This window comes from Hemitrygon akajei, chromosome 3 (genome assembly GCF_048418815.1).
Source record: "Hemitrygon akajei chromosome 3, sHemAka1.3, whole genome shotgun sequence".
NCBI lineage: Eukaryota > Metazoa > Chordata > Chondrichthyes > Myliobatiformes > Dasyatidae > Hemitrygon > Hemitrygon akajei.
In genome coordinates this window covers 66,516,513-67,077,138 of record NC_133126.1, presented here as the reverse complement: position 1 = coordinate 67,077,138, position 560,626 = coordinate 66,516,513, and the positions used below count along the sequence as shown (strand labels likewise).

Here is a 560,626-nt window from a genome sequence, read left to right as displayed (position 1 = left end):
CTGGATTTCCTGCACAAAATGTTCATACTTAAAATTGCCAGTACCTTTATTTCTCTTGTCCAAATGAGAATAGGCAGCTCTTCATCAAAACCATGATTCTGAGCCGAGGACTGCTTAGCTGTTCAAAATACTAAGGAGTCTGCAGAAGTGTGGTTTCTGGATATGACTGTCTAAAACAATTTCCAACTGATGGGGTTTTATATAATGGGGGTGTCAAGCACTTTGCCTCTGATTTAATGAACTCCACATTTAGTTGTAGCGTGCAGTGAGCAACTAAAATCTGAGTGTGCAGCAGAAATACTGGAACAAGTTTAATATGTTGGGGCAGAAACAGAGCTTTGAACTGAAGGGTAAAATCTTCCAATTAGGAAGTAAGTACAATCATGATATTGGACTTGGTGCAAAGTGTATAGAGTAATGTTCAGGATATTTTCCCCCATATAAACCCTGTTACCTGGTTGTTCTTTTGACATCCAATTTTCTTGGAAGAAATTTCCTATTCTTGATTTTCTTATTTTGCCATGACAGCAATGCTGGAAATCAGTCTTAAATTCGAAACAATCTTTTTATGATATTTGGGGACCTTTCCTAAATTACTTTTCCAATTTATAAAGTTTAACAGTGCACAGACTTTTATGTATATTTTTATCTTCTCTTCTTAAGTGAATATGTTTTTTTTTCTAATTATCCATTGTCATCCATCAGCTTTTTTCTTTGGTAGTTGGTAGGGGGTTGACTTTTTTTAATATATATAAAAAATTTATTTTATGATGTATGACCTATCTTTAAATTTTTGATTACAGAGTGGTATACCTTTATGTTTATGCTATAACATTTTGATCAATTTTATTACAATATGTGAATGTACACAAGTTATGTTGAGATGTATCTATGTGTTGCACTCTGTAAATCTTTTTTTTCTTCTGAATAAAAATATTGTAAAAAGAAAGGAAATTTACAATCAATGCCTCAGATCAGTGGAAAATCAAGCAACTCTTCTAATTAATTTTCATTTCTAATATTTCCACAAATAGAATATGTACAATGAAATAGTGTAAATTTCATTACCTTCATTACTCTTTCATATCAATGATGCCTGCGGGTTAAGTGCTGGTTTGGCAAAGTTAACTGCTTTTCTTAATTCAACACTCACATACATCTAACATAAATATATGGAGAGAAAATTGTCTGCGGAGCCACTTATTCTCCTCCTCCAACAGCAAATGCAATACATTTATTTATTATTAATTATTCTATGGCTTGAAAAGAATCTGAAATCATTTCCTTGTTTCAATAGCAAAAGCCTATAACCCAAAGCTATTTCATTCAGCCAGACGCACTGTTGCGAATGGCAAAGCCGATTGGTGGCACCAGCAGGGGGAGACCTGTCGGTGCTCACACCAATCTGATTATCAGCCAGTGTTTCTGTTCTCACTCGCTGGTCCTGCATCCAGAGCTTGACCTAGAAACGCAGTCAGCAGCTGTGAATGTAGTGCTGCTGTGGGTACCATTAGTGCAGGAGCTCACAGACGTATGCTTACGTGCATACTGGATCTGAAAACGAAAGCCATGATCTCCAGCATGAATTTCTGCATTTGGAGGACCCCAGCAGTAAATGCAATGCTGCTTAGTCTCGGCTATTTGATGGGAGATCTTAAGTGCAACAATATTTAAACATTTAGTTAAGTCTGCAGTGCTAAGTCAGGATTCTCGTCTGAATTTGGAGTCTGACTGGACTCGGCAAATCATAGGGAAGCAATAAGTAAAAGGCAGCAGAATTTAAGGAACCTTCACGCTTACCAGGATATCTCTTCAAAGGTATCATGAAGATTGCTAAGTGAGAAAAGGGAAATCAGAGATTCTGCCACATCAGTCTTTCCTGTGTGCCCAGGATACTATGAACTGCAAGCCCATTAAACAGCATCAAACTTGCATTCTCAATACCAAGGGCTTCCATATCCTAAATACTCAACATGTTTGTAATCATGGCAATAGTGTGCACATTGTCTAATGATATTGAAGGAGGCCATTTGGCCCATTGTGTCTGTACAAGCTCTCAGAGCAAAGGTCCATTCACCCAACCTGTTCCTGGTTCCCTGTGATTAACCATGATACTCTCATCCAGGGTGAATATCTGTGACACCTCTGCATCCAGAGCATCAAGTCAAAGCCTGGCTCCTGTGAGCAAGGCCTTTCTCTCACCAATTGGCTTATGTCTGCGTAAATGCACAGAAGAACCAACATAATGAGAGCCAGGAGGCAACAGGGAAAGAAGGATTCTGGCCTGTTGTTTCAGGAGGCCGCTGGAGCACTGCAGCATTCTCTATCACTTGTTGTTGTTCCATAATCTCACTGGGGGTTTCCTTGAAGCACTCTAAGGAGGAAGTAATGGAATTATGAAATTAGTAAAGGGAGAAGGAACTGAAACTTATGAACAATTATGGACCAGAAACAAACCTGCCACATCCAAACTACCGCAGAGAAAGATGAATCATAATTCCTGCACTCCGTGTCTCACCGTGTGGCAGCCTGAAAATGGAAACCAAGGTCACGTTTGTGATGAAGAATTGGGGAAGTTCCGTTCTGGCCCCTTTTAGGCAATCAAGGTTAGTCAGGAGATAACTCTGGTGCTAGTCAAGTTCACTCAATTCTCACCCTAAAGTGAGAGGTTATTCCTTCCACTTGACCCCTGTCCAGTTTTTGAATGCGTCAGGAAGGAGCTTAGCTCAGTAGCGCTTCGAGCTGCTGGAGATGTCATCCGTCAAACTATTCAGGAGATATTCTGAAATCATCTTGCACCATTTTTTTATTTTTACTTCCATTGCAGTCCACAATATGTGATGTTTGAGATTCTTCGGCTTAGGAAGAGTCTCAAGGTCAAGGATGACCAGTTCCCCCTCTGATTCTGCGTATTCTGTTGTGTGGATTTTCCATCAACCTGATAACATGAGTGCCAAGGCAGATTATGTGACACTCCACTCCTTCCACCACCTACCCAGGGTGTCCGTGTGCTCCTGACTCAGGGCCTGAAGTTCCCAACAGCACCTCAAATGCACCTTCTTCACTTTGAATGGTTATGGGCCAGAGACTCCCAAGAGTCATGAGGGGATGCTGGATTTCTTCAAGAAGACTTTGACCACATGTTTAAATCTGCTCACCTATTTACTTCCGCCTGTGACAGAGGTTGAAATGGGTTCTGTTTCAGCAGTCTGGTGTCAGGCGTGCAAATTACGCTCTGGGCCACTTTACTATGTACCTCTTATACCTAATAAAGCAGTTACCGAGTGTCTGTTCGTGGTCTTCTGCTGCTGTAGCTCATCCACTTCAAGGTTCAAGGAGTTGTACGTTCAGAGATGCTCTTCTGCACATCACTGTTGTAACACATGGTTATTTGAGTCACTGTCGCCTCCTTGTCAGTTTAAACCAGTCTGGCCATTCCCTGACATTTCTTAACAAGGTAGTTTTGCCCACAGAACTTCCACTCACTGGATATTTATTGTTTATCGCACCACTCTCTGTAAACTCTAGAGACTGTTGTGTGTGAAAAATCAGCCGTTTTTCTGAGATACTCATACCACCCTGCCTGGCACCAACGTTCCACAGTCAGTCACTTAGATCATGTTTCTTCCCCATTCTGATGTTTGGTCTGAACAACAACTGAAGCTCTTGACCGAGTATGTATGTTTTTATGTATTGAATTGATGCACCATGATTGGCTGATTAGATATTTGCATTAACGAGCAGGAGTGCAGGTGTTCCTAATAAGTGGCCACCAATAGGATGTAACTACTCGAAATAACAACCGAGGTCTCAATTCTTGACATGCTGGCATAGAAGAGGATGCTTTTGGTTTGCTTACCCTTCCAGTAAATTTACAGGATTTTACTGGGACAGCATTGGTATTTTCTATTACTGTAACTAATCCAGGTCTCAGAAGTGATAGAAGGGCAGGGATCACTGCTGGCAAGTAGACAATGAGTTTTATGCCAGGACTGACGTCTGGAATTTCAAATATCATTTTCCTCAAGTGCTGGCACATCAAAGCTAATGATGAATTTCATCATTAACGCCTGCCTTGACCATGAGGTGGTTCCCAAAGTATGGCAGTCATTCATGTTTACCGAGGGCCCCTTGTGACCCACTATTAAAGGACAGTGGTAGTGTAGGCTGGATAGGTTGGAAGAAGATCTTGGCCTGGTGGGTGCTGAATGGAGAATTCATGTATACTTCAATCAGTGATCAACAATAGATTAGAACTCAGTCATGAACATGCCACAGCACACACTAAGAGCAACAGTTAGATTTTTTTCATTACCATTCCTGAACAAAAAATTCTAGAGAATATTTGCTGACATTAAGTGAACCTTCCTTTAATGATGAATATTTAATTAGGAAGTAGTTTTATCAAAAAGAAGGGTTTCAGTCTGCTGATAACTGGGATCCAAATAACGCCTCCCTTCTTAAACTTAACCTGGCATGGTTTAGCATTCCATTTATTTACCTTAATTAGTTGGTTTGAAACTGCAGTGTGAGTAAATAGTCTTCTTTGTCAAATCACTGAGGAGAAGCCAGACCACATGGCATTTGAACGTACTTCAGGGTTACTTTGAGCTTCACTGGTGAATCATTAACGGACAGACCTATTTAATAAAATGATTACTTTCTGGAAGTGTTCTGTTTTCAAATGATGACAATATTATCTACACTAGTGGCCCAAGTTAGAGTTTATAAATTGGAGTGTTTATGACAACTCTTTAATGCCAAGAAAATTCCGTTTGTGTTGTATATGGGCTGCAATTAACTTACTTGAGAACTGAAGCGATTGGCACGGATGACTCAGTCTCTTGTATTCAGCTGGACGCAGGATCTAGCTTCCACGGTCCAGAATCATTAAATCCTTTGACAGTGGTGATGTTTGTTTTACTTGGACTTCTGTTTCAGGGTTGAACCTTTCTTCCAATTCAAACTATCTGTAAAATTCCCTGAATGGGTAAAGGATACCTCCATAAGGATCATTGATAGAAGTTCTTACAGAAGAAGTTATACACAGAGACATAGTAAGTTTGCATCTTCTGCTGAAAACAAAGGAAACCTTGTGTCTAAGTGTCCCATGTGTCTCTGGGTACTCTCTTTATACCATTGATCTCCAACAAGTGTCCCATTTCACTTTTATACCACTTTGCCTTTTAACTTTAATTTTAACAATGGAAACCACGCACATATGGAATTAATTATGGCACACTATATTTTTCCTCTCTGGATCTGAGCCAGTGATAATGACATTGATTCAAAGGCTGAATCTTCTGTGCACATTGCTCAGTAGCTGAAGCCTCTATTATAAGGCTATCCAAGAGTAACTCAAGGATATTTTCCTTACAAATCTCAGTTGCATTGGTGCATCACTTTTTGAAGAGGTCCAGGCTGACCATCGAGACCATCTACAAGACGTTAGTGTGAAGAACACTTTACTTTAATATATATAAAACCCAATATTGATATCTTTAAACAGAAATGGCAATGTTTATTAATTGTTCAATGTCACTAATGGCGATGAATTGTGACATGATTTTGTGTATAGAAAGGCTTTTTTTTTCAAATGATTTTTTAAAGCATTGGTCAGTCCTGGAGACTTGGTATTTCCAAAGAATGGCTAGTCATTAATTTTAAACTATTTGTTACTTTGCAGTCATCATAAACTCCATGGGTCACATTGGACAAGTGGCACCTTCTATGTCATCAGGAAATCTAGAAATAACCCCACCCCACACCACTATGCATCCATCCTGTCAGGTCTGATTCAGTCAATTTGAAAATTAAGTTTTATAAACTTATTCCAGTGAGTTTGCACAGAAGCTGGCAGAAGAAGGACCAACAAATATGCACTTGGGTACGACAGGAGTTCAACTAAAACTGAAACAACCTTCTTTAGAAGAGCATCAGTAAATCCTCAGGTGCAAAGGAGGAGGGTTAGGACATTTATGCTGACAAATACTGGAGCCTCTTTTCCTAATGAAATAAACCAGAGAAGAATTTCACATGGACTGTAAATGGTACTTTCATAGATGGTAGCTGTCACAATCCCTCCACATGCCCATGGACATCCCCAACATTATGTATCAAATTATGCCCAAGTATTCCAAGGTTGGGAATATGGAAGGAGAAAGCAGAGGAAATGTTCTCAATTTACAACTTTTCCTTTGACAAGTGGGCTAAAGACTGCCTCCTAACTTCCACCAAAACTTTCTCAAGTTGCCTGTGATGAACTGTGCATCATCTAGCACCATTCTTTGCTGGGACAATGTATTGGGCCTCTGGTTCAAAACAAAAGGAACTGGTGGTCATTAATCAATTGCTGTTCTTTTCAAGTAATTATATGAAGATAAAGAACCAACACCAACACCACACTGACACTGAATAATTGAAAATTGTGAAATGGGATTGTCTAAAAAACTATTTTGCTGCCCATCAGTATTCATGAAATGGCAATTACAAAGTGGGTGCTCCTGGTCCAGTGCATTAGAAGACAAGATGGGCATCTGTGCACCCTTAAATTTTGAGCTTCACCTTTGGTAAGTTTCAAGTTAAATACAGCAAAATGCAAATGGACAAAATGGCCATTGCAGTTTGCTTACCTGTCACATGGAGAGAATTATGCACATATCATATTCATTTTGATAAAACCTCTGGACATACTTTGCAACTTTCATACCTAAAAACTATGGGGGACACAAGAGTCTTCTGAGAGCCAGACTTGGCAGATTTATTTCAGAAAATCCTGCTTCTTGCTTGATTCAGTATTTAAGTCAAGATCGGATTTGTTGGAATCCATATTCAAATTAGATGTCAATGTTCATGCTGGCTGATAAAATATCTGTTCAGTCTAGAAGCAGTTTGATGCAGTATTATTCTATTGCCATGGTTACAGTAATTGTTCAGTTATATATATTCAGAGCAAAAACATCATAGCCAGTAATTTAATTCCAGCAGAACTTTCATTTGAGTACGGGGGAAGTTTACATGCAAATTAGGGTGAGTATTGACGTACATGAGCAAGATGGCACTCGCTGGCAAGGGGTTTGATTTACACTGTTGATATACGTCAACTTGTTAGGTCTAAGATTTCGACCAAAAGGTGTCTCTTTCACTTCTCAACTCCTGGCCAACATTCTCAGACCTGGTTTATAGCTATTTTTGTTGTGCACAGAAAATCATTAAATACAGAACATTTTTTTTGTTTTAATTATCTCTTTATTCTACATCAGATGTCTTGAATTGATATCCAAACAGCAGCACATCAGTAATATACCACAGGAGTTCTGAGAACATCTGGGTTGGGGTGAGGGGCAGTGGCGTCTTAAATTAATAAAGCCATATAAGGCTAGAAGGAGTTGATGAGTAGCGATGACAGTATTCAAAGTTTCATGCAAATTAAATCCCATCTTGGAATAGTAAACAGGCCAGTCTATCAAAAACCTTTGCAACAAATCTGCCTGTTCCTGCAGGTATAGTTAAAAGCATCACAACTAACTCATAAGGTTTTCCGATTACTTGCAAAGGTGCTGTGACAGTGTCAACAGCCCTGAGTTCTCTAAAATATACAAGTGAAAAATCACTGTAACCATGGCAATAGAGCCCGTAACACAAAACCATTTATTCGCACATTATAACAACACACTACTCTGGCCTGCAGGTCACTGTTGATTTAGTTGTTTCTCACAATACATTCTACCAGAGTCAGATGTACGATGCTGTCAATTTGCAAGAGCTGTTCTACAGATAATGTGTGCCCCTTAAAGCTAGACACTGGTGATATTGTAATTTAAAAATTTAACTTTGGGAAATGTTAGAGCGTATTGATCACTGTACAAGGATGTGGATAAAGTTCTGGAACTAGGAGGAAAACTACAGATAAAACAAGGGGATGAAATACTCTAGAATTAATTTCAGGAAGAAGTCGGTAATAAGGCCAAAGGTGGACACACCTCTAAGGCACAATGGTTCCCTATCAGTACCAAAAGAGCGGAAGGAGATTGTAGATGCTTCGCTCATATTTTATAAAAGTGAACTGGTACAGAAATTGGACCCCTGCACTGAAAGTCACCAGTGTCACTCTGTTATTTAAGAAAGTGAGGACATCAACTAATGACCTGAGGTCCGTGACATTGCCTCACAGCTCTGGGAGTATGGGTTTGATCTGGGCCTTGGTGGTGGTTGGTGAAGAGCTTGCATCTTCTCTCTCTCTGTGACTGTGTAGTTTCTTATGGGTGCTGTAGATTCCTCCCACATCCCAGAGATATTGACAGATTAAAGTGGTCAGTGCAGGTTATTCCAAGCACAGGTAAATGGAAAAAGAATCAAAGAGGTCGAGGTGGGGTGTGGGTTGATGGGTCTGAGAGAGAGAATATGTCTTCAGGGACAGGGAATTAATGAGAGGGATCATGAGGGTGAGTGAAACTGGCATCAACCTCATGTCCTGAATGGCCTCCTTCAGTTAGGTAATTCTAACATAATTTGGAATAAATGTATTCAAGTTTATTATATAAGGTTGATGAACACATTTGAGCTCATTAGAGAAAGTCATTGGTGATTTGTAAAGGGTAGACAATTCTCTCAGGACCAATTAAAACTCTTGGGACACTAATTAACCATAATGGAGTCTATGGATGTTACTTACATGGTCACCATAACAATGTAAGCACATATTAGTAAGAAGTGAAAGACAAAGAGAGTAAATAGAAGATGCGATTGACTGGATACGCCTAATATGTCCTCCAGACATCTATAAGAACCTCAGAGATGGGATATCTTATCTGATTTTTATGTGATAGTTGGGGAATAACGACCAGCTCAAACACTGAACCATTCATCCAGGCTTTCTAGTGGTACTCCATAGCTTTACAAATCGTGCCAATGGTAGGAAAGACTTGCCAAGGGCCGAGGATGGAAGAAGTAGTCAAAACTGGGATGGGTGAAGTTCAATGTGAGGGAATCCACTTGTAACCCTACAAAGCTGTGCATTTTCTAGGAAGCAAGAAGCTGGGAAAAGTGGAGTGCAAAGAAGATTCAAATGAAAAACTTCTCTTGAACGTCCTCTCCTCCTTATCCCCCTGCTCCCCTTACTCACTCTCTTTGTTCTCCTCCTCTTCCTTGTCCTCGGGTCGTGGACAGGTATGGTATGGAGGCAAACCCTTCTGCCCATCAACAGTCCATTTACACTATCGCTACATTTTTATTCTTCCCATGTTCTCATCCACTCTCCCAGGTATTTTCATACATGGGACAATTTGCACTAATCACTAAAAGGCAGTGGACATTGTCTTATTTCACCTCCTCATTGTTCCTCTTCTCCTCCTCCTTCTCCTTCCTTTCATTCTCATCCTCATTGTAAAGATATAGGATCATGGAATGATACAGCACAAAAACAGGCCATCAGCCCTCCCAGTGCCCATTTATACCAGTCCTACATTGATCCCATAATTTATTCTCCTACTTGACTGGCAACTTTCCCCAGACTCTACCATTGACCCCGCACAAAAGGAGCCACTCAGTTATCCGTTCAAACCACGTGACGAGAATTATGGAATACCCAGAGTAACACATGTGGTCACAGGGAGAATGAACTAAGTCCACACAGACAGCTGTGGAGGTTAGGATTTAACCTGGAAGTTTGGCACTGTGAGGCAGTGGCTCCACTAGCTGTCTCATTATGCCATCTCCCCTCCTCCTCATTCTCATTCTATTCCTTGTGCTTGTATTCCTCCACCTCGTCATCCAACAATGAGGTACATAAGAAATATCTGGAATTCTCCACCCTCTACGCCCCACTACAAAGAGTTGCAGAGGCTGGATCATTGGATGTATTTAAAGAGGAGATGGATACATTTTTGAAAAATCAGGAAGTTGAAGAATTGAACCCCAATTATATTGAATGATAGACTGACTGTCCCATCCCTGCTCCTATATTCTTGTGCATATTCTTGTGTTTGTAGTTAATTCACCAAAACTCTATTCCTTGCAGGAGAAAGGTGTTAAGAGGGAAAATAAATCAGCAATTATTGAATGGCAGAGAAACTTGATGGGCTGAATAGCTTAATTCTGCTGTTAAGTCTTATGGTCTTATGAAGGTTCTTGCTTGTAATATGCAGAATAAAGAAAATATGAACTACTTGCATCATTTGACAGAGAACCCGCTCTATATGTCCCGATATGTTTTTCTCCAACTTTTTACTGTAACAGCATGTGAAAGGGTTTCATTTCACACTGCGCTGTATTTGTCAGTTTGGTTGAAACTTCCTTATCATTTTAGTCTATGTCATTTCAAGCTGAAAATGATTTGGCAGAGTATGGTAGAGCTGTATAATTTGAAATAATGTGTTTATAATGAACATATGGAACAAAATATCAATCTAATAACTATTGGTGTAAGTATTGTTAGCTAAACAACTTTCAATATTGTATAGAAAGAGATTGTGAATAATTTAGAGTTCCTGCATACTCATCAATGTGATTTGGAGTGTGGAGTGAAATTGTAGACATTAGAAGCACATTAGTGCGATTTACTGATTACAAAATATTTGCAGTGTGAATATATTTAGATATTTAGTTTTACAGTCTGTATATGGCAGTGACATCCCTAGAGATACAAGCTTCGACAGCAGCTTTAAGAACTAGCTCATTAGCATTCCACATGTGTAACGGTGCCTCCTTCATTCTCAAGCACCAGCCTGCCTGAGATCCAATTTGTATTTTAGCAAAGGTGACTAGAATACCTATTTTTCAATAATTTGTAATGTCACTGATATGTAATCCCTGTTCTCCAAAATTTTCGATCATCCTAAATATCTTATCAGACGTTATATTGAGGCTTGAATAACCTAAAAAAAAGTGACAGTTGCTATGGTAACTGTTGTTTCCTAGCATTTTACAAGTGTGCTTTGTGATCATTGGTTGCAGCAACGAGCACAGCCACACTTAACGTTGAACCTCATTTATTTGTCAGTTTTATGTACGCTATCATTATTGACCCTGGGTAGATATGAAAGAAATGAATCACACTACAGGACTGTATTAACTCCCCAAGGTCTGTGGTAACAAAGATTTAGTGAGTCTCAAATTCCTTCATTTGGCATTTGTTCTCATTTGACTATTAGAAATTCATTGGTATCATTCCATTTTTAAATGATCAGAGTATCAATGATTTTTTAAATACAGTAAATAGGAAAATTTTATTTTCTAAGTATTGACAGAATTGGTTCTTTTGCCTCTGCCAAATACTGAATGAACATTCTGCTACTTATTGGAGAAATATACTCCTTTCTGAAGTGCTGCTCAGATGGCTTGAGCGTACAAACTCAACTATTTACAGAAATTAACAGTTTAGGAAATGTAGAAGTCTTAATCTGCTTTTAGACCTTCTCTGAGACTATAAAAATTTCTCATTCAAATCAGTAATCATACCCCCTCTGTCTGGTCTTGCAATCCAAGTTATTCTCTTCACATTTTAGTCAGGAGGATGGAACAGGATCATTCAGCCAAAAGACATTTCTATGTATATGGAAAAGAGGAGAGCAGGACCACTAAAGGGTCTCAGCCCAAAACGTCGACTGTACTCTTTTCCATAGTTGCTGCCTGGCCTGCTGAGTTCCTCCAGCATTTTGGACTTCTAGCATCTGCGGATTTTGTTTTGTTTGTGATCTCGATGTATATCCATATTTTTTACCATCATTGATCTCCAGGCAGTTCCATTATGTGCAGTAGAGGCAAAGAGAGTGCTTCTTTGTTCTCTTTTCTCTCCCATATCATATTCATCTCAGCCACTGAGGGAGACAAGTTGTTCTTAAAAAAATGTCACAAACACACAACTGGTCAAGGCACATCTGACCAAAGCAAGTGTCTTTTAGAGAATCAAGTTTCATGTTCACTTTAACTAAGTTATCTTTCATATCAAAAACCCCAGCACAGGCAGTTTTCATATTTTCATGTCCAACGGTCAAGGCTAACTTTTAAAATCATTTTTTTCCAATATTATGACTCCTTATCCATTCATCTTTGGATGTTTGAAAAGAGCTGTAAATACATTCAATTCAGCCTGGCTACGTCATGGCCTTGAGGCAGGTGCACCTCCAGCTGTTATGGGTGGGGCCTGCTGGCTTCAGCCAGCATCAGGTCAGAGCCAGTCAGGTAGACTGTCCTGCTGGACTTTACGGGAGCACAGTGATTACCTTGAAACCAATAACCACATTGCAAAACATTCCATTTTCTGAAGAAGAATGGAAATTCTTAAGTGTGCAAACTGGAAGGGAATTAAATACATATATATTAATAGATACACATCAGCCGCAATTTCTGCAGAATTTACATTGATTGCATCATGCCTAAAATCATTTCAATATTAAAAGTAATTGAAAGTTGTATTAGTCATTAATTTATTAACAGACTAAGGAGCAAATTAAGTGCAAAGCAATAATTGTGCAGTTTTTTTCACTGCTTTAACCAATTCATGATCTACTGATACTACATAAGAGTTTCTTTCATTAACTGTGGATTGGTGTAGATTAGTACAAATGTTATATTGTAACTGGAAAGAACACATGCATGTCAAAGCTTATGTCTGGATGAATTAGTCCATAATTTGTGCACAGGGAAGTGGCGAATGTCAAAAATTAGTCATCAGTGTCAGAAAAGCAGGACTGAGGAGCAGGCAGCAGATCGTCTTTCTCTCGGCCAGCTGGTAAAGGGAATGAAACCCAGGAGTGCCTTTTCTTTGCAACTCCCTCTGGACAAGAGAGTGAGTTGCAGCTGTTCTCAGTTAGGATATTGTGAAGAATCTTACTGTGTGAAATCCTGTGCAGTGTCAGCTAAATTCTATGCTTAAAGAAGTCTTAAACCAAAGTTAAACAAAGAATCATTTGAATAAATTGGCCCTCCTATGTCAGTTTTAGTCACTTACTTTATGTAAGAATAAAGAGATGAAGCACCCATATACAAAATTAAATATAAAAATATAAGTTTTATTGCAGTGCCATGAACACATTTTAAAACATTTTTCAGTCTCTGACTAATTCTTTGGCCACCACAAATTAGGAATTTTCTTTAAACACAAAGTACACTGCAAATGCTGTGGTCAAATCAACACGTACAAACATGCTAGAGGAACTCAGCAGGTCGGGCAGCATCTGTGGAAACGAGCAGTCAGTGTTTCAGGCCGAGACCCTTCGTCTTCTTTCATCTTCATTATTTTTGAAATTTCCAGAGATATATCACCCAATTCTAAGCTGCTGGTAAGACAACTGGAAAATTCCCAGTGGACAGAATAGCTTCAGTAGACCATAAGACACAGAGGCAGAATTAGGCCGTTCGGCTCGTTGAGTCTGCTCTGCCATTCTATCATGGCTGATTTATTATCCCTCTCAAATCCATTCTCGTGTCTTCTCCCAGTAACCTTTAATGCTGTGACTAATCAAAAACCTATCAACCTCAGCTTTCAATATACTCAATCCGCTTTAAATAACCAGCGGACCAGAAAGCAAACAAGGTGACCAGGCTCCTAGCAGATCAGGAGAAGCTGCTGCGTACTGTTAGTGAAGTGAACTCAGCAACTGGCCAGTCCAAGTGGACGGGCATCCTCCAGTACAACTGCAAACCCTGCTGCCGGCTCTGGCTAACATCCTGCCGTGCGTCGTCTCACAGAGCTGACTCTACACACAGGACTGATCTAAAAGCAGTGGGTCAGTCTCGGCGGTGCTAGTTAGTTAACCCACCTGGTCAAACTTAGTGGTGCCAATTAGCTAAAATGCTAGATTAAACTTAGTGATGACAGTTAAATTAAATCACCAGGTCACACTTAGTGGTCCCTGTAAAGGTCAACCACCAGGATAAACTTAATGGTGTTAGTTAGTTAAACTATCAGGCCAAACTTAGTACTGTTAGTCAGTTAAACTGCCAGATCAAACTTATTGGTTGGTGCAAGTTAGCAGAGCAATTTCTTTTCATCAGTCATTCTTCTGTATAAAAGTTTCTTTAGGTAAACCGAGCCATGCACAATTTCTACATCTAGGACTTTTTAGTCTAGAGTTAGCTTCTTCTTGCATTAATGTGCTTTGACAGAGATGGTTAAAACTGCGTTTACAGAATATGCACAGATCACCAATTTTTACAGGTCCCAGTTACTGACATTCTCATTCTGATCATATCAGATTGCTGACCGTTGCTTACTTTAAAGGTAGTGGGGAGTGGAGTGAGCTTCTAGATCAGGCCATAGACAGAACTCATGTGGCAGTCAGCAGTAGAGGTTGATCAGACTTCATGCTAATGACAAGGTCGAATCAGTTGGCGCGCAATATTCCTTCCATATGTTGGGAGTTACAATATGCCCACAGATCTCCCTTAATCAAAAAGATACAGATACAGAATCCAGTTTTTTCTCAGAAGTACCCATTTTTCTATTTATAAAACTTTGTTCTATATTGAAGTGTCTCAGATTTGGTGTCACAGATACAATAAACTTGTCTTGACGGATAACTAAATGTGTTTGGAAAATCAGGAAGAATATTTAATTATGGTGAGCATAATTAGAAAAGTGGGGAAAATACTAAAAATGAATGTAGAACAGCTTAAGAAAGATAAGGTCTCAAAAGGGAGTAAATTCGAATGGAAAATTGTCTAATATGTATATGTGTTAAATTAAAAGTATGGAATTGTAAACAGCTTGTTATATCATAAAGCAAATAGCAGAAGCAATTAACTTTTTCCATCTGTTTGTATTTCTAAATCATCTGAACTTTTGAACTTAGCTTGATGAAACAGAGCGGGGGTTTGAAGCACAGAGATTTTGTATTGTGTTTTTCTGGTAAGCTCCATGATGTTAGTGACAGGATGAATAAGGGTTTGTTGAAAGATTCAGAGTTTAAAGTCAGTACACAGTAATTTATGTACGGTACATATTGAGAAAATTAACAACAGCCTAAATAACAACAAAACAGGCACGCAATAGGATATATCTCATTGACCCTATATCAGGTTCGTGGCTGACAGCATAATCTCTACAAAGCATAAATTCTCAGAGTCTCCTCATCTATCTGCCAATCACAGCAACATTGAAGTTACACAATCAATAACAATCTTAAACAAAAACTTAAAAGTGACAGGCAGTCAGTGAGGGCATAATATGTAAGATGCCGCATAATATCTCTATTGTAGAAGAATAAACTTGAACCAGGAAATAGCCACACTTGACAATCGTCACTGATGTGACCGTGTGACCAGCTACATTGTGCAGTAAAAGTGTAGAATTTTGTCCTGGGCAGGTGATGTGGTCTGGCAGAATGTGCTCCACCCCCTGTCAGACCTGTGACCTTCAAGCTCTGCAGACATTTAAAGCGTCCTTACAGCCTTTTCAAAGAAAGGTTAACATCAATGAGAGCCTTTGGGAAGGAAGGCAAACTAAAGACATTCTACTCCAGACAAAGCCAATTAACATTTTATAAACCAAAATGAAATATTCTCAGAGTGATCCTGACATTGCCTTTTATCCTTGTCAAAAGTGGGGAAAATCCAATAGGAATTGAACTAACAGTGTCTACTTGCCTGGCCTCAAAGGTTAAACCAAATGCTTCACAATCACATTATATTTAATGTCATGTCTCCTGCACTGTCTCACAGCACTTTGACATGATTGTCACAGTAAATCAAAAACAGTAAACTTAAGAAAGGCACTTAAAAACAACACTCTCAAATGCAAAATACTGCAGATGCTGGAAATCTGAAATAAAAGCAAAGTAAAGAGCACAAGAGTATACAAGAAATACCCAGCAGTCCACATGGTATCTATGGAGAGAGGAAGAGAATTCAAGTTCAGATTAGTAACCTTTCATTAAAGTGTTCAGATGAAAGGAAATCGCACACATGTGTAATTCTTCCAAAAGATTCTGCTGATTGTTTGTTCTTTTTATTACACAGTAATCAAACAGTGAATGGAATAATATAGATAAATGCACCCTTTTCCTTCATTTAATTTGGATCTTCTGTGCCACCAGCCATTGCGTCCATTGGCATTGCACTGTGCAGATTGACTCATGACTGTTTCAGATTCAGAGTTCCAAATAATCAAGTTTCTAATGATCAAGTAGAGAAGCACTTTAACTGATTTAAGATAATGAGGCAAACCTGGATTACTTACTGTAAATAACGGAAATTCCATTGCCCCAGGATGCTACTGGGACATTTATGTATTTCTTTGTTTATTGGGATACAGCGTGGAATAGGCCTTTCTGGCCCTTTGAGCCACGCACACCCACGCTTCCTTGAGCATCGTTCCAACATTCAGGATTGGTGTGGGTTTTGGTCTAAGTCGTGGAGAAAACGGTTATTGCTGAGCAGAAACAAAATCCAGCCTCTGTCACATTTGGGCCTCTAACAAGTTTTCAGTTCTTCCCTGAGCTCCAATAACCTCTGCAGGTTAGTACAGCAGAATCACTTGATGTAGTTGTAAGGAGCAGATCGTGGGAGACTGTGTCTTGAATCCAGAAGGTGATCGGATTATACTTTCTGGGCACATGCACAGACTATCAACCTGCATTTCAAGGTGAACAACAGCAGTAAATTTACTTACACCATGGAGATTCAGGATGATATTCAGTCTGGTGTCAATGTAGTCATAGCAATACAAAACTTTTATAACACAGATGCTACTGAGGAGATCTGGTGCAATTATAACAGATACAAACATAATTAACACAGGAACATAATTCCATTCACAAACCTTTGTTCCAAACAACATAAACCATGCCGACAGAGAGACAAAATATTGCCTCCACTTAACCTAGAGCAGGCAGAGACAATCAAGAGAGAAGACATCAAATCCTAAATTGTGTTATTTGTTTTAGTTTACTGGAAGTAAAAGAATGGTCATTTCAAAGGATTAGGTTTTGAAATTGGAGAAGGAGCTTGCAGACAGCTCAGTTTTACGAAAATACTTATAACTGTGGGGCAAGAATGTTATAAACTTTTCATAACATTGAAGTTTAAATGGACCATTTCCAGATTAGATTTACATTCACCTTTTTCAGTATTGATATTCTTCATAACTGTGGTAAGGTATTTTAACTCCTGAACTCAACCTCTTTATAATGAACACAGATATAGTATTTACATTCCTAATTGTTCATTACTCTTGCATAATGGCTTTCAGTGACTTGTGAATAAGGACATCTAGGTATCTTTAAACCAACGTTATCTCATTATTTTTTAATCGTTTTCTGCTCCAAAATAGGTTGCTGGAGATTTCAACATTATATTCCATCGTTCATGTTCTTGCACATTCACTCAGTGTGTCCATATTCTCCTGAAGCCTTGTTACATCCTTTCTCCATATCCCCAGCAACCACTACCACTGCACCACCCGCATCCCATTTATCCTTCAGTTTATTTAAAAGTGTGCTGTTGAGTGGTGTTGTGAATTCTTTGATAGTTGTAACCTCCTCCCCATCCCACCCTTAACTCATTCCTCACTCCCTGAAAGGAAGCTCAGACTCTTCATTGTCCTCCTGACATAGAGGTCCACTTTATGAAGATAAGCTTTTGACGAGGGCTTTAGCACCTGACTGAGACATTAATCTGAGTTCTCAGCAGTGACAGGATTCCTGATCAACCCAAAGCAGATGGGAGTTGGGTAATGGGCCAAATGTTAATATTTAAATATTGTGGACTTCAATGTACTGAGGTAGCGGCTGGAACCACGAAACCACCGCCCTACCCTCAGCCCACCATGATCTTTATAAAGTGCCTCGAGCCAATTACAAACAGCCCCTCCCACTGATTTTCACACACAAGAGATTCCACAGATGCTGGAAATCAGACACAAAGGAGCTCTACAAATCAGGTAGCGTCTATGGAGGGAAGTAAACCTTCGAAGTTTCAGGTCTAGATCTTCCATCAGGACTGGAAAGGAAGGGGGAAGAAGCCAGAATATGAAGGTGTTGGGAGGGGAACGAGTACAAGCTGGTAGGTGATAGGTTAGACCAGATGGGTGGGGAGGGGGAATGAAGTAGAAGTTGGAACCTGATAGGTGGAAGAGATGAAGGGCTGAAGAAGGAATCTACAGTGCACCATGGAAGTAAGGGAAGGAGGAAGGGAAGAGAAGGTATGAGAGGGTACCCAGAATGAGGACTGGAAAAAAAGAGAAGAGGGCAGAAATTACTGGAAGTTAGAGAAATTGATGTTCGTGCCATTAGGCTGGAGGCTACCCCGACAGGAGATGAGTGTAATTACCTCTTCCACTAACCACCTCCAAGCATCTTCTTTCATTCCTCCACCCCACCCACCCTTCCACCTTCCCTCTCACCTAGTCTCACCTATCACCTGCCACCTTGTACTCTTTTCAAATGCCCCACCCACACCATTCTTACTCTAGGCCTCACCAGCTTCACCTACCTCAGCAAAATGCTCTATCAGTCAACTTCCTGGCTAAAATTCCTTTGTCATGAGACTTAATGAAAGCCAAACAGGTAGTGACTGATTTGGTTTTAGTGTGCTCGCTCGGAAACTGGTAGAGGTTCCAGTTGCTTCTCCAACAATAAAGTAATATGCTTTCCATAATAAGGGAGAATCTTCCAAGCTGCAGAAACTGTACCTTCAATATGCAGTTTAACAACAAATTCTGCATCTCATGATTTGCACCCAATCACTCCCTCAATTTCTCTGTATCCGCCCATGCTTTCTTCCACTGTCACTGCTTTTCTCAACCCCTATGACATTCTATTTTTCTATTTATTTTAAAAATTGTTATTAAAATAACAGTCAAAGTATCTCTCTATCTCTCTCTGACCCCCTCCCTCCCTGCCTTTTCCTCTCCCACTCTCTATTTCTCTCCTTCCACTCTATTTCCCTCTCTTCACTTCTTTCCACACCACACCTCACCTCTGACCGTCCATTCCACTGCTTCTACTTGGTCTTTGCTGTTGTTGTTCTCTCCCACACACACATGCATCTCATGAAAAGTGCCGATAACACATGGACCAGTTGATAGGTATTAAAACCAAATATTTTTCTCTCTGTGGAATTGCCTAATCAGCCAAAGTAGTAACAGGGAGAGAAGTAGATTTGGTTTTAACATGCGCACCAACTATCTCAAACCGTGACCCACTTTGCACCAAAGCAATTGAAAAGCAGAATGCAGGAAACAAAACAGCCTTAACTCCAATGTCCAAACAATTATTCAAACCTTTCATTCAGTAATGGCTCGGGGTTTTGATATTTCTCTCCAAATTTTGGATTTTTTTCATCATATAGCTTTTTCACAGCTTTCAAAAATCATCGTATTCAGGGATCTGCTCATCCATGAAATATTAAGTGTAGTTTTTTCTAATTGAATGTCAACAGACATGAATATTTTTTGAAACATGTTATAGTGTCCCTGTTGGAGTGATGAGAGCTAAGTGGGCATGAGCTGCTATTCTGGGCTGACCCAGATCTAACTGGATGAATACAACTCTCATTCTGATGTGTAAGGATGACAGGAACGGCAGCTACTCTGATCTACAGCAGAATGAGAAAGCTTCACTTTCTGAAGCAATAACGAAACACTCAATCAAACCAATTTAAGTATATCCATTTCTTAATGTTGTGTTAATCAGTCGATTTCAGCTTAATCTGGCATAATGATGTAGAGAGCCTGAACATCTATTGCCAGTGGCATTGAGTAATAATCCTTGTTTTCATTTATTTCCCAAACAATCAAATGCATGATACTCAATTATGGGACAATCACGGCACATTAATTGTTCAAACTTACTTGGCTATGGGAAAATGATGAGGCATAGTCACCATTTCCATTCTTTGTGAAGCTGCCTTTGGTTTTGTCCTTGTTTTATTACAGTCACTTAGTGTAATTAAGCAGCTTGCTAAACATACAAAGACAAGAGCTGAAAGGTTGAGCATGATGGGACTAAGGTTCTGACTTCTGTCTATGTCAATGTAAGGAGTATTGTAGGTAGGGCGTGGATCAGTACGTGAAATTATGACATTGTAGACATTAGTGAGACCTGGTTGCAGGATAGGCAGGATTGACAGCTCAGTCTTCCATTGTTTTAGACACAATAGAGTGGGAAGTGTTAAAAGGAGGGGGGAGGCATTACTAGTCAAGGAAAATGTCATGCCAGTGTTCAGATGGGACAGGTTGGAGGACTCATCTACTGAGGCTACATGGGTGGGACTGAGGAATAAGAAAGGGGTGACCACATTAATGGGATCACAATATATTATAGACCACCCAATAGTCAGCGGGATGTAGCGAAGCCAACTTATAGAGAGATAGAAGTCAGTTGCAAGAGATATAAGGTTGTAATAGGTGATTTTAACTTTCCGCATATTGATTCGGACTCTCATAGTATAGAAGGGCTGAATAGGATAGATTTTGTCAAATGTGTTCAGCAAAGTTTCCTTAATCAAAGTATAGAGGACACAACTCTAGAGAGTGTGATACTGGATCTCCTACTAGGGAAAATGACAGAAGTGACTATCATCTGACTGGTTCTAGGTCAACACACACAAAATGCTGGAAGAACTCTTCGGGTCAGGCAGCACCTATGGAGAGGAATAAACAGTCGACATTTTGGGCTAGACCCTTCATCAGGACTGGAAAAGAAAGGGGAAGAAACCAGAATGAAAATGTGGGAGGAGGGAAGGAGTACAAGCTGGCAGGTGACAGGTGAAAGCAGGCGAGGGGGAAGGTAGATGGGTGGGGGGGAAGGGGGAGGATGAAGTAAGAAGTTGGGACGTGATAGATGTAAGAGTTAAAGGACTGAAGAAGAGGGCAGTGGACTCTGGGAGAAAGGGAAGAAGGGATACCAGAGGAAGGAGATGGGGAGATGAGGAATAGAGAAGAGGATAGAAAGGAGCCAGAATGGGGAATGGAATGAAGAGAGAAGGAAGAGGAGGGAGAAGTTACCAGAAGATAAATAAATAAATAAATAAATAAAGGTTGGAGGCTACCCAGGTGGAATATGAGGTGTTGCTCCTCCAACCTAAAATTGCCCTCATCATGGTAGCAGAGGAAGCCATGCACCGACATGTCAGAATAGGAATGGGAAATCAAACTGAAATAGGTGGCTGCCTCTTTTGTAGTGGATGGGGTGAAAGCGCTCGGTGAAGCGGTTCCCCATTCTACATCAGATCGCACCGATGTTGAGGAGGCTGCACGGGGAGCACCAGATACGGTAGATGACCCTGACAGACTTGCACAGGAAGTGTTGCCTTATTTGGAAGGAATGTTTGGGGTCCTGAATTGCATTGAGGGAAGAGGTGCGGGGCAGGTGTAGCACTTGCCACGGTATTGTAGTAGTTATGGCGACATTATTACAGCATTAGGTTTCAGAGTTCAGAGTTCAGTTCCAACGTCATCTATAAGGAGTCTGTATGTCCTCCCTGTGGAATGCGTGGGTTTCCTCCCACAGTCCAAAGACGCATGGATCAGTGGGTCAATTTCTCACTATAACTTGTTCCGTGAATAGGCTGGGGTTAAATCGAGGATTACTGGGGTGGCACAGCTCAAGGGGCCGGAGGGGTTTATTCTGCATTATACCTCTAAATATAAGTAAATAAACTTGCCCTGATTGCAGGGATAACAACCAGGAGAGAGATCAGTGGGGAGGGACATGGTAATCACAGATTCCTTGATCGCCACGGAAAGTGGAGGGAAAAATGTGTTTTGTGATAGGATCTGGTTGAAGATGACGTAACGTGCTGGATTCAGAGGCACGTGGGGTGGTAGGCAAGTAGAAAGAGAACCCTGTTCCCTCTATGGCAGCGGGAAGAGGTGGTGTGGGAAGATGTACAGGAGATGAGGGTAACGGCAGTAGTGGAAGGGAGCCTCTGTTCTTTGAAAAAAGACTACATCTCAGATATTCTGGAAGGAAAAGCCTCATTCCAAGAACAGATTTGGTGGAGATGGAGGAACTGAGAAAAGGGAATAAGATTTTCACAAATCAAAGGGTGGAAAGAGCTATGGTCAAGATAGCTATGAGAGTCAGTAGGCTTACAAAAGCTATCAGTAGACGGGGTCTCTTTCCAGAATGGAAATAAAAAGATCAAGAAAAGGGAGAGAGGTATCAAAGATGGACCAAGTCAACTTAAGGGCAGTGGAAGTTGGAGGCAAAGTTGATGAAATTAATGAGCTCAGCCTGGGTGCAGATATCAGTGATCGTAATTCCATTTATGGAGAAGGATGGGACAGGTACTCAGATGAGAATCTAAATTGGAGAAAGGTCAAATTGGATATGGCATTAGAAAGGACTTGGCAGTTGTGGATTGGGACAGGTTGTTTTCTGGCAAAGGGATGCTTGGTAAATGGGAAGCTTTCAGAATACAAAGTTTGTAGAGTCATTGATAATTATAGCTCAGAAACAGGCCATTAGGCCCATCTAAGCAATGTCAAACTGTTATTCTGCTTAGTCCCATTGATGAGCACCTGGACTATAGACCTCCAGCCCCCTCCCATCCGTGCACTTCCAAACTTCTCTTAACCTGGATCACCACATCCACAGGCAGCTCGTTTCACATTCACACTACCCTCTGGGTGAAGAAGTTACCCCTCCAGTTCTCCTTAAATGTTTGACTTTTCACCCTTAACCTATGACCTCTAGTTCTAGTCTCACCTAACCTCAGTGGAAAAACAACCTGCTTGAATTTATCCTGTCAATACCCCTCAGAATTTTGTATCCTGCTATAAGATCTCACCTCATTCTCTGACACTCCAGGGGAGTCCTAACCTACTCAACCTTTCCCTATAACTCAGGCCCTTAAGTCCTGGAAAGAACCTTGTAAATTTTCTCAGTACTCTTTCAATCTTATTGATATTTTTCCTGGAGATAGGTGACCAGAACCTAACCAATACTCCAAATTTGGTCTCACCAACATCTTAGACAAGTTCAACATAATATCCCAACTCCTGGACCCGATACTCTGATTTATAAAAGGTCAATGTGCCAAAAGCTCTCATTACAAAACTATCTACCTATAAAATCATTTCCAAGGAATTATGGATCTGTATTCCCAGATCCCTCAGTTATCCACACCCTTCAGTGTCCTACCATTCACTGTTTAAGTCCTACCCTGATTTGCCCTCCTGAATACAGATCCGTAATTCTTTGAAAGTGCCTTCACAAGCAGATAGTGTCATATACAAAATTATGAAGGGTATAAATATGGGAAATACAAACAGGCTTTTTCCACTGAAGTTGGGTGAGACAAGAGCTAGAGTTGATAGGTCTGGGGTGAAATATTTAGGGGGAAGCTGAGGGGGAAGTTCTTTTCTCATTGATAGCTTCAATGATTAACTTCAAAACAAACTTTTTCCATTAAGTAAGGGTAATTTTCCCGTACACTCTGGAACGAGTGCTGCTCTTACAAATGAAAAGCACTTAATTTAATCTGATAGTAATCTAAATGCTCTCTTGGAAATTTAAGATAATTTTTTACCATGTTAATATTTCAAGTACAATATAAATGTATCTTCCATGCTTCTCCATCACAACGTATTAATCTTGGTTTAGTCTTTGCTATAAAGTCTTATTGCTGCCTAGTTTAAACACGTTTGTCCCTGGTTACAAACCTTCAAGCTGCACAAGCAGCAATTTGTCATGTTTAATATCTCCATGTCTGCTGTGTTTATTGCGTGCCAATGTTTTATATGCATCAAATGTCAGTTGGGCCAACTGCTAATATTTCTTTCCCCTTTGACAGTAAAGTGGCTGTTTATAGAGCTTACAATGTCAAAACCTATTAAGCCCACAAGCCAGGGCAGCAGTAAGAAGTCTTACTCATGCATTTTACTTTTCAGTGAACAGCGTTTTGATTTTTTATAATTCTTTTTAAAGGATGGTCTATTCAGGACAAGTTATAATATTCCTCATTATTGCCACTCCTGGCTAAATTAGGGAACTGGGTGATGTACCCTATTCAATTCCTTTCTCTGCAGTCAATTATAACACCCATATAGCTCTTTGTATGGTCAGGCAAGAAGCTGTTTAGTGAACTGCAAAGGTAGAAAGGGGGAAAAATTATGTCGAAGCTCTTGTTGAGAGGCAACACTATTACCTGAACCAATTAGACTCTGATAGGAAGCGATAAGTTGGTTCGGCTTTCTTGTTCATTATTTTCTGTCACACTGATACCTGATTTGAAATGTATTATTGGATTTGACATTGAATAGAATGGGACAAATAGCCTATTTTAGCAATAGATTAGCAGCATACGGTGCCAAATTACTATCCAGTTGGTTAAAATGTACTGCTGCCAGTTTCCATTATGAGGAAAGTACTTAATCAGTGGTACCAAGCAGCCACAGTCCTTCAGTTATACATTAAGAAATGAAGTGTTTCCATACACAAGATGATAAACAAATACACCAGATGAAGCATCCCAGTGACCAAAGTTATGGTCTACCTGTGGGAAGCATTGCAGATATGAGAGGATCCGAATTATTCCTGCTCTGATTTTCTATTTGAAATTGGGAACTTATTTCCTGGTCCTTGCTATTTTCACCAGTTTTGAAAAGCAGAAACCTGCAGAATATTCTTGCTACGAAGAGTCACTTTAAGTAACACTGTGCTTGTGAAATGGCAAGTGCAGAGAAACAAGAGGCAAAGATTATCATTGGCTCACCGTGCAAAAGATGTTTTTTCCTATGGAATTAAGACTATGATTATCTGTTAATAGTGTGAAACTAACATCATCATAAATTCCAAACACAAGAGATTCTGCAGATGCTGGAAATCTAGAGTAACAAATCTGAAATGCAGGAGAAACTTAGCAGGTCAGGGAGCATCTATGGAAATCAATAAACAGTTGACTTTTTGGGCTGAGACCCTTAATTTGGACCATAAATTCTGTATAATGTTTTCAGGCATTTCATCCTGGGATTGATAATTTCACCCATGCGGAGAGTTTAAATCATCAGGCTCCAAGAGGAAGCTAGCAGATTCTGGCCATAAAAGAAGATTAGTAGTGATCATTAGTAATGATCTTTCATGAATCACTAGATTCTGGAATGGTTCCCGAGGACTGGAAAATTGCAAATGTCATTCCAATCTTCAGGAAGGGAGGGAAACTAAAGAAAGCTAACTATAGACCAGTTACCCTGACGTCAGTGGTTGGGAGGATGTTGGAGTCCATTATTAAGGTTCGGTTTTCATGGTACTTGAAGGCACATGGTGAAATAAGTCAAAGCCAGCATGGTTTTCTTAAGTGGATATCTTGACAAATCTGGTGGAATTCTTTGAGAAAATGACAGGCAGGATAGACAAAGGAGAGTTAGTAGATGTTGTTTACTTGAATTTTCAGAAGGCCTTTGAGACAGCTAAACAAGGTAAGTGCCCATGGTATTACAGGAAAGATACTAGTAGGATAGAAGATTGGCTGATTGGTAGGAGGCAAAGAGTGGGAATAAAGAGGGCCCTGCAGAAGGACTCAGATGGATTGGGAGGATGGGCAAAGAAGTGGCAGATGGAATATAGTGCAGGGAAGTGTATGGGCACTTTAATGGAAGAAATAAAGGCTTATACAATTTTCCAAACCGGTAGAAAATTCAGAAAGCAGAGGCACAAAGGGACTTGGGAGTCCTTGTGCAGTATTCCCTAAAGATTAATTTGCAGGACAAGTTGGTGGTATGGAAGGAAAATGCAATGTAAACATTCATTTTGAGAGATTAGAATATAAAAGCAAGGATGCAATGCTGAGGCTGGCTTGATGAGACATTGGTGACACGGAGTACTGTGGCCAGCTTTGGGCACTTCATCTAAGAAAAGATATGCTGCCATTGGAGAGGGTCCACATGAGGTTGATGAGAATCATTCTGGAAATGAACAGGTTAATATATGAGGAACGTTTGGTGTCCCTGGCCTGAACTTGCTGGAGTTTGGAAGAATGATGGGGGTTGCATTGAAACCTATTGAATATTGAATGGCCTACAGTTAATAGAGTGGATGTAGAGAGGTTGTTTCCTACAGTGGGGGGAGTCTAGGACAGAAGGCACCGCCTCAGAATGTAAGTATGTCTCTTTTCAACTGAGATAAAAAGGAATTAGTTTAGACAGAGGGTGGTGAATCGGTGGAATTCATTGCCACAGACAGCAGCAGACCTAAGATATTGGGTATATTTAAAGCTGAGGTTGATTAAGTTTTTTGATTAGTAAGAGCACCAAAGAATACAAGAAAAAAAAAACAGGAGAATGAGATTGAGAGAGAGATAATAAATCAGCAATGATGGAATGGCAAAGCAGACTTGATGGGACGAATGGCCTAATTCTGCTCCTATGTCTTATGGTCTATAATCAAAAAATGACTGCGGATGCCAAAAGCTGAAGGAGAAGCAAACGATGCTGGAAACACTCGTTCAGTGAGTGGAAAGAGCATCAGAGTAAGAAACCAGGTCACCTGAACTAGCATAGAAATTCTAACAATAATCTTGAAATTTTCTGAGTTTCTCCTCAGCGTTCTTGTTGGTAAAATTCTGTTTTCAGCTGGTTTTCAATTAAACTTCCCACCTTAACACAATTACTATCCCCATGTAAATCATTCTTATGTTGCTGGGAAGAAAGGAAATGGGCAAAAGAAAATGATTCGAGAATCAAGATTCAAGTTTATGTCACATGTGCATGGAAACATAGAGTGAAATGCATCGGAGGTGTGAAGGAAAGTGGACAGTGTTAAGGGAGGTGATTAACTGAATAGCCTTGTCAGAAGTAGACTTTGGAGTAGTGAGAGTGAGCTCTGTGTGGGAGCAGGGATGGTCAAAAACAGCAAGTCTCATTGCATGTGAGTTTCAATTAGGCCAGTCAAAGGAAATGAGATCTAAGTGGATGAACCATTATGGAAGCACACATTGTTCGAGCGGGCAAAGTAGAAGTGGCTCAAGAGGCTTTGGGGAGAAGAGGCAGATGACATTTTGGATCACCCATTGTGTGAGTGGGCCGGTGGAGGAATCTACAATCTGAGGCTTTGGTGCCAGGGACTTTGGCAAGGAGGTACGGGTGAGTAGCAGGGGGCTGAAGTGAGTGTAGTTGCTTTTGCTAAGGAGAAGGTGCTTGGGAAGCTGAAAGGTCTGAAGTTGCCTAGGTCCAGATGGAACACACCCCAGGGTTCTGAAAAAGGTAGCTGAGGAGGTGGCAAAGGCAGTAGTTGTGATCTTTCAAGAATCACCAGATTCTGAAATGGTTCCAAAAGACTGGAAATTTACAAATATCACTTCACTCTTTAAGAAGATAGGGAAGCAAAAGACAGGAAATTATAGGCCAGTTGGCCTACCTTCAGTGGTTGGCAAGATAAGTCCATTGTTAAGGGTGATATTTCAGGGTACTTGGAGGCGCATGATAAATAGGCCTAAGTCGGCATGGTTTCCTTCTGTTGAAATTTTGCCTGACAAACCTGTTGGAATTATTTGAGGAAATCAGAGATGCAGAATTCCCTAGAGGCTAACTTGCAGGTTGAGTTAGTAGTAAGGGAATAAAATGCAATGTTAGCACTCATTTCAAGAAAGATGTAATGCTGAGGCTTTATAAGGCACTGGTCAGAGGTATTGTGAGCAATTTTGGGCCCCATATCTAAGTAAAGATGTGCTGGCATTAGAGATGGTCCAGAGTAGGTTTACAAGAATAATCCTGAAACAGAAGAGTTGATGTATGAAGAACTTTTGATGGCTCTGGGCCAGTACTGCTGGAGTTTAGAAGAACGATGGGGGATCTAATTGAAACCTACTCTATGCTTAAAGGCCTAGATAGTGAACATGCAGAGTATGTTTCCAATAATGGGAGAGTCTAGAACCAGAGGATACAGACTCAGAATAGGATGTCCCTTTAGAACAGAGATAAAACATAGAACTGTACAGCACAATACAGGCCCTTTGGCCCACAATGTTGTGCTAAGCCTTTAATCTACTGCAGGATCAATCTAACCCTTCTCTTCCATGTTTCTTTCATCTGTGTGCCTATCTAAAAGTCTCTTCTATGTCCCTAATGATGAGGAAAGAATTTATTTAACCAGAGGGAGATGAATCTGTAGAACTCGTTGCCACAGACCAAACCACCGGGTCTATTTAAAGCAGAGTTTGATAGATACCCAATTAGTAAGGATGCAAAAATATTATGGGGAGAAGACTAGAGAATGGGATTAAGAAGGAAAATGTATCAGTCATGATTGAAGGAGACATGATGGGTAGATGGCCTAATTCTGCTCCTATATCTTATGATCCTATGGCTCTTTTTGTTTCTTCTTTCTTTGCCATTTATCCACTCTAAGAGACAAGAAACTGGGATCCCCAGAGAAAACCCACACAATCACAAGGAGAAATTCAAACTCCATACAGAGAATATCTGATATCATGATTGAGCACCAGTGTTAACTGCTGCACCACTAGGCTACTCCTGTCCCAGCCCAATCATGCATCCCACTTGAAATCCTAAGACTCTCACTGCGTTTGTGTTTTAACTCAACTGGGCAAATTCCTAAAAGATGCAAGGTATGACTGAAGTGGGTAGTCAGCGCTATAGGGAAAGGCGTTAGCCTTCCTCACACTGCTGCCCCACTGAGCTTTCCTAGAGGGAAGCAAAATAGGAAGAGGTTGGTTATAGTTGTTGAATTCTAAAGCAACAAAGGACTTACAGAATGGAAAGGTCGAAAGTTAACAAACTAATGATGCTAGGGCATTGCATTTCAGTAGTAGGAAATGATAGGACCTTGTTATAGGTTGAACAGCGTCAGAGCATCAGTAGGAGGAGAAGGATAATGCTATGTCCATCCACTGCCAAAGATGTCCATCTCCTGCCCTTCAGAAGGAAAGGAGTCCAAATGTTAGACGATAAGACCACAAGATAAAGGAGTAGACTAGACCATTAGGCCCACTTTTATCGTGACTGATCCGTTTTTCCTCTCAGCCCCGATCTTCTGTTTTCCCCATATCCCTTCACGTGTGAATGCACATACCTTGATGATGCGACAAGCAGCAGAGCAACATGAAGAAACTTTCACTTTATCTCACTGTAGTTCTGTTGCTGTGATAAAAACAATACTTCCCTTCCTGTCGTTCACCAGGTAAGATGGAGGATGGGTTTAAATCCAGATTTGAGTGAGGAGTTTTGGGAACGTGTCTCCCTGACAGAGCATCCCTAAAAGAAAACTTCAGAAACCACAGTTGTATGTATGTCTCTGCCAATGTCATTCATGTACTCACTGTCTCCTGAAGGGCTAATGTTATCATGTCACATCACTTAAACACATCATGACATCTGAAAACATTTCATTTCATGTTATAGAATACGGCCCTTCAATAAAATGTAATATTTTACCAGCAAATTGTTTCAGAAGGTTGCAAACATCAGCTAAAGTTTGAAATGGAAATTGCTTTTCATATTAACATACTCTTATTGTATGGTATATTAAAAATAGTTTACACAGTAAATAAGCAATTCATCACATTTGTGTAAACATTTGGTGTTAATGCAGTGCTTTACGCAGTTAATATTTTAACAGCCTTATGTTTTAAAATTGTTTAGCTCCTCTGCATAAATGTGTAATCATGTTTCTGTTTCCTTGCATGAATGCTTTTCCTATTTAAATTACAAGTGTCATAACAAAAATGACAAGGCATGGTAAACAGCATGAATAGGAAAAGCACAATAATGCAGGCAGGTAGTGCTAAGAAAGGAGTACTGAGCTGTCACTCACAATTGTATAACTTGGTCAAATAAGGCAAGTCGACAGTGAGGACTTGAAGGGGTAATAATTGAATACTCAGCATGTTGGATCTTGGACAATCCAACTGTGAAGAAGAAATGGGGACTTACCCGGAGGAAAATTAATCAACCCAAATGAAAGAGAAAGGACATGAGTGCACTGAAGACAAATAATCAGAGCTGTGAGTAATATGTCTATTCATTCTCCAGCCTTTTCCAGCATTGTGGCTTATTTTACTTCAGGACAGAAAGAAGGAATTTAGAATTGAAATTTTCAGGTCACTTTTCCAGCTAGTCCAGATCATGCTGCAAGCTTAGATAGGCTACTTCACTGTCCTCAATGCCCCAATCATGATGTCATCCACAAATTTGCGGATCCAATTTACCACATTATCATCCAGATCATTTTCATAGATGACAAACAACAAGAGACACAGCCTTGATCCCTGTGGCAGACCAATATTCGCAGATCTCCAGTCAGAGAGGCAACCATCTACTACCACTCTCTGGCTTCCCAAACAAAGCCAATATCTAATCCAATTTACTACCTCATCTTGAATGCCAAGTGACTTAACCAATCTCCCATGTGAGACCTTGTCAAAGGTCTTGCTAAAAGCCATACAGACAAGATCCACTGCCTTGCCTTCATCAACTTTCCTGGAAACCTCTTCAAAAAAATTGGTTAGGCTCAACCTACCACGTGTATAAAGCCATGTTATTATCCATAATCAGTCCCTGTCTATCCAAATGCTTATATATCAATCCCTTAGAACACCTTCCAATATCTTATCCACTACTGATGTCAGGCTCACCGACCTATAATTACCTGACTATTTTTAAACCGTAATTAAACAACAGAACAACATTAACTATCCTCCAATCCTTGAACATCTCACCTGTGGCTAAGGACTTTTTAAATATTTCTGCTCGGGCCCTGAAATTTCTGCACTTGCCTCCTACAGAATCCAAGGGAACACTTCTCCCAACCTAAATTGGCCAGGTCCTTTTAGATACCATCAAATTGGCCTTTCTCCAATCTAGAATCCCAAAAATTGGAATGACAGCAGGAGTAGAATACCAGCTTTTCTTTATTAATTTTCATGATGTGGGCTTCATTATCAGGAGTAGTATTTACTTCCCATTGCCATTGGGAAGATGGTTGTGAGCCTTCAGTTAAAGGTACTTCCAAGATGCTGAGGGGTAAGGAGATGCAGTGAAGAAATGGCAAGTTAGGATGGTGTGTGAATTGGAAGGAAAGCAGCAGGTGTTTCCCACACATCTGCTGCTGCCCCTGTTTCTTGGTGGTGAAGGTTGTGAAGTTCAGAGGTGCTGTCAATATGGTCAAATCATGTGATCCCAGTTCACATTGTAGATGACCCATCCCACAACTACAGTGTACCTGCATTACAAATATGATCATAAGCCAGGCACTGCTTTTAGCTCAGGCTTGGCTCTGAAACTGAAAAGAGGAAAGTCTGAGGAAATTTTGAAACCTGTTACATAAAGGGAAATATGCAACTGGATTTGAACACAGACCACAAATAAATGGTGTCTTGCAAGTAAAATGAGAAAGCTAAATGACATTTCCAAATTCCGTGGGGAGGAAGGGGGTGGTTCTACCAGAACATTGAAAATTTTATTTAAAAGCTAATGACAAATAAAGAGTGCTTCAGATAAGGATCTAATAAGACATTTCCAGCAAATAAGAGAAAAGCCTGTCGGCTGTTTGCAGGGGCTGGCTGAGAATGCACAATAAATGATCAAATATACTGTGTATTGGCTATTATTTGGAGCATCAGTTGAAGAAGACCAATTATGATGCCTTCCACAAAAGAAGATAATTGAATCGGCTCAAGGGTATTTCTGAATTTGCAACTTTATACCTACCTAAATGGCTCAAAACAAATTATTTCAGATTCAGAAATTTTATCCACAGTGTTCATGTATTTAAGTGATAACAGAGTAGAGAGATGTATGTTATATTCAAGGAAACAATCAAGTTTCTGCATGTAAAGCTAATTTGAATGAATCTGCAAACAGACCATGGCAAATAAGTTACAAGTAACACATTATACATTGGGATAAGAAATAAAAAGCTTAAAGCTTGATGAGCTATATATAATTAGCTAGCAATGAAGCCAAAGGAAGTTGCTGGGTTTCAGAAGATTATATGTTTATCAGATAAAATTACTGTAGGGAATTCAAGTTTCTTCTTTCAGTAAGGCAGTGGGATTTGAATGAAAAGGAAATTGAATATTGCACTGATCAGAATACTGTGTCTAGTTTGATGCATCAAGACACTAAGTTCCTGGAGACAATGCAGAGAAGAACCAGCATGGTCATCTTTCTTGCAGTGGACTTAATTACTGTATATCGGATAGTACAAGAGACCATGGCCTTAAGCACTGAAGCAGGATGTCTGTGAGAACAGTTCTTCACAAGTATGTAACATTAAAAGTGGAGGTGGCATGGATCTGAAACAGCATTTCAAGGTAAGCTTTGATTATAGGATTTTGCATGTAGAGCTGGAGTCCAAAACTTATCCTTTGGGTGTAGTAGTTAAGTGGCTAAGAAAACTTCATCTTTTTATGTCTGTTTAAAATTTTCCAGTTATGTTTCACCTTTCTCTTTTGAGATATTGAGGGCAAAACAGCTTTATATGTGTTTTAACTGAATCCTTCTCAATTTAATTGCATCAGCTACGTTGCGTGTTTATTATATGGAGACAGTAACCATGCCTTTATAGACTTCTGTGTTGGCAGATTTGGGGATTATTTTCACACAGACAGTAATTTAGCCTTGATACAGGTGAAAAGAGTTGAATCAATACAATCAATATAGCAAGGGCTGTGTCTGAAATAAACACAAAAGCTCAAGATGGAGCTGATGTGAGGATTCCCATCAGCTGAGACCTTGTTCATTGGTGTGGAGAGACCCCGTTATTAAACAGACAAAACCAATTTGACACATGGGAGGCAGGGAGCCTTCTCATTTACAATGACCAGTGGAGGACCTGTGACTCCTTCTGAGCAATGCAAGCTTTCTATTTTAGCACATTTTTAAACCAATATATAAGTGAGGATAAGGTAAAATAGCTGAAAGATTTGAAATTACAGTTCAATATTGAAAGACAATGATGGAAAGCATAGTGGAGATGAATGTGTGTGTGTAGGGGGGTGTTTGGTGATCGGGTGTTGGACAAGCAATAAGGGTGAGTGGAGGATTACTGTGGGAGGGGAGATGACAGGCTGTATCACTGCCTGGTGTGGGAACTGTACCTCCCTTAATCGCAGGACTCTGCAGAGAGTGGTGCGGACAGCCCAGAACATCTGCAGTTGTGAACTTTTACAGGACATTTACAAAGACAGATGTGAGAAAAGGGCCCAAAGGATCATTGGGGACCTGAGTCACCCCAACCACAAACTGTTCCAGCTGCTACCATCCGGGAAACAGTACCGCAGCATAAAAGCCAGGACCAACAGATTCCGGGACAGCTTCTTCCACCAGGCCATCAAACTGTTGAACTCACGCTGATTTGAGTGTATTTCTATGTTACATTAACTGTTCTATTTATTATAAATTATTATTAATTGCTATGGTTGCACATTGCAAATTTAGACGGAGATGTAGCATAAACGTTTTTACTCCTCGTGTATATAAAGAATGTAAGAAATAAAGTCAATTAAATTATGATGGAAGGTTGGAGAGTTGGGAGAATGAGTTAGGGCATGAAAAAGAGAATGATATTTAGATTAGTTCTGGAGATGATTAATGAGGTGACATGATTGCAATAAGGTCTATCAGATTAGGGTGGGGTACTAGTTGGCAGCTGTTTGAAGAGACAGCTGTTAGAGAGGTAATTGGGGGCTGGTCAGGTTCTGATCTGGATGCAGCCTGAAACCAGTTCTATACCAATGAAAACTTTAAGCAGTCAAGTAGACACCAAATGCCCAGCAAGGCTCAGGCCCTTAAACTAACACTGCATTAGGCTTCAGTCCTGCAGTGAAATCCTGCTTCATTATCCGAGGCCTGTTTTCTTCATTCAAGCACCTTGCGCACACGATGTCAGCACCATGAAATAGAAATTCCAGCCAGCATTTTAGAATTTCTTAAGACCAGATGGGTCTTTTCAGTTTTACGGTGCATTTTCTGCCTTTTAATGAAAATTCTGTTGGTTTTTAGTGGGGAGAACCTGGTTAAGCTACAAACGTAGGCATGGTGTTTATAGAATAGAATGAACGTATGCCAGTAACTAACACTGACAATTGGTGCTGCCTGCATTGTTAAATGTTTGGAGCATTGCTGCTGTGTTCCCTACACTATCCATTGGACACTTCAGCTGGCCTTCTGAACCTACCACCTGCTAGCCCGAAGTAAAGAGAGTCTGCCACTCTGAAAGGGGCATTGAATTATAGCTGCAACAACTGGCACATGTCTTTTCAGGTCTATTTAGTCCATGACGCTTCATGAAAGGACTAAAAGAAACCACAAAAATTAGCAGCAAGGAACTCCAGGGGCGGGGTGACTGTGCTGGAAAGAACAATAGGAACAAGGGACATCCTGAGACATATGGTAAAGAGGAGGTGGGAACAAATAGTGACTGAGGTGAATGCCAGGAAAGTTTCTGCGAGACAGGAAAAGGTTGGGGACCCGATGTTGTTTATCAAGGGCAGTAAGCTCAAACCTCACTACTATGGCCTATCAATGGCAGTGCTGCCATAAACACTGTTCAGTTCACATTGTACAAGTGTAGCAATTCATACAATTTAGTTCATCCTCACTAACTCTGCATTAGTTCAAGCATCACGCTGACATTTCACAACTTGGACCTACTGACAACTATTCAACCAGGGCAGCCACATAAAACCTCTGACAGCAGCCTCATCAGCATTCTACCCCTCTTTTGCTATTGACGGTGGCATAACAGGAAGAAGCAGAGACTAACTGGAGGAGAACCAAAGTACTCATAACCTAACCATAGTGTGACACCAAGGAATTTAAAGCTACTGACCCTGTCCACTTCCGTTCTTCCAATGAGGACTGGCTCATGGACGTCTAGCTTCTTCATCCTGTGGTTGATAATCAGCTGACAATGAGTGAGAGGTTGTCATTGAGGCACTACTGGAGATCTCCTATCCATTTCCACCAGCCTGCACTGCTCATTTTCTCCTCAACCCAAGATCCACAAACTTGACTGTCCTGATAAGCCCATTGTTTCTGACTATTCCTGCCCCAATTAACTCCAGTCTGCACACCATAACTCCATTTTGTCCATTTTGGTTCTGTCCCTTCCCACCTACATCCATGAAGTTTCGCACACTTTCAATTACTTTAAGTTTCCTGGTCCTGATCACCTCATTTTCACTATGGATATCCAGTCCCTATGAGTTTCTATCTTCCATCAGAAAGGCCTTAAAGCTCTCTGCCTCTCTCTGGACAAGAGACCAAACCAGTTTAATATCACCACTACCTTTCTCTGTCTGGTGGAACTGGTTCTCATCCTCATCAATTTGTTTGGCTCTTCCCTCTTTCTCCAAACTCAAGGTGTAGCCATAGGTGCTCGCATGGGCCCCCAATAGACTTGCCTTTTCATTGGCTACATGGAATAGTCCATGTTGCAAGCCTTCACTGGTAACACTCCCCAACTCTTTCTGTGCTAAGTTGATGACTGCATTGGTTCTGCTTCACGCACGCATGCTGAGCTCGTCAATTTCATTCACTTTGCATCCAACTACTACCCAGCCCTCAAATTTACTTAGTCCATCTCTGACACCTCTCTCCCCTTTCTCAACTTTCTCTCTCCATCTATGCACTTATTCTCAGGATAACTTCCATTCTAGAACACCTGAGATGTCCTCCTTCGAAGAATGGAGTTTCCCTTCCACCATCGTCAATGTTGTCCTTGCTCGCATCTTCTCCATTTCCCACACATCTGCCCTAACCCCATTCCCCTGCCACCATAAAAGGGAAACATTTCCCTTGACCTTACCTACATCACACTGGCCTCCATATAAAGCATGTCATTCTCTGTCACTTCTGCCATCTACAGTGGGATCCTGCCACTAAGCACATCTTTCTCTCCCCCACCTCCTACTCTCCACTTTCCACAGGAACCAATCTCTGAGTGACTCCCTTGTCCACTCATCCCTCCCCACTGATCACCCTCCTGTTACTTCTCCCTGCAAAGAGGACCACTGCTATATTTGCCCTTAGACCTCCTCCCTCACCACCATTCAGGGACCTAAACAGTCCTTTTGGGCGAGGCAAAACTTCACTTGCGAGTCTGCCGAGATCATCTATTGTATCTGGTGCTGCCGGTGAGACATAACTTAGATTGGGGGACGACTTTGTCATCTGCCAATGGCCACCCATTTCAATTCAGCTTCCCGTTCCCATTCCAACACTTCAATTCACATCCTCTGCTACTACTATGATGAGGACACACTAAGGTTGGAGGAGCAACACCTTATATTCTGTCTGGGTAATTTCTATGAAGTCATGAACATTGATTTCTCTCATTCCCAGAAATTTATCCTACCTCCTCTTTCTCTCTTTATCCATTCCCTATTCTGGTCTCCTCTCACCACTTTTCTTTCCTCACCTGTTTAGCTCCTCCCTCAGGTATCCTCCAATTCCCTTTTTCCCATGGTCTACTGTCCCATCCTATCAGATACCTCCTTCAGCCCTTTACCTCTTCCACCTATCACCTCCCAGCTTTTTACTTCATTCCCACCTTCCCCTCACCTGGTTCCACCTATCACCTGCCAATTTGTACTACTTCCCCTCCCCTCAGCTTCTCATTCTGGCTTTTGCCCCCTTCCTTTCCAGTCCTGATGAAGTGTTACAGCCTGAAATATCAACCGTTTATTCCCCTCCATAGAAGCTGAATGACTTGTTGGGTTCCTCCAGCATTTTGTGTGTGTTGCTCTAGATTTACAGCATCTTCAGAAACTCTTGTATATATTATTCTCGCCTTGTCCTGCTTTGAGATTGCAGGTACAGATGCAGCTGATATCAGTAGGGCCTCTTCTTGGTGATGCAAGCATCTCCCAGATAGTTTTCTTCAATGAGTTTATGGGAGTTCCTCTTTAAATGATGGTCAGTCCTTCTGTTAAAAAGCCTCAACCTCCTTGTCTCTTCGCCCTTCCTACCATTTGTCCTGTCCTGTTTGGGTTCCTGTCTCCCAGTCATAGTCAGTTCCCAGATGACGTCCCGCCAGGATACACATGTCTAGAGGCTGGGGGCAACATCTCCAACAAAAGCTAGTCAGCTGCAGTTCAAGTACACTGTTGCAACTTTAGACAACGCCGAAGGCACATCTATTCGATCCAGCGGCCCAAAAACAAACCAGCAGCAAAGGGAAAGAGGGATTTCTCTCTGATAAAATATAGAACAGCGCAGCACAGAAACAGGCCATTCAGCCCACGATGTTGTGCAAACCAATTAAATAAGTAATCAAATGGCCAACTAAACTAATCTTTCCTCTATACAATATCCATATCCTTGCATTTCCCTCACGTTTATGAGCCTATCTAAATCTCTTAAAAATCCTTAATATATCTGCCTCTACTACAACCCCAGGCAGTGCATACCATTTTGTGTAAAATACTTGCCCCTGACATCTTCTTCGAACTTACCTCCTCTCACCTTAAAGGTATGTCCTCTGGTACTAGATATTTCAACCCTGGGAAAAAAATACTGTCTGTCTACTCTATCTATGCCACTCTTAATCTTAGAAACCTCTATCATCTCTTGCCTCTGTCAGTAGCCTGGGGTATATCCCATCAGGCTCTGGAGACTTATCCATCTTAATGGTCTTTAAAAGACTCAACACTACCTCCCTTTACCTCAAAATGGTCTAGCCTATAAATGCACTCAGCACTGATTTCCCTATCATTGACATCCTTCTCTTTGGTAAATACTGATATAAAGATCTCACCCACATCCTCCATATCCAAGCAAATATCCCCACCCCCTTTATCCTTGAGTGGTCCTACCATCTCTCTAGTTATCCTCCTGCTCTTGATGTATGTATGGAATGCTTTGGGACTGTCTTTAATCCTACTTGCCAAGGACTTTTCATGGCCCTCCTGGTTTTCCAAAGGAACTGGGAGTTCTCTTCAAGTGTAGCAAAAAAAAATTATTCAAAAAATATTGAAATGCATTAAAAAAATTGAACTGTAGGGGAATGCAAATTTATGGTGATTAGATCAGAAATTGGAGTTGAGGACTATGATTAGATCAGGCATTACCTCAATGAATGTTGTAACAGGCTCTGCTATTTCCTATGCACTTAGCTGTAATACTTAAGATTAAAAGTCCTACTGCAAGAGCCTTGAATCCCTTTTCCCTTTTTTCTTAGAAGTACAACTATTAGTGAGAGTCTAGAGTTTGGAGATGGTAGAGCTGGCATCAAGCAGGGTAAGCTGGCAGGTTTCCATCAGAAATATAGGCTAGGCTTTTATGCATTTAAGATCATTAGAAGCCCCCAACAAACTAAGTGTACCTAGCCCAAATTTTTACTCCTGGGTTCCTATATTCTTGAGATATTCGGTCAAATTAACAGTTTCTGAAGAAATTCACAGACCAAAGTGGTTGCCTCTTTCAGTATAGGAAGGGCTCTTTGGCGAAGAATGGTCCTATAGTAGATTGGCAGAATGATGTCAGACCTGCAGATTCCTCCTGGCCGTTATCTGAGGCTTCTGCTGGGGTGTCGGCTGCATTGTTTGCAACTAAACTGATGGCCTTGTCGCTGTCTTCATTACACCACCCAAGGTATCAGTGTGTGCCTTTTCCAGCACAGATTTCCAGACACACATTTGTTCCTCATATAAAGAAATAAATCTTCACAACTGTCTACAGTTATTTGCCGACCTACATCCACATACTAATGTATGAGTTTTATTTTCATTCAGATATCTTTCCCCACTCCTTAACACAGATGTTAAAATAAATCTCAGAGTGATGACAAATCCATAAAGAAAACAATTTGTCTTGATCTGGAAGCCGGGTGGTGTTGTGCCCAACTCCCGTAATAGAATTCCCCAATCATGTTAGTAACTTTGGCAGCCGATGGGGTAAATCCAATAGGAAGCCATAGAATGCCTTCCACAGTCTCACAATATGCAGCAGCCAATTTACATAGTGTGATCCCATGAAATCAATGTGATAATAACCAGATAATCTGTTTGTATGATGCAGGCTAATTATTGGCCAGGATCTGTTTTAAAGTAATTCCCCTGCTCTGCTTTACAGTAATCTGGAATATTTTACTTCCAATGAAAGGCAAGGTATGGCTTCCATTCAAAATTTGATCAGAAAAACCGATCAGTGACAGTACAACACTTACCCAGTACCACCGCAGAGTATCCACCTGAATAATGCGCAAACTTTACAAGAGCTCAAAACCTTCTGACCTGGAACTAAAAGTGTCAATCAGGGTCCCTCCTGACACTCAATCCTTTTTATCAACCAATTGCAAAATTTTGTATTTCAATGAGTTAGAACATTAAACTTCCCATGAAAGCAACCTCACTATTCTGCATGTTATTTATTATTTATTCATGTATTTGTTTGTTTGTTCCTTTGTGACTTATGAGGGCAGCACAGTGGCATAGTAACACAACACTTTACAGTACCAGTGACTTGGGTTCAATTCCCGCCTCTGCCTATATGTTCTCCCCATGACCACGTCAGTGCCCTCCCACAGTCCAAAGACATACCAGTTGATAGGCTAATTGGTCATTGTACATTGTCCCATGGATTAAATAGGGGTATTGCTGGGTGGTGCAGCTCCAAGGGTCAGCAGGGCCTATTCTGCACTCTATCTGAATAAATAAATAAATAATCGTTATCTCGTACTGTACTACTGCTGCAAAGCAACAAATTTTACAACGTACCAGTGATAATGAACCTGATTCTGATATTACTGTTGAAATACGTTTCACATTCTGAGTAGATTGTTTAGCTTCAGTTGTGGGTTAACTTCCACAATGCTTTAAAGTTGCATCATCCCTTATTGCAACAGTCGCTTGATCTACTTAAACCTTCTCACACCCGGCACGACTGGCAATGTGATAACTTCATGAAGATTGTTATGAACACATTAAATCGAGAGCAGACCTGACCTTTTCATTAATGATTTAATCCTTTCTCACCTAGTTTTGCAGCCTTTTTGCCACCCTTTCTTTTTCCTTATCACAAATTCTCTCTTTCTCTTAGCTAATTGCCTTTGTTGCTTTGCGTCATTTCCCCTGCCCCCCCACAACATTCCCACCAGGCCTCACCTCCCCCCCACTGCAATTTCCCAATCCTTGTCCTTAACCCATTTTAGTAAAAGTCTGAAATTTTGTTTCATTTCCTAAATGTGTTGGCAAATGAGTTTTTGTGGTAGTGGCGTCCCACTGAGAATTTATGTTCAATAGCATTGACAACACCTCTTAGCACTTCAATGGTCTGAGCTTTTCGCAAATTATTAGTGATCTGATTCCCTAAAATGTCCCATTTTCATTTTGTTCCCATCCTTCTGACCAGTAAACAGGGTTTCCTAAACTTGAGTTGTGTGAGAGTCCTTATGTCATGGGAGGGGTTTGTTTGGTCATTGGATGACATGAAGAAGTCTTCTAGTTCAAGTTCAAGTTTAATTATCATTTAAACATGCATGAATACTCATGAATACAGCCAAACGAAACAACCGTTCCTTCGGGGCCAAGGTGTAAAAAACAGTACCGACAGTCATACACTGCATAAGGCACATATAAGATAGCAGGAAAAATACAGTCACACAAAAAAATAGACCAAGTCCCTGAGTGAAATGTCCTGTAAATCAGTGGTGCATGGGTGTTGTCGGCAAGAACGAGCAATTCTCAGCAGTCCACAGACAAACATACGCATACACGCACACACTCATGTACACACGCTATCTAGCATGTCTTCTACCAAGTGAACACTGGAAGCTAGCACCAAAAACAGGAGCCATCCTCCAATCTAGTATGAACACCGTGGCACACTGCCTCCGGCATCTCCCTTCCTAGACTGCAGCAAAAGGCAAGCCCGCAGCATGAGGCCTAGTCCTCACTCCAACTGAGGCTACGCAACTCCCATGCCATCGGTCTTTCCAATAAGCCAGTGAATTGTACTTGCAGTATTTTGCATTCTCAATGTCCAACAGGGTCTTGCAATCACAAGAGAAAAATTTCAGATGATCACTCACTGTTAGACTGTACACCACCTTCATGCAGGCAACAACATGGTCTGCACCAAATCTGGCTCCTCTGCTAACGAGCAACTTGCTGATGGGTCAGACCTGCAGTTCTTGAAGTTCTTAATGTCCAGGATCGTCTTACGATTGTAAAAAAAAAGACAAAACACCTTTGGTGGACCCCAGAGAGGATGCTATGTCTGAGCCCACCATCATTTTACTGGAAGTCTTGTCGTATGTTTAGGGAGTCTGTAATAAATGATCAATAGCTCTTCAGTCTCAGTTAGAGCCTCACATATTTAGCCAGTAGCATGGATTTCCATCCTCACTCACTGAGGGATGGATTGGACAGCAAAAGGAAAGATTACAGATTGATGTTGATGTAGTTTTAGTCACCTCTCAGTCTGTTCAGTGGGGGGATGTACACAATGTCTGCAGCACGCAAGGGAAAACACAAAGAAGGAAGAATATTATAAAAAAATTAAACACCCAGGAGTCTCACTATGAACTATGATTAAAAATGAACTAGTGACCATATGACTTAGAATAATTATTTGACCTTTGCAAAGTGATGAGAAGTGGAAGGGAAGGGAGGTTCTGGCAATCAGTTCTACTTCATTGACGATGTGTCTCTGTTGGTGCCAGCTCATTATTCTGTCCCATCTGTGAATCAGGTCTTTGTGGACCAGACAGTGAACCAGCAGGACGTGGGCCAATTTAACACATTCCTGAAGTGTAGAAACTTAATAAGAGTCCCAAATGGCTGCTTGATTACTTGTATGCAGTTTATTCTTAGGTGCAATCTCTTCCAGATTTCCAGTACATTTGTTCATTTTTCATAAAAAGTTATTGACAGATTTTACAGACTTGTTCAGTAGTTTAATTGGCACCAGGTCAAAATTAATTGATGTTAATTAAAAAAAACATTTTGTGAAGATTTTGATTTCCATTTTGTGTCTCACTCACTCATTTCTAAGAGTCCATGAAAGAACTTATCTGTGTTTATCTTTTTGGATGGAAGTGCAAGAAATAGGTGGAAGGATAAGAAAGAAAGACTACATTAAGGTAGCACCTTCCACTTCCCTTTCAGAGCAATCCAAATGCTTTACAGCCGATTAAGTACTTTTGAAAACTTGTCACTATTGCAATGTAGGAAACATGGTACAGTATTTGTGCATGGAAAGCTCGCACAAATGGCAAAATGATCATGATCAGTCCCTTCAATCGATGACAGTAGCTGAAGAATAAATATTACACAAAAACCTGGATGGAATTCACTTGTTCGTCACTGAGAGTGATGCTATTAAACATTCCATGTTGATATGAGAGAGCTGAAACTTCGGTTAAATGCCTGTTCTGGAATGTCTACTGTGGTCCTGCCACTGTCCAAGCCCTAGCATCTTTGAAGATGCAGCAATCAACATCACTGGCTACAGACAAAAATGGCAATGCTGGCAGCATGTTTTGGCACTTCTCCAGCCATCCAGCTGCCAAACAGAGTTGTTGGGGAAGACTCTATGCAGAATCCTTACCTGTGCATGGGTGTTTGAGTTAATGCAATTTATTTCAGAGTAAAAGGACTGGGTCAGTTGTTGGTAACAGCTTCTTCATGCAACACACACAACATGCTGGAGGAACTCAGCTGGTCAGGAGCACCTGGGGAAAAGAATAAACAATCAATGATTTGGGCCGAATCCCATCATCAGGACTTGAAAGGAAGGGGTAGGAAGCCAGAAAACCAAGGTATGGGTGGGGAAGAAGTGCAAGCTAGAAGGTGATGGGTGAAGCCAACTGGGTGGGGGGGTGGGTGCAGGTGGAAAAGTGGGAAAGGTAAAGGGCTGAGGAAGAAGGAATCTGATAGGAGAGGAGAGTTGACCTTTTCGAAGGAACTGAGACTGAGAAATGGCATTTTTACAGCTGACAGGGTGGGAAGAATAGTCAAGAAATCAGTAGATTTATAAAAGATTTCAATAGACAGCTTGTCCCTAAAGGTGGAGACAGGGAGATTGAGAAAGAGGAGAGAGGTGACAGAAATTGACCAAGTGAATTGAAGGACAGGGTGGAAGTTGGAGGCAACTTGACGAACTCAGCGCGGATACATGAAGCAGCACCAATACACTTGTCAATGTAGCACAGAAAGACTGGGGAGCATTACCAGTGAAGGCTTAGAACAAAGACTGTTCCACATAGCTAATGAAAATACAAACACAGCTAGGGTCCGTGCCATGGTTACACTTCGGGTTTGGAGAAAGTGGGAGGATCCAAAACAGAACTTGTAGGGTGAGGACCAGTTCCACCAGATGGAGGAGGGTGGTGGTAGATGGAAACTGGTTAGGCTCTCTTGATGGAGGATAAAAGTATATAGAGACTGGAAATCCATGGTGAAAAGGAGGTGATCGGGGCCAAGGAATTAAAAGTTGTCCAGGAGATCAAGGGCGTGTGAAGTGTTGTGGATGTAGGTGGGAAGGGACTGAGGACATGAGTAGTAGGGCAAGATTAGTCAAATACAGCACCGAACTCAGGGATGTGAAAGCTTTGGAGAATTTCACCAGAATGGCTATTTCCATAAGTCAGGCATTTCTTAACCCAGGGAGTCCCTGTACAAATATCAATAGCTCTTTTCAAAAGAGAATCAAATAAACCCCTAGACCAAAAAACAAAAATGGGTGGCAATGGGAATGAACTGGGATGGGGGGGGGGGGGGGAGTAAGACTACCTCAACTGAACAACTCTATATGTTTAGAACAAGGGAGCTTAGTTTAGGATAAGGACTGAAAGGTTTACAAGTGATCTGAGAAGAATTATTTCACTAAGAAAGTGGTTAGAATATGAAATGCAGATACTGTCTTGGCATTTTAGAAGTATCCACACGAGCACTTGAATCCCCAAGGCATAGACAAATGTGAATTAAATGCTTGTAAATGAGATTAGTGTGATGCACTGATATAGTGGGATAATAAAAGCAGCCTATTTCTGACTGATCTCCTAACTCGATGACTAAATGACTTCCATGGCTGGAAGAGCTGATAAAGATTTGATAGTTCAAGTGGTTCTTCTCTGTACACAATTGCATGACTGCATTTGTATATTTGACAATCATTGGTTGCATCCTGAACTTGTTTTGAGTCGACTGGAATTAAAAATTAATCTTTGGCGACTTGCTGTGAGAACCAGGGAGGATGAAGCAACTGTAGCTGACAAGAGAAGTCAAAGACAGCACAAAAGAAAGATAGAGGGTATATAATATAGCAAAAATTAATGGGATGGGATCTAAGGGGACCTTGTTTTGTGGGTCCAGAATTGGCTTGCCCACAGAAGACAAAGAGTGGTTGTAGACGGGTCATGTTCTGTATGGAGGTCGGTGACCAGTGGTGTGCCTCAGGGATTTGTTCTAGGACCCCTACTCTTCATGATTTTTATAAATGACCTGGATGAGGAAGTGGAGGGATGGGTTAGTAAATTTGCTGATGATGTGGAGGTTAGTGTGGAGGGCTGTCAGAGGTTACAACGAGACATCAATAGGATGCAAAACTGGGCTGAGAAGTGGCAGATGGAGTTCAACCCAGATAAGTGTGAAGTGATTCATTTTGGTAGGTCAAATATGATGGCAGGACGTAGTATTAATGGTAAGACTCGTGACTGTGGAGGATCAGACGGATCTTGAGGTCCAAGACCATAGGGCACTCAAAGCTGCTGCGCAGGTTGACTGTGTGATTAAGAAGGCATACGGTACATTGACCTTCATCAACTGTGGGATTGAGTTTAAAAGCTGAGAGGTAATGTTACAGCTGTATTGGACCCTGGTCAGACCCCACTTGGGGTATTGCATTCAGTTCTGGTCACCTCACTACAGGAAATGATAGAAAGGGTGCAGAGGAAATTTACAAAGATGTTGCCTGGATTGGAGAGCATGCTTTACAAGAATAGGTTGAGTGAACTTGGCCTTTTCTCCTTGGAGTGACAGAGGATAAGAGGTGACCTGATAGAGGTGTATAAGATAATGAGAGGCATTGATCGTGTGGATAGTCAGAGATTTTTCCCCAGGGCTGAAATGGCTAGCATGAGACGGTACAGTTTTAAGGTGCTTGGAAATAGATATTGAAGGGATACTAGGGTAAGTTTTTTACTCAGAGAGTGGTGAGTGCATGGAATGGGCTGCCAGCAACGGTGGTGGAGGCGGATAGAACAGGGTCTTTTCAGAGACTCCTGGATAGATCCATGGAGCTTAGGTAATTTCTAAATTAAGTACATGCTCAGCACAGCATTGTGGGCCAAAGGGCCTGTATTGTGCTGTAGGTTTTCTATGTTTCTATGATTGGGAAGCTTTTAAGAACCAACAGAATGCAACAAAAACCATTAGGAGAGAAAAGATGAAATATGAAAGTAAGCTAGTCAACAATATAAAAGAGGATACAAAAATATTTTCAGATAGATAATGAGTAAAAGAGAGACGAGAGTGGATATTGGACTGCTGGAAAATGAGACTGGAAAGATAGTATTGGAGGACAAAGAAATAGTAGACAAACTTAATTAAGTATTTTGTGTCAGTCTTCACTGTGAAAGACATTAGCAGAATGCCAGAAATGCAAAAGTGTCAGGGAGCAGAAGTGAATGTCATTGCTATTACTAAGAGAAGGTGCTTGGGAAGCTGAAAGGTCTGAAGGTAGGTAAGTCACCTGGACCAGATGCACTGCACCCCAGGGTTGTGAAAGAGATAGCTGAAGAGATTGTGGAGGCATTAATAATGATCTTTCAAGAATGACTAGATTCTGGAATGGTTCCAGAAGATGGGAAATTGCAAATGTCACTCCACTCTTTAAGAAGGGAGGGAGTTTTCAAAGTTCTAAGTTCAAAATAAATTTATTATCAACATACACATATGTTATCATATACAACACTGAGATTCAACTTCTTGTGAGTATACTGAGTACTCAATCAATCCAATAACAATAATGGAACCAATGAATGAAAGACAACCAATGTGCATAAGATAACTAACTGTGCAGATATGAAAAGAAAGAAAAATAAATAATAATATTAATTATAATAATAAATAAGCAATAAATATTGAGAAATGAAATGAAGAGTCCTTGAAAGTGAGTCCATAGTTTGTGGGAACAGTTCAGTTATGAGGCGAGTGAAGTTGAGTGAGATGTGAGTCCTGAGGCTCATTTACCACCTTCCTGATGGTAGCGGGGAGAGGACAGCATGACCTGGATCGTGGTGTCCTTGATGATGGATTCTGCTTCATGCGACAACACACCGTGTAGATGTGCTAAATGATGAGAAGGGCTTTACCTGTGATGGACTGGTCTTTATCCATTACTTTTTGTAGGATTTTCCATTCAAAGGCATTGGTGTTTCCATACCAGGCTATGATACAAGCAGTCAGTATACTCTCCAGCACATATTTATAGATGTTTGTCAAAGTTCTAGATGTCATGCCGAACCTTCTCAAACTTCTAAGAAAGTAGACGTAATGCCATGCTTTCTTCGGATAGGTCCTCTGAACTGATCACACCAAGGAACTAAAAGCCGCTGACCCCTTCCACCTCTGATCCCCTGATGAGGACTGGCTCATGGACCTCCTGAAGTCAATAACCAGCTGCTTGGTCTTGCTGACATTGAGTGAAAGGATGTTGTTGTGACACAACTCATTCAGATTTTCAACTTCTCTTTTATATGCTGATTTGTCACCTCATTTGATTCGGCCAACAAAAGCAACCTTAAAAATAGAATTGGAGCTGTGCTTGGCCATAGAGTCATCAATGTAAAGCAAGCAGAGCAGGTGGTTAAGCCTCGTGACACACCTGTGTTAATGAAGGTCATGGAGGAGATGTTGTTGCCAATCCGAACTGACAGGACTGTTAGTGAGGAAATTGAGGATCCAATTGCACAAGGAGATATTGAGGCAGAAGAAGTTATAGGACAGTTAGCCTGACTTCGGTGGTTGGAAAAATGCTGGAGTCTTTTATTAAGGATAAGGTTTCAGGGTACTTGGAGGCACATAGGCCAAAGTCAGCATCAGTTTCTAAAGAAGAAATCTTGCCTGACAAATCTGCTGGAATTCTTTGAGAAACTAACAGACGGGATAGACAAAGGAGAGTCAGTAGATGTTGCAAGGTGCTACACTTGAGGCTGCTTAACAAGATAAAAGCCTGTGGTATTAAAGGACAGGTACTAACATGGATAGAAGATTGGCCAACTGGAAGGAGGCAAAGAGTGGGAACAAAAAGAACCTTTACTTTAGGGGCTTTTTATCTGTCGGTGATTTGGATGAAGAAATTAATGACTTTGTGGCCAAATTTGTGGAAATTACGAGGATAGGTGGAGGGGCAAGTAGTCTTGAGGAACCAGGATGTCTGCAGAAGGATTTAGACAGATTGGGGAAATGAGCCAAGAAGTGGCAGATGGAATATAGTGTAGGGAAGTGCATGGTTATGCACTTTGGCAGAAGGAATAAAGTTGTGGACTATTTTCTAAAAACTCAGAGGTGCAAAGGGACTTGTAAGTACTTATGCAGGATTTCCTAAATGTTAACTTGCATGTTGAGTTGGTGGTAAGGAAGGCAAATGCAATGTTAACATTCATTTGAAAAGGACTAGAATACAAAAGCAAAGACATAGTACTGTGGCTTGATAAGGTGAGGAGCAGATGATGGGTCTGGCCCTGTACTCAGTGGAGTTCAGAGGAATAAGGGAGGATCTCATTGTAACATATTGTATATTGAAAGGCCTAGACAGATGGATGTGGAGAGGATGTTTCCTATAGTGGGGGAGTCTAGAACCAGAGGGCACAGCCTCAGAATAGAGGGACCTCTTTTAGAACAGAGGTGAAGAGGAATGTCTTTAGCCAAAGGGTGGCAAATTTGTGAAATTCATTCACATTCAGCTGGCAAGCCAAGTTATTGCGTACATTTAAGGCTGAGGTTGACAGGTTCATGCTTAGCTAGGTTGACAGGTCAAAGATTGTGGGCAGAAGGCAGGAGAATGGGGTTGAGAGGATAATAAATCAGCTGTGATGGACTATTTCTGCTCCTACAGTAGGTCTTACAGTCTTAAAAAAATTTACAAGTATTTTCTTTGTGACACTTTAATTTGAAATGGAAGTGGGGAACAGGACTGTTTGACTGAATTAGGTAATGAAAAGCAGTGCATCTTGAAGATGAATCTTTTGGACAACCACTGAGTGGGATAAGTAGTTGTTCTAAGGGAACTTGTCCATCAACGTCAGATAGCAGGTTGGGCACCTTATCGATTGTGACAATCCGTGCAATGATTTCCTGGTCCACATGTACCAGCACATGGTAATAATGCAGAAGACTTTACAAACCACAAAGAGAGTCCATGTAGTGGAAAGGAGTCACAGAAAGTCATGGAAGAGACACTGAGACTCTGGACTGGGAGTAAGGTTAATCCTGCGATCTATACCAACTTTACTTTCCTCTGCTGTTACTTCCAGGTATCTGTGGGATAAATGAAAAGGGTGTTTGCTCCATCTAACAAAACTAGACAAGGTCTGAAACCTATGTGGTTAAAATCCCCCCGTGGTACCCTGGAAGGAGCTCGCCTCGACCTACAATGATCTTAGCATATATACTGTGCCAGCCTGTGGCACTGACCAGCTAGTCTTGTTGCATGCTCTCATTGCTTCTTCCCAGACATCTCATGCACAGTTCACAAAAAAAAGTCGAGTATTTTGTCCTGAGCCTGTATTCTCTTTTTTAGGGGGCAGGTATCCCTGGACGTGACATTTCCTATCTCGTCTTCCACTTAGCTGCAGTTGTTTCTTCCTCTTCTTCATCCCAGCACGGAGTGCTGAAGACAAATCTCAGCAAGTAACTTGTGATATCAGGAAACCTTTTAATATTTAAAGCCTACAAGCACATTAAAAAACATGCAAACTCGACTAAGTGAAATTCCACCTAAAACTATCCCATTTTGAAGAACAGAAGCTGAATATTCATTTAGATGAATATTGATGAGGCTACATGTGGTTTGAAGGCCAGGAACATGCAGTATTAGGCTGGAAGTGAGGAGAGTAAATGATGCTGGAACTGGCCTTGCAGTGACACCACTTCCACCCTGCTGAAAGAGCTGGCTCATTGACAGGTGTACTGCTGGATTCAATACCCTCTGATATACCAATCCCTTATCATTGATAATTCTTGCCCTACAAAGTCCTGGATATCATTTTTTTTAGGATAAATGCTTAAGAAAATCAGTCCCATGATTTTTTCTGGAAGAAACCCGATCTACATGAAAAGATCATGTACTCTCCAATGTTTTGTCAAATGTAAGTACTTCGGTAAATGATGAGGTAGAAAAAAAGAGTGATATCAAATACCCACTGGGTCTTTTTGATCAGCAATTCCTTTCTGTGCTGTAGGAGCTTGCGTGCATTTTTAAAAATGTTTTCATTGATGTCAAGACCCTGGTATAAATATGATTAGCACTGCTTTAATTTAGACCGCAGTCCCCAGTGTCTTCCTCAGCTGAATGCTTGAGCTACTGACATAGCTGCAGGACCTCTTACTCCATGCCTTATTTCACCTTTATCTTAGATGTCCCAGGATGTCAAAGGCTGTGAATTTAATATTGATTTGATAAAGTACTTTTACTGTAACATGTCAGTTAGAATTATCCTCAACCACAAGGAAGCCCGATCGCTGAGGTGGATTTGCACGCAATGTGGCTCTTCAGCTCTCCAAGACCCCTCTGCCTAAATGGATGCTTTATTTATTAGAGTGACAGTCTGCTGTGAAAGTAGGGACAGCACACAGCCCGCAGCTATCTTTGTGTCTCGTATACACAGTGCCAGTGCGCTGTGTATACATTAGGCTTGAAGATGTAAGTGGATCAGAGAGACATATCATTTGCTGGTATGTAAACAGACAGATGAGTTTATAGATCGCATTAAACCCCAGTGGCTGTAAATAGAGGAAAAAGAGACATGTCTTTCTGTGATCCTTCCAGTCCCTCCCCCTCTCCCTCCCCCACTCCTATTTTTGTCTGACTAGCGAGTTGAAAAGTCAGCACGGAGTCAACAGCACAAAGACTAGTTGAGGTAACTGACTTCTGCTTCTATTACAGAACAGAGAAAATTGAGCAGCGCAGGTCTGGAACAGAAAATATGTCACCGCAGCCCTGCCATCTAACATCAGCACTGCAGAGCCACTGAAAGCGACCATGCCCGCCCACATTCCCAAAGCTTTAACCCAATATCACCCTAAAACTTATTCAGTTTAACCATCCAGAATTTTTATCTCAAATCAGTTCCAATTCTGGCTTCTTTACAAGTTCACACACCGAACTCACTGGAAGACTGACGAGAGTTCTCAATAATCGCTTGCATATGAACTGTTTATATGTCGGACTTCAAGAATTTATAAATCCACCTCAGAGACATGGTGAGGAAAGAATACGTCCAGATGGTAAATGTTTATTAATATGTTTTAAAGGCACCTTAGAATTTCAAATATTCCATGGGACGGAAAATAAAAATGGACTGTCATTGAAATTTGGATTAACATTTGCATCTGAGCTGTCAAGACTAATCAAATAATTTCTAAAAGGTTTACTTTCTAAAAAACTACAGATTTGTATCTAAATGTTGGACTAGGATATTACAAAAATAAACTTACTTCAACATTCTGAACTTGGGCTGAAGCTTGTGAATAGTCCAGTCATATAGCTGTTAATATTAAATAGGTGACTTTACCGTCCATGGTGAAACATTAAGATCCTCATTAATATGAGCAGTATATTTAAGCATACAGTATATTTCATGATACATTGGACAGTCAAAATGGCCGGGTTGCTTACCTGTTAGTGTTTCATGCAACTCATCTAAATTAACCTCAGTTTCCCCTGTTTGGTCCATACCCCTCTCAACTTATCCTTTCCATGTACCTGCCCAAGTGTTTGTTTTCACTATTGTTAAAAGTACCTACTTCAAACACTTCCTCTGGCAACTCATTCCATACATAGACCACCCTCTTTTTGAATAAGTTGCCCCCTCAGTTTTCTATTAAATGCCTCCACTCTCAGGCTGTACCTATGCCCTTGAGTTCTTTATGCCACCCGGGGAAAGGAAGACTGAAAACATCCACCCTATCTGTGCCTCTCATGATTTCATACTCCTTTGTATGATCACCCAACATTCTCCTGCACTACAGTAAGTACCAGCCTGCTCAACCTCTCTCCTTGAGGCCCGGCAACATCCTCATTGATCTCCTCTGCATTCTTTTCTAGTTTAATGGCATTTTTCCTATAGCAAGATGATCAAAACTGAACACAATACTCCGAATGCAGCCTCAGCAATGTCTTGTACCATTCCACCAGAACGACCTAATCACTTGTGATCTGACTGAGGAAGGCCAATGCGCCAGAAGCCTTCTTCATCACATTGTCCACTTGCGAAACCACTTTTCATTCAACCACATACTCGTACTCCTGGGTCCCTCTGTTTGACGTCACTTTCAGAGGCCTTGCTGTGAAAGTCTTACCCTCATTTGGCTTCATAAAATAAGACCATAAGACATAGGAACAGAATTAGGCCATTCAGCCCATCAAGTCTGCTCTGCCATTCTATCATAGCTGATCCTTATCCCTCTCAATCCCATTCTCCTGCCTTCTCCCTGTAACCTTTGATGCCCTGATTAATCAAGAAACTATCAACTTCCGCCTTAAGTATACCCAATGGATTCCACAGATCCTTCACCATCTGGCTAAAGAAGTTTTTCCCCATCTTTTTCTAAATAGACATCCCTCAATTCTGAGGATGTGCCCTCTGGTCCACCAAAATGGAACACCTCACACTTACCCAAATTAAATTCCATTTGCCATTCCCTGGTGCTCTTACCCAGCTGATCAAGATCCACCTATAAATCCGGACAACCACCTTCACTGTCACCAGATGCCATTTAAGTGAGTAGATTAGGGCACTATGACATCACTGGGTCCTGTTTAAGTATGTGGAACAAGACATTATGACATCACCAGGTGCTGTTTAAGTATGTGGATCGAGACATTATGACATCACCAGGTGCTGTTTAAGTATGTGGATCGAGACATTATGACATCAGCAGGACTAGAATTTTAAAATGGGCCTCATAATGACCTCATGTCAGTTGAAGGCTGTGAAAAGATGTGGAGAGGAGGCAGGAACAGGAGTACTCAGATACCCCTCTTTGCATTAGCCAGTGGTTTCCTGCTGCCCAAACATCCCACAACCAATTACATTTGATCTAGCATTGTAGCTACAAGGACAGACAGGCTGGAGAGATTCGTTATTCCTTCCTTGCAGATCACTCTTCATCAGCCAGATCAAATGTTGTGGTGTATTTAATATTTCAGTAATATTTGAGTAATCTTGTTAATTAGCCATTCTTGTCTGTTTAAGTACTTCATTGCGAGTTATATTTATAAATACGTGAATTGCATATGTCATCATGCTACCAACGTTTAAAGTAAAACACAAAAGTTAGACTCACATGTCGAATTCCTGTGTCTTTTGAATTACTTTAATGTTTTGAAGTTACAAAGCATAACAAACAAATTTAAGGTGGACTCAATATTTAAGAGGACAGGAAGGAGATTCAGTGGCCTCAAAAGAGACACCAGGATGGTGTGTTGCCTCCCACGTTCTGGGGTCCATGATGTATCGGAGTGGCTGCAGGATATTCTCAAGCGGGAGGGGGAACAGCCAGAAGCTGAGGTACATACTGGCACCTGTGACATGGACAGAAAAGAGGAACAAGTCTATGCAGTCAGTATATAGAGTTAGGTAAGAGGCTGGAGAGAAGGACCTCCAAGAGGCAGCTCCTGACAAACTGTGTTAGGGAGCTGGAGCTGGATGAACTTCGGATCATTCGAGAGGCAGAGGCAGAAATAGACAGGAGTTTCAGGGAGATAGTCACCCCTAGGAGTCAGGAGACAGGTAGTTGGGTGACTGTCAGGAGAGGGAAGGGGAATAGACAGGAAGAGCAGAGCACCCCTGTGGCCATTCCAGAAAATTCAGAAAAGAACTATAGAAGAGAATTTGGAAAGACAGGCTAGGAAAGACCGGAAAACTCCTTGGCAAGTAAGGTGAATCCCAAGGCGTTCTATACATACATCAAGAGCTAGAGAATAACTAGGAAGAGGATATGATCACTCAAGATAAAGGGGAGAACATTTGCTCGTGTATACAGAACGTGAGGTACTTAATGAATACTTTGCTTCAGTATTTATCAAGGGAAAGGATATGGAGGACCACAAGATCAAAGCTAAGCATATAAGTATGTCAGGGCATTTAGAGGTCAAGGAGAAGGAAGTGTTGGGCCTCCTAATGAGTATTAAGATGGACGTCCCCAGGTCCTGATTGGATTTACCCGAGGTTATTGAAAGAAGCAAGGGACAAGATTACTGGGCCTTTGACCAGTATTTTTGTTTCTCTCTAGCCACAGGCGAGGTCCCAGAGGACTGGTGAAAGGCTAATGTTGTAGTTCCATTTAAGAAAGGAACAAGGGAAAATTCTGAGAACTATAGACTGTTGAGTCTCATGTCATTTGTAGGGAAATTGCTGGAGAAAATTCTTAGGGATAGGATATATGAGCATTTGGAAATCCATGGCCTAATTAGGAGAGCCAGCTTGGTTTTGTGTGTGGCAGGTCATGCCTTACCAACTTGATTGAGTTTTTCAACAAGCTGATGAGAGAGATTGATGAGGGTAGGTCAGTGGATGTTGCCGAAATGGATTTCAGTAAGGTGTTTGACAAAGTCCCTCAATGGAGGCTAAGCCAAAAGATTAAGATGCATGGGATCCATGGTGAATTGGCTGTTTGGATTCAGAACTTAGAAGACAGAGGGTAGTGGTTGAAGGGACTTATTCGAGCTGGAGGTCTGCAATTGGTGGAGTTCTGCAGGGGTCTATACTGGGGCCTCTGCTGTCTGTAATGTATATAAATGACTTGGATGAAAGTGTAGATGGGTAGGTTAGTAAGTTTGCAGATGATACCAAGATTGGTGGAATTGTGAGTTGTGTAGAAGACTGGCAAAGAATACAGCATGATATAGACCAGTTGCAGATATGGGCTGAGAAATGGCATTTGGAGTTTAACCCAGATAAATGTGAGGTGCTGCACCTCAGTAGGGCAAATGCAAAGAGACAGTACACTGTGAAGGGCAAGGTCCTTAACGGTGTTGAGCAGAGAGATCCTGGGATCCAAAATCATAGCTCCTTGAAAATGGAGATAATAATGATTGACAATGGATGAAGCATACAGTGCCTTAACCAGTAAAATACAAATACATTTACTACTTCTTTACTATTTACTACATTTACTACGTGTATTTACTACATACTTCTGAATGAGTTCTTTATCCTCGCTATTAAAAAAGACTAGGATTCTTTGCTGTTCTCTCTTGATAATTTGCCTCATGAATTGTCCTGAAAGTATATGAGCAACCAAAGGAACAAGAGAGTCAAATGGCAGTAAATGAGAGCTCATCCAGAATTCAGCTTAGTGGAAAAACTCAAGCAGCAAATATCTGCTGTATTTTACTATAAATATGTCGAATTTAACATCTCATTTCAAACGGACTGCATGAAACATCGTCTAAAAACCAGTATTAATAAAATCTGCTGTATAAAAAGTAAGCAGTGAAATTAGTCAATACTCCGTATAAAATGGTAAAAGGTAGACTTGCATCCAATCACCTTAAAATTACGTCCTCTGATGTTAGCCATTTCCACCCTGGGACAAAGGTTTGGCTATCCACTCAATCTACACTTCTAATCATCTTGTATACCTTGTACTTTATTAGGAGTTTTAAGAGATTTGGCATTTCAACAAATACACTCAAAAACTTGTATAGTTGTACCGTGAAGAGCATTCTGACAGGCAGCATCACTGTCTGGTATGGAGGGGCTACTGCACAGGACTGAAAGAAGCTGTAGATGGTTTTAAATCTAGTCAGCTTCATCTTCAAGGTACCCAGGACATCTTCAAGGAGTGGTGTCTCAGAAAGGCAGCGTCCATTATTAAGGACCTCCAGCACCCAGGGCATGCCCTTTTCTCACTGTTACCATCAGGTAGGAGGTACAGAAGCCTGAAGACACACACTCAGCGATTCAGGAACAGCTTCTTCCCCTCTGCCATCCAATTCCTAAATGGATATTGAATCTTTGGACACTACCTCACTTCTTTTTAATATACAGTATTTCTCTTTTTGCACATTTTTTAAATCTATTCAATATATGTAATTGATTTACTTGTTTATTTATTATTATCATTATTTTTATTTTATTTATTATTTTTTTCCCCTGCTAGATTATGTATTGCTTTGAACTGCTGCTGCTAAGTTAACAAGTTTCACGTCACAAGCCGGTGATAATAAACCTGATTTTGATTACACCTCTATATTGTAATTTCCAGTCGGATGACAGCGCACTCAGATGCAGCAGCCACTTGGGGTCCAGTCAAAGGTATACTTGTTCGTCTTGTAAGTCGTTTTTGTGATAGCAAGTCACTGCTGGTTGCTAAGAACATCAGTTACTGCAGATCTACCCCATCAGTCAGTTGCTCGATAGCAATGGAGCTAGAAATTATTAAGTATCATTGTTGCCTTGTCACCTGGATTTGCAGCGTACGACTGTGCCAAGATGGTGTGAGATCCAACAAACAGAGCGAATGATTGCCTTGCGTGTTTTTAAAGGGATCATAAGACCCTATTGGTCGCAGGTAATGTACAATACTGCGATTCTGTTCATTGTTTGTGGGGAAACTAGGCCTCAGCAGCAGGGTCAGCTTGGATACAAAGGGGAGAGAGCAGAGGCCTCTGCTGAGCACATTGGAATTGTGCTAAGTTGGGGGAAGGCCTCTCCTGTTGGTGCTGCCCTCCAGTGTTCACTGGGTGATGCTCTCTGGTGTTCACTCGGTGCTGCTCTCCAGTAATCGCTCAGTGGAAGAACAAGCTGGACCAGGATACTCTATAGTCTACAGACTTGGGCTGTATTATTTTTTTCTTTGTGATGGTATGGTTTTCTGAAACCGTAACCATATCCGCTATTTGTGCCATGTGCTATTTGCAGCATGCTGTGTCGGTGATGTGTTTTGCATTTTGGCCCCAGAGGAACACTGGTTTGTTTAGTTGAATGTACGGTTGAATGATAATTAACCTTGAACTTAAACTATCAAGTCATCTCTCACCCTCCTTCACTCTAAAGAGAAAAGCCCTAGCTTGCTCAGACTATCCTCATAAGACATGCTCTCTAATCCAGGCAGTAACCTGTCAGATCTCCTCTGAACCCACTCTAAAGCTTGTACACCCTTCCTGTAATGAGGCAACCAGGATTGAGCACAATATTCCAAGTGTGGTGTAACCAGGGTGTTATACAACTGTAAAATTTCGTCATGGCTCTTCAATGAAAACATGTGGTATGATGACTGACGAAGGCCACACACCATATGCCTTCTTAACCACCCTATCAATATGCACAACTTTGAGGGATCTATGAATGTGAACCCAAAGATCTTTCTCTTCCTCTACACTGCCAAAAATCATCCCAGAAACCCTGTGTTCTGCCTTCAAATTTGTCCTTCCAAATTCTCCAAGAAGGGTTGAATTCCATCTGCCACTGATGTTATGTGATCAAGTTACTAGCCTCAAATCTTTGCTTGAGGTGTGTTGCAAAACCCTTATATTACTTTGCTGGAACAGATTTACAGGTATAGGAAACTTTGCGCTATTTATTATGACACTACTTCAAAAGACCACAGTGACAACAAGAGACCATTCACTTTGAGTCTGAGGTGACTCAACCTGACTCAGCCACCATATACAGGAAACTGTACACATGTTCACCCAGGAAGGCCATGGTGACCTAACAACTTTTTGTAGTTTGCTTGACTTGATTTAAGTCTGTCATTTATATATCTTACAATTTTAAAATATCTTCACTTATGGTGTTTGTGTGTCACTAGTAAAGCACACAATAACTCTTCATACTTTACCCTTGAAAAGGGATTGATGAGCTGCCATCTTATACTGCTGAAGACCTAATATGGAAAGAACTCCCATAGTTAAGGATCTTCACTCATCTGTGCAAGTGAATGCAATCCATCGTGTTTCTAACTTATGTCCTGTAATTGGGATGTCAGTAGTTCCTCTTGTGGACCCAATAGGTCCATTTGAAGTTTAGTTGATGATGCTTCCCAAAATGTTGTGAGGAGTTCACCGAAGGTAATGCTTTTGAATATTAAAGGTGGTTATATGGGATCTTTGTTTTTGTAGGTGACTATTGTCCGGTACTTGTTCCATGAAAACATGTCACTTATCAGCCTGCTGCTGAATGTTGCCTATATCTTGTTGCATGTACCTTTCAAATGCTTCTTTTTCCAAGTTGTTGCAAACTACATTCAATATAGTGCAATCACGAGCAAGCATCCCTGCGACTGACCCTATGAATAGCGGAATCTCATGGATGTAGCAGTTCAGCCGAAGACATAACGGAACTCTTTCAGTGGTGTTCTGGCATTGGGATGATTAATTCCGTCAAATGCAACAATTCTCCTTTGAATGAGGTAACACCCCACTGGAATCTTTTCCCATTAGTTGTGGTTAGCATTGCCAGTTTATTTTGAGCCTGACTTAGTCAAATATTGCCTTAATGATAAGGGCAAACGTTATCATATAATATAGAATTTGATCATGTTTAGGCCAAGACTGCAGTGAGCCAAGTTGTCTTAGTAGATTCAGTGAGCTGATGAATAGTATGTAATATGAATTGATAACATTGTTAACACCTTACATCCTTTAATGATAACTGAGAGTAGACCAATTAGACTATAAATAGCTAGATTAAATTTCTTCTGCTTTTTGTTTACATGACATTGTTGGGCAAATTTTCATGTAGTCGGGTGAAGGCCAGCACCGTATCAGTAGGAGATAACCAGTCAGTCTGCAAAGCAGTGCTACAAATGACTGCAAAAGCAATCATTTTGATTAGCTTTGGAATATTAAGGATGATCTACACAATTGCACAACTAGACAGTAACATCATGAAAGATCCCATCCACCCTGCTCACGGTCTGTTTGTCCCACTCCCAACTGGGAGGAGGCTACATGGCGTCCACGCCAGGACCACCAGACTCAAAAACAGTTACTTTCCCCAAGCAGTGAGACTCCAAATCCGATACAGCACCAGATAAACACAGTAAGTATAAAAACATAAGGAATAGAATAATAAAAAACACAGAAAACATAAGGAATGGCATTACCAAGAGGTAATGTTGCAGCTATACAGGACCCTGGTCAGACCCCACTTGGAGTACTGTGCTCATTTCTGGCCATCTCACTACAGGAAGGATGTGGAAACCATAGAAAGGGTGCAGAGGAGATTTACAAAGATGTTGCCTGGATTGGGGAGCATGCCTTATTAGAATAGGTTGAGTGAACTCGGCCTTTTCTCCTTGGAGTGAAGGAAGATGAGAGGTGACCTGATAGAGGTGTATAAGAGGATGAGAGGCATTGATCTTGTGGATAGTCAGAGGCTTTTTCCCAGGGCTGAAATGGCTAGCATGAGAGGGCAAAGTTTTAAGGTGCTTGGAAGCAGGTATGAAGGAGATGTCAGAGGTAAGTTTTTTACTTAGACAGTGATGAGTGCGTGAAATGGGCTGCCAGCGGCGGCACTGGAGGCGGAAATTATAGGGTCTTTTAAAAGACTCCTGTATGGATACATGGAACTTAGAAAAATAGAGGGCTTTGGGTAAGCCTAGGTAGTTCTAAGATAAGGACATGGTTGGCACAGCTTTGTGGACTGAAGGGCCTGTATTTTGCTGTAGGTTTTCTATGTTCTATAATAAACACAATAATAAAAAAAACACAGAAAATATAAATACATAAGATAACTTCTGCTTTTCATTTACATGACATTTTTGGGCAAAGTTTCATGTACACCTCCTCCCATTAACCCACCCCATCACACCCCACTCCACCGCTCATTTCCTGTCAAAATCAACTTAAGCACAGACACTCCTGTGCCTAGCATTACTTTATGGACATACTCTACAATCAATATATGTACAGTACATAAATTATCTTATGTATTTATATTTTCTGCGTTTTTTAATTATTGTGCTCTTTATGTTTTTATCTGCCGCTGCATCAGATTTGGAGTAGCAGTTACTTTGTTCTCTTTTACACTTGTGTGCTGGAAATGACATTAAACAATCTTGAACCTTGAATCTTGGAGAAGTTTATCACCTTTCCCTATTGGCATGTTTCTTAATAAGACAAAGTATTTGCCTGGCCAGGAACAGAGTGCTAAAGCTCAAACTGGTTGCTTCACTCGCTTCAAAATTATGGAAGTTAGTTTCCATTAGCTTAATTGAGAAAAATATTACTTGATATGAAATAACATTGATTTCTTTGGATCATTTCATATGGTGACATTGACATGAAAAACAGACTTACTTTTTTTTGGGACAGCCATATGAATTTGTTGTACTGCCAGTTGAACAGAGCAAAATTGATGGTTACCTCACTAAAGGCATTGTTAAGCTTGCTGATTTGATTCCTTTAATGTATATAATATATGCAATTTCAATACATTCCTCCTTGGGAGCTCAGATTAATTTTTAATTGTGAACATTAATATTTAGTTGTTTCAATGTATAAATTGTGGTCTGTGCTAAGGATAATCAACTGTGTGTTAATGCAACTGAAGCAATTGTTCAATCCTCAGGTTCACATTGAGTTAGAAAACGTCTGCATTGTGAGGGAACAATGCCAACTGATGGAGACTGTTGTAAGAGACATAGCTTAAAAACGGTAATTTAGAGAAATGCCCTCCCTTCTCAAAAGGAAAGGACAGTAGCTTTTGGATAAATTGACCTGCATCATCTTATCTGGCTATTCCTGGTGTGATGACCCTAATTGCTATTCATAGATGTAGTTGCATCTGTAATGTTACTCAGAGTAGCTGATTCATTTGTATTCATTGTCCCTCTGTCTCATACACCTAATCACCTCTGTTTGATTTACATAATCTCTTTTTTCATCATATGAGCTTATATATTTAACTCACTTTACTCATTAAAAACATTTTCGATACTTTGTCTGGATTTGTAACTAAATATGCCTGTATCAGCTTCAGAAAGAGTAATTTAAAACCTGATGAGAGGACTGCTGTTTTCTGGAGGTAATATTTGGATTTATATACTATCTATTAACTCAAACTGAAGAATTCAGTGACTGTATTGTGCTTACTAGCCCCGTGGAGTAGAATATATAGTATGATTACATTAGTGGTCTCAAATGAAATTTATGTTCAAGTTTGGCATAAGTATCTCACTGGAGTCATCTAGAAATGAATCTTGAATATCAATAAATTTACCATTGATTTACATAAAGCAGCTGTTCCTTCATGAACGGAACGCAGTAGAGTTTCCCTTTGTCTCCCAACTCCACCCCTCCTTCTCTTGCACCTTCCTCAGTCCACCTTTCCCATTTATCCCACTGTCTCACCCCTCCCCTTCTCTCCTTTATACCTGTTACATTGGCTTTCCACACCCGCCCATCCTCAGTCTCCTCCAAAGCCGGGGTGAGGCCTCACACAAACTGAAAGAGCAACACCTCATATTTCAGCTAAGTAGCCTGTAACCAAAAATATGAACATTGAATTTTCCATTTTCCATTTTTATTTCCTCCTGTGCTTCCATCTCTCTCTCTCTCTCTCTCTCTCTCCTTCCAATCTACCTATGGTCCTCCTAAGTTTTCTCTTTCTCATATACCACCCTCCCGAAGTCCCTCTGAACCCATTTTATCCAGCTCCCACTCTTGGCTCCATCTACTACCCACAGACTTCAGCACTGTATCTCCTCTTCCATCTGGTTCCAATCGACCTTCACCTTTTCCCTCAAATGGTTCCTATTATCACCTTCCTGAGTCATCGAATTCTAGGTCTTGTAGCATTTATGGCCCATCTTATCACCTTCTGGCCTCTGTCTCCATATTTCACCCTCAAGCCCCATCTGCCTCTTGTTTGACCTTGTCTGCTTCCACCTATCACCCACCTTCCTTTGTCACCCAACTCCACCCCTCCCTCTCTCCACCTGCCTCCTCCTATCCAGCATCCCACAGCCCTCCTCAGTCCACCTACCCACCTGTCTTTTCCTCTACCCCTCCCCTTTCTTTACCCACTCTCTCTGCTCTCCACACTCAGTCTAGATTCAGGATATGGACTCATAATATTAGCAAATCCTTTTCTCCAGCCAATGCTGCCTGACTTGCTAAGTGGTGTCATTTCCAAAAAATATTTACATTTCTCTGGGAGATAAACGTAGATTTAAAAGAAGATAAACAACGTTTTTATCAAAATTTCATTAAAAGTGATATAAAAACTCCTGGGGTCTATTGACTTAAAATTAAAATATTACCTCACATTCAGTGCATGAGTAGAATACACCCCATACACTGTCCAACTGTCAAGCATCCTTTGTTGTTTCAGGTTCGGTCCAGAACTGTCACTTTGTCTGTGAGATGGCTTTTCTGGAGGACGTTCCTGGACCACTTGTAACTTTCTTAGTCACCAGACTTGAATGCCTCTGGCCCGGCCCACAGCAGATTGTGGATAGCCTGGTTCATAAAGAGCTTCCGGTTGGGGAGGATTCAGAATGATTTTGTGGGGACACACTCACCTACAGATGTTTTAGTAAACTCAATGCCTTCTAAGCTTGCTATTGCCATCAAAACACGGACGAACTATCATGAACTCCCACCACCCCCAATGATCCTGTGATTTCAGTCTCTGAGGCCGACGTGTGAGCAGCCTTCAGGAGGGTGAACCCATTAAAAGCATCCGGTCCAAATGGGGTACCTGGCCAAGTACTAAAGACCTGTACTGGAGTGTTCACTGAGATCTTTAATCTCTCACTTTGGCAATCTGAAGTACCCATCTGTTTCAAGCAGACTTCAGTCATACTGGCGCCTAAGAAGAACGTGGTAACCTGCCTGAATGATTATCATCCAAAAGCACTTACATTCACAGTGATGAAGTACTTTGAAAGATTAGTGATGAAACATACCAACTCCGGTCTGACAAGCGACAGGGATCTGCTCCAGTTTGCCTACTGGAGCAACAGCTCCACAGCAGATGACATCTCATTGGCTCTTCACTCAACCCTGGAACTTCTGGGCTGCAAAACTGCATACATCAGGATACTCTTTATCGACTACAGCTCAGAATTCAATTCCATCATCTCCTCAAAACTAATCAATAAGCTCCAAGACTTTTGCCTCAGTATCTCCCTGTACAATTGGATCCTCGATTTCCTCACTTTCAGACCCCAGTCAGTTTGGACTGGCAACAACATCTCCTCCACAACTTCCATCAGCACAGTAGTACCACAAGGCTGGGTACTTAGCTCCCTGCTCTACTCGCTTCACACTGCGTGACTCAGCACTGCTACAATGCCATATTCGAGTTTGTTGGTGATACCTCTGTTGTTTGCTTTCAACAACAACAATCCAATCCAACTAGTAATAAAGGCCAACATTATAGACAATAGACAATAGGTGCAGAAGTAGACCATTCGGCCCTTCGAGCAGTAACTATGGAAGGAGTATTTGAAGAATCCTTTGCAGCCCTCTATTAAGATCACGATGATTGTGGCTCTATCCACTAGATTCTTCTGTTCAGCTGTTGTAACACTCCCCTGTCTCTGCAATCAACGCTAGAAGTGTGGTGACACTTGCATGCTGCCCAGCACAATTCTCACTGATTTGATTTGAGACAAACAATGCATTTTGCCGCATGTTTCACTGTAGATGTGACAAATAAAGCTAATCTTTAAGATCTTTAAATCTTTCAATAAATACGCCCAGGATCCACAACTTCTCCCTGAAAGTTTCCCTTCTATTTTTGGTTTGTCTTTGTGCTTGAGAATTTGAAAATCTTTGGGAATTTGGGAAAACCTCCTGAAAACTGTTTTAGGGACTTGCAATGTGCATTTAATTGATGTCCTTTGCTTCCAATGTGGACAGCATACCAACATTGCACTGTCTATGTATTTTTATGACTGCTGTGTGCAGCAGGCACTAACCATACTCTCTATTGGCTGCACATCACAGCTGGAAATCCAGGCTTTTTGTCTCACACCTCCTCCTCATTGGAATCAGAATCAAATGTATTATCGCTGACATATGACCTTTGGAGTTTGTTGTTCTGTAGTAGCGATACAGAGCAAATTCATTAAGATCTATAAATTACAAAAAAATAAATAAATTAACACAAAATATGGAATAATAAGGTACTGCTCATGGGTCATTGAGAAATCCAACAATCAAGGGGAAGGAGCAGTTCCTAAATCACTGAGTATGGGTCATCAGGTTCCTGTACCTCTGTCCTGATGGTAATCATGAGAAGAGGGCATGTGCCTTCTCCTGGTAACAGCGTATGGGCCTGGTGGAGAATAGACAATTGTGGGTCTTGTTTACAGCTAAGACAATCTAATCAGATATTCAAAAGAATATAATTTTGAATGTTAACAATTCTCTCCACATCCTTGCCCTTAATTTCAAGCCTATTTGCTTAAATGATCAAACATGAGGAAATCTGCAGATGCTGGAAATTCAAACAACAACACACACAAAATGCTGGTGGAACACAGCAGGCCAGGCAGCATCTATAGGGAGAAGCGCTGTCGACGTTTCGGGCCGAGACCCGAAGGGTCCTGATGAAGGGTCTCGGCCCGAAACGTCGACAGCGCTTCTCCCTATAGATGCTGCCTGGCCTGCTGTGTTCCACCAGCATTTTGTGTGTGTTGTTGTTTAAATGATCTTTTTTTTTAAGCCCATCATCCCTGTTGGGGCGTAGGCCACTGACAGCAGCTTGCCGGAGTCCTCTGTCCCAGGCCAAAGGGTGATCGACCCTGTGGCTTCCGCTTTCACCCCAAGGCTTCATAACCCTTCTGGGTGAAGAACCTTCCTCTCCCAGGGGTGAGGTCTTTGGAGCCTCTCTGTTGGTGTTTCTGTAGCTCTGGGTTTTTCCAGGATGGGGTTGCTAGCCCCAGGTCCAGCCCTCCTTTTGCAGACAGGCTATGGACCATCCATGGTGATGATTTTGTATTTTGCCATGACTACTCTCAAGCCTCGTTTTGTTTCCAATTCTCATCATTGTCAGCACGTGGACTTCAAGTCTCTTTTCAGGGATCCTGTTGAAACCTCTCCATTGCATCTTGATTCAAAATGCCATTCCCTGTCCCTGCTTCTCAGGCCATTTCTCTCTATTTCCATCAATTTCGTCACCTCCTCTTCCTCTTCACGTCCTTCTATTTTCCTCGCACTATACACCCTGCCTCCTCTCTTTACCATGCGTTCTTGCTCCCTCTTTTGCAATGTATTCATCCTACTCCTTTCGCTATCTTGATTCTACTGTAAGCTTTGGCCCACTTCTGATGTCTATTGCAGTGAACATGTCCTGCTGCACTTTTTCACGAGGTTTAGCATGATTGGTGCAGTAGCCATCAGAAGGATTCCTCCCATTTGGACCAAGATATAAACAGCTTCAATAGTGATAAAATGAATGATTGTGTTCAAACAGATGATTTGCCTATATGATGAAGGAAGTTGGCACTGGAACTGCATTTGAGGAAATGTTTAATTTCGTCTGTTCTTTTTCCAGATGTGAATGATTCATTCTGGCTGTCAGCAAGCAGACAGATGTTAGCCACTTCTAGAGAAAGCAGATCTCTTCCAATTTTCATGCACTAAAACTTCCATTAATGGCAAAATTGGATATCAAATCCAGATTTATTTATGATGATTACAATTTATCACCTATTGCACCATTCATTATAGTGTTCAGCTGAGAAAATTGCCTTTGTGTTAATGAGTATAGTAGAAATGCATCTCCCATAATACTTGTAAAGTATTGGTAAAACTGTCTGCAAAAGTGATATCACATCCCATCCAGAAATTAAGTGAACCAAATATATAAAGCAAATACAACAGTAAATTTACTGATGATAAAGCATTACTGCCAAGTATAAAGATCAATAATTGATGCTAAATTTGCCACAGTAGATTGTAATATATCACTCCATGGACAAGGTTTTAATGTTCCTCTGACTGCAGTGAGCTTTATCAACTGCAAAATCTTCCATCTACCTTATGTCCTTTAATGTTGAAAAAGCATTGCAAGGGCTGGATAAAAACAAAATAGACATCAAGCCAAAGAATAGACCACAGAAGTTTTGTCTCTGTTGGTGGGTGGGTGGTTATGTCAAATCTTCGAGAAGAACAAAGGCATGAAGAGATGGGAGTTTAGGAAAGGAAATATGGCACAGACAGCTTCAGGCAGAGCCAACAACAGTGGGGAGGGAAATAAAGACACTAGAAGCATTGAGGTGAGAGGCTGGGAATGGAGATGCTGATGCTAAAAAAGGTTATGGACGTAGAGAGGAAAGGAGAAAGAAAAGCAAAGAATGTTCCCTCACCCTTTCAAAGAGCCGGCACACACACAATGGGCAAGATCACCATATTTTGCCCTGTGAAATTCCCCAGTTTCATAATTCTAAAACAAAATAGATGCTTCTTTTACTTGTATCATTCACCATCTCTGGAGTTGGGGATGACAAACTTGGGTGCTCTCAATGCTGGCAGAGCAATGGTACACGAATTGGAACATATTAGGACCCAAGACAGACTTTAGGGTTTGGCTCAGCTTGAATGCAGTTGCAGAGCTAAGAAGAGCATGTGGGTTCCCCACAACTACTCAGGAGAGGGGAGAGAGGGCTGGGGGGAGTATAGACTTAGCTAGGTTCTACACTGAGCATGGGAAGATGAGGAAGATGTGGCCCTGTGGTTCTTCAGAAGTTCCAATGGCAGCTCTAAGGTTTTGTTTTATGAAAAGATTGTCACTAGGTTCGGATATGGCCCAAATGCGGATGAGAGAGACACTGAAGCAGGTTGATAGTTCACAGGCTTTAATGCGAACAGTGTTGAAGGGGAAAAAAAACAATAAACGCTAGACCAAACAGGGCCGCTAACTAAAACTCTCAAATGGAAAAAAACGAAGCCTACACTGAGGCTGAAAGAACAACTAAAATATAAAACGAATCCCGCTAGTCTTCAGAGTCAGGTGACTCGACAATCCGATTTCTCAGGCAAGGCCGAATGCAAACAGGCAGCAAAGCATTGCTGTGCTGTGTCCAAGTCTCAACAAGCACTACGATGACAAGTATGGAGTTAAATACTGTCACAATGAAATAGTAATTAGCTGACACGTGCATATTCACAAGCGCAATTGCCGTATCTACTGCGCTGCCGAATCCGTGGATGTGACAAAGATATTTTGAGACTTCCTGGACCACCTTTTAAATGATTATGCCAGTTCCATTAAAGGTACTTAAGAGCCCTAACATCTGTGTTAGGCATGTACTCTGGAGAATTGAATGTTGCTGAAGCCAATAGTGCGTCTGGTATAACCGGACCCAGAGTGCTGAATCAGTCCTATAGTGGATCTGGTATAATCAGGCCTAATTCAAAGAGAGATCGACAAGGCAACGACTTGACTGGTAAAGCAGGAAGTTCTGCTAAATTTCTCTCTTTCCTTGGGATCTTCCAGATAATAACAAAGTGCACTAATTGTTCTAGCTTCTTCCTATTTCCTTTTCAGTCCTGATGAAGGGTCTCAGCCCAAAACGCCAATTGTTTATTCCCTTCCATAGATGCTGCCTGGTTTGCTGATTCCGCCAGCATTTTGTGCGTGTGTTGTACAAATGGTTTGTCTGCATTATAATAAGACTGCCAAACATAAATAAAATCATCTCTTACCAATTTTAATAAAACTGTATTCATTTTAGTATGATGTTTATTTTACATCCAACCATCCAAAACATAATTGCATTATCTTAATTCACATGCAATCTAATACTCTATGGAATATGGAATATGGAATATGGAATAGTGAAATATTCCCTATCTTTAGCACTTCACACTAATATCACTGTTCTACATAGAGAGGCATCTTGAATATGCTTGCATTCATTCATTGAGTAAATCAAAATCTCCTAGTACTTGTAAACACTGTCTATTTATTATGGGTTTCTGAGCAGAGTGATGGATGAAACAAATACTTGAAAACCAGTATAATCAAACACTGGGAATTCAATCGTTATTAAACTCCAGTTTACATTTTTATGATGGCTGTACCTCGCCATACAGGGACCAAGAGGACATAACATAACTTTTATATTATTAATGATCCCAGCTGTTCTTGGGGCTATATATTAGGATACATTAGAGGCAATCCACATCAATTAACTAGTGCAGTTACACAAAGGAAAATAAACATACTCTAAAACCAAATTAAAGTTTGATTCAGGTCTTGTGGAAAAACCTTGAGCTAAAGGCATCACATCAAGTTAGGCAATAATTTGGTTTGATTTATTGAAATGAATTTAAATTAAAATTTGAAATTGAATTTAAAGTAAAACACCCACAAACTACATTATACCTTACTGTTTGACAAAGATCAACAAAAAATATCAAATATTCAAAAGGTTCAAAATACATTTAATATCAGTATGTATAAATTATACAACCTTGGGATTTGTCTGCTTACAGGCAGCCACAAAGCAAGAAACACAAAAGAACCCACTAAAAATAAGACCAACACGCGTTGTGCAGAGAAAAGGGAAAAAAGGACACAAATCATAAGGCCATAAGACCGTAAGACACAGAAGCAGAATTAGGCCATTCAGCCCATTAAGTCTGCTCCACCATTCCATCATAGCTGATCCCAGATCCCACTCAACCCCATACACCTGCCTTCTTGCCATATTCTTTGAAACCCTGAACAATCAGGGAACTATCAACTTCTGTCTTAAATATGCTCATGGACTTGGCCTCCACCACAGTCTGTGGCAAAGCATTCCACAGATTCACTACTCCCTGGCTAAAATAAATTCCTCCTTACCTCTGTTCTAAAAGATTGCCCCTCAATTTTGAGGCTGTGCCCTCTAGTTCTGGATACCCCCACCACAGGAAACATCCTCTCCACATCCATCCTGTCTAGTCCTTTCAACATTCGGTAGATTTCAATGAGATCCCCATGCCCTCTTCAAAATTCCAGTGAGTACAGGACCAAATCTGCCAAACGGGCCTCATATGTTAACCCCTTTATTCCCAGAATCATCCTTGTGAACCTCCTCTGGATTCTCTCCAATGACAATACATCCTTTCTGAGATATGGGGCCTAAAACTGGTGACAATACTCCAAGTGCAGCTTGACTAGTGTCTTATAAAGGCTCAACATTATCTCCTTGCTTTTATATTCTATCCCTTTGAAAGAAAAGCCAACATTGCACTTGCCTTCTTTACCATGGACTCAACCTGTAAAGTAACCTTCTGGGACTTGCACGAGGACTCCTAAGGCCCTCTGCACCTCTGATGTTTGAACCTTCTCCTCATTAGATAATAGTCCACACTATCGTTCCCTTTACCAAAATGCATTTTCATGCAAATAATAAAAGCAAATTGAGTCCATAGAACTGAATCCCAGAAGAGCTGGAGTCGGCCCATAGCCTCGGTCTTAGTTCATCATTTAGCAGGGCAAATCAGCGTGAAGCTTGCGGGCACGAAGCGCATAGCAGCCGGAGCCGTCTCACAGCCTCGGCCTTAACACAGAGGAGGGTGGAGTAACATGAATTAGTTAGATGCAACTAATTGTAGCCAATAAACAGATAACATTCCCAACTTGAAACAAAGGAAGTTTGAATGAAATGGAATTGATTATTTTACTGCACCCGAACAAAAGAAATATAGTTATCATCAGATAAAGAACATATTTCTAATGGTTGAATTTAAATCTGTGAAGCTGTCAGCACCTCAAGGATTTGTAAAAGTATTAACTATGATTGTGCTGAAGTAAATAAGACGCTCACACATTTAGACAACAAACATCTTGATGAGTGTTTAAAGGATTGATAAATCAATGTTTGTACGCTTTTTAATGCCAATACTTACGCTCATGATAACAATTTAACAATTGATAGGGTGCAATTTAAGTGGCAGAGAAATGAGGCATTCAGCTTTGAAGTGTGAAGCACTGATGTAGTAATCGTATTATTTAAACCTCCATAGCATGACAGGGTGAAGCAAGGAAATTCTTCCACTTGGTTGAGTTATCTTCAATTAGAGAAGACATTTGAATGCTTCACACTGTTGTGAGGTGGTTTTGACTGAAGCCTTGGTCTAACAACCATCATTTATTTAATGATTTCATTGTATTGAGGACTTTTTGGGCTTCCTTAACCCAGTAGACATAACTTTAAAAAAAACAACTGGCAAAAAAACTGTGGTACTAATATGGAGAATGGACTGATTTAAACTGAAGAACAGAAATATCATTGCGTTGTTCATTGCTTACACTTACAAATCATCATTTAAGTCTCATTCTACATGCGGTGCATATACGTTCTCACCATAGTTTTTCTACTTCAATACTTTCTCTGCAAAAATATTTGTACTGGACATCTATAAGGAGGCAAGCAAGGGTGCTAATGATGACACCCATGGAGGAGACAGGCTGGTCAGCTTTCAGACTTCACGCCACCGTCTAAACTACACACAGCATTGCTATTGCCTCCCTTTTAAGGGTTTCAGGTTGGCTTTAAATGGTGCAGGCAGGTGAACTGGTGTTAGCCACTCATAAAGTGGAGCCCCACTGATGCATTAAGTAAACAGTATTGCGGGTATAAACACTGAAATTATTATAATGAGCGGGCAACATGAATACAGTGGAATATCCATGGGTTAAACAGTTTCACAAACCCAAGGCCAGTTTCAGGAACTGTGCATTTCAGTTCTCAGAATATTTCACCATCAGTTCCATTTACACACTCACACACACACACACACACACACACACACACACACACACACACACACACACACACACACACACACACACACACACACACACACACACACACACACACACACACACACACACACCAAATGTTTTACCTGTGTGCTCCTTAATGCAAATTTTAGCTTATTTAATTAATGCAGCATTGACTACTTTGTTAGGGAATCTTTTCCAATACGGTATTCTAAATGTTTCAGATTGTGTAGTTTTTCATTATATTTGCACTGTTGCTTGCAAAATCCAATTTTATATCACAAATGGAGAAATTAAGGTCTTGGAAATAATCATGTTGAAAATGACATTCTAGTCACGGATTAGATGCAATGGTTTAAAATCAGATCTGAGTTAACCAATACGTTATCAAATAGTTTGAAATGAAATTGAAACTCTTTTGGATAAGAGGCTTCCAAAACAAGTTATGTTGATTGACTTGAGCCTTGGATTAGCCCTACTTTCAGAAGCAGAAAAAGAGCAATGTTTAAGTATGCATCAACACCATCCGTGTTTGAGGAATTACATCATTGTAGATAGCAACCCCATTCTTCTCTCCAGGGTGCTTATTGCAGGATGAGGATGAAGTTGAAATACATCCCTTTAGAACAGAGATGAGGAGGAATTTCTTTAGCCAATGAGTAATGAATCTGTAGAATTGATTACCATAGACAACAATGGAGGCAAAGTTATTGGGTATATTTAAAGTTGGGGTACGTAGGTTCCTGTTTAGTAAGGGTGTCAAAGGTCATGGGGAAAGGGCAGAAGAGGAATAATAAATCAAGCATGATCGAATGGCAGAGCAGACTGGAAAGGCCATGTGGCCTAATTCTGCTCCTATGTCTGACAGTGCTCTGGCATAAACTTGCTTCCTAAATGTCTTTGAATCTTTATCCATCTAGATTTACTGCTAATGTTCTGACCTGATTGGCAGGGTGGCAACCAGCAAAATGGGAAACCCTTCAACGGATGGCCGCATGGAAGCTCAGGAGCCTCCCATCGATGGCGATGGGGTGGCGATTGAAGAGAGTATCAGCAATGGTCAGGGAGGAACGTCATCATTTAGGAGGAAGGAGTATGGAAAGGAAGTTTGGGTCTGGGACCAAGCTCTTTCAGAGCCTCAAATAATAGACCATACAGCAGTATGAGCCCTTTGGCCCATGATGTTGTGTTGCCCTATATAAACCTACGCCATGATTTACCTTTGACATACCTCATAACCCTCCATTGTTCTTTCATCTATGTGCCCATCTAAGAGTCTCTCAAATGTATGTTATGTATCTGCCTCAACCACTATCCCCAGCAGTGCATTCCAGGCAGTATTTAAACAAAAACTACCTCTGACATCTCCCTAAACTTTCCTCCACTCACCTTAAAAAAGATGTCCTCTGGTATTAGACAATCATGTCCTGGGAAAAGGGCACAGGCTGTCCACCTTTTTTGTGCCTTTTATCATGTTATACTCCTTTGTCAAGTTATTTCTCATCTTCCTTTGCTCCAAACAGAAAAGCCCCAGCTCTCGCAACAATACCTCATGGCTCTTGAATTCAGTCCCCTGACAAAGGAAAGACCATACGCCTTCGTAGCCATCCTGTCAGCTCTTGTTTCTCCACACTGCTAAGAAACCTGCCATTGACATTCCACTCTGCCTTCAAGTTCAACCTTTTCTGGATTGAACTCCATCTGCCACTTCTCAGCCCATCTCTGCATCCTGTCAATGATCCGCTGTAACCTATGACAAAAATCCACTCAATGAGGCAGTGCAGCCCATCTAGCAGTAGTTAAAAGTAATATCCTGGTTTATTATGCAGGCTTATTAACAAATTTCAATGATGAACAGCTTGCTCAGATTGATAATCTCAAGTACCTCCTCTATTAAAACCCTAACAGGATGTACAATATCTGATAGGTTCATTAGGTTGTTGCTTCAGATATTAGAGTTTTCTTCTCAGAACAAACCCAACTGCTGTGAGGGCTTAGAATTATGCAACCTGTCCCAACCCACCCCCACCCCCTCCCCAGTTCTGGGGGGGGGGGGGGGTGGAATCCATATCCTAGAAACATAGAAAACCTACAGCACAATACAGGCCTTTTGGCCCACAAAGTTGTGCTGAACATGTCCAGACCTTAGAAATTACTAGGCTTACCTATAGCCCTCTATTTTACTAAGCTCAATGTACCTACCTAAAAGCCTCTTGAAAGACCCTATTATATCTGCCTCCACCAGCACTGCCGGCAGCCCATTCCACGCACTCACCACTCTCTGAGTAAAAGACTTACCCCTGACATCTCCTCTGTACCTGCTCTCCAGCACCTTAAACCTGTGTCCTCTTGTGGCAACCATTTCAGCCCTGGGATAAAGCCTCTGACTATCCACGCGAAGTACACAACAAATTTTCAATATTTGAACAGAATTAGCACCTTGGTCAAGATAATAGAATACAGAGTTTGTAAAGAAAGTGAGCTGAACACATACAGTGGCATTCAAAAGTCTGGGCACCCCGGTCAAAATTTCTGTCACTGTGAATATTTAAGTGAGTAGAAGATGAACTGATCTCCAAAAATCATAAAGTTAAAGATGAAAATACAAACACGAGGAAATCTGCAAATGCTGGAAATTCGAGCAACACACACAAAATGTTGGTGGAACGCAGCAGGCCAGGCAGCATCTATAGGAAGAAGCACTGTCAACGTTTCGAGCTGAGACCCTTCGTCAGGACTAACTGAAAGAAGAGATAGTAAAAGATTTGAAAGTGGGAGGGGGAGGGGGAAATCCAAAATGATAGGAGAGGACAGGAGGGGGTGGGGTGAAACTAAGAGCTGGAAAGTTGATTGGCAAAAGGGATACACAGCTAGAGAAGGAAGAGGATTATGGGATGGGAGGCCTAGAGAGAAAGAAAGGGGGAGGGGAGCACCAGAGGGAGATGGAGAGCAGGCAAGGAGTGATTGTGAGAGGGGCAGAGAGAGAAAAATGAGAGAGAGAAAATTAAAAGGGGGGTTTAGGAGAGAATAAGAAAGAAAGAAAGAAAGAAAGAAAGAAAGAAAGAAAGAGTGGGGTAAGAAGGGGAGGGGGCATTAACGGAAGTTAGAGAAATTAATGTTCATGCCATCAGGTTGGAGGCTACCCAGATGGAATATAAGGTGTATAACCTGAGTGTGGCTTCATCTTGACAGCAGAGGAGGCCATGGATAGACATATCACAATGGGAATGGGCCGTGGAATTAAAATGTGTGGCCACTGGGAGATCCTGCTTTCTCTGCCAGACAGAGCGTAGGTGTTCAGTGAAATGGTCTCCCAGTCTGCGTCGGGTCTCACCAATATATAAAAGGCCACACCGGGAGCACCGGACACAGTATACCACACCAGCTGACTCACAGGTGAAGTGTCACCTCACCTGGAAGGACTGTCTGGGGCCCTGAATGGTGGTGAGGGAGGAAGTGTAAGGGCAGGTGTAGCACTTGTTCTGCTTACAAGGATAAGTGCTGGGAGGGAGATTGGTGGGAAGGAATGGGGGGGATGAATGGACAAGGGAGTTGTGTCAGGAGTGATTCCTTTGGAAAGCAGAAAAGCGGGGAGGGAAAGATGTGCTTGGTTAAAGAAGGTAAAGATGAAACACTCTTTTCAACATTTTAAGCAAGATTAGTGTACTATTTCTGTTCTGTATAATTTTAGAGTGAAAAGAAGGAAAGGAGGATCGTGCAAAAGTTTGGGCATCCCAAGAGATTTGAGCTCTCAGATAACTTTTACCAAGGTCTCAGACCTTAATTAGGTTGTTAGGGCTATGGCTTGTCCACAGTTATCATTAGGAAAGGCCAGGTGGTGCAAATTTCAAAGCTTTATAAATACCCTGACTCCTCAAACAATCAGCAGCCATGGGCTCCTCTAAGCAGCTGCCTAATACTCTGAAAATTTAAATAAATGATGCCCACAAACCAGGAGAAGGCTATAAGAAGATAGCAAAGCATTTTCACGTAGCCGTTTCCTCAGTTAACAGGAACGGTAGAGGTCAAGTTGAGGTCTGGAAGAGCAAGAAAACTTCCTGAGAGAACTGCTCGTAGGATTGCTAGAAAGGCAAATCAAAACCCCGTTTGACTGCAAAAGACCTTCAGGAAGATTCAGCAGACTCTGGAGTGGTGGTGCACTGTTCTACTGTGCGGTGACACCTGCACAAATATGACCTTCATGGAAGAGTCATCAGAAGAAAACCTTATCAGCGTCCTCACCACAAAATTCAGTATCAGAAGTTTGCAAAAGAACATCTAAACAAACCTGATGCATTATGGAAACAAGTCCTGTGGACTGCTGAAGTTAAAATAGAACTTCTTGGCTGCAATGAGCAAAGGTATATTTGGAGAAAAAAGGGTGCAGAATTTCATGAAAAGAACACCTCTCCAACTGTACTGACCATGCAGGGTGCCCAAACTTTTGCTTCAGGCCCTTTTCCTTTTTTAGTTATTTTGAAACTGTAAAAGATGGAAATAAAAACGTAATCTTGCTTAAAATATTAAAGAAATGTGTCACTTTAACTTTATGCCTTTTGGAAATCAGGTCATCTTTTACTCACTTAGCTATTCACAGTAACAGAAATTTTGACCGGGGTGCCCAAACTTTTGCATGCCACTGTAAAAAAAAACCTGAAACAGAAGCAGCATCAGGAGTAGCTAATCTACTTCTCAGGCCTGCTCTGCCATTTAGTAAAATCACAGTCGCCAGTCTACTTGGGTTCCACTGACATGAAATAGTCTCTTATCTCTTTATTCCCTTCAGTATCAATTGCTGACTTAAATATACTCAGTGACTGAGCCTCCATAGCCCTCTTGGTGAGAATCGCAACAATTTGCAATTGTCCAGTAGAGTCTTTTTTTGTGTTTTTGTTTTTGGGCTCTGTCCTGTCTGGCCAACCTGATATTTTAAGGTTATGATCTCAGGCTACCGCAGCCAGGGCATTTATGAGCCCTGCAATTACTCTATCAAATCCTTGTGTAGTATTGGAAGCAGTTAGATTATTTATCTCTGTGGTATACTGTACATGCACTGGGTGAAGTAAAACAACTGCTTTCAAACATTAAACAAAATGCATCTTTCAAGCACAGTAGCTGATGTAGGTTAGCCCAGGGTATCGTTACTGGAAATTTGATTTGATAGTCTTACACTATCAAAGTCACTGAACTAGAAAATTGATTACAGCTGGCCTTGTATGACATTTGAACAGTGGTCTTTCATCTGCAGTACCCCACCACTGTGGGCATCACAGAGGACAGAATTTGAAATGGAGAGAGTAAATTGTAGGAAGGTATAGATAGAGGATCAAAGGCAGGGGGTTGGAGTAGAGAGGATTGGTCAAGGATGGTGCTCATCGGTCAGCAAGGTAAACATGAGGTATGAGGCCACCAGAAAGGGAGTGAATTTTGGTAGTGAGGAGCAAGGAGGGGATGGTGAGTGTCCAGAAGTGACTTAAGGGGTTAAAAAATGAAGATCAGGAAGTGAGGAGGGATTTCTTTAGTCAGATGGTGGTGAATCTGTGGAATTCATTGCCATAGAAACCTGTGGGGGCCAAGTCATTTAGGTATATTTAAAGCGGAGGTTGATACCCTCTTGATTAGTGTGGGCATCAAAGGTTGTATGGAGAAGGCAGGAGAATGGGGTTGAGACAGTAGATAAATCAGCCATGATCAAAAGGCAGAGCAGATTTGATTGGCTGAATAGACTAATTCTGCTCCTATGTTTTATAGTCTAAGTACATTTAAAAGAGAAACCCAGATAGTACTCCCCTATGTCAGAACAGATGCAGCCAGGCCCTTAAAAATTCTAAAGTGGCCATTGGCGTGTGACAAACATGAACAATTTGCACTGCTGAGGTAAATGTGTGTCTGGGCACTGGAGCAGGGACCCAATCACAGACCGTGCTGTGCACATTGTGATATTTATTGAGTAACAAATCCAGAGGGGCAACAAAGTCAGCGTCAAAGTTCAGGCGGAGATCAAAAAATGCAGAGAAATCCAAAAATCCGAACCAGGAAACAGGCAAAGTCAAAAACCAGAACATTCAAGATAAAACAGCCAAATCAGGGTCAAGAAACAGGCAGGGTGAATACTCAGGACAGAGTTTAGATATGAATGCTGGAAAGGCTCAGGAAAGCTCACTGGCACAATCTGGCAAAACACAGGACTAAAATGCACTGAGCAATAAACAGAGAGGCAGATGATAGGTGGAGCACAGTGAGACACAGGGGCCAGCAATACAGGTAAAAATGGGAATCAGGCGAGGGACAGAGTAATCAGTGATACAGGGGCTGGAGTAGAGCAGGGGTGGGGACAGGAGCACATGGGGCATGAAAACAAACAAGAGCACATGGCAATACAAAAACACAGAATGACGGCTAGGGGGAAACACACAAAGAGACAGAGTTCACCTGGAGGTACTGACAAATGTGAATTAGACAGCAAATAAAAGCCGAGTTTAAAGGGCTGAAAGAGACTCTTGCCTCACAAGCCACCCACCTATCCTGTCAAGCATCTGTGACAGAATCTGTGGCTCCCACATTGGCATCGCGAGCTACCTCACAGGCCACCTACGCTGGCGAGGATGCAAGTCATTCTCAATCCAAAGGGTGCAGAAGAAAGCAGGTGCAGTGACATCCCTAAAAGTAACTCTTCTGTCCCGACTTCTTGTCAGCGCCCTGAGGCTTCCTCAGGTTCAGAACCAGGGTAAATCTGCAGTTTAGTCTGCATTCGTGATATCCAGTCAGAGCTCCGGATTTGAAGGTGCTCAGATCACATGCATGACACTCTTAGCAAATGACGTAAGATTGTGAGACTCAGTAAAGCAGGAAGCTTAGCCAAATAATGATCTTAAAAGGGCAGTTAGTGGGCTTGATTTCACTGGATCCTAAACAATGACTGAATCCGCTGAAACTTGCAAGTAATGTGAAGACTAAAATTACATAAATGCTTGAGAATATTTCAACTATATTTGAACATCCTGTACTCTGAGGTTATAGTCAGGTTTGTGCAGTTCATAAATCACAGTTTCACCTTGGGATTTATTTTCTCAAAATTGCTACATAAATTGTAATTTATTTTTCATCATTTTTTGGGGGAATAAAAGAAGATAAAATCAGAATTTAAATATGTACCTGAATCTGTGTTCATCCTATCATCAATGCTGAAGAAAATTGTTAACAGATTGTGCTACCGTTTTGAAATGTTTTCGTGAAGGAGCAGATCTCCATCATTCATTGATTTAAAATAACATAATTTTTTTTCTTCAACATAAAAGCACAAAGCAGAAGTAATTACAAACATTGCTGTAGGCAGACACAGCTGGGCTCAGTTCAAAGCTAGTTCCAACACTGCAGTATAATATCCTGCATGACCATTACATCTCAACAGTGATTCCACCTCTGGAAATCAAGCACATTGCCTGTAACTGAAACTAGCTAGAGGGTTCTGGTAACATAACTGATGTTCTTCCACTAATATTTACTGAAATAAACACTACAAAAATTATGACCAATAGGAAGATTTCATTTGGTCTTTTGAAATAATTTCAGACATTGTCATACTTCATAGATGTTTCCAGACTTCAAACTTTTGCAGTGTTTTTTTAATTTCACTCATGACTTTAGTCATGAAAGCCCAAACATAGAGCAATGAAAATAGTCAGGTAAAGGAGCTGAGAGCGGCCAAAAACTGCAAGACTACCCTTTCCTGTAAATTGTCAACTAGACCCAAGTGGTTGGAGTTAGACAGAGCTATAGACTTTAAAAAGATGCTCGAGTTGAAGTGGAAGGCATGATGCCAAATTCATGCTTAGAAATTGTGGCAGCAAGTTGGAAATAAGAGACAGATTGAAAATTCTGAATTCCTCGCCAGTAAGAGTGGTAAAACTTGACCTGTCTAATTGACCATTGATGGGAAGTAGATTGGTGTTTCAAAGAGGTTGCCATGGAGATGAAAGAGCAATGGGTGTATGGAGATTCCGGGGAACTGGAAATGAGATGGGGAAGGAGAAATCATGAATGTTTTCACTTCTGTGAAGGAACAAGAGTGGTTATGACTCGGACAGCTAGACTTCTGCCATTGTGGCTGTGGTCACCAATGCTGACGCATACCTGGCACAAAGGGCAACACTCAATAGCAACGGGACACTGGCAGTGTGGTGAAGGCTTTGAAAGCCAATGCAGTTTTGCTCCAAGATGTGCTGACTGTGAGTGATCTTCAGGGAAAAGAGGTTTCATCCTGGTGAATCAAATTTCAAAGTAAATTTATTATCACAATACATATATATCACCATATACAACTGTGAGGTTCATTTTCTTGTGGGCATACTCAATAAATCCATGGTAGAATAATAACCATAATAGAGCTGATGGGGGTCCCTGAAGATGGATGTTTCTTTCCTGTGACAATGCTTTATGTAGATGTGCTCAGGGGTGGGGAGAGCTTTACCAATGATGCCCATTACTTTTTGTTGGATTTTTTGGTCAAGGACATTGGTGTTCCCTTACCAAGCTATGATGTGGCAAGCCAAAATTTATCAAAATTTAGATGATATACTGAATCTTCACAACTCCAAAGGATGTAGAGGCACTGCTGTGCTTTCTTCAAAATTGTACTTGCATGCTGGGCCCAGACAGATCCTCCAAAATGATAACATGGAGTTATTTAAAGTTGCTGACCCTCTCCACCTCTGATCCTCCGATGAGGACTGGCTCATGGATCTCTGGTTTCCTCCTCCTGAAGTCAATAACCAGCTTCTTGGTCTTTCTGACATTGAATAAAAGGCTGCTATTGTGACACCATTCAACCAGTCTCTCTCTTATATGCTGATTTGTCATCACCTTTGATTGGGCCAATGACAGTGGTATCATCAGCAAACTTCAAAGGATTTAAAGAATTCGAAGTAGGTTTATTATCAAAGTATGCATGCAGTATACAACCCTGAGATTCGTCTTCTCCACAGGCAGCCACAAAGCAAAGAAAGCCATGGAACCTGTTCAAAGAAAAACATCAACTCCCTCCACCCCATGCGCAAAAACAAATCGCTCAAATAGAAACAATAAATATGAGCAAAAATAAAATATAAAACACAAAAACAGAAGAGTCCATATTCAGTTCAGCTCAGTGCTCATGATCTTCAGACCACTCCAACTGAAAGTTGCCCAAAATAGCAACAGAAAAAGAAACCAGAAAACACACTGCCATGTGAACTATAATCCACAAACCGCGTCAATTAAACCCTGCTCCAGCACCATGCTCTGACAGGATCAAGGGAGAGAGAGGTCATTTAAATGCAGGCACCTTCCTTCGAGAGCAGTGAGCGAGAGGGAGAGGGAGAATGTCACACGCAGACATTTTCTCCGGCGACAGCAAGTGAGAGGCTGCTAGACAGCACCGAGCACTCATTTGCATTCTCTACACGCCTTGATGTTTTCAGCCTTCCTCGATCTTTTAATCAGCGAGATCTGCAAGAAATGGAGTCGATCATGGGCTCATGCCCCACATCCGAGCTTCTTGGGCTCACTTCTCAGAACCCTTTTGGAGACAGCAAAGAACAAGGTCATTCAATTGGCCCAAAATCCCACCATCAAACTGTAGATCTCAGGCTCCAACAGCACCAGAACCACATCTGAAAGAAAACAAAGATGTATAAGAAGCAGTTTCATGGACCACCCTGAGAGTGTCATCCTTGGCAACATTGCTGAGGTGCCATCTTCTTCCAGACTGTGCTTAGCCACACAGTCATAAGTGTAAAGCAAGTAGAGCAGGGGGCTAAGCACACAGCCTTGTGGTACACCCGTGCTGATGGCAGTTGTGGGAGAGATGTTGTTTGCCAATCTGAACTGACTGGGGTCTGCAAGTGAAGAAATCAAGGATCCAATTTCACAGGGAGGTATTGAAGCCAAGGCCTTGAAGCTTACTGGTTAGTTTTGAAGGGACGGTAGTATTGAGTGGCAAGCTGTAGTAGATAAAGGGCATTCTGGTGTATGCAACTTTTCTGTCCAAATGTCCCAGGGCTCAGTGAAGAGCAAATGACATGGCACCTGGTGCTGACCTGTGCGCTGGTAGGCAAATTGGAGCAGATCCAAGTCACTTCTCATGCAGTAGTTGATATGTTTCATCACCAACGTTTCATCACTGTGGAGTAAATGCTGCTGGACAATAATCATTGAGGCAGTTTACCATGTTTTTTTAGGCACCGGTATAAGTGAAGTTTGCTTGAAGCAGGTGGGTAGTTCAGACTGCTGAAGAGATTAAAAATCCCATTGAACACTACAGCTAGTTGATCAGCACAGGTCATTAGGACTTGGCCAGGTACCCCGTATGGACCGGATGCTTTTCGTGGGTTCACCCTCCTGAAGGCTGCTCACACATCTGCCTCAGAGACTGAAATCACAGGATCGTCAGGGGCTGTGAGAGTTTGTGATGGTTCCTCCATTTTTTGACGGTCAAAGTGACCATAGAAGGCATTGAGTTCACCTGGAAGTGAATCCCTGTTGACGCCATGTTACTTGATTTTACCTTATCAGAGGTGATAGCATTCAAGCCCTGCCACATCTGTGAAGCATCTTTCATTGATTCAAGTTTAGTCCAGAATTGGCACTTTGCCCTGAGATGCCTCTCCAATCGTACCTGGACCTCTTGTAACTTTGTTGGTCACCTGACTTGAATGTCTCTGCTCTAGCCCTCAGTAGATTGCAAATCTCATGGTTCATCTAGGGCTTCCTGAATGAGTTGGGGGAAAACGGAATGATTGTACTCCCTCAAGCCCAATCACATCTATCCATAATGGGGCAACATGGTAACGTAGCAGTCAGTGTAATGCTATTCAGCGCCAGAGACTCAGGTTCAGTTCTGCCGCTGTTTGTGAAGAGTTTGTACATTCTCCATGTGACTGCATGAGTTTTCTTGGGGTAGTCTAGCTTCCTCCCACATTCCAAGATGTATGGGTTAGCAGGTTAATAAGAGACACAGGTGTAATTTGGTGGTGTAGGCTCACTGGCCAGAAGGACCTACTACCATGCTGTATCTCTAAAAAGTAAAAAGAAGAAAATAATGTGGTGACCAGACTGCTATTGCTATGTTCTAACAATACATACAATTGTATCGTAACACTCCTGCTCTTATATTTTGTGTTAATAAAGGCAAAAATCCCTACTTAACTATCACTTTTATGTGATGAAACTGCCAGGAATCCTTAGATATATATACAAATATTCCTCACTATTTCCTAGGTTCCTTCCTTTAATATTCAGTGATCTGCTTGACCAAAGGATCCTTGATCCCCCCAGTTAGTCCAGTATTGCACTGATATAAAGGGCACTCACTCTCAGTTTCCCTCTGGAAGTTAGCTCTTTGATCTGCAGTATGTTTGCACAGAGGTACTTGAAGAGTTCTGTTGCAATGGACTTGCCGGAAACCAAATCTGGCACTGGAAGAAGAGGTTAACAGAGAATAAATGCTGTTTAAGAGCATTATTGAAAAGCATCATTTGTCCCTGATTGAGGTTAGGCTAACTGAATGGTGATTAGCAAAAACAATTTTTTGTTTTGCTGTTAGTCATAGTCAGAGTTGTAGAGCACAGAAACAGGCCTTTAACCACTATATCTGTCGCAAATTTTTTCCCATCCACACTAATCCCATTTGTCTGCATTAGATCCTTATTCTTCAATACCTTGCCTGTCCATGTGATATCTAAATGTTTCTTAAGTATAGAGATTGCATCTAATTCCATCACATCCTCTGTTGGTTGAGTTCTAGTATCAACCACTCACAGTGTGAAAAAATCATTCCCTCAGAACTTTTCTCTCACTTTAAAATCTATGTCCTTTTTTTTGTTCTTCTACCATAGGATTTTCTCCTCTCCTTCTCTTTTTTCTTTATTTCTCTGTAAATAGGACCCACCTGCAGGTTTCCAGTTTAAAAGGAAATATATTATTTTATCATTTCATGACATTAAAATTTATTACAGATTTAAATAAAAAAACATTTAGTTGAAATACTTTAAACATTTTTTTAAAAAAAGCAAAATATAAGAATTTAAAAATGTAATCTATCTTTGCTTTTGCCCACTAATCATTTCTCCAATAATTTCCATTGTCCCAGATCCAGGACCAAGACCAGCCTCACGACAGAACGGACAGACGATTCCCCAGAGAAATGGAAAGTGCATCTTGCTCCTCTGTTCACCGTATTTGTGCCCTGACCGGGAATTCAGGTCTAAGTTGTACAGTGGCACAGGCAGCTGACCTCCAGCTCAACTCTGGCTTCTGCACTGCAGTGTACAGAAACTGCCATCAAAACGCGAGTATAATTCAGGCCAAGGACGTTCAATTTCGAATCCTTTGGGACCACCCAATATCTGAAGCCACGCTTACTGGGTCATACTACGAACATGCATACGTCACTGTGCGAATTTAGTCATTTACCTTTACAAGCTGCTGATATCTGTTTTAGTGCCGACACGTTGAAAAGCAAATTTTTAATTTTCTAGGTCAGGCATCGAGATGTGTATGTTCATTTGTGTGATTTCATTAATTTACAATTTGAAGCTTTTTTCTCCCTTCAAGTGTCTGCATTGAAAAATGAAGTTTTAATTATATGGATCCTGCCATCAGGACAAACACAATCATTTGCACATTTCAAGGTGCTCTGATGTGCAGACAGCCAGTTTCTGGGACTTGGGCAGCTATATGCTGCTCCCATTATCGACTGAACCATCCCATGGTCCCATTAAGCACACAACCAACACAATCCACAAATGTGAAAAGGGTCTATTTATCACAGCAGAATTTCCCCAATATCAGTGCCTGCATTAACAAGAAGCTACCTGAACAGGGCAAGCACATGAAATCTAAAAGCAATATGTTAAGTAACACACACAAAATGCTGGAAGAACTCAGCAGGCCTGGCAGCATCTATGGAAAAGAGTTATCTGTCGATGTTTTGGGCTGAGGCCCTTCTTCAGGAATATAGTAACAATTGATAGTACTTTTAATAAGTAAATTAAAGACAGGATACCGGTAAGAGGATGGAAAGAACAAAGAATGGCTTTGAGAGGATCATGTTACAAGAGAAATTGACAACTTGACAGAATTAGTATCGGTCTTTTAAAGGAGCAGCTCGTTCCACAAGAGAGTAAAATTAGACTCAGGTTTATTATCATTGGTTGAGATGTGAAATTTGTTGTTTTGTGGCAGCAGTACAGTGCAAAGGCATAAAATTACTATGAATTACAAAGTAAATAGTGCAAAATAATGAATAACGAGGTATTTATTATTCATGGGTTTATGCCCCATCTGAAATCTGATGGCAGAGGGAAGGAAGCTGTTCCTAAACCATTGAGTGCATCTTCAGGCTACTGTACTTCCCCCTGATAGTAAGAAGAAGAAGGATGTCCCACTTGGTGAGGGCCCTCGGAGATGGATGCTACCTTCTTGAGGCACTACCTCTTGAAGATATCTTCGATGATGGAGAAGGTTCTGTCCATGTTGAAACTGGTGCAGCCTCTTCAGATCCTGTGCATTGGAGGCTCCATACCAGGCTGCAATGCAACTGGTCAGAACGCAAGAGCCTTTAACAACATGCCAAGTCTACTAAAACTCAGAATGAATTAGTGCCACCTTTGTGATCGCATCAATGATTTGGGTCCAGGATAGATCCTCTGACACATTGATGCCCAAGTACATGAAGCTGCCCGTAATCTCTACCACAGACTCCTCAGAGAGCATGTGTTCTCCCGAATCCCCTTCCTGAAGTCAACAATCATTTCCATGGTCTCACTGATGTTGAGTGTAAGGTGTTTGTTGCAACACCACTCAACCGGCCACTCTAACCCACCCTTCTGCGCTTCATTGCCATTTGAGATTCTTCCGACAGTAGTGGTGTGATGGGTGAATTTATAAATAGTGTTTGAGTTGTGCTTAGCCACACCATCATGAGTGCAGAGAGAGTAGAGAAGTGGGCACCTGTATCGTATTGCAAGCAAAGCTGATGACCAATCTACACTCACAAAGGGTAAGAGGGTAAGCATCTGGGAGTTCAGAGGGCTGGAGTCTTTGGTAAGTTTTAATTCTCCATCTAACACCCTAAATCCGGGGCATTATCCACAATATAGGGCAACATTTTACCAATGTCTCCTCCAATTCCACAACAGCCAATATCTAAGAGAGCAGGGACAGCAGGTACAAAGGAATACCATCCCCACTATGTTACCCACCAGCCCATATTGGATCTTTAACACCTTCTCCATAGCTGTATCAAAACCCTAGTAATCTTTGCATTGAACATGAGAACATAAGAAATAGAGGCCAGAGTTATCCATTCATCCCCTCATACACACTCCGCCACTCAATAAGATCACAACTGAACTTTTGCCTCAGCATCGCCTTCAAAAATAACATCATGCCCCCTGTTTCCTTTACTATCTAAATATCTATTAACCTTCATGGGAATAAATTCAGCACAAATTCGTGATTGCTTAAGACCCAGCAACATTTTTCCAAGGCAAACTTGTTTCTCATGGCTCCACAATAACTAGACTTTGTCCCTCTGAACCCTGGATGCTTACCCTCTCACCATCTTTGAATGTAGTGTGGAGCTCTTCATCTTGCTATATCCTGTTGGCTATAGGGTCTTCTCTCTCTCATATTGAAACATCTCACTCATCATCAGCAAGACCGAGGAACTGATTGTGGAGTTTGGGAAGGGAGAACACGCACCAGTCCTCATTGCGGAGCCAGCAGTGGAAAGAGTGAGCAACACATTGATTTAGCCATGAAAAAGGCATGCCAGTGCCTCTACTCCATTAAGTGTTTGAGGAGTTGGTATGTCAATGAAGACTTTTGAAAATTTCTGTGGATATATGGTGGAGAGCATTCTGACTGGAGCGGCTGCAGTACAGTGTACACTCAGTCAGTTCTGTCACAGGCACAACCCTGTCCACCATTGAGGATGATGTCAAGCTTCCTCAGGAAGGCTGCATCCATCACTAGGGACTATCGCCATCCTAGACATGTCCTCTTCCTGTTATTACCATCGGGGGGAAGTACAGGAGCCTGAAGACCCACACTCAATGACTCAGGGAAAGGTTCTTCCGTTCCACCATCAAATTTCCAAACAGTCCATGAACCTGTGAATACTGCTTCATTATTCCATTTTTTTTAAACTTTCATTTATTTTGTAAAACGTCAACTGTACTCTTCTCCTAAATGCTGCCTGCCTGCTGAGTTCCTCTGGCATTTTGTGTGTGTTGCTTGGATTTCTCTTGTTGGTGACTGAATTTCAATGCCTAATTCTTTTTTCAAAATCTTGAATTATTAAAAGTAATGGAATTAGCTTATCAGACAATTGATAGGGCCTCATTGTCCTGGAAAGACTTTGATCCAATATGCCCAGTAAGGATTGTCCAGCCAATCATGCTTTTTGGCTGTTAATATCGAGGAATAAAATTACAATTACAATTACAATAACAATTCCAATTATTACTTTATTGTCACCAAACAATTGATGGTAGAGTATACAATCATCACAGTGATATTTGTTTCTGCACTTCACGCTCCCTGAAGTACAAATCGAAGTAAATATAATAAAAATTTAAATTATAAATCATAATTAGAAAATAGAAAAGGGAAAGTAAGGTAGTGCAAGTAAGGTCAAGCTATTTGGAAGTTATGGCCCAGATCCAGGTCAGGATCCGTTCAGCAGTCTTATCACAGTTGGAAAGAAGCTGTTCCCAAATCTCGCCATACGAATCTTCAAGCTCCTGAACCTTCTCCCGGAGGGAAGAGGGACAAAAAGTGTGTTGGCTGGGTGGCTGTTGTCCTTGATTATCCTGGCAGCACTGCTCCGACAGCGTGTGGTGTAAAGTGAGTCCAAGGATGGAAGATTGGTTTGTGTGATGTGCTGGGCTATGTTCACGATCTTCTGCAGCTTCTTCCGGTCTTGGACAGGACAACTTCCATACCAGGTTGTGATGCACCCTAGAAGAATGCTTTCTATGGTGCACCTATAAAAATAAGAAGCAAAGCTATAGACAACCAAAGAATTTTTTAACAAATCTGCTGAACTGGTTTTGTTCTGCTTCAGACAGAGAATGCAGGACATCATAACCAAACAACAGTGACGTGGAATAGGAGGTATTATGTTGCACTATTTTATAAATACTGGTGGTGGTTAAAGACTTAAGTGAGGTCGATTAGAACCTCTACTCTATATATAATGCAGCTCCTGTGAAATAAACTCTTAATATTTTGTGGTTGACTTCACTTTTGTACGTACCAGTGAAAAGATTAGAGGGGCAGATGTGGTAACGTGCAAAAAAAGTGGCTATTTGGTTCATAATTACTGATGTTATTAATCCAGTTTATATCATCATGCAAATACTTAACAGGCAGTGTGAGTCTATACTGACATGTGAGGAACATAGATCCAATTACGGGAACCACAACTCAAGACACAACTGAAAGTATACCCAATTTGTAAACTAACCAATCACATATCTATAGTATGCTAATTAAATTTGTTTGTGTCCTTTTCTGAGCTGCAAGTTCTACATTCTGCTTTGTCCTGTGAGTGGCACCACATTTTGCAACGTTATTAATTATTCTGAAGTTTATTTAGTGCTGCTAATGGATCTTGCTATAAATGTCATCACACCTAATAAGGAATGTCCTTGCACTTCACAAACATTCAACAGGAGATTGTTTTGTGCACCTTGGCCTGAATGTGTAATTTCCATTATATCTGAATGAACGTCACACTGTCTTTTTATTTAAAGTGCATCCACATAATGTTGCGTGAACAAAACCAGGAGTTTGTAATTCCATCTGCCTTCAGCCCCTGATTAGTAGATGAGTGTATGTTTAAAACCACATTTTGTGCTGACAAGTCATCAGACTTAATTGTTTAAGCGATTCACTACACCGTAAGCAGAATGTTAATTTTGTTCTTTTTTTGTTCATAATTGCTGTTTTCCTTCTAACAACTAAGCTAGTAGTGTTGGTACACTGCTGTGACAGTAAAGTTTGTGCAATGCCTGAAGTATCCAAGACAATAATTAAGACTGTGACAACTTTGTTCCTTCTTCATTTGCACCTTCAGTTTATTGCATTCCACAGGCCATGATAGCATCAAGGAATTTGAAGCAGAGTTTGCTTAGGAATCAGAAGATGTATTTGTACTCTTTCTTTTGAAATGTGTTGTCAAACACTTTTCAGTAAGAACCAGCTTGAAATGTTTTCCCCAGAGGCACATGTCACCAGTGTTCTAAATTGAATTTATTTTATTTAGCAGAGTCTGGCCCTTCTGGCCCTTCCAGCCATGCTACCACAGCAACCCCTGACAAACTCAATTAACCCTAACCTAATCACATGACAATTTATAATGACCAATTAACCTACCAGGTATGTCTTTGGACTGTGGGAGGAACCTGAGGACCCAGAGAAAGCCCACGCATTCCACGGGGAGGACGTGTAGAGACTCCTTACAGAGTGGTGCTGGAATTGACCTCTGAACTCCTAGACGTCCCAAGCTGTAATAGCGTTGTGCTAACTGCTACACTGCGGTGGTGCCCAAATATATAAATTTGGTGCCCCATCTACTGCTGCATCACCAGAAATAATGATGCTGTTCACTGTAAACTGGGGTTATTTGTGCTAAAATGTGTTAAATATTGATGATGCTTATTTGCTGTTGATATTCTTGGCATACCGCTACTTCACGTCATTAACAGATTGGTGTTTTTGACAATAGATCATCAATGACATACTAACAATGGCCAAAGGGGCTCTTGTTCAACTAACACTTACTTAGAAACTCAGAAGACTGAATGAGCAATATACCCACATATTTTAATCTATTTCATGTTTTATTCTCCTTGTTACCCATTCTGATTCTTTTTCTATCAAGGGCTGAATACTAATAAAACCTACTTTGCACATTTCAAGCGTTAATTGCATGCTTGAACCTCAGTATTTCATGCAATACTTCCACAGTCTCAATTGCCACATATCAGTTTGAGAAGATTCTAAATTATCATGCAAAGAGCAATCTATCTGATCCTTCCGGTGTTAGATTTACAGTTTAGAGATATCATTTCTTTGAAGTGCTCACAAGTTATTCCAATATTAACATCATGCATTCTCAATTGTACTGAATCTTAAACTGAAGAGATTCTGCTGATGGTAGAAATCCAAAATAAAGCACACGCTGTGCTGGAGGTCAGGCAGCGTTAGTGGAGAGGAATAACAGTTGATGTTTTGGGCCAAAACCCTTCATCAGTGTGTTCCACCCCTTAGATGCTGCCTGACCTGCCGATTTCCTCCAGCATTTTGAGTGTATTAATCTGTACAGAATCTATATGACTTGCCCTGATGAAGGGTCTCGGCCCAAAACATTGACTGCTCGTTTCAACGGATGCTGCCTGACCTGCTGAGTTCATCCAGCTTGTTTGTACATGTTGAATTGACCACAGCATCTGCAGTGTACTTTGTGTTTACTATTATTTATTAGCTTTCCAGCTGATTTTTTGATTCATATTCATAGTTAGACTCATTTAGCACACGTATATTAAAACATACAGTGAAAGGTATTGTTTGATTTAATAACTAACATAACCTAAGGATGTGCTGGGGGCAGTCCACAACTGTAGCCTCACATTCCAGCACCAGCGTAGGATGTCTGCAATGTTCAGCAGAGCAACACAACAACAGCATAATGGGCCCCTTCCCTCCCTCCTTCCCACCAAGTCACACACACAGACAGGCCTCCAATCCCAGGACAAGCCTCCTCCAGGTATGTCACATTCAGTCCCTCGCCCACAGGCTTCTCACTAAGTGCTGTCTTTATAAGATATATTCCCTGATTCCATTTCACATTGCAGAAACACTGCTCCAAGCTATCATTTTTGTTTGACCCTTGAAGAAAGCAGACTATTTATTAATTTGTATGTCATAATCAATATAGTTCCTATCTTCACTCAAGCAATGTTTCTCATCATTTTCAAGCTCCCTTAATTTAATTTCCATAAATTAGTATTTCCTTCACAACTGCTTGAAACAACAGCTATCTTTGTGTCATTGGTAAACTTGTGATTTCCTACTTCATTACTGGAGACATTTATAAATACAACTAATGTCTGCACCTAAACATACAAGGTCCTGTTTACATCCTGTCTATCTGAGAACCTGTTTTAACTATTCTGTCCGCTGTCAGTCAGACATTTTTTCCAACTATGCCCATATCCTGAGTAGAGTTAGAGCACAAAGGTAGCAAGAAGTGCGAAATCTGGACAAGCTTCTCTCCTGGCCAGAAGACAACGAGATCAATAACGGTGGTCTTAATTTCAGCAAATCAGCTGCAACTGAGGCTGAGATTCTCTGGATAAGCATACTGAGCCAAAACAAGTGTTTATAAAATATCATGCTTGGGATCTCTCAATGTGCACTGCAGTTAGTTTTGATTTTAACTGTAGTCACTTTTCAATCATCATCCAAACTGCAGTCAATAGCTTTCGACTGGAAAATGGTGGATGGAAACCAGGGAACTACTGTTCAGTAGGCCAAGCATCACTGGGAAAGTACCTTGGTGTACAATTAAAGACAGATTGATTTTGTTTTTACAAATTGACAGAATAGATAGATAGACAAAGTCAGGAAAATGTTATTGATCTGGCCTTCCAAAGTGGATCTTATAAACGACTGGTAGCTAAAATTGAACTAGATGGAACTGAAGTCAAAGTATTGATCTGCTTAGGAAATGGCTGACTGACCGGTACAGAGTTGTAAGAGGTATTGAGGGAGACTGGATGTGACCAAGATTTCTGTTATTGCTGCAGCCATTCAGCTGTACAGTATTTATAAGTGTTTGATAAGAAAGAAAGACACATGTCAAATTTACTAATGACACAAACATAAGTGGCATTGTAGGCAGTGATAATAGAAACATTGTTACAAAGGGATATTAATAGAGCCTCAGAATGGGCAGGAATGTAGCAGATTGTAATGACTGGAAAATGAGAACTCATTTTCTTCAGTCTCAACATGATTGATAATTGAATGGCACCTTAGATATCAATATACTTTAAAGAAGTGATATACAATAATCAAATGAAGTACATTGGAGTTTCAATGGGTAAGGCTGGAAAATAATTTTACCGTTAACCCATGTCCATTTGACCCAGTTAAAGCAACACTAATATCTTCTGATGATGTGTGATATTGGATGAGGAAATTATTGTGGTCTTCGGTTAATTTGCACTTCAGCCAGAGTCCTTTACACCATTGCCTTACTTTGCATCTACTTTCTATTCCAGCCTCGAGCTCTTCCTGGGGAAGTTCCTTATGGTAGAAATGATACGTTGGACAACAGAGGAGAGTGCATGCTCCACATTGTGCCAGGGCCCCTATTGCAGAGATAATGGAAAGGGAGATGGGATCTCTCCCTGAGGTGCCAGTGCCTTCAAAGTGCACAATGCAAAGACTTCAGTTACCTGACTAGGCACACTTTCAGCAAGTGAGAGGCTCTGCCACTTTCCCACTGTGCCTAATACCATGAGGACAAAATCAGCACATGTGATGATCAAAAATAGGCACTGTGAAGAAGTTACTGCTGCCATGCTTTGCATTGAAGCATGTACTCAGGCCATTACCGGACACTTTTCCAGCAGTCACCAGGTAAACATTTCCTCTTGACAGTTTTCCCACCTACTCTAACTATTCAAAGCCCAAGAAATATAGCCAAAATATAGCCTATGTTTTTAACTTAGTAGCACAGGCAGATACATTACTTTGATACCAACCTGATCTCAGACTTCTCTCATGTTCAGATCTTTCTTCAAAAGCAGACTGTCTTGAGGTTAGACTATTACAATGTACTTCTGACCAGACTGATATCCTACTTCATGTAAATTTGAGTACACTGAATTCCACCTTTCATTCTCCATTTTATGACATGGATGAGAAGAAATTCTATCACTCAGAGATCAAGCACAGATTTATACTGAGCTGAGTAACAGGATGCACTTCACATCTGACCCCTCAGCTTTACACCAGCCATAGCTAGTTCATATCATGTTGAACTACAGGGACAGCACAGAGGAGGGCAGAGTAGTGGTGTTCCACAGGGGTCAGTGTTGGGACTACTTTTTATGCTGTATTTAGATTATGGAATAGATAGCTTTGTTGCCATGCATTGCAGATGATATGAAGATTGGTGGAGGGGCAGGTAGTGTTGAGGAAACAGGTAGAATGCAGAAGGACTTAGACAGATTAGGAGCATGGGTAAGAAAATGGCAAATGAAATTCAATGTTGGAAACTGCATGGTCAAGCCACTTTGGTAGTAGAAATAAGTGTGCAGACTATTTTCTAAACAGGAGAAAATTCAAAAATCTGAGATGCCAAGGGACTTGGGAATCCTGGTGCAGACCACCCTAAAAGTTAGCTTGCAGGTTGAGTCGGTGGTGAGGAAGGCTATCCCATGTTAGCATTCATTTCAAAAGGTCTAGAATGCAAGAGCAAGGATGTGATGCTGAGGCTTTATAAGGCACTGGTGAGGCCTCACCCTGTGTATTGTGAACAGTTTTGGTCCCCTCATCTTAGAAAAGATGTGCTGGCATTGGGGAGGGTCCAGAGGAGGTTCACAGAGTTGATTTCAGAAATGAAAGAGTTATCATACGAGGAACATTTAATAGCTCTGGGTCTGTACTCACTGGAATTCAGAAGGATGGGGGGGGGCGGGGAGGTTCTCATTGAAACCTTTGGAATGTTGAAAAGTCTAGAAAGAGTAGATGTGGAAAGGATGTTTCCCATGGTGGTAGAGTCTAGAACAAGACGACACAGCCTCAGGATTGAGGGACATCCATTTAAAACAGAGATGTAGAAACATTTCTTTAGTCAGAGGGTGGTGAATATGTAGAATTTATTACCACAGGCAGCTGTGGATGTCGGGTCGTTGGGTGTATTTAAGGAAGAGGTTCTTGATTGGACATGGCATTGAAGGTTATAGGGAGAAGGCCGGGAGTGGGGCTGAGGAGGGGAAAAGCAGATCAGCCATGACTGAATGGCGGAGCAGACTCAATGGGCCAAATGGAGTAATTCTGCCCTTATGTCTTATCATCTTATGTCATGAAATGTATTGTTTTGTGCAACAGTACAGTGCAATACCAAATAAACGTGTTCATGGTCGATTCAGAAATCTGATGGCAGAGGGGAAGAAGCTGTTTCTAATGTACTGAGTGTATGGCTTCTAACTCCTTCAATCCCTCCTTGATGGTAACAATGGGAAGAGGACATGTCCTGGAAGCTGGGGGTCCTTTATGCTTGATGCTGCCTTTTTGAGGCATCGCCTTTTGAAAATATCCTCGATGCCGGGGAGGCGAGTGCCCATGATGAAGCTGGCTGAGTCTGCAACTTTCTGCAGCTTTTTCTGATCCTGTGCAGTGGCCCCTCAATACCAGACAGTGATGCAACCAGTTGGAATGTTCTCCACGATATGTCTGTAGAAATTTGCTAGAGTTGTTTGGTGACATAATAAATCCCCTTAAACACCTAATGAAATACAGCTGCTGTCAAGCATTCTTCGTAATTGCATCAATAAGTTAGGCCCAGGATAGATCCTCAAAGATGTTGACACCCAGGGACTTGAAACTGCTCACCTTTTCACCAATGGTCCCTTAATGAGAACCAGTGTGTGTTCCCTTGACCTCCCTTCCTGAAGCTCACTATCAATTCCGTGGTCTTACTGACGCTGAGAGCAAGGTGGTTGTTGTTACACCATTCAGCCAGCTGATCTATCTCACTCCTGTGCACAAAATGCTCAGGCCAATTGACCACAATGGGACAGTGATAGTGACGGAGACAACACTTGAACGACATAGAAGAATAATGGCAATAATATTGCACAAAGTTCATGACCGATCTGAGGCTATGTTCTGAGCTAGTTGAGAATAGCTTCTTCAGAAGCTTCACTAACTGGTTGACAATATTGTGTACATTTTTGTGCATTGTTTAATTGTATTCATGCCTAACTCAGTGATTTATTTGTTCCATATTTCCTTTTAAAATCTGCAGTCTGTTTCATAATTACAAATTAAGATTAATCGCCAAAAAGTCAGCATAGCTCTGTCTGTCAGGTGAGAAAGATTTGCCTGTACAAAAATATTGACGTTTAAGCCCACAGACCAAACAATTGCCAATAGATTGACAAGGATTAAGGAGCAACTGGGGCAAAGTAAGATGAGACAAGAGTAGCAGTTTATTGTCATTCACCTACTCTGGGTTGCATGGATGAGAATAAAGGTGGGTACTTACATATATCAGTAATAGTCCAGCTGATTTCAATAACATGTAACGAGCATTATGTCAAATGTTCATTTCTGGTGCCATGATAATTCATAGGATTTAATGGAATGAGGGGAAGTTTTAAAAAGTGATCATGTAGAAATAGCATAAATGGGTGCCTAATGTTCAACATGGGCAGGGAGAAACATGTCATGCCAATCTCTGATTCTTAAAAGCAAATCAGACTCCACACGTGAAATTCATTTTTCTGGGCTGGAGAGGTGGTCAGTAATTATTACTTAATGCACGGTTAAAAGTGAGTAGAATATCACTAAATACACCTTCTGGGTTTTCACATTTAGGTATATGGTATATATGGTACATGTGTGTATCCCAGAAGTTGCTGTCACTTTCGTAGTATAACGGTGACCAGCACAAGCAACTTTGCCATTGTCACAGCTGCAAAATCCTGGCCAATATGTTTAAATCTGTTTCAAAGATGAATTCATGGTGGTAAATTTCCCTTAGGAAACTTGAGTCAGAGGTGACTATTAATTTCAGCACTGACTGCCAGAAGCATATATTATTAACAGTTGTTTTTTTTTCTGATTTACAGTGAAGAAAATTCATGTTTATTTTTGAAAACAATTTCATGTTAATCTATGCAGTGCTAGCCTCACCAGTGTTCCCAAGTGTTACCCTATGTGGGCACTTGTCTGCTATTCCAAGGCTTGAAAGTATTTTACATCTTTATATTATACGCACTGAACTATAAAGCTACAATTTGTTTTAGATTTTACTGTGAATAAATCATTTGTTAGTGAGCACACGGAAACTGCATAAAGAAAGGAAGGATCATAATTATATTTATTGGATTCAGTCCAGCAAATTTGCACATGTTAAAACATATCCACAGTTATCCCAGGAGTGAAAGATATGTCTTCACTTCATCAATATACAGATTAATTCTGTTACAGAATCAACATTTTCAAACTATAAATATAAGTGAGATGACATTTTGTCCTGTTTCTTCTTCAATTCCCTTCACTTTAATAGAATGAGACAAACAGATCCTGGGGCTTAATTTTCAGTGTTTTACTTCCGAGCCAACTCATACAATGCCTGCCTGCTCCATTAAAATTACAGATATTAACATGAACCAAATATAATGGTTTGAATTTCTAAGTGGTAAGAATTGTGTTAATTTCACTCTGCTATTTAAGATGATTAATATATATTTTTACTAGAAACATCATTACAATATCTCTGTAGGACTAATGTCACTCCGGGTTATTTTGGAGATCTGATCGTGCTTTTGCCTCAGTTGCAATATGTTCCTTGTCTCAAAGCTAATTAAGGTTCCAATGTTATATTATTGCAAGGTGTTAAAATCTTCCCAAAGATAAGAACATAATTCTAAAGCTCCCTTATCCTTTATTAATTTTTCTGATGGCTTACATGAGTTCTTTATTGTTCTCTATGCTTCTTTACTGCAAATTTTCTCTCAAAGATTCGAACTCCATTTATTATCAAAGTATGTATACAGAATACAACTGTGAGATTTGTCCTCCCACAGGCAGCCACGAAACAAAGACACGCCATGGAACCCACTCATTCTTCTAAGAGAGTGGCAGGCCTGCAGCTCATATTTGAAAAATGAGCAAAGCTACAGATGCTGCAAATCTGAAATAAAAAAAGAGAATAGTGGGAATATTCAGCAGTTCAGGTAGCATCTGAGAAGAGGGAAAATGGAGCCAATGCAATAGGTGTATTAATTATTTTTGTTTAAGCTTCCATGATCTCTTTCTGTGTAATTCAAATTCAAGTTTAATTGTTGTTCAATCATACATGAATACCCTTGCAGTACAGCCAAATGAAATAGCATTCCTCTGGGGCTAAGGCACAAATCACAATGCCAACAGTCATGCGCAGTACAAGATAGCAGTAACATACAGTCACACAAAAAAATATGATATATCCTAAGTCCCTGAGAGTGATGTGCTGTGGATTGATGGTGCATGGGTGTTGTCAGCAAGAACAAGCCCGCAGCAGTCTGCAGACAAACAAACGCAATTCAGCTTGTCTTCCACCTTGCGAACACTGGAGAGCAGTACCAACAAGAGGGGCAAGCTCCCAGCCCAGCATGGACACCATGCCAGGCCACCCCCGGTATTTCCTCTCCTGGACGACCACAACAGGCAATACCATGGCTTGGGGTCTACTCCACACTGCGGCCAAGGCCACCAAACCAGTGTACTGGACTTCCAGTGTTCTACATTGTCAATGTCCAACAGGGTCTTATGATCACAAGGAAGACGTCTGAGACAGTCAATCACTGTTAGACTGCGTGTCACCTCCAACGCCTTTCCACAGCAGGCTGCAGCACAGTCCTGACCAAGTCCAGTTCCTCCAGCTACCCTGCTATAGAATAATTTGTTGATGAGGTAGACTTTCAGTATTTGAAGTTCTTAATGTCCAGCAATGTCTTGCAATCATAAGGAAGACTTCTAAATAATACAACAGCACCTTTGGTTGCACCTGGAGAGGCCGCTCCATCTGAGTGTGCTGCCACCTTACCAGGAATCGAGGGACCTTTTCATAAAACCATAATGAAGACTTCTATCACCATTCCCAAGAACTTGTATGGAAATATCCAAGGAGAGAGAGAGGAAGTCACTTAGCAAGATATTGGAAGCAGGGAATATATTAATATCACTAATTTATCATTTGGAAACAGGGCATTTAGAAAAAAAACTAGTATGATTGCTCTAAACCTACAGGGATATATTAAGATACAGTTGTCGAGTATATTAGTGTTTTTGAGGATATCACAAAGGAACCACCTGTGGTCCATTTAGACTTTCAGAAGGCTATTGATAAGGTTCCACATTGGGAATTAATAAACAAGATTGGAATGTATGGCATTTATTTAGTGCAGGGACTCCCAACCTTTTTAATGCCATGGACCAATACCAATAAACATAGGATCCGTGGACCCCTGTTTGGGAAGTTCTGATTTAGGGTGAACAATGGCATCCTTTGAAAGTAGGTTAATGCACATAAACACAAAGGAGGAACAAATGGGTAACTTTCAAGTCAGGATAAAAGCAGTGGGATTTTGCAGAGGTTAGTGCTGACCATCAGCTGTCACAACTCATGTCAATGATTCAGGTAAGGGAATATGTCCAAGTTTCCTGGTGTTACAAAGTTTGGTGGCAAATCTGTGAGCAGGATGCATAGAGGCTTCAGGAGGACATAGGCAGGCTGAGGGTATGGATGAATGCATAGCGCATGGAATGTCATGTAAAAGTGTACTCAAAGCCTGCTTGAAGATAATTCAACATCCCAACTGACTTCTGGAAATCTCTCGGTTCTGGCCCTCAAAGTGGAGAATGTTCTAACCCACCCTTCTACTTCCTCATCCAGGTCATTTATAAAAATCACAAAGAGCAGGTGTCCCACAACAAATCCAGCAGAACACCACTGGTCACCATCCTCCATGCAGACTACGAACCATGTACAACCACCCTTTGCCTTCTGTGGGCGAGCCAATTCTGAATCCTTTGATTTCATGCCTCCTTACTTTCTGAATGAGCCTCGCATGGGGAACCTTATCAAATGCTTTACTGAAATCCTTAAACACAACATCCACTGCTCTACCTTCATCAATGTGTTTTGTTATCTCCTCAAAGAATTCAGTTAGGCTTGTAAGGCATGACCTGCCCTTGACAAAGCCATGCTGATTATCCCTAATCAGATTCTGTCTCTCCAAATGCTCATAAATCCTGCCTTTCAGGATCTTCTCCAACAACTTGCCCACCACTGAAGTCAGACTCACTCCTCTATAATTTCCTGGGTTATCTCTACTCCCTTTCTTGAACAAGGGAACAATGTTTGCAACCTTCCAAGCCTCTGGTAGTTTTCCCATCCCTATTGTGTTGCAAAGAGCATCACCAGAGGCTCAGCAGTCTCCTTCCTCGCTTCACATGGTAGCTTGGGGTATACCTTAGCTATCTTTCAAAAGCTCCAGCACATCCTCTTTCTTAATAACTTACAGTGGACTGAAGTATTTCAGACAACTGTAAGTCAGATAGGCGGATACAATGGGGTCTTTTAAAAGCCTCTTAGATAGGTACATGGAGCTTGGAGGAATAAGGGGCTGTGCACTGGGAAGTTTCTGGGGTGGGTTGCAAGGTCAATGCAACATTGTGGGCCGAAGGGCCTGTAGTGTGCTGTAAACTTCTATGTTCTACAGAATGTTCTTGGGAGCCTCAAGCCCAGGTGTACACAAACAACTAACTAACCCGCCCATCAGTTCAGACCCTTTCTCAGACCATAAGACATAGGAGCAGAATTAGGCTATTCAGCCCATCAGTTGATTTATTATCCCTCTCAACTCCATTCTCCTGCCTTCTCCCCATACATTTTGACTCCCTTATTAATCAAGTACCTATCAACTTCCACTTTAAATATACCCAAAGATTTGGCCTCATCAGACAACTGTGGCTATTAATTCCACAGATTCACCACCCTCTAGCTAAATAAATTTGTCCTCATCTCTATTCTAAATGGACCATCAATGGAAGAGTTAGTACTTCTCTACAGAATACACGAGATCTGGTTCAGAAGGGAAAAGACTATGAGCAGTTACCCAGACTGAGTTATTGGCTTCGAGGAATGTGAGGTCCAAAAGTCAAGGGCAGTGATTCAATGAATAGAATCAAAGGGTCTGAAACCTGGATCATTTACGGTGAAGCAAACGCAAAGTGGTACAATAGGAGAGTTCAGGCAAAGTACAAGACTGAAAGAGTGTGTGGATATTTTGGGCAAACTAGAAACAAAAAGGTAGAATTACAAAGTATCCAAATAGATTTAAACAGATTGAGTGGGTAAAACCTTGCCAAAACCAATATGGCATGAATAATTATAAATTTATCCATTACGGGGAAAAATCAGAAAGGCAGATCTTCTTTTAAAAGATGTTGGATTGGGAAATATTGATGCACCTAAAATCTGGTGTTTCTGTACTTCAGTCATTAAAAGCAAACATCCAAGTGCAGCATATTATTTAAGAAAGTAAGTGGTATCTCAGTATGCTGAGAAAAGATTTGACTACAGGAACAAAGGTGTCTTGATATAATTATACAGGGCTTTGGTGGGGCCACCCCTTTTGTGCAGTTTTGATCTTATCTTTTAAAAAAAGGAATATACTTGCCAGAGAAGTATTTCAGTGAAAGTTCACCAGACTTATTCCTGCTGTACGAGGAAAAATTAAGCTATTAAGGTTTGAAGTTGACTACAGTTTAAAAGATGAGAGGGGATTTCATTGAAACTTCCAAAGTATTCAAGCCTAGCTAGACTGGATTCAAGGAGGATGATTTCCATGGTTGGGCATCTCAGCCTTTCGGTATAGGGAAGGCATTTAGAACTGAGATGACGAGCAGTATCATTCAGAGTCTAGTGAACCTATGGATTCACTACACAGAGAGCTGTAGCTGAACTTGGACTCTACTATTATTATAGTAACTGTATGTTTTTCTGATCTCATAATTATACGTGCTGACTGATGCATGTGACTGTTACTACTGCATATTGCACCTTGGCCCCGAAGGAACCATGTTTCATTTTGCTGTATTCCTGTCTATGGTTGAATGACAATTAAACTTGAACTTGAACACACTCACAAAAGAAACGGTAAATATTCCATGGCCGACATTTGCTCCTATTTTTCTATGTTCCTATTAGATATTTTGAAATGAGGACAAAGATTTTGAACTTAATAATATTTTAGACAAATCAGGTAATAATACAGATGTCTCCCAGGACAAGCACTCTTCTCATTGTTACCGTCAGGAAGGAGGTACTGAAGCCTGAAGGTTCACACTCAGCGATTCAGGAACAACTTCATAACCTCAACCATCCGATTTCTAAATGGACATTGAAATCATGATCACTACCTCACTTTTTTATCATTTCTGTTTTTGCACTACTATTTTTAACTTAACTGTTTAATTTACATATATATACTTATTATAAATAATTTATTTTTTTAATTTATCAGGTACTGCTGTCACTAAGTTAATAAATTTCACAACATATGTTGGTGATATTAAACCTGATTCTGATTCTGAACATAATTTAAGGGTAAACATCACTTAGAGTAGGATGGGACAATAGCTTTCAGGTTTAAGGACAAAAATAAAATAATGAAAAGAGTTTCAATGCTGAAAGAACCAAACTACTGAGGAGGTGGAATGTTGTTGTGATGTCAGATGGAGAATTTAAATGTAAGGTTCTGTAAGGTCCAGTTTCCTGAGAAAATGCTGCATGGGGGGATTGAATGAGTGGCAAGCTAGTACTGTACCAAAGTCGATTATTTCTACCTCTATGCTGGTTGAGTTTCTAGTTTCATGTTCACCTAGTGTTCAGCCTTTGGCAGTTTTCTGATATCCTAATCTAACCTAAGCTCTCCTCAGCCTTACATTTGCATTTGATTCCAAATTACACTTAATCACTTAAAGAGAAATGTTTAGTTTGTAAAGTCCTCTGGAACATCATGAGTTTGGGAAAGTGTTACTTAATCTGAAGTGGTTTTTTTTGTTGCAATATTCAAGGCCCAGAGAAAATGGATCTGGATAACCCTCAGTTCCCTCTGCCATTTCTCATAGGTTTTTATTTCATTTCAAACACAATTGCTATTTTCCACAAATGTACAAGACTCAAGCTCTCTGGCAGTAACCCATTGTAGCAATTATGGACCATACAGAGACAAAAAAAAATAAAGGGAAAGCGAAAAAAAAAACGAACCCAAGCTACATAAACAGTCATGACCTAGTACATAAACAAGAAAAATTCTGCAGATGCAGAAACTCAAAAGCGACACGCACAACATGCTGGAGCAACCCAGCAGGTCAGGCAGCATCCATGGAAATGAATAATAGTTGACATTTCGGGCTGAGACCCTTCTTCAGAACTGGAAAGGAAGGGGGAAGATGCCAGAATAAAAAGGTGGGGGTGGAGAGATGCTGCCTGACCTACTGAGTTCCTTCAGCATTTTGCGTGTGTTGCTTTAAATTAGGGCATGTTCTACTTCATAATATGACAGGCTTTAAAGGCATCTTGATGTAAAGAGATTTCAATGAAAATTGTGTTATTCCTTTTCCTTACAAAATGTTAAAAGCCTTTCATCACAGGATCTCCTGTCCATCAATATGCCTCACGCAAAGCCACATCTGCCCATCTTGAATTGTTATTCCGCAAATCTGCAAGTGTTGTTTTAACAGATTAATGCACACATCCTTCACAATCATGAATGTAAAGATAGCTTTTAAACAACTGAAGTAATATTTCACCATTACTATTTATCAAATCTTGACGTACTTGCACTGAAGCCAATAGCTAAACACCCTTCCTTCCTAGACTTTTCAGGATTAAACTCTGCTGCTGTGCTGGAGCAGGGAGTTCTCAAATGAGGTATATCGACCTAGAAAACATCTGTTGCTTGGAGAGGTGCATGAATTCACTGATGCGTGGTAGTCTAACAAACCCTGTCTCCAGGGTGTGCCACTACATGAGCCTAAAGTCCCTGAGATCCAAGGTTCAGGGGCGAGGGAATGGTGGAAAGAATCGAATAGGCAAGGACAAAGTTGCGCAAGAAAATCATTGGCCTTGATCAAACATTCAGAGGGAGAGTGTAGAGGTGGGCATCTCTAAGGGAGAAGAAATGGAGGTTAGAATCAGAACTTCAAGGCCAGGTCAGGTTATCAGGGAAGCTGCAGGTCAGGCTCTCCACCCAACAGTCTTCTTCAGGGCTCGAAAGGAATGGGGAAGACACCAGATAAAAAGGTGTGGGGAGAGGAAGGAGGTCAAGCTAGACAGTGATAGGTGAAGCCAGGTGGGAAGAAAGATAAAGGACTGGAGAAAAAGGAATCTGATAGGAGAGGAGAGTGGACCATAGGAGAAAGAGAAGAAGGAGGGGCACCAGGGGGAAATGATAGGCAGGCGAGGAGAAGAGGTAGGAGGCCAGAATGTGGAAGAGAGGAAGAGAGAAGGATGAGGGGAAAAAAGAGAGAATGACTCTGCTGAGTTCCTCCAGCATTATGTATGTGTTGCTCTGGATTCCCAGCACCTACAGAATCTCTTGTGTTTAAGATGGGGAATGAGATTGTGTTTTTTTTAAATTTTTCATACCACCCCTAACTAAAACTCATTTCTTCAGTAAATATTTCCCCAGAGGTTGATAGCATTGATGGAATGCTGCATGACGTGGCTCAGTTTGTGGGGACTGCGTTATTTTGAGTATTAGTAAACAGTTTAATGTTTCCCAGTAATTAACTCTGTTAATGCTTTCTTGTCTGGACATCTTGCATATTCTGGCTCTTTATAAATTTTTAGGTTCCTTTGTCTCAGTTCCTCTGAATTACATTACATTTAATACAAATTCTTCTGTCTATGTGGAATTCTGATGAGTGTTAACATCATTTGTATGCAGCAAATTCTTTCCAGAAGTGAAAGACATTAATAGGACTTGAATGCCATTAAATGTCATCATTATCAATGGAGCAGTTGCTTTGTTTGTCCCTGTTTGAAGCTATGGGCAATTGACAGCTCTGTTCTTCCTTGTTATTTTCCTCAAAGTAACACCGTGTCCCATTAGCACAGTGGCTATTGTTTAGAGAACTACATCCACTGACCTGTATTAGAACAGACTTGCAATATTATATCAAGTGACGGTACAGAAAAGAGAAACCCCAAATGTAGTTCCACAGTGTATTTTTTTTTTATTTTTGACTTTACTCCTAAAACCCAATCATTTGTCATTTCTCATCACTTGCAGACACACCACTTTGTTCCTCAGAATTTCCTTTGCTGAACCGAAATAATGAGTCACTTCAATACAGTACTCCAGGTACAGACAATATCATGAAGTGCATTTGGTAAGCAATGGTGTCGATGGGAAGCAATAGAGGTGCAGTGAAATGGTGATAAGATGTGAGTGAAGCTTTGGGTTGAAAGAGAATTTGAAATGGAGGGAGAAGACTATTATAGATAGACATAATTGATCTGCTTCCTCCAAATAAATGGATCTGTCACAGTTTCTTCCTACTAATTTTCTCTCTCTGTCTCTCCATCTCGGTGACCTTCATAATCTTCCTGTTTATTGCACTCTATCCTTTGTTTATTAACATTAATTTTGAGCACTGTTTTGTTTCTCTGCCTTATTTTGATATCTCTTATTTCTCTTGGGGTGTTTTTTTTGCTCTTCTGCCGTCTACCTTTTCTTCTTCTGAATTTGAAAGCAATTAGACCAGACAATGTTACCTGAATCTGAGCTGGATATCATGAAAAATTGGTTTCTGTCACACAGTATGAGTGTAATATATTATTGTGTCTGGAGACTCTAGTTCTATTGAGAGTCACTGTGTAGTTTGGGATGGTATTGAGAACTGAATCTGCATGTTAGAGCACACAGCAGAGACCTTGTGTGAGTACACGAACTACCCACTCCCATTTGCACTACCAGATGCAAGCATCTGACTGCAAGACCCTACAAAGGGTGATGAAGACTGCTGAGGGAATTAATGGGGTCTCTCTTCCACATATCAGGAGCGTTGTGTGTGCAGGGCCTTTAGCATTGTCAATGATCCCTCCCATCCATCCAGCAATCTCTTTGACCATCTACTATCAGGCAGGAGGCACTGCTGCATTAGGATAAGGACTGTTAGGATGGGAAACTGTTTCTTCCCCCTGGCCATGAGACTACTGAACCCGGGTCTCACCATGTATGAAGAACCTGTAGCATTATACTGATAACTTTTTAACTTCTGTCATAATTGCACGTTATTTGTTAATTTATTTGTGGCAATACTACTTTTTGTGTTCTGTTTTAATTACTGTATATGTACTGTATCGTGCGCCTTATAGCCAGTCGCTTCAGGCAGATGGGTCGCGTCAGCTGTGGTTGGCAGGTCATCTAGGAGAAAGAAAACTCTGATCTCAAACTTCTGCTGCCTTGTGGCTATACCCAGTCAGGAAAAAGGCATCAGGAATAAACCCCGAGGAAAAACTCTAGAGCTGGAATCCCTAGGGCAGTCCTACATTGAGTTCAATGCTGACTGGCAACTCCTGCAACGCTTCTGGTACCAAATTGTATCGGTCTCTGCCATTCCTTTGGGTTCATCAGATGTGTGAAGAGGGGGAGCTTGCTGCATGGGCAACAGCTTGTTCTCCATAGCGTACTGCCCAGACTAGACAGCTGGGATGCAATATCCATGGTCAACTCTGAGCGACGGAGGCCTCAGACTCAGGCAGACTCTGTTGTGCTTCTTGGTCAGAAGGAACATTGTTTTATTTTGCGGTATATGTGTATACAGTTGAAATGATAATAAACTTGAATTTGAATTCTCCCATTCCTTCTTATCTGAGGTCCTACAGTACATTGACCTCAGAACTAACAAAACGGGTAAGATATCTTTAATTCCAAGGGACTGTCTAAGAAGAAGAAAATTTGGAGATATTGGTAGCATTCGTAACTCTATGAACTCCAAGAACTGTTGCCAAGGATACAGTGCAGGACTGGAAGAGATGGTATGATCTGACAGCAGTGGAGATGTTTGAATTACGAATTGTGCATGCACAACACTGATAAAGATCTACAATTTCAGACTGTTTTAGGTTAGGCATTGTGATATTGAATATTGTGTTGAATGACTGGTGAAGGAATTCAGACAATATTGTTTAATATGTTGTTCACAGTATCAGCACGGAGAAGGCAGTTACAAATGGGAGGAAGTCTCACTCTGGACCTAATTCTGAAAGGCAAACATGGGACAAGTCCAGAGAACAGTAATGATGTGTCGTCTTCATCTTCACTGTCACATGGTTTGGTGGAAAACTACGAGATCGAGTGAAGAAAAGAAGGAGAAGACACTTGGGGCATCGTATGGGGGCCACTCAAGATGGTGCAATGCTCACTTGGAACAGGTGGATCACCTTGTGCAGAGGCTTCGGAGAAAGTAGAGGCATATAGAAATGGTAGTGTTAATGTGCAGCAGAAGCAGGGAAACAAGAAACCAGACACATGGGAATAACAAACCTATTCTGGAATCAGAAGATGCAGAAGAAATGAGAATATCACACACTGAGGTGACTGCCGATTGAAGAAGTAACCATGAATATGCTCATCAGCACTAATGCAAAAATATCAGTCATGCTTTCAAAATATCTCTATCACATTCCACTGAGACGGAACAAGCCAGCATTGAGTGCCTACTCAAGTAAGATCCTCACAACCATCATGAAGTGAACTTTCGTTTGACTGGTAGAGACTCTGGATGCCTCTCATGGTCATGAACAGTTGACATGAACAGCCAATCACAGAAGTGGATAGGATTGAATCATTCAAATTGAGAAGAGACCTGCTGAATTGGCCAACGGAGAGGTGATGAACAGTCGACCATTAAGAGTCAATCAACAATATAATCAAGAGATTATGTGAATTCATAAATGGCTGAATTTTTAATTTTTAAATGTAACCAATTAACCATTTGTTTACCTCATGTGAAAAAATGTTCCATTGATTGGGTTTCCCTTTTAAGGAGGAAGCAGGGCAAGTGTGTGTGTGTGTGCGCGCGCGTGTGTGTATGTGTGCGTGTGTGTATGTGTGCGTGTGCGCACGTGTGTATGTGTGCGTGTGTGTATGTGTGCGTGTGTGCGCGTGCACCCACACACATATGTATTTGAGTGGAGAGGGTACCTTTAACAACTGGTAAGCATCACATTGTAACATTCTAATATATAATGGAACTCTAACACTGTAATTTAGCTGATTGCTTTTGTCTTGGGTTTTACCTGGGTGCAATTTTCTATGCTTACAGCAGTATTAATGGAATTCTCAGACACAATGATATGGAGACTGTACTCAGAGTCCAGGTCAGGAGAGCCAATTATTCCTGGGCAGCAATGTAATGTGAGCAATATCCCATCACTTGCGAAATTATGGTTATCCTGTACATTTACCCTTAATCTCCAATAGACTGCCTGCCTGTAGGTTATAAACGCAGGAGATTCTGTAAATGCTGCAAACGACTGTGAGCAGCACACACAAAATGCTGGAAGAACTCAGCAGGTCAGACAGTATCCATGTAGGGATGTAAACTGTTAATGTGTCAGGCTGAGACTTTTATCAGGCCTGGAAAGGGCAGGGCAGAATTCAGCAGAAGAAGGTGGGGGAGGTGTACAACTGGCAGGTGATAGGTGAAATTAGGTGAGGGGGAAGGTGGGTGGATGGGGAGGGAAAAAGTGCAATTGCTGGAGAAGAAGGAATCTAATAGGAGAGGACAATGGACCAGGGAAGATAGGGAATGTTAGGGAGCCAGAGGGAGGTGAAGGGCAGGTGAGAGCAGAACCACCATCAGCTTGGAGGTTGCCCATTCTGAATTTGAATGTTCCTAAGCCCTGAGTTTAGCCTCATCGTGGATTTTTGTTCTAGAACATATGAGAAGTTGTCTTTTCTCACAGGATTGGGTTTCCCTTCCACCCATTGCTACTGGCCTCACCCACATTTCCTCTTTTTCCTGTACATCTGCCTTCATCCCATCCTCCCAACAACCAACACCCCTCCCACGCCAACTTCATGTCGTAATTGCATTCTGTGGGACTCCCTTGTCCACTCGTCCCTCCCCATTGACCTCCTTCCTGGCGCATCCCTAAAGTGTGACGTGCTACATCAGCCCCTACACCTCCTCCCTCAGCACCATTCAGAACCCCACAGGTCCTACAGATGATGTCACGCTTCAACTCTGAGTCTATTGAGGTTATCTAATATATATGGTGCTCCTGGTGCAGGCTCCTCTACACTAGTGAAACCCAAGGTTTTATCGAGAACTTTCACTCTGTCCACCACAAAAGACAGGATCACCCAGTAGCTACCTATCTCAATTTGATTTCCTTTCCCATTCTGATATGTCTATCCATGTCATCCTGTCCTACCATGATGAGGCCAAACTCAGGTTGGAGGAGCAACACCTCATATTACATCTGGGTAGCCTCCAACCTGATGGCATGAACATCGATTTCTCTGGTAATTTCTCCGCCCCCAACCCCACCACTTCCTACTTTGAAAAAAAAAGAGGACATTTCAAATGTTCTAAAATGAAAAGTTATGAATAGGCTAAACTCAGAGTTCAGGAACAACATGTTCTGTCTGGGTATCCTCCAATCTAATGGCCCGAACATTGATTTCTCTTAATTCTTGTAATTTCCTCCACCCTTTCTTTTTTTCCATTCCCCATTCTGATTTCTGTCTCACCCCTTTTCTTCCCTTAGCTCCCTCTGGTCCCCTTCCTCCTTCGCTTCTTTCATGATTCACTGTCCCATTAGATTAATTTTTCTTCAGCCCTTTACCTCTTCCATCTCTCACCTCCTAGATTCTTACTTCATCCCTTTACACCCAGCCAGACACCCACCATCACCCTCATCTGATTTCACGTATTACCTGCCAGCTTGTACTCTTTCCCCTCCCCACTTTCTTATTCTGGCTGCCACCCTCTTCCTTTCCAGTCTCTGATGAAGCGTCTCGGCTCAAAATGTTGTCTGTTTATTCCTCTCCATAGAAGCTGCCTGACTTGCTGAATTCCTCCAGCATTTTGTGTGTGTTACTGCAGATTTGCAATACTCATTACCCACTGAATATAATTATTGCCTGGGACATGCTTGAAATAAATTTGAAAATGTTCTAAATTTACACAGTATTTGAGAAACAGTTTTCCACAGGTCTTGCAAACTGTTATTGATGCATCCTGTAAACCAGGCCACTGCACATGCTCAGGCTGAAGGAAATCTTTAATTCCAGGACCATGGATTCTGTCAAGAATAACTATTCCAACTGATAAATAACTAATAAATGCTCAAGCAACATTTGATTAACAACCATCACATTACATATTGTAAACTAGCAACACATACCGGAAGCATTTTAAAATACAGTCATGTTCAATAAACCATGGATTTTAAAATATTGTTTAATATGTTTAAGTATTAGTGAACTTTGATGATCATGGATTTATATCACATAAACGTTTAAAATCACAGTTAATCCAAAGACTGTGATTAAAATAATTAAATTATTGAAAATTAAATTGAAATAAAATCTATTTCCTAATTAAGAAGCAGTAGCTGACTGCTTAGTAAATGTTTATGGTATTATATTCAAATGCCGTCTATCACTGCTGTTTCCTCCACCTCTTCAACCCACACACATCACCATTCCCTAATACCAATTTAACCCTCATTTTATTTGACTTTTTCCATTTGTAGTGAAAGATCGTTGACTTTAAACATTAACTCCTCTTCTCATTCCTCAGATGCTCTCTCAGCTGAGAATTCTCAAGATTTTTTATTTTTACATTTTATAGCCCAGAATGTCACAGGGAACTGCCACCAAGTTCTAGACTCCCTGGGATAGTGCTTGTGAGAGATAAGTCATGTGATATTTGCAACTTCTTCGATTAGTTGAGCTTACTTAAATATTTTAAGCAGCACACACAAAATGCTGAAGGAACTCAACCAGTCAGACAACACCCATGGAAATGAACAAACAGTCAACGTCCCAGGCATGGCATTTTGTATATGTTGCATTGGATTTCCAACGTCTACAGAACTTCTTAAGTACTTTTAAGATTGGTTTTGTTGATGAAGAGGGATTTGTGGGGGGTGGGGGGAGTCAATGTGCCTGATCCATTTTGTTCAATTTTTTGTGCAGGGGAGAGATTTGGTGTTCAATGTGCCTGATCCATTTTGTTCGGTTCTTTTGATCAAGAGGAGGAATTTGGGGGTCGATGTGCCCATTCCATTTTTGTTCATTTTTTGTGTGCAGGCAAGTGGGATTTGGGGGTTGATGACCATGCTGTCTTTCTTTTCTTTCTTGGTTTCATGGCTATCCAGACATGTTGAAGAATTTCAGAGTTGTATGCTTTGATAATAAATGAACCTTTGACCTTTGAAATGTTTTTCAACATTTGTACCTTTAGGATTTGGGATTTTTTTAAATTGTTAACCTATGTTTCTTGAATGTATATTAACTTTTAATACACAGTCCTTAAATGATTCTGAGTGTATCTCATCAGCCGACAGCCATCATAGTTGAGCAGACACCCTTTTATTTGGCTCAAATGAAATTAGCATCATAGACTGTCCTGGAAAAAGGTGTCACACATACAGTGCTGGTACCTCATTTTGACTCATTGCCTACAGACACATGTTTGCTGGACATTAATGGACTGAAGATCTCCCTGTTCATGACCCATAGAGCAATGTACATACAGTTAATGGCACCTTCCAACACCATGCGGTTCCTCCACATCTGGTCTCAGGCAAGAGAGAATCAAATGAAGTGCATTTTCCTTAACTAGAGAATGTCAATGGCATCCCATGTGCAAAATCTGATGAAATTACGACACATTTGGATAGCAGTAGAAGGATCAGTCTGAGTCAGCATGGATTTATGAAGAGAAAATCATGCTTGACTAATCTTCTGGAGTATTTGAGGATGTAACTATGAAAATGGACAAGGGAGATCCAGTGGATGTAGTGTACCTGGACTTCCAGAAAGCTTTTGATAAAGTCCCACATAGGAGATTAGTGGGCAAAATTAAGGCACATGGTATTGGGGGCAAAGTACTGACATGGATTGAAAATTGGCTGGCTGACAGGAAACAAAGAGTAGCGATTAACGGGTCCCTTTTGGAATGGCAGGCTGTGACCAGTGGGGTACCACAAGGTTCGGTGCTGGGACCGCAGCTGTTTACAATATACATTAATGATTTAGATGAAGGGATTAAAAGTAACATTAGCAAATTTGCCGATGACACAAAGCTGGGTGGCAGTGTGAAATGTCAGGAAGATGTTATGAGAATGCAGGGTGACTTGGACAGGTTGGGTGAGTGGGCAAGTGTATGGCAGATGCAGTTTAATGTGGATAAATGTGAGGTTATCCACTTTGGTGGCAAGAACAGGAAGGCAGATTACTATCTAAATGGAGTCAAGTTAGGAAAAGGGGAAGTACAACGAGATCTAGGTGTTCTTGTACATCAGTCAATGAAAGCAAGCATGCAGGTACAGCAGGCAGTGAAGAAAGCTACTGGGATGCTGGCCTTTATAACAAGAGGAATTGAGTATAGGAGTAAAGAGGTCCTTCTGCAGTTGTACAGGGCCCTGGTGAGACCCCACCTGGAGTATTGTGTGCAGTTTTGGTCTCCAAATTTGAGGAAGGACATTCTTGCTATTGAGGGAGTGCAGCGTAGGTTCATAAGGTTAATTCCCGGAATGGCGGGACTGTCATATGTTAAAAGATTGGAGCGACTGGGCTTGTATACACCGGAATTTAGAAGGATGAGAGGGGATCTGATTGAAACATATAAGATTATTAAGGGATTGGACACGCTGGAGGCAGGAAGCATGTTCCCACTGATGGGTGAGTCCAGAACTAGAGGCCACAGTTTAAGAATAAGGGGTAGGCCATTTAGAACAGAGATGCGGACAAACTTTTTCACCCAGAGAGTGGTGGATATGTGGAATGCTCTGCCCCAGAAGGCAGTGGAGGCCAAGTCTCTGGATGCATTCAAGAGAGAGTTAGATAGAGCTCTTATAGATAGCGGGGTCAATGGATATGGGGAGAGGGCAGGAACAGGGTACTGATTGTGTATGATCAGCCATGATCACAGTGAATGGTGGTGCTGGCTAGAAGGGCCGAATGGCCTACTCCTGCATCTACTGTCTATTATCTATTGACTGACTGTGAAATGCTGGAACTACTCCCCACCTCCAGCTCCAACTTCAGAGACAGAGATACATCAGAAGAGGTGGTATGACACTTGCTCTATTTACATCGATGGCATTTTCCATGAGATACCGTCCACCAGATGGACAGGCCAACAGAGTCTCTTAAAGGTAGAGGATGCAGAGAATGCTTCATTATTAACTCATTGTGGTGCACAGATTTGGCAATTCTGACTCAATCCTGCTCGTGCAACCCGGAACATCTAGTAGTCATTCATTTTATTTGCTGAGGCAGTTGGCTGCTGCGGTGTACATTCCACATCAGGCCAATGTCACGCAAAACTGGAGAAGCTGAATACCACGATCAGCAGTCCCAAAGCAGCACACCCAGATGCCTTCCCTATCGTTGTGGGTGATTTCAACCAGGCCAGCTTGAAGAAGTCTCTGACCCACTACCACCAACATATCACCTGTGGAACCACAGGAGTTAACACACTTGACCACTGTCCCATGCCTGCATTTTGGAAAGTTCAATCACATGGCTGTACTACTCTTACATACAGGTAAAGACTGAAGACTGCAGCACCAGTGGTGAGGACCATGAAGATATGGTCAAGGAAGACAGACAAGCCCTTACAGGACTGCTTTGAATCAGTGGACTGGACAATATTCAGGAAGTCATCTTCAAATCTGAATGAAAATACCCCAATTGACAAAGACTTGATCAAGACCTGTGTGGATGAGTGTGAACCTTCAAGAATATACCGATCATATCCAAACCAGAAGCCATGAATAAACCAGGAGATTCTCAGTCTGCTGGTGGATGCACTTGTGCCATTCAAGACCGGTGATCCAGAACTGTTCAAGATGTCCAGTTATGATTTAGGGAAGGCTACTTTAAGGCAAAAAAATACTTCCAATTGAAGTTAGAGATGGAATTGGATGCACGTCATCTCTGGCAGGGTTTGTAGGCTATTACTTCCTATAAAGAAAAACCTAACAGCATGAATGGCTATGATGCTTCAATCCCAAATGAGTTCAACGCCTTTTATGCATGTTTTGAAAGGGAAAATGAAACCATACCTGTGTGAATCCCTGCAGCGTCTGGTAACTTTGTGATATCTGTCTCGGAGCCCGACATCAGAACATCTTTCAACAGGGTGAATTCTCGCAAGGCAGCAGGCCCTGATGGTGTTCCTGAGAGGGCACTGAAAACCTGTGCCAACTAACTGGCAAGACCATCTTCAATCTCTCACTGCCATAGTCTGAGTTTCCCACCTGCTCCAAAAAGGTAACAATCATACCAGTGTTTAAGAAGAGCAGGGTGAGCTGCCTCAAGGACTATTGGCCAGTTGCACTCAAGTCTACTGTGATGAAGTGCCTTTAGTGGTTGGTCTTGACCAGAATCAAATGCTGTCTAGGCAAGGACCTGGGCCTGTTGCAATTTGCCTATCACCACAACAGCTCCACAGCAGATGCAAATTCATTGACTCTCACTCAGCCTTCCATCACCTGGACAATAGCAATACTTTCATCACACTGCTGTTTGTGAATTACAGGTCAATGTTCAACACTATCATACCCTTGGCACTAATCAGCAAGTTCCATAACTTGGGCCTCTGTATCTCCCTCTGCAACTGGATCCTTGACTTCCACATTGAGAGACCACGATCATTTCCTCCTTGCTGATAATCAACACCGACTCATCTCAAAGATCCCACTGCTCTACTCTTTCTACACCCATGACTGTGTGGCTAGGCAGAGCTCAAATTCTATAAATTTGCCGATGACAACTATTGTTGGCAGAATTTCAGATGGTGATGAGGAGGCATACAGGAGTGAGACAAATCAGATGGCTGAGTGGTGTCACGACAACGTCCTGGCACTCAGCATCAGTAAGACCAAGGAAATGATTGTAGACTTTGGGAAGAAGTTGTTGTAGGAACCCACACCTGTCCTCATTGAGGGATCAGCAGTGGAAACGGTGAGCAGTTTCATGTTCCTGGGTGTCAACATCTCTGAAGATCTATCTTGGGACCAACATATTGATGCAAGTACAAAGAAGGGACAACACTGGCTATATTTGAATAGGCTTTGAGAAAATTTGGTATTTCTACAGATGTACCATGGAGAGCATTCTAACTGGTTGCATCACCATCTGGTATGGAGAGGCCACTGCACAGAATCGGAAAAAAATACAAAAAGTTGTAAACTCACACAGCTCCACTATGGGCACTAGCCTTCTGAGCATCAAAGACAACTTCAAAAGGTGATGCCTCAAAAGGGCGGCATCCCTCATAAAGGACCATCAGCACCCAGGACATTCCCTCATTTTATTGCTACCATCAAGTAATGTGATGGTATTGGGCTTGCTGTCCTGAAGTTGTGAACTCAGATGAAGAGCTTAAGCCCTATCTGATAAAGATATGGGTACCCTCACTAAAGTAAGGTTATACTATAGCCACCTATTTTACAGTGGCTAGCTTATCCTCCACGGTGAGTCTACCAGTCAATACTATTTGAGCGGAGGATTCCCCCCTCCCCCACCAAAGGGGGATACTTCAAGCTAATATAGTAGTTTAAACATAGTTCATTTGTTTTTAGTGATACTCATTTAAATTTAGGTAAAAATTCTTAAAACACATTTAAAATTCACAGAGGATTTCTATCTTAAAAGATTTCCAAATTACAAATTATTTCTAAAACACAAAAGATTTACAAAACACAGGTACAATTCCTGTATGTGGTGAGAGTCCTTGATGAGAATGGTTTGGACCCAAATGCAGGAATATCTGAAGCAAGGATAAAGATATGATGTCAAACTGGATCAAAATAAATGCCAGACAAAATCACGAGTAAGGCTTACGACTGGGCCCTGAACTTCAGTTCAGGTGCTCATTAAATACTCAACTCTTGGCGCCCAAAACATGATTGCCAATTAGCAGGACAGTCCTGAATCTTTAAAGGGGCTGTGCCAGCTTTCCCTATTCCAGGGAGTTAGAGTGTCTGGCCCCAGGAGGCTGGTGCGGTTGAGTACGCATCGTAGCAGGAATCCCTCCCTTATGGCCGACTCTTGACAGCCCTGGCTGCTCGGAGAGACGATGATCGTAGTCATGGATGAGAGGTTGATCCACGACATCCCTTTCAGGAACCCAGCACATCTCCCCCGGTCTGAATCCTTCCCGGTCCACGAGGAACTGCTGAACAACCCGAACAGTTTGTGAGTTCAAAATTCTTGTCACAGTGAAGACCTGTCCCCATCAACAAACCTGGGTGGTGGCAGGATTGATGGTGGTGAGTCTAAAAGGCTGGTGTTCACAGGAATTTAATTTGGAAATGTGGAAAGTGGGATGGATCTTGAGAATCTTGGGGAACTGAAAGATGTAAGCCACCAGATTTACTTTCCTGAGACTCATGAAGGGCCCAAAGAACTTGGGGGCCAAATTCCTGGATTCTACTTGGTGAGGCATATCCTAAGTTGACAGCCAGACCTGTTGCCCAGGCTGCAAAACTGGTCCCAGTCATCTCTTGTGGTTAGCCTTCACTTCAACCTTCTGGGTAGAAGCTAACCAAGTCTCCTTTGCCTTCTTCTGTCTCTCCTAGCGGTGTTGGACAAGATTGTCAGCTGCAGGAACCCAACCTTGGATTCTTACTCAGGGAAAAGTGGCAGAAAATACCCAAAGTGGAATTTGAAAGGAGATATCTCATGTGCCGAATGTTGTAAAGTGTTATGGGTGACCTGCGCCCTCATCAAATGGTAGCTCCACTTGTTCAGTCTTTCAAAGGCCAGGCACCTTCGGGTACATTCCATATCTTGGTTCATCGCTCAGTCTGGCTGTTGGACTGTGGGTGAAACCCAGAGGAAAGACTCACTGTTGCCCCAATCAGTTTGTAAAGTGTCCTCCAGCAACGTGATGTGAATTGTGGATCACGATCCGACACAATGTCCACTGGAAAACTGTGGATCCTGAAGACCTGGTGCAGGACAATTTCGGCCATCTCCGCCACAGGTAGAAGTCTGCCCAAGGCAATGAATTCGCAGGCCTTCGAAAAATGATCTACAATTACCCTGATAAGTCTTCCCCTTGGAGGGAGGAAGAGCTGTGACAAAGGCCATGCAGATGTGAGCCCATAGTCTGTCTGGAACAGATGGGGGTGTGGAAAAGTCCTTAAGGTCAGGTACAGAGTTCTTTGTTCCAGGTGCACACGTCGCATGCCTGAACAAACAGGTGGCCCCCGTTTTTCGAACGTTTGCTTTACGACAGCTCGCTGTTACGAAAGACCTACATTAGTACCTGTTTTCGCTAACCAAAGAGGATTTTCACTTTTATGAGAAAAAGACGTCCACTTTATACGTGTGTTTACCCTGAAAAGACTAGCATGACCGTGAAGCCTTGTGCAAACAGTTGTGTGCACATGCGTGTACGTGCGTAGGTGTGTATGTACACATGTGTGTACGTGCTGAATTTTCTCTCCAAATCGATTTTGGCTCACTGTCTTCCTGATTCTGATAAGTGAAACTACACCGTACATACCATATTTCTACTTTATATAGGCTGTATATTTATCACATCATTCCTGCTTTTACTATATGTTCGTGTTATTTTTGGTTTTATGTGTTATTTGGTATGATTTGGTAGGTTATTTTTTGGGTCTGGGAATACTCAAAAATTTTTCCCATATAAATTAATGGTAATTGCTTCTTCGCTTTATGACATTTTGGCTTACAAACAATTTCATAGTGTTGATCAGAGTGTTGAAAGAGTCAAGGCCATTCCCTTACTAAAGGTCGCTTCCAAATGCTTGTAGATGAAAGGGATTTTTACTAGCTTGGGTGGTGTAATTATTCCCAAACCTTCCTCCGAGGTTGATTCCTGAGAGTCCGGGGGTAATTCGACAGACCCCAGAGTCTCCCCCATAGATTCACAACAGTCTTGAGTGAAAACAAAGGCCAAACCACAGTCCAAATCCTCATCCATCTCCTCAGACGTCAGAAGTGAGATGCAACAAATGATCCTTATTTTCCAGGGACTAAGCTTCAAGGAGCCTTCCCCTTAGACAGGACCTGGCAACTGGAGCCCTTTGGATCAGCTGCTGGAGTTCCGTATTGCTTGGGCACCACCTTGGTTTTCTCCAGAACTGGACTGGGTTGGGACTCGCATGGGCCTATTGGCTGGAATCAGCTTGCCTTGAAGGTAGGACTGGGGCTCCTGAAGGTTCCAGGTTACCCTGAGCAGAGGTCTGCCCCTCATCAGCTGCTGTTTTCAGAAGCGTCTGGGGATCGGAACACCAAGCCAGAAACATACCTTCTTGCAGCGATCGGACTATACAGTGATCCTCCCTTCCTTCCAGTTCACGGAAGGGTTATGCTGGGACAGCTAAGTGTGCCCGAGGATCAGGGGTATGTGAGGACACTCAGTGATGTGGAAACTAATTTCCTCTGCATGATCCTCTGTCCTCATCTGCAAGACCAATGTCTACTGCCAGATCTGCCCGGAACCAAGCGGATGGCTGACTAAGAGAGTTGGGCATGGGCTGACTCAAAGCCTGCAGAGGTATATTGACCTGACGGGCTGTCCCCAAGTCCAGGAAGTTTCCCACTGTTGCAGAGTCCAAAAAAGCATTCACCTCTCGTCGGTTCACACCCCAGGAGATCTCCACCCTCAGTATGACAGCAAAATCTGTGAGGTCGGGGTTGGTGGCTCACGAGACCGGACGGTCTGAACAGTTCTCCTGACAGCTGCAGCTTTGGACATCCAGCCCATAGGTGACCTGCTTCCCCACAATAATGGCAGCAACCTCGACTCTGACGCTGGAATCTCTCATTCACGGAGGTTGCTTTGCAGCCAGTTTGCAGACAAGAATGGCTTGGACCCAAATGCTGGAGTGTCCGAGGCAAGGATCAAGACATGTGTTCCCAATGCATGGCGGCCCAGGCCGAGGCTCTTCGTCAGAAGAGAGGTAATGAAGGCCACCTTTCCACACTCCGAAGGAAACCAGGATGGCTGGAGTTCAAACACAGAATGAGGAAGCCCCGGCAAGAATCCGGGTCATCACCGAATCTGTCCAGGGTCGGAAGATGGACCAGCTCCACAAAGTGACCGACAGCCTCACCCAAGCCTCCTGCAATAGTTGGCACACAGCAGCCTGAAGGTCATGTATCTCCAGGCTCTGCCTTGAAATTTTCTCGCTGTGGCTGGCCAAAGCTGACGACAGGCTCCATTACCCCATTGGGTCCATATTGGCTCAATCGTACTGTGACGAGAGTCCTTGACAAGGATGGCTTGGAACAAATACTGGAGTATCCGATGCAAGGATCGAGACACGGTCTCAAACAGGATCAAGAACTGAGCACAAAAGAAAATCACTGGTAAGGCTTGTGACTGAGCATCAAACCTCAGTTCAGGTGGTCCTTAAATACTGAATTCTTGGCACCCAAAACATCATTACCAATTAGCAGAATGGTCCTGAATTTTTAAAAGGACCGCGCCAGCAAGCCATACTCCGGGGAGTTAGAGCATCTAAACCCCAGAAGCGGCACAGTCAGGTGTGTGTCATAACACTGTAAGCTAAAGACATACCAATGAGTTACGGATGAATGAGTCAACCATCACAAAAATCAAAAGCAGAGGAGTGGATTCTAGTCACCCTGTCTTTTTGTTATTCATCTTGTCGTTCCTCAACCTTTCTTAACAAGACTGACTGCTCTCTTATACTTATACGGAGTTTTTTTTCATTCCTTGGTGACTTCACACACAAGTGATATTCTTTCAGATACCTTTGTTGGGAAATTCACTATACGGTCCAAAAGCTTCTGGGAACAGAGATCCTAGACACCCAAAGTTAATGCTGTGAGGGCTGACTCTGAGTACACAAATCTTCCAGCTGTTGATAAGTCAGCTAATTGATGTGTTAAATGATCTTATCATACTGGTCTGCAAGCTTCCTTGAACTAAATAAATTACCCAGAGTTATCTGGTTTAATATAAGCCCAATTGACGTCACCCCATTGTTTTACACTGCGTCGCTTGAGCAGACAGCCCCATGCTGTGGACCAGCAGATAGAGCTGTTCTTTTAACTTCAAACTGATTATTGCTTGCAATTTTCATTAAGAACTGAAGACTGGTTCTTGTCTACAACAAAAAGCCGAGCAAGGAATATTGTTCGGGAGTCCAACTTACTCAAAAAGAACTCCTTGATCCCTGGAAGCATTGGCTACTGTATTAGAAAGCTGAGCTTGGGGGAAAAGGCCCCCCAGCCCTGGACAGCAAATATACATCACATGAGGAGGTACAGAAGCCTAAAGACACACACTCAACATCTTAATAGTAGCTTCATCCCCTCCACCATAAGATTTCTGAACAGACAATGAGCCAGTGTCTACACTACCTCACTGCTTTTATGCTCCCTTTTGCCCAACTTAATTAGCTTATTATATATTTTTTCATATTGTAAATGATAGTTTTTTATCATGTGTTGCACTGTACTACTACCAGAAAATAAGTTTCCTGACTGTGATATTAAACCCGATTCTGATTCTGGATTCGGAAACACCATCACATAAAGCACGTTCCTCTATACAATGGATGGATACAGCCTCCTCCTCCCTCTTATCCTGCTCTGTGTTCCCACTATTCAATAGCTTTGGAGTGACTTTTTGAAACTAATGCAATTAAGGAACATGGGATTAAGGTTGATGTAAGAGATCAGCCTTTATCTTATTGAATGGTGAAGTGGGCACAAGGGGCTAAATGCCTTCTCCCATTTCAGTTTATCAGTCCACAGGCATTATTGCATCACACCTGGGACCCTGATTTCAACGCCTCCTCTTTGTAGCCCTCTATAACTTGAACCAACTCTAGACAGCATAGAGACAGCAGAATAATCTGATGCAGTAATAGTGGATGGCCATAAGAGCATAAGATATTGGAGCAGATTAGGCCATTCAACCAATTGAGTCTGCTCTGCCATATAGTGAAACAATAGAAACTAATTGTTTCTATGCCATTTTCCCACCTTCTGCCCTTAACTCTAAATCTCCTTACCTGTCAGTTTAGCCCTTCTCCCCCAGCGTTACCAACCAAGTGACTCAACTAAATAGAGCTGTTTGAAAGTACAGGTACTTCTTCTGCTGAGCATATGTGAATGTACAACTTCCTTTGGGTGGAAAGGTTTGGTTGCTAGGAGTGTTGTGCTCTCATTGGCACTTTTGCTTTAATGGTGTTTTACACTGATTGAACACTCCACAGATTAATAATGGGCATCCACTTCTTACATGCTGGATGTAGATTCCAGTTTGAGACCCCTGAGCTCAATTTTGTTACAACACACAAAAAGAAATGCAACAAGTTAGAAAATAGACAGTGGGTAATTTGAGTCAAGGCCTTTCATCTGGACTTCAGGAGAACTCGCACCACCCTCACACCCCGCTTTACATTGGCAGTACAGCAGTCGAAACAGCGAGCAGTTTTAAACTCCTGGGAGGGCACATCTTGCACAACCTCTCATGGTCCCAGAACACATCCTACACTATCAGGAAAGCTCACCAATGCCTCTGCTTTCTGAGGAGGCTGAAGAGAGCTGGATTATGCACATCTATACTCAGGTCATTCTACATGCTGTGTCAGTGCAAGGCAAACGAGTGAAGCCTCTGTAATGAGACTTTTCCAGAAAGATCTGCCTAAAACACAATAGCACTCCACTGAAGACAGACAAGTTAACAGGCGGGTGTGAAACCCACCTAACAATCAAAGCTCTATTGTCTTCATGAACTTCAAAATATCATTAGTTGTCTGCTCAAAGTTTTGACTGACTTTTAACACCTCTATTGTCCTTACTCACTTCAAAATATCAACGGCTGCCAGCTTGAAGTTTCGATTGACTTTAAAACCTCTATTGTGAATGGCAATTGATCTTGTAAGTAAGGAATTCAAACCTATCCAATTTAAAATTATCAATATCCATAACTGACAGGCCTCTTCTGTATAAAAGTAAAAGTTTTTGTTCAGACTTCAGAACAGTGTGGGCGACGGCAGCCCAAGCTGTTCTCCTTGTGCACAAGTAAAATAAAAAGAAAAGCTTGAGTCGTAAGAGTCTGTGTGTTCTGGTCCCAGTTATTTTATTTTATTAATGTGATGACAGTTACTTTGACAGTAACATCATGAAGGATCCCACTCAACCTGCTCAGGGTCTATTAGACCCACTCCTATCAGCGAGGAGGCTACAAAGCATCCACAGCAGGACCACCAGTTTCAAAAACAGGTACTTTCCCCAAGCAGTAAGGTGATCAACACCTCCGCCCACTAACCCACCTCTCCACAAACCCCCACCCCCAACAGCCACTATTTTTAATTTCCTGTCAGTCACCTTATGTACTAACAGTCCTGTGCCTAGCATTACTTTATGGACTTACAATCATGTAATATATACATATTAAAAAGCTATTTTATGTATTTATATTTATCGTGCTTTTGATTATTATTATCTTATTGTGGTATTTTGTGCTGTATTGGATCTAGAGTAACAATTATTTTGTTCTCCTTTACAAAGAAATAGCATTACACCATCTTGAATCTTGAATATATCACATTAAATGTTAAATTGTATCAAATATATTTTCTGTGAGTCGAGGAACAATGATCAATACTGGATATGAATTGTGATGCCAAATCAGGCCCTTATAGATTACTTTGATAGCATAGTCAGAGTTGCGTTGTCAGTACCATCCTACTCTTTTCATATTTTGTACTAAAAGCCACACACCTATTGTCATCCAAGTTAGATGAAACTCCAATCCCATTCTCATAAAACTGAAGCAGTAGAGATGTGATCGAATTCAGATTATCTGCATGCATGTAAGTACAGATATGAGAGACTATCATACATTCTATTCCTTCCAAAAACTGTCAGTTTAATCTAATTACTGGTTAAACACAAGGGATTCTGTAGATGCTGGAAATCTTGAGTAATGCACATACAAAATGCTGGAGGAACTCAGCAAGTCAGCAAGTCAGGATGAATGGTCTTAACCTGAAACATCAACTGTTTATTTCTTTCCAAAGATGCTGCCTGAGTTGCTGAGTTCCTCCAACATTTTGTGTGTGTTAATAAATGGTTAATCTTTGCATATGTTGCTGAACAAATCGTGCTGGTATTGGGCCAAAGAGTCCAATTTAAAAATAGTGCAATTAGCATTAAGATAGAAGTTTGCATATTATTAAATCACCACACACCTAATATAGTTTTCATGCTCAATGTTCTACTGTGGCTAGTACATCTATCACATGGATGTGTTATATTGATGATTATCAAGTACATTTTTGTCACTTTCCAAAACCAATTTTCTTTCACTAAAGCACTAAGGAGACTGCATGAAACAGACCAAAAGTCAGAATTGTAGAATATTATTGAAGAGAACAGGCTTGATAATTAGCAAATATGCTTTTCATCTACTCATAGGGGGGAAAGAAGAATATGTCTAGTTTTGCTGGCAGTAATTTCTCCAGGTTAAAGCAGTTGATTAACCTCAAGCTGTTCCAAAAATAATAAACACAAAGCAATGGTCCAAGTAGGAAACAGAAATGTGTTACTGAAAGTAATTTCTGAGAACTGATTATAATTTGGTTCTTATGAAAGGCTGCAAGTTTCCAAAAATGTCACAGGTCTTATCACAATTCAGTCACAATCTATTAATGGAATGAGCTGTATAAACCAAATTAATGTAATACATACAAAATGCTGGAGGAACTCAGCAGTCCAGGCATTGTTCCTGTAAACAGTCAACGTTTCGGGCCGAGACCCTTCAGCAGGACTGGAGAAAAAAAGATGAGAAGTAAAGTAAGCAATTAGGGGAGAGGAGGAAGAAATACAAAGTAGTGGGTGATAGGTGCAACCAGGAGAGGGGGAGGGATGAAGCAAAGAGCTGGGAAGTTGATTGGTGACTTCTCCAGCCCTTTAAGGGGGAATCTGATAGGAGAGGATGGAAGACCATGGAAAGGAGGTGGGAGGAGTACCAGAGGGAGGTGATGGGCAGGAGATGAGATAAGGTAAGAGAGGGATATGGGGATGGGGAATGGTGAAGGGCTGGACAACTACCAGAAGTTCAAGAAATCAATGTTCATGCCATCAGGTTGGAAGCTACCCAGAGGGAACATAAGGTGTTGCTCCTCCAACCTGAGTGTGGTCATATCGTGGCAATAGAGCAAGTCATGGATTGACACTCAGTTTGGAGGAGCAACACCTTATATACCATCTGGATATCCTTCAGCCCTTTATCTCTGTCACCAACTTCCCATCTCTTTGCTTCACCCCTTCCCCTCTCCCAAATTCACCTATCACCTACTACATTGTATTTCTTCTTCCCCTCCCCTCACCTTCTTACTCTGACTTCTCATCCCTTTTTTCCAGTGATAATGAAGGGTCTTGGCCCAAAGTGTCGACTGTTTACTCTTTTCCATAGATGCTGCCTGGCCTGCTGAGTTCCTCCAGCATTTTGTGTGTGTTACACTAATTTCCAGCATCTACAGGTCTTCTCTTGTTTGTTTAAACCACACAACATAAAAAGAGTAGAAATATTAACTTATATCAGTGTAAATGATGTTGCTATAATAGAATTAGTGTACTTCAAAGAAAAAAGAACCACTGGGGAAATTGAAATATGTCTTTAAAACATAATAATAGTCACTATTGTTCATTGTCAGAAAATGTAAAATAAGAAAGTACAAATAGCGGTGTACCATTGGACCCTTTATTCTTGCCTCATAATCAATATAACCATGCATGATTTGCCTAGGCTTCATCGTCTCTGCTGTGTCAATTGCATTACCCTGAACTCTGTGATATTTCAAAAATGCATCTACCTCCTCCATAAATGCCCACAATGATCCAGCCACCACCCCTCAGACAGCAAATCCCACAGATTCACCACCTTCTGCAGCGGGTACAGAGGAGGTTTGTTGGGATGCTACCTGGGATGTAATGTATCAGTTGTGGGGTGTGACTGGATGGGTTGTGTTTGTTTTCTATGGAACCAAATTCCAAACACTTCTGAGATCTATAAAACATTGGCACAATGATGCTTCCCAAATTACATAATCAGATAGAAAATCAGTTCATCCCACATTAAGATATTAGTAAAGGGTTTGTATCAACTAATCCAGCCCCTTGAAACAGCTAGAGCCTTTTGGGTCTAATCACATGCAATATTAAAAATTCTTCTTGCAGAGACATGTACCATGAAAACCGGCTCTTTCACCCACAATGTACACTCAGTGTACACTTTATTAGGTACACCTGCTCATTATTACAAATACAGTGGATTCCAGTTAATTGGGACACATCGGGCAACTGCTCCAATAAGCTGAAGTTTCATGGTTATAGATTAGTAAGGTATAAAAGAAATCAAGCAACAAATTATATATTTAAATAAAATGCATTACAAATTAGAACATTACCAATACTACTACAGTACTATAAAACTGTGTATTAGTTCTTAATAGCTATCACTGGAGGAATTCATCCACTGTACACAATGGATGAACTTGTTCACACTGTGTAACTATTTACTTCTTGCCAACAATCAGTGACAAAAACCATTGCTTCTTGAACGTAAACATGTGCAACTGATGCTATTTAAAAACCATCACTTTAAGCACTGTGTAGCATCCAATGGCCATACAAGAGCATGTGGTCAACGCCAGGTAGAACCTGTTCAGCAAGTCTCCTGACCCAACTAAGTGGCATAAGTGTCCCAAATAAATTAAGGAAAGCCCAGCTATTTCTCAATCAGCTTTTTGTTCTTTAAGAGTAGCCCAAATGATTAACTGATGGCCCAATTAACTGGATGCACTGTATCTAATCAGCCAATCATGTGGCAGGAGCTCAATACATTAAAGCATGCAGACATGGTCAAGAGGTTCAATTATTGTTCTGACCAAATATCAGGATGGGGAAGAAATGTGACCTCAGTGACTTTGATCATGGAATGATTGTTGGCAGTGTGTCTTCATTATCTCAGAAACTACCAGTCTCCTAGGATTTTCAGGCACAACAGTCTCTAGAGTTTACAGAGAATGGTGTGAAAAACAAAAAAAAACATCCAGTGAGTGGTATTTCTTTGGGTGGAAATGGCCTGTCAATGACAGAGGTCTGTGGCGAATTGCCAGACTACTTCAATCTGACAGGAAGGTGATACTAATTGGAAATAACCACATGTTACAACAGCGGTGTGCAGAAGAACACCCCTGAATGCACAACACATAGAACCTTGAATTGGATGGGCTAGACCAGGTTCCACTCCTGCACCTAATAAAGTGACCACTGAATCTGTGTCAATGCCAACCATCAAGAGTCCATTCATACTCATCCCATTTACCTGGGAGATTCAAGTTCTCAATGATGGAGAAATTTGTGCCTATGCTGGAACTGGCTGGGGCTATAACCTTGACATCCTATGTGTTAGAGGCACCATACCAGGCTGTGATGGAACACTGTCCACTGGACATCTATGTGTATTAAATCCACAATAATTCCTCAAAAGCAGCCATAGAATCTGGTTGACTGTGTTGTTCATCTATGTGTACCTCACCTTCTGAGAAAACATCATGACTGTCTTCTAATAATTGGCATGCTTTCAGCTGCATTCGTCGCAAAGTCAAGAATTCTTTCGCTGAACCTCGTCGCCCATCTTTCTTTAATACACTCCTTAAGCTTACCTCTTTGACCAAACTTTGATCACCTGTCCTTATATTTTCTTCTGTAGTGCTATATTTTAACATACGATGCTTTTGTGGAGATCATTGGAATGTTTCACCACGTAAAACTTGCTTTCAAACATACGTTATGTATTAACATATGAAAATGGAGCAGTACTAGAACAAGCAGAAGGTCTTACCTGATCCTTCATTAAATAAGATTATGGCTGATCTGCTTACTGTCAGTGACTTTTCACCTCTTTGCTTATCTAGTGTCTCTTCACCTCTGCCTTAAAAAATTCAAACATTCTGCTTCCATCCCTTTTGGGGCCGAGTTCCAAAAACCCACAACCATCATCTCTTCTAATAAATAGGAGTCTTCCCAACCCCTATTTAGAAACAGTGACAGAGATGAGGCAGACAATGTGACGCAGCAGTTAGTACAGGCACCTCACATCTCCAGCAACTCCTGACCGCAGGCTCTAACCGTGTGGAGTTTGTTCATTCTCCCTATGTCTGTATGAGTCATGCCTGCAACCTCCCAACATCCCAAAGATATGCTGGTCAGCTCAGTAACACCAAAAGTTGTCCCTAGTGTAGGCACGTTGCAGGAGAAGTAGGAGCAGTTGATGAGCATGTGAAAAAAAAGATCACAGGAAAATAAGTCATGGGATGGGACTGTTGGGTTACTCTGAGAATCAACATTGATTCGATGGGCAGAATGGCCTTCTTTTAGGTCAAAAGAAAATGCAAAATATGAGGAATACTGATAATATGCTAAAGAAGTTGTAGCATTATACCAGCTTCCACTCCAGTGGTGAGGATTTTGTAACAGAGCAGCTGCTCAGGGATGACAGAAAAGCAACAAACATGTGCTTAAGTCTTAATCAACAGAGATGAACAAGGATCAAGTGTCGGCTAGCAGATAGAAACAAAGACTAGGAGTAGATGGGTGCTTCCCAGATCGGTAGAATTGGATTAGTAGGGTAGATGGGGATAGTGTTTGGACCCTAACTATCCATAATTTTTATTAACCATTGACATAAGTGAATTGTGATGGGGATTTTAAGAAACTAAAAAGGAATAATAGAAAAGCTGAGTGAGTGGATAATGATGTAGTAGATGTGAGGTTATCCATTTAGAAAGAGCAGAAATGCACAGTTCTTTATACAGTGAGAGACCGCAATGTTCTGATGGGTATTGGTGCCCAAGTACACAAGTCACTGATATCTAATATACAGGATCAGCAAACAATTAGGTACATTGGTTGTTACTGCAGGAAACTTTGAGAACAAAAGAGTATTGACATCTTGCTGCAGTTATTTGAGGCCTTGATGAGACCACAGCAGGAGAATTATATACAGTTTTGATTTCTTACCTAAAAAAAGGTATCATTATTATCATGGAGTGCAGTGAAGATCCACCATACTGGCTCCTGGGATAGGAGGTTGGTCATATAAAGAGGGAGTCATTAGGCAAGGCCTCTGTTTTCTAGGGTTTGGAAGAATAAGAGTTTACCTCATTGAGTTATGCAAAATCTTTAGATACTTGTCAAGGTAGATTTGTGGAGGAGGTTCGAAAAGAATGTAGAACTAGGAGTAAAAGTTCCTGAAACAAGGGTAAGAAATTGGGACAGAAATGAGGATAAATTCTTCACTCTGTGGGAAGTGAATATTTGAAATGTGCCTGTTGTACATTTTTGTGCATATTAGAATAACCAAACTGCAGCTGACCTGAAACTATAGGCGGCAATGCTCCATGGTCCTTAAGCTATCGTCTTTCTTGTGGTAGAGATTGTGGGTTTAGGAGGTTCTCTTGGAGTGCCCTGGGTGAGTAATTACAGTGCACAGTGTAGATGATAAATAGCTCAGGGTCTGCTGCGTAGTAAATGAATGTTTAGAGTTGTTGACAGGGTGCCAGTCTAACAGGCTGCTTTATTGTGGATAGTATCAACATTTTTTCCAAGTTGTTAGGTAAATGGAGAGTATTCCTTCTTCCTCCTGACATGGCTTGTAGATAGTGGAAAGGCTTTGAAGTGTCAAAAAGAGAACTGGGTTCTGCATGATACTCAGTTTCCAACTGGTTCCAACAGTCACTGTACTTAATGCTGCTGGACTGTTTGTCACCACCAGGATATTGATGGTGGTGGACTCAGCAATGGCAGTGTGCTTGAATGTCAAGGATGGTGTTACAATTGTACTAGCACCGTTGGGCAAAAAGCACAGGTTTACAGTATTATTGATGCAATTTCTGATTCTATAACTGCAACGTCATCATCTATTGTATACATCCTATTTGTATTCAAGAACTAATAAGTCAGTCATTCATTTTTATAAACTTGTGGTGTTTTCCAAGCTCAGGATCAAGCTGAAAGGTTGAAAATACACCATTAGTGCAAGGAGCTCCACTTCAAATATGAGTACAACCCTGATGACTGATACATGGACATAATTTTAACTCTCAAAGCTCAACTCTTGACTGAGCAGGATTTCTTTCAAAATAAATACACCAATTCCTGTAATGTTTTACATATTGACTTGATTTAATCAGAGCATACTGCTACCTCTTCCAATAGACTCTCTTTCCTGGTATTCTTCTACTGAAATAGCTCTGAACACTGCCTGGCTGGCCTGTGATATTCTCTATAGCAACAGTTCTGCAACTTAATGGACTGAGTCTGAGAAAAGCACAAATTAAAGCCTAGGTGAATACGTACAAAGCAGCTGAGAACCTGAGCACACACATGTGGAGCTACTCACCTTGACTTTCTTCACCAGGGACAGCTGTGTTAATTAGCACCATCAATGTGGGGACTAATCACAATGTTCCTATATTTCTTCCTCTCTATGGATAAGTATTTATTGTAGGAAATGCAGGCAATAACTTACAGTGCATTTCTTTCTATCCTGCTTGCCTAGCGTATTTCCTCCTTTTATTTCTAGTTGGTTGTTATTCAAACAGAGACTATATTAGGCAGAAATTAATAAGCATGTACTGACAAAACCTTCCAAGTTTTTCTTTAGAGTGTAAATTCAAGATAACCTAATGTTGTGATGATGAACTAAAACTCTTTAGATAAAAGGAAGGTCTGGCAAAAGAAATTAGAAATGTCCTGTGAATGCGTCTTGTGGTTTTCCTCAGGGATGAAGGCGAGAATAAAACTGAAGCAAGTGAAAGAGTTCACTTGTGAAACTGGAAGTATGTGAATACAATTCACAGATTGTGTTCACATCACGCTTGTATAGCCCACACCATATAGCAAAGGGTTTTTAAAAAAAGACAGTTTGTGGGCTATAATTTAAATATTCATTTTCAACAAATTCCATTCAGCAGGGAATTGTAACATGGGAAAGGATACTAATCGTCATTCAGTATTTTATATTTACATAGAAATCATAATATAATTTTCATATCTCTATATGCTAACATGCTCTTCGTTGCAATAAGAGCTCCTTTATTTCACCATTTTTCTCAGCTTTACGGCTTTTCCAAATCATGAGACCAATGTTTAATTTTTTTAAATGCTTCCTTATTCTTGTGATGCCTCTGGTTTCTGTTCTTTCTTTTCTGCTTTTACCGGAACAGCATTGTGTCTATTTCTGTTAGCTTATGGAAAGTATACACCTGGGGAAAAATGCTGCCTTTCAATCCACTTCTAAACTCCAGACCTGGGCAAAATCTGATTCCAACACACCGTGGGTTTTTCTGCCGATATTGAGTTTGTGAAGTCAATATTGTATAAAGTAAAAACAGAAATCTACAGTATATTGGAATTGGAAGTATTATATGTCCTTCGATATCTACAGCATAAAATACTAATACCTTCATCCCCTACTCACAACAAACCAAGGAATATTTTATGTTTTGATTCTTCTGTTGAGGATTGAACTGATATTTCACTTGCTGTAGCCTTAACTGAAAAGCAACCTCAAAAAACAAATTTTTTTAGCCTGTGGTGCCTCTAACGGTCAAAGAAACAATGACCCAAATGAAGATGCATATACACAGTCAATTGCCCAAATGACCAGTCAGCGTTCTAACTGGCTGCGTCGGCATCTGGTATGAGGTGGAGGAAGGGGGCACTGCACAGGATTGAAACAAGCTGTGGAAAGTTGTAAACACTGTCACCACTATCATGGGCACTAGTCACCCCAAAATCCAGGATATCTCCCAGGAGAGATGCCTCAAAAAGGTGGCATCCATCATTAAGGACCCCTATCACCTAGGACATACCCTCATCTCATTCCTACCATCAGGGAGAAGGTACAGGAGCCTGAAGGCACACATTCAATAATTGTGGGACAACTTCTTCCCCTCTGTCATCAGATTTATGAATGAATATTGATTCACGAACACTACCTAACTATTTTGAACACCATTTATTGAATTTAATTTTTATGTAACACCCTGGGAAAGGTTTCACTGCTAACATAATGGTCTTTCTGTAGAAGCAGTGCTTGGGTTATGATTAGAGATAACGGGTGCTTTGGGATGACAGCCGGTGTTTTGTTCGGCAGGAGATGATGCTGGGGAGAAGCACCCAGTGGGGCACTATGATTCAATGGAGCAAGGTGCCGGGGTCTACTGATGATCAGTGAATATGTATGACCTTTGGAAAAGTTGAGCCCCAACCGGTGCACAGTTGACTGTTTAATTATAATGGGCCCTTTTTGTTTTTTCTTTTCTTTACTAACCCTGTAGTTAAGTTAAGATTCGTAAATATACTCTCTTTAATCGTATGCAGCGTGCTGCCTGTTGTTTCTTGACACTGAGTTGTAACAGGGTCGTAAACTGCACAGCATGCACATAAACCGGGGTTTGGGGTGGGACAGCCATCCCAATCTCACGGGTTTGGCAGGACCGGAGTGTGTCTTCCCTAGACTTACGCAGCCCAAGGAAACCAGCGTGGGGGGTGGGGGGGGAGGGTTTCATTTATATATATACTTTTTACTGTAATTCAGTTTTTAATATATATTGCATTGTACTGCTGCCACATAACATCAAATTTCATGACATATGCCAGTCATATTAAACCTGATTCTGATTACATTAGCTGGGAGATTCTAAATGCTAAAACTGTTCACTTACAGAGAAAACTGCCTTGTCCTTATCTGATCTCCACATGGAACAGCCCCAGAACTGATGGCCACCCTCCTCTATGCCACACTGTCTCTCCCCAGTCCAGCATTGAATTGCTATTTGTCAATACAGCATGGGGATTACCTCAATGCTGTATGCACAGAATGGATTGAATAGACAGTGAGACGATGCCCCTGGCCCATTAGCTGCCAAAGACGTCAGCGTCACTGACTCTTTCTGAATGTCTTTGACGTTCAGTCAGTAACCTATTAAGAAGTCAAAAAAAGTTTCAATTTAGCAATATTTGTTTTGCATTCCATTCGAAACACTGGAAACTGAAAATAGTTTGAGAATATTGAAGGAATCTTAAACATATAACAGAAGTACAGGTATCTATCTTTTTCCTAACATCCCATTCGCCCATTCATTTGAATGAGAAATAGAATATAAAACATAAAATAGTACAACACAGCAAGGCCCTTAGGCCCACAATGTTGTGCCGACTCTTAAACCCTGCCTCCCATATAACCCTCCACCTTAAATTCCTCCATATACCTGTCTAGTAGTCTCTTAAATTTCACTAGTGTATCTGCCTCCACCACTGACTCAGGCAGGGCATTCCACGCACCAACCACTCTCTGAGTAAAAAACCTTCCTCTAATATCCCCCTTGAACTTCCCACCCCTTATCTTAAAGCCATGTCCTCTTGTACTGAGCAGTGGTGCCCTGGGGAAGAGGCGCTGGCTGTCCACTCTACCTATTCCTCTTAATATCTTGTATACCTCTATATTGTCTCCTCTCATCCTCCTTCTCTCCAAAGAGAAAAGCCCTAGCTCCCTTAATCTCTGATCATAATGCTGTTCTTGTGCCAATCAAGCAGGCTTGACAGCCGGGAAAATGTGTGAGTTGACTCTGTCCTGTTGGACACTTGAATGAGCTTTCTGTTTTGCAGCAGCAGTACATGCAAAAATATAAGATAACTGTAATTACAAAATAAAATAAATAGTGCAAAAAAAGTAATAATGAGGTGCTGTTTCTGAGTCCATGTACAGTTCAGAAACCTGATGGTGGAGGGGAAGAAGCTGTTACTCACTTTTTGCACGTGTATCTTCAGGCTCCTGGACCTCCTCATGGGCAGAATGTTCCAGTTAGTGAGGGGCTTTAATGATTGATGCCACCTTCTGGAGGCACTGCTTCTTGAGGGTGTCCTTGCTGGTGTGGAGAGCCGTGCCCATGATGAAGCTGGCTGAGTCTATAACCCTCTGCTTTGGAGCCTCCATAATCACACTGTGATGCAGCCAGTCAGAATGCACTCCACCATTCATACACTGAGATTTTCAAGAGTCTTCGGTGCCCTACCAAATCCACTCAAACTCCTAACAAAGTAGAGCCACTGACATGCCTTCTTTGTGATTGCATCAGTGTGTTGGCCCCAGGACAGATCCTTGAGATGTTGACAACCAGGAACTAAAACCTGCTCACTCTTTCCACTGTGGACCCCTCAATGAGGACTGGTTCATCCTCTCCAAATTCTTCCTTTCTGAAGTCCATAATCAACTCCTTGATCTTGCTGTCATTCAGTGCCAGGTCTTGCTGCCAGCCAATCTATCACACTCTTGTACGACTCCTTGGTGTCATCTGAGATTTTACCACCAACAATGGTATCATCTGTGAATTTACAAGTGGGTTTTGAGCATTGCTTAGCCACACAGTCATGGATGCAAAGAGAGTAGAGCAGTAAACTAAGAATGCATCCTTGAGGCATGCCTGTGTTGATTGTCAAAGAGGAGGAGATATCACCAATCCTCACTGACTGTGGTTTCTCAATGAGGAAGTCAAGAATCCAGTTCCAGAGGAAGGTACAGAAGTTAAAGTGTAAAACCTTGATGCTTAATACTGCGTGGATCATGGTATTAAGCATTGAGCGGTAATTGATGAACAACAGCCTAATGGATGTTTTTCTCACAAACAGGTGATTCAAAGCAGAATGGAGAGCCACTGAGATTGTTTCCACTGTAGACCTGTTGAAGCACTAGATAAATTAGCTTTAGCTCAGGCAGGAGTCATTTGTACCTATAACCAACCTCTCAAATTACTTCATTACAATAGATGTGAGTGCCTCTGGTCGATAGTCATTGAGACAGCTCACCCTGCTGATCTGTACTTGTGGTGAACTACATATACCTGTCTGGACACGCCCCCCCCCGCTGACTGCTCCTGTGGCTCCTCCCACGGACCCCGGTATAAAGGCGATTGGAGACGCAGCCCCGGCCTCAGTCTCCAGGATGTAGTGTGGTGGTCACTTGCTGCTTGTCCTTTCTTCCAGCCAATAAAAGCCTATATCTCGCCTCACGTCTCCGAGAGTTATTGATGGTGCATCAGTACTCCAGAAGCTTTGCTGCCTTACTGAAGCAGGTGGGAAACTGAGAGCACAACAGTAAAATGTTGAAGATGTCCTTGAACGCTCTAGTCAATTGGTCGGCACTGGCTTTCATTACCCGGCCATGTACACCATTGGGACATGACGCTTTGCAGGGGTTTGACCTCTTGTCGGATGCTCTACCATCAGCACTAAACTTTCAGGTTCCATCCAACCAATTGAACAGGTAGGGTCAGAGAAATAATAGAGAGGTAAGTGAGTGTGGAGGTTGACAAGACCATACGCAAAACCAATGGTTCCTAGTTCATTTTTTTGCTGAGTTTGACAGATTTGTTCTTTCTGTCTCTCCCTCACCCCAGTCTCCACACTAATTGTAGTCAATGAAATCACGTCCTTCTAATTTTGTCATGTTCATCCATTTTGAAAACCAGGTTATGAATCCACTTAGGAACTCAGGCACAGACAGAGTTTCAATACGCAAACAAAACATCACCTGCAAATATAAAATCTCATAGAACATGCTGTCATCAGCTGGAATTATTGCTAAATTCCATCGCCCATAGGTGAGTTGTTAGTATTCAGCACAAGTGGCCATGTTAATTTATCGTGTTTTTAAATAATGCCTCTCATGTACACAAATGGACTGGAGTCACATATAGTAAGTGTGAGACTGAGTAAAGGAACTGACTGGAGAAGCAACAGGGAAGGTGACTGAGGAGCTGATTGATGGGATAGTTTGCAAAGTGTTTGAGCAAATAATTGCAGATGTAGTTCTGGGAAATGACTTGGTGACGGATCAGGCAGGTGACGAGCAATTTGATCACAGGGATGGATTGTGGAAATGACTGGGGAAGTACAGTAGGAGGATGGGTCAGGGGTTAGTCTTGAAGAGATGATTAAAGAGGACACTAACTGGGGTATTGATGGTGGCAGGAAAGAACCTACCAAGAGAATGACAAATGTACTGCATTCCTTTACGTGGCCCAGGTAGGGTTGGACCCTTTACTAATTTCAAAGCAGCGCTCAACCTGCTTCAGTACTTAGATTCTGCAAAGTTTCACCGTAGAATTTTGCTTGTTTTTCAAATAAGGATCACATGCGATCTGAGGTGCCAAGTAGCCTCCGAATATGAGCTTGTCATCTGCACGGAATTGCTGGTTACAATTTTGCGTGCTATGTAAATCATTCTATTTTGCTGACTTCGCAGCAAGGATGCATAAATAATGAGATTTAATAACTTGTGCTACTTATTTTGTAGGCAAAACGTGTTTGATGAAAATAGGAGAGTTTCCAAATATGCTGGCCAACATTCTTCCTCAACCAAAGCAAAGCATCATGCATCTAATTCTCTGTTTCTGACTATTCCATCCACAGAAAATCTTCTTTATTGACTGGAAACCATTTGATATTTTTTGAAGATACAAATTCAGGTTTTATCGGAATATTCAGAATGCCATGACATTTACTGTTTCAACAAACTCTAGCTATTAGATTATTCATTGGCCAAGCTGTGAGATAGGAGGATACCTCAAAGAGGTAAATTCCACTTCACATGATAATAGAACCTGATATTGGCTGACTCACCCCATTTCAAGTCATGTCAAGTCAAGTCACTTTTATTGTCATTTTGACCATAACTGCTATGTACAGTACACAGTAAAAACGAGACAACATTTTTCAGGACCATGGTGTTACATGACACAGTACAAAAACTAGACTGAACTACATAAATAACAACACAGAGAGAAAAAAACAACTACACTTGACTACAGACTGACCCAGCACTGCACAAGGTGCACAAAACACAAAACATCACAATAAATAATAAACAGGACAATAGGGCAGTAAAGTGTCAGTCCAGGCTCTGGGTATTGAGGATTCTGATAGCTTGGGGGAAGAAACTGTTACATAGTCTGGTTGTGAGAGCCCAAATGCTTCGGTGCCTTTTCCCGGACGGCAGGAGGAAGAAGAGTTTGTATTTGCGCCAAGGCCTGATCAATGTTGACGGATGGACCTTCTTGAATATTGGCACGGAGGCATATTCAAGATTACTAGATGGTTAATATTTTCCATCGATGATAGACTTAAAAAATTGATATATCTTAATTATTCCAACCTGATCCCTTTCCAAGAGGTTTCTCCTCATCATAATCTCCATATTTCCCAAAAACAGTCTAATATGGAAAAGCAGAGAAGTGAAAATAGTGATGTGAGTGTATTGTATATGAGGTGTATTAACTAGAGGGTTTGCAAAATTGTTCCTCCAGTCACCTGACAAAACCGGACCATCAACCTTGTTATTGTTTTGCTTAGAAGTCATTAAGTCAGTGGATTAACATTTTGGTTGCAGTTTATGATCCTTTCTTTCTGCAGTTAATTGCTCAGAAAGGCTTCATTATCTTATATGGCTGGGAATGTCATGACAAGATTTTTTTTGCTTATCAAAAAGAATTGTCGTTGAGTCATTACATACTGACACATGGATGATGCACAGCAGGGAACTAACTGAGATGGAGAATATTGAAGAAATACATCTTTTTACCATGGGATGAGATACTCTACAATATCATCTGAACCCACAACCTGATGGTAGATGCACAGAAATCTTGTCAAATTTAAATATTAAGTCAATCTGTTAGCTAAATAAATCCACCCAAATTCAATATTTAAATTCAGAATTTTGGTCCCTCAGGATCAGGGCTGATTTATTTGAGGATATAGTCATTGAGGTTTAGGCACACTAAAAAGAATCCAAAATGTAAAGTAATTAATTGAATATTTACATTTTGCTGTAAAATGTTCCTGTGAAATTATGCCTGATCTGCTGTTTCATGGAGCTGTCTCTTTCAATGACAGCCTTTCTTTTTCCTTTATTCATATGCTAAACATATTGTAATAAAGGCAAATTGAATACCTGCTGGGACTGTGCTGTGTATTTCATTATGCAAAACAAATGTAACATTTGTTCAACAAAGGATAATGGCGGTTTGAGACTTGTGGCAATCACAAAAGCAAACTGGGGAAAAAATACTGTTTATACAGTTACATCTGATGTCTCTATCAGCGTTACTATGGAATTAGGTTTCCATGGGAGACAAACACATTGCCATAACCCTTTGTCTGCACCTTCTGCACCTAGCCTTTCAATCCGATATGGCTTTCATGTAGCATATTGTCTACAACTGGAAATAGACTAAATTGAATGTGACTGGATTGTTCGCTGTCCTCTAAACAATAGCAATCGGATGTGCATAACATATTTTTCAGAACTATAACATGAACAAATATTAACTTTCGTTCCTATTCAATCACTTTAAGGACTGTAAATTTTAGATATGATGTCAACTTGTACAGCACTGCCATCATCTGGTGGAATTCACATTTAAATGACTATGTCAAGAATATTGTATTGGATTTTGCAAATTCTCAGCGAAGCTTTATGAAAAATTATATTCAACACATAAGGTTAGAACATTAAGGAAAGAAGAGAACGAAGCAACTTTGCTTACCTTTCAGTTATTGGCCACAAGGCATATCAGCAGAAGTCTGGAATCACCATTCACTTCTTTCTCAGGGATTTCATTATCTATGAAGAATTTTTAAAAACAAGGTGATGTCACTTTATTGAAGTAGAGTAATCAGTAGCATTTGGACTTAAAATGAAGCAAATGAGGAACTGTGCAATCAGGCACTTTAGCTTTTGTATATGTTCTAGATGCATAAATGCGTTCGATCATTGAGATTTCAACTGCCAATAAAATAATTATGTACTGTGCTAAAAGGCTATAAAAGGCACTGATTTGTGATTTTAAAAACTCAATGGGTCTTCAATGTGGTGTAGCAAATGATACATTTTAGTTCATGACAGTTCAGGCCATATCCGATAAAGGAAAGTTGTTAACTGAACACAGGGTTTCGGCCTGAAACAGCAACTGTTTATTTCCTTCCATAGATGTTGCCTGACCTGCTGAGTTCCTCCAGCATTTTGTGTAGTTTTCTTTGGGTTTCCAACATCTGTTGAACTTTACCATTCATAGTATATTGAATTTGTAAATATTTTAATCAAAGTTTATCAGTAACATAAAGACTTAAATAATGGAATGCAACAAATAAACATATGGGTGCTCTTATTTTCTTCAGTAGTGTCATCCTTGAAGAGGTTGATGCATACACTCAGTTTCCACTTTATTAGGTACACCTGCTCATTCATACAAATATCTAATCAGTCAATCATGTTTCAGCAACTCAATGCATTAAAGCAAGCAGACGTGCTCAAGAGGTTCAGGTGTTGTTCAGATCAAATATCAGAATAGGGGAAGAAATATGATCTCAGTGGCTTTAACTATGGAATGATTGTTGGTGCCAGATGGGTGATTTGAGTATCTCAGAAACTGCTGATTTTTCACACACAACATTCTCTAGAGTTTACAGAGAATGGTGCAAAAGACAAAAAACATCCAGCGCGCGGCTGTTCTATGGGCAAAAATACCTTGTTAATGGGATTGGTTAGACAAGAATAGCCAGACTGGTTCAAGCTGACAGGAAGGCGACAGTAACTCAAGTAATCATGCATTACAGCAGCGATGTGTAGAAAAGCATCTCTGAATGCACAACATGTCAAACCTTGAAGTGGATGGACTACAACAGCAGAAGACCACAAATATACACTCAGTGGCCACTTTATTAGGTACAGGAGGTACCTCATAAAGTGGCCACTGATTGTAGATGTGTTTTCTGCAGTCCTGTAGAATATACAGCATATCTACTCTCAGCTGCTGCAATATTCACACTTATAACAGACCAATGAACAATAGACACCACTGAACATTGTCATGTTCTCAGTAGGCATCAAAAGATGCAAAGTCAAGGCCACTTATTGTAAAGAAACAGAGTGAAAGTGAAGATATTATTGTCCTTGAATATCTTGTGTGATAAAAGCTGCCATTTGCAAATCAAACTGAACTGACAAGCTCCTTAATCGCGTGACTGCAAATTAAGCTCTAGATACTCTACTAACTCCGCAAAGATTTTGATGTCAGTATCAAATACTTGTTTAGAAAAATGAGTCCTTGAGTCCTTTAAAGTGTAACAGTCATGGCACCTGCTCTGCCAAATCTACATGGTTTCTACTTGTTCAATTTCCTGACGGTCGTAAGATTATCCACATATGACATTATGTTTAAATGATAATACTAAAAAAGAAAATCTCACTGTGAAATATATTACTTAATTTCACACTTCACTGGTTAGTCCTCACCCATATTTACTAAAACAGATTATATGGACATTATTAATGTGCTAATTGTAGTAGCTTGCTGTGTGCAAATTGGCTGCTGTTTTATTCGACATTTTAACATTAGAACTTCATTAGCTATAAAGCATTTTGACATGCCCTAGAAAGAAGTGGAAAAGGTACAGTATAAATGTAAATCTTTCCCCTTTTACAAACCAATGATAGAAGAATATCCCCTTAAAATCATTCAAATTGCTCATTTCAAATAAAAATATTTTTCCTCAAACACATCTCATTAGTTGGTATTTCTGTTCAGTTTATTTTGTAACATCTCATGTTTTTTTTAGATGTTCACTTCCGGTTACATCTGTTGCTGTCCTTTTACCACAATCTAATAAATGGAAATTAAAATAGTGAAAAAAAGAGTGTAATTATTTTTTTTCATTTGCTGATATTGGCAAGGTTTGGGGGAATGTGAGTGCTGATGAAATGTTGGCATGAATTCAGGGTAGAGTCTTCTGACCTGATGCCAGATGTATGAATGTATAAGCTAATGAAGTCATGTGTGTGGGAGCTGGCACCATGCCCTGTTAAAGAACGGTGACATCTTGTCTGGTTTACTGTCTGTGATCTTGAAAGTATGGTGGCTGTGGCTGTAGGCTATCTTTGCATATGGTGTGTGGGTGGTACTGCCGGTGTAACAGAGTCACAGTCTCAGTCTGGTCTCATCGTTGCGGGGGGGGGGGGGGGGGGGAGTGGTCACATTTATTTAGAATTTTTCTCCTACACTAATTCCAGTGAAATTATGTTCATCAGTGCTGTATTACTTCTCTTCTGTCACTTAAAGAACTTCGTGTATGATTTTTTAAAAAACTTCCCTTGAACTGTAGCTTAATTTGACAATGTTTATGGGGCACAACAATCTGTTTCTTTAGTTTTCTATTTGTAAAAATTAATTTGGTGGGACAATAAATTAAATAGGGCAGTTTCCTTGGCGACTGAAGAAATATTGCCCTTGCATACCTTGAAATAGCATGTTATAAACAGCTTCTCTGAATGCTTACACAATTTTCCCATGTACATCAGCAGTATCCAAGGCCTAATGCATGTGATTATACATTACCTCAATGTACAACTCAATTAGATGAAGTGCAAATGATGTCAGTTACTCCTAATAGTTAACAGGCAGAATGTGATTACGTAGTATAGCTAGGTACTTGATTGCTATGGTGGGCCAAAAGGCATCTACTAAGATTCAATGTCTCTTACTCTATTACATTCTCTGAAAAAGATTGGAGATCCTGTCATATAACACAACTTTATGTGTGCTACCCAAACAATTTCAACATTAAAAATAATCATTTCAAAAACACAGGGACTTGCAAAGTCAGATGTTTATCTTCCCAAATATTCCATAAGCAGCATGCATAAATAGAACTAAGGCACTAGACATCTAATAGTTGCCAATGAACATTTAATTGCAACTTCTGCCATTTCTCAGGAAGGAGACAAATTCAACTGTGAATTCTTTATCACAAGGAAGCTCAGCATCAGGTCCCTCTTCATCTCCCTACCTCTGGTGGCCCATGGGCTGTTTCTGGAAATCTTCATAGACTCTACCTGTACAGAGGCAAAGTGAACACAGTTTTACAGCATGACAACTGCAAGAGAAATGCAGGGAGCAGCACCAGCCGTTATGCATGATCTTTTATTGATCTTGTGCTCTGGATATCAAGAGGACAGCAGGCATCCTTCTTAAACCTGACTGCTCACGGAATCTCCCCTTTACCTTATGTCTGCTACATCACGGCAGACAAGCCATGATCCTAACCGACGGGCATATAACGTAGCCAGCCTCATTGCAAATTGTTTAAAAGCAAGTCAGTGTAGTTACCCCAAAATTTTTTCTCAGGACTCCTCACTACAGTACTGCACCTCACCTTCAAGAAACCTACTGTCGGAGTGGAGCTAATCTACAGGACAAATGGGAAGCTGTTCATCCTCCACTCCAGAATCAAGGTCATTCCATGACATTTAGAGGGCAAGGTCCAAGCCATCACTGAAGTACGGCCTTACATCCAACGTCCCCCACTGAACTGCTCCTGCACCATCACACTGCCCTACAACAGTAAATGTCCATAATGGGACTCTAGTAAACACAGATCACTTCACATACCTAGAAGCTATTCCCAATTAAGTAAGTATTGATAGTAAAATTCACCATAACTCTGGACAAGAGTATTTGAAGATCAAGACCTGAAATCTGACACAATACCCATTGTCCAGCAGGTAGTAGATTTCTAACAGGCAGGTGCTTTCTGTTTCTGAGAATTGGACTACCCATGGCAGGCATTTCAATGTACTGGAGAGATACCATTAACACTATCTGCACAAAATTCTGCAAATCAATTGACAAGATAAACCAACAAATGTAAGCACCTATCCCAGCATCGAGGCACTTATTATACTTGGTCAGGTGCCTGACATCGGCCTCCAAGACAGACACTCAAGCACCGTTATAGCAAGAGATAAACAAAAAGGCAGAGGAAGGGATTCCAGGATATTCCCAAAACTGCCACTGGCCGGTTGAAATCCACTCCAGACTACTCAGGGTAGAGAAGAAGCATCTGAGGTGACATTGACAGCCAGGAGTCTCTTCACAGAAGCCCTGCAAAAGTGACTGAAAGCCCACCATGTCCCACACTGCCCAACATTTATAATGTTGCATAAAACATAATCAGGAAAAAGGAATTTAGATACGATACAAAAGGGGAAAGAAAACCCCTCAAAAAAGATACAAATCTGAAAACAAGATGACTGTTAGACCTTGACTACCCAAATGAATCTATCAAAGGGTTCTCTGTGTGGCAAATCATGCCTGACAATTCTCCTGAGTTTTTTAAAGAGGTCATCAAGAGGACAGATGAGGGTAGAGTAGTCGATGTTTTCTACAGACTTTAGCAAGGCCTTGGGAAAGGTCCCACATAGCAGGCAGGTCTGGAAGGTTAGATCACATGGTGTGGTGACTGCTGAAGAGAGCCACATGGAGGCTGTAGCTAGGAAATATGAAAGGTTTTTATTCAGCATAGCAGATCTTCTGGTGAGAATCTTTTTCTCCTCTCCCAGCAGAATGTTTTATACTTTTTGAACACAAAGACAACAAAAAGTGATTAACTAGAGCTTCAATGGCTATAACTATCTACTTAACTGTAAAGATTTGAAAGCAGGCAGGTAGCTTTGCAGAATTACATATTTACAAAGAGAGCAAATCCCAACCAATAAAATATTTGAATATTGGCAACTAACCTGAGAGCTTCTGAGCATAAACTTCAGATACTCAAAATATTCCTCTTTTGTTATAGTGTTGAGGGAATATACAAATAGCCAGAATATTAAGTAACAAAACAGATGCCCTGAACAATGAATTAATCGGCAAGAATATGCCTTTATAAGTGTGTTAATACAGGAGATGGCCACTAAATAGCTTCCTTAAACTCTTCATGAAGGTACGAACACAGGAAAGCAGGAATAGCTTGATGCACACCATGGTAGGTATGGACAAGTTGAGCCATTTTGTCTGTAACAATGCTGTATTAATCTATCACTCTGTGACTTATGGCAAAGTCTGCACACTATCGAGACTTCAAAGCGAAACGTAGTGGAATTTCCAACATCAGTACCTCTCAGGATGCTCTCAATTGTGCCCCTGTAAAAAGTTCTTAGAATTTGGAGGGCCATACCAAACTTCTTCAACTGTCAGGTGAAAGAGGTGCTGTTGTGCCTTTTTCACTGCACAGCCAGGTTGTACAGACCTCGTGAGATCTTCGGTGATTTTATGCCAAGGAACTTAAAGCTGTTCACCCTTTCAACCCCAGATCCATTGATGCCAATAGGGGTTAGCCTGTCTCCATTCCTCCTGTAGTCCACAACCAGCTCCTTTGTTTTTGCAACGTTGAAGGAGAGGTTGTTTTCTTGACACCACTGTGTCAGGGTGATGACTTCCTCTCTGTAGACTGCCTCGTTATTATTTGAGATAAGGCCAATCAGTGTAGTATCATCTACAAATTTAATTAGCAGATTGGAGCTGTGGGTGGCAATGCAGTCATGGGTATACAGAGAGTAAAGGAGGAGGCTTAGTACACAATCCTGAGTGGCACCTGTGTTGAGGGGCAGAGGGACAGAGGTGAGGGAGCCCACTCTTCCCATCTGCCAGCGATCTGACAAGAAGTCCAGGATCCAGCTACACAAGGCAGGGTGAAGGCCGAGGTCTCTGAGCTTCTTGACGAGTCTGGAGGAAATTATGGTGCTGAATGCTGAACTGTAGTCCAAGACCAGCATTCTCACATAAGCATTCTTCTTCTCCAGGTGTGTAAGGATTGTGTATAGAGCTATGGCAATTGCTTGATCTGTCAATCGGTTGTGTCAGTAGGTGAACTGTAGGGGGTCCAGTGTGGGTGGTAGCAAGCTGCAGATGTAATCCTTGACCAGCCTCTCAAAGCATCTGCTTATTATTGAAATGAATGTGACAGGATACCAGTTGTTCAGACATGTTACCTTAGCCTTTTTAGGTACAGGGACAATGGTTTTGAAGCAGGAGGGCATTCTACACTGGAAGAGGGAGAGATTAAAAATATCTGTAAACACACCTGCCAGTTGTGCCGCGCACACTCTGAGTACCCGCCCTGTGATGCCGTTCGGTCCCGCAGCCTTGCAACTGTCGACTCGTTGGAAACACCTGCGTACTTCAGCCTCAGAGATGACCAAGCTGCAGGTCTCCTCAGGGGCTCAGTGTTGGCGACATCGAATCGACCGCAAAAAAGATTTAGCTCGTCTGGGAGAGAGGCATCGATGTTGGAAACTCCCCTGCGTTTTGCTTTGAAGTCTGCAACGGTGCGCAGATCTTGCCATGAGCTGCGTGTGTTGTTGGTGGAAAGTTGAGTCTGAGTCTTGTCTCAGTATTGTTGTTTTGCTGCCTTGATGACCTAGTTTAGCATAGAGGATGCATCATTGAATATTCCAGAATGAATGTACAGTGTCATCTTGAAACCTGGACAAGATGGGAGTATCATGTGTACTCAGGGAGTGGAATGCCAGTTTATTTTGGTATCCCTTTGAGGCTTACTGTAAGTATGATTACTTCAATGCAAGGTGAGTGTAGTGTGCGGAAGTCAAATCAATGCATTCTACACCCTGCAACAGGGGGCACCTCTCACCTTTTGAATGCATCTGTAGGCTATAATCAGCAAAAGGTTGCAGCTATCCCTGCTCCAGCCAGGAAAGGGCTGGAGGTTTCTCTGTGTGCCCCTGGGAACAACCCATAGATTAAAGTCCTCTGTCACTCAGCTGCTCGTGGTAAACCATGACAGGCCTTCACATCATTCTCAAAACGCTCCTCGCAAACCCACAATCCACAAAGAGGTGACCAATCATCTCGTCGCCACCGCAGCCATCCTATGGACAGAGCGATGGTCTGGACATGCAGAAAGGATTTGAATGTCACTGTCAGCCAGGCAAGGTCTCGGTGCCTGTTGGTGAGATCTGCATTCTGATGATTGTCTGGACAGTTTACCCAGGGAACCATCCCACCATATTCATCGTCATTCTCTTGCAGAGTCTGCAGGACCTCCTATGCTGACCACTGCCTGGTGGACTCATGGTGAAAGGTGATGGTCTAGAAGAACAGGTCGTGTGACATTATCCAGCTGACTGGGAGAGTGGACGGCAACAGAGCCAGCTCCATCCTTCCTACCACCAGGGAACAAATGGGGCCTCAGTAAGTAGAGGTACTTGGTGTCCACGTATTTGGATTCTACCCACAGCCTGATGCAGCCATTCACAAAGGTAATTGTGGTAACTTCTACTCTACAAAAAGACCACTCGACCACTTGATGGCCAAAAGAGCATCTTTACCTGGGACGGCAAATGATATTTACAATACAGAGGCTTCCAGGTGCCTCGTGCGGCATGGGTGGAGGAACTATATACAATGCATACTGGGAGTAAAAAGAGCGGAAGTAAAGACCCCGCCAACCCCAGATCCCACCTCTTGCTACAAACAGCTCCCCGATTAGTATTAACTTACTTTTAATAATACTCACATTACAAGAGTAATCATCAGGGTGGGGGTGGCAATGATACACTTTTGCCCCGTTTGTCCAGGAACTTAAAAGCTGATGGCCACATTGACCTTAATAGCCACTGAAAGTGCTGTAGTAACAATCACACCACATTTCAGTGGGGACCTCTTTACAGAATTGCCCCACTTATTATTCCTCACTGAGGTGGCTAAAGGGGAATTGTAGCTTGAATGTAACTCTCTGATTTGTCTCTGAACTTCTGGTAACCTGTGGGCTTTGTCCGCAAGCCCCAGATCTGCATAAGTACACCCAAACTCCAGACTTCCAGCTACAGATGTAAACTGTGCAAGCAGACCGGAGATGTGCGTGTGCCACAGAGACTACGCTTGCTGTAAGTGAAGGCTGCAGCCTGAGACCTGCGTGTGCTGACTGAAAGACTCCATTGCACTTCAAATGTAAAGGAACTTGAGCAGCCCATCTGGAAGAAAACTTAGATAGGACAAAGCCTAAAGGTGAAGATAAAATCTTGCTGCTCTCACACCCTCTTAAGACTCCAAACTAACAAAGTCGGGAAACTGTGGACAGCACCAATTCTTACTTTAACAGATAAGGCAAATCAATAAGCGACTATCTTGTCACTTCATGATCATTTAAGTAAGCAGCTTTGTTGGGGGTTGAGAGGAGCGGCACAGTGAGATGCAACGGTGGCATTCACAAATAATAAACCTTGTACCTTCTGCATAGTGTTACTGGGTTCCAGCTTGGAAACACTCTGATTGATGTCAAGGTCTACCTCATCGCCACACTGCCAAAGCAGAATCAAGAGTGACTGGTGTCATAACTGATCGTCTGTGCTTTGCACTCCAAATCAAAAGTGAGTCAGCACCCAGCTCAACTAAACAATGCCATGTGTGTTTGCGGCCCAGGTTTTGCTGGCAAAGCTCAAAATACAGAAGTCCAAATATTGACGAAGCCGATATTCTGCTGAGGAAGCAGAAGTGTGGTAATTATCACCTTTACTTGTTAAGTGCATTGAGATCTTAAAAACCACAAATGTATGAATGCAGTTGAAATCACCTCTTTCAGCATCAGTGTCTTTGTCAATTTGGTAATGTGTATTTAACTGGATTTTCACTTCACTGTCTTAGTTGCTATGAAATAGCTGCTCTGGAAGTTATTTTACCCTGTAAAGATCAGATTAAAGAAATTCTCAAACCCTCTAAAATCCATGCAGTCAGAGAGAACAAAATAAAAATTAATGCTTCCACTTTCATTTATTTCACTTTCTTTTACTTTTCCCCTATTCAGAAATGGGTGAGAGAATGGGGTTGTACATTCATGGACGGTGACTGTCCTTCAAACTGAGTGACGGCTCTTCCTGATTAGTCTGGAACATATGATGGTGGGTTATTTTATCACAGATATTACTACACACAGCCTCTAGCAAAAATCACCATACAGTAGGTGAGGCCATAAGACCACAAGACCATCAAGTTTAGGAGCAGAATTAGGCCATTTGGCCCATCGAGTGTGCCCCACCATTTCTTCACGACTGATCCATTTTCCCTCTCAGTTCCAATCTCCTGCCTTTTCCCAGTAACCCTGAATGTCCTGATTTATCAAGAATCTATCAAGCTCTGCCTTAAATTTACCTCTACAGCTGCCTGTGGCAATGAATTCCACAGATTCACTGCTCTTTGGCTAAAGAAGTTCCTCCTCATCACCATCCTAACGGGAGGCACACTTTTCTGAGACTGTCTCCTCTGCTCTTAGACTCTCCCACCGTTGGAAACATCCTCTCCACATCCGCACTATCACAGACTTTCAACATTCAATAGGTTTCAATAAGGTCACCCCTCATTCTTTCAAATTCCAGTGAGTAGAGGCCCAGAGCTATCAAACACTCTTCATATGTCAAGCCTTTCAACCCTGGAATTTTCCGTGAACCTCCTTTGAACTCTCTCCAATGTCAGCACATCTTTTCTCAGATAAGGGCCCCAAAACTGCTCACAATATTCCAAGTGAGGCCTCACCAGCGATTTATAAAGCCTCAACATTACATCCTTACTTTTATATTCTAGTCCTCTTGAAATGGATGCTAACATTGCATTTACCTTTCTCACCAGCAACTCAACCTGCAAATTAAACCTTAAGGAATCCTGCATGAGATCTCCCAAATCCTTCTGCAGCTCAGATTTTTGAATTGTCTATTCATTTAGAAAATAGTCTACACTTTTTATTTCTTCTATCAAAGTACATGACCAAACACTGTATTCCATCTGCTACTTCTTTTCCCATTCTCCTAGGCTGTCTATGTCCTTCTGGAGCCTCTTTACTTTCTCAAAACTACTTGCCCCTCCACCCATCTTCATATTGACTGCAAACTTGACATATAATATAAAAAGAAGCAGTCCTAACACAGAACCACATGGAACACCACAGGTCACCAGTAGCCAACCAGAAAAGTCTCCCTTTATTCCCACTCTTTACCTCCTACCAATCAGCCAATGCTCTCCAGAATTCCGATAGATTTGTCAGGCAATTGGTTCCCTTAAGGAAACAATTCTGACTACAGCCTATTTTATCATATGCCTCCAAGAACACTGAAACCACTTCCTTAACAATCAACTCCAACATCTTCCCAGCCACTGAAGTCAGGCTAAATGGCTTATAATTTCCTTTCTTCTGTCTCACTCCCTTCTTGAAGAATGAAGTAACACTTGCAACTTTCCATTCCTCTGGAACCATGCCAAAATCAATCTCTTCAGCCACCTCTTTCAGAACCCTGGATGTAGTCCATCTTGTCCAGGGAATATACCTACATTCAGACCTTTCAGTTTCTCAAGAACCTTCTCCCTAGTAATGGCAACTTCACACACTTTGCCCCCTAACAGTCTTGAACTTCTGGCATACTGTTAGTGTCTTCCACAGTGAAGACTGATGCAAAATACTTATTCAGTTCATCTACCATTTCCTTGTCCCCCATTACTACCTCTCCAGCACCATTTTCCAGTGGTTTGATATCCACTCTTGCCTCTCTTTTACATTTTATATATTTGAAGAAACTTTTGGATTCCTCTTTGATATTATAAACTAGCTTATCTTTGTGAAGATATAGAAGAAGCCATCTCTTCCTTCTTTATGACGTTTTTAGTTGCCTTTTGTTGGTTTGTAAGAACTTCCCAATCCTCTAACTTCCCACTAATTTTTGCTTTATTACATATCCTCGCTTTGACTTCTCTTGTCTGCTACAGCTGTGCTATCCTGCCTTTAGACTACTTCTTCCTCTTGGTGATGCATATATCCTGCACTTTTCAAATTGCTCCCAGAAATTTCAGCCACTGTTGCTCTGCCGTCATCCCTTCTAGTGTTCCTTTCTAATCAGTTTTTGGCCAGCTCCTTTCTCATGCCTCTGTAATTCCTTTACTCCACTGTAATACTGATACATTTGACTTTAGCTTCTTCTTCTCAAACTCCAGGGTGAATTCTATCATATGCTGTTCATTGTCCCTAAAGGTTCCTTTACCTTAAGCTCTTTAATCAATTTCAGTTCATTGCACAAGAATTGTTGATCCCCTAGTGGGCTCAACCACAAGCTGCTCTGAAAAGCCATATTGTAGGCATTCTAGAAATGCTCCCTTTTGGGATCCAACACCAGCCTGATTTTCCCAATCTACCTGCATATTGAAATCCCTCATGACTATTGTAACATTGCCCTTTTGACATGCATTTTCTATCTCCCGTTATAATTTGTAGACCATATCTTTACTACTGTTTTAAGTTCTGTACAGAATTCCCATCAGGGTCTTTTTATCCTTGCAGTTTCTTAGCTCTACCCACAATGATTCATCACCTTCTGATCCTATGTCACCTCTTTCTAATGATTTGATTTCATTTTTACCAACAAAGCCACGCCACCCCCTCTGCCTACCTGCCAGATTTTTCAACATAATGTGATTCCCTGGACGTTAAGCTTGTAGCTATAATCTTCTTTCAGCCACGATTCAGTGATGCTTACAATGTCATACCTACCAACTGTGCTACAAGTTCATCTACCTTATTCCGTATACTGTGTGATTTGAAATATAGCATCTTCAGTCCTGCGTTCACCCTTTTCAATTTTGTACACTTTTTACATTGCAACTCATTCTGCTGACTGGAATTTTTCCCTAGCATCAGTCTTTCCTTGATAGCAGTCACGCTACTCACTGCTTCTGTTTGTATACCAACTGCCTCATCCTCAGCACTATCACTCCGGTTCCCATCCCCCTGCCAAATTAGCTTAAACCCTTTCGAACAGCTCCAGCAAAGCTGCCCACAAGGATACTGGTTCCACTCGGGTTCAGGTATAATCCATCCCTTTTGTACAGGTCATATCTTCTCCAGAAGAGATCCCAATGATCCATAAATTTGAACTCTTGCCCCCTGCACTGGTTGCTCAGCCATACATTCAACTGCCAAACCATCCTATTCTTACCCTCGCTGGCACGAGGCACAGGCGGCAATAAAGAAATTACTACGCTAAATGTCCTGTTTTTCAGTTTTCTACTTAGCTCCCTAAAATCTCTCTTCAGGACCTTCTCACCTTTACTACCTATGTCATTGGTGCAGATATATATAAAAAACTTCTGGCTGCACAATCTCCCCCTTTAGAATACCATGTACCCGATCTGAGACATCGCTGACCCTGGCACCTGGGAGGCAACATACCATCCGGGTGTCTCTATCGCGCCCTCAGAATCTTGTCTCTGTTCCTCTGACTATGGAATCTCCTATCAGCTCTTCTGAGCCATAACGCCGGACTCAATCTCAGAGACCCAGTCACTGTGACAGCAAAAGACCTGGCAAGATTACGTGTAAAAGCAGAAGAGTAGAAGGAAAGGAAAGATGTACATGAGGAGAGCACTAGAGATTCTGCAGATGCTGGAAATCCAGAGCAACACAGACAAAATGCCAGAGAAACTCAGCATCTATGACCAGGAATGAACAGTTGTCATTTCAGGCTGAGACTCCTCACTAGGACTAGAGAGAATGGGGGAAGAAGCCAGAACAGAAGGTGAGGGGAGGGGAAGGAGTACAAGCTGGCTAGTGATCGGTGAAGCTAGGTGAGTGGGTAGGTGGTTGATTGGGTGGGGAAGGGGTTTGAAATGAGAAACTGGGAGGTGATAGGTGAAAAAGGTAAAAGAAGGAATCTGCTAGAAGAAGCGAGTGAACCATGGGATAGAGAATCATCAAAGGATAGGCAAATGAGGAGAAGAGAAAGGATAAGAGGGGACCCAAAATGGGGAATGGAAAAAGAGAGGTGGGGGAGGAAGGAAGTACCAGAAGTTAGAGAAATTGATGTTCATGCTAACAGGTTAGAAGCAACGCTGGTGTTGCTCCTTCAACCTGAGAGGGGACTTGTCAAGGTAGTAGCAGAGGCCATAGACCAACATGTCAGAATGGGAATAGGAAGCAGAATTAAAAAGTGATGGAACTGTGAAGACAAGACCTCTCCTGGGATGAGAAAAAAGATGCTCACCAGGAAGGAATAGGACATACATGGTAAATGGTAGGGCATTGAAGAATGCAGTAGAACAGAGTGATCTGTTGGTGCAACTGTAACAAAACCCAATTTCCCTCAGGATCAATAAAATATGTCTGTCTGTCTGTCTAGGAATAATGGTGCATAGTTCCCTGAAGGTGGAATCTCATGTGGATAGGGTGGTGAAGAAAGCTTTTGGTATGCTGGCCTTTATAAATCAGAGCATTGAGTATAGGAGTTGTGATGTAATGGTAAAATTGTACAAGGCATTGGTAAGGCTAAATTTGGAGTATTGGGCACAGTTCTGGTCACCAAATTATAGGAAAGATGTCAACAAAATAGAGATAATACAGAGAAGATGTACTAGAATGTTACCCGGGTTTCAGCACCTAAGTTACAGAGAAAGGTTGAATGAGTTAGGTCCTTATTCTTTGGAGCGTAGAAGGTTGAGGGGGGACTTCAATAGAGGTATTTAAAATTATGACGGGGATAGATAGAGTTGACATGGATAGGCTTTTTCCATTGAGAGTAGGGGAGATTCAAACAAGAGGACATGAGTTGAGAGTTAGGGGGCAAAAGTTTAGGGGTAACATGAGGGGGAACTTCTTTACTCAGAGAGTGGTAGCTGTATGGAACAAGCTTCCAGTAGAAGTGGTAGAGGCAGGTTCGATATTGTCATTTAAAGTAAAATTGGATAGGTATATGGACAGGAAAGGAATGGAGGGTTATGGGCTGAGTGCAGGTCGGTGGGACTAGGTGAGAGTAAGTGTTCAGCACGGACTAGAAGGGCTGAGATGGCCTGTTTCCGTGCTGTAATTGTTATATGGCTATTATATGGTTATAAGGAATCAATCTTCAAAACGTGCAAAATAAGAGGAAATACAATGTGGCCAAACCAGAAAAGCTATCCAGAAAGGGCCCAGAAAAGTTGTCTCAGCTTGGGAGGTAGGGCCAAATAATGATGAGAAGAGGGGTGGGGAGAAGGCCTGTTGTGATGGGCTGAGAGAGTTTGAAAGGAGCTTGTTTTGCTGTTGCCGTTGCTTGTGTTGTGTTGCTGTGGTATTGAGCATTATGTCATGCTTTGTTGTTGCTGAAATGCGTACTTTAAAAGCTGCCCCCAGCACATCCTTGGGTGTGTTATTTTTTTAATGCAAACAATGCATTTTAATGACATGTTTAGACATACATATATGTGATAACTAAATCTGATTCTGAATCTCAATCTGAATTTAAATCTGAATCTCAATCTCAATTGCAAGGGATAAAACTGATCCTTGGAAGACCAGAATGGTAATGTATGTGTGGAGCCAAAACAGATGGGGGAGATCTTAAATGAATTCTTTTCATCTGTATGTACTCAGAAGACGCACACAGAGTCTATTGAAGTGAGGCAATCAGCATCAAGTTCATGGACCCAGTACAGATTACAGAGGAGGAGCTGTTTGCTACCCTAGGGCAAATCAGGATGGATAAATCCCCAGGGCCTGACAAGGGGTTTCCTTGGACCCTATGGGTCCTAGCAGAGATACTTAAATCATCCTTAGGGACCGGTGAGGTACCAGAGGATTGGAGGAAAGCCAATGTTATCCTGCTGTTTAAAAAAAGCTCTAAACATAAACCAGGAAATTTTAGGCCGGTGAGTCTGACATCAGTCGTGGGAAAGTTATTGAAAGATGTTCTTAGGGTCCAGATATATAAGTATTTGAATAGACGTGGACTAATTAAGGATAGTCATGGCTTTGTGTGTGGTAGGTCAAGTCGAACCAATCTTATAGGGGTTTTCAAGGGAGTTACCAGGAAAGTGGAAGAAGGCAAGGCAATGGATGGATTTTAGGAAGGAATTTGACAAGGTCCCACATGCTGAGAGATTCAGGATGAGGTAGTAAATTGGATTAGACATTGGCTTTGTGGGGGAAGCCAGAGAGTGGTAGTAAATGGCTGCCTCTCTGATGAGTGGTGAGCCACAGGGATCGATGCTGGGTCCATTGTTGTTTGACATTTATGTCAATGATTTGGATGATAATGTGGTTAACTGGCTCAGCAAATCTGCGGATGACACCAAGATTGGGAGTGTAGTGGACAGTGAGGAAGACTATCATGGCTTGCAGAGGGATCTGCATCAGTTGGGAAAACGGCAGGTGGAATTTAATGCAGACAAGTGAGAGGTTTTGCACTTCAGTAGGACTAACCAGGATGGGTTTTACACAGTCTACAGGAGGGCACTAAGGCATGTGTTAGATCAAAGGGATCTGGGAATACAGGTCCATAATTCATTGAAAGTGGCTTCACAGGTAGATAGGGTTGTAAAGAAACCTTTTGGCACATTGGCTTTCATAAATCAATGTACTGAGTACAGGAGATTGGATGTTATGCTGAAGTTGTTTAAGACCTTTGTGAGGCCTAATTTGGAGAACTGTGTGCAGTTTCGATCACCTGTCTACAGGAAAGATATAAACAAGGTTGAAAGTGTACAGAGAAAATTTACAAGGATTTAGCCGGGTCTGGAGCACCTGAGATATAAGGAAAGATTGAAAAGGTTAGGACTGTATTCTTTAGAATGTAGAAGATTGAGAGGAGATTTGATAAAGTAATGCAAAATTATAAGGGTCTGGATAGGGTAAATGCAAACAGGCTTTTTCCTCTGAGGTTGAGTGGGACTACAACTAGAGGTCATGGGTTAAGGGTGAAAGCTGGGAATTTTAAGGGGAACATGAGAGGAAACTTCTTTACTCAAAAGGTCATGAGAGTGTGGAATGAGCTGCCAGCACAAGTGGTGCAAGGAAGCTCGATTTCAACATTTAAGTGATGTTTAGATAGGTATAATGGATAGTAGGGGTATGGAAGGCTATGGTCCCAGTGCAGGTTGATGGAAGCAGACAATTTAAATGGTTCAACATGGACTAGATGGGTCAAAAGGTCTGTTTTTGTACTGTACTGTACTTCTCTATGACTCTTTAACCTAATCTCAATCTGAAGAGAAGTTTACCATGTTATCTGAGTAATGACCAGGGATATGCTAGGGTTGGGGTAGTGGGGTGGACGTGGAGAATGACACTCTACAGTTCATTTAGTTTTTCATTTATAATTTTCATCTTTTTCTTGTTCACTGTACTCTGTTTATAAACATGACTGATACGACAAAGCATTCAAAAGCTTAAGACTTGAATATGACATCACCTAGTGGCTAAAAGTTGCATAATTTGGCTTTCCAGCAGCAGAATTTGTTCAGGAATCTGCCATACCCATAATGTAGTCACCATTGAAACTTATTCCTGATAACCATCTGAATCCAAACCAGACCATTTACAACTTTGGTGTTATACTTGCCCATTTTATCACTTCATAATGCTGGGAATTTTATAGTGAAATGCCAATGTTTCTGTTCATAACTGCCAGCATTTCCCTGTGCAAGTGCCAGAAAGTCTGGGATTTCCTGCACGTGTTCATGAGCACAGAAGACCAGAATTTGCCAGCAGATAACGTCCGCTGATTGCCCGATCAGGCTCAGATGCAGAATAGTGATCAACTGGCATCTCCACTGGGAATCCACTTGAAGAACTGTTGTCAAATTAGACCTGGTGCATAACTTTTCTTAGTGATTATAATGGAATATGATTTTTTATTTTTCAGTATTTTTAGATTCTTTTAATTATTTAATTCAATTCCTCTTAAGTACTTTTAGGGTTTTATTAGTGATTATTTTCTTTAATGTATGATATTAAACCAATTTATAAATGCATGACATTTTAGCCTTGAAATGTATTTGAAGTTTTCTGAACATCATTCATACTAATTGACAACTTTGGTAGCCAGCTGTATCAGGGGGTACGGTTTAGCCTCCTGTTGAGATATTGGTTAGTATAATTCCACTACAGTGTCAGTGACACGGTCTCAATGCTGCCACTGTCCGTAAGCAGTTTGTATGCTCTCCCTGTGACCTGCGTATATTTCCTCTGGGTGCTCCAGTTTCCTTCCATGTTGCAAAGATGCGTGGGTTAGTAGATTAATTGGCCATGTGGGTGTAATTGGGCACCATGGGATCATTGTGGTGGATGGGCCTGTTACAGTGCTGCATTTCTAAATATTTTCATGCCAAGTTCCCAAAACACAAAGTGGCATTTTCAGACGGAACCAAACAGGACCTTTTCACCAAGCATGGAGCTGCCAGTTCCCAGGAAGTCCCAAGAGACCACCAACTTAAGAATGTCATCAAGAAAGTACTTCATCTAATTGTGCAAATGTAGAAGCAGAAATACCAATGATTCATTTAAACAAAAGTTTGGACTAGAGTATGAGTGAGAGTGGAATAAAATACTGCACAGAAAGATTTAGGGGAGTGGATGGAGCTGGAGTTGAGCATTAAGGCCAGCATGTACTGGTTGAGTAAGATAGCCTGCTATCATGACCTTCATTCTGCATATGTAAGCTCTCAACAAAGCAGTGAAAAAGGTCAGTAGAATCATTTATTTCTAGGTCAGTGGCAAACAGCCACAAATTCTGGGCCAATGTATCCATTTGAGATAAAGAGCACTCAGTCCCTAATTGAGCACAAGACAACTCGTTTTCAGTTCCTATCAACAATGCCTCTTATATGGAAGTTTTGGCAACCCTGGTTTGAGGTCACATACATTAGTTAAGAACCTTCCACTGTCAGCCTATGTAAAAATGCCAGAGTGACTGGTCATTTGAATTAATTTTGAAATAAATTGTTATGACCCACACACAATTTTTAAAAATACTTATATTAACTGTTTATATTCCTTAAGTTTAATCTGTCCAAAACTGATGAAACATTTAGTAGTAAGTAGCTACTTAAGTATTTTTACGGAAGAATTAGAAGCCAGATGGGGAAGTTAAATTCTTTAAGTGGGCTGTTAATACTTACTTGTACCTGCTTCGTGAACAGTAGATGCCAGTTATATCGGCAAAATAATTTGGGCACATACCTAATGACCACTAACAGCATACAAACATAACAGATTATGAATTCAAGCACTCTGTTAGTCTGGCACTGAAGCCACCATTTTTGAACACAATCCCTCATTCTGTGCCTCAAGTTGAAATGGACCCAAAGGCACGAAAGAGCATAAATTACTTTCAAATTAATCCAGGAAAGGTTGCTTTTGGCCACTGAAGCAATTCTGCACAATTTATCTGAAGTTACATTAGCTTATGGAGAGTGATATTGTGAAATTCAATATAAAAATTTGACAATTTAGTCAAGTTTATTGTCTTTTAACTATATACATGCATATAACATATATAATCATTTAATGTATATAGAAATGAGACAATGTTTCTCCAAACCAGGGAGTAAAGCACAATAGTGCATATAACACACACGACACACAATAACTTAGGAAGGTAAGGATAAAATCTACAAATGAATCATCCATAAATAACAAACTAAAGTGCATGAATTAGATACTGTAAGGTATGGAACAGAATAACCAGTAACACAAGAAACTGTTCTCCATCCTGACCATTCTTGTTTTTATGCATCGGAGTCTCCTGCCTGATGGTTGGGTGGGATCTTTAATAATACTAAGGGCTCTGCATTAAAAGTTCATATTTATTTAAGTTGTTTGGGAACATTCAACTTGGAACTGAGTATCACTGAGAGAATAAAGGTAAACCAACCTGCATGATGTTTCTATTATTTTTTAGCACTTATACAACTTTAATATCTTGAGAGTATTCAATGTTCTACTTGCAGCAGTCAGCCTCGAGGCTTCATATAAAACATCTGTAGGAGAATATTTTTCCCTTTAAATCTATGAACCCGTTTACTGAATTTGGATGAAAGTCAAGAGTACAGGTGTAGTTTGACAAACAATCGATGCTCGCCGAATATAAATATATAAACGTTGTGCATAAAAATGTTATCTAATTTATTATTGAAAACAATTTACTCACCGAACGTGACAAAAACCAATTCATTTAAAAACTTGTTGCCTGCCAGCTTGTACTCCTTTTCCCTCCCCCACCTCTTATTCTGGCTTCTTCTTCCCTCCTTTCCATCCTGACGAAGTGTCTCAGCCCAAAAAGATGACTGTTTATTCCCCTCCATGAATGCTGAGTCCCTCCAGCATTTTGTGCACCTTGCTCGAGATTTCCAGCACCTGCAGAACCTCTTGTGTTTATGATAAATATCTTTGTTTGAAAAGATGTAATGGAATGTTAAAATGTACCAAAACTAAGCTGGATGCCTTTTATTTACTTTTATTGTGTTAATTGCAGGGAAAAGACTTCAAGAACAAGAAAAATAGACAGTCTGAATTATTCCTTTCAATATTCCTCTATTTTATTTATTTATATTTTTCCGGTGAGGGAAAAAAGTTTCACAATCCCATCTCTTTAGCTGGATACAAACATGCATTACAAACTGGAGGACTGTAGACCTTGTCATTGGAGTATGAAGTTTGTATGCTCATGGCCCCAGAGTAAAAACTGATCAGTAGAAAATGAAGGTGGAGCTGGCAGGATAATTACAGTCTGGACAAAGCTTGGCCAAACGTAACTAGCGGTAGCTGCGTTTAGATAAGTTCCCAACTTGCCATTCAGGTGATTGGATAGAAAAATCACATACTTCATTGGCCATCAATAGGGTTGAAAATGAACATTTGGATTATCATTTATTACTTCAAAAAGAATAACAGCTAAAGGATTTTAAATACTCTTTTTTATTCAATTTTGATATATCTAATACTTGATGTATTTTCCAAAAATTAGAAAAAGGTTCCAGTAATGACCCAATTTAGGTTTTCTACTCCCTTTCACTTGAACTTTTAAGAAAGCAAAATGCACTATCCTTCCTTTATTTAATGGTAAGAAGCTTGAGATGAATATATGATGCAAACAAAATATGTAACAAATGGATTTTAGTCACACACACAAAATGCTGGTGGAACTTAGCAGGTCAAGCTATTTTACCATTGAATTAACATTCTTCTGTCTATTGTCACATGCAGATATAAAATCAATGTAATTTATTAACTGATTTTAATTAAAATGTTTAAATAATAGATTGGTGTGGATTTGGAGGAAATAACATGAGTTCCACGTGGGACCTCTGGCATTTACTGAGAAACGTGCCATCAAGTTAAGGGTTTCTCCACAACAAGAAACCTCCCAAATTCCTGATAGTTTCTCACCAAACCACAGAACATTGAAATTCTCCTGGAGTCCAGGAGTGGAACCAAAGATCCAGAAGTTCTCCCTCTAATGCTAGGAATGTGCTCATTGAACCTGCATTGGGCCAAACATAAACTCCATTTATTTCAATCGGAGAGGGATGTACCTGAGGAAGAAAGGTACTGTAAGTAACTTGCAGTTTTCATTTTTTCTAATATTATTTCTGCTTCCAGTTATTTTTCACATAACTTGGGTTGCGTACATGATTATTATATAAAAATAAGATCAATAAGAAAATCAGAATGAAGAGAACTAGTAGACATTCCAGCTCTTTAATTCTGCTACACCATCGAAGGAGATCACAGTTACTCAAATCAGTCGCAAACTCTGGTTTCAAGGTTGCATGCCACCTTGGACATTTCTTTTTCTCTCTTCTCCCTGCTGAGAGAAAATACAGGAGCATCAAAGCTTGGACAACCACATTTAGAAAAAGCTTCTTCCCCCATTAACAAATTTCTGAACCAATCGCCCCCTTTCAGATCCCCTTCCCCATGGTGCGGCCACATTCTCAAACCCTTAATTCTACGACTCATCTTCCATTATGTTACTTGAGTATTTTTTGCAGCACCTTGGTTTACAATACTACTTTTTGTGCCATTCCAGCATTGTTTATTCTATTTATTACTACCATGTACAGTTTATACCTTGAGCTTCATACAAGCAAGGAATTCCATTGCTCACTGGGTGTATTGTGACAAACTAATCTGAATATGAAACCATTCTAAGCCTGTGTTCAACTCCACTTTCCTGCATGCTCCTTTTAACCTTTGATTCCAGTCCAGTCCATAATTTATCTGTCAAGCCTTGAATATATTTACTGTCTCATCCACACAGCTCGGGGTTAGGGAACTCCAACTGTCAGGGAGAAAAAGTTCCTCCTCTTTTCACTCTTAAGGGACCAGTCCATATTTCTTAGCCTAATCACCCTGGGTTTAGTCTCTCTTACCAATAGAGTCATTGTTCTTTCCACATAACTTATTTTCCCAATGTTCCCATCAACTCCCCACAAGTTCCATCACATACATAACACTAGGGGGAATTTAATAGTGGTCATTTAACCCAAAAGAAACAGTATTCCTTTTGGATATGGGAGGAAACCGGGGCAGCCAGAGGAAGAAAGTGCAAGCTCCACACTGAAAGCACCAGAGGTCAGGATTGAACCCAGAATGCTGAAGCTAAGAAGCAGCACCTCTAGTAGCTTGCACCACTGTGCCTCTCCAACATGAAGCACGCTTCTAAACTTCAGAAAGTATAGGCACAAACTGCTCAATTGTTGCTCATATGACAAACGCCCTTCCCTGAATCTAGTGACTGTTAACATTAGCTGCACTTTCTCCAAGTCAGGTGGTATGGGCTCAGACATGAAGGATGACTATTTAAATGAGGGGCCAAGATCTGCTGACACCACAACTGTAATTGTACTGAGGTGCAAATGACTGATCTTTGATTATTCCTGCAGATTGAACTCTTTCTTCTCAGTAGGGAAGATTGGTTCCATTTCCCACAGGATTTGATGAAGGGTGGATGCAAGAAAGATTGAAGGAAAGGTTGGGACAATGACAATTTTACATCACTTGCAAAATTGATGCAAGTGATCAATTGCATTGGCTCACTTGCATTGGCTCTGTTTCTGTCCCTTTGTCACTAGGATCCTGGGTCACATGCTATCATGAAGCTAATGTTAGATGTAGATGAATTCTGTGGACAGTCAAATTTTTGGAGTTACTTCACAGTCCCTCTCATTTGATGATGTCAAAGGCTTTTTGAAGAAGATCATGTGGAATACTTGGTTTTGCCCCCTGTACTTGGAACTATTGTGCAATGAAGATTAAATTCCTATAAAAATACCAACTATATATTATAGAGTAATAGCATAAATAATTTGACTAATCTTTTACTATCAGAATTATGCTTGGTAATATACAGTGCCTCTAAAAAGTATTCACCCTCCTTGGAAATTTTCATGTATTATTGTTTTACAACATTGAATCACAGTGGATTTAATTTGGCTTTTTTGGCCCTGATCAACAGAAAACAAAGACTGGAGGGGTGAAAACTTTTTATAGGCACTGTAAATGTTCATTCTTAAATTATAAGTGAATGTTATGCATTTTTAAAAATTGCAAAAAGCAACTCTGTATTGTTTCTAAAGAGTGCAGGGGTTTTGCCTTTCCCATCAAACTAGTATTTAAATATTCATTTAATTCAGAGTAGCTGTTTGTGAATTTTTTCTTTATTTTATTCTTACCTCTTGAAAACATATATTTTTTAACATAATTCTTTAATACCCAAAAATATACATTAAAGGTTATGGAATTGATCCACCAAACTTAACATGAAACTTTTGAAAGATTTGCTCTAAATTTATCAGAATCATGGATGAAGCAAAAATTAACTGAAGATTTTCACTATTTTAATTATCTTTTGGTAGTGCTTTTTTATATATAATCTAATGGGCTTCCAGTATCTAACTTGTACAAGAGTGGCCAAACTTGACCATTAATTACAATGGTTGTGGTGTTAACAGCACCAGCAAGTCTGGTAGTGTGATTAGCCAATGGACCAAACTAAGCTGACTGCCCTATGTAGCCGAGCACAGGATATTAACCTGAAATGTCTCTGCACTGGTGATGCCTCTGCAGTTCAGTATTTTCAGCAGCGGGGTCAGATTTCATAGTTGGAGCTATTCACACACGCATGCACAGCAACACAAACATTTTCCAACTAATTGCAATTGCTGTAAGTTTTTATTTGGCTTTATCCCGTGACCTGCTTTAAAATCCAAGTTTATGCTAATTAGCTGTTTAAAGTAATGGACAATTACTCAAATTGTTGTTCTAATTGTGACTTTGAACATGAAATTGCACATATATAGTTCTTCAATTGTCCCTTTCTAAGCTACACATCTCTGTCCAACTATATGCACATATCCCTTTGACAAATAATGTCAATGCTATCTGCTCTACGTTAACTGGCAACAGCACATCAGAAATTATACCATCCATCAACAGACTAATGTGGTCCAAAACCAGCCAAATGAACCATTTCTGTTTTGTTCCTGTTGTTAGTTTGCCCCGAGAGCTGCTTATTATCCAGCTTTTTTTAAAACTAAACTTCATCACTGACTGGTGGGTGGATAGATTTGGTAGGGGCTGTGGGTGGAAGAATGGATTTTTATCCCACCCACTTAACAGCGGAAATGGGTCATCTGAGCAATTAAAATGCTCTAGGTTACTTTCCTGATGGAAAGCTCTATTCATCCTGTCATTTAAACATGTTCTTCTGAAGTTGGCAAGGCCTTTTGTTAAATATGGTAATCAAAGCACCAAGATAATAATCAGACCCTTATAGCATTTCAACTCATTGCTGGATTTACCGCTAGGGAGAACTAAGTCAGATGGAGCTGTGAAGAGATTGAACGGTAGGAATTTTCACTTTGCTTTGCTTCGCCCGTTTCACAAGTGCTTCCTTGGGTTCAAAAGAGAATCTTTAGATGATAGATAGATAGATAGATAGATAGATAGATAGATACTTTATTCATCCCCATGGGGAAATTCAACTTTTTTTTTCCCAATGTCCCATACACTTGTTGTAGCAAAACTAATTACATACAATACTTAACTCAGTAAAAAATATGATATGCATCTAAATCACTATCTCAAAAAGCATTAATAATAGCTTTTAAAAAGTTCTTAAGTCCTGGCGGTTGAATTGTAAAGCCTAATGGCATTGGGGAGTATTGACCTCTTCATCCTGTCTGAGGAGCATTGCATCGATAGTAACCTGTCGCTGAAATTGCTTCTCTGTCTCTGGATGGTGCTATGTAGAGGATGTTCAGAGTTTTCCATAATTGACCGTAGCCTACTCAGCGCCCTTTGCTCAGCTACCGATGTTAAACTCTCCAGTACTTTGCCCACGACAGAGTCTGCCTTCCTTACCAGCTTATTAAGACGTGAGGCATCCCTCTTCTTAATGCTTCCTCCCCAACACGCCACCACAAAGAAGAGGGCGCTCTCCACAACTGACCTATAGAACATGAGGAGATGTCCTCAAGCCCATACTTTATATTCCTTCCTGGAGGCTTAAAGACACACCTATGTTCATGTTGCTATCCCATTCCCATTCATTACTAAAGTGACACACACAAAATGCTGGAGGAACTCAGCAGGTCAGGCAGCACTTATGGAAAGGAATAAACAGTCAACGTTTCAGGACAAGACCCTTCTTCAGGATTGGACATCCACTATATACCTGTTCCATAACAGTAATGCATTTTGACTGAAAATTCCTACAATCTGAAACATAGTCATGAGAATTGACACAAAAAATCCTGTAAAATCATACTGGCACAGCAGAAAACTAATTGGTTCCAGTGGAAACTTCCAGTGCTAAAACTACAGTTAATTCTATTGGTCTTATTGTGCTGACAAAATATTAATACTTTCAGATGCAAAGCAATACTTATTTTGTAAATAACTTAATTGACAGCACATACACGTGATTAATGTTTTTGAATCCACTGCCACTTGTAGGCAAAAATAGTTCTGCTGACAGAGAAAAAAATTGCTTTGCTAATGGAGAAAATGAGTTTAGATGTTGCACTGAAGTAGTCTGCCCTGATTTCAATCAGAGTACAGCATTCCTCCTCAAGTGACCCTTCTATTAAACTGTTTGTGTCAATTTCTGTCTCTTTTTCTAATGACTCCCTAACATCCCCTTTGCTTTTATAGTTGGTGTCTCCTGAGTGATAAGAGAACAAAATATATACTTATGAAGTGCCTTCCAAATTGCTCTTTAGATAATACAAAGCACTGTATACTAATTAAATACTTTTGAAACATTGTCACCAATGAAATGAAGCTAAAATGGCAGTCTATTTATACACAGCAAGCTCCCACAAATGGCAATGTGTTAATTATTAATTAGATAATGAGAGAATCTGTGTTGGTGATGCTGAAAAAGGAATGAATGTCGGTCATGACCCCAGAGATAATGCCAGTGCTCTCTTCCAAAAGGCAACTTAAAGGTCTGGAGTTTCGAAAGTGAAGATTTCCTTGGGAAGCATGGATCAAAACTTATGTACTCATGTCTCTGAGACTGGACTTGAGTAAACTCTCTTGAAGCTAGAAGGCAAAACTGCAAAGAAGTACATCACAGGTGATACTGAAGCATCATCTATACTAGCATTTCTCCAGGGGCCCCCAGTCCTCTGCTGGTCATCAACATGCACCACTAGCAGAGAATGCTGGATATTATTGATCATCAGCTGATTTTTTTTCCCAATAGAGGAGGACAGCATGCAATTTTAAACTCCCCAGCTATTCCCAAACTCAACACGGATATGTGAATACAAAAGGTAACGACTAAACTATTCCATTTTTTATTCCTTGCTAGATGATTTCTAAACAGATAACACAAAATTTAGTAAAAAGATTGCATGTAGTTTTCCTGCAGTTAAGTAATTATTAATACCAGAATTCACATAACAGATTTGACCTAACAACAAATGTAATGTGAAAATAAAAATGAGCCATTGTTATAAAGTGTCCATTTTGTAATAATCTATTTAAGTATTCCATAATAGTCTATCTGCTTGAGTGCTTTCTTATTCGATAGTACTTATTACAACTTTTTACCTTGCAATTGATTATTGATGCAATTGAGAGAATATTAAACTATTAAACTGGTTATAATGATTAAAGTGATTACTGTGAAGCTGTGGTACTTCACTGGCCAATCACCAGTAAAGTACTGGCTCTAAATGAAAAACATATTCATCATGCACAGTTCCTTGTGGATTTTATGTGTCAGGTTTAAAAGGTGACCGTGGCCCATCAGGACAAGTCTGCAAAGTGGGAAATTGTAGAGTGAGTTGGAGACAGGCAAGGGTTAATAGAGCAGCCATTGTTGGAGTGGGCCAATGTTAGAGTGGTCAGCTTTGGCTCAACAGGTAAGAATAGGTAGAAGCTAAGGGTGCTGAGTCATTTAGAATCATTTAGTTTTTCACCTTCAATGTGTTTTTGGGACTGTTAAAGCCTGCAATTTATAGTTTGGAGATTGAGTGATCCAGCATTTTGCTGCCTCAGAGAAGATTGTGGGAAGTAAGAGCATACTCGGATGGCCTCAATATGAAGAAACTTTGAGACGGGGCACGAGCCAATGTTTGCTGGTTAAATTGCCAATTCATTGCCACTTAAAGCATTGGGGAAGATTGAGACATCGAGGCAAATGCAGAAGGTGAGGGACTTCAAAGCCTACCGATCGCTGCTGGAGAAGTAATCTGTCAGTGGCCTATCGCCATGGCAGGCGAGTAGGCCTCTCTGCCTCACGTAATGTTGGTCTTTTTAGATGAATGTTGGTAATATCATAGGATGGTATCGCGGTTCTGCACTTAGGGATTGGATTATTGCATTTAGGATTGCATAATTTTACAGAATTACGGTTTTTAAATTTTGTGTTTTTACCACCCGTTCCTTTTCCGTTTTGTTGCGCAAGGGGAGGATGTTTATGGGTTGATGCTTTATTGTGTTCTGTTAGTTTTTTTCCGCGGAGGAGGGGTTGTTTATTGGGGGGGGTCGATGCTCCTATTCTGCTTTGTGAGGGGGGGGAGCGGTTGATGATCTTTTTACTGCAGGGGGAGGGGTGGGATAGATATTTCTCACTGAACAACCTTCATGTTCTTTCTTTGTCCCGTGCTATTTGGAGAAGACAAATTTCAGAGTCGTATATGGAAAAATGCTTTGAAAATAAATGAACCATTGAACCCTTAGTTGATTGTAGAACTTAAGCTGAAGAAATTAGAGCTAAAGGTATAACAAGTGTAGGCAGAATGGTAGTTAAGGCAGTGGAGTGCTTCTTCTGTAAGGTGTAGGATTGCAGGATACCTAAAGGTCTCCCTGAATGCTATATCTGCAAGCTACATCACCTAACTTCAGTTTCTGACTGACAAGGTCAACTAACTGGAGATGGACGTATTCAGGACCAACTAGGAGGATGAAAGCTCAGCGATGAAACTTTTACTGAGATGGTCACACCCAGAGAGCAGGCTTCAGATAGAAAATGGGTGACCACCAGAAGTCAGAGGAGTAAACAGTTAGTGCGGGGTTCCCCGTGGCTATTCCCCTCAGAAACAAATATGCCCTTTCGGATAGTGCAGGGGAGGGGAGGATCGCCTATTAGAGCACAGCGGCAGCAGCCATGCCACTGGCTCTGAGGCTCAGCAGGGAAGAATAAAGTCAGGTGGAGCAATAGTGATAGGAGACTTGATAGTTAGGAGATTCTGTGTCTGCAAAAGAGACACCGGGATGGTGTGTTGCCTCCCAGGGTCAAGGATGTCTCAGAGTGGCTGCAAAATATTTTCAAGAGGGTGGGTAATCAGCCAGAGGTCATGGTGCACATTGACATAGGTAGAGATGGGGAAGAGGTCCTGTGCAATGAGCATAGGGAGTTAAGGAAGAGGCTGAAGAACAGGTCCTCCAAGGTAGTAATCTCTGGATTACTCCCAGTACCATGATGACAGTACAGATGAATGTGTGGCTGAGGAAGTGGTGCAGGAGACAGGAATCATTGGGATCTCTTCTGGGGAAGGTGTGATTTGTACAAAAGGAACAGGTTACAGCTGAAGCCGAGGGGACCAATATCCTCACAGGCTAGTTTGCCAGAGCTGTTGAAAAAGGTTCAAACTAATTTGACAGGGGAATGGGAACCAGAGTGATAGGGTTGTGGGTGGGGCAGTTGGTACTATATACAAGCAGAGACAATGTGTAGTAAGACTGTGAGGAAGGACAGGCAGATGATGGAGCAAAATTACAGTCAGTGGGAAGAGTTCAAGTGTAACATGTGAGCAAAATCAAAAACGGTAATGAATACAGGACTGATAGTGGTATATTTGAATGCATGCAGTAAATGGAAGATGGTAGATGATCTTACACTGCAGTGAGAGATGTGGTTATGGGCATCACTGAAACACAGCTGAAAGAAGGTCATGGTTGAAGCTTAACATCCAAGATACACATTGTATTGAAAGGACAGGCAGATAGGCAAAGAGGGTGGGTGGCCCTGTTGGGAAAAAAATAAATCAAATCGTAAGAAAGAGGTGACATAGGGTCAGAAGGTGTAGAGTCCTTGTGGGTAGAGTTGAGAATTGCAAGGATAAAATGACCCTGATGAGAGTTACATTCAGACCTCCAAACAGTAGCCAGAATGTGGGATACAAATTACAATGGGAGATAGAAAAGGCATGTACAAAGATTCATGGATGGTCATAGAGGATTTTAATATGCAGGTAGATTGGGAAAATCAGGTTGGTGCTGAATCCCAAGAGGTGGAATTTGTAGAATGCCTACTTAATGTCTTTTTAGAACAGCTTGTGGTTGAGCCCACTAGGGGAAAGGCAAATCTGGATTGGGTATTGTGTGAAGAACCATATTTGTAGTGGAGCTTCAGGTAAAGGAACCCTTAGGAGGCAGTGATCATAATATGATAGAATTCACTCTGCAGTTTGAGAGGGAGAAGATAAAGTCATACGTATCAGTATTACAGTGGACAAAAGGGAATTACAGAGGCATAAGAGAGGAGCTGTCCAAAGTTGATTGGAAGGGGACACTAGCAAGGATGACGGCATAACATCAATGGCTGGAGCTTCTGGGGGAAATTCAGAAGAAGCAGGATAGATACATCCCAAAGAAAAAGAATTATTCTTTAGGGAGGATGAGGCAACCACGGATGACAAGGGAAGTCAAAGGCAACCTAAAAGGAAAAGAGAGGGCATATAATATAGCAAAAATTAGTGGGAAGTTAGAGGATTGGGAAGCTTTTAAAAAACAACTGAGGTAACTATAAAAGACACAGGGAGAGAAAATATTAAAATATGAAGGTGAGCTAGCCAATACTATAAAAGAGGATCCTAAAAGCTTTTTCAGATATATAATGAGTAAAAGAGAAGCAAGAGTAGATATCAGACCACTGGAAAATCATGCTGGAGAGGGAGTAAAAGGAGACAAAGAAATGGCAGACAAACTTAATAAGTATTTAGCATCAGTCTTCATTATGGAAGATATTAGCAGTATGATGGAAATTCAGGAGTGTAACAGAGCTTGGGAAGCTGAAAGGTCTTAAGATAGATCAATCACCTGGACCTGATGGTGTACACTCCAGTGTTCTGAAAGAAGTAGGTGAAGAGATTAGTAATGATCTTTCAAGAATTACTAGATTCTGGAACAGTCCTGGAGAACTGGAAAATAGCAAATGTCACTCCATTCTTTAAGGAGGGAGGGAGGCAGCAGAAAGGAAATTATAGGCCAGTTAGCTTGACTTCAGTTGTTGGAAGGATGGTGGAGTCCAATATGAAGGATGAGATTTCGGGGTACTTGGAGTCACATGATAAAATAGGCCAAAGTCAGGATGATTTCCTAAAGGGTAAATCTTGCCTAACAAACCTGTTGGAATTCTTGAGGAAATAACGGGCAGGATAGACAAAGGAAAGTAGGTGGATGTTGTTTGCTTGATTTTCAGAAGGCTTTTGACCAGGTGCCACACATGAGGCTGCTTAACAAGATAAGAGCCCATGGTATTACAGGAAAGATGACTCTTTTGTGATTAGAAGATTAGTGACTAACAGAAGGCGAAGAGTGGGAATAAAGGGGGCCTCTTCTGGTTTTCTGGGCCTTTTTTAGCTACGGGTGACTAGTGGTGTTCCACAGGGGTCAATATTGGGACTGCTTCTTTTCACTTTATATGTCAATAATTTGGATGACGGAATTGATGGGTTTCTGGCCAAGTTTGCAGATAATATGAAGATAGGTGGAGGGGCAGGTGGTGTTGAGGAAGTAGGGAGCCTGCAGATGGACTTAGACAGATTGGGAGAATGGGTAAAGAAGTGGCAGATGGAATATAGAGTAGCAAAGTGCATGGCCATGCACTTGTTAGAAGGAATAAAGGCATAGATTATTTTCTAAATGGAAAGTTCAAAAATTAGAGGTGCAAGGGGACTTGTGAGTCCTTGTGCAAAATTCCCTAAAGGTTAACTTACAGGTTGACTCAGTGGTAAAGAAGGCAAATGCAATGTTAGCTTTCATTTCAAGAGGATTAGAAGATAAGAGCAAGCATGTTGGTGCTGAGACTTTATAAAGCATTGGTCAGGCTGCACTTGGAGTACTGTCAACAGTTTTGGGCCCCTTCTCTAAAAAAAAGATGTACTGGCATTGGAGAGCGTTCAGAGGAGGTTCACAAGAATGAATCCAGGATGAAAGGGTTAACATATGAAAAGTGCAGCATTATATATTGATTAAATAAAAGCACGCGCACGCAAACGGGAGATGGCTATAACTGGTGTGGAGGGAGAGAGGGGAAGGGGAGAGCGGGAGAGGGGGAAAGAGGGGGTAGAGGGGGGAAGAGGGGGTGGGGGGAAAGAGGGGGGAGAGTGGGGAGAGGGGAAGGGGAGAGGGGGAAAGAGGAGGAAAGAGGGGGAAGAGGGGAGAGGGGGGAGGGAGAGGAAAAAAAAGGAGTATGTGCAGACAACAGATCAATAAGTTCTCTGGCCCTGTTAAGTAGCTTGAGGTTTGGCCAGCGCCTTATCAACGATAATGTTCTCGTTGCAAGTCTGGATCTGTGAAGTGGTATCAGATTTGATAGGTGTCTTGTCTAAGACAATGCAATCAGTTTCTGGTGTCACGTTGCTGTCAGTGACATGATCATCACTGAGAGGTAAATCCTGTAACTCTAATGTGTCCATCTTGTTGAATCCAGTCGACTCTGGTGTGTTCTTCAGTTGAGCATTCAAAATTTGGTCCACCTAACATCTGATCTCCAAGATCCAGTGTGTACATCAGTGCTCCCGTTCTTGTAGCTATCCTACCGGGTGTCCACTTGTCTTCTCGGTAAGCAAGCACTAGGACTTCCTGTCCAATCTCAAAGCTCCTCGCTGCTTCACTGGCAATTGGCTGACCTGTTAATTCTGTACTTCCCTCCGGAGGTCTGGTTTCAGGAGGTCTATGTGAGATCTCAGATTCCTGCTCATGAACAGCTTTGCAGGTGTTTGATTTGTTGTCACATGAACAGAGTTCCAATACACAAAAAGGAAGCTGTCCACCTTGTTCTGTGGAGTAGTGTCCTCATTGTCCATCTATTTAATGGACTTCTTGAAGGTTTGGATAAACCTTTCAGCTAACCCATCTGTTACTGGGTGGTGAGGAGCTGGCTTGAAATATCTGACGCCATTTTTCTTCATGAACAGTTGGAATTCTTGGGATGTGTATTGTGGTCTGTTGTCACTCACAATTTGTTCTGGTAAACCATTTCTGGCAAAGATAGTCCTCAGAGTGGAGACAGTTTTGCTGAGGTTGTTGACTTCACTGGTATAACCTCCGGCCACTTCGAATGAGCATCCACAGTAATCAGAAACATGGAGTCCATAAATGGCCCAGCTTAGTCAATATGTACTCTTTGCCATGGTGAAGATGGCCACTCCCACTGGTATAACAGTGCCAGTAGGGGTGCATTTTGAACTTCGTGTCAACCCAAACAGCTTTTAGCCAAGTCTTCAATCTGTTTATCTGTTCCCAGTCACCATACTTAGCTCCAGGCGAGACTCTTCATCTTGACTTTACCCAAGTGTCCTTCAGCAAATTTTCGAACACTCCGGTGCGTAGTTTAGATGTAACCACAACACGAGATCAACACATCAGTGTTCTTTGACATACCAACAGTTGGTCTCGTCTCGCTGAGAACTCTGGAAACATAGGGTTACCATGAGCTGGTCATCCTTGAATGGTGATTTCATAGACTTTTGACACTGCCGGATCATTCTTTGCTTCCCTTTGTATTTTGGAATTTGTTACCAGCAACTGGTCCGCCAATGTGGTGTGAAACACTTTGGCTAGGTCGCAGTATGAAGACTTCTTCTTCAGTTGCCTACAGTGGAAGACATGACAAGCCATCAGTGTTGCTGTGTTGTTTGGTACCCTTGAACTCTATGTCATTAGAGTGGGCTCCTAGGAATAATGCCTAATGTTGTAACGGGGTAGCAGTCATCACTGGAATTCCTTTCCTTGGACACAGGGGGCTGTTGGTGGTGGAACTTCTTTATTCCCCATACTAGACTGAAGGTCAAACTCTGCATATTTGGGGAGAGGGAGAGAGGGAGGGGGAGAGGGGGAGGGAAGGAGGGAGGGAGAGAGGGAGAGAGAAATGTGCATGTGCAAACAACAGATCAGTATGTAGTTCTAATGGGGGGGTGGGGAGTGTCATTGATCTAAAAGAAATAGATCCATACATTACAGCTCTGGGCCTGTACTCACTGGAATTTCATAAAATGGGGGGAGGGGGAATCTCAATGAAACCCATTAACTATCAAAAGGCCTAAGCAGAGTGGATGGGGAGAAGATGTTTTCTGTAGTGCATGAGTCTAGAACCAACAGAGATTAAGAGGAATTTCTTTAGCCAGAGGGTGGTGAATCTGTGGAATTCATTGCGATAGATGGCTGTTGAAGTGAAGGCATTGAATATATTTAACGAGGAGTCTGATAACTTGTTGATTAGTCAAAGCATCAAAGGTTATGGGGAGAAGGAAGGAGAACGGTGTTGAGAGGCATAGTAAGTAAGCCATGATGGAATGGTAGAGAAGACGCGATGGTAATTCTGCTCCTACAGTATATCATAAGTCACAAAGTGAAAGGCAGTCAGAAAGAGAAAGTAAAACTATCATGTTGTGATACGTGGATGTGGAAATAACCAATGTTATAAAATGCACTGAACAAACAGCAACGACAATTAAAAGCCCTGAAATTCATTCACACAACCTCAGAAAAAATGTGTTGTGCAGACGAAAATTGCAATCACTTGGTGTCAAACAATTTTGCACAATGTGAGCATTAGAGGTAGATGTTTCTGTGGGTAAAATTTTCTGTACTTGTTATGAGAGTGGACCGAGCAGACAAACATCAAGTGGCACACAAACAAAAGGGCAGTATGCACAGTATGTCACGGTCTCCTCACTCTCTAAAACCTTTCCTCAGGATCTTCGCTGAGAAAGGCCAGCCCTTTACTGCCTACCTCAGCTGCAGAATTCAAGGTAAGCTCTAAGGGGGAAAATATATTTTCGATAAATGGGATATTTTCATTCGCACTTGGAAGGGGCATTTGGCTGCGCTTCAGCATTTCCAAAAGTGCGAGCGTTCATCGAGACTGTTTATGTTCTTAGTGCCACTCACTGGCAGCTTCCTGCCATGAGTTTTCCTTGTATGGATAGTTAGGGGTTCCTGTTGCCAGCTGGAGCTCAAGTTCATGAGTAGCTTCAACCAGCAATAATTAGTCTGCTTTACTAGAAGCAGGATACATCTTTATGTAATTAACAAATGTGCACATTAATACAAAATTGGCTGAGCACAGAGAAGTGAGAACAGTTACTTTTCAGACTAGCAAGGACGATACAATTGATCAAGTGTGCAATCTATATTAACTTTTGTGTGGATGCAGTTGTCCCTGTTAGAACTGTTCGCTGCTATCCCAATAATAAGCCCTGGATCACTAGTCACATCAAAGGCCTCCTAAACCAGAAGAAGAGGGCCTTTAAAGATGGTGATCGGTTGGAGCTTAAAAGAGTTCAGAAGGAACTCAGAGTACAGATAAGGGGGGCAAAGGAGCAGTATAGGAGGAAGCAAGAACAAAAGCTGCAGAAAAAAAGCATGAAGGAGGTGTGGGATGGGATGAAGATCATCACTGGATGCGGTGCAAAGCGGGGGGCGAACATAAGTGGAGATGTGGAGAAAGCGAACCAGCTGAACAACTTCTTCAACAGGTTCGACAGCTCAATCTCATCCTCACCGCAGAAATCCACACCAGGCTTACTTCCCTCACAGGAAAATAGCCACTCACAGGAGACCTTGCCCACGCCCAGGATTACGGCTGCACAGGTGGAAGGTCAACTGAGGAAGATCTGTACCAGCAAGGCGGCTGGACCGGATGGAGTTTCCCCATGATTACTGAGGGCCTGTGCGACTGAGCTGGGAGAACCACTACAGCGCATCTTCAACATGAGCCTGGAGCACAGAAAAGTACCCAGACAGTGGAAAACATCCTGTATTGTCCCGGTACCGAAGAAACCACAACCAAAAGAGTTGAATGACTTCAGACCTGTTGCCTTGACGTCGCACGTGATGAAGACCATGGAGCAGCTGATAATACAGAATCTGAGGCCACAAACCAGGCACGCCCAGGATCCTCTTCAGTTTGCGTATAAGGAGAAGGTGGGAGTGGAGGATGCTATCACGTATTTGCTGCACAAATCACTCTCTCACCTAGAGGGGGTCAGTTGTGCTGTAAGGATTACATTCCTTGACTTCTCTAGTGCCTTTAACACCATCCAGCCCAAGATCTTAAGGCACAAACTAACGGAGATGGGAGTAGACTCTCACATGGTGGATTGGATAGTGGACTACTTGACAGATAGACCTCAGTATGTGCGGTTGGGAGACTGTAGGTCTGACACGGTGGTCAGCAGCACAGGGGCGCCGCAGGGAACCGTACTCTCTCCGGTCCTGTTCACCCTGTACACATCAGACTTCCAATATAACTCGGAGTCCTGCCATGTGCAGAAGTTCGCTGATGACACGGCCATAGTGGGGTGTGTCAGGAATGGACAGGAGGAGGAGTATAGGAAACTGATACAGGACTTTGTGATATGGTGCAACTCAAACTACCTGCGTCTCAATATCACCAAGACCAAGGAGATGGTGGTGGACTTTAGGAGATCTAGGCCTCATATGGAGCCAGTGATCATTAATGGAGAATGTGTGGAGCAGGTTAAGACCTACAAGTATCTGGGAGTACAGTTAGACGAGAAGCTAGACTGGACTGCCAACACAGATGCCTTGTGCAGGAAGGCACAGAGTCGACTGTACTTCCTAAGAAGGTTGGCGTCATTCAATGTCTGTAGTGAGATGCTGAAGATGTTCTATAGGTCAGTTGTGGAGAGCGCCCTCTTCTTTGTGGTGGCGTGTTGGGGAGGAAGCATTAAGAAGAGGGACGCCTCACGTCTTAATAAGCTGGTAAGGAAGGCGGGCTCTGTCGTGGGCAAAGTACTGGAGAGTTTAACATCGGTAGCTGAGCGAAGGGCGCTGAGTAGGCTACGGTCAATTATGGATAACTCTGAACATCCTCTACATAGCACCATCCAGAGACAGAGAAGCAGTTTCAGCGACAGGTTACTATCGATGCAATGCTCCTCAGACAGGATGAAGAGGTCAATACTCCCCAATGCCATTAGGCTTTACAATTCTACCGCCAGGACTTAAGAACTTTTTAAAAGCTATTATTAATGCTTTTTGAGATAGTGATTTAGATGCATATCATATTTTTTACTGAGTTAAGTATTGTATGTAATTAGTTTTGCTACAACAAGTGTATGGGACATTGGAAAAAAGTTGAATTTCCCCATGGGGATGAATAAAGTATCTATCTATCTATCTATCTATCTAAGGAGATAAAATTTAACACAGAGAATTGTATTGCAGTTAGATTTGATTTGAAGATTGAGAGAAATCAATTAAATGGCTCAATTTGAAAAGGATGCAGAAACAGAGACCTTTCAGACTATGTAAGTATCTAAAGTTGATAAGACATATGAAAAAGGATGCTTAAAAGGCCTTCAAGCAACACACACAAAATGCTGGTGGAACGCAGCAGGTCAGGCAGCATCTATAGGAAGAAGCACAGTCGACATTTCGGGCCGAGACCCTTCATCAGGACTTCATCATCTTTGATTTTATAACCGAAATCTAGGGTCCAAAGCCTTCATTCAGGACACACGAGTATTGTATCTGATGATACAATACCCATCAAGAAAAATGTCAGTATAGAGATGGTAAAGAGTTGATGGGGATGTGGGAAGAACAAGATGAGATTACTGTAGGATTAGAGGGCGCCCGGCGGTTGGCATGGACTTGGTGGGTTGCTTCCATGCTGTATGGCTCCATGACCTCTATAATGACCCTGCTGTTAAATACAGTTGTTAACACCGACTGCGCATTATAACAGCCACAGTACCAAGCAGAAGCAGAAGAAGAATTATTTCTGAAAGAATGTGTGTTTCCACTTTCTGTGTTTCTGCAACAAACTGAGTTACTTCCACATTCAGGGTGGGGAGAAGGAAGGGAGACTGGAGAACAATGCAAAAAGAAGCAGCTGGTGCCCTGAGCAAGATTTTGCAGGGGATTTGAGGAGGGAGTCCATCGAGTTGGTTTAAAGTGTTAAGTGTTAAGATGACATGAAAAGAGGTTCTAAGTTGAAGCGAGGGAATGAAAATGATTGGGGAACACTAGACAGAACAAATAAAAAATGAGATTGCATCAAATATATCTTCAGAAGGTGAATCTTCAAAAAGTCAGCACTCATCATTATAGACTCCTATCACCCAGGACAGGCTCCCTTCCTATTACACCATCAGAGAGGAGGTACAGGAGTCAATGTTTTAGCAACAGCTACTTCCCCTCTGTCATTAGATTTCTGAACCTCTCGTTTTTGCACGAATTTAGTTTATTTTTTTAATATATATTTCTTATTGTAATTTATAGTATACTTACCTATTGCGCTGTACAGGTACCGCAATTCACCAAATTTCCCAACATACGTCAGTGATATTAAACCGGATTGTGATATAGGAATTTGATCTTGCACAGAGGAAGAAGAATGATGTCAAACATTATGTTGGATTGGCTTTGATGCTGCTGGATTGGTTGATTTTCCAGATTACAGGATGTCATTTCAATTAATACCCCACAAAAGTTTAAATGTACTGTTTTATAAATGCAACATAAATAAAACGTTCAGCGAACCCTGCAAGTTTCGGGGAAGCGTGTAAACGGAGGGCTGCCAAATTTAAAGGGAGTTCGAACGCAGCGGAGAAGCAACTCCGAAAGGGCGGCTGATTGACGGATGACGTCACTATCCCGGCTACGGGTCAGAACGTTAGGGATCACTTCCGGGAGTGTGCCGGAAGCCGGGAATTTGAATCTGAGCGCCATTAAGAGTAACAAAAGAGACGAGGGAAGGGTTGTTGTTGGCACCTTGACGCGGTCGGCACAGGCGATGAGGAAGCCGGCTCGACGGTGAGTTGCCTACGCTGATTAAGCTGTAGACAGCGGACATTTACGTACGAGTGTATGTGGATCGGAGTGATAAACGGGCATTAGAGCGGAGGCCCGGACGCCCATATGTGGGTGGGTCGGTGCGTGAGAGAGAAGAAAGGAGTGGGGATGGATGGGGAAAGAGAGACGGAAGAATAGAGAGAGAGCGTGACGGATGGAAGGAGAAACAGGGGACCTGGTGGTCCCAGTTAGTGTAGGAATCCGTAGCCCTGAGAGCTCGGTGTAACATACGGCGTCCGGTATACTCAGGTCCCCGCACCCCAGTCCCGGTGATGACGTGACGTCGGACCAGTTGTCAAACCTGTATTGCGATTCCTATGATTCAAGATTTAAGAGGAACTGAAGCCTACCTTCTATTTCAAAGCTAATGACGTGTCTAATTGTGTTCCTAGAGGCTGTTTAAAAGCTGCGTACCCATACTAAGGGGATTGATTCTTAAATCATAGGTGACAGTCCATTCTGCGGGCTCTTCATGAATAAATAATTTGCATCTTTTTCGATGACTTTGTTGAATTTGTCATCGTGATTCTAGTTACATTTTTCTTCACCTTGTGTTCTATTTATCTCAGAATCAGTCACTATCCCACCATTGTTTGACTTTAAGGCACCTCATCATTTGGAGTTATGGAAACAATTACAGCACGGAAACTCACCCTAACTCATCCAGATTGACCCAGTTACCTACCCGAGCTAGTCCCATTTGTCCGTGTTACACTCATAGTCGAAACCTTTACAACTCCTGTACCTGTCAAAAGTCATAATCGTATCTGCCTCTTCTGCTTCCTCTGACAGCACATTCCATATATCTTCACACTCTGTGCGGAAAAAGTTTCCTCTTGGGCCCCTTTTAATTCTTTTCCTGTCAGTTTAAACATACCCTCTAGTTTTGAACTTCCTTACTCTGGGGTAAAAACTGCTTATTCACCTTACCTATTCCGTTCATGATTTTATCAGTCCCTAAAACATCACCCTATGCCTCCTATGTTTACTGTTCCAATTATTGACTGTTTACAAGTATCAAAATCTTGTAGGAAGTCAATTTACCTACGGGGTTGTGTTTTCTTTGTCTTTTTTTAAGTTACGTTTTGTTCTTTGGCTCTCAACATTCTCCCTGTGCCCCAGTAATAACCATTATTTAATTTTGGTGTAGATGGTTTTATATCAGCCGCTGAGATTTCTGAAGTTTCCACTTAAAGTATTTGATTTGCATGCAAGGTCAAGCTTTGTCTGGAAACAACATTTTGTATGTAGGTCTGTTTTCTAAAAGCTCAGAACTGCTAGTGCTATATTCTTGGGTAATTTGATTATCATAAAAATATATCATTTATCATCACAGGTTTCTTCCTACCAGTTGCCAAACCTGTATTGCATTAAATGTTAAAATCTTCATTCATGATAGTAAAGGAATGTTGGCCCTTGCAACAGTTGTCTTGTACTCTTGTATGAAAGGCCTTTCCTCCACCCTGAAATTTTATTAAGATGATTTGTTTTATTTTTAACTTCCAGGAGCTGTTTGTGTTTTTTTAAAATACAGGTCGACATTCACTAATCCTACTACCTGTAATCCGGTTCCTTTGATAATCCAGTACTGATTTAAAATTTTCCATGTAATTTCAAATTTCCCAGGCCATCGTACCAATCTGCTGTGCATTGTTTTGGTTGCACTAGATTTGTTCACGTGTTGGCGCGCTCTTGTAAGCACAGACAGGCAATTCCTGCTTGTTTTCCTGCATTTATTAATATCATTTGCGTGAGGCTCAGCCGCACGTCTCACCCGCCAGCGGCAGGGGAGCTGGCGCCTGCTGGGTCGGTCTGTCTTCTCGCCCACCTGCCAGCAGTCGCGCACTGCCCTCCGGCGTCGCCCGGCCAGCACTCCATTCTCTTCTGCCTATGACCTCAGATCAGACATGGTGACTCACTGAATTTAAGCATATTTACTAAGTGGAGGAAAAGAAACTAACAAGGATTCCCTCAGTAACAGCGAGTGAAGAGGGAAGAGCCCAGCGCGGAATGCCCGGCCACCTGGCGGTCGCGTGAAATGTGACATATAGAAGACCTCCAATCTCCAACTTCTGCTAATGCTCATCCAGATGTGCTGCCACCATCAACAGGTTTTGAAGAAACTTGTGCCAGTTTCAGCACCAGTTCCTGATGTTTCATTCATTTTTCAAGATGAAGATGTTGATAATCCTGACAACCCCATACTTGCAGACTTTGCCTGAAGGTATATTAAAAGTCTCACTTTAGAAGCGGAAGTGCTCAACTGTTCTGTATAAGTTAATTCCTGTACATTTACCTACACCCTTTTTTACCTGTGCCTGTACAGTATATTACTTTATTAAAATTTCATTTGCTACTCATTTAATATTTCTGTTTCATTCTTATCTAACTAGTACTGATTTACATGTTTTAAAGGTATGATGAGGCAGTTAGCTATTGCTTAATGTGATCCTTCTGTAATTCGGCATTTTCACTAATCCGGCAATCCTCAGGTCCCAGTGGTGCCGGATTATAGAAGGTCGACCTGTATTCCACTTTAAGGTGTGGTGTTAATTGACATAAATCAGAAAATACTAGAAACTCTCAATAGGTCAGGCTGCATCTGTGGGAAGAGAAGCAATGTTTGGGGTTAAAAATCTTTTGTCAGATATTGGTTTGCCTTCCCACAGATAGGCTTAACCTGGTGATTATTTCTGACATTTTTTGCTTTTATTTTAGATTTCCATCATTTGCATTTTTTCTTGATATTTCATTCACTTGTGGGCTTTCTTGTTTTTTTTAGATTTGTGTTCCTGAACTTGCTGTGTAATCTGCTGTTTCTAAAGTCTATTTTCAAATGGTTCCATTTAATATCAGAGAATGTATACATTATGCAACCTGAAATTTTTGAATTTTTATTGTGAAAATTGCTAGCATTCATAAATACAAAAGAGAAAGTGGTTTAAATTACTGGCATGCTGAACTTAATTCAGTTTAGTACTAGAAATTAGTGGTGAGAGGCTGTCCACTACAGACTTCCAGTTTTAAAATTTCAGATATTGTCTCTAATCACCAGCCTTGCTAATCTTGTTGCGCATATCATGCAGCTTGGGTTCTTTGTGCTTCAAAATCATGCACAAACTTTTGACGTAGTGAGGTAGATTTATTTTTGTTATTACTTTTCATTATTTTCTTGACTTGTTTATCGTGATAATTTTCCATTTTGCTCCTCAAGAAGAACTAAGGCTTACTTGTCAATATTGGTTTTAAGAAAAAATTGATTGTTTTAAGAAAAAATTGATTATATTACATTATGTTATTATTACATTATACATTATTACATTATATTACATTCTTTCATCAATCTTTTTATAAAGAAGCAGTTGTTTTACTTAATAAGGTCAACACATTCAGATGGTAAAATTTTTCAAAGCAGTATCAAGAAATTGCCAAAGCATTGATTGCAGTTTCTTTAAAAAAGTTTAACCCAGAAACTGTAGATAGTGACACAATCCTCAACTTGCCTATTACTTGTATGTTGTAATCACATTTTGAATTTCACCTTGTCTTTGCAATAACATTTTACACCATTATGTTCATTTTCTTGCTGCATTATGGTATTACCAGTTGAACTGCAGGAAAAAAATCTAATCTTAATACTCCAGATTTTATTTTAACAGAATATTACATGGTGATTTAATGTTTATGATTTGTAGGTTTTCTAATGTCTATAAGGAGGATGCCTATTAAAGATAATGAGCAGAGAATTGTGTATTATCTTACTGTACTAGATGATTTTCTGTGGTTTTCATGGAGAGTACAAAACACCCAATATTTAGACAAGGATTGTTCAAGTGCATGAATAATTAGACCAAAGTAGTGGCATAATTCTTTTTTCACTTTAAAGATAAATGTTCTGTTCTTATTGTTAGTTACTTTGATTTTGTTATTGAGTTAATGGCATAACCAGTTTTAGTGCAGGAAATGAGAAGATTATGTTGGCTGATTTCCCTTTGGGAGAGGCTGGAAAAGCTGTTTAGCTAAAGAACCACAGTTTCATCAGTAATATGAGGGATTAAATTTAGCAAGTTAGCTTACATTGGTAGTGTCCATCTTTAATAATAAATATTGTAGTGGGGCATTATAAAGTGTGGAAAAAATAAAAAATTGAAACTGAAATTTTTATACTGGATGTTTGAAAGGAAAGCAGAATTGAAAATGTTTAATAAGGAACTTCGATCTTGGATTTAAATATTTGATTTGGTAATAATGTGCTGTGTTTCACTTGTATTGAATTACTTGAATGTTAGTTGCCTCTTGCATGATAAGCATTAAATAATCAAGATGTCTTTGGACTTTGGATTAAATTTGATCTGGAACATCACCAAGATTAGTGTGGAATTAATACACTTTGATAAGTAATATTATATTTCTTTGCCAGGCATAATGTTCTTTATGCATGTATTTGCAAGAAAAAAGTTTGTGGACCCCTTGCAATTACCTGATTTTCTGTATTAATTACTCATAAAATATGATCTAATCTTCATCTAAGGCACAATAATATACAAACACAATCTGTGTAAACTAATAACACAGAAACAAATTGTATTTTCCATGTCTTTATTGAAGACATTGTTTAATCATTCACAGTCCAGGCTGGAAAAAATATGTGAACCCTAGTATTTAATAACTGGTAGAACCTCCTTTAGCAGCAATTACCTCCACCAAATGTTTCTTGTAGCTGCTGATCAGACTCACACAACAGTGAGGAGGAATTTTAGACCATTCCTCCATTCAAAACTGATTCAGTTCACAATATTTTTGGGATACCTTGAATGAACAGCCCTCTTCAGGTCAAGCCACATCATCTCAATTGGGTTAACGCCTGGACTCTGACTTCGCCATTCCAAAACATGTTTTTTAAAAAAATTGTTGTTGATTTACTTTTGTGTTTTGGATCATTGTCGTATTGCATTATGCAATTTCTATTAAGCTTCAGGTGACAGATCGCTATCCTAACATTCCCTCAACGATTGCAAGCTGTCCAGGCCCTGAGGCTGCAAAACAGCTCCAAATCGTGATGCTCCTTCCACTATACTTCATAGTTAAGATGAGGTATTGGTGTTGGTATGCAGTGCCCTTTTCCCTCCAAATGTAGCGGTGTGCATTTCTGCCAAAACTTTCAACTTCTGTCTCATTTGTACACAGAATATTGTCCCAGAAGCATTGTAGAACATCCAGATGGTCTTTTGCAAACTTGAGATATGCAGCAATGTTCTTTTAGTGAGCAGTGATTTCCTCTGTGGTGTCTCATGAACACCATTCTCATTCAGTGTTTTTCTTCTAGTGGACACATGAACAGATACTTTAGCAAGTTCTGGAGATATCTGCAGGTCTTTTGCTGTTATCCTTGGGTTCTTTCTCACATCCTTCAGGATTGCATGTGTTAACTGTGCAGGATGCCCACTCCTAGGGAGAGTAGCAGCGGTACTGAATTTCCTCCATATGTAGACAATTTCTCTTACTGTGGACTAATGAACACTCAGGTCTTTAGAAATGCTTTTGTAGCCTTTTCCTGCTTCACGCATCTCTACAGTTCTTGGGTCCTCTGAAAGTTGTTTTGATCGAGGCATGGTGTACATAAACAGATCTTTCTTGAGAAGAGCAGACTCTGTCATTAACCTGACTTGGTGTGTCTTTTTAATAGGGCAGGGCAGCTCTACAATCCACACTTCCAATCTTGTTGCATTGATTGGAACACCTGACTCCAAAAAGCTTTTGTAAAGAGGTTCACATACTTTTTTGAACCTAGACTGTGATTGTTTAAATGGTGTACTCAATATCGACAAGAAGAAGTACAATTGTTTGGGTGGTATTAGGTTAGATATATTGTGTTTATCTATTATTATGAATTACATGAAGATTGGACCATATTTTGAGTAATTACTGCAGAAAACCAGGTAAATGCAAGGGGTTCACAATTATTTTTCTTGCAACTGTAACTATGCAATTATTGACAGATTCTGGCTTTGGAAAGTGGCACTCATGTGAAGTCCAAGTTTATTCTCAAGTTAGCTTGCACATTTCATCAAGCAAATGTCCATAAAATAAGACAAAATATTCAAATGAAATTATAGTGAATATAAAATGATAAATATTTTTGAGTTGGATATGGTCATAAATTGGATTCCCCATTTCTAAGGGAAAGGAAATCAATGCTAAATTGTGAGCAATTTTCTTTGACGTAAAGGTGGTATCTGGCTGAATGTGCCATCAACAGGGAACACTTGAATGGTTGGCATCATAGCTGGCTCAAAGGAAGATGGTCATAGTATTCAGAGATCTATCATCTTAGCCATGGAATATCACTCTAGGAATTCCTTGGGAAAGGTTTCTTCATTGACCACCCCCACTCCACACGGCTGCTATAAGGTCAGAAGTTGCAATCTTTGTTGATGGTTGGCTGATGAATGTTCAGTTTGTTTTTTCATGCTGCATGTAGTTAGAGCTCAGCGGTATTTGTGGCAAGGAATATTCATGTCATAAGCATGTCAGCTAGTGACTATCTTTAATAACAGTGTGTCTAACTACTGCAGTCTGTTTAATTGGCATCCCATGCATCACCCTTGATGTTCATTGACTCCACTCCAGTATAGTGTGTACCTTTACAAAATGCACTACTGTTAATTGCTCAGAGTGCTCCAACAGTTCTTTTCAAACCAATGACCTCTACTACCAAGTAGACATGGTAGGCTCCACCACCTGCAGGTTCCCCTCCAAGATGCGTACCATCCTTCCTTGGAAATGTATCATTGGTCCTTCATTCCATGGGATGTGAATCATGAAACGACCTACCCAAAAGCATTGTGTGAGTTCCTTTATTACAAAGAGTAATTTGGCTGCTTGCCACCACCTTTTGGGGAAAATTAAGATTAAGTTTACCAGTGTTGCCAAGATTATGGAAGTAGGAATTTGTTTTCATAAAATACTACTTCTGATCATTCTTCTGACTAGTATTGTGGATTTTTTTTGGTGATCTTTTAAACTCGCAGGGTATGGCAACTTGGCACAACTGTCAAGCCGGTGTTCATTGTTTGTCCTTGATTTCCTTTGAAAAGATGGTAGTGAGCTGCTGTATCTCTTCATGGTGCATCTGCAGTATTACTGGGGATCACATCTGCTGAATGATGAAGGACTGGTCTGAATTTTTCCTGTCAAGATGTTGTGAGAGTTGGAGGGAAGCCTCCAAGTGGTACTGCTGCCATGCACCCTAAGTCCTTGCCCTTTTCCGAATCAAAATCAGGTTTAATGTCACTGGCGTGTGTTGTGAAGTTGGTTGATTTGCATCAGCAGTACATTTCAATACATAATAATAAAACTAAATTATAATAAATATATACATAAAAAAGTAGAGGAAAAATAGTGAGGGCATGTTCATGGTTTCATTGTCCATTCAGAAATCTGAAGGCAGGGGGAAGAAGTTGTTCCTAAAATGTTGAGTGTGTGTTGTCAGGCTCCTGTCGCCCACCTCTTTGATGATAGCAATGTAAAGGAGACATCTATGGGGTGATGGGGGCCCTTAGTGATGCATGCCGCCATTTTGAGGCTTTGCCTTTTGAACGTGTCTTGGATGCCGAGGAGGCCAGTGTCCACGAGGGAGCTGGCTGAGCTTTCTCCAATCCTGTGCAACCAGTTAAAGTGCTCTCCATGATACAGCTGTAGAAATTTGCGAGTGTCTTTGGTGACATATCAATTCTCAAACTCCGAATGAAATATAGATGCCATCATGCCTTATTTATAATTGCATCAATATATTGGGTCCAGGACAGATACTCAGATGTTGACGGCCAGGAACTTGAAACTGCTCACCCTTTCCATTGCTGATCTTTCAATGAGGACTCTTGTGTGTTCCCAACTTGCTCCTCCTGAAGTCCACAGTCAATTCCTTAGTCTTACTGACATTACTCCATGTGTAATCTATTGCTGCTGGTTCATTTCTAAAATGTTACATTTCATAACAATTGTAACAGCTGTGTAGTTGTAGTGAAAAGATTGCTAGTTTGCAGAGCAATAAAGTGGGCTGCTTTGTTCCAGATATTTTCAAACTCATTGAGAATTGTTTATTTTTTCTGTGAAGTACTGTGATATTTCATCATACTGCTGAATTGATAGGCAGTGGAAAGGTGCTGAGATGTTTCAGAGGATTTGCCACTGCCTGTCTGGCCTGGATATTTTATAGCCAGAAGATGTAAGAAGATTGAGTTGAGATTGAATGACGTGTGTAAGTGATTGATGCTCTGCTTGGGTAAAGAAGAGATTTATAATTTGTCATCAGTAGTAATTTAAATGAAGATACAGTATATGTCTAACTTGGAACAATTTAAACACCCCATGATTACATTGTTTGTTACTGTCTACAGGTTGGGCTTGTAACTGGGTTCTTCGACTGTAGCTAAAGAGTTAGGGAATTAATTTGGAGTTGCTAGATCGATCTTGGCTTCATGTTGGCCCAGTAGCGTAGTGGTTAGCACAACGCTTTATGGTATAAGCGACACGGGTTCAATTCCTGCTGCTGCCTGTAAAGAATATGTATGTTCTCCCTGTAACCGCATGGGTTTCCTTCTGGTACTCCTGTTTCTCCCCAGAGCCCAAAGACCTAGAATTCATTATAAATTGTCCCATGGATTAAACCTGGATTGCTGGGTGGCATGGCTCACAGGGCTGGTAGGACCTGTTCCACACTGTATCTCAATAAATAAATAACGTCCAGCAGTAACCTGTTGTTGCAATGTGCTAACACTGCTGCCTCGTTTTGAAGCTTCAGTTGTACCCATGTTCTCTTTAACCCTTTGATGCTGTAGCCCAAAAATTCCTGTATCAATAAATGGAACAATGCATATCTCGCTTAGGACAAATAGAAAGACATGTACTAAATAAATTTGCATTAAAATAAGCAGAAACAGACCTTTGAAACTCCCAGGAGGAACCTTGGTATGTGAGGGATGAACTTTTCAAGTAACTTTGTTACAATTTGATCAATAGAATAGTGCTATTTTCAAGGTCTTTTTTTTAAGAGAAACCGGGTCTGCTTTAAATAGCTAGCAATTGCTCATGTGTAAATGTAAATAAATGGTTTACTGTATATTGCATATTAGCTGTTAAATTTGATGTCTGGTTCAGCTATTAGACAACTAGTTTTGTTGCTTTAATTGTAGACACAGTCCCATTTTTAAGAAAGGGAAAAATGTGCCTTTTGAAGTATTTTAAGACTTATTTTGTTTTGGCAATTAGCAACATAGCACAGACTGATTATTAAATAATTTCATAAAAGAGCCACAACAATAAAATAAAATTCTTACAATTAGAAAGATGTCCTTGAATATATTGCAGGATCTTATCAATCAATAATTATATTGATCTTTTCCTGCTGGCTTTGAGCATGGGTTGAGGTAACTATGGTTAGGAAAATCCGTTTATAAAATAGAGTAACTTACAAGACACAACCAAAGTAGTCCAAATTGCAAATTGAAAAATTGCAGTAAAGTATCTAGATTGGTTCATCAATTTGCTCTTTGTCCTTTCTTTGTATAGCTGAACATATTTTAATTATTATACTTTGACTAACTGAAATAGAGCTCTGGTATTGATGTACAGTGCCTTGAAAAAGTATTCAATCTCCACAATTTTCACACTTTACTCTCTCGTTAAATCCCATCGTGAAAATGTGCCTAGGTCTGGCCACACCTCTAAACTTAGCCACTGGTGAAGAATGACACTTGCAGGAGAGGCTACTGAGATGCCAGCAGTCACCCTGAATGAGCTGCAGAATTCAGTAGCTACAACTGGGGATGAAGTTCATGGCTCCACAATCTCTTAAAGCTTTGCACAAAAAGATATTTATAGAAGAGTGGCAAGGAAGAAACCCTGACTTTTCTTTTTTTTTTAAAAAAAGCATATCCTTGCTCATAAAGACTTTAAAGCAACACTTAGAAGATTGCTCTAAAGATGTGGAAGAATGTCTTGTGGTGGCATGAGACTAAAGTGGAATTTTTTGGCCTTGACACTAAGCTGTGCGTGTGGCACTTCAGCCAGTAACACCATCCCTGCTGTAAAGCCTGGTGGAGGTAGCATCATGCTATGGGGCTGCTTTTCCACGGGGGGCGGGGGGTTGGGTTGGAAATCTGGTCAGGATTGATGGAAAGATGAATGCTGCTAAATATAGAGAGATACTGCATTAAAAACCTGCTAGCCTCTGCCAGAGAGCTTAAACTGGAGAGGAATTTCATCTTTCAGTAGGATGATGACCTAAAGCACACTGCCAGAGCAACTATAGAGTGCCTTCAAATGAAGAAAACTGATGTCCTTGACTGGCCCAATCAGAGTCTTGACCTTAACCCAAATGGTTTTCAAGATTGCTCTCCACCGCCACTCTCCAACTAACCTGAAAATTGGCCCAGCTTGAACAATTTTGCAAGGAGGAATGGGCAAATCTTGTTCCATGAAGTTGTGCAGAGACTTATCCAAAAAGACTGTAATAGCTGCAAGAAGTAGTTCAACTGAGTACTGAACAGAGGGAGATGAATACTTTGAACTGCTGACATTACAATTTAGTTTTTCAAGCTTTACAATTTTCCTGGGGTTTTTTTTGGGCTCTGCTGTGAAGAAAGGAGTATGTGACTCACAATTTTAAAAAATCTCAGTTGAATTGATCAAAATCCCTGTTGTATCATTTTATGTGAACGGAGGGTTGAATACTTTTACAAGGCACCGCAAATAAGGAAGAGAATTCTGCTCCCTGCCAATCTATTGAGGACTTACTGAATTAGATTCAATATTGATTGATAGTTTTTGAACTCGGGTATTTACATTACTGCACAACCTTGGATATACTGAAGTAAAAATCCCAGTGCACTTCAAAGAAGTTAGTTATCAAATCAAAATTTTATATTGTGCCATTTTGAAACAAAATGACTAAAAACTTAGACAAAGAGGAGGCTTGTAATGGATCAGTGAGAATTTAAATGGAAATCTAATATATCCAACTTGGAATCAGAGTAGACGAGGTCTATGCCAGTGTTTATATCCTGCACAAATCTTACAAATCTCATCATTCTTCATCTATCCCGATTAGAACAACTTGTAAGATCATAAGATACAGGAGCAGAATTAGGCCATTTGGCCTATAGAGTCTGCTCTGCCATTTCATCATGACTGATCCAATTTTCCTCTCTGCCCCAATCTGCCTTCTCACCATATCCCTCCATGCCCAATCAAGAATCTATATCAACCTCTGCCTTAAGTGTACATAAAGACTTGGCGTCCACAGCTGCCTGGGGTGAAGAATTCCACAGATTTACCACTCTCTGGCCAAAGGAATTCCTCATCTCTATTCTAAAAGGATGCTCCTCTATTCTGTGGCTCTGTCCTCTAATCTTAGACGCTCCCACCTTGGGAAACATCCTATCAACATCCACTTTATCAAGGCTTTTCACCATTTGATGAGTTTCAATGAGGTCACCCCTCATTCTTCTGAATTCCAGCGAATACAGGCCCAGAGCCATCAAACGCTCTTCATATGACAAGCCATTCGATCCTCAAGTCATTTTCATGAACCTTTGAACCCTCTCTAGTTTCAGCACAACCTTTCTAATGTAAGGGACCCAAAACTGCTCACAATACTGCAAATGAGGTTTCACCAGTGCTTTACAAAGCTTCAATATTACATCCTTGCTTCTATATTCTAGTCTTCTTGCAATTAATGCTAACGTTGCATTTGCCTTCCTCACCACAGATTCAACCTGCAAATTAATGTTTCGGAAATCTTGCACAAGGACTCCCAAGTACCTTTGCACCTCAGTTTTTTGTATTTCTCTCCATTTAGAAAATAGTCTACACTTTTCTTTCTTCTACCGAAGTGCATGACTATATACTTCCTGACACTTCCACCTGCCGTTTCTTTGCCCATTCTTCTAATATGTCAAGACCTTCTGTAGCCTCCCCTCCACCCATCTTCATATCATCTTCAAACTTTTCAATAAAGCCATCAATTCCATTGTCCAAATCATTGAAATATAATGTAAAAAGAATCTGACCCAGCACAGACTGCTGTGGAACATCACTAGTCACCAGCATCCAGCCAGAAAAGGCTCCCTTTATTCCCATTTCTTGACTCCTGTCAATCAGCAACTGCTTTATCAATGCTAGAATCTTTCCTGTGTACCATGGGCTCATAGCTTGTTAAACAACATTGTGTGTAGGGTCTTGTCAAAGGCCTTCTGAAAACCAAAGTACACAACATCAAGCGATTCTTCTTTATCTATCCTGCTTGTTATTTTTTCAAAGAATTCCAACAGATTTGTCAGGCAGGATTTGCCCTTGAGGAAACCATGCTGACTGTGGCCTATTTTATCATGTGCCACCAGGTACCCTGAGACCCCATCCTTAATAATTCATTCCAACATCTTTCCAACCACTGAGATCAGACAAACTGGCCTATAGTTTCCTTTCTTCTACCTCTCTCCCTTCTTGAAGAGTGGAGCGACATTTGCAATTTTCCAGTCTTCCAGAACCATTCCAGAATCTAGTGTTTCTTGAAAGGTCATTACTAATGCCTTCACAATCCTTCAGCTACGTCTTTCAGAACTCTAGGGTGTACATTGTCTAGGCCAGGTGACTTATATCTATCTTAAATTCTTTCAGTTTCCCAAGAACCTTTTCTCTAGTTAAGGTAACCTGATGCACTTTATGCACCCGACACCTGGAACTTCTACCAGACTGCTCATTTCTTCCACAGTGAAGACCGATGCAAAATACTATTCAGTTTGTCTGCCATTTTGTTGTCACCCATTACTACCTCTCCAGCATTATTTTCCAGCAGACTGATATCCACCCTTGCCTCTCTTTTACACTTTATGTATCTGAAGGAACTTGGTATCCTATTTAATATTATTGGCTAGCTTTCTTTTGTATTCTGTCTTTACTAGATGACTTTTTAGTTGCCTTCTGTTGGTTTTAAAATCTTCCCAATCCTCTAACATTTCTCTAAATGTTATATGCCCTCTCTGTGGCTTGTATGCTGGCTATGACTTTTCTTGTTAGCCATGGCTGTGTCATTCTACTTTATCATTCTTTTTTATGTCCCTCTCTTCTTAGAGGTTTTTATTCAGGTAGGTGTATAACCTTTTTTTTGTTGATTCATAATTATTTATATCTTTCTTTTATCTAGGAAGTTTTCTAAATCCAGAACTACATTTAACTATGTCGCAAAGGCAGAACAGCAGCAGCAGCTGATACAAAATCCTCGTGAGTATTGCTGATATTGAACCTGCTATCTTCATTTTGTATTTCTATCTCAAAATTGACAGTTAGATAGTATTGGAAATCATCAAATGGTTGGAGCAATATTTTTAAGCCTTGAGGTTCTTAAGTGGCCTTTATAGAGGAGGAATTTTTCACAAATGTATTTCCAATGATCTTCTATTTAGATTAAGCTATGATAACTTGGTTTAGTTACTGGTAATACAAAGCTGAGTGAGAAACTTAAGTTTCAGACCTCAGGTGCTGCAGAGTTAAGTTAAGTGAGTGAACAAAGATCTAGCGGTGAGAATATGCTGTGGCAAACTCTGGAGAGTATTTTATGTTGGCATGAAAAATGAAGCACAAAATCTGTATGACGGGAATTCAAAATCTGAGATGGATAGGGTGTCCTGGATGATTGCTTTCCAAAAGATTTTTATGCAGGTATAGCAAGTAATTAGGAAATGTATTAAATGTGATGAGAATTACCCGTGGAATTTAATACAAAAGTTGGAGGGTTATCTTTCAGTTACAGTGGATTCCATTTAATTAGGCCATCAGTTAATCAGGGTAGCCACTTATTTGGAACAACTCCTAAAGAACAAAATCAAATCAAGAAAATAGCCAGGATTCTCTTCATTTGTTTGGGACACTGTGCTGCTTAATTGGGACAGGAGTCTGTTGCTGAATGATTTCTAACCTGTGTCAGTCACGGACACTTGTGAGGCTGTTAGACACTACAGCGTGCTTATAGCAAGTAGTTTTTAAATAGTATCAGTTTCATGTGTTCAAAAAGTAGTGATTTTTGTCACTGATAATTCGTGAGAAATAGTAAAAAAAATTCAGAACTGCTTTGCTCACTGAGGTTTCAGGTATTCAGTCTTGGAAATGTCACAACTGGCTGAGAGTGAAAAATTCACTACTTCGAGTTAGGTAATATAATGAATTTGTAGGCATTGACAATCATCTTGAGTGCTATAATGAAAATGAAGATTTGGAGGATGCAATCTTCAAAAGGATTGTATGAAGGCAGTCCATTATCTGCACTGATTTTGTTAATTTACAGTCAATCAAAAGAACATGGCAGTGACACTGGATGAATTTCTCCATCTAGAACTACTAAGACACTGTTTTGTAGCACTATAGTAGTATTGATAAGTGTTCCAATTTGTTTTGGATTTCATTTAAATACTTAATTTAAATAGGGTACTTGGAAGTGTGGAGGAGCAGAGGGATCTGGGGGAAGTTGCCTGGTTTAGAGAGTATGCATTATGATCAGCGATTAAGGGAGCTAGGGCTTTACTCTCTGGAGAGAAGGAGGATGAGAGGAGACATGATAGAGGTATACAAGATATTAAGAGGAATAGATAGAGTGGACAGCCAGTTCCTCTTCCACAGGGCACCCTGCTCAATACAAGAGGACATGGCTTTAAGGTAAGGGGTGAAAAGTTCAAGGAGGATATTAGAGGAAGGTTTTTTACTCAGAGTGGTTGGTGCATGGAATGCACTGCCTGCGTCAGTGGTGGAGGCAGATACACTAGTGAAATTTAAGAGACTACTAGACAGGTATATGGAGGAATTTAAGGTGGAGGGTTATATGGGAGGCAGGGTTAAGGGTTGGCACAGCATTGTGGGCCGAAGGGCCTGTACTATGCTGTATTGTTCTATGTTCTATAATTTGTTATTCATTTTTAAAAATATTTTAAAATTATTTTCATGAAACTGGCTAATTAGAACAGCCGCTTAATTGGTTCCAAATGTACAGGTCCTGATGTTTCCCAGTTGACTGGAATCCACTGTATATAGGGCATCAGTGAAATTATATTTGTAGGACAGAACAGTATTTAAGAAAGAATACTAATGTTCTGGAAGGTGTTCAGTGGAGATTTACTAGCCAAAAACCTGGAGTGGGTGGGTATTCTTATGAAGGAAGTTTGATTAGGCTAGGGTTGTATCTACTGGAGTTTAGAAGAGTACAAAGTGATTTTGTAGAAACATATAAACTTGAGTGGTTTTGACAAGGGCAACATGGAGAGGATGTTTTCTCATGGGAGGATTAGGTACTAAGGTTTTTTTGAGAGAGAAGCTACTTATTTGAAACATGGGTGAAGCAAGCAATCCTTTTGGAGTTTTGAGTCTTGGAACTCTTCTCTAAGGTACTATGGAATTATAGCGTTTGATTATTAAAGCGGAGAATATTTTTTATTCTTGATAACCAAGAGCATGAAAGGTTTGTGTAAATAGAGGAATGTAGAGTTAAGATTTCCGTTGGATCAGCTGTGAGCTTATTAAATTGTGGAGTAGGCTTGAAAGGCTAAAAATACAGCTTCTGCTAATTCATATACCTAAAATGCTGATTAGCAAAATTGAGGCCTATGGGTTTGGTAACTGGTAACCTTGATGATTCGAAGCAATTCATAAGAGTTATTCAGCATGTTAACAGCCTTTTGTCCCGACTTGTCCATGCTGACCAAGGTGCCAATCTATGCTCATCCTATTTACGTACATTTGGAGCAGCTCTCATCTAGTCAAGTGGAGAGCATCCCCTCGCACTCTGGACTTGTGTCTTCTAGATGGTGGAAAGTTTTCGGCCAGAAGTGATTCACTGAACTGTTTTCAGCCCATGACCTGAATTTCTAGGGATGGTTCCGTTATTGATAGGTTCAATAACTGAACCTAGTTTTATTGATGGGTTCAGTTGTAAATTTGTCAGTAATGATCACAAATTTATGATATTGAAACAGTTTGTCGTGCCACTAAATTTTAAGGCTTGTTGACTCTTGTTTGAGAAATGCATATGTGCAAATTCATTTGCGATTTTGATTTGGACTATTTCAGTTATTTTCACATCTGTTTTTTCTTTGGGATTGTTTGAGAAAAGTTGTATTGTTATTGCTTTGAACCAGTGACAAGAAACTAAAGTACTGTTCAGACTCACCTATACCTTTACTTCCTCATCGATAAGATCATTTCTATATTGTTTGTTGTAAATGCTGTGAAAATATTTGAATGTGATAAGTATCACAAGCTTGTCTAATCCAGCATGAGGAAGTAAAATACTGCCGATGCTGGAAGAAGTCACGAGTAGCAGTCATGTGACCCCCTGTGTTGGCTCTTACCTGATCTGCACTTCGTTTTCATTTTCCTACCTATTCCCCATAACTTTAAACTTCTACAAAGCAACAATCTGTCTTTTGTCCTTTAATATATTCAATGGTTGAGTCTCAACAGCAACTGTGGATAGAGCATTCAAAAGATTCTTGAACCTCCAAAAAAAGAAATTCTTCAGTTTTTGAGCTCTCCTCATTGAAATTGAATTGCTGCTTGAAAAAAGTTAGCTAGAAAAATAAAGCTGGAATAGTGGAAAATCTTCCAGTGATTTTTCTGATGCAGATTTGTTCTTTACATTTGAAACATTTTCAGTCATTAATTTACACTGTTTTAACTCAGATAATTGAGGACTTTTTTTTTGTAGCCTGTGCATTTTGTCGACGGAATGATGACTGCCCAGACAAGTATGGCGAGAAGAAGACCTGTGATAATGGGATAACTGTGCATTACTACTGCTTAGTAGGTTTAAGCCATCTTTTAATTTATTTTCCTGTTTTCAGTATAATGAATTAACTGAATTTAAATGGTTATTATACTCCTAGGGGATTTTGTTACTAGAAGTATTTTTGAAGTTGTAAATTTAGGCCAAAACATCCTACATTTGATTGTTAGCCTTGAATGAATGAGATGAATTGTTATCCTACTATTAACTTTAAAAATACTTGCCAAGAGAATCTGTTATGATGCTCAGTTGTATGATTTGCCAGAAAGGGTCCAATGAAAGGAGGACTCGATCAGGCTGACTGGTGTCTGCTATTCTATGCTGTGCTGTGCTTTAAATTAGTGTAATAAAATGCATATTTAAGCAGGTTACCAGCATATGAATGGCATCAATTATATTCCACCAGCATGAGTTCACTACATTAGGACAAGTAGGAAACTTTCTTTTTTCTCTGCAATGGCATATGACATGAGAGGCTTTCAGTATCAAGACTACCAGCTGCCAGGAATCCCATGTAATCTGTTCACTATAGTGTATTCTCTCTTGCATGCCTGATAACAACCCCTATTCTGGTAGTAATTTAGTTAGCAACCAGCCCTTTGGGATGAAATTGAAGTATCCTTGCACTCTCAAGGAAAACGTGCAAATTTCTACACTCCCCAAGGTCAGTATTGATCCTAGATTACTGGAGCTGTGGGTCAGTTGTGTTACCTGTTTAAAGCTTAACAATTGGGTATAGGAAAAACAAGCATTTCACGTTTGGATTTTCCATGAGCACCTAATGGGCCAGATCACATTGGTGGCCACCTGTCAGTTCCATGAAGAACTGTTGGCTGCCTACAATGTGTACAAGCCATTGAAGTGCAGAATGGGATATAGATTAGATCTGATCAGAGATATTTTGAGAGGGTAGAAAGGGTCTTTATAGGTCTTTAATAGTACAATTGGCTGTCAGTGTCCTGGGAACAGGCTTTTTGGTTGTGCTACCTGAAATCTTGTTATTTGTGAATTGCTTCAAATTGAGGCAACTCTTGCAGTGAACCCCTGAGGTAAAAGGTATCAGTGACTACAGAGCTAGTGTGTTACACCAACAATTATTACAGCAAATGTACTTTACTACTCCAGTACCCCTCATACTTTGTTCAGCTCAATCACATTGACCTCTCTTGGTTCCAACTTCCTGCAATTATCGAAACAGCAAGTGTGGGAATTGATTAAATTCATGTGATGAGACTCTGCAAAGAATTTATCTTTCACCCCATTCCCAATGCAAATTTTCCTGGGATACCAAAGACATGGGGGTGAATTTCTGTGCTCAGCTGACTCCTATATCTAGTCCACACTAAGCCCCATTCCTTTAGGTAAGGGTCTGGGCTAAGATGATGGCTGGCAGTTCTGATTTCAGGACTTTGCCACTTGATCAGTGCTGTAGTTGCTGTAAGTTACTGGAATAGGAAACCATATGTTTCGACTGAATAACAATCCAGAGATCCTGATTGAAATGCCATCAAACCAACTGTGGAATTTGAATTCAGAATTAGGATGCAATGTGCCATCCTTACCTGGTTTAGACTTTAAGTGTCCCCATGTGATAGATAGATAGATAGATACTTTATTCATCCCCATGGGGAAATTCAACATTTTTTCCATTGACTCTTAACTGGCTTGTACCATTACTCAACTCACAGAAAATGAATAAAACCAGGTGGCCCACTTGGCATTGATCCTAGATACTGAATTAGTGAGTTTTTCACCAACTAACTAACCTTATCAAATATCTAGGATTAATGTCTGTCTCATAGCCTGACCTTGTTGTAGTCATAAAAACATGCTTTGCAGACAATACAGCAGACTCCTCTATAATAATCCCGGTTAATTCTATCCTTTTAGCAAATAGGTCTCACCAAAGGCAATGAATGGTGTACAGATTGGAGTCCTTGATTCCATTCTCAGAGAATCAAGGCAAAGCTTCCTCTGGATTACCATTTGTTGTCCTCCTTTGGCCAATTAAATTATAGCAACACTACAGAATGTACTCCGAATGGGAATGGGTTGGTTATAATAGCGCTAACTGAAGGATATACAGTAGCTGCCAGGCTAGGTCTTAAGCAGGTAGTGTGGGAACCAGCACAACCATCTTGATTTCATCCTGTGGCAGAAATATCTGTCCACAATAGTATTGGTAGATGTAACTACACCCACAGTTCTGGTAGAATATGAATGTACATCTTCACAATATGGATGGTTATGTTTAAAGCATTTAAAATACTTATCTTCAAGGTTTGCCATGTCCAAAAAAAATCCCTTGCTTCTGATCATAGATCTTCCTAGTCCAGCAAAGTTTTTATGTTCACTGGAATAATCATGAATTTTTGGAGCTTTGTTAAAGATTATGAGACTTTTCTGTCATTAGAAACAGTTTTTTCCCCCCTTCTACATGATTTTTGAACATCTCTTGCTATCCTTAACCTTCCTTTCTGTTAGGAGAACCACTCTGGTTTCTCAGAATTTTTATGTAATTGGTTCCAAAATAATCTTTTATGTGGTCCCTTATCAATGATGGCCCCTTATAGCCTTATTAAAAAAATTCAACACACTGTATCCATTAGTTTTCCTTCCTGCACTGTTTAATACACTCTGAAGGAACATGAGCAGATTTGTGGAACACTATTTCCCTCTCAAAACAATATTGACTCTGATCGTCTTTTTAATTTCTAAATGACCTCATTTCCATCTCAGTGAATCCAATATTTTCCCAATTACAGGTGTCAAGGTAGCTGGCTTGAACTTTCTGGCTTTGCATCCCCTTTCTTCCTTATATTATGGCCTTGCATTTATGACTTTTCAATCATGCCCAGAATAGAGAGAATCTTGATTACAACAATGCATCCACTGTCTCCCACTGTTTCCGTGAAGACTATGATGCAGGGCATCTGATCCAGAGAATTTTATGACAAGTCATTGATATGTTTGATGTTTAGTGATGTTCTAAGTAGGTCCTTTCCTATTGTAAACACAAGAAAATCTGCTGGAAATCTTGACTAACATACAAAAATGCTGGAGGAACTCAGCAGGTAAAGCAGCATCTATGGAAGTGAATCAATGTTTTGGGCCAAAGGCCCTTCTTCAGTACTGAAAAGGAAGGGGAAAGATGCCAAAATAAAAAGGTGGGGGATGGGAAGGAGAAGGAGGATGGTGGAAGGTCCTTTCCTATTATCCCTTGTTTATTTTTATTGGGGTGTCTAGTTTTTTTTCTGTTGTGAAAAGTGATCCGTTCTCCAGTTATTCATAGAGTTGTACAACTTGGAACCAGACCATTTGGCCCAATATTGAAAGAGGATAATTTTGCATGCCTCATTTACTATTTCTATGATTAATACAACAGTCTGAGTCACGCAGCCCAAAAGCAGCCCTGAGTTCCACCAAGTCTGCATTGAAGATCAGTTCCTTACCTGCATTACTTTTATGCTATTCCCATTTCACTCTATCAATTCATACACTTGTAGGCAATTTTCAGTGGGAATAACCCACCATTCTTCATTTTTTTTCGTATGTGGGTGGCAACTGGAAGCCTTGGAGGAAACCCACACGAAAACGGAGAACATGTGCATACACTATATACGAACAGCACTGGAGGCTTGGAATGAACTTGAATTGCTGGAGCTTTAATGTGGCTATTCTACTAGCTACTGTGCAGTACCAAACATATATGTAAATACAAAAAATCCTTCAAACAGAAATGCTGATCTTATTTCATCAGTCACTCAGATTGTAACTGAATTATCTGGTTTCTTTGATTGTGGATCTTTGGATGAAATGGTACTGTCAAATATATGCAAGTCTATCGCTGTATAATTTGTAAAGACAGTAAGATTTTTAAACATAAGATTTTTTTTAGATGGGTAAATGTTTCTGATGATATTTACATGTTTTGATTTGAATATTGAATATTCATTTCCTCATGCTAAATCGTTGATGTAGCACATGGATTGTCGATGATAATTGAGGTAGCATTGTAGGGGTTGGAAGAGATACTATTGTGGATGGTCATCTGTCTATAATTGAAATGATTAAGAATGAAACATGGCTAGTATGAACCCACAGATCAGGATGATGCTGGCAAGCCATTGTTGGAGGATGGGTATAGTCAACTATATTTTGGATGAGGATATTTTGTTTCATAGGATCCCTTGTAACTATGATAACTGTTTTCAAGGATAATGTTTCTAAAGATGTTGCAGTTGTCCTTTTATAAAGGCATTGGGTACCATTGATAGTTTTTTTATATAAGATTTTTGAAAAGTTATAATTTGTATTGAATTTTATTTTATTTTATGTGGTCTCCAAATCAAAATGATTATTAAATTTGACTTTGTAGATTATGTCAAGTGGCTTGTATCAACGTGGAGAAGAGAATGAAGGAATTTATGGATTTCTGGCTCATGATATCAAAAAGGAAATTTCTAGAGCTTCAAGAATGGTAAGTATAAATACCCAATTTTATTAAACTTGTTTCCACAATGCTCCAGGGTAGTAAAAACAGAAGCTATGTTGGACAAAATCATGGTATGGCTTTTTGGTCATACTGCTTTTTGAGATTCTTAACAGATAGAAACATAGAAGAACACATGGAGTAGGTACAATTTGAATAGAAATCAGCTAAAGTGTGATATAGTAATGAGAGGCCACGCTGCCACTTGCAGTTTGTACAAGGCAGATGGCATAAGCATCATAAGGAAAATTTAGTTAAATAGTAAAGTGTCACCATCAAATGATGGTGCAGGGTGTAATTACATTCTGTTTTGAAGTTTTCAGTAAATGAATAAGGTACTTCCATTCTTGATTATGTAGAACCATAGAACACTACAGCACGGAAAACAGGCCATTCGGCCCTTCTAGTCTGTGCCGAAACTTTATTCCACTAGTCCCATTGACCTGCACCCAGTCCATAACCCTCCAGACCTCTGTCATCCATGTATCTATCCAATTTATTCTTAAAACTTAAGAGTGAGCTCACATTTACCACGTCAGATGGCAGCTCGTTCCACACTCCTGCCACTCTCTGAGTGAAGAAGTTCCTCCTAATGTTCCCCCTAAACCTTTCCGCTTTCATCCTAAAGCCATGTTCTCTCATATTTATCTCTCCTAATCTAAGTGGAAAGAGCCTACTCGCATTTACTCTGTCTATACCCCTCATAATTTTGTAAACCTCTTTCAAATCTCACCTCATTCTTCTACGCTCCAAGGAATGAAGTCCTAACCTGTTCAATCTTTTCCTGTAACTCAACTCCTGAAGACCTGGCAGCATCCTAGTAAATCTTCTCTGCACTCTTTCAATCTTACTGATATCCTTCCTATAGTTAGGTGACCAGAACTGTACACAATACTCCAAATTTGGCCTCACCGATGTCTTATACAACCTCACCATAACATCCCAACTCTTATACTCAGTACTTTGATTTATGAATGTCAGGATGCCTAAAATCTTCTTTACAACCCTGTCTACCTGTGACGCCACTTTCAGGGAATTATGTATCTGAACTCCCAGATCCCTTTGTTCCTCTGCATTCCTCAGTGTCCTACCATTCACTGTGTATGTCCTACCTTGATTGTCCTTCCAAAATGCAACACTTCACACTTGTCTGCATTAAATTCCAACTGCCATTTTCTGGCCCATTTTTCCAGTTGGTCCAGATCCCTCTGCAAGCTTTGAAAGCCTTCCTCACTGCCCACAATGCCTCCAATCTTCAGCAAACTTGCTGATCCAATTTACCACACTATCATCTAGATCATTGATATAGACAACAAAGAATAATGGTCCCAGCACAGATCCCTGAGGCACACCACTAGTCACAGGCCTCCAGTCTGAGAAGCAATCATCCACTACCACTCTCTGTCTTCTCCCACACAGCCAATTTTGAATCCAGTTTATAGCCTCTCCATGGATACCTAGTGTCTGAACCTTCTGAACTAACCTCCCATGTGGGACCTTGTCAAAGGCCTTACTAAAGTCCATGTAGACAACATCCACAGCCTTTTGTTCATCTACTTTCTTGGTAACCTCCTGGAAAAATTCTACAAGTTTCATTAAACACGATCTACCATGCACAAAGCCATGCTGACTATCCTTAATCAGCCCCTGGCTGTCCAGATGCTTGTATATCCAATCTCTCAGAATAGGATTTTGGCACCCATTTTATGGTATTTGTGGTTCCGTCCACTTTTAGGTGAAAAATTAATATTAATAGTCATGGTGTTCTTTTCTCAATCTTTAACTGATTCAGTCCCGTATTCTGCATTAGGTTGGGTAAATTTCTGTGTTCTACCAACTGTGAGCTCAGCTTCTGAACTTTTATGTTCTCTGTAACAGTAAGCACCAACCTCCACTTCATGATGTCCTTTATTTCTGCTCCCGCATGATCTGTATGCATTTGAAGCTCTTACCACAGGTCTTTCAGCTTCATTTGACAATTATAAAACTCCTAGATGATTTTTTTCCTTGGCCACAACCAGAAACCTCCTCTCATTGAGGGCTTTGCTAATCTTAGCTAATGCAAAGTTGTTCTTCTTTGTCATTCCTCCCTTTTTAATTTAATTGATCATTTCTCATCCTTTCAAACATCTCCTTGTGTGACCTCATCGTCTCCTTCCCCAAAACTTATTCATCCTACCAGCGTCTTTTAATTTTCATCAGCCTCCTGATATTGAAATGTAAATATAAATGTACATTATTGTTGAATGTAACATTTAATCAGACTTTCCATGAAGTCCTGGGCTTTACAAAGTTTAGTAGGATCGAATTTACTTTTCTGCCTATAAAATTAATTAATATAAAATTACAGGATCCAGTGATTGGTAAATTGAAACAGTTGATTTGTTTGCTTTGACAAATATAAACATGTATTTAAACCACAGGAATTCTGAAATTGTTAGCAGCTATTTATTATTTCTCATTTGTGGTTGATCACTTCACCCACTGCCTCTTCCCCCTCCTATTCTGTTCTTTTCAGTCATGAGGCAGGGTCAGCCTATTTACATTTTATATTTGCTCAGGTTATTGGATTTTATTTCAAAGATATATAGGATCAAATGCTTCATTTCCAATTTATTTTTGTAGAAATGTCGGGTGTGCAAGATGCGTGGGGCATCAATAGGCTGTGCCATTAGAAAATGCCGGAGGAGCTTTCATTTTCCTTGTGGTGTGGAGAATCAATGTATTTTCCAGTTTACAGGACAGTTTCCGTAAGTTTAAACATGTTCCAAATGAACAGGTACAACTTAATTGCAATCATCTTGTGCAGTTACTCCCTCTTCTCAAACTTATTCCAACCCACTTACTGAAAACCCTTCTTATTTTCTGTCGCCTATGTTATCTAGTATTTTTCATGGCTCCACGTTTTTCAAAATTCTTCCTTGACTGCCTTACAAACCTGCTGTCCTTATTCTTTTCAAATTATTTCCAGCTCTTTGCTTCTTTGAAAACAGAAGCCCCGTCACAACATTTCCTCTTTTGTCTCTCAGTTTTGTTTTGCTTCACAAACTGATGTTCATCTTTTCTGCAGATCAATTTGAATTCCAGATTTCAACGTTAAAGTCACCCAAGACTCTTTATCTTGGGCACAAATAATGTCACGTGTTGTCTTCTTTGAGCAGAAGGTATAAAGGCTTCAAGTCCCATATCACCAGATTCAAAAGCAGCTCCTTCCCTTCAACCACATGTGCTAACTGAACTAACTGGCAAAACCCTAAATGTTAGTTTAGCAATGCTATGACCACTTTGCACTAAAATTTACCTTGTCTTTGTTCTAATTCTTCTTGTTTGTTAAAAATTGTGCAGTTCTATGCAGTGTCATTTTATTGAAAAGCAAATAAATACAATTTACTATGTGGACAACGCAATGAATTTTAAAGTTTTTTGTTTGGGGGAGGGGTGTCTATGAATTACACCAGCATGGTCACATTTATTGCCTTTTCTTGAGAATGTTTGCTTCAAATAGAACAAGTTTTCCCCCGGGTACTGTATTAGTCTTCCTTAAAATTGCAATGTGAACTCAAGAACCTTTTCCATGTTTTTTTAACTATTCTTGTTCAATTATTTTTATATATAAATATAAAATAAATAATGTCAATAATGATTAGTTGGTGAGAATAGTAAATAATTTAAAGGAATGATATTGACAAGTGTGATCATGTGGGTTTGAATCACTTAGAACCCAATAAAAAGTCAATTTACTGAAAGAACAGTCTTTTTAAAGAGCTAAGATATTTTGATAGGCAGGGGAAAAAACAAAAGCAGATCATTCCAGTAAGAAAAGAATGAGTAGAGGATAATTGCACAGGAGTTATACAGTGTTGATTACCAAGCTTGCTTGATTTGCGGCCAGAGACGAGAGTTTGAATTCAGGGCACCTGACAAATTTCAATTCAAATAATTTCAACCTGGAATTAAAAGAAAACTTAGCAGAGAAATGACTCGCTCTGATACAGTTAGAAAGTGAGATATCTGGAGCATTTGATAGGGAGTTCAGAAGACTGCAAAGTGCTCATTCATCAGATGAGGATTTGTTCCTTAAGCTTGAATTGGGCCTTTTAACAGTGCAGGAAGCTACCAACATGTCAGGTTAAGAGTGAGATGGAAAATTAAACTGGCAAATAACAGGGAGATAAAAGTCATTCCAGTGGACTGAATCCAGATGTTCTATCAGTGGTTACCAAATTTTTCTCCAGGATAGAGATACCACATTATTAACTCTGAATGTGGTATGCTAAAGTAGAAACAGGGCAAGTTGCTTTATTTGGTTAAATTGGTGGGTCCCAAATGGTGGAAGAGTTGAGGTAAAAGGAAAGTTTTTACTTCTCCTGTAGTTGGGTGGGAAAGTCCATTATGCAAACTTTGTAAATTGAATTAATAGTGTCCTTTTAACCTTCCAGGTCTTACTGTTGGGAACATAAACCTGTACAAAAGATACCATGTGCATCCATATGGTCAGGCGGTTCTAATACATGTGCTGTCTGTTTAGAGTCCATTGACCCTCTTCCTTCCTATGATGTCTTAAAGAGTCCTTGCTGTAAAAATACTTGGTTTCACAGACAATGTTTGCAGGTGAGTGAAAGTTAAAAAGAAAATTGTGATCTGTTCTTGGTATTATTTTCAAAAAAACTGCAGATTCTGGAAATTGGAAGAAAAACAGGAAATTGTGGAAGCTACTTTGCAGGTTAGCAGCGTCTGTGGAGGCAGAAATGGAGAGGCTATTTCAGATTGATAGCCTTTGATCAGAACTAGGATAAAGTTTAAAAATGATGGAGGTAACACTCCTTTGGGAATGTTAAGAGTGAAAGACATCTCGCTGGTATTGGAGAAGGTGATCTATTGAATTGGAAGCATGTAAGGTGGAGGAAGAGGCTTGAAGAGATCCTGTTTTTGTTCTGGCAGGGGAAGAGGGTACAGAAAGTGAGAGCTAGGAAATTAAACATGATTGAGAGCCCTGCTGAATATTGTGGAGGGGAATCCATGGTGAAGGACAAAAGAATTCATCTGTTGTGGATGAAATTGTCATCAGAGAGGATATGTTGGAGTGGCACGAACTGGAAAATGAAGCAGAGTCCTTGCATGATTGAGCACAAAAGGAGATGTGTTCAAGATAGTTATTGTGGTCTACAAATTTGTAATGGATATTGGCTGTTAATCTATCCTAAAATGCAGTCAAGTTAAGAATAGTTTGATTGTTTTTCTCAGTACATCAAATATATCATTCAGTGCTGAAGGCATTTTCATTGAGTCTGGTGCATTATTGCGACCTGGTTGTTTCTGTCTCCTTTTCAAACCAATTTCCTTTGTTGCTATTTTTTACCTCTTTATACTTTTCCATTCCCCAACTTGGAATCTGCTTTCCAATATTTGTACCTCGTTAATGTGGACCAAAGCCTTTTACCAACCTGTATCCTTTCCCGCTGCAGCATCTTTTTGACTTGTGATTAATTTTCACTCGAGTTGCAGTATGCCCCACCAAGGTATACTTAATTTACCTATTATTCTTATTTAGTTTACCTGTTATTCTCCTCTATCACTTGGTATACTGAGCTACCAGCCTTGTCGCATTTCCTTAAAGTTATAATTGCGGCCTGAAAAACTCCTGGTCTTTACCTGTAATTTTTATTATTTGTTGCTGAATGTAATTGTTTTTTTTGGTAGCATCAGGCACTGAGTGCTGGGGTGTTCTTCTTCAAGTGCACTATCTGCAGTAATAAGGAAGACTTCCAAAAGGAGATGTTGCGATTGGGGATCCATGTACCAGAAAGGTATGTTTGTATTTATCAATTTAAGTTTTTGTTGTGCTTATTAATTATTAGGTATAATTCTTTATCAATGATAATTGATGCTTATGTTAGAATGCTGTTCTTGGACTACTGTTCAGCATTCAACATCATAATTTCCCCCTAGGCTCGACAAGAAGCTCAGAGACCTTGGCCTGCACTCCACCTTGTGCAGCTGTATCCTGGACTTCCTGTTGGATTGCCAGTGGGTGGTAAGGATGGGCACCCTCACCTCTACCCCTCTGACCCTCAACACAGGAGCCCCCAGGGCTATTTCCTGAGCCCCTTCCTCTACTCCCTATACATCCATGACTGTGTTGCCAAACACAGCTCCAATCTGCTGATCAACTTTGCAGATGACATGACATTGATAGGCCTTATTTCCAACAATGATGACACAGCCTACAGAGAAGAAGTCAACTGGACAGTGGTGCCAAGAAAACAACCTCTCCCTCAATGTTGAAAAACAAAGGAGTTGATCGTGGAATACAGGAGGAACAGAGACAGACTAGCTCCAAATGACAACAGTGGGATTGTAGTTGAGGGGATAAGTAGTTTCAGGTTCCTCAGTATACAGATCACCAAGGATCTCACCTGGACTGTACATACCGGCTGTGTGGTGAAATAAGCACAACAGCACCTCTTTCACCTCAGACAGCTGATGAAGTTCAACATGAATACCCATATCCTCAGGATTTTCTATAGAAGCACCATTGAGAGCATACCGACTGGCTGTGTCACTGCCTGGTACCGGAACTGTACTACCCTTAATCACTGGGCACTACAGAGAGTAATGCGGACAGCCCAGCGCATCTGTGGCTGTGAACTTTCCTCTGTTCAGGACATTTACCGAAGCAGGTGCATAAAAAGGGCCCGGAGAATCATCGGGGACTCCAGCCACCCCAACCACAAACTGTTCAGCTGCTACTGTCTGTCTAACAGTACTGCAGCATTAAGGCCTGGATCACCAGGCTCTGGGACAGCTTCTTTCACCAGGCCATCAGATAGATCAATACACATTCATCTGATTGCATACAGGTATTCCCCGCTATCTGAAGGTAGAGCATTCCTATGAAACGGTTCGTAAGCTGGAATGTCGTAAAGTGAAGAAGCAGTTACCATTTATTTATATGGGAAAAATTTGTGAGCGTTCCCAGACCCAAAAAATAACCTACAAAGTCATGCCAAATAACACATAAAACCTAAAATAACAGTAGCATATATTAAAAGCAGGAATTATATGATAAATACACAGCTTATATAAAGTAGAAATACTTTTCTGCAATCATTGCAACACTGTCCAGTGTAGCAAAAATCTTAACTATGTAGCGGAAGCAATCTCTCCAGTAACCTTTAAGCTATGTAGCTGCCAAATCATACCAAATAACACATAAAAATACACAGCCTATATAAAGCAGGAATAATGTATGTACAGTGTAGTTTCACTTACCGGAATTGGGAAGACAGTGAGCACACTGATGATGGTGTGTTAGGCTGAGTCGTTGGAGGTAGGGGTGCTCGGCAATTTTTTCCAATAAATTACAGTTTTGTTACAGTTAAAACACTTATACGAATAACCACCTTCTGTAATTATTTTCTTCAGTTCTGCTGAGAACTTTATGGCAGCTTCAGTATCAGCCAAAGCACTCTCTCCAGTAAACTTTACGCTATGAAGCTGCCCTCGCCTCAAAAACCGATCAAACCACCCATGACTACCTTTAAATTCCACTTTCGCAACACTTTCATCACCAGCGTCCAGTGCTTTCTGTTTCAGCTTATTAAAAAGACTGACTGATTTCTCCTTAAGTATAAGATAACTTAATGGAACACCACACTTTGTACACCCATCAATCCACTCAAGCAATAGACTTTCCACTTTATCCATTATTGGATGCCAACTAAGAGAGATCGCTTTGCTACAAACAGAACCTACAGTAACATTGGCAGCTTTCAAGATTCTTTCTCTCTGTGTATAAATAGTGCAAACTGTTCAACGCGTGCACAATGTCCTTACTTCGTTCACCGCGATCAAAACGCTTAATTATGTCTAGTTTTACACTAAATGTAACACCCTTACGAGCTCTTTTAGGCTTTTCTGATATCTTAGAACTCATCTTACTAACGGTTGCACAAAATAAATCGTAAAGCACAGATGCTCACAGGCACGTGTTTAAGCAATGGCGGCTAGAATGCAGTTCCGGGGGAGGAGCTTGGCTGCTCAGGGCACGTGCTGCCTTTTCACATAACAGTGAAAACACCTTCTGTTAGCGAAAACAGGTAACTAACGTAGGTCTTTCGAAACAGCAAGGTGTCGTAAAGCGAACGTTCGAAAAACGGGCCACCTGTATTTGTATGACTGTACATACGTATACAAAACAATTATGTATACAATCTTAGTGTTTGGGCAATATCCTCCCACATTTCCCCAATTTACATTGCGACGGAGATGCAACATAAAGATTTTTACTCCCTTGGATGAAAGAAATAAATAAATACAGCACAAGAAAATTTAAGACGAATGAAAAGGCGTTATTGCACAGTACTGACTTAAGTTTAATTTATAGTGACCCTTCCTCTTTCAGTTCCCATTATTTTAGTTATGTTGCATCATTTCCCTCACCTTACAATAACAATTTGACTCAGCCCTTTATTCCACTGGGAGAATTTAGGCTTTTTTTTTGATTTTCCAATTTGAATGCATGGAGATGAAAACAGTATTGCAGTTTTGAATTCAGGAAGTGTTGTTTTTAGATATTTTATGAACTTGGATTGCTCGTTGCAGGAAGCCTGTCCTCATTCCCACTCTTTATGCAGCAATACTTGTTCCTCTGTTACCAACTGTTTCATTTCATTCTATTCAGGGATGCATCCTGGGAACTAGAAGAAAATGCATTTGAGGAATTGTTGCACCGTTACCACCGATGTGACGCAAGAAGATGCCTCTGTAAGGATGGACGAGAATATACAGAACCTGAAGGGTAATATCCTGTTTATCTTGCATTAAATATGTTAAACAGATGAAATTAATTTTAAAAAATCACAACACTGAATTCCTTAAAACAAAATAAAATAGGGTTTTGAGTAAAATTTTTATTTTCTGATGAAATCTCTAATTAAATCAGTGTATACACACAACACTTGGAAGCTTGCTGTAAGTATGAAGTTGAAGAGATCTGTATTTTTAAAATCGGTGCCTAACTGTTCCTTCTCAAATGGTTAATGCCTCTGGATTATGAAATATTTACTTGGAATGTCTATCAGAAATCCAGGAATTCCACTCTGAGCTGCAGACTTTTACCCAGGTAACTGCTGCCTAGTGGAAGATTAGTGTCTTGAATATCCACATAATTGATCACAATCCTTGGGCAGTTGCATTACAACATTGGACTTCTGGAGTCCATTAGCGGATGGTGATAATATCCACAGATTCCATAGCACTTAGACTGGAAAACCTGCCTGCTAATGTTGCACTAGGTGTGCCTTGTTCATCTTAATGGAGGGAAACATATGGAGAGAAAACCAGTTACAAGATCTTTTATATCATGTACTTAATTTGCTTATATTTAATTATTTTTTAATGTCATTGTTACTTAATTTTAAAAAAAATTATTTCTAAATATAAATGAATATTAGAGGCATAAATATTTATTCAACTTGACAGATTTAACAGCAGGTCAGCCTGGCAGGATGAAACAGGATTGGAAAGTAATAGGATGGGGCTTGCTTTGAGGATAGACAACTGAATGGATATTCAACTTGTGGTCAGTAAAATATCAGGCATTTACTCTGAAGGTTATCATTTGAGAAATGAAGAATGCTTTTGAGAATGCTCTCATACATGAGAGTTCATATCTATTGATTTGTTCAAATCTTACAGTAATAAAGTGAAATAGCCAGTTAAACTTGATTTATATCCATTGAGTGGCAATTTGCTTTGGCATGAAATTTTCCAGTGACAAATGGACTTTTTTTTTGTAATTTATTTTTTATTGAAGTTCATCATCAAACAAACATTTCCATAAGATGTATTTCAGACATTGTACATATATATCATATAATCATATATATCAAAAATCTCCACAAAGTATTTATCTGAGGTATACACTTAAAAGAAAAGAGCGGAAAGAAAAAACAAGCAAAAGGAAAAAACTGTACAAGTAGGGAGTGAAAGAGGTGAATGAAGAGATTGTGAAGGTATTAGTAATGATCTTTCAATAATCACTAGATTCTGGAATGGTTCCGGAAGACTGGAAAATTGCAAATGTCACTCCACTCTTCAAGAAGAGAGAAAGGCAGAAGAAAAGGAACTATAAGCCAGTTAGTCTGATCTCATTGGTTAAGAAGATGCTGGAGTCTATTGCTAACGATGTGGTTTTGGGGCACTTGGAGGCACATGCTAAAATAGGCCTTGATCAGCATGGTTTCCTCAAGGGAAAATTTTTCCTGACAAATCTGTTGGAATTCTTTGAAGGAATAACAAGCAGGATAGACAAACGGGAATAAATTGATGTTGTGTACTTGGATGTTCAGAAAGCCTTTTGATAAGATGCCATACATGAGACTGCTTAACAAGCTATGAGCCCATGGTATTACAGGGAAGATTCAAACATGTATAAAGCAGTGGCTGATTGGCAGGAGGCAAAGAGTGGGAATGAAGGGAGCCTTTTCTGGTTGGCTACCAGTGTCTACTGGTGTTCCAAAGGGGTATGTGTTGGGACCGACCCTCTTTAAATTATATGTCAATGATTTGGATGATGGAATTGATAGCTTTGTTGCAAAGTTTGCAAACGATATGAAAATAGGTGGAGAGAAATGTAGTTTTGAGAAAGTAGAGAGGCTGCAGAAGGACTTAGAAAGATTAGAAGAATGGGCAAAGAAATGGCAGATGGAATACAGTGTTGGGAAGTGTATGGTCGTACTTTTGTTCAAGAAATAAAAGGGTTGAGTATTTTCTAAATGGAGCGAGAGTACAGAAAAAAACTAAGGTGCAAAGGGATTTGAGAATCCTTGTGCAAGTTTTCCTAAAGGTTAGTTTGCAGGTTGAGTTGGTGGTGAGGAAAGCAAATGCAATGTTAGTAGTCCTTTCAAGAGGACTAGAATATAAAAGCAAGGATGCAATGTTGAAACTTTATAAAGCACTGGTGAGGCCTCATTTGGAGTATTGTGAACAGTTTTGGGCCCCTTATCTTAGAAAGGTTGTACTGAAACTAGAGAGGGTTCAAAAGAGGTTCATGAAAATGACTCCAGGATTGAATGGCTGTTCATATGAAGAGCGTTTGATGGCTCTGGGCCTGTATTCACTGGAATTCAGAAGAATAAGGTGAGACCTCATTGAAACTTATTGAATAGTGAAAGGCTTTGATAGAGTGGATGTGGGAGGATATTTCCTGTGGTGGGAGGGTCTAAGACCAGAGGACACAGTCTCAGAATAGAGGGACATCCTTTTAAAATGGAGATGAGGAATTATTTTAGCAAGAGGGTGGTGAATCTGTTGAATTCTTTGCCACAGGCAGCTGTGGAGGACAAATCTTTATGTATATTTAAGGCAGAGGTTGATAAATTCTTGATTGGTCATGAAGGGATATTGGGTGAAGGCAGGAGATTGAGGCTGAGAAGAAAATTGGATCAGCCATGCGGAAATGGTGGAGCAGACTCGATGGGCCAAATGACCTAATTCTGCTCTTATAACTTATGGTCATCCTTTTAATCTTTTGCCAAAGTTTTTATTCTTTGTCCCCTCATCTATGATTGAATCTGCTAATGGGAACAGTTTGCCTCAGTCTGCCCTTTGTAAACCGATTAGTCATGATATTGTACATCATTTTTGCTCATTAGTCAGCCTTGTTTCTTCTCTAATCTTAGAGGTACGATGCATCATTCCTTGAACAGTTCTATTATCTTTCATGCCCACTTTAAAGACCTTTGTATTCAGTCCAGAAATTAATCTCATATGTTTTTTGCATAGATTGAATAAAACATCTTTGATTTTGTTCTTGCTGGCTCTTCATGATTAGTATAGCACAAAAAATCCTTTTCTTAATATGCCTATCATGTGCAGTGATATGTTCAGGTACATGTATACGTTTTTTATATTTGCATTTGCACAGTTTGATCTTATCTACATTTACTGTTCTATAGACTTGAAAAGTATCCCTGCAGAAAAAGCATCTCGGTTGTATGTGGTAACATAATACTCTGATGATAAATTTTACTTTGAGCTTTGAAAATTTTGAACTGAGTAATAAATTATGTATTTAACTGAAATACAGAACAAATTAGTTGTCACGAGGAAATCTGCAGATGCTGGGAATTCAAACAACACACAAAATACTGGTGGAACACAGCTGGCCAGGCAGCATCTATAAGGAGAAGCATTGTCGACGTTTCGGGCCGAGACCCTTCGTCCTGACAAAAGGTCTCGGCCCAAAACGTCGACAGTGCTTCTCCTTATAGATGCTGCCTGGCCTGCTGTGTTCCACAAATTAGTTGTCTTTTTTTTTGTACCTTTTAACTGTTTCCATGAAACTTTGGCTATTTGGGGCAGTCACTCAATTGGGCCAAAATGTACTGTTCCTGATTGTCTCAATTAACCAGAATCCACTGTATCTCTGATTCCTTCAGAGCCTGTTACCTCAGACTTTGAGGTTCTTTCACACCAATAAGGGCATCTTAATCACCAGAAACTTCTTTCCTGTGTGTTGTTTTTCAAATAAATCATTTTGGTACCAAACAGAAATGTGTTTATCAGCTAATGTAAGCACACTATATTTACTGAAGTATGTTATCCCTCAACAATCAGAAACGTACTAATAGAGTTTAGCAATGCAGGTAATGTGGATGGATGATCTCGTTAGTTTTACCACATGGTTGTAAAATGTATAGGCCAGAATTTGCAGTTAGAAATAAGTTGCCACATTTGTTGCCCATCCATGAAGTGTTTTCCCTGCAGAAATTTGCCGAAAGAACCTTGCTGCAGCAGAAGTAGAGATTAGGCATTCTACAGCTTCTGGAGTGAGGCTGATCTATAAAACAGACAGCTAAAGTACAGAATCCAGCTTATCCAACTATTTGTGACATCAAATAGTGAATAGTTCTCAAACTACCAAAATCTTGAAGTTTTAAATTTTGGAAGGGGTAGAGGTTAATTGGCATTTTTAAAATAAAAGAAACATGTTCTTTAAATATTGGAGTCATAAAATCTATTAAACCATAATACTACCATATATATTAATAGTTGCAGCCATGCCAATCACTTAAGGAATAAATGCAGTTTTATTCTTCTATTTAGAATCAATATCATAATTGGATCTAATCTTTCACAGCTTGCTCAAGTTAAGTAATGTAAGTAGTTGGGGGACCTCCTCAATTTCATGTGCCCTCTGCGAATTCCTTGAGCCCTACTTAAGCAAAATTGGGGGGGGGGGGGGGGGAGGTGGAAGAACAACAAAAATATGTCTTGACAATACCTTAGGGGCATGCATATTTGTGCAGAAATTACAAATGTGCCTGCTAGTTGTACTAAAAAAAAATCCATTCTGTTTCAGACTGGAGTTGCTCAAAGCTTTTGGAAATCCACTGGAGAAAGGGACAATGTTGCTTTATTGCAATTTAAATAGAGGACTAGTTTCAGTTCAATATTTTCAAGTTTGACTGATTTCAAACCTTTTTTTTTCTGGGAAAATATAAAAATAATAAAAGTAATGCTATAAAGTACAGTACTTCAGTGCTGTCTCTTGTACACATGTTGATATTATTAGATTTTGTCTTGAAAGCTTTGGTGGATATAAAACACCTTAACTCAGTTTCAATTATGGAAACTACTAATACTCACTTCTGGTTTTGCATATAATCCTGCTCACTTCTACTCAATTCCAATAGATAATGATCACATTATGTATTGTTACGAACCCCGTAACTGGGTCACTTACCAGCAAAGATAGAGAGGTCCGTTGAAGTCTGATGGTACTATTTTTAACAGTATTTATTGGTAAAAATACACAAAAATAATATCAATGCAAACATACAGATAATATACGTTGTCAATACTAAATCTAAAAGTGCGGGTATAATAATAATCAATAAGAAATAGCTCTATCTTTGTCTAGGGGATAATGTATTGTCCGATGGAAATATAAAAGTCATTCAGTTCATGCAGGCTTCAGCCTTTGGTTGGAGTCAAGAGAGAGTTTTTAGAAACTTGCCAGCTTTTCCTTTTTATGATGTCGATCCTTCGAAATTTCGTTGGTGGCCTCTTCTTTAGCTAAGCCGTTCTTCCGTGGTAAGGCCCCAATCCCAGGCAACGGGAAAGGACGCACGCGAGCCCTCCACCGGCTGTCGCTATTAAACGCTGTCACGGGATTTCTAGCGTTTCTCCTGGTGCGTCTAAAGGGGTTGTTCCCCAGACCCTCTTTTATCCTTACTCACGGGGTCTCAGATGTCAGTCAGGTTGGGATGATGCAATCCCTCAATCAGCCCCCACTCTGGTCATTCCCTGAGGGCTTCAATGAATAGTACAGTACTCAATACACAATTCCGTCTCCAAGAGACAATGACTGTTTTCCGTGGCTTTGTCTTGCTGAGGGGCCAGGACATTCCAAAACCTTGAGGATTCTCTCTCATTTCCTGGGTCCCAGACCTGAATTAATAGCGATCTTGCGATTCTCAAGAAGGAGGGGGCTACTTTGTACCCTTCGGCCCCTCAGAGTTGTGGCACATTATTGCCATGTCGTTCCTGGAGGAACGGCCTGTATTATTATCTGTGTATAGCTGCCTTGCTGTGTATATCGATTCAAATGTGTTTATTGTCATTCTTCAGCACTTACGTGTAATGAAAAATGAAATGATTGTTACTCTGTATCTAATACAGCATTAAAATATACAATAAGCATAAAGAGCATAATAAAAAAGTGCAAATATAAATAGGAAAGCAATCCTACAAAACACATTGCACAAGTAACTTGTGTACATGAACTGATTTTATGTCCATGTCACCTAATAACACTAGGTAATGTGTATGTAGAGGTGGTGGGGTTAATGGATGGAGGTATTGTTCAGCTTGATGGCTTAGGGGAAGTTACTGTTTTTGAGTGTGGTGGCCCTAGCATGGATGCTACATAGTCTCCTCCCTAATGGAAGTGGGACAAACAGTCCATATGCTGAGTGGGTGGGATCCCTTATGATATAGCTGGCACTTTTCCAGTGCCTTTCAGTATATGTGTCTTTGATGGTGGTTAAGCTCATGCCAGTGATGAGTTGGGCAGTTTTAACTACCTGTTGTTGCGTCCTCCTGTCTGCTGCAATGCAGTGTGCATTGCAATAAAGCAGTTTCAAAATTGCTTTATCACTTCTATTTTTGAGGAGATGCATCATTTTGGTAGAAATACATTTTAATATTCTTATATTGATATAGATCATTAGTTTGTCAAATGAATGTTCTGACTCCTAAATTAAAGACTGGAAAAAATAATTGGAGTCATCCCAATGATTGTCTTTATCATAAAATGCCAACACTGTTAAGTCCAAATTAGGAAATGTTGATCTGTGCAATGTATTGTAGATGGTATTAATCTATAGTTAAAATGTTTTTGTTTAGTTTAACTTGCATAATTGTACCACTTGCAAGTAAACCCTAGTCACTGATTTGCATGTTAGAAAATAATAACTTAATTGGCATTGATTTGTCACACAATGTAATGAAAAATATTTTTGAAAGAAATTAACAACAGTACTTTTTTCAGTAAATGGGACATTGTACTTTGTAAGTACTGTGGCTCCAGTGGAACTCATCAGGCCTGTTCATTGTTGGCAAGCTGTTTGGAAAGTTGGGAGTGTCCCGAGTGCAGAGAGATTGTGTACAAGTCAGGTAATTTACAAATAACATTTCTATTTAAAGTATGAAAATGGCTAAGAAGTTGCTTTTGTTAATTTTAGCTCATAACTTGTTTTGATCTTTCACATTACTAAATAAATAGTCTTGAAACTTGTATGGAACTCCATTCAAAGAGCTTCTTAAAATTCAGTCAGATATCTGTGCACAATAGTTTTTATCCTCTGCTATCATGTATAGAATTGCAAGCTGTGTCTGGTCATGTGACTCAGTAAATTCTTGTCACTTCTCCGTAAGCTACCTCTCGCCATACTTCGTCTCATCCTAATTAGACTCTAGAAGTGCTTTATTAATCATAAAATACATTGGAACATTGCGAGTTCATTATAGCTACCGTGTTAAAGTATTGAGTAATGCTGGAAGAACTCAGCATTTCAGACAGCATCTAGATTCATTAGTGACCATCTTTGGGATCCCATTTTGGATTAAATGACAAATATTACCTCATTGTCAATCACTTCTCACCTATGCTGTTTTAAGCAAATGTACCATGTGGATCCAAGCTTCCGAGGAGTACCACAAATAGAGGGGCTCTAAACAGTATGAAGAGCTAGGTATCAAATTAAAAAAGAAAATTGAAAACACTTTTGTATAATTTTCTAAGCCACATGTATGTGGACACAAAGGGCAAATAAGATTGGTGAAATGAATGCAGGCCTCAAGTGCTGATGGAAGTGAATTCCTGTTCATCGGTACTGGCCCCCGTAGTCAGGAAAGTGGGAATGGCACATTACAACAGTCTGTACTTGAGCCATGTTGGAACCAGTGTTACAGCAAGAGAGGTGAGGAGGATTTTAAACTAAATAGTAGGAGCGAGGGAATAGAGAATATAACTATAAGAATAAATCAGTGGGTAAAGCTAGAGGTTGCAAAACTATATGTGGATCAAAATTCAAAACAAAAGAACAAAGTGCAAATAGAAATATGATCTGATGATCATTACAGAGCCATGACTGCAGGATGACAGACTAATGGCTGAATATTTAAATATTAAAGAAACTGTGATTTGAATCTAATGTGGCTAAATACTCATCAGTCATCAGCAGAGATGGACACCAGAGTTCCTTGATGAACATGGTGGATGGTAAACACTTAAGTGATTGGAATAGACCTCAAAGAATTGTGGTTGTTAAAGGTCAATCATTCCAATTTCAGGAATTTCACAGCAGGAATTCCTAAGGGCAGTGTCCTAGGTCCATCCATCTTCACTTGCTTCAAAAATGGCTTTGTAACATATGATTGAAACAAGGATGTATGTATACAGAGACAGAAAGATACTTGTACACAACTCAATTCAAGTTTATGTGTTGGTATAGTAAGCAATTAGGAAGGTGAACAAGATGTTCACCTATATTGTAAACAATTTCAGTATAAGAGTAAACACATTTTGCTGCAATTATATGGAGCCCTTGTGAGACACCACCTAAAAAATTTGGTAAATATCTTGTCTCCTGATCTAAAGAAAGCTATGTTTCTGTTACAGGAGACTCAATGTAGGCCACCAAATTGATACCTTTAAGGAGAGAGTGAGCCGATTTGGTGCAAGAAGAATTAGTTAATTTCAATGAAGCATGAAGTTCTTAAGTTTTATAGGGTGACCTTCAATCATGGTCTATTAGGCATCTGGCAAAGGCCAATTAAAAAGCTGTGAAGTGACCATTGTGGGCACAGCCATTCAGGCTTTGGTTAAAGAGGGTACACAAGAAGGGGTGAAGGCTTGCACTGAGTTTCTAGTAAAAAATGTTTCTATTAGTATATATCTAGTGCAGGGAGAATGGGTCCAGGTTTAGTGGTATATTTGTCATGTGAGATATGGGAACTCTGGAAGACCCCCAGTCTCCCTGATAATTACATCTGCACAAAGTCTATTGAACTGCAACTCCTTAGAGACTACGTTAAGAAACTGGACCTGCAGTTGGATGACATTTGATCATATGGGAGTGACAGATAGGAGCTGCAGGGAGGTACTCACCCTTAAGTAGCAGGAGACAGGTATTTAGATGACTATGTCAGGAGAAGGAAAGGGAATAAGCAGCCAGTGCAAAGTACCCCTGTCGTCATTCCCTCAATAATAAGTATAGTGCTTTGGATGGTGTTGGGTGTGGGTGTTACCTACTGGGAAAGCCGCAGCAACCTTGTCAGTGGCACTGAGTCTGGCTCTGTTGGTGAGATGAAGAGAGTGCAGCAGTAATAGAGTATTCAGTAGTTAAAGGAGAGTACAGGAGATTCTGTGGATGTGAAAAAGACACTCAGGTATATGTTGCCTTCCAGGTCCCAGGGTCAGATATGTCTCAGATCAGGTCCACAGCATTCTAATGGGTGAGGGTGAACAGCCTGAAGTTGTGGTACATATTGGTACCAATGACATGGGTAGGAAAAGGGATGAGGTCCTGAAGGAGAATATGGGGGGGGGGGGGGGGGGTAGAAAGCTGAAAAGCATAGTCTCCAGGGTAGTAATCTCTGGATTGCTGCCTGTGCCAAGTGGCAGTGAGAGTAAGAACAGGATGATTTGGCAGATAAATGTATGGCTTAAGAATTGATGTGGTGGGCAGGATTGCAGATTTCTAAACCATTGGAATGTCTTCTGGGGCAGATATGACCTGTACAAAAGGGATAGATTACATCAGAACTCGAGGGAGGGTAATATCATTATGAGAGCTGTTGGGGAGTGTTTGAACTAATTTGGTAGGGGGATGAGAACCAGAGTGATAGGGCTGAGGATGGGGTAGTTGATATATAAGTAAGATGCAATGTATTGTTAGACTGAGGAAGGACATGCAATGATAGGACAAAATTGCAGTCAGTGCATGAGTTAAATTGTTACAGGAGGGCAAGATTGAAAAGGGTGATGAAGACAGGACTGAAGGAGTTACATTTGAATGCTTGCAGTATACAGAATAAAGAAGGTGATCTTGTAGCGCAGTTAGAGATTGGCATGTATGATGTTGAGGGCATCCCTAAGTCGGGGTTCTAAGAAGATCGTAGTCAGGAGCTTAACATCCAAGGATACATATTGTATCAAAAGGGCAGGCAGGTAGGCAGAGGGGGTTGGATTGGCTCTGTTGGCAAAAAATGTAATCAGATCCTTAAAAGAGCTGACATAGAATCGGAAGACATATAATCCTGGTGGGTAAAGTTAGGAAAACACAAGTGTAAAAAGACCCTGATGGGAGCTATACACAGGCTTCTGAACAGAAGCTCGGATGTGGGCCACAAATTACAATGGGAGAAAAAGCATGTAAAAAGGGCAATAATAGTCATGGAGGATTTAATTAATCAGGTATATTGGGGGAAAATAAGGTTGGTGCTGGACCTAAGAGAGGAAATTTGTCGAATGCCTGTGAGATGGCTTTGTGGAGGTGCTTGTGGTTGAACCCACTAGGAAAAAGACAATTCTGGATTGGGTGTTTTATGAACTGGATTTGTTGAGCGAGTGTAAGGTAGAGGAACCCTTTGGAGGCAGTGATCTTAATATGATAAAATACACCCTGCAGTTTGAGAGGGAGAAGCTAAAGTTAAATTAGTATTACTGTGGAGTAAAGGGAATTACAGAGGCATGAGAGAGGAGCTGGCCAAAGTACATTCGAAGGTGATATGAGCATAGATGCCAGCAGAACAGCAATGGCTGGAGTTTCTGGGAGCAATTTGGAAAGCACAGGATGGATACATTCCAAAGAAGTATTTCAAAGGATGGATGAAATAAAGGGTGGTTGACTATGGAAGTCATATCAGCATAAAAACAAAAGAGAGGGCTTTAATATAGCAAAACTGAGTGGGATGTTAAAGGATTGGGAAATCACCAGAAGGCAACTAAAAAGCTATAGAGAGAAAAGATGAAATATGAAGGTCAGCTAGCCAATAATATAAGAGGATGCAGAAGTTTTTTTTCAGATATAAAGAGTAAAACAGAAGCAAGAGTAGATGGCAGACTGCTTGAAAATGATGCTGGAGGGGTAGTAATCGGGGACAAAGAAATGGCAGATGAACCAAATAAGTATTTTTCATCGTCTTCACTATGGAAGTCACCAGCAGTATATCTGAAGTAAGAGAGTGTCAGGGCAGAAGTGAGTGTAGTTGCTATTACTAAGAAGGTGTTTGGGAAGTTGAAAGGTCTGAATATAGATAAGTAACCTAACCTAGATGGACTACACCCCAGGGTTCTGAAAGAGATAGCTGAAGAGATTGTGGAGGTAAAAATGTATTGATCTTTCAAGAATCACTAGAATCTGGAATGATTCTGGAAGACTGGAAAATTGCAAGTGTCACTCCACCCTTTAAGAAGTGAGGGAGGCAGAGAAAGTTAAATTACAGGCCATTTAGCCTTATTTCAGTGGTTGGAAGATGTTGGGAATCCATTATTAAGGATGATGTTTTAGGGTACTTAGAGGCACGTGATAAATAGGGCAAAATCAGCTTAGTTTTCTTAACAGGAAATATTGACTGACAAATCTGTTGGAATTCTTTGAGGAAAATTACAGGCAGGATAGATGAAAGAGAGCCAGTGGATGGTGTTTATGTGGATTTTCAGAAGGCATTTGACAAGGTGCCGCACATGAGGCAGCCCATGGTACTATAGGAAAGATACCAACATGCATAGAAGATTGGCTGACTGGCAGGAAAGAAAGAATGGGAATAAAGGGGGACTCTTGATGTTGCTTTGGTGTTCTGTAAGGGTTGGAGTTGAGATCACTTACTTTAACAACATATTTCAATGATTTGAAATACAGAATTGATGGCTTTGTGGCCAAGTTTGAAGACCAAATTGCCTTACGAAGATAGGTGGAGGGGCAGCTGAAGAAGCAGGAGTCTGCAGAAGGACAGATTATGAGAATGGGCAAGGAAGAGGTGGATGGAATATAGTGTAGGGGAGTGTATGCTCAAGCACATTAGTAGAGGGAATAAAGGTAGACATTCTCTAAATGGGGAGAAAAAAGATGCAAAGGGACTTTGGGAATTCTCCTGCAGGATCCCTAAAGGTTAACTTCCAGGTTGAGTTGATGGTAAGGAAGGCAAATACAATGTTAGCATTCGTTTTGAGAGGACTAGAATATAAAATCAAGGACGTAATGCTGAGTCTTTATAAAGCATTGGCTAAATCACACTTGAAGTATTGTGAACAAATTTGGGCCCCGTATCTAAGATAAAAATGTGATGGAATTGTAGAGGGTCCAGAGCAGGTTCATGAGAATGATTCCAGGAATGAAGGGGTTAACTTGAGAAATGTTTGGCTCTGGGCCTATACTCGCTGGAGCTTAGAAGAATGAAGGGGGATCTCATTGAAACCCATTGAAAGGTCACAAAAGAGTGGATGTGAAGAGGAAGTTTCCTATAGCGGGGGAGTCTAGGACCTGAGGGCTCAGTCTCAGAATGGAGGGATGTCCCATTAAAACACGAGAAGGAATTTCTTTAGCCAGAGGGGTAAATCTGCGGAATTTATTGCCAGGGATAGCTTTGGAGGCCAGGTCATTGGGTAGATTCAAAGCAGAGGTTGATAGGTTCTTGATTACTAAGTGCATCAAAGGTTATGAGGAGAAGGCAGAATAATGGTGTTGAGTGTTAATAAATCAATGTTGTGAAATGCTGGAGTAGAATCGATGGGCTGAGTAGCTTAATTCTGCTCGTATTCCTTAAAGTCTTGTGGATAATCTTTATCTGGCTGGATTGTTGTGAGTAAGAGTCAATATTGGGATTGAGATGAGAAGAAACCCCATCACTAGAGAACAGTTCATCTTTAAGATTTTGTACCTGAGTGGGTACATTATATTCAAAATAAGGTCGATATGTTTTTAGCTAATAAAGGAATCACAGGAAAAGCTGTTAGTTGAGAAAAGTGGCAGTCCATTTACGCTGTAACCATGATTTTACTGAGTGGCAAAACAGACACAAAGGATTAACCAACCTATTCCTTTTGTTTCTAACGTTATCTGCACCTTACTCACTTTTGCCATCCAACTTGGAAGTTTGTTATAAAAATACTTCTGTTTCTATTGTGCTTGGTCTTTACTATTGTTGTATATGATTAGTAGATTATTAAAATTGAACAATCTGGTAGATTGTAAAGATCCAATTTTTATTAGAGTTTGTAAAAGTGCTAGATTGAACGTTTTTGAATTGTTTTATGATTTGTCCCATAGAAAAATTAAGGAAACGAAGCCGAAGTTCGGCGATAAATTCAAGAAAGAGGAAATATACAGAAAACCAGGATACACTCCGTTCACCCAAGTGTCCAAGGTTATCAGGTGGAACTCTGAAAGAATGCAAAAATAGGTTAGTACTGGGCAAAAATTATTCTTTTTTGTCTTGGAATTATGAAACAAAATGACAACTTGATTAACTGAGAAAGATATCCTAAGCATATCAATATCCTAAATTCTGCATTCTGCAGATCACGAATATTTGTTTGCTGCTTGTAATCCTTGCCCTTCAGATCTCCCACTCCCATTTTGCATCTAATTCTGTCTATCCTCCCATCACCGCTCATCTTTGACTTTGGTGCTTGTTTTCAGCAAAACCGTCACTATGGTTTATACACTCATCACTTTTAATGCTGCCTAATGTCCATTCAAGGGAAAAAGACTGCCAATATTTAGCCATCTAACTGACAATAAGACAAATACTTTAATGAATGTGTTCTCCAAGTTCAGAAGTCCCAGACTTACCAAATGATGGGTGATATGACACCTATCAATGCATCATTTGCTTGACTGTATGGGCTTTTAGCACAAAGCTCTGTCATGTTAAACAATTTACCCAGGAGATTTGCTTTTTCAAATCCAAGGCTGTTTCTTTCAATGGGGATTGTGGAGTTATGAAAATCAAGCCAAGGGAATTTTAATTTAGTTTATTTTTCTAACTTTAACTCTTCATAATGTATGTGGTTTACCAAAGATTATGAGACTGCAGATGCTGAACGTATTGGGAGCAACACACAAAACACTGGATGAACTCAGGACAAGATTCCTTCCTATAGATGCTGCCCGACGCACTGCATTCCCAGCATTTTGCTTGTGTTACAAAAGGCAGTTTAAATAGCTTGGTACAGACTAGATGGGATAAAGGGCCTATTTCTGTTCTGTACTTTTCTATGTCAACTATGAGCTAAGCAGCTCAGGCAGCATCTAATGAGGGAAATGAGTAGTTGGTGGTTTGGGCTGAGATTCTTCTTCGTGACTAATAGAAGAGTGGAGCTGACCAATATGGAAAGCTTAGTACAGTTTTAGGTGGGAAAAATTGGAGGGAGGACAGACTGAAGAACTTAAGAATAATAATTAAATTACTTAGTTTAATTTCACATTCTGGCTACAGATTAGAAGACAATTAGTTATTTCTGCAACTGATTTATAAGTGTTGCATTCTCTGAAATATCCTGTTCATGTACTAATGCCATTATTTAGTAAGTTCATGTTCTTGAACTTGTTCTTCATCCCTCAAATTCAGTTCTGTACCTTATCCTTGAAACTTTTTTTCATTTTTGGTGTCTAAATCAAATTTCTCTTTGTCAGTGAATGCAAGTGGTAGAATTCAATGTGATGATGTAGCATAAAATTAAATGATTATTACAATTTCGAAAATGTTTCACAAACGTACTGTTTTTAGAACATCGCTGCAAATTAAGAACATAAGAAATAGGAGCAGGAGTAGGCCATGCGGCCCGTCGAGTCTACTCTGCCATTCAATAAGATCATGGCTGATCTGGCCATGGACTCATCTCCAGCTATTTACCTTTCCGGCATAACCCTTAATTCCCCTACCTTGCAAAAATTTAGACACCAAAAATTAAGCTTTGCCTGTTGGGTTTATTAACCAGTCTAAGTCCTTCCACCTGCTATTAATTTTTCCCAAGTTAAATCATCAACTGATATTTTACAGCGTCAATGGTATTTTAAAATTTTGGTATTTATTTCTGAGACAACTTGCCCACATTTGGAATGCACAAAATGATGGATTCTAGTTTTGTGAAATGTAAACCAGTAAGCAAACATGGCTCAATTTTCCCCAAGGTAAGTAATAATCAGAATATCCTTTGTAGAAGAAATTTTGATGAAAATAGTGCTTTTAGTGATAGAAATAATCTCTGAAGTATATTATATTCAGCTACTATCACACTGACTAGAAAGACTTGATTTGTAAAGAAGTTTTAGGATAGAGTTTGATTTTAACTGAGCATTAGGACTAGATTTTTCTTACTTTGCTGCAGTTATGTAATCTCCTTGGAGAGGCAAGGACCAGTTGAAGGAAGGGTAAAGCTTCATTACTTCAGGAGAACTTCAATCCCCTTGTTATTCATTCCATTCCATCCCATCAGTGAGTTTAGGGTCCCAAATTTCTGTTTTATTTTTATTGTTTCTTGCTTAAAGGTTAAGTTTGTGATCTGTTTGGAGCTAAAGACTATTGGTCATTAGGATATCTTTCATTTTTGATATTTTAAATTGTAAAATATTAAAAGACTTACTGAGGAGCTGCAGTGTATTTCGTGAAGTAATACATGGTGATACATAGTTACTTTACCAACTTATTGCAAATATTTTTTCAACAGCCAAATATTTGCAGCAAGACCTCTTGCAAGCATTTTGAAGGAATTGAGGTCACAAATCAAATCGAATGTCATCTCAAGAATCAATGTTGACAGAACAAATGTCTGGGAAGGAGCTTTGAGAGTGATGAAGAGGAAAGTATTTAATCCTACCAACACAATTTGCATTCAGTATTCAAATAATGCTGGAAAACCTCAAGAAATGCCTGACATTGAAAACCCTCTTCGTGATTTCTTTAATTTGCTCATGCATCATCTTCAGAATTCAACCCTATTTGATGGTCTGAATACCTCAAAGAACTTAACTCTGAATTCTCAAGGTTAGACATTTTTCACATATAATTAATGACTTTGGTCTTTTTTGTTTTATCATTTGATTTTCATGTTGTACAAGAAAAGATGAAGAATTAACATTAGTTGTAATTTGAGTTGACTTTTGCTTGGGTGTTTTGCCCAAAATCAGATGCACATAAAATACCCGAGTGGCTCTACAATTCACTGTTAAATGGAAATGAACATTAAATTCATTGTAAGATTAAATTTGGACAGTGAAACTAAAACTTTATGGATCTCAAACAGCAACCTCTTAAGTATTAAGTACAGGTGCACAAAGGAACATACCCTTTTTGATATCTATGTCAGTTTGAATATCCTTCATTATGCTCTTTCACAAGATGCGTGCTCAGTTTGTCAACTAAGATGGATACTTGTGAAAGTCAATGAAAATGTAATGTCATGTAAGAAGGAGGAAGCCTCAGAAGAACAATGTTTTCATTGCATTAGGGTGCAGAATGTTTGTTAACCAATTACAGTGTTTAAAATCTGAGGAGTTTAAAGTAAAATGCTAATTTTGCATTGTGATATCATTTTGCTTTTCTTAATTTTTTCCTGATAACAAATAGAAGAACAGAAATATTGAACTAAAATGGCAGGTTTTGCCTCAGATTTTGTTGATGGTTAATTACAACTTATATTTAAACATTCGTCTTCTCTAACACTACAATATCCTAAGGGAATTCACCCTCTTGTAATCTCAGTGAATCTACATTGTATATAATGTTTCTATAACATTATACTTGCTAGTTTTCTTGAGTATTTTTGTTGTGCTAGGGGAACAATTGTTGGTTGCGTATAGAACAGAACAGTACAGGAACAGGCCCTTCGGCCCACAACATTGTGCCAATCCAAATAAATTAGTAATCAAATGAACAACTAAACATATCCTTTATTCCCACACAGTGTCCATATCCCTCCATTTTCCTCATATTCACATGTGTATTTAAACGTCTCAAAAGTCCCGAATGTATCTGCATCTACCACCAACCCAGGTATATAAAACAAAACTTGCCTCTAGCATCTTTAAAATTATCCCTTCACTTTAAATGCATGCCCTCTGGGATGTGCCCTGGGAAAAAAGATGCTGTCTGTCTACTCTATATATACCCCTCAATCTTATGAATCTCTGTCAGATCTTACCTCAGCCTCCACTGTTCCAGAGAAAACAACTTGGGTTTGTTCAACCTCTTGTTATAGCACATGCCCTCTAGTAAATCTCTTCTACACCCTCTCCAAAGACTCAACATCTTCCCTATTATATGGGTGATCAGAAATGTATGCAATTCCATATGCAACCTAAACAGAGCTCTATAAAGCTGCAACATAACTTGATGAGTTTTGACTACTAAAGGCAAACATGACATGTACCTTCTTAACCACTTTATCAGCCTGTGTAGCCACTTTTAGGGAGCTATGAACTTGGACCCCAAGATCCCTTTACTCATCAGCATTGTTAAAGGTCTTGCCTTTAACAGTGTACTGGCCCCTTTATCCTGCTCTATTCTTTGTCATTCATCTACGCCATCCACAACACCATCAATCTACAAACTTCCTTACCCACTCATTTACATTTTCTTCCAAGTCATTTATATATATATCACAAACAGCAGAGATCCATATGATCATAAATCCTATCCCTAAGGATTCTCTCTAATAACTTAACAACCACTGACATCAGACTCACCAGTCTCTATTTTCCAGGATTGTCCCTGGTTCCCTTTCTGAACAATGGAGCGACAGTAGCTACTTGCCAGTCCTCCAGGACTTTGCCTGTATCTAGAGAGAATACAAAGATATTGGTCAAGGCCCCAGCAATCTCTTCACTTGCCTCTGTCAATAAACTGAAGTATATCCCAGCAAGCCCTAGGGACTTAATGCTTCTTTAAGGGACCCAACACTACTTCCTCCTTTACTTCATTTCCGAGCATATTAATACTCTCCCACTGATCTCCCTATCCTCCACACCCTTCTGGGCAAATACTAATGTGAAGGATCTCAGGCACATCCTTTGCATCCAAGCAAATGTTCCCCCTTTTGTCCATGAGTAGTCCCGCCCTTTCCCTAGTCATCTTCTTGCTCGTAATGTATGTGTAAAATGCCTTGGGGTTCTCTTTAATCCTAATTGCCAAGAACTTTTCTTTATCCCTCCCAGTTTTCCTAATTCCCTTCTTGAGTTCTGGCTTCTTTGTAATCCTCTAATACTCTGTTTGATTCTAGCTTCCTGAGCTTACATCCTATTTCTTGACTAAATTCATCACCACCTTTGACATCCAAGGTTCTCTTACCTTGCCATCCTGGTATTTCCTCCTTACTGGAACATACTATACCTGTCTTGCACTATGTGTTAAATGTGGACTTACCTAAAAACAGCTGTTCCCAATTAACTCTCTATAGTTCCTATCTAATGTCTTGTAATTTGCCTTGTTCTAATTTAATACTGCCCTGCAAGGGCCATACTTAATGTATATATGTCTATAGCAGTCTTAAAACTTAAGGAGTTGTGATCACTTTTCTCTTAATTGCTCACCCACTGAAAGATTGGTCACCTGGCCAGGCTCATTACCCAATATCAGATCTAGTGCAGCCCTTCTTCTTGATGGAACATCTACATATTGTTTTAAGAACCCCTCCTGGGTGCAACTAACAAATTTTGCCCCATGTAAACTCCTTGCATAAAAAGATCCCAGTTTATATTGGGGTAGTTGGAGTCCCCCATTACAACCCTATTGTTTGTAAACCTTTCCTTAATATGCCTGCATATCTGTTCTGCGATGTCCCAGTGGCTATTGTGGGGTGGGGATCTGTCACACAATGCCATCAATGATTGCACCCTTCCTATCTTTGAGTTCTACCCATATAGACTCAGTGGATGAGCCTTCAATTAATGTTCCCTCTGAGTGCAGCTGTGATATTGTCCCTGATTAGTAGTGAAACTATTTCTTCTTAGTCTCTCCCCCTCCCCAACACCACCAGTTACCATCCTGGGACAGTAAGCATTCATATTCATTCCTGTGCCTCTCTCAATTAAGTCTCTGTAATGTCCACAACATCATACTTCCATATACTGACCCATGCTCCTTTACCCGTATCTTCCTAGCATTAAACTATCTGTCCCATCAAATCCATTACTTTGCTCCTGTCTCCTTTTACTGGCCTTGACATTTATCTTCTTCTGCATCCATCCACTTTCTGAACTAATGTTCTTGCTCCCATCCCTCTGCTATCTTATTCTATTGAAGTAGAAAAATAATTTTTATCAATCAAACGGTGTTTCTTTGTTTTCTTCATTACAGTAGCACATAGTTCAACATCTGGTGCTGCAGGCAATTAGCAACAGAGCTTGTTTTGAAACAATGTAAAGCAAATTGTCTGCCATGGGAACACAAATCAGTGATGTGGAAGTTGTCTTGTTTTTAATGCACAGAAGAATAAATACTCATTTAAGAATAGCTTGCTTCCTTGATTTCAAATCATTCAAATTTAAAAATAAGAGGCCTATTCTTCCAAATTGCTGCTATATGTCTGGAACTCTTGATAATTAGGAAATTGAATCAACTTAAATAAATATATTGTATTTGTACATCATTTATTGTTACCTTGGGAAGTTCCAAAGTTCTTCATTTCCAAGTATTGATGTTTTAAGTGTAGTAGTTGGTGTGATGGAAAATATTGAGTGGAACTTTTGGTTGTTTATCCTCCTAATCTGAGTGCATTAGAAGATAAAAGTCTATATATTTATATTCATTTCTTTCTGTAGCTCTTAGGTTGGATTGGTATTATGAGGCTGGACGAATGATTGCACTATCCTTAGTTCATGGTGGTCCATTACCAAACTTCTTATCCAAAACACTATTTAATTGTCTGGCCTATGGACCAGAGATAACTGAGCCAAGTATAGAAGACGTGGCATCATTTGAGATAACACAAAAGATCATAAAGGTAAAATCATGAACTACTTTTAAATCCTATGGTTAAGGGCAGTCTCTGACAACGTTTCTTTTTTCCCAAAAGCAAATCTTGAGATGTGAATTAATCTTGAAATATAAATCTTGACTATCTATGTACAAATGAAATGAGTTAAATAAAAGTTATAATGGCCTTAAGCTCATAAAATAAAATTGTTTGAAAAAATTTGATAGGTCTTCCCAAAGAAAACTTTTTTGTAGAAAATGTGGAGAAAAGGAATCGGGCAATTGAGGCAATGTTCTGAGGAAAAGAGCATCATTGCGAGTAGCCTCATTGTTTCTGCCTGCTACTGCTCCACTGAACTTGTTTGCAAACCGCGACTCAATTTTATCCCTCTTGGTTCAGTTCCTTCCCAGCTACACCCGTGGCACTTCACGTGCTCTTACTCTCCTCAACAACTTTCAATTCCCTGGCCCCGATTGCCTCATTTTCACCATGGATCTCGAGAAGCCATACACTTCTATCCCCCTTCAAGAAGGCCTTGAAGCTCTCCACTTCTTTCTCGAAAACAGACATGACCAGTTTCCCTCCAGCGCCACCCTCCTCAGTCTGGCAGAACTAGTCCTCGAACTCAACAATTTCTTTTTTAGCGCCTCCCACTTTCTCCTTTGGCTCCTCTCACTTTCTCCAAACTAAGGTCTAGCCATGGGTACGTGCATGGGCCCCAGCTATGCCTGCCTTTTTGTTGGCTATGTGTATGTTCCAAGCCTTCCCTGGTAATGTTTCCCAACTCTTTCTCCTCTACATTGACGACTTCGTTAGTGCTCCTTCATGCACCCATGCTAAGCTTGTCAATTTCACCAACTTCCGCCTAGCCCTTAGTTCACTTGGTCCATTTCTGACACCTATCCCCTTTCTCAATCTCTCTGACTCAATCACTGGAGACAGACTGCCTACTGATATATTATAAACCTACCCACTCCCATAGCTATCTTGACTATAACGCTTCCCACCATGTCTCCTGTTTAAAAAAAAAAAAATGCCTTTCCCTTTTCTCAGTTCCCTTGTCTCTTCTGTGTCTGGTCCTAGGATGTGACTTTCCTTCAGGACATAAGGAATGACTTCCTCCTTCAAGCATTGGGGTTTCCCTTCCTTCTCCATTGATACTGATCTCACTGGCATTTCCTCCACTTCCCAGACATCCAACCTCCCCCCATTTTCCCACCACCATAACAGGGATAGAGTTACTTTTGTTCTCACCAACCACCCCATGAACCTCCGAATCGAGCCCATCATTCTCTGCAATTTCTGCCTTCAGTGACATCTTTACTCCATCCCCCCTCTACCTTCCTTAGGGATTGCTCCCTCTGTGATTCCTTTGTCCCTCCCCACTAACTCTCTCCTGCCACTTATCCCTGCAAGCAGAAGTGTTACACCTGTCAATTCACCTCTTCCCTCACTTCCATTCAGAGCCCCAAACAGTTCTTCCAGATGAGGGAGCACATTACCTGTGAATTTGTTGGGGACGTCCAGCACTTCCGGTGCAGCCTGCATTACACTGGTGAGACCTGACATAGATTGGGGATTTGCTTTGTCCAGCACCTTTGCTCCATCCTCAAAAAGTCGGATTTCCAGGTGCCCAACCATTTTAATTCCAATCCCCTTTCCCATTCTGCCATTTTGTGCATGGCCTCCTCTACTGCAACAATGAGGCCACTCTCAGGTTGGAGGAGCAACACCTCATATTCCATCTGGGTAGCCTCCAACCTGATGGCATGAACATCGATTTCTCCAACTTCAGGTATCCCCCTTCCCTTTCTTTCTTTCTAATTCCCCCCCATGCTGGACCCCTTTTCACATTTTCTCTTCTCACCTGCCTATCACCACCCCCTGGTGTCCCCCCTTTCCTTTTTCCTGTGGTCCACTTTCCTCTCCTATTATCCCTTCAGCCCTTTACCTTTTCTGTTTTCTTCCCAGCTTCTTGCTTAATCTCTCCCACCCACCCACCTGGCTTCCAGCTTGTATACCTTCTCCTCCCCTCACCTTTGTATTCTGGCTTCTTCACCTTTCCTTCACAGTCCTGATGAACCCCACCCCCACCGTCCTGAAACATCAACTGTTATTCAGTTCCATAGATGCTGCCTGACCTGCTAAGTTCCTCCAGCATTTTGTGTGTGTTGCCCTGGATTTCCAGCATCTGCAGAATATCTTGTGTTTATTATTAGTATTGTGATGCAAATGTTATCTGTTTTAAAATTGGTAATATTTCTAAAATGGACCTCTTGAAAAATATGCATATCAGCAACAGGTCTTCAACTCACTACTCTTCAGTTTTGAATTACAAGTACTTGCCACAAAGAGGGAGGCAAATCATCTGACTAGTCTAAGAGCAATACTGTGTGTATTTAAACTCCAGAGTAACTTTTTTATCCACTCTTTTGATTTTTAATATAGTATAGAATGTGGGAGGGGTAGAAAGTATTGGGCAAATGATGGCTTTTCTAAACAAAAATACTCAACCCACTGAATGTCTTAATGTGCTCCATTGTTTCTCTCCATGTAGAGACAAGTAAAGGAGCTTCAGGTTAGACCTGATTTAGGGCCTGATAACCTAGTGGTTTATTGTGGAATACAGTGCTGTATTTTTAATTATTCATGCTTTTAGTTCATGTTTTTAATGTTGACTATTTAAGACCATAAGATATAGGAGCAGAAGTCTGCTCCACCATTTAATCATGGGCTGATCCAATTCTTCCAGTCATCCCCATTCCCCTGCCTTCTCCCCATACCCTTTCATGCCCTTGCTAATCAAGAACATATCTATCTCTGCCTTAAATGCACCTAATGACTTGGCCTCCACAGCCACTCGTGGCAACGAATTCCACAGATTTACCACCCTCTGACTAAAGTAATTTCACTGCATCTCTGTTCTGAATGGACGTCCTTCAATCCTGAAGTCCGCTTGTCCTGGAGTCCCCTACCATATCTGATCTATTCAGGCCTTTTAACATTCGGAACGTTTCTATGAGATTCCCCCCTCATTCTCATGAACTCCAGAGAATACAGCCCAAGAGTTGCCGGGCATTCCTCATATGGTAACCCTTTCATTCTTAAAATCATTCTGGTGAATCTTCTCTGAACCCTCTCTAATGTCAGTATATCCTTCCTAAAATAAGGAGCCCAAAACTGCGCACCATACTCTCTAAGTGTGGTCTTACAAGTGCCTTATGGAGCTCAACATCACATCCCTGCTCTTTTATTCTATACCTCTAGCAATGAATGCCAACATTGCATTTGCCTTTTTCACCACTAACTCAACCTGGAGGTTAACCTTTAGGGTATCCTGCACAAGGACTCCCAAGTCCCTTTGCATCTCTGCATTTTTGAATTCTCTCCCATCTAAATAATAGTATGCCCGTTTATTTCTTCCACCAAAGTGCATGACCATCTACTTTCTAACATTGTATTTCATTTGCCACTTCTTTGCCCATTCCCCTAAACTTTCTAAGTCTCTCTGCAGGCTCTCTGTTTCCTCAACACTACCCGCTCCTCCACCTATATTTGTATCATTGGCAAATTTAGCTACAAATCCATTAATCCTATAGTCCAAATCATTGAAACACATCATAAAAATCTGTGGTCCCGACACCGACCCCTGTGGAACTCCACTGGTAACCAGCAGCCAACCAGAATAGGATCCCTTTATTCCCACTCTCTGTTTTCTGCCAATCAGCCAATGCTCCACCCATGCTAGTAATTCCCCTGTAATTCCTAGGATCTGACCTTGTTAAGCAGCCTCATGTGCAGCACCTTGTTAAAGGCCTTCTGAAAATCCAAGTACACCACATCTACTGCATCTTCTTTGTCTACCCTGCTTGTAATTTCCTCAAAAAGTTGCAGTAGGTTAGTCGGGCAAGATTTTCCTTTCAGGAAACCATGCTGTCTTTGGCCTATCTTGTCATGTGTCTCTAGATACTCCATAATCTCATCCATAACAATCAATTCCAACAACTTCCCAACCACTGATGTCAAGCTAACAGGTCAATAATTTCCTTTCTGCTGCCTCCCACCCTTCTTAAATAGCGGAGTAACATTTGCAATTTTCCAGTCATCAGGTACAATGCCAGAATCTATCAATTCTTGAAAGATCATTGTTAATGCCTCTGCAATCTCTCCAGCTACTTCCTTCAGAACCCGAGGGTGCATTCCATCAGGTCCAGGAGATTTATCCACCCTCAGATCATTAAGCTTCCTGAGCACCTTCTCGTTCATAATTTTCACTTTCCTGACACTGTTGAATGTCCAGTGTACTGTAGATGTCTTCCACTGTGAAGACTGATGCAAAATACGCATTTGGTTCCTCTATCATCTCTGCGCCTCTCATTACAATATCTTCAGCGTCATTTCCTATTGGTCCTATATCTACCCTCAACTCTCTTTTACTCTTCATATACTTAAAAACACTTTTAGTATCTTCTCTGATATTAGTCGCCAACTTCCTTTCATAATTCATCTTTTCCTTCCTAATGACATTCTTAGTTTCCTTCTGCAAGGTTTTATAAGCTTCCCAATTCTCTATCTTCCCACTGGCTTTGGCTTTCTTGTTTGCTCTCTCTTTTGCTTTTACTTTGGCTCTGACTTCACTTGTCAGCCATGGTAGTGTCCTCCTTCCATTGAAAAATTTCTTATTTGGAATATATCTGTCTTGCATTTCCTTCATTTTTCGCAGAAATTTCAGCCATTGCTGCACTGCTGTCCTTCCTGCTAGTATCTCTTTCCTGTCAATCTTGGCCAGTTCCCCTCTCATGTCATTGTAATTTCCTTTATTCCACTGAAATACTAACACATTGGAATTTAGTTTCTCCTTCTCAAATTTCAAAGTGAACTGGATCATATTGTGATCACTATTCCCTAAGGGTTCCTTAACCTTAAGTTCCCTTATCACCTCCGGATCATTGCACAACACCCAATCCAGTGCAGCCAATCCCCTAATGGGCTCAACAACAAGCTGTTCTAAAAAGCCATCCCTTAGACATTATATAAATTCTCTCTTGAGGTCCGGTATTGGCCTGATTTTCCCAATTCATGTTACAATCCCCAACGATTATCATGACATTGCCCCTCTGACATGCCTTTTCTATCTCCTGCTGTAATTTGTAATCCACTTCCCGGCTGCTGTTTTGAGGTCTGTATACAACTTCCATTAGGGTCCTTTTATCCTTGTCATTTCTTAACTCAACCCATAGGGACTCTGTACATTCCGATCCTATGTCATCCCTTTCTAGTGATTTAATATTATTCCTTGTATACAGGGCCACACCACCTCTGCCTACTAACCTACCTTTTTTTTTTAAACTTTTTTTATTGTTTTCAAATAGTCTAACCTACCTTTCTGATACACCGTATATTCTTGGACTTTCAGCTCCCAATGGCAGCCATCATTTAGCCAAGTTTCAGAGATGGTCACAATGTCATACTTGTTAATCTGTAGCTGAATTTCAAGATCATTCATTTTATTTCTTGTGCTGTGTGCATTCAAATATAACATTTTTCAGTCCAGTATTTGTTGCTGTCTGTTTTAACTGCACCACCCCTCTATTCAGGGAGTTGGGTAGCCCTGTAACTCATCCCACTGGCTGTGATTATGCCTCATTTCCTGCCTGCCCTTTCTATCAGTCCAGTTCCCATCCCCCTGCCAAATTAGTTTAAACCCTCCCGAACAGTTCTATTAAACCTGCCTGCTAGGGTTCAGGTGTAACCTGTCCTTTTTGTACAGGTCGTACCTCCCCCAGAAGAGGCCCCAATGATCCAGGAACCCAAAGCCCTGCCCCCTACACCATTCTCTCAGCCATGTATTAATATGCCTGCTCATGCTATTTTTGCGCTTGTTAGCATGTGGCACAGGCAGCAATCCTGAGATTACTACCTGGAGGTCCTGCTTTTCAGCTTCCTACCCAACTCCCTGAATTCTCTCTTCAGGGCCTCCTCCCTTTTTCTACCTATGTCATTGGCACCAATGTGTACCAAGACTTCTGGTTGTTCACCCTCTCCCTTCAGAATACTCTGTATCCGATCCGAGATATCCCGTACACTGGCACCTGGGAGGCAAAACACCGTGCAGGTATCTCTGTGAGGCTGACAGAACCTCCTGTCTGTTCCTCTCACTATTTAATCCCCTATGACTACTGCATTCCTTATCTTCTCTCCCTTCGGCACCACAGAACCAGGCTTATTGCCTGAGACCCGATCGCCGTGGTCATCCTCTGTCAGTTCACCCCACTCAGCAGCATCCAAAACAAGAAATAATTACTGAGGGGGATGGCCAGAGGGGTGCTGTCTACTATCTGAGCTCCCTTCCCTTACCTGACAGTAACCCACTTGTCTAACTCCTGCAGCCTTGGGGTGACTTATTCCCTGTAGCTCCTCTCTATCTCCTGCTCACTTTCCCTAATAAGCTGTAGGTTATCAAGCCACAGCTCCAGGTCCCCAATACGGTCTCTCAGAAGCTGCATCTCGATGCACCTGGCACAGATGTGGCCATTTGGGAGACTGGAAGACTCCAGGATTCTCACATCTGACACCCAGAGCAAAGTACTAACCCTACAGACATGCCCTCTATTCCTCCAAATAAAAATGCAAGCAGAAAAAAAATGAAGTCCACCAACCCACTTACCTCGCCAAAGCCCTACCGCTCTGTCTCAGATTACTCCATCGATGACTGCTCTGCTAGGCAATGTCCCCCTTTTATGCCTAAACCTTCCCAGCTCTCCAACTCATGATTGGTGCACCGGTAATAGCCGAGTTCCCGCGAAGCTTTCCCCGTTTAAACTTTGTTCCCAAACCTGTGCACTGCCTCCTCTCTCGGAGCTCTCCAACTTTAAGTCCTTTATTCCTTCTAAAATAGTTCAAATAATTTAAATTTTTTATTCATCTAAATGATGAAGACATTAAAAAAAATCAAGAAATATTCTCAGCTTCAGGCAGGGCTTTGCAAAATGTGTAAGCTCAGGTTTCCAGTGCTGCAGCTTCTATTGGAGGCTCAGCTGCTCCTCAGTTCATTTGAGGTGGGCAAGTTTAGGTCACTCTATCCATACCAAGAAGATCTTGTATTGCAATTCTGTGCAGATGGCTCAGTGAGAAAGGTTCTTCCCCTCGTAAATTCAGTATCTTGACTTCCCTGAATCATAATTCAATCAATGCCCCACATTTGGGTTATTAAATTATATATTAAAAGTCAATACAACCATCCATCTTGTAGAGCTGCAGCTCATAAGCTCCCCAGTGACATTGATTCAATCCTGATCTCTGATGCTTCTGTATGGAGTTTATGTGTTCTTCCCTAGTGTGTAACCGTGTTTGGTTGTGGGAAGTTTATGGGATTGTGGGAATAAAATTAGTGGGAGAATGGAATTGCCATGTCCATTGGTATGGATGTGATGGGCCAAATGGGTTCATTCTGTGTGGTATGGAGGTATGTAATGTGGAAGCTACACTTGCATCTGATTCATTTAAATTATAAACCAGCAAAATTGGAAGGTGGAAAATAAACTAAGTGCCAAAAACTGCAGTGTAACAAAGTTAGTTAATACAATCTTAGTGTTTCAGGCTCATGTTGCTTTTAAAAACTGCTGTTCAACGTTTATAAAATTCTTAAGGCCGTGATTATGGGTGAGGGAGAAGTGGTTCCAAACTGATGCTTAAATGCTTGACGTATTTCTTTATTATGTTTGAACATTCAGATAAAAGAATCATCAACCTTGGAAGAGTTGAAACTATTTATCAATGAAAACGCTGATTACCTTTCAATAGCTGGATGCTTAAGACCAGTATGGTCACTGGACGATAAGGAACTGCTGTTAAAAGATGTGCTGATCTTTCACGTAATCAGTCGAGTTCACTCACCCTTAGAAAGGTTTGTGTTTAGTTCTGTACTTCTATGAGCGTTCAAAATATCCTAAAAATTGGAAGCCTAGGCAGTTTTGTGAATGTGAATTGGGCAATGTTCAATGAGAGTTTAGCAAGAAGTTGTACTTGATTGCAAGCTCCAACAATTTTCATTTTGCACTAGGGCGTGAAGCAGATTGCATTTGATAGAAGGTCTGATAAGGTGGTAATAACCCAGTTTTCCAGTGTTCCGGGTGATTTTAGAGAAAGTTCAGTGTTGAATCTGAAACCTGTTGTATTCTCTTGGCTGATCTTTTTGTTGGTTCTTAAATTTTAAAGACTAGAATTAAAATCTAGTCTCTCCAGTTTATTGTTCAGCAACTTTATGCAGATGTATCACTTATACTGAAGTGGAAGCCAGTTTTTACACAGTGCTTCTGATCAAAGCAATTAAGGAGAAGTGATATCATAGGGAAATGATATCAATACTTACATCAGATGCACTTCAGATGTTTTTTTTTAAAGTAAGTTTTTGTACACTGCTTCAAACCTCCAGAACTTAAATGTATTTTAAATGTCGTTGTATGTGTGTCTTTCATGTGCATCCTTTCATCAATTTCCCTTAATGTCAAATAGATATTTAATTTGTTCTTGATAGTTTGTTGTCAGTCTCCATGGTATCAGCTGTGGGTCTGCATGGCATATCAGTTTCCTTAATAATACTTTAGAATTACACATAATTATGGTGAAGACTATTCCAGTCTTTTGTTGGAATTCTGTAACATTCACTTCGAGAAGACTAGAATGTAAAGCAAAAATATTGGCTGATGTTTTGTAATGCATTGGTCAAACAACATTTGGAATATTATGAGCAATCTTGAGCCTGGTATTTAAGGAAGGATGTGCTAGGCCTGGAGAGAGTCCAGATGAGGTTCACAAAAATGATCCTAAGAATGAAAAGCTTAACATAGGAGAAGCATTTGATAATTCCGGATATGTATTCAATGGAGTTCAAAGGGGCGGGGGCATCTCACTGAAACAGAGTAGCTACTGGAAAACCCGGATATAAAGGATATTTTCATTAGTAGGTGGGTCTAGGGTCTAAGGGCACAGCCTCAACAAAGGGACACTCTTTAAAACTGAGGTGAGCTAGAATTTCTTCAGCCAAAGGGAGGTGAGTCTGTGGAATTCATTGCCACAAAGGGCTGTGGAGGCCAAGTCATTGGGTGTAAGGCAGGGATTAATAGATTCTTCATTGGTGATGGGGGTTAAGGATTACCAGGAGGAGGAGAGAGATTGGGGTTTTAAAAAAAAATTCATGATTGAACCGCGGAACAGACTTGATGTGCTGAATGGCCTAATTCTATTCCTATATTTTATGGTCTTCTACACAAAAAATAATTAAATGGTTTCATGAAAGAACTGTTGCGGTGACTATTTGTATAATTTAATTTGTTTTGAAGCAATTCTTTACATATAAAATTCCAGTTGAAATCAAAGTTGAATTCTATGATCTGCAAAAGTTTTGATTTCTACTATTTAGGACTTCTTGTCTCAGCATGGTTGAGTGGGGGAGAATGGAGAAAAAGGGTTTATGGGATTAACATAGCGAATGTTTTGTGAGACCAAGTTTTTGATGTGTATAAATAGTGTGGTGATAGGGATGAGGAATAAAGATTTCTGTGAAAATGAGAGAGGCAAGATTGATAATGGTAATTCATAGACAACCCATCTAATCAGATTTAGATGGATTAATATCGCATGTTGTAAATGCACAAACCCAGTAGAAGTTGTAGAAGTTTTACAAACAAAAAATTAGTTTTTAGTTCAAAACTCTATTAAATAGCATAATATTCAACAGTGGTCAGCAAAGGCAATGGGATTCTGGACTGATAGGACCTTAGATTGGTGAATGGAACCTTGTGCTGCAATTTGATTTTTTTTTGGAATTAGTTCCAACTTCTACCTGTTGTCTGATGTTTAAAATAGTGTACAGTGTATGAAACTATGCACCTCAGATCTTATAAAATATGTGTTGTTTATTTTGGGTTTAAGAATTTACCAGGCCAGTGAAATATTTTTCATATAAACCACGATATTTTTACATGCCTGTATCCTTTTATTGACTTTAGTGTGTTATGTAAGAGATCTTAAGTTACAGTGTATGAAATTAATCAGCTGTGCATTATTTTAAAGGGTGTGTAAATGCATTTATTTTAATGCTTGGTTAAAATAATATGCATTCCATGTGAAACGTTAGATTCTTCAGAAATCATTCACCAATGAATCAGTGTCTTATTTATCCTCATTGTTAAAAACATGGCCATTATGTTGAGTTATTTCTACCATGCTATTCATCTAACTTATTTCTGTTTTTCTTTGTCCAGGTCATGTTGCCCCTTGAAACTGATTTGACTTTGATCTTTAATTTGGTCCTTATCTTTCCAGGTTTCGTGAAGGATTGAAAGTTCTTGGTGTGTTGGAAAGTATTCAAACCTATCCAGAAAAATTCTCTGAACTTTTGTGTTACAAACCACAGAAATTATCTGCTGAAATAATTGGAAACCTTTTCTCCATTGACTTTTCACCGAATGGAAGTAATAGAATAATTGCAGAATCTAAAGCCATCAGCTTCTGGAGAGATTATTTGACAGATGTAGAAGGTATGAAAATTTTACACTTTTTGCCACGCTACCCAATTATCAGCAAAATTTGTGCATTTGTGCAGCCAAACTATCTTCTTGATAAAGAGAACTGAAATAGCAATGATGTTGGTATCAAACAAGGCAATTATCTGTATTGGTTGAAAACAGTCATCGCAGTTTATAATACAGCAAAGAAATTCTGAAGAGAATCAACTTATCTCCAAAAGGAATTACACATTAGATAACAACACACACAAAATGCTGGTGGAACACAGCAGGCCAGGCAGCATCTATAGTGAGTAGCGCTGTCGACGTTTCGGGCCAATACCCTTCGTCAGGACTAACCGAAAGGAAAGATAGTAGACTTCTCACTATAGATGCTGCCTGGCCTGCTGTGTTCCACCAGCATTTTGTGTGTGTTGTTGTTTGAATTTACAGCATCTGCAGATTTCCTCGTGTTTACACATTAGATAAATTAGTTGTCTGGCTATTCATTATTGTTTATTCTTTTCCAACTTCGAAAAAGTAGTTTTAACCATTTGAAAATCTGCTTCCACCGAACTAAATTGTTTATGGGAGAAAGGAATCCTCATTTATGAGATTTATTTGGTTATGTTATTGGAACAACACTCAGTTTCTGGATCAAGATACCAAGACATGAATTCAAAATCTTAGTTGGAAAATTTAAAATTCAAGTACGGTAAAACTAATAGTCCACTATCCCATTGCTCTGCATCTGGCTCACCTAGGCTGTATTTCTTTACTCCTTTTAACTCACCAGAATTCCATTCCCATACTCTGTATAGATTCATCGGGGTCATGTTCACCTGCCCTTTAAACGAACTGGATTTTATGCACTTCAGCACTCCCTTTACACTCACCTGGTTTTCCCTCATTTTCTCTTTAACACACTGGTCCACACTGGTCATACTATCATGTACAACTTACTTAAAAAGTGAATTCAAGCATGTTGATGAACTGATAGTATCCAGTAGTTTCAAATGTCTGCCAATCCAGCATCACCAAAATGCAAAGGGCCCTGGGTCATTGGAGCTTTACTTAAATAAAACTGATATTTTGGGGGAGAAAACTATAGTAAATATCAGCATGAAACCAACAGATGGTGGTTGTACTGTAAACTCCCTTGATTCATTAAATTCCAATTTACCGCAGTCTGATCTAGCGTGCTATGCAAAAATCTTGAATACACGCACACACATACACTCACGACTTTTACATGGCATGTAGTACTTTTATGTATTGCAATACTGTTGCCGCAAAAAAAAAATTTCATGACAAATGTGATAAACTGGATTCTGATGTGGGTTTCTGTTGTGGACTGAGAGTGGGAAAGGAGAGGGGAATCATATCTGGGAATAGCATAAGGGAGGGAACAAGAAACACCACAGAGACATTCTGTTATGATCAATAAACCAGCTGTTTGGAATCAAATGACCTTGCCTGATGTCTCGGGGCTGGCTGTGTCTGCACCTGTGCCATAACCACCCCACCCCAGCACTCCTTCTCTGCCACCTGTCCCATACCCCCTCCAGCGGCACTTAGCCTTCACCATTCCCAACATCATTTTCTCCCACCAGAATTACAAACTTGCTCTCCGCTCCACATTAACAAATACAATACTGTGCAAAAGTCTTAGGCACTCTAACTGTATATATGACTCCAAAGCCACTAATGTGGATAAATCTAAATTGCATGTGAACAATAAATGGTGAAATGACCAGTAATGAACACACCTTGCAAACAAAATGTAGTATAGTAGGTGATACTTTGGCATTTATAAGATATAGGAGCAGACTTGGGCCATTTGGCCTATCGAGTTTGTTCCTCTCATTTTCCCTCTCAGCCCCAATCTTTTGTCTTCTCCCTTCATGTCCTGACTAATCACAAATCTATCAATATCCATCTTAAATATATCCAATGACTTGGCCTCCACAGCCACCTGTGGCAATGAATTCCACAGATTCACCACTCTCTGGCTAAAGAAATACCTCTTCATCTCAGTTCTAAAAGGATGCCCCCTCTATTCTGAGGGTGGTCTTAGACTCTCCAACCATAAGGAACATCCCCTCCACAACCACTCTCTGTAGACCTTTCAGCATCCAACAGGTTTCAATGAGGTCAGCCATCATTCTTCTGAATTCTAGTGAATTAAAGCCCAGGACCATCAAATACTCTTCATATGACAAGTCATTCAATCCTAGAATCCTTTTCATAAACCTCCTTTGAACCCTCAACAGTTTCAACACATCCTTTCTAAAATAAGGGGGCCCAAAACTGCTTAAAATACTGGTGAGGCCTCACCAATGGTTTATAAAGTTTCAATATTACATCCTTGCATTTGCCTTCCTCATCACAGACTCAACCTGCAAATGAACCTTTAGGGATCCCTGCACAAGTACTCCCAAGTCCGTTTGCACCTCAGTTTTTTGTGTTTTCTTTCCATTTAGAAAATAGTCAACCTTTAATTTCTTCTACCGAAGTGCATGACACTATTCTATCTGCCATTTTTTTGCCCATTCTCCTAATCTAAGTCCTTCTGTAGCCTCTCAAGTTCCTCAAAACTACATGCCCCTCCACTTATCTTCATTTTGTCTGCAAACTTTGCAACAGAGCTATCAATTCCATCATCCAAATCATTGACATATAACATAAGAAACTGTCCCAAAGCAGACCCCCGTGGAACTCTAGTTACCGGCAGCCAACCAGAAAAGCTCCCTTTATTCCCACTCTGTCTCCTGCCAAGCAGTCACTGTCCTATCCATGCTAGTATCTTCCATTAATACCGTGGGCTCTTAACTTGTTAAGCAGCTCATTTGTGGCTCTTTGTCAAAGACCTTCTGAAAATCCAAATGCACACCATCTGCCAATTCTCCTTTGTCTATCCTGTTTGTTATTTCTCAAAGAATTCCAACAGATTTGTCAGGCAACATTTTCCCTTGAAGAAACCTTGCTGACTCTGGCCTATTTTATCATGTGCCTCCAAGTAACCCTAAACCACATCCTTCACAATCAACTCCAACGTCTTCTCAACCACTGAAATCAGACTGACCTCTAATTTCCTTTCTTCTGCCTCTCTCCCATCTTGAAGAATGGAGTGACATTTGCAATTTTCCAAACTTTCAGAACCATGTCAGGTTAATTGATTATTGAAAAATCATTACTAATACCTGCACAATCTCTTTCAGTACCCTGGGGTGTCTGCCATCTGGTCAAGGTGACTTTTCTACCTTCAGACCTTTCAGTTTCCCAAGAACCTTCCTGAACTTCTGGCATACTGCTAGTGTCTTCCACAGTCCGTCATTTCCTTGTCCCCCATTACTACCTGTCCAGCATCATTTTTTAGCAGTCCAACAATCCAGAGGTGATCCCAATGAACTCCTGCCCCCACACCAGTTCTTCAGCCCTGCATTCATCTGCCAAATCATCCTATCTCTGGAGATCCTGTTTTTCAGCTTTCTACCTAGCTTCATAAAATCTTTGTTCAGGACATCCTCACCTTCCTTATCTATGTCATTGTTGCCAATATGTACCAAGACTTCTGGCTGCTTACTCTGACCCAGGTGTGTCTATTGTGCCCACAGAATCTGATCTCTATTCTTTTGAATCTCCTATTATCGCTGTAGTCCTCTTTACCTCTCTTCTGTTCTGAGCCACAGCACCAAACTCAGTGCCAGAGACCCGGTCACTGCGCCATCCCCCTCAATACTATCCAAAGTGTTATATTTATTATTGAGAGGAACAGCCACAGGGGTACTCCACACTGCCGGCCCATTTCCCTTCCTTCTCCTGGCAGTCACCCAGTTACCTGCCTCCTGCAATCTAGTGTGACTATCTCCGTGTAGTTTCTTATTCTCCCATAAGAGCTGAAGGTCATCGAGCTGCAGCTGCAGTTCCTCCTCTGGGGTGAAGCTTTGTGCACCTGGTGCTGTTGTGGTTATCTGGAAGGCTGGAGGTCTCCCAGAATTCCCACATCTCACACATAGAACAAAACACTGGCCCTGAAGCCATTTTCACTGCACTAACTTTGACCTAACCAACCAGGAAGAAGAATCAAAAATAAAAAGAGAAACCTACCAGATGCTTGTTTACCTTGCTTAGGCCTGATCTCGCCAAAGCTTGATGAGCCAAAGTCACTCCAACACTGGTTCACTCACACCTACGGCCGCTCCTCTCTCATGAACCCCACTTGGTGGTTGGTCGCAGTCCAATCACTGCCGTGAAGTGCTGCCTTTTTCATCTTGAGGGCAAACCCAAGTGAGAAGATAGCTTCAGAATGCCTTTCCCTGAATTAGTGCTAATGAAGCTGGCACTAACAGTTATCATTATAACATTATACAAAGAAGTATTAAAGCATTGCTGTGCTGGGTATCTAGCTGGAAATCCCTGACCACTGTCTGTACTTCCACAGCAATGATTCATCCAAGTGTTTGATTTTCGGTAGACTGGCAGGTGGTGCAGCCATAGCTGGGCTTCTTATTATAGGCTGGTGAGGGCTGAGGAGGGGGAGACAGCAGCTTTCATCACTTGAAAGTAGATAATGAGAGAGACCAAAGAATCAAGGTGATGGAGAACCAATTCCAATGCCAATTCCCAGCAGCAGCTTGCACTTACTGTGCTAGTCAAGGTCAACCCTGAGCCCCTTGTTTCAGGCTAAGTAGCTGTGATGGTCACTCCAACAACACCAACAGCGAGGATCTGGTTTTGAATATTTGGACTGTTAGCCAAATAGTTAAGTAGAACCACATCTAAATGCACACCATTTTTTGTGAATTAACATTGTTTTTCTTTTCAGGTGGAAAAACTAAAGCTTCTTTTGAAGGAATCTTGAGTTTTGCAACTGGCACAAGTAATATTCCACCCATCAGTTATGTTCCTCGCCCATCAATTAAATTCTTGCATAGTGATGGAATAGTACAGTACAGATTTCCAACAGGACAAACATCAGTCAATTGTTTGAAACTACCAATGTCAAAAACATATGAGGAATTTAAAGAATGCATGGATTTTGCTATTTGTAACACACCTGAATTAAAAAGAAAGTAATGCTGTAAATATTCTTAAGTCAATTATTAAATTTGTACATTATCTAGCAGTTTTCTTTTTAGAAAATTACAATCTTTGTTTTTAATTGCCAATTATTTAGCAAGGGCTTGCAGAAGCCTTGAAATAAGTTTACAGGATGTAAAGGATAATGGTTCCTCCTTAGAGAACTATTTTATGCACAATGTTCAGAGAGGGAAGCAGAAACTTAAACTTTGTCAGTTTCCCTGCCAACATGTTGTGTTTCAATATACTTTGATGTGGAAACACAGTAATAATTATATTTGCATTAGTTTCTAATCTTGCTGAAGCACAACGATTTCTCTACTTGGGCTGCCCTGGCTAAGTGAAAGTCCTTGTAGCAATTCTGATTTTCTCTGGCAGAGAAGGTGAAGGAATAAAATATTGAAACAGCTGAGAAGTTCATATATTGATTGCTAAATATTCAGAATGTTATTCAATTTCTAGATTAATGTAATACAGATTTGCTTATGAAATTACTTGATTATCTGGTTTGAAGTTTCCTTTAATAGCTTTGCATATGACACCCACATATATCATCAATAAGTTTACACTTATAGATGGCATTTTTAAAAAATTATGATGAAAATAAATTTAAATTTTCTAAAGTGCAGTAAATTGTAATTTGCCAAAGTAATATTTTGGATGACCAAAATATGTAAGGTTTGTTTTGTGTTTACTTTTAAAATGAGGAATTGGAAATTTTGCTTTGTATGTAGACTTTTTGAAGATTTTCTTCACTGGTTTCGCCAGTAACAAATATAAACTTTGTATTTTATTTCTGACCTTATAACTACCACGATGGACTATAGTTGTAATGTAAATAGAAATTACTTTATATTGGTAACTCATTTAGTTGGCTTCTGTAGAAAAATATAACTATTTAGAATTGTTATAAATATATTTAATTTCCGTCAAAAAATGAAACCCTTTAACAGTATTATTAATAGTTTGGTTTGGCAACAAAAGGGAGTTCCTTAGGTGCTGATATTGTAATATGTTCTTGTTTAATCCATTTCTGAGAAAAATACTGCTTTTACAAGTTGTACAGTCTTCCTTAGCTTGCTCTTTAAACACTGATTTCAGATCTTCAGCAGTGGGTGAAGGATTCAGTATTACAAATGTATTTTTACATTTGAACAAAATCCATAAAATATGTTATTTGGTTAAATTTGTGCTTTCCTTCTGACAACTTGTCTAAATCCCCTGACGTTTCACATTGAGAAAAGATGTGGGTAAATGTAGGTTTTTTTGCATATTTAAACAGGAAAAAAGCAAAAAAACAAAATAAGCAAAATTTATATACCATTTCTGAAGAAAGTAATTGTATGAAAGAAATGGTAAGATGTAGGGGGGAAAACTTTCAGTACAAAGACTACCATTAGTGAATAAAATTAATGCAGAAAAATAATTTGAATGTGTACAAATGAACTGTTATGTGAATGAATATTGTTTGTGAATAAAATAAACTATTGTATTTGACTAGGTATCTATCCTAAATAATTTATCCAAGTGATTTTCTGTGTAATTGTTCAGTTTGACGTGTGCTTTTATCAATGCATATATTTGATTAATGCAGAAATAACAAGAAAGTTGAACCTTAGTTACCAATTGAGATATTAGAACCTGGTTATCAATTAAAAATGTAAAACAACTGCTAAAACATGTTAAAGGTAGAAATGTAATAATCTCATTGGAATAAAAATATTGAATTCTTGGGTAATTTTTGTCTGGCAAAATTGGTCAATAGTCGATTATGGATAAACTGACCTTAATAACATCAATTTATTAATGTTCAATTTGTGAAGACATCTGTAATCTGTGATGTATAATTGTTTTAGTTATAGCTGAATGGTGTCCTTAACATGAGCTTGTTTCTGTATGTGCTTAAATAATAAATGAAAGGATGTTGCAATTTTTTCTGATGAACCAAATTGTTAAGTTTTTTTTTATATTTCTTGTAAGCTTCAATTGAAACTTTGGTTTCTAAAACACAGATTGAAATGTTTAAATGTAAAGATTTTGTATATGTTACAAGCTATCAAAAATGAAATTTTACAGATAACTGACATTTAAAAAGCAGAAAAAAAACACAAATGGTAGAAATCTAAATTAAAAATAGAAAATGCTGTTCAGGAATAAGACCCAGAATTAACGATTGAGAGTGATCTCCCTTTTACAGAAATTGAAAAGTGAGAGAATATGATTGCGAGGAAACAAAAGTATTGAAACTCAGATGCAGAACACAGCAGCTACTGGAAATATTCAATAAATCACACAGCATCTGTGGAGAGAAAAAAAAGTGAGTTAAGTTACAAAGTGGATAACCTTGCATCAAATCTGGCTAGTTTTGATACAAACAGAAATGTTAGTTAGCTGAAATTATTAACTTCAAAATTGAGTGTCTAAGGTTATAGTATGCTGAGGCAAAGGATGGGGTGCTGTTTCTTGAGCTTGCTTTGGGCATTGTTAAGATTATGAAGGAGCCAAAGATAAGAGTTCAGAGTCAAAGTGGGATGTACATTTTAAATGACATAAATGTGGAAGCTGAGAGATATCCTTGTGGATTAGCTGTTGTTGTGCAACACTGTCACTTGCATTTGGCTTCTTGAATGTAGAGGAGAATGATTCATGAATATGGCTTCATATCCATTCTATATTTTAGTTACGTCTTTCTCCATAAAAAGGAATCTCTTAAAACCTGGACTCTAAATGATTCATTGGCATAATGATTGTAGCATGGAGGGTGGCCCATTGGTTCCATGTAAAACCTAACTGGTCCTACTCCACCCTCCCCACAGACCTGCATTTTCTTACATTTAAAACCCTTTACCAAACTACCATTTGATTGCTACCATAGACACAGCCCCCACTTCTACCCATAGAAGTGCATTCCAGATCCCAACCTCTCAGTACGTGTTTTTTTTAAACTTTTGTCTCTTGTCATCAGTCTTCTCATGCCACTTTTATGCTAAGTATTTTCATTCTTTGTCCATGTTCTTGATCCTTATGTTTCAACTGCCCAACTCAACTTGGGTACCTTTTGAAAGATCTCACAATCTATCCTATTTCAGAGGAATAACTGCACATTCTCCAATCTGCTTACAAAATACGCTCTTTCTTCCTTAAAATCATTTCAGTAATCCTCTTCTACACACACTCTAATGCCTTTGCATCCTTGAAGAGTGTTTCCCAGAAATGTAATATTCCATTTACAGCCACAGGGTTCTATAATTGTCCATCATTTCTACTTTTGTTCTTGTACTCCAAGGTCAAGATGTGGTATGATTTTTTTTTTCTTTAGCTATAAAGTCCAGCATCCGTACAGTTTGAATTCTTGGGGTGAACGGCCTTTGTGAGGCAAGAGTAATCATGAAGCTTTATATTTAAAGAGTTAAATTTTGATTGCTTCATGGCTATTTTAAGCAGAAAGAGGCATGCGGGGAGGGGCTCCTCAGACCTGTGGAATATGGGATCTCCTAGATGTTTTCTGTGCCCTTGATAATTATAGATGCAGGAAGTGAAAGCTAAGGGACCTTCATCCGTCGGTTTTTGATCTTTGAAAATGGCTCCATTTCCATATTCTGCTCCTTAGTGGGAATTTCATTAGATTGACACTTAAACCTTGCATTTTAAAGGCTACCCCTCATTCCATTATGATTTTGTTTGCTTGGCTATAATTCCATTTTATCCTAACATTAGTTTATATACTTTATCTGTATTTATTTACATATTCTGAAATACTTGTGTATTTACCACTAACATTCTCACCATATGATTTCAGATAATTATTTAAAGCCTATATATGCAGAATGAGAATTTCTAGCAATTTTTAAAATTAAAATGTTAGTGCAAAGTGCAAGGATTCAGTACCTAAAACACAGAAGCGGCATAATCTAAATATATCCAGAAGGCAACAGTGCACATGGTCAGCAGATAAGATACTGTACTTGAAGCTAATGTCAATTTTAACTTGTAGCCTTTGCCAGGAATGAATTGTAGCTGAGGGGCTTTGCAGTGATTTGCTGCTAAGTTTAAAGTCTTCACGCCTTGGGTAGAAATGGCAAATGAGTTAATAGTGGGATACAGATTCAATTGACTGCAATGGATAAGATGGAAATGATTCTGCAGTGGTCAATAATTCTGCATTTAGTTTTCCTTGTGTAAAGGAGAGCATATTGAGTGCCAAATGCCATTGGGTAAACTGGAAAAGGTTAAAGGCAGTCCATCTGAAGGGTTGTGGCCTGAACGTCAACTGTACATTTCCCTCTGCAGATGTCTAATCTGCTGAATTTCTCCAGCAAATAAGCTAAAATCTACAGGTGCTGGAAATCAAAGCAATGCATACAAAATGCTGGAAGAATTCAGCAGGCCAGTCAACATCTCATCAGAAGGCTAAATTGTTGAGTTGGAAACCATGCAAATGTGTGATACCGTATGCTTGACTTCTGAGTCTATTTTCTATTTTTGTCTCAAATTTCTAGTATTTGTGGTGTTTTCTCCAATTATATAATAGCAGGTTGAAATAAATGTTAACTTTTATCAGTGAGGCTCTTCGTTGAAGGGTGGGGTGGGAAGGGAGACAAACTACTGCAGTATCTATAGAGGGAAATAGACAGTCGACGTTTCGGATCAAGACCCAAACACACCGCTTGAGGAACTTTAACGGGTCAGGGAGCATCTATATATGAAGCAAAAAAAAAACGTCGCTATAGATGCTGCTCGACCCGATGCATTTCTCCATTTGTTTTCCGATTCCACCATCTGCAGGCTCTTGTGTCTACTCTTAACGAGAAACTCGTGTGTTTGCTATGACCACCAGTCCTTCCCAATACGGAGAACAGTCATCTACCCCCGAATCTGTGCAAAATACATAATTTGTCTGGATAAGTGAAAGCTTCTCTCACAATTTGAGTACTGTACAGTAAATGCTGGTGTTTGAGGTGTGGCCCGGCTTTTAGGATCATTACGGCGGGTCGCGGAGCCCGACCTGCAGTTGCCACGTCATCCGAGTTTGCGTCAGGCAGGGAGCTGCGGGCAAGATGGCGGCGTCCGTACGAGAGAAACAGATTGGTGAGTAATGTCTGAACACCACCAAGGGACGGGCTCTGACCGGGCTAGAGAGACTGCTGACAAACTTGGTAGCGCACAGCGATCCTGCTTGTGAAGGAGAATGGCACGTTCACTGTAACTGTGGTGCCAGGCCCGAGACCGCAGAGAGCGTCGCCGCGCTGCTCCGTGATGTGCAGCTGCTTGCGGGCGAACTCCCTCCCAGACGTGATGCGCGGCGGCTTACGGCCGAATTACCAGCTTCTCTTAATAGCCTTTTAGGTGGCTTTAGCATCTTATCATTTACTATTGGAGTCTTGTCTCTAAAAGCAATAATTTTTCAGTAAGAGGCACCGCTATTTGGAATGCTGGTGTTTGTGTGCTAGCGAAAATACAAAGTTGTTTGACGTTTTTACTCTGTGTGATTGCCTGTTATTCACTTGTTGAATATGCTAATGTCGAACTTTGGTGACATATATAGGTCTGAATGCGTTCCGCAAAGAACTGGATTGGATACCCTTTTATTATGTGACAACCCCTTTACCAATATAGGATGCCTCCTTTAAACAATGTTCTGATCACTAATTTTTATCAACGGCATTACTGTCTCTTATTGGGGCGTATAATCGATTTACCAGTTTTATGTTTGTGCAATAACAAGTAACGTTTATGTTAGTAATAATCACCGATTGAAGTTCCAGTTGAGAAGTGCAGCTTATGTTGTCATTCGGAGTGTCAACAATGATCGCTATCCACTTCGATAGTCTCACAGGATCGGGACGATAGGTTTTACGCGTTATTGAGTGGGAAATAAGGCCAGAATAGAAACCATAAAGTCTTTTCAGATGTGGGAAATGCCTCTTAGGGCAGTTGGGTGGCTGCTTTGCCTTTTCAAGGCGCACACAAGGCTTCTGTGTGCTCTAGATGCCGTCCCGAATGCACTTCCTTCACTGAGTTGTTCCCCACCAGAAATTGCAAGGTTATTGCACTTCAGGAAAAATGAACCATCCTTAAATGTCTACCTTTCTTGTAATCTTTTCCTATGACAGAGCTGGTTATGTTTATGGAGTCCTAGTGTCAGTCTAGCAAACAACATGGCTTGTCCAACATAGCCAGCTCTAAGTACTGAGCAACAAATAACCCACTAGGAGAACAGCTATCAAAAGTAGCATCAGTGGGAAGAAAGGAATCATTGACATGGCAAGTTGAAATCCTGTGTAAGGACATGAGTGTACCTAGGAACTGGGAATGTTGACAATGCTGGTGTTAGTTTGCCTATCCTTTGAATGAACTTGGATGGTTTTGCAGAGCTGTCTTTGGTATTATTTTTCCAGTGTCTTTATCTGCCTATGGAAGGAATTCTAGGTGTTAAAATTTAATAGGAGGACAGGGATCATTGCTGCCTGTTAGAAGTGTGTTTCATGCCTGGATTCCAATGCATTCAACTTGCAACAATCTGAGAGTGAGAAGATAGAGGAATGTTGGGGCACTGGGTTTGGCAGGGGAGAGAAATGATAAGGGAATGAGATGAGGACTGAGAGAAAGTGAAGGAAATGAGATCTCTTGTAAGTTTAACTTCAATATTTTGTGTGCAGAATGGTATTTTCAGATCGTTGTATTGAATTTTTAGTACAGTATTTAGGTTACGTTGACAGATATACTTGAAGGTAATGAGAAACTCTTTTTGAATTTCCTGATGAAGGGTCTTGGCCAAAAATGTGAACATTTCATTTTCCCTCAATATTGCTACGTGAATTGTTGAGTTTCTCTTGCATTTTGCATTGATTTTGAAATTAGGAATATTTACTATTGGAACATGTACCTGACATCAAAATTCAAATTTCTGGGTCAGCATTGCAGAGGATCTATTTTGGGCCCAGCATATTGATGCAATCATAAAGAAGGCACGCCAGCGGATTTACTTCATCATAAGTTTAAGGACATTCGGTTTGTCAGGAAAGACTCCAGCAAATTTCTACAAACATGCTGTGGCGAGCATTCTGACTGGTTACATCATCATCTGGTATAGTGCTGTAGGGGGTTGTAGACTTAGCCAGCTCCAAAATGGACACTAGCCTCCCTACATCAGAGATATCTTGAAGAAGTATTGTCTTAAGAAGGCAACATCCATCCTTAAAGACTCTCACTATCCAGAACATGCCCTCTTCTCATTATTACCATTAGGAAGGAGGTACAGGAGTGTGAAGATGCACGCTCAATATTTTAGGAACAGCTTCCTCCCCTCTGCCATCAGAGTTCTAAACAGACCTCATAATTTCAATTCTTTTTGCAGTACTTATTTATTTTTATATAGTATTGTAATTTATGTATTGCACTGTGTACTGCTGCCACAAAACAACAAATTTAATAACATTAGTGATATTAAAACCAATTCTAATTCTGAAATTAATGAATTCACTTTATAAATCAACTTAACTATAACCATCACTGAGATCTATGCTGAAGGGAGCAGTTGTCTCGAAACAAAAAAACCCTAATTAGAAAATATTACATAAGCTGTGAGTCTTTCCCATCAGAATATGTGGTTAGGTCTTCCAGCATTAGATTGTCGTGGAGTGTGTGGTACATGTGAAGGAGAGCCTGCACATGTTATGAGTTTGAATGATACAGATGTTCAGAGAAATCTGCATGTCCCATTGAACAATATAACAAAGAGTTGGAATAAATGGGTTGTTTTAAGGCTGATAACCAGTGGAATATCACAGGGATGGGTTCTTGGCCCATCCCTGTTTACATTTTCTATTACATTAACAACCTGGAGGAGGGAAAGAAATGTAAGGTTTCTAAGTTTGCTGATGATACAGAAAGAGGTGGAAGAGTGTTCTGTGTTGGGGACATTGTGATTCTGCAACACCATACAGATAGATTGAGTGATTGGGCAAAAACTTGGATACAGTGAGCTGATGAACACTACCTTGTATATGCTTTTTGCACTTATTTTCTATATTTTTATTATATTTTATAGTATATTTTATGTATTGCTCTGCAGTACCACAAAACAACAAATTTCATGGTGCATGTCAGGGATAATAAACCTGATTCTGATTATAACAACCTGTCTTGAAAAATGGCTGAAAATACTTCTGCACTATAATATTCTAGTGTTCCAGTTACTAGGCAGAGAATAAATTGCAATGACTTCTCTTTCCATTCATGTACCGTCTCTCAAGACTCTGAGGTATCCATTCTTGTTTGCCTTTCCTTTCACATGTACTGTTCTCCTCAGGCATATAAATTAAAAAATATGATCTGTGTATGCTGTAACATTTGGATGTCTCACGACCCCCTCTCTGATCCAATGAATCTTGGAATTATCGTGCTGTGATGTCAACTGTTGGGCAAACATTTCCCATGGATGAATATAAATAAATTAAACTATTTGATCTGCTCAGTTTAATTTATTGACCACTAATCCCATCCAAAAAATTGACGCTGAAGCAACTCTTCATAACCCTGGTGTGTTTGATGCAGAGCTGATTTCTCAAGTGCTTCTTGCCTTACTAGTACAATCATTAATTTTTGTTTCAGTAATGTCACTTGTTATCAATTGCTGAAATCTTTTTCATGCTTTTTGCATCTTTGGATACATCTATTCTCATACTGTCTCTGCTCTAGGCTGAGGCTGTGGCCTGCTCTGTCTACTCCAGGCTTTGTGTCTATGGACTCACTTCTGTTCTGAATGCTATTTGCTTACCTATATTGTTTGCACAGTTTGGGGTTTTTTTGTCTGCACATTGGATGTTTGATGGTCTTTTTTTAATGGGAATAATTCTTCTGTGTTTCTTTGTTTTGTGGCTGCCTGAATCTCAAGTTTGTATAATGTGTACAAACTTTGATAATAAATGTACTTTGAACTTTTTGTATGGCACTCTTTAGACACTTGCCCTCATAGAAGGCTTTGCTGCATATGTCCTATGTCTTGCTAAATCCTGTTTATCTATCATCCTGATGCTTGCTTGCTTTCACTCGTTCCTGGTCTGACAATGGCTTGGTTGTAAATTCTCCTTCCATGTATTTGAAATACTTTAATAACCTTGACCTCCTTATTTCTGTACTCTCAGGCCTTACAACCTTCGAAATTCCTTTGCTGCTCCATTTATTTGTCCTGCTGACTATACCAGGTTTTAATTGGTTTATAGTTTGTGATCATGTTCTCAAGCTTTGGAATTACTACATATTCCACTCGTACTCCTTGTCAAACATTTGCGAAAATCTTTCTCTTGCCAAGCTATTGGGCACCTATCCTAATATATCTAATCTCACATTGTAACATTTTTGTGAAGCACTTTAGGACATATTACAGCATTAAAGACATTATATCAATATTTTCTTTTTGTCTTCTATGATGGCTTCTTAGTATTGAAGATAACATACTTTCTGTGTGCTTTTGTCACTTATTTTGTGACTGAAGAGGGCAATACGTGAACTTCTTAGGCTACGTCCACACTAGACTGGATAAATCCATTACCGAAGCTTTTTTTATTCGTTTTGACCCTCCATCCACACTTTCCTCCCCCGAAAATGGAGCTTTCCTTAAATGCCCTCCAGAGTGTGTAAATTTGAAAACGCTGATTGGGCAGAGTAGTGTGGACAGGGTAACTGGAGAGTTTTAAAAACGCTGTCGTGACATGCCGGAACAGATGATGGCGGCAGCGCGACATTTCATTGTTTTCTTGAATGCAACCCCCCCCCCCCCACACACACAACCTAACAATTTCAGAACTGACAGCAACGAGACTGAAGCTAGAAGAGTTAGAAATGTACTCACCAAATACTTTGACCCATAACTTACTGAATAAATAAGTATACTCAGTTTGCCCTGTTTTCTGACCTTGCTCGTATGAAGGTGGTTTACCTATTTATGCAAGTACTTCTCTGACAATAGATATGTAACAGCCTAATGTAACATTGTATGGAAGTACAAGATAACACTGATGCAGACATGTTTTATGCATTTAACAAGGTGCTTATTAATGCAGCAGAATCAGTTTTTCAATGTTCGTCAGCCCGGTCATACTGTCCGTGAACTCCCTATCGGTTGCTTCCATACGCTCCAGTATTAGATTAGTTTTTTTTTAGGTTTAGTCCTCCTGCGCGAGAGCCAACAGCTGTCCGTCATTTGGCAATTTCCTTTTAAGTTTTTCTAGTCTGTAACTGCACAAACGTGCACTTTCACAGTGAGATTCGACAGCAAACATGTTGCTTGCTTTCTGTAGATGTGTCCTACGCATGCCCAGTTGGAGGAGATTTGCCTAAATACCCATTTTAATGTGGACAGAGGTATTTTCAAAAGCGCTTGGTGTGGACGCCTATTGTTTTTACGCGAAACCAGCGTTTTCAAAATTATCCGGTCCTGTGACCGTGTGGGTTTTCTCTGGGGCTTCCCCCCCATTCCAAAAATGTACGGTTTTGTATGTAATTGGTCACATGGGTATAATAGGACAATATGGGCTTGGTGGGCCAAAAGGACTTGCAGTAACAAGTTTCAGATAATGTGTGAACTGTGGTTTTCAAATTTATAGCAAATTCATATTTCCAATGTATCTCTGCAATAAAAATAAAAGTCTTTGGTCAATTGAAGAGTATATTAATATAAGTTAATGTTGATTACCATGTAATTTATATTCATTTACTTGAGAAGTTAGATTTCACTGTTTTCAAATCTTCCACTTGACAAAATATCCCTTTCCCATCACTGGAATGCTCTACTGACTGCTGGGGTGGTAGACTTCTTCTGAATCTTTACCACCATGGGATAGCTAAAATCCTTTCAATGTTACTCCTTTTATATCAGACATTGTACGTGCTACTGTAAAAACAATTTTCAGCTTCAATCTATAATAAATGGTTTGGCAGCTGATAGTCTTTTGTTCTTGGAGTAACAAGTTTCAGATGATGTGTGAAGTCTGGTTTACAGTTTTACGGCAAATCCGTATTTGGTTCCGTTGTGGATGTAATTCTGAGAGGCTGGGAATTCTAAGGTTATAATAAGTTATTATAGCAAGTTAACAAAATTAAGTTATAATGAACAAACAACAGTATTGAAGGGAAATGGTACCTTTTGTGATGAGCTTTATGTTTCATAGGTCATATGAAAGGGAACTCTGCACATTACAATACTTCAGACCTGAAGTTTCTTCTTTAGATTTACAATCATTTGTGGACTTTCACAAGCAGGCAGGATAGACAAAGGAGAGTCAGTGGCTGTTGTTTACTTGGATTTTCAGAAGTCCTTTGACAAGGACTTTGACATGAGACTGCTAAACAAAATGAGAGCCCATGGTCATACAGGAAAGATACTAGCATGGATAGAAGATTGGCTAACTGGCAGGAGGCAAAGATTAGGAATAATGAGAGCCTTTTCTGGTTAGCTGCCAATGACTAGATCTGTTCCACAGAGGTCTGTGTTGGGATTGCTTCTTTGTACTTTATCTGTTAATGATTTGGAAAATTGAATTAAAGCCTTTGTGGCTAATCTTATGGATGGTAAGTGGGGGGCAGATGGTGTTGTGGAAGCAGAGAGGGTGCAGAAAGATTTAGACAGATTAAGAGAATGGGCAAAGAAGTGGCAGATAGAATACAGTGTCAGGAAGTATATGATCATGCATTTTGATAGAAGGAATAAAAGCATAGACTTTTCTAAATGACGAGAAAGTTCAAAAATCTGAAAGGGATCCTTGGTACAGGTTAATTTGCCGGTTGAGTCAGTCATGAGGAAGGCAAATGCAATGTTAGCATTTATTTTGAGAGGATTAGAATATAAAAGCAAGGATGTAACGCTGAGGCTTCATAAGGCATTGGTCAGACCGCATTTGGACAATTGTGAGCAGTTTTGGGCACTGTGCCATATCTAAAATGAGATGTACTGACATTGGAGAGGGTTCAGTTGTTTCAAAAAGTAAAACTACCAGGCACTCTTGATTTCTGTTGAAAGTGGGAGAGGTGGTTCCCAGAGATGACACCTCATTTTCAGAAATTTGGTGGAAGTTGATCAAATACATTGTGAGTAATTAATCAATCAAGAGTTGGATACTATCAGGTAAAACAGTTCATTAAAATTAAATACACAGAAGCAAAATTGCTAAGTTCAGAAATAACTAAAGGTGAAATTGAAAAAACAAGTGTAATGATAAAAACAAGCACTGGGGAGTGATGCCTAGAATTTCTTGTCCCCTAAATAAAACTTTGCTTGCTACCTTTTGATTGCTGGTGAGATCTCTCTGCTGCCGGAGAGAGGAGACTGCCTTTTGATCGCTGGTGGAATCGCTCACTGCTGGAGAGGAAAAGGCCAGCACTGTGCCTGGAGAAAGTTACCTAGGTTTTCTGTGTTTTTGGTTTGGGCTTGGACAATAGACTTTTTGTCAGTCTTATAGTTTTATATATTCAGTGTTTTTCGCCCAGTCTTTCTTGATTCTTGTGTGCAGGGGAGGGGATTTGGATGTCAATGTGCCTGTTCTTTTTTTGCACAGAGGAGGGATTTGGAAGTTGATGATTGTGCTGCTGTTCTTCTCTTTCTTGGTTTTGTGGCTATCTGGAGAAGGAGAATTTCAGAGTTATATACTTTGATAATGAATTAACCTTTGAAACTTTGTACTGGTACATGGAAATTATTTAATGTTGTTGGTACAGACATCTTAACTTCAGCTTCACTGGTAGCGCCCTCATTTTTCATAAGGTTTAAAATTCTAAGGTTGAACTTGATGCTGTGGTGAAGCATTATAAAAGATGTTAAACCTGGACACGATGAACCCTCGTGGAACAATGGCAAAGATGATCTGTTTGTATTTAGTGGTTAAGTTACTGATAAAGAACATGCAAGGTCTGGCATATTTATCTGGAGGCTTTATTTTGAATCTCCACCACAGCAGTGAGAATATTTAAATTCAAGTAATCAAATAATGCAGAAATTTTTTAAAAATGGTATAACGTCATAATTGCAAACCTACTAAACTTTGAAAGCTGTTTATGAATGCCCTTCAGCTAAGGGAATTTGTCATCTATGCATTTTGGCTTATAAGTGATCCCAAACACCCAGCTATGGATTGACTCTTTATTTTTGAATGACACAGAGGACTGCTTAAATCAGGAGAAATTAGAAATGCTTCACTTGTTCGTGACATACGTATGAATAATTATGCAGCACTAGCTAATAACAGATGCATAGATAATTACAAAAATAAATCACATTCCATTTATTATTCTGAGAACAAGCAAGAGAATCCTCCCTGATGTCCTGGGCACTAATCACTGAAGCAATATTGCTAAATCAGTTAATTTGGTCTTTATCACAATGCAGGAAATATTATTTGATTAGATTTTTTGGAGTTTCCTAAATGCATTTTTACATTACAATAGTGACCACACTTCAAAATACTTAATTCAAAATGAAGTATTTATCATCAGAGATCACACCACCCAGGCCATGCTCTTTTCTCACTACTGCCAGCAGGTAGAACGTAGAATTGCCTTAGGATTCTGAGCAATCCTCAGCACCAGCAGGTTGAAGAACAGTTCCTACCAGACCATCACCAGACTCTCATCAAAGGGAATAACTACACTCACTTGTCCATCCATTGAGATGTTCCCACAACCAATTATCTCACTTTAAGAACATTTTATCTTGTTATCTCATGTTCTCATTATTTACTGCTATTTATTTATATTTAAATTTGCACAGTTTGTTGACTTCTGCACTCTAGTTGATATTTCCTTGATCCTGTTATAGTTACTATTCTATAGAACTGCTGGGGAATACCCACAGGAGAATGAAACTCTGGGTTGTATATGGTGACATATATAAACTTTGTAATTAAATTTACTTATGAATTTTTGGATTTTTTTATTGATGCGAAGTGCCTTGGGACATTCTGAGGTCACAAAAGAGTTTATTTTAAGCTTTTGTTAAACTACAATATATTACTAACAGAATGCTTAAGTAATGTAATGTAATATTTGGAATATAAATCAACACACTATTTGAACAAAAAAGATATTTATTATTCAGTATTATTTTTTAACAAATTGGCTTGATCCAAACAATGGGTTTAGAGCTACTATGCAGTCCCTGTTTCCCTCCAAGTTCTTTGTTGTGGAAAAAACCTCTTAGACTGCTGCTCTCACGCAATGAGCAACTTTTAATTAATGTTAAGAAATTAAAGTCTTCAGAGAACAAAGGAGCTTGGTGATTTTATTTTATCTTTCACAACTCTACATCACAAGTCAATTTTCTTGCCACAAATACATTCACGTTTTGAAAAAAAAAGTGCTTTTCTACAGAAAGTGTCCCATATTCAAGCTTTACTTAAATCTGGAATAAATGTTTACTTATATACCAAATACACCTTTTTGTGTCCAAATATAATGCAAAAGTAATTAATCACTATGCAGTTAATTTCCTGCTCTTTTTTTCTCCTGCAAGTATTGGGCACATGAAAGTCTGCAAACTCCAGAATACCTGTGGTAACATGTTCATTGTATTAAACTACAAGAAGTTTTAGGAACTTTTCTCATTGTTTATTTTAAATTAATCATTGCAAAATGCAATCAGTACTGTAGAAATATATGCACTTGTAATTCTTTGAAATTTAGTAATAGCTCTTAATTGGTTATTTTTCTTTTATTTTACAGCTGCTCTAAAACGAATGTTAAACTTCAATGTCATTCCAGTTAAAAACAGCACCACAGAACCAGTATGGAAGGTGAGGGAATATCTAGACTGCTGGCAAACGTCAGCACATGTAAAACACCCTAATCATTAAAATTCTTAAGCTAAGCTTTTAAAGCATAGTATTTTCTAACTCCATTCAGCTCACTATTAATTTGGCAAAGACAAAAAGATTGAAATTGTGTCAGCTAAGAAAAATTTGGTTGGATACAATAACCAGATTTAACTATAACTATTTGCACTTGTATTTCTACTTAATTCTAAAGCAGTATCACTGGACTTTAATCACATTTTTTGGTAGTGACAAAAGTAAAATTTGGGAGTATTTATAGTGTATTTGTTGACAGTAGGACTAGTGTATCAGTGAACAAACTTCTAACACTGGAATACTAGTATTAATGAATGAAATCCAGAAATGCTGGAGATATTCAGCAGGCAAAGCAACATCTGGTGAGAGAATCTAATGTTTTGGGTCAACAAAACCATTAAGGATAAAAGCAATTTTTGTTTTAGGATGCATGTGGAGATGAGAGCAAAATATCAAAGGGAAGATCTATGATGGATGGAATTCATTATGGTGATAGTTTCTGGCCAAACTAATCCACAAACTTGAACCTGAACTTTGGTTACTTGATACTTAAAACTCTGTTTCCACACCCACTCTGGCCTTTGTCTTCAACCCACTGCACTGCTCCAAGTACAATGTATCCTTAAGAAGAGCACCTTATTTTTCAAATAAGTGCAAAACAACCTTCTGGACTCTATATTAATTTCAGAGAATTTTGTTATTGCCATTGTTCTGTTCTCTTGACCAGTCTATTCCCTTGCATCATCGTCAGTTTAATTGTTTCAAAATTCTCTTTGTCCTTCTCTGCCCTTCCCCTTTCTTTACATCTTAAAACTTCTGGGTTTTCCCCCCATCTCTTTAATCTGAAGCATAAACTTTATTTTTCCACGGATGATCTTCTGGTCTTTTGTTTCAAATTCACAACCTCTGCAGTAATCTGCATTCACATTAATATAAATTAAAAACATTAGTGTTATTCTTTAAGCCATAATTCTTTGTTTCTAATATTGTTTCTTCTGTAGATTCTGATCTACGACCGATTTGGTCAAGACATCATTTCACCGTTACTCTCTGTGAAAGAATTGAGAGATATGGGCATCACTTTACACCTGTAAGATTAATTTAATCTTGGACAACTGAGTTTAAAGTTAGAACATAATGGAGTAAGACATGTTTTAAGGAAGTGTTTTTCCCTCAACTATCTTAAATTAGCTATCATTATCCTTATTGAAACAGTTGTTCTCTAATAGACTGTTTTATTGGCGTGAATGATTTTAAAAATAACTGGATTTGCATGGTTCTAAGGTTTTTTTAGAAATGAAGAATATGAAAAATCTCTTTATAGACTGTCTATACTGTCTTAAGCGCAGTCATGTTGAAATTAGTAGATATGTTGACGATATTCTTTGCTGTCCAGAGTTCATAAATTTGTTTTGTTTTTTTCATTTAGTGAATAAAGTGCAAGTAAACATTAGGTTTTGGTTTACCATTTTGGTCCACAAAGTTAAATCTTTGAGTAACTGCATGCTGTACAGTTGCTGTCTACCTGAGACACTCTTAAATAACAACAGAAGTTTCATGAAGCGTAGTGCTTAAATTATTCATTTAGGACTACATTTATAATCCATAAGTCATGGGAAAACACACCATTAGTTTTCAGAACTTCCAAAATTTATAATTTGTATAAATCAAATGTTAGATTTGTTGTGCTTTATTTTTGAGGAAGTTATTTTCCCTGTATATCAGTATGTTAGGTATAATCTGTAGTATTTGGTTTTAATTTGTAATTACAATTTTTCAGGCTATTGCACTCTGACAGAGATCCTATTCCTGATGTTCCAGCAATTTATTTTATAATGCCAACAGAAGAAAATGTTGACAGAGTATGCCAGGTAATTAATGGCTTTTTAATTAAAGTGACTTTCTATATATCTGAAATGGAAAGGTTTAACTGATTTTAAGAATATTATTTATTTGAATATTTACAATTTCAGTTTTATGATTTAATATTAATTTTAAGCACAATTGCTTTTGTAGGATCTTCGGAACCAACTTTATGAGTCCTATTACTTAAATTTCATCTCAGCAATTTCAAGGGGTAAACTTGAAGACATTGCCAGTGCAGCTCTGAGTACAAACGCAGTAGCCCAAGTTGCCAAGGTCAGATGATTGCATTAGCTCAAGAAATCATGCTTTGTTCTGATCTCTTCGTTTAACCTGGGTCAAAAAAAAGTTAAATTACATAGTTGCAATAGATTTAACTGAATTTCAGTGTATTGTACATTTGCTTTTTCTAAAGTTGCCAATTACCTCTGTTTTTTGGATGCCTAGATCAACATTTTTGAGTCTCATGTGTAACCTTTCAACATCGTAAATCTTCTGTAGTGCTGATCTGTTAAAGCATGTTCCCAATCAAAATAATAAGTGTTTCTTTGAAATACATATGCAACCTATTTGGATATAGAAACATAGAAAATAGGTGCAGGAGTAGGCCATTCGGCCCTTTGAGCCTGCACCGCCATTCAGTATGATCATGACTGATCATCCAACTCAAAACCCTGTACCTGCTTTCTCTCCATACCCCCTGATCCCTTTAGCCACAAGGGCCATATCTAACTTCCTCTTAAATATAGCCAATGAACCGGCCTCAACTGTTTCCTGTGGCAGAGAATTCCACAGATTCACCACTCTCTGTGTGAAGAAGTTTTTCCTCATCTTGGTCCTAAAAGGCTTCCCCTTTATCCTTAAACTGTGACTCCTCGTTCTGGACTTCTGGATATGGCTCATTAACATTGTGTTCTATATAATCAGTTTGTAATCAACAAACTCAATTACAAATCAATTTTAATAATTGTTAAATGGACACATGATTTGAGTATTATTTGATACACCAGATTTTTTGGTTACATTTAAAATGTGATTCCCCTATAGCAAGTTTAAGTTTTAAGGCAATTGTGCAGTTAATAAGTTTGATTAATATACAAGTTGATTTGATATAGTCTTCATCGTGAACAATTTTCTAATACTTTGAATAAAATGTAATTATTTGCTAGTTACACTTGTATTAAAAGAAAATTGTTTGCAACTTTCTACAGATCATGATTCTCCTAAATCTGAAGTTTCAATTGCACTCTATGGGTTTTGCTGATATTAAAGAATTTAGCATTATGTGATATTGACATCCTTTTCTGCTTTCCTATTTTTGCAGTTATTTGATCAGTATTTAAACTTTATCACTTTGGAAGATGACATGTTCGTACTGTGCAATCAGAACAAACAGCTGATCTCATATCATGGTACTGTCTCCAATCTCTTATTTCTATATTATTATGTGCATCGGGAGTGCTTTTTCTCAGATTCAAGCCAGTTTTCATTTATAGTCTAAAATAATAACATATTTAAGTTGTATTTTTAAAATACAGTTCTTCTTGGGAAAAAAAGTTATTTCTTTTAGTGTGAAAATTAATCTAGGCTTTGTCTGCTGATGAAACTATGGTGCATTAAATTTAATTAGTGTAGGGCTCCATCAGATTTCAAAATATATTGGTTAGTCTAAAACATGAAATATTTTTTACAAATAGAATGTACAATGGGTGAATGTTTAAAAATAACAGAATATTAAATATCAATATTGATAAAATATTTTTATGGTTATATGAAAATCCTTCTCTGATGTCACCTACCAGGAAAAGATGCATTCAATTCTCAACATTTTGAAATGGATTTTGTACTAAAAATCTCTGACGCTTAAACACTAAAAAAACTCAAAACACTGCTTATTAACTTTTCTGTATTACTCTTTGTTTTTTGAAATATTAAGGTTTATTTTTTAGTGTTTTTAGAAAGGAGTTTAAAGTAAATTTATTATCAAAGTACATGTATGTCACCATATACTACCCTGAGATTCATTTTTTACTGGCATTCACAGTACATGATAGAATCTAATGAAAAACTGCACATGACAGAGACAAACAATGTGCAAAAGACAACAAACTGCAAATACAAAAATAATAATGATAAATAAATAATATTGAGAGCGTGAGTTGCAGAATCCTTAAAAATTTGTCCATAGGTTGCGGAATCTATTCATTGTTGGGAGTGATTGAAGTTATCCCCTCTAGTTTAAGAGCCTCATGTTTGAGGGGTAATAACTGTTCCCGAACCTTACTGCTTCTATACCTATATCCTGTTGGCAGCAACAAGAAGAGATCATGGCCTGGATGTGAGAGTCCTTGATGATGAACGCTGCCTTCCTGCGAAAGCATTCCTTGTCAATGGTGAGGAGGGCTTTACCTGTGATGGGCAGGGCAATATCCACTACTTTTTGTAGTTTTTTTTCCATTCAAGGGCATTGATGTTTCCATACCAGGCTGTGATGCAATCAGTCAGTATACTTTCCACTACATATCTGTAGAAGTTCATCAGGTTTTAAATGACGTGCTGATTCAGAATCAGAGTCAAGTTTAATATCATTGGCATATGTCATGAAATTCATTGTTTTGTAGCAGCAGTACAATGCAATATATTAAAACTATGAATTACAATAAAAATATATTAAAAAGAAAATTATATTAAATAATTAGTGCAAAAAGAGAGTAAAAAGTACTGATGTAGCATTTATTGGTTCATTCTCCATTCAGAAATCTGATGGCAAAGGGGAAGAAGCTGTTCCTAAAAAGTTGAGTGTGTGTCTTCAGGCTCCTGTACCTTCTCCCTAATGGTAGAGTGATGGGGATCCTTAATAATGGATGCCACCTTTTTTGAGGCATTGCATTTTGAAGGTGTCCTTGAAGCTGGTGAGGCCAGTGTCCACAATGAAGCTGGCAGAGTTTACAACTTTCTGCAGCATTTTCTTATTCTCTGCAGTGGTCCCTCCATAACAGACAGTGATGCAACCAGTTAGAATGCACTCCATGGTTCATCTGCAGAAATTTGAGAGTGTCTTTGGTGACATACCAATTCAGTTTAACATCGGTAGCTGAGCGAAGGGCGCTGAGTAGGCTACGGTCAATTATGGAAAACCCTGAACATCCTCTACATAGCACCATCCAGAGACAGAGAAGCAGTTTCAGCGACAGGTTACTGTCGATGCAATGCTCCTCAGACAGGATGAAGAGGTCAATACTCCCCAATGCCATTAGGCTTTACAATTCAACTGCCAGGACTTAAGAACTTTTTTTTTTTTTTTTTAAAGCTATTATTAATGCTTTTGAATTAGTGATTTAGATGCATATCATATTATTACTGAGTTAAGTATTGTATGTAATGAGTTTTTGCTACAACAAGTGTATGGGACATTGGAAAAAATGTTGAATTTCCCCATGGGGATGAATAAAGTATCTATCTATCTATCTATCTATCTATCTCCTAATGAACTACAGCTGCTGTCATGCCTTTTTTGTAATTGCATCGAAATGTTGGGCCCAGGATAGATCGTCAGAGCTGTTGACACTTAGAAACTTGAAACCACTCACCCTTTCTACTTCTGATCTCTTGATGAGTACTGATGTGTGTTCTCTCGACTTCCCCTTCCTGAAGTTCACATTCAGTACCTTTGAGTGTACGGTTATTGCTGTGACACCACTCAACCAGCTGGTCTATCTCAGTCCTGTGGGCCTCCTTGTCACCATCTGAAATTCTGTCAACAATAGTTGTGTCATCACAAATTTATAGATGGTGTTTGAGCTGTGCCTAGCCACACAATCATAGGTGTGGAGACAGTAGAACAGTGGGCATCCTTGAGGTGTGCCGGTGTTGATTGTCAGCGAGGAGGAAATGTTACTTCTGATCTGCACATAGTGTGGTCTCCCAGTGAGTAAGTTAACGATCGAGTTGCAGAGGGAGGTACAAAGGCCAGGTTTTAGATCTTGATTAAATCTGAGGATATGATTATCTTGAATGTTGAGCTGTAATCACTAAACAGCAGCCTGATGTACAATATGTATTGCAATTGTCCAGGTTATCCAAGGGTGAGTAGAGAGCCAGTAAGATTGCATCCGCTGTAGATCTGTTGTGATAGGCAAATGACAGTAGGTCCAGATCTTTGCTTAGGCAGGTTGTGATACTAGCCATGACTAAGTTCTCAAAGCACTTCGTTACAGTAGATATGAGTGCCACTGGGCAGAAGTCATTGAGGCAGCTCACCCTTCTCTTCTTGGGCACTGATATGATTGTCACCCTTTTGAAGCGGGTGGGAATCTCTGACTGCAGCACTGAGAGACTGAAGATGTCGTTGAACACTCCTGTCAGTTGGTTGGCACAGGCTTTCAGAGCCCCACCAAGTACACCATCAGAGTCTGGCGCCTTGCAAGAGTGCACCCTTTTGAAAGCTGTTCTGACGTTGGCCTCCAAGACAGCGATCACAGTGCCGGCAGATATTGCAGGGTTTCGCACAGGTGTAGTTTTGTTCTCTATTTTTTCATAAAAGGCATTAATCTCATTGGGGAGTGAAACATCACAGCCTTTCATGATGTAAGGTTTTGCCTTGTAGGAAGTACTGGCCTGCAAACCTTGCCAGAGCTGATGTGCATCTGATTCTGTCTCTAACCTCAATCAGAATTGTTTTTTCACCTTTAATAGCCTTCCGTAGGTCATATGTGGAAGATGTGTCATTCTGGATCACTGGTCTTGAATGCCACAGATCTGCCCCTCAGCAGACTACAAATCTCCTGGTTGTTGCATAGCTTTTAGTTTGGGATATGTCTAATATGCTCATCCACACAGATGGCAAGTGAGGCGTACTCATTTTGACTTAGACCATAACCCATAGGAGCAGAATTAGGCCATTCAGCCCATCGAGTCTGCTCCACCATTCCATCATGGCTGATTCCAGATTCCACTCAATGCCATACACCTGCCTTCTCGCCATATCCTTTGATGCTCTGACCGATCAGGAAACAATCAACTTCTGCTTTAAATATACGCATGGACTTGGCCTCCACTGTGGTCTGTGGCAAAGCATTCCACAGATTTACTACTCTTGGGCCCCTTACCTCTGTTCTAAAGGGTCTTCCCGCAATTTGAAGCTGTGCCCCCTAGTTCTGGATACACCCACCATGGGAAACTCCTTTCCATATCCATCCTATCTAGTCCTTTCAACATTTAGAAGGCTTCGATGAGATTCTTCCCCCCCCCCCCCACACACACACGCACACACACATTCTTCTAAATTCCAGTGAATACAGGCCCAAAGCTGCCAAACACTTCTCATATGTTAACCCTTTCATTCCCAGAATCATGAAATTGAATCCCTGATTAGAAGTACAGCCAGATGATCAGACTTGCCGAAGTGTGGGCGTGGGATGGCACGGTAAGCTTTCTTGATGCTGGTAGAACAGTGGTCAAGTGTGTTGGCTCTTCTGGCTCCATAGGTGATATGTTAGTGGTAGTTGTTCAGAGACTTCTTCAAGCTGGCATGGTTGAAATCTCCTGCAATGATAGGGAAGCTATCAGGGTGCACTATGCAAACTTCTAAGGAAGTAGAGGTCCTGCCTTGCCTTTTTTGTAATGGCAGTTACATACTGGACTCAGGGCAGATCTTTGGAAATAATAATGCCAAGTAATTTAAAGTTGCTGACTCTCTTCGTTTCTGATCCCCTCATGAGAAATGGCTCATGGGTTTCTGGTTTCCTCCACCTGTAATCAATAATAGGCTCTTTGGTTTTGCTGACATTGAGTGAGAGCTAAACTCTTGTGCCATGGAAAACTGAGCACAGGAATCCAGGTGGAACTTGCATGCAATGTATCATTGTAGCTAATACCTTTTGGATGCAGTTTTAAAGTGAGACCACTTAGCAGCTCCTGGATAAATGTAGCTCCAGGGGCATTGTTTCAGAGAAGGTGAAGAGAATTATTTTCATGTCATGGCCAATATTTATTTTGTCATCATTACTATTTTTTTCATTTTATTGTCCTTTGTTATAGCTTGTTGAGTGTATACTGTGTACTATATTTTCAATAATGTAATAATTATGTTTCGAAGGTAAGCAAGTCTCTGCAAAATGGCTTGGGATCTCTTGGTTCATGTATGGCATACAATTTCTTTTCTCCCCATCTTATTTCAGCAATCAATCGACCTGATATCACTGACACAGAAATGGAAATAATTATGGACACTCTGGTGGATAGCCTTTTCTGTTTTTTTGTCACAATGGGTAAGTGGAGTGTAGCAAATTCCTATTTCTGTTATTACAGTTTTGAAGGTGTTTTAATTGCTTTAAAGAAAGTATACTCTTATGAATTTCTTAAATATTTAGGGCTGTCCATTGATAAGTTGTGTATCAGGGTGACTGGGTGTGATGCACCTCCATGGTCACCTACTAAGGGGTTTTAAATCATACAGTTGGAATTATGGGGAAGAAACCAAGTAGAGTGATACTAAGAAGTCTGTCACATTACATGGATATATCGGTTGACTTTAAGTGAAACTTGAGCTGATGGTGATTACGTGGTGGATGTGTCCTCTGAAATGACCTTTAGAGAAGGAATCAACAAATGGATACAACTACCCTATATAGACGCCAATAGTGCAGGCCATATTATTATTGGGAAACAACAAGTTTTCTAATCAACTCTACAGTCTAGCAAAGTTGCCCACTCTTCGTTTTCTTGTTGATGTGTCATTCCTTGAGGAAGGATGAGTTGATGGCACTCAGATCAAACCCTCTCTGAATATGGATAATGTCACTGACTTCTGCTTGGACTCATGATTGATTCACAGGTTAACCAGTGTATACAACAAGCGTGAATTAACTCCATGAACTGGAATTGATTGCAGTAAGAATGAGACCATACAAATAACTGTTCCATTGTACTCTTCATCATCGAGCTGGATTACCAGAAGGTGCTGGGACATTGACACTCAGATGCTGGTGCAAGTGTTAAGGCTTGACTGGAGCAGAATGCAAAGGTGAAACAGAAGTTGGGAATGTGAGAATAGCACTCTCTCTTGATGGCAGGCAAGGAAGTGGTCTTCAGGTGTGAAGTGTTCTCAGTATAGCTAAGCGCAGCACAAGTATGACACAATCCCTAATACCATGCCCTTGTAGTCACCCAAGTCATCTTTCACTTCATCTGGAGATCCAGAATGTATTTCATCCATTGGTCGTTATGTAAAGGTCTCCAGTGAAGGGGGAGGGGAAATGTACTCAACATCATCCTCATTACAATGGCCATTTTCAGGTGTGGTTCCATTGAGCAGTACTTAAAATCAGAGTGAGCTAACACCAAGTGTCACTATCGTGAAGTTTTACCCGTCCCCAGTGTTGCAATGAACCTGGTCTTGTGGTGCGATCTTGTCAGGCTGCCTGTTCTTCAAAAGACTGTTTCTGCAGCAAACAATTTTGTAAAGTCTCTGATTGGTGAGCTTGGAATGCTCTGGAGGGAGCTTGGGAGAAGATGAAGGTGGATCCTGCATCTGCAGATTTCTTCTTGTTTCTGGGTGGATTCTGTGGGACATTTTCCTGAGTAGATTGTCAAAGGCATTTGGCAGAATGCTTCATTTACAAGAACTGCCAGGTAACCATCAAGATCTTGTTTGGCTGTTAGAGAGAAGGGCCATCCCTGTTAGAGCCGCCTTCCCAACTGAACTCTCACTCTTACCACATACTCTACCTCAAGATGGTTGCAGCAAGGATGAGACATCAGCCCACCTCCTCATGCACTGTGTATTTGACAAGAAAGCCTGGAAAAGGATGCACTGGTTCTTGTCATGGTTCACCATGTGCACCTCTGAGTACCCTGAGATCTTCGGGCTGTTCTCAGGGAGATACCTTGAGATAAACACCTATTAGTGCTGGAAGATAGTCAACTTGATGGAAGGTGCACTTTGCCTGTAGTTTGTTGGTTTTCCAATGCACGATGTCCACAGGTAAACACTTCTGACTGGAACATTGCAAGTGCAAGATTATGTGCTGAAGAATGAACTGAAGCTTGGTGTAACCACTGTTGAGACTCTGAGTGGGCTTTCTGTAATAGTCTCTCAAACATTTCACATATGCTCTGCCTCAGGAAGCAAGAGTGCCATTGATGTGTTATAAGCTAACATATTAAACAGGTACTACTCAGTGTGGAGAAAGACATAACAATTGTATTTGCTCTTTGTGTGTGTGTTTGTGATTATGACCAAAGTATATTTTTGAAATTTAAAATAAGTGGGTAGAATTTAAATTGATGATAAGCACAGCAGCTCATTAATTTCAGAGCTTTTGCGAATCTAGTAGTTTGATTGCCTTTCTTAAATTAGGTGCTGTTCCAATCATACGATGCCCTCGAGGAAATGCAGCTGAAATGGTAGCAGTGGTAAGAAATATATTTTCATTTATTTCAGTACACATAACTAATAAGCTTAATAATTACTAGACAATGCATGATCCATAATGTATACCTGATAAATTAGTGTTTATAATTGTTAGCTGCTGGTAAAAATCTTATTTCTAATCAATTAGTAAAACAAATGAATTTAAGTAATGTAAGATATCAAAGTGAAGTCCCACTTGCTTCCTCACATAGATGTTAAATATCAGATATTGCAGGAAGCTCTTACTGCAATAACAACGGCTTGCTATAGTTTAAATTAAAATTTCTGGGGTATAATAGAGGACAGAATTGGACTAAAGCGTTGATCCAAAAGGGGTCAGTTAAGGCTAGTGACAAAAACAAAACTAGTGAAATGATAAATTTTATTGAGGAAGATTTGTTGCAGAGTAGACAAGGAATTTAACTGTATGGGGCCTCAGTAATTCAGAATATGTTGATTGATTCAAAATAACATGTTATTTTACTTACCAGACTGTGACCTAGTTTGGAAAGTAAGCAGTAATGATGAAATTAAAAAACTGATCTGCAATACTTCATAAATGCTGACATCAGGCAGCACCCCTTACACTGCCACCTAATGCTCTTAAATACTGATAGAAGTGCAGTACCAATAATATTGGGTAAGATGAATGAGGAGTTCTCAACCCATGCGTGATACAGTTATTTGGCACTTTTCATGTGCAAGTAGATGGAATAATACTTGTTTCAGGACTTGCATTGACACTAACTTACTTTGCTCAGTGGGGGAAAAAAAATTATCTATCACATCAATTGTAAAGAGAAAGTAAGAAAAATTTAGCATTTCAGCTTTACAACAGTGACTACACTTCTAAAACTAAAAAGTTTGGGCAGAACATGAAAAGTACCTTTCAAAATTTTAGGAATCTGTGAAGTGCTTTAGAGCCATTTGATGCCTCTTTCAAATTGACCTTGAGAAATTGTGGCACCCTCACTCCTTGAACCTATGAGAATGGTCTACTGTTTGGAAAGGAGTAACAGACTTATGATACCAAAGGTGTAAAATGTTCATGTAAACTAAGTTTTCAGCTTTTTGAAATCAAATCTTATTAATTGTGTAGCAATATTGAGTGCATGATCCATTGTATAATTTGAAGTTTGTATCTTTATTTCTAGCTAGAACAACTGTCCTAAACTGTACTGCCTTTCTTAACAGTTGTTCAAGAGTAATGGATTTTCAATGATTTATTGCTTTCTGCTACATAATTAAATAGATGTTTCTGCAATTAAAAATAATTCTAATTACTTTTCTTAGAAATTAGATAAGAAACTGCGAGAAAATCTACGAGATGCCAGAAATAGTCTCTTCACAGGTGATAATCTTAGTGGCGGACAATTCAGGTACAATTCAGTAAATTAACTCTGTAAAAAAGGAAACTCTAGGGTTATAACTAATAGGTTTTCTGCAGTTTAACATTGTTTGAGTAAGCTATATAAAAGTACCTGTTTTCACTTTTTGTGCATCTGCATGATAAGGCATTGCTGGCATAGTGACACTGTCATTAGTGCTGTTACCTCACAACTTCTGGAACACAATTCTGATTCTAACCCTGGTACTGTCTGAACCCTGGTAGTTGTTCTCCTGGTGCACATGTGGGTTTTCTGCGAGTATTCTGATTTCGTCCCACTTGCCAAAGACATGCTGGGAGGGTGATTGGCTACGGTAATACAAGTGAATGGCAATTCCTGATGGCACGCGTGATAGTGCATGAACTGCAGTAGTGCAGGAAAATAAGGAGAAAGGTAATGGATCTAATGGGATTGTACCCTTGCAAACCTCCATGGATGTATTGTGCTAAAAAGCTTTTCTTGTGTCATTATAGGGAGAAGATAGTTTTGTCGGGTGTTTCGGGATTTTGACTTTGACAGTAATTTTTAAATTTTGTTTTGATAAAGGGTACATTTATATAATTTGATCACTGTATGATAGGCAGAAGCATTACAAATAATATTAAATCTTGTTTAACATTACACATTGACTCCCATGAAATACTACTCCATAAAATAACAGGTGGGAGAGGAACAAAGTTGTTTAAAGCTCAATGCAGTCCTGACCTGGAGAGCGTGTACCCATTAGGGTGTCCAGATATCTTACCATATACAACCAGTGATTTAAATCCACATCCCAAAGTGTAGTAAGAGCCTAATTTGAACATTAACTATTGCATTGGTTTTCTCAAGGGCTAGTTCCATAGGCTATATGGTCTCCTAATACATTTTGCAGACGAGGAGAAGTGCTCCACTTTGTTTTTCAACAAAGCTAACTACCACCACTTCCTTTAATTAGTATCTTAATAAGATTAAATGTATCTTAATAAAGAATAGCCAAAAGATACTTGAATAAAACTGAGAGTGGTTCATTAAACTAACAATTCCCTATGTTCTATCTGCATTGTAACTTTTAACATTGAGACATTGTATTTTTAAGATGGATGATCAGTGATCTGTGCAATTTCTTTTTATTATGCATGTTAGAATGAAAAAGTGGTTTATGTGTAAATCATATATGTCAAACTCAAGGCCCGCGGGCCAAATCCGGCCCACGGTGGAATTATCTTTGGCCCGCAAGATAATATCTAATTACTATTGAAGCGCCTATGGCGTATGATATGGCTAATGCTGAGTTTATTCAGGTACCAGGTTTTCAGGGTTTTTAGTGTTTATTCGGCAGTCTTGCTCGGCAGTCTTCTTCATAAGAAACGAAATTTGTAAAGTGAAACACTTTGTAGTTATAGCAGAGACTGAGACACATGAGAGCAGGCTGAAAAAACGGAGGCAACGAAAGCTGCGTTCGCACACGTCCGACTGATCCGGCCCGCATGAAGCTGCATTTTGCTCAATCCGGCCCGTGATCTAAAATGAGTTTGACACCCCTGTATGTTAAAATGAGATTTTTTCTGTACAAATTAATATAATTAAGGTTGTATTGAAATATTGCAGTAAATCATCCACATTTGAACTCTCATAATTTCAAATTTATTTCTGAAAAATGTGTAAAGAATCTCAAAGATCCTGTGGCACAGCATAAGACCATAAGACATAGGAGCAGAATTAGGCCATCTGGCCCATCGAGTCTGTTCCGTCATTCAATCATGGTTAATCTCCTCCTCAGTTCCCAGCCTTCTCCCCATAATCTCCGATGCCATATCCAATCAAGAACCTATAAATCTCCATCTTAAATACACCCAATGACCTGGCCTCCACAGCTGCGGGTGGCAACAACTTCCACAAATTCACCAACCTTTGGTTAAAGAAATTTCTCCTATTCACTGGAATTCAGGAGGATGAGGGGAAATCTCACTGAAACCTTTTGAATGTTGAAAGGCCTAGACAGAGTAGATGTGGAAAGGATATTTCCCAAGGTGGGAGAGTCTAGGATGCAGACACCGACCTCTGCAGAACGCCACTCATTGTTGGCAGCCAACCAGAAAAGGATCCTTTTATTCCCACTCGCTGCCTCCTACCAATCAGCCAGTGCTCTAACCATGTTAGTAACTTTCCTGTAATACCATGGGCTCTTACTTGGTAAGCAGCCCCATGTGTGGCACCTTGTCAAAGGCCTTCTGAAAGTCCAAATATGCAACATTGGCTGCATCCCCTTATCTATCCTACTTGTAATCTCTTCAAAGAATTCCAACAGGTTCGTCAGGTAGGATTTTTCCCTGAAGGAAACTTGGTACTATCTTGTCCTTTGTCACCAAATACTCCATCACCTCATCGTTAATATTTGACTCTAATATCTTCCCAACCACTGAGGTCTGGCTAACTGGTCTATAATTTCCTTTCTGCTGCCTTTCTCCTTTCTTAAAGAGTGGAGTAACATTCACCTAGTCACCAGCTACTCACTTCCTGCAACTTTGGGGTGACTAGTTCCCTTTAATTCTGATCAGTTATATCCTCACTCTCCTGTAAAAGCCGAAGGTCATCCAGTTGCTGCTCCAGATCCCTAACATGGTCTTCAAAAAGCTGTAGCCGGATGCACTTCACGCAGATGTGGTAGCTTTTGTTGAAACATGTTGACAAGTGAATAGCTTCTTAGTCCAATTTATAGGAGGTACAGAAGCCTGAAAGCACACACTCAGCGATTCAGGAACAGCTTCCCCTCTGCCACCCGATTCCTAAATGGACATTGAAGCCTTGGACACTACCTTGCTTTTTAATATATATTATTTCTGTTTTTGCATGATTTTTAATCTATTCAATACACATATATAACAGATTTATTTATTTATTATTATTTTGTTTTCTTTTTCTTCTATATTATGTATTGCATTAAACTGCTGCCGCTCGGCTAGCAAATTTCACGTCATATGCCGGTGATAAGAAACCTGAACCTGATTCTGATTCAATTCACGTATCATCTTATATTTTTGTTCCTTTTGTTTCTACCACAGTTTCCAAAGACCATTATTAGTCCTTGTGGACAGGAATATAGATTTAGCAACTCCATTGCATCATACATGGACGTACCAAGCCCTGGTTCATGATGTGCTGGTAAGAAAACAACTGTGTCCACACTTTGCTTTGATCCTGATGATGATGCTGTTTAATAGCAATTAAGTACACAGATATTGAATTCTAATACAATAAAAATATTAACTGATAACCATCCCAAGTTTTGATGAAAACCTCGTCTGAAGGACACATTTGCATTATAATGTGCACATTGGCAGCTTGTATCGAGAAAGAGAAGCTACACAAGTTGTGATTCACTATTATTTTGCACTGCTCAATTAGCTTTCCTAAAACAATGTCACATGTCTAATCTCCCCGTTATCTTTCAAGAATGTACTTTCTTAAAAGTGCCATGGGAAGTTGTTTACTATTTGACAATGTAAACATGCTCTTAATTAAAATAGGAATAGTTGGTGCCTTTCAATCCATCTCACTAGCCTATGAAATGAAGTTATTTCCTGTATTGTGAGAAACAAAGGGAAGATTTCTTTTACTTTTTTCTTGCATCCCATTTTTCATCCACATCTTTCTTTCCAATTCTTCATCTACACCTGATTTGGCATTGAATTCACCCATTCAAGTTGCTGTCTTGTTTATTTAACTGTTTACTGTGAATCATTAAGTAGATATGCTTTCATTCTACTGCTAAACAAGATCCCAAATGTCCTGTTGTATATGTCGCACTGTTTATAATTCACTCTTCCTGCAATATCAGAGAACTTTCTGACACTTCAAATGTGTAGAGCCAAATCCAATGAAAAACATGGCAAGATACACTGGATAGATGAATGTTAATTCAGTAAGTGATAGTTATTAAGAGTATTAAACAATACTGGGTCAATGCAGAGAAGCGCATTGAATATAAAGGATCAGCTATGATCTTATTAAACAAAAGAGCAGAATGGTGTACTCCTGTGTCTATTTCTCAAATAATATTTTTTATGTCATTATTAAGATTCAACATTCATTTCCAGTACACAAGTGTAAAGGAAAATGAAATAAATGTTACTCTGGATCCAATGCAGCACAAAAAGAAGCACAATAAGATAAGAACAACATTAATTAAAAAACAGTAAAAATAAATACTTAGGGTAGCTTATGTGCATATGTTGATTGTGTGTCCATAAAGTGACGCAAGACACAGGAGTGTCTATACGTAAGGAGACAGACAGGAAATGGAGAAGTAGTAGTGGTGGGAGTGTGAAGGGGTGAGTTAGTGGGTGGAGGTGTTGATCAGCTTTACTGCTGGGGAAAGTAACTGTTTTTGAGTCTGGTGATCCTGGCAGGATGCTAAGTAGCCTCCTCCCTGATGGGAGTGGGACAAACGGTCTATGATCAGAGTGGGTGCAGATCCTCATGATATTACTGACCTTTTTGCAGCACTTTTCTGTATATATATCCTTGATGGTAGGTAGTCTGATGCCGGTGATGCATTGGACAGTTTTGACTACCATTGTAGAGTTTTCCTGTCTGCCACAGTGCAACTTCCATACCATGCAGTAATGCAGCTTGTTTGGATGCTGTCCACTGTGTATCTATAGAAGGATGTGAGAATAAATGTGTATAGTCCATATCTCCTCTGCATCCTCAGGAAAAAAAAACAGCATTAGTATGTTTTCCTGTTGTGTAGGGTATGTTTTGGGACCATGAGAGGTTGTGTGTGATGTGCACTCCCTGGTGTTTGAAACAGCTCGTAGTTTTCACTGCTGTGCCGTTGATGTAAAGAGGGGAGTGAGTGTGCAAATTCTCCTGAGGTCGATAACCATCTGCTTTGTCTTGTTAACATTGAAGAAGAGGTTATTTGCCTGGTCTCCAGCCCTTCCACATCCTCTCTGTAGGCCATCTCATCGATGATTGTTGTGTCAGGCCAACCTGATAATATGATTGCTCGGGTGTTTGGCCATGCAGTTGCGTGTGAGCAGAGTGTACAGCAGTGGGTTCATCACACAGCCCTGGGGTCACTGGTTGTCCATCCTGACGGTCTGTGCTCTGCTGATTAGGAAGTCCAACATCCAGTTGCACAGTGATGTATTCATTCCAAGGAGTAGGAGTTTGTTCCTCCTAAAATTGCCAGTAGATGGTGATGTGATGCTACCGCAATTTTATTTTATTCAGCACAACTGTATGCGTTGAATGACACTTGGAAGCATTCCTCAGTCTGAAAGGCCAGTTCCTTAACTGCAATTTTTTTTGCCATTGTAAGTTCTTTCTATAGTATTGCAAATTAGAAATTTGAAATACAGTACATGTTTTTAAGATATATTAGAGTTTTAAAACTGATATTGATGAAATAACTAACTGTCTAGAATTGATTCAGTACCTACTTAAATAGAGACTAGCACGCTGGCGGAAGCATAATTAAATAATGAATAGTTTCATGCATGGCCATATGTAGAATTGAACCTGATCTCTCATTGCTTAGAACATGGTTGAGCTTTTACATTTACGGCTTTGCCCCGTATCTAGGGCCCAGACATCTACTGATCTCCACTTTGACTATTCTTGGATTTACAGCCTTTTATTTATTTATTAAATTTTAGAAAATTACAATAAATGTGATGATAAAATAGTAAGAAAAATAATATTAACCCTCCCCCCCTTAACCCTTATCTAAAGAAAAAAAAAGAAAGAAGAGAAAGATTGCCTGGATATCGGAGGATCCCCACATGCTCCATGGAGTTCAAAATAATTTTAATATTTATTTTTTTCTTTCCCCGATTACTTTATAATTTTATCTTCAAAGGACCTATGTATTTAATCCTATCTTTTGTAAGTATGGGAACCAAATTTTCAAAAATATATCATATTCATTTCTTAGATTGTATGTAATTTTTTCAAGTGGAATACAACTATGTATTTCATTATTCCAACGATCCATAGTTAAATATAAATCAGATTTGCATGTAACTGCGATAACTTTTTTAGCTACTGCCAATGCAATTTTTATAAATTTTTTCTGATACTTATTCAATTTAAGTTTCGGTATTATCCCTTCAATGTCTCCTAATAAAAATAATACTGGACTATCTGGAAGTTGTACTCCAGTAATTTGTTCCAATAAAAGTCTTAGATTTATCCAAAATGGTTGAATATTAAAACAAGACCAAGTAGAATGTAAAAAAGTACCAATTTCTTGATTACATCAAAAACATTGGTCAGACATATTTAAATTTAATCTATTTATTTTCTGTGGTGTTATATATAATTGATGTAAAAAATTATATTGTATTAATCTAAGTCGAACATTTATTGTATTTCTCATACTATCAGAGCATAATCTTGACCAATTTTTTCCATCAATTTTAACATTCAAATCAGATTCCCATTTTTGTCTTGATTTATGAATTCCTAATTTAATTGTCTGTTTTTGAATCAAATTATACATACAAGATATAAATTTTTTAATTTTTCCTTTCTGAATTAATATTTCTATTTCACTAGGTTTTGGCATCAACGTTGTTTGACCCAGCTTTTCTCGTAAATAAGTTTTTAATTGAAAATAACAAAAAAGAGTATTATTTGATATTTTATATTTATTTTTTAATTGATCAAACGACATCAATATACCTCCTTCAAAACAATCACCTATATATTTAATCCCCTTTTGGAACCAGTTATGTAAAAGTTTATTATCCATTGTAAAAGGAATAAGCCTATTTTGAATTAAAGTTCTTTTTGCTAGTAAAGATTTCTTTATCTCATCGTCCATATTTACCTTATTCCATAAATCAATCAAGTGTCTTAATATAGGAGATTCTTTTTTTTCCCGTATCCATTTGGATTCCCATTTATATATAAAATCTTCTGGTATGTTTTCTCCTATCTTATCTAATTCTATTCTAATCCATGCCGGTTTTTCTTCATCAAAAAAAGACGCAATAAATCTAAGTTGATTTGCTTTATAATAATTCTTAAAATTTGGAAGTTGTAACCCTCCTGAATCAAATTTACATGTCAATTTTTCCAATGATATTCTTGACATCTTTCCTTTCCAAAGAAATTTCCTTACATATTTATTCAGTTCTTGAAAAAACTTCTGAGGTAATTGTATTGGTAAAGTTTGAAATAAATATTGCAATCTAGGAAATATATTCATTTTTACAGCATTAACTCTACCTACGGTATTAATGTTATTGGTAACATCATCCATTTATCAAGATCCTCTTTTTTTTTAATAATGGCAAATAATTTTGTTTATATAAATTTTTTACATCATTATCAACTCTAATACCTAAATAATTTATCCCATTTATTGACCATCGAAATTGAGTTACTAATCGACATTGATTATAATTTCCTTTAGTAAGGGGTAAAATTTCACTTTTATCCCAATTTACTTTATAGCCTGATACTTTCCCATATTCTTCCAATCTAAAAGATAATCTTTGCAAAGATTGCAATGGGTTTGTTAAATAAATCAAAACATCATCAGCAAATAAATTAATCTTATATTCTTCTTGATTAACTCTAAAGCCCCCAATATCTGAATCTGTTCTAATTAATTCAGCTAATGGTTCTATTGCCAATACAAATAAAGCAGTTGATAATGGGCAGCCTTGTCTAGTTGACCTCGTTAAGCAAAATGGTGTTGAAATCTGACCATTTGTGACTACTTTAGCTTGAGGATTAGTATTTAAAGTTTTAATCCATTGTAAAAAAGATTTTCCTAACTCATATTTTTCCAATACCTTAAATAAAAAATCCCATTCCAATCTATCAAATGCTTTTTCTGCATCCAAAGCAACTGCCACATTCATTTCCTCTCTTTTTTGTACCAAATGAATTATACTAAGTAACCGGGTTATATTATCCATTGATTGTCTGTTTTTAATAAAACCTGTTTGATCCATATGTATTAATTTTGGTAAATATTTAGATATTCTATTAGATAAAATTTTCGCTAGTATTTTATAATCTGTATTCAACAAAGAAATAGGTCTATATGATGTTGGTTTTAAAGGATCTCTATCTTTTTTTGGCAATACATTATGATCGCTGTTAAAAAAGATTGTGGGAGTTTATGCATTCTCTCCACTTGGTATATTAATTCCATAAAAGGAGGAATTAATAAATCTTTAAATTTTTTTATAAAATTCAGGAGGAAAACTATCTTCTCCTGGGGATTTATTACTCTGAAGTGATCCTAAAGCTTCTTCAACCTCTTTTAATGTAAAGTGCATATCTAATCCTTTCTGTTCTTCCAAATTTAATTTTGGAAGGGTTATTTGTGATAGAAATTTATCTATCTCAGCAATCTTATTTTGTGATTCTGATTGATATACCGTAGTTCAGTATAAAATTTTTTAAAGGTTTCATTAATTTCTAAAGGTTTATAAGTAACCTTATTTACACTTGTTCTAATTGCATTTATTGTTTTAGAAGCCTGTTCTGTTTTCAACTGCCAAGCAAGAATTTTATGTGATCTTTCACCTAATTCGTAATATTTCTGTTTAGTTCTCATAATTACTTTTTCTGTACGATATGTCTGGAGTATATTATATTGTAGTTTTTTATTAACAAGTTGTCTTCATTTTTCTTCTGTTGTATATCTTTGAGATTCTTTTTCTAACTTTATGATACCTTTTTCCAATTGATCTATTTCTGCTGTGTATTCCTTCTTACTTTTAGATGTATAACTTATAATCTGACCCCTTAAATATGCTTTCATCGCTTCCCGTAATACAATTTTATCCTCAACTGAATGTAAATTTGTATCCAAAAAAATTGAATTTGTTTTTTCATAAAATCACAAAAATCTTGACGATTTAATAAAATTGAATTAAATCTCCATCTATAGATTGATTCCTCATCCATCATTATCAAGGAGGAATGATCTGACAATATTCTTGCTTTATATTCCACACTTTTCACTCTATTTTGAATATTTTTTTGATAATTAAAAAAAATCAATCCTTGAGTAAGTTTTATGTCTATTTGAATAAAATGAATAATCTCTTTCTCTTGGATTAATTTTTCACCATATATCAATCAGATTTAAATCTTTCATTAATGATAAAGTTAGTTTTATTACTTTTGATTTTGTAACAACTTTAGTTGACCTATCCAAAACTGGATCCAAACAAAAATTAAAATCTGCACCTATTAATATTTTATCATGTGCATCAGCCAAGTTCAAAAAAACTTCTTGTATGAATTTTGCATCATTTTCATTTGGTGCATAAATGTTCATAAAAGTCTGTAATTCTGAAAAAATTTGACAATGTATAATCACATATCTCCCCACAGAATCAATTATTACATTTTGTATTTTGATTGGTAAAGATTTATTAACCAAAATTGCAACTCCTCTCGATTTTGAATTAAATGAAGCTGCAATGACATTTCCAACCCAATCTCTCTTTAATTTCTTGTGTTCTGTTTCTGTTAAATGTGTTTCTTGTAAAAAAGCTATATCTCCTTTCATTTTCTTAATATATGTTAAAACTCTTTTTCTTTTCACAGGTCCATTAATTCCATTAACATTAAAACTTAAAAAATTAAGTAAATTAATCATTCATAATACCTTGGGAACTCTTTAAAATTCTCCATGTTGCTATGAGTTTCTCCCCAACCATCCAGGCAAAAAAGAAGAAAAATAGAAGAAAGATAACTAATATATAAGAAAAAAAAGCAAAATACCCCCCCCCCACTAATGTTGCGAATAAAAAGAACACAACATTACCCCCCCCCCCCCATTTTACGGGTCATGGCAATCGCCATGATTGTACACGCAAAACTCGCAGCCATCAATCAGGAGCTCCTCCAGCTCCCCCGCAAAAGCAAAAAAAAAAGAAAATATATTAGTGAAAGAAAAAAAAGAAAATAATTAATGTCTCTACTCCCAATTAATACTCCTCGACTATTTTTTCCTTATAAATGTCCGTCAAGTCCAACCTTGTTTCAGTCTTCATCATTAGTCCATTTCATTTCTATAATTCTTTACTCCTCTTCGTGGACATCAGGTAATTCTTGTACAAATTTCTCCACTTTCCGGTAGTCAACGAAAAATCTTCTTTCTTCGTTATCCAGGAAAATTATCAATTTTGCTGGGTAGCTCAATAAAAATTTATAGCCCTTTTCCCATAAAGATTTTTTCACTGGATTAAATTCCTTCCGCCTCTTCAGAAGATCGTAACTTATGTCTGGATTAAAAAAAACTCTTTTCCCTTCTATCATTAATGGCCCATTTCTCTTTTTAGCACCTTGAGTAGCTGCCTTCAAGATCATTTCTTTATCTTGGTACCTTAAGCATTTTATCAAAATTGATCTTGGATTTTGATCTTGAGGTCTTGGTCTTAAAGCTCTGTGTGCTCTTTCAATTTCAATTACTTGGCTTCCTTCTTTCATTTCCAAAATTTTTGGAATCCATTCTTGAAAGAATTTTATTGGATTTTCTCCCTCTGTACCTTCCATAAGACCAACAATTTTGATATTATTTCATCTACTAGAGTTTTCAAGCGCATCTATTTTTTCCAACATCCGTTTTCTTTCTGTTGTCCAGGCAAGATTATTATCTTCTATCTTAACTATTCTTTCAGTGTTTTCTTCAACTTTTACTTCCATCTCTTTAACCTTATTATCCATCTTCTTTTGTTTTTCCACCACATTATCGAGTGTATTCTGCATCCTTCTTATATCTTATATCTGTTTTTATAGCTTTTAATTCATTCGTCATATATCTGTTCTTATAGCTTTTAATTCATTCGTCAGGATATCTTTTATGTCTCCTTTAATCTCCTCTTTCTTTTCCTCTTTTTCTTCCTCTGAATTTTCCAAAGAGTCTGATTCTACTTCCGATTCACTGCCAGTCGTAGTTGAGATTTGTAGTTTTGTTAATATCTGTTCATACATACTTTCGCGCATGCGTTGTTCTTGCCGTTTCTTCTTAGAGTCCGCCGACATTGCTGCAACTTCCTGTCCCGCATCTTCAGAAGTGCCATGCACTTCGCCGGGAGGAGATCCAACTTGAGTCCGAGGCTTCGCCGAGACGATTAGGCCTTTTTCCCTGCCGATTTGCGCGGTCTTCAAAGTAGTAGCTTTCTTCTGTTTCAGTTTAGGAGCCATATCAAAAGATAATCCTGAGTTGCTTATAAATAGTTTCTAGTAGGTATTTATTAACACTTCTTCATTTAAACCTTATTTCATTACTTTTTACGAGGGAGCTGGATTCCCAACGTCTCGACCCTACGTCATCACGTGACGCCCCCCGGATTTACAGCCTTGTGGGACAAAGAATTCCAAGCACTTAAAGCCCTCTGAAGAAGTTCCTCTCTCATACATCAATGATCCCTATGATTGACAACTGTGGGAGCTGTGGTCAGTTTGGTAAAGATGCTTGTGTTGGAGATGAGACAAGTGAGAGTTGAGATAAACTGGGAAGGTGACAAATGCAGATTGATTGTGGTGGACAAGGCAGGCCTTGTTATGGCTAAAGGAAGCACTTCTCCTGGTGGGTGGGTAGTCCATTCATTAAGCTAGTCAGAATCCTGAGAAACTGATCATCTATAGTTAAAAATAGAATGACTGTTAAAATGTACAAGTTTGTATATTTTTTACATTGACTTGCTAGATATTGATATCGATGGCACTTGTGTGCTGGGCCCAGGACAGGTCCTCCGGAAGGATAACACCAAGGAATTTAAAGTTGCTGAGACTTTCCACCTCTAATTCCCCCAGTGAGGACTGGCTCATGGACCTTTGGTTTCCTTCTCTTGAAGTCAATAATCAGCTCCTTAGACTTGCTGACATTGAGTAAGAAGTTGTTGTTATGGCACCACTCAATCTCCTGTATGCTGATTCATCACCACCTTTGATTCGGCCTACGACAGTGATGTTGTCAGCAAACTTGAATATGGCATTGGCTTAGCCACACAGTCGTATGTATAAAACAAGTAGAGCAGGGGGCTAAGTACACAGCCTTGTATTGCATCTGTGCAGATGGAGAGTGTAGAGGAGATATTCCCAATCCAAACTGTCTGGGGTCTGCAAGTGAGGATCCAATTGCACAAGGGTGTATTGAGGCCAAAGTCTTGAAACTTAGTTTTGAGGGGATGATAGTATTGAGTGTAGTCTATAAAGAGCATCCTGATGTATGCATCTTTGCGATCCAGATGTTCCAGGTTTGAGTGAAGAGCCATTGAGGTGGTATCTGCTGCACTGGTAGGGAAATTGGAGCAGATCCAAGTCAATTCTCAGGCAGGAGTTGATATGTTTCATCACCAGCCTCTCAAAACACTTCATCTCTGCAGATGTAAGTGCAACAGGACAGTCATTATTGAGGCAGGTTACCACGTTCTTCTTGGGAACAAGTATAATTGAAACTGCTTGAAGTAAGTGAGTACCTCAGACTGCCAAAGTATGTGGTTAAAGCTATCAGTGAACACTCCAGCCTGTTAATCAGCACAGGTTTTTAGTACTTGGCCAAGTACCCATCTGGGCTAGATACTTTCCGTAGGTTCACCCTCCTAAAGGCTGCTCACAGTCAGCTTCATAAGATCATCAGGGGCTTTGGGAGTTAATGATGGCTTCTCCATGTTTTGACGTTGTGGTTTGACAAACCGATAATTCTATTTTATGGTTCGAACAGTCGTGTGATCAGAGAAAAGATCATGGCAGTGGCTCTAACCTCAGTTCCATTTCCCTAACGTATAAAATGATACTTTGATTTAGAGCCTGACTACCAGCTGCTAAAATTCTTCTGTGTGTAATCGTGGAAAACATATTGACTTTTCATTGACTTTTTTATGTATGCTTTTTTTTAATAAACAAAAAGCAGGCCATTCAAATAAATTTTGATGATTCCAGATTCCAAAAGCAGATAATAAAAGACATTCAAAATGGCCTTTAATAAACTATCCTATAAAGGACTAACAAATAAGGTGAGAGAATGCAGAGGTTGGGAATGAGAATGATGGTGGATTGCTTGCCAGCTGCAAGATGGGAAACAGGGAAATGAGATAGCTTTCCCTGTGGCAAAATCTGATAGTAGTGTTCCACAAGAATCTATCTTGGGGTTGTTACTGTTCACAGATTACATTAATAATTCAGATACTGAAATCAAAAACGTAAACTTGTAAATGACAGCTAATTATGTAGGGGAAATATGAAGGGTGCTGTTGATAGTTATTACTTTGAAAGTTACTTTTTAAGATGGCGGCGCGACGCAGCTTGCAGCGGCCACTCCGGAGCTGATTATCTGTTATTTGTGAAGTGGGGTGCCGTGCGCAATCATAATCGATTGAAAACGGACGTGGGAGCACGGAGGAACATTGGGAAATCTCCAGGAAGACCTTCTTCGTTGCTGCTGCTGCTGTGAGGTCCGGGACTCTGCTAGGAAGAACAGGCCCCCAGTCCTCGGGGTCACGTTGCCGATGGCCATTGGCGGGGCCGTCTTAATACGCTCGGCAGAGGATGGTGCTCGGAGAAGCTGTGCCGGAGGGGATGGTCGTCAGCTCGGAGGTTCCATGAACTCGGAGTGTGCTGCGGTCAGTTGGCTTTCGGTGTGTGCTGCGTCTGCAAGGCTGGGTTCAGAGCTTTCGTTGTGTGCTGAGTCGGGTGGCGCCGTGGAAGTCCATAGCGGGGGTATTCCCTTCTGCCGCCGGTGTGGGATGGCAAGTCTACTGGGACCCTGGGGACTTGTGGAAACTGTGTGGTGATTTCTTTTGAACTTATAGTCCTTTAACATCTTTGGACTATTTTTACTGTGCCCATAGTCTTTTTTTTAATCAATTATGCTATTGTTTGCACTGTTGTAACTATGTGGTTTTGTGCAGGTCTTGTAGCTTTAGTTTTTGGTCTTGTTTGTCTGGTGGATTTGGAGCTCCTTTCCGGGGAACGCGCTAAGACGGTAACGCGATATTAATACGCAGCAGCCTCTCCGGACTCTGGATTGGGGATTGCCAAACGTTATGTGGATTTTCTAGTGTAGTCTGTTTTGTCATATGCTTTTGTGATATCATTCTGGAAGAACGTTGTCTCATTTTTTAACTGCATTGCATTTGTGATTTCTAAATGACAATAATCTGAATCTGAATCTCTGACTCTGAAAGACTGCTATGAATTGTAGGAGGATGTCAATAAATGAATAATTAACATACAGGTAAATGTGAGAGAGAGCACTTACATAGGAAGTATAGTGAAGCCATTTCACTTGAAAGGTGTGTAAATAGGGGTTGTAGATGAAACAAGGAATATTGGAGTACAAATAATACTATCACTAAATCTTGTGGCACAGATGGGTAAAGTCATTAAGACACAGCAAACCAAGCAGAGTGGTTTATTTCTGGATGTATAGAATTGGAAAGAAAGGAAGTTAAGCTTCACCTTGACGACTGCTCTGTCATCCACCATCATGAAGTGCTTCAAGAGGCTGGACATGGCGTATATTAACTCCAACTTCTCAGGCAAGTTTGTCCTGCAATTTGCCTACCGCCGAAATAGGTCAGTAGCAGTCACCGTCTCCCTACATGCATCTCTGGACCATCTGGAGAGCAAAGACACCTATGTTAGACTATTGTTTATTGACTACAGTTCCACCTTCAATAGTATCATTCCAAGAAAACTCATCACCAAACAGAGACCTTGGAGTCAGCACCTCCCTCTGCAACTGGATCCTTGATTTTATGATAAACAGCCCAGAGTCAGTAAGGATAGGCAGCAGCATCTCTGACACACTTATTCTAAATGCTGTTGCTCCACAAGGTTTTGTCCTCAGTCCACTACCTTATTACTTGTACCCTCATGAGTGTGTGGCCAGATTCTCCTTTAACTTCATTTATATGCTTGTAGATGATACCACTAGAGAGGGCTGTACCTCAAGTAATGATGTGTTAGAATACATGAGTAGATAGAGAGTTTAGTAACATGGTATTATGACAACAACCTTTCCCTCAAAAGTTGAAAGTAAATTTATTATCAAAGTGCATATGTAACCATATACTACCCTGAAATTCATTTTCTTGCAGGCATTCACAGTATGTACAAAGAAATACAATAGAAACATTGAAAAACTGCACACAACAAAGATGTTAGCAATCAAAAAGAGCAGGTTATTTACTTCATTAAGGGAGTGGAGCACATGCTGATATGTTCATCAGTAGTGCTGAGTTTAAGGGGGTTGAGAGTATCAAGTTTACAGGAGTAAACATTATCAACAGCCATGGCCAAAAAAGCTCGCCAATGCCACTGCTTCTTCATGAGGCTAAAGAAATTTGGCATGTTCCTGCCAACCCTTACCAATTTTTATTGATGTACCATCGAAAGCACCCCATCCAGATGCATCACAGCTTGGTATGGCACCTGTTCTGCCCATAGCCCTAGTGACTACAAGAGATTGCAGAGAGCTATCGATACAAATCAGCACATTGCCATCTCCAGCCTCCTCTCCGTGGACTCTGTCTACACTTCTCACTGCCTCAATAAAGTAGCCAGCTTAATCAAAGACACAAACCTTTCCAGGGCATTATCTCTTTCCACTCTCCCATCTAGCAGTAGATACAAAAGCTGGTAAACACATTACACCAGGCTCAAAGAGAACTTCTACTTCACTGTTACTAGACTATTGAATAGGTCCTTAGTACTTTAACCTCACAGTCTACTTTGTTATTATCTTACACCGTATTGCCTTCCTGCTCTGCACTTTCTCTGTAGATGGTGCACTTCATTCTGCATTGTTGTTTTACCTTGTACTACCTCAGTGCACTGTTTAACAAATTGATCTATCTGATCAGTATGCAAGACGAGCTACTGTACCTTGGTATATGAGACAACAATAAACCAATTCCAGTCTTAACCTGCATCAAACTTTGATTAGCCTGCATTTGAAATCTTGAATAATTCTGGTTGTCAGACTATGAAAAGAATATTTGGGGATTGAATGAGTACAGAGGTGATTTGTAGGAATGATACCAGAAATATGAGAGTTTTATCAGTAAGAGATTTTCTTTGTCCTGACCAATGGAGACCTCGGAGCTTTTAGACTTAAGTCAGGGTTTTGCAGAGTATATGTGGAGAAAATAATCCCACTTGTGTGGATGAGCGTAATTCGAAGCCACCAGAATTAAATGATCACCAAGAAATCCAGTAGCTTTTTTGTTACAGCTAAGATGGTCAGATGGTGGAACTGGATACCACAGTGTGCTTGAAGCAAATTGTGCGGATGCATCTAAGGGAAAAATGAACAAGTATATGAGGAAGAAAGGAATAAAGGACTGAACTGATAGATTTAGGTAAGAAAAGGTGGAGGAGATTTCAGTGGAGCATAAATCCTCCAGTAAAGGGTCTCGGCCCAAAACATTTACTGTACTTTTTTTCCATAGATGCTGCCTGGCCTCCTGAGTTCCTCCAGCATTTTGTGTGTGTTGCTTGGATTTCCAGCATCTGCAGATTTTCTCTTGTTTGTGATTGGAACATAAGTCTTACGGGTTTGACTGTAAGGTCTGTTCTGTGTCACATATCCTTCATAATTTCATATATTTACAGAGATACTTTTGGTAATGATCCAAGCAATTATTCACCAAATTTTTGTCTTGCTCCTCTGATAACTCAGTTGGTAGTTATGGTACAGAATTGCACCATACAAAATAACAGTATTAAGGTCTGATAACTGAACTTGCTGGAGCACTGCACTTCCTGCCAGTGCTCACTGTAGAAATTGAGTGGTCTTCCTGTGGTCCAGTATAGTTGAGTTAACAGAATGGGTTCATTTTCTTTATTTTCTCTCGTTTTCTTGACATGATGGCATGTGAAGAATAAGTAATTTGAATTAATACCACAGATCAGTAAGTGTTTCAACTTGTGCCTTCCAAGAGTGAGCAAGAGAAGATCTAAACAAGTAACTTCCTTTAAACACTCTGGTTTGGAAAAAAAATAAATATTCATCTTCTTGGATTGAGAGCTAAATATTTTTGTGGCCTCCTTTGTTTCAAAGTTCTCATTCCACAAACCATTCTTTTGAAAGCTTAACTTCTTTGAATGAGGGCATTGTGCTATTGCAGATGCTTATCATTCTTATAAGCTTTAATGATATGCATAAATCCCTTTGAAAATGTGAATCTTGGAAGCCATACATCCTTTAAGCACCACATCTGTAAACAGTAACATGTCACTTAAGCTTTGAAAACTTCTGAAATTTGAAGTGACTTCCTTTCATAAACATTCTTTCTTTTAGGAAATAAACAGAATATTGTTATCTACTTTTCTGCCCTCACTTCGCTGATCAGTCAAAGCTGTCACTGAAATCAAATGTTTATGACTGTCTAAATTGTTTTTTAGCTAAATTGAAAATGTTGACAACCAAATTGACATAAACTTACTGATAAATTAAAATTATCAGTGCTCATTTCAAGGATGTAGAAGCACTGGAGAGTGGAATTACATTAACTACAATAACCTAGTGTTTTTAGAGTTATGGAAGACCAAACAAATAAAATAAACTTACTTTTTCTCACATTGCCTTATCCTGCCATAAATCAGTGGACTTATAAGAGCATCAAGTATTAAACTGTATTTACTGTAATGAGATTGAGGTGAATTTCCCGTGGAGTACCCTGTCATAATTATTACCAAAGACTTCTCTAGCAATGACATTTTGGGAATTTAATCTCTTTAATTTTAAATATCTTAATTTTTCAAGAGATTTGAATGCTTTAAAAGTTTTAGAATGTTTAACGTTTGCACATTCTGAGTTCCATCAGAGGGTATTTTTACTTGACTGTTTCATTGGCTTACTCATGTGTGTGGATTTCATTTCCTAAGATCCATTTGCACATAGGTCAGGATTGATCTTTGAAGGTTTGGTACGACAAGTTGGCCTTTCAGATACAAAAATTGACCCAATGTGTAAAAGACAATTCTAACCAGTGATTTACTTTCAGTAAATTTTGGGCCTATATCTCAAGGGCACAGTTTTGTAACTTCTGGTTTGAATGGGACAAAATAAAAAATTTTCAATAATAAAGTTGTTTAAACGCAGTAATTTTCTTTCTCCTAGTGCACCAATTAATTTGAAGTGGGAGAAGGTTTTTAAAAGTGGAACTTTTCTGGTTGAAGAATGAGAATTAAGTGACATGAACAGGCCATGTGTAGACTTGTTGAGGTGATACAAGTCCGAGTGGTGATGTTCTATTTAAGACAAAATGAAGTGTTTGGCCTGGTGAGCCTTTCAACTTAATGTTCTTGCATTTGATTGTATTGACAGAAAATAGTGATACACTATTTAATAATGATAGATAATTTGAATGGCATGTAGTTTATATTTAAAGCAAAAAATGTTTTGAATTGGGGACAAAGACAGGGTTCCATTACGATTGAGCCTATAAAATTTGCAGTGCAGATATTTAACATGTTATACAATTTAGCAGAGTAAAATAAATTTTCCTCTAATATGTGATTGTCTGTAATGGCTATGTTAATGCTCCGTGAAATGTAAAAGTCAAGTCACTTTTTATTGTCATTTCAACCATAACTGCTGGTACAGTACTGTATACAGTAAAAACGAGACGAAGTTTTTCAGGACCATGTTGCTACATGAAACAATAAAAAAAACTACACTGAAACTACATAAAACAACACAAAAACTACACTAGACTACAGACCTACGCAGGACTGCATAAAGTGCACGAAACAGTGCAGGCAGTACAGTAAAGACAATAGGCATAGTAGAGGGCAGTAGGTTGGTGCCGGTCTGGGCTCTGGGTATTGAGGAGTCTGATGGCTTGGGGGAAGAAACTGTTACACAGTCTGGTTGTGAGAGCCCGAATGCTTCGGTGCCTTTTCCCAGATGGCAGGAGGGAAAAGAGTTTGTATGAGGGGTGCATGGAGTCCTTCAAAATGCTGTTTGCTTTGCGGATGCAGCACGTGGTGTGAATGTCTGTAATGGCGGGAAGAGAGACCCCGATGATCTTCTCAGCTGACCTCACTATCCACTGCAGGGTCTTGCGATCCGAGATGGTGCAATTTCTGAACCAGGCAGTGATGCAGCTGCTCAGGATGCTCTCAGTACAACCTCTGTAGAATGTGATGAGGATGGGGGGTGGTGGGGGGGGGAGATGGACTTTCCTCAGCCTTCGCAGAAAGTAGAGACACTGCTGGGCTTTCTTTGCTATGGAGCTGGTGTTGAGCAACCAGGTGAGATTCTCCGCCAGGTGAATACCAAGAAGGTTACCAAAGGCATAATTAGTGACAGTTGATTTGTTTGTCTTGATCTTAAGGCATTTTTCTGGCTGTGCTATTGAAACACCGAATATAAAATCTCTGTTTCAGTCACAAAGATTAATGCTTTATATTTTATGTCTTCAAAGAACTCATTCAATTGATTTTATTTATATATATTCTAAATATATCTCTAAATTAACGTTGAAAGAAAGGTGTTAAAACTTTTCAAAAAGATCTTTCACTGTCAGAGAGATGGCTCATAATGAATGCCTCTCTGAGCGGCAGCTTTGAATTATAGTAGCTTTTTAAAACTTTGGATGTTAATAAATATCTACTTAAAATAAGTAATGCTAAAAACATCTGTTTTTCATCCATAGAAAAGATTTAACATTTTTTAGTCACCATATACTTAACTGGAAAGTTAATCATTCCCATAGGCAGTTAAAAGTAGTTGTGGTTTGGGCTTAGATGAGAGGTGCATCATTAGCTGAATTGGTCGGCACTGTTCTTAGCATCTTCTGACTGACCATATATCAGTCTTTTTCTGTTCTATATGATGTCGATTGATAATTAGGTATGACCATTTGGGTAGATAATGGCATACAGCATCAGATCTGAACTGATGGTGTTTTGGAGTTTAGCATTCAGAAATATTTGAAGTTAGAAATATTAAACCAGTACAATAAATGTTTTTAGGGTGACAGTTAAGATTAAACAGTATTGAATTGCAAGTGGTTTGTTGTTCAAGTCAAATAAGTTGCATATTTCCAATAGTGACAAGTTGGATTTCAGGTAAGCTCATTATACTTCTACTCTTTGGAACATTCAAATTGCAGTTTTTTAAAAAAAAATTAAGATGTTTAATGTTGACTAATTAAACAAAAACCATATTTCTGACAAATTCTGAACTTCTCCAATTAAATAAATTAAAATAATTACATTATTGATAATTAAATTGCAAATTATATTGAATCAAAGTTCCAAGTGGAAATACAGATGTCATGTTGATTTGTTTAGAATAGCAAATCATATTTCTAGTTTGGGGCTTTGCCTGTAAACTTCAGTGTGACAAAACCGCTATAGCTTTGGTCTAGTCCAGCCAAGAAAATCAGAATTAGTGAGCTGGATGTACATTCTAATAGACTAATGTGCTTCTTAGAAGGAAAAACTAATATTATGAAGAAAATAGTGTGTTTTTGTTAGAAAAAGATGGTTCTGCTATTGGTATAAGCTGTGATGATAGGTTAGGAATACTCTTAAAATGTTGACTCCTATATATATTTTAAGCTGATTCTACTTTATTGTGTAGTGTAGTTCAATCACTTGGATCAAGTCAGATGTTCTCCTAAGGGGTTGTCTATTCAGGTGTACATAGAGGCCGATCTGAGATCCACATATTCTGATGCAGTGAGGACATTGAGTAGTTAGTGGCTGTGTTTAGCGGTTGGGTCTTTTAGTCATTCATTCTCTCCTTTTGCTGATGCCACTTGTTCTCTGTGGCACAGCGGAGGTTGCATTCATGTAGCGCAGTTCCCTCTTCAACAAATTTCCTCCGGGTGTATCTATTAAGTGCAGTGTCTTTCCAGTTTTTAGATGTGATGTTGAATTTCTTCAGGCTGATTTTGATGTTATCTTTGAAGTGTTACTGTTGCCCACCAGGGGCTCATTGATCGTCCTTCAACTGGGAATAAGGATCTGTCTGTGGAGTTGTGAGTTAGGTATTTGAATGACATGACCTATTCAGTGGAGTTGGTGTTGCTTTATTATGGTAGAGATGCTGTCCATGTCATCCTTCTCCAGTATGCTGGTGTTAGTGCGCCTGTCCTTCCAGCTTGTCCTCAACATCTTTTGTAAGGTTCTTTGGTGGTGCTATGTGCTTGTGCACTGTGTACCCATATTTTTGTTTTCTGTTTTCTCTCTCTCTCCCTCTCCATCCAGCTTTCCTTGTTTCAGTAAGGTCGAGGATGGCAGCAATAAAGGTGGCAAATATGATGGACACAATGATACAGCTCTGTTTGACTTCTGCCTTGACAATGAGGGTTCTGATTCAACACCATTATTACTGAATACTGTGATTGACATGCCATCATGCACTAGCCTCAGTATTCCTAAGTACTTGTCAGGACAGCCATGTCTTGTTAGTGTATGCCAGAGAGGTTGGCAGTCTACTGTATCAAATGCCTTAGTCAAATCTATGAAAACCGTCATAGATCTGATGAAAGGTGCAAGGGTTGCCTTTGTTCACATAATTTTTCCTGTGATGATCATGTCTGCAGTACCTCTAGATGGACGGAAAGCACATTGTGATTCCGGGAGTACTTCTTCAGATAACAGAAGGAATCAGTTGACAAGGATATGTGCAAACACTTTGTCTGTTGTTGACAGAAGGGAGATGCCTCTATAATTGCCACAATCTTCCTTGTCTCCCTTCTTTAATATGGTCACTATTAGAACATCCCTGAGCTCTGAGGGCAGTTGTTCCTTTTCCCAGGCCTTCAGCAACAAGGAATAATTGTGGTGCAGGGGTGCTGGTTCATCTTTCTTTAGGATTTCTACTGAGATCCCATCAGGACTAGTGGCTTTGTTGCTTTTCAAGCTCGTCTTTCATACTGGGGGGGGGGGGGGGGGGGAGGTGGTGTTCTCCCTTGTTTTCTCTCACAGGTCTCTGGAGGAGTTGTCTGGTAACCTCAGGTTCAGCAGTGCTATCGGGGTTAAGCAGTTCTTGAAAGTGCTTTCTCCATCGATCGTTGATATTCTTCCATTCCTTTAGTAGCTTTTTCAATTCAGTAAGAGCTTGCTACCTTATTGTTTCATTACTTAATTCTAACTGTACCATAGCTGTGAGTGATGACAGACTCTGTGAGTGAGAAACTCTTGAGCTTAAGTAATCAGCTTTTTTCATCCTTTTTATACCATGTGTATATTCTTTTGTTCCTTTGCTTTTTCTGAAGACTTAGTAACAGTATTGAGCAAGTCTTCGGACAGTGAAAAGCTTGAAGCATAAGAGTGTTTGTTATCTGAGAGAGTTCAGACTTTTTGCCAAACTGTTTACAAAACTAAACTTTTTTTTGTATCTCCACCATTAGCATGTGAATTTTGTTTTGCATTATCCTGCATAACAAAGGCACGTGCTCCAAAAAATGATTCATTCCCTATAAAATACTTTGGGACATCCTGAGGAATCTCATTTATCTGTTTTGTTATGATGGCTATCATTCAATATGCATTTATTAGCAACATCGATACAATATAGTTATAGGGTTATTTTTGCCATCGCAAGATTATGTAGATTAATTAATGTTTCCACAGGTGCTGAGTAAGAAAAATAAACACTATTCTTTAGTAAGAACAATGAACTGCTTCTTTTGGTGCAGAAAGTTAATGGTCATATAAATAAAATTGCAGGTCCAAATTAGGGCACATAAATATGACTATTTTCCTTGCAATTATGAAATATGGCATTCCTTTCATACATTTCTTAAATATTATTTGTTGCCTCATGAACAGTAACTAGCATCTTTCTTCAATTTTTATTAATTTCTTTCATAAAAGCATACAGGATACAATAAGATATATAATATTTATCGATTACAATATATTGAAATCGCAGATATCCATATAAATTAAATTTAAACATAAAATTGAAAAGAAATAATTTTATTTTACAAAAAATCTAAACCCATTACCAGAAGAAAATGCTGTTTTGTTTAGTTAAAAAACGAAAAGGAAAAAATGCTTAACATATAGTAAAACATGTTGTTAGCCAACATCTGTGCTTAATAGCAAATCAAAGATCTTGAAAGTAATTCGAAAAGGTCCCCAGAATGTTAAAAAATCTTGCCTAGGTTCAGAAATTGAACAGTGAATCTTCCAAATTTAGGCAAACGTAACATCATGTAACCAATGAGTAGGCGGAGTGGCATCCTTCCACTTAAGCAACAATGTCCTCCTGGCTATAAGAGAAATAAAGGCCAAAATATGCAAATCACGTGTCTCCAAAATAATAATCATTTCCTCCAGCAATACCAAATAAGGCAGTCAAAAGATTAGGTTTAAAGTTTATTTTAAAAAGCACCGAAAAAGTTTGAAATACTTCCTTCCAATATTTTTCAAGACTCGGACAAGTCCAAAACATATGGATTAGTGAAGCTTCTCCATTATTACATCTATCACAATAGGGAGATATATCCGAATAAAAACAAGACAGCTTATCTTTAGACATATGGCTTCTATCAACCACTTTAAATTGTAGAAGGGAATGAGGGGCACATAATGATTCCAATTTAAAAATTTCATTCCAAGTGTCCTCAGAAATTGAAATCTGTAAATCTTGTTCCCAAAGATTTTTAATTTTATCTAATGGAATATTTCTCATTCCCAACAACATACCATAAATATTAGATATAAATGCATTGTAGAAGGGTTTCTAATTAAAAACTATATCAAGCAAATTTTGTATCTGGACTTTTAGGAAATGTATGTACTTGAAAACGTAAGAAGTCTCTGATTTGTAAATATCGAAAAAAGTGAGTTCTCGGTAGACTATACTTAACTGACAGTTGTTCAAATGAAGAGAGACTATCTCCAACAAACAAATCATGAAAACATTTAATACCCAATCTATTCCACTCTTTAAAAATTACTTCAGACATAGAAGGTTTAAAAAAAAGTTAGAAAAAATGGGACTGGAAAGTGAAAAACTCAATAATTGTATCCAAATCCTCAAAATGTGTTTAACTACAATATTATCAGTTAAATTACTTAAAGATAAAGGAATTGAGGATCCAAGAAGAGGAATGATAGAAAATCTATTAACAGAGTTAGCTTTTAAAGAAACCCAGACAAACAGTCCTCTAGTAACTAACATCTGTATGATTAGGAAACAAAACCCTAATATGGTGCAAGGGTCTTTCAGCCATTCTGTAACCCTAATTAATAAAAGTTGATTTGGTTGTAGCTGTTTACAATTTCAGTAAATAATCAATATTTCTGCCTATTGTACTGTAGATACTACTTCCCTAGCATTCCATAAATCCTCAGAAATTTTGAAATGTGAGTTATCTATTCCTGATGAAGAATCTTGGTCTGATACGTTGACTGTACTCTTTTCCATAGATTCTGCCTAGCCTGCTGAGTTCCTCTAGCATTTTGGATTTCCAGCATCGGCTGATTTTTTCTTGTTTATTCTACTTAACCTCCTACACATGATCTAACCTGGCACTTCAAATTTGCTTAGGTAGTGTTGCATTATGGGTGGTAATCTTTTAAGTAAGATATTAACTAAGTTTGTCATTTTGATGGATGTAATATCCTTCTGCACTTTTCAAACAAGATTACAGGAGTTCCCATGGTGTTCTGCTCAATATTTATCCCTCAATCAATGCCATTGGCTTCACCTGTTCAGTTTGTTTTCTGTTACAGTTGATTCTTGGATATTATTTTGCAAAGTTGGGTAACATTTTCCAGCTGAATAAGATTGACATTTAACTCATTGGCTGGGAAGTGTTTTGGGATCTGCATGAAAGAGAATCTATAAATACAGATTTTACCACATACGCAGTCAGAAACTTGAACAAATGGTGAACCAATGCAAAAAGGTATAGAGGCTGTTTTTACAGCTTAACTAATGATTCCCATTAGGCATCTCTGAATCTCATGGCTAGGAATTCTTTGTCTGCTTCTGCCTAGTTATATTACACTCTTAGTGATCAACTATTCCAGAACTTTCTCTTGAATGAAACAAATTATGATGAAATCTGTAATTTCAAGTATTGAAGCAGTAAGAAGAAAAATGATAGCCATAAGTTATAGGATAGATAAAATTTTAAAACCATTTACATAGCCAACATTAATAATATTTTCCCTTTCGAGGGCATTGCGTTTGAAACATTTAATTTTCCAAAGTCAACCTGTGCTTTCTGTTACAACTAGTAAATATAAATCATGTTTTATTCAGTGCTGAAGATTAATTGATAGTTCCCACTGATCTGAACATTGCCATTTGTCATTCGAGTATTTGAATTAAAAAATGTGACTGCATTCGCTAAATAAATTTATATAATTTTGAATTTGATTTTGCAAGTTAAGAGTAGCTCCATTAATGTTGCCAACTGATTTTCTTATTCTGTTGTCTATGAAGAACTCTGTGCCAAAGTGCATGGCTTTGCAACCTTAGAAGTTGTTTTTGGGTGCACACAGAATAAAGGCACCTTTTTCATTCTGTTAATCCAAATGGAATTTCACCCTTTTAAAAACTAGGTGGACTGCTTGGCTTCAGCATTACTTGCCTTCTCACTTGTGAGCCACATTGATGAAGAGTTGTACTTCGAAATTCAGTTCATATGTGTGTCTGTTTTAAAGGTTGTGCTACATTGCTGAGCCAGATATTGCAGGTAATTTGTTTAAGGAGATGACTTGTACTAGTAGACTAACTCTTTCCCTCTAGGAGACACAAGATACTGCAGATGCTGGAATCTAAAGCAACAAACAATCTGGAGGAACTCAGTGAAGTGCAGGGTTTTTAACATAAAATGTTTGCATTTCCTTTCCTTTCAAAGATGCAGCTCAGCCTTCTGAGGTGCTTTTGCAGATTGTTTCATCTAGGACTGGTTGATGAACAATCTATGATAGACTAGTTGTCCAGATTGGTTGTTGACTACTGCACCATTTCTTTGCAACATCCAGACAGCATTGCAAAGGTGCATTTACTCTTAAGCCCAAGTTACCTTGTAAAGGTAATGTAGAACCTCCTGCAGTTGCTTTTGCAACTCCTTGATGCCACTTCAGAAAGTTCATTGCCATAAAAACATTACATTTTCTGGTGCCATATTGCATTACCTCATTTATTAAACATTTTATCACATCTTCCCATGGTATAATATGGATTTTTGACCTCTGATTCATATACTTGCAAAGAATTGGACTGGTGTGATTTTACCCAGCAGCAAAAGAGGTTTGCATCAGGCTGGAAATTTTGGTCTGAGAAACCTGAAGTTAGTTGATAGTGAAAATGAAGAGCAACACACACAAAATGCTTCAGGAACTGAGCAGGTCAGGCAGGTCAGGTTTTGGCTTGAAGTATCAACTGTTTATTCTCTTTCATAGATGCTTCTTGATCTGCTGAGCTCCTCCTGCATTTTGTGTGTTTTGTTCTGGATTTCCAGCATCTGCAGAATCTCTAGTGTAACTGAAGTTCACACAGCTTCACTAAAGGACTTCTGAGACTTGGACTAATGAACAATGCTCTGCAAGAATCTGTTGATCTCTCCTATTCTGTGTTTTATGTATTCAAAGATTAATATGTACTGTGTTTTTAAGTTCAGACTAGATATTTAAGTTCTAAGTAATTGAAACTCAAATCCAGCTCAAACTTATGGGATGAAACCTCTGTTGATTAAACAAATGATGCTAACTGCTATCAAACTGTCTGTTGCATGCAAAACCACAGCAAAGCACTAACTACTAATCACTTTAAAGTAGCAATGCACACACATAGCAAGAGAATAGGAACCCTTTCAATAGGAGCTGTAAGGAATTTTGCACCAAGTCTTCAATTTATTGGCATATAGTTTTGCCACAGTAAAGGAGTTTGATTCAGCAGCTGTATACATTTTATATCCCAGTGCCATTGATTTAGACTCGGCTGATTAGCTCAGATAAAAAAGAAGTGATCTCTTCCAGGCATTATCTGCTACAAAATGCACAAAATTATTCCTTTTCATTAGCTGTATGTTTATAGTATGCCAAGTTTTTCAATTTATGATATGGTTCTTCATTAGAAAATGAACACAAATTTTGCAGACATAAATTTACAAAATTTTACCAGAATAGCTCATTTTTGGCATCATTGGTTTGAACTGGATTTCAGTCCTGATTCAAAGATGATGCAAATCTTTTAGCTGTTTACTCTGCTAAGTTACATGACATTTCATAGGCTGCTTTGTCAAGTGACACTGGCAGCAATGAAAACGTGTCTTGCAGGCTTTGTCATCCTACCAAGTTCACATGCCTGATCTGTCCATAGTGATTGGAGTTCCTCTGGGATGTGAGAATTCTGTATTCTTGCAGCTGACTTCATCAGAGCTGTTAAGAGAAATCTAAAATGATGGATTCTTATGAATCATGATTTTTTTTTGTAGCAAGTAATAGATTTCTCCTCCAGGCTGTCTGTTCTGCAATAAACCATTTTCAATAGAAAGCATTTCTAGAATTGTGCTATCCTGTTTCCCTCATGAATTGCACAAAGACTAGCAAATTTATACAGACGTGAGTGGAAAACATTATGACTATTTGCATCGCTGCTTGGTACATGCAGGATTAAAAGAGGCTGCAGATGGTTGTAGAGTCAGTCAGATCCGTCACTTCCCATTATTGAGGACTTCAAAAGGCGCCATCTGAAGAAGATAGCAACTTTATTCGGAGCCCTCACTATTCAGACATGCCCTCTTTTCATTGCACATCAGAAATGAGCTAAAGGAGCATGAAGACTCATACTCAACATTTTAGGAACAGCTTCTTTCCCTTTGCCATCAGATTTCTGAATGGTCCCTTAACACCACTGCTCTTTTGGATTATTTATTTTTGTAACATAGTAATTTTTTTGTGTCTTGCACTGTACTGCTGCTACAAAACAACAAATTTCATAATGTATGTCAGTGATGATAAACCATATTATAAATGTGACCTTTTCTAAACAAACTGACTTATGCTGGAGAGCAGATCCACAGATATTCAGTGATTTATTTGTCAGTTAGGGTGCAATAACTGGCCTAAATGTCTCGGGGAGACATCATAATTTGTTCTTGGGTAAGCAAGCTGTTCAACAGATGGAATGGTGTTGCAGTTAAGGATAAATTCTCTCGTTAACCCAGAGACAAACTGAATATCGCTGTTATCTTAATTGGTAACTTGCCTTATATCAGTAAACTTGTCACACAAATTGGGCTTGTGTGACACTATCTGACAATACAATGTATTTAGTCATGAAGCAGACATCAGAGCCTCTTCCTAAAAGTTCCCAAATGTAACTTCAAATTTTGCTTGCGTAATTACACATTAAGTACTTGACTTTTCCAAATTTTATTCCAAATAAAATGTCCACTTAACTAAAACACTAGATCCTTTTTCAAATAAAATGTACTGAATCACATCAGTGGATTTAAAGGATAAGAACATGAAAAAGAAAGCAGGAGTAGGTCATGAGGTCCCTCATCCTTCTCCAATGATTAATAAGTTCATGGACATGGCCGATCTTTTACTTCAGCACTGGTTACTATGTAACCCACATTCATTTTTATTGTCCACTCCATTTCCACTCTGATTCCTTTCTTCAGCTTTCCAACAAAACTCAAAGAACAGAATTTCATCTTCCATCTCGGCACTAAACAGCCCTGGGGGTGATATTAAGTTCAGCATTTTTAGATATACTGGTACTGATGGTTCAGATATAAGATCATGTCTCTGCAGCTTTAATTCATTTTCTCCCTCCCCATAAGCCACCTGACTGCTGGGTATCGAAAGATATTTTTTCAGATTTCTGGCAACAGCTCTATTCTGCATCTCATTGTTCCAGCAATTTGTCTTCTGTTCTCTTGATTTGCCCTCATTTGTATAATAAATAACATTTCAAGGACTCTTCATCTCTTGTTCTCAATGTTGCTTATTTACTTAATATTTCTTTCTTTTTGTATTTGCACAGTTGTCTTTTGCACACCAGTTGAACAGCCAAGTTGGTACAGTCTTCCATTAATTCTGTTTTGGTTATTATTATTATGGATTTATTGAGTATGCCCAGAAGAAAATGGATCTCAAGTTGCATTGAAAATTTAACTTTGAACTTTTATTGTATCACCTAGCTAATCTTGTTCTCCACCCTATTATGGACATTCTCTTTGTTCTCTCTGTAATTGAAAACACATTTGTTTCTCATATTCTCAACTTCTGTGAAAAATCATTGGCCTGAAGTGTTAATACTTCATAAATGCTGCCTAGCCTGCTGAATATTTCCAGTACTTTTTTTTTCAAATTTCCAATGCGTACTGCATTTTTTATTTTCACAACTTATAACTTTTGATTTTCTTAATATCCGAATGTATGAACATTTGTAGATCTTGCTGTGTGTCATCAACAAATTTGGATTTATTACATTTGGCCGCCTTATTCCCATCAGTAAACAGATTGTTAATGTTTGGGTCCTGGCACTGATTCCTGCTGAACCCCATCCCTTTCAGCTATTCAACCTGAAAATAACTGGTGTATTCTTATTCTATTACCTGTCATTATAAATATACTAATCCTTTCCCTTTGCCTGTATATGACCACAAACTCATACGTACTAATTTTGTTTAATTGCACCTTATCAAAGGCCTTTGAAAGTCAAGTACAGTGTATCCATAGTTCCCCCTATATGTTTCAGTTACAACTTCAAATAATTAAAGTGATTCATCAAACATTTCCCTTTTATAAACCCATGTTCAGTCTACTCAATTCCACAGATTCACCACTCTCTGGCCAAAAAAATTCCTCTTTATCTCCATTCTGAAAGGATGCCCCTCTATTCTGAGGCTGATTCCTCTGTTCTTAGACTGTCCCACCATAGGAAACATCCTCTCCACATCCACTGTTATCAAAGCCTTTCATCTTTCAATAGGTTTCAATAAGGTCTCTCTCATTCTTCTGAATTCCAGTGAATACATGCTCAGAGCCATCAAACACTCTTCATATGACAAGCTTTTCAATCCTGGAATCATTTTTGTGAATCCCTCTTCAGTTTCAGCACATCCTGTCTAAGATAAGGGGCCCGAACCTGCTCGTAATACTCCAAGTGAGGCCTCACCAGAGCTTTATAAAGTTTCAGCATTATATCCTTGCTTTTATATTTTAGTCCTCTTGAAATGAATGCTAACATTGCATTTTCCTTCTTCACCAGACTCAACTTGCAAATTAACCTTTAGGGAATCCTGCACAAGGACTCCCAAGTCCCTTTGCACCTTAGTTTTTTTTGTGTTTTCTATACAATTAGAAAATTTTCAACACTTGCATTTATTCTACCAAAGTGCATGACCATATATTTCCCAACATTTTCCATCTGCCATTTCTTCACCCATTCTCCTAATCTGTCTAACAATCTCTAAAACCTGCCCCTTCACCTATCTTCAAATCGTCTGCAACTACGCAACAAAGCCATCAATTCCATCATCCAGATCATTGGCATATAACGTTAAAACAATCGGTCCCACCACAGACCCCTGTGCAACACCATGATCACAGGCAGCCAGCCAGAAAAGGCTCCCTTCGTTCCCACTCTTTGTCTGCTGCCAATCATCCACTGTTTTAACAATGCTAGAATCTTTCCGGTAATACCATGGGCTTGAAGCTTGTTAAGCAGCCTCATGTGTGGCACCTTATCAAAGGCCTTCTGAAAATCCAAGTACACAACATCAAGTGATTCTCCTTTGTCTATCCTGATTGTGATCCCTTCAGACTTCCAACAGATTTGTTAGGTAAGATTTTCCCTTGAGGAAACCAAGCTGACTACGGCCTATTTTATCATGTGCCTATAAGTACCTTGAGACCTTATCCTTAATCTCTCTTCTTAAAGAGTGGCCTGACATTTCCAATATTTCAGTCTTCTAGAACCATTTCAGAATCTTGTGATTCTTGAAAGATCATCACTACTGCATCCACAATCTCTTCAGCCATCTCTTTCAGAACTATGGGGTGTACACCATCTAGTCCAGGTGACTTGTTTACCTTTAGACCTTTCATTTACCCTAGAAACTTCTATCTAGTTTTGGTAACTTCTCTCACTTCATGCCCCCTGACACCTGGAACTCTTATCATACTGCTAGTGTCTTCCACAGTGAAAACTGATGCAAAATATTTATTCAATTCATATGCCATTTTGTTGTCCTCTATTACTACCACTCCAACATTGTTTTCCAGTAGTCTGATATCGACTCTTGCTTCTCTTTTACACTTTTTGTATCTGAAGAAACTTTTGGTATCCTCGTAAATATTATTGGCTAGCTTACTTTCATGTTCCATCTCTACCTTCTTAATGAATTTTTAGTTGCCTGCTGTTGGTTTTTAAAAGCTTCCCCATCCTCTACCTTTCCACTAATTTTTGCACTATTATATGCCCACTCTTTGATTTTTATGTTGGCTTTGACTTCTCTTGTTAGCCATGGTTGTGTCAACTTTCCTTTAAAATATTTCTTCCTCTTTGGGACATAAGCACTCAAAGTAATGAGTTTTAATATTTTCCCAACTTCTAGAGGACGTGGGTTGAGAGTAAAATGTGGAAAGTTGAAGAGGAACATGAGCAGAAACTTATTCACTCAGAAGGCCGTGAGAGTGTGGAACAAGTCACCAGTGCAAATGGTTCATGCAAACTTGATTTCAGCATTTAAGAGAAGTTTGGATAGGTACATGGATGATAGGGTTATGGAGGGCTATGGTCACGGTACAGACCGATGGGAGTAGGCAGTTTAAATGGACTAGTTGGGCCGAAGGGCCTGTTTCCGTGCTGTACTTTTCTATGACCCTATAACTCGGTAAGACAAAATGGTGTGCAGTTCACCTTTTTTCATCCTCCTATAATATTTACTATCTTCCATTTTGCCAGTGAGAACAGTTTTAGAATCCTGGAAACATATTTTATATAGTGGGATACAGATCATAAGGTCCTAAAAATCTGCGGTTTCAATTTTGCTGATTTTCTTTTCCAATTTTTTATTACTCTGTTGATTTCATTTCCTTATTCTCTCTGGACCTGTAATTTTTTCATATCTGTTCTCATTTTTGTACTGTCTCTTTATTCCCTGATATAAATTTACTTATTCTGTAAACATCCATATTAATTTTTGCTAATGTTCCTTGTATGTACATGTATTGAGGATTTTACAGTTTTGTTTTCTTGTACTTTCTCTTACTTTTCTCTTGCTTTCTAATTACTTGGTCTTTGGGAACAATTTCCAAATTTTGAATTTCTCAGCCTTTTTGTTGCAAATATGTATTAATTCTTTGAATGACAGCCTTGGCCTGTCTGCTGTCATACCACTTAACATATTTTCCCAATCTGCCATAGTTCATTGGAGCCTCACTTTGTATCTGCCAAACATTTTTGTTTACACTTTTTACTATCTGCAGTATTTTAAATTTCTTGCCTCACAGTTATCAGATAAGCACTTTGTATATATTTAATGCCAGGGTTTCAAATTAAAATGTCATTTTTACTCTTAGTATAAAATACAATCATATAATGATCACTCTCCCTAATGGAGTGCTAGTGATACTGATTAATTCAATAACACTAATGAATACTAACTACTATGAATATGCATTCAATGGCCACTTTATTAGGTATTTCCTGTTCCTCCTGTTTTTCACATCATTCGTAGGCATGAAAATCCCATGAGGTCAGTAGTTTCTGAAACTCAAACCACCCCGTCTGGCACTAACATTCATTCTGTGGTTAAAATCACTTAGATCACATTTCTTCCCCATTCTGATGTTTGGTCTGAACAACAACTGAACCTGTTGACCATGCCTTCATGGTTTGATGCATAGAATTGTCTTCACATGATTGGCTGATTAGATATTTGAATTAATAACCAAGTGTAGCTAATAAAGTGGCCACTGAATGTATGTCATCAGGATATATTTGTTTTTTGCAGGACTTTCATCTGAATAGAGTAAACTTGGAAGAGACTCCAGGAGTAGAAAATTCTTCTGCGGGGGCAAGACCAAAGAAAAAAACTAAAAAAACTTATGACTTAACAGCCACTGATAATTTTTGGCAAAGGCACAAAGGCAGGTAATACATTTCAGGATTGTATTTTCTTGTTTTTTTTTCATGAAGAAGTACTTTAGTATTTTGTTTTGTCATTTCAGTATTTCTTCTGGCACAATCTCAGTTTACACTGCTATAAGCCTTCTATTGCTTTTGTGCTTAGCACTCTATTTATTGTTGTATTTATTATTTTCACATACATTCTTTGCATTGTAAGCTTCATGCAAGCAATAAACTTCATGCGCCCTAGCGTATTTGACAATAAACTAATCTGAATCTACTTGTGTAATTGTATCTTTAAGGAGAAATTAACAGATACATTGGGGTTTGAAACCCACAACTTCACCTTATTGTTCTTGATTTATTTTGAAAGTGTCAGTTAACACAAGCAGTTGATCCAATCCATGAAATTCTTGTTTGCTAAAAGACTAATGTCTGTTCTAATTCCACATCATGTCATCTTGGTTTATGGTGCAGATTAAGGCATATCAAGTCCTTTTAATATATAGTATGTGTCTTTCCACTACCACTAGCAGGGGGTTCAGAACCCCACCACCCTCCTAGTTACTGTCTTCGCTACATTGTTCCTCATCTTTGATAAAATTAGGAATAAACTGGACGTTTGCTACCCTTGTGGGAAAACATTTGATACTTGTAACCTTTAGCAAACAAGTATGTTCTTATTTTGGAGAAAAGTGCAATTGCCTGCTGATGAGCATACTTTTCATTGAATTGAAATCTAGGATATGTAACAGATATTATCTTATCTTATATGATTGTACCTTGAATCCCTGATCTTTTCTTATTTAGTCCCTTTCCAGAAGTAGCTGAATCAGTCCAACAAGAACTGGATTCTTACAGAGCACAAGAGGATGAAGTCAAACACTTAAAGAGTATCATGGTAAGCAATGAGACAATAGAAGTAGTCAATTAATAATTAAAATTTGAAATGATCTGTACAACTTCAGTATATACACAGCATTCAAAACTATAATAGAAGAACAGAAGACCAAAATTCAAAGTACACAGCCATTGATGTTAGGGAAGAACAGAAAAACTGTATTAGAAATAGGAGGAACAGTTAAATATTACATCTATCATCATGAACAAAGGATGTATGAGCTTGAGGGAATGATGGAAAAAAAACAAAGCTAAAATTAAGATAAAATAGTGATAAATCAGTTCTGCATATTGGGGTATTCTGCACTCTGCCTCTTAGTGTATACAAATGAGTTTGTGAAAGATGAATTGGTAAAATATATTGACAAAGAGTGCAGATAGCAGAGGAAATTCCTCAGATACAGAAGAATTGGAGTTAGATTGGAATTTTTTGAGAGGCAGGAGATGTCAGTTAATTCAAAGAGACAACTGTCTTATATACATGAAATGTTATGCTTCAGATAGAAGATGAGGGTGAACAACAGCATATTTGAGTTTTACTTTAGCTTTGGAAAATCAGCTGAAATTCAGTTATTTGCTCTACATTCTTAAATCTACAGTATTATTAAAAGTAACCTCATTTTGAGAGTTCTTCATTGGAGGCTGAACATGCTATTTCCTGAGTTTCTGTCTTTTTTAATGGTTGAAATTTATGTTGCAAAAGATGTGACTTTGTAGTTCATTGCTGATAATATTTGTAATTTTTCTCTGCAGGGGTTAGAGGGAGAGGATGATGGTGCTATTAGCATGCTTTCTGATAACACTGCAAAACTTACATCTGCAGTAAGGTGAGTATTGACTGAAAAAACATTAGATTCACAGGTCTGTATTTTGCACAATTAGTGTTTACAGACAAGCCTATAAAATATTATGGAGCTTATTTATTACTAAATGTAATTAGATTGCCTCGATGGTTCCAGTGCTTTAGATAAAAAGTAGTGTAATAATAAACAATACTTCATGTTCTGGACATGAAAGCTTGCTACAGTATCTTTATTGATTTTATTTGTTCCAAAAGAAACAATGGGATCATGATTTTTGACCAGATTGCAACATGTTTTCCTGAAATTCTATGCCTCTCAATTATTTGCGTGGCCACTCTGAAGTTGCAGTCCTGCTGTTTCCTATGGAACATATTTGTCATATTCCAAAAGAGGCAAAAGAGGGATGAAGATCCAAATCAAGAGTTCTTTTCTGGCAAGAAACTCACCATTCAGCAAAACAATCTATTATTTTTTTATTTGGAATGATAATATTTCCAAACTTAATGTTCTTTTATTCCCCTCTTTAGCATTGCATGACTGCTTCTAAGCAGCTAGTCACACTATCCAAAGATTAATGAAAATGTTCATTTAGCCAGTACTATATGAGAAATGCCAGTACTTAACACAGTCAATGCTGGCATTTGTGACTGACAAATGTCAGCAAGTTGGAATTCCTGCAATACCTAATCCTACAGGCTAAGTTCTACTGGCAGTTTCTCGGTTGTGCTCCAGATTTGAATTTCTGATGGGGTCTAATTGCAAAGCACAGTCCTGTTGAATTCAGCAGCCATTTCACAGGTTCCTGTGAACCTGCACTGTCTGTGAGCCAAATCATTTGAAGGGAATGGTTCTGATAGAGAAGGGTGAGTATAGTTAATTTACAGTCTTCTAATTAATTATACTTGAACATTGAACAATACAGCAAAGGAACAAGGTCTTTGACACGCAATGTTTGTACAATGCCTGTTGTTGAGCACGATGTTGAATTAAACTAAATCCCTTCCACCTATAGCTGACGCATATCCCTCCATTCCCTGAATCTTCATTTGCTTATCTAATAGCCACTAAACTACCACTGTCATTTCAGCTTCTACCACTGCCTTACCCACCAACCCCCAGCAGGCCATTCCAGCTACCTACAACTCTTTGTTTAAAAGAACTTGCCTGAAACATCTCCTCTAAACTCCCCCCCCCCCCCCCCAATTATTATAGTCTTCTACATGAGTAGTCCTCTACCACTTGATATTTGCACCCTGGGAAAATGATTCTGATTGTCTACCCTATCTTGCCTCTCATAATTTTATAAACTTTTGTCAGATTTCCCTTCAGCCCCTGCCAGTCAAGAGAAAACAACCCATGTTTGTCCCACCTCTGCTTAATGCTCATACCCCCTAATCCAGAGAGCATCTTGGTAAACTTATGTATTTTCCAAAGCCTTCACATCCTTCCTGTAATGGGGCATCCGGCTTTAATTTTTATAATCTTTAAAATTATTTTTAGTAAACTTTCAATTTTTTTATTATGTGTACATCTTGGTTTCCTTTTCTGTTAGTTTTTGAATGCTTCTAAATGTTAGGAACATTTTGAAATATTCAAGGTCTTTGACATTTCTGAAAACTTACAAAGTTATTGGTGAAACTTTGAAAGCTGTTGGTGGTTCATCCGTTTTCTGGGCATGACTTATTCTGGCCCATCCGCATTACAACATAAAACTGGGAAGCCCTGATACAGTACCTAACCAGCCACTTTACCAGTTGACCTTGCCAGCAGGATCACCAAAGATAATTACAGATGTTTTGCATTTGTCAGCAGTAAGTGTGGTAGCTCAGCTTTAGCAGCAACATCTGGCCCAGTATCAAATACTGGAATAAATAATCAAACACAGGTTCTATTGTGCACAGCAAGCAATGATGTTCTACAAACTATAGAACAGAGTGCAGCAATGGTTCTTCAGAATCACGTCAGTGAATAATTATCAATTTTGCACCAGTCTGGTTGCAATCAACAGTAAAATTAAATTACCAAAACATTGTTAGACTTGAAAGAAGTTGTATAATGGGAGTCAGACTTGTTTACACATTAATAATGTCTAATTTAACATCTAAAGACGTAAAATAATAGAGGTAAAGCAGAGCCTTGGTCACTGTTACTTCGATGGAATTTCAAAATTATTTTATAAAATCTTAAAGGTTAAGTTGCAACAAATTGGAAACAACCTTGTGCAAACCGGAGTGATTAAATAAGAGACGAGCTGCTTGGGTCCTAGTGCCCTTCCCTTGGACAACATCGGTGGTGTGGAGAGGGGAAGGCTTGCAGCTTGGGCAACTGCCGGTTTCCCATACAACCCTGCCCAGGCCTGCGCCCTGGAAACCTTCCAAGGCACAAATCCATGGTCTCACAAGACTAACGGATGCCTATAAATAAGAGACAGTAACTATCAAAGGGGTAACTCTTAAGACCAATGATGAACTAGCTTTTTACTTGCTTGCGTATAACCTGGAGTAGAGACAAAGAAATTGTATTAAGTTTGTGGGTGATACTTGGGAGATGCAGTGAATATGGAAAAGTGGATCAATAAATTACACAAAACTGCATATATGATGAAATGAATGCGCATGACAAATATTGTTGCTGTTTAAAAGATATCAAATTGTTGTAAGAATGACTGGGACTCATAGAGTAAGTTTTTTTTCAAACTCCCAGACCATATGTACAGGGAATAATATAATCTTTTCCATCATTTACACTTCTCAGAAATATATATTAGTGAGATTGATGAAGATTACCAAATGGGTTGTGCAGGAAAAATATTTCAGTGAATCAGGTTATCCAAGCAATCTCTATTGGCTCTGGATGGAAATTTTAAATGCTTTAAAGAATTCTTTGCATGTCTCAATTACTGCTTTACAATCCCTCGATAATTATGAATGAGAAGTTTAAAATGTACATTTGTTGATGTATGTATTCCCCGTAGTTTTTAATTTAGCTTTCTGTACTGCATAGTTTAGAAAAAAATTGCTAATTGATATTTTTTGCTTTGTTTGCTATCATATTGCCAGTCAGTTTTTTAAATAAGGCAATTCTGTTCAGAATAAATTTACATTATGAGATGTATTCTTCAATTCTATTTGTGTGCCAGAATTTTAACTAGATCTTTTAATCCATTCATCTTTACCAGAAATTTTTGAGTGCTAGCCAAATATCAGAATTGTCATTTTCATTCAACTGCTTCGTGCATATAAATTGGTAAATTAGTTTTTTATTTTTGTTTTCTGACACAGTGAAAAACTTTTTCTTTGCATGCTGTGCAAGTAGATCATTTCATTACATCAATGCATTGAGATAGTCCAAGGGAAAGCAATTAGAGGTGTTATGTACAGAATGTGCAGTGCAGGCAGACAGTAAGATGCAAGGCTATTGTGAGGTAGAGTGTGAGGTCAAGAGTTCATTTTATTGTGCTATAGCACTATTCAATACTTTTATAGAATATTAGAGTAGCAGGACAGAAGCTGTCCTTGAGCCTGATGATGTGTGCTTTCAGGCTTTTGAATTGTCTGCCTGATGGAAGGGAGGAGAAGCACAAGTGACCGGAGATGTGGGTCTCAAGGTTCAAAGTAAATTTACTATCATAGTACATATATGTCACCATATACCATCCTGAGATCCATTTTCTTGCAGACATTCACAGTAGCTAGAAATAAACACATTAGAGTCAATGAAAAATTGCACACAACAAAGATGAACAAACAACCAATGCACAAAAGACAACAAACTGTACAAATACAAAAAGAGAAAAATAGATAAATAGTTAAGCAATAAATATCAAGGACATAAGTTGTAGAGCCCTTGAAAGTGAGTCCATATGTTGTGGAACCATTTCAGTGCTGAGGTGAGTGAATTTGAGTGAAGATATCCCCTCTAGTTCAAGAGCCTAATGGTTGAGGGTTGACAGTTGATTATATTGGCTGCCTTACTGATGCAATGAGAAGTGCATGGAGGGTAGGGTGATTTCCATAATGTGCTGAGCTGTGTTTGCGATTCTGCATTTTCTTATAGTTTCGGGCACAGCAATTGCGATTCAAAGATGTGATGCATTTGGATGGGATGCATTCTATAGTGCATTGATAAAAATCACTATAGGTCAAGGGGGATATGTTAAATTTATTTACCTTCATGTGGAAGTAGAAACGTTGGGGTACTCTGTTGGCTGTGACATCAGTGTGTTTGGACCAGACACATTGTTCACTCCGAGGAACTTGAAAGTACATTTATTATAAAAGTATGCATGCTGTATACAACCCTGAAATTCATCTTCCCACAGGCAACCCACAAAATAAAGAAAACCATGAAACCCATTCAAAGAGAAACACAAAACCCCCAACACTCAAAAAAAGAACAAATCATGCAAATGGGGGAGAAAAAACCCGAAAACCACAGAGTATATAACATCAACCACAAAGTCAACAAAACAGTCCAGGAATATGCAGCTTCAGCTCAGTTCAGTCCAATCAAGCACTGTGCCGTTTGCTGACTGTGGGCCACAGAGCCAGTCCATCCCAATTAACATTGCCCAAAGCAGCAACAAAAAGCTGCAGCCAGAAACCATAAACTCATCACAACATGAACTATAGAGTCCAGTCCACAAGCCACATGGATCCAACGTTGCCCAAGACCCATGACTGCGGCAGCAGTAAGAGAGAGACCGATCCAACATAGGCACTGTCCTCCGGGTGCAGTGAGTGAGAGTGAGACCAGTCTATTGCAGGCAGATGGCACTGAACACCCACTCGCCTTCCACTACCATCCTCACTGATTTCAAATCCCTCAACGCTTCAATCGTTGAGAAATGGAGTCGTTCACAGGCTTGAGCCCCATTTCCAGGCTTCGCACACTTGGTTCAAAACCTCACTAAACCTCCTTGGAGAAGCAAAGCACCAGATTGCTCAATCAGCTTGAAAATATACCATCAAACTATGGATCACAGGCTCCGATAGTAGCTGAATCATATTTGAAAGAAGTAGTGGTAAAGGAAGTAAAAGAAGTAATTTTGTGAACTGTCTGAAGGATGTTCCATTTGGTCACATTGTTCGCTGGTGCCATCTTCTGCTCCACTTCAGCAGTCTTGACATAACAGGAACATGTGCACTGACCCTTTTCCTGAAGTCTGTGACTAAGCTCTTTTGTTTTGCTGACATTGAAGGAAAGGTTGTTGTTATGGCACCATGCTACTAGGCTCTCTCTCTCTCCTTCCTGTGCTCCAATTCATTGCTATTTGAGATACAGCCCACTACAATTGTATCATCTACAAATACGTACGTGGAATTAGAGCATAATCTGGCCATGCAGTTGTGGACATATTTAGGACTAAAGTAGGGACTGAGGATGCAGCCTTGTAGGACTCCATTATTATGGTTAATTGTGGCAGAGGTGTTGCTGCCTTGCCTTGTGATTGTGGTCTGTTGGTCAGGAAGTCAAGGATCCAGTTATAAAGGAAGGTGTTGAGTCCCAGGTCAGGGAGTTTAGAAGTAAGTTTGCTTGGAATTATAGTATGGAAGGCCAGAGTTGTAGTAAATAATCAATATTTTAACATGTCCTTGCTGTCCAGATGCTCCAGTGAGTGAGTGTAGGGCCAAGGAGATGGCATCCACTTGGACCTATTTTGGTGGTAGGTGAATTTCAGTGAGCCAAAATGTCTGGAAGGTTGGAGATGATGTATGTCACAACCGAAATATACACTCATTTGGCCACTTTATTAGGTATACCTGTTAACCTGTTCATTAATGCAAATCCAATCATGTAGCAGCATCTCTATGCAGAAAAGCATGCAGACATGGTCAAGAAGTTCAGTTGCTGTTCAGACCAAACATCATAATGGGGAAGAAATGTGATGCAAGTGACTTTGACCTTGGAATGCTGCCAGACTGGGTGGTTTGAGTATCTTAGAAGCTGCCGATCTCTTGGGATTTTCATACACAGCAGTCTAAAATTTACAGAAAATGATGCAAAAATCAAAAAAAACATCCAGTGAGTGGCAGTTCTGTGGGCAAAATGACTTGTTAATGAGAGAGATCATAGAAAAATGGGCAGATTGGTTCACATTGTCAAGGAAGGTGACAGTAATTCAAATAACCATACTTTACAACAGCGATGTGCATCTCTAAATGCACCTGTCCAGCCTTGAAGTGGATGGGCTACAGCAGTGGATGGACTTCAGCAGTCCAGGATGACCACAAACATACATCAGTGGCCACCTTATTAGGTATAGGAGGTACCTGTACCTAATAAAGTGGTCTCTGAGCATAATTCTCTTGATAGCCATATTCTTGCTTTTGTAATGAAACAGTTTGGGATTTTAAGGAATTTTAGATAACTTTGAAAAGTGCCTGTCATCTTCAGAAGCAGTCTGATATTTTTCTTGCTGGAGCAGAATATGGAAAAATTGTATTGATATGTGAAAACTGATGAAGGTATCAAAAATGCATTCACAAGAACCAGGTAACATAAATATATTAGTATTAGCTCCCATGGTAAAGGAGGAAAACAGAACAATAAAAGGATGTAGAACTAAAACAAATGAAAGCCCTGGTAATCAAGAAAACCTGATCATTGTATATGTTTATAATCTGTTCAAAACCTTATCTGGGCATACTTAATCATTACCAGACTTCATAGCTTCATCAACAATTTTAAATCCGTGGGAGTATTTGTCTCAGCCTAAAGAGATATTCCCTTTGTTTTATCCATCCCATCTCCCGCATTGCTACTTAAAGCTAACTTATTTTCTCTCCCACACAGGAGGAAGAGTCTTGGACCGGAGTCAGTAACTCTCTTTTTCCATAGATACTGCCAAACTGCTAAATGTACCCTGCATTTTCAGCACCTGCATTTTCAGCATCTGCATTTTCTCTCTCACAGAACCATCATTTAAGTTTGACTTTTTGTCAATTTTTCACCGTCACAAATGCCAACTTAAGCTTCCCAATGGTGGAAGTGCTAACTCCACTCTCTCAACTACCAATAAAGTCTGTGCTTTAATCCACTCTATCCCTCTGATGCCTAAATAGTTTAAAATTTTTATACATCCATTTTTAAAACAGTCAGTGTTCATACTGAATGCCGTATATAGTTTTAGAAGTTGTTTTATCTGCTCTGTTCTATTTATTTTCTAATGCTAGCTGGTAATGAAGTTTTATCCTCTGTAAGCTTGTAATTTCCTTGCTGGCCTATTAAATCCATGAGGAAATAAAGTTAGCTTATTTTTTTCATTACATTTCAAACTACTGGCAAAATTTTGTTATTTCTTGGTCTATTCCACAAAAGCAATTGTAATGAACTGCAATGAAGCTAAATTTTGTAATTCTAATATTGAAGATTTTTTTAAAATGCTGTATCTATTTTCCTTAAAGCTCTCTCCCTGAACTTCTGCAGAAAAAAAGACTTATTGATCTTCATACAAATGTGGCAACGGCTGTCTTAGAACATATTAAGGTACAATATTTATTGAAATGTGCCAGTTATAAAGATTAAAAGATAAGCTTTATTTGTCACATGTCCATCATAACATGCACTGAAATACGTTGTTTGTATCAAATCAAATGAGTGAGGACACATGTCGCCATACTTTCTGGCACCAACATAGCATGCCCGCAGCTCACTACCCTATCCATACCTCTTTGAAATGTGGGAGGAAACCCACATAGTCACAAGGAGAATGTACAGGTTCCTTTTGGACAGCGGTGGGATGTGAACTCCAACCTTACAGCTGGTGCTGTAAAGCATTGCGCTAATTGCTATGTCATCATTCCATCCATACAGTGATTTCATCAAAGAGTTCCTTTTCACATAATGTCATTTTTTTGAATCTACCTTTGCTTTAAATGACACATCAGTTAGTATACATAACCAGTGAGGTTACCATTTCTTAATCATTGCATTTGAATATAAGACAGTAGGCTTTTAATTTTACTGTATTTAAATAACTTAATTGATCTTTGATAGCCTACAATGTGCAATAATTTTAGTTGTGGAAAAATGTTACTAAAGCATATTTTCTTATAAGGACAAATGTGTGTTTTAAACAGAAACTGTTGAAACTAAGTGTATGAAAAATTAGCTAACAGAATGACTTCAAACATGTCCTATCAAATCTTGTTCGAAGCTTTGATTGTTCCTTCTTCAGTGATACCAATTATGACTGAAACAAACCTAACTTCTCTAACTTTCATTTTGGCTCTGTAATTTTGTAAGTTTGCAGTAGTAGGTCCTAATCTAGAACTAACTTAGCAATTTAACAATAAATTAAGATTAAAGCATCTCTTGTTACCAGAATATAGGGAGAATTACCTATAACTAATTCGTGATACTCTTGACTTTGGATGGCCAGTTGCTGATAGTGCTTGCTACAGTAAAATGCCTCAGTTATTCAGCTGATATTCCCTTATTCAAAAGAGAAATGTAATGTCATTGATAAGCAATATAAATAAAATAATAGCTATTTTTCTAATAAGAACATAAAAAGTAGGAGCAGAAGACCAAAAATTAGTTTGAGTGAGCTCCACCATTGAATAAGCAATTCTGTAACTTTGTAGAATTCTAACTGAATAGCATCTGTCATTTGAGTGTGCCACCATATCAGGCAAGTTGTTATGAGGCAGCACAGTCATTTTCTGACTTAGTTACAGTGTAACTCCTGTCAAGTGATTGATCCAGCTGCTGAGTTTGGAGCATAGAACAGTACATGTTGTCTTGTATCGCTTGCCAACATTTCTGTCAAAAGAAAACTAGAAATAAATCAACTTAGGCCTTTGACATCTAATTTGACAGAAAGGGTTTGGAAACACTTTTGGAAACCTGGGAGATTGTGAAGTTATATGTCCCAGTGTACTGAAACCAAAACCCGCAGAGTGGAAGTATTGAGCAAGTCTTACCATATTGGAAGAATTTATGAATGATTAATACATAACTGATGCTTTCAGCACCCAACTTTAAAAACCACAAGACTATATTATCAGTAGTTTATCAAATGAAAAAAAAAATAACTATCCTGAACCTCTAATTCTGTTTTGATAAATTGCCTCTTTCCTGTGCTTTTAATAATTAAAGAAATTTTATCTGCAAAATTTCTATGGGCTGTGTGATGCTCCCTTCATAACTTAGAACAATACAGAATGGATTAAGGAAGATACTGCCTTGGTAGGGTCAAGGGTGTAAGAACAGTTAAAGAAAATGGAAACATACAGTATAACTGAGTTCCCTCATTGAAAAAAAAACACAGCTTCTAAGTTTCACATAACTTGCCAGGTATGGATGTTAAATCGCATAGCCAGGGTTAGATTCCAGGTTTGTGTATAATAAAGGCCTAATAGGCAGATCTCACCATAGTTAGTGAGCAAAGTTAAAAATAAGCTGGAGTTCCCTTTCCTGATTTTCTTCCTGTGGTCATTCAAGGATAGTAAACCTGTGGCAACTCTGTGTGGATTAGACCTTTCTCGTAATACGCTGCTGCCCTGTCACTCCGTGTTCCAAACTACCATAATGTTTCAGATACTGAAGAGTAACATACCTGCCCAACACAATTGCTCTATATACAAAAAAAGGGGAAGAATCTTAGGGAAGAAATTGTGTTGATTAAACTTCACTTAATCTTTTGGATGCTGGACTACCTTTGGCAGAGAGTTAACCCTACAAAATGTTTGTTTCAATATCTATAGTATTGTAACCCCATAACATAGCACAGCATCAAATATAATTTAAAGCCTTTACACAAACATAACAATCCCCCTGATGAATACCTGCTTACTTTTGTAAGTAAATTGATTCATCGTCACTTACAATAAGCCACCATTCCATTGTTTTTTTTCTCATCATTTTCTGTTACCTTCTATCCCTGAAGTTTCTTCCAGTATTTTACTGCTTGAATTTAAATTTATTACATATATGATGTTGGCTACCTATCTATTAACAGTCATTTCAAAATATTTAATTGCTGAAACCAGATTAGTTAGCTGTTCATTTTGTTTGTAATAGAGCAATCAATACATGTAACATTTTTTTCCTGATATCTGTGCTTGAACCTAAATCAATGTAATGGAATCAAAATGTTTTTCTTTGTCAGTTATTAGTACCTAAATTTTTAAAAAATGACATATACAATTCCAACTAATTTACAGTCCTCAATTAGGAATTTTAAAAAATTGGAAGTTTTGGGGACTGTAAAATAAAATGCCTCTATGAAGGTGGAGGATTGCGTTATAGATGTTGGATTCTCTGTGTGTTTTGTGTTCTAAAAGACTCCCAATGAAAATGATAAACATTTCAGTTCAGACAGGATGTTTAGTTCTCTGTATCTTTTGAGGTTAACATTTTTGGATTGAGTAAGAATATTTGTACTTCAATGCTAAATTCACTGCTCTTTTGAACTTTTAGATGGAAGCTGTAAAATTCCTCCAGTTTCCTCATCTGATTTTTATTCAGTTTTTTTTCTGTTAACCAGCAGTTTAATCAATCATATCTGCTGTATTAGATTTATGAAAAGTTTAGCTATCTGCTTCTCCCTATTGTTATCATTATCACACACATCATTGCTTATTTTTTTGTGAAAGTTTTTGATTTTATAATTACCTTCACCTACTAAAAATGTCCTGTAGAAATCCTGAAGCTGGTAATGTTTGGTAATATTTTCTTTTCCCTGTTAGGCTCGAAAGCTAGATGTCTATTTTGAATATGAGGAAAAGTTGATGAGCAAGTCCACACTGGACAAATCCCTACTGGATATGATATCCGATCCTGATGGTAACTATTGTGTTTATAATTGAAGATTGATCTTCAGATCATATGCAACCTTAGAGAAAGCACAGGCTGTATGTTCTGACACACTGCAAAGGCAGAATTTACATTGTACTGCGAAGTGCCATTAATAACTTATATTAGATTTTTAACTTAAAAGGCTTAAATGTATTTAAAAATTAAGAACATTGTCCATATTTCATGAATGATTAGATAAAGCTCAGAAATAAATTTGTCTAGCATGAGACACTTATTAGTTATTATTTTAATATTGGTTCTGATACTGTCTGCAAAATAGCAATTTCTTTGCTATATTTTCATTGTTCTGAAAGATAATTTGCTTTCATTTTTATAGGAGGTACCCCTGAAGATAAAATGAGGTTGTTTATCATTTACTACATCAGTTCACCCCAGCCACCTTCAGAGGCAAGTTTTAGCTTAATATTCGGCAACTAAAATTATTTTCTACTTTCATTTTGAAAAGCTTGCTAAATACCATTTAATTTTAAAGAGTTGATTAGTTCTTAAATGGTAATAAGATGTCCACATTTTCACATTTCATCATCATCATCTATGGTCTATGACCATGATTGTTCATGGCAAACCTACAGAAGCAGTTTGCCATTGCCTTCTTCTGGGCAATGTCTTTACAAGTCGTGTGACCCCTGCCATTATCAATATTCTTCAGAGATTACCTGCCTGGCATTAGGTGGTAACATAACCAGGACTTGTGATATGCACCAACTGCTCATACGACCATCCACCACTTGTTTCCATGGCTTCACATAACCTTGACAGGGGGCTAGGCAGGTGCTACACCTTGCCCAAGAGTGACCTGCAGGCTAGCAGATGGAAGGAGTGCCTTATGCTTCCTTTGGTAGAGCTGTATCTCCACTCTGACAACTTTCACATTTAACAATAAATAAATAATTTTTGAAATACTTTTCCCTTGTCATGCAGTGTAACCTATAATGGAAGTCTCAATTCCACACCAGTAAGTTAGTTTTTTCGCTATTAAAATTTATTTTGCTGGTGTTGAGAGCAGAATTTTGGCCATCTTGTAGTCCATCAAATATTGTTATGAGGTTTTCATATCCATCTGAAAGGGAAATGGGATGTCAAGTTAAAGCCTTATCAGAAAGATAGTATGCTGTACATCTGTAATCCCTCTAGTCCCCACACCTCTCTCTATATCCGTAGCCCCCTCCTTGCCCCCATACTCTTCCATATATCTGTTACCCCTCCAGTCAGCATTCCCTCAGTACTGCATTGAAGTATTGACTTAGGAGTATGTGCTCAGGTCCTGGAGCACTTGATCCATAGCCTTCCCATTAAGAGTGAGGGGAAACATAAAGTAGGCCACTTTACTTGAAAATTGGCACACTGAGCCTGCCGTGCACCTGCACCAATTAGAAGACAGGTTGCCATTGTATTAACCAATTAAAAAAATTTCACCGTATGTGCAGGTGATTTTCTGTATCTGTCATGATTCCATTGATATTTCTACAAACATACACAAAGGTTGTAGACAATAGTAGCTTTTCTATAATCAATAAAATGCTAATCAAATTCTGGCCTAAGTATTTAAATTTATACATGAATGATATCCATTCATGCTAAGTACCTTCTGCTTTCATCAGACACAGAGAGAAAGGAGAAAGTGATATTCTTTAACCTTGGTTGTCTCAAATTAAGCAAAAATGCACTTATAAATACGAACAAATATCATAATTTTGATATCATTGCAAGATCTCCAAAGGTTAATGCAATTCCTTGGATCAATTTCATTTGTGCCAAATAAATCAAAAAATCTCAATTTATAACAGATAGAATGTACATTTAATGTGCTTTACTGTTATCTCTGAATTCATGTAGAACAAAGTTAAAAATAACATTATTGGGTTTCATTTGCAACAGTGAATCCTAATAATGTATTAAGTTCTGTGACTGATATATAGAAGCTCTGATTACATCACCTTTTATTCAGAACTGGCTTAATATAATATTATTTAAATTTTCTCATTCTTTCTTGCTGTTATATACAGAGTAAGGTGTATGTATTACCATAAAATTGGACACTACCCATAGGTAATAATTAAGGAAGATTAAATTCAAGATTGTGGCTGCTGTATATTTTGACATGTATGAAATATATTTACTTGTTGAGAAATATTTTGTAATCTCTCCAAATCCCTTATGTTTGTCCAGAAATAACAAAACTTCATGTTGAGTTGGCATGCCACTATTTATTGTTGCAGGTTACATTTACGGTGGTTTAAAAAGTGCCCTGTAGCTAAGCCTTTTCCTCAATAAAAATAAGCATTCCTTGGGTAAATATTTCAGATCTCTTTTGAAGAATTAAATCATCTAAAGTTGACCTTGAATTGAAAATCTTGATTGTTATTTTAGAAACATAGGAAACATACAACACAATACAGGCCCTTCACCCCCAATGTTGTGCCGAAAATGTACTTACTTTAGAAATTACCTAGGGTTACCCATAGCCCTCTATTTTTCTAAGCTTCATGTACCTATCCAGGAGTCTCTTAAAAGACCCTATCGTATCCGCCTCCACCGCCGTCGCCGGCAGCCCATTCCACGCACTCACCAATCTCTGCGTAAAAAAACAAAAAAACAAAAAAAAAAATCACCCCTGACATCTCCTCTGTATCTGCTTCCAAGAACCTTAAAACTGTGCTCTCTCATGCTAGCCATTTCAGCCCTGGGAAAATGCCTCTGACTATCTACACAATCCATGCCTCTCATCATCTTATACACCTCTATTTGTTCACCTCTCATCCTCTGCCGCTCCAAGGAGACAATGCCAAGTTCACTCAACCTATTCTCATAAGGCATGCTCCCCAATCTAGGCAACATCCTTGTAAATATCCTCTGCACCCTTTCTATAGTTTCCACATCCTTCCTGTAGTGAGGTGACCAGAATTGAGCACAGTACTCCAAGTGGGGTCTGACCAGGGTCCTATATAGCTGCAACATTGCCTCTCTGCTCTTAAACTCAATCCCACGGTTGATGAAGGCCAATGCACCATATGCCTTCTTAACCACAGAGTCAACCTGCGCAGCAACTTTGAGTGTCCTGTGGACTCAAACCCCTAGATCCCGCTGATCCTCCACACTGCCAAGAGCCTTACCAGTAATACTATATTCTGCCATCATATTTAACCTACCAAAGTGACACACCTCACACTTATCTGGGTTGAATTCCATCTGCCACTTCTCAGCCCAGTTTTGCATCCTATCGATGTCCCGCTGTAACCTCTGCCAGCCCTCCACACTATCCACAACAGCCCCAACCTTTGTATCATCAGCAAATTTATTAACCCAACAGCCAACACCTTTTAGCCAACAGTCAGGACTAAATAAATTTGCTTAGATATCGAAATACTATTTTATTTAACATTCTTTTAAAGATCTTAAACTTCATCAAAAATATCTATCTTTATGGCTTTCAATGCATAGTGGAGATCACTGTGCTTCAAATCTTCCCTTTCGCCTATTTATTCCATCAGTAATTACCAGTAATATCATTTAAAATTTATGCACATATGTGACAATTTGTGGTATGTAAATGAAATGAAAGTAACATCACAACTTTATGTCAATTTTCAGAATAAAACTATTTGCAAAAATATTTCCTTTATATTTCAAGAATGTTTATTGATGTCCATCACCACTTAATCCTACCAAGTAATGGCCCACATTTTGTAGGATTTGCTTGTAGCTCCATGTAGAAACATCAGCAGTTCTCAACATAAATTTTGGTAACTTTGAGGACTCCTGCACAGACACCTCAATGCAATTGTCTTGAATGAACAAGACTTTTTAGCCTCTCAACATTTAAGAATTCTTTATTTGCAAGTAGATTGTACGGATTTTGCGGGAAGGAAATTAGTTGTAAAGGCTAAATTATTATTTTTGCATTTCTGCTTTTCTTGATCTTTTTAATTTAAAAAAATAAATATCTGTGCTTAGTTACTCAATTTTGATCCAGATGTTGGGGGGGAGGGTGGTGTTGATTTTTTAGCTTACTAAGCCAGTGTTCTGGACTCCGGAAATGAGGCCTGAGGGCAACTAGGGCTTTGAACAATATAAAAAAAGCCCTCCCTTCAGCTACCACAAAAAAGCTATGAGACAAGGTTATTTTACTAGCTGTATTTTTCAGAGTCTGAAACATATTAAAAATCACTTTTAAAAGCTAATTAAAATTAATAATTTAACTAATTAAAAGCATTAAAAAGTGATCTTTCTTTCTTGCCGTACTTTAGTATTTCTCAAGAACATGAATAAATAGGTTCAGGAATGCTTCATCAGATATATCCAAGTGCAAACTCCAACAGCCAAATTACACAGGAATTTCAACAAGGTGGGGCTACACATTTAACTCTGTGATTAAACTATACAAGTAATGCAAAATCAAAAAACTGCAGATGCCAGAAATCTGAAATAAGAAACAAAAAATGCTGGAAGCAGTCAATGAGTCAGGTACCATGTGTAGAAAGAGAAATGTTTCAGGTAAATGACCCTTTATCAGAATGAGAAAGAGAGAACATCAAGTTAGTTTTCTGTAGCAGTGTAGCTGATGGAAGGGTGGGTAGAACAAGGAGAATGTCTTTGATAGGGCAAATCGAAATGAATTAATGGGTGATATAATTAGAATCATAGAGTTATACAACATGGAAACAGGCCATTCAGCCCATCTTGTCTGGGCCAATAAAGGTGTCTTGCCAAGGTAGTCCCATATCCTTCTAAATGATTCTACCCATTAAGCTATCCAAATATCTCTTAACTGTTGTAACTATACTCACCTCTACCCCCTCCTTTAGAAGCTTGTTCAATGGCACCACCCTCTTGTGAAGAAAAACTTGCTCTCCAGGTCTCATTTGAATCTTTGCCCATGCACTTTAAATCTATACCTTCTAGTTTTAAATTCCTCTGTGCTGGAAAAAAAGTCTGTGACCATCCATCTTATTTGTGTCTTGAATGATTTTGTAAATCTCTTCAGGGTCATCCTTCATCCTCCTCCACACCAGGGTAAGCAGTTCCAACCTATCTAGATTCTCCTTATAACTTAAACTCCCCAATCCCAGCAACATCCTTGTGAATCTTTTCTAGACCCATTCTAGCTTAATTGTGTCCTTCATGTAGTACAGTGATTGGAACTGCACATGATATTCCAGATGCAGTCTTGCCAGCATCTTGTACAACTGCAACATCTCTTGTGTATCATGCTTCTATGTGTATTATGTGTAAACAAAAAGAAAAATTGGGTTACCTAAAATTTGACATAGAAACAGAAAGAAAATTACTTAAATATAGAGAATTTGATAGTTTGGCAATATATTGCAATAGAGATGTAGTGTTGTGCCTTGATTTAACAGTGTAGTGGTTCTGAGACAGAAAAACTAGAGTCAGATGGGATTTAAGGTGACAGGCAACTAGTAGATCGGGATCACTCTTGTAAGGTATTCTACAAAGTGGTTATCCCAATCTGAGTTTGTTTTCTACAGTATCAAGAAAACCACATAGTGAATTCCCAAATTAATACACTATTTCCCTGTGTACACTAGTACACACGGAACAGACGACAGGGAGTTAGGAAAAAAGCTGAGAAGCAGGACCACAAGGGTAGTAATCTCGGGACTATTGCCTGTGCCAAGTGACCGTGAGTAGAGGGATAGAGTGAGGTGGAGGATAAATGCGTGGCTGAGTGCTTGGAGCAGGGGGCAGGGATTCAAATATCTGGATCATTGGGAACTCTTTCTGAGCAGGCGTGACCTGTACAATAAGGATGGGTTGCACTTGGGGTATTGGGGAGAGTTTAAACTAGAATTGATGTGGGGTGGGAACTGAAGAGACAGAGGAAGGGGCGATTGGCTCACAAATAGAGAAAGCTTGTAGGCAGTGTGAGGGGGAGGATAGGCAAGTGATAGAGAAGGGATGTGCTTGGATTGATGGTTTGAGATGTGTCTATTTTAATACAAGGAGTATCAAGAGCGAAGTGGATGAGCTTAGAGTACTTGGATCTATGATGTTATCGCCATTACAGAGACTTGGATGGCTCAGGGGCAAGAATAGCTACTTAGAGTGCTAAGCTTTAAATGTTTCAGAAAGGACAGGGAGGGAGGCAAAAGAGATGGGGGCATGGCATTGCTGATCAGAGATGGTGTCACGGCTGCAGAAAAGGAGGAAGACATGGAGGAATTGTCTACTGGGTGTTGTTTTGCAGACCACCCAGTAGTAACAGGGACATCGAGGAGCAGATAGGGAGACAGATTCTGGAACAGTGCAATAATAGCAAGGTTGTCGTGATGGGAGATTTTAATTTCCCCAATATTGATTGGCATCTCCCTAGAGCAAGGGGTTTAGATGGGGTGGAGTTTGTTAGGTGTGTTCAGAAAGGTTTCTTGACAATATGTAGATAAACCTACAAGAGGAGAGGCTGTACTTGATCTAGTATTGGGAAATGAACCTGGTCTGTCAGTGGAGAGCATTTTGGAGATAGTGAACACAATTCTATCTCCTTTACCATAGCATTGGAGAGGGATATGACCAGACAAGTTAGGAAAGCATTTAATTGAAGTAAGGGGAAATATGAAGCTACCAGGCAGGAACTTGGAAGCATAAATTGGGAGCGGATGTTCTCGGGGAAATGTATGGCAGAACTGTGGCAAATGTTCAGGGGGATATTTGCATGACGTTCTGCAAAGGTGCATTCCAATGAGATGGAAAGGATTGTAGGGTACAGGAACCATAGTGTATAAAGGCCGTTAGTCAAGAAGAAAAGAAAAGCTTACAAAAGGTTCAAAAAACTAAGTAATGATAGAGATGTAGAAAATTATAAGGCTAGCAGAAAGGAGCTTAAGAATGAAATTAGGAGAGCCAGAAAGGGCCATGAGAAGTCCTTGGCGAGCACGATTAAGGAAAACCCCAAGGCATTCTACAGGTATGTGAAGAGCAAGAGGATAAGACGTCAGGAAATAGGACCAATCAAGTGTGACAGTGGAAGTGTGTCTGGAACCAGAGGAGGTAACAGAGGTATTTAATGAATACTTTTCTTCAGTATTCACTACGGAAAAGGAACTACACGATTGTAGGGATGACTTACAGTGGATTGAAAAGCTTGAGCATATAGATATTAAGAAAGAGGATTTGCTGGAGTTTTTGGAAAGCATCAAGTTGGATAAGTCATCGAAACTGAACAAGATATAACCCAGGCTACTGCGGGAGGCTAGGGATCATTGCTGAGATTCCAGAGAGGTTCCAGAGGATTGAAGGGTTACAGATGTTGTTCCCTTATTAAAGAAAGGGAATAAAGATAGCCCAGGAAATTATAGACCAGTGAGTCTTACTTCAGTGGCTGGTAAGTTAGAAACATAGAAACGTAGAAAACCTACAGCACAATACAGGCCCTTCGGCCCACAATGCTGTGCCGAACATGTACTTACTTTAGAAATTACCTGGGGGTTACCCATAGCCCTCTATTTTTCCAAGCTCCATGTACCTATCCACAAGTCTCTGAAAAGACCCTATCGTATCCACCTCCACCACCATCGCCAGCAGCCCATTCCACGCACTCACCACTCTATGCGTAAAGAAAAATCTTACCTGACACCTCCTCTTTACCTGTTCCAAGCACCTTATACTGTGCTCTCTGGTGCTCTCTCTCGCCATTTCATCCCTGGGAAAAAGCCTCTGACTATCCACACGATCAATGCCTCTCATCATCCATCATCTTATACACCTCTATCAAGTCACCTCTCATCTTCTGCCACTCCAAGGAGAAAACACCAAGGTCATTCAACCTATTTTCATAAGGCATGCTCCCCAATCCGGGCAACATCCTTGTAAATCTCCTCTGCACCCTTTATATAGTTTCCATATCTTTCCTGTAGAGAGGTGACAAGAACTGAACACAGTACTAAAAGTGGGGTCTGACCAGGGCCCTATATAGCTGTAACAGCTATATATGACCTTATATAGTTGATGGAGAAGATCCTGAGAGCTAAGATTTATGAACATTTGGAAAGGCATAATATGATTGGGAATAGTCAGCATAGCTTTGTCAAAGGCTTTGTCAAATACCTTACGAGCCTGATAGAACGTTTTGAGGATGTGACTAAACATATTGATGAAGGTAGGACAGTAGATGTGGTGTATATGGATTTCAGCAAGGCATTTGATAAAGTACCCCATGCAAGGCTTATTGAGAAAGTAAGGAGGTATAGGATCCAAGGAGACCTTGCTTTTGTGGATCCAGAATTGGCTTGACCACAGACGCCAAAAGAGTAGTTGTAGACGGGTCACATTCTGCATGGAGATCGGTGACCAGTGGTGTGCCTCAGGGATCTGTTCTGGGACCACTTCTCTTCGTGATTTTTATAAATGACCTGAATGAAGAAGTGGAGGGGTGGATTAGTAAATTTATTGATGACTCAAAGGTTGGGGCTGTTGTGGATAGTGTGGAGGGCTGTCAGAAGTTACAGCTGGACATAGATAGGATACAAAACTGGGCTGAGATGTGGCAGATGGAGTTCAACCCAGATAAGTGTGAGGTGGTTCATTTTGGTAGGTCAAATATGATGGCAGAAAATAGTATTAATGGTAAGACTCTTGGCAGTGTGGAGGATCAGAGGGATCTTGGGGTCCGAGTCCATACGACACTCAAAGCTGCTGCGCAGGTTGACTGTGTGGTTAGGAAGGCATACGGTGCATTGGCCTTCATCAACCGTGGGATTGAGGTCAAGAGCCGAGAGGTAATGTTACAGCTATGTAAGACCCTGATCAGACCCGGCTTGATGTACTGTGCTCAATTCTGCTCACCACGCTACTGGAAACTAAAGGAAGAGTGCAGAGAAGATTTACAAGGATGTTGCCTGGATTGTGGAGCATATCTTATGAGAATAGGTTGAGTGAACTTGGCATTTGCTCCTTGGAGCAATGGAGGATGAGAGGTGACTTGGTAGAGGGGTATAAGATGATGAGAGGCATTGATCATATGGATCGTCAGAGGCTTTTTCCCAGGGCTGAAATAGTTAACACGAGAGGGCACAGTTTTAAGGTACTTGGAAGCAGGTACAGAGGAGATGTCAGGAGTAAGTTTTTTAACGCAGAGAGTGGGGGGTGCATGGAATGGGCTGCCAATGATAATGGTGGAGGCAGATACATTAGGGTCTTTTAAGAGACTCTTGGATAGATACATGGAGCTTAGAAAAATTGAGGCTATGGGTAACCCTACGTAATTTCTAAAATAAGTACAAGTTTGGCACAACATTGTAGTCCAAAGGGCCTGTATTGTGCTGTAAGTTTTCTATATTTCTAGATTAGAAGTGCACTTGTCCTTTTACTTCACTTCATTTGTACTTACTGCTATATAAGTTTGAAACTGAGCAATTGTATTTCTGGGCCTCTGTACACAAGGTTTGATACATTTATGGATTGAAAGTTGCAAGATACCGAAAATATCTCAGGAAGAGCTGGCTTTAAAATTTACTGATAAAAATTGAAATGCTTGTGGCAAATTAAAGATTTTGATAATAGTTTTCTTCAGGAACCTTGCTTGCTTTTGGCAGACTTTGTTGCACAGGCCCTGTATGCATAGTAAGCAAATAGCCCTTATTTATTCAATGTCTATCCCTCATAACTGTACCTCAGTTAAATCTCACCTCAGACCTGTCTGATCCAAAATGGACAACAGCATACATACAGTAAATTTCCCTCACAACTGCAGATATCCACTCCTGGAATAGACTTCATTAATTTCTGCACTCTCCAGTGCACCCTTCTCTTTAATGTGCAGACCAGAATAGCCTGCAGTGCTAAAGTGTTGCATACTGTTCTAGCATAACCTCTTTGTAGCTGTATTCTGTACATTGAGTAATAAAGGAACAAATTCCATATGGGGGGGTGGGACTTAAGTTAAACATTATTATTGAGCTATGCATACAATCTGTGCCAGGGTTCAAAGTGCATATAGCATCTTCCTACTATTTCATGCCCTGTACATACTTGAAACAAAAATGTCCCGGAATCATCTCTTTCTGTGCCAATATTGTTACTTGTATACCATGATATTTCTTTAATTGTTGATAGATTTTGACTTTTTTCATCATTAATTTAGTTAAAATGTTTCAAACCATATCGCCTTACTTGGAAATATCTGAAAATCAACAGATTGTGCTGAATCTTACTGTACGTAGTTTTACAAGGTCTCATTCTAACAGGTATTCTTAATGCATAAAGCTCAGACAATCAAACATCAAGTGGTTGCTTACCATGAGAATGGAAACATTGGCAACGTATGTTATATTCTACCAAGCCACTGGATTCAAGGGCAAATTGGTCTTAATTCTCTCATGTTCTTTGCATTCTTTGTCTCATCACATAACTTAATATGACCTTTGTTAAGTGTAACTGGAAAATTTCAACTTTTATTTCCTTCAGTATCTCTTCACTTTCCAAGATCCTAGCAAAGCTTATTTTATAAAGCAAATCTGCAATGAATTTGGAACTCTGAAGTTCATTGTTCTTTGTGTTCTAAGTAACATTATTTATACCAACAGGTTGACCTAGAGCAATATAAAAAAGCACTAACTGATGCTGGATGTAATTTGGCCCCTTTAAATTACATCAAACGATGGAAGTAAGTAAGATCAGCACTGACAATAGTTTTATTATCAAGGGAACAAAAACTTAGTTGACAGCACATGACTAAAGACCACAAAGCAAAACACAAAATAGTAGAAGTGGATGAGTTAAAACATTTTTAAAACATATTCATCCATTTGTTTATAAAAATTGTCTGATTGTTGATGTCAGAATTGAAAAGCATTTGGCAAATGAAATGTTGAATCTGAAACTCAGGCTTCTGGAAAATAAAGCACCAATTGATTTTAAGAGTTTCAAATATATATATAGTATTATTAACAATACCAGCAAAGAGCAAACCAGTTGAAGAACCTCAAAGACACATTCCATGTTTGGCAAACAGAAAAATGTTTTTGGAAACATATTTTACACGTAGACGGAGAAGGACAGCAGCTTTAATAATTTAGAACCTAGAACAGTACAGCACAGTGGAGGCCCTTTGGTCTACAATGTTGTGCTGACCTTTTAACCTACCCTAGGATTAATGTAACACTTCACTCCTGCATAATCCTCTATTTTTCATTCATCCATGCAAGAGTCCTCTTTATGTGTCCCTAATATATCTGCTGTTACCACCATCACTGTCAGTGCATTTCATGCACCTACCACTCTCTGTGTAAAATCCTACTTCTGACATCCTCCCGCTATACTGTCCTCCAATCACCTTAAAATTGTGTCTTTGTGGATTAGCCATTCCCACCTTGGGAATAAGGCACTGGCTCTCCACTCTGTCAATGCCACTGATCAGCTTTTACACCTCTATCAAGTCACCTCTCATCCTCCTTCGCACAACCTTTTCTCATAAGACATGTTGAATAATCCAAGCAGCATACTGGTAAATCGGTAAATTTCCTCTGCACCCTATCTAAAGCTTCCACATCCTTCCTATAATGAGGTGACCAGAACTGAAAGCAATACTTCAAGAGTGGTTTTACTGGAGATTTATAGATCAGCAACATTACATCACAATTCTTGAATTTAAATCTTCCAACTAATGAAGGCCAGTACATCTCTTTAAACACCATATCCCTTGTACAGCAACTTTGAGAGATCTATATATGCCCCCCTCAGCCCAAGATCCTTCTGTTCTTCCACACTGCTAAGAATCTTGCCATTAACCTTGAACTGTAGTTCAATGTTATAAAGCATATCACTTCACACTTTGCCATATTGAACACCATCTGCCACCTCTCAGTCCAACTTTGCATCTTATCAATGCCCCATCACAATCTTCTACACTATCCACAACACCACCAACCTTCATGTCATCTGCAAACTTACTAACCCATCCACCTACTTCCTCATCCAAGTCATTTATAAAAAAATCACAGAGCTGAGGCCTCAGACAAATCTCTACAGAGCTAATAACATTTGCCACCTTCCGATCTTCTATTACAACTTCTGTGACCAGTGAGGTCGCAATTGTGCAGTAACCTCTTCCCATGTTTCCCATAGTAACCTGGGATATTTCCTATCCAGCCCCAGGGACTTCCCTATCCTAATGTTTTTCAAATATTCTAGCACGTCCTTTTTTTTTAATGTTGGCGTGTTCAAGCACATCACTCTGCTCTAAATTGTCCTCACATTTGTCAAGGTCGTCTTTTTTTAATGTTGGCATGTTCAAGCACATCACCCTGCTCTATATTGTCCTCACATTCGTCAAGATCCCTCTCTCTGCTGAATACTGAAGCAAAGTATTAGTAATGATCTCCCCTACCTCCTCCAACTCTAGGAACAGTTTACACTTCTATCCCACCCTCACTCTAGTCATCATCCTGTTCTTCACATATGTATAGATTGCCTTGAGGTTTTCCTTCAGCCAATTCACCAAAGCCTTCTCATGTCCCCTTCTAGCTTTCTTAAGCTCCTTCCTGGCTATGTTATAACTCTGAAGAACCCTATCTGATCCTTGCTTCCTAAACCTTATGTGTTTTTCTTCTTCTTCTTGACTCCTTTCTCTGCCTCAATAGACCAAACCAATCCAGAACCCCAAAAAAGTGTCCCTAAACAACCTACAGATTTCCATTGTGCATTTCTCTGAGTATATCTTTCCTATTTTATAGTCCCAAGTGCTGCCTGATAGCATCAGAATTCATCCTCTACCAATTAAATACTTTTCCATATCCCTATCCAAAATGAGGTAGTTGTGGTCACTGTCTCCAGAATGCTCACCCTCTGAAAGTTTTGTAACCTGAATATAAAGAAGCTGTCATCGTGTTAGCGGAATGGGAAAGAAAACTCGCCTGACTATCGAAAATCTAAAAGATAATTATTGTTTACCTATCACCAAACCAAAAAGGCAAGGAATTGACAAATTGCCTATTGATTGCAATTGAATATTAGTTGCAGAGTAAAACATATGAAACCCACTTAGAGTAGGTTTCTCTATTCTCTATTCACATGAAAATATAAAAATAATGGTGCAATCTTTTAGTTTTTTTGAAGATTTTGATCATATTGTAAGAATGGAAAAGACTGCATTGAACTCCTTTAGTTTGTCTCACCAAGGAATAAAGTCACCCTCCAGTGAAAAATTCAATTGATCTGAATTTGCCTTGGTTAAAATTGAGGCTTCCTGTCATCCCTAATGTAATTGTGCAGCTTTGGTAAATAAGTTTTTCTTCTCAAACTACATTTCATAAATCTACAATTTTGGGGAGATTGTGGGAAAAATATTTTCTTATTCTTAGATTCACTTTGATTATTTACTTTCGTTTGCAGAGCATTTACCAAAATGGCATCAACTCCTGCTAACCTTGGAGGCAGTGGACCAAAACCAATAAGGTACATGCTGTTAGTGCAGAATAATGCTGCTGCTATTCTTCACAAGCACAGCGAGATGCAGCTAAAATATTTTGTTCTGGAAATATTGAATCTACAAGTAATTTGATGACTGAGGAGCCTAAAATAAGGCCAATGCTGGATATCTAAGATGCTGCAGATAAGCAGGAGGTCAGTAATGACCTATTGACCTGAAACACAAATCTGTTTCCCTCTGCACAGATGCTGCCAGGGCTAATGAGTACCTCCCGGTATATTCTATTTTTATCTGTAATTAGTTGACATCTGTTTATGCTAAATAAATGAAATGCTCAAGACATACATGTTTAGCAGAGAGCAAATTAAAGTATAAAAATAGGCCAGATGGCTCATTTATCTGTCATTAGCTTGTTTCAAGTTTGTTCTCAATGCTTTTCATATCCTTTAGTACCTCTTTCAACAATCTATTGCTCTTCTAAAATACTGAGATTACTGTGTAAGATGTGGAATTCTTCATTGAGAGCACTACCTGCAATGGTTTTTCAAACCTTCCTTTTGATCTACAACACTGAAATCCCACAGATTATGAAAATTTAAATTGATGATAGCTCTCTACAACAGTGAAAGCGCGCACGCGCATGCACACACACACTCACTTCGGGGTATGCCAACCCTGAAGAAGTCTAAATCTTCTCTTTGATGGGAATTCAGTGAATCCATCTCTCATTGCTTCCCCTCTGTGATCTTTGCTGTCCACCGACTCTTCAACCACATAATTACCCAGTCTCACTACCACAGCCACTTATCTTTAATGGGAACTTGTCTTCGCTGCCATCTTGTTCCACAGGGCCTCCTGCTCCATTTTCACTTTGGACCCACCAAGGATTCCAGGTACTTACATTCAATGAACTGCTTCTCTTGCCACTTCTCCCTCTGAATTGTACGTGCTACCCTCTCCGCCCATGTGTAAATATCTCTGGGTCCTGTCTCAGTCTCTGCCACAGCTCCAGGCCTCTCTCTGCACCACCTGTCATGGACTTCTCTGACCTTCACCGGATCCACACCTCCATCCTCCGGTTCTTTTTCCTCCTCATGTCTAGGAAGGATCAAAAGATCCTGTCTCCAGACTGCGGCCCCTGCCACCTCCTGCTCGGACAGCAACTCGATCAAATGTCTTCAGACTGCTGGTCCTGCTATCTCCAACTGTGGTTACAATGGATGCCCCCCCCGCCATCTCCCACTTGGACCTCAGTTCCAGATCGTGGATCCCACCATTACAAAATCCAGTTTCAACAACCCTGAATGCCTTCAGACTGCGAATTATGCGGCTTCTAGTGTCGTGGTTACTTGAAATGACCTGGAGACACAGACAATTCTTCAAGAAAATTAAACCTTTATTTGCAAACAAAGGCTGAGGCAATCAATGAACTTGTCACCGAAAGCCCCCCGAGCTCCGGTGTACAGCATTCTTTATAGTAATTTCTTATCTCAGTTACATTTCGGTTTTATTAGCATACCCAATCAATTTTTAATTGCATATCATCTATATATTAACTAATCAATCGCTCTTGCCTAGCTCTCAGTGCGCCACCATTATGTTTCACTCGTTCGCATTGGGGCCTTATTCCTGGCCAAGGTTATTTTTTCCAGACAACCTCCCTCACATTACATTCCTGCTTGCACCATCCTGTCCGCCACCGTTATCTCTTACTAAACAAAGGCTGAGTGTAATACATGGGGTACATTTCAGCTAATAGTGCTGCTAGCTAAACAGGTGTTCTGTAAGTGCCACAGTATGCAGTTAAGAGAGTACAAAGTATCTAGTTAAAACAACACATAGCAAAATGTGTCTAGTAAAATAATACATAGTAATATTCAGTACCTAGAAGTGATTACATAGTATAGTAAATAGCTAATACATAGTGATTATATTTCAGGTATATATAATGATTATGTCTGGTATATTTCTCAATACTAGCTCCAGCCCCAACCTTGGCCCCTACCACCTCTGGGCTGAGACCATTCTCATTGCTGCTGGGCCTCCGGGCTCCTTTCCCCCACACCATTCTCCAATCCTGGGTCTCCCAAGTTGCCAACTACCTCTTCGGTCCTCAGAACCTCCTTCTTCAACCCACCCTACGTTCCCTTCCCCCTCCTCTGATGCCACCAACTCTCCTCCCCCTCCGATCCCCCAGTTCTAATCTCCATCATGTCTTCACCATTCACCATTCCCTCTAACTTCCCCTCTCTGAGCAAGGGCCTTAACTTTGTCTCCCTTCACTTGCACCTCAGTGATTTTTGCACCCACCACAACGCTGAGCTCTTCCTCTGTTTCCAAGCCCACTTCTTTGGCAAAAATTCCCCACCCTGTTTTAATGACCCCTTTCTTCTGTATCCAACCATCCTTCTCTTCCTGGATGCCTTGCTGTGGGTGCATCTTTTCATCTCCAATTGGCAATGAGACATCAACCGACTCGACTTCAGCACTCCTCAAACCTTACCCCTCTGAACTCTCCACTCTCTCCACACCAATCCCAACCTTTACTTCAAACCCGCAGACAAAGGGGGTGCTGTTGTAGTGTGGCGGATTGACCTCGACCTAGCTGAGATCAGGTGGCAACTCTCCTACTTGCTCCTTGAAAAGTTTTCCACTAAGGAATAATGTTCCCTTTACGGTATGCGTGTGCACACATCTGCTGCTAGCACAAAGTTGCTTAAACTGTGCGCAAAATTTTGTCACCCTCACCTGGTGAACATGTTAGGTATATTTCCACGATTATACACAATTGCATTTTCTTTTCTGGTTTCTGATGTGGACAGTGTTGATAACGTGGAGTTTGCGATGATTTGTCTGCAGATTTTAGAACTGGCTTCTTTATATTGTTTTTGTTGAAGAAATTATTCAGTGCACACTTATTGTTACTGGGCAAAATTTACACAGCACAAGATTTTTGCGTACACTGATCATTACAAATTAGAGGGAACATTGCTAAGGACCATCAGAACATTGTCTCTGACACCATCACCAACCTCATCAACTCTGGAGATCTCCCATCAACTGTCATCAAACTTGTAGTTCCCTGAACCTGTACTACTTCTTTCCACCTCCCACCCAGGATCCACAAGCCAAACTGGCCAAGTAGGCCAATTGTCTCTGCCTGTCCTCTTGCCCCACTGAATTCATGTCTGCATTCCTTGACTCTATTCTATCCCCCTTGGTTCAGTCCTTTCCCACCTGCATCTGCAACACTTCACATGTTCTCAATCTCCACAACAACTCTCAATTCCCTGGCCTGGACAGCCTCATTTCTACCATGGACATCCAATCCCTATACACTTATATACCCTGTCAAGATGGCCTTAAATCTCTCCATTTCTTTCTCGACAAAAGACCCAACCAGTTCCCCTCCACCACCACTGTCCTCTGACTGGCGGAACTGGTTATTACCCTCAACAATTTCTCTTCTGGCAACTCCTACTTTCTCTAAACTCAGGATAGCCATGGACACCTGCATAGGCTCCAACTATACCTGCCTTTTAATTGGCTACATGAAACAGTTCATGTCCAAGCCTTCTCTGGTAATGCTCCCCAATTCTTTCTGCATTACATTGATGACTGCATTGGTGCTGCTTCATGCACCCATGCTGAGCTCGTCAATTTCATCAGCTTTGCCTCCAACTTTCACCCTCCCCTTTAATTCACTTGGAACATTTCTGACACCTCTGTCTCCATCTCTGGAGATAAACTGTTACTGATATCTTTTATAATCCTACCAATTCTCATGACTATCTTGCCTATACCTCTTCCTGCTTTGTCCCTGATAAAAATGCTCTTTCCTTTTCTCTACTTCATCTCTGCTGTGTCTGTTCCCAGGGTGAGGCTTTCCTTTCCAGGTCCACGTTCTTCCAACATTGATGCTACTCTCACCTGCATCTCCTCTATTTCCTGAAATCTGCGCTCACCCCGTCTTCACAGGGATAGAATTCCTCTTGTCCTCAGCTACCACCCCATGAGCCTTCATGTCCAATATATCATGCTTCGCAACTTCTGTCATCTTCGATGAAATCCTACCACCAAACACCTTTACCTTCTCCCCCAACTCTCTGCTTTCCGCAGGAAGTGCTTCCTCGTGATTCCTTGGTTGATACATCTCTCCCCACTAATCTCCCTCCTGGCACATATCCCTGCAGGTGACAGCAATGCTATATCTTCACTATGCTATAAAATGCTACAAATTCACCTCCTCCCTCATCTTCATTCAGGGCCCCAAACAGTCCTTACAGGTGAGGCAACATTTCTCCTGTGAATCCGGTGGGGTCGTCTATTGTGTCCAGTGCTCCCGATGCGGCCTCCTCTACATTGGTGAGACCTGATGTAAATTGTGGGACTATTTTGTCGAGTACTTCTGGTTCACCTCCCAAAAGTGAAATTTCATGCTGGCCAACCATCGGTCCATGGCCTGCTCTTCTGCCACGATCAGGCACTGACAAAGTGTAATGCAGAGATCAGTACATCTCATCAGAAATGCAAAGAAAATTACAGTTTGATTCCACAATATTTTATTATATGTTTATTCACTACTTATTTAAAATTAGTGCAGCCACATGTGGATAAGTTCCCATAAAATGACATCATATGAGCGATCAGTTAGATTTTTTTATTCTTATTATACATCACTCATTTTGAGTTTTCATCACTTTTCATTCTTTTTCAAGTTTTATAGCTCTTACTTCCAGCTTTGTTCCTTATAGCCATTGACATGACCCGGCTAATGTAACTGTAACAATCAAAGCAACACACACAAAATGCTGGAGGAACTTAGCCGGTCAGGCAGCATCTAAGGAAATGAATAAACAGTTGCCATAGAATATAGTGAGATGGATGATGCATCCAATTTTGCAACAGCAAGTAAACAGGAACAGTGTGTTAATCTATTGAAATGATGTATGCTAGAAAAAAAACTTGCATCTTACATTTACTAGTCTATAATGCTGTGTAGCTACTTAAAATCTGGGCAATTAGATGTACCAGTAAAAAGATAGTTTCAGTGTTTGAATTTATTATTCCAGAGAATTCAACATTGCACAAAAAGTAACTTTGGCCAGTTAAATGATATTAATGAAAGCATATTTTATTATTTTGTGTTGTAAACTTACATTATTTAAAAATACCTTAATTCAGTGTGTTGTGGCTGCCTTTCTAAACTTAAACAACAAAAATAACGTGACTGGAACATTTGTATAATCGCTACAAAGAGTAGCCTTTAGCTGTATACTGTAATTGAAAACAGCACCTCTGTTCACACAGATCCTTTGTATCACAATAATGACTTGTAAGCAAAATTACTAGGGTGTTTCAGAATTTTCTAAACTGACAAAAGATGTATCAAAAACATTTGCAAACATGGAAGATCTCAATGTATTCATTTGTCTTGAGAATAAATACAAGTAGCAAATAGTCTATAATGGTTTTGCTAGGCAAATTGAAGACAAAGGAACTATAATGCATATTTCCTACTTTCAGCTTGCTTTCACGTGTAATGAATACTGGATCACAGTTTGTGATGGAGGGAGTTAAGAATTTTGTGCTAAAGCAACAAGTAAGTATACTTATTTTAGTTAATCCAAGTGCAAAACAATGTAATGGTAGACTTGAAGTAATGTTAGGGCACAAATGAAAGAATCCAGATGTGATTTAATTTTAAATCTACTCAAGCATCCCTAATCGCATCCAGTTTTGCCATGTTGGAGTTTTGTTGTATCTGCAATTATCAAGATTGTTGATATAGATGACGAGCAATAACGGACCCAGCATGCATCCCTATGGTACACCACTAGTCACAGACCTCCAGTCAGAGAGGTAACCATCTGCTACCACTCTCTGGTTTCTCACGCAAAGCCAATGCCTAATCTAATTTACTACCTCATCCTGAATGCCAAGTGATTGACCCTTCTTGACTAACCTCCCATGTGGGAACTTGTCAAAGGCCTTGCTAAAGATCTTATATACATTTATCTTTTCAATCAAATGGATGTTGCTTTAATTTAATACCAGCAGACCCTGGTGTAAAATTGCTGGGTGTATGGTGCATCCAAACTGTCAGCTCAGTTTATTCATGCTCTACCTCTGGACTCAGTGCTAAGTTCAGCATGTAGAGTGGAAGTGTCTTATCTCCAGCTTAACTGTGACTTGCACATTGCAATTCATAATCTTAAAATGGAAATGAACTGACCAGCAAGGAGGAAATCAACAGCATTTCTCTATGGAAAAGCCAGCCAGAGGTGAGTACGTTTTGGCCTAATGTTATCAGATATTGTCCAAGTCCTTAGGAGACTTTTACAATTGTCCTTTGTCAGATCTCTGAGAACGCCCTAGACTTTGTTATCTCTGTGCATTGCTTGGGAACTGTATGAGTACTAAGTACTGTATGTTCTATTCTCTGAAGTGTGAGATTTTATGCCAGCAGAACTACCATACATTTACAATTATTTCTGAATTCTCACAGCATTAATTCACAAATGCCTCCATTTGAAAGTATTATTGTGTTATCCTATTTCCAGCAAGTAAGACTTCCCAAATATTTTGTTTATTCTCAGAGGATGACTATCAATTACCAGCCCTACCAACTAGCACTTTACACCATGCATAATACAAATCTACCCTTGGAGAATAAAAGCAGAGAAACTGGAAGTACTCTGCAGGACTTGGATTGAAAACAATACCATGTTTCCCTCTATGCAGATGCTGCCTGTATTTCAGGCATTTATTGTTCCATATAAGATTTCTAGCATCCTTTTGGTTTTGGTTCTCTTTATGAGGATTTTGTCAACAATAGACTGAAACTGTACTCCTGTTTTTTAATGTTTGGATTGGATTATTGTGTAGTAATTTGGTATTATAGACAATAGACAAAAGGTGCAGGAGTCGGCCATTCGGTCATTCGAGCCAGCACTGCCATTCAATGTGATCATGGCTGATCATCCACAATCAGTACCCCATTCCTGCCTTCTCCCCATATCCCTTGACTCCGTGATCTTTAAGAGCTCTATCTAACTCTTTCTTGAAAGCATCCAGAGAATTGGCCTCCACCTTCTGAGGCAGAACATTCCATAGATCCACACCTCTCTGGGTGAAAATGTTTTTCCTGAACTCCGTTCTAAATGGCTTACCCCTTACTCTTAAACAGTGGCCTCTCGTTCTGGATTCCCCCAACATCGGGAACATGTTTCCTGCCTCTAGCGTGTCCAATCCCTTAATAATCTTATATGTTTCAATCAGATCATCCTTCTAAATTCCAGTGTATACAAGCCCAGTCGCTCCAATCTTCCAACATATGACAGTCCTGCCATCCTGGGAATCAACCTCGTGAACCTACGCTGCACTCCCTCAATAGCAAGAATGTCCTTCCTCAAACTTGGAGACCAAAACGAAACACATTACTCCAGGTGTGGTCTCACCAGGGCCCTGTACAACTGCAGAAGGACCTCTTTGCTCCTATACTCAACTCTCCTTGTTATGAAGGCCAACATGCCATTAGCTTTCTTCACTGCCTGCAGTACCTGCATGCTTACTTTCAGTGACTGATGAACAAGGACACCTAGATCTCATTGTACTTCCCTTTTCCTAACTTGACACCATTCAGATAGTAATCTGCCTTCCTGTTCTTGCCACCAAAGTGGATAACCTCACATTTATCCACATTAAACTTCATCTGCCATACATTTGCCCACTCACCCAACCTGTCCAAGTCACCCTGCATTCTCATAACATCCTCCTGACATTTCACACTGCCACCCAGCTTTGTGTCATCTCCAAATTTGCTAATGCTATTCTTAATCCCTTCATCTAAATCATTAATGTATTTTGTAAATAGCTGCAGTCCCAGCACCGAGCCTTGCGGTACCCCATTAGTCACTGCCTGCCATTCTGAAAAGGACCTGTTAATCCCTACTCTTTGTTTCCTGTCTGCCAACCAATTTTCTATCCATGTTAGTACCCTACCCCCAATACCATGTTCTCTAATTTTGCCCACTGATCTCCTATGTGGGACTTTATCAAAGGCTTTCTGAAAGGCCAGGTACACTACATCCACTGGCTCTCCCTTGCCCATTTTCATAGTTACATCCTCAAAAAATTCCAGAAGATTAGTCAAGCATGATTTCCCCTTCATAAATCCATGCTGACTTGGATCGATCCTGTTACTGCTAGCCAAATGTGCCGCTATTTCATCTTTTATAATCGCCTCCAGCATTTTCCCCACCACTGATGTCAGGCTAACTGGTCTATAATTCCCTGTTTTCTCTCTCCTTCCTTTCTTAAAAAGTGGGACAACATTAGCTACCCTCCAATCCACAGGAACTGATCCTGAATCTGTAGAACATTAGAAAATGATTACCAATGTGTCCACGATTTCTAGAGCCACCTCCTTAAGTACCCTGGGATGCAGACCATCAGGCCCTGGGGATTTATCAGCCTTCAGTCCCATCAATCTACCCAACACCATTTTCTGCCTAATGTGAATTTCCTTCAGTTCCTCTGTTGCCCTAGGTCCTCTGGCCACTATTACATCTGGGAGATTGTCTGTGTCTTCCCTAGTGAAGACAGATCCAAAGTACCTGTTCAACTCGTCCGCCGTTTCCAACAAGGAACAACCCCATAATAAATTCACCCGTTTCTGCCTTCAAGGGCTCAACTTTGGTCTTAACTAATTTTTTCCTCTTCATTTATCTAAAGAAGCTTTTACTATACTCCTTTATATTCTTGGCTTGCTTACCTTCGTACCTCATCTTTTCTCCCCGTATTACCTTTTTAGTTATCTTCTGTTGCTCTTTAAAAGTTTCCCAATCCTCTGGCTTCCCACTCATGTTCTTGTATTCTTGTGAGAAGCCAATGTATTTTATTAGTGAATGTCAAGTAGTGCTAGTTGTATGATTGATATACAAATAAAATTATTGGACTTCATCTGAAGCAATACAAACCACATTGACTGTCCAGTTATAAAATAATTTTTATCCTTTAAGAATAAGTAATGAAAATTATTCCAGACATAAGCACTTTGAAGCTATGAGAACAACAGAGGAAATGACATTGTTTCAAAAGAATGCAGTTTGCAGGTTCTGAGGAAAATAATTCTAATGAAACATTTGTGAAAAGTATCATAAACATGTTGAATAAATTATGAATGTAAGCCATTGAATTGAGCGTGTTAAATAGGTCAATGAGAAGAATAAGTTGGTTTGCAAAGATGTTTAAACATGAAGCTTTACAATAAGACGATTAGATAAGTCTGACGTTTCTCAAATGCCCTAGTTTGTTCCTTATTTGTTCTTTTCCAGTGTATTTAATAATCATGTACTTGTGCTGATAATTACCTACTTCTGTGTCCTCTAATGTGTGAGCATTAACACAAATGTAGCAGAACCTGATCTCTGGTTATCTTGGACTCCCATGCCATTAGATCTCACCCTTGCTGTGTGAAACTTGTGTGATAAGTGGTGTGCAACAGTTTTCCAGTGTTAAAAGAAATCACAGACCTGCAACTTCAATTCTACGATATGAAGTTCAGGACCTGGAATGTCAATACTTTTGTGTACAACCTGAGTGCCATATTTTCATTGTTCAGGAACTCAAATAGTTTGATATCTGCTATATTGCACTGAATGAGAATGACAGGCAGTTTATAGAACAAGACTGCGGGTACACCTTCTGAGGAGTAAACTTGAAAGGAAATGCTGCCTTTGTCAAGTGAGCTTTTCATCAAGAATAATCTAGTCCAGCATTTCGGTGACTTGCTCTTCAGAATTAGTGAACCACTGGTTCACTTTACGGAACCAACAAGCTTAGGTCATATATGCAACCTTTGAAGCTTTGGACAAGGTTAACTAGGATTTGTAAGTATGTAACTTCCAGTAAGGTAGCAACATGCTCGGACACAGTAGACACTCTGTATCCAATCAAAGGTGTATTTGTCCTATAGGTCTCTTTTATGGTCTCAGTCACAGCTGTAAACTAAGAACATCAAGTATTACAGGACTATCCCATTAAGTGAGTTGCTTGATAGCGATGGAGCTGGACTCGTTATGTACCATTGTTTATTGTTGTGTTGTCACCTGGGTTTGGTGTGTAACATTGTACTGAGACAGTGTGCAGTCCAAAAAAAGATGCGAGTGATTGTCTTGGATGTTTTTATTGTGATTGCAAGGCCCGACTGGACATTAGTAACATACAATACTGCAATTCCGATTCACTGGTACATTGGCAAGATCGACGGCAGAGGAGCTGTGTGGACAAGGCTCTCATGCCTTGAAGTCATCCGTTGCAGTGGCTGGTGAAAGAGACGCCAGAGCTGGCTGTGTGTCACTGAATTTTGTACTGGGTTGGGGGGCTGGCCTCTCCCGGCAGTATTGCTGTCTGGTATTCACTCAATGGTGGCATATTGACATCAGCACTGGACTTCGAGGCGAGAGATCTCGAGTTCAAATCCAGCCGGCTCCCCTGCACGCTCTCCATCCGGTGCCTGGGTTGAGTGTAGAGCTAGTAACTCGACCTCATAAAAAATGAACCTGGAGAGGGATGGGCTCTGCCAGTTTTCAGATGCCAAAGACACGCCATATGATGAGCAATCACCAAAAAGATCAGTCCAAAAAGCTTGTCATGACGGCGCCCCAACAACTCCACCAGGAGTTAAGGGTGCACACACACGCGCGCACTTGCTCAATGCTGTCCTCCAGTGTTTGCTTGATGGAAGAACAAGCTGTACCAGGACAACTCAGGAACTTGGGCTATTTTTTCTCTTTCTGATTTTGTTTTTTGGAAATCCTAACCAGATGTGCTATGTGCAGTATAGGGTTGGTAATGTGTTTTGCAGCTTTGCCCAGGAGGAAGAAACACTGTATCATTTGGCTATATTCATGCATGGTTGAATGATACTTGAACTTGAAAATATTCTGGTCTGCATCACACCATCTAATCCACTCTGATACCTCACTCAACCTAGCCCCAAAACATTATTGCCAATGGAAACATCACAACAAGAAGATCAAAGCTGTCAAGTACCCCACTAGGTAGTTTTCAAACAGTGTCACATACTTGTCAACTCCCAGCCAACAGAAACCTCAGAACGTCTGTCATAACTAGCACCTGTAGATGAACTTTTGGATTCACAAACGGAAGTCAAGATTGGCTTGGTAAGCATGATCAACTACAAACATGAGTCATTCCTGGAATGGAAGCTTATCTGTAAGGGAAAAGAGCCAGGTTTGCAGGCATTTGAAGGCAGAGATTCAGCAGAAAACTTGGGATCTGAAAAGAAAGACAGTGGATGGAAAGAATACTAGAACTCAGTACCTGTCAACAGCCATCTCACACATAGGTACTTTAGCACTATAAAAGCTATCTACAGTCCATATTCTCAAAGTCTGATCTTACTGAGAGCCAAGAAAAGGGATGGGGGGGTTGAGTTAGACCATAAGAGCAGAATTAGACCATTTGACCCATTGAGTCTGCTCTGCCATTCAATTACGGCTGATCCTTTTTGCCCCTCCTCAGCCCCACTCCCCAGCCTTCTCCTGATAACCTTCAGTGGAGATGTCACTATTCACCAGAGAGAACACTTCAAAGACCTCCTTAAATGTTACACTGGCCTTGATTTGAGTGCCCTTGACCTTGATGTGAGTGAGTTAACCACCTCACAACCCACACCATCAGAGTGAAAGACATCCTCAATCCTAACTGCCAAAGAAGAAGCACTACAATTTTAAGCATCTTTTCTCCTGTTATGTTCATTATGATTCAAAGTTAGTTCTCTATAAGATTATATGTGCAGTTCTCTTAGTTTATGAAGGGAAATTGTTTGCTTTTGCAGGATGTTTTAAAAATTCCTATAGATTTCTTCCCAGGCATTAATTAATTCATTTTGTCATGTAATTTTACAAGTAATTAGTCTCCTAGGAATGCTTTGAAAGCTGAGGCATTGATGATGTATGCCTCAACAAATGGTTTCAAATATCCAAATGTTACTTAATCATTTTAAATGAGATCACAAAAGCCCTCAGGAAATATTCTTCTAAAGGAAAATTCAACTTTTGGAAGATTAAGTAACAGTGGAGATTTTTTTTGGCTAAGTATTTACCCCCAAATAAGTAGCATGAATTCTAGCTGTGCAATTTATTTTATAGTGGAGTTTGATATGTAAAAATGCGATAGGTTGTTGATTATGTTCAAGTAGAATCAAAGTATCACAGTACAGATTACCAACATATAATTACCTAAAATATAAGTTTCCTTTATTTTTGTGACTTGTTTAATATCAAAGCTAAAATTTTTTAAGCCTTGGTATTCAGTCTAGCATCTACTTCTCCAACAATAATTGGCTTTGAGAAGCAATTTTGAACTGTCACAGTCCATGTGATGAAGGAGCTGTTGTATGATGCACGGTGCCAATAAATAGAAAATTCTCTAAATGTGCCTTGGCAAGATGTCAACATTATATTTTCATAAGAACATAAGAGATAGGAGCAGGAGTAGGCCAATCGGCCCCTCAAGCCTGCTCCGCCATTCAACAAGATCATGGCTGATCCAATCTTAACTCTAGTTTTCACCGAATCCCACAAGGCAACAGTGCCAACCAACAGGGCACCATGCCGCCCATTTTATTTTATTATTCATCCCGCCCAAACCCATGTGATCACCCGGGGGAAAAATCTGGAAAATTCCTCTCCGACCCATCCAGGCTATCGAAAACTGGTCCAGGAGATCACATGGCTGATCTAAACCTAGCCTCATGTCCACTTAACTGCTCGCTCACCGTATCCCCTAATGCCATTTTTATCCAGGAAAATGTCTATCTCCGTTTTGAATTTATTGAGTGTAGTAGCTTCCACAGCTCTCTGGGGCAGCAAATTCCACAGCCCCACTACCCTCTGAGTGAAGAAATTTCTCCGCATCTCAGTCCTGGAACGGCATCCCCTTATTTTAAGATTATGCCCCCTAGTCCTAGTTTCACCCATCATTGGGAACATTCTCCCCGCATCCACCCGATCAAGCCCCTTCACAATCTTATACGTTTCAATAAGATCGCCTCTCATTCTTCGGAACTCCAATGAGTAGAGTCCCAATCTACTCAACCTCTCATCATACATCAACCCACCCATCCCCGGAATTAACCTAGTGAACCTTCTCTGCACTGCCTCGAGAGCCAGTATGTCCTTTCTTAAATATGGACACCAGAACTGCACGCAGTATTCCAGGTGTGGTCTCACCAATACCCGGTACAACTGCAGTAAGACCTCCCTGTTCTTATACTCCATCCCCCTAGCAATAAAAGCCAGCATTCCATTGGCCTTCTTGACCACCTGCTGCACTTGCATACTAACTTTTTGTGTTTCCTGCACCAGGACCCCCAGATCCCTTTGCACAGAAGCACTTTCCAGTTTCTCTCCATTTAGATAATAACTTGCTCTATTATTTTTCCTGCCAAAGTGCAAGACCTCACACTTGTCAGTATTATATTTCATCTGCCAAATGTCTGCCCAATCACTCAGCCTATCTATGTCCCCCTGCAGGGTTTCAATGTCCTCCGCACTCATTACACTCCCTCCCATCTTTGTGTCATCAGCAAACTTCGATACGTTGCACTTAGTCCCTTTCTCCAAATCATTAATATAGATTGTAAAGAGTTGGGGTCCCAACACCGACCCCTGCGGAACACCACTAGTCACCAACTGCCAGTCTGAGAATAAACCATTTATCCCAACTCTCTGTCTTCTGTCTTCACGTGTTTTGGATGTGGTATGTTAGCTACTGTTGTCCTTTTGGACACAGTATGGCTGACAAACTTGGGAGATGCCACTGAAAAAGCTACAGCGATTTCTTGCAAATGATTCTAAAAATAGGCATTGCTCTCTGTACCTGAGTTGTGCCTATTGAAAAGGAATACATGCACTCAATGGTCACTTTATTAGACACAGAAGTGGAACCCCATGAGGCCTTCTGTTGTAGCCCATCCACTTCAAGGTTTGACATGTTGTGCATTAAGAGATGCTGTTCTGCACACCACTGTTATAATATTTGAGTTATTATTACCTTCCTGTCAGCTTGAACCAGTCTGGCCATTCTCCTCTGACCTTTCTCATTAACAAACCATTTTTACCCACAGAACTGCCACTCACTTTTTTTTTCATTTTTTGCACCATTCTCTGTGAACTCTACAGATTGTTATGCATAAAAATCCCAGGAGATCAGCAGTTTCTGAGATACTCAAACCACCCTGTCCAGCATCAACAATCAGTCCACCATCAAAGTCACTTAGATCACATTTCTTCCCTTTCTGATGTTTGGTCTAAACAGTAACTGAGCCTCTTGACAATACTGCATGTTTTTATGCATTGCGTAGTTGCCACATGTTTGACTGATCAGATATTTGCATTAATGAATAGGTATACAAGTGTGTGTAGCTAATCAAGTGGTCACCAAGTGTATTTCTCCAGTGCTCAAATGCACTAACTGACCATGGTGATACTGGGCATCTTTAATGTTATGGTAATTGCATTCCTGACTCTTGCCTTGTAGCAGCTGGAAGAAGGGTATGAAATGTGTGTGGAGGGTAAATGTGGTTGTTGAGAATAGAGTGCATTGATTGACATTGGACCATTAGCAGTTAGTAATTGTTGGCACTAAAGACCATGGATGTTTGTTGAGCTATCAAGAGATGAGGTGAGTTATTGCAGTTAGATATTTAGAAATAGTGGATGGGATTTGGGCTTTATGAGTTGGAGTAGTGTAATGTGGTTGTTGTAAGTGGAGGGCATGGGTGATTTTTCAGCCATCAGGAGTTTGGGAAGATGCATTTGTTTGAAATAAAAGCCATGAGTTAATGTTGGCTTTTTCTGGTAAGTTGGCAGTGCCCTCAGATGTAGCAGCTTCTACGGGATCAGCCAAAGTTGTTGTTGTCTTTTTTAAACATATATTTTATGATTGCAAGACCCTGCTAGAAATTGAGAACGTAAAGTACTGCAGGCCTGCTTCATCAGCGAGTTGATCATTGGCAGAGAAAGTGAAGGAACTGGACTTGGTGCAGACTGTGATGCTGCCTGCGAAAGAGAGGCGTTGGTGTGTGAAGGAGGTGTGCAGTGTAACAGCAAGTGATCGTTTTGGTCGCACTTCTTGTGATCACAAGACCCTGTTGGACATTGGTGGTGTAGAATGCTGCAAGTCTAATTCATTGGTTTATTGGCAGTCGGTGGGGGAGCTTCATGGCCTTGTCCATAATTAGGACTAGGCCTCGAGCCAGAGGCATCAGAGTTGGATACTCCACTAGCTGGTGGTGTCCGTGCTGGAGTCGATGCTGCCCCCAGTGTTCGTTTGGCAGAAGACTAGCTGTATTGTGTTCATCTTCAGACTGCTGCAACATTCATGGACTCAGGGACTTGGAATTTTTTTGTGTGACTGTTTAATTGCTATCTTATATGTGCAGTTTGTACCTTGTACCATGTATGACTGTCGGTACTGTGTTTTTCACCTTGGTCCCAGAGTAAACGCTGTTTTGTTTGGTGGTATTCGTGTATAGTTGAATGACGATTAAATTTGAATTTGGTCTATTAGGAGATGAAGTGGGTTACTGTTGTTGTTGGGAATAGAAGGTGTTGTTGAGTACTGTGCCATCAGCACATGTCAGTGAATATCCTATGAAGTGATGTCTTTAGTTAAAATATCTAACTTCATGCTCAACAAATTGCTGATACATTGAATTAAAGGAAAACAATTAGATTATTGATTACCTTCATATGACTTGTTTTTACAGTAATACATTGTATGTTTTAACAACCTATTTGTAAGATGAATTTAACTTTTTCTTTTCCATATCCATGTTTCCGTGTGATTTTGAATGTAGTTAACAAGGCAATTTCATTCCAAGCACCCCACTTAAATGGTACTCCCCAGAGATAGCTCATTTCCTATTTTTATTTGATCAACTTCTGTGTAAACAGCATACAATAGATCATAGACAATCTGTGTCTTTCTTGTCTCTGCATCCAATAAAGATTTATTTAGAAATCTTACCCAGTTTACTTTAACCCTTTATTCAAGTTGACCAATATCATGATATAAATGTTTATTGCATTTTGTACTTTATCACTGGAGCACAATGGTATGATTTCGCCAAATTATTGTTAAATTATGTCTTACAATCTCTTTGGCTTTACACCTTGAATTGAATGATATGACACTCAAGAGATGTGCTGATTCATGAAACACAAATTAAGCATGCAAGTACAGTACATTAGGCAGCAAGGAAGATTTATTGGCCTTTATTGCATTGATCTTTATTGTAAAGGGTTTGAATATAAAAGACATTTAATATGTTGTCTGTAAATGTTACTAAATCATTCTCCATTCAAAACAGCCAGAACATATAACAAAATAATTGTAAATTTTGTATTTGATATCAAAGCATGGCCACTTTAGGAGAATGAAATTTATTAACTTTGAATGATTCTGCTAATATTTTAAAATTACTAAGGAAGCTTCATTAACTACTATACAAGTCCCAAAAATGTTAGTTTGTTCTTTGCAGTTATAGAAATTTTTCAAGTTCTTACTTTGATTAATCTGGATTTGATGATCCCATTTCAGCCATTCCATATCCTTTGAGCCCATAACATTGATGGTTTTATTCTTGTTGGAGCATGTTTAAAAGTGTAAAATTAAAGAAGTTGAGCAATAAAATGGTTTTAAAACTTAAAGGAAAAATCCACATGATATAAAGGGATTCTGCAGGGGTTTCGAGTGTTATTTTTATGTCAGAGTTAAACTAATTTAGAACATTTTTTTCACATAATATTTGCAAATATTAATGCTAGCACACTAAAACTGCTTTTGTTCAACCAACACTTGATGTCAAAAATCCCAATTCATTTGCCAGCCATTTACCAACAGAGCTTTGATTTTGTAACCCAGTAGTGTGTACAAGATTCCAGACTTAAGATGGGCAGGTACCACAAACACCTATAAAGCATGCAACTCTTTTGAACTGATGCTGGGACAGTGTCTAAATTAGACCTTTTTAATTTTGAGCTTTGATTTAGTTTAAGCATGCTTGAATCATCCTGTTTTTAATATGAATTAAGGTTTGGATTTTTTTGAATGAATGAAATTAATTTATTTCAGTCAGTACAAACATAACAAAAAGCATGATTTACAACGATGATAGGACAAAATTACAAAAAAACGTATTCTTTAAAACAGACCAAAAGGGTATAGGCTGAAGCTACAGCTTATTATGCCTACCCCTCTTACTTATACAACATATTTGGCATCAATGATTACATCAAAAACAAAAATTTCATAATCTTTTAACACAAAATCTAATTACAAATATCATTTATTTACATTACTCCCATTCATTTTAAATCATGTATTTTATATTTGTTCATTAAATAATTTTTAAATAATTTTTTAAACTTGTTAAGTGTAGTGCATGTTTTTAAATTCTTACAACCGTTCCATAGATTCACCCCTCTGACTGAAATACAATGATTTTTTACATTTGTTCTTATCCTCTGTTTTTGAAATATACATGTTCCTCTCAAATCATGTTGACTTTCTCTCATTTTAAACAATCTTTGGATACTTTGTGGTAACTGTCCATTTTTTACTTTATACATAATTTATATTATTTTAAAATCTGCAAAATCTCTGAATTTTAAAGTGTTTAGTTGAATAAATAGTGGATTGGTTGGCTCATAATAACTTTTGATTTTTAAGTTGTATGTTTTTGAATGTTTCCCTATGTCAGGCGTTCAGAAATGTTACAAGTTTTTGAAAGGAGGAACAGCCAGCTAATCCAGGAAGTGTAAACTGTTACCAGCTGTTTCCATGAATAGGGCCTTTTCCTGATTTGCTGTGTTAAAGTGATAATGTACACAGGAGCCTGTTGTTCTGCAAGGCCTGTCAGATGAGTACTGGTATGGCTTCAGTCAGGAAGTTTCCTCAAATGGGTCCACAAAAAGTATGTTTGTATTTAGTTCATGGCAAACACAGGTTGTTTGCTGCCAACAGAAAATTCTTGAGTATTACTTATTCAAATTGTGTTAATGAACTGTTATACAAGTAAATGAAAACAACCAAAGAAAATGACAGTTTACTCTCAAACAAGGGAGTGTTACTGACATTGTGTATGTGCTACTGACGTTTTTCGCCCTGTTTGACTGAAGTTGAAAACAATGAACAAATTTTGACTTCCTTTGTTTTGGTTTCTGCAATTATATTTGCATGTTGTTATAACACCAAAGACCTTTTTGTTCCAAATCTGTAATTCATAAGTACATTTTTGCAATTTATTAGTTAAATATCCTCACAAATCACATTTCATTACTTCAGCATTTCAAGGCAGTATATAAAATGTTCCATTGGTAGAATAATAAATTGTGCACATCTGTGTAAATATAGTGGTGTCTCTCTGGCTGCTGGAAACAATTCGCAAGAATGCAGAACAAGTATTTTTAATATGTTCTTCCTTTATTTTATCCTCCTTACTGTCTTTTTGACTAGCTACCTGTGAGTCCGAGCTCCTCTTGTACAAAAAACTGGCTCCTACCCCATTGATTCTGCTTCCAAAGAATAGCAGGCCACCCAACTGGCTGTCATAGCAATTGATGGTGTAAACAATTCACTCTCCTCAGTTACTGTCCCTTTCATATCAACTTTGTCAAACTAATTTTGTAATATTTTCAATTGTTTGATCTATCTCATCTCTTCTCCTTCCTTTGTCTTCCTGAGACCACCTCCTGCTGTCTTGCGTCTATCTTTATTAATCAGCTGATCATCTAGCATCCCTTTCTGGTCCCCAGTCGTACGTGGCAGAAAATTTAAAAACAACATATGAAATAGCAAAAAATGTTGGAAACACTCAGCAGGTCAGGGAGCATAAGTGAATAAAGAAATAGTAATATTTCAAGTCAAAGGTATTCCATCCAAGCAAGTTTTTATCAAGCTGCAGAAAGGCTGAGGCCACTATTTCTAAAATTATTTCAATACTTATAGAGCTGTCTGAATAATAGATTGGTAAAGGAAGTTGGAGAAAATGAAAACAAAGGGGCATGCATGTCAGAGCTGTTGCTGAAACCTAATCCCAAAGAGCCAGTATTGGAAATGACCATCAGATAAGGCAGTATCTATGGTGAAAGAAAAATTGAGTTGATATTGCAGGTATAACATAACTGATTGGTATTGATACAGGCAGAAAAAGCCAGTGATGATCAGTTATAGTTGAATTTAATATTGAGCCCCAAGGGTTGTAATGTACCCAGACAGATGCTGAGGTGTTTTCCTTACATTGGTATTTGATAGAACAATGTAGGAAGCCACAGGCTGAAAGGCTAGAGTGGGATGGAGAATTAACATGACTGGTAACTGGGAGGCTGAGTGTGGTCCTTGCAGACTCAAAAAGGAGTCACAAGTAGCGATCAACCAATCTGCATTTGGTTTCTCCGGTACAAAGGATGCTAAATTATTAGCACCAACTGCAGTACATTAGTTTGGAAGAAGTACAAGTAAGTTGTTGCTTCACCAGGAGGGTGGTTTGAGTCATTCATTGGTAAGCAAGGAGCTGCATCTGATGCAGTTATGTGGTGAAGTGTTCCAAGTAGTGGAGCGGCTGATGGAGATGAAGGCAAGCTGGAGATCACAAATGGAACTGTCCTGATGAAATGCAGAAATGGAAGGTGGAGAGTGGAAATGTGTCCATTGGTTGAATCTTGTTGAAGGTGGCAAAAATTGTGAAATAAAATTTGTTGAATGTCGAGGTGAAAAGTGCGAAACATAGGAACCATATCCTTATCCAGGAAGAGAGACATGAAAGCTATATACATGAAATGATGAGATGCTGTCCAGGGTTCTAACAAATGTGGAGAAAGAAAGACATCTCAAAGACTCCTGCTTTGAAAGTCACAGCATCAGAAAACTGGGGAAATGGAAAGCAGTCTTTGTAGAAGGCAGGGAGAGAGGAAGCAGAGTCAAGATGGTTCTGGGCATCTGTGCACTTGTAATGGATGTTAGTTGCTAATATACAGTCGACCCTCCTTACCCACGAGGGATTGATTCCGGGACCCCTTGCGGATACCAAAATTCGAGGATGCTTCAAGTCCCTTATTCAACCTGTCTCAATATGATGGATCTTAGGACCCAGTGGAACCCCGGACCTTATTTAACCTGTCTCAGTGCAGTGGACATTAGGACCCAGTGGCAGAGATCTGAAATCCGCAGTGTTTCTGTTTACGAAAATAATCACGATCGCGATTGAAAATAAAGTGGAAATAATAAAGCGATTGGAAAGAGGTGAAACGCCATTGGTCATTGGAAAAACATTAGGCTGCAGTCGGTCAACAATCGGAACAATTTTAATGGATAAATTGAGAAAGTCTGTGCCCAATGAAAGCTACAATTATTACTGAGCAACGCAGTGGTTTAATTTTGGGGTTTTGGGTTTTTGATCCTCACATCAACCCGCAACGGTGGAGAGCGCACGCGATAGCAGTCTGTCACTGGATCAAACTCGGGAAGAAGGTCCTGAGCCCGGCACAGAAACATACATTCTTAAGTGTTTTATATGCATAGAAAGGTAAAATATATACTATATACTAAGACAAATGTTTGACTAACTGACGCTAAATAGTACCGGATGTACCTGTTCCAACTTACTGAGTAAGAGAACTTCCGATTTTTTTCAATCCCAATCCACAATAACCCACACACATCCTCCCGTATACTTTAAATCATCTCTAGATTACTTATAATACCTAATACAATGTAAATGCTATGTAAAATAGTTGTTATACTGCCTTGTTTAGGGAATAATAACAAGAAAAAAAATCTGTACATGCTCAAACAACAAGTGCTGGAAGAGCACTTCCGAGTTTTCACAATTCGCGGTTGGTTGAATTTGTGCATGCGGAATTCGCAGATAAGGAGGGCCGACTGTATCTCTGTATTGGCAACTTACTGGTAGCTATTGGTAGGCCATATGAAAGTGATAGTGCAGTGAAAATTGGCAACAAAACTAATGAAGCTTTAATGTTTGGTATGAATATGGGAAGCAGCACTATAGTAATCATCAGTGTACAGGGAAAAGATGTAAGTATCCTCATACCTCAGAAGAAATTCTCTTTTCAAATCTGCTACCGTTACCTGACATAATTAAAAGGACACCTCTCCAGTCAGGTTTTCAGGCTTCCAACCTTGCCACAATACTGATATGGACTCATTTAGAACCTCAGATTATTTCCTTTATATGCCATATCTTTTCTCTCTCAGTTTTTCTTCAGACTTCACAACAATTGACACCATATTGCTGTCAGTCTTTGTTACTATTGTCTATCTGAGTGGAAGTGCCCCTGCCTCATTTCACTTTTGCTTATTTATGATAGCTACAGAATCTCTAGCATTGGTTTCACTTAATTTCCCTTACTATTAATACTATTAGGAGTGTATTTTTATTTCTCTCATTTACATCTAAATGCTGTCCCTCATGGAAAAAGAACGATAGCTGCATAATAGGTTGAGTGAACTTGGCTTTTTCTCTTTGGAGTGATGGAGAATGAGAGGTAACCTGATAGAGATGTATAAGATAATAGGATAATGTGGATAGCTAGAAGCTTTTTTCCAGGTCTGACATGGCTAAAATGAGGGGGCATAGTTTTAAGGTGCTTGGAAGTAGGTACATAGGGGATGTCAGCGGTAGATTTTTTAACAGAATGCACTGCTGGTAATAGTGTTTTTTTTTAATTTATTCATTTATGGGATGTGGGCATTGCCAGCTAAGCCAGCATTTTATTGCCCATCCCTAGTTGCCCTTGAGAAGGTGGTGGAGGTGGATGCAATAGGGTCTTTTAAGAGACTCTTAGATAGGTACATGGAGCTTAGAAAATTAGAGGGCTATGCAGTAGTGTAATTTTAGGCAGTTTCCAGAGTAGGTTACATGATTGGTACAACATTGGGCCAAAGGGCCTGTAACGTGCTATAGATTTCTGTCTTCTATGTTTTACAGTGAGCAAAACTTATCACTATCTGTCTTAGGATATGATCTGTTATGATGTTACCAGTTAGCACAAGAATAGGTTCTTCAGCATACAGTGTCTGCACTGACTGTGTTGCCAATCTAAACTAATGCCTGGACGTGTTCTGCAAACCTTTTTCCTTGTCATTTATGAGTTTGTTCAAATACCTCTTAAATGTTGCCATTTATCTGCTTCTACATCTCCCCTAGCAGTGCGTTCCAGGCACCAATCACTTTCTGTGTTTTAAAAAATGTAGACCTATGTCCTGTGGTGTTTGACCTTTCTACTCTGGGAAAAAGATTCTGATTATCTAATGCCTCTCATAATTTTATATACTTCGATCAGTTGCTCTTAGCATCAGACGTTCCAGAAAAAAAGCAATCTTAAGTTTGTAGAACCACTCCTTTTAGCTAATACATTCCAATCCAGGCAACATCCTGGTGAATTTCTGCATCCTCTCCAAAGCCTCTATATCAATCCTGTAGTGTGGGACCAGAATTCCACACATAACTCCAAATGTTGCCTAACCGAAGGTTTATATAGCTGACCAAACGTTTATGCAGCTGTCATACAATTTCTGGACTTTTATACTCATTGCCCCAATTGAAAGGAAAGCATGCTGTGTATTTGTTTCACCATCCTGTCCAATTGTTTTGCTTCTTTCAGGGAGCTATGAATTTGTACCTCAACATTCTTCTGTGAATCAGTACTTCTGAGGATCCTGCCATTTACTGTATATTCCCTCTTTCATTTGACTTCCCAAAATGTATCACCTCACACTATTTCCAATTAAACTTTATTAGGAATGAATACTGAATTTTCTAGTTTCAGGTGATCCTCACCACCAGTGTCCTCCACCCATGCACATTCACTCTTCCATTAGTTTTCCTCTCCTTTTGTTCACATCCCTTTCTTATGCCTGTCTTAATATGCCCTTTATCTCATTCCCATCTGATTCTACCAATTATCTACCGTCTCATTCCTCACATCCTTCATAAACTAGCAACCTTTCCTCTCAATACTGATAACAATCATGAGACACAGGGGCAGAATTAGGGCATCGACCCATTGAGCTTGCTCTGCCACTTAATCATCACTAACTTATTATTCTCTCTCAGCCCCATTCTCCTGCCTTTCCCCCTTTAACATTTGATACTCTCACTAATTAAGAACCTACCAACCTCTGCTTTAGATATACCCAATGACTTAGCCTCCACGGGCATCTGTGGCAATGAAACCCACAGATTCACCACCTTCTGGTTAAAGAAATTCCTCCTCATCTCTGTTCAAAAGAGACAGCCTTCTATTCGGAGGCAATGCCACTGATCCTAGGCTCTCCCATTACTGGAAACCGCTTCTCCATGGGCATTCTAAACGGCCTTTCAACATTTGATAGGTTTCAGTGAGATTCCCCCCACCCCCTCTCCCCATCCTTCTAAATTCCAGTGAATACAGGCCCAGAGCCACCAAATAGTCTTCTTATACATTAACTCTTTCATTCCCAGAACCATTCTTGGACACCCCGTGTAGATCCTCTCCAAAGCCAGCACATCCTACCTTAGATTGGGGTCTCAAGCTGCTCACAGTACAGTAAATGTGGTCTGACCAATGCATGGTCTCAATCTGAGTCATCAACTTGCACCTTTTGCTGCTTGATCTTCTGAGTTCTTCCTTTTCATCCTGTTCTTTGTTCCAGATTCAGGCATCTGCAGTTCCATTTGTTTTCAAACTCCATCTTCCATTTCTTTGCCCTAATTTCCAACTAATCTATATGCTATGATATCTTCTCATGACCTTTCTAACTATCCACAGCTCTGTCGATCTCCATGTCATCAGGTTATCATACAGTTTTAGTGAATGCAATTTAATTGACTGTGGCTTTAAGAATTGATGGAGCACTTGGGAAAGTCAAACATACGATTGGCAAACATAAGAATAGCACTTTGTAATGAATTATTTGGGGACAAGTGTAATGTTAAAATATCAAAATCAAAGTTTTGTAGTTGAGCATAATGTTATCAGCACACACAAAATGCTAGAGGAACTAGAGCTAGAGTGGGTCAGGAGCATCTATGGATGGTCGATGATTTGAGCTGACATCCAAAACCTTAAAGCCACTAGGTGGAATAATCCCCATTGGTGGACAAGGGAGAAACAGTTCTCTGGTTTCAAACAAAGTTAAGTTCAAGTTCAAGTTCATTGCCATTTGGTTATACATACAGCACCTATAAAAATATTCACTCCTCCCTCCTTTGGAAGTTCTCATGTTTTATTGTTTTATAACATTGAATCACAGTGGATTTAATTTGCCTTTTTTGCCATTGATTAACAGAAAAAGACTCTTTTGTGTTAAAGTGAAAACATCTCTACAAAGTGATCTAAATTATTTACAGATATAAAGCAAAAAATAATTGATTGCATAAGTGTTCACCTCCATTAATATGACACACCAAATCATTACTGGTGTAGCCAATTGTTTTTAAAAAGTCACATAATTAGTTAAATGGAGATCCCTTGTGTGCAGACAAGATACTGAATTGAAAGTAGAAGTACACCTGTATCTGGAAGGTCCGTCTGCTGGTGAGTCAGTATCCTGACAAAAACTGCACCTTGAAGACAAAAGAGCACTCCAAGCAACTCTGCAAAAAGATTATTGAAAATCACAAGTCAAGAGATGGATACAAGAAAATTTCAAAGTCACTGAATACCCCTTGGAGTACACTTAAGTCAATCATCAAGAAATGGAAGGAATATGGCACAGCTGTAAATCTGTCTAGAGCAGGCTGTCCTCAAAAACTGAGTGTCCGTGCAAGAACGGGACTAGTGAGGGAGGTCACCAAGAGACCAATGACAACTCTGAAGGAGTTACAAGCTTCAGTGGCTGAGATGGGAGCGACTGTGCATACAACAACTGTTGCCCGGGTGCTTCATCAGTTTGTAGCTTTATGGGAGATTGACAAAGAGAAAGCCTCTGTGGAAAAAAAAACTTGTATGAAATCTTGACTAGAGCTTCCCAGAAGGCATGTGGGAGACTTGTAAGCTGGAAGATGGCTCAATGGTCTGATGACACCAAAATTGAGCATTTTGGCCATCAGTCTAAACGCTACACTGCACATCATCAAAAACACACCATGCCTACAGTGAAGAATGGTGGGGGCTGCCGCTGTGGGGATGCTTCACTGCAGCAGGCCCTGAAAAGCTTATGAAGGTAGAGGGTAAAATTAATACAGCAAAATACAGGGAAATCCTGCAAGAGAACTGCAACTTGGAAGAAGATTTGTTTTCCAGCAAGACAATGACCCCAAGCATAAAGCCATTGCTACACAGGAATGGCTTAAAAACAACAAAGTTAATGTCCTGGAGTGGTCAAGTCAAAGTCCAGACCTCAATACATTTGAGAATTTGTGGCTGGTCTTGAAAAAGGGTGTTCACTCACGATTTCTATGCGATCTGATAGAGCTTGAGCAGCTTTGTAAAGAAGAATGGGGAAAAATTGCAGTGTCCAGATGTGCAAAGCTGATAGAGACCTATCCACACAGTCAAGGCTGTAATTGCTGCCAAAGGTAGCATCTACTAAAAACTGACTTGAAGGGGATGAGTAATTCTGCACTCAATTATTTTGTGTTTAATATTTGTAATAAATTTAGAACAATTTGTAGAAATTTATTTTCACTTTGACACGAGAGGTTTTTCTGTTGATCAAGTGTCAGAAAAGCTAAATTAAATCCACTGTGATTCAATGTTGCAAAATAATAAAGTATGACAACTTCCAAGGGGGAGTGAATACATTTTATGGGCACTGTACATACATACAAACAAACCGAATACCATTCCTTAGACCACAGTGTACACACAAAATAAAATATATTACCATAATGAAATGCATGTAATGCACAGCATAGATAAACAGTAGGCAGCCCACTGTCCTAGTAATGAGACTGCACTAGGGACAAGATATTCATTAGTCTCACAGTCTGATGTTACCCACTTCAGCAGTTTTCTTCCTCCTTCCTGACGGTTGTGGGTCAAACAGATTGTGGAATGAGTGGTAGGGATCCTTAACAATGCTTCAGACCCTTCATCTATAACGCTCCTAGGAAATACCCTAAAAGAGGGTGGGGGCACACTGGTGATCCTCTCAGCAGGTTTTTAACTATCTAGGGTTTTGCAGTCTATGCCTTGCAGCTTCCACACTACAAAATGATGCAGCCAGACAGGACACTCAATGGTGCTCCTGTAGAAAGCTGTTAGAATGGGCCCAGGGACCATTGCACACCTCAGCTTCCTCAAAGTGTAGCACTGCCTTGCCTTCTTGAATAATGCCGAGTTGTTAGATCGTCTATTATGCGCACACCAAGGAACTCCGTGGTCTTCACTCTCCACAGCAGAGCCATTGGTATGCAATGGAGAGTGGTTGCCTTACGCCTTCCTGAAGTCCACAATCATCTCTTTCGTCTTGTCCACATTGAGACTCAGGTCCTCACACCACTTGGCAAGATTTTCTACCTCCTCTCTGTATGCAGAATCATTATTGTTGCTGATGAGGATTACAACTGTTGTATCGTCAGCGAACCTGATGATGTGGGTTGAGCAGGATCTGGCAATGTAGTTGTGAGTCAGCAGTGTGAACAGCAGTGGACTCAGCACACAGCCCTGGGGGGTTCAGTGCTCAGTGTAATGCAGCTTGAAATGTCGCTGCCAACTCAGATAGACTGGGTCCTTCTGTCAAAAAATCCAGGATCCAGTTACAGACAGTTTGCCCACCAGCCTGTCAGGGATGATTGTGTTAAACACCAAGCTGAAGTCAGTGAACAACACCTTGACTTAGGAGGCATCGTATTCTAGGTGGGACAGGACAGAGTTGAAGACTGAGTCTATGGCATCATCAGTGGGCTGATTTGAGTGGTGGACTTACTGCAAAGGATCCAACATAGCTAGGAGTTGTGATTTTATATGATCCAATACCAGCCGCTCAAAACATTTCATGATTGTTGAAGTCAGTCCCTCTGGTGGTATTCATTTAGATCAGTTACTGTTGCTGTCTTGAGCACCAGAGTGATGGTGGCTGTCTTGAAGCTTGCAGGGATAGTGGACTGTTTCAAAGAGATATTAAAGATGTCCATTAAGACCTCTGTTAGCTGAATCACATAATCCCTCAGCACTTGACCCCAGGTATTTTGTTTAGCCCATGCAGCTTTGCGTGGGTTTACCTTGGCAAAGATCCTTCTCACCTTGGCTGCGGCCAGACAGAGTGTCTGTTGCTCGGGGGTGAGGGGACCTTCCTCGATGTCACATCATTCAATAAATTCATATCTGTGCATCAGCAGTTTGTAGTACAGTAATGCAGTTATTAAACAATATTTTAAGGAAGTTATTACAAGTGGATTTGTGTGTCCACGTGTTCTTTAATTTCCTTAAAGATTGTATTTGGAATTCTAGAAACTCAGAAAAAGGTCTAGGCTACTCTGGTGAATATCTTCTCTTAGAGGAAGTTGAGTGGGTGGCTACTTGGCTAACTACAGTAGATGGCTGTGTACAAAAATGCAGCTCCAAGCAATCAGTGTAAGATATATTACTTGGTTTTGGGTAGGGAAAATCAGATGCTGTCCTTGGCATGAATAAAATTATTCTAACCCCTCCCCAAAATTAAGATATCTACATAAAATCGCCAGTTATTTTTGCATTGAACTAGTATTAAGTATAAGATTATTGCTGTTTGGTAGAGGAAATACGGAGATGAAAACTGAATGTATTAATTTCAGAAGAAATTGATCTAATAATTAGTTAATTCACCCAAGAAAAATTGGGATGGCTCAAATCAAGTGAGTTACTGAAAGATGAAAAGAATCATATGATTTCAATTAAAAGCACCTGTTTATGAAAAGAAATAATATGATATAAATTTATGAGTAATATCACATTTTGAATGCAGACATTGTCTCACCAGACTTAAATATGCAATCTTCTGCCAGTGTTGCTAAGACTGGAAAATTTCAGTGTCGTAACTACTGCCAATAGAAAACCAATGAGGCATTAAACACTGATATCTTTGTAGTTTACTACAGCACCTCTTTATGATAAAGTTATATAAGGGAATCCATGTGAGCATTGCATACAGCAACTTTCCTTTTTGTGCATAAGTTTTAATTCTGAGGCGTGTGTCCTAAATATAAAAGTAACAGAGAGCACTGTTCATATATCCTTAAAACACAGAACTTGTTCCAGACCACAGGTCAGTAAATGAGATCTGAAATAATTGCTTAACTGCATCACTTCCATTGATGAATCAAACACAGATAATAAATTTTTAGATTGTTTTATGAAAGTGAATAATTCCCACATCTAAAAACGAAAAGAAATACGGTTAGCATTTGACAACCATAGCTCGTGACTAGAGGTAGAGAGATTAGTTTTATGATTGTGTGTACTATTTGAACTATTACAGCAGGAGTTCTTCACATGCATCCATAATACCCAAGACTTGAAGCAGTTTGTTTTTATTGGTAGTTAACACCATCATATTGACTTGCATGTAAGATCTTTTTTGGTGGGATTCTAAAGGGCCTTTTAGTATTTTTAGATCTATTTGAATTGAAGCTATGTTAAACTGAACAGCTTAACTGATGTTTATATTCTTGTGGTGTGAGGAAGGAGAAAATATGAATTTGGAAGCGTATATGATTTTTTTTCCAAAAGTAACTGGCTAATGCTGTGAAATATATTGATGGAAACTGAAAGTGTTTATTCATTAATGTGGATCTAATTGAATAGTCTTGAATATTGCTTATCAACATGAATAATGAAAAAAGGTTTCAACTTAGAAACTGGAGTAAGCATTTGGATGCTCGAATCTGTTCTCTGATTTAGTTGATCCATGACGGCTCCATATTCTTTGATATCCTTGTCAATACATCTCACATTCCAGTTAGGTTACATCAGCCTCAAGAAATGTTCACTCTTGTATTTGCAGTTAAGCTTGCAAACCCTGTTTTCATTCAGATCATTGTTTTGTGTGTTATGCCTCCACTTGAGCTTAATGCCTTGCACAATGTTTGCAAAATAATTTTTAGAATATCCAATTTAAATCTGAGCGAAGCAACAAGGCATATTTTTTCTTTTTTTTCAAACCCAAATGACATTCTATTTGCCCCTTCATACCTTAGTAAAATTTCTGTTTGCAAATACCAACAATCGAGAAAGATTAAAGAAGATGAGGGGCTGCAATCTAGTAAGTAAGAAGCTTAAGAAATAGATTAATTTAGACTATTAAACAATAAATAACATGTATCTGGAATATTGCTTTGAAATAATTTTGGTAACTAGCTCAAAAAGATATAAATTGTAATTACAGAGAAGTAATTTTAAAACCTATTTTGGTTAGGGATGTTGCTCAGTGGGAGAGCACATGTTTACCACGTATCGGAACCCAGGTTCAACCCCTGGTGTCTCTCTGAAGGTGATCATGAATTTGATGGATTTTTTTTCCCAGTGCGTTGTGGTTTCCTCTCACATTCTAAAGATTTAAGGGTTAGTAGGTTAATTGGTAAATGGGCAGCACAGACTTGTGGGCTGGAAGGGCCTGTTACCATGCTTATTCTAAATTTTAAAAATTTGCTGGTGGCTATTAAATATATGAAGTTGACGAAAGTTCAAGATGTAGTTGAAACTTCTGTATTTGTCTGTAATGGTTTTAATTATAATTAATTGACTGTTTTTGAAGGAAGGAATAAATATTGTTCATAATGAGAACTTTATATTAGATAAAATGCTGGACACCAGATATTCTGGAAAGGCTGAAAATTAATTAATAAGATGAATTAATTAATTAATAAGATTTAAAAAATAATTATTAAGATGAATAATGGCAATTAGGGATTTTCCATTTTGGAAAATATTTAATTATTAAAGAGACATTTTGCTTTTTTTTTAAAAACTACTGCCTTCAACCTCGCCAATTATTTAACCTACAAAGCAAATGTTTGCAGTGGAATGCAAAATGTCTTTACCTTTCATCTGTGTAGGTTCCTCATGGTATCTCAGGAATCAATTGTTAGCAAGCCTTGCACATAAAGCAAGCAAATTTGAATTCCTGAAGCCTGTGTGACTTGAATATATGAACCTGACTTTGGCACATTGTGTTACTAAACCTCCAGATTATTCATTCTGCTGCAATCTTTACACTTGGTGCAGAGTGGCAATGGGGATGGAGGTGGAGTGTGGTGGAGATGGCAAGGAAAACAAGGTTTTGGGTGAATTGTTGATGGTTTTCAAGCTAGTTTTGTAGCTTGTTGAACTGTGGGTTCATTGGGAATGAGGAATGGATTAGGTAAATTGTTCAGCTAAGATCCATTTTCAGAAATATACTATTTATAGTGGTGGTTTATCCTGTTTTTATCCCCTCTGTCTTCACTTCCAGCCCACTCAATGGAAGAATGCAAAATTATAACAGAAGTAACATTGCATTGAGAAAATAAAATAGCTGGCATTGTTGGAAATTTGAAATAGAAACAGAAAATGTTGTACATACTCAAGTCAGGTTGCATCTGTGAAGAGAAAAAAGAGTTGAAATTTGAGGCTTTCATGAGAACTGGAAAAGTGGCAAAATCAAAACACCTTATCCCCTATTTCATTGACCTAAAACATTAGCTCTGTTTCTCTTTCCATAGATATTGGCTGACTTGTTGAATATTGCCAGTATCTTCTATGTGTTTTTTAAAATTACAAGTCTTATAAAATAGTGTATTATTGATTACTCATAGAGCAGTGATTGGAAATATGCTCAATCATATGTTAATTGTGTACCATATGCTATGAGAAAAGAACTGGAACAGCTGCATCTGAATGTTATCTAAAGATGCCCACCACATTTCTTGCAGACCAATCATTCACCTGTGGTTGAGTCGAGTCGGGACCACATACAATCTAAAGTGGGATAGTTAGAAAAGGAAACAGTGTGTTGAAGTAATTCAGTAATTGTTTATTCATTATTTTTCTTCATTTTTTTTGATAACTATGCAATTTGGGAAGCTGAGAAAGCATGGTTTTGTGCATAGGAATTTATAATGCCGGTTGAGGAGTCTGAAGTTGCAAAACCAAATGCTAAAGGCTTAAATACTTATGAATATTTCACTGTCATTCTTCTTCATCATTAATAATTGATTATCTCCTTTTCAGAATCTGCCAGTGACTCGTATCTTGGACAACTTAATAGAGATGAAATCAAATCCTGTGAGTAAAATTAAGTATCAGCATTGATCAGAAATACAAAATAAAATTGCGTGACTATCTTTATATCAAGAATCATAGCCATTTATCTTCTCAAGTTTGTTCCATTATTTCACCAGATCACCTAATTTGTTTGGCTTCATGTTTACATTTTTGTCTTTCTTTCAGCGTGGCTCAGTTTTGCAAAATATGATTGAGCTGGCATTTGAAAGTTCAGTGCAGAAAGCTCCAACCTTCCTTTACAAAATCACAAAATTATGAAATAACCTTTAATAAAATTCCATTCAAAAAGCATGTGTTTATTATTAGAAGTGTTGTATTGAAGTACTTAGATGAAAATTATATCAGCATTAATAGGAATTCAATAATGAAGAATTTTCTTCATTTTTCTCTTTCTAATACGCAATGCAGAAAATGAGTTTTACAGAACACCAGCTCTACAATTACTATTGAAATAACAGGTCCAGGTATCTTCTGTCAGACTTAATCTGATGCAGGATTTGAGAACAGTTTCCAAAGTAATACTATGCTGGTGAATCATAGCAAAATCCAGCTTCATTTCTAGACATCAGTAAGGGTCCAGGGAAACAAGAAGTCCAAGAATAGACATGTGGAGCTTGGTTATTAAGTTTGGGCTTTCTGAGTGCAGTAGCCACCAAAAGTTGGGCCAGTGTCTGTATTTTGGTATGGTTCAGCATGGCCAAGTGAGAAACAGAACTTGGGAGAATGATAGATAGATAGATACTTTAATGCTCATTAGTAGATGGACTAGCATATTGAATGAAAATGAGCAAATTGACTTACCTAATCTCCTCAAACTCCTAAAGAAATATAGTCACTGGTTTGCTTCATAATTGCATCAATGTATTGGGTTCAGGACAAATCCTCTGAGATGTTGATGTCCAGGAACTTGAAACTGCTCATCCTTTCCACTGCTGACCACCCCCCCCCCCCCCCCAATGATGACTGGTGTGTGTTCTTCCGACTTCCCCTTCCTGAAGTCTGCAGCCAATTCATTGGTCTTAGTGATGTTGAGTGCACACTTGTGTGGAAATACACGCACAGTGAACATTTCAGGCTGAAGACTACACATTAGAACAAGAAAAGAGAGAAAATAAGCTAGTTTTAAGTTGCAGAGGCTTGCGGAGTGACAGGTAGGGCAAAGGAAGGGTCAGCCCAGGATTGTTGTTATGATAAGCTGTTTATAAAGACCCTGCCAGATATATTCCCTTCTCCTATTCATCCACCTCCCACTATCTTTGCATTTAATATTAGCTTGTTTTCTCAGTTTCCCAGTTCTGATGGCCTTTGACTTGAAACATTAACTCTGTTCTTCTTTCCAAGTGGCTGACTGATACTTTCCAGTGTTTTTCTGTAGAATACTGAATGTACTTTACATGATTTATTGATGAAGCTTGGTACATTGACAAGGCTTCATTAAATATTGCTTGCCCTTGGGGAAAGTAATTGTGAGCTGACATCTTAACCCTCTTCATTCCTTGTGGACTGCACAGTATTCCCACAGAAGTCAGGTAATACATTTGAGGATTTGGATCGAGGTATAATAAAGGATTGATGGTATATTAAGATCACTGTAACCTGGACTGTGTTGGAGGTCACTGGTTTGGAGATGCTGTCAAGGCATGGAGAATTATTGGTGCATTTTTAATATAAGGCACTTTGCAGCCACAGAACTATGTGGAGAGAATAAACTTGAGATGCTGACCAAGTGCCAGTCATACAGGCTGCTCCATCCAAGGTGTTGTCAAGCTGAGTTCTAATCACTGAGACAAGTATAAAGTATTGTCTACTTGTGACTAAATACTGTAGTTGCATATAATTTGACTCTATGTATAGAACTAGGAAGGAATTTGAGTATCTTGCTTACAATTTCTGATAAAACAATCTGCAATGAAATACTATCCAAACTTTAAAAATCATGTGACTTTCTGTATTACAAAGAATGATAATTACTGACTTAAAGAGCAGGTTGTCTGTCAAATAATGCTACTTTGTCTTTGATATTAGAAAAGAAAGTCAATTCCATAAGAATAGGTTATAGGGAAAATTGGTGATAAATGGTGAGCCAGCTGAACCAAAATAGCCACCACCTACATTGTAAGGAAACATGGAATATATTTTTAATTCACTGAGGAAATTACCTCAGATTTTTAATATGGAAATACCTTGTCTCCTTTCAAACTTTAGTTGAATAACTGCATAAAGATAGAAATTGCAAGATGTAGCTGTCACCATTTTCCGGTCTGCCTTTTATACAAGTATGGTGACGATGTACTGCAGATTGCAAATGTTGTCCTCTTGCTGAAATAGAGAGAGAAAGGTAAACTGTCAGTTATAGAGCAATCAGTTTGCTTTGGTACTTGAGTAACTTGAAGCAGTACTCCAAGAAAAAAAATTCAAAACTCCTTCAATGAATTTCTCCTTCAAAGAGCCACTTTGGGCTAGAACATTTTGTACTGTTAAGGGGTGAAAATAATAAACCTGGCATCATCTGTGTTTCTTTTTCTTGAATTAGCGGACAGTGCACGAAGTTCACTACTGGGCTATGACATTTTCAATAGATATTAGTGACAATTTGAGGGCATGGCAATTTAAAGATGAAACTGAACTAAATCTTGGCATCAATAGGAAATAGGTGTATCGATGGGTACATGGTAGAAGAACTCAATTGTTGTAAATGATACACTTAAATTAATTGAAAGGAGAGTGAGAATTCAGGTTAAAATTGATGTTCAAGCATTTGAACAAAAATGTTTTAATCGAATATTTGTTTAAATCTTTGAAGGTATCTGGACAGTCTATTCTGACCTCAGTAAATAAGAGCGTAAAATAAGGCAAAGTTTTGATGTAACTTTATGAATTAATTTGGGGCCCATCTGGAGTATTGTGCCCAATTCTAGGCATTATTTTTAGAAAGGATGTTGAAGCTTTGGAGTCAAAATAAAGGAGATTTACTTGGGTGAAATATTGCATGAAATATATAACCAAGAGAAACATGAGTAATTTTAAGTAATGAAGAGTTTTAGAATAAAAAGCTTTGGCTATTTAAAACATTTCTATCATCTTTATTGAGAATAAATAAAGAAAATGTCTAATGTCTTAAATGTTGATAGTGAGAGCGACATATTTAAGGTAATACTCAAAACAATCCCAAATACTCAAATGCAACACTAGTTGGAATTTAGGCTGCATGCAAATGTCATCGTTCAAAACGTAACAAAGTTGTTGCGCGATGTGATGTGTGTGCGTACAGCTCTGTTGCACTAGAAATCTAGTGCAGGTAGTTAACTTCTGTGCCATTTTATTCTTGTTTCATGATCATTATGTTTGTGCTTTGCGGCTGATGCCAAAAATACTGAGCAAGACCTAAAAAGAGATGCTGTAAATCACAGCTTGAAACAAGCATTTAACTGCTAAATTCATTGTGCAATTGGCAAAGAAGGGGAATTACTCACCCACCTTAGAGAAATTTGTCCCCAAATGTCAGTGGATTCCGTGGCTTAGTTTTCCCCCTTTCTTAGTGCATGTTGGTACCTGCATAGTCAGGGTGAACTATAAATCCCACTGGATAATTTTACAGTTTAAAAATCAGGGAGTAAAAGGCTTTAGCTTGTACATCTGTTTAAATATTTTATGAGAATAAGAAATAGGAGCGGTAGCATAGCAGTTAGCACAACACTTTACAGGGCCAGTGATCCCTGATTGGGGTTCGGTTCTCATAACATATGTGTCTGTGTCTGTTTCCTCAGGCTCCTCCTGTTTCTTCCAATGTTACAAATATGTATTGGATAGGATTAGGATTAGTAAGTTGTGGGCGTGTTATGTTGGCACTGAAAGCACGGCAATATTTGAGGGCTGCCCTTAGCACAGCCTTGGATTGTGTTGATCATTGACACAAAAGAGACATTTCACTATATGTTGTGATGTACAAGTAAAGCTAATCTGTTTTAAAATAAAGTCTCATCTTTAAAACAACGTTTTTAAAATCTTTGTTATTTTAAAATGGATTGAAATTTGAATTTATTATACTGGAAGAATATCACTGGCATATGTCGTGAAATTTGTAAAATTTGCTGCAGCAGTACAATTTGATACATGATAAATATAGAAAGAAAACTGAATACAGTGTAGGTGTGTGTATTTAGATTAGATTAGATTCAACTTTATTGTCATTGTGCCGAGTACAGATACCAAGCCTATGAAGTGCAGTTCGCATCTAACCAGAAATGCAAAGAATAGCGTTATGCAAAGAAGAGGTAAAAGAAGCTCGGAGAGAAGCTGTTTTTTTTAACTGATTGGGGCAGAGGATAGACTGTGTAGGCGTGTGACGTAACACGCCAAAGGTTTAAAAAGGAGAGGAAGTTTTCAACGGTCATTTAAATCGAAGCAAGAGGCGGAGAGGGAAGAGGTAAAAGAAGCTTGGAGAGAAGCTTTTTTTTATCTGATCGGGGCAAAGAGGCTAGACTGTGCAGGCACGTGATGTAGAGCGCCAAAGGTTTAAAAGAAAGACCGCCATATACAGCGGCCATCGTCGTAGCAGCCATTGTCAGAGTGGACTGAGGCAGAGTGGGACGGCTTTGGCTGAATCAGGCAGAGGCGAGGTTGAACGGGGCACGACTGCGCAAGTGCGTGAAGGTCGGCCTCTGAGATCAGCGGGGGAATTTAAAAAGCGAGCAGAGGCTGAATACGAGCTTCACTCCAGGTGAGGTAAGGCCGGGTAAGCTCCTTTAATTAATCTAATTAACTTAGGAGTAGGTAATGGAGGCAGCAGTTAGGGCAGCTGAGTGCTCCGTTTGCAGTACATGGGAAGTCAGGGCAAGCACTGTTGTCCCTGATGACTACACCTGCAAAAGGTGCATCCAGCTGCAGCTCCCGACAAACCGTGTTAGGGAACTAGAGCTGGATGAACTTCGGATCATTCGGGAGGCAGAGGCAGAAATAGACTGGAGTTTCAGGGAGACAGTCACCCCTAGGAGTCAGGAGACAGGTAGTTGGGTGACTGTCAGGAGAGGGAAGGGGAATAGACAAGAAAAGCAGAGCACCCCTGTGGCCATTCCCATCAACCGTTTTGGATACTGTTGGTGGGGATGACCTACCAGGGACAAGTTGCAGTGGTTGCGTCTCTGGCGCCGAGACTGGACCCTCAGCTCAAAAGGGAAGGAGGGAAAAAAGGAGATCAGTAGTGATAGGGGATTTGATAGTTAGGGAGACAGATAGGAGGTTCAGTGGAAGAGATCGAGAATCCCGGATGGTCCTGTTGCCTCCCTGGTGCCAGGGTCCGCGATCTTGGATCGAGTTCTCAGTATTCTCAAGAGGAAGGGTGAGCAGCCGGTGCCAAGTTAAAGGACAGGACCTCCAGGATAGCAGTCTCAGGATTGCTACCAGTACCACGTGCAGATGGGTTTAGAAATAGTAAGATAGTGCAGATCAACACGTGGCTGAAGACATGGTGCAGGAGGGAGGGCTTCAGATTTATAGATAATTGGGCAGTTTTCCAGGGAAGCTGGGACCTGTTCCGGTGGGACGGTTTACAACTGACAGACAGACAGACATACTTTATTGATCCCGAGGGAAATTGGGTTTCGTTACAGTCGCACCAACCAAGAATAGTGTAGAAATATAGCAATATAAAACCATAAAGAATTAAATAATAATAAGTAAATTATGCCAAATGGAAATTAGTCCAGGGCCAGCCTATTGGCTCAGGGTGTCTGACACTCAGAGGGAGAAGTTGTAAAGTTTGATGGCTACAGGCAGGAATGACTTCCTATGACGCTCAGTGTTGCATCTCAGTGGAATGAGTCTCTGACTGAATGTACTGCTGTGCCTAACCAGTACATTATGGAGTGGATGGGAGACGTTGTCCAAGATGGCATGCAGCTTGGACAGCATCCTCTTTTCAGACCCACCGTCAGAGAGTCCAGTTCCACCCCCACAACATCACTGGCCTTACGAATGAGTATGTTGATTCTGTTGGTGTCTGCTTCCCTCAGCCTGCTGCCCCAGCACACAACAGCAAACATGATAGCACTGGCCACCACAGACTCATAGGACATCCTCAGCGCCGTCCGGCAGATGTTAAAGGACCTCAGTCTCCTTAGGATATAGAGACGGCTCTGACCCTTTCTTGTAGACAGCCTCTGAACTGGAGGGGGACAAATATTCTTGCAGGTAGGTTTGCTAGAGAGGCTCCAGTGGATTTAAACTAGATACAAGGGGGGAGAGGAACCAGAGTGTAGGAACAGATGTATGGGAGAAGGAAGAAAAAGAAGACAGTAAAGTTCTTTGTACTGTTAGAGATAAACAGAGAGGAGGAAGTGGAGAATTTCTTAAATGCATTTATTTTAATGCTAGGAGCATTGTATGAAAGGTGAATGAGCTTAGAGCATGGATTGATACCTGGAAATATGATGTTGTAGCTATTAGTGAAACATGGTTGCAGGAGGGGTGTGATTGGCAACTAAATATTCCTGGATTTCGTTGCTTCAGGTGTGATAGAATTGGAGGGACAAGAGGGGGGGTGTTGCGTTGCTTGTCAGAGAAAATATTACAGCGGTGCTCTGGCAGGATAGATTTAGAGGGCTCGTTTAGGGAGCTTACTTGGGTGGAATTGAGGAATGGGAAAGGTGTAGTAACACTTATAGGGGTGTATTATAGACCACCTAATGGGGAGCGAGAATTGGAGGAGCAAATTTGCAAGGAGATAGCAGATATTTGTAGTAAGCACAGGGTTGTGATTGTGGGAGATTTTAATTTTCCACACATAAACTGGGAAGCCGATACTGTAAAAGGGATGGGTGGTTTGGAGTTTGTAAAATGTGTGCAGGATAGTTTTTTGCAGCAATACATAGAGGTACCGACTAGAGAATGGGCAGCGTTGGATCTTCTGTTAGAGAATGAAATAGGTCAGGTGACAGAGATATGTGTTGGGGAGCGCTTCGGGTCCAGTGATCACAATACCATTAGTTTCAATATAATTATGGAGAAGGATAGGACTGGACCCAGGGTTGAGATTTTTGATTGGAGAAAGGCTAACTTTAAGGAGATGCGAAAGCATTTGGAAGGAGTGGATTGGGACAATTTGTTTTATGGGAAGGATGTAATTAGAGAATTGGAGGTCATTTAAAGGTGAAATTTTGAAGGGTACAGAATCTTTATGTTCCTGTTAGGTTGAAAGGAAAGGTTAAAAGTTTGAGAGAGCCATGGTTTTCAAGGGATATTGGAAACTTGGTTAGGAAAAAAGAGAGATATCTACAATAAATATAGGCAGCATGGAGTAAATGAGGTGCTCGTGGAATATAAAGAATGTAAGAAGAATCTTAAGAAAGAAATTAGAAAACCTAAAAGAAGATATGAGGTTGCTTTGGCAAGTAAGGTGAAAATAAATCCAAAGGGTTTCTGCAGTTATATTAATAGCAAAAGGATAGTGAGGGATAAAATTGGTCCCTTAGAGAATCAGAGTGGACAGCTATGTGTGGAGCCGAAAGAGATGGGGGAGATTTTGAACAATTTCTTTTTTTCGGTATTCACTAAGGAGAAGGATATTGAATTGTGTAAGGTAAGGGAAACAAGTAGGGAAGTTATGGAAACTATGATGATTAAAGAGGAAGAAGTACTGGCGCTTTTAAGAAATATAAAAATGGATAAATCTCTGGGTCCTGATAGGATATTCCCTAGGACCTTGAGGGAAGTTAGTGTAGAAATAGCAGGGGCTCTGACAGAAATATTTCAAATGTCATTAGAAATAGGGATGGTGCCAGAGGATTGGCGTATTGCTCATGTTTTTCCATTGTTTAAAAAGGGTTCTAAGAGTAAACCTAGCAATTATAGGCCTGTCAGTTTGATGTCAGTGGTGGGTAAATTAATGGAAAGTATTCTTAGAGATGGTATATATAATTATCTGGTTAGACAGGGTCTGATTAGGAACAGTCAGCGTGGATTTGTGCATGGAAGGTCATGTTTGACAAATCTTATTGAATTTTTTGAAGAGGTTACGAGGAAAGTTGACGAGGGTAAAGCAGTGGATGTTGTCTATATGGACTTCAGTAAGGTCTTTGACAAGGTTCCGCACGGAAGGTTAGTTAGGAAGGTTCAATCGTTAGGTATTAATATTGAAGTAGTAAAATGGATTCAACAGTGGCTGGATGGGAGATGCCAGAGAGTAGTGGTGGATAACTGTTTGTCAGGTTGGAGGCCAGTGACTAGTGGTGTGCCTCAGGGATCTCTACCGGGTCCAATGTTGTTTGTCATTTACATTAATAATCTGGATGATGAGGTGGTAAATTGGATTAGTAAGTATGCAGATGATACAAAGGTAGGTAGCGTTGTGGATAATGAAGTAGGTTTTCAAAGCTTGCAGAGAGATTTAGGCCAGTTAGAAGAGTGGGCTGAACGATGGCAGATGGAGTTTAATGCTGATAAGTGTGAGGTGCTACATTTTGGTAGGAATAATCAAAATAGGACATGCATGGTAAATGGTAGGGCATTGAAGAATGCAGTAGAACAGAGTGATCTAGGAATAGTGGTGCATAGTTCCCTGAAGGTGGAATCTCATTTGGATAGGGTGGTGAAGAAAGCTTTTGGTGTGCTGGCCTTTATAAATCAGAGCATTGAGTATAGGAGTTGGGATGTAATGTTAAAATTGTACAAGGCATTGGTAAGGCCGAATTTGGAGTATTGTGTACAGTTCTGGTCACTGAATTATAGGAAAGATATCAACAAAATAGAAAGAGTACAGAGAAGATTTACTAGAATGTTACCTGGGTTTCAGCACCTAAGTTACAGGGAAAGGTTGAACAAGTTAGGTCTTTATTCTTTGGAGCGTAGAAGGTTGAGGGGGGTCTTGATAGAGGTATTTAAAATTATGAGGGGGATAGATAGAGTTAACATGGATAGGCTTTTTCCATTGAGAGTAGGGGAGATTCAAACTAGAGGACATGAGTTGAGAGTTGGGGGCAAAAGTTTAAGGGTAACACGAGGGGAAATTTCTTTACTCAGAGAGTGGTAGCTGTGTGGAATGAGCTTCCAGTAGAAGTGGTAGAGGCAGGTTCGGTATTGTCATTTAAAGTAAAATTGGATAGGTATATGTTCAGGAAAGGAATGGAGGGTTATGGGCTGAGTGCAGGTCAGTGGGACTAGGTGAGAGTAAGTGTTCGGCACAGACCAGAAGGGCCGAGATGGCCTGTTTCCATGCTGTAATTGTTATATGGTTATATTTACAAAATAACTGCAAATAAAAAGTAAGTGCTCAGCACACAAATATAAAAGTACTGAGTCAGTACAATATGGATGCAATACTGCTTAGTGCTATGATGCGAGGTTCAGCAGGGTCACAGCCTCAGGGAAGAAGCTCTTCCTGTGCCTGCTGGTGCAGGAGCGGAGGCTCCTGTAGCACCTACTGGATGGGAGGAGAGTAAAAAGTCCATGGTTAGGGTGAGATGCATCCTTGATAATGCTTTTTGCCCTGCTCAATGGTGGGCAATTGGGTGCCGAAAATCTGCTGGGCAGTTTTCACCACATGCCGGAGTGCTTTGTGGTCTGATACGGGACAATTGCCATACCACACTGAGATGCAGTTGGTGAGTATGCTCTCAATGGTACAGCGGTAAAAGTCCGTCAGTATCCTGGGACGAAGGTGAACCATGTTGATGCTCCGCAGGAAATAAAGGCACTATTGTGCCTTTTTGATCAGGATGAAGGAGTTCAGGGACCAGGTGAGATCCTCGGAAAATGTGGACACCAAGGAATTTCAAGCTTGATACATGCCCCACTACAGCTCCGTTGATGTAGATGGGGACATGAGTGTGGCTGCTAGCACGCCTGAAGACCACAATGATCTGCTTGGTCTTCTGGGTGTTAAGGGCCAGGTTGTTGTCAGCACACCACGTGGCCAGGTATGTATGTATATGTGAGTGTGTATTATATATATATTTTTGTGCATTTCATTTTGGGTGTTATATGCCTAGTTAAGTGAAACCTGTCGAGTTAAATAACAATTGAAACAGACTTTAGATTAATGCTTCAACTGTTGGCACATTATGTGGCTAAGAACATCTTTCTGAGAAAGTAATGAATTATTTTAGTGATGATTCATTAGTCCTCCATCTGTGGAATGAATTAAACATCCAAATGCCAACAGGGTGCATATTGTGCTTCCGTGGCTGGTGACATGATACAATTTCTTTCTTCATGCTGATCTCATGCAACTTTGAAATTCTAGGTTTGAAGAAAATTTGCTTCTTAAATAGTGGGAAAGTGTAAATATAACCAAAGGTGAAGATGTGCTCAAAAATTAGTTCATGCAACATAAAATTTCAGTTAACAAATTTAAGAACATATCAATAAACATTTTTTTCTTGTCAGAAGGCTCAATGTCCCACAATTTTACAGAAATGCCTTAGGAAATGTTGTACCCTAGAATTAAAAACCTCTATACTTTTTTTCTATAGGAAACTGATGATTACAGATACTTTGATCCAAAAATGCTTCGTGGCAGTGAGAGGTAGGTTCTGTACAATTCATTAAATACTTAATTTAGGTTACATTTTGAGAAGCAATTTGTAAAGTTTAAGGGAATTGTTGGATTTTGCCAGTTAAAAGAATTCTTGCAGAGGAAATTTAGGAAATAAAAGCTGCAAAGCAATTATGTAAAAGTAGTAATTTACAATATTTTGAAAATTGGCTGCTTGTATAATATGTACTTTTTCCATTTAGCAGAGTGTAATTTCAAGACTTGAAAGATTAGTAACAAAATAATAAATTATAATATCATGAAATATTTGTTCCTATTGTTAGTAAAATACATTTTTTAAAGAAAAATGCTTTGTTACCTGTGAACAAATGGTTTCCCAACACAGTAATTGAGATTAACAAAGCTATTTTTGAGGCTTGATGCCATCCACTGTTCTTTTAATCCCTGGCATAATCCATGAGCTTCTTCAACAAATCGTCATCATTCTAGTACATGGGGACTAAATTTAAATATGTTACAAAATTAACTTATTTTATAGTGTACTTGAAATTCTTAATTCTTGGATAACAAACTAAGCGTTCATTTTGAGTGGCGGTGAGCCAAATGAATTGGCAGATGAGTAAACCATATGACGTAGTACTGAGGCACACCATTGAAAATGATTCCAAATCCAACTGACCTTGGACAAATCAGCAGCAAGAGAACTAATAGCATCAGTGTATCTTTAAATTGATTGATAACAATAGAGAATTAATTCATTATTCCCTCTCTAACCTGCCTGCTGAAACAGTAGTGGTTTGCACCTTTTTGGTTGTAAAGTGTCAGTAGGATGAAACTAGATAATCCACCATTTTAGCTTCCTTCAAGGAAGCAGATTCAGAAGAAGTTGTAATATTACTGACGTGTTATGAAATTAGTTGTTTTGCAGCAGCAGTACCGTCTAACACATTTAAAATCACTGTTAGTTAGAATAAGAATATAGATAAATTAAATAGTACAAAATGGTGAGGTGGTGTTAATGGGTTCATGGACTGTTCAGAAATCTGATGACAGAGGGAAAGTATGTGTTCCTTAAGCACTGAGTATGCGTCTTTAGACACGTGTACCTCCTCAGTCTGGAGTAATGAGAAGAAGGCATTTCCTGGATTGTGAGAGTCCTTCATGATCCACCTTCTTGAGACATCAAAATAAATATTAAATAAGTAGTTAGTAGGATGTGAAAGAGATACCCAGATGGTATATTGCCTCTCAGGTGCCAGGGTCAGAGATATCTCATATTAGGTTCATAGTATTCTAATGAGGGAGAACGAGCAGCTGGAAGTTGTGGTGCATATTAGTACCAATAACCGAGGTAGGAAAACAAAAAAGGTCCTGAAAAGAGAATATACAGAGTTAGGAAGAAAGCTGAGAAGCAGGACCTCCAGGGTAGTAAGCTCGGGATTGCTGCCTGTGCCATTCTCCAGTAAGGGTAGCAGTAGGATGATTTGGCAGATGAATGCATGGATGAGAAATTGGTAGCAGGGTGCAGATTTTCAGATTTCCAGATCCTGAATCTAGTGAACCCTACAGCAACTAATGTCCTAGTGGTCACATTTGCTAGAGCTGTCGGGGAGGGTTTAAACTAATTTGGCAAGGAGATTGGTACAGGAGTGATAGGATTGATGATGTGGCAGTTGGTATGTGTCAGCCATGATGGAATGGTGGAGCAGACCCGATTGGCCAAATGGCCTAATTCTGCTCCTATGTTTTATGGTCTTGTAGTGAAAATAGTGAGGTAGTGTTCATGGGTTAGTTCTTGTCCATTCAGAAATCTGACAGTGGAGAGGAAGAAGCTTTGAGTGTGCATCGTCAAGCTCCAGTACCTCCTCCCTGATTATAGCAATAAGAAGAGGACGTGTCCTGGGTGATGGGAGCTCTATCACCTCCTACAAAGTGAAACCAAGTATCATAAGTGACAGCAAACTTTCACTCCCAGATGAGCTCCATGCCTTTTATGCTTGCTTTAAACCATTAAAACCTGAAGGCACCTTCACAAACTCATATTGCCCCCGACGACACTGTGATTTCAGTCTCTGAGGCTGCATCCTTCAGAAGGGTAAACTTATGGAAAGCATCCAGCCCAGACAGGGTACCTGGCCGAGTACTAAATTCCTGTGCTGGTTAAATGGCTGGAGTGTTCACTAAGATCTTTAAACTTTCACTCCAGCAGTCTAAATTACCCACCTGCTTCAAGCAGGCTTCACCTATACCAGTGCCTAAGAAGAACGTGGTAAACTACCTGTGACTATCATTCGGTAACACTTAATCCACTGTGATGAAGAGCTCTGAGAGGTTGGTGATGAAAATATCAACTCACACCTGAGGAGCAACCAGGATTCACTCCAATTTGCCTACCATCACAACCGGTGAACAGATGCCATCGTATTGGCTCTTGACTCAACCTTGGAACATCTGTTGTATGTATCCTCACTGTCCAGGATGCTCTTCATTGAAGACAGTTCAGCATTCACTACTGTCATACTCTCAAAACTGTGTTGGCACATGGCCAAGTGGTTAAGGCATTGGTCTAGTGATCTGAAGGTCGCTAGTTCGAGCCTTGGCTGAGGTTGCATGTGTGTCCTTGAGCAAGGCACTTAACCACACATTGATCTGCGACGACATCAGTGCCAAGCTGTATGGGTCCTAATGCCCTTCCCTTGGACAACATCAGTGATGTGGAACTTGGGCAACTGCCGGTCTTCCATTTAAAAATAACCTTGCCCAGTCTTGCGCAATTCCAAGGCGCAAATCCATGGTCTAATGAGACTAACAGAGGCCTACCTACCTACCCACCCTCAAAACTAATCAGTAAGCTGCAAGACCTGGGCATCAGTACCTCCTTGTACAACTAGATCCTCAATTTTCTCACTTGCAGACCCCAATCAATTCGGATTGGCAACATCTCCTCCACAATCACCATCAGCACAAATGCACCGCAAATATGTGTGCTTAGCCCCCTACCCGCTTCATACTTATGACGGCAAGGCAAAGCACAGCTCCAATGCCATATTTAAGTTTGCTGATGACACCACTGTTGTTGGCCAAGTGAAAGGTGCTAAGGAAAGACATGGAAAATCTGGCTGAATGATGCCTTAACAACAACCTCGCACTCAATGTCAGCAAGACCAAGGAGCTGATTATTGACTGCAAGAGGGGCAAGAGTCCATAAACCAGTCCTCCTTGGGGTATTAGAGATGGAGGGGGTCATCAACTTTAAATTCCTCTGTGTTAATCATTTCAGAGGATCTGACCTGGATCCAGCATGTAAGTGCTGGTCACAAAGAAAATATGGCAGCGCCTGTACTTTCTTTGAAGTTTGTGAAGATTCAGCATGACATCTAAAATTTGACAAACTTAGATAGATGCACAATGGAAAGTTGCATCATGGCCTGGCATGGAAACAATGTCCTTGCATGGATGAGCCTACAAAAAGTAGTGATACGGCGCATTCCATCACAGCTAAACCCTTCCTGACTACTGAACACATCTACATGGAATGCCGTCGTAGGAAAGCAGCGTCCATCATCAAAGACCACCACCATCGAGGCCAAGCTCTCCTCTCAATTCTGTCATCAGGAAGGAGGTACAGGAGCCTCAGGACCAACACCACCAGGTTCAGGAACAGTTATTTGCCTTCAACCATCAGGATCTTGAACCTGAGGAGATAACCAGTCACCCCAACACTGAACTGTTCTCACAACCTATGGACTCACTTTCAAGAACTCTTCATCTCTTGTTCATCTATTGCTTATTTATTTATTTATTTATTTATTTATTTATTTATTCCTTTTATTTCTTTTTTTATTTGCAGTTTGTTGTTTGTACATTGGTTGTTCATCTTGTGTGCGATCTCTCATTGATTCTGTTGTGGTTCTTTGCATTTACTGTGATTGCCCTCAAGAAATTTAATCTCAGGGTTGTATATGGTGACATATACAGTAGTGTTTCAATAATAAATTTACTTTGAACATTAGTGATGGATGTTGCCTTTTTGAAGCATCGCCTTTTGAAGATGTCCTCAATGCTGAGGAGGCTAGTGTCCATAATGAAGCTAGCTGAGTTTGCACCCTTCTGCAGCTTTTCCTACGCAGTAGTCCCTTCATACCAGATGGTGAGCTAGCCAGTTTGAATGTACATCTGAAGAATTTTGCTCAAGTCTTTGGTGACATACCAAATTTCCGCAAACTCCTAATGAAATATGACCCCTGATGTGCCTTCTTGAAATTGCCCACTCCTTCTAGTGCTGATCCCCTGATAAGTACTGGTCTATTTTCCCTTGACTTCTCCTTCCTGAAGTCCTCAATCAATTCCTTGGTTTTAATGACTTTGAGTGCAAGGTTGTTACTCATCCAACCAATCTAGCTCACTACTTTTCACCTCCTCATTACCATTTGAGCTTCTGCCAACAGCAGTTGTGTCATCAGCAAATTTATAGATGGTGTTTTTAAACTGTAACACTCGCTTCGCCTAGCGGCTTAATATCGGGGGTAACAACCCCCTGCCCAGCCAAACTTAAAAGATCTCGTTTGGGTGGATGTTGTGCGATGTGTAACCTGTTACAAATCAGTACCCCGAAATAACAAACAGTACACAATACGCAATTAAACGATTAAGTTTAATAACTCTTACTTTGACTATATGGTTAGTAGAGAAAAAAAAATAAAAGAAAAAGGGCCCAAATCATATTAAACAGTCTGTGCACAAAGTTGGAGGTCGCTCAGTAGTCCTTCTTCCACCATCGGTCTCCTCCGAGCGTCACCAACCTTCGGACCCCCGTTCCAAGTCCACCCCATCCAACGGTCTACCAAATTTCTCCATTCGCGTCTTCTCTCTTCATCGCTCTCTCTCTCTCTCCCTCTGGCAAAAGCACACAAAATCAACTGCTTCCAGAATCTCAAAACAGGGCAACGAAATTCTGATTGGCTAACATGCATCCACAGTCCTGTTATCTCCAGCCATAACCCAAACATTGCTGCTACAGAGAAACGGTTACTTCAGCAGTGAACGTTACAAACAACCATTACATTAGCAGTGAACATTACGGCGCGTTACATAACAATTCCTTGCCTCAGAGTCGTGGGTGTAGAGAGAGTAGATCAGTGGGCTAAGCAGCATGTTTGGTGTTGATTCAGTGAGGAGAAGATGTTACTTCTGAATCGCACTGATTGTAGTTTCCCATGAGGAAGTCCATGATCCAGGTGCAGAGCAGTACAACAGCCCAGGTTTTGAAGCTTGTTGATTAGTACAGAGGAGATAATGATGTTGAACTCTGAGTCATAATCAATAGTCATCAGCCTGAAGTAGGTATTGCTGTAGTTCAGGATGTCCAAGACTGAGTGGAGAGCCAGTGAAATTCCATCCGTGTAGACCTATTGTGGCGGTTGATAAATTGCAGTGACGGGTATTTCAAGAAAGTGCTAAAGACCTGTGGGTTATTGCTTTGTAGGCAGTTCTTCAGATTGAGACTTATTTACCTCCAATCTAGCTTGGTATGTTCTAAGGTATGACTAGCCACACAGTCATGGTTATGAGAGAGCAGTAGTGTGTTCTGAGGGCCAATATGGAAAGTGTACACAGTTTCACTCTCGGGCAAATAGTGGTTATTAATTCAGTCAGGTGGGCAGTTTGTGAGATATCCTTCTCTGCTGGACATATGGCTTCAGTGTTTTCAATATCACTCCCGATATTGTTCTACATTTTGAGTAGTCATGAGCCAGAAAGTCCCAGGAGTTGGTGGGAATTTCAGTTTGCCTCAGAAATGCTGTAATCCACAAAAGAGGTGTCTGACAGTGGCATCTAGTGAGAGGACTCCCTGCTGTCTGTCTCAAGGTCATGTCTAGGATCATAGAAACATTGATCCTCCTCAACTTCCACCTCCCATTGACCAAGGAGCTGCTCCTTAAATCACAGTATAAATTCCATCTACCGTATTCAGCGGTACAGGGGACATAATCATCACTGCCTGACAAGTCCAAGAAAAATCAGGGAACAGTACTAGCCATTCTAAGTAGCTTTTTTTTAACTTGCTAAAGCTATTCACAGAAATTAATCTCAGTCTTATTTGAGATCATTTCCAAACATGAATAATCACTGTTTTCTGGAGCATGGTGCAGACATAGTACAAAACACAGAGAAATTAAGATTATAGCCCAGTGATCTCAAAGATCCATAATAACTAATGGTTATAAAACATTTTAAATAATATGCTGATTTACAATTCTTGAGCATATATCACACATCAAAAATGAAATAATGCACCAAAAAAAATCCCAATTTTTAGAATTATGCCTCATGAAAATTTAAAAAATGCATTAGAAGAAGCAGATTTATATTTTCAAGCTCTTTTTGTATGAGCTTAAATATTGATGATCATATTTGAAATATTTTTCATATATGAAATCCATCATCCTTCAACTATTCTAAAGTGAGAACACAGAATGGGGCTAAATGAGTTTAGTGATTATTAAATTCATAAAACACATCAGTTACAGTGTAGTTGCTTTATTTTGGTCATTGGCAAATCAGTTTCAATATAAAATGTGCATCCATCCTAATTCTGGAACAGATTATGAGCACCATCTTTTGCATTGCACAATACACACATGAATAGGTGGATTTAGAAAACCAAGTGTCAATTACTGTTACATTTATCAAACTAAATTTGGAAATGCACTTAAATTTTAACCTTTATTTGGATGATGTACAGATTGTCTGAACATCCTAAAATTGAGGGGAAAATTAATGCATTTCATGGAGCTTCTGAACATTGGACTACCTAAATATACATAAATTTATGAATAACGTTTCTGAATTATGAAATAAGAGCTTAATTTTTGCCACTCATTAAGTAAGAAACAGATTATCTCCATGAAATAGGTTTTGTTGCTTTATCACTCCCTAAGATTGTGCTTGAATCAACCATCATCTGTTAGTTTTACAGTCAATAAATCCACAGAGGATATAGATGAAGCTTCACTTTAATCTAATATATTAGATTAGAATACATCTTCAGAGTAATCATTTTCCATTGATGTGTAGGTATTGCCGTTAGCTGTATAGCTTTTCAGTCAATAACTTTGTATGATCTGCACTTGCTTTGCAGCTCTGTTCCAAGAAACAAAAACCCATTCCAAGAGGTAAGTTCTCATAGTTTGGAAGCATTCAACTACTTTTGCAGATCATCTTAATGAAATCTGACACAAATACTGAGGATATCCAGATAGTTGCAGCTGCTACTGGGACCACATTGAAAATATTAAATTTGGATTTGCAAGTGGAAAGTCATATCCAATGATGAATTTAGTGAAATGACATTTGTTTTGTAGCTGCAAAGAAATATAGTTGGGATATATTCATGTGTCTAAAATAAATCAATAAGTAACATATGTATTTTTTCTGCTGTCGTTAAGTGCTGACTAAATGTTTCAAAACACAGCTGGTTATGTTTATTTTATTCTCATATTTATTGTTGATTAAGTCTATGAAGGTTCTCAGTCATCCAGATCATTGCATATCAAGCAGTAGTAAATCAAGGCAGCTGGACTTGCTGTGTTGCTTGTCTAGAAGATATTTTGCCACTCATCCAAGAGGCTTCTTCAGTTCTAATCCATGGTAGGCTTATAAAGTCTGTGAGTTGTACAAAGGTAGAGCAGTCACGTGAGGATCGTTAAAAGTCGTAAAGGTAATGAGAGGGGTATTAGTCTTTGCATGAATGGAGGTGTGAACTGTTGTGGAGATGCTGGGGTAAAGATGTTAGGACGACATTATAAGTAGCTGATAGGTGGTGTCATACCCTATCCCCTCTGTTTAGGGATGGGTTTTCCAGTTTGACAAAGATGGCTTCTTTAACCCCTCTTTTGAACTATCTATCCAAAATGTGCATATTGTTATCATGAAAAGAATGTCCTTTGTCCTTGAGTCTTAACCTGAGGTGTTAGCCCTCCTATGTTGGGCTATCCGTTTGTGAAGTGGTTGTTTTGTCTTGCCGATGTACAGTTCTTATTGCACTGGATAGCATATACAATATTGCTCTGTTTATGTTTGGATGTAGGATCCTTGGGGTGGACGAGTTTCTGTCTGAGTGTGTTTGTAGGTTTGAAAAACACAGTGATTGGGTGTTTGTTGAAAATTCTTCCAAGTTTCTCTGAAACTCCAGCTACATATGGGATGACTATGTTTTTCTGTCTGCTTTGCTCCTTACCTCTGTCTGTTAGGCTGATGTCCCTGCTGTTTTTCTGTTGCTATCTTGAAGGCCCACTCAGGGTAGCCGCAAGCTTTCAAGGCTTCTCTCAAATACTTTACTTGTGTTTCTTGTCATCAGCTGTAATGTTGGCAGGCACATTCTCAGCATGGTGATGCAGTGTTCTCATAACCCCCAACTTGTGTTCTAATGGGTGATGAGAGTCAAACTTTAGGTACTGATCTATGTGGGTTGGTTTTCTGTAAACAATATCTAGATGTCCATTTTCTTTTATAAGTACTGTACAGTCTAAAAAGGGCCAATCTTGGCATCTTCACGTGTAAATTTGATGTTATTATCCACCGAGTTGATGTATTCTGTGAAGGCTTGCGCCTCATAGATTTTGATCTTTGACCCAAGTGTTATCCACCTACCTGAATCAATGTCTCTGGGATCTTCTATAGAAGACCTGTATATCAGCAAGACAAAACAACCATTTCACGAATGGATGGCCCAACATAGGAGGACATCCTTTAAACAACGCAGAGTTTATAAACTGGGAAACTACCCACAATGGATTAGAACTGAAGAAACCTCTTGGATGAATAGCAAATCACCTTCTAGACAACACAGCAAGTCCAGTTGCCTTGATTTACTACTGCTTGATATTGTTGATTAAGTTTGCATTGGAGCCCAGTTGTCTCAATCTGTGAATGTATTAACTTTAAGGTATTTTTTTTCTGAAGTAATCTCTAATTTTATCTGACCTCAAATATCTAGCATTACAATAGAACCCCAGTTTCTTCAGCAATGTTTTTTGATGTGATTATTTTGCTCTTATTTTTCTGAGGAGGTGATTAGCCAATGTTTTCCAATAGTTTTGTTCTGATTTATATGTAACTTAGAAAGGCCATTCCATCTGTTTAGTTCACCTGACAACAACAAAGTATATCCAGCAAAGTGCAAGTTCAGTATGAACATTTTAATACAATAATATTCACAACAGTAGTTGAATTATTATCAATCTGCCTGCTATCCAGATGTGCTGCAGTGGTCCTTTACACTCACAATATGGCGTGATGGAGGCACACAAACTGGTCACTCTCAGCATCCCTGACCAATCCCATGAAGTGAAGTGGGCTGAGAGCAGCTTCCAGGCAATGTGTTCTGAGGCCTTGCTCTAGAATGCCTGAGTGATTTTGCCAATTTTCCAACTGCAAATTCTTCTAAAAATCATTCAAGTATATATTTAATAAAATTAACTAATATTCAAAATATTTAAATAAGTAAATACATTAAAGTTAAATGCATCAAGAACTTTACTGTTTTTTCAAAAGTTCAAAGTAAATTTACTATCAATGCATATATATGTCACCATATACAACCTTAAGATTCATTTTCTTGTCGGCATTCAGAGCAAATAGGAAAAAAAACACAATAAGTATCAATGAAAAACTGCACACAACAGAGATGGACGACCGATGTGCAAAAGACAACACACTGTGCAAATACAAAAAGAAAAGATAAATAGATAAGCAATAAATATTGAGAACATGAGTTTTACAGTCCTTAAGAGTGACTTCATAGGTTGTGGACTCAGTTCACTGTTGGGGTGACTGAAGTTATTCCCTCTAGTTCAAGAGCCTGATGGTTGAGGGGTAATAGCTGTCCCTGAACCTGGTGGTGTGGCACTTGAAGCTCCTGTACCTCCTTGTTGAAGACAGTAGTAAGAAGAGAGCATGGCCTGGATGGTGGGTGTCCTTGATGATGGATGCTGCTTTCCTGCGACAGTGTTCCTTGTAAATGTGCTCAATGTGGAAAAGAGTTTACCTGTGATGGATTAAGCTGTGTCCACTACTTTTTGTAGCCTTTTTTGTTCAAGGGCATTGGTATTTCCATACCAGGCCATGATGCAACTAGTCAGTATACTCTCCACCACACATCTATAGAAGTTTGTCAAATTTTAGATGACATATCAAATGTGCGCAAACTTCGAAGAAAGTAGAGGTGCTGCTATGCCTTTTTTCTAATGGCATTTACATACTGGACTCAGAACTGATCCTCTGAAATGATAACCATACCATCACAGACTCCACTCAAATGAATGAGGTTTCTATTCCATTGTCCCATTCTGTTATAAATGTGAAAGCTGGATGTGCTGTGATGCTTGCCTCTGTCTTCAGCATATCAGTGCTCTGATGTTGTACTCGAGATTGAATAGCAGAGTGGACCGTCAGATACCTCCCATCTGATCCACAACTTCTATTGAGCTTCTGCCTCTCACTGGCACTCATGAGTCATATACTCTGAGTGGCCACTTTACTAGGTACACCTGTACACCTCGTTAATGTAAATATCTAATTGGTTAATCATGTGACACCAACTCAATGCATAGAAGCTTGCAGACATTGTCAAGAAGTTTAGTTGTTGTTCAGACCAAACGCCAGAATGGGCAAGAAATGTGATCCAAGTGGCTGACTCTGGAATGATTGATGGCAGGTAAGGTGGTTTGAGTATTACAGAAACTGCTGATATCTTGGGGTGTTCATGTATAATAGTCTCTAGGGTTTACAGAGAATGGTGTCATAAACAAAAGACATCCAGTGAGAGACAGTTCAGTGGTTGTAAAACCTTGTTAATGAGAGAAATCAGGGGAGGATGGTCAGACTGGTTCAAGCTGACAGGAAGGTGACAGTAACACAAATACCATGTGTTACAACAGTGGTATGTGGAAGAACATGCTAAATGCACAAAATGTCAAACCTTGAAGTAGATGGGCTACATTAGCAGAAGACCATGAACATACATTCAGTGGACACTTTATTTTGTGCGGGAGGTACCTAATATAATGGCAACTGAGTGTATTTTCCCATGCCATTGAAGGAGGCTGATCAGTCCTTCAAATCAATGCTGGCACTCAGAGCCAACCTATTCATCCCACTTTCCCGGTAGCCTCTTTTCTGTAACATGCCCCTCAACTCCTCCCTGATTTTCCTACCACAGCCTACATCAGGTGATTTGTTTATGGTCGTTCGTTGGTCCTACTAACCAACAGATTTTTGGAATGTAGGTGAGGGCCTGAGCACCCAGGAGAACTGTGCTACCAAGTACAAGATATGTGAAAACTCGAATGGCTAATTTGACCCAGTGCACAGTATTTATATAGATCCCTAAAGTTAGATAAATGGACTTCAGAAAGTTCAGCAAAGACACTTCTGAAGTAGTGCAAATAATTGAATTTGTTTAAGTTATTTGGGCGCCATGGTACTGTAGTGGCTCATGCAATGTTATTAAAGCATGAGACATCAGAATTCAATTCCAGCATTCCCTTTAACCAAGTTTGTACGTTCCTTCCTTTGTGTGTGTGCGTGTGAGTGTGTGTGTGTGTGTACACGCGCACGTTTCCTACGGTGCTTCGGTTTCCTTCCACAGTCAAAAGACAGTATAGTTGGGAGGTTAAGATAGATACTTTATTGATCCCAATGGAAATTACAGTGTCACAGTAGCATTGCAAGTGCACAAATATACAAATATTAGAAGAGAAGTAAGAAAGAATAAATAATAAGTTACCTCAAATAGTCTAACAGGAGAAGGTCGTCACTTCCCCAGCTGTAGGTTGACTCATCATAGAGCGTAATGGCCGAGGGTAAGAATGACCTCATATAGTGCTCTTTGGAGCAGCGCAGTTATCTTAGTCTATTACTGAAAGTGCTCCTCTTTTCAGCTAAGGTGGCATGCAGAGAATGAGAAACATTGTCCAGAATTGCTAGCATTTTCCAGAGGGTCCTTTGTTCTACCACAGCCTCCAGTGTATCCAGATTGACTTCTATAATAGAGCCAGCCTTTCTAATCAGTTTATAAGCCTGTTGGCATCTCCTGTGTTGATGCCATTGCCCCAGCACACCACCACATAGAAGATTGTACTGGCAACAACATGTGAAGGAGAGACCTGCATACTCCAAAGGAATTCAGTCTCCTCAGAAAGTAGAGGCAACTCCGGTCCTTGTACACAGCCTCTGTGGTGCTCCACTCAAGTCTATCATCCAGGGACTTGTACTGTAGGTCCACATCACATCCACATCCTCACCATTATTAGTAATAGGGAGAAGTGCAGGCTTAGTCTTCCTAAAATCCATCACCATCTCCTTTGTCTTACTGATGTTGAGCTGCAATTGGTTCAGCTCGCACCATTTGACAAAGTCCTCCACCAGGGCCCTGTATTCATCCTCCCATCCTCCTTTTATACACTCAACTATTACTGAGTCAGCAGAGAATTTTTGCAGATGTCATGACTCGGTGTTGTTTCTAAAGTCCAAGGGTATATAGGGTAAACAGGAAGGGAGCCAATACAGTTCCCTATGGGGCCCCAGTGCTGCTTCGCGCCGTGTCTGACCCACAGCTCTGAAGCTGCACAAACTGTCGTCTGCCAGTCAGGTAGTTCATTGTCTAGAATATAATGGAAGTGCCAACCTGCATTGAATGGAGCTTCTCCCCCAGCATTGAGGTCTGTAGGGTATTGAAGGCATTTGAGAAATCAAAAACTACAATCCTGGCTGCTTATCCAAATGGGAGTAGGCTCTGTTCAGCAGGTAGATGAAAGCATCATAGATTCCAGTGTGTACGCAAACTGCAGGTGATTGAGGGCTGATCTGAGCAGGGGTCGGAGGTGAGCCAGGACCAACCTCTCTAGGGCCTTCATGATGTGTGAGGTCAGGGCCACTGGACAGTAGTCATTCAAGACTTTTGGTTGGCCCTCCTTGAGTACTGGGACCACACATGGTTAATTAGTCATTGTAAATTGTCCTGTGATTAGGCTAGGGTTAAATCGCTGGATTGCTGAGCAATGTGGTCTGAAGTGCCTGTTCCGTGCTGTATCTCTAAATAAAATAAATTAAAATATTTAGATGAAAAACCTTCATAAATGAGGGGGAAATAGTTTAATATCAATCTTGCACTGCAGTTAAACCAAAAACTTTATAGAAATTTAATACTTGTGTCCTATGCTTTGAGAAGTTTTTAATTCCATCCATTGTGCTTTCTCTGATGTCATTAATTCTCTTCCCCATTTATCTGATGTAAATTTTCTGTTCTTTGTGCATTGTGCTGTAAGAAGGTTATAAATAAGCAGATTAGAGGAAATAATTCCAGCAACACAGCAAATTCATCTTTCCATCTTTAATTTTCTACAGAAGATATGTGGTTTTTTAATTTAATTTTAGTATGACTGTAGGCTTACAAACTATTGTCTTTAAAGTAGTTACGCAATGATAATGCCACCAAGATGACAGCTTCAGTCACTAACATTCCCTTTGTCAACAATTCTTAATGCTTAAGCACCTCTAGAATTGAATTCTTACTAATTTCCTATTGTGTCCTAGGTCCAAGTTTTGAATTCTGATGTCTGCAATTGTCAAATCTTTTACAGATTTTCCTGAACCTGTATTCATTTTCATGTCCCATCCCCAATATTGTTTATCTCCTTTTGCCAGTGATTAAAATGAGTGCTTCAAAGCTGCACATGATGAAATCTATTGAATTTCAGAATACCAGAATGAAATAGTAAATAGTTTGTAATATTTGATCAGATGGATTATGTGTGATAACTATAGAGCTGCAAGGAGCTTTCAACACTTGAAAATTTATTCACTCTTTGAATCATCTCAAGCCAAGGCTGCCAGAGATGAATGAAAGAATTGTGATAGAAACTTTTGAAGGAGAGGGACTTCCAGAAAATAGCTTATGAAGGTTTAAAAGGCTAACAAGGGATACCTGGGGAAATCAGTTCCACGTATTGTGAGTTCCTGTGACTATAGTAATGAGATCAAGGTATGCAGATACAGTATTGCCAATTCTTAGTAGGTTGTGTTGATGCTGAATAGAATCTCAGACTTAAGACTCAGCTCAAAACAAAGTACAATGCTGCATTTCAGCCCTGATCAGTGTGAGATCAATGAGAAATTGGTGGTAAGAACCATTGTTTTGCTAAACCTGGTTATGTTCTTCCTCAGCCCTGAATGAATATCAGATTTGCAATCTTAACATTTTAAAGGGACAGTAAAAGGCAACAATGAAGATGTAGTTGTGATAATGCATATGGATTGTATGGCAGTACTATGGAAAGGGAAACTAATATGAAGCAGAGCGGGTCAAAAATGAATGTCTGTGGAACTTGGAAAGTTGGATGCTGGAAATAACCAAGCTGCATTGGAATTTCAGGCAATCCTGGAGAAACAAATCAGTGGATAAAGTATACTATAGTCAGAAATATGATTGTTTCAAAATGTCTGAGAGCCACAATAAAGCTTATCCCTCTTAGGACATTGAGTTGATGAAAAAAAAGCAGACTTGCATTTTAACCCTTGGATCAAAATAAAATATTAGAGGTATGTTTAAGATTTTCCTGCTGCTTCCCAATATTTCCCAACATTTGAACTGTTGTGACAAACTCAAGCACTAGTTGGACATGAGGGATGTTCACTGTTACCTACCCTTTTGTTTTTGGTCTGTTGATAAATTGACAAAGTTTCACCTATAGCTTTCTTGTCCACCAGGCCTGTGTTAATGCATGCTACAGGGAAATAGACATGAACTAAAGAAAGTTAATAAATTGGCCTGGATCATCCTTGACTTGATCCACTGCAAAGATTTGTCACCCATGGTGTCTGTTCACCTGCACATTTTTTTTAGGATGTAGAGGACTAGACGAGCTGATCCAGCACACACCTATCAAGGGACTGTATCCTCAGTGTAACTCTTGAAAATGCTCACAGCAGTTCCAGTGACGTCATCGTCAAGAATGGCAGCTTAAGTCACTAGCTCCTCCGGAAAAACACATATTAAGCTCCGTTAACCCATCAAATATAGTATTTGTCGACAGTATTTGAACTGATAAGAGGGGCAAGAATGGGGCAAAGGAATGGAAATTAAAAAAGCGACACTGCGGAGCCTGTGGACGAGAGGAGTGCAGCGAGCGGCTCTCCTACCCGACTGCGTGCCAGCGAGGCTGACGATGAGCCTCGTTCAGGCGAAGCGGCGAATATGATCAAAATTTTGAAAGAGATAAGGGAGTTCCAGAAAGATATAAAACAGCAGCTACATGATATGAAGTCAGAGCTCGCCAACGTCAATCAAAAAATAGTGGTGGCAGAGACTCGAATTGAAAAGGTGGAACATCGCATTCAAAACGTGGAACGGATACTAAGTAAGACGATAAAAAATATTAAATCAACAAGAAGGTAAACTGCTTGACCTGGAGGGAAGATCTCGGCGGAAAATAATCAGAATATACAACATTCCTGAAGGAGCGGAGGGCTTGTCTATGACAGAATTTGTCGGAAAGTTGCTGCAGGACACGCTGGACCTTCCCTCGACTATGGAGCTGGAAATTGAGAGAACGTATCGTGTGATCATCCTGAAGCCTACCCGAGATGGAGCAGATAAGCCACGCACAATAATAATTAAATTCCTTCGATACAGTACCAAGGCGGAGATTCTACAAAGGACCTGGGGTAAGAAGGTGTTTTTAGACAATAAATTAATATATTTCAACCAAGATTACTCCCTCCCCCGTGGTCCTACAGAAACGTAAAGAATGCTCTGAAGTAAAGTGAATACTAAAACAAAGGATTAGATTTCAAACTCCATACCATGCTAAACTTCGAGTGTTTTGTCAAGATGGGATCCAGCTGTATCAGACAGTGGAAGAGGCGACTACAGACATGAAGGCCAGAGGGTTGCCCGTCAGCGTGATCAAACCGAGGGAAAGCCTGGCAGAGGAATTATCCCGCTCCGCTTGGAAATAGCGCGAGAATCGAGAAGGCAGGAGACGGGAGGAGGCCGAGAGAAGTATATCAGGAAGAGACTGGGAGTTTTCCAAAGACAGCCCTCACACCCTCCAGAAGAGCCATAAGATTTACCTTTAAAAATGTTGAGAAGCTAAATGGGAACAAAAGTAGATGGTAATATACCTATTTTGAGAAATACTTATTATAATGTGGATTTTATATTACCGTAGATTCCGGACTACAGAGCGCACCTGATTAAAAGCCGCTGGCTCTAATTTTAGAAATAAAATCAATTTTTTAATTGTAAAGGCCGCATCGGATTTTAGGCCGCACCGGATTTTCGGCCGCAGGTGTCCCACGTTGTAATATGAGATATTTACACAGAAAGATATTACACGTGAGGATTTTTTTAACTTTTAATTAAATCCATATGGTAACAAAAACAAATACATATTGCAAATGCTTTTTTTCGAACCGTGCCCGTACGCGGCTACTTTTAAATATACGTTGCGTATACTTCTTTACTGAACAACATTCCAATATCTCCTAACGACTGGTAAAAAAATATATATATTGCAGCCTACCAGGAAAAGTTATTGATCACCTTTAACTTAAAAGCAGATTTCGCTCAGATCCAAAGCCGCTCGCGTAATGCGCTCCCCCCCTCCGTCCCGTTTCATCGCAAACCGGCATTTTCCCACAAGACACCGCGAAACCGGGTGTGACGTCATAGCATCCCGCGATGTAGTACAGAAAACAAATATAGTTTAAACTAAGTAGGCAGCACAATGCTTCGAGTGTTTTCCATGTTGATGAGGGTGAGTACAAATGACTGATTTACAATAATTTAATTGTGAAAGTGCGCTTGATTTATCGTACAATTTCATTGGACCTCTGTGAACTACTCATCAGTTTTATTGGTCTACTGTTATGAGGCAAAATGTTTACGAGGCGGCATGAAAAAAATCATGCATTAGCCGCTTCGGATTATTGGCCGCAAAGTTCAAAGCTGTTCAAAATGTGGGGAAAAAGTAGCGGCTTAAAATCCGGAATCTACGGTACTTAGTTGTTATTCTGTATTCGCTCACTTACGGTACTCCTTTTTCCCCACCAAAATGAGAATATATATATATATGTGTGTATATATATATATATATGTGTGTGTGTGTGTGTGTGTGTGTGTGTGTGTATATATACACCTTGGAATCACACATTCATTGCCATTTTTGTTATTATTTGTGTTTCTTGGTTCTTATTTGTTCAGAGAGTAGATGGATTAAGTTTTATTCTGCTAATTCCAATGATACATTGACAGATAAATACAGATGGCTAAGGACAAAGTAAAATTCATTTCTCTTAATGTCAACGGGCTATTAAATCCAATCAAACGTAATAGAATAGGGCAACTAACATACTCTTTACCTAAATTGATGCAATCCTTTGAACAATATGGTCAATTATCAGGATACAAGATCAACATAGATAAAACCCAATTACTTTCAAGTTACTATAGCCCACCAAGAGAAATTGAAAGTAGATATCCCTGGGCATGGCAAACAGAGTCTTTCAAAATATTTGGGCATCATTATGCCAAAAGATTTGGCAAAATTATCAGAATGTAATTATCAGCCTTTATATAAAAAAATCAAAGAAGATATGGCAAGACGGAACCGGATTCCTTTTTTCAGACTCTCTTCAAGGATTGAGTCTATTAAAATGAATATACTGCCCAGACTGTTATATCTCTTTCAGACCCTACCAATAGAGATTAATCAAAATCAATTCAATGAATGGAACAAGATGTTATCAAGGTATATTTGTCAGGGTAAAAGGCCTAGAGTTCGTCTCAAAACTTTGCAATTAGCAAAGGAAAAGGGGGGATGGGGCCTACCTTCTCTTAGAGATTATTATATTGCAGCACAGTTGAGAGCTGTGATATGTTGGTGCAACCCATCATATGACGCTCAATGGAAAAACATTGAGGAGCGGGTACTTCCCATCCCCATACAAGCAATTTTGGCTGATAACAACCTGCAAAGGAACATAAATACTATTGATAACCCATGGGTGAAATTGACTCTCAAAATATGGAAAACTACTATAAAAGAATATAATCTACAGGGAGATACTGCAATTCTTAAATGGTGTGCATATAACTCGGATTTTACACCAAATAAATTGGATGCTAGATTTAAGGACTGGACAGCTAAAGGAATAACAGTTCTTTGCAACATAATGAAAGCAGAAACACTGTTCCGTTTTGAAATGCTTAAAGAGAAACACTTATTAGAAAAACAAGATTTTTATTGGTATTTACAGATGTGACAATATGTTAATAAGACGCTTAGAAATGTAACCAGGGCAAGTACATGCTTGATAGAGCTATTTAGAAAAGCATATAATTCAGATAACGGTAGTAGAATCATTTCAAGCATGTATAAGGGTTTGTCAAATCTTAAAACACATTCAGCTTCATACATTAAAACAAAATGGGAGAAGGAAGGAAGTAGGCTACGGTCAATTATGGAAAACCCTGAACATCCTCTACATAGCACCATCCAGAGACAGAGAAGCAGTTTCAGCGACAGGTTACTGTCGATGCAATGCTCCTCAGACAGGATGAAGAGGTCAATACTCCCCAATGCCATTAGGCTTTACAATTCAACTGCCAGGACTTAAGAACTTTTTTTAAAGCTATTATTAATGCTTTTTGAGTTAGTGATTTAGATGCATATCATATTATTACTGAGTTAAGTATTGTATGTAATGAGTTTTTGCTACAACAAGTGTATGGGACATTGGAAAAAATGTTGAATTTCCCCATGGGGATGAATAAAGTATCTATCTATCTATCTATCTATCTAATTATATCTGAGGAAGAATGGACAACAATATGGAGGTATCAGTGGAAGTGTACCAGTTAACAGAAATGGAGGGAGTTTGGATGGAAAAACTTGATAAGATATTTTATTACACCCTCTCAGAAATCCCATTATGATAGTAAACTCCCTGTTTGCTTGAGAAATTGTGGAAGTCAAAATGCAAATCATTACCATATTTTTTGGGACTGCCCTGTTGTCAAAGACTATTGGAGGGGGATACACAATGCCCTACAAGACATCTTCAAATGTGAAATACCCTTAGAGAGTAAGACCATATATTTTGGATATATCCCTCAAGAATGGTTGAAAAGAGATAAATATTTAATGAATATACTATTGGTGGCTGGTAAAAGGACTCTTACTAGGAAATGGTTATCACAGGAGAGCCCAACTTTAAGTGCATGGATGGAAATTACAATGGACAGTTACAAAATGGAGAAGATAACAGCATCTGTTAATCATAAGCTGGAACAATTTGATTCATACTGGGAAAAATGGTTTAACTACATAATGCCTCATAGGCCTGATTTTATTCTCACTAATCAATGAATATGTTGTAAAAAAAAAGATCAATCCCTACTTGTACATTGTTCTTTCCTTTTGCTTGTTTTTTCTTTCCACTCTTTTCTATAAGTGTATACTTCAGATGAATACTTTGTGGAGATTTGTGATATATATGTACAATGTCTGAAATGCATCTTATGGAAATGTTCGTTTGATGATGAACTTCAATAAAAAAAAATTACAAAAAAGAAGAAAATGCTCACAGCATTTGAACTGTTTAAAAATATTTCTGATAATCAGAGCCATTAAAAACTATTCAAATAGATTCAAACAGTTTAAAAAGAAAATGCGTTTATATTTTTTGAGGAAAACACCTTAAAACAATGAAAAATAAAGTGAAATTTTAAAAAAGCATTTAATTACAGTCACTGTTTTTCCATTGGAGTCTAAAGCTTCTCCTCAACATTTCACAGTTGGGCTGAGTGAACAGACAATCAGATGTTCTGCCCACGATCCTGCATCTCAACTTGAACGTATGGGGAAATTCAAGACAGGCTGAGGTCTGAATCATATAAGTGCCAATATCTGTCAAATGTGCCTTTTGCAAAAGGAAAACATTTATAATTATTGTCCAATTCTTTTAGGATTATTGGCCTAATTGCCTGATTTCTGATTTGCTGAGTGAGCAAATCATTAAATATTACCTACACCATAAGCTTGTATTAATTTATTGTATTTTTTATTCTTTTGTCCTTTTTAAATATATCCTGATGAAACAAGTTCTCCTAAACATATACATCTAACCTTTGCAATAATATGATATATCATGATTGGATTCTAGTAATTCAAAAACAACTGTAAACACAACCTTTTTTCCAGGAGGCTAAAATAATGTTTAAGACCTTCTGTATCAGATTTAATTAAATATAATTGTTGTGTTTCACATTGCATATTTCTTTTTAATGTCTATTTCAAATAAAGAAAGCTTTTGCAAAGAGTTTGAAATAAAAATCCTTTAAGCAGCTTTACGTAGCCAGGGAGATAAAATAGCTCCTTTGACATTGCTTGCTAAATAGTCCTTCACATCCACTATCCTTGATCTGGGATTATTGATTAATTTGTGTTTATGCATTTTCTGAGAATTAGTCTGTGCAGCTTTCTCTGACACTTTTAATCACAATACATCAACAAACTTCAGTGTTAAAGAAAAGGAAAATCTGATTAAGAAATCAAATAATAGACCAACCAAGTTACTGCTTTATATTTCAAAGAATGATCACTCTCTATAATTGGCATCAAAATTCCCAAGTAGCATTGTGGACAAAAGCACTGCCCAAGCACAAGATCAGAATCTCCTAGTTGCAAACCTCTGTATCGTTCATTAAACTCCACAAGGAAGTTCTAAAATTCTGCCATTAACCATAGCATTTGTGAGTGAGGAGGGGGGTATATGTCAGCATGGTTGCAGCTGTAGGTGATAGTCCATTTACCTGCAGTAAAATCCATGTATATAAATGCTGGGTAAAAACAGATCTTTATTAGTCACCATCATCACATTGCCTGTCACTATTTTCTGTTTAAGTAATCAACCATTAAATGATCTTTTGGGGCTAAATCTGAGCATCCGGAGGACTTGGCAAGGAAAGAGAAGGCAAGAGATTGGGGCTGAGAGGAAAGCAGGATCATTACATAATGTAATGGGCCAAATGGCCTAATTCTGTTCCTATATCTTATGGTCTTATGGAAATCAGAATAAAAATCAACATTGACTGGGGGATGTTAACAAAAATTCATTAGGAATTCATAATTGTTAGTTTATGCATTTCATAATCTTAACTGTATGTACATCTTTAAACTTAATAAATATATTCTATGCCAATTCTGATTACTAAAACTAGGAGGGAGGCATTGATCAATTCAGTTTGTAACAATAAATTCTGTCTTTTATGGTAAGCTTTAAGAAAAATAATTCTTGTAGCAAAGAAAGTAATTTAACATTATGCAATCCCTATTAGCATAATACAAGAATTATGTGATTCTATATAGTTGCAAGATTAGGCAGATTTATCCAGGTTTGAGTAATTGAATTTTATTCTTCTTGTAACTGAAGCAAAGAAATTGGGTGCAATTGTTGCTACTAATTGTAATGTAATCCAAAATATTTTTCACATTTTATATTTAAATATTGGCATAAAATAAAAACAGAAAATTCTGGAAATACTCACACTGCAACTTTGGAAAGCAAAACCAGGTTAATGTTTCAAGTCAAAGAACTTTCATTAGAATTGTTTTGGCACATAATGAAGAAAGGGACATCAGAGAAGGTGAATGAGGAAAGAGCAAATGAAGGAATTCCCATTAGACAGCAGAGTAGAACATCAGTTTAGGAATTCCTGGAAGAGAAATTACAGTGAATTCACCAAGTGAATGAAAACTTTTTTTAAAAAAAACATAGACTCTGGAAATCTAAAATAGAAACAAATACATGCTTCAAATACGCAGCAAATCAGACCATGTAGGTGGTAAGAGATCTTTCATTAGAGCAGCCTAGTCTCTCTTTCCTTGCTCATCCTCTGAGACGTTTCTTTCCCTTCTTGTTTTTGATAATTGTATAATCTTGTCAGTCTTCATTAACCGTGATCTTCAAAAGAAATCCACTAAAAATTTTACGTAGGGCAAATGAGACTAACATTTCAGTAAGTGTTGTGTTAAAGTCTAGACGAGAATTTAAATTTGTTTATTTTCTAGGCCATTGCCTTTGTTGTTGGTGGTGGAAATTATATTGAATATCAAAACCTTGTTGACTACACAAAGGTAAGGGATATTTTAATATGTACATACATAAAGTAATTAAGGGTGCATTGTGAGCAAAGAGCGAATATCTTTGAAATGCTAATGGTCCTCTGGAGAATGAAGAGACAGTTAAATATCTACTCAAATGGAAATATAAACCTCAAACTGCATATTGCTTGGAAGAGTAAATCAAACTTCTGAAATCAATATATTTATTAATCCCACATTAGTAACATGCAAAATATATACTGGAATAGAGTTGAATATCTAAATGGAAATAACTCATCAAAAGCATCCATCATTGTTTCAATTTGTGTGGGCCGTAGACTGTCATAGATCTTGTGGGCTGCTCGTTCTGATATTGTGCTGTGCATCTTCTGTACTATTCTGAAACTTAAGAGGGAATTTGCAAAACATAAAACAATGAATTTAGAATTTCATGTGAGGTAAAAAGGACTAAATAGTCCAAAAGAGAATTTGGGTTTGTTCATTTTGTAGGCCATTGCCTTTGTTACTGTACTTTCCATTGCCTGAGTGATTGAAGTTCAACACCATCGAAAAGAAACAGTCAGTCTGAAACATAGAAACATAGAATTCTATAGCACATTACAGGCCCTTCAGCCCACAATGTTGTGCTGAGCACGTAACCTACTCAGAAACTGCCTAGAATTTCCCTACCACATAGCCCTCTATTTTTCTAAGCTCCATGTACCTATCTAAAGAGTCTCTTAAAAGACCCTATTGTTTGACTGGCATCTTATCCACCTACCTAAACATCTACCATTTCCCACAATGTAGTTCAACTTCATCATCAAAAGCACTGCATATGTTACTCTGAGAACAATACCTAAGCTGGCAAAGTTCACCACTGAATGGGAGAGCAACAGCAAGCGTGAAGGTACACCACCACCTGCAAATTCTCCTCCATGTTGCACACCATCCTGACTCAGAAATACATCATTCTACCTTCATCATCACCAAGTCTACTGTAAGACCAGGAACTCCCTGCCCAACCACATTGTTAGTCTACCGTCACTGGGTGTAAGGGGCATTATAGCAAATCAAGGACTGATTCATCACTCCCTTTTTAAGGGCACTAAAGTACAGAAACTAAATTCTGAAGTCACCAATAATACCCATAACACCTAAAAATGAAAACATAAAATTGATCAAGTTGAGCTATGATTTCCAGATAAGCAATGTTCATTGTTTTAAAAAAAACATTTTGCATTAAAGTCAAGTCTCACCAGTTGAAGCATTTTTTCTGGAGAGAATGGATTAGATCATATTTCAACAGTAGATCTTCAGATGTAGAAAAATAAAATAAAATTTCAATTTGTTGCGACTGATATCAGGAAGGCTGTATTTGTAAGCAACGTGTAGCTTACCCTGAGGCATTAATGTATTAGAATTTTAAGAAATCTGCTTGTGGCTGATAATAAAACTGTTATTTTTGACATAAATGTTCCTGGGACAGTGAGCAAATTATACAATAATAATTTCTGAGGAAATTTAATACCTTTTTTATTGGATTTTAGCTAAGCAATATGGATTACATCAATAAAACTAGCCAGTTAAAGGCTAGTCTGCAGTGTAATCTGAATAGTCCAGTTGATGAAAATTTATACAAGATTCATTCATTTCTTCCCTTCTTTTGACTAACCTCTGCTTGACGCCACTTAATGGAGTCATAGACTCAGTTAAATAAGTTAGTGGAATGGTATTCACAATGTTTGACATCTCATCTGTCCTGTCATTATAATTAGTGCTCATTTTCTTCAGTGTTTTAAAAGCACTATTTTTGATTTTGTTTTAATATTCCCCTTATCCTGTGCCACCAATAAGTTGCAACATGTAAATGAGGCACTTAGATGGAAGTGGTCTAGGATGAATCCAGGGATAATAATATACGAAGGGAAATCTTCAGGACTATCTAATTAAAGGTATATGGGACAGATTATACCTTAAAAGCTTTGAGACATGACATATGTGGACACCAGCTTTATTTGAGCCATGATTACAAAACAAGAGTACATCAATGCAAAACTAATTAGCATTAAGCAAAAATTAGTGGAAAGAAGATCGGCACAATTTTAAGAACCAACAGACGGCAACTAAAAAAGCCTTAAAGAGGGAAAATATGAAATATGCTGGTAAGCTAGCCAATAATATCAAAGAGGATACCAAAAGTTTCTTTCAAGTATATAAAGAGTTCTAACTATAGGCCTGCTGGATAATGACAGTAGAGAGGTAGTAATTAGGGACAAAGAAATAGTAGACAATCTAAATAAATATTTTGCATCACAATGAAAGACCCTAGCAGTATACCAAATGTTTGAATGTGTCGGGGCAGAAGTGAGTGCAGTTGCTATCACTAGGGAGAAGGTGCTTGGGAAGCTGAAAGGTCTGAAGGTAGTTAAGTTACCTGGACCAAATGGTGTACACGCCAGGGTTCTGAAGGAGGTGGCTGAGGAGATTGTGGAGGCATTAGCAATGATATTTCAAGAATCACTGGATTTTGGCATAGTTCTGGAGGACTGGAACATTGCAAATGTCACTCCATTCTTCAAGAAGGGGGGGAGGCAGAAGAAAGGAAATTGTAGGCCAGTTAGCCTGACCTCAGTGTTTGGGAAGATGTTGGAGTCAATTGTTAAAGATGAGGTTTCGTGGTATTTGGAGGCATATGACAAAACAGGCCATAGTCAGTATGGTTTCCTTAAGGGAAAATCTTGCCTGACAAATCTGTTGGAATTCTTTGAATCAGTGGATGTTGTGTACTTGGATTTTCAAAAGGCCTTTGACATGGTGCTACACATGAGGATGCTTAACAATATTAAGAGCCTATGGTGTTGCGGGAAAGATACTAGCATGGGTAGAAGATTGGCTGATTGGTAAGATGCAAAGAGTGGAAATAAACGGAGCCTTTCCTGGTTGGCTACAAGTAGTGTTGTGGAAGCAGGGAGGCTGCTAAAGGACTTGGACAGATTAGGAGAGTGCGCAAAGAAGTGGCAGATGGAATACAGTGTCAGGAAGTGTATGGTCATGCACTTTGCTGGAAGAAATAAAAGTGCGGACTATTTTCTGAATAGGGAGAAAATTCAAAAACCTGAGGTGCAAAGGGACTTGGAAATCCTCGTACAGGATTCCCTAAAGATTAATTTGCTGGTTGAGTCAGTGGTGAGGAGAGCAAATGCAATGTTAGCATTAATTTTGAGAGGAATAGAATATAAAATCAGTAATATAATATTGAGGCTTTATAACACACCAGTGAGGCCTCACATGGAGTGTTGTGAGCAGTTTTGGGCCACTTATCTAAGAAAGGATGTGCTGACCTTGGAGAGGGTTCAGAGGAGGTTCATGAGAATGATTCTGAGAATTAAAGGGTTATTGTATGAGAAGTGTTTGATGACTCTGGGCCTGTATTCAATGGAATTTAGAAGAATGTGAGATGATCTCAATGAAACCTATTGCATATTGATAGATAGAGTGCATGTGAAGGGGATGCTTCCTATAATGTGGGAGGCTAGCACCAGAGAGCACAGCCTCGGAATAGAGGGACATCTATTTAAAACAGAAAAGAGGAGGAACTTCTTTATCCAGAGGTGATGAATCTGTGGAATTCACTGCCACAAGCAGCTGTGGAGGCCAAGACAGAGGCTAAGATGGAAAATGGATCAGACAAGATAAAATGGCAAGGCAGACTTAATAGCCTGATTCTACTCCTATGTCTTATAGTCTTAGTTAAATATTTTTAGATATTTTTCCCTTTGCAGTATTAGATGGAAGGAAGAGGTATTAATCGTTTGCTTGTTTAAAGGTGATTGTAAACCTGCGTGACAATCCATTTAAGAACATGAATTTAGTTTAAGTATCAGTTGATCTAAACAATCATGGAAAGCAAAGTTGGAATCCATTCTTCAATATTGATTTCCTGAGAAAGAAAAAGGAAGATAAATAAAAGATATACAACTTAAAAACAGGAGATGGGTCTAATTGGTTAGAAAGTAATCTTTAAAAAAATTAAATAGAAAAGAGGTGAAATAGGTGAGGGAGGAGATGAACATAAATACCCATGATTATATAAAATAATATGAGCTGGAGTGGTCCAAAAACTATCCCTGGCATTCAGTATGATCATGGCTTATTTGCCCCACAGCCACCAATTCCCTGACCTTTGGAAAATTTAAATAACCCCAATCACCAAGCATCAACAATCCTCCAGGATGGAAAATGCCAAGGTTTCACTGCCTCTGTGAGAAGTTCTGACATATTACAGTTAAATTGCCATCCCCTGATCTTGAAATTATATCCCCTCATTTGTGGAGTAATCTCAACATCTATCCTGTCATAACCTCTAAGGATTTTACCTAAGATCACCACCCACCCAGCCCCAGCATTCTTCTACACTTTGAAGAATGTTAGGTGTCTGGTGATCAGCATGTTCTCTTAGGCCTTAATGGTCGGTTTCCAATGCCGTGTGACTGTCATATCGGTAGAATTCCTTTAACCCTCTTATCCCAGAAAATAAAATGAACCGTATTTAAGCATTTAAAACTTGCATTCAATTTAAATTTTAAATATGTATTAATATTACTCTGGGGAAAATGTTCTGGCATTGGAATTATGGCAGAATGTTCATTAATACATTTCACATTATTTTGAGGCACTGCAATTTTTGTTATCCTTGACTGGTTATGATAAAATTGTGAGCCAGCTGCACCATCCCTACATCATTTAAACTTTATTTAAGGGTGATACTTGACGTGACTACATAGCAATACAGGATGACAAATTCTGGAGTCTAGGTGGAACAAAGGTGCCTGGGAGCATAAAAGGGAGTGTTGGGAATGATGATAGTGGGGTCTGACTTCACGATGATTTGCTGCACCATGTTTCTCAGTGTTGTGTTACCAACAAAGTCTCGTGTGAACTTAGCACCCATTTGTCCATGTCATTCATGGTATCAGCCAAAGCTTTAACACCTTTAGGGAAATATGGTCTTTATTAAGTTATGTGGCAACACATGAGGCAGCAACAACTAGTTATGCATAGAAGCAAAGAGATTTTGTTTTGATCATACAGCATTGCTGGGCAAGATATGTTAAAAAAAAAATTCTGAATACTTGTCAAAAGAATAAGGTCATTATTGTGTCCATACAATAATTTTAACTGATTTTCTTTATTGATTCTCAAGTCATGGCCTCAATTCAGATGTCACTGTATGTATTATACTCAAGAATAAATTCATTCCTTTTATTTTTCTTCAGAGTAAACCAGGTAAACATGTATTATATGGCTGCAGTGAGCTCTTCAATGCTAGTCAATTCCTGAAGCAGGTACAGTATTTTTATTTGCATGTGGTAGTGATTAAAAGAGCAGTATCTGTATGATTAATACATATTAATCTGATTCTGAGGCAAAGCTAGCAGCAGTGACTTGTGGCCTCAGTATTTATGCATAGTGACATAAAATGTGTTCCGAGCTAATTAATTTATACTTAAAGCGTCTGGTTAAAATTGCTTCTCCAATGGTGTACTGTTGATGGACGGTGAGAAGTTAGCATTCTCTTGTTGCAATTTGTTGATCGTATGAAGTCATAGAAAACTACAGCACAGAGACTGGCCCTTCGGCCCTTCCAGTCCAAGCCTAGCCATTTAAACTGCCTACTCCCATTGACCTGTACCCAGACCACAGCCCTCCATACCTCTCACATCCATACATCTTGAACAATGAAATCGAAATCGCATCCACCACTTACGCTGGCAGGTAGATCCACACTCTCACCACTCTGAGTGAAGAAGTTCCTCCTCATGTTCCTCTTAAACATTTCACCTTTCACCCTTAACCCATGACATCAGTGGAAAAAGTCTGTTTGCATTTACCCTGTCTATACCCCTCATAATTTTGTATCCCTACGTTCTAGGGATTAAAGTTCTAACCTACTTAATCTTAATTTATCAGTCAGGTCCTCCAGTCATGGCAACATCCTTGTAAATTTTCTCTGTAATCTTTCAATCTTATTTACATTTTTCCTGTAGGTAGGTGACCAAAATTGCACATAATACTTCCAAGTTAGGCCTCATCAACGTTGTACACAACTTCAACATAACATCCTAACTCCTGTACGCAGTACTTTCATCTATGAAGGCCAATGTGGCAAGAGCTTTCTTAACGACCCTATCTATCTGTGACACAATTTTTAAGGAATTTTTGACCTGTATTCCCTGATCCCTTTCTGCTAACCCACTCTTCAGTCCCCTGCAGATCACTGTGTAAGACCTACTCTGATTGGTCCTCCCAAGGTGCAACACCTCACACTTGTCTGCATTAAATTCCATCTACCATTTTTCACCCCATTTTTCCAGCTGGTCCAATACCCACTCCAAGCTTTCTCACTGTCCACTACATATTATCATCACAGTATGATATCTTGGAGCTAGGTATATAAGCCTAAGCTTGATATGGCTGCATCATAACTAGGCAATGTCTGAAGCAAGAAAACAACTCCAAACTTTGCAGTGAAATAGAAATCTTAAGCTAGAGATGAATAGCCAAAACTATGTCACAGAGGAAGTCCCACATACTGTTCAGGGCCCCAAGTACAGTTGTCCCAACAAGCAGAACAAACTTGTCAGAACAAATTGTCAGAAATTCTTAAGACTTATTAAAGGGACTACTGACACTGGAAATCTAGAGCACAACTCAAATTTCTGGAGAAACACCCTAACTCTGCATCTACCCCTACACCTCCTCCCTCACCAACGTTCAGGATGCCCAACAATGAGGCAGCACTTCACTTGCAAATCCATTGGTAACATTTATTACATCTGTTGCAACATCCAGTGCATCAGTGAGACCCAACACAAATTGAGGGATTTCTTCATAATGCCATAAGAGCCAGGATTTCCTGGTGGCCATCTGTTTTAATTCCACATCAAGATATCTGTCCACGGTCTCCTCTATTGACAAATCAATGTTAAATGCAGATTAGAGGAATAACCCCTCATTCTGCCTTGGGAGTCTCCCACCTCATGGCATAAACATCAATTTCTCTAACTTCTGGTAACCATTCCCCTCTGCCCCCTATGATTTCCCTTATCCCACCGGCTCCTATACTTATTCTTTTTCACCACCCCAGCCCTCACAATCAGCCTACAACCCACAAATTCTTCCCTCCTGTTTCCCTCCTCTCCTCTTTCCCATTATTCTATGGTCCACTCTTCTCTCCTATGGGATTCCATTTTCTTCAACCCTTGGTAACTTCCACATCACCTTTCTACTTCATACATAATTCCCACTCTCCCACTCTCTCACTTGCCTAGATTCACTTTATCACAAGCCTGCTCTCCTTCGAGAGAAACTCAGGTCAATTTTGCTCAATTTGTGGCAGAGTCTGCAGGACGTCCAGTGGCCTCACTAACCACCTCAGAACTTTCTTCAGAACTGGAACAGAAGCAAGTCATCCTTGATTCCGAGAGACTGCTTGAAAAATGCATTTCTGGTGTACAGTCCTTAAGTGTCAAAACTGAGTGGTTTACCTGGACTCTAAGCCATGCCCTGCCTATTTTGTAATGTCACAAGAAAAACAAACTGAATTGCATGGATACTGATCCTTGATATCCTTACAAGCGGGCGGATATCATTCAAAGTGCCTTTATCTAAGAAGCAGCAAACATTTCAACTTTTCCTCATATTTGTGCTAAGTCCAGGTATGACTGAGGCTGAGAATGTCCATAAAATATCCTTCCAGTAGTAGCCCAATTATTCACCAGTTTCAGCAGTGTCATTGAGTTGCGGAGTTCAGGTGGTGTCTATAATGCTTAATCATTTATTACTGTGTTCTACTTTGCCACTTCTGCTATTCAGCAAGCACCATTCTTCATTAGATTGGTCATTCATTCCTAGGTTTGCCTGAAGATGTTCTTACCATGTCCGTCTACTTCCGCTATCTAACTGAAATTATATTTCTGTTGTTCAGCTATCACAACTTGGATCTCAGAGTTAAGACCACCGTTGTTCTGTGCATCTTCGTTGAAAGGTGGGGAAAACACGGAAGGCAAATTTTAATACAGCAATGTCATGTCATACTTTATTTACATTATTACTTATGCTTATTTGATAATTCTTGATGCAATTGGATGTGATTCCTGTCATTTTAATACCAAACTGTATATCATGTAATTGTTCAAATAGTTGAAATAAATTTGAAAATAGAAATCCTTAGAGTCAGTAATTCCAATTAATACTATACTTCTTGCGAAGATGACGAGACATGGCGGTGCCTTGCAGGCAGCATACAAAACTACTAACAACTCTACTATAATATGCTTTTTCGGAACTATGATCACTGCAATCCGCAGCCTGTAATTTCCCACTGGGAAGTCTGCTTTTGAGCTGTCTGCACGACCTGGCATTTTTCTGGTATCCTGAAATATTCGGCAAACTGGACTCTCGAGAATACAGATTAGGACACGATGGCCATTGCTGGAGCATACTTGGGGCCGGACTGAAGCAACAAGGCTTGGGCCTGAGAGCAGATAATGAACTGATATTTGGCTGATTTAAGCACCGAGCCAGATTAAAAAGATTAATTTGTCAAGGCCGAGAGCAAAAGATAAACCAGTGTTCAGTTTAGCTCACTACTCTGGGATGCTTTATCCACTTCAGTGCTCAACTGACTCTGCAGCTGCGTCCTGAGGCTATCAGCATTCGCCTCAGCACTGACCATGACTCTGTGGCTGTGGGCTTCCAGCTTCAGCACTGAACTAACTCCGTGGCTGTGGAATTACTTTTAGGGCCTCAGCAGTTCACATTCTGTCTATTGTGGGTTTGCTTTTTTTTAATTATTGATTGCACAATTTGTTCTTTATTTTTCACACATTGGATGTATGCTGGTCTTTGTGGGCTGGGGGTTTTCATGAATTCTATTGTGTTTCTTTGTTTTGTGGCTGCCTGCAAGAAGATGAATTTCAAGGTTGTATATGGTATACATACTTTGATAATAAACGTACTTGGAATTTCAGTGATTTGTATTTATTGTTTTAATTTTGCTATCTCTTCTCCCAATTATGGCATATGATGTATTTATTTTAAATGCAGCCTATAAGATGTATGTAATTGAGAGGTGGATCTTGTCTTTGGCATTTCACTTCCTTGCTCAAAATGTCACATTCTCAATGGTCTTTAATTGAAACAGGTTAAACCTGAAACCATCTATTTTAAGATCAGATTGTATCTGGTAGTGCTTTTTTCCCACTAGATGGCGAATTGCTCTCTCAAAAAGTAAAATATAATACAGGGGAAGCCAGGGAAATTAAATCAATATATCCCAGGACAGAGTTGCTGTGCATTGTGCCCTAGATACTAAATTTTCAAATTACTTAGGAATCCAGGGATCCACGTAGTATTTGTCTTTGTTTCCTTGCCCTTTGTGATCCAAGTAATTAGCACTTCCTAGTGGAAACATTGGGTACTGCTTTTCTGGCCTGATTATTAGATAATTGTGACATTCTCATCCAAAGACTGTCTAAAATGTCCATTGCATTTAAATGTAGAACTTTATGAAAAATAGGCAAAGGTTACTTTGGAATTAAAAGGTAAGGAATGGATTTTTTTAATTTTGGATTAAACCAATTTTTTGCCATTGCTGATCAAAAAGCACTATTCATTTTTAGTATGTTGTATTCATTGAATTTATTACTTCACAGAGCCAGATTCTTTACAGAAATTGACTTGTTTTATGTATTTATTTGTGGAATACAGGCATTGCCGACTCCCAAATTGTCTTGTGAAGATGGTGGAGAGCCACCTTTTTGAACTACTGGAATTCATCCTCGAGTGATGTTTTTCATTAGGGAGATCCAAGACTTTAACCTGGATAATAGTGATTACATTTCCATGAAATGGTGTGTGATTTGGAGGAAGTGGGTTTTCTGTTCATTCTTATTGACCTGAGTGGCGGGGAATTTGGGAAGAACTATTAAGGTAGTTTTGGGAATTGTAGCTATGAATGTTTTATTGGAAAATGCACAGATAATTGAGAAGCTGAAGGCTTGTGGTATTAGATAGGATGCCAGACCAGGAGACTGTTTTATTCTGGCTGGCATCAAACTTAAGCACTTATGAGTCCTCCAATTCTCTTTATGACACTGCATGGAAAATCTTTGTCTCCCCTGTCCTCCCTGTTAAGGAGTGTCTCAATTTTTTTCAAAATCTCATCTCATTCTTGTTTTCAAGGGCTGCATGCCCTCACCTTCTGTACAAGTTCAGCCTGCACCACTTTTACAGTTCTCCAGGCTCTCTAGATTTTTTCCAGTTTTGAGATCATGATCATCCCTGGTCATTGTACCTACAGTGGCCAAATATAGGAGTTCTGGAATTCTCTGCTTCTCAAGCCAACCTCTAGTTTCTTTCAAAATGATGCTCCTTAAAATTTTATACAAGATTATCAGTCATCTGCTATTCTGTCTCACTCAGCATCTGTTGCTATTTGATAACATTACTGTGAAGTTCCTTTAAATACTGTAAAAGAGTTTGATTTCCACTTATTTAATGATATGTGGTATATTCCAACAAGCTCCTGGCTTGTGCCTTGAAGGTGCTGGTAAGATTGTGGGGAATCTAACCATCCATATGATGAATGCACTCTCACAGTAGTGTCCCGTAAGTAGAGCCCAGTATTAAACTTCCTTCACTTGAAATTTTGATTGCACGATACATCCACTAGCACTAATACTCTGTGATGGTGAGGTGGGGAGAAGAACTGTTCTGTTGAAATCATCTATAGTGTATACTTAAAACCGGAAGGACCCACGGCCCTGCTGTAATGATAACATGGGCTGGAGGTGGAGGCTTTTGTTTCCTCCTTTTTAAAAAGTGGAAGACAAATTATAAATTTACCAAATCAGTGTTGTATGCAGTGTGGCAGTTTGTCTAAAGATGAACTAAGTGAGAATATTGGCCATGGTATATCACTGAATCAGGTCAAATCAGAGTAAAGCAATTGGAAGAAACCTAAAATTGGTGAAATTTTGTTTGAATAACAAAAACATTTTTTGAAGTTCAAAGTGAATTTATTCTCAAAGTCCATACAGTACATATCATCATATTCTACCCTGAGATTCATTTTTGTGGGCTTTCACAATAAATGCAAAGAAACACAAAATCAATTAAAAACTACACAAAAAGATGGAGAAACAACCGATGTGCAAAAGAGAACAAATTAGGCAAATACAAAAAAGGAAAAACAAAATAAGAAATAAATACAATGATATATAATATTGAGAACAGGAGTGGTAGAGTCCTTGAAAGTGAATCCATAGGTTGTGGAATCAGTTCAGTGTTGGGGTAAGTGAAGTTACCCAGCCTAGTTCAAGAACCTGATGTTTTTTTCTGAAACTGGTGGTGTGGGACCTAAAGCACTATACCTCCTCCCTGATGGCAGCAGTGAGAAGAGAGAGTGGCCTTGATGATGGGCGCCACTTTCCTGCAACAGCACTCCTTGTAGATATACCAGAGGCAGGTTTTACCTCTGGAGGACTGGGCTGATCCACTACTTTTTGTAGGCTTTTCCATTCCATACCAGGCCATGTTGCAACCAGTCTGTATACTCCCCACTGCACATCTATACATATTTGTCAAATTTTAAATGACATGCCGAATCTTCACAAACTTCTAAGAAAACAGAGGTACTGCTATGCCTTCTTTGTAATGACACTTACATGCTGGACCCAGAAAAGATCCTCTGAATTGATAACGCTGAGGAATTTCAAGTTGCTGACCCTCTCCGACCTTGATCCCCTGATAAGGACTGGCTCATGGACCTCCAATTTCCTCCACCTGTAGTACTTAATCAGTTCTTTGGTTTTGCTGACATTGAGTGAGAAATTATTGTTGTTGTGGCACCATTCAGGGAGATTTTCAATCCTCCTCCTAGATGATTTGTCACCACTTTAGATTTGGCCAACAACAGTACTCTCATCAACAAACTTAAATATGGCATTGGAACTGTACTTAGCCTCATAGTAATAAGTATAAAGTGAGTAGAGCAAGGGACTAAGTACACAGCCTTGTGGTGCACCTGGGCTGATGGTGGATGTGGGGGAGATGTTGCTGCTGATCAGAACGGATTTGGGTCTGCTGGTGAGGAAATCAAGTATCCAGTTGCACAAAAAGGTACTGAGGCCTCAGTGTTGGATCTTATTGATTAGTTTTGAGGGTGTGATAGTGTTGAATGCCAAGCTGTAGTCAATGAACAGCATTCTGATGTATGCATCTTCACTCTCCAGATGTTCCATTGTTGAGTACAGAACCAATGAAACACATCACCTGTTGACCTATTAAGATGTCAAGCAATTTGGAGCAGATCCAAGTCACTTCACAGGAGAAGTTGATGTGTTTCATCACCAACCTCTCAAAGCACTCCATGGATGTAAGTGCTACTGGACAGTAGTTGCTGAGACATGTTGCCACGTTTTTCTTGGGCACTAGTGTAATTGAAGCCTGCTTGAAGCAGGCGGGTACCTCAGACTGCCGAAGCAAGAGATTAATAATATCAGTGACCACTCCGGCCAATTGTTTAGCACAGGTATTCAGTACTTGGACAGGTACACTGTCTGGGCCAGATGCTTTCCATGGCTTCACCCTCCTAAATGATGCTCTCACATCAGCCTGAGAGACAGAAATCACAGGGCCATAGGAGTTGATGAAGGTGCCTCCATATTTTGTTGGTCAAAGCAAGCATAAAAGACATTAAGCTCATCTGGGAGCAAAACTTTGTTGTCACATTATGTCGCTTGGTTTTCCTTTGTAGGATGTGATAGAGTTCAAGCCCTGCCACAGCTGTTGAGCATTCTTCTGTGATTCATGTTTTGTTTGGAATTGCCACTTTGCATGTGAGATTGCATTTTGGAGGATATACCTGGATCTCTTGGGTCACCAGACCTGAACACCATTGATCTGGTCCTTAGCAGATCCCTCTTGGATCATCCACAACTTCTGGTTGGGAAAAACTCCAAATGATTTTGTGGGCACACACTCGCCCACAAGTGATTTTATAAAACTGGACTTTATATTTTATAAATGTGGACTAAATGTCCAAGAGCCTCAAATGGAGATAAATGATTTGATATAATAGCCATTTTAGAATAATTAACATAACTGCATAAGAAGTAGGGCAGTTAGCTTCTTGCTCCAGTTCCCATCATTCAGTCACGTTTGAATGATTGGTTGTTGACCTCAGCAAGAATCAGACGTATAGAGGTATGTAGGAATTTTTGATTTGAAATAGTTATCTTATGAAAAGGCAGAGCAGACTTAAAGAGCTATATGGCTTTCTGTTAAAATGTATTTTTAGAAACCGTGGCTTCTGGTTAGCCCTCGTAAACACAGTATTTGTGGCTAGCCTTCTTGTGTTTGCGTTCAGTTATCATTCCCATCATGTCGATAGGGGATTTGATGATGACAATGACGTTTCTTATAGGAGTGTAGTTAGACTTTTTGGAGGTAGTCATTACATCCACTTGTGTGACACATCTTTGCCAATAATTAGCGCAAGGCTGGGTGTTGCCCAGGTCTTGGGAAACTATAGTTTCATTATTTAAGGCTTTGCAAATAAAACTGAAGAATACTTTCATCAATTCTTACTTATAATCTTGCAATGTAGAGAAAAATAAGTGATTAAGCAACCCAAGATGTTTGGGCCTATAACACTATCTCAGGCTGCTACTGCTCTGCTTCCAATGTGTACTGTTTCAAGTCAATGACCTTCCATCAGAGCCTGAAACATGAGCTGTTTATCTCGCCACAGTACTTTGTAACCTGCTGGCTGTTTCGTTGATTGTTTTCAAGTTTCCAATATCAATATTCTTATTTTGCTTTTTAAAAACTCAATTTGTTCTAAGGACCAGTAGCTACACCTTAGTGCTCATCTGAAATCCAGCTGTAGCTTTTTGCTGTGAGACTGCTTATTATCTCTTCTTCCAAATGAGTTTCATATTTTCATTCCACTGCAAGTGGTATTAGAAATAATGACTTCATGTCACAGTTCTAAACGTGAAATAACAATATCTATCATATTTAACAATGCATTAACACTTGAAAGCTAGCTCATATTTTCTTGGAGAAACAAAAATATGAAACTTTACCTTATTTCTAATTTGGAAAAGTGCAGAAGTATCACAACAGGAAAATAATTGCCCATATCTTGCTGTGTGGGGCCTCATAAATGCAAGCTATAGCACACAAAGTTCAGAGTAATGTACTGACATGGACTGAGCATTGGTTATCAAATAGAGTGAATGAGAATATACAGAACCACCTCAAGTTGGGAGGTTGTGACGAGTGAAGAATTACAGGGACCAGTGTTTCATCACAAAATGTCTCCATTTCAAAGTTTTGGCTGAGGAGACCAAATGCCATACTTCCAAGCTTGATGTTAGTCAAATATTTGGGAATGCAAATATAATGAAGGATATAAAAGCTTCAAGGGGATGTTGACAAGCTGAGGAGTGGGTAACAACATTGCAGATGGCACATAATATTGAGGTGTGAGGTCATCCACTGCACATTACAGAAAGAAGTATTTGCTAAATATTGAGTGACAGGGTAGTTCAGAGGGACTAAGGTCTGCTTGTCACAAATGACAAGGCCAATATGCAGTGCAGTGAGCAATTGAGAGGTCAGATAAATGTTAGCTTTTATTACAAGATCTTGATTGCAGAAGTAAGGATGTTCCATTGCAAATGTAAAAAACCATGGTGAGATACATCTGGAGGACTGTTCTGAAAGGCTTGGCAGGCTAGATGAAGGGAAGATGTTTCCCGTGGCTGAAGAGACTAGGACATGTGGGTATGGTTTGAGAATAAGGAGTGAGTTATTTATGACTGAGATGAAGGAGCATTTCTTCACCCAGTTTGTGAATCTTTAGAATTTTCTACCCCATAAAGCTCTATGAAGCTCAATCATTGTGTTTATTCAAAACAGAGATTAATATATTTCTGGGCATTAAGGAAATCAAGGAATGTGAAGATAGTACCAGAAAATGGTAGGTATGTAGAAGATTGGCCATGGTCATGTTGAATGGCAGAGAAGACTTGAGCTGGGTGACAGTGTTCCTAATCCTATTTATTATGTTGATATTTAACTTACAAAACTTGGGATCTATACACTGAGCTTGCTGTCCAAAAGAGTCCTAGAGAGAAGTTGTATTGCCTTATATGCTGCATGGCCCTTAAAGGACACAAATAGATGATGAGTGTAAAGCAGATCAAAATCAGCCCACAAAATTCCTCTACATCTTTCACTGGTAGTTTTATCACCTTCACCAGTCTTGACATCTATCAAGAGTTTTCAATACTTCTGAATGGTTCTGAAATTCAGGAATATTTTTAAATAATTTGTAATTTTCAGAGCAAATACACTACCACGTGAAGCTGGAATGTTTTCAAATTTATCCCCAAATCATAATGAACTTTCAAGATATATAACCAAAAGCTTGATCAAAGTGGTAGATTTTTAAAAGCATCTCCAATGAGAAGAGAATGTTGAAAAGAGAATTCCTAGTGCAAACATGCAAAGTTAGGCCGGGAAAAACAATTTAAAAAAAAATCAAGTCAACAAGTCCACATTGGGAAAAACAAGATGATCTCAAACGCTCTGTGTAGCTGTAAGTAGTGACAGAGGTAAGACACAAGCAAGCTTTTGAAATTCAATGTAGAAGCCACTGCAGGACAACAAAGGTGATCCTGCTGAAGGGTTTCGACCTGAAATGAGGACTGTATTTTTTTTCCATAGATGCTACCTGGACTTTTGAGTTCCTCCAGCATTTTGAGTGTGTTGCTTGGATTTCCAGCATCTGCAGATTTTCTCTTGTTTGTGATTCTGCAATATATCCGCATATATTTTGACGAAGTATTATTTCAGTAGGGCAGGTTCCTTAAAAATCTTTATACCTGGATAAATTTCCAGAAACTAAATTTAAATTAATATTATCCTTTTTGATAAAAAATGTTGTGAGTTTATGTGTGATAATTTGAGGAGCATCTTATGAGAAATGCTGCTATGTTTGTTTGGTGGTGTGCCTTGACATTTCTAGTGAAAATCATAAATCTTTAACTATGGTAATAGTGCTGTTTATTACCCAATGAATGTTCTTCCATCAGCTTTAGGAAATCAAATTTTCCTAGAGTTCAACTGAATGTTGTAAACCAGAATGGCAGACCTGTATCTGGCACCAAAATCTATTTCCTGTCTCCAATGAAAGAAAATTCAGTGGCTTGTTGTCTAACATCAAGGTTAATGAAAGGTTTGCTCTATTAGAATTTACTGTAAGATCTCTGCCTTCTCCATGAGAACCTCAATTTAGTAATAAGCAAGTTACTGTTACAACTGGGCACATGGCCACATTGTACAGATATATATTTATTCTGGAAGACTGCTTTTCTAGTGGCAATCCTAATTGGGAGACAGGTTGTGAACTAAAAACATTGGATATTGATATTCCTTCCAAGCTGTGTATATGAGGACAGGATTAGAGAAGATCATACTGACTTTTACCAGTGATTCCAATTAGAACTGCAAGCGTTCAGATATTGAAACTAAAGTAACCAAATCTACTGCTGGATTCTGCTCATACGTTTCTGTCTTCCTGAGATTTTCCAGACATGGGAATTTCTCCTCGGAGCCTGCATCAGTTTATACCCAGCTCAAGATCCGAGGCTCCATTGATTTCAATAAGTAATTTACTTACTTATTTTAGTTCAATGTTTGCACAATGATATTCCTTAAATCATTTTAATAATTATAGTTCAGTTTTAAAATCTGAAAGGGCATTAACAATGTTTACAACCAGTATAGGTCTATTCCCACCTAAATTTGCCCCCAGCTTTTGCCAGCTGTGAAAAGCTATAAACATCATTTCAGGAACTGGACCTCAGCTCTGCATTAGCGAGGCCAAGCCACTGTCCAGAACCTGCTGCCTGAATCATGGTTTAGCAGCGCTGGTAACATAGGCCCTGTGTCTCAGCTCAGGTATACCTGAACAGGAAGGCGCTTTGGTTCATGATTCCCAGGAGTTGAACAGTGGCAACAAAATTCATCCAGTGACGGTGCCTATAAAAAGTATTCACCCCTTTCCCCCAAACGTTTTCATGTTTTATTGTTTTACAACATTAAATCACAGTGGATTAAGTTGACTTTTTTGACTCTTTTTGTGTCAAAGTTAAAACAAATTTCTACAAATTGGTCTAAATTTACTATAATTATTAAACAATAATTGATTGAATAATTACTAACCCCCTTCAAGTCAGTATTTAGCAGATGCACCTTTGGCAGCAATTACAGCCTTGAGTCTATGTGGATAGATATGTATCAGCTGTGCACATCTAGATACTGCAATATTTCTTCATTCTTCTTTACAAAACTGCTCAAACTCCGTCAGATTGCATAGGATTTATGAGTTTATGAGTTAATTTATGAGGATTTATTAGTTAATTCATCCTCTATATGTGCTAAACATTCATTGATACAGTTCAAAGTAGTTCATAGGGCCCATATGTCTAAGGATAAATTAGCTCGTTATTATTCTCATATAAGTCCAGTATGTGACAGATGTCACTCTAAGACCGCTTCTTTAACTCATATGTTTTGGTCATGTTCCGCTTTGAAAAAATATTGGAAAGATATCTTTGATATTATTTCAATTGTCTTGAATATTGATGTACAACCTCATCCTATTACGGCAATTTTTGGTTTACCAATGATAGAACCACATCATTTAACCTCTTCAGCGCATCGGATGATTGCATTTCTCACATTAATGGCTAAAAGATTGATTTTGCTGAATTGGAAGGAGATTAATCCTCACACCACATTTCATTGGTTCTCTCAAGCTATGTTATGTTTAAACTTAGAAAAAATCAGAAGTGTTATATACGATCCTTCTATTAAATTTGATCAGACTTGGAGGCCTTTTATTCAACACTTTCATATGATGTGATTTGACCTTTCTCCAAATCTATTCTTGTGTCAATATATGTAGGGAGGTTCAGAGCTGGTGGCACGAATGGTTCTGTTTTTTTTTTGATACTATAAACAGCCCATGTTCTTAGTTTTTTTCTGTTAGGTTATTATTGGTTAGTTTTTTTGGGGGGGTATATATTTTTTTTCTTTTTGGATATGTTAATCTTTTTTTATGAACTCTACATTTGTATTGAACATTTTTGGGAGGTTTATTATCTTTGTATTAACTGAATATATAATTATATATGTTATCTTTTAACAATGTAATCCCAACAGTTGTGTAGCAGTACTATGTATATCCACTATCTTGATATTAATAAAAAGATTGAAAAAGGATTTATGAGCGAACAGTCCTTTTCAAGTCCAGGCACAAATTCTCAATTGGATTGAGGTCTGGACTCTGACTTGGCCACTCTAGGACATTAACTTTGTTGTTTTTAAGCCTTTACTATGTAGCTTTCACTTGATGCTTAGGCTCATCATCTTGCTGGAAAACTAATCTTCTCCCAAGTCATAGTTCTCTTGCAGATACATCAGATTTTCCTCCAGGATTTTGCTGTATTTTGCTTCATTCAGTTTCCCTCTACTTTCACAAGCTTTCCAAGGCCTGCTGCGTGAAGCATCCCCACAGCATGATGCAGCTGCGACCATGCTTCACAGTAGGGATGGTGAGCTTTTGATAATGTGCAGTGTTTGGCTTACGCTGAACATAGTGTTTAGTCTGATGGCTAAAAGGCTCAATTTTGGTTTCAGCAGACCATAGAATCTTCTTTCGGCTGACTTCAGAGTCTCCCACATGCCTTCTGGCAAACTCTAACCAAGATTTCATGGAGTTTTTTTTCAACAGTGGATTTCCCTTTGCCACTCTCCCATAAAGCTGCAACTGGTGAAGCACCTGGTCAACAGTTGTTGTATGTGCAGTCTCTCATATCTCAGTCACTGAATCTCGTAAATCCTCCAGAGTTGTCAGATGTCTCTTGGTGACCTCCCTCACTAGTCCCCTCCTTGCACAGTCACTCAGTTTTTGAGGACAGCCTGCTCTAGGCAGATTTATAGCTGTGCCATATTCTTTCCATTTCTTGATGATTGACATAACTGTACTCCAAGGGATATTCAGTGACTTGGAAATTTTCGTGTATCCATCTCCTGACTTGTACTTTTCAATAACCTTTTCGTGGAGTTGCTTTTGAGTGTTTTTTTATCTTCAACTTGTTTGATTTGCCAGGATACTGACTCACCAGCGGTTGGACCTTCCAGATACAGGTGCATTTTTACTTAAATCAATTGAAACACAATGGCTGCACCAGTGATGATTTCGTGTGTCGTAGTAAAGGGGGTGAATACTTTCGCAGTCAATTATGTTGTGTTTTATATTTGCAATCAGTGTAGATCACTTTGACATGGAAGTGTCTTTTTCTGTTGATCAGTGTCAAAAAAAGCCAAATTAAATCCACTGTGATTAAGTGTTGTAAAGCAATAAAACATGAAAACTTCCGGGGGGGGGGGGGGTGGTGAATACTTTTTATAGGCACTGTATATGACATGAGTTACTGGTGTGCTAAATTCCTTGCATTCAGAGCAAGTAATTTTAACAACAGTTGTAACCTGGGAAATAGATCATTTTCATGATTACAATAATATTTTGTTATTTTGGGAGTCTACAATAAAAGTGCAGAAGGAAAAAAAAAGATTGCTTTTTGGGAAATAAAGTGATCAGGCACCTGCTATTCCATTGATTTGCTCAAACTCTTTAAGTGGAGAAATATTATTGTTGGTGAACAATCCTTTTAATGAGTTAAAATATTTATAGCACCAAGATATTCAATAAAGATCAATAGAGCTCTGCCCACATCATTACTAATCTCAATAATATAAATAATCACACGGTTACATAAAAAGCAGGAAGATAGAAATTTCCAACTCAACCTTATTAGAGCTACAGGGCATTAGAATATTGTAAATTCTGTATTATTTAATGTGAATTATCTATAAATTTCTGAATTATTTTGTTAGATACTTTATTAAAACTACTCTCACTTTGTACTGGTTGCATTATTACCTTTTCAATTGTAAATGATAGTTTGTTATCTGCAAAATGCATAATTTTTCTGATATACATTAGGAGTACACAAATATGATAAATTCACTCCCTAGTTTGCTCATCCAAATCCACTGACCTCTTCCCCTTCCACAGCACTTTTCCATGCTCTTATAGGTGATGCAACACTATGCCACTCTGCATCATCCAGTGATCCCAAAATCTTTCCAGTTAAACCAGTAAATCATGTACATTTCTTCCATTATAATGCTTTGAATTTGGTGGTCATGTTGTGGTGTTTTCTTCATTGGAAAAAGCAAAGGTATATTTGGAGACCATTTTATAGAACACTTTAATTATATCGTGTCACTTATATTCTCCACCCTACATTCATTATGTGCAACGTCATTTGGCTTCTACAAAGCTCAAGGAACGCCATTTCAAGTTCCATTCAGGCATGTGCAGCCTTTGGAACTTAATATTGCATTCAACAATTTTGTATTTCTAAGTTTTAAATTTGTTTCCTGTTCTCTTCTTCAGGTGCAATTTTTCCCATTGGAAGCCAATTCATTTGTGTTAGCCTCATTACATGATCTTGTGGTTTCCCAGCAAAGGATCTTAACCAGGTTATTTATCTTCAAATCCATTATTATTTTCATAGAAATTCTGGACTAAAATGACATGGGAGCCTTATCCACTTCAAAGATGAATACTGAGGTATTAATTGGCCTTGAGTGGGGTGGGTGTGCTTCCCAAGAAGTGGTGGGGAGGGAGTTGGTTGAAATAGTGGATACTTGCTACTTACACAAATGCATCAGAAAAGTCAGTGAAAATTAAAATAGTACCAAATGGGATGTATCCTAGGATTTCGAGGGCAAGGCAGGAGAACATTGCCAGGGCACTGACTGTAATCTTATAATGCTCTGTGGATAATGGGGTGGTGCCCAAGAATTGGAGAGGAATATTACTCCCTCTTTCAACTGAGTGTAGCCCCAGCAATTATAGAGCAATCTCCATAGTGGGGAAGCTTTTGGAAAGATTGAGCAAGGATATGGTTAAAAATAATCAGGAAAAAAATAAATTAAATAAGACAAGCTAGATGTGTTCACTAAGGGAGAATTATTTCTTTTGAACAGTTTTGATGGAATGTTTTGTTTGAATTTCTGAGGGTAATGCAGGAAAATAGTGGTTTTCCTAGAGATTAGTGCTACGGCCTTTTTTTTTATCAGCAACCAATAAGTTCTGAACTTCAGAACAACATAAAACTTGTCAGTGTTGTGAACTGCAAAAAGGATACAGCAGGATCCAGACAGACTGGTGGAATGTGCAGGTGAATAACATGCAAAGGACATGCAGGAACAAAGGGACTTGATGGTATGAGTGCAAAGATCAATGAACTGTGGCAGGGTATACAAAATTCTGGCCTTTATCAGCAGTATAAGAGTATGAAAACTGGGAAGTAATGCTGAACCTTTATAAAATACCTTCAAATGGAATATTGTGTTCAGTTCTGGTCACCATGTTATCAGGAAGAATTAAAGAGGGTCCAGAAAAGTCATATAAAAATGGTTCCTGGGTTTGAGGAACTACGGATTCAAGGATAAAATTAGGTTGGGTCTGTTTTCCTTAAAAAAGAAAAGGTTGAAAGACGATTAAACAAAAATAGATGAAATGAAGAAGTGGACAGTGGAAGGCTGTTCCTGTTGTTGGAGGAGCCAAGGACCAGAGGTCATAGGTATAAATTGAAGGAAATTATAGTGACATAGAAAGCTTGGTGAATTCAAATATATTTTCACAATTGTTATCCTTAGTGAAGTTTCAAACACTTCTGACTCAATTTGTCATTTGAAGCGAGAACTAGAAATGACTTGAAGACATAATTCTCTACACAATGTATGTTTGGAGTCTGGAATGCACTGCCTGTAGAATTGAAGGCAGATCCAATGTTGCTTTCTTGAGGAAATGTGCTAAATATATGGTAGGTAAAATTGCAAAGCTACATAGAGTCAGTGAGTGAAACTTGAGTGTTGCTCAGTACAGAGAGCTTGGGCCCTTTGCTCCCAGTGAGCATAGGCTGCTGATGACCTCCAGTTTGCATCATCCTCTGAAGTAAATGAAATGGTTGGAGTTTACAATGCTTCTGCAATCCATTGCATCCACTATGCAGAGGATTGGCCTATACAGCTTCACCAGAGCCCTGTTGGCTGGCCTTACCCATTTCCACCTCCCACAATGGGGATGTAGGGTTGGACTTCGAGAGGCTCTGGCACAGAGAGGGTGCAGAAATGATGCATGAAATGTTCCATACTGTTCTGTTACAAGTCTGTACATGTATGAGATCCTAAAGAAGCATTACGTTGCACTTAAGCCATTGATAATAACTATGCTTAACCTAATGGAGCACAGAATCATAGAATCAGATGACCACAATTGTGCATAGTACTCCAGTTTAGGCCAAACCAGTATTTTATGAATGATATCAAAAACTCAAATATCAATTTACGAAAGCTAGTGGAACACGAAGAACATAAATTATAGTGACATAGAAAGCTTGGTGAATTCAAATATATTTTCACAATTGTTATCCTTGGTGAACTTTCAAACACTTCTGACTCAATTTGTCATTTGTTCTAAACCAATTTTGTTCTCAAATATATTCCTAGATTTTGTATTCACATTGTTAAACATAATGCAAAATATATCTCCCACATAATTTTAAACAAATAGCTAATGAAAGGCAAGAAGACTCATTTGCTTGAAAATTCATAAAACTTACAGTTGCATTTGTTGTAGATAACTGCCATACTTATAGGATTTAGCTGCTGGTTTGAATCAGTTCAAGTTTATGCAAACTTTAATTGAATTATATTTCTAACGTTTGGGAATTGAATAAATCTTCTGAAATCATTCGTTTGATTTTGAAAACCATGTTTCTGTTTCCAACTATTTTACCTTCAGTCTGACTCTTCCTGAGTTTAGAACCCAAATGAAGTTGTGATCTTCAGAGCTTCCAAAACCTTACCTTCTGTGACATTTTCAACATAAATGTCAGTGATATAGAGATGTACTTGTTTGGTGATTTCATAATTTTTCCATCAAAATCCAAACAAGATCTTAGTGAAACTAAACATTTAAATGTTTGCAATATTCCAATGTGCTCAGCTGTACCCATCGAAAGGCAATCATTCTCAAACAAAAGCATAGCCAGTTATCTTGATTTCATCATATATTTGAGAAACATAATTGTAAATCTTCAACTTGCATCCTATTTACTTCCAGGTTTAAAATTGGTAGTGTCCTGGATCCCGTATCTCCACATTATTCATTTTCCCAGCCTTTGTCTAACTGCTCAGAGGCAGAGGCCCAGCTGTTTTGGAAGACTTCCAGACATCACCACATTAAGCGCTGCTGGAAGTATGTATATGAGTCTCAACCTGGGGATTGATGGTACATTTTCAATTATTGCCCAATAGGATGAGACAAGTTTCATGACAAGATCAGGAGAAGGCACCTAAGCGAATTCACTATTTCTGAAGGACATGCTATGAAAGCACACAAGAATAAAAACTGGTCACTCCAATTAGCTAATCATTTTATCACTGCTTGTGGTGTTTAAAATTTTGATACATCAAGGATATTTAAGGATTGCTTATAAACTGAGTTATTCTACAAAATGTCCCATTGTACATAGCGTTTCTCTCTATAGGAAGCAGAATTGTGCAAAAACAAGTATTTTGCCTTTGGGGTGAGGAAGTGGAGAGGTAGTAGTTAAGTATCTGTTGGGTTTTTTTTCAGTTTCATTGGATAATAACCAGAATATGGTCATCATAACACTCAAACAAATGTACTATTTTATTGAAACATTGGGAATTTGCATAAAATATTAGAGTGCAATATTAGTGAACAACTATAGTTTTAAATATATAATTATGCATTAAAAAGAGCCACAATGCATTTTTAATTTTATAACATTTTCATTATGCATCAAATATTCCACTTTAGGTTAATTCTGTTCTGCTCCAGTACTACCCATTGGCATTAAGATTCAGGTGAGTGTCAGTTGTTGACAAAATGAAGCTGGCAAGTTAGAGCTGCAAAATCATTTTCTTTTAAAGTTCAGTCTCAGCTGTGTAAAACAGGACCCTGACGATCTGGAAGTGTCCTTCCCTGGTAGATTGAACTTGCATGGATTTCCTTGCATGGATTTTGCAGCAAGTCGGTGCTCTGAAATTGGTTTTGAAGTTCATGGTGGAGTAACAAAACCATGTCAAATTTTTAAAAATGAAGTAAGACAGCAGCGGGCCAGACTGAAGTAGCAAAAGTTGACTGCAGTGGCACTGAGCTGAAAAAGCCCAGTGAGAACATGAAAAGCCAAGCAGTTGGGTTCAGGCAGGTAGGCAGTGTTCAAGGAGAGTTGATTGTTTTATACATGGACCCCTCCAACTTTCCACATGTAAGCTTTACAATGTTTTACTTTATTTGTCCTTCTGTCCTGGTCAGAGTCCCAATTCATTCTAATTGATGCAAAAATACTAATATATTTAATACGTACAGAATACTGGAGGAACTCAGCAAGTTAGGCAGCATCAATGGAAAAGAATAAACAATCAGCATTTCAGGCTGAGACCCTTCTTCAGGACTGGAAAGGAAGGGGTAAGAAGCCTGAATAAGGTGGGGGGAGGGGAATGAGAACAAGCTGGAAGGTGATAGGTGAAGCTAGGTGGATGCGAGGGGGAGATGAAGTAAGAAGCTGGAAGGTGATTGGGGAAAGAGGGCTAAAGAAGGAATCTGATAAGAGGGGAGAGTGGACCATGGGAGAAAGGCAAGGAGGAGGTCATCAGGGAGAGCTGATAGGCAGGTGAAGAGAGAAGGTAAGAAGGAAGCCAGAGCGGGGAGTGGAAAAAAGAGGGAAAGAGGAGGGAGAAAAATTGCTGGAAAATAGAAAAACTGATGTCATACCATGAGACATGAGGCTACCTTGATCGAATATGAGGTGTTGCTTCTCCAACCTGAGAGTGGCCTCATCATGGCAGTAGGGGAGGCCATGAACCAACATATTGGTACTGGAGTGGGGATTGGAATCAAAATGGTTGGCCACCGGCAAATCATGCTTGATATGATGGAGTGGAGTGGGGTGCTCAACAAAGTGATCTCCAACCTATGTTAGGTCTCACCAGTGTAGGAAAGGCCACATCCAGAGCATTGGATACAGTAGATGACCCCACCAGATTTGCAGAAGTGTTACCTCACCTGGAAGGACTGTTTGGGGCCCTGAATGGAGGTAAGTAAGCTCATGTAGCACCACCCCTGCTTTCAGGGATTAGTGCCAGGAAGGAGATTAGTGGGGAGGGACGGACGGACAAGGGAATCACACAGAGAGCAATCCTTGTGAAAAGCAGAGAGTAGGGGGAGGTAAAAATATGTTTGCTAGTAGCATCCCGTTGAAGATGGTGGAAGTTACGGAGAATGATGTGCTGGATGCAGAAACTCGTGTGGTGATGACAAGTGGAACTCTATCCCTGATAAGGCAGCAGGATTATGGGTTGAGGGTGAATGTCCAGGAAATGGAGGAGATGCAGGTAAGGGCAGCATCAATGGTGGAGGAAGGGAGCCCCATTCTTTGAAGAAGGCGAACAGCTCTTTCTGGAAAGGAAAACTTCATCCTGGAAACAGATGTAATAGAGGCATAGGAATCCTGGGAACAGGTGAGGCAGGAACAAAATAGGATAGATAGAGTTCAAGTGCAGCAAACTTGCACTTGAATTAGGCTGCTCTGAAAGTGGATTAAGACATTCATAATGCCATCTTCCCTCAGTATTAATCAATAAACTTCAAAACCTGGACTTGTAGCTCTCCCTGAAACTGGATCCTTGACTTCCTCATTGGGAGTCAACCGTCATTGTGGATCAGAATTAAGATCTCCACCTTGCTGACAATCAACACTGATGCATCTCAAGCCTGCTGCTCTGCTCTCTCTACAACCATAACTGTGTGGCCAGGCACAGTGCAAATGCTATCTATAAATTCCCCAATGACAGCTGTTGTTAGCAGAATCTCAGATGGTGACAAGGAGTCATATAGGAGTGAGATAGATCAGCAATTTGAGTGCTGTCGCAACAACACCCTAGCACACAACATCAGTAAGACCAAAGAATAGATCATGAACTTCAAAATAGGGAAGTCAAGGGGACACGCACCAATCCTCATTGTTGGGTCAGTAGTGGAAAGGGTGAGCAGTTTCAGGTTTCTGAGTATCAATATGAAGAAGTCATGCCAGCAGCTATATTTCATTAGGAGTTTGAGGAGATTTGGTATGTGGTCAAAGATTAGCAAGTTTCTACAGGATACCGTGGAGAGCATTCTAGCTGGTTACATCACCATTTGGTATGGAGGCACCACAGCACAGGATTGGAAAATGTTGTAGAGCATTGTAAACTCAGCCAGCTCTAACTTGAAATCTAGCCTCCCCAGCATCGAGGGCACCTTCAAAAGCAATGCCTCAAAAGGATGGTATCTATCATTAAGGGTCCCCTCACCCAGGACATGACCTCTTCTCACTGCTACTAAGAAAGTGGTACAGGAGCCTGAAAACACACACTCAATGTTATAGGAACATCTTCTTCCCCTCCGCCATCAGCTTTTTAAATGGACAATGAACCCATGAGCACTGCCCCTTTTTGCTCTATTTATTTAAGTTATATATTTTTTCTCTCATCCCTTGTGGGTGATGTGTATTTTTCCCTTAATCTCAGGTCCTGTACCAGAGACCTGGGAGCTTGCGGGCTCGGCGCAGTATCCTCACCGTTCCTAGTAGTGAGCTGTTCTGGCCCAAGATTTTAGATGTTGTTCCTGGGATTTGTTGGAGCCACTCTCCCAGTCCAGGTGTCACAGCTCCAAGTGCTCCTATTGCCTCTGGGATTACTCTGACCTTAACCTTCCACATCCTTTCTATCTGCTCTTTCAAAACCTGGTATTTCTCCAGCTTCTCATATTCTTTTCTTCCTGATATTACTGTCATTCAGGATTGCCACATCTATTACTATTGCTTTCTTCTGTTCCTTGTCTAATATTACTATGGATGGCTGACCATCAGCCTGCTCATCAGTCTGTATTTGGAAGTCCCACAGGATCTTAACTCTGTCATTCTCCAATACCTTCTTGGGTGTTTCCCATTTGGACTTGGGAATGTCCAATATATATTCAGCACAGATGTTCCTGTAGTCAATTCCTGCAATGTGGTTGTGCCCTTCAGTCTATGCTGTCCCTGGCCGCATCTTGCACCCTGCTACTAAGTGCTGGAAGGTTTCAGCACATTCCTTGCACAATGTGCATCATGGATCTTGTCTGGTGTGATAGACGCCTGCTTCTATTGCTCTTGTGCTCAGCACCTGTTCTGGTGCAGCCATGAGCAACGCCTCTGTGCTGTCCCTCAGCCCTGCCATTTCCAGCCATTGGTAGGACTTTCTTATGTCAGCCACCTCTGATATCTGGCAATGAAACATCCTGCACAGTGGCTTCTCCTGCCATGGGCTCTGATCCCCTGGCTCTGCTTCACCCACTTCTATTTCCATGTCCCCTGCCTGCTGTCTGAGGTATTCTCTTAGCAGATCGTAATTAGGGGCCATCTTCCTGAAATACTCATGAATGGTTCATTTTCTTCCAGAACTGTGACCTTGACACTTCCAAGTCCCTGTCCTCCTTTATCCCAATGGGTGTACAGATGTTTGACATTGGACTTTAGGTGGAATCCTCCATGTGTTGTTAGTAGTTTCTGGGTCTTGATGCCAGCAGTTTCCAGTTCGATCCTTGGCCAGCACACTGTTGTGGCTGGGTATCTGATAACGGGTAGGGAGAATGTGTTCATGGCTCTGATCTTGTGTGTGTGTTTAGATATATAGATGCAGAGATATATATATTTCACAAAATATGTCAATGATAATAAATTTAATTCTGTTCAAAAGGTTTCATGTCCTTTTATGTTCAAAGACATGTGCCTTGTGTTGAAAGACTTTAACATTCTGTTGAGGAGTATTCTGGAGTTGTGTGAATATAGCAGATACTAATTCAAACAAGAATCAGTCTTCAGTTCTTAATGTGATTGTAAATTGCAAGCAATAATTTGAAGTTAAAAGCACACCTCTCGACTGTCTGTGGAGCACAGGCTAGCCCATAGACTAAGAGATATGTTTTGCAAAATGGTGACCATGAGATGTCTGCATATAGATCAGCTAAATATTAAGACAATGGGATTATATTAATTGGCTTGCATCAAAGCAGGTAACATGGCAAAATTATTTGCACCATTGTGACTTGAGTTCAGGCTGGCTGACCAGGCTGATGTCATAGCATATCCAACAGGTATAGTTGCAATGAATAGCTGATCTATTGTGTACCCACAGAGTCAACTCATACAGGCACTAACCTTGGGCATCTAGCTCTCAGTCTTCAGAAGCTTTTAGAATATTTGTGTCAATTAGTTGATCCCAACAGGGGTGTTTAAAATTTCAGAGGTAATTCAAAGAAGCATTGGCAACCCAAAATTTTGAAGTAAATGATGGCATTGTAATTATTGGAATTGTATTGAATCACCTCCTGTTACTTTTGATTTCAAGGGTATAAAAATTTGATGCACTTTTAGGTTTGTGAGACTACTGAGAGGATCTCTAGTAGAATGCCTGCTTGTTGTGATGAATAAAGACTAATGTGTATCCAGCTTCAGTGTCCCTCCGGTGACTTTGATCATAGTCACAGTAATCCCTTGCATATGTTGCAGCCAATGTGGATATTCTTCTGGTGGCAAAGTGGAAAGAATGCCATTCCTCATATGGAAAAGCACAAAAAAAGGTCACTTACAGAAACACCAATCTATATGGAAACAATTGCAGACAGATCATGGAATCATTGATTTTGGACAATAACAAAATTCAACATACTTCATATTTCTTCATAGAAAAATTGACAATGATAAATAAGTAGCTCTGCAATAATATGTGTAGCATGAAGCAGTGAGATCAAATGTTTTGATTATAATTAGCCTTTGTGTATATATGAAGGACTTCTGAAAATACATTTATTAACATCCAAAATACTTAACCTCAGAGATTCTATGCTTCAAGTAGTCAATAGTTTTCAAATTTCTATAAGCTAAATTGAGGGGAAACTGCTCAATATCATGGACTGTAAGATTATTAAGCAGAGGCTGCAAGGATAATTTCACTAAATACACATATATAACCTCAAATAGTTTTAATTGTGCTATGGAAGTAGCTCATTTGGATGAAATGTATATAAATCCTGCCAGAGCTCAAACCTTGGCCTGTGCTAAAAACTCAGCATTGTTTTAAATGCCAAAATAGCTTCTGTTGTACAGACAATTGCCAATTCTCATTCATATTAATGGAATGTAGATATATACACAATATATATTGGCTTAAATTGTCAGCCCATTTGGTCTTTTCTCAATGGAGGCAGAGTTCATTGAGTTTGTATAAGCGAGTGTGTTGATTGAGAATTCTTACACTTTGAATAGAAGATTTTATATTTGTTATTCTGAAGAACTTAATATTGACATATACGAACTTTTGCATCAGGTTGCAGTTCATTCCAGTAACATTACAACTTTTATCACACTTCCCCTGCCACTTTTTTTCTGTTGGATTAAAGTAAATAAGACAATGATACCTAACAGGCAAGGCAACATCCAGGAGAGAGAATCAGAGTTTATGTTTTGGATTGATAATCAGAAGCAGGAAAATTAGAAATAAAATAATTAGAAAAAGTGGAGAAAAGAGGAGAGTACAAAAGGAATTTTTTGTGATAGGATGGAGGACAGGATAGACCGACCGAGACAAGCAATGTCAACTGAAAAGCTTTGTTTGGGGGAGCTGTAAGCAGGAGGTAAATGTAAACTGAAATTACTTTGAGGGAGAATATAAAGCAACACTGGAAATGTAAAAAGCAAGTTTGGAATGGCTCAATATTTCAAACTTTTGAACTCGGTGTCAAGTCTAGATAGCTATAATGTGACTGTCAGAACTGAGGTATTATTCGTTAAGTTTATATTGAACTTCATTGAAGTAGTGTAGGAGGCTGAACAAGTGGTATAGATAAAATGAAAGGGAACGCTAGCCTATGTATAGAGATACAGCTTTAGAGAATATATTTGCAAACTCTTTTGAATACTTAACCTCAGAGTTCTATGGTTAAAAAGGTCAGTGGTTAACCAGGATGGCCACTGCATTGTGAACAAAGAAGCTCTGCCTCGGTGGAGACAAGTGGAATCCTAATGTCGTTCTTGGTGGAAGAAGAGGTGGTGAGGACAGAGCATGGAAAATGGAAGAAAGTTGATTGAGATCGTCTCAACTTGAGTGGAGGGAAAACCACAATTAAGGGAACAAGATGCATCAGACGGTTGATGTGAAAGAAGGCATTTCCAGAGCAGATGTGACAGAGATGGTGAAATAGGAATAGGAAGGGTCCCTTGCAAGAAACATGAACACCGGTTAAAAGTGAGTAAGAGACAAATATGACGAATAAGTTCATCAGTTCTCCTCACAGGGATTCCATCGTTCAATGGAGAATAAAGCAGGCAGAAGATTTGCAGATTATTTGTAGATTGTTTCAATATAGATGCTAGTAAGTAAAAAAGGAGAGATCTGAAATTGGATGTTGCTTTCAATAGTGATCGAGGTTTACAGCAAACTTGTATCTGGGAAGAACACCTGCTTAACAACACTGAGAGTATTGCTTAATTTTAGCTGATAAGCCAAACTAAAGCTGCTTAAAATGTAATGCGATTACTAGTTTATTAAGTGGCATGATTTTCAAGATGATAAGTCACTTGAAGTTGATTGAGTGGTGAGTTTAATTCTATGGAAATTCAAGCAATACAGAAGGAATGGTTTTATAAAGGGTATGAGGCTTGAATTTATGACATCTGGTGAGATGATACCAACTAACAAGCAAGTCAATTTCAAAGAAAAACAGGCTTAAAACAATAATATTTTCAGGGTAAATGACTTGGAGTCATAGAGTCATACAGCAGGGAAACAGGCCCTTTGGCCCAACTCATCCATGCTAACTTTGTTGCCCAGTGAGCTAGTTATTTAGCCCGTGGCCCTCTAAGTCTCTCCTATCCATGTACTTACGTAGATGGTGTTTAACTGTTGTGAATGTGCCAGCCTCAACCACTGCTTCTGGCAGCTCATTCCAAATACTCTCCATGCTTTGCATGAAGAAGCTGCCCCTGATGTTGCTTGTAAATCTCTCGCCTCTTAAGCCTATGCTGTCTTGTTTTAGCACCGAAATCCTTGAGAAAAAGGCTATGTGCTTTCACCCTATCAATGCCCCTCTATAGGTCAACTCTCAATTGCCTACATTCCAGGGAATTCCTAGTCTATGCAACTTCTTGTTGCTCAGGCATCCAATTCCAGGGAATTCTTTCCAATTTAATAATATTTCCTACAGCAGGGTGACCAAAACTGTACACAATATTCCAGGAGCAGCCTCATTATTGTCTAATATAACTGCAACATAATTTCCCAACACTGATACTCAATATCATGACTGATGAAGGGCAGCATGCCAAATGGCTTTTCCACCACCCTATCTACCTATGATGGCACTTTCAGCAAGCTATGCATTTGCACTCCTTGGTCTCACTGTTCCATAACACTCCCCAAGGCCCCACCATTCATTGTATAAATCCTACCCTGGTTTGACTTCCCAAAATGCAATGCATCATATTTATCAATATCGAAACCTATTTGTTAATCCTGAGTCCACCTACTTAGCTGATCAAGATCCCCCTGTAATTGTTCATAACCTTTTACATTATCTACAACACCACCCTATTTTGGTATCATGCTAATTATGCTTTATAATGTACATTCACTTCCAGATCTGGATATCCCCACCAGAGGAAACATCCTCTCCACATCCACCTTATCTAGTCCTTTCAATGTTCAGTAGGTTTCAATGAGATCCCCCTGCATTCTTCTAAATTCCAGTGAGTACAGGCCCAAAGCTGCCAGACGTTCCTCTTATCTTAACCCCTTCATTCCTGGAATCATCCTCATGAACCTCCTCTGGACTCTGTCCAATGACAATACATGAGATAAGGGGCCCTAAACTGTTGACAATACTCCAAATGCACCCTGACTAGTGTCTTATTAAGCTTCAGCATTATCTCCTTCTTTTATATTCTGCTCCCTTTGCAATAAATGCCAACATTTCATTTGCCTTCTTTACCACAGACTCAACCTTCTGGGAGTCTTGCACAAGGACTCCTAAGTCTATTTGCACCTCTGATGTTTGAATTTTCTCCCCGTTTAGATAATAGTCCACACTATTGTTCCTTTAACCAAAATGCATTATCATACATTTCCCAACACAGTATTCCATCTACCATTTTTTTGCCCATTCTTCCGATTTGTCTAAGCCAATCACATTACTTCCTCAGCACTACCTACCCCTCCAACTATCTTCATAACATCTGCAAGCTTTGCCACAAAGCCATCAATTCCATTATCTAAATCACTGACAATGTGAAAAGTAGCGGTCCCAATACTGACCCCTGAGGAACACTACTAGTCACTGGCAACCAATCAGAAAAGCCCCTTTTATTCCCATTCGCTGCCTCCTGCCTGTCAGCCATTCCTCTATCCATGCCAGTATATTTCCTGTAATACCATATGATTTTATCTTCTTAAGCAAATAAAACACTTTATCAAATGCCTTCTGACAATCTAAGAGGCATTCACTGCCTCTCCTTTGTCCAATCTGCTTGTTACTTCCTCAAAGAATTCCACCAGCTTTGTCAGGCAAGATTTCCCTTTACAGAAACCATGCTGACTTTGACTTATTTTGTCATTAGTCTCCCATTTCCTTAGCTTCTATCATTTTCTCCACAGTACAAACTGAAGAGAATTATTCATTAAACATCTCACCACTTCCTTTGGTTCCACCCACAGATAGCCATGCTGATGTTTAAGAGTATCTATTCTCTCTCTGGCCACACTTTTACTCTTGTTACACTTTTTCATGAGAATTTTGTCTCACCTTGCCTGCCTCACCTTCTCTTGTCTTTTTACCCAGAGAAGGGGCAATAGACTGATTTCTCAGAAAATAGTATCAATATCAAGAACTCGTGTTCACACTAGTTTTGTTATTGGTCTAGTATTCCAAACCCTGGATTAATAAGCAGGAGACACACTAGGTAGGGAACTGGCATATTTGGTTAAACAAAATCTGTAATTATAAGAGTGGAATTGGTAAAGGTGACCGAGAAATTACCAGATAGACTTGCTACATTACATACAAAATCTCCTGGGATCTGCATAAGTGATGCTCTTCACATTTATCGGTGATCTAAATAAAGAGTTTTAAGCAAGTTTGAAAATGGCACAGAGGACATTTTTTAGGACCTTTGATGAGGAAGAAGTTTCTGTTGGTGATAGATGTGGAGGGATGGCAAGGATAGGGGGAGAAGACGGTCCTCATCTGAAAGATGCATTTTTGAATATCATTTTTGTACTATTATGCTCGTGAATGGGGCAGGACACGTGAACACCCCGGCAGGGTGGAATGCTGCAAGCTGATAAATGGAAGCCTTGAGTCTGTGTGCATTGTAAAAACTCATAGATACTCAGTTATGTAGGGGTAACCTTTAAACATCTGAGAGTACACCATCTGCTTTTTATATGTGGATGCCAAAAGTTCTAAACATGTCCAAATGCCTATTTATAATATCAATTAGAAAATTAGAAATATTAGATAATTTAGTATTGTCCTAATGACATTTCAAATTACTTTTGTGGAAGACTGCCAGTTACCTTGTTTAAGACTTCAAATGTGTCAAAACTTTCCTTCACATACATGGAGAATTCCAGTGCAAAGTTTGAAGCCAACTTATTTCTAGAAAGAAAGTTAAACCAGTCTTAATGAGTAGAGAATGTTAAAAACTGCTACTAAATCCTATGATGTTCTGACGAACCTTTGTACGTGGTATCCGTTGTCCACCAGTCCTGGGCATTTCTGCAAGTAATGATTCTTGATTCTTTGATTAATTGATGTAGTGAAGCATGTGTACAAACTCCAGAAATAAAGATACTCCTCACTTTAAATCCCCCCTCCCTCACATCCAAAGGATTAAGATTGAAATATTGAATATTATTTTTGTAAATTTCCAGAAAGGACTTTAGTGGACAATAAGATAAACACATCAAAGGTACACAATTAGATCAATTATCTTGTGTTTGAGCATTAATTTCTTGTCCTGCCAACAGCTTTTTCAATGCATATTTGAGAGTGCTGGATTCCATGTCCTTGTATATTTATTCACTTCATGTTTATAACCACACCAACAAATTGCTGACAGACAAGTGGATTTGCCTGCATAACTCTCTGAGTGACAGGCAGATCTAGGGCAGGAGCAGGGACATATGTGGCAGGTATATTAACCTCAACAGTCAGCAGTGTGCTGTGTGAAAGATCAGTGAGGAGTGAAATGGAAGAGTCTGTGATACAGAACAGTAGCTGGCTTTGGTCTAACAACTCAGTGTTGAGAGACAGAGAGGTGTCCGAACCTGGAAAAACAGCCATTGGAATCTATCTACTGACTTTAGGTGGGTGAAAGTATTTTTCTTACCCAACTAAATTGGTCAATTAAACTGCTTGGAAATGATACAAAATAATTTATATAATATAATCAAATTCAGATCAACTTCAATTTAAATCATGACTTCTCTCAAAAGTTATTTTGTTCAATGATTGTATTGGTTTGCATTGAGCAGTAATCAAAATATTTAAAAATAATCCCAATAAATTTGCTCAGGTGTCTACTCCCATTTTCAGAATGCAACACCAGAGCAGACCAAATGGACTAGATTCTCCACTGAGGGAAGAAGGTCAGGTTACATGTGAACTCATAAACAAATTGGAGACCAAACTTAAAAATATCAGCTACCAGTAATGAAAGTTTTTTCATGAAACTAACAAAGACATTCATTGATAAACAACAATTTATTCAAGTACTTAGGATATATTTAACTATGGTAATAGATATCACCATGCAGTCAGTATTTGGTCAATATTTTTAAGAAAACTGCTGTCTACCAAGGTGGTTAATTGGGTTTTTGCACAGTGGAATGTGGAAGTGTTCCTCTCCTGGATCTGTAGGTTTCTACTGGTCTGGCCCAAGGAACAATGTAGTTGGTTTGAGTGTCCATGGGCTAGGAAGAATAATTCTAACCTTACTGGCAACAGAGACTATGTGTGAACATTCTATCACTTCAGCACTTGAAAACCTTTTCTAACTCCTAATTACTAATTAGGAATCCTCAGTGCAAAAACTTCCATAACATAAAAAAGTAACCTTCTCAATACATTTGTGGGAAAAAGTAACAATACCAGTTCTAATAATTTGCACTTAATTCTATCTTAAGTTTCTGGTTAAACAATCATTATTATGAGAGCAGTGGGGGAAGTGCTGAGACAGATGGTGTAGAAAGCTTAACTGATTTGTATAATTGTAATTAGAATAGCCCAAGCGAATTACTCCTCCTCTGTAGATGTTGCTTCAGACTTTGTATAACTCGGCTGAATGTGTCCTTCAATGTAGCTGCTTTTGTATTATATGCACTTTTAAATAATTCCCCTCATTGCTCTTAAAGAAATAACATGAAATTGAACTAGTTGAATTTTAAAAGAAAATGAAAAATGTTAATTCTTAAGTAATCTCATCATTTGTGGCTGTCTCTGCTCTGTTAATCCCAAATATCTTGTCTTTCCTTGTGCATGCAAATAAAACTAAGAAACATGACTACTTGATAATACTATTGCTAAATGATTAACAATAATTCACTCATCGAAACAGGAAAAGGTAACAAATGCAAAGAAAATACTATATGAAGGGAGTGCTGGAGGGAATCAGAAATGGCCAAGCTTGACAGCCACCACCAGAAGGAGGTAGAACTGGGAGTCATAAGGGAACATTATAACCTCAGGGCATCCCAAAGCACAACCAAAGAAGTATATTATAAGGGTTGAAATATTCAGCAAGGTGCCATAAACAGCAGTGTACAAAAATTCCATTTTAATAATGATGATAGTGAGGTGAAAATTAGCCAGGAAACTGGGAGGACATCTCTGTCCTTCTGTGAAAATGTCTTTTCCGATCTTTTCTGGACACCTGCATCTGGAAGTACAGAATGGTCCTTGGTTCACTGGTTTTGTTTTGTGATGGTATTGGGTTCTGTTGTGTATTCAATAGTTCAATAACATTTGAGTAATCTTGTATTGGTTGATTAAGTATTCTTATTTGTTTAAATAATTCATTATAGGTTATATATGTTAAAAACATGAATTGCATATGTCATCGTGATAGCACTCATCACTTAAAGTAAACACAAAATTAGACCCGCATTCCCGGACTCTCGAGTCTTCCTTTGAATTAGTTTAATGTTTTGAAGTTACAAAACAAAACGTTGGTGATGCAGTGTATTTATTAAAATGAACATGAGATGGCTACTGACCTGTAGAAAGACAGTGAGATATCTGAACTCAGAAAAATGCAGCAATGAACATCAAGTTTTTAACATGCAGCACATGTTCTTCAGAAGGGAAGACACAATTGAGTTTAGAAAATAAGGCAGGACACGGAGGAATTCTCAAGTTCATAAGGGGTGAGTACCAGGTAATAACGATCATAAACAAAGCAGAAAAGGCTGGCTACATCAGAAAAAACTGGCACATGTTATTATACTAAAGATAAATGGAATATACATACTAAACTCATGCAACAATATTTTGAAGCAAATGAAATAGCCAATGAGAAACAAGCACCAATTTTGCTGCGTGCATTAGGTTTAAAGGCATACAGTTTGCTTTGAAGTTTGACTGCTCCAACCAAACCATCAGAAATTAACTTAGTTGATATTGTCAAAATGTGCAGGAACATATAGAACTGAAGTCATTGTTGTTTGCAGAAAGCTTCAGGTTTCATAAAAAGAATCAAATCAAAAGGAAGTCAATTTCAGCATATGTGGCTGAATTGAAGAGATTGAGCATTGTCAGTTCAGTGATTGGCTTAATGGTGACCATTTTAGTTTGTGGAATCTTACAAGAATACATCCAAAAATAGCTCATAACTGAAGCACAGCTCCCATTTAGAAGAGCAGTTGAAATTGCTATTTCAATGGAAACCACTTACAGAAACTGAATTGAGTTGCAAACAGGAATGAAGGTGAGCGTGAACAAAATTACAGAGTCCAAGCAGAAACCAGCCTTGCTGAACAAATTATGTTACCATTGTGGCAGGGGGTCACATACTCCAGACCAATGCAGGCTTAAATGAGAAAATTGCAGTAAATGCAACAAAGTAGGATACATAAAAAGAGCATGTTGAGCAAACAAAAATAAGTGGACTGCATAGACAGGAGAAAAAAATACAAGTTGCAGTTTCAAAATGAGCACTAATGTGCACGCTATTGATGAAAAATCTCACAATGATAAGAGTGACAAAGGACTGTGTAGCTTTGAAATTTACAGAAGGGAAAATTAACAATAGACAAGTATGGCTTTTGCCAGAAGTGAATGGCAAATTAATTAAAATGGAATTAGACACTGGTTCAGTCATTTCAGTCATTCCACAAAATGGGTTGGAGAGGCATTTCAAAGATGCTAAATGGAAAACTGCAGATATCAAACTAAGAACTTATACTGGAGAACAGATAATTCCCATGTGAATGACATCCGTAACAGTGAAATACAACAACCAACAAGCCACATTGAGCATGTATGTTGTAAAAACAGGAGGGCCAGCATTGTGGGGATGTGAGAGGCTGATTCAATTACAACTTGACTGGAAATCCATCCACAATGTGCATGCCACATTCCCTGCAATGAAGCCAGCTGAAAGTGATTTTAAAAAGGTGCTGGATGATGCCGCAACTGTCTCCATACTGTGTGCCATTCCCAACAGAGGGCAAGTAGGTGTTGATGCCATCCTCTGTGCCCCTGGTTGGAAAGCATGTTGGACCAGGGAAGGACCATGCTGCTCAAAAGTGTTCTGACTACACCAGGTAATGTATCTGAGAAATATTCTGATATGTTTACCAGGCAGTTTATTGCGAAATGTGGCTTGGTTTTAAGCTGGAAGAGCATAAAAAGAGCTTCAGGAAGCTTACAAGTATTCCTCTTTTGTGAGTATAAAGAACCAAAGTTTACTGTCCATGCATTAAGGTTATTGCATGAACAAATTCAAGTGGGAGACAAAAAGCTGCTTGTAAAAGTAGATGCAAAGACCAACGTCCAGCTGGATGAATGGGAGGTAAAAAACAAAGGAGTCAATGGAGATACTAAAACTGAGGATTTGTTAGATAATGTTGATGTGGAAACCCAGACGAGTGTGATCTGATCATACGGGGAGCAGTAGAAGGAATAATATGAAAATACGCCCATGAACTAAGTGCACCTTCCCAAGAGCAAGATGCACAAAATGAAGGAGAAGGAAGGAGCCACTTGCTGCAGTCCCAGAGTCAACTCCTACAACCACCACAGAGGAGGCCTCAGAACCCGAGTACAAGTTTCACCTGCCAAGCAGAGTGATCCTCCTCGACAGGAAAGACGTTATCCCACAAGAGTAAGAAAGCCTTCACAGCGATTAAATCTTTAGGCCCGAATGGGACAATTTAAAATTTGCTATGCTGTGGACGTCCTTATGTAGTAGTTGTATTGGATAGTATACTGTGTACAATTGAGATACATTCTCAATTGGGCTTTAGTTTGTAGCTAAGCTGAGAGAAGTGTGTGTTTAATATTTCAATAATAATTGAGTGATCTTGAGCAGTGGTCCCCAACCGCCGGGCCATGGACCGATACTGGGCTGCAAAGCATGTGCTACCAGACCGCGAGGAAATGATATGAAACGATATGAGTCAGCTGCAGCTTTCCTCATTCCCTGTCACACCCACTGTTGAACTGGAACGCACGCAAGGTCATCAGTCACCTAAATGCAGTGATACCCTCGCGCCAGGGATCACTGGTTGGCCTCAGGTAACCGGCCGGCGGGAAGTGCCGTTGCCACTGGCCGGAAGCACGGACAGATGGGCGCCACCTCTGAACCTGTTTACTACACCGAATGTTTGTGGGGAACCCGGTGCTAAAATATTTGCAGATGACCTAATTCGGGCTCAGAGTTTCGTAAGTAGCAGAGCAGCTATCTCACTGCGATCTACTGAAAGTCATTCCTCGAGACAAACTTTTGTCGGCCGATAGATCCTACCTACCTACGAGGGGGCGGGTGCACGCCCTGTCGCACTCCTCGCTCGGTCGGTCGCTCTCTCCGGACTGCGACTGCCGCGGCCCCAGCACAGGGACCTGTAGCCCTTACCTTGTCCTCTCACCCCACCCATAACCAGCTGCACCTGGCCAAGGTATCTGGCAGTGGGCGAGCGGGAGGCTGGAGTTCGGGCCCAGAGGCTGTCTAATGAGGCAATGAAGCCCTCAAAACTGCTTCGGTAGCTTGAGTCCAAGCACCTTGCACTTAAAGACAAACCCATTGAGTTTCTTGAGCAGAAAAAACGTGAGCAAGCGGGACAGAAGCAAGTGCTGATAGCCACATAAACTAAATTGCGGAATAGACTGGACATAAGGAATCTCCTTCGAGGATCGCTGTATTCCGGTCATACTTAACACCTCCCCACCCCCCGTCGGCCGGTCCACAAGAATATTGTCAATATTAAACTGGTCCGCAGTGCAAAAAAGGTTGGTGACCCCTGATCTTGTGTGTTTATACGTGTGTGTATATATTTACTTGCGTACCTCGATGATAGGCTAGCATTTTCGGACTCCCATGTCTTCCATTGAACTAGTTTAATATTTTGAGGTTACAAAACATAACAGGCTCCCTCCCTGCAAAGCCCTAAACTCAAAGCTGATTTGAAATCCTATCCAATATAGATATTTACAGATATCCTTACTATAGGGAGGTTATATTGTATCCACCTACATTTCAAAGACTAGCTTACCTCCCTGTCAAAGGTTTATCTGCCAATATCCACTTCCTGCATGGTGGGTCCCTCTCCCTAGCAAGGAGATACTTTCAGCTAACCAGGTAGTTTAAACACAGTTATTTTATTTTTAATGATAGGCATTTAAATTCAGACAAATAATTCAAAACACGCATTGAACATTCACAGAGGATTCACATGCAAGAGAAAGTCTGCAATGCTGGAAATCTGAGCAACATGCACAAAATGCTGGAGGAACTCAGCAGGGCAAGCAGCATCCATGGAAAGAAGTACAGTCGGCGTTTCTGGCGGAAACCATTTGGTTGGACTGGGAAAAGGCTGAGGAGTAGATTTGCAAGGTGGGGAGAGAGAGAAGCACCGGGCAATAGGTGAAACGTGGAGGGGTGGGGTGATGAAGCAAAGAGCTGGGAAGTTGGTGAAAGAGAGAAGGCTATGGAAGAAAGAAAAAGTGGCTGAGCACTAAAGAGAGGCAATGGTAGGCAAGGAGGTAACATGAGAAAGGGAAAAGGGGACAGGGAATGGTGAGTGAGAAGGGGAGAGGCATTACTGGAAGTTTAAGAAATTGATGTTCATGCCATCCGATTGGAGGCTACCCAAACGGAATATAAGGTGTTGTTCCTCCAACCTAAGTGTGGCCTTATCACGATAATGTCCATCCATGGACATATCGGAATGGGATTGGGAAGTGGAATTAAAATGGGTGGTTACTGGCAGATCCCACTTGTTCTGGCAGACAGTGTGTAGATGCTCAGTGAAGCAATCTCCCAATCTATGCTGAATCTCACCGATATACAGGAGGCCACACCAGGAACACTGAACACAGTATATGCCCCCCACAGACTCACAGGTGAAGTTTCGACTCACCTAGAAGGACTGTTTGGGACACTGAATGGTAGTGAGGAAGGAGGAGTAGGGCCAGGTGTAGCACTTGTTCCGCTTGCAAGGATCAGTGAGGAAGGACAAATAGACAAGGGAGTCGCGTAGGGAGCAATCTCTGTGAAAGCAGAAAGTTGGGGGGAGGGAAGATGTGTTTGGTGGTGGGATCCTGTCCCTGGTAGGGTGGGACAAGAGGAATCCTGTCCCTGGTAGGGTGGGACAAGAGGAACCCTGTCCCTGGTAGGTGAGGACAAGAGGAACCCTATCTCTGGTAGTGTGGGACAAGAGGAACCCTGTCCCTGGTAGGTGAGGACAAGAGGAACCCTGTCCCTGTTAGGGTGGGACAAGAGGAACCCTGTCCCTGGTAGGTGAGGACAAGAGGAACCCTATCCCTGGTAGGGTGGGACAAGAGGAACCCTATCCCTGGTAGGGTGGGACAAGAGTAACCCTGTCCCTGGTAAGTGAGGACAAGAGGAACCCTGTCCCTGGTAGGTGAGGACAAGAGGAACCCTAACCCTGGTAGGGTGGGACAAGAGGAACCCTGTCCCTGGTAGGGTGGGACAAGAGTAACCCTGTCCCTGGTAAGTGAGGACAAGAGGAACCCTGTCCCTGGTAGGTGAGGACAAGAGGAACCCTATCCCTGGCAGGGTGGGACAAGAGGAACCCTGTCCCTGGTAGGGTGGGACAAGAGTGACCCTGTCCCTGGTAGGTGAGGACAAGAGGAACCCTGTCTCTGGTAGGGTGGGACAAGAGGAACCCTGTCCCTGGTAGGGTGGGACAAGAGGAACTCTGTCCCTGGTAGGGTGGGACAAGAGGAACCCTATCCCTGGTAGGGTGGGACAAGAGATGGGAGAGGTAAGTGTTTTACGACTTTTAGAAATGTTTAGATTGGTACATGAATGTGAGGAAAATGGAAGGATATGGACATCGTGTAGACATAAGGGATTGGTTTACTGGGCTATTTGATTACTAATTTATTTGGTTTGACACAACATTGTAGGCCAAAAGGCCTGTTCTTGTGCTATGTTCTATGTACATTAAGAATGGGGGACAAGATATTGTTTGCAACAAAAAGCTGAGCTAAGAATATTTGTTAGAAGTTTACTGCCAACAACTCTGACCCTTTGGAAAAGTCATGCAGCTGTGCTAGAAAGCTGGGTTTAACAATAGGCCCCTGGAAAGTGAATATCCATTTATTAATTATAGAAAAATATAACTGCAAATTTAAACCTGCTGATTTCAATATTCCCAAAATCACAAGGTCATTAAGAGTGAACAAGTCCAATCAGTCGATGCTAACTCATCCTTCTGAAGCTTCACATAGAGACATAGAACACAGAAACAGGCCCATGGCCCAGCTGGTCCATGCCGAATCTCTCCTCCTAATGCAGCAAACAGCAGTCTTTCAAACTGCACTGGAGTTTTTACTTCCAACACCACCAGGAAGTGCATTCCCAGTGGAAAATTTTGAATCAAGATGTTTCTGTTATTATTTGACTGCATGTTTCTACATATTTCTCACGCCACTTCATTAAAATTCATATTCTGCTTGAACCACTTTTATGAGCTAATGATGAAACTACTATCAACCACTATCCTGAGGCTGTAGAACAGACAAAATAATTAGCTTTTCCTCTGTCTTTCAAATGGCCAAGATATTGAAGAGCTTGAGTTACAAGGAGTAATTAGATAAGCAGGGTCAGTTTTCCCTGCATCACAGGAGGCTGCAGGATGACCTAATAGAGGTATATAAAATTGTGAGAGGCATAGGCAGAGTCCATTTCCCACAATAGAGGCTTCTAAAACTAGAGAGCATAAGGTTAAAGTGAGAGGTTTAAAGAGGATCAGAGTGGTAAATACTTCACACAGAGTAGATAGTATCTGGAATAGTATCTGGCCAGAGAAGGTGGTTTAAGTGAAGCACTATAAGAACATTTAAGAGGCACCCAAAGAGGACGTAGAGGAATATGGGATTAAAGCAGGCAAGTGCGATTAGTATATACAAGCATGACAGTTGTCATGGGCGTGGTGAGGCAAAGTACTTTAATTGTTGGATGGCTCTGTACCGTACAATTCTAGGACTATGCTAGAAATAATAATGTATATAAAGCATGAAAAGAATGCCATTCGTCTATGAAAATCCCTTCACAATCTGTGAATCTCCAGAAAAGTATTGTAGCCAACGAAATTCTTCCCAAGCAAAATCAGTGTTATTTATTTAGAGATCGAATTCAAAACAGGCCCTTCCGCCCAGCAACCCACCTGTGTAACACTAATCACAAGCCAATTTACAATCAGCAATTAACCTTCTGAGTCCTGACGAAGGGTCTCAGCCCGAAACATTGACTGCTCCTTTCAACGGATGCTGCCCGACCTGCTGAGTTCATCCAGCTTGTTTGTATGTGTTGATTTGACCACAGCATCCGCAGTGTACTTTGCGTTAACCTTCTAACTGGCGCATCTTTGGGACGAACAATGGGAGGAAACCCATGCGGTCCACGGGGGAGTCTGTACAAACTCCTTACAGATGGCGATGCTGTCCGTCTTACAACACTATCTACATCTCAAAGGTGCTGCAAGCCACGTACCAATAGGTCAGAATGGGAGCAGGATTAAAGAGGCAGGCACCGGGAAGCTCGAGGTCACCCTGCAGACTGAACGTAGGAATGTTGCACCATGATTACCCAATCAGCATCTGGTTTCTCTGGTGTAGAGGACACCACATTGGGAACACCGAGTACAATACACTAGACTGGATCAAGTGCAAATGAATGGCAGCTTCATCACAAAAACTGTTTAGGTCCCAGTATGGTGGGAAGGGAAGAAGAGGAGGACTGTGCCACTGATTCACATGGAAGGTTTGATCCATGTGAATCAATAAACTTAACAACTTTGGCCTCAATACCTCCTGGTGCAATTGAATCCTCGATTTCCTCACTTGCAGACCCCAGTCAGTTCAGACTGACAACATCTCCTCCACAATCTCCATCAGCACAGGTGCTCCACAAGGCTGGGTGCTTAGCCTCCTGCTCTACTTGCTTTACAATTATTGTGTGGCTAAGCACAGCTCCAATGCCATATTCAAGTTTGCTGACGACACATCTATTGTAGGCCAAATCAAAGGGGGTGATGAATCAGGAGATTGAAAATCTGCCAGAATGGTGCCATAACAGCAGCCTCTTATTCAATGTCAGCTAGACCAAGGAGCTGATTATTGACTTCTAGGGAAGAAACCTAAAGGTTCATGAGCCTGTCCTCATCCGAGGATCAGCGGCGGAGAGGGGCAGCAACTTTCAGTGTTCCTTGATGTTATTATTTCGGAGGACCTCTCCTGTAAGTGCAATTACGAAGAAAGCATGTCAGAAACCATCCTTCCTTAAGAGTTTGCATACATTTGGCATAATATTCAAAACTTTAAAAAACTTCTATGGATGTATAGTGGAGACTATATCGACTGGCTGCATCACAGCCTGGTATGGAAACACCAATGCCCTTGACTGGAAAATCTGACAAAAAGTAATGAATACAGCCAAGTCCAAGCCCTCCCCACCATTGAGTACATCTACATGAAACGTTGCAGGAAAGCAGCATCCATCATCAGGGACCCCCACCACCCAGGCCGTGCTTTCTTCTCACTGCTGCCAACAGGAAGAAGGTACAGGAGCTTCAGGACTCACAGTACCAGGTTTAGAGACAGTTATTACCTCTCAACCATCAGGCTCTTGACCAAAAGGGATAACTTCACTCAACTTCACCTGCCCATCATTGAAAAGTTCCCTCAACCAATGGACTCACTTTCAATGACCCTTCATCGCATTTCCTTAATATTTATTGCTTCTTCATTTATTGTTACTATTTCTTTCTCTTTGTATTTACACTGTTTGTTGTCTTTTGCACACTGGTTGAACGCCCAGTTGGTGCAGTTGTTCATTGATTCTATTCCAATTATTATTTTTTAATTATGGGTTTATTGAGTATACCCGCAAGAAAATTGATCTTGGGGTTGAATATAGTGATATATATGTACCTTGATAATAAATTTACTTTAAATTTTGAAAATGCTAGCATAAATTACAAATTGGTTGACAGACAGGCAATTCATCAGAATATAGTTACTTGAAGGATAATGGTTTGATGTACAAGGGAATTTGAGTGTCATTGTACTGATGGTTTGATGTATAAGGGAATTTGGGTGTCATTGTACTGATGGTTTGATGTACAAGGGAATTTGGGTGTCATTGTACTGATGGTTAGATGTACAAGGGAATTTGGGTGTCATTGTACAGATGGTTTGATGTACAAGGGAATTTGGGTGTCATTGTACAGATGGTTAGATGTACAAGGGAATTTGGGTGTCATTGTACAGATGGTTTGATGTACAAGGGAATTTGGGTGTCATTGTACTGAGAGATAATGTGCAGATGTGACAGGCAGTTGAAAGGCATAAACACAAGTGATTCTACAGATGCTGAAAACTCAGAGCAATGATGGCAAATTGTTGGCCTTCATTACGAGGGGGTTGTGGTTTGAGCACAAGAATAAAGATGTCTAGCTACATTTAGAGCATGCCTAAAGAATTATGTGCGGTTTCAGTCTTCTTTCATAAGAAAGGTTATGTTTGCAAACGAAAGAGAGACCAGGCATATGGTTTCAAGACAGCAAATCAGCCATGACTGAATTGAAAGGAAGACCTGTTTCTGAGGGCCAAGTGGCCAACTCCTCTAGTTTTTCAATGTTTCCACTCGTTCTGCCATTAATTTCAGAATGCTTGCTTAAGAATGATCATATTCACTTGCACTTCTCACTTAAATTCCATTTGTCCTCACTGTGTTCATTATTCAGTAATTAAGATCCTGAGGCATTTTGCCAGGTTGGTTGTGGAGAGAGTGAGTTTCCCCCTGTGGAAGAATCTGAAACTAGGGATCACTGTTTAAAAAATAGGGATCTACCATTTAAGTCAGAGAAAGGACACCTTTTATTTCACTCCCATGGCCTTCAAAATTCTCTTCCTCAATGGATAGTAAAAGTAGAGTCCTCAAATATTTGTAAGGCACGGAAGAGGGATTCCCGATAAGCAATGGGTAAAAAGTCTACCGCAAGTAGACTGGAATGCGATCAGATCAACCATATTCTTGTTGAGGGGCAGAGTGGACTACTGCCGTGTCTAATTCATATGTTTGTATGTAGCTGTGAAGAACCTACCACTGCAATATGAGTTCAACTAAATCAGGAGTTAAAGGGTGAGAGATTTTTAAATTCAATGTCAATTGAAATTATCTTCGTTTGAATGAGAAAATAATTTAAGAAGAATTAAGAAGGAAAAAATAGATGAAGTAGCTTAATTTTTTGTTTTTGTTGATTTAGCTGAACTTAGTGGAACTTGGCTAAATGCCCCTGAGCCACGATCACTGATCTTAATCATGATCCAGGAACCAGTATAGAAAGTACACTTGTATTAAGAATGACTGACTTTCCAAAGGCAGGGTCTGCCAACATTTTCTGTGAAGTCTCACTTGAAAAGTGATCATTTTGGAAAGATTCTGGCAAGCGTGGAAAAGAAGTGTAGCCTGAGCCAGAGTACCTTCAAGAAATAGAGGGGACGAAAGTACAAAAACATTTGAGAGTAGAAACACTTAGATATTGGTTTAATACTGATCTAGCCCAAGCCTTTGCTCCAATAGTTTACATGGATGCTGTACATATTTTTTATGTAAAAGAAGATACAGGTTATTGGACAGTAGTCTCTCAAAGCTGCTTACCTCAAAGAGCAGACACAAAACGTATTTTTATGCTGCATATGTTTACCCTAAAGTGATCTCTGCAAGAATTTGGATGTATTGTTGGCATCCCAAGTAAGTTCTGAATCCAATCTTGTCATACTCCTGGCATTCTTCCAATCTTAGTGAATTGAGGGAAGTCTATGAAAAAGAGTTGCTTGTGCTCCAGCATTTCAAACTACCAGATATTCAATCAAATAGGAAGACCGCTGAAAGTGAAAATACAGATGAAGTATTCAGTATTTGAATTGGGCTGAATGTATGGCTTTTTCACACAAAAGATTACGCTTCTTTATTGACAGCTTCACTCGTGAAGTAATGGAATTGCATGGTATTTTAGACGGGTTGTTGACAATTGAACTTCATTTAATTTTAATGATAAGCAACATTTTTCTTAAATCTGTATACACCTGACGGGTTATTTGGTCATTTTCTAGCAGTACCAGCAAGGCCAGCATTTACTGCACATCTATAATTGCATTTAATGTGCACATGAGCCACCTCCACGAACTGCTGCAGTTATTTTGAGAAGGTATTCCCACTGTGCCCTTGGAAAGGATGCTTGAGAATTTAGACTTCTGGTGATGAAGCTGCACTCAGCGGAGAATATCGGAGAGGTCAGACACTGAGTCCATTTGGCTGGACCTCGGGAATAGGAAGGGTGCAATCACAATGATGGGATTGTACTACAGACCCCCCAATAGCCACCGGGTCTTTGAGGAACAGATATGTAACCAGATTAAGGAAATGTATGTAAAAAAAAATAGGGTTCTTGACATGGGGGATTTAAACTTCCCTAATATAAGCTGGACCTTCTTAGTGTAAGGGGTTTCGATAGGGCTTAATTTGTTATGTGTATCCACAATGGTCCAAAGAGGGGAGTGGCCATGCTGGGCCTGCTGTTGGGTAATGAACTTGACTAGGTGACTGACCTTTCAGTGGGTGAACTGTTAGGGAACAGTGACCACAACTTCTAACTCTCAAGATAGCTATAGTTAAGGATAGGTATGGTCCTTGTGGGAAAGTTTTAAATTGGAGTAGGGCAAATTATGAGGGTATAAGGCAGGAACTTCGAAACATTAATTGGGAACACCTTTTCCCTGGCAAGAGAACTTCAGACATGTAAAGGGCATTTAAAAATCAATTGCACAGAGTACAGGAAAGGTACAGTGCTATAAAAAGTACTCACCCCCTTGGAAGTTTTCATGTTTTATTGCTTTACAACATTGAATCACAGTAGATTTAATTTAGCTTTTTTTGACACTGATCAACAGAAAAAGACTCTTTCATGTCAGTGAAAACAGATTTCTACAAAGTGATCTAAATTACTTACAAATGTAAAGCACAAAATAATTGATTGTATAAGTACTCACCCCCTTCAGGCTCCAGTGTAAGGGAACTGGAGCTGCAGCTTGTTAGGGAAAGTGAGGCAGTAATAGACAGGATCTACAGAGAGATAGTCATCCCAAGACTGCAAGAGACAGATAAATGGGGTGACTGTCAGGAAAGGGAAGGGAGAACGTCAGTTAGTGGAGAGCATCCCTGTGGCTGTCCACCTCAACAATAAATACTCCGTCTGAGTACTGTTGGGTGGGGTGGGGGGGAATGACCTACCTGGAGGAAGCAACAGTGGCCATTTCTCTGGCTCTAAGTCTGGCCCTGTGGCTCAGAAGGGTAGGGAACTGAAGAGGATGGCAGTAGGGGATGTTATAGTCAAGGGGACAGAAAGGCAATTCTGTGGATGCAAGAAGGAAACGTGGATGGTAGTTTGCCTCCCAGGTGCCAGGGTCTGAGATGTTTCTGGACGTGTCCACAATATCTTGAAAAGGGAGGGTGAGCAAGCAGAAGTCGTGATACGTATTGGTACCAACAACGTAGGAAGAAAAAGGGAAGATGTCCTGAAAAAAGAATATAAGGAGTTAAGAAGGAAGTTGAGAAGCAGGACCTCAAGGGTAGTAATCTTGGGATTACTGCTTGTGCCACGCAACAATGAGGGTAGGAATAGAATGAGGTGGCAGATAATTGTGTGGCTGAAGAACTGGAGCAGGGGGCAGAGATTCAGATTTCTGGATAATTGGGACCTCTTCTAGGGCAAGTAGGACTGTAGAAAAGGGATGGGTTGCAGTTAAATTCAAGGGAGACCAATATTTTCCTGCAGGCAGATTTACTAGAGCTGTTGGGAGTGGTTTAAACTAACACGGCAGGGGGATGGGAACCAGGATGATGGAGCTGAGGATGAGTCAGCAGGTTTACAAGTAAATGATGGGTGTAAGATGAATGTAAGGAAGGACAAGCCAATGATGGGTACAAATACAGATAGAACAAAGGCAACATTCAAAAGAGCAAAGAACGTAGGACTGAAAGTGCTGTATTTAAATGCATGCAGCATTCGGAATAAGGTGGACGAATTTAAGGTGCAATTAGAGACTGGTCGGTATGACATTGTGGGCATCACTGAGTTGTGGCTGAAAGAAGGCCATAGTTGGGAGCTAAACATCAAAGGATGTGCTTTGTTTCAAAAGAACAGGCAGGAAGGCGCAGGTAGTTGCTTTGTTTGTAGGAGATGGAATTACATCCTCAGAAAGGGGTGACGTAGGGTCAGAGAATGTTGAATCTCTGTAAGTGGAGATAAGAAATTGCAAACCATTATCCGAATCATACAGACCTCCAAATAGTAGCAAAGATGTGGGGTTAAAATTGCAAAGGGAGCTGGAAAAGGCATGTAATAAGGGTAATGACACAATTGTAATAGTGTCTTCAATATGCAAGGAGATTAGGAAAATTAGGTTGGTGTCAGATCGCATGAGAGAGAAGTTATTGAATGCCTACAAGATGGCTTTTTAGAGCAGCTTGTACTTAAGCCTATTCGAGGAAAGGCTATCTTAGATTGGGTGTTGTGTAATAACCCAGATTTTATTAGAGAGCTTAACGTAAAGGAACCCTAAGGAGGTGGTGATCATAATATGATTGAATTCATACTACAGTTTGAGAGGGAGACGCATATGTCACATGTATCAGTATCCCAATGGAATAAAGTGAGTTACAGAGGCATGAGAGAGGAGCTTGCCCAGGTGGATTTGAGGAGGATACTGGTGGGATGACGGCAGAGCAGAGGTGGCTGAAGTTTCTGGGAATAGTTCAGAAGGCGCAGGATAGATTTGCCCCACAAGGGAAGAAGTTGTCAAATGGCAGGTGTAGGCAACCGTGGCTGACTAAGGAAGTTAAGAAAAGCATAAAAGTCAAGGAAAGGGCATATAAGGGCATATAAAGTGAGTGGGAAGTTGGATGATTGGGAAGCTTTTAAAATCCAACAAAAGGCAACTATAAAAGATATAAGGAGGGAAAAGATAGGAGGGCAGACTAGTCAATAATATAAAGCAGGATACCAAAAGTTTTTTTCAGTTATATAAAGAATAAAAGGCAGGTGAGAGTTGATATTGGACCACTGGTAAATGATGCTGGTGAGGCAGTAATAGGGGACAAAGAAATGGCAGATGAACTTAATGGGTACTTTGCATCTGTCTTCACTGTGGAAAACACTAGCAGTGTGCCAGAGGTCCATGAGTATCAGAGAGCAAGAGTGAGTGTCGTTGCAATTACAAAGGAAAATGTACTAGGCAAACTCAAAGGTCTTAAGGTGGATAAGTCACCTGGACCAGATGGTCTACATCCCAAAGTCCTGAGAGAGGTTGCTAATGAAATAATGGATACATTGGTCATCATCTTTCAATAATCACTTGATTCTGTCATGGTCGCAGAAGTCTGGAAGATTGCAAATGTCACTCCACTGTTGAAGAAGGGAGGAAAGCAAATAAAGTGAAATTATAGGCCAATTAGCCTAACCTCAGTGGTTGGGAAAGTGTTGGAGTCTATTATTAAGGGTGAGGTTTTGAGGTACTTGGAGACTAATGATAAAATAACTCAAAGTCAACGTGGTTTCTGTAAACAGAAATCTTGCCTGACATATCTGTTAAAGTTCTTTAAGGAAGTAACAAGCAGGGTGGACAAAGGAGAGGCAGAGTGGGTGACACTTACTTGGATTTTCAGAAGGTGTTTGATAAGGTGCCACTCATGAGGTTGTTTAACAAGATAAAATCCTTTGGCATTATAGGAAAGATCCTGGCATGGATAGAGGAATGGCTGACAGGCAAGAGGCAGCGAATGGGAATAAGCGGGGACTTTTTAGTTTGGCTGCCGGTGACTAGTGGGATTCCTCAGGGGTCGGTATTCAGACTGTTGCTTTTCACATTGTTTGTCAATGATTTAGATAATGGAGTTGATGACTTTGTGGCAAAGTTTGTGATGATACGAAGATAGGTGGAGGGGTAGATAGTGCTGAGGAAATAATGCGATTGCAGTAGGACTTAGACAAATTGGAAGAATGGGCAAGAATGTGGCAGATGGAATACAATGTTGGGAAATGTATGATAATGCATTTTGGTAAAAGGAACAATAGTGCGGACTATTATCTAAATGGGGAGAAGTTTCAAACATCAGAGGTGCAAAGAGACTTAAGAGTCCTCGTGCAAGTCCCAGAAGGTTAATTTATAGGTTGAGTCTGTGGTAAAGAAGGCAAATGCAATGTTGGCATTTATTCCCAGGGAAATAGAATATGAAAGCAAGGTGATGATGCTGAGGCTTTATAAGACACTAGGCAGGCCGTTCTTAAAGTATTGCCAGCAGTTTTGGGCCCCATATCTCAAGAAGGACATGTCATTGAAGAGAGTCCAGAAGAGATTCACGAGGAAGTTTCCAGGAATGAAGGGGTTAACATATAAGGAACGTTTGGGAGCTTTGGGCCTGTACAGACTGGAATTTAGAAGAATTCAGAGGGATCTCATTAAAACCTACCAAATGTTGAAAGGACTAGATAGGGTGGATGTGGAGAGGATGTTTCCTATGGTGGGGGTATGCAGAATTTGAGGGCACACCCTCAAAATTGAGGGGTGACCTTTTAGAACAGAGGTAAGAAGGATTTTTTTTTTAGCCAGAGAGTAGTAAATCTGTGGAATGCTTTGCCACAGACTGTGGTGGAGGCCAAGTCTGTGAGTATATTTAAAATGGAAGTTGATAGTTTCCTGATCGGTCAGGGCATCAAAGCATATGGTGAGAAGGCCGGTGTATGGGGTTGAGTGGGATCTGGTATCAGCCATGATGAAATGGCAGAGCAGGCTGGATGGACTGATTGGCCTAATTCTGCTCCTATGTTTTATGGTCTTATGGCCTTAAGTCAACATTTAGTAGATGCTCCTTTGGCAACAATTACAGTCTTGAGTCTGTGTGGATAGGTCTCTGTCAATTTTGCATATTTGGACACTACAATTTTCCCCATTCTTCTTTACAAAACTGCTCAAGCTCTGTCAGATTCCAGGAGGATTGCGAGTGAACAGCTCTTTTCAAGTCCAGCCACAAATTCTCAGTTGGATTGAGACCTAGACTCTGACTTGGTCACTACAGGACATTAACTTTGTTGCATTTAAGTGATTCCTTTGTAGCTTTGGCTTTATGCTTGGGATCATTGTCTTGCTGGAAAACAAATCTTCTCCCAAGTTGCAGTTCTCTAGCAGACTGCATCAGGTTTTCCTCCAGGATTTTCCTATATTTTGCCGCATTGCTCCTCAGACAGGATGAAGAGGTCAATACTCCCCAATGCCATTAGGCTTTACAATTCTACCGCCAGGACTTAAGAACTTTTTAAAAGCTATTATTAATGCTTTTTGAGATAGTGATTTAGATGCATATCATATTTTTTACTGAGTTAAGTATTGTATGTAATTAGTTTTGCTACAACAAGTGTATGGGACATTGGAAAAAAGTTGAATTTCCCCATGGGGATGAATAAAGTATCTATCTATCTATCTATCTATCTATCTATCTTCATTTTACCCTCTGTCTTCACAAGCCTTCCAGCACCTGCTGTAGTTTTTTTTTATTTATTAAATTTTAGAAATTACAAGGAATAAATGTGATAATAAAATAGTAAGAAAAATAATGTTGACCCTCCCCCCTCCCCTTAACCCTCCCCCCCCCCTTAACCCTTATCTAAAGAAAGGGAAAAAAAAAAGAAAAAGGAAAAAGATTGCCTGGATATTGGAGGACCCCCACATGCTCCATGGAGTTCAAAATAATTTTAATATTTATTTTTACTTTCCCCAATTACTATGATTTTATCTTCAAAGGACCTGTGTATTTAATCCTATCTTTTGTAAGTATGGGAGCCAAATTTTCAAAAATATATCATATTCATTTCGTAGATTATACGTAATTTTTTCAAATGGAATACAACTATGTATTTCATTATTCCAATTATCCATAGTTAAATATAAATCAGATTTCCAACTAACTGCGATAACTTGTTTGGCTACTGCCAATGCAATTTTTATAAATTTTTTCTGATACTTGTTCAATTTAAGTTTCGGTATTATCCCCTCAATGTCTCCTAATAAAAATAATAATGGACTATGTGGGAGTTGTACTCCAATAATTTGTTCCAATAAAAGTCTTAAATTTATCCAAAATGGTTGAATTTTAAAACAGGACCAGGTAGAATGTAAAAAAGTACCAATTTCTTGACCACATCGAAAACATTGGTCAGACATATTTAAATTAAATCTATTTATTTTCTGTGGTGTTATATATAATTAATGTAAAAAATTATATTGTATTAATCTAAGTCGAACATTTATTGTATTTCTCATACTATCAAAACATAGTCTTGACCAATTTTTTCCATCAGCACCTGCTGTAGTGAAGCATCCCCACAGCATGATGCAGCCACCAAAATGATTCACGGTAAAGATGATGTGTTTTTGATGCTGTGTGGTGTTTGGCTTACAGCAAATGTAGTGTTTAGTCTGATGGCCAAAAAGCTCAATTTTGTTTTCATCAGACCATGGAAACTTCTTCCAGCTGACTTCAGAGACTCCTACATGCCTTGTGGCAAACTCTAACCAGGACTTCATACGAGGTTTTTTTTCAGCAGTGACTTTCTCTTTGTCAGTCTCCCCCGAAAGCTACAACTGGAGAAGCACCTGGGCAACAGTTGTATGCGCAGTCTCTCCCATCTCAGCCACTGAAGCTTGTTAATCCTCCAGAGTAGTAATAGGTCTCTTGGAGGCCTCCCTCATTCATCCCCTTCTTGCAGGTCACTCAGTTTTTGAGGTGGCCTGCTCTAGGCTGATTTATTCACAGTTGTGCCATTTTCTTTCCATTTCTTGATGATTGACTTAACTGTACTTCCAGGGATATTCAGTGACTTGTAGATTTTCTTGTATCCATCTCCTGACTTGTGCTTTTCAATAACCTTTTTATTGCATTGCTTGGAGTGTTCTTTTGTCTTTATAGTGTAGTTTTTGCTAGGTTACTGACTCACCACCAGTTGGACCTTTTAGATCCAGATGTATTTTCACTCAAATCAACTAAGTTACCTTGACTGTTTACAAGTCTCCAAAAACAGGTCTCCATTTAACTAATTATGTGACTTTTAAAACCAGTTGGCTGTACAAGTGATGATTTGGTGTGTCGTTTTAAAGGAGGTTGAATACTTATGCAATCAATTATTCTGTGTTTTATATTTGTAATTAATTTAGATCACTTTGTAGAGATTTGTTTTCACTTTGTTACGAAAGTGTCTTTTTCCGTTGATCAGTATCAAAAAAGCCAAATTAAATCCACTGTGATTCAATTTTGTAAAACAATAAAACATTAAAACTTCCAAGAGGGATGAATACTTTTTATAGGCACTGGATGTTCCTCTTAGTAAGAAGGACAGGAAGGGAAGGAAAGATAAGAGAACCTTGGATGCCCAGAGAGGAGATAAATTTAGTAAAGAAGGAAAAGGAAAAGTATGTAAAGCTTTGGAGGTCAGGCTCAAACAAAGCACATGAGGAGTATAAAGAAACCAGAAAACAACTAAAGAAGGGAATTAGGAAAAGGAGGAGAGGCCATGAAAAGTCCTTGGCAAGCAGGATGAAGGTGAATCCCAAGGCATCAGGAGCAAGAGGATAGCTGAGGAGAGGGTGGGACACTCAAGGACAAAGAGCAGAACACTCGTTTGGATGCAAAGAATGTGAGTGGAGTATACAATGAGGACTTTGTTTCAGTATTTACTAAGGAAAAGGATATGCAGGACCGGGAGATCGGTACTGAGTGTATAAATACATCAGGACTGGTGAGAGGCTAAAGTTGTACCTCTATTTGAAAAGGGAAGAAGGGGAAATCCTAGGAACTATAAAACCGGTGAGTCTCATGTCATTGTAGGGAAATTGCTGGAGAAAACTCTGAGGAATTGGACACATAAGCATCTGGAATCCCATGGCCTAACTAGGGAGAGCCAGCATGGCTTTGTGCATGGCAGGTCATGCCTTACCAACTTCATTGAGTTTTTTAATGAGATGATAAGAGAGATTGATGAGGGTTTTCTACATGGACGTTAGTAAGGCTTTTGACAAAGTCTGTCATGGGAGGTTAATCCAGAAGATTATGATGCATGGGATCTGCAGCAAATTGGCTGTTTGGATTCAGAACTGGCTTGCACAGAGAAGACAGAGAGAGGGTAGTGGTTGAAGGGACATTTGAGCTGGAGGTCTGAAATTAGTGGAGTTCCACAGAGGTCTGTACTGGGACCACTGCTGTTTGTAATGTATAAAAATGACCTGGATGAAAATGTAGATTGGTGGGTTAATGAACTTGCAGATGATACCAGGATTGGAAGGGCTGTGGGTAGTGTAGAAGACTGTCAAAGAACACAGCATGGTGGGGTTTCTGGTGACGTCATTGTCGAGAATGGCAGCTTAAGTCACTAGCTCCTCTGTAAAAACGCGTATTAAGCCCCGTTAACCCATCAAATATAGTATTATTTGAAAAATATTTGACCTGAAAAGAGGGGCAAGAATGGGGAAAAGGAATGGAAATAAAAAAAGCGACACTGCGGAGCCTGCGGCCGAGAGGAGTGCAGCGAGCGGCTCTCCTACCCGACCGTGTGCTAGCGAGGCAGGCGCTGGGCCTTGTTCAGGCGAAGCGGCGAATATGATCGAAATCCTGAAAGAGATAAGGGAGTTCCGGAAAGAAATAGAGCAGCAGCTCCGTGATATTAAGTCAGAGCTCGCCAGCGTCAATCAAAAAATAGCGGTGGCAGGGACTCGAATTGAGAAGGTGGAAGATTGCGTTCAAAACGTGGAATGGATACTGAGTAGGACAATAAAAATATTAAATCACCAGGATTTAATATCAGCAGGAATTATCCTGCTCCGCTTGGGAAATAGTGCGAGAATCGAGAAGGCAGGAGTCAGGAGGAGGCTGAGAGAAGTATAACAGGAAGAGACCGGGAGTTTCCCAAAGACAGTCTTCACCCCCTTCAGAAGAGCCATAAGCTTTGGCTAACTTTAAAAATGTTGAGAAGCTAAACGGAAGCAAAAGTAGACGGTGATATACCTATCACAAGAAATACTTCTAAAAATGTGGATACTTAGTTATTATTCTTTATTCGCTCACTTACTCCTTTTTCCCCACCAAAACGAGAATATATATATATATATATGTGTGTGTGTGTGTGTGTGTGTGTGTGTGTATATATATGTATAGGAGGAGTACACAGGGAAATATTTTCTGTGTAATGGATTTGTTCACTGACTTTTATGAATACTGCAATGGGGGCCCTCAACTCACAAGTAGGGGGGTTATCCCCCACAGCTAGACATTTCCTCTAGCTCAACGCAGGGTCATTTACTAGAGGCCTCAGCCTTGGAATCACACGTTCGTTGCCATTTTTGTTATTATTTGCGTTTCTTGGTTCTTATTTGTTCAGGGAGTAGATTGATTAAGTTTTATTCTAATTTCAATGATACATTGACAGATAAATACAGATGGCTAAGGACAAGGTAAAATTCATTTCTTTTAATGTCAATGGGCTATTAAACCCAATCAAACATAAGAGAATTTTATCCAAAATGAAAAAAGAACAAGCCCATGTAGTATATTTACAGGAAACTCATTTAAGTGATAATGAGCACAAAAAACTAAAGAGAATGGGCTTCACTAATCTGTTTTTCTCCTCATATAAATCAGGACATAGGAGAAGAGTTGCTATTCTTATCTCAAGTAAGCTGAATTTTGAAAAAGTATTTGAAATGGGAGATAAAGAGGGCAGATATATTCTGGTAAGGGGGAATATAGACGGAAATTCTGTTTCTCTATTGAATATATATGCACCCCCGGGAAGTGATATTGGTTTCTTTCAGAAAATTACTGATATTATGGTAACAGAAACAGAAGGTCTCCTGATATGTGGGGGAGACTTAAATTTACAATTACAGCCAAACTTAGACTCTTCCAATAGTAAAACCTATGAAACAAAATCTTTACATAAGGAAGTTAATACACTTTTTGAGGATGTTGGATTAATTGATATGTGGAGGGACCTTTTTCCCGACAGAAGGGATTACACTCATTATTCTGTATATTACAAGAATAGACTATTTCATAACATTTGGAAAGGACAAAGACAAAATAAACACCTGTGGAATCGGGACAATAGATGTAAGTGACCATGCACCTATATATTTATCTGTTGATTTTGACCTACAACCAAAGAATACTATTTGGAAACTAAATTCAAGTCTACTCAATGATCCGTACTTTAAGGAACAAATTAAAAAAGAAATTCGTCCCTACTTAGAATTGAATGATAATGGGGAGGTTTCACCTCCGATTTTATGGGATACTCTGAAGGCGGTCTTGAGGGAAAATTATAGCGATATCTTCATATAAGAAAAAAATAAGGAATAAAACTTTAGAGGAATTACAAAATAGGCTGAAGGAACTAGAGAAAAAACACAAATTGAATTTGGCACAGGATACATTAGGGGAAATTAAAAGAATTAGGAATGAAATTAATAGTTTGGCTACGCAAGAAATCAGGAAAAACTTAATGTTTCTGAAACAGAGACATTATGAAAGTGGATCGATATCTATGAATATACTGGCGTGGAAACTGAAAAAAAAGATAGCAGAAAATACAATTCATAGAACGAAAATGATTTTTAAAAAAGCTAAGTGAAATTCAAGAAGCTTTTGAAGTGTTTTACAAAAATCTATATTCCAAAGTTCCAGGGGGAAGCACAACCTATATTGACACCTTCTTGAATTCTCTAGAGTTACCCATTTTAAGCAAAGAACAAAATGGAACAATGACTTCTGACATAACTGAAGTTGAATTAAAAGCTGCAATTTGTAGGTTTAAGTTAAGCAAGTCACCAGGATCAGATGGGTATACAACAGAGTGATACAAAGAATTTTAAAATGAGTTAATTCCTTTTTTACTCCCCACACTGAACTGGGCTCTAAAAAAGGCACAAATGCCACCCAGTTGGAAGGAAGCGATAATCTCAGCTATACCGAAAGAAGGCAAGGATAAACTGGAATGCGGGTCATTTAGATCAATATCTGTTCTTAATGTAGATTATAGATTATTTACCTCCATCATGGCCAAACGATTAGAGGAGTTTTTACCCATACTGATATGTAATGTTCAGACAGGTTTTGTACGACAACACCAGACACAAGACAATATATGAAGGACACTTAACATTATGGATCATATATAAAAAATTAAAATCGAAGAAATAGTGATAAGCGAGGACGCTGAAAAGGCATTTGATTCGGTTAATTGGAATTTTCTTTACAGAGTTTTACATAGATTTGGTTTCCAAGACATAATTATTAAAACTATACAGACACTATATGACAATCTTACTGCTAAGATTAAAATCAATGGATATTTATATGGATATTTATCAAATAGTCTTACCCTAGAAAGGGGCACGAGACAGGGATGTGCATGGTCACTGCTACTCTTCGCGTTATATCTGGAACCATTAGCTCAAAACATCAGACAATGAAGATATCAGGGGAATTACTATTAAAGGGACAGAGCATAAATTGGCTTGTTATGCGGATGACATTTTGATCTATCTAGGGCAACCAACATACTCTTTACCTAAATTGATGCAATCCTTTGAACAATATGGTCAATTATCGGGATACAAGATCAACATAGAAAAACCCAATTACTTTCATATTACTAGAGCCCACCAAGAGAAATTGAAAGTCGATACCCCTGGGCATGGCACACAGAATCTTTCAAATATTTGGGCATCAGAATGTAATTATCAGTCTTTATATAAAAAAAATTAAGGAAGATGTGGCTGATTCCTTTTTTCAATCTCAGTTCAAGGATTGAGTCTATTAAAATAAATATACTGCCCAGACTGTTATATCTCTTTCAGACCCTACCAATAGAGATTAAACAAAATCAATTCAATGAATGGAACAAGATGCTATCAAGGTATATTTGGCAGGGTAAAAGGCCTAGAGTTCGTCTCAAAACTTTGCAATTAGCAAAGGAAAAGGGGGGATGGGGCCTACCTTCTCTTAGAGATTATTATTTTGCAGCACAGTTGAGAGCTGTGATATGTTGGTGCAACCCATCATATGACGCTCAACGGAAAAACATTGAGGAGCGGGTACTTCCCATCCCCATACAAGCAATTTTGGCTGATAACAACCCGCAAAGGTACATAAATACTATTGATAACCCATGGGTGAAATTGACTCTTAAAATATGGAAAACTACTATAAAAGAATATAATCTAGAGGGAGATATTGCAATTCTTAAATGGTATGCATATGACTCGGATTTTACACCAAATAAATTGAATGCTAGATTTAAGGACTGGACAGCTAAAGGAATAACAGTTCTTTGCAACATAATGGAAGAAGGAACACTGTTCAGTTTTGAAAAGCTTAAAGAGAAACACTTATTAGAAAAACAAGATTTTTATCGGTATTTACAAATGCCACAATATGTTAATAAGACACTTAAAAATGTAACCAAGGCAAGTACATGCTTGATAGAGCTCTTTAGAAAAGCATATAATTCAGATAACGTTAGTAGAATCATTTCAAGCATGTATAAGGGTTTGTCAAATCTTAAAACACATTCAACTTCATACATTAAAACAAAATGGGAGAAGGAAGGAGGGATAATTATATCTGAGGAAGAATGGACAACAATATGGAGGTATCAGTGGAAGTGTACCAGTTCACAGAAATGGAGGGAGTTTGGATGGAAAAACTTGATAAGATATTTTATTACACCCTCTCAGAAATCCCATTATGATAGTAACCTCCCTGTTTGCTGGAGAAATTGTGGAAATCAAAATGCAAATCATTACCATATTTTTTGGGACTGCCCTGTTATCAAAAACTATTGGAGGGGGATACACAATGCCCTACAAGACATTTTTAAATGTGAAATACCCTTAGAGAGTAAGACCATATATTTTGGATATATCCCTCAAGAATGGTTGAAAAGAGATAAATATTTAATGAATATACTGTTGGTGGCTGGTAAAAAGACTCTTACTAGCATGGATGGAAATTAAAATGGACAGTTACAAAATGGAGAAGATAACAGCATCTGTTAATCATAAGCTGGAACAATTTGATTCATACTGGGAAAATGGTTTAACTACATAATGCCTCATAGGCCTGATTTTATTCTCACAAATCAATGAATATGTTGTAAAAAAGATCACTCCCTACTTGTACATAGTTCTTTCCTTTTGCTTGTTTTCTCTTTCCACTCTTTTCTATAAGTGTATACCTCAGATAAATACTTTGTGGAGATTTGTGATATATATGTACAATGTCTGAAATACATCTTATGGAAATGTTTGTTTGATGATGAACTTCAATAAAAAAATAAATTACAACAAAAAAAAAGAATACAGCATGGTATAAACCAGTTGTAGATATGGGCTGAGAGATGGCAGGTGGTGTTTAATCCAGATAAATGTGAGGTGTTGCAATCAGGAGGGTAAAAGTCCCTCTTTAAGGGCAAAAGTACACAGTTTTCACAGTGTTGTTGAGCAGAGAGATCTTGGCATTCAAATTCATAGCTCCTTGAAAGGAGCTACACAGGTCAGTAAAGTTGTTAAGAAGGCTTATGGAATGCTTGCTTTTATTTGTTGAGGTATTGAGTTCAAAAGTCAGAAGGTTATGTTATGTTGCAACTTTATATAACTCTGGTTTGACCATGTATGCAGTATTGTCTACAGTTCTGATGACCCCACTATTGGAAGGATGTTGAGGCCTTGGAGAGGATGTAGAAGTGGTTCACCAGGATGCATGTGCCATACGAGCGGCTGGATAAACTTGGGTTCTTTTCTCTTGAGCATCGGATGCTGAGGAGGGATCTGATAGAGGTTTATAAGATTATGAGAGGTGTAGATAGAGTGGGCAGAGAGTATCTGTTTCTTGGGGTTGAAGGTGAGAGGGAATAGGTTCGAGTGGGAAGTCAGGGGTAAGTTTTTTTACTCAGAGTCGTGGATGCCTGGAATGCGCTGCCTGATATGGTGGTAGAGGCAAATACATTAGTGGCTTTTAAGAGACACTTGTATAGGCACATGGATGTACAGAAGATGGAGAGATATCGACATGGTGTAGGTAGGAGAGCGTAGTGTTTGGATGTTTTTGATTTTCTTTTTAGTTGGTTCAGTACAACAATGTGGGCTGAATGGCCTGGTCTTGTACTGTAATCTTTTATGTTCTATAAAAGAATAGCAGTAACTTTCCATTTCAAAGAAATTTATACCTTAGAGAGGTTTTCCCTTGTATTTGCTGTCTTGTCCTCCATGTTTTAGAGATGTACTTCGAGATCCTAAGTGGCTGTTATTCTGCTAAATACTCAATAAGGATCTAATAAAGACCAAGAAATTTGTGATTTCAACCTACAGCCTATGTTCCCACTCCTTAGGTCTAGACACTTGAACAGTAGCTACTTGTTTGAGGTGCCAAAATGCAATGGACAGGCATTGGACACACCCCAAAAAGGAGGAAGCTGCGCTGGGAGAACTCCTCAATGTATTCATGCCTATCACAGTATTCTTCTAAATGCCTTCAAGTAAACCCAGATACAATCCATAACACTGTTGGTACAGTGAAATTCCAATACTGCAAAGCATTTAGAGTGTTATAATTGGGTAAGTTCTCACTCCAACCATGCAGTATTCTTTTGGACATTAGTTATGTTAAATATATTAATGTGCAACTTGATTCAAAAGTCTACCCACTGCCCTTCTGCAAATATGCTGTAATATTTGCGTCATGTTTATAAAAGATATGAAATAAATTAGACTAAAGAATGAAACTACTGAAAGTTAAGAGTATAACAAAATGCTGAAAAGCAAGAACACACTTTATTAGGCACAGGAATGGTACCCTATGTGGTCTTCTGCTGCTGTAGCACATCCACTTCAAGGTTTGACATATTGAGCATTTAGACATGTTCTGCTGTTGTAATACATGATTGTTTAACTTACTGTTACCTTTCTGTCAGCCTGAACCAGTCTGGCCATTCCCCTCTGACCTCTGTCATTAACAAGACACTTTCACCCACCGAACTGCCGCTCACTGAATGTTTTTTGTTTTTCGCACCTTCTCCATAAGCTCAGAAATGTTGTGCATGAAAATCCCAGGAGATCAACAGTTTCTGAGATACTCAAACCACCCTGCCTGGCACCAACAATCATACCAAAGTCAAAGTCACTTAGATCACATTTCTTCCCCCATTCTGATGTTAAGTCTGAACAACAGCTGAACCTCTTGACCATGTCTTCATGCTTTTATCCATTGAGATGCTACCACGTGATTGGCTGATTAGATATTTGCATTAACGAACAGGTGTACAGGTACACCTGATCAAGTGGCCACTGAGTGTGTTTATGAATTGGGTTAATTGAGCTGTTCTTTCAATCTACATGCAGTCTTCTTCCTGATTGGGAGCATGTCAATGGCTGCCTATTGCCCATTCATACCCTAACCGGTTGGCTGGCTGGTGGCGTAATGGCATCAGCGCCGGACTCCGGAGTGAAGGCTTCTGAGTTCGAATCCAAGTTGGGCCACCCCCGAGCACGCTTTCCATCTGTGCCGGGTTGAGCATCGAGCTAGCCACTTGGCCTCGTAAAAAAAAACAAGGGTTGAGTCAGGAACGTTTCGTAACATGACCCGGTTAATCCGAAAGGAGACCAATCCTGACACCACGCGCCAGACAAGAATGGCTGACACGCTAAAAAAAACTAACCGAATAGTTAAGTTTGCGTGCCCAGACTTAAAAAGTGAGAATAGTATCTAACAAGGACCAGGCATCTAAGGTGTTGCCAATCAACTTGCATATGAACTTTTATAGATCAATTGATCTGGACTAGGAACACCGGTTGATTCTCTCCCTCAATGATCGATTGCAACCAAATGGCTAAGATCAGCAATTTAAAGCAGGGGTCAAAGCCACAGATTTCTAGGTCTTTACAGGTTCCCTGTTAAGTATCCAGCAAGCTTTCAGTCTCAGTGAGGACCTATGAATATTAAATGAAATCATTCTGCACTCTTCTGTTCTTTGCCCACATGCTGATTAAATTACAGAGATGTGTCAAACGTGGATATCCAATAGTCTGTTCAATCCACTGACCTCTTGCACAAAGAGGACAAGGCCATCATGCACTTGGAAACACCACTATATTTAAAAGACTGAAAGGAAATCTAATTGAACCTGCAAATTCTGACAGGGCCAGGCATGGTGGATGAGAGAAGGATATATACTCAGCCTAGGCATCTGAAATAATAGCTATGCCTCTGGTCCTAGACTCCCCCACTATAGGAAATATCCTCTCTACATCCATTCAATCTATGCCTTCAATATTTGATAGGTTTCACTGAGATCCCCCCTCATTCACTTAAACTCCAGCGAGTACAGGCCCAGAGACATCAAACACTTCTCATATGAAAGCTAACATGCCATTTGCTTTCCATATCACCAACTCAACCTGAAATTTAACCTTGAGGGAATCCTGCATGAGGACTCCCAAATCCCTTTGCACCTCAAATTTCTGAATTTTCTCCCCATTTAGACTATGCCTTTATTTATTTTACCAAAATGCTTGACCATACAGTTTGCCATGTCATATTCCACCTGCCACTTCTTTGCCCATTCTCTTAAACTGTGTAAATCCTTCTGCAGACTCCCTGCTTCCTTAACACCACCTGCCCCTCCACCTATCTTCTGGAAGGGTCTCGGCCCGAAACGTTGACTGCTCATTTCAACAGATGCTGCCCGACCTGCTGAGTTCATCCAGCTTTTGTACGTGTTGACCTATCACCTGTAAACTTGACTACAAAGCCATCAATTCCATCATCCAAATCATTGACATGCTGTATAACGCGAAAAGAAGCTGTCCTCACACCAGTAGCTACCAGCAGCCACCAGAAAAGGCCCCCTTTCTTCCCATTCTTTACCACCTCCCTGTCAGCCAATCTTCTGTCAGAAATGAACATAGAGGCCGCATCATTTAATGTATTTAAAGAGGAAAGAGGCATTAAGGAGAGCAGGAGTGTGGCATTGAGATAAATAATCAATCTTGATCATCTGGAATAGTGGGTAAGCCTTGAAGAGCTCAGTGACCAACTTCTGCTCCACTTATTTCTGTTTCAGTTGGAACAGTTTCTCCTCGTCTACCCTATCAATCTCCCACATTACAGCAAGCAGAGCATCCATCTGATTAATCCCCCCTGTGTTGTACTCTTTACAGTTCACTGCTTATTTGCAGAATACATTTTGTTTCCTGGCATTTTATTACAGTTTTAACTGCATGGAACCCCTCCACTTTGCAGGTATGTTAATTTTGTGTCAATAGACTTAGAGGATGATCAATGCTTGGAAGAATTTCCCAAGCTATGATTTACTGCTATAACATTGATAGCCAATTTTGAACTGTAATGTATGGATCTATTTCTTTTAGTGCAATGACCTCCCCCACCCCCAGCACTATGTACTGATCTGTTGTCTGCACATGCCCTGTTGTCTGGGCATGCGCATTGTTTTCTCTCTCTCTCTCTCTCATTGTGAATACACCAATTAAAGCCAGCTCCTGCATGCATGCTTTGATTTAAGTGATAAATAGTTGTGCACAAACACTACAAATGGGTGACGAGGATGGGACCGAACCAACATGTGCGAAGTGCTCAAAAGAGACTAGTGTCTGAAAGAGACCTAACCTTAGAACGGGCATTGACCATTGCAATATCGTTAGAGACTACAGCAAAGGATGCCGCAGAACTACAGAAAAGGTTAGAATGTGAAATGCACAAGATGTCCCTGAATGGTGCAAGAAGCCAAAGATGTTATCGATGTGGCAAATCCTCCCATGATGCAAATGACTGTTGGTTGAAAGAAAAAGTCTGCAGAAAACTGTCACAGGCAAGGTCATATAGAGAGAGTGTGCAAGGCAGACAAAAAAGCACAACTGAGTAAAAGTCTCAAACACAAAACAAATTAATGTAAAAACAGAATCAGACAACATAGAGTCTGACAAAGATGAACTGTCATGCCTAGAACTGCATAGTATAACTGAAGCAGGTCAGAAAGTCATTTGCATCACAATAGATGTGTCTAGTGTAAAACTGAAAATGGAGCTGGATAGAGGGTGAGCTTTGTTCATAATTCCAGAGAGTGACTACAACAAACTGTTTTCTAAGCTACCATTAGAGAAGACCTCAGTGACACTAAAGACCTACACAGGTGAAGAAGTGTCCCAAAGGCAAACTGAAAAATAATGTAATGTATGGAGGCCAAACACAACAGTTAGAGCTTTATGTATTGAAATGTAGAGGGCCAGCACTTTTCGGACGTGAATGGTTGAGAAAAATCCAACTAGACTGGCACTCAATCAAAGCTCTCAGTGTGACTCAAATGGTAGCACTAATCAGAGACTGTCACAGCTGCTAAATGCTCGTGAGAAGGTGTTTGAGAAGAGGATTGGTAAATTCAAAGGCATGAAGCCCAGAACTGAACTGGATGAAGCAGCAACACCAAGATTCCATACGGTGTGTCCAGTGCCTTACACACTACATCCTAGAGTGGATGCTGAACTTCAGAGCTTGGAAGCATCTGGAATTCTCTCCAAGGTTGAGTGGAGCAATTGGGCCACGCCCATAGTTCTGGTGATCAAGAAAGGGAAGGCCAGAGCCATTGGCATATGTGGGTATTTTAAGGAGAGCATCAACCTGCTGCTGCATACTGTGTAGTATCCCCGACGACAAATAGCACTTTTTAGCACTTTTGCCTGCCAGAGAGGGGTTTTCCAATATTGACTTGTCACAAGCCTATCTGCAAATGGAGATTGAGGAGTCAAGCAGGAAGTTCCTCACAATCAACACTCACCAGAGACTCTTACAGTCATTTTCTCTCATCGTTGGCGTCACATCAGCTCCAGCAATTTGGCAAAGAGCCAAGGACCAAGGGCTCCAAGATATCACAGGAAAACAATGTTACCTTGATGACATCATCATGACTGGCAAAAATGATGAAGAGCACCTCCAGAATCTTTGTAAATTGCTTGCCAGGCTGGGTGAGTATGGTCTGCATGCAAATATGAGTTTTTCAAGAAAGAAATCTCACATTGTGGACATGTCATTGACGAGCATGGCTTATGTAAGTCACAAGAGAAGATTGAAGCAGAGCTACAGGCACCCAAAGTGGAAAATCTGTCGCAACTCAGGTCACACTTGGACCTTGTAAACTACTACCATCAGTTTTGCCCAAACATTGCTACTGTACTGCATCCATTGAACGCACTGTTACAGACAGGAGAAAAGTGGGAATGGTCAGAAAGATGTGAAAAAGCATTCAAGGAGACAAAGAGACTAATAACATCAGATGACCTGCTCACTCATTATGACCCATCCCTGCCCATCAGACTGGCCTGCAATGCGTCACCTTATGGCATTGGAGCCGTTTTGTCACACACTATGAAAGATGGATCTGAACGCCCGATCGCATTTGCTTCAAGATCACTGATTAATGCAGAACACAACTGCACACATATTTTGAGAAAGACCTTTAGTCTTGTATGGGGAATAAAGAGGTTCCACCTTGACCTCTATGGACAAAAATTTACACTAGTGACAGATCACCTGCCCTCTTGTGTCCATTTTCAATCCCAGGAGTCCACTCTTACAACATAGGATTCAAGGGTACCAAACAACACAGCAACGCTGATGGCTTGTCACATCTTCCACTGTTGGCAACTGAAGAAGAAAAGTTTTCATTCGGTGACCCAGCAGAAGTGTTCCACACTGCATTGGTGGACCAGTTGCTGGTAACAAATTCCTAACTATAAAGGGAAATGAGGAATGACCCAATATTGTCAAAAGTCTATGAAATCACCTTGCAAGGATGGCCAGCCCAGGGTAACCCTAGTTCTCAGCGAGATGAGAACAATTGTTGGTATGTCAAAGAATGCTGATGTTGGTATGCTGATGTGTGGATTCCCTCTAAATTGCGCACCAGAGTGTTAGAAAATCTGCATGATGGACATCTGGGTACAATCAAGATGAAGATACCTGTGGTGGCCAGAAATAGATAAACAGATTGAAGACTTGGCCAAGAGCTGTTTGGGATGCCAAAAAGTTCAAAACGTACCCCCACAGGCACTGTTAGATCTGTAGGAGTGGCTGTCATCACCATGGCAAAGAGTACATATTGACTTTGCTGGGCCATTCATGGACTTCATGTTTCTGATTGCTTGGATGCTGATTCAAAGTGGCCAGAGGTTATACCAATGAAGTCAACAACGACAGCAAAGACCGTCTTTGTTCTGAGGACTATCTTCACCAGAACTGGCTTACCAGAACAAATTGTGAGTGACAACGAACCACAATACAGGTCAGAAGAATTCCAACACATCATGAAGAAAAATGGCATCAAACATTTCAAGTCAGCTCCTCACCACCCAGCAGTGAATGGATTAGCTGAAAGGTTTATCCAAACTTTCAAGAAGTCAATTAAAACAATGGACAAGGACATTTCTCTACAGCACAAGACAAACACATTTTTTGTGTATCAGAACTCTGTTCATGCAACAACAAATCAAACATTTGCAAAGCTGTTCATGAGCAGGAATCTGAGATCTCACATAGACTTCTTGAAACCAGACCTCTGGAGGGAAGTACAGAATAAACAGGTCAGCCAGTTGCCAAGTGAAGCAGCAAGGAGCTTTGAGATTGGACAGGAAGTTCTAGTTCGTGACTACTAAGAAGACAAGTGGACATCTGGTAGGATAGCTACAAGAACTGGACCACTGAAGTACACAGTGGATGTTGGAGATCAGACATGGAGACGTCGTGTAGACCAGATACTGAATGCTCAGACGAAGAACACACCGAGTCATTTACATCGAACAAGGCAGACACAATGCAGTCACCAGACTTACTTCTAGGTGATGATCAAATCACTGACAGCAACCTGACACCAGAAACCGAGAACATTGTCTTAGACAATGCACCTACCAAATCTGAAGCTAATCCACAGGTCCTGAGGTGTGACGAGAATGTTATCGTGGTCAAGACTCCTGCAAAACCTGATGCTACTCCACATCCAGAGGTGCTATCCTGAAAGAAACAGAGCACCACCCAAAAGACTGAATCTTTAGTACAGTGGTTAGATATGGACTGTTATTGTGAAAGCATATTTATTTGGATTATGGGTTTATGAAAGGGAAATTGAATGTTTTGTACATAGACAGTTTTATGTTGCATTAATCTAAGAGGGAGGAAGTGTTTTGTATGTCTCTCTCTCGCTCTCTCTCTCTTCTCTTCCCCCCACCCCAATGTGAATACACCAGTTAAAGCCATCTCCTGCTTGTGTGCTTTTATTTAATTAATATGTAGTTGTGCACAGACACAACATGAAGAATGCTATGGAAATAATATAGCAAAACAAAGTGAGAGGTTAGAGGATTGGGAAGATTTTAAAAACTAACAGAGAGAAAAGTTGAAATATGAAGGTAAGCTATCCAATTATATGAAAGAGGATACCAAATGTTTTCTCAAAAGTTTTCATGTTTTATTGTTTTACAACATTGAATCACACTGGATTTAATTAGTCTTTTTTTACACAAATCAGCAGAAAAAGATTATTTCGTGTCAAAGTGGAAACATCTCTACAAAGTGATCAAAATTAATTACAAATATAAAACACAAAATAATCACCCCTCCCTCCCTTTCAGAACACCAAATCATCACTGGTACAGCCAATTGGTTTTAGAAGTCACATAATTAGTTAAATGGAGATCACCTGTGTGCAGTCAAGGTGTTTCAATTGATTGTAGTTAAAATACATCTGTATCTCGAAGTTCCAACTGCAGGTGAATCAGTATCCTGGCAAAAACTGCACCATGAAGATAAAAGAACATTCCAAGCAATTCCACAAAAAGGTTACTAAAAAGCACAAGTCAGGAGGTGGATACATGAAAATTTCCAAGTCACTGAATATCCCTTGGAGTACAGTAGAGTCAATCATCAAAAAATGGAAGGAATATGGTACAGCTGTAAATCTGTCTAGAGCAGGCTGTCCTCAAAAACTGAGTGACCGTGCAAGAAGGGGACTAATGAGGGAGGCCACCAAGAGACCTACAGAGGAGTTACCATCTTCAGTGGCTGAGATGGGAAAGTCTGTGCATACAACAACTGTTGCCTGGGTGCCTCACCAGTTGCAGATTTATGGAAGAGTGGAAAAGGAAAAGCCACTGTTGGAAAAAAAACCATGAAATCTCAGCTAGAGTTTGCCAGAAGGCATGTGGGAGTCTCTGAACTCAGTTGGAAGAAGGTTCTGTTGTCTGATGAAAACAAAATTGAGCTTTTTGGCCATCGGACTAAACACTATATTTGGTGTAAGCCAAACACTGCACCTTATCAAAAACTTCCCATCCCTACCGTGAAGATGGTGGTGGCTATACCATGCTTTGGGGATGCTTCACTGCAGCAGGCCCTGGAAGACTTGTGAAGGTAGAGGGTAAAATGAATGCAGCCTGCAAGAGAACTATGATTTGGAAAAAGATTTATTTTCCACCAAGACAATAACCCGAAGCCTAAAGCCAAAGCTACACAGGAATGGCTTAAGAACAACAAAGTTAATATCCTGGAGTGGCCAAGTCAGAGTCTGGACCTCAATCCAATTGGGAATTTGTGGCTGGATTTGTAAAAATTGTTCATTAATGATCCCCATACAATCTGACAAAGCTTGAGCAGTTTTGCAAAGAAGAATGGGGAAAAATTGCATTGTCCAGATGTGCAAAGCTGATAGAGATCTATCCACACAGAGTCAAGGCTGTAATTGCTGCCAAATGTACATCTATTAAATACTGATTTGAAGAGGGTAAATATTTATGCAATCAATTATTTTATGTTTTATATTTGTAATTAATTTAGAGCACTTTGTAGAGATCTGTTTTCACTTTGACATGAAAGAGTCTTTTTCTGTTGATAGTCTCAAAAAAACAAATTAAATCCATTGTGTTTCAATGTTGTAAAACAATAAAACATGAAAACTGTAGTACTTTTACGGGCACTATGTATAAAGAGTAAAATGGGGCAAGAGTGGATATTGGACTGCTGGAAAATGATATTGGAGAGGTAAAAATGGGGGGACAAAGAAATGGCAAATGAACTTGGTAAGTATTTTGCCTCAGCCTTCACTGTGGAAGACACTGGCAGTATGCCAGCAATTTGAGAGTGTCAGGGGCAGAGCTGAGTGTAGTTGCTATTATGAAGCAGAAGGTGCTTGTGAAGCTGAAAAGTCTGAATGTAGATAAGTCACCTGGACCAGATGACTAGATCCCAGGTACAAAGAGGTGGCTGAAAAGATTGTGGAGGCATTAGTAATAACCTTTCAAGAATCACTAGATCATGGAGGATTTCTTAATCTCATGGAATAAAACATCTTTCCTGAAAAGGGAGTGTGGGGCGAGTCTGCTTGGCAGCTGAGGCTTGTGGCTATGAATCAAACTTGTGTTCTCAGGCCTCCTCCGTGGTGGTTGTTGGAGTTGACTCTGAGACTGCAGTAAGTTACCAACAACTGACTCTGCTCTCCTCAGCTGATCGATGTGTCATCTCCAGATAACATCGGATGCAATCTCCACTGTGTAGGAGAGTGGTCCAGTTCTGTCCTTAATCTTTCCAAGTACACACTTTTGATCACCTCTGTAGTCCCTCTCCAGGACTACTCATCCAGAAATGAAAGACTGACCCTCTTTGAGGAGCCTTCGATTTGTCTCAGCTACGTACTCCTCCTCAGTTTGGGTTTGAGGAGATCCAAGCAGGAGTACAAAGGGACAGACCAGAAACAGCAGAACTGGTGAGTTGTTGGTTATGGGGTGTGCTGCAAGGACGAAATTGGCAAGCTTCTGATTCAGTGTCAGTGTAGTAAGTTCTGCTGACTCTGAACAAACCTTACCACCAAGTCATTTCTAGCTGGGTGGCATGGTACAGATGTAATATGTCTTATTCCATTAATCTTCAGAATGATTGAAACTGTTCCACAACAAACTGTGACTGACCAAGTGTTCTGGAGCAACAGTCCCTGAGAAGAGGCTTCTCAAGATATAACAGTGTGTGAGGCTGTAGTGGAGACTACTGGGAACCCTTCTGGCCACTGTGTAGCTGCATCCACAACTACTGAGAAATTAGTGCCCACGAATGGCCTGGCAAAATCCATATGATCCTTTGCCAGATTGGTGATCAGTGATGAGGGTAATCTCTCACCCATACAAGTACTGCTTGGAATGTTTTAAACTCCAAACAAGACTCAAGGCCTGTCTGTCAGTCTGTGCGTAATCTTTCTCTGCAGTCAGCAAGGGAACATGACGCAAAGGCTGTGGATGTTTCTTTCCATCATTCATAACATGTAACACGACTGCTCCTACACCATAAGGCGAAGCGTCACAGGCAAGATTCAATGGACAATGTGGATCATAATGTGTGAATACGGTGTCTGACATCATCATTTCCTTTGGCTTTTGTAAAGCCACCTCACATTGCTTTGTCCATTGTCACTTCTTCCTGACCTGCAGTAACGAGTTCAAGGGGTGGAGCACGGTAGGCAGATTTGGCAGGTCCCTGGTATGGTATTTGACAAATCCTAAAAAGCACTATAACTGTGATATATCTTTTGGCCTTGGAACATCCACCACTGCTTAAACTTTCTCAACACACTTGTGTAACCCTTGTGCATCAATGGTATGACCACAGTAAGTGATGCTTGGTTTAAGGAATTCACACTTGTTGCATCATGCTCTGAGCCTATAACCTTCTAATTGTTTTAACACTGTCTTGAGATTTTGGAGATGTTCACTGTCATTCCCAACAGTAACGATGATGTCATCCAGGTAACAGTGAGTGCCTGGGCAGCCTTGCAGCACATATACCAGAGTGCACTGCAGATGCTACTCCAAAAGTATGTCCATTTTAGTGATAAAGACCTCTATGGATTCTTTGGATACCTCTTCAATCTCCATCTGTAGGGAAGTGAAGTGTTTTCCTCCAGAAATGGTTGTAAAGGTATTTTCTATCCTGGGCAAAGGGTATTGATCTGCTTTAGATACTGGGTTGTTGGTGACCTTAAAATCACCACAAATCCTGACAGACCCAGTCTTCTTGGTTACTGGGAACAATGGCATTGCTCATGGCTCCACTTAACAAATGGAAAGAATTCTTTCAGCCTCCATGCAGTCTAAATCACTGGCTACTTTATCACAAATGGCATAAGGAACCAGCTGGGCTTTGTAAAACTTTGGTGTGGCATTTTCATTTTACACCATTTTACCCTTGATATATTTGAGTTTTCCCATGCCATCCTTGAACATGACTGGGGCACCATCCAGTTTCCTTTCAGCTGACTCTATTGCAGGTGATGTAACATGCAAATTGTGGATGCATCTCCAAGCAAGTTTAGTTGTCTCAACCAATCACAGCCCTACAATGCGTTCCCCCTCCCCCCCCCAAGCTGCTGTTTTTACAACACACAAGTCCAGTGTGGCTTGTTAGTTGCTGTACTTCATTGTTCTGAATGTCAATCCCACATGAGTTATCTGACCTCCAGTATTAGTTGAATATCTGCAGGCTTCAGTTCAGTATCTTCGACATTCAAATTCACTTTACAGAATGACAAATACAGCCAAACCAGTGTCCAATTCCATTTTAATTCATTTCCATTCACTACTAGACACTCTGAGGCACTCTTATCATTATCAGATTTCTCATCAATAGCATACAGATTAGAGTTCCTTTTGGAACTGCAATTTGCCTTTTTTTCTCTTTTCTGGGCAGTCAATTTAGGTTTGTTTGCCCAACATGCTCTTCATATGTGTCTAATTTTTTTGCATTTTCTGCAAGTTTCACCTTTAAACCTGCATTGGTCTGATGTATGTGAGCCTATACTACAACAGTAACACAATTTTTCAGCCAGGCAAGTTTCTGTTTAGCATTGAAATTCTGTTCACACTCACTTTCATTTCTGACTACAAGTCAATTACATCTCTGACCACTGTTTCCATTGATACACCAATTTCAACTGCTCTTTTAAATGTGAGTTGTGCTTCAGTTACAAGCCATCCTTGTAAGATTTGACAAATTAAATAATCTCTCAGTGCATCATTAAGCCCATTACTGAACTGACAATGCTGAGAAAATCTCTTCAATTTTGCCATAAGCTGAAGTGAACTCCCTTTCCTTTTGATTCCGCTTGTGAGACCTGAAGTGTTCTGCAATCAATAACGGTTTTGATTCTAAATGTTCTCACATTACTTTCATCAGTAAAGCTCATATCAACTGGTTTGGTTGGAGCAGTTAATCTTCTAAGCAAACTCTATGCTTTTCCTCTTATTACATTTGGTAACATTGGCACTTGCTTTGCATTGGCTGTTTCAATTGCTTCAAAATACTGCTCAATTCACTCAGCATGCATATTCCAGTTAACTTTTGTGCAAATGAACATATCTATATTTCCACTGTAGCCAGCCATTTCTGCTTTTTTATTATTACCTGGTACTCACTGTTCATGAACCTGTGAATTTCATCCATTTTCTACCTTTTTTAAATCTCTCTCTCCCCTCCCCTCTCTCTCTCCCCTCTCTCTCTCCCCTCTCTCTCTCCCCTCTCTCTCTCCCCTCTCTCTCTCCCCTCTCTCTCTCCTCTCTCTCTCTCCTCTCTCTCTTCTCTCTCTCTCTCTTCTCCTCCCCCCCCTTTTCTGAAGAAACCTAAGCTGCGATTTTTTTTACTCAACCATTTCTTGCCTCCTGTGAAGAATGCATGTGGTGCTTTTTTTTTAACTTGAACATCTCTTTGAGCTTCAACAGGTAGGTTTGTTTTAAAAACACCTCATTGCCACTTTTATGTTTTGTAACTCCAAAACATAAAATTAATTGGAAAAAAATGTGCCTATCCTATTCTTGCTTTAGTGAAGCACACACTTATGATGTGGTGGCATAATGACGTAACCCAGTCAGATACTTCTACATATAACCCCTAGTGAATAATGTAAACAAAAAAAGAATGCTTAATTAAGCAATATATTTAAAATATTACTCAAATATTACTGAAACGTTAAATACACAACAACCCCAAAACCTCATCCTTAATAATGGACATAGTATCTTCCCAACAACTGGTCAGACTACCTGGGATATAATTTCTTGTCTTTTGCCTCCTTCCCTTCTGAAAAAGTGAGATGATATTTGCAATTTCCAGTCCTGCTGAACCATTCTCGAATCTTGAAAGATAACTACTAATGCCTCCACAATTTCTTCATCTACCTCTTTCAGAACCCCAGGGTGCAATCCATCTGGTCTGCAGAGGTTCCTGCTCCCTTTCTGAAGAAACATATGAATCATTTAATTCTTACTGTGACATTAAATGGATCCAGTAATATTATAGTAAAGATTTGGAAAATGAAATTCTTAATTGGCTCTGTAGTAGTATATTAGAGTTTATTCCCTTTTAATATATACAACATAAGATATGTTAATTTACTCATAGCAATTGGAATGGAGGCTGGTAACTGAAGCAAATAGCAACTGGCCATTTGGATGCAAGTTGAAACTACTATATAATCTGAGCTTTTATTTAAGCAGATAGTGTTAATATCTGTGATTTTATAGCTAAGGTCATGTTGCTGAGAAGGATAGTGCAACAGAAGGGTAGCGGTAAACAGTGGTAGCTGTCAAAATCTAAAGTTCAAAATACTTTGTCATCCATTAAGTAACAATAGGAATGTTAAGAGGCTTAAGAAATGGAATAAAATACCCTATTTTTGTGAAGCCAACTGTGACATTATTTTTATAATATTATAATAACCTAATTCTATTTTGTGATTCACGGCATTTTCATCATTATTAGATGTTAGTCTTATCTTTAGTTGTATTAGTTGAACAACTTAATGAAACTCTGCTGTTTTTAAATGCACTTAACTGACGTAATACACATCAAGTCCACAACAGTTAACTATTGCTTACAAAGATATAAGTCTCAGCAGAACATATTTAAGATCAGCTACATTAAAGATAAACATAGAAACATTAAGTAACATCCAGCATAGGTAAGCAACGTATATGGAAAATATTGTTATCAGTAAGAGCAGTTTGTACTTAGGGGAATATGGCTATCCCAGCCTTAGTCAAAGCTGCTTCAAATGCTGTTCAGTTTGGTCATTATCAATATTTGTTTAATAACAAAAGTAACCCATCTTATTCTTTTAAAAGTATAATTAAAATAATTAAATTAATGTTAGTTATCTATGATAACAGAAAAATATAAACTGTTGAACTTAACCCTCTGTTAATCTGTATTGTGACTACTTTCTCTCCATAATCTGCTGGGGTGATTTTTTTCTGAAGTGTTGGAAGTTAGACCATAAAATATAGGAGCAGAATTAGGCCATTCGGCCCATTGAATCTGCTCTGTCATTTGATTACAACTGATCTTCTTTCCCTTCTCAACCCCATTGCCCTGCCTTACTGTCATAACCTCTTCCTATCTATCTGTTGTGATACAGCATGGAATAAGCACTTCCAGCCCTTTAAGCAGTGCAGCCCAACAAACCTGATTAACCTTAGCCTAATCACAGGACAATTTACAATGACCAATTAACCTACTAATCAGTATGTCTTTGTACTCTGGGAGGAAACTGGAGCACCTGGAGAAAACCCAGACATTCCATAGTGAGGACGTGCAAACTCCTTACATAAGATGCCAAGACTGAACACCGATCTCCAACGCCCCAAGCTGTAATAGCATCAAGCTAACCGCTACACTACTGTGATCAAGAACCTAAAAACCTCCACTTTCAATATACCCGGTTCTACTAGTACTTGCTTAGCTGATCTATTGTCAGAGAGTACCTGCATTCCACTGTGAGATGACTCTTGGGATTCCAATAGAGTGAGCCAACTTCCACAAACCTTCCAACTCTTAGTCTGTGAAATAGATCAGAGAACCTATGTGAGGTGCAAGAGCTGGCAGCCCAGCAGAAAGGACAGGACAGAAAGGTAACAATAGCTTATTTTAAATTATTCAATTAAGTTGATTTAAATGTATTAATGATCCTTATTATTTCAATTACTAATATTCATAAAATTCAACAGAATTTTAAGTAGTAGAAGTTGTGAATGCCATAGACACTGATCAACGTCTCCTCCTACTTTGACAGCCAGTGGGACCGACTGTCAAGGTAATTCAAGGTATGGAGCACGTTGGTTACACGTAGCACAATACAGAAGCTTCAGCCCAACAAGTACATGCCAACCACACTATCTGCCCACTCACTCTTTATGCTGATTTATACTTGTGTGTCGCACCTATGCCGTAGGTATTGCATACCCTACACTGTACCTACGCCGTACCCTACACCATAGGGTGACGTGCACCTCTTCAGAAAAGCTACGCGTCGCGGCGACACAGACCGCAACAACTGTGATTGGGCCACTTGGTAGCATCGCATTTCCTCCTATGAATGTCCGGTTGTTTCTTCTCTGCCATGTTTGTAGGCTGTGCATACACCGATGTGAAATAGATGAACCAAATCGTCAAATCTACCTGCCAACACGCGAAAATGTTTGAAATGCATTTCCTCGTCCATGTCTCTCACGAAGAAACTCAACACAGTGGCGTAGAAACCCCACCACCAACTAGCATTTTGGCGCACACCAATGCATAGTCGCTATGGCGTAGAGTGACGCAGAAGTGAAATTCAGGGTTACGGCGTAGGCTGCGGCGTAGCCTGTACACACAAGTATAAATCAGCCTAGTTTTTGACTCTCCTACCTTGGGGAAAACACTAATAGCACTCATTTTATCTATGCCTTGTGATTTTATAAACCTTGTAAGGTCACACTTCTCTTTCCTATGCTCCAAGGAGTAAAGAACTGGTCTGGCCAATGTCTTCCTGTAACTCAGGCCCTCTCATCCTGGCAACATCCTTGTAAATCTTTTCTGCACTCTCTCCAGCTTAACCACGTCATTCCCATAACAGAGTGTCCAAAACTGTAGACAGTACTTCCAGTGCAAAGAGCAGATACATGTAGAATTGCTTGCAGTACTTCAGCAGTTCCTGGTGAACCTTGCTGAGTCAGTGAACTTGCTGATGTCTCTAGTGTCTGCACATCCCTCTTGCAGTTTCTATGTTCTGTTAACTTTATTCTCGCATTCTGTTTATATTCCTCCTGCAATCTCTTTATATCAGCCTAGCATTTAACCTACACTTCCTATGTTTTGTCCTCTCATGTCAATCTATGCCATGCTGTTTGTTTTCCTATGTATCCCTGGTCTTTGCTCTTTCTAATCTTTTGGTACTCTCTACTTTCCTGTTGTGTCAGCGCTCCCTGGTCATCATTATTTCATAGAATCATGGAATAGTACAGCATAAAAACAGGCCTTTCAACCCATTGAATCTGTGCTGAGCCGTTTAACCTGCATTATACCCCTACCATCCATGTACCTATCCAAACTTCTCTTAAATGTTGAACTTGAGCTTGCATGTATCACTTGTGCTGGCAGCTCATTCCACATTCTCACAATCCAATGACTGAAGAAGTTTCCCTTCATGTTCTCCTTAAACTTTTCACCTTTCACCCTTAACCTATGACCTCTAGTTGTAGACCCACCCAACCTTAGTGGAAAAAGACTGGTTGCATGTACCCTATCTGTTCCCCTCATAATTTTGTATACCTCTATTAAATCTCCTCTCAATCTTCTACATTCCAAGGAAAAAATCGTAACCTATCCTATCTTTGCATATAACTGGTCCTCCAGACCTGGCAACATCCTTGTACATTTTCTCTGTACTCTTTCAACCTTGTTTACATCTTTCCTGTAGGTAGGTGAGAAAAACAGCACACAATACTCCAAATTAGGCTTCACCAATGTCTTATACAGTTTCAACATAACATCCCATCTTCTGTTCTCAGTACTTTGATTTAAGAAAGCCTATGTGCCAAAATCTTTCTTTACAAACCTACCTACCTGTGACGCCACTTTAAATGAACTATGGACCTATGTTCCCAGAGCCCTTTGTTCTACCGCACTCCTCAGTGGCCTACCATTCACTGTGTTTGTCCTACCGAAGTGCAACACCTTGAACTTGTCTGCATTAAGTTCCATCTGTCATTTTTCAGCCCATTTTCCCAGCTGGTCCAGATCCTGCTGCAAGCTTTGATAGTCTTCCTTGCTGTCCACTGCAGCCCCAATCATGGTGTCATCTGCAAACTTGCTGATCCAGTTAACCACATCATCATCCAGATTGTTGATATAAATGACAAACAACAACAGACCCAGCACAATTCCCTACAGCATTTCACTAGTGACAGGCCTCCAGTCAGAGAGGCAACCATCTACTACCGCTCTCTGGGTTTGCCCACAAAGCCAATGTCTAATCCAATTTACTACCTCTTCTTAAATGCTGAGCAACTAAAGCTTCCTGACCAACCTCCCATGCAGGACCTTGTCAATTGCCTTGCTAATGTCTATGTGGATAACATACACTGCCTTGCCTTCATCCACTTTCCTGGCAACTTCCTCGAAAAACTCTATAAGTTTGGTTAGACACAACCTGCCATACACAAAGCCATGCCAACTGGTCTTATTAGTCCAAATATTCATATATCTGGTCCCTAAGAAGACCTTCCAATAACTTTCCCACTACTTTAGGTATGTGAATAGCAAAAAAATAGTTAAGACCAAAATTGGGCCATTGAAGACAGAAACGGGTGAATTTATTATGGGGAACAAGGAAATGGCAGATGAGTTGAACAGGTACTTTGGATCTGTCTTCACTAGGGAAGACACAAACGATTTCCCAGATGTAATAGTGGCCAAAGGAACTAGGGTAATGGATGAACTGAAGAAAATTTATATTAGGCAAGAAATGGTGTTGGATAGACTGTTGGGTCTGAAGGCTGATAAGTCCCCGGGACCTGATGGTCTGCATCCCAGAGTGCTTAAGGAGGTGGCTCTAGAAATCGTGGACACATTGGTAATCATTTTCCAATGTTCTATAGATTCAGGAACAGTTCCTGCTGACTGGAGGGTGGCTAATGTTGTCCCACTTTTCAAGAAAGGAGGGAGAGAGAAAACAGGGAATTATAGCCTGACATCAGTGGTGGGAAAGATGCTGAAGTCAATTATAAAAGAGGAAATTACGACACATTTGGATAGCCGTAGAAGGATCAGTCCGAGTCAGCATGGATTTATGAAGGGAAAATCATGCTTGACTAATCTTCTGGAATTTTTTGAGGATGTAAATATGAAAATGGACAAGGGAGAGCCAGTGGATGTAGTGTACCTGGACTTTCAGAAAGCCTTTGATAAAGTCCCACATAGGAGATTAGTGGGCAAAATTAGGGCACATGGTATTGGGGGCAGAGTACTGACATGGATTGAAAATTGGCTGGCTGACAGGAAACAAAGAGTAGTGATTAACGGGTCCCTTTCGGAATGGCAGGCTGTGACCAGTGGGGTACCGCAAGGTTCGGTGCTGGGACCGCAGCTGTTTACAATATACATTAATGATTTAGATGAAGGGATTAAAAGTAACATTAGCAAATTTGCCAATGACACAAAGCTGGGTGGCAGTGTGAAATGTCAGGAAGATGTTATGAGAATGCAGGGTGACTTGTACAGGCTAGGTGAGTGGGTGAATGTATGGCAGATGCAGTTTAATGTGGATAAATGTAAGGTTATCCACTTCGGTGGCAGGAACAGGAAGGAAGATTACTATCTAAATGGAGTCAAGTTAGGAAAAGGGGAAATACAACGAGATCTAGTTGTTCTTGTACATCAGTCAATGAAAGCAAGCATGCAGGTACAGCAGGCAGTGAAGAAAGCTACTGGGATGCTGGCCTTTATAACAAGAGGAATTGAGTATAGGAGTAAAGAGGTCCTTCTGCAGCTGTACAGGGCCCTGGTGAGACCCCACCTGGAGTATTGTGTGCAGTTTTGGTCTCCAAATTTGAGGTAGGACATTCTTGCTATTGAGAGAGTGCAGTGTAGGTTCACAAGATTAATTCCCGGAATGGCGGGACTGTCATATGTTGAAAGATTGGAGCGACTGGGCTTGTATACACTGGAATTTAGAAGGATGAGAGGGGATCTGATTGAAACATATAAGATTATTAAGGGATTGGACACGCTGGAGGCAGGAAGCATGTTTCTGCTGATGGGTGAGTCCAGAACTAGAGGCCACAGTTTAAGAATAAGGGGTAGGCCATTTAGAACTGAGATGCGGAAAAACTTTTTCACCCAGAGAGTGGTGGATATGTGGAATGCTCTGCCCCAGAAGGCAGTGGAGGCCAAGTCTCTGGATGCTTTCAAGAGAGAGTTAGATAGAGCTCTTATAGATAGCTGGGTCAAGGGATATGGGGAGAGGGCAGGAATGGGGTACTGATTGTGTATGATCAGCCATGATCACAGTGAATGGCGGTGCTGGCTAGAAGGGCCGAATGGCCTACTCCTGCACCTCCCGTCTATTGTCTACTGATGTCAGGCTCACCACCTATAAATTCCTGGTATATTTTTAGAACCTTTTTTAAAGAGCAGAACACTATAAGCTATCCTCCAATCTGCCGGCACCTCACCTGCCACCGAGGATGTTTTGAATATCACTGCTAAGGCCATTGCAATTTCTTCATTTGCCCCCCGCAATGTCTGAGGGAATACCTTGTCAGGCTCTGAGAGTTATCCACTATAATTTGCCTCAAGGTAGCAAACACCTAAAACATTTGATTGATTTATGGAATAAGATAAATGTTGACGATGAGACAAAGAAATCCTTATTAGCAAAGAGATCTTTAATTCAAAATAGACTTATTCCTTTTACAATGGATAATCAACTTTTATATAATTGGTTTCAAAAAGGGATTAGATATATAGGAGATTGTTTTGAAGGAGGTATATTAATGTCATTTGATCAATTAAAGAATAAATATAAAGTATCAAACAACACTCTTTTTTGTTACTTTCAACTAAGGGCTTATTTAAGAGAAAAGTTAGGTCAAACAATGTTACTACCGAAACCCAATGAAATAGAAACTTTAATTCAAAAAGGAAAGATTAAAACATTTATCTCTTGTGTGTATAATTTGATTCAAAAGCAGGCAATTAAACAAGGAGTCCATAAGTCAAGACAAAAATGGGAAAGTGATTTGAATATCAAAATTGAAGAAAAAAACTGGTCAAGACTATGTCTTGAGAGTATGACAAATACAATAAACGTTCGATTAAGATTAGTGCAATACAATTTTTTACATCAACTATATATTACACCACAAAAAATAAATAAATTAAACCCAAATTTATCTGATCAGTGTTTCCGATGTAACCAAGAAATTGGTACTTTTTTACATTCTACTTGGTCTTGCTCTAAAATTCAACCCTTTTGGACAAATTTAAGAGTTTTACTGGAACAAATTATTGGAATACAACTTCCACACAACCCAATATTACTTTTGCTAGGTAATATTGAAGGGATAAAACCGATATCCAGATTGAATAAATATCAGAAAGAATTTATAAAAATTGCATTGGCAGTAGCCAAAAAACCTATTGCAGTGACTTGGAAATCGGATACATATCTAAGTATAGATCGTTGGAAGAACGAAATTTATGGCTGTATTCCACTTGAAAAAATTACTTATAATTTAAGAGATAAATATGAAACATTTTTGAAAATTTGGCACCCTTATTTACAAAAGACAGGATTAAGTATATAGGTGCTCCGAAGATGAAATAATTGGTTACTTGGGGAAAGAAATAAATATATACACTAAAGTTATTACGAACTCCATGGAGCATGTGGGGACCCTCCAATATCCAGACATTCCTCTTTTTTTTCTTTCTTATTTTTTTTATAGGGATGTTAGGGGGGAGGGGTTAAGGGGAGGGGGGCTGGGTAACACATTCTTTTTTTCATACACATTTATTCTGTAACTATTTGAAAACAATAAAAAAAGTTTTTTAAAAAAGGTAGCAAACACCTCATCCTCTGTAATCTGTATCGAGTCCATGAAGCTGATGCAGTTTTGCCTTACTGTTCATCTCCTGAGTAAATACAGATGGAAAAAAAATGTCCCGATACTTTCTCTGAGTTAGCTGCTTCTTGGTCACAGTCTTGGCTCCACCAGTTGCTGATGTGTTTTTCTCGTCCTGCCTTCTTTCAGTTGTAGTCTGGTGCTTCCACCGTACCTTTGCTGTCTGCTCCCCTCATTTGCTCTGTGTTCAGTCACAGCTCCTGCTCAGCTTTGCCCTTCTCTGTTCCATTGCTTTACTTTTCCAATTATAAATTCACCTCCTGATTCATTTTGATGCCTCCTCTGTAATTTATTATCAATCTTTATATTTAAAGAAAATATCACTTTTCCCTACAGATTTTCCTGAATTTCTGTATGTTTTCAATAATCTTTCTAAGACTGATTTTCTCTCTCAGTTTCTGGCCTTTGCCTGCCTGTGTTCTTTTTCCCTCTCTATTTAGTATCCCTTCTTCCCTTCTCTCCCCCTCTTGCTCTCTCTGTCTCTAACACCTTGTTCCTCCAGCTCCTGAAATCTTCTTTCCCCATTTTTGCTCCCACCCGTTCCTTTCTGTATCTTTACTCCTATCTCTTTCTCCCTTTATAATTCTCCTTCACATTTTATCTCCTGCTGCTCTCCTCCCCCCTCCCTTTATGTGTGTTTTCCTCCCCTGCCCCTTAAGCGCTCTCTTTCACAACACACAGGGCAAATGACAGCTCTCACCAGTGATATGCACAGTAGGAAGAGGACACATCCTATTCTAAGGTTCAGTGTCTGCTAACCGTCTCTTGGCAAGGAATGAGTTGTAAGCAAGCTTTCAAGTTTAACTGATGCAGCTTGTGCCAGTAAATTTAAATTATAAACAGCTTTGAACTGCATTATTTAAACCAAACAACTAAATGCACAGAGGATTGGGCTGCAGACTGTTGTTGCTTGTTTGGTGGTGTCCTTTCTCCGAGGCAACTGGTTGGGAATATTTGCATGTGAAACCTTAGGCTGATGCCTCAGTACAATGGTAAGACTCCATAAGGTGCAAGTTCCATTCCATTTCTTCCTCATTTAAAGTCTACCCTCCCCTACCCTACATTAAAAATGTTCACTTTGTGATGCACCATCAATAACTCTCTCTGAGACGTGAAATCGAGATATCGGCTTTTATTGACTGGAAGAAAGAACAAGCAGTAGTTGACCACCATACTACATCCAGGAGACTGAGGGCAGGGCTCAGGCCTCAATCGCCTTTATACAGGGGTCAGTGGGAAGAGCCACAGGAGCAGTCAGCAGGGGTCAGTGGGAGGAGCCACAGGAGCAGGCAGCAGGGGTCTGTGGGAGGAGCCACAGGAGCAGTCAGCGGGGGTCTGTGGGAGGAGCCACAGGAGCAGTCAGCAGGGGGCGTGTCCAGACAGGTATATGTAGTTCACCACACTTTGCTTCTGCACCTTCTGCACTGAACACCATCTCATCTGACATTTTAAACTCCATTTCATCCTAGTGGTCTCTGCCTTAAACAAATTGTTCCCTCTGTACATTAGTCTTCCCTTCCACACAACTTCTTTTCAATCATACTGGCATCACTAATCAGCTTATTGTGCCTAAATGTACTTCCATCTGCCAACTGTACCAAAGAGAAGCATCAACAATATTCCCTGTAGGTCAGGTCTCATCTCAGTTCCAATTCTTGGTGTCATCAACACCATGGTCATGTTGAGGCACCAGGTTATTTAGTACCTGATCCCTCAACTTTATGCCAGGGTCAGGCAATTCATTTGATTGAAGAAGTAAGTGCAGTAAATGGTCTGTTCATTTTTTTTTTCCACTTTGTTTTTAATTTCTACTTCTTCAGAATTTTAAGTAAGTGTATCATTTTTTCCAAATACTTAAAGGCTGAACTTGATTTGAAATGTTTTTGAATATGTTCAATAATATTAAAAAAACAATTCACTGGAATGAACATCCTGTCAAAAGGCCAGCAGGGTATTCCAAGATGGGCCATCCACATCCTCGTCACTTTCTGCAGCTTGCTCAAATAGGACACCTTCAACAGCCAGGCCTCCACCTCTGTCAGTCCCTTGACAGCACAGAAAGTAAGTGTGAGGACAAGTGTGTACCATTCCATTCATTTATTTTACCTCACAACCTACCTCGCACTAGAAACCATTCTATGTGCTCTACTGGCAAACTCTCACAATTCACTTACCTTATTATTGACTTATTTCACTAACTTTTTGGCCTCCATTTCTCATCCACGTTTACATCCTTCCCTCTCCTTTAGTCTCTTAAAACCGTATCTGTAACTATAGTCAGTCTCACTGATATAGATGTCCTCTCTGCTTCCTTAAATCCAAAGAACAGACATACAGATCACAAACAAGAGAAAATCTGCAGATGCCAGAAATCTGAGCAGCACACACAAAATATTGGAGGAACTCAGCAGGCCAGGCAGCATCCATGGAAAAAAGTACAGTCAAAGGACTCCTGCCAAAGGATTTTCGGCCCAAAATGTCGACTGCTTTTTTCTATGGATGCTGACATATAGATAACTTGTTTAGCCATTTTCCAGCACTCTAAGGGCCCTGCTGTTGTCGACAATATGGAGACCATGAAGCAAAGGAGCAGAATTAGGCCTTTCAGTCTGTGGAATCTGCTAAGCCATACAATCATGGCTAATTTGTTCTCCCTCTCAATCCTGCTCTCATGCGTTCTCCCCGTAACCTTTCACACCAGGGCAAACTTTGAGGCAGCTCTCCCTCAAAAGCACCAAAGCCAAAGCTAAAAGCATCTACAAATGTTTCTGACATTCAGAGATATTCAAAAACTAAAAATTATTCAAACAATTTGAGACTATTTTAAAATACCATTTTTAAAAATGTAAATTACAAACAATTTTATTAACTTATAAATAAACTAATAGTTTTATCCTTCGTAGTTGATTTTTTTTTCAGTGGCAATAAATTGGGAGGTTGTTCTTGTTCAAATACATCTTTTGCAAAGTTTGCTTGAGGAAATTCTCCTCTGTAAGTGGTGAGAACCCACAGAAAACTTAAGGTCCTTCACTAAACTCTCAGTCAACAAATCTGCTAACTAACAACTTAAAAACCTTAGGACTTCCACACTTATGTAGAAATCTTGAAGTTACAGACAGCCTCACCAAGAAACATTGGCTGTCGTGGCAGTGATTATTTTGTATTGCAACTTCCTTGCAAAATCCTAGAATATGTTGTTAGTGGTTTATCTCTCTCCTCTAATGAAGCTATATCAATCTTCTCCTCGGGACAAAAAAAAACATTGACACCACTGATCTTGTCTCTGTCACTCCACTTCCAATTCGCTTACCTAGTCCAAAATCCTCAGGTGCACATCTGAAGTTCCTCACCTGAAACTCTTCCAATCAAATTGCTAAAACAGTTGTTATCAAAATCATTGTTAACCTCCACATAATATAACAAAGATGAATTGCTTCTATTCATTCCTTGGCATGGTTGGTCACATCATCAACTTTAAGCTGTCTTCAGGTTGTTCTCAGAAGTTTCTATCCAGTCACAACTGCCTACACTTCCAATGTCCCTCCAGGCAAAATTCAGCATCGGTATCCATAGATAATCTAAGGGCTCACCCCACTTCTCACCTGCTTGGGTCTCACCACCATCTCTCAACATCACATAGCTTGCAGATGGTCTGACATCCAGCACTACACCAGAAAAAATAATTGTTCCAAAGAAGCGGTCAGAAAAATGTCTGCTTCTGCATAGGAAGCCCACCATAAGAAATTTTTCTCTGCAATGTTCAAGTTCTTCTATAACTAAAGCATGCACATCAAAAGAGAAGGTGCTGAGCCATTAGCTTCTAAGCTCATCACGACTTCCATTCTGTGATTTCTTACTCCCTCTGTGGTTTGAAACTGAAGCAGAAAAGTCAGTGAATATAATTCTGGGTGTCAGGCTACACAGTCACAGTATCAAAAAGAGAACATCTATTTACACCTCCATAGCATTCCCTCAATCCAAACTCTAACTTCTGAAATCGTCATTCATGTGCACCAGCATCCCAGAGCAAGGTACTTCTGGTCGTCCAGTTCTATCCTCCCAGATGAAACGACTCCATTATCAATTGCCATGGCTTCAGCTGCCAAATCCCTCAGCTCCAAAGTTCCCTTGCCTCTTAACCACTCTTTCTCTTTAAAATGTTCATTTGCAGAGCAAATTTAATGGGCCAAATAGCAAATTCTGCTGCTATGTCTTATGATTTTACAAACTCCCTCCAAGAGCATTTATATCTACCTCAATATCATATATTTATTGGAGCTCACTGAAATAAATATTGAACCAGATGACCAAAAATATGCTTGTGTTTTGACAATGCCCCTGGAAAATACCTTTGTTGCAATAAACATACTTGTTAGGTACTCACTAAATCATTTCATATAAAGGTTTTACAGCCAAAACTGTTAAAATATTTTTTTGGAAATGATTGAGAGAACATTGATCGTACTTTAATAATAAGACCCTATTTTTCTCCATCCTCCAAATAATCATTTCCTGTGAATGTTCTGTTGTATAAATTCTTAAAAGAAATAAACTTTAAATGTAGAAATATGTGTAATATTTCATAATGTCTCAAAGAATTTATTTAGATCAGGACGCTGTAGAATACAAAATCCAATTGTGGCTGTCACTCCAATAGTTTTGGCCCAGATACAATGCACTGTTTATGAAGTGGACTGTCTAAGAGTTTAGTCATAAACTCATTTTTAAATGAAAGATGACAACCTACTGAAGAAACAAATTATATGTGACAGAGAAAATGTATTTTCAGATTTCAGCCTCTTTCTTTTGGAAAACCAATGTATTAGATCATGGATTTAAATAAATTGTATTTAATCATTCCCTGGTTTGCTTCAGGCTGGCTGTCCTGGATTGGGAATGGGATTGTCATCTTCATCATGTACAAACAAAGACAAGCCCTCGAGCCCCAAGATTATCTTACTTTGAATCTTGCTCTATCAGATGCCAGTGTTTCGATATTTGGCTACTCACGAGGAATCATTGAAATTTTTAATATTTTCCAAGATGATGGATTTCTCATCACAACTATATGGACTTGTGAAGTAAGTTAATTTAAATCCTTGCAGTTAAATATAAAGCAACGGTGTTAGCTTGTTTTTTTTTATCTCTCATGTTATGTTTCATGATCATTATGTGCATGCAGGAATCCATTAACTATAAACAAAACATGGCACAATGGATAGGCAAAGCCTTTCATCCATATTATGCTGAAGTTTAATCATTCCACATAGTTTAATTATTCCCCATTCCTTAGTAATGCTGTGAAGAGTTGCCAATATCATGGCATTCACATGTTTAAGGTATCCTTTTCATCTGTTAGGCAACTTTACAAATAAATAATCTTGCGTGCACTGTCCCATCTGATATTATTTGCAATATAATTATACACTGAAAATTTGTTCCCATTTTTGTACAGCTATGTGCATGTTGAGCACTATAAATACTCAACTTAGAGTGTATGAGTGCAAACTGAACTTCAGTGATTCCCTCCAGCTAATAACTATGGTCACGGTTCTACACCCTGTTTCCAAAAGTATTGGACAGCATTGGGTTCTGGAGTCTGGTGTATCTACCGTACTGTACCTGCCTTGCCACCCTTCCTGAACCTGCCCACTTTCTCTGGTTGCAGATGGTTTCGTGATCTGACTATCCCCATCACTCGGTTCATCCGGCAAGGTGGAGCAAACTCTACACAATGATTAAACTTCCAACTTCCCTTCCCAAGTCCCTGCCCAGGGATTTCAGAGGCCCTTTGACATTTCTCCAGCTCAAAGGGTCTAAGCTATTTTCTAAAACAAAGCTATTCAGATTTAAATAATTAAAACCTAAAATGATTGAAATTACAAACAAATTAACACTGCAGTACTAATAACTAATTAAAAACATTGAAGTAAACCAAGTCAAGCGTTCACTTGCACTTCCCACTTCATTTTTCAGATCAGTGGTGCTGCAGTGTATTTTTCATCCTTTCCTGGAGTAAAGCTGAGGGCCGGATGTGAAGTGCATCCTGATGCTTCTTCAGCCTAACCAAGACCTGCCACTGCATTCAGCTGAGGGATCATTGGTGGACAGGACAATCTGACTTGCAACTCCTCCCAGACATCTGCTTTTCATAGTGAATGTATTGAGGTCAATGATAAACTGGGCCAGGAACAGTGCCATCAGAAAAAAATTAAAACACAGTTTTAAAGTACTGTTTCATTTAAAGCAATGATATTTTTATGTAGTTCTGAATATTTAAAAATAAGCAAGGTTTTAAAGCATCAATCTTATCACAATACATTTTGTATACTGAAAGGCTTCCATTGAACATGGAGCAGAAATAAAAATTTGCCAAGTAATTTTTGGGAAATACTTTCACAAGAACATGGGACTAAATTTTGGCCACATTGCAGCTGCCATATTTAAAGCAAACATTAGAAATTATAATTTTTCTTATCCAAAGGCTATAAAGATAACTTTTGGATATATGCAGGAAGACCATATAATCCCTAGCTTAGCTGAAAAGTTTGAGAGCATATTGCGGAGAATTACTTAGATAATTGTAAGAGATGGGAAGTGGTGGGAGAGAAACATTTGCAAGGACACAGATCTTAAAAGGGGGAAATGAAGGAATTAAAAACAAAAAATAGATGCTGACAATATAGTTGTAGATCATCCAATGTAAACCATGGGATATGAAAACAACCAAAACATTTGAATTACATTTTAAATTTAGTGGTTACCTTCACTTGAGAAGTACAAATGGCAAAACCCCAAACCAATATCTAAAAATTACGCAGCTAGCCAGTCAGCATGTCTAAAGGATTAAAAGACAGGCTGAGGTCTTTCTGTGAAGGAACAACACTTCAACATAACCTTTTGTTGTAAAGGTTACACTTGAATTGCTGTCTATCTGCAACATGCTCTTCGTTCATTGCTTTGGCAGCTAGCTACTGAGGGATTGTCTGCTCAATTCTCTGGAACTTTTAACTAATTCTTCTGTGCTGATGTGGTGTAGTACTTTCAAATGTGATCTTTTTAGTGACAGGACAAGAAATACTGCATTATTGTGGGAATAACAAGGTGTAAATGACTGGAAATATACAAGTAATTAGAATCACCCATGTGTGAGTATTTTTACGCTAAAATGAAGTGTAACAACGTTGAATTTAAATGTTAGAGAAAGAATTCATTAACTGGGGGAATACCAAGAGAGCTTCCATTGAAAACATTTGGAGGTAATTTTTACCTTATTCCAAATCAGGGAGAAGGTGATCTGATAAAAGGTCATCCTTGTACTTCTTACATTTGCTCTCTGCTCAGCAGCTTCAGCAGACACAGATCACCTTCCCTCACCTTCTACAGCCCCCAATTAGATTAATGTCCTCCAAAGCAAGATCCAAGAGAATACAGTCTACAAGATGTTTGACCTCCAGACTTTCGATACTCACCGGTTTTACCTACATAAAACCATCCCCAAACTCCTACCTCAGTACTTGCTCAACCTACTAATTACTCAACTTTTCTCCATCGCAGGTCTTGCCTTAGTCCAGCTCCAGATACTTAAGCACAAAATCTGGGCTGATTTATTTGTGTCACACTGGGAACATGCTGCCCTAATACAAATCATATATTTTCTAATGAGAAATTAAACTGAGGCAATGCCTGCTGAGAGAATAAAGCTATACAGTTACTGCACTGCTTCCAAATGTAGTGGCCAGCGCACGGAAGAGGGCTTTGGAACTGGCAAATCCAACAAGCAGGAAAAATAGGAGTGTGATCAAGAAGCAGTTATGAGGCTGTCATTTGTATTATATATATCTGGCACCTGCTAGTTTTCTACATCTCTTTGGATGATTAATGCATACGCCACTGTTATGTTTGCTCTTAGTAAAGGGAAATTTGGCGTGGGTATACGCTAGAACATTTTATTATCCAACTATTCAACTGTGTTCAATACTACTCACAATCAAGTGCTGGGTGAAACGTATCCATTGCCCACTGGGAAATGAAGTTCTTTATTATGCACACATAATAACACATACTCCCCCTTTAGAGAAAAACAACCACAATACTATGTCCTCATAAACCTGTAAGGAACAATAATTCTTTCTAATAAAGATATCTACATTAACTGAAATTGTAATAAGCAAATACAGTCCCTTATCCACTCAACAACTTTCAATCAGTCCCTTAGGTGGGTAATGATCATTTTTAATCTGTGAAATGTGTCCAAAGCTGTATTGCTTGCATTTAGTGTATTAATATTTGTGTCTTTCTGTGAACTCTGATCAACATGTTCAATTATTTCACATCCTTCTGTCAAGATCCTATCTGTTCATCTTTGTTCTTCTTCTTGCTGTGTGACCATAATTTGCTCCATGTGCTCCAGAATGGAGCCCTGGACTGCGCCCATGCGATCAGTGAGTCTATGCACAAGTTCCAACTGATTCTGTCTCAATTCACAGATCTCCTTTCGCTGGTGCGTATCATAGATAGCAACTCCTCCTGCTGGTTTGTGTCGAACTGTTGTAGTTGTTCTGACCTTGGGGACTGTGTGGTCTCCCCATCTTCTTTTTTACATTTCCTGTTTAACTTCAGAGAGGATCATGGAGATATTTTTGATTTCCAGTCTTTAAGTGGAAGTCAGAGATAGATTTTGAACTAAAGCTGCGTGATGTTAAAGCAAGACCAGTGACTTCTTCATCATACCGCTCTGTTCAGACCGGCATCCTGACTGTCATGCTGGTGTCACAGGTACAGATGTTCATGGAAGCCAGAGCTCTTGTGCTTCTCTTGCATAACCATTCTGGAGCTCTCATGCATCCTGTTACAATTTTGTATCATGTAAGCACCTGAGCCCCTCCAAGACACCTACACACTCTTCCATGAGTGCTGGGTGATCATCTTTGGTCTGTGAAGCCACTATGAAAACACTCTTCACCAGGTTGAGCTTTTCACATGCACTCAGACCTAATACTGGCCATACTCACTTTTCTATAATTAGTAGATGTGTTTTTAGCCACTGCCCCTTGTTCTTGAAAGTTACAACACAGCCCCCTTTTACTAGAATGTTCTCTCCAGTATAACCTATCACTTTTAACTTCACTGAGTAGATCTTGCTCTTTACTTTGAGAGTCTTGTAATCATCTGTGGATAACAGAATCACCTGGGCTCCAATGTCAAGCTTGAATGGAATTACTGTCTCATTCACAGTCACTGGAACAACCCATTCTGCTTTACCAGCACCAGCATACTGTCGAGAATTTACAAAGACTTCCTCCATTTCCTCAGCAACCACGTGTACCTTTCTCTTGGTAGCCCCAGCTTTGCAGCATTTTGCAAAATGATTCTTCTTTCCACAACTGATGCAGGACTTTCCATAAGCAGGACACGGTTTTGGGATGTGTCTAACTCCACATTTGCTGTTTGAGCGTACCTCTTTGCTTTGCTTTGCTGTTGCTTTGGGAAATCTGTTTTTACAGCAGGCACCGCTGTGTCTGTTCTGTGCAGCTCCTTATCTCGTGCCCATGTCGTCTCCGCCACCCTACACATATCCACAGCCTTTTCCAGCATCAAATATCTTTCATGGAGCAATGTTTCTTTGAGCCTATTGTCTGGGATTCCGCAAACTCTTTTGTCTCTAACTCATGAATCTCTCAATTCTCCAAACTCACAGGACTTACTCGGTGTGAGAAGCTCAGCTAAGTATTGGTCAAAGCTAACACCTTGTTTCTGGTCATGGGAAAATAAAACTGATATCTCTCAAATGTGATTTTTTTACTTGGAACAAAATACTCCTCAAATTTTGTCATCAGAGTGTCCAATGTAAAAGCTGTCTCATCGATTTGAAAGCTGTTATAAATATCCAAAGCATCTTCACAAATTACATGCAGAAAAATAGACACTTTCAATTTTTCATCAGCCTCTCCTGTTCTGCTAGCCACTTAGTATATATTGATTTGCTGTTTGACATGTTTCCAGTTATCAGTTAGATTGCCACTAAACTGCACTGGTGCAGGAGGACTTAGTTTATCCGTGACAGGAACACTTCGCCTCTCACCTGAATTTCTCTTGGTGAATTCTGGGAACAACATGCTCTCTGGCCAGTAGCTGCTGTCTGTCAGACATCCATATTCACACAGTCTTTTTCTCAGTCACACACAGTATTCATTTACTTTCCGTGTTTAGACCTCACTGACTTCTGACACCATGAAATGTTTGATCCTAATAAAGAGAAACTTGGTGCGGGTAAACGCTAGAAAATTTTATTTACAGAATGACTTCAGCTTGACCCTGAGCACACGTGGCCAGCTCACCAGTGAAGCTTAGTGCTGGGTGAACCACCTGCATTGCCCACTGGGAACTAAAGTTCTTTATTATGCGCACATAATAACAAACCTGCCAAAGCTGGTGCAGTCAATCAATCTGCAACTGAGGCCAATTATGTCCATTTCAAAAAGAAACACATTGAAAGGACCTCCCATTTGCTTCAAGAGGTCCTTGACATCCATGTTATGCAAATTAGGAGATGAAGTCCATCCTAAATTGCAGTTAGATTTGACACCAACGTCAGGTAAGATCCTTGCAAAACTTTAATTAGCTAACATCTAAGCATCTTTTAGATGTTGTAATTTGAAAAAATGTTCTTAACTATTTTTTGCTCGTAGTGACTATGTCTCTCCTACGGTTTATTTAGAACACTGTTGGTCTATGTAACAACCCAATCTATAGCTTGTATACATTTGGTTTGAAAACTGCAGTATAATAACAGTTGTGTTAGAACTAGGAGTACAGCTCTAGATTTAAATGAAAACAAAATGAAATATAAGAGCATCACACACAAAATGCTGGCGGAACTCAGCAGGCCAGGCAGCATCTATGGAAAAAAGTACAGTCGACGTTTTGGGCCTGTCTCCAGCATTTTGTGTGTGTTGCTTGGATTTCCAGCATCTGCAGATTTTCTCTTGTTTGTGAAATAAAAGAGCATTATTTTTCTTCTGTGGTAAGCTTGCTAATGAATTGGCATGCTTTTGATAGATTTGTTTGGTTTGTCAAACATGGCCTGTGGACATATTGAGAAAGTTACAGGCCCACTTTCAAGCAGTTTGTTCAGCCATTGGTCTTGCATAATGGAAGATTACCTCAAATTAAGTATTCATCTCTGAAATTGAGTTAGAATTTTGCATTTGCCAAACTGCTACTTCGGAATTTCATGGGTACAGAATTTCTTGGAAGTACTCAGATTCAGTTTCTTTAACTTTTAGGTCGATGGGATTTTCACTCTGCTGTTTGGCCTGGGCAGTATTAACACTTTGACAGCTATCAGCATCATTCGATACATCAAAGGCTGTAAGCCACACCGAGGTAAACCACCAGTAAGACTGCTGAACAGAGTTAGTGTTTCAGTATAACGTAGATTAGAACACAGCAAGTGAAATAATGTAACTGCAAACTCCTGCTATATTCTTTACTATGTAAGCTTCATGATGTAAAAACATAACCTTTCCTATATATAAAAAAAGAGAAATGCAGTGGGTAACATATTGAAGTTAATGAAGTCAAATATGATTGAAACAATGTATTTCAAGGGATTTTTGTTGCAGGACCATGAACATTCAGTAACAATTCAGTAACCTTGCATTCAAAGCTACAGTATTACTCAGAAATATAATTCCTTTTCCCAGTGTTACCATCTTTTGCCAAGATGTTTCTTTGCATTCTTATATTCTTTTCTTTTCTGCCTGCAGCTTACAGAGTCGACAAGCGCAGTATTATGCTGGCATTGACCTTTGTGTGGTTGATGGCTCTCTTCTGGTCCATAGCACCTTCTCTAGGGTGGGGCAGTTACACAGGTGAGAGGTGTGAGGGGACACTATGCTTTAGTGAAACGGCATGATACCTGTCTTCAGAACAAATCTGTGGGAGTACATCCTAGTTTTAAATGAATCTTGAAAGAATAATTTGGGGATATAGAAGCTAATTTTGTAGGTATTTTATTTTATATTACAAATTTCTGATATATTGATGCAAAGTTTTTCACTTCCTTTCCTAAAGGCAGATCTTATAGCTGGCATTAGTTGATAGTAGTTAAACATATTGCTAGCACGCAAACCTTTGACCAAGAAATCACTCCGGATACTCTGTCATCCGAGACAGCTGCTGCAGCCTCACTTCCTTACATTTCAGTTTACAAATATTGATCCATTAGTTCCTCCATCTGGAGACTCCACTTTCCCTCCAATAAATATCCTGGTAGCATTGCCAATTCAACACACCACCCATGTGTAGTGAGGAAAAGAGACAATGTGAATGTGTCCTCCCAACCGCCCAGAAGAGCGAATGGTGTTCATGTTATTGGAGTGGAGGTGTGGCTACCACTGAGGAAATTGTACCAGCCTGCTCCCTGCACATTTCACTTATGACCCTTGAAATGTCTCCAGGGCTATCACATGGTGATTGCCTACAGCCTCCATTACTTATCCAAGCATATGTTTGCCAGCTAACGGAAGATAAATCAAATGACATTTCCCAAAGTCCTGTCATTGCCTTCATGTTGATCCATGTGTGGAAGTTTGGTGTTCTCCATTAATAGATTCCAGAGCTGTGGTCATCCAACTATCCTGTGTTCCAAAAATCCACAGACAGGCCAAATCTGTTCATTGTGTCATCAATACTGCTCTTATCTTGCTTCTGCCAATTTTGACTTTGAGGTTCCATCATCGGGTGTCCAGCATCGACAATAGCACCACAGTCGTGACAGAGAGTAATTGACTATTGTTGATGTTGTTAAAGCTGTTTTCCAGTCTGTTGATGGAATGTGTACAGGTTGGATGTGGCAGAGCTGTGCACTTACATCCTAATGTTTAAGTTGAGTCCTAATCATATGAAGGGAAGATCTTCCAGAGTTAGGTGTGGAAGTCTTTGCTTACTGTATGTTACAAGAATCTGCATTTACAATGAAATAATCATCTATATTTTCTGTGATTTGGGAATTGCAGTATTGTGGTTTATAATCCTTGACATCAGTCTGATGTGTATCTGCAAGTTAGACCAAGGGAAGGGCAGATTGGAAGACAAATCTGGCCTCCAGTTCCATTGTTGGAATGAAATTCAGGAGAACAAAAGTAATAGCTCTTTGTTGTGTGTTGGTGACAGAAATTCAGTAATTTTACTATTTTCCAAAGGGTACATCTATGAGGATTAGGAGGAATTTGCATTCCATCATGTCAAATGTGATTTCTGCTTCCATAATGATATAAAGCAGGCTTGTTGGAATATTGAAGCATATCATTTTCAGTTGTTCGCCAAGTGTGGTGCGGTCCCAAATGAAGTCAATTTGACTTAGGAACACATTAGAGGTTAGACCTAGTGTAGAGGATAGGATTTTGGCCAATAAACTTCTCAATACTGAGCATAAATTATGTATTTTAACGATAATGAGTATTAGGAATATATTTTGGAATTCAGAAATGTGCATTATCTGTTCAAAATACTAGAGTGAAATTTCATCCTAGGTTGTCAGGTAAAATGGAGAACTCCTTACTCAAGTCCAGTTTAATTCAATATCAGGTGATAGTTGACTGAAGCAATGTGGGCTGTTTCTATCCCAGTGACTTTCAAAATGTATTGTAAGCACAAGATTGGAAATAAAATAAATTAATTTATTTTTTTACCAATTTACCATTAAGGAAAGTAGATTATAAAGCAGCATAAGGGGAACCAAGAAAAAGCATGATTTTGGAAAGTATTAGCTAGCTCATCTTCAATTATCTGGTAAATATTTGGCTCAGTGAAGCAAGCTGCAATCTTTATGTGATAGTCCTGAGACATTTCAAGGGATGTAAATGAAGTGCACAGGAGGGCAAGCGAGTATAGTTTTATCAGCAGGATAAGGACAGTGTGGCAGAGAACTATTTATAACTTATCTAAGTGATCATACCACTGCTCAGAACAGAGTGTGTTTGAATAGTTCTTTTTAAACCTGCAACAGTTAGAACCAAGAGCAGGTCTGTAGTCACTGCAAACTTGTCCCCTGCTATTAGGAAGGAAAAATAAGAATACTCACAGAAAATTCACCATCGCTTTTGTGACACCGGGGGCATACAGCGCATGTGGCAAGATATACAAACAATAACTGATTACAAGTCCACCCTACGTGTCAATGACAGCAACACCTGCCTTCCTGATAGGCTAAATGCCTTCTATGCACAATTCGACACAGTAAATGAGGTGACATTGAGGAAAGCCCCCCTCTCCCCGTGAGGTACAAACACCCTGTTTGGCCACAGATGAGATGAGGAGGGTAACATACATGGCCGGACAAATCACCTGGTCAGGTGCTGATGGATTGTGTGGCCCAGTCAACAGAGGCTTTAATGGACATGTTGCAACAGTCCACTCTCCCTACAGGCTTCAAGGCAGCCACCATCATTATGGTACCCAAGAGAGCAATGGTAATTGGCCTAAACGATTGATGCCCAGGGCATTGACCTCAACAAACATGAAGTACCTTGAGCAGCTGGTAAGGAATCATATAAAATCCCACCTTACAACTAGATTGGCCCCTTTCCAGTTCACCTACAGCTCAAATTGGGCCAATGATGAAGCCATAGCCTTAGCTCTGCATTCAGTACTGTCTCACCTAGAACATGATGCTTCATACACCAGGATGTTGTTCATCAACGTCAGCTCGGTGTTTAACATGATCATCCCTCAGAGGCTGGTGGGCAACCTGGCCTCATTCAGACTCAACTGCCACCCTCTGTAACTGGATCTTGGACTTCCTGATGGAAAGACTCCAATCAGTCCAAGTTGGCAACAACATCTCAAGCTCCATCATGCTGAGCACTGGTGCTCCCCAGGGCTGTGTGCTCAGCCCGCTGCTGACTCACGTCTGCACTACCAGATCAGACCCAACACAAGCTGCATTATTAAGTTTGCTGATGATACAACAGAGGTCGGCCTCATCGACAAAATGATGAGTTGGCGTACAGAAAGGAGGTGTTAGTACAATGACCTGAATCTCACCGTGGACAAAACAAAAGAGATGATTGTGAACTTCAAGAAGGCACAGTTTAACCACTCTCCATTGCACATCAATGACTCTGCTGTGAAGAGAGTGAAGAGCCCAAAGTTCCTTAGTGTGCACGTAAATGACAAGCTAACTTGGACCATTAACACCTCCTCATGTCAACAAGGCACAGCAGCATCTACACTTCCTGAGGAAACTAAGGCATGCAGGTTCCCCACCCCCATTCTAACAGCGTTCTACAGGAGCACCATTGAGAGCGTCCTGTCTGGCTGCATCATTGTGTGGTACGGAGGCTGCAGGGCATCGGAATGTAGGACCCTACAGAGGATAGTACACCCTGCCAGGATGGTCACCGGGGCCTCCCTCCCTGCTACTTGTGCCATTTACCAACAGTGTTGTATATGAAGGGCCCAAAGCATTGCTGAGGATCCCTACCACCCATCCCACAATCTTGTTGACCCACTGCCATCAGCAAGGAGTTGAAGAAGCATCAGGACTAGGATGCCAGAATGGTAACAGCATCTTCCTCCAGGCTGTGGGACCAATGAATACCCTACCACAACCCAAGTCTCGCCACTGGGACAGCGAGTAGTTTACCGTACTGTTCACTGTTTAATAGTGCTGCACACTTGATTTGAATTATATTATATTAACTTATTTGTGCTGATATTTTATTTTATATGTTGTGTGTGATATGTTTTGTGGGTACACTGCTGTCCACAGGAACATTGTTGAGTTTAATTGTATATATGTACAATCAGATGACAATAAACTTGATTTAGAATGGGGGCCATTCATGATATTCCACATACTCATCACTATCAACCCCACTCCTACTTGTCCTCCTATGTCTGTGAGGCATATACACTCAGTGGCTACTTTATTAGTACCTCCTGCACTGAGAGTATATTTGTGGTCTTCTGCTGCGGTAGTCCATCCACTTAAAGGTTCGATGTATTGTGTGTTCAGAGATGCTATTGTAATGTGTGAATTACTGTTGCCTGCCTGTCAGCTTGAACCAGTCTGGCCATTCTCTTCTGATCATCAACAAGGTGACTTTGCCCACAGAGCTGCTGCTCACTGGGTGTTTGTGTTTTTTTTCACCATTCTCTGTGAACTCTAGATGCTTGAAAATCCCAGGAGATCAGCAGTTTCCGAGATACTCAAACCACCCTGCCTGACACCAACAATCATTTCACAGTCAAAATCGCATAAACTACTTGTACATTTCTTCCCCACTCTGATGTTTGGTCTGAACATGTAATTTTAAATCCTTACAGTTTTCCAGAATTATTGAAGAAAGAGCAGTAAACCTGCTGGCACCTGCTTTGGGAACTCAGACATACAATATAATAGCATTGTCCTTCAGTTTGACTCCTTTTAACAATCATCCAAATAGGAATTAACAACAATAATACAAACTTCCATTTATATAACACTTCTATCAAGCAAATGCAGTTCCGAGGCACTTCACAGGAACATTAACAGACAAGAGACTGGCATAAATTGAAAAAAGTAAAGGTAATTCTCTCAGGTACTTCAGTTTTATTGTCCTGCTTCTGTTTACATCTATACCCCCACAGTCCACTTTCAATTGACACCACAACCAAATGTGTCACTCCGGCCTTCAATCATATCAAGTTCCATCCGTTCTCTCCACGCTCCCTCCCTTTCTCTGTGACTCAAAACAGATCTGTTTTTTTTACAAATCACACTGCTGTTAAAAAGTCATCAACCTGAAACACTATCTGTTTTTCTTCCCGCAAATGCTGCCAGACCAGCTGATTATTTCCAGCGTTCTCTAATTTTAATTCCTATTTCTAGCATATGCAACTTTTTGCCTTTAGATTGCTGAAGGTTTGACAGAGGAAGCAAGTTTTAAGGAACTTGGTAAAGGCAGAAAACAGAGTATTTGGCCGAGAGCTTTTAGGAAGGAAATTCCAGAGCTTTGGGTTTGGGCCAGTGAAGGCATGGCTGCCAATGGGTATGTGATTACACTTAGGGATGGCCATGAGGCCAGAATTAGATGGGTGCAAATACCTTGAACAGTGTAGGGCAAGGAAAACAAACGATAACAAATTTGAAACAGAGGTATTGCTTAACCATATGCCTATGTAGCTTGGCAAGCATTGGGATGGTGGATGACCAGAACATGAACCCTGTATATGGAGATTTACTCATCTAGAATTACTTCTTGTATCTTAGTTCAGATTCCTTTGGCTCTTTCTTCCTTTTCATTTTGACTTCTGATCTAATCCTCCACTATAAACATGCATTGTCCAAAAGGTTTGTTAGCCAATACAAACCATCATAAAACTCTTCGGCAATGACAGCATTCATGTAGGGCAGTGGTTGATACAGTTTGGTAAATATTTGAGTGTTGCCTGGTTTTCTCCTTCTTGTGCAGTTGGAAGAATTGTGATCTTAAGAAAACAGAAATCTAATACAACCCCAGGCTCGTACAGGATGAAGAACTAATGATTAAATTATTGCTGTGTTACTCATGCTCAGAATGTACTGCCATCAATATTAACTGTTTCTTAAATGGCACTGGATCACTTCGGATCCTAGGTCACTTCTGGTTTCCCATTTCAGCTTATTGTAAATTAGTAAATGTCTACAACCTATCTCTCACCCAGGGTGAAGGGTTATCTTAATCATAAGACATAGGACCAGAATTATGCCATTTGGCCTATCGATTCTGCCATTCCATCATAACTGATCCAGTTTCCTCTCTGCCCCAATCTCCTGCCTTCTCCTTGTATCCCTTCATATGCTGACCAATTGAGAATCTATCAACCTCTGCTTTAAATATACCTAGTGACTTGGCCTTCACAGCTGCCTGTGGCAATGAATTCCACAGATTAACCAGCCTCTGGCTAAAGAAATTCCTCCTCATCTCTGTTCTAAATGGCTGTCCCTCTATTCTGAGGCTGTGTTCTCTGGTCTTAGACTCTCCCACCATAGGGAACATCCTCTCCACATCCATGTTATCAGACTTTCAACATTCAATAAATTTCAATGATCTCCCTCTCATTCTTCTGAATTCCAGTAAGAACAAGCCCAGAGCAATCAAATGCTCCTCATATGATAAGCCTTTCAATCTCAGGATCATTTTTGTGAATCTCCTTTGAACTCTCTCCAATGTCAGCACATTTTTTCTTAGATAAGGGCCCAAAACTGCTCAAAATACTCCAAGTGAGGCCTCACCAGTGCCTTATAAACATTACATCCTTGTTTTTATTTTCTAGTGCTTTCAAAATAATGCTAATACTGCATTTGTCTTCCTTACTACTGACTTAACTTGCAAATTAACCTTAAAGGAATCCTGCACGAGGATTCCCAAGTCCCTTTCAACCTCATATGTACACAGTAGCCACTGATTCTCTTTTGTCTATCCTGCCTGTTATTTCTTAAAAGAATTCCAACAGATTTATCAGGCAAGACATGGTTTCCTTGAGAAAACCATGCTGACTTCCACCCGTTTTATCATGTGCTTCCAAGTATGCCGAAACCACATCCTTAACAATTGACTTCAATGTCTTCCCAACCACTGAGTTCAGTCTAACTGGCCCATAATTTCCTTCTGCCTCGCTCCCTTCTTGAAGAGAGAAATTACATTTGCAATTTTCTAGTCTTCCAGAATCTAGTGGTTCTTGAAAGATCATTACGAATGCCTCTTCTGCCACCTCTTTCAGAACCCTGGGGTGTACACCATCTGGTCCAGGTGACTTATCTACCTTCAGACCACTTAGTTTCCCTAAGAACCTTCTCCCTAGTAATGGCAACTTCTCTCACTTCTGTCCACTGCCACTCTTGAACTTCTGACGTACTGCTACTGCCTTCCAAAGTGAAGACTGATGCAAAATACTTATTCAGTTCATCGGCCGTTTCCTTGTCCCCCATTACTACCTCTCCTTTATATATCCAAAGAAACTTTTGATATCCTCTTCAATAATATTGTTAAGCTTGCCTTTGTATTCCATCTTTTCCTTCCTTATGACTTTTCAGTTGCCTTCTGTTGGTTTTTGAAAGCTTTCCAATCCTCTAACTTCCCACTAATTTTTGTTTTAGTATATGCTCTTTGTTTGGCTTTTATTTTGGTTTTGACTTCTCTTGTAAGCCATGGTTGCCTCATCCTGCCTTTAGAATGCTACTATTTCTTTGGGATGTATATATCCTGTGCCTTCCGAATTGCTCCCAGAAACTCTAGCCATTGCTGTTCTGCCATCATCCCTGCTAGTGTTCCCTTTCAATCAATTTTGGCCAGCTCCCCTCTCATGCCTCTGTAATTCCCTTTACTTCCACTGTAATACTAATATATCTGACTTCAGCCTCTCCTCAAATTTCAGGGTGAATTCCATCATATTATGATCACTGGCCCCTAAGGGCTCCCTTACTTTAAGCTCTCTAATCAATTCCGGTTCATTGCACAACACCTAATCCAGAACAGCTGATCACCTAGTGGCCTCAACCATGAGCTACACTTTCAAAAAAAAACATCTTGTTAGCATTCTACAAATTCCATTCTTGGGATCCATCACCAACCTGATTTTCCCAATCTACCTGCATATTGAAATCCCCAAGATGTAACATTGCCATTTTGACGTGCATTTTCTATCTCCTGGTGTAATTTGTAGAATACATCTTTGCTACTGTTCAAAGGTCTTTAATAGAATATTGTATCCCATTCTGCAATTTATTAGTTTCCAATAATGAAAGCATCAGGAAAGTGAATACATTTATGTAGTACCTTCCAGACACTCAGTATACTCCTCTGCACAGATGCCCTGCTGTGCATTATGTTTTTCAGAATCTGAGAATTAGAATCACAGAATTTATTGTCTGTGACTTAGTGGTGGTAAGTTGCCTTCTTATACTGTTAAAATCCTTCCAGTTAAGTGCTATTGGGGAGTGAGTTCTAAAATTGAGACCAAGTTGTGATGAAGGGATGGTAAGGTATTTCACATCAAAATGTTATTTAGTATGGAGCAGGAACATGCAGGTAGAGATCTTCTCATTTGCCTGAGGCACCTGTACTTCTAAGTGGCAGAGACAGTAGACTTGGAAAATGCTCTTTGACTGGCTTAGGTTAACAAACTCGGTAAATTTTGTAGATGGTATATGCTGCAGCCTCTGTTTGAAAGTGATGGAGGGATTAAGTGTTTAGGGTCCAGGATGGTACCAAGTTTCTGAGTGTTGTTTGATTCTTCAGTCGTCTGGGTAAATGCAAAAAAACACAAAAATACAACTGCAGATGCTGTGGATCAAAGAATATGAACACAATGCTGGAAGAACTCAGCAGGTCAGGCAGCATCCGTGAGAAAAGAATAGCCGTCACAATAGACAGGACCTCCCGGTTGCCACCCACTTCAACTCTGCCTCTCATTCCCATCTAGATATGTCCATACATGGCCTCCTCTACTGCCATGATGCCAAACTCAGGTTGGAGGAGCAACACCTCATCTACCGTCTGGGTAGCCTCCAGCCTGGTGGTATGGACATTGAATGCTCCAATTTCTGGTAATTCCCTCCCCCTCCCCCTTCCCCTATCCCAGGTCCCTCTCTGCCTCTCTCCCCTTTCCACTTTCTGCTTCTTTATCTCTACAGTTCTTTCATGCTTATCCCCTTCCCCTCCCCCCTTTATCCTTCCTCTGATTGGTTTTCCACCTGGCACCTCTAGTCCCTACCCCCTCCCCTATCTCTGTTACTGGGCTTCAGTCCTCTCTTCCCCCCCCCCACCCCCCATTTCTGATGAAGGGTCTCGACCCGAAACGTTGGCTACTCTTTTCTCATGGATGCTGCCTGGCCTGCTGAGTTCTTCCAGCGTTGTGTTCGTATTATCTGGGTAAATGTCTTGTAGAGGTTAGAAAGACCTTGGGTGAACAGGAGGTGAGTCACTTGCCACTGAGTGCTTGTGGCCATTGTGCCCAGTGAATTGAACTGAATTCAATTGACTTTATTTCTTACATCCTTCACATACATGAGGAGTAAAAATCTTTATATTACATCTCCGTCCGAATGTGCAATATGCAAATTAGTCATTAGTAATAAAGAGTATGTACAGTAAGATATACAACAGGATAGTCAATATAACATAAAAATACAATTGTATCAGTGTGAATTAATTAGTCTGATGGCCTGGTGGAAGAAGCTGTCCTGGAACCTGTTGGTCCTGGCTTTAATGCTGCAGTACCATTTCCCAGATGGTAGCAGCTGGAACAGTTTGTGGTTGGGGTGACTCAGGTCCCCAATGATCCTTCGGGCCCTTTTTACGCACCTATAACTGTAAACATCCTGAATCGTGGGAAGTTCACATCTACAGATGTGCTGGACTGTCCGCACCACTCTCTGCAGAGTCCTGCAGTTGAGGGAGGTACAGTTCCCACACCAGGCAGTGATGCAGCCAGTCAGGATGCTCTCAATTGTGCCCCTGCAGAAAGTGCTTTGGTTTGGAGACTCATGCCAAACCTCTTCAGCCTCTGAGGTGAAAGAGGTGCTGTTGTGCTTTTTTCACCACACAGCCGGTGTGTACAGACCAAGTGAGGTCCTCAGTGATGTGTATACTGAGGAACTTGAAGCTATTCACCCTGTCAACCCCAGATCCATTGATGTCAATAGGGATTAGTCTGTTTCCATTGCCCCTGTAGTCCACAATCAATTCTTTGGTCTTACTTACGCTGAGTGAAAGGTTGTTACTGCGACACCATTCAACCAACTGATCTATCTCCTCCTGTACGACTTCTCATCGCCATCTGAAATTCTGCCAACACTAGTGGTGTCATCAGCAAATTTATAGATGGCATTTGACCTGTGCGTAGCCACACAGTCATGGGTGTAGAGAGAATAGAGCAGTGGGCTGAGCACAATCTTGAGGTGCACCAGTGTTGATAGTCAGCGAGGTGGATATGTTATTTCTGATCCGCTCCAACTGTGGTCTTCCGGTGAGGGAGTCGAGAATCCAGTTGCAGAGGGAGGTACAGAGGTTTTGGAGTCTTTCAATTAGAACTATAGGAATGATTGTGTTAATTGCTGAGGAGTAGTCAATAAATATCATCCTGACTTAAGTATTTGTATTGCCCAGGTGATGCAAGGCCAATGAGATTGCATCTGCTGTAGACCTATTGTGGTGAGAGGCAAATTGCAATGGGTCCAGGTTCTTGAGCTAATTCTAGCCATAACCAATCTCTCAAAGCACTTCATCACTGTAGATGTGAGTGCTACTGGACAATAATCATTAAGGCAGATCACCCTGCTCTTCTTGGGTACTGGTATGATTGTTCCCCTTTGAAGTAGATGGGAGAACTGCAGCAAAATGCAGCAAAAAGAGATGGAAATTGTCTTTGAGCACATCGGCCATTTGGTTGGCACAGGTTTTCAGAGCGTGACCAGGTACTCTGTTGGGGCCTGTCTCTTGAAAGAGGGTTCACCCTTTTGAAAGACAATCTGATGCCTGCCTCCAAGACAGAGATTACAGGGCTACCAGATGCTGCAGGGATCCTCACTTCTTTAGTTTTATTCTCCCTTTCAAAGTGTGTATAAAAGGCATTGATGATAGGTTTCCCTTGTAGGAAGGAATGGCCAGCATTGACATGCATCCAGTTCTGCCTCCAGCCTTCTTTGGATTTGTTCCCTTGCCCTTGAGATGCCATCCATAAGTTGTACCTGGTCTTCTTGCCAAGTCCTGGGTCACCAGACTTGAATGCCACAGATCTAGCTCTCAGCAGACTACGAATCTCTTGATTCATCCATGCTTTGATTTGAGTATGTCCAGTAAGTTCTCATGGGCACACACTCATCCACACAGGTTTTAATGAAGACAAATCCCTGAATACAGTCCGATCCACCGACTCAAAGCAGTCCTGTAAATGTTCCCGTGCCTCCCTTATCCATACCTTCTTGGTCCTCACATTTACCTTAAAGTAAATGTTGAGTTGCTCTCAACTGATCTTTTGAATTCAGCTCTTTGGCCTACTTTTGAACGCTTCTGACAAAATCCATATGAAGCATTGATGAGAACATCATTGGTGAATAAATGCTGCTTGATAGCAATGATCTCTTCCATCACTTTGCAGTTGTTTCAGAAAGGACTGGGCACTAATTAGACGGATTGAATTGCCTTAAACTTCATAACCAGGACATATGTATCTGGATAATTTTCCAAGTTTTCAAGCAGAAGCCAGTGTTATGACTGCACTGGAACATTTTGGCAAGATGCACTGAAAGTTCTGGAGCACAGGTCTTCAGTTACTGTGATTTTAATTTGAAGAAAACCTTGAGTTGGCAAGGTTCTGCCATTGCCAAGACATTTAAGTCATTGACCAGTATGACAGTGGTGTATATGAAATGCAACAATAATTTTTTGTTCGTAGGAAGCACTGAATGCCAAATATCAATCCCATTCGTCACCCCAATATCAAGTGATGTTGAGAAATGACATTTGATCCCCATTTAAGTATTGTTCATTCCATCATTATGTTGATGTAATACTTTGATTTTATGTTCTATCCACCTGGGGAACAAAGGAAGAGAGTTTAAACATAAAACAGCAGCAGGGTAGGCTCATACAGTCTCTCAATCCTCAGCTGTATTTTATTATGCTCATCGATAATGAGAGTTACTTTGCATCAGAATTCAAGGAGCTGTCATTGTAAATGCTGGTAGACTGCAGATGAGCAAATGTAGTGTCTTTGTTGAAGATAGAAAATAAGGACAATGCAGATAATTATAGGCCAGTGAGCCTCGCAATAGTGATAGAGAAGCTATTGGAGAGGATACTGAGGGATGGAATTTATGTCTGTTTGGAAAGATGGGGCCTGCTCAGAGAGACAGCATGGATCTGTCCAGGGCAGGTCATGCCTTAAAATCTTAATGGAATTTTTTTAAGGAGGTGCCTTAGGATGGCTTGTTCTGCAGTTTGGAACAGGGCAAAAAGACTTTTATTGTAAATAGGAAGGGCAAACCTGAATGTATTTCTGCAGATTACCTTAAACTGGCCCACCAGGACCTGGATGGTTCCATTACCATATCCCCTGCATCATGACATGACCATTAGCACACCCTCAGACGAGCCAGAGGCACCCGCGGTTACTCCAACCCTCGGACGAGCCAGAGGCACCCGCGGTTACTCCAACCCTCGGACGAGCCAGAGGCACCCGCGGTTACTCCAACCCTCGGACGAGCCAGAGGCACCTGCAGTTACTCCAACTAAGGCTCAGAATACCCAAGCTGGGCAGCTTGTACGAGCTCCAGACTCTCTCACCACTGGTTTTGGTGAATTGTGGAGAGGCCTGTGTAGGATAATGTAATGGGTGACACATGGCACATATTGTTCATAATAAAAACTGTTCTACATAATTCAGAAACACCGTCATTGAGTTGTGTTCGCTGTAAGAGACAGTATCTGATGTAATGAAGTCAGAATACGGCAATGTTCCCTCTAAGGTGTGTGTGTGCCTTTTGCTATGAGTGCACAAAGGAGTTTAAACTGCATACAAAAGGTTCTCAGCCTCTACATCGTTGGCATGTTAAGTATATTTCATGATCATGCACAGTCACATTTCCTTTTCTGGTTTCTGAAGTGGACAGTGTTGACAACTTGTCACAATGCATAAGTTTCTGGAGTATTTGAAAGTGGGAAGAAGTGGAGTGATATTTGGAAACTTGACTTTTTAAAGCGTCATTTAGCAAACATATCACATATGGATGGTGTGCAAAAGCTCCAGCGAGAAAATCCTTTATTACCTGCTACAGGCCTGCTATGTATGTTTTGTGAGAGTGCAGATGAACAAGAGCGAAAACGATCAAACCCAGAAGAGATCGAAGTCCTTATTAACAGTGTTTTGCTTGCTGTTAAAATGAATACAACTCAGTGTGCACTTTGTTGTCACAAAGCAAAAAATTGCACGGCTCATGATTTTTGCACACACTGGTCATTACAAATTAGAGGCAACACTGGTGTAAAGTGGCTGCTTTTGTTTTGTTTGTATTGGAAGTAAAGGACTGTGACTTTTCTTAAGCATATAAAACAAATCTCACATATTTTATTCACTAAATCCTACACAGACACATGGAACTGGAGGTCCTGTTCTTCAGCCCCTTCCCAAATACCCTTTAGTCACTGTGAAGGACCTCTTCCCTTTCTTATTGGTGCCAATGTGTACCATGACTTCTGACCCTGACTCAGGAGAATATTCTGCAGCCACTCTGAGATATCCCGGACCCTAGCACCTGGTATCTCTTTCTCAGTCACAGAATCTCCTGTCTGTCTCCATAGCTATTGAGTCACCTATCACTACTGCTCTGCCTGACTTTACCCTTCCCTGCTGAGCCTTGGAGCCGGGCATAGTGCCGCTGGTCTGGCTGCTGTTGCTGATAGGTCACCTCCCCGCCCCCAGCAGGGGTACACTTGTCACTGTGGGATATGGCTACAAGGTTTATCCTGCACTGAGTTGTCTACCCCCCCACCCCCGCTTCTCCTGGTGGAGAGCCAGCATGGCTTTGTGCCAGGCAAGTCATGTCTTATTAACTTCCTTGAGCTTTTGACAAGGTGATGAGGATGATTGATGAAGGTAGAACTCTGGATGTTGTCTACATAGAGTTTAGTAAGGTGTTTAACAAGGTCCCTCATGGGAGCTGCATCCTGAAAATTAAGATGCAAAGGATCCATGGTGAATTGGCCAGTTTGGATACAGAACTGGCTTGTCCATAGATGACAGAGAGTAGTGGTCAATGGGACTTATCCCATCTGGAGGTCGTGTTAAGTGGTGTTCCACAAGAATTTCTACTGGGAGCTCTGCTATTTGTGATGCATATAAATAACCTGGATGAAAATGTAGATGGGTGTGTTTGATGTTTGTAGATGATATGAAGATAGGTGGTGTTGTGGATAGTGTAAATGACCAGCACAAAATACAGCGGGAGATAGATCTGTTGCATATATGGGTGGAGTTTAATCTAGCCAAATGTGAAGAGTTGCACCTTGGTAGCTCAGAGGTAAGACCCTTAACAGTGTTGATGAGCAGAGGGATCTTGGGGTCCAAGTCCATAGCTCCCTGTGAGTGGCTACACAGGTTGATATGGTGATTAAGAAGGCTATGGAATGCTTGCCTTTATTCGTCAAGGTATTGAGTTCAAAAATCTGGAAATTATGGTGCAGTTTTATTAAACTCTAGTTAGGCTGTGTTCTTGGTATTGCTTGTAGCTCTGATCACCCCATTATAGATAGAATGCCAAGGCTTTGGAGAGGGTGCAGAAGAGGTTTATCATGATGGTGCCTGGATTAGAGGATATGTGCAATAGTGGGAGTTTAGACACAATTGGCTTGTTTTCTCTGGAGTAACAGAGGCTGAGGGGAGATCTGATAGAGGCTTATAAGACTATGAGAGGCATAGATAGAGTAGACACAGTATCTTTTTCCCAGGGATGAAATATCTAATACTAGAGAGCATGCACTTAAGATGAGAGGGTAATTTTAAAGGTTTTGTGAGAGAGAAGGTTTTTACACAGAGAGTGGTGGGTGCCTGTATTGCACTGGCTGGAGTGATGGTAGAGACAGTGACTTTTAAGAAGCATTTATATAGCCACATGAACGTGAGGAAAATAGAGGGATATTGAGGTGCAAGACTAGTTTATTTAGCCAGTCGATTATTTATTTGGTTTGACACAACATTGTGGGCTGAAGGGTCTGTACCATGCTGTACTCTTCTATGTTCTAAAAGATGGAAAAATGTTCTCAACTTCTCCAATAGGTCATAAGAGCTGTGTGGACCTGTTTTATCTATATTATTGGTGCCAGCTTGCCCTCAAATCCAGCTATGAATTGCATCAGTGAATTAGTATAAGGCACTCCTAACAGTTTGAACTGAGGACACTGCGTCAGGATGCCAGAAGTAGAGAGCGCGGCTGGAGACGTCGAACCTTGCATGTTACTGTATTAAAGCCAGTCCTCCCCTGTTGGTCCCAGTGAATTCAGCAAATGCAGCACATTAGCCATGCATGCCAAACTTGACCTTGGCAAAAGGAATAAAGCATTCTCTCCCTCACTGTGAGTGTTATTTAAGGTGGCCATTAGGAAGCTGCCAGGATCAAAGGAATTGCACTGTATGAACTAAAGCATCAGAGTGCAAGGCGGTAGATGAACTTTCTGTGGCACAAAAAGGAGCTGCATTATGTCACTTAAAACATAGTGAACAGAATAGTGTGACAGAATAGTGTGAGGGTCCTTGTTCTTAGGTATAAGGGCTTAAATTGCTGTTTTCTGTTTCTATGTTCTGATAGAAGTAGAACTTTTGATCCTCAATTTGATTTTGAGAGAAGATGGGGCTCTTTTGCCAAATATTATCATTTAATTTGAATTAATTTATATGGTTTCCTTCCAATTTTATTTTATATAAATGTGAATTGGCGGGTTGATGATTCTTCTTTATATATATAGATGATAGTAAGACATATTGCTCCGGGAGTTGATTCCTAATGGGTTTAGGTTTCTTCTTCTTCTTCTCATTTTTTTTTTCTTTTTTCTTTTTCCTTCTCTTGTTAGTGGGGTTTCTTTTTTTAGTTAGCTGGGGTTTCTTTTTTTAGTTAGCTGGGTTTCTCTTTTTTCCTTCTTTATAAAAATTTTTTTTTCATTATCATATATTATTTTTGTTAAGTCTTTTTTTCTTCAGCTTTATTAATTGTATATATATCAACTTGTTGAAGTTTTGTATCATTTTATAGTTGTAGAAGATTAGGTAGCAATAAAAAGATTTAAAAAATGGAAGTCTTACATGTTCTGACCAGTTTATATAATACTCAAATATCCAAAGAATTCTAAAGTTATTGCTGTTGAAATTTAAAGCCTTCAAAATCTGAATTTCATAATAAATGCCCTGTGTATGATGGAAATTATCAGTATGGATACTTATTGGTTTTTATTGATCATTATGCTCTACACTGACCTGTTACAGATCGCATGTACGGCACTTGTGAAATCGACTGGATTCAGACCACCTTCTCCCTTGCCTACAAATTGTATGTTATTGGCATATTCCTATGCTGCTTCTTCCTGCCTGTATCAATCATGATTTTTTCATACGTGTCCATAATAAAAATGGTCAGGCACAGTCACAAGTGTGCCAGAGGAGGTGACGTCAGCATGCGCCAACGCCAAGTGGAACGCGAAATAACACGAGTAAGAACTGATGTTGTGAAAGTAAGGGAATAATAATGACTATTTAACTGCTGATGAAGTCGAGTGGGGCAGAGCTTGATCAAAATTGCCTGGAAATGAACAGAATAGAGAATATCAGGATAGAATCTGACGGTAAGGTAAAGATCCAATAACAAGTAAAATTAGAACATTGCAGTACCAGCCTCTAATGAAATTAAAAATAGTAGATATTAATACTCAGATGTGATCAGAATAACATAATTATTGGTAGATTATAGTCACAGCTACCAATTTTCTGGCCAATTAATGAGAGCGAAATCTTGCCTGATTTTGTTACTTCTCCCAGTCAGAGAGATTAATGTTAGTAGTAAATATGTATCTTGATTGTACCCTAAGACCATAAGACATAGGAGCAGAATTAGGTCATTAAGCCCATCAAGAGTGCTCCACCATTCCATCATGGCTAATCCTGGATCCCACTCAACTCCATACACCTGCATTCTTGCCATATCCTTCGATGCCCTAACTGATCAGGAAACAATCAACTTCCGCCTTAACGGACAGCCTCCACCACAGTCTGTGGCAGAGCATTCTACTGATTTACTACTCTCTAGCTCAAAAAAAAATCCTCCTTACCTCTGTTCTGAAAGTTCACCCTCCATTTTGAGGCTGTGCCCTCTAGTTCTGGATACCCCCACCACAGGAAACAGCCTCTCCACATCCACCTTATCTAGTCCTTTCAACTTTCGGTAGGTTTCAATGAGATCCCAATGCATTCTTCTAAATTCCAGTGAACCTCCTCTGGACTCTCTCCAATAACAACACACCTTTTCTGACAAATGGGACCCAAAACTGTTGGCAATACTCCAAATGTGGCCTGACTAGTGTCTTATAAAGGCCCAGCATTATCACCTTGCTTTTATATTCTATTCCCCCAGAAATAAATGCCAACATTGCATTTTCTTTCTTTACCGCAGACTCAACCTGTAAATTAACCTTCTGGGAGTCTTGCACGAGGACTCCTAAGTCCCTCTGCATCTCTGACGTTTGAACCTTCTCCCCATTTAGATAATAGTCCACACTATTGTTCCTTTTACCAAAATGCATTTTCATACATTTCCCAGCACTGTATTCCATCTGCCACTTATTTGTCCATTTTTCCAATTTGTCTAAGTCCTGCTGCAAACACATTGCTTCCTCAGCATTGCCTATCCCTCCACCTATCTTGGTATCATCCACAGACTTTGCCACAAAGCCATCGATTCCATTATCCAAATCGCTGGCAACCAATGTGAAAAGTAGCGGTCCAAATACTGACCCCTGAGGAACACCACAAGTCACCGGCAGCCAACCAGAAAAGTCCCCTTTTATTCCCAGTCTCTGCCTCCTGCCTATCAGCCATTCCATTATCTATGCCAGTATCTTTCCTGCAACGCCATAGGATTTTATCTTGTTAAGCAGCCTCATGTGTGGCATCTTATCAAATGCCTTCTGAGAATTCAGGTAAATGACATCCACTGCCTCTCCTTTGTCCATCCAGCTTGTTACTTCTTCAAAGAACTCTAACAGATTTGTAAGGTAAGATTTCCCTTTGCAGAAACCATGCTGACTTTGACTTATTCTATCATTAGTCTCCAAGTACGTTGAAACCTCATCCTTAATAATAGACTCCAACACTTTCCCAACCACTGAGGTTAGGCTAACTGGCCTATAATTTCCTATCTTTTGCCTTCTTCCCTTCTTAAAGAAGGCAAAGAGTGGAGTGACATTTGCGATCTTCCAGTTCTCCGGGACCACGCCAGAATCAAGTGATTCTTGAAAGTTACATGGATGCTGCTTTAAGCCATTACACCCTACAAGCCAACAACCATCCTGATTCCATAAGATCATAAGACATACAAGTAGAATTAGGCCACTTTACCCACTGAGTCTGCTCTGCCATTCAATCATGGCAGATTCTTTTATTCCCCTCCTCAGCCTCACTCCCTGGCCTTCTCCCTGTAACCTTTGATGTCCTGTCCAATCAAGAACTTATCATTCTCTGCCTTAAATACACCCAACAACTTGACCTCCACGGCTGCCTGTAGTAAGAAATTCCACAAATTCACCATCCTCTGGCTTAAAGAGATTTCTTTGTTTCTCTGTTTTAAATGGACACCTCTCTATCCTGAGGCTGTGCCTTCTTGACCTAGACTCCCCTACCATGGGAAACATCCTTCCCACATCTACTCTGTCTGGGCCTTTCAACATTTGAAAGGTTTCAAAGAGATGCCCCTCATCCTTCTGAATTCCAGCAAGTGTAGATCTAATACCATCGAACACTCCTCATATGATAACCCTTTCATCCCTGGAATCATCCTTCAGCACCTCCTCTGAGCCTTCTCCAATGTCAGTTCAGTATTTCTTCGACGAGGAGCTCAGAACTGTTCACAGTGCTCAGGGTGAAGCCTCAACAATGCCTCATCACATTCCTGCTCTTATATACTAGACCTCTTGAAATTAATGTTAAAATTGCATTTACCTTCCTCACCACCAACTCTACCTGCATTAACCTTTAGGGTGTTCTGCACAAGGAGTCCCAAGTCCCTTTGTATCCCAGATTATTGAACTTTATCCCTATGTAGAAAATAGTGTGCACATTTATTTCTACTACCAAAGTGCATGACCATGTATTTTCCAACATTGTATTTTATTTGATACTTTCTTGCCCATTCTCCTAATCTGTCTAAGTCTTCTGCAGCCTTACCTGCTTCCTGAACACTACCTGCCCCTCCACTAATCTTTGTATCATCTGCAATACATGGCAACTAAGCCATTTATTTCATTATCTAAATCATTGATACACAGCATAAAAAGAAGCGGTCCCAACACCGACCCCTGCAGAACACCACTAGTCATTGGCAGCCAGCCAGAAAAGAATCCAATTATTCCCACTCACTGCCTCCTACTAATCAGTCAATGCTCTAACCGTGCCAGTAACTTTTGTGTAATACCATGGGCTCTTAACTTGGTAAGCAACCTCATGTGTGGCACTTTGTCAATGGCCTTCTGAAACTCCAAAATATACAATATCCACTGCATTCCCTTTATCTGTTCTACAAACGTTTGTACTTGTAATCTCTCAAAGAATTCCAACAGGTTTGTCAGGCAGGGTTTTCCCTTAAGGAGACCATGCTTACTTTGCCCTATCTTGTCCTGTGTCATCAAGTACTCCATAACCTCATCCTTACCAATTGACTCCAACATCTTCCCACCACTGAGGTCAGGCTAACTGGTCTATAATTCCTTTCTGCTGCTTTCCTCCTTTCTTAAAGAGTGGAGTGACGTTTGCAATTTCCCAGTCTCTGGCACCATGCCAGAGTCCAATGACTTTTGAAAAGTCATTACTAATGTCTCCACAATCTCTACCACTACCTCCTTCAGAACCTGAGGGTGTAGTTCATCTGGTCTAGGTGACTTAAGTACCCTTGGGACTTACAGGTTTGAGCAACCTCACCCTTGTAATAGTAACTACACTCACTTCTCTTCCCTCACACCCTTCAATGTCTGGCACACTGCTAGTTTCTTCCACAGTGAAGACTGATGCAAAATACTCATTTAGTTCATCTACCATCTCCTTGCCCCCCAATTATTTCTCTGGCCTCATTTTCTACCACTCCTATATACACTTTCACCTCTCTTTTGTTTTTTTACATACTCGAAAAAGCTTTTGATATCCACTTTGATATTGTTTGCTAACTTGCTTTTGTATTTCATCTTTTCCCTCCAAATGATACTTTTAATTGCTCTCTGTAGGTTTTTAAAAACTTCCCAATCCTCTATCTTTCTGTTAATGTTTGCTCTGTTGTATGCCCTCTCTTTTGCTTTTACATTAGCTTTGACTTCCCTTGTTAGTCGTGGCTGTACTATTTTGTCATTGAGTACATATTCAGTTCTGGGATTCATCTATCCTGCACCTAGCTCATTTTTCCCAGAAACATGCCATTGCTGTTCTACTGTCATCCCTGCCAGCATCCCCTTCCCATGACTATCATAACATTGCCCTTTTGACATCCCTTTTCTATTTCCCATTGCAATCTGTGGTCCACATGCCAACTACTGTTGCAAGGCCTGCATGCAAAAGTTTGGGCACCCCTGGTCAAAATTTCTGTTACTGCGAATAGTTAAGCGAGTAAAACAATGACCTGATTTCCAAAGGGCGTAAAGTTAAAGATGACATATTTCTTTAATACTTTAAGCAAGATTACTTTTTTATTTCCATCTTTTACAGTTTCAAAATAACAAAAAAGGAAAAGAGCCCAAAGCAAATGTTTGGGCACTCTACATGGTCAGTAGTTAGTAACACCCCCTTTGGCAAGTATCACAGCTTGTAATCGCTTTCTGTAGCCAGCTAAGAGTCTTTCAATTCTTGTTTGGGGGATTTTTGCCCATTCTTCACTGCAAAAAGCTTCTAGTTCTGTGAGATTCTTGGGCCGTCTTGCATGCACTGCTCTTTTGAGGTCTATCCACAGATGATGTTTAGGTCGGGGGACTGAGGGTCATGGCAAAACCTTCAGCTTGCGCCTCTTGAGGTAGTCCATTGTGGATTTTGAGGTGTGTTTAGGATCATTATCCTGTTGTAGAAGCCATCCTCTTTTCATCTTCAGCTTTTTTACAGACGGTGTGATGTTTGCTTCCAGAATTTGCTGGTATTTAATTGAATTCATTCTTCCCTCTACCAGTGAAATGTTCCCCATGCCACTGGCTGCAACACAAGCCCAAAACAAGATCGATCCACCCCCATGCTTAACAGTTGGAGAAGTGTTCTTTTCATGAAATTCTGCACCCTTTCTTCCTCCCAACATACCTGCAACACGCTGTAAGGTTTCACTGCTGAGGCTAATGTAATGGCTTCTATGTGATGTTCCACTGCTAAGGTAATGGTTTCTCTGTAGCAGCAATGTTTGGGTTATGACCAGAGATAATGGGACTTTGAAATACAGTGGCTATCCAATGGGAGAAATGTTGTTCTTTCTTGTGTGTCTGGGAGCCAGGTTTTTTCTGGTCTTTTGTCAAGGAGAGATGAAGAGGGAGGACGCGTGTGGAGGGAGCTGGTAGACCACCGGACGGAGTGGACTGGGATCTGAGGGCCCAAAGGTCGGCAACATTCAGAGGAGATCGATAGTGGAAAAATGACTACTGAGTGAGCTCCAATGTAATTTTGATTTTGACCTGGGCCCTTGCTTTTGTTTTGTTTATTTTCATTATTGACCCTATATACAGATTAAGATTCATAAAGTCTATCATTTGATTGCATATGGTGTGCTGTCTGATATTTTGCATTGTGAGTTGTAACTGGGGGTACATTACACAGCATCAACACAAATGTGATGAACCAGTTTGGCGGGGCCGAAGGCTGATTCCCCTAGACGAACGCGAGCTGGGCAAGCCCAAGGTCACAATTGTGGGGGCTACGTCCTGGATTGATTCTGGTGGATGCTGTCTGATCACCCTGTTTAAATCAGTGCTGGTACGGACGCTGGTGTGCCTCTGTGGGATTGTCGGTAACTAATGCGTGCGTGTTGAGTGGAGTGGATATTCATAGCCCAGATGGATTGTTAATTCGATTTTTGAGTATGGTTAAAGCTGTTGGCAAAGTTGAAATCGTAGCATGAAAGTCTGACAAAATGGCGGGCTTAGACCTTGTTTTAGTTCAGAATATTACTGACATAACAGCGGTGGAACTGCCAGCAGCTATCAGTGTCCCAGGTGAGGCGGGGCCATGGCCTGTCCATACTGTCAGGGAGGAGGAGAAGGGAGCCCAGCAGGCTGGGTCACAAGCTGAGTTGCCCGCAGTTGGGGGCAGGGATTTCAGAGACAAGGTTCTATCATTTCTCAGGAATGAGGGGAAATAGTGGTCAGATTTGGAAAGTTTAATTAATCCCTGTCCCCAAGTGAAGAGTGAGGGTTTTGAGTTGGCATCAGCCCTTACCTCCCTGGTGAATAAGTGGCCCGGTGCACAGGCAGCAGGTCCCTGCTGGAAACTAAGAATTTTTTCTGGAATAACGCCCACCCCCGAGGGGGAGGAGGAGTATGAGATGTGGGTGAGGCAGACCTCTCGTTTGTTAGATGAGTGGCAGTGCTCTGATGACGGAAAGCGACAGAGGTTGGTTGGAAGTTTGAGGGGGTTGGCGGCTGACGTGGTGAGAGGCGTGACAGTTAACCAGCCCTCTGCTTCCCTTGCTGAGTATCTAGACGCGTTAGAGAGCACTCTTGGTATGACAGGAAGCCCACTGGAGCTCCTGAAGGGATTTCAAAACATGCGTCAGGAGAAGGGGGAGAAGCTTTCTGGGTACATCTCTCGTCCAGGGAGACAGCTAAACTGTTGTGGCGCTGGGGTGGGGGGGGGGGTCATTCAGGCAGCTGAGGTGGATCAGATAGCCAAGGGCGTCCAGCCCCAGGATATGATTGCTTGGGGTCTCCGGCAGTCCCGTAAAACGTGCCCCCTCCTTCACTCCAGCTGATTAGAGAGATGCGGGAGGAGGAGCACGTGTTGGAGCCGCGAGAGGACTCTGTCAGCAGGATACAGTCCTCGGTAGTAGCCCTTTGTGGTGAAGTGACTGGGGCCAGCCCAACCCAGGGGAATGGTAAAGGAGATGGTGGCAGAGCTGAGAACTGAGACATCCCAGGTGTTAACAGCGGGTGTGGACATTCCGTATGATAGGACTGCTAGAGAGGGGCCCCCCCAAGGGGACGGACTACGCAGAGGGCTACGGGTGGGTGGTAGCGTGTGCTATAACTGTGGGGAAGAGGGACACTTCTGGCGGGAATGTGTGTGGCAGGAAGCCCCTCGGAGAGCAAGGCCCCAGGTACCTAAGCAGGGAGAGGTGTCGTGAAACTTAGAGGAGACCCAGTGAGGGAACGGCCTGGTGTCTCTGGGGGAACACATTCCCAGCAATGTACCAAGGAACTCCTGAAAGCAAAAGATCCTATTCCTGAAGGCTTAGTGGGACCACACTCCAATGTGTCGCTACGGATAGAGGGAATATACACTAAAGCCATACTCGACACCGGGTCACAGGTCACGTTACTGTACTGTTCGTTTTACAACCGGTATCTGAAGCATTTACCCTTGACACCATTCAGTGTACTGGAGATCTGGGGTATCAGTGCTGGTGATTATCCAAACGACCGTTATTTGTCAGTGAAACCGGAGTTCTCGGTGGCTGATGTGGGAGTGTCTGAGGTTCTTGATACAGTGGTGCTGGTTTGTCCGGACCCTGTTGAGATGGGCGGCGTTTCAATTCTGGTGGGGACCAACACCCCTCTTGTGAGGAGGCACATGGGGGAAGGCGGGTGAGAGCTTTCTGGGGACATTGTCCGTGCACCCGGTGTTTTGAGCTGCTTTTGAGGAAGCGCATGGCAGCATTGGGCCGGATACCGAATTTAAACAAGACTGTGTGGTTCACCCAGTCGAAGCCAATGGGGAAGTAGTGAGAGTGATGGGGACCCCCAAATTTCCTGGAGTGCCTGAGGGCGAAGCCCTCTTAGTGGATGCTCTGGAAGACCATGAAGGGGAGTCAGGATTTCCGGCTGGGATACTGCTGAGGCCCGAATTGCAGAAACCCTCCGTTGTACAGGCAAGCAGGATGGCAGTGATCGTGAGGAACACTACGAAGAGGGAGGTCACCTTCAAGTGAGGGATGCCCCTGGCGTATTTGTTTCCAGTGACAGTAATGTCTAGCGCCCCCATGAGGCACGCCAGGGAGAAACTATCGGAAAAGAGGAGAAAGTTGACCGCTGAGTCATTCAACTTTGGGGACTCCCCGGTGCCGCTGGGTTGGAAAAGGAGGCTGGTAGAGAAGATGTTGAAGCTGGAAGTGTCTTTTCCATTGGCGAGTTTGATATGGGTTGTTCCAAGAGTACTTGTCACACTGTCGGGGTGACCGAGGACACCCCGTTTAGAGAGGGGTCACGGCGACTGGCCCCTGCAGATGTGCGGCAGCATTTGTGTAAGGTAAAGGAAGCTGGGATCATCAGAGTCCCGAAGCCCCTATGCGTCTCCAATAGTAGTGGCCCAGAAGAACGGGAAAGTTCGCATGTGTGTGGACTATAGGACTCTGAACAGGCGCATCGTCCCTGACCAGTACACGGTCCCAAGGATGGAAGCCACACTGGCCTGTCTGAGTGGAGCGAAGTGGTTTAGTGTGCTGGATTTAAGGAGTGGATATTACCAGATCCCCATGAGTGAGGCCGACAAAGGGAAGACGGCATTTATATGTCCCCTAGGATTCTTCCAGTTCGAAAGGATGCCCCAGGGCATATCGGGAGACCCTGCAACCTTCCAGCAGGTCATGGAGAAGATGGTGGGGTATCAACGCTTGAGGAGTTGGTGTATTTCGATGACCTGATAGTATTTGGATCCACTTTGGAAGAACATGAAGCAAGGCTACTGAAGGTGCTCGGTCGCCTGAAAGATGAAGGGTTAAAACTTTCCCTGGACAAGCGCCAGTTTTACTATGTCGGACACATAATCTCACGGAATGGAATGGCTGCAGATCTGGCTAAGATAGAAGCGGCGACCACTTGGCCAAGGCCCCAGACTGTGAGCGCTCTGCGCTCGTTCCTTGGGTTCTGTGGTTACTATTGAGGATTCGTGAAGGGCTATGCCAAAGTGAGTCATCCATTGAATCAGCTTCTGTGCGGTTACCCTCCCTTGGGGAAGAAAGGGAGGGGGAAAGAAGGACAGGAGGATGGAGAATATCTGAAGGGTCGGAGCCTTTTGGACCGAGGTGGGATGTAAAATGTGAGGAGGCCTTTCAGTCGCTGAAGGAGCTGCTGACCCAGGTGCCGGCTTTTGCGGATCCCCGATTGCCGTATGTACTGCACTCAGATGACAGCCGAGAGGGTTTATGGGGCGTCCTGTATCAGAATCAGGGCACCAGGTTGAGGCCCATTGCCGGAGTTTGACGCCCTCCGAGAGAAACTATCCCACGCGCAAGTTGGAATTCCTGGCATTGAAATGGGCCGTGGTGGATAAGCGGAGTGACTATCTCTACAGGGCCAAGTTTGAGGTGAGGACGGACAACAACCCCCTAACTTATATCCTGACCTCAGTGAAACTGGATGCCACAGGCCATTGGTGGTTGGCAGCGTCGTCCGCCTATGATTTCAGCCAGGGAGCTGGAACATTGATGCTGATGCTATGTCCCGACGGGTGCACGAGGGACTGGACAGGGACGAGGAGTGGGAGAGCATTCCTGCCCCTGGGGTGAAGGCCTTGTGTCAGTTTGCCATCACTGTGAAGGCAGAGGATAAGGAGAGGCCGGATCGAGCAGTGGATCAATTGGGAGCTTCTGATGACACCATATCCCAGGTTTACTGTGACCTGACTGCTCTGAAGACAAACCAGCTGCCGGAATTGAGTTCTGGGGAAGGGGCAGCTGCTCGGCGAGATGATCTGGGCATCGGTACTATATGGTCCGTGGTTGAAAAGGGAGACATGGCTCAGGCGGAGAAGACGAAACACACGTTGGTGCCTCCATTACTGAGAGAATGGCCTCGGCTGGAGTTGAAGAACCAGATCTTACACTGGGTCACGTCACCCCCGGACCGACCCCAGCGTTGCCAGCTGGTTCTGCCCAAGAAGTATCGGAGGATGGCGTTGAAGTCGCTTCATTAATATTTTGGACATTTGGGGGTGGAAAAGATATGGATTGCTCAGAGACCGGTGTTACTGGCCCCGAATGAAGTTGGAGGTTGAAGAATACAGCAAGTCATGCATTCGACGCAGACACTACATACGCGGGCAGCTCCTTTGTCCCACTTGCAGAGTGCGGGGCCTCTGGACCTGGTGTGTACGGATTTCCTGTCCATAGAACCCGATGCCAGCAACACTGCGAATGTCTTAGTCATCACGGACCACTACACCAGATATGCTCAGGCTTTTCCTACCAAGGACCAGAGGGCGACTACGGCGGGAAAAGTGTTATGGGAGAAGTATTTTGTTTATTATTGCCTTACCAGGTAGATACATAGTGACTAGGGACGGGACTTAGAGAGCAGACTCATCTATGAGCTACTAGGCATGCATGGAGTTGAGAAGTCGAGGTCCATGCCCTATCACCACAGGGAAATCCCAAGCCTGAGAGGTTTAATCGGATCTTGCTGGACATGCTCAGGAACCTGTAGATCAGCAAGAAAAACAGGTGGAGTCAACATATTGGGCATCTGGTTCACTGTTACAACTGTACTCGAAATGAAGCTACTGGGTACTCGCCATATTATCTGATGTTTGGGCGCGAGGTGAGTTTGCCCATTGACCTTGTTTTGGGACTGATGAGGGTGACTTACCACCAAAGACTTATCTGAAGTATGTGTCTGATATGAGGAGAGAGCTGAAAAGGGCTTATGAATTGGCTGGGGTCGCGGCCACCAAGCAGGATCGAGGAAATACGAGGAGCTATGATCAGAAGGTGAGGTTCTCCCAACTCCTGCCAGATCAAGTCCGCATAAGGAATTTGGGGCTACCGGGAAAGCACAAGTTGGCTGGCCACACCCTAAGTGGTGGAGAGTCAGATGCCAAACCTCCGGGTGAAACCAGAGGAGGGGAATGGGCCTGTCAAGATTCTCCATCGAAACCACCTTTTGCCCCTGGGACAAGAGGTGCAGGTGGACCCAGAGCCCAACTTGGTACCTACACCTAGTAAGAGGACTCTGCGAAAACACAGGACACCGGGCCGCAGCAGGAGAGGCTGGGGCGGGCCCCACCCATGAGAAGGATACTGATTCGGAGAATGATGATCTGGATGTGTGGTACATGCTGCCTTTCGCTAACTCCCCATTGATTGAGACAGAGACTCCTGGCCCCTCTCCCACTGAGTCGGCGGGGTGGGGGGGGGGAACTATCTGTGGGCAGCCTGGGTTACAGCAGAACCCTGAAGGAGAGGAAGCGGGGCCTGGACACGGGACAGAGGGCTCCGAGTTGCAGGGGGGCATGAGTGATAGATTGGGGGAAGGACTCGCCAAGTAGACCCGAAGAATCCCCAGTAGCGTCTGAGCCTGAAGAGTTAGGTGAGGAGGTACAGAGGTCTCAGAGAATTAAGAGAACACTGAATAGGTTGGCCTATGTAGCACCTGGAGAACAGGGCATGATCTCTACTGTTTTGGGGAGCTATGTCACTGCCTTTTGCACCTGGATTGGGCTTTGTGTTTTGCAGGAAGGGTTAGCAAATTATCTCAATGTCATGAGGACACGACTAAATTCGGTGGGGGGAGCATGTAACACACTCTAAGGTTTCACTGCTAAGGCTAATGTAATGGCTTCTATGTAATGTTCCACTGTTAAGGTAATGGTTTCTCTGTAGCAGCAATGTTTGGGTTATGACTGGAGATAACGGGACTTTGAAATACAATGGCTATCCAGTGGGAGAAATGTTGTTCTTTCTTGTGTCTGGGAGCCGGGTTTTTCGCGGTCTTTTGTCAAGGAGAGATGAAGAGGAAGGACACATGTGGAGAGAGCTGGTAGACCACCGGACGGAGTGGACTGGGATCTGAGGGTCCGAAGGTCGGCAATGTTCGGAGGAGAGCGATGGTGGAAGAATGACTACTGAGTGAGCTCCAATGTAATTTTGACTTGGGCCCTTTGTTTTTTTTATTTTCATTACTGACCCTATATTCAGATTAAGATTCATATGGTATGTTATGTAGGACTAGATGTTAATATCCCTTATTTGCCCTTAATATCCCTTATGATATAAAGTCTATCATTTGATTGCATATGTGTGCTGTCTGATATTTTGCATTGTGAGTTGTAACTGGGGGTACATTACACAGCATCCACACAAATGTGATGACCCAGTTTGGCAGGGCCAAGGGCTGATTCCCCTAGACGAACGCGAGCTGGGCATGCCTGAGGGTCACATTCCTTTCCTAATTGCAGCCAAAAAGTTCTATTTTAACTTCATCAGTCCACAGGACTTGTTTCCAAAATGCATCAGGCTTGCTTAGATGTTCCTTTGCAAACTTCTGGCACTGAATTTTGTGGTGAGGATGCAGGAAAGGTTTTCTTCTGATGACTCTTCCATGAAGGTCATATTTGTGCAGGTGTCACTGCACAGTAGAACAGTGCACCACCACTCCAGAGTCTGCTAAATCTTCCTGAAGGTCTTTTGCAGCCAAACGCGGGTTTTGATTTGCCTTTCTAGCAATCCTATGAGCAGTTCTCTCAGAAAGTTTTCTTGCTCTTCCAGACCTCAACTTGACCTCCACCATTCCTGTTAACTGTCATTTCTTAATTACGTTACGAACTAAGGAAACAGCTACCTGAAAATGCTTTGCTATCTTCTTATAGCCTTCTCCTGTTTTGTGGGCATCATTCATTTTAATTGTCAGAATGCTAGGCAGCTGCTGATTGGTGAGGAGTCAGGGTATTTATAAAGCTTTGAAATTTGCATCACCTGGCCTTTCCTAACGATGACTGTGAACAAGCAATAGCCTTAACAAGCTAATTAGGTCTGAGAGCTTGGTAAAAGTTATCTGAGAGCTCAAATCTCTTGGGGTGCCCAAACTTTTGCATGGTGCTCCTTTCCTTTTTTCACTCTAAAATTGTACAAAATAAAAATAATACACTAATCTTGCTTAAAATGTTGAAAAGAATGTTTCATCTTTAACTTTATGACTTTTGGAAGGGCAGGTGATGCGTCAGAAGTTTGCAAAGTAACATCTAAACAAGCCTGATGCATTTTGGAAACAAGTCCTGTGGATTGATGAAGTTAAATTAGAACTTTTTGGTCGCAATGAGCAAAGGTATGTTTGGAGAAAAAAGGGTGCAGAATTTCAAGAAAAGAACACCTCTCCAACTGTTAAGCATGGGGATGGATCGATCATGCTTTGGGCTTGTGTTGCAGCCAGTGGCACGGGGAACATTTCACTGGTAGAGGGAAGAATGAATTCAATTAAATACCAGCAAATTCTAGAAGCAAACATTACACAGTCTGTAAAAAAGCTGAAGATGAAAAGAGGATGGTTTCTACAACAGGATAATGATCCGAAACACACCTCAAAATCCACAATGGACTACCTCAAGAGGCACAAGCTGAAGGTTTTGCCATGACCCTCAGTCCCCCGACCTAAACATCATCAAAAATCTGTGGATAGACCTCAAAAGAGCAGTGCATGCAAGACGGCCCAAGAATCTCACAGAACTAGAAGCCTTTTGCAGTGAAGAATGGGTGAAAATCCCCCAAACAAGAATTGAAAGACTCTTAGCTGGCTACAGAAAGCATTTACAAGCTGTGATACTTGCCAAAGGGTCTGTACTAAAGTACTGACCATGTAGGGTGCCCAAACTTTTGTTTTGGGCCCTTTTCCTTTTTTGTTATTTTGAAACTGTAAAAGATGGAAATAAAGAAGTAATCTTGCTTAAAATATTAAAGAAATGTGTCATCTTTAACTTTATGCCTTTTGGAAATCAGGTCATCTTTCACTCACTTAGCTATTCACAGTAACAGAAATTTTGACAAGGGGTGCCCAAACTTTTGCATGCCGCTGTACCAATATAGCCGGCTGCTCTCCCTCCCCTCCAAAATGCTGTGGATGCAACCCAAGTTGACCCTGACCCTGGCACTTGGAAGGCAACATACCATCCGGGAGTCCCGTTCACATCCACAGAATCTCCTGCCTGTTCCCCTCACTAGTGAGTCCCCTATCACTACCACTCCTCCCCTACTCTCCCTCTGCACCAAGTGTCCATACTCAGTGCCAGTAACCCAGTCTCCGGATTCCCTTACTACCTGGAAGGATGTTCATGTTTAATTCAAAAGAATAATCTGATTTAGTCACACAAATAATGTGGCAGCTAGGACAGATCAGAAGAAGGGTATTCTCTGCAGTGTGACACATCTCCTTACGCCCAATAGCCTTTCCCCTATCTACAAATTCCAGGTCAGCATTGTGATAAAATACTCCTAATTGCTTGAAAGAAGCTGTAATAATACATGAATCTTCAGGACAAAGCAGTCCCTTGAATGACACCAAGCCCATGGCCTGAGCATTTATTTCTGTAATACCTTCTACTAAATACATGACTGTGCCCTGCTCAAGCTGATTGGCAGCTCTGCCAATCACCACTACCTCACAAGAAAAGGGCAAAAGGAAATATCACCACTTCTTATTTTCCCTCATTTCAGGAAGGTTGTTTCATTTGTCCAACAGCAAAATATGTCTCCTCTGCTCCATGCTACCTCTTACATGTTAGGAAGCTAGGATCAGGAGTAGGATACAAAGATCGACAAGCACCTTCCAATGATTAATGAATTGACAGTGGATCTGTGGCTGAAACATAGAAAATGTACAGCACAATACAGGCCTTTCAGCCCACAAAGTTGTGCCGAGCATGTCCCTACCTTAGAAATTACTAGGCTTACCTATAAGCCCTCTATTTTACTAAGCTCCATGTACTTACCTAAAAGTCTCTTAAAAGACTCTATCGTATCTGCCTCCACCACCGTTTCCGGCAGCCCATTCCACGCACTCACCACTCTCTGAGTAAAAAACTTACCCCTGACATCTCCTCTATACCTACTTCCCAGCACCTTAAGCCTGTGTCCTCTTGTGGCAATCATTTTAACCTTGGGAAAAAGCCTCTGACTATCCACACAATCAATGCCTCTCATCATATTATACACCTCTATCAGGTCACCTCTCATCCTCCTTCATTCCAAGGAGAAAAGGCCGAGTTCACTCAACCTGTTCTCATAAGGCATGCTCCCCAATCCAGACAACATCCTTGTAAATCTCCTCTGCATTCTTTCTATGGCTTCCACATCCTTCCTGTAGTGAGGCAACCAGAATTGAGCACAGTACTCCAAATGGGGTCTGACCAGGGTCCTATATAGCTGCAACATTACCTCTCGGCTCCTAAATTCAATTCCACAATTGATGAAGGCCAATACGCCATACACCTTCTTAAACACAGAGTCAACCTGCGCAGCTGCTTTGAGCGTCTTATGAACTCAGACCCCAAGATCCCCTGATCCTCCACACTGCCAAGAGTCTTATCATTAATACTATATTCTGTCATCATATTTGACCTACCAAAATGAACCGCTTCACACATATCTGGATTGAACTCCATCTGCCACTTCTCAACCCAGTTTTGCATCCTATCAATGTCCCACTGTAACCTCTGACAGCCCTCCACACTATCCACAACACCTCCAACCTTTGTGTCATCAGCAAACTTACTAACCCATCTCTCCACTTCCTCATCCAGATCATTTATAAAAATCACGAGGAGTGAGGGTCCCAGAACAGATCCGAGGCACCGACCTCCATGCAGAATATGGCCCGACTACAACCACTCTTTGCCTTCTGTGGGCAAGCCAGTTCTGAATTCACAAAGCAAGATCTCCTTGGATCCCATGTCTCCTCACTTTCTCAATAAGCCTTGCATGGGGAACCTTACCAAATGCCTTGCTGAAATCCATATGCACTACATGTACTGCTCTTCCTTCATCAATGTGTTTGGTCACATCCTCAACAAATTCAATCAGGCTCGTAAGACACAACCTGCCCTTGACAAAGCCATGCTGACTACTCCTAATTATATTATACCTCTCCAAATGTACATAAATCCTGCCTCTTAGGATCTTCTCCATCAACTTACCACCCACTGAGGTAAGACTCACTGGTCTATAATTTCCTGGGCTATCTCTACTCCCTTTCTTGAATAAGGAAACAACATCCGCAACCCTCCAATCCTCCGGAACTTCTCCTGTCCCCCTTGATGATGCAAAGATCATCGCCAGAGGCTCAGCAATCTCTTCTCTCGTCTCCTACAGTAGCCTGGGGTACATCTTGTCCGGTCAAGAGTTGACTTGGATTATCAAAATTCTTCCAGACCCAGATTTCAACAAACAATTGACACAAAAAAATTAGCATTTGTGAATCTTAACTACCTTTTACATGCAGAAGCTTTTAACTCTACTTGCTCAAAGTAGTTTCTTCTCCCAGCCAACAAAAATACTTTCTCTCCATCTTCCCTATCAGTTCCCTTCAAAGTTAGTTTGAGTGGCATGGTAGTGTAGTGGCTAGCACAACGCTTTACAGTATCAGCAACCTGGGTTCAATTCCCGCTGCTGCCTGTAAGGAGTTTCTACATTCTCCCCCTGACACCATGGGTTTCCTCCTGCTGCTCAGGTTTCCTCCCACAGTCCACAGGCATACTGGTTGATTGGTCACTGTAAATTGTCCCATGACTAGGCTAGGATTAGACTGGGGGATTGCAGGGTAGCTTGCTCAAAGGGCCGGAAGTGTCCATTCTGTTTTTTTTATTATTACAATAATAAACTTGGGCTTTGTGAAGATGTACGGAGGCCACAATAAGAATTGTTATGAGCTAGGGTCAAAGATCAACTGAAGCTGAAGATGATGGTCTGAATTATGCTACCATGCTTTGCCATGATTCAATATTTAATTTGTAGAAGATTAGCATCAGATTGTACAATCCAAAATATATAGCAAAAAGCTGGCAATATGAAGCACAAGATGCAGTCAGGCTTTTTGTGGAAAGAGTGAAGCAGAAGCAACAAAACTTCATGTAGAATACAACTGAGAAGTTGAAAAAATTGATTCTCTGTTTTAACCATTGTTGTAACAATTGATGTTTTCTGCCTTACAGGTGTCCTTTGTGATCTGTACAGCCTTCATTCTGGCTTGGTCCCCTTACGCAGTCATCTCAATGTGGTCAGCATGTGGGTTCAGCACACCAGCAATCTCAAGTATACTGGCATGTCTTCTTGCCAAATCTGCCAGCTTCTATAACCCCATCATTTACTTTGGCATGTGCCCCAAGTTTCGCAAGGAGGTCCAAGCTCTGTTCCACTGCTTGAAGGAAAGCGGTGATGCAGGCACCATGAAATCTGGAAATCCATGTGTGGACAGGAAGGCGCCAGAGCTTGGAAATAAAGCTGACGAGTACCTGGTACTTCAGATTCCTGCATCGAAGAGATCAGACTTGAAAGCAGAACCAGAATCTGGTTTAGACACCAAACCAAATGTCAATGTGACTTCAAAGTTGAAAAATATGCAGAAAATTGAATCAGAACACCTTTAAGTTTTTAAGTTTCATTCCCAATTTCACTACCAATCTGTGGAAGCAGGGGTTTCATAATGAAATATTCTATGGTATTTTAGGATTTATTAATGATGTTTTGTTTGTGTTTGTTGTAGAACCAATTGTGAATACAAGTGTATGTGGTCTTAATCATTCCATTTGAGTTTCCGGTAATAATTAGAAACGTCAGTATGGAAACAACAGATCCCCAGTACTTGTCCAGACTTTTAATAGTACAGAAGCTGTTAACTCTTGGATGTAATCGGCTAGATTTTGCCTTACTCAATTAATTTTCACAAATGAAAATGTGCAGTGCAAAAGAGAGCAGTTTTGTTTATAATTGGAGTTTATTTTAAAATATTTATTGCATCCATTGGTTCCATAGAATATTTTTTGGGGGTGCCCAGGTGCCATTTTGTTTCAAAATGGGGTCTAATTTGCCCTTGCATATTTGACAGAAGGATGATTCAAGAGACTATATGAGGAGTGTACAGTCCAAGAACATGGTGACATCAATTAGCAAATGAGGTGGGTTTGACACCAATACTGCCTTTTTAAACTCACATTCCTGATAATAGCTTTTCTTAATTTCACCCATCTAACAATGACTAGAGTACAGTAATGGCCCAACTCTCCATCTCACTCCACCAGTGCTGTTTAAGGAAGCATTTCTGGTCAGTTGCTGATTTATTTCTACAGACAGTTCATAATAATTTTTAATTGCTTGCTGCTTTTTAAGTTTCTGAAAATCCACAGGAGGTGCTGTGGTCCAGTGCTGAAGGATATTCAGCTGACTTCAAGCTTCTACAATTATATGTACTCATTAGCACTACACTTGATTACTGTATGGCTGGGAGAGTGTACAGTTGAACAAATGCCAAGCCTCTAAGGCAGGGGCTCCCAACCTTTTTTATGCCATGGACCAATACCATTAAGCAAGGAGTTTGTGGATGCCAGGTTGGGAATCCCTGCTTTAAGGTCTAATTTTCCTCTGATAACCACTTTCTTCCTTTAAGATATTCCTGCAAAGTTGCACTTCACAAATGAAGAGATAACTCCAGGATTGATCTGTAAAGTGACAAGTGGGGGAAAGTAAAACCAAATGCATTTTGTGAATCGGAGTGTTGGATAACAGAGAAATATCTGCAGATGCTATCTTTCCCAAATATTTCAGCCTTGCTATTCCAGCAACCTCATTAAAGACAACTCCATTGGTGGTCAGCATTGACTGCCGATGGGGAAGGACATGCAGCTGTAGCTGCCATTCTCTTTTTATTTTATGCTGTAAAGAGTACACCCTGTTCAAATGATTATATTTTCCCTTTTTTGTGTGGAAGGAAAGGCTTGGAAAGGTGATATTGGTAATAGTTTCATGTAGATAACTCATTGTAACTAATAGGATTTTTTAAGACAAAATACCAATAGACATTTTCCATTGTGCCAGATAGTCATATGAATATTAATCTCTGAGACTCAAGAGATTCTGCAGATGCTGGAAGTCTTGAGAGCACACAAAATGGTGGGTAAACTCAGCCAGTCAACATTTTGGCCCAAAACTCTTCATCAGGACTGATGCCGAATCTCAGCCCAACACTAAAATTACTCACTTCCCTCCATAGATGCTGCCTGGCCTGCTGACAATTCATCTGCTCTCCGTACTTCATAGTAGATAGCAAGTGGAGATGAAAGCTGGCTGTGGTATCATTTTGTCTTTGAGAAGTATCATTTAATTGTTTCATTAAAGAAAGTAAAGGCAACAGAGAAACGATGTTGCAGAAAAATGAGAATGTTACAAACTGGACCAGAACCATCTCAACATTTTCTTTTCCAAGAGAATCACTGAAGAAGATGCAGGAATGTTCTCTGTTGGAATAGGGAACTGGTTTATAACCAAGTGTACAATCCCAACTCGCTCTTGCAAATCATATGGGAAGGACTTTAGTTTGGACGTACTATAAAAGGTTTGAGATCAATATGACATATTAGCTACCCCCTTACCCACCCCCCACCAGCTAATTTACAAATTAACTTGTTTAAATATACTTGTAAAATATCTGTGTTGCTCCAGTGTCACATTCCTTCCTGTTCACAGTCTAATGAGATATTTATAGTATAGTGCTTTCACAGCAATATATTCTTATTAATGAATGATATATTTCAAGAATTACAGTTTAGTGTGTGATACTCAAAGTGTTCTCTGCATTCCACAATCAGATTTGTTTCTGCAAAGTCACAGGATATCCCCCCATGTTAGAGGTACTATATAAATGCAGATTTTTAATATACCTAATTGTGAAATATATTGCTATTATGTAAAATGGAAAATTAGGCATTTTCATTATCTATTACTAAAGATACAATGTAAAGTGTGGAAATATTTTCCAGTTTCCTTATGATTGTATTTGTGGTGTATTCTGGTTTTAATGATTTCCAGTTTGGGGATGACTAACTGGTGATTTCCAGTTCTTTGGTTATTTTCAGTTCTTATTTATATGCTCGGTCAACTCTGCTTCTGATTTTTGTTTAACTGGAGTAACTTCCAGTTGTGTTCATTGTCATTTATGATTTTCTTAACTGTTAATTTCCATTCTGAGTAAATGCCTTTCAGGTTTGTTGATTTCCATTTCTGTCAACTTTCAGATGTGATATTTTTGAGTTTTCATGAATTTCTGGGTCTGGTATTTTTCCGTTCCAGTGATGTGGTGCTGCTGACTTTGATTCTGATATCTGGTTGTGTTGAAATCTTAGGGTTTCTAGATCTGACACAGTTCTGGCAAATTCCATTTCTAATTAATTACTATTCTGGTTACTTTACAATTGAAGGGAACTGGTTACTGGTTTCCTGGTTTTGATGAGTGTGCAGTCTGATGATTTCTGGTTATTATTAATATAAATTTAATTTCGGTGATCTGCTCTTCCGAGTTCTATTTTTCCCCTTCTAATTAATTTCCATTCCAGGCCATTTCTTTCTCTAGAGAATCTATAGTCCTGATGAGAACCTAAAGCAACACACTCGACATGGTGGAAATCTGAAACAACACAAAAATGTTGGAAATACTTATCTATGAAGAAAGGAATAAAGGCTACGTTTCAGGTTACGCAAATTCACCTGAATCGGAGACAAGCATAACTGACAGGTTATGGAGTTGTTTTTTTGTTTGATTTTTCACGCCTGTGTTTTTCTACAGACGCTACCTGAGCTACTAATAGTTTCAATTCTTGATTTTTCCCTTTCGATCAATTTCCCAGTCCTGGTGAATTGTCCCCGTTCTGGCGAAGCTGCCACAACGAGTCCCCGTGATCTGTGGCTGGCTCTCCGACCGATTCCTTCTCTCTCTCCTTGTAGATCACCCCTTTCTAATCTACTGTCACTCGGTTCCAATCCAGATTTAAAAACTCGTTCTGCCGCCAGAGTGCCAGATATAAATACGAAATATACAGTGATCCGCAAAATTGCGCATCTGGAACGCCTCGGCGTGACGCAACCAGGCGTATTTAGGTGAATTGGAGAAGTTGAGATTCAGGGTGAGATTTGAGCCTTTTGCTGACGGCACAGAAAACTACCGAGTGAAGCATCAGATCGTCTCGTTTCCTCAGCGAACGGTGAAGTGAGTGGAAATCTGGACGGGGTACGAAGGGACAGTGGGGAAGGAAAGGGTCGAACCTCTTAACGTTGGATTGGCAGTAAATAAACGACAGGACTGGGGGGCATTCGTTAATGTTGATCCAATACCGGATACTTAAGATATCTGGAGCAGTTGTTACTGAAGTTTGGACAATAAGATCACAAAACAAGGGCTGAAGTAAAGCCCCTATTAAGTGCATCTTCCCCACTCTTCCGAGAGTTTACGAGAAAGGGTTAGAGATGCCACCGGGGGTGGATCATTAAAGAGGGGCTTTGACCTGTTCATTTTGTGCAGGACATTGTTAACGCGGCTTAAACCAAGCTGCTTGTTTTGCGGTTGATTTTGTTTCAGGTATTCGGCCGTAAGCGGATTGTCGGTCGACTTGTGGTTTCAGCCTGACTCCCGTGATATTCACCTTGTGTGCTTTTGTCATTGACTGTAGCTCTTGGATCGGGATACCCTGGATGTTGTTACCATGTTTGTTCTAACTAGGGCAATCGTCTTTTTCGGTAAGTGCCTCATTCCCAACGGCAACTCGGCAATTAGTTGGTGGAGGCGAAATCCATCAGGTTGGGAGAGGAGATTCAAACGCTCAAAATGACCCGAGGCAGCTGAGCTCACCTGCAGCCCAGCTGGGGTTACCAAATAGCACGTTGCAGGCACAGACTGGGGAACTGGGGAATGTCCGAGCATACTAAAATCCAACCCAGCAGTGCATCTTGCTTTTCCGAGCTCTGCGCCCATTTGATGTAAATACGGTACTTTTAGAATGGAATAGAGCAGAATCTCCGCTGAATTGCGCTTGCGGATCAGTAAAAGACACAGAAACCTGATCCGGGAACCTGGAATCTACAAGGATTTGCACAAAGGAGATCCTGATACCTAGTAGCTGAAAATTCAAAGTTACTAACTCACATCATTCGTTCTTTTCATTAAACTCCCAATATGTTCACGTTAAGATTGCTGGAGTGTGTTGTAAATTTAATTATTGGGGCTGGACTGCCATTTATTTGACTTTCTCTGCAAGCCATAAATTCCATTTTCTCCAACTGATGTGACTGATTCTTAAACTTATGTCAGGAATTAACCTGGAGTTACAAATAATTCTTCTTTTCTTGCATACAGGAACGTTAACATTTACCTCAGCAGCACCAGATCAAGGATCAGGTAGGTTTGTAAAAGTAAACACCAGCTACATCTATTGGACAAGAACCAAGTCTTAAATAAGATTTATAAAATTCTGTACTAGAAGTTAATAGATTTATTGAAACAAGATTAAGTGTATTGTACAGATCCCATGCAACAGATGTGTAATTGCTTCCTTAAATCTTACCATGTTTACTTTTTAATTGTCTATTGCCCTCTCAATGTTATATGAAACAGTGTGAATCTATTCAGATTTAGTTATTAAAGCATTTCTGATGGAACATTAACGTTCTTGTGAGGTGTATTACAGAGTATGCTTTCTTCTTCAAGTGCCAGTTTCCGTCGAATGTTCCAGTAGAGGTAGTTCCTTCAAGGACAGCCAGGTGGATGTGCTGTGCCCACCAAATTGTGATTTTTCCCAGAATGAAATCTGGGGAACTGGTGTGTATGCCTCTGTCTCCAGTATCTGCTCAGCTGCTGCTCACAGGTGAGATTTTCCCAATGAAGCTTTCTCTTTAAAAGGAAATCAAAGTTCTCAAAAGAAATTCCCACGAGGGTGATGAATATTCACTATTAAGGAATGTCCAAGGCTCTTGGAACCTCACTCTAGTCACAAACGGTCACTTGGCAGTGTAGATGGCATCATGCAAATAACATCATTTTCCTGCATCTATAGAAATGTTGGGCAAGATTTTGCAGTTACAATGATTGTGAAAATATGAGACTTAATAATTTTATGTATTTTAACAAAAACCATTTAATAGACTTTTATTTCCCTACCACATCATAAACAGGAGGAAGCAATTCAGTCAAATAATATCTCAGATAATTACAAACTACGTAGTCTTGCTGTGAAGTGCCCTGGTGTTGTTTTGTTGCATAATGTCCAAATGAGTTTTAATTTAATACTAAGGCATACTTAGCATCCAGGCACTCTCTGGGCCATAAACAAAGTTCAGGTATTTGGATTATAATATCTCCCCACCTTGGTATTTATAAAATCATATTTTTTTCTTATTCTTCAATTTCCACCATAGGATCCAATCTTTATTTGATACCTTGTTTAAAAGAACTCAAGAGGTAAAAGTCATTCTTCTTTGTTTGCTGCTATGAGAATACTTCAATGTAAATAGCTTCTCAGTCAACTTGATAATAACTGCGGGGTGTCAGAGATCCCATTAAAGTGGCAGCCAACTCCATCCAACCAACATTGAAAATGGAACAGCTCCCACTGTCGAGATGACTTAATCTTTACAAAGAGCTCTCTTTAAGCACTGTTGTTTCACCAAATTCAGCAAGATCTAAAACTTACGTTTGTGAACATTGGCGCCAGCTCAAAAAGTCAGCTAGTCTTTGTGTGACGTTTGAAACTGAAGGGATGAATACAACTTATACAACTCAAAAGAAGATCAGGGGTCAGTGCTTCCCCATATTGGCTTAGGAAAGAATGCAAAAGAAAATCTCGAGCCTGAGTTGATAAAACACTTACAGTATCCACCTTATATAAAGCAAGTAGAATATTAAATTGCTCAGCCAAAATGCTACAATGCAAAGTAGGTGAATTTATATTCAGAGCATGCACTGGGAGTTGTCTATGTTTCTGTCCACCAGGACACAGTCAAGTGCTGAAGCTGGTGCAGAAATAACTAGTAGGATTTATACTTGGTGTTATGGGTCTGATCAGTAGGGAAAAATGAGCTTTTTAGTTGAAGAGATGGATCATGTTAGAAATCCTTAGATTAAAGTAAGACTTAATTTGTTGAAGGAAACCCATAGTTCCTAGGTTACAACAGGGCTCCATTCCTGAAAAATGTTAGCAACAAACAATTCACAAGTTGTAACTGATCAGCATTGTAGAGGAGAGGACCACAGAAACGGCTATGATGGGAGTCTGATCAGATGTAGAAGTAATGGTTGTCAGTTGGCCTTACAGACTCAGTGAGTAAGCTGAACTCATTGGTGCTTTCAGCTTGACTCAGAAAATAGGGTGATGGCTAGGAGGGTGGGGTAGGAGCATTGGGGGGAAGGCGTGGAAATTCTGCATTCCCACCTGGCCAGAGATACTTGTAGACCTGCAGCAGCTGGAAAGTCCATCCCTATCCATCCAACTGGTTTCCCAAATGCTCATTCATATACATGGGTTGTCCTAAGTCAGGTATTTGTAATGTGGAGAGGACCTGTATTGAATACATCTTGATTGCAAATGCTGTATAGATCCAGTGTCAATTAGGCAAAAATAATTTACTTCATTTAAAATATGCTAATTAGACAGCACATAAAGAAACACCAGTGATCCATGAATTTTAATTTTTTAGTTTTTGAAACAAAATCATATGTTAAGTAATTATATGCCTCATGCATGGTAACACCTTGCAATAGCTTTGAAATAAACTGTTGTAAAATCTCTGCTCTCCCAGTTATTCTCTCTAAACTCTTACTTCTGCATGTTCTGCTTTTAAAATTTTAAATCTTATATGCCTGTGTATTTTTTTAACTAATTACAGTCTATGAAACCTTTCAGTTATGTTCTGTTGATGATAGATATGGACACTTCCTTGATCTGACTTTCTAATTGATTGACAATATGGCTGTCAAATTTGTTTTTATGAAAAGTAAATCTCTAACCTGGTTCCTCGTCCCTCAAAGTGAATGCTTAAGTCAAGAGGACAACAAAGTAATGCCAGTAATGACTTTAAGTTCTGTTTTAGAGAAAAGCCAACAAAATACAATGCAGGCTGATTGACATTGTGCAATTAATATATAGCATGTAGGGAATAATGAAAGTGAGTATTTTATTAAATATTCTCTTTAGTTCCACAGAGTTAAAAACAAAATCACAACTATTCTTCAGTATAACAAAAATCTGTGTCCTGCAGGACATTCGATGTGAAGTTAGACCTTGATGCAATAGGAATCTTCACCCTTCCTTTAAGCTCTTTGGAATAAATCTGTTAAAAAATAATTTTAAAACAGTTTATATATATTCTAACTCTATTTATCAGAGTTTAGAGATAAAATCCAAATATTTGTTTTGTCTCTTTACCTAACATGGAGAATAGATGAACTTTAGAGGTTGAGAAAAGGCAAAATGGCATCTGGAATAATTTTTCTCATAGAAACATAAAAAATAGGTGCACTTTCAATAGCTGGTGTACAATGACACCCAGGATTGTTTATTTACAGTATGTCAAAGTGATAGCATATGAGCTGAAAAATTCATATCAAGTGAGTAGTTTTCCTTATTCTCTGCAGTCTGAGAATGAAATACTCAATCTAACCTTTATATTCCTGATAAATTCATTACAGTTTCAATTATCTACACACCTGTTTTTATCTGCCTTTCACATTCTTCTATTTGAGAATTTTGAGTGCTTCAATCATATAATTTACCACTGATTCCAGTTACCATTGTTCAGTTGAATGCAGGAAAGAATATCATCTCATATTGACCATAAGCTACACAAGCAAAGTTGGGCCATTTGGCCCATAGAGTCTGCTCTGTCATTCAATCGTGGCTGATTGAATATTCAATTCTGATGAATGGGCTCAGCCTGAAACATTTTATTCCTCTCCACTTATGCTCTGTCAACTCCAGCATTGTGTGTGTATTACTCTTCTATCATGGCTGATTTTTTTTCCTCTCCAACCCAATTCTCCTACCTTCTCTCTGTAACCCTTAACCCCTCTACCAATCAAGTGTGGAGGAATTAACTAATAAGTTGTATGACAACACAACACTGCAGTGACACAGATTTGCATTTGGCATCCTGATTCACATCTCAGCATCATTTGGATATTATAGAAACTGAGAAAGGGAAGAGAATGAGTGTATTGTTTGGTTATTGCAAAGGAGGATTTACATTTTGCCGTTCTGCTGATTTCCATATCTTGGTTGATTTGAAACCACTGGAGAATCAGCCATTTTGAATGTACGTTTACAGCAGCAGCTATCAAATTGAAGAGTGAGCTCATACAAAATGTAAGATTTTTACTCCATTCAAAATACACTGCCTTTTGATTTCTGTAGGAACTTAATCGACCAGCAATATGTGCCCACATTTGAATTGCATTCACATTCAACACTTGCATCAGGGGAGACTTGCCAATTCCTAGAAAGGTCAATGAATGGATCACTGTAAGGAAACAGAGTGCTTCATTTCAGATAGGATAATAAAATACACAATCCATGCTGGCTTGCAGATGTTTACATTTTATCAGCTGACCTTAAACCTCCCAAGTCCGAAGAATAAATAAAACATAACTCTTCTCATAACTTTGCTCAGGTATAACCTCAGATGCAGATAACACACAATGCTGAATTTACTTGAATCACAGTAAGCCATCAGTGCTGGAAACAAATTCCCTTTTTCACTTCCCCCGGTACCTGATGCAGTCATTGAAATAATCCTATTGTTGAAGTAATATCTATTGGCTTTTTAAAGATTAACAGGCAGCAAAAATGGAAAATGGCAATTATTGTTTCAAGTTGTGACACTGCTGTTGATTCTGATTTTATTTACTCGATGAAACAACTGTATCTTCTGTTAACAATGGAGTGCTATACCTGGTGTTCGATAACTCTATCAAGCTAGTGAGTGTTGAGTTAGTTGAACTCACTCAAGACTGCAAATTAGATAACATCTGTGGGGGAAAACAGAGTTATGTTACACCTGAAGCATTAACTGTTTCTCTCTCCACAGATGCTGCCTGACTTCCTAAGTGTTTCTAGAATTTTCTTTTTTATTTCTATCTTCTCCAGTTTTCTAGATTTCTAGATTTTCAGTTATGATAGGGGTGTCACACTGAAATGTAGAGTTACTAGAAAAAGTTTGCAAACACTTTGCAATTACCTGGTTTTCAGCATTAATCACTCATAAAGTGTGGTCTGATCTTCATCTAAGTCACAATAATAGACAAATACAATACTATTAACACACAAACATTTGTACTTTTCAGGTCTTTATTGAACACATTGTTTAATCACTCACAGTCCAGGCTGGAAAAAGTATGTGAACCCTTGTATTTAGTAACTGGTAGAGCCTCCTTTAGTGGCAATAACCTCCACAAGACACTTCCTGTAGCTGCTGATCAGCCTTGCACAACAATGGGGAGGAATTTTAGACTATTCCTTCATACAAAACTGTTTTAGTTCATCAATATTTCTTGGATACCTTGCATGAACAGCCCTCTTCAGGTCATGCCACAGCATTTCAATTGGGTTAAGGTCTGGACTCTGACTTAGTCATTCCAAAACACAACTTTTCTTCTTTTTAAACCATTCTGTAATTGATTTACTCTTGTGTAAATTGATCATTGTCTTGTTGCATCACCCAACTTCTATTAAGCTTCAGGTGATGGACTGCTACTCTGACATTCTCCTTGAATTCATTGTTCCCTCAACAATTGCAAGCTGTCCACCCACTGAGGCAGCAAAGCAGCCCCAAACCATGATACTCCTTCCAACATGCTTGACCATTGGGATGAGGATTTGGTGTAGTTGTGCAGTGCCCTTTTTCCTCCAAACATAGCAATGTGCATTTCTGCCAAAAAGTTCAATGTTTGTCTCAGCTGCCCACAGAACATTGTCCGAGAAACAGTGTGGAACATCTAGGTAGTCTTTTGCAAACATGAGACATGCAGCAACTTTTTTTATTTTGGCGAGCAGTAGGTTTCTCAATAGTGTCCTACCATGAACACCATTCTTGTTCAGTGTTTTTCTTACAGTGGACATATGTACAGAGACTTTAGCAAGTTCTAGAGATATCACACGTCTTTTTCTGTTACCCTTGGGTTCTCTTTCATGTCCTTCAACATTGCACATTGCACTCTTGGTGTGATCTTTGCAGGACACCCACTCCTAGGGGAGTGGCAACAGTACTGAATTTCCTTCGTTTGTAGACAGTTTCTCTCACTGTGGACTGATGAACATCCAGGTCTTTAGAAATGCTTTTGTTGCTTTTTCCAGCTGCAATTTTTCTTCTAAGATCCTCTGCAAGTTGTTTTGATCAAGACATGGTGACATAAACAGATCTTTCTTGAGAAGAGCAGGTTTTGTCAATAACCTGATTGTGTCTTTTTTATACGGCAGGGCACCTCTACAACCCACAACCCCAGCTCATCTCATTGATTAGAACACCTGACTCCAAATAGCATTTGTAGAAGGCATTACCCCAGAGGTTCACATACATTTTTGAACCTAGATTGTAACTGTTTAAATGGTGTACTCAATATTGATGAGAAATTGTGTTTGTCTATTATTGAGACTTATATGAAGATTAGACCACACTTTATAAGTAATTAATGCAGAAAAGGGTTCACAAATTTCAGAACAAGCTACAGAAAGTTGTAAAATTAGTCAGCTCCATCTTGGGTATGAGCCTTCACAGCATCCAAGACATCTTCAGGGAGCTGTGCCTGAGAAGGTGGCGTCCATCATTAAGGACCCCCATCACCCAGGACATGTCTACTTCTCATTGTTACTGTCAGGTAGGAGGTACAGAAGCCTGAAGGCACACACTCAGTGATTCAGGAACAGCTTCTTCTCCCCTGCCATCCAATTCCTAAATGGACATTGAACCCAAGAACACTACCTCACCTATTTTTTTTAAATATTATTTCTGTTTTTGCACTGTTTTAATTATATATATATTTGCTGTAATTGATTTTTTTCCTATATTATGTATTGCATGGTACTGCTGCCACTAAGTTAACAATTTCATGACATATGCTGCTGATATTAAATCTAGTTCTGATTCTGAACTTTTTGTTGCAACTGCAACTTCAATTTACAAATTTAGAGAATTGAATTCTATACAGTTTCTATTCCCCAAAGGTGCCACTGAGCACACGTGATGTTTTAAAAGAAATTGGTGGAGGACACCCTGCAAGTTAGTTATCCACTTGAAAAAATTGATAATGTTCAAAGTGTCAAAGGTTGCACAAGGAGAAAGAGAAAATAGATAAAGGAATAGCAAAAAAGACTTGAAATCAAGTGTGCAGAAGGCATCAATCATTCCTAAGCATATATTCATTGTTATTGATACATAGTCAAACACTACAAATGCTCAAAATATGAAATAAAACAGTTGTACGTTCTTTCCATGTGTGCATGGGTACAGTCCAAAGACGTACAGGTTAGTAGGTCATTGTAAATTCTCCCGTGATTAGGCGAGGGTTAAACTGGTGGGTTGCTGGATGGTGTGGCTCGAAAGGCCAAGTGTTATATATGTTTCTAAAAATAAATAAAAATGCTGGAAATACTCAGCAAGTGATGTAGTTATTTTTCTTTCCACAGATGCTGACTGACAGATAAGAGTAATTCCAACCTTTTCTGTTTTATTCCACAATACTTACATTATATTTCACTGACAACATGTCAGCTTTTTTTTCAATAGCAACAAAGCTAGCAATGTTGCAGTTTTAGCATCAACAATTTATGAACAAAAACAAAAACAGATGAAAGATACACACTTCAAACATCTTAAAATTTCTGACTGGCCTGTTCACTTCCAACTTTTCCTATGTTATTTCAGGAAGCAGAATTGATTGGGTTAGAAGTATGATAGTTTCCTAGAGCACAGAGGAGGCCATTCAGCCCAATTCACCAGAGGAAAGAAACTAAAACATAGCTTTGTTTTGTAAGTAAATAATTAAAAAAACAAAATAAATAGAGAGAAAGCCATTTAAAATTAACAGCAGTATGAGTAAAGCTTTCTATGTTAACTTCTGCAAGTGTAGTCCAAAGTGTTTACCTGATGTGACAGATCACATCAATAACTGTAAGAAATGTGAATAATTTTAATTTTTATTTGAAAAATCTCTTCTATTCAGAAATGCTCATCTGCATCAGATCTATCAATTGAAGTCTGCCTTTGCAGAACTGTTTTTTTAACGAATGAGTTGATTGAAATCCCAGGTGTTCCAATGTCATGGATTATAATTTTAAATATTGAAAATACACAATAGTAAAAATTATGTTAGCAATCTAGTGCATAGGCAAGATCTACAGGGCAGTCTTTTTAATTAATTGCCACATACAGTTCTGGTTTTCTCACTACAGGATGTGAGAGCAAAGATTATTCACCAGGATGTTGCCTGGATTGGAGGATCTTAGTTACTGTGGGAGATTGGATAAGCTCAGTTGTTTTCTCCCAGAGAGAAAGAGGCATATAAGACTATGAGAGGCACAGAATTTTTCCCCATAGGAGAGCATCAAAAATGAAAGGGCATAGATTTAAAATGAATGGAAGAATTTCTGAAGGGGATATGAGGAATAAGTTTTTTAAAAGCAGGGGTTGATATCTTAAATGTATTGCAGGAGAAAATCATGAAATTGAATACAATTACTACATTTAAGAAGCATTAAGGCAGACACTTAAAAATAGAGGACAAAGCACAAAAGGATACAGTCCTAATGTGGTCAAATGGGATTAGCACAAATGGACAAAAAAGCGAACTTGGATATGATAGGACAACTCTATAACATTGTAAGAAAAAAGTCTCATTTTCAAAATACATAGTGAGATCTATTTGTGTTTACTGTGCAATATTGCTCACTCTGAAGGTGGTTTTCTAAATTAAAATTCATTAGAAGTTCAATTGTATTTCTTCTTTTCATTTTAAGCAATTTGCATTTCACTCATTTGGATGGGAATCTGCTCATCATCTAACTCAGGTTTTCTGCATGTTGCTATATAAGGATGTCACTGACTACATTACACAATTTTAAAAGTAAATGCATTAACAAAGTATTTATGCTTGTGTTCTTCTTTCTAGCCATAGTCAGTAATACTACTTAAGTGAATTGAGTTCACTTTGGATATGTTTAATAGTAACTTTAAAAATGCTGTGTTTGTCTTCTAAGCTCTGGATTTATATGTATGGTTATAAAAGAAACATACAAATCCCTCCAGAAATGAAACAGGAAATGCAATTCACGTCCTTTGTTTGAATCCCAAGTACTGAACATAACCAAATTAAATGTTAAACAAAATCTATTAAATAAATTTCAATTTGTTAAATTGGGTTTATTGTAAATGGATAATTTTCAGACACAATAGAAAGCAACATGTTAGCCAGCCGTGTGATTATGTCACCAAAAATTAGTTGGTTGTGTTCTGATTCTACTCCTCAATTACTTTAAGTACCAGTTTTCAGTCACAGGTGACCCAAGTAATTGAGCTGTGGGATTATCTAGTACAAATTTAAAGGACGAAGAGCATTTTCATGTTCCGATTTCATCCACTTGGAAATGTTATTTTGAATTGGTGTAACTTGTATCATCATGTCAAAGGCTATGTTCAATAGCACAGTAATGGAGATGATAGTACACAGAGTGCTAACTTGAGGCTCAGTAGCAAACTTGGTCAAGAGGTCATCAGCCTGACTAAGACAACAAAGTAGTTTGTCTTTCTGTTTGTATTTTTCTGTACTATACCCTCTCCCCACAACACCCAAGTTCTCCTCACCTTATTTCTCAATCATGTCAGATCATTGTGTCATCAAACAGTACCTTCTCCTTAAACTCACTCAACAAGACAATAGCTCACAACCAGACGGTTTTTCACCCCTCCAATTTCACATTTGTTATTTTGTACATTTTGTTATTTTATCAGTCGTGACATAGTGCAAAAGAGGTTATGGAGGAGATTACTCTCCTCACTCATAACCCATTTGCCAACAGAAGTTGGCAATAACTAGAAACTAGAAAAGATAGTTGGAGAAAGATGCAGAGAGCATGACTGAACATTAGGGGACCAGCAAAGAAGTGGCCTCCAGTATTCTGGGCGAGAGGAGACAGCACAGTTGAGAAATGAAACTGTTTCTTTGTGCACTGTTAATCACTGGAGATTTTGAGTCGTCTCTCTCTGAGTTGCCACATTCTGACCACCCAAATGCCATGTCGTCAACATTCTCTAGCCAGTGTTGTTAGAAAGGAGATTGCGGTCAGTTCTGTGAATACCACAAATAACCTTCTCCACAGGAATCCTGTTAGATGCTTATACATCTTTGATCAACATTTAAGCTGGTGCCATTCAGACGCTGGGCTCCAGCATTTTTGCCAGCTTCAAAATATCCTGTAATTGGAACTTCACTCATTATCAGATCTCTTCCTCAAGGAGTGAAAAAGATGAAGAGTAGTTTGGATGTTATGTAGAGCATCCTCTATCAAGGTTTCCTTCTTCATTTCAGCCTCACCTATTGCCTGCCAGTGCACAAGAAGGAAGACTGGCTGGGACTTTCCCACCACTAGTCCAGACAGTGAAATCCACATATATACCCTCAGGAGACTGAATCCCTGGTTTTGCCAACCACAGAAACCTCAGGTGTTCTCATCAAACTTAGACCACTCATTTTCAAGCTGCAGGAAGAGCTTGTAGGGTCAATTGAATGAACAATTAATCACTTGAGAAAAACACTGTGGACTAAAACTTGCACATCTTGTGATGTGACCAGGGGCAGCATGTTAGGGAAGCAAGTGAGGCAATGCCTCAGCTTTAATTACAATGCAGAGCTGGTGGGAACTCCACATCAGTTTCCCATTAATTTGGTTATGTAGTTCTTGCCATTGTGTTATTTTCTATTTACCTGATGCATTCTGTAACATGTATTGTTCCTTTTTGGAATGTGAAAAGCGCTGTTGGCTTTTCATTGTAAAGCTTTTTCAGAGCAATGCCTCAAACAAAGAGTGAAGAAAATGTGTTAATTATCATCGTGATGACTGACATTTCCTCTCATCTTCAATTAATTTCTCTGTACTCTTTTCATGTTCTATTTTACCTGCAGCATAAAAATGCTGTTTTTAAAAAATGTGAAGAAGTAACTAGTGCTAAAACACTAGTTTCAGGGAGGCATCTTGTGGCTTCCATGTTCTGATGAGGTAATGGACTGAAATTTTGATGGGTTGAATTGCTGTTACCATATCGGTGACCTCCAGGTGTCACTCATATGCATTGTTTCCTCCCCCAAATAAGCAATAATTCACAATTTTGAGTTAGGTTTAGTATTGAAGGTTTGGTTTTACCATGATTGACCAATTTACACTATGGTGATTTATTTGCTGACATGCATGAAGCTTTAACTTGATTGCTTCAACTAAAATGTACCAATAGTGACAACTGGTATTTTGTAAGACCTTTTTTTCCAAGTTTTTTGTGTTAAGTTGTATAATGTTTTATTTGGCTTTCTGATTTCTCGGGCTATACACCCATAAAATGCACAATCATTTCATTCTGACAATTTGACTATTGCTAGAACAATATTTCTTCTGCATCTTAATACTTCAGATAAAACACAAAACTGAGAAAGGCTAAACCAGAATGAAATTAATGAACACAAGAGATTTCTGCAGCTGCTGGATGCAAAGTAACACACACAATTTTACTTTATAAATCATGTCACAACTAGTGTGAGATTGGGCCAAAGTTAATTTATATTTTTCTCCTGTTCTTGTTTTCTTGTTAATCTCAAGTTAACTGGCAAAGAAAAAATTAGGACTTGCGGTAGTGCAATGTTTGTGACATTTTGTAGTATTTAAGCGACTGCTCTATAATGAGAGAATTGCAGGAAATCCTGCAAATAATTGAGTTTGGATGAATGGTTTCCTTCATTCTCAATTATTTTGCAGTCTTATATTCTTTACAACTACCATAAGCTTTAAATCCCATTCTGACTTGGAGTGGAGAGATGGGTGACTCTCAGAAATAAGATCATTGATGCAAAGGGATAATTAGCTTTCTCTCTCCACAGGACCTTCTGAATACTTCCAATATCTACATTATTTTGCTTTTAGAATAACTCTTTCTCCAAACTTGTAATAACAATTACAATTACAAAATGGGAGATGTTTAAGCTCGTAATTATTTTGCCTCGCACTACTGAAGAAATAACCTCTTTAATGCATCAATTTCTACCACTTTTAGAAAACTAAAATCATGCATGGAGAAGTGAACTAAAAATAAAAGTTAATCAACATTTCCATAAACAAAAAAATGTCAAATCGCTTCACTGGAGATCTACTTGGCACCTGTGCAAAATTATAATACCATTTGTAATTTTATCATGGTTGGTGAGATTTCTATAAAACTTGTACCTTTGGCAGTATTAAAAATAGTTGTGAAATATTACTAATAATGCTCTTACAATAACTAACCACTGTTATAAGTGATATTATTCAGACTCAAGGCATGTGTTGTTTGGTAACTGTTAGTTGAAATTTCATATTTTGTTTCATTGTTGTTCAATTAAAGAAAACATATTCAATGATTTAATCAGTTAAAGAAACACTTTCTATGCATTATTATAATGTTGCCAACAATAGCAACAATCATCCCAAGCATACATGTAAATGGCATTTCCTCACGGCTGTCTTTTACTGTGATTTATTGCAGCGGTGTGATTGACAGCAGGGGAGGACTGGTTCATCTCCAGCTTCTACCAGGACAGATTGACTATCAGTCTTCCTTTGCAAATGGGATATCTTCTTTATCACTTCGTCAATGGAGGGGCTCTTTTACAGTTTCCAGTGAGTGGTGCCTTAATCTTTTCAAGAATTTCAAATGATAAATGGTTGATTACTGACAAAATTCCCATTGTATGCAAAAACAACAAGAGAAAATCTGCCGATGCTGGAAATCTGAACAACACACACAAAATGGAGGAACTCAGCAGGCCAGGCAGCATCTATGGAAAAAAAGTATAGTCGACGCTTCGGGCCGAAGCCCTTCGGCAGGACAGGAGAAAAAAAGATGAGGAGTAGCTTTAAAAGGTGGGAGGAGGGGAGAGAGAACCACCAGGTGATAGGTGAAACCTGGAGGGAGAGGGATAAAGTAAAGAGCTGGGAAGTCGATTGGTGAAAGAGACAGAATGCCATGGAAGAAAGAAAAAGGTGGAAGGAACACCAGAGGGAAGCGCTGGATGGGCAAGGAGATGAGGTGAGAGATGGAAAAGGGGGTGGGAAATGGAGAAGGAGGGGGTTGGGGGGCATTACCGGAAGTTCTCCTGGTGTGGCCTCCTGGAAATGGACCAGATGAGTTTGAGGGTATGGTGGAAGTTGGCAGCAAAGTGGATGAAGTCGACAAGTTCAGCATGGGTGTAGAAAGCAACACCAATGCAGTTGTCGATGTAGCATAGGATAAATGCGGGATGGTCACCAATGTAGGCTTTAAACATGGACTGTTCCACGTAGCCGACAAACAGCCAAGCATAGCTGGGACCCAAACAAGTGCCCATGGCTGCATTTATTTCTCAATCTTCTGGTAATACCCCCCAAACCATCCCCCTCTCCATTTCCCATCCCCCTTTCCCTCTCCCATCTCATCTCCTTGTCCACCCATCACCTCGCTCTAGTGCTCCTTTCCCCTTTTTCTTTCTTCCATTGCCTTCTGTCTCTTTCACCAACTTCCCAGCTCTTTACTTCATCTCTCCCCCTCCAAGTTTCACCTATCACCTGGTGGTTCTCTCTCCCCTCCCCCCCCCCACCTTTCAAATCTCCTCAGCCTTTTCTCTCCAGACTGCTGATGGGTTTCAGCCCGAAACGTCAATTGTGCTTTTTTTCATAGATACTGCCTGACCCGCTGAGTTCCTCCAGCATTTTGTGTGTGTATACAAAAACAAATATGTGAAGAGTCAATCATGAAACAAAAGCAAAACTGTGGATGAATATCTGGACTTAAAAAATAACAAAATACCACAAAATACCCAGCAGTTCGGAAAGTATCAATGGAGAGAGAAAAACAGATAAAATATCAGTAACATTTCATCACCATAGATGGTGACTGGCCTGCTGTTTTCAATAATATTTCATTTTATTTGAGAAAAGTGAATGTTTCACCATTCTTATCAATCTATCTATTAAGTCTCACATTCCACATAGGAGTTTCTTCAAATTTGTTTATCAATGTGCTTAAATGTGAAGAGCATATTTTTTAAAATAAGCTTTAATATTTGTTTATAAAACCTTGGAAAGTTTAAACCAGAGCAATGTACCATTACCAATGAAAAATATATCAAAATAATTAGCATATATATGAATAGATTTGGTTAAAGTTTAATGGGATATTCCTTTTGTATGCATTTTATAGAAGTTGCATTAAATTCCTATACTTAACAATACTAATCACCAAATTTGTCAACTTGTAGATTATTAAATATTCAATCAAGTTCCTTACGCTTTCATAAATCACCAGCTGATATTGTAATGACAGTGTTCACAGAAATGATTTGGCATCAAAGTGACCTTGCTTTCAAATTGAGAAAAAGGTTTAACCAGACACCATAGTTTGCTTTCACCTGCATGAAACTGTAAAATTTCAATGTGACTAATTTTTTTAAGATGTCATTTTAAATATTTGAAGTTCTTTCACCTTATTTCACATTTTGGTGGTTGTGAAAATCTCTCATGCCTGCTTTCTCTATTTAAAATCTGAATGGGCCTTGCAAATCGCATAACTAGCATGCGGTTTACACTATTTTCTCTCAGTTTACAAAATTAAACATGTGGTGTGCATAAAAACATCAAAAGGCAATAAATTCCAACTTGCATTCAGGCCAAAGATGTAAATGCAGTCTTGTAAATAAGATGGTCTTATTCCACACAAATAGAAAGCTGTTTCTCAAAGTTGTACAAAGTCTGAAATATTAACTTAATTTCTTCTGCTGAAGGGAAGGCGAAAAGTCTAGAAGTATCTGGACAGCCAAAGGCAACAGTAGTTCCAAATGGTTTGTATTGTCTATTTTACATCTCATAATACTGTGTGCTGTCTAATCAGACTGAAAATCATTACAACAACAAAACCTGCTGTGGAATTTAAGAACTATCAGAGCTCAAAAACAGGCCATTCTGTCCACTGGTTACATTCTCAGGATTTGTACATCAATTAATTTAGTCCCAATTCACTTGCTTTTTCCATTGGGCAGTAAGTTATTAGCCTTAACTGCCTGTTCAATTATCTTTTGAAAGCATCAATTAACTCTGCTTTGATCATTGTACAATCAGTTGCATATCATTGTCACTGTGCTTTTTTTCTAAAAAGAAAGAGCTTTCCCTCATCCCTCCCCATATCTTTTGTCTCTCACTTTTAATGGGAAAGTTTATCCCAGCTAAACTAGTCATGATATTAGACCATAAGACATAGGAACAGAATAAGGCCATTTGGTCCATTGTGTCTGCTCCACAGGTTGTAAACATCTACCAGTTTTCTTCTCAATTATATTTCCTCCAAAGAAAACAACTCCTTACTGAACACCTGTAACCCCAAGATGGCACCGCCACATCCAGAACTGTAGTTACCAGACAGAACCAGACCCAATTCTCCAGTTGCACAGATTAAGTGGCTCAGCATTGACTAGATGGGCTGAAGGGCCTGTTTCTGTGCTGTACTTTTCTATGACTCTATAGAATATAGTTACTTCTTGTTATTGAAGCATGTTTTCTGGATAATTATACAACATACTGGATATTATAACAATTGCTTTGGTCAGTGTTCTTTTTCCAAGTGCCTTATATATATATGACATGAATTTCAGCCATGACAAAACTACCGGTACTCTGTCCTATAGTTCTAATTTAATTTTGATCTACCTAATCCTTCTCATCCAATACTATTCAGTTAAGGATATAGGATTTTACAAATTTCAGCCAGACATTTATTCAAGGTCGATGGAGAAGTTTGTGAGCAGTTAATTTGTTTTTCATGTCGGCACTTTCACGATAGTAAAGCTACTTAAAAGAATTAGGAAACGTACATCTGATAATATATGGTTCAACCTTACTGTATATTGTTGATAAACATTTTTTTAATATTATGGTAAACAAATATTTTGGAAAGTAAATGAATATTGATGTTAGTGAAAATCATGAGACTGTAGATAATAGAAATCTGATATAAAAACAGAAAATGCTGGAAATACCCAAGTAGTCAGGTGGTATCTGTGAAAAGATAAGCACAATTGACTTCAGGCCAATGCCCTTCTTCAGAACTGATCTGGAAACTGATAAAGGACTTGAAATGTCAATTCTATTTTCCCTCCTAAGAATGCATTCTGATTGACTGAGTACTTCCAGCACTTTCTCTTCCTATGAAATGTTACATTTTTTAGTAGATTGTGGAAGTTTTAAGGAAAAAAACTCTTCATTTAACATGCTATTATTTGCTCATTTGCAAACTTCACTAAGATCTGTAAAAGATATATACAAGGAAACATGTAAGAACTGCATTTCACCTAACAGGTTTCAATATTCATATTTTAGCACGAACTATAAAGAAAAAAACTGCAAAAAATGGGAAAAAGAATTCAAAACCAGTAATCAAAGGTAAGGATCCTCCCACACATACAGTTCTTTTTAGTAAAATTTTACCTACTGATTGAAAGGCAGCATGTTCTTTATCCCACAGATTGCAAAGCTGATATCGCCTTTTTAATCGATGGGAGCTGGAACCTTGGTAAACGTAGATTTAACCTACAGAAGAATTTTGTCGTTAGAATTACCAATTTGCTTGGTATCGGGCCAGAAGGGGCACTTGTTGGCATTGTACAAGTCAGGTAAAATGGGAAAAACTGTATCAAATCACTCTCTTAAACTTTTCCAGTTAAGGCTAAACTATCATTTGCACTTGTGAAAATACGAGTGTCTGCATTAGTGTAAAATGAGTCACAATGTCCTTCATGTATTACAGTGACAATCCTAAAATTGAGTTCACGTTGAAGGATAACACTAATTCAAGAGATCTCATTTCTGCCATCAAAAATGTGACATATAAGGGAGGCGACACCAATGTTGGTGAGTGGAATGATTTTTATTACAATATACACAGTAACATTATTCCCACTTCTGCATTTTTAATTTGGACTACTCCAGAAATTAAATTTGCACTTTCAACATTGTTCTCCAATCAAGCTGGCAACTTGAAAATATGCATTTTGTTATTGACATGGAATGATATGCTGATTTCTAAACTTTTTGGCCTCTTTACTGTAGGTTGTACGTATTGTTCCCGGAATAAGATGGCATGTATTTTTCACAGCACCATTTCTGCAAACGACACTTAACAGGTTTTGTTTTCTCTTTAATATCCCATCTCTGAGAGTGAACATAACACATGAATGACTCCAAGTGTAAACTATGGTGTATCCCTGCTTGATTCAATGCATTGATTAACTATAACACAGCAACTCTTGCATTCATTTAATATCTGAGGCTTAAAAGGTTATGTCTGTCACATTTTCATCATTTTATGGTATAGGTTCTTTAGCCTATGGTTTGTTCCAAAACACAAGTAGTTAACTTCTTGGTTAGTAATAGAGAGCAAGAGATTTTCATTAATATCATTAAATCTGCAATTTTTCCAGATTGTTTCCATACAGACTCACTGGCAGCAACTTTCGAAGTAGAGGAACAGTGATGTATATCTCTAAAAAGAGCTTAGATTTAATCTAAAACTCATTCTGTCAAGTTGTCAGTAAGTCTGAGACTGGTGGCAGACGAACAGCTAGTTTGTTTTTGCTGACCATTGATCCAGCCATCTCCCTCTCTTTCATACCACCCTGCGGTTTCTCTTTGGGGCCTGCTGGACATTTGATCTGCACACACCCTTTCAGCAAGGCATTGTGATGAGTGGGTAGCAATTAGGCCTCAGGCAGTGGATCCTGAAGCCTCATCTCCAAATCTCTCTGATAGCCTTCTGTCAGCATGCCAAAGCTTTTGAGTACTTTTGAATGCCTCTGATAATCTTAGACACTTACAGACATTTAAAGTACATTTAAATAATCAAAAATGAAGATTTAAGTTGAGAACAAACAACTTGTCAAACACAGTTAGTGACTCCATCATTCGAAGGAGTTCAAGGTACACATGCCAGCCATCATTGGAATAAAACTAAGAGGGTAGATATGAAGTGCAAGATGTTCTGCACCAAACCTGGTCACTGTTGAGTGTTGGGCAGAGAAGAAGAGCCCATTTCACCTCTCGTTCATTTCTAACATCTGCATGGTACCATACTGGTGAACTGATCCACAGGCAAAATATTGCCAGCAGCTCTCAGTGAATCAAAAGGTTGCGCATGGTGTGAATAATGTCTGAGCTGTGCATAAGAGTATCGTAGGAAAGGCAGATGAACTCGGGGCATGAAACAACACCTGGAATTATGACATTGTAGTCATTAGTGAGACTTGTTCGCAGGAGGGGCAGGACTGGCAGCTCAGTATACCAGGATTCCGTTGTTTTAGATGCAACAGAACAGGAGGGATTAAAGAAAGAGGGGTGGCAGTAATAGTCACTGAAATCAATAAAATGAATATCAGACACAGAGTAAAAAATACTGTCAGTTCATTATGATTAACAACCAGAGATTAATTTCAAGGCAACCGTCCTATTCTATAGAGAAAGAGATATGGAAGAGCTGAGAATACAAATTAATTAATGGTAAATAAATGTAAACATTTAAATCAGATTTGGTGAGCACACTTCAATCAAAGTTCAGTGATTTGTACAGCAATTCTCCATCACGGCCTTTAATAGGGGAAATTTCCCAATCTTTTACTGGGAAGATGCTCCTGTTTTGTTTCTCCCCTTTCTAAATTCATCTTATTTGAGAGAGACAAAAAACTGAAATAACTCAGGAAGTTGACTTTGGTGCAAAACAGACTGCTGGGATTCAAAAGCATCATTAGTTTCCCTCTTTTTTAAAATAAAGACATATATTGACAGCAATCTATCAGATTCTCTAACAACCAATCACAGTTTCTTCTAGAAGTACAATAAGATCAATCATCTTCCACTGATGCCGCATTTGAGGGTTATGACATAAACACCCTCAGTGACTTACTGCAGGCTGTGGACATTATGTTTTGGGTATAGATAGATAGATAGATAGATAGATAGATAGATAGATACTTTATTCATCCCCATGGGGAAATTCAACTTTTTTCCAATGTCCCATACACTTGTTGTAGCAAAACTAATTACCGTACATACAATACTTAACTCAGTAAAAAATATGATATGCATCTAAATCACTATCTCAAAAAGCATTGTACCAACTATCCAATCAAAACTTCAATCATCAGCACTTTTACTTGAATATTGACTGACATTACTGATCTTACAGATGATCTCCAAAATTTACTCATAAGAAAGTAGAAAGCTTTGCTTTTGCGTTCATGCCAGTGGGAATACGTTTGGTGCTGTTCCAAAGGACTTTACACGAGTTGGTCTGAAACTCTTTCTTACAAATAAGGAAATTCATATGTTAAACTAAATCTTCCAAGAGGCCACTTTTAGTTTCTTTCCCAAAATTAACTAGTTGCATATATGTCTATATCCATTACAAAATGTATCCAACCATTTGCATTTTACACATTTATTAAAATAAATAAGATAAAGGAGCCCCAGTTTATAGCCTCTCAATGTTAACAAAAATCACAGCTTTCCTCGAGGTCCAGGACGGTCATGAAAGCATTAACGTTTTTAATTCCTCGTGCTGGTTTCTTCAGGTCAGTACAAAAAAAAGTATCATGAAATGAGTTGTTCAGAAGTGTTTTTTTCATTTAATGCTGAACTTCTGGGAGATGGATGCGTTATTTTGCAGTAAGGATGGGATGGGGAGAGGGGGTAGGATGGGGATGGGGGGCTGCTGTGCATGGAAGGTGTCTTAAGTTTCCTACCAAGTAGGCTAAGAACAGATGCTTGTATTTGCTACCGGCATCCATATGATTGTACTATCTGGACCAGCTTAAATTATGTAGAAATTTTCTAAATAATTACTTCTTTACTTAAAATGTTTATTGTATATACCAGGTAAAGCACTGATGCACACAACAGAGGGCTTTTTCACTCCTAACAAGGGTTCACGGACTGGATATCCAAAAGTTGTAGTTGTCATTGTGGATGGATGGCCTTCAGATGAAATTGAAAATGCTGCACATCAGGCCAGAGAATCAGGCATTAATGTTTTTATTGTCTCTGTTGCAAAAGCCCTTCCTGAAGAGAGAAAAATGGTGCTAGACCAGAATTATGCAGAAAAGGTAAGATCACTGCAGCAATTAAGAGTATAATAATCTAATTATTTGTTTTCTATTTACAAAAATAGAAGTATTAAAGTATTTATTATTTCCAATCCATTGCATCTCCAGCATTTTGATTATGTCCTGTTCATCCACCCCCCCCCCCCCCACCAACCACTTCATTAGCTGTGAATTCTGCTAATATTTTGCTTTCTATCTGGCAATATTTTCAAACCCTTTTAAATAATTTTGTAACCAATGGGATATCATGTAGCTTTTTAGATTTAAAAATTTGCTGATGTATCATCAGCAATTAACAACTCTGTCGGATTATTCCATTTTATGGAATAAATAAAGGCACAGATGTTGATGGAAGCCAATTCCAAAACCAGAGCAGAATATGCAATATTGTTCTAGGCAAAAGAGAATCAGTATTATAAAACTTAACCACCAAATTCAAATAAGTAATATACTTTGTATTTTATTGCATTGTTCTGGTACAAAATATCAGGGTGAACTTAATTTGCTAGCGCATCCAAAATTTCTTGTGTCACTATAATAATGCTTCATCATTTTTCTTCAATTCCAGATTGTTTGCAAAAACAATGGATTATTTTCTTATGCTATCCAAAACTGGTTTGGTATGTACAAGTTTATAAAACCTATAGCACAAAGGTTGTGCTCTCACAGCCAGATGACATGCAGTAGAACATGTCACAATTCAGTCAACCTTGGCTTCTTAATTGATGGATCAAGCAGTGTTGGTGATGGCAACTTCCGCACCGTTTTGAATTTCATCACTGAAATTGTGAAATCCTTTGACATTCATCAGATCGGTGCAAGAGTTGGTGCTGTACAGTTCACATATGATCAAAGAACTGAATTTGGTTTTGATGACTATTTAGCAAAGGATGATGTGCTAAATGCCGTCAGTAGCATCCGTTACTGGAGTGGTGGCACAGCTACAGGAGAAGCACTTACTTACACCTTAAGGAACCTCTTTGGAAAAATCAAGAACAACAACATTAATGTGCTGATTGTCATCACTGACGGTCAATCTTATGATGATGTTAAGTATCCAGCAACTGTGGTGCATCAAGCAGGTGTGTGGATGATAAAATAATATCATTTCAATCTTAGCTATAATGCTCTTTAATGTATACTGTATCTTATGCCATATGTTATTTCCCACTTGAGGAGACTCCATAACCAGCCAGTAGAAGGCCTGTGAGTTTAATTAATCGTTTCTATCCATTTTTCCCCAAAGTGTCCATGTATTCCTTTGATAGCAAGGCTAAATTTTGGAACACAATACTCCAAGTGCAGGCTTAGGAATGACATAATGTCTCCACCTCCCAACTCAGTGCCCTGACTGATGAAGGCCAGCATGCTAAATGCCTTCTATTTCTACAGCACCTTGCCTACATGTACAGCCACTTTCAGTGAACTGTGTGCTTATACTCCATAAGACATGGAGTGCAGAATTAGGCCAATTAGCCTATGGAGGCTGCTCTACCATTCTATTATGGCTGATCTATTATCCCTCTCAAACCCATTCTCCTGCCTTCTTCCTATAACTTTAACTCCCAGGTCCCTCTATATCGCAGCACTCGTCAGTGCCTTGCCATTCATTGTGTAGGTCCTACCTTGCTTTGACTGTTCAAGATGCATCTCCTCACCTTCATCCAATTTGAAATCCACTTGCCACTCCTCAGCCCATCTCCATAGTCGATCAAGATCTATTTGGAATTCATTGTAATCTGCTCCACTATCAACAAGACCCCTTAATTTAATATCATCAGCAAACTTGCCAATTATGCCTTGGTACATTCAAAAGTGAAACTTTTAATTAAAAATACAATCCTACCTTTTGTGATCCTCTTGGCAGGAAAATGCTTATGGAATTCTACATCGTTAGAGATGACTGCATTAAAGAAGCACAACTTGAATTGGTCAATATTTGATCTGTCCACAAATAAAAAACAAATTGCCTAAGTTATGTAATTTATTCAATTTGTTGTGTAACTTTACTTATATCTTTCACAAAAGTTTTTAAAACTGATTATTTTTTTAAATTTAAAGACTTAAAAGTTGAAAACCAATATACAGTGCCTTGACAAAGTATTCAGCCCCCACAACTGTTTTCACATTTTTCTGTCTTATTTTCTAAATTTAAAGTATATTGAAGTGGGATATTTTTGAGTTAATCTGGAATCCATTATGCATCATGTCAAATCAAAAGAAAAATTCCAAAAGCTGTTGACAATTTACTAAAAATTAAAAACCAGAATTGTAAGGCTGAAAAGGTATTTATCCCATCTGCAGTTACTACACTAAATTTCCTCGGGTGCAATACTCTATATTATCTTCCAACATAACCAATTTGTTGATGTAGAAAATTGAAGGATCACCTTTTTTCAATGAATTCATAAGAATACCCTCTTCTCTCTGTTAGCTCTAACACTATGGTAGGTTTTCAACAGACCAAACCAAAATGAACACAAAAGTGCATTAAATATAGTCAGGGAAATGATAATTGAGAAGCCCAAATCTGGGGAGGCTATAAGACCACCTCAAAGGCACTGAACATATCTTGGAGCTCAGTGCAGTCCATTGTGAAAAACTGGAAAAAGAACATGAAACCACAGCCATTTTAATTCTGGTAATTTAAAAATGCATTTGAAATGGATTATTAGGTTACTGGGAACTGGGGATGCTTTTCAGCAGGAGGGACTGGAATTCTGGTCATGATTGATGGGAAGATGAATGCTGCTAAATACAGAGATCCTGGATTAAAAAAGCTGCTAGCCTCTGCCAGAGAGCTCAAGCTGGGGAGGAAGTTAGTCTCTCAGAAGGACAACAACCCAAAACACACAGCCAAAGCAACCACAGAGTGGCTTCAAATGAAGAAAAATTATGTCCTTAAGTGGCCCAGAGTCCTGGCCTTAACCCAATCAAACATCTCAGATTGTTGTCCACTGCTGCTCCCCAACTAACCTGGCACAGCTTGAGCAATCTTGCAAGGAGGAATGGACAAAACTTGCTCCATCACTTTGTGCAAAGCTAATAGAGGTACTGTTTGTAATAGCTGTGAGAGATGGTTCAACTGAGTATTGAGCAAAAGGAATAAGTATTTTTGACCTGCTGACATTTCAATTTTTGTATTTTTAGTTTCTTATGCTTTACAATTTTTCCCTTTTTTGGGATCTACAATGAAAAAAGAAGCATGTGATTCACAAATAAAAATTCTCAGTGAAATTGATCAAAATCCCTGGTTGTAATACTGATCTATATGAACAAAGGGTTGGTAGCTAAATACTTTTACAAGGAACTGTATTTTAGAGGTATAGAAAAGACATAAAGGAGGAGCTTTAACCTAATAATCCATTTCAAAGGCATTTTAAATAACCAGAATTAAAGCTAATATTTATAAAATTATGAGGAAGCCAAAAAGAGAAAATGGAAATAACCAATTTTCCTTAACAGAGATCAAAATACATAAAGTAATTGTTGGAAGGATAGAGGGATAATGAAAATCTGCTTTATCAACCAGAGGCTGGTAAAGGTTTAGAACTGAATATGCTGTCATTACTCTTAAACCTTTCAAAAATAGTGCCAGTGTAACAACAACCATCTTAGACAAAAGAAATTTACAACCCAAACTGATATTTTAATAGCTTAGTACTTGTGGTGATTTGATGTTTGAACAAAAAGAAAGCATGATAAAAAAGTAATTCGATTTGAAGATTGAGGAAACCTTGCTGCAATGCTTTAAAAGGTTGCCCACTAAAACCAACATGTTATGTCTCTGACAATGGAACTTTGGCTAAAAAGTCTTGAGTAACTTAAGAGGCAGAATCCTGCAAAATAATATACTATACCCCAAGAAAGCTTAGGTAATATTGGTTTGGATTTCAACAATGAAATATTCCTCCCAAGTATTCATGTACTTTTTTTTCCCTTTCAGATGTCGTAGTTTATTCAGTTGGAATTTCATGGGCAATGTCAAATGAACTGAGAGCGATGGCTTCAGAACCTAAAGATTCACATCATTTCTTTGTGAAAGATTTCCCAATGGTGAACAAGTTGGTGCCTGATATTCTTAAAGGAATTTGCAATGATTATTCAGCAAGAGCTATGTGATCCAGCACCTTCTTTGACATTCAAAGGGAATCTTTTACCAACAACATATTAGATCTCTTATGACAATACTAACAAATGTGATAGTGCAATATTTTGTAGAAATCTAGGCCTGATTATTAACAAACAGTCCTGCATGTGCCATTACTCCTACAAACTATCCAAACTGACAGCAGCATTGGAAAAGCTTAATTCCATGTATGTACAAAGATGCATTTATAAACCGCTTGTATTGTGCAAGAGACAATTGCATGTTTGAGGAAAATGTTATTGTAGGTTCAGTGAGAGTGTTGGAAAAACATTGATGGCCATTTGATTTCAGTGACAAGTAACCTCAGTTAAATATTTAAATGCAAATTACATTTAATGTGTCTTCTATGTGCCTGAATGTTATGTAAGCCACTCTGCAAAATATCTCACTGTTCGCAATAAATCCCACAATCTGTTATTACATTTGAGTCGGGAAGTTGGTATCATATGACATAATTATACTCAAGATTAATTTAGGAATTCTCCAAAAATGTTATTATTCATTAATAAATGATCTTCCTCAAAATGGGATTATTCCTAAGCACTGAGTCTCCCTAAAATGTTTTACATTTTAAGAACATCATACAGTCTTTCTGTGAAATACAAAATATCTTCTAAAACAAATTTATGGTGGCATGAATCATTTAGCAATGAAATTTTCTATTATGTAATTTTTAAACTGTTTTATTACAAACTATAAATGTAACAAACTATTCACAATAATCTTACTGGATTGATTCCATGATCTGTCAGAAGTTCAGCACAGCCAAGAAGGGCTGAAGGGCCTGTTTCTGTGCTGTAATGTTCTATGGTTCTAAGTAAATCCATTATGGTAGTCTGAAAGTAGAACCCTCCCTTTATTTTGGAAAACAACATTCTGTATTTAGGCTGTGAACTTATCAAATGGCTAATTGCATTCTGCATTTTAGTGTGGATTGAATTTATAGCCTGCAATTTAAAAATACCAATTACTTGGGAAAGCTGTTATAATCTTACTTCTATTTGCCAGTACTTCAATATTTCCTCTGCTGCAGCCAATAAGAAAAGTCTGAAGTGAGCCAATCTAATCACACGCTATGACTATAGATACATTTGAAAAGACACAAGTAAAAACTTCTCTGGAATTTTGCTGAGGGACACAGTACTGGTTGAACAAACTAACTAATCTTAGCAAACTTTTCAATGCTGTTGAAGAAAACTGGCTGAAAATAAGCCAGAGTCCTTTTTATTGATTATCAACGTAATTCTTGCTGGAAATATGGGTTAGAATAGAGTTACCCTTTCTGGTAGAAAAGCTTTTGATCAGTTTTAAATGCAACCCATTAAAAAATTGCCACTTAGACAAAATATACGAAGGTTCACGTGAATTAGCATACATACTAGTAAATTGTTGTTGACTGTCTGTCATATCCAATAATGACAGGAGAGCTGTGCAGGAGTTTTTAAAGTGGAAAAGCCATTGCTCTGGGGCAGTCCCATTCTTGACCTCAGAAAGTCTGGCTCCAGTGGTACAAAGTAATCATCATAAACTGGGGACAACCTTGGTTGCAGTAGATGACCATGGCTTCATTTGTCATGCCCTTCACTCTCCACAAAGTGTTGCAGGATCACCTTCCCGGTCGTTGGATCTCACTGTTGATCTCATCTGCCCAGTCTACCAGAGCTGACTTCATGCGCTAGGACATGTTGGCTGTGAGGCCCGCTGGCTATCCTGTTCTGGTTTAGCCCACCTGTCGAAGCAGTGTACAGGTAAATTAGAAGCCAGGATAATGCCACTGGGCTTCAAGTCTGCTCTGTCATTACATTCAGATCAACCATCATTTTATTTAACCTCAATCCAATTTACATTCCCATATACCTACCTCTGCCTTAAGAATATTTCAATTCTGCTTCCACCATTCATTGAGGAAGAGAATTCCATGGGCAAAAAAAGATTAGTTTCATCAGTATTTTAAATAGGCAAATCTTACTTTTAAAAAGTGATCCCTGCTTTTAAATTCTCCCGTAGTCCTCTTCCCATTGATCCCATATATCACAATCAAATCCTTTTGTTCCCTTCTAAATTCCATGGGATTCAAGCCTAGCCTATCCAATCTCTCCTCATAAAACATCCCACTTTTCCCCAATTACTAATCTAGCAAAGTTTCTCTGTATTGCTCCCAATTCATTAATATTCTTCCTCACTCCTGAAAGAGACACCCAAATGGTAAGTTACCTCCCAGGTGCCAGTGTCATGGATGTCTCAGGTCGGGTCCACAGCATTCAAAAGGGTGAGGGTAAGCAGACAAAAGTCTTGGTACACATTGGTATCACCAACATAGGTAGGAAAGGGGAGGAGATCCTGAAGGGAGAATTTAGGAAGTTGGGTAGAAAGCTGAAAAGCAGGATCTCCAAGGTAGTCATCTCTAGATTGTGCCACATGCCAGTGAGAGTAAGAATAGAATGATTTGACACAGGAATGCATGGCCAAGGAACTGGAGCAGGAGGTAGGGCTTCTGATTTCTAGATTTTTGGGATCCATTCCAGGGTAGGTATGAAAAGGAACGGGTTGCACCTGAACCTGAAGGGGACCAATATCATTGTGGGCAGGGTTGCTTGAGCTGTTCGGGAGGGTTTAAACTAATCTGGCAGGGGGATGGGAACCAGAGTGATAGGGCTGAGGCTTAGGCAATTGGTATTGTACTAGATGCACTGTGCAGTGGTTCTGTCACGAAGGACAGATCATCTTTTTCTTCGGCTGTCCATCGATGATGACTGAGGCCTGGGCAGGTTTGTATGGAAGACCTTCAGTTGCCCATGCTGCAATTCTCCCCTCTCCATGCCACTGATGTTGTCCAAGGGAAGGGCATTACATACCCATACAGCTTGGCACCGGTGTCGTGGCAGAGCAATGTGTAGTTAAGTGCCTTGCTCAAGGACACAACACGCTGCCTCAGCTGAGGCTTGAACTAGCAACCTCCAGATCACTAGACCGATGCCTTAATCACTTGGCCACACACCACGAAGGGCAGATAGATGATGTGGCAAAATTGTAGTCAGCGGGATGAGTTGCAGTGTAACATGGGGACAAAATAGAAAAGCCTGATAAATACAGGATTGAAGGTGTTATATTTGAATGCACAGAGTATATAGAATAAGGTCTTGTCTGAAAGAAAATCATAGTTGGGAGCTGAACATCCAAGGATACACATCATATTGAAAGGACAGACAGGTAGGCAGAGTGGTTGGGGTGGCTCTGAAAAAATCAAATCTTTACAAAGAGGTGACACAGGTTCGGAAGGTGTAGAATCCTTCTGGGTAGAGTTAAACCCTCGTGGGTTATACAGGACTCCAAACAATAGCCAGGATGTGGGATACAAATTAAAATGAGAGATAGAAAACACATATCAAAAGGGCAATATTATGATAATCACGGGGGATTTCAATATGCAGGTAGATTGAAAAAATTAGGCTGGTGCTGGATCCCAAGATAGAGAATTTGTAGAATGCCTATGTGGTGGCTTTTTAGAGCATTTCATGGTTGAGAGCACTAGGGGTACAGCTACTTCTGGATTGGGTGTTGTGCAACGAAATGAATTCATTAGAGAGTTTAGGTAAAGGAACCCTTAGCGGCCAGTAATAATAATATGATAGAATTTACCTTGCAGTTTGAGAGGGAGAAGCTAAATTCAGATGTATCAGTATTACTGTGGAGTAAAGGGTTTATAGAGGAATGAGAGAGGAGCCGACCGAAGTTGATTGGAAGAGGACGTTAGCAGAATTGCAGTGATTGGAGTTTCTGGGAGCAATTCAGAAAGCTTAAGATAGATATATCCCAAAGAAAAAGTCTTTTAAAGGCAGGCTGATAAGGAATGTCATAACCAAAAGCAAAAGAGAGGGCCTACAGTAAAGCAAACATTAGTGGGAAGTTAAGAGGATTGGGAAGCCTTTAAAAAACAACAGAAAGCAACTAAGAAAACCATAAGAAAGGAAAAGATGAAATATGAAGATAAACTGGTCAATAATATCAAAGAGGATACCAAAAGTTTTTTTTCAGACAGAGTAAAAAAAAAGAGGTGAGAGTAGATGTCAGATCTCTGGAGAGGTAGTTATGGGGGACAAGGGAATGGCAGACAAACCAAATAAGTATTTTGCATCCGCCGTCACAATGGGAGACCCGAACAGTATGGCGGAAGCTTGAGAGTGTCACAGGGCAGATGTGAATGCATTAACTATTATTAGGGAGAAGATGCTTGGTAAGGTAGATCAGATGGACTATACCCTAGGGTTCTGAATATGGTAGCTGAAGAGACTGTAGAGGCATTACTACTGATCTTTCAAGAATCACTAGATTCTGGCATGGTTCCGGAGTCCTGGAAAATACTACTCTTCAGGAAGGGAGGGAAGCAGAACAAAGAAAATTATAGGCCAGTTACTCTGACTTCAATAATTGGGAAGATTGTTAAGGATGAAGTCTCAGGGTACATGGAGGCACATGATAAAAAAGGCCAAACTCAGCATGGTTTCCTTAAGGGAAAATCTTGCCTGACAAATCAGTTTGAATTCTTTGAAGAAATAACAAGCCGAGTAGAATTAGTGGGCATTGTGCACTTGAATTTTCAGAAGGCCTTTGTCAAGTTGCTGCACATGAGACTGCTTAACAGAAGAGATGGTATTACAGAAAAGACACCAGCATGGATAGAGGATATACTGATTGGCAAAAGGTAAACAGTGGGAATAATGGAAGCCTCTTCTGGTCAGCTGCAGGTGACTAGCAGTGTTGGGACCACTTCTTTTCACATTATATGCCAGCGATTTGGATGATGGAATTGATAGCTTTGTGAAGATAGGTGCAGGGGCAGGTAGTATGGCAGAAGCAGGGAGGTGGTATAAAGACTTAGATTAGGAGAATGGGCAAAGAGGTGACAGATGGAATAGTTACAGGAAGTGTATGATCATGCAGTTTGTAGAAGGAAAAAAGCATATCCTATTTTCTAAATAGGCAGAAAATAAAAAATTCAAGGATCTTAAGAACTTTTGTGCAGGATTCCCTAAATGTTAACTTGCAGGTTAAGTTGATGGTAAAAAAGCAAATGCAATGTCAACATTCATTTTGAGAGTACTAGAATATAACAGGAAGGTCATAATGTTGAGGCTTTACAAGGCACAGGTGAGACCTCACTTGGAGTAGTGTGAGCAGTGTGTGCTCCTTGTCTAAGAAAAGAGGTACTGACATTGGAGAGGGTTCAGAGGAGGTTCCCAAGAATGATTCCTGGAATGAAAAGGAATGAGGATGAGGAGCACTTGATGGCTCTAGGCCTGTACTCACTGGAATTAAGAAGGATAAGGGGTAATATCATTGAAACCTATCAAATGTGAAAGGCCTAGATAGAGCAGATGCAGAGAGGATACTTTCTATAGTAGGGGAGTCTAGAACCAGAGCGAACACCCTCAGAATAGAGGGACATCCATACAGAATGGAGGAGGAGGAATTTCTTTAACAAGAGGGTGGTGAATCTGTAGAATTCATTGCACAGGTCATTTGACTGTATTTGAGGAGATTGACAGGTTCTTGGTTAGTCAAGGCATGAAAAGTTATGGGAAGAAGGCAGAAGAATGGAATTGAAATGGAAAATAGATCAGCCATGATGAAATGAGAGAACTTGATAGGCTGAATGGCCTACTTTTGTTCCTATCTCTTATAGTCTATGGTCTCTTCAGATCATCAATGTTGTCCACAATAGTCCATGTGTGATCTCATAAAGGTCATACATAATTGAAGGTGAACTCCCTACTTTTATTCAATATCCTGAGAAATAAACATAACATTCTGCAAGCATTTAAAATTGCTGTAGGTACAAACCTTTTGCAAATCATTCAGTAATCAGAATCTCAATTGTATCCCTCAAGATTTCAGAGCTCTACAACCTCTCATCATATAGATAATATGCTTCATTTATTTTCCTGCCAAAATTAAAGCTTTCACATTTTCTCCCAATATACTGTGATCTTTGCACATTTACTTTCCCCATCTTTATTCCCTTTATGGCCTCAGGTCTTCTTTATTACATTTACTATCTACGCATAATCAAAAAAAATGTTAACAGCCATACCATTGGTGCCTTCATCTTACTCATTTATAAAAATTACTAATTGTTGATCCCCTACCTCCCTGTGCTATACCAGTCTTTACATTTAGGCTGCAAGAATAAGATATAACCTATGCTGGAGGAACTCAGTCGGTCAAGCAGCATCTATGGAAAGGAATAAGTGTCAACATTTCAGACCAAGACTGCCACGGTCCTGCTGAAGAGTCTCAGACTGGAACATCGACTCCTTTACTAATTTCCATTTATGGTACCTGACCTGCTGAGTTCCTCCAGCATTTTGTGTGATTTGCTCCAGTTTCCAGCTCCTGCAGAATCTCTCATGTACAAGACAAAAGATACATTCATGACTACTCCCTGATCCCAGCTGATCTATCCATGTCAATATGTTAACTAGTAAACTGGGTTTTGTTTTTCTCCAACAACCTGTAATGTGGCACTTTTGCAAATCACTATTGGAAATGCATAGTATATGGACTGTTTCCCTTTTTCTACAACACATAATTCCTTAAATGCCCTTGTGTGACCTCTTAGTAACAGCTTCAAACATTTGACCTATGTCAGATGTTAACTGGACTGTAGCATCTTGTTTTGTCTCCCTTTTCAAATGAATGAATTACATTTGCAACTTACTAATCAAATGGAACTTTTCCACACCTTTTCAGATCTGAAATGAATTCCATTAGGACCTAGTATAAGGCACAGGCTCTCTGGGTACATTGAAAGGGTGGCAGAAAATCAATGAGTGAAAAATACAATACTTGTTTTTTTTTCCTGATACTTTCTGACAGAAAGTTTTTTCCCCCTGCAATTCACTGAATACCAATGCTAAAACTAAGAAAACAAATTAATTTATGAATAGCTAGGTCTGATTATTTAGAATCATCAATAATACAGTGGGGAAAAAGATAGTTATTTTCCACCTTATTTATTTACAGATATGGCATGCTATCAGGACCTTCCAGCCCAAAGAGCCCATACCACCCAATTACATTCTTGTGACCAATTAACCTATGAGCCTGTACATCTTTGGAATGTGGGAGAAAGGGGAGCACCTGGAGGAAGTCCACATGGTTATGGAGAGAACGTACAAACTCCTTATAGATAGGGGCAGAATTGTACCCAAAATGCTAGTGCTGTAATTGTGTTACGCTTACATCTACACTATTCTGAAATTGGATTGTAAAATTTGTGTTTGTTATCTGCTCAAGTTCCACAATTAAGCCAAATGATATCAGTCAGAACAACTTGCATTCAGGAAGCAAAAGAACAATCTTGTACAGGATGAGGATTTGGATTAGCACTTATCCAAATGCTTTGGATTTTTGAAACATAGAACATAGAAAACCTACAGCACAATATAGGCTCTTCAGCCCACAATGCTGTGCCGAACATGCACTTACTTAAGAAATTACCTAGGGTTACCCATGACCCTCTATTTTTCTAAGCCTGTACCTGTCCAGGAGTCTTTTAAAAGACCCTATCATATCCGCCTTCACCACCACCGCAGGCAGCCCATTCCACACACTCACTACTCTCTACATAAAAAATTTACCCCTGACATCACCTCTGTACCTACTTCCAAGCACCTTAAAACCGTGCCCTCTCATGTTAGCCATTTCAGGCCTGGGGAAGAGCCTCTGACTATCCACAGGATCAATGCCTCTGATCATCTTATACACTGCCACTCATCATATTATACACAGGCAAATTGGCAAAAGATTTTGGCAAATCTTTAAAAAACATACCATGCTCAAATCGTTGGTGGCAGATCAACAAGATCTTATTCAATTGCCAATGGCTTGTTATTTTAGTAGCACAGGCCACAAGGCATTTGGATACAGTGTGTATCAAAAAGCTTTTAGGGCCAGATCAAGTTTCCAGGAATTATTTGGTGAGTAACCTTGGAGTGGAGAGGGTTGAGAATTGAGCACAATTCATGGAATGGGAGCAAGGGCTGGCTGCCTGGGGATCATAGTCGGTGAACTTTATTTGAAGAGTGGTGATCATTAGATCGCCAGTCAAGAGTCAGTTGCCTTGGTTGTTAGTGAGCCTGTAGAATGCTTGACAGTTGGGGAAGGGGGAGCAGAGATGCATCGAGGGATTGAGACTGGCAGTCGGGTACGGATTGGGTGAAATGGGAGGAGGGAAATCTAGTCCTACCAGGACTGAGTCTTGAGCTGTGAGTGGAGCTTACTGTCTCTGGGCAAGGATGAAAATGGAGTGCCAGCTCCATATGTTTCTCACTACACATACTGTCAGGCCCACTCAAAGATACTTCAAAACAGATTCCACACATACTTCAGTATGAACAGCTACATGTGCAACCTTCAAAATTACAGCAATGCCACATAAGCCTGCACTACTTGCTAGCACCCCAAGAACATAATGAGTCAGAGGGACCCACAAAACTTCATGGACTTAAAACTGGCATGAAGACTGCACTTTTCAAAGGTTTCATTTATTTTTAAATTAAAATGATCTGTGCAGTATACAAAAAATGTAGTAATACATCTCCCCCTTCCACCCATCTTCCTCCTCATCTAGTGTCATCAATTATCTGCCAGCTTGGACTCCCTCCCCCCACCCCATCTTCTTATTCTGGCTCTCCCTCCTTTCTTTCCAATCCTGATGAAGGGTCATGGCCTAATATGTCTATTCCCCTCCATAGATGCTGTCTGACTTGCTGAGTTCCTCCGGCATTGTGTGTGTGTTGCTTAAGATTTCCAGTATTTGCAGAATCTCTTCTCTTTATAGTAATACAAGATCTAGTTTCCAGGCCAGTATGTTTTCAAGATTTGCTGCAATCAAAGATCTTAGCAAATGAGCACAAAAAGATGAAATGACTATGAATAAGTAATGATTAAATGAATGAGTATTAGGTACTGATGAAGATAAGAAAACTAATCTAGACAAATGTTGATTTTCACAAGAGCATTAGGTCTAAGATTCTCTACTCTTCCCCGCCTGAATGCTTTGTAGACGCCATATCTGCCTTTACAATCTCCTCTGGCTACTTGTTTCAGCTACCATCACCATTCTGAGTGAGAAACTTACCTGCCAAATTATTCACTTAAATTTTTCCCTTCACCTTAAATATATTCACTCTATCTCCGGAGCTTACTGACCGAGGAAAAGTTCAAAGTAAATTTATTATCAAAGTATATATATGACACCATATACTTACGCTGAGATTCATTATCTTGCAGGAATTCACAATATACAATATACTAAACAAGATACAGGATAAAAAAATAAAAGCCTCCTCACGTTATCCCATGTCAAATTTGCTTGAAAAGTTGTTAAGGAAAGCCGCACAGCAAATTGATACAGAATGCATGAATATACCTGATTGTTTATTAAGGAGAAGTGGAAAAATCACCCATTATAATTCTAACATACACAGGATTGCATTTACTAAAGACTTTGATGTATATTGAAAAGCTGATTTGGAAATTGATTATGGCCATAACTGCAGCTGAACTAATAAAACTTATGGCAACCCATTTTAACCTAGAGTCCAAGATAAGCTCATTAATGTGTAGGTCAATGTGATGCACATGCAAGGAAGAGAGAGACCACTGAAAGATGACACTTCACTGGTTTGTAATGTGATAACCTAATACAAGCAGTTTCTACTTCTAAGTGTACTCAAGTTCAATTTACCAAATATGCATTTGACTTCCTCCCTTAATAATTGAAGGATTTTATAAAAACCATTATTTTCTTCTTGACTGGTAATAATTCATTTATATAGATTCACAAAGTTTTCGTAAGTCTATTCACATGTCAATAGCAAGCCTGCCTCTTTTCAGAACAATACTTGAATCTTTGGAACAAGCCTTTTGAGTCCCCTGTATCCAACAACTGTGACTCAGTTAAAAACAGCTTCCTCCAACTAACTGATGAGGATTCAAGTTTCCATTCCAGATAAATAAGTATAAAAATCTTAGCTGCCATTCAGTGAGGGAGTGCTGCATAATCAGAGATGCTCTCTCAGAGATCTTGGACTTACCTGCTTTTTCAGAAAGGTACAACAGCTCTCACAAAAAAAACAAGGGATACATACACAAAATGCTGGAGGAGCTCAGCAAGTCAGGCAATATCTATAGAAGCGAACAAACAGTTGATGTTTTGGGCCAAGGGCCTTCATTGGGACTGAAAAGGAAGGAGAAAGATGCCAGAATAAGGAGGTGGGGGGGGGGGGGAAGAAGGACAAGCTAGAAGGTGAAAGGTGAGAGGTGAAGTCAGGTGGATGGGGAGGAGTTTGAATTAAGAAGCTGGGAGGTGATAGGTGCAAAAGAAGGAGACTGATAAGAGAGTGGACCATGGGAGAAAGGGAAGGAAAGGCACCAGGAGGAGGTGGTAAGCAGGTATGGAGAAGATGTAAGAGGCCAGAGTAAGGAACTGAAGAAGAGGGAAGGGGTTGGGAAAAATTTATTGGATGTTGGAGAAATCCATGTTCATACCATCAGGTTAGAGGTGATCTGGACAGGATATGAGGTATTCCAACCTGAGAGTGGTCTCATCGTGGCAGAAGACCATGAACCGACATGTCGGAATGGGAATGGGGATAGGAATTAAAATGATTGGCTATTAGGAAATTCTGCTTTTTATGGATGGTGCAGAGATCTCAACAGTTTCCCAATTTACGTCAGCTCTTACAAATGTAGAGGAGTCTGCATCAGGAGCACTAGACACAATATTCAACCCCAGCAGATTCACAGGTGAAGTTTGCCTCACCTGGAAGAATTGTTTGGGGCCTCGAATGATGGTAAAGAAGGAGGTGAATGGGTAAGTGTAATACTTTCACCTGGCGCAGGAATACCGTATATTCCGGAGTATAAGCCTCTTTTATAAACCTTTTCAAGGTTATAAAAGTGACTTTTTCATGTTACCTTTTGTATAAGCTGACCCCTTTTGTAGAAGTTTTTGATTTACCCAGAAAAGATCACAAGATCTCGCATGCCAGTACTCAGCTTTGCCGGACGGATCCGGACCCTGGAAATTTTGTGAACCAGTACCTGCTAAGAAAACAGGCCTACACATTGTAGAGCTTTATAAGCAAATTCTTAATAAATAAATCAGGGAAGGAAGTTTTGGATTTTAGGTTTCCAATGGAAAAGATTCCGATGAAATGTAACCCCTATGAAACCATTTAGCGCCCATTGTAATCTCGTTAAAACATAACACGGGGTGGTGGGATTAGTCCGTGTACTCAGTATTGAGTTTGCGACCACCATGTACAAAAGATTAAAACAAGTGCGATATGCTGGCTTCAAACTGAAGGTTATTGATTTTGCTAAAGGAATGAATAATTCTGCAGCTGCTAAGAAGTTTAGTGTAAACGAGAGAGAGTGACAGAGTGGAGAAAGGCAGAGGACACGCTGAGGGAAATGCTAAAGACAAAATGTGCAAACCGCGGGAAAACATGTCAGTGGCCAGAACTGGAAGAAAAAGTTCTAGAGTGGGTGAATCACCAGCGATCGTAAGGATACATTATACCAGAGAAATGTTTCGAGTTCAAACGTTGAATTGGGACGAAAAACACTGTGAGGTCAGCGAAAATTTCAAAGCTACGTGAAGTTGGTGCACCCGATTTAAGAGTAGACGTGATCTTGTATTGAGACAAAAAACAAAGATTGCTCAGAAAATTCACGCGGGGTGTTGTTGTTTACATTCAAGAACGCTGCTGGATGGGCGAAGCGGGTTGCTTGAAGTGGGTTAAAGAGGTGTGGCGTCGACGTCCCGAAAGTGTCAGGAAGGAAAAGTCGCTACTTGTCTGGGACAAATTCAAAGCGCACTTGTCAGGTGAGACAAAAGCAGCACTGAAAGCTGAAAATACGGACATTGCAGTCATCCCCGGTGGTTTGACGTCCGTGCTCCAGCCACCAGATGTGAGTTTAAACAAATCAAAGAATTCATGCATCGACAGTGGAACCAATTTGACTCAAAATAGCCAATAAATACGACCTGTCTTCCGTGTATTCGTTTCTCCAAAGTTGGCATCCTCTACATAAGCCGTCCCCCTAATTTTAGGACCAAAGTTTAGGGCCAAATTCTCGGCTTATACACCGGAATTTACGGTAAGTGCCAGGAGGGAGATTAGTTGGGAGTACGAATGGACAAGGAAATCACAGAAAATGTGATCCCTGTGGAAAGTCGGCAAATTGGTGGGGGGGGGGGGGGGGGGGGAGAGGAAGAGGTAAAGATGTCCTTGATGGTCCTGTTGAAGATGGCAGAAGTTGTGGTGAATGATATGCTGGATGAGAAGGCTCAAGGGGAGGTAGGTGAGGACGAGGAACATGGGGTGAGCAGATATATCTGCAAAATTGAGATGTGGGTGAGAGCTGAATTGATGGTGGAAGAAGGAGAAACACGTTCTTTGGAGGAGGGGACACCTTTGATGTCCAGGAAAAGGAAAGCCTCAAACCTGGAACCTATACAGTGGAGACAAAGGAACTGAAAAAAGAGAATGGCATTCTTACAGGGAAGGGTAAACAGTGAGGATGGTCAAGATAGCAAAGAGAATTGGTAGGTTTAGAAAAAACGTCAGTGGACAAGTCTCCGGAGATGGAGACAGAAAGAGATTGAGAAAGGAAACAGTGGTATCAATAAAAGACCTAGTGAATTTAAGGGCTGGGTGAAAGTTGGAGGAAAAGTTGTTGCAATTGACAACTTCATGAAGCAGTACCAATGCAGTTGTCAATGTAGCGTAGGAAGAGTTGGAGAGCATTACCTGGGAAGGCTTGGAACATGGACTGTTCCACATAAGCCAACAAAAAGACAGGCATAGCTGTGGCCCATGGCTTCACCTTGAATTTGGAGAAATGGGAGGAGTCAAAAGAGAAATTGTTAAGAGTGAAGATCAGTTCTGCTAGACAGAAGAGGGGAAATAGTCTGGACTGTTATCAAGAAAGAAGCAGAGAGCTGTAAGTCCTTCTTGATGGAGAATAGAAGTGTACAGGGAGTGGATATCTATGTGAAAATGAGGCGATCAGGACCAGGGAACTGAAAATTATTGTGGAGATCGAGAGCGTATGAAGTGACATGGATGTACTGTATGTGGGATGGGACTGAACCAGAGGGGATAAACTAAGAGTTGAGGTATGTGGACGAGCAAGCAGAAATAATGGGTGTACCTGGATAGTCCAGTTTTTGGTTCTTGAGTAGGAGGTAGAAACAACCAGTACAGGGTAAGGGACATATATCCAATGATAATTATGACTGCCAAACTGCTGGACAGAGAATTCTCTGCATGAAAACTAGCTTCTTCACAGTGATTATATTTCAAAAAGTACTTCCTAAGCATTGACATGTTTTGGGACATTCTAAGTAATCAAAGATACAATATCAGTACAATTGTTTCTGGGTGATCTTAAGGTTACCAGCTGACCCCGATGCAACATCTGAGGAGAAATGTTTCCAGATATCCACAAACTTCTTGTGAAAATGTTCTTTGCAGACAATATCTATCAAATTCAGAATCAGAATCAGGTTTATTATCACCGGCATATGACGTGAAATTTAACTTAGCAGCAGCAGTTCAATGCAATACATAATCTAGCAGAGAAAAACAGTGATAAATAAATATAATAATAAATGAACAAGTAAATTAATTGTGTATATTGAATAGATCAAAAAACGTGCAAAAACAGAAATACTGTATATTTAAAAAATGTGAGGTAGTATCTAAAGATTCAATGTCCATTTAGGAATCGGATGGCAGAGGGGAAGAAGCTGTTACTGAATCGCTGAGTATGTGCCTTCAGGCTTCTGCACCTCCTTCCTGACGGTAACAGTGAGAAAAGGGCACGCCCTGGGTGCTGGAGGTCCTTAATAATGGACTCTGCCTTTCTGAGACACCGCTCCCTGAAGGTGTCCTGGGTGCTTTGTAGGCTAGTACCCAAGATGGAGCTGACTAGATTTACAACCTTCATGACCAACCTCTCAAAGCATTTTGTTACTGTTGACGTGAGTGCTACGAGGCGATAGTCATTAAGGCAGCCCACATTATTCTTCTTAGGCACTGGTATAATTGTTGCCTTTTTGAAACAAGTGGGAACTTCCGCCCGTAGCAGTGAGAGGTTGAAAATGTCCTTGAATACTCCTACTAGCTGGTTGGCGCAGGTTTTCAGATCCTTACCAGGTATTCCATTGCGAGGGTTCACTCACTTTAAAGACAGTCTAACATCGGTCTCTAAGACAGAGATCACAGGGTCATCAGGTGCAGCAGGGTTCTTCACAGCTGTAGTTGTATTCTCCCTTTCAAAGCGGGCATAGAAGCCATTGATTTCATCTGGTAGTGAAGCATTGCTGCCATTCATGCTATTGGGTTTCGCTTTGTAGGAAGTAATGTCTTGCAGACCCTGCCAGAGTTGCCGTGCATCCAATGTTGCCTCCAACCTCGTTTGAAGTTGTCTCTTTGCCCTTGACATAGCCCTCCGCAAATGATACCTGGTTTTCTGGTACAGGCCTGGATTGCCGGACTTGAATGCCACAGATATAGTCTTCAGCAGATAATGCACATCCTGGCTCATCCACAGCTTCACAAAGTATTTTAATCATCTCTGTCAATAACTTTCAGCATGCAAATGATTATAAAATTAACATTCTGAGCACATTCATATATTAGGCTGTTTATCCTTTACTGTTCAAGTCAATCTTACTGCTTCTCCATCAAGGCCAATACTTTCTCTCTGAGGCAAGGTACTTATAAATGTGTATATCACTAATTAGAATCACCGGGAAAGCTTGTTTTAATAGTGAACATAGTCCTGGATGCAAGTTAAGAAAATGACTACACTCAAGAGTTATTGTTTACTCCTTAGCCTTGTGCTTAACATTCAAGCTTTTTATTGAAGTTCACTAACAAAACCAGGTATGATGTATGTTATAGTCACACAACCTATTTAACCATGTAATCATTCGTTAATATTTGGATTTGTGTTTTAGACAAATGAAGCAGCTGTTCGACACTGTCACATTCACAGAAATGTTTGCTTCAGCCAAGATCTGTTTCCTCCATGGCCATCCCTGGGCATATCCTTTCTTTGTAGCAGAAGTACTCAAATTGGAAAAATGATATATTATAGCTCAGAAGAATGCAATTGGGAATGGCATCAAAACTGACTCCAGAAATCATGAATTTCACATGTTAAACATGGGAAAGAGATCCTCTGGCTAATGACCATCTACTGATCACTCAGAACCAATTAATTAGCGCTGATAGAACTTATGTAAAGGTGCAAACATATGTGTACTTACTGAACTATTACTAATGATAGACAATGATTAAATCCTGAAAGAACAGAACTTCTGGCTGGATATAAATAGTGGTGAGGGAACCAATGTGACAGAAAGACCTATTTTGTCTTACCCTTTACAATCTGCCTTTTACTGATGCATTTGACCAAAATGAATATTGGTAGACAACTGCTCTTAAATTTCTCTTTCCATTCTGGACATAGTAATGTGTCACTGTCGCTTGACATATCATCAAACATATTTTAAATCAGATACTAAACTTGTAAAGCTACAACTGAGAATTACATGCATGTTAAACAGGAGAAGCAGCATTTTATAGGCAGAGCTCAGCCTACTGACAATCATCAGATAAAATCAAAGTTCTCTATCTTGCCACTAACTAAAAGAGTTGGTTCCATTAACAACCTAATTCTTAATGATGGTGGATCCCAGTAAACTACTTCAAAAGGCAAGGCTAAAGAATTCATAATCATTTTTAGCCAGATTTCCCTTGGGATTCCCTTAAGACCCCTGTCATAACAGATAATAATCTTCAGACAATTCATGCAAAATTGGAAAATTTCCATGGGTGTTGGATACAGCAAATGCTGAAAATAAAGTCAACATTTTGGGTGAAATGCTGAGCATTGTTGTCCTGAATTTGAAACATAGAAAACCTACAGCACAATACAGGCCCTTCAGCCCACAATGCTGTGCCGAACATGTACTTATTTTAGAAATTACCTTGAGTTACCCATAGCCCTCTATTTTTCTAAGCCCCATGTACCTATCCAGGAGTCTCTTAAAAGTCCCTATTGTATAATTTGGTACTCCTTTAATTAAGTTCTTCCAGCTTCTTCACTGACACATGAAATCCAATGAAATGCAAGATTGCCCTGTTCACCATAACAAGTCCAGACCAATCTGGTACTGGTCCATCAAGCACTCATGCATTAGCAAAGAGATAAAAGATGGCAATTACCTTTTTATGATGTTGCACTTTAGTCACCAGAAAAGTAGTTACTGAAATTCCATTGATTAAACCAGGATCACTTAGCTCCAGACCCATAACAGAGTTGCTCCAATCAAAAACATGCTGCGTTCTCAAGGTAAAATGAGATTATCATTGACTGGCTTAGCATTTAGAAGTTCCAGCAAAACTGAAGTCAGTAGGAAGGATTAACGTTTTACTCGAATGAAATTGTACTTAACACAAAAAGTACTGTATCTAGTTATTAAATATCAATTATTTGTCACAGGTCAGTGACTGGCTCAAACGTTTTCTACTTCTTCATTGTGTAGGTGGGATATATTCTGATGATTGCCTGGCACCTGGCTCCATTTGTGGTTCCCCAGATAATGTGGCAGTAACTGCCTATTGCTGTGTGTACAGTAGATGTAGACACATTCAGTCTTTAACTGACTTGTGTCACAGAAGTGCCAGTTACACATTTCCATGTATACATCATTTCCTATTTTCATTTAACTTTATAAATTTCCTCAAGTTCCTGGAAAGCACCAATGAATTCTTAGCTCAAGCCTGCTCTGACATTCAATGAGATTCACTGATGAGATGACCAATCAGCAACACAGCTCTGCATCATTCATTAGTTTTCATAAGTGTGTTAAAAGCATTCTCAAATTTAACAAATGACCTAGTACTAATTGCCATTTGCAAGAGTTCCATACTCCTACCACCCTGAGTACCCAGAAGCATTTCTCAGCTTCACTATCCAAAAATTTGTCTCTAATTTTTACACACTACACCCAAACCAGTGGAAATAGTTTCTCTTCTTAGCTTCCGTTTTCTATCTTGAAAGCTAACTAATT

General features: G+C 39.8%; 4 protein-coding genes and 1 long non-coding RNA gene across 8 annotated transcripts; 4 read left to right on the top strand and 1 right to left on the bottom strand.

Moving 5' to 3' along the window:
- Window positions 1-154,148: 154,148 nt before the first annotated feature.
- LOC140725084 (uncharacterized) lies at window positions 154,149-171,976 on the bottom strand. The gene is made up of 2 exons (XR_012098259.1): window positions 171,641-171,976; window positions 154,149-155,444 (listed from the first exon to the last, which is right to left on the bottom strand). It is a non-coding gene; the product is annotated as an uncharacterized lncRNA (long non-coding RNA).
- g2e3 (G2/M-phase specific E3 ubiquitin protein ligase) lies at window positions 158,437-239,537 on the top strand. 2 transcript variants are annotated; one of them, XM_073040079.1, is made up of 16 exons: window positions 158,437-158,484; window positions 160,079-160,419; window positions 185,409-185,485; window positions 188,955-189,049; window positions 193,411-193,512; window positions 196,150-196,274; window positions 197,964-198,135; window positions 199,225-199,331; window positions 202,208-202,324; window positions 209,084-209,208; window positions 215,367-215,499; window positions 217,769-218,085; window positions 221,859-222,040; window positions 229,747-229,919; window positions 232,340-232,554; window positions 237,350-239,537. In XM_073040079.1, the coding sequence occupies exons 5-16, from the start codon at window positions 193,414-193,416 to the stop codon at window positions 237,598-237,600; spliced, it is 2,016 nt and encodes a 671-aa protein (XP_072896180.1). In that variant the 5' UTR covers window positions 158,437-158,484; window positions 160,079-160,419; window positions 185,409-185,485; window positions 188,955-189,049; window positions 193,411-193,413; the 3' UTR covers window positions 237,601-239,537. The 2 variants fall into 2 exon arrangements, with proteins under 2 accessions (XP_072896180.1, XP_072896179.1); XM_073040078.1 differs by lacking the exons at window positions 158,437-158,484; window positions 160,079-160,419 and adding an exon at window positions 172,049-172,165.
- Window positions 239,538-242,613: 3,076 nt separating this feature from the next.
- Window positions 242,614-396,039, top strand: scfd1 (sec1 family domain containing 1). Its single transcript, XM_073040077.1, has 25 exons — window positions 242,614-242,691; window positions 252,316-252,386; window positions 253,442-253,530; window positions 254,221-254,311; window positions 254,457-254,579; window positions 255,628-255,715; window positions 260,483-260,572; window positions 262,663-262,718; window positions 264,010-264,095; window positions 267,149-267,248; window positions 297,038-297,177; window positions 297,964-298,054; window positions 298,807-298,880; window positions 306,263-306,344; window positions 309,551-309,647; window positions 309,997-310,067; window positions 320,222-320,301; window positions 323,028-323,090; window positions 328,591-328,666; window positions 354,294-354,347; window positions 364,814-364,866; window positions 371,978-372,011; window positions 386,973-387,038; window positions 392,285-392,353; window positions 394,996-396,039. Exons 1-25 carry the CDS (start codon window positions 242,661-242,663, stop codon window positions 395,020-395,022), a joined length of 1,902 nt encoding a protein of 633 aa, XP_072896178.1. The 5' UTR covers window positions 242,614-242,660; the 3' UTR covers window positions 395,023-396,039.
- Window positions 396,040-421,569: 25,530 nt separating this feature from the next.
- opn6b (opsin 6, group member b) lies at window positions 421,570-514,521 on the top strand. The gene is made up of 6 exons (XM_073038985.1): window positions 421,570-421,697; window positions 474,094-474,299; window positions 480,507-480,606; window positions 480,990-481,094; window positions 497,224-497,447; window positions 514,087-514,521. The coding sequence occupies exons 1-6, from the start codon at window positions 421,580-421,582 to the stop codon at window positions 514,519-514,521; spliced, it is 1,188 nt and encodes a 395-aa protein (XP_072895086.1). The 5' UTR covers window positions 421,570-421,579.
- Window positions 514,522-517,972: 3,451 nt separating this feature from the next.
- Window positions 517,973-543,885, top strand: coch (coagulation factor C homolog, cochlin (Limulus polyphemus)). 3 transcript variants are annotated; one of them, XM_073040075.1, is made up of 12 exons: window positions 517,973-518,129; window positions 518,499-518,656; window positions 519,273-519,314; window positions 519,624-519,780; window positions 531,683-531,816; window positions 533,955-534,011; window positions 535,543-535,605; window positions 535,688-535,835; window positions 535,970-536,073; window positions 539,089-539,315; window positions 539,884-540,397; window positions 543,262-543,885. In XM_073040075.1, exons 2-12 carry the CDS (start codon window positions 518,623-518,625, stop codon window positions 543,435-543,437), a joined length of 1,656 nt encoding a protein of 551 aa, XP_072896176.1. In that variant the 5' UTR covers window positions 517,973-518,129; window positions 518,499-518,622; the 3' UTR covers window positions 543,438-543,885. The 3 variants fall into 3 exon arrangements, with proteins under 3 accessions (XP_072896176.1, XP_072896175.1, XP_072896177.1); XM_073040074.1 differs by having other exon boundaries at window positions 517,977-518,129; window positions 518,590-518,656; XM_073040076.1 differs by having other exon boundaries at window positions 518,024-518,150; window positions 518,590-518,656.
- The last annotated feature ends 16,741 nt before the right edge of the window (window positions 543,886-560,626 follow it).

What these genes read in the sequence shown, in the direction of transcription:
- g2e3 (XM_073040078.1), top strand. Translation starts at nt 172,146, where the DNA reads ATGAGGAAGCCGGCTCGACG. An exon ending in CTGAAAGAATGCAAAAATAG is followed by an intron (nt 215,500 to 217,768) that starts GTTAGTACTGGG and finishes TTTTTTCAACAG; the next exon opens with CCAAATATTTGCAGCAAGAC. An exon ending in TAACACAAAAGATCATAAAG is followed by an intron (nt 222,041 to 229,746) that starts GTAAAATCATGA and finishes TTGAACATTCAG; the next exon opens with ATAAAAGAATCATCAACCTT.
- scfd1 (XM_073040077.1), top strand. Translation starts at nt 242,661, where the DNA reads ATGGCGGCGTCCGTACGAGAGAAACAGATTG. An exon ending in CTTAGTGGCGGACAATTCAG is followed by an intron (nt 264,096 to 267,148) that starts GTACAATTCAGT and finishes TTTCTACCACAG; the next exon opens with TTTCCAAAGACCATTATTAG. An exon ending in AACACTTAAAGAGTATCATG is followed by an intron (nt 298,055 to 298,806) that starts GTAAGCAATGAG and finishes TTTTCTCTGCAG; the next exon opens with GGGTTAGAGGGAGAGGATGA.
- opn6b (XM_073038985.1), top strand. Translation starts at nt 421,580, where the DNA reads ATGGAAGAGTCTGTGATACAGAACAGTAGCTGGCTTTGGTCTAACAAC. An exon ending in AGGCTGTAAGCCACACCGAG is followed by an intron (nt 480,607 to 480,989) that starts GTAAACCACCAG and finishes TTCTGCCTGCAG; the next exon opens with CTTACAGAGTCGACAAGCGC. An exon ending in AGGGTGGGGCAGTTACACAG is followed by an intron (nt 481,095 to 497,223) that starts GTGAGAGGTGTG and finishes GACCTGTTACAG; the next exon opens with ATCGCATGTACGGCACTTGT.
- coch (XM_073040075.1), top strand. Translation starts at nt 518,623, where the DNA reads ATGTTTGTTCTAACTAGGGCAATCGTCTTTTTCG. An exon ending in GGCAACAGTAGTTCCAAATG is followed by an intron (nt 534,012 to 535,542) that starts GTTTGTATTGTC and finishes TTCATATTTTAG; the next exon opens with CACGAACTATAAAGAAAAAA. An exon ending in ACCAGAATTATGCAGAAAAG is followed by an intron (nt 539,316 to 539,883) that starts GTAAGATCACTG and finishes CTTCAATTCCAG; the next exon opens with ATTGTTTGCAAAAACAATGG.